At 37.8% G+C, this 532,297-nt stretch overlaps 2 protein-coding genes and 1 non-coding gene across 3 annotated transcripts; 1 reads left to right on the forward strand and 2 right to left on the reverse strand.

The window, feature by feature from the left end:
• The first annotated feature begins 4,381 nt into the window (after positions 1–4,381).
• LOC134370060 (GMP synthase [glutamine-hydrolyzing]-like) lies at positions 4,382–6,526 on the forward strand. The gene is given in 2 exon segments (XM_063087009.1): positions 4,382–4,965; positions 4,967–6,526. Coding segments are annotated over 2 exon segments (2,088 nt in total). The 5' UTR covers positions 4,382–4,437.
• A 7,129-nt stretch (positions 6,527–13,655) lies between these two features.
• On the reverse strand, positions 13,656–13,762 carry LOC134371342 (U6 spliceosomal RNA). Its single transcript, XR_010022776.1, has one exon. It is a non-coding gene; the product is annotated as a U6 spliceosomal RNA (small nuclear RNA).
• Positions 13,763–93,362: 79,600 nt separating this feature from the next.
• On the reverse strand, positions 93,363–487,313 carry ARL15 (ADP ribosylation factor like GTPase 15). The gene is made up of 5 exons (XM_063087339.1): positions 487,243–487,313; positions 351,612–351,756; positions 338,870–338,929; positions 297,359–297,567; positions 93,363–94,378 (listed from the first exon to the last, which is right to left on the reverse strand). The coding sequence occupies exons 1-5, from the start codon at positions 487,288–487,290 to the stop codon at positions 94,226–94,228; spliced, it is 615 nt and encodes a 204-aa protein (XP_062943409.1). The 5' UTR covers positions 487,291–487,313; the 3' UTR covers positions 93,363–94,225.
• Between the last annotated feature and the right edge of the window lie 44,984 nt (positions 487,314–532,297).

Genomic DNA, 532,297 nt, shown 5'->3' on the forward strand with positions numbered 1-532,297 from the left:
AACAATAATTATTTTAATGTCGGCAAATGTTGAAATGCGTTCAAATTCCTAGTTCTCATCCTTTCAGAATACTTGCTTTGTGAAGAAGGCCTTCCATGTAACTTTAAAAATAGAGAAATAACTCAGGTACTTTTGAATGTATCTGGCTACAGTATTGATATGTTCTATGTCACATTAAAGTAAATTTCCTCACAATATGTATAGTTCAGGCTGATTGATGTATAGGCTTGTTTTCAGTCTTTACTTGGTTTAATTGTATTTTGCTTATTTAGATAAAATATTATATATTAATTGATCAAATACTTTGCAATAGAAAGGAAAGGAGCTTGTATTAGTCAGCTAGGGCTGCTATAACAAGGATTTTCTCACAGTTTTGGGTGCTTGAAATCCAAGATCAAGGTGCCAGCAGGGTTGGTTTCTGGTGAGGCCTCTCTCCTTGGCTTGTGGACTCTCTCTCTGTGTCTTCACATGGCCTTTTCTCTGCACATGTATTCTTGGTGTCTCTTTCTCTTCTTGTAAGGATACCAGTCCTGTTGGATTAGAACACAACCCTTGTGACCTCATTTAAGCTTAATTGCCTCCTTAAAGGCCAATTCTCCAAATACAGTCACATTGGAAGTTAGGACTTCAATGATACAAATTTTGGTGGGGGACACAATTCAGTCCATAACAGAGTTATAATAACCACAGAATATTTGGGTCTTAGAACATACACAGAATACAGTCTAAATGCGTAACACTCTGCCTGCTATGTTCTGTAAAATTAAATCTTGACATTAATTATAATGTCTTCAAAACAAGCTAAAGCAAAGAAGAAGGAAGTATGTCCACTGTGCAGGGAAAAGAAAAGAAAAAGATCCTCAGTAGTGAAAGAGGACAATACCCACGGTGTTGAAGACAATGAGGTATGTTTATTCTCTCAGTAATATTTTTTTAGTATTTAATTTGCTACATGTTCTCATCAGTACAGGCTGATATACACAGAAAGTTTTCTTGTTTTCTATTGACTATGCACACTGCTGATTTTAGACTGGATCTCACAAAGTATATAGTCATACATGTTTCATTTATTTCCCAAAAACATCCTATATGAATAGCCAAAATTAGAACTTAATTGAATAAAAAACAGTGTTTAAGTGTCCTGTTGATGGATGACATGATTATTAATACATAAAAAATAATTCCTGAATTATTTTTCCCATAAATCTATTGGATCCTGAAACTTTCTAAGCTGCCTTCTCTGTTGTGCTTAAATACTTACTAGTAATAAGTGCTTAGAAAACAGCATAAGCCCCCTTGAGGTTTCTACTGTCACCTTCAACACCACCCATAAAGAGTACCTGACCTTGCTTAGAACTTTATTTTATTAATATTCGTTTTTTACATTCTATGATGTTGTTGTGGAGTAGTTGGGAGGGTGGGGGAGAGGGGAAAGGGGAAGGAAATGGGATGGAAGGAGGAAGGAGGAGGGGTGGGATTGAAGCCTGTGGCACCCCCCACATTCCCACAGTGGAGACTGGGGGGCTTCTAGTGGTGGCTTGGTCATTGCCAGGCTGGGTGCAGATGTCAGCGGTGTGTGGCAAAAGCCCTCACCTCTCGCCACCCCAGCTCGGGAACTTGGGGCTCTTCTTGCCACAGCTTGGTGGTCATCGGTGGGCTGGTTGCTCATGTCGGAGGGGGGACATGCCTGAGGTCCGAGGCCCCCCACTGCCCCAGCTTGGGAGAGCCTGGGGTGCTTCCTGCAGCAGCTCAGTGGTCGCCGCTGGGGTGGTTGTGCTTGTCGGGGGGTGTGTGGCTGAGGCCCTCGGCCCCCACCCTCAGGAGTGGTTGTGGGTGTTGAGGGCCATGGCTGAAGCCCCCAGCCATCCCCCCTTTCTGGCTCGGTAGCCCAGGGGACTTCCAGTCCTTCTAGGTGTTATAGGTGTTCTTTGGTGAAATGAGACCTTTACTAGTTAATATCAAACTTTGTCTCTGGTCTGTGGGTACTTTGTTTTTTCTTTCAGTCCTGTGTTGGATTATTTGCTGTTCCCCCCACTCAAACTCTGGGCTGGAACTAATTTGTTGTCTTTTGCTCACTTCTAAAATGGGGGAACTTCCTGTGTGGACCAGTACTTGAGCTCTGTGGTTGAGCTAAATTTCTGCTTTGCTGCTGATTCCCTGGGAAGGCTTTTTGTGCAGCTCTGGTTTTAATGGTTGCCTTTATGGGTACTTCCAGTTCTAGTGAAATCTGGTGCACCTGGGTAGTGTAGAAACATGGGTCTGGGCCTGAGTCTATTCATCGAACTGTACCTCATGCAATTCTGTATTCCTGAACAGTCTCCTCCAAGTGGTCCTACACAATTGGGGTGCAGATCAGCTGTCCTTGCTGTGCCCCAGTGTTCTCTCAGTGAGCCTGTCTCCCCTACTGCCCATGTCCCAAACACTTCCCATGGGATGAGCCCTGTGCCAATCCCTTGCAATGACTCACCAGCCTCTGAGTGGCTCCTTTTTCTTCAGTAGTTGTGGCTCCTTGCTCCTATGTGGGTCCACGAGAACTCTTCTCCAAGGCACTCTTCTCCTCTGCTGCCTCCAAGCAATTCCATCCGAAGGTTGCAGCTGCAGCTTTTGCCAGCTCCTGCTCCATGAACTCAGCAGCTCCAGCCTGGAAGCAGCTGGGGCTCAAAATGGTCCACACGATTTTTTCTTTCTCTCATTGTGGCTTCTCCCGCCTTCATACACTCCATAGGTCTCTCCTCCTCTTCCCCTGAGCCTTAGCAGCGCCAGCTTGGCTGTTGTTGCTTTTTTACAGTTGTAAATTTGTTGATTTGTGGGAGAGAGTGACACTGGGGACTGTCTATTCTGCCATCTTGACTGGAAGTCTTGCTTAGAACTTTAGAAGCTGATGTGGATTAAATGAACTAGGACTGAAGCCAAAGTCCGTATTCACCTCACCAATGGGCTTGCAGTGTTGCTCAGTCCCAGATACTCTGTTCTCATGAGTGTGAAATTCTTCCAGTGGCTTTTCCCTGTCATTATCCCAGCACTTTAGAAGTTTACAATCCAAGAAGCAAAAAAGAGTAATCACAGTAAGGACACAGTGGGTAATTTTTTTAAGTGAGTGCAACCAGGTGGACAATAAACTACAATACAGAGTGTCAGAATTAGAAGAAAAAAAAACCTTAAAAATAATCTCCGGGCCGACCCTGTTGCGCACTTGGGAGAGTGCGGTACTGGGAGTGCAGCAGCGCTCCCGCCACGGGTTCGGATCCTATGTAGGGATGGCCAGTGCGCTCACTGGCTGAGCGCGGTGCGGACGACACCAAGCCAAGGGATGCGATCCCCTTACCGGTCACAAAAAAAAAATAAAAAACCTCCAAGTTTTTAGTTTTATCAATGTGGAAAAAAATCAAAAAACAAAAACAAAAGCACAAAAGCAGTGATCCCAAACTCGGTATCTCTCTCCAGCACTCTATGGAATCATGAAGTCAGTCTTAGTGTGGAGCAAGGATGAGATGGCAAAGAGAGAGAAGAGAAAAAATTATGGCCAATCTAACAAGGCATAGACAGGGCACAAGGCAATATAGCCCCATGGTTAAGATCACAGACTCTGGCATCAGACAGACCTGGATTTCAATCCCAGCACCCATCCCTCAATAGTGGTGAAATCCTGGAAAAGATTATCCTCTCAGTCCCTCATTGTCTTCATCTGAAAAATAGGATAATAATAATATTAATTACAGCCTGAGTTGTCAGCAGTGGCTGACATGCTCTCACACAGTGTCCTACAAGAGAGAGAGATTAATGCCCATGTGGGAATAAATGGGGTCATGGGCCTGTAGACGATGGATATCTAGAACTGAAACCTTGTTACCTGGGAAAACTGTCTCCTCCACAAAAAATGACCAGGAGGGCTCCACCCATTAACCAAAAGAAATAGTGAAAAAACTTGCCTAAGGTTCTAGGGGAGAGCTTCCATGAGAAATTATTGTTCAAAGGAATCTTGAGCAACTGGTACTCCTGTTGTAGCAATATTTCTACATTCCAGGCATGTTGAATTTCTACACACGCACAGACACACACACATCCCATAAATCACTGATAAACATGTACTGATAATGAAAAGAAATTAAACTATATGAGGATCCAGTTCACTGTGAGGCACACAGCATAAGCAGACACAAACACAAGGACTGGCATTAAAATTTCTGGAGATAATAGAAGATTCTGAAAGAAAATATTTAAAAATTGTTTTAATGGCTGGTCTCTTCTGCCAAGGCGCTGGGGCCCGCGCTCTGTGGCTGCAGCTCGGTTCGGCGCTTCGTAGGCGGTCGGCTTCTCTCTGCACCGTGTGCTCCGTGATCAGGCCTCCCTCTCAGCCTCCGCCCACGGCGCCGACCCTTCCGGCACCCTCCCGCCCCGTCTCGTACTCTCGCCACCACTGCCGTGGCCCCGGTCCCGATGGCTCTGTGCAATGGAGACTCCAAGCTAGAGAGTGCTGGAGGAGACCTTAAGGATGGCTGCCACCATGAAGGAGCCGTTGTCATTCTGGATGCTGGTGCTCAGTATGGGAAAGTCATAGACCGAAGAGTGAGGGAACTATTCGTGCAGTCTGAAATCTTCCCCTTGGAAACACCAGCATTTGCCATAAAAGAACAAGGATTCCGTGCTATTATCATCTCTGGAGGGCCCAATTCTGTGTATGCAGAAGATGCTCCCTGGTTTGATCCAGCAATATTCACTATTGGCAAGCCTGTTCTTGGAATTTGCTATGGCATGCAGATGATGAATAAGGTATTTGGAGGTACTGTACACAAAAAAAGTGTTAGAGAAGATGGAGTCTTCAACATTAGTGTGGATAATACATGCTCTTTATTCAGGGGCCTTCAGAAGGAAGAAATTGTTTTGCTTACACATGGAGATACTGTAGACAAAGTAGCTGATGGATTCAAGGTTGTGGCGCGTTCTGGGAACATTGTAGCAGGTATCGAATGAATCTAAAAATGAATCTAAAAAATTATATGGAGTACAATTCCACCCTGAAGTTGGCCTTACAGAAAATGGGAAAATAATACTGAAGAATTTCCTTTATGATATAGCTGGGTGCAGTGGGAACTTTACTGTGCAGAACAGAGAACTTGAGTGCATTAGAGAGATCAAAGAGAGAGTAGGCACGTCAAAAGTTTTGGTTTTACTCAGTGGTGGAGTGGACTCAACAGTTTGTACAGCTTTGCTAAATCGTGCTTTGAACCAAGATCAGGTCATTGCTGTGCACATTGATAATGGCTTTATGAGAAAACGAGAAAGCCAGTCTGTTGAAGAGGCCCTCAAAAAGCTTGGAATTCAGGTCAAAGTGATAAATGCTGCTCATTCTTTCTACAATGGAACAACAACTCTACCAATATCAGATGAAGACAGGACCCCACGAAAAAGAATTAGCAAGACATTAAATATGACTACAAGTCCTGAGGAGAAAAGAAAAATCATTGGGGATACTTTTGTTAAGATTGCTAATGAAGTAATTGGAGAAATGAACCTGAAACCAGAGGAGGTTTTCCTTGCCCAAGGTACTTTACGGCCTGATCTAATTGAAAGTGCATCTCTTGTTGCAAGTGGCAAAGCTGAACTCATCAAAACCCATCACAATGACACAGAACTTATCAGAAAGTTGAGAGAAGAGGGAAAAGTAATAGAACCTCTGAAAGATTTTCATAAAGATGAAGTGAGAATTTTAGGCAGAGAACTTGGACTTCCAGAAGAGTTAGTTTCCAGGCATCCATTTCCAGGTCCTGGCCTGGCAATCAGAGTAATATGTGCTGAAGAACCTTATATTTGTAAGGACTTCCCTGAAACCAACAATATTTTGAAAATAGTAGCTGATTTTTCTGCAAGTGTTAAAAAGCCACATACACTATTACAAAGAGTCAAAGCCTGCACGACGGAAGAGGATCAGGAGAAGTTGATGCACATTACAAGTCTGCATTCACTGAATGCCTTCTTGCTGCCAATTAAAACCGTAGGTGTGCAGGGTGACTGTCGTTCCTACAGTTATGTTTGTGGAATCTCCAGTAAAGATGAGCCTGACTGGGAATCTCTTATTTTCCTGGCTAGGCTTATACCTCGTATGTGTCACAACATTAACAGAGTTGTCTATATATTTGGTCCAACAGTAAAAGAACCTCCTACAGACGTTACTCCCACTTTCCTGACAACAGGCGTGCTCAGTACTTTACGCCAAGCTGATTTTGAGGCCCATAACATTCTCAGGGAGTCTGGATATGCTGGGAAAATCAGGCAGATGCCAGTGATTTTGACACCATTACATTTTGATCGGGACCCACTTCAGAAGCAGCCTTCATGCCAGAGATCTGTGGTTATTCGAACCTTTATTACTAGTGATTTCATGACAGGTATACCTGCAACACCTGGCAATGAGGTCCCAGTAGAGGTGGTGTTAAAGATGGTCACTGAGATTAAGAAGATTCCTGGCATTTCTCGAATTATGTATGATTTAACATCAAAGCCCCCAGGAACTACTGAGTGGGAGTAATAAACTTCTTATTCTATTAAAAAAAAAAAAATTGTTTTAAATTACTAAGGTGATTAAGAAAAAAAAAAAAAAGGAAGAGAAACTCCAAGAAGAGTACTATATAAAAGAATAGGAAGATGTAAAAAATAAGCAAATATAACTCCTGTGATTGAAAAAATAAAGCCTTTGAAACAAACCAAAAAATATTATAGAAAGATTAAACAGTGGATTACACAAACTGAAGAGAGAATTGGTGAGCTGGCTGACAGATCTGAGGAAATTACCCAAAATGAAGCATAGAAATAAAGAGATTGAAAACATAAAAAGACATTAAAAGAAATGGAAGATAGTCTTAAACCACCCAGCATACATAAGAGTTGGAGAAAGAGTGAATAGAATATTTAAAAAGAACATGTTTGGAAAACTTTTTAGAATTAAAGAGATACTTCCTCAGTTTGAAGAACAATAGGTCTTGAGTGGGAAAAATAGAAATAAATTCATATTTAAACATGTGAAACAGCATGGAATATCTTTTTTAAAAAACAGAGTGAAAAGATGGATCTCCTACCTAAAAACAATCATTAAAATAAAAGCAGATTTCCTATTAGAAACATCAAAGGTGAGGAGATAATGTAATAATATCTTCAAAATGCTGATGAAATATAACTATGTAAAATTCTATACATCATTCAAAACTGAAAAGAAATAAATACATTTTCAAGAACAGTTTGAGAACCATTTTCTGAAAAAACCACTAATGATGCCCTTTCTAAGAAGGAAACTGAGCCTAGAAGGAAGGAGCAGGTAGCAATGATGAACTAATAAATTTATAAGTGTAAGTACATATAAATAAGCATTGACTGTTAAACACAAACAGTAGTAATAAGGACTAATTTGAGAGGGTTGAAAACAAGGTACAAGTACCATATTAGATGACAGTAACATTGAAGATAGGAATTGGTGAAGAGAGATTAACTCTCAGAAGGAGGGTAGCAATACTGATTAACTTTGGATTTTGTTAAGAAAAGCATGCATTTTAAAAACTGAACAACATTGTAAGACTGGAAAGAGATACAGAACTGCTAAACCAGCAAAAAAAGAAAGGCAGAATAAGAAAAACTTAATGAATCCATTTAATAGCAAGAAAGGAGAAAAAAGAAGTATGTATGTTTTGTGTCTGTAATCCACATAAAAGATTTTATGTAAATAAAATCTCACAAATTAAAAATTAAAAATACATCAAACTACATCAGTAATTTCAATAAATATACAGGAGTCCAAACGTCAGCAAGATGGCAAAATAGGACTTTCTAGTACTCGCTTCCCCACAGAAACATTAATTTGAATAACTATCCATCCACAAGAGCTAAGGAAACCAGATGAGAGATTACAGCACCTGGAGCACAGAAATTTAAAAAAAAAAAAGACTCACTGAAGAAGGCAAGAGAAACAGTTACTCATGAATTATCCATGTGATCCGTCCTCTAACCCTAGGCAGCATGTGGAGAGATACCCTCTGAGAGAGATACTAGACTTCACCTCAGACTCCAACACTGGGCCTGCCCCAGTAAAACCCAGTGTTGGGCCCCCATGACCCCAGACTCCAGGCCAGTACCCATGGACTGAGGTTCTAGGCTTGCCCCACTACCAGGCCCATCCCAGAGGCCCAGGATCTGGACTGGCCCTACCAATAGACCAGAGCCCAGTGCCAAGCCACCACCCACAGTCTCAAGCTCCAGACCACTCCAGAGCCAAACCATCCCTGGTGGTTCCAGGCTCTGGACCACCCCCAGCACCAGGAAGACTCCTATGGCCCAGGCTTCAGGACCACACCAGCATCAAGCCAGCCCCTTCAGTCCTAGTCATCAGGCTGGTATCTATGGATACAGAGTCCAGGCCGAACCCCATGGATATGGGCTCTAGGCTTGCCCAATGCCTGGCTAGCCCCTGTGGCCCCAAGCTCCAGGCCTGCCCCAGCACCAGGTTGGCACCCCTGGCCTCAGGCACTAGGTTAACACCTGCAGACACTGGCTCCATGCCTTCCCAGTGCTAGGCCATTCCCTGATACCCCACTCCCAAGTCTGGCCCCTGCAGCCCCATGCTCTAGCAGACCCAGGGTCAAGGTTCAACCCAATAGACCCCAGCACTGGGCCAGTCCCTATGGACCCAAGCTCCCAGTACCACCCCCATGGAGCTAGGTTCCAGGAAGGACCCCAAGGCCTTTGGCTAACAGTGTGAGATAATGTATTTGAAGTGCTGAAGAAAAAAAAACTCCCAACCAAGAATACTTTACCCAGCAAAGCTTTCCTTCAAAAAAGAAGGAGAGATAAAGACTTTCCAAGACAAACAAAGCTAAGGGAGTTCATCATAACCCGACCTCTCACATGAAATGCCAAAGAGAGTTCTTCAAGGATAAAGAAAAGAATGCTAATTAGTAACCCAAAGACTTATAAAAGTATAAAACTCACTGGTAAAAGTAAAAACTCATCAAATTCAGAATACACTAATAATGTAATGGTAGTTTGTAACTCATTTACATCTGTGATATGAAGATTAAAAGACAAAAGTATTTAAAAATAACTATAGGTACAATAATTTCTTAAGGGATACAATATAAAAATTTGTAAATTGTGACATCTAAAACAAAATGTGGGGGGTGGGGTGGAATAAAATTATAGTTTTTTTATGCAAAGTGAAGTTGTTATTATCTTTTAAAATCCTGTTATAAGATGTTTTATGCAAACCTCAGGATAACTAGAAAGCAAAAACCTTTAGTAGATACACAAAACATAAAAAGTAAAGAATCAAAGCATACCATTAAAAAAATCATCTAATCACCATGGAAGACAGCAAGAGGGGAAGAAAGGAATGAAGAATCTACAAAACAACCAGAAAACAATTAACAAAATGGCAGTAGTACACCCTTACATATCAATAATTACCTTACATGTAAATGGATTAAATTCTTCAATTGAAAAACATAGAGTGTCTGGATGGATTTAAAAACAAAACAAAACAGAAAACAAGACCCAATTATATGCTGCCTACAAAAGATACTTCACCTTCATGGACACACATAGACTGAAAGAAATGAAAAAAAGATATTTCATGCACATGGAAACCAAAAGAGACTGGCTTAGCTATACTTACATCAGGTAAAATAGACTTTGAGTAAAAAATTTCTAAACACATACAACCTGCCATGAAGAAATAGAAAATCTGAAAAAAAATAAGAACTGCTGAGTTCCAACAAACATTTAAAGAATATCAATCTTTCTCGAAGTCTTTCAAAAATTTGAAGAGAAGAGATACTTAAAAACATATTTTTTAAGGTCAGAATTACCCTGATACCGAAGCCAGACAAAGACACTACAAGAAAAGAAAAGAAAAGTACAGGCCAATATCCCTGGTAAACACAGATGCAAAAATCCTCAACGAAACACTAGCAAACCAAGTTCAACAGGACATTAAAAGAACCATATACCATGATCAAGTGGGATTTATTCCTGTAATACAAGGATGATTTAACATATGCAAATCTATAAATGTGACAGACCACATGGATAGAAGGAAGGACAAAAGACATATGATTATCTCATTAGATGCAGAAAAAGCATTTGATAAAATGCAACATCCTTTCATGATTAAAAAAAAAAACCTCAACAAATTAGGTATAGAAGGAATGTACCTCAACACAATAAACACCATATACAACAAACCCACAGCTAACATCTTACTCAACAGTGAGAAGTTGAAAGCATTTCCTCTAAGATCATGTACAAGACAAGGATGCCCACTTTTGCCACTTCTATTCAGCATAACTGGAAGTCTTATCTAGAGCAACCTGGTAAGAGAAAGAGATAAAAAGCATCCTCAGAAAGGAAGATGTTAAATTGTCTTTGTTTGCAGATCACATAATTTTATACATAGAAGACCCTAAATACTCCACCAAAAAACTGTTAAAAGTATTAAACAAATTCAGTAAAGTTGCAGGATCAACAAAATCAACACACAAAAATCAGTAGTTTCTATATGCTAACAACAAACAATCAAAAACAAAATCAAGAAAACAATCCTATTTACAATACCTACAAAAAATATAAAATACCTAGGAATAAATTTAACCAAGGAGGTAAAAAACCTATACACTGAAAACTATAAAACATTAGAAATTAGATCCCCATCTCACAGTATATAGTATTTTTAGTTTAAAAATAAATTTAAAGTGGATGAAACATTTAAACATAAGACCTGAAACTATAAAATTATTAGAAGAAAAAATAGGGGAAATGATCCGTGACTTTGGTCTGGGCAATGATTTTTCGGATATGACACCAAAAGCACAGGCAACAAAAACAAAAATAGACAAATGGTATTACATCAAACTAAAAAGCTTCTGAACAGCCAAGGAAAAAATCAATAGAGTGAAGAGACAACCTACAGAATGGAAGAAAATATTTGCAAGTCATATATCTGATAAGGGGTTAATATTCAAAATACATAAGGAACTCAACTCAATAGCATGAAAACAATTTGATTAAAAAATTGGCAAAGAACCTGAACAGACATTTCTCAAAAGAAGATGTAACAAATGGTCAACACATATATGGAAAGATGCTCCACATCACTAATTATCAAGAAAATGCAAATCAAAACCACAATGAGATCTCACCTCATACCAGTTAGAATGGCTATTATCAAAAAGACAAAAGATAATGAGTGTTGGCACACTGTTGGTAGGAGTGTAAATTAGTACAACCATTATAGAACACAGTATAAAAATTCCTCAAATTTGTTTTTAAAATTAAAAAGAGAACTACCATATGATCCAGCAATCCTACTACTGGGTATATATCCAAAGGAAATAAAATTAGTATGTCAAAGAGATATATGCACTCTCAAAATCATTACAGTATTATTCACAATAGCAAAAATATGGGATCAACCTAAGTTTTCATCAACAGGTAAATGGATAAAGAAAATGTGGTATATATATACATATATATACAATTAAATAATATTTAGCCTAAAGATGGAATCCTGCCATTTGCAGCAACATAGATAAACTGGGGGGACACTAAGTGAAATAAGCCAGGCACAGAAAAACAAATAATGTATGATCTCACTTATACATGAAATATAAAAATATTGAACTCATAGAAGTGGTAGAATGGTGGTTACCAGGGGTTGGGCATGGGGTGGAGTGGGGTTGAGGAGATGTTGGTCAAAGAATACAAAATTTAACTTATTTAGGAGAAATAAGTTCGAGAGATCTACTGTACAACATTGTGACTATAGTTAATAGCAATGTATTATATTCTTGAAAATCCCCTAAGGGAGTAGATCTTATGTATTCTCACCACAAAAATTGATATGTATGTGAGATAATATTTATAAATAGTTTTATTTAGCCATTTCACAATGTATACATATTTCAAAATATTATGAAGTACACCATAAAAATATACAATCTTTATTTGTCAATTATTTTAAAAATAAGTACATAGAATAGATTTTTCATCTTAAAGTCAAAGAGTATCACATTGAATAAGAGAAAAAAAGTCCATCTGTATGCTGTACCCATGAGGTATATCTCGAACTTAGTAATACTAACAGATTGAAAGTAAACGGATGGAAAAAGATGTGCTAATCAAACATACATTATGGGAAGAAAGTTGGAGTAGCAATATTAATATCAAAAGAAACATATTTAAGGAAAAATGCTTATTAATAGTGTTAATAGCTAGTACTTACTATATGACAGACATTGTTCTAAGTACTTTACTTATTAAATACATGCAACAACTTAGGTATATTATTATCCTAACTTGTCAGGTGAGAAAACTGAGTTGCAGAGAGCTATGAAGTGGTGAAACTGGAATTTGAACTCAGGAAATCTGGCTCAAGCATCTTTTTACTTAACCACTACATGATGAAGAGAGCCATTGTATAATGTAAAAGAAAATTCACCAGAAATTGAACTCATAGACCCCTAATAACATAGCCTTAAAATATATAAAGCAAAATAAACAAAATTTAAGGAACATCTAACAAATATGTAATCATAGTTGAAAATTTAGCATATCTTTCTCAGAAACTGATAAATCAAATGGTCAAAAATTAATACAGCTCAGAAATAATAGAATAACACAATAAGAAGTTTAATCTTATGTGTGTATATAAAGAGTACCTGAACCAAACCCAAATGGACATAGAACCAGGCAATATAGGAACTCTTATAAAACCTGAGTACCCACTAGATTACAAAGTAAGACACACACATGTATACTTAATATTTTCTGACTACAGTGCAATACATTTAGGAATTATTTGCAAAAAATAAAAGACAGCTTCTCCAAAACAATATTTGAAAAATTTTAAGTATACTTTTAAGTAACTGAGGAAACAAAGAAGTAATCATGATGGAAATATCAAACATGAATAACAATAAAAACTCTATCAAAACTTGTGACATGCAGCCAAAGCAGTACTTAAGAGAAAAATTTATAGCCTTAAATATATCTTCTTTTAAAAAAAGTAAAACTTGGTAAGCCAAGTGTTCAACTCAAGAAAATACAGAAAGAATCTTAAAGTAAATTCCAAGATAGCAGAAGGAATGAAATAATAAAAAGATATGTTAATGAAATGAAAAGCAAAAGCAATAGAAATCAACAAAATCAGAAGTTCTTTCTTAAGACTAATGAAATAGGCAAACCTCTGACAATGTTGATCAAAAAAAGAAGTATAAATACACATTTTCAGAAATGAAAAAGGGCACAGGCAGATAAAAATGGATTTTAAAAACATTTGAGCTAAATGCAATGTGGTAACCTGACCGGATTCTAGAAAAATGAACATTAATGGAAAAACTGTTAAAATCTGAATAAAATTTTTAGTTTAGTTAATAGCAATATACCAATGTCAATTTCTCAGTTTTGAAAAATGTACTATGATTATGTAAGATACTAATATTAGGAGAAACTGGGTGAAGGGCATAGAGAAACTCTGTACCACGTTTGCAACTTTTATATAAATCTAAAATTATTCCATAACTAAAAATTAATTTGAAAACTCATCAAATTTTTATATACAGTTAGTGGTGCTAGTTTTATCTGTGACATAAAAAAATTCATGATCCTTTTTTTTATATATATATATAGAAGGATTAGTGAATTTGCATGTCATCCTTGTGCAGGGGGCCATGATAGGTTTTTTCTATCATTCCAATTTTAGTATAAGTGCTGCTGAAGTGAGCACCATTATACATTTTGAATGTGTGCTTCTTTTATGAGCTACAAGAACTCAATCAACCAAGTTCACTTTGAAGGACTGACCAGGATATTACATTTACAAGGAGGAAAATTGCGGGAAACATCAGATAAACCTTATGCTCTTATTAAAAGAAAACCTGAGTTTTATAGAAGAAATGTACTTCTAGTCCCAAATCCACTGATTGGCATTGCTAAATGGCAAAAAAATCACAGAGGAAGGAAAATAAAATGAGCTAAAGTGCTTAGTTGCTGGTGTTACTTCTCCTTTTCCAAAGAAATCCCAGTATCCCCAAGGCTATGAACACCATGTGGATTCCCACTCCCTTCTGTCCTATAGGGAGAAATGTGTGGAAAAAAGCAGGAGTGGATTTTGCTGGTTCTAGGGCTGTAATTTATATTTGTCCCAGTAAGAACACCACTCCTATCACTGGACAAGCAATGCAGCTAAACCATAATAAAAGCTACTGCAAGAGCAAAATTTCAGGTGAGCATAAGAGCCAAAATAATCCAGAGGTCAACATTTTCCAGGAGCAAGGAAATCGGAGATGGACAACTAAAATCCTTCAGGGTATTTCGTTTTGAAAAATATTCCACCAGCACATATTTATATAACTGCTTTAAGTGAAGGCATAATATTTCTGAAGCTCTTCACTGGATAAGAAAGTGCTTATATTTATCTGCTGTTCCATATTATTTATTTCACTTAAGAACATTAAAAGAGTTCTACTTGTAAGGAGGGGGGGAAAGTGTTAAGAGAGACTTGAAGCTATATGGACAAATCTTTATGATCTGGTATGTTCACCTTGTCTGGAAAAGAGTACTCAAACAATAGAATATACACAGTACCACATCTACTCTTACTTGCTAGACTGCCCATTTGGAAGTGCCTATAAACTTTATCTGACATTTCAGGAACACAAAAACCAACCCTGACCCTCACTGACTGCCAAGGAAGTTATGTAGGAGAGCCTTATATTCATATTGGTCATACTACCCAGTGTGAGGCTGAGATTTCCCACCAAGATGTTCTTACAGCACCAGCAACACCTGTGCCTCTTGATATTCTTTATTTGGATAACTTGCTTCAATTCCTCATTGGTAAAATGGGGATAGCAAATAGAGTACTCTCAGTGCTATTGTGTGGACTAAATAAGAGAATTATCTCAATTATGATGGTGAGAAAGTCCCTGTCAATAGTGCCTGGCATGTAAAGTGCTTAATAAATATTTGTTGAATGAGTACAATAAACAGATGAATGAATGAATGAATTCTTCCACCTACTTCTAGAAAAGCCACATGTCCCTGCCATGCTTTCTGTAATGCCTGGGCCACTCTTCTCAATACTGGAGGGCTGAATAAGTAGCTGGAGTACTGATTCCAGCTATTGGGAACCCAAGCATCTACTCTTCGCCTAAAACCAAACTCAAGAATATTGCTTGGCCTGCAGGTTGTGCCATAATTTTAGATGGTTTGTAATTCAAACAAAAACTTGCCTTCTTTCCCCCCCACTACCATAAAGCACTTTTCTGACTTTTAACCCCAATATAATCCCTTTGAAGAAATGTCTGATTAATTTGCCTCCTGGGGAGCCATCTGGCACTGTAAGATTGTTTAAGTCCCAATATGTGTGTGTGCACAGGCTGCTCTGGGTTGAAAGGGAGTTGGGTGGGTTCTGCAGATGGAAGGTTGCATGACTACTGCTTTAATGTGCTGGACTCTAGTTATCAACCTTAGCCTCTCAAGTGTGGGGAAGAAGAGAACATGGTCTTTCATAGTTTTGCTTTTCTCTGCTGGGATGGCCAATGTGAGTGATTTCAACACACTGCTTTTCACATCTAGAAAAGTTGCATGCTTTTTTCTATTAACCCCAGGCTTAGCCTGCTCAGCCAGACTGAGCCTCCTAAGCAAAGATAACTGAGGGTAAGTCCCTCGCTTCCAACCTCCTGAGTCTGACAGATAGTCACACACTGGCCAACCTCGCTGCCCACTCCTCCAGTCTTCTCAAGCCCTCCTTGGGTCAAACTCTGACAGGTGCTGCCACTTGCTTGCACTCGTTCCCTGCCCAGATCACGTCCTTGTCACCCTCTCCTCTCCTCACCCCTCTCTTCTTTGCATTTTACTTGGTCCCTCTTCTATAAGCACGCCTGGCTGTATCCTCTGGTCTGTAGAACTGAGGACTGGGCATCAAGAGCCTGCTGTTTTAAGGGATCTGAATTTAATTCAAATTGTTGAATATATGGGGTAAGGAGTGAGGGGGGCTCTGGTGTCATGTCACTTGAAGTCTCACTTTGTAAATATCAGAAACTATGGCTGACTTGAACAGAAAAGGAATTGTTTTCAAAGAATATGAGGTAGCTCAGAAACTCAAGAACACTGGGCTCAGAGAGCAGGCAGATCCAGTCCAGTGAGTGTCTCCAGTCCCCACAGAGCATGGGAGGTGCATGTTGGTGCTACTGCCACCACCGTCACAGAAGGGTTTCTCTCCTGTTACTGCTTCTTTTTGCCACTGACTCCCTGTACAAAGGGTGGGATCTGAGGTATCCACCCTAGGTCACATGCCCAAGCTTTAGCTGCAAGTGGGGCTAGAAAATGAGGTTTTCTGGCCTTTAGGAAGGTTATTTCTTAAACACAGAAAGATAGCTCATATACTAGATAGCCAAAAATGACAAATTTCAACTGCATTTGTTTTACCATTTTCCATTCTGTTCCTTATTCCCATATCCTGAAAAGAAACACTACCACATTGTCCTCTCCACCTTCCATTATAGAATGTCCTGGGAATCCCCAGCACATGGAACAGTGACATGGCTTCCAGTTTCTTTTCCAAAATTTTCCTTGTACCAGTCTTAAAAAGAAAGAAATGCCATCGTTCTCAGTTCATGCTGATGCTCTAGAAAGGTATAAGCTGTCATCGTTCTTCTCCACTTTCCACTTTCCTTACTCTGAAGTTTAACACATGAGTACAACTGTACTCAGATCAGGTTCTTTTCTTACCTAGTTCTACGATCACTGCTTTTGGAATATACAGGGGCTGGGTCCAGGTTACTGGGAGTCAAAGGCTTAGTAGGGCTACAAAAAAACATTTCGGAGTTGTAAACAATAGGCATGTGCCTTTAGAAGATACTGTCACACAAAAATTCCCTGGATGTCAAAGCACTTACAGAGACAGAATTAAAAGGCCATCAACTGAGGGAGAAGACGTTCTTATTGCCCCTCCTTGATGATAACTAATGACAGGCTTTGTGCTCATGCCATCCCCCTGCCAACATTTGGTTCCCAAGCTTGTTCTCTTGTCTCTGTCTACCATGTCCTGGAATGCAGCCAGCCTACAACACTGAAAGGATGTATGCTAGCTGCAGAGAGACTGCTTGTCTGCTGTGTATAGAGAGGATGACAGCAGGACACCAGGACAACTGTTGGAGGGGAGAGGAAGTGGGCAGCTACAAGCAGGGTGGTCAGAAGAAATGCCTCCAATATGCTCTGAGATGTAACAAATCACAAAGCGCCACGTCCTTACAAAGCCAAGCAGCCAGAGCAGCCTGTTGAGAAGCAACCAGGAATATGTGATTTCTTTCTCATCAGAAGTCTGGGTTAGGAAGTGAGTCAAAGAAGCAGAGCGATCAAAGGAGGTGAGGGCTGTTGTATGTGGACAACAGTTCTGGTGACCAAATCAAAGGCCCTCCCCTGTGTGGGCCGTGTGGAATGTTCTCCAGATACTTTTGCAGACCAAGGAGAGAGTCACATGGTTTTAGATGCTTTTTAGTTTAAAGCAAAATAAGTGATTTCAAAATATTTCTGATTTCATCCAAGTGCTTCCTAGCACATTTACTCTATGTACACCACAGACAGCATGCAAAGTCTTGATGGTAAGGTCACTACAAGCACTGGAACACATATAACAGTACCTTGGCATGACTTTGGAGTCCAAGACCAAACTGATGTCAGGCTATTTCATGTAACTTTTTACTTCCCCTACTTTCCAAAAGGACTTGAGACTGCTTACAATAAAACTTAGCTGTAATAAAACCAAGAACTATAAAAACAGGAAAAAGAGAATAAGTTCAAAGGTGGTAAAATCATACTGAGAAGCTCTGGCAAAAGAAAAATAGCAGCAATGAAGCCCAGACCCTGGATTTGCTCAAATCAAGCTCAAATCTAAGGAAAACTCAGTGCGTTATATAATTCTTGCTGTCTTCTAAGAGGAGACTGGGCAAACTTTTTTTTTTTTGCCCCTAAACTGTACCTGTATAGGAGGCAGTAAGCAACATCATTAAAACACTTCTGGGCTTCTGGTCAAGATGGCGGAGTAGACAGTTCCTAGCATCACTCTATCCCACAAATCAACCAATTTGCAACTATTAAAAAGCAACAACAGGAAGCCCAAGACCTGTGCCAGAACAGTCAGGAGCCACGTGCTACAGAACCCCCAGCCCAGGCCAGTGCCTGCTGCCCAGAGAGGGCTGATAGCTGCCGGGCCCACAAGCCCCAAGTCAGCTGCACAGGAAAAGGCAGACACCATGGGACCCCCAGATCAGGCCAGTCCCCACTGCCAGGAGAGGCCCGAGAGCCACCGGACCCACATGCCCTGAGCCAGCTGTGCCAGAACAGGCAAGCACTGTGGGACCCCCCAGCCCAGGCTAGTTCCTGCTGCCCAGAATTGGCAATCCCTTCAGGATCCAGGCCAGACATCAGGGTGGAATGAGTGGACTTTGATATCCCCTGCCACAATGACTAAACACCAAAGGAAAGATACCAGAAATAGGAAAAATCAAGAAAGTACATCACCACCAAAGAAAAATAATAATCTCAAGCTCTAGGTCCTATAGAACAGGAAGTCCTTGAAATGGGGGACAAGGAATTTAGAGCAACAATTCTAAGGAAACTAAATGAAATACAAGAAAACTCAGTTAGACAACACAATGAAATGAGAAAAAATATACCAGATCTGAGAGAAGAAATGTACAAAGAAATCAATGCCCTCAAAAAGAATGTAGCAGAGCTTGTGGAGCTGAAGGATTCATTCAATGAAATAAAAAACACAACAGAAAGTCTAACCAGCAGGCTAGAACAAGCAGAAGAGAGAATTTCTGACCTTGAAGACAGGATGTTTGAATTAACATAGGCAGACCAGAAAAAAGAAAAAAAGAATTTTAAAAATTGAAGAAAATCTAAGAGAGATAACAGACAACATTAAGCACTTGAATATCAAAATCATGGGTATTCCAGAAGGGGAGGAAAAAGGAAATGGCATTGAAAACATATTCAACGAAATAACAGCAGAAAACTTTCCAGGTATAGGGAAAGTCACAGCTCTTCAGATTCAGGAGGCCCAGAGATCCCCAAACATATTCAACCCAAAAAGGTCCTCTCCAAGACATGTTATAGTCAAACTGGCAAAACTCAAAAACAAAGAAAGAACCGTAAAAGCTGCAAGAGAGAAATGGCAAGTCACCTATAAGGGAGCCCCAATCAGACTAACATCAGACTTTTCATCAGAAACCCTAAAAGCAAGAAAAGAATGGGATGATATATTCAAAATATTAAAGGATAAAAATTGCCAGCCAAGAATACTTTACCCAGCAAGGCTATCCTTCTGAAAGAAGGACAAATGGTATATTTCTCAGACAAACAAAAACTGTGGGAGTTTACTACCACACAGCTAGCCTTATAAGAAATTCTCAAGGAATTACTGGGTTTGATACCTGAAAAACAGCCATCACTGCCATGAATACGCAAGAAAGAACAAAACCTACCAGTAAAAGAAAAATGCTAACAATAAAGAAAAATAGTTTATCTAACACCCCAAGAAACCAACAAATACAGAAGACAAACAGAAAATCAGAAAGTTAACAAAAGATACTTAAGACATCTAGACAAAAACCAATAAAACGCTAGTAGTAAATCAACACCTTTCAATAATAACTCTAAATGTAAAGGGATTAAATACCCCACTCAAAAGACACAGACTGACTGACTGGATTAAAAAGATGGACCCAACAATAAGCTGCCTTGAAGAGACTCACCTCACCTGTAAAGACACACATAGACTAAGAGTGAAAAGATGGAAAAAGATACACCATGCAAATAGAAATGAAAAATGAGCTGGAGTAGCTATTCTTTTATCAGATAAAGTAGACTTTAAAGCAAAAACCATAAAAAGAAATAAAGGCCATTATATAATGATAAAAGGATCTATCCATCAAGAAGACATAACAATCATAAATACATATGAACCCAATGTTGGAGCAGCCAGATTTATAAAGCAAACACTATTAGATCTAAAGAATGAGATAGACACTAACACCATAATAGCGGGGGACCTAAACACCCCACTCAACATTGGACAGATCATCTAGGCAAAAAATCAGTGGAGAAACATAAGATCTAAACAACACTTCAGATCAATTGGACTTGGCAGATATCTACAAAACATTCCATCCAACAACCTCAGAATATTCATTCTTCTCATCAGCTCATGGAACATTCTCCAGGATAGACCACATGTCAGGTCACAAAGCAAGTCTCAACAAACTCAAAAAAATTGGAACTATTCCATGTATTTTTTCTGATCACAATGGACTAAACTTAGAAATCACTAACAAACAAAACTCTGGAAACTATACAAACACATGGAAATTAAACAACATTCTACTTAATGGCATATGGGTCCAAGAAGAAATTAAACAGGGAATCAAAAAATTTCTTGAAACTAATGAAAATAATGACACATCATACCAAAACCTGTGGGATACTGCCAAAGCAGTACTAAGGGGGAAATTTATTGCATTAAATGCTTACTTCAGAAGAATGGAAAGATGGCAAATAAACAACCTAACACTTCACCACACAGAACTAGAAAAACAAGAACAATCCAAACCCAAAGTTAGTTGATGGAAAGAAATAATTAAGATCAGAGCAGAATGAAATGAAATAGAAAACTGAGAAATGATACAAAAGATCAATGAAACAAAAAATTGGTTTTTTGAAAAGATAAATAAAATCGATAAACCTTTTTAGCAAGGCTAAGAAGAGAGAAGACCCAAATAACAAAAATTAGAGATAAAAAAGGTGATATTACAACTGATACCTCAGAAATACAAGGAATCATTAGTGACTACTATAAACAACTATATGCTAACAAATTTGAAAATCTGGAGAAAATGGATAAATTTCTGGACACATACAAACTACCAAAACTGAGCCAAGAAGATACAGAAAATCAAAACAGACCAATAACAATAAAAGAGATTGAAGCTGTTATCAGAAGGCTCCCAACAAAGAAAAGCCCAGGATTGAATGAGTTCACTGCAGAGTTCTACCAAACCTTCAAAGAGGAACTGATACCAATTCTCCACAAACTATTCCAAAAGATTTAAACAGAGCCCATTCTCCCAAACTCATTCTATGAGGCAAACATGACCATGATACCAAAACCAGACAAAGATACAGCAAAAATAGAAAACTATAGGCCAATATCCTTGATGAATATAGATGCAAAAATCCTCAATAAAATACTAGCTAACAGAATACAGCAACACATACACGAAATTATACACCATGTTCAAGTGGGATTCATACCAGGGATGAAAGGTTGGTTCAACATATGCAAATCAACAAATGTGATACACCACATCAATAAAAGCAAAGACAAAAACCATATGATCATCTCTATAGATGCTGAAAAAGCATTTGACAAAATTCAACATTCGTTCATGATAAAAACTCTCTACAAGTTAGGTATAGATGGAAAGTATCTCAACACAATTAAAGCTATATATGATTAGCCCACTACCAATATCTTCCTGAATGGAGAAAAGCTAAAAGCTTTTCCCTTAAGAACAGGAACTAGACAAGGATGCCCACTCTCACCACTACTATTCAACATATTGTTGGAAGTACTAGCCAGAGCAATCAGAGAAGAGAAGGAAATAAAGAGCATTCAAACTGGAAAAGAGGAAGTCAAACTGTCCCGGTTTGCAGATGACATGATCTTATATATTGAACAGCCTAAAGCCTCTACAATAAAACTCTTAGAGTCAATAAATGATTTTAGCAGAGTTGCAGGATACAAATCAACACAAAAAATCAGTAGCATTTCTATACTCCAACAGTGAACATGCAGAAAAAGAAATCAAGAAAGCTAGCCCATTTACAATAGCCACCAAAAAAATAAAATACTTAGGAATAAAGTTAACCAATGATGTGAAAAATCTCTATGAAGAGAACTACCAACCTCTGTTGAGAAAAATTAAAGAGGACACAAGAAGATGGAAAGATATCTCATGCTCTTGGATCGGAAGAATTAACATTGTGAAAATGTCCATATTACCCAAAGTGATCTACAGATTCAATGCAATCCTCATTAAAATTCCAATGACATTTTTCTCAGAAATGGAAAAAACTATCCAGACATTTATATGTAATAACAAAATACCATGCATAGCCAAAGCAATCCTGAGCAAAAAAAATAAAGCTGGAGGCATAAAACTACCTGACTTTAAACTATATTACAATGCTATAATAACCAAAACAGCATGGTTCTGGCATAAAAACAGACACACAGATCAAAAGAATAGAATAGAGAACCTAGAAATCAACCCATACACCTACACCCATCTGACCTTTGACAAAGGCAGCAAGTCTACACACTGGGAAAGAGATGCCTTTTCAGCAAATGGTGCTGGGAAAACTGGATATTCATATGTAGGAGAATGAAACTAGACCTGTACCTCTCACCATATACCAAAATCAACTCAAAATGGGTCAAAGAATTAAATATACATCCTGAAACAATAAAACTCCTTAAAGAAAACATAGGGGAAACATTCCAGGAAGAAGAGTGGGTACAGAGTTCATGAATATTACCCCAAAAGCACTGGCAACCAAAGGAAAAATAAACAAATGGGATTATATCAAACTAAAAAGCTTCTGTACAGCAAAAGAAACAATCAGCAGAGTGAAAAGACAACCAACAGAATCAGAGAAAATATTTGCAAAATATACATCTGACAAAGGATTAATATCCAGAATATACAAGGAACTCAAACAACTTTACAGCAAAAAAACAAATAACCCAATTAAAAAATGGGCAAAGGAGCTGAATAGGCATTTCTCATAGGAAGATATACGAATGGCCAAGAGTCACATTAAAAAATGCTCAACATCACTCAGCAACTCAGAAATGCAAATCAAAACCACTCAGAGATACCATCTCACTCCAGTCAGGACGGCTAATATCCAAAAGACTGAGAAAAATAAGTGCTGGAGAGGTTGCAAAGAAAAATGAATTCTCATACACTGTTGGTGGGACTGAAAAATGGTGCAGCCTTTATGGAAAATGGTATGGAGGATCCTCAAATGATTACAGATAGATCTACCATATGGCCCAGCTATTCCACTGCTGGTAATATACTTAGAGGAATGGAAATCATCATGCTGAAGGGATACCTGTACTCCCATGTTTATTGCAGCACTATTTACAATAGCCAAGAGTTGGAATCAGTCCAAATGTCCATCATCAGATGAGTGGATAAGGAAACTGTGGTACATCGACACAATAGAATGCTACTCTGCTATAAAAAAGAATAAAATACTACCATTCACAACAACATGGATGGACTTAGAGAAAATTATATTAAGTGAAACAAGACAGGCACAGAAAGCGAAATACCACATGTTCTCACTTATTTGTGGAAGCTAAAATAAATAAACACAAACAAATAAAGGGTGGGAGGGAAAGAAGGTATAACAATCAAAACAATTCCTTGAACTTGTTAAGACAAGTGAACAGATATGATTTGGGAGGGGGGAGGAAAACAGGGGGGGTAAAGAGGAACAGTTAAAGGGTCATGAAAAGCAACTACAATGTATATTGAGAAGTTAAAAAAAAACACTTCTGAATACACACACACACACACACACACACACGTATAAAGAGAGTGAGTGATGGCTTTCTTGTGTTACCTCCTTTACTACTACAGCTTATCTGAAAGGGTTTTTAAGGCCTGATTCTGTAAAGGTGATTCTCTGGGGGCCCAGAGAAACATAATCCAAAAAAGGAAGTTTTCTGGTGACCTGGGTGCTTCATTTGTGGGCTCATAAAGTCACCCTGTGTTTCAGACTGGACCTCCTGACCTTTTCACCACCCAAAATCATTTTTATGAACTTCTCCAAATCCAAATGACTCAACTATTTTGAAAGATTTTCTGCCAACTAAACAAATGTACATTTAAATGTTTTTAAGCGTTCATGCCTTATCATGAACAAATGTTTCGTTTCCAACACACTTTTTGAAATGTTGAAGATAGCCTCCATTGTATTAAACTATCCCTCAAGAATATCCCTTGCCTCATCCTGACTTTTGGCAGAAGGCAACTGGCCAGACAATGTAAATTTGAGGCACCTAACAAATACCTGAACACACTTGAGTTGTTGATTGAAAACCCATTGCTGCAAATGCCAGGAGTGTGGACAACAAAAACCATGTTTCATGTGAGCAGTAAAGAATCTAAACTGTATTAGCACTCTCACAGAGGACCCAGACCCCAACTTCCAGGCTGGTCAATGCCTTTTTTTCTGGAAGGCCTGCCCCAGTAAGTCACCAGTTCAAACTCGTGACTTGTATATGATAAATCATGGAAGTCAAGATCTGGCCTGGGAGATGCTAAGGGCAGGGATGGTTTCCAAATACCCCCAGCACATTTTATTTTAAATGAACCTGCTTATCTGATGAGCTGCCAGGAAAGCTGAGTGCAGAATAAGTCAACTCATAGTGGAGATTTATTATTATCCAACTGCATGTTGTTGAATATTTCAATGTTATTAAAATGTAGATGTTCTTCCTGACAATTACCATGTGACTATGGTTTAGGAAAAGATGGAAAGGGCAGCTGGGTAGTGACACACTAGGAATAACATGTAAAGTAAAGAGCCAGTAAAGAAAAGGAATGAGGTGATTCTGGATCTGGCCAAAATGGATCTCTGCTCACACAGAGTATAAAGAGGGTGGAAGGTGTGATCAAGAAAGGAAGAAAATAAAACAAGGTGGGATGGAGGGAAAGGAGCTAGGTTCTGGAAAATCCTGGGTTCTTCCCAATCATAGGAAGAATTTTAAATAAATGATGCTGAGCTGCTGAATTTCCCCCCATCACTTTATTTCTAGACCCAAATTGCTTACAACTTTTTCCTCTTTTATAATACAAATAAAATTGAATTAAAATTTTATTTGGGATTCACTGAGAAAGTTATAATACTGATTTACTGATTTTGAATTCAAATATATCCATACAATGTAAAAATCCTATATTGGGTGATCAAGGAACAGTAATACATATTATCTTTTGTGAAGTATTTGTTTTCTCATCTTGACCATGCTTTTTATGTTCGGTTGATTTTGCTTCAGAAGACTCTATGCAAAAGGAAGGAAGGAGGCGCTGGAGTCCAGCACTGAGAATTGCTTCCATCTGTTAGTAGCAGAAGAAACTCTGTCTTTGATGAAATGAAGACTTGGTATATTTTTACCTAGATCTAGTTAGTCCTAGTAGGAGATGGGAGGAGATGGGGGGGAGGTGTGTGAAGCTATTTAGTTCATGACAGTAAAATTCCAGAGCAATGTATCTTGTTCTTCCAGTTTCCATCCATAGGGCCTGATAATGTCCCAGAGCCAGTGGTAGGTAGAGGGTAATCAGTCCTACCTCAGAGGCCCACACACCAGCGACTATTTAAGGGGCTGCTGTACCTCGCTAACCAACCTCTCCAGGTGGGTCTGTGATGAGGACAGACTGTAGAAGAAAGTCACCTGGTTTTTCCCCTCTTTCTCTACAGTTAGGAGGCAATTCTCCCAATAGCATGCTGTGTGAAGGTCTGTGCCGGGAGGTCCACACATGAAGAATTTCAGACTCTTCCTCTTCCCCAGATACCAGCAACCAAGGAGTGATTGCTCTCTTCTTCTACCAAGAAGTGGTACTGTCTTAATTCTTAATTTCTGTGAGAGTGCAAAGATGTGCCAACACTTTTAAAGGAAGTAAAAAGCAGTAGAGGCTGCTCCAACAGACCTATTCTGTGAGCCAGCTACCAGCTTGGACTCTCGATCGATCCCTTCACCAGTTACCTATCCAGCTTGCCTGTGTCCTCAGAGTTTGGCAGATGCTAAAAGGTGGTTGTCAAGCAGCATAATCTGCTGGTCCAGCCACCCAGGCTGGATCCCAGTCATATGGGGTGATCACAATCGTTAGTGCTGGCCCTTCCTAGAGACTCTGATCACACAAAGCCTCTGTTTGTTACATTCCTAGACAAAACACCTGCCCTCAGGGGCTTAAGTTCCCTTTGTGGGAGTCCTTATCTTTTTCTTAACTGTAATATTAGAGGTTGGATCATGCTGATGCTAGAAATTTGCATTCCATCCAAATACCTAAATGCTTTGTATACGGAATGCATTAGTCAGAACATGCACATAATAAATTTTAAAATTACCGAGCATCAACTCTGTGCATAGTCCTGTGCTGGGAACCCTTTTACTAGCAGATGTTTCTTTATCAGAGTATTCAATAATGCAGTTAAGATCAATGTATTTGCATGATACTGACAAAGGTAGTGTTCAATAGATATGTTATTATGGCTAAGTATAATTATGCCTATGATTTTTTCCTTGGGGGTTAATATTCCCTTCAGAAGAGATGTTAATATACACAATAATGGCACATCTGTTCCCTACAGGTTAGGTGAGACTAATAAAAACACAAGGCTACCTTTGCATAGTTTTATGCTCATTAACACTTTTATCTAATTAAATGATGCTGTTAACTCTGGGTGATGGCATGGTTCACTAAGACTGATGCAAAGGGTGACTCCTTTAATATAACAAAAGTTATTTCAATGAGTCCAGGGACTGTGCAGGAAGTCGACCTAAAGCCAGTCATCCAGAGGTCTATTTTATAATCCCTGCACATGGGAAAAAGGCTGAGCCCTTGCTGCCAGCAGTCATCTGGGGTGGGGTGGGAGCTGTGGGAAGCACACACCTACTAATGGGAACAAGATAACCCATCCAGAGAGTGATCTATGCTGCTCAAGAATGGGTTTTTTGTGACTAAGACTGTGTGTGTGTTAAAACTATATGAGCTGTGAAAGATTTTAGTGGAGGCCAGAGTTTCGGTTTTGAGCAAGATCAGTCTATACCTGCTGGCATAAATCACCCCCAGCTGAAGGAACTGGGCCCACAGCTTTCTCAGACACCTACTGTTGGGGGCAGACTCAGGCTGACAGCGAGATAAACACCACAAAAAAGGCTCTCAGGATAATTAGAAAGGAGGAAAAGACCCCAGCTGCCTCCAGTCAGCGGTTCTCTGAGTTCTATCTTTAGAGGCACAGCCAGGTCTCTGGAAGCCTGAGGCACCTCCCACCCCTGACTGCACCCAGAAATCTCTGCCTGTGTCCTCAGTCTTGTCGCCCTGTGGCCTCTGCACAGGCACCCCCAGCCAGGCCATCAACAGGGAACTCCTGGAAATCTTGGTTCAGCAGGTGCTTCTGCTTAGGTGTGGCAGACAGGTGCCTATGCTCCTTACTGGTGACCCAGGTTGTCACCTGCCTCCAAAGGATTTAAAGTGAGGTGCGGGGGAAAATAGCTTAGAAATGCAGACTTTATTTCCCTTTGTTTGCACCTTCTTTCTTCTTCCTCTCCCTCATCTGGCTTCTTCACTCCGCCTTCCATGCGCTCTGTGTCAGGTGGGCAAAGCTTCCAGTCCACCAAGGGAACAACCGTTCCCTCAGTCCTCCCACAGTTATCCCCTAAAGCCACCTCCTCTCGACAGCAGCTGGCCTCTGACGTCTGTGTGGCCCAGCCTCCAAGGAGTGGACCAGCCATGAACTTGTGAGGAAGAAGGACCCTGCCGTCTGCCTCCAGCTTACCCCGGGGTGGTAAGGCCATGGGGCCGGTGAGGATCTGTCTCTGGCCCTGAAAAGAAACCCCTAAATCCTAAGAGCTCAGCTCAGCAAGGAAGGAGTTACGCTGCTGGGTGTGGGGGCTGGGGTGTAGAAAGTTGCTGGCCACTCCTCAGCTTGTCTGATGGAGATGCGACCTGGCACCACTGAAAAGCTTTAAGATTAATGGAGAAAAGGCAAAATCTGACAGCTTTTCCGCTGGTTTCAGTCCTCCTGGGTGGGCCGATTGGTCTTGAATGTCACTAGCTACTTAATCTTGTGTATCTGAAACAGACTGGCGTATTCGGGAAGCCCTGCTTGCTCTGTACAGACATCAACTAGAGAGGCAGATAAAAGGAAACTGCATTGAATTTCTCCTTTAAGCCTTTCACCAGGCACTTTCTGACTGCAAAATAATCAGTGACCCCAGCAGACAACTATCCTGTGGTGGATGCTCCTGCCACACCCATGGTGTAGCTGCATCTTCCCTGTCCAAGCTGTTCCTGTTCTGCTCTGTGCAGGCTCGTGCCACCTATATTTGTACGTTCTTCTTGCTTGGCAACTTTTTTTCTTTTTAAACTACATAGCCTTGCTTACTATTCATAAACCATAGGTGCCTACTTGATCTGATGGCTGAGCAAATAGATCACCCAGAGACAGATCTATAAGCACAGACGCAAACAGGAAAAAGGAAGGGGGAAAAAATTCCCCAAATGCACCAATTTACCTGCACACACGTCCCAAACAAATAGCGTTGAACTACTGTTTTATATCCAAAATGTCTACCCAGGAAAAGATATTTAAAATCAAATGATGTTTTCTACATCCTGTTTTGTCAAACTGAACACATAAAAGAAGCTATTCAGGTTAAGTGCCAAGCATCAAAGGAGAATGAATAAATAAAACGACAGTGTTTGCAGAGGAGGTTACAATAGGTTGGCTTCTTATATTTAAAAGATAGGAATGTTTTTGTGGTTACTGTGTGAAATAACTGTGTCTGGTCTGGTTTGGTCTGGTGCAAGAAACCTCTGATGCGTTTTGCACACATTAAACTCTAAACATAATGGTTTATGAGGAACCTGTCATAAATTTAAACAATAGCTCCAATCAGAACTGAGCTTCCATTGGTGTATTTCAGATCCCTTGCCCTCACCCTTTCATCGCTTTGTGATTCTTCAAACCCATGAGCATGGTTGAGCGTATCATCAGGTGATGAATAGCAAGGGTTGACTGAAGCCAACAGACTATATATTAATCGTCCTTAGTCTGCCATCTGGGAACAAATGAAACTCTCTGTACTTTCAAACATGGGAGAAAGCCACATTTCTTTCTCCCATGTTTGAAATTTGCCACATTACAAGCACACACAGGTCTATACAGAGCCTCTTCCTTGCAATGTGCTTTTGACTAGGGTGAAAGGTCTCTTTACAGCAGAACATTTTCCAGTAAACATACACAAAACTCATCATAAACCAGACTAATTCTTCTGTCTGCCTGAGGAAGATGGAAGACATAAACTGAGCCCAACATCATGGCAATGTATCACAGGTCTCTATTATGCCTTTGAAATATCACCAGATATCTGGCTATTTTTAAATTACTAGCTTCTCTTCTCTGGCCAAGGATGTCTGCTTAAAAGAAGATACAGGAAGTTACTGATGGGCCCTAAAAAGGAAAATGAAGTGGAAAATGAGTCTTCAGTATACCAAAGCAACCTCATTTCAACAGTCATCTCAAATATGAGGTTAGACTTTATTTTGTGAGTCTTTTAAAGACACAGCCTCCCATAGTGTCAAAGCATTAAGACTAGAGCTGGCTGGAATGATGTCGAGGACAATGAAGCCAGACTGCATGGCAGGGGAGAAGACAGAAGACCAGTGCTTCTCTATTCTTCCCAAGTGTGGCTGTGCTCTCAGGGGACCGGGAAGAAACTGGCCAGATTACACAGAAGGGTATTGGGTGCAGGTTTCATGAATATCAAGAAGTAAAAGGAAAGGAGGGAAATTCATATACCAATTCAAGGAAGTGAAATGGAAGAGACTACTAGACAGAAAGGGTCATTTCTCTTGGGGACTGGCTATGGACATTTTTCAACCTTGTTCGAGATATCTGAAATAATGTCTCCCTCTTCCAGGTACAGAAAAAGAAAGAAAGAAAAAGAAAAAGGTGTGGAGCTACAGCCGAGAAACAGGTGAGCCCACAGAACAGGAAACCCAAGTTGCTGGAGTCTCTGAAACCCAGGTTCTCTCTAAGGCACCTTTTGAATGAAAAGTGGAGGTCGCCACACTCATGAAGAGCCAAGCGATCCCAATTAAAAATCGCTGAAGTCCCTCTGTGGCTGTAGTCTCTGGAAGACTTCAAGAGTTTTCTCCACAGCTGTGTTTCTGCCACTGTCATTTTATCTTTAACAGTCTCAAAAGATGGCAAATACAAATGTAAATTAAATTATGGGGTCTCCCAAAAGAGAATAAATTCAACATCTTTAGACAGGTTGATGAGACACAAATATGATTAACTGGGAAGAGATGAATTAAAAGTGTGTTCTTGGTGGCCTGCAAGGCTCTTAGTTTCCCAATGTGATGTAATGTAGTAGGCACATGAAAAGGCTCCCCTGCCCACAAATACCTTACCAACCAGCTGGCCTACCTTGGTGCTTTGGGGTTAGGGTTCTGTGTTACCCAGAGTCCCCATTCAAAGAGAGATAACTCTGAGAGGGGGGCTATATACATTTATTGAGCCAAAAGATAATTTTTAGCATCTACTGAGTGCCAGGTAATGTATTGGGGATACAGCAATGATCATAATAAACATGGTTCTTTCCCTCACAGATCTTAAAGTCTATTGGGGGACTCAGCTGTCTGACGAGGAACTATATGTCTAAAGAACATTCAAAAAGGGGTGGTATGGGATGCTGTGAGAGTTTAGGCTAGGAGGTAAGAAAAGAGCTCCCTTGGGGACAGCTGAGTGACAATGCTGATGATGTTCCAGAAAGAACAGAAGACCTGGAGGCAGAGAAGAGCATAACATACACAAGGAACTAAAAAGAAGGCAAAACAACTAGAATGTAAAGAATGAGGGAAGAGTGGTGTGGCACAAGGGAGGCCAGAAGGGTAGTCAAGGCCATGTCATAAAGGAACTTGAGGATACAAAGTTTGGTCTCTATTCTAACAGAATGGGAAGGCACTGAAGGATCCACTTTAAAAGGAGAGTGACATGATCAGATTTGTACCCACAGTGACTGTTAAAGGAAGAATATGTTGGATTGAGTCAGAGAGGATTCAAGGAAACAGGTAGGAAGCTGTTGCAGAAGTCTGAGTGGGAGACAATGGTGGATTGGATCAAGGTGGTGGCAGCAAGATTGGAAAGAGGCAGGCATATTTTAACACCTGTACATTTACAGTAAAGATACCTCAGGACCCAGAAACAGCAGAGACAAGCAAGAGAGCCATGTAAAGATCACATTCTATCCATAAGTGGGTCTTGGCACATCCATCCCTAACAGGTCTGAGCACAGGGGGCACTGGGAGGTGAGGGTAGTTAGGAAGAAATGCACTGAAAATAACTGACCGTCTTCGTGATTTCTAACAGTTATGCTAGGAAGTATTTAGATATAGTAGAAAAGGATTCTGAGAGTCTTCCTTTAGAAGGGGAGCTCGTATATATTTCAAATATGAAATGACTTGTGAATTTGAATTTATATGCACCCATCCAGAAACCTACCTGTTATATAGCTCAATACAGCAGCTGTACATACGTATAAAAGTCAAAGCCCAGTATGTGACTAAATTATATATATTATACAAATTCCATTCCTTCTCTTAACACCAGCAACTGGTAGGCTTCTTTCTACCATACTTCCCCACTTCTGGGTCTACCAATTGGCCTGTAGACTTACTAAGAGCACATTTTTTAGACTAAGTCTGTGTCTTGGCCTTGTTACTGTAATAATGTAATTTATTTGAATATTATACAAGTGAAATACTAGAGCAAAATGAGACTTACCTCTATGAAAGTCACGTTGGAAGACTGGAAGGATTTAACAAAGGCAAATCTCTAAAGAAAAAGTTGCTGTCAAATTAGGTATGGGCAAGACAACTATAAACGATTGGGAAAAAACAAGAAATACATTCTGTACTTAGATTCTAGAGCAAATGCCTTTAAGTTTTCATTCACTTTAATGAAATGAAATAAAAAATTGTAAGTGATACATTATGGGTGTAGCTGATGCAGAAGAAAAATGGTTTGGAACGCTGATTAGAAGACCTGTATGAAATGAATACTTGTTTTAGGTTGTACCCCATGAAAGTAGTATTTTGAATGTCAGAAATAGCTGAATATTAGTAATTTGCATGTTTATATTAACTTATGTTTTAGATAAAAATAAAACATTAAAGGTACATATATATTTTTTCCTCATATAACTCCCCTTTTACACCAATTTTTAACATTATCTTATTAGCCTACATCCTAACTATTGGATAAGAATGCTTCTAGCATGGTACCAAGGGCCCTGATATGAGGACACTCTCCAAATGCAGAATGCTGGGTTACAAGGACAGTGTGAGAAACCAAAGATCATCAGAACCCCAACATCTTCAGAAAAGAGACTATTTTCTCAGCCACACCTGATAAGGTTTCACCAGTAACTAGTGAGGAGGAATTGGAAACTGTTACCAGAAACCTCTGTATATCATTTATAGCCTATTATATAAACATACTGTACATGTTTAAGTTTACTCTATAGGAAACTGCACACAGTTCTTATTTCATAGTGTTTAGTTATTCTCATTTAATCCTTTTGTATCTTTATGAAGTCTTGAAAGAAAGAATCCCTGCAGCTGTTGTTAGTGATGGTGGTGTGTATCCAGTGGTCCTGCTTAAAGTAGGTTCCCAAGCAAGCTGTCTCCTCACAGATACTGCTTTAGTGGGGCCTATTTGGTCAGAGTTGCACATACATAGGGAGGACAGCCCACTGAAAAGTACCATTTAAAGTCATATTTGACTTTCAGTGATAATTATTTACAATTACATATACATTTATACTAAGTTCTATGGGTGGGATTCAAGGGATCTATCTAGGAACCCTTGGAAACTTACATAATATGTTTTCAGAGGGGAGGGATGTTTAGCTTTCAGCAGGTTCTTAAAGGACCCCTTAATCCCAAAAGAGGTCAAGAATCATTGGTACAATAAAAAGGGTTGAAGTCCTGATACATGCTACAATATGGATGAACCTTGAAAACACGTTAAGTGAAAGAACCCAGTCACAAAAGACCACATACTATATGTTTTCATGCCTATGCAACTCCAGAATAGGGAAATCTATACAAACAGAAAGTAGATTAGTGGTTGCTTAGGGCTAGGTTGGGGGTGGGAATATCAGGACACAGGAGGGTGATAGCTAAAGAGTATAGGTTTCTTTTAGAGATGACAAACATGTCCTAAAAACTAACTGTGATGATAACTGTATATACCTATGAATATGCTAAAAAACATGGAATTATACACTCTAACTAGATGGATTGTATGGCATGTGAATTGTATCTCCAAAAACTGTCTAGAAAATAAGAATCATTGGTAGACTTACAGTTAGGCAATCTCAATTATATTCTTTATTTCACGAGCTATTAATCCCCATTCACAAATAAGTAAATGAATATCCACGAGTCACTAACTCTCAGAGTCTTCTGATGCCAAGTCCATTTCCCATCGTGCTACAGCTGGCACCTAGTGACAAGATAGAGTGGGAAGAGCATAGACTTCTCTGCCTAGACCACTTACTAACCATATGACCTTGTACAGGCTAATCTTACTGTCCTATTTTTATTTTCCTGCTCTGAAATAGAACGTTATCCATCTGAGATCACTATTGTGAGGAGTTAATGAGACACTATGTAAAGTACTTAGCACCATACCTGGCACATGGTGATGTTCAACAAATGATAGCATATTTTTGTGATACATGTGTATTAGCACTGATTTGATTTCAAATGAAGAAACTCAATTTAACCTAGCTGAAGCAAAGAAGGAAACATTAATTTGTATCACAGGGAAGTCCATCTAGCTTCAGGAACAGCTAATAGCTAGGGATTCAAGTGACCTCTCAGGACACTATGACCCTCTTCTTTTCCTGGCTTCATCCTCAGGCTGACTTTCCACATATGAAAGCAAAGTTGTCTATTGTAACTTTACAATTAAGTTCTGCATTTACTGATCACCTACTCTGTGGGAGGCTCTTGTCTATTTATCTCTTCCCATGGTGGGTGGGTGGGTGGGTGTGTGTGTGTGTGATTTATCTCTTCCCATGGTGTGTGTGTGTGTGTGTGTGTGTGTGTGTGATTTATCTCTTCCCATGGTGTGTGTGTGTGTGTGTGATTTATCTCTTCCCATGGTGTGTGTGTGTGTGTGTGCGCGCGCGCGTGCACATGAACCCCCAGACACATGAGGAGCCTGCCAGATGCCAAGGCTAATGGGAATCTGGTATAATCAATTGTTTACACATTTCACATGTGGCTTCCCGATGACTTCAACTAGTTGTTGAAGTCCGGAGGAGACAAATTTTACAAGAAATGTTGGTAAAATTATATACCATGGGTCATTTTACTTATTGAATATTTTCTTGGTTGTGAGTTTAGAAAAGAGAACAAGAAAACACAAAGAATATTTTGAGAAGCCCCTGCAGTGTCAGGTAGGGACTTGTGGGACGAGGCCAGCAGAGTATTTGCACTTGCAAATGGCCAGTCCTTTGGAGTGAAGCTCTGGTCTAGCTGAGGGTCAGCCCCTCTGAGGAGCCAACATGGGTATAAATCAGATGTATGCCATTGCTTATTCTTCTTTAATTTGTGGGTGTCTTTTCCTTTTCCCAAAGCAGAGTTTAGAACATAGAGAAAATTAAAAGATGCACTGATGAGTTGTGGCCTCCCCTGGGGCCTGTTTCCCAGCTTTTAAGTATTTTCATGGGTGACTGTCATTATGTTCAAGACATGTTACGTATGTGTGTTTTCCTTGTCTCAGGAAGGGCCCGGACCCCAGTTGCTTATTATCACTAATAAAAACTGTTTCTGTATAGATTTCCCAAGGTCAAAAACTATAATAGAAAACTCTAGTGTAGTGGTTAAGAATGCAAGTTTTGAATTCCAATCTGACTTTGGATCCTTACCTTCCTCTATCTTTTATCACCAGATCATACTAAATAACTTATTTATTATGTTTATTGATTATGTCTGTCTTCCCCAGTGAAAATATAAGCTTCAGGAGGGCAGACATCTTTGTTTTGTTCACTAAAATATCTCATACACCTAGAACAATGCCACACACTTTGAAAGCATTCAATAAATATTTGCTGAATGTGTAAATACAGAATTTACCATTTAACTTGGTTTTTATTTCCACCCTTAGGGTTTCATCCTAGGTATGCAGAATTATGGAGTTGATAGGGAACAGGGCTTAACACCAGCATCTAAATGTTCTCTCTTCTTTCCATTCTCTCCCCACTCCTTCATCTGCCCAGAGAAGCGTTTTATCTTTCTGTATAAACCGGAAACCTGTACTTAGGTCAGCATGCATTCTTCCCTACTCTAAGTTTAATGCATAAACTCTATTTGATAAGTTTTTTACCTTTGCTCTTGATATAAAAAGCTAGATTTTGGAATGCCAGCAGAAATTCTCTCCCAACAAAGCCTGCCTCTTGAAAATAAAAAGTCAAAAGCACTTTGACTTTTAGACTATAATCTCTTCTGAGGACTTAAAAATTCTTCTTTGAAACTCAGAGCTGAGCAAGGACCTTTTTGTCTTGAACTATATCTGCTCTCCCCCTGAAATAGGACAGATAACAAGCTATCAGTGCCGCCCAGCAAATGGTGACTTCTCAGTATCTCAGCATAGTTCCCTACTACGTCCACTTCCATTACTGACCAACATCCCCTGTATGACCCTTCTTTGCCCTGTAACAGCTATATGTGATTACTGAACTGGAGATTCTTTTTTCCTCTTTAATATGCCTTTGCATATCTTTGCTTGATTCATGATATGCTGATTCCATTCTCCAGCTCTCAGAGGGCAGTCTCCAGCTGGAAGCTTATTAACTGACCCCCACCACAGGAAGTACTGCTGTCCTCATGTTCAGATCCTGCTATCTATAGCCGGTTTCCTACCTGGTCTTACCTTTGTGAATATTCACCAACAAAGGTGTGGGAAGGACAGTGTGCTCTCATCCCATTTGCAGCTAATGAATTACCCTGAAAAGAGTTTATAAAGAGGAGGCATATAAAGTGAGTTAGAAGTACAAATAGAGTGTCTGAAACTATTAGCTTCCTTTCCAGGTATGATAAAAATTAAAAACACAGTGAGACCAATTTAAAAGAAATTTGTCAGATAGCAAGGGAGAGAAAAATATTTCTTCCCGAGAAAGCCTCTGGTGCAAGTAAAGCCACCAGCTGACAATCCAGGGCTGAGGGCACCTTAATGGCCCCAGGATGGGGGGAATTGGCGACTTCTCCCTCAGCCCTCCGTGTGCCTACCTATCCTACAGTCAGAAAGCTGAGAGGACAGGTCTGTCAATCCCAGGCCATGGAAGCCACTAGACAGATGAAGGAGTCTCTAACATATTGTGACTTCAGAGGCTTTGGAGAAATCCCTTGGTTCTCAGGGCTTAAATACACCACAAAAGATTCCTAAATTTCCAAAACTGGAGTTCAAATTTGGCAGTGTTCACCTCACAGAGTTCAGGGAAAGGAACAGCTCACTGGAAGACTTGATTGGTCCCCAAGGGAAAATGGATGCATCAGGCATCCATGGACTATTCACCATTTAGAGTATTCAACTGACTCCCCTCACTTTGAGTCTTTGCACACTTGGCAATCTTCTGACCAGAGCTGGCTTTCTCGTGTTTATTTTTTTGGCTGTAAGTAACAAAAGACTAACTGAAACTGGCTTAAACAATAAAGGGTATTATTTCTCAAAGGAGGCGTAGTCTGAGGTACGGCAAGTCTGGGGTTGGCTAATTTAGAGGCTCAAAAACATCATCAAGGAGCCGATTCTTTTCATAATTCTGCTCTGCTATCCTCAGGGTGTTGCCTTTGGTCCTCTAACTTGTCTCCTTATGGTCAAAAGATGGTGGCAACAGCCCAAACCATAACATCCTCATAGGACAAAATGTAAAGGCCACAGCGAAACTGACATTTCTTTGTAAACAATAAAACTTCCCCAGGCCTCTTCCCACTCTCTCAAAAACCTTTCCTTCATATTTTATTGGTCATAATTGTTCCCATACATACCCTTTTCTAAGCCAATTTCCAGCAAGAGGAATATAATTACCATGATCAACTTGGACTAATCAAGACTAATCACTTTTTGGTCCTGAGGGTGGGCCCAGCTTTCCTAAAGCACAGGGTCACATATCAATGCATTAGAAATCTATTAACAAGCAAAACCAGGGAAATGGCTGTTGTGTATCCAATGCAACCAAAAGTATCTGCCACACCATGAACATTTCCTGCAAGGAAAGATGCATCAATAGAGAATTCAATTATCTGCTCCCTGTTGCAATTATTTGTCTCATTATTTAAAAAATGACATTCTTGTTTACTTAAAATGTTTTATTCCTCTTCAGAAGCAAAGAGAGCTCCAAGAAGGAAGAAGTAACCCATTAAACTTCAAACTGTTGGTGTCTTATCAGATCTGCTTTCTTATGGCATGGATGGACAGATGCCTGGCAATCCCAAGGGCTGTGTGGATGAACTAGAGAAATGAGAAAAACTTGACTTAGTAAAAGGTTCAGCAAATGCCCATTGAAGGTTCTCAATGTGCAAGGCACTGTGTCAAGTAGAATACCAAGAAGACCAGACAGTCTCTGCCCATAGGAGTCCAGTCAGCCTCATGACTTTGCCTGGGAATACTTTGTTGTGAGAACTAGACCCAGCCAATCCAGGAGTCCAAGACTGTCCAGATGGTTTGGGCTCTGGTTGCCCAATCACTGAGCACGACTAGTCTGCCACCAGCAAAGAGACGGAGACAGCAGGTAGTCTCTTAGCTGTCCCCCTTAGCTAACTAAGGTCCGGACAGTCCATGCATCTTGTTTCAATCCCTGGGTCTGTAGTTCTTCTTGCCAGAAGACAGGCCAGCAGTGTCTGCCCCGTTCAACTCTCCCATTCATGAGTTGGGTCCAAATCTCTGCTGTCCAGCAAAGCACTGGTAGCATTTCTTTGGAATAATATCTATATAAGAAAGTCTTAAAGGAAGGAAAGAAACAAGCCAGGTAAAGGGATGAAGGGGAGTGGGCAGAGTTCCAGGAGGGAATGAGCAATGCTGTATATGAGAAAGCACAGGATCATGAGTGGGGCCTGCAGCGAAAGGGCTTGCACTGATTTCCCTTGTAAGGCAATGGTAACACATAAAGAATGAATTCCAAACAACCTCAAGACCTCAAACCCTATAAGAAGCACTGTGCCAACACCATGAGCCCTTATTTAGTAGACACTTTTGGCCTTGTGGGTATATTAAATTAAGCAGATAGGGTAGAATCATGTTATTGTCACTATGGTTAAAAGTAATTTGAACAAACTAGAAATACTAAAGGGAAAAATAAAGTGAATTCCCAGAAAAAATAACCACATCTATAATGCCCAGTGGGCAAATTATTTAAGTAATTTACTGCTGCCCATATGGATGCAAATATTTATCCATGCAATGATAATTAATAGCATTGTCCAGAGCAATTTACCTCTACAGATGTAAACAATAGAAATTTACCAAGGCTCCCTGTCAGTCACAAACATCATTTCTCTTCATATTCCTTCTTGATACAAAATGAACTGAACAAAGATTCTATCACACAAACAATAATTATACTCATCCTTGAGGGAACTGCTATTGTCCTTTCTGACAGGCTAAAGCGCTTATGCAATTAGGATGAAGTTACTACCTACCACATGAAAGTGTCTTAACTGAGATATTATGAAATGAGACCTCCAACCAAGAGAAAGTTTTAAAGACTAAAGATGCCCAATTCTACTTCAAGGAAATTTTGTAGTTAAATTTAGAAATCAGGGTGAAAATTTGAAATGAACCACCAGACAACAATTCCACTTAATGTAAAGGAGACAAGACAAATAAATTCCGTGATATATTCCAACTTTCCTGGGTACAGAACCTGAAACAAACACCAATTGTAACAGAGTATACTACACTCTCCACCATACAGGACATGTGAAGCTTAGTGATGACCATGACGGTACTAGGGCCTCTGAATTTCCCAAGCTTTTAAAAAGATCAAAGTCTGTCAAGATCCCCTAGGTCCAGAATGGTTAATGTGAAAATGATACAAGATGTGAATATGTTGCAGCAATATGGTATAAAATTTGGATGTTGGTTGTGATGTGCAGATGGAAAACAATGATATTAAGATGCAGGGATGTAGGATGTGTGATGTGAAAAATGGTGTGAGCTCCATGAGGGTGGGAACTTGGTCAGTCTAGTTTACTGTTGTATTCTTAGTATCTACAGCTGTGCCTGGCACATAGTAGGTGCTTAATAAATATCTGTTGACAAACAAATGAATGCTGCATGTTGACTGACTGACCCAACCATCCCTGTATTTTGTCTCTCTGCTGTCTCTTTTGCAGTGTGCTTCCCTGCAACTGTCTTTTCTCCCAGGGCTATGTGGTCACTTTACTTTTCCCATGTTTCTCCTTTCTATTTACTTTTGTCTAGCCAATTTATGGGTTTACTCAGCAAATGTTTTTACTCCAGTTGAAAAAACAAGTTCTTGGTGCCATCATTGTCACCTGGCTCAGACTTCCAAAACAAGACTGGTTGTTGAAGGAAATGTCAACTGAAAGAGTTTGGTCTGTCCCTCTGGCAGACTACACAAGGCTTACAAAAAAACACTTACATGCAGATATTGAACCCGAGCTTCTTCATTGCCTTTCCAGAGAAACCCTCCTGAGCCTCCCTCAGAGCCATTTCTACCTGCAGTGACTCCAGAACTCTGTAAGAGAGCACATCCCCATTACCTAAAATAAAAGTGGGAAATTAAAATGACACTTAAAATGGAATCACTCTGTCCTGAAACTTGGAGATGGGAAAACTGGATTCAACTTCTTTATCTGTAATGTGAAAGGGTTGGCTCAGATTAGTGGTGTTCCATGGGTCTAATTTATCCTATAATGTGTTATGCTTTGCCTATTGTATTAGTCAGAACGCTCAAGAGAAACAGAACCAACAGGGTAGATGGATGAATAGAAAGATAGAAAAGAGGGGATTTTTTCATGGGAATGGGCTCATGTGGTTCTGGATGCTGACACATGCAAGCTGGAGGACCAGGGAAGCTGATGGTATAAGTCAGTCTGAATCCTTGGGATCCATCTCATAGTATGGAAGTCATTCATAAGGATATTTTGCAGAAAATATGGTGAAAACCATTCCACACCTAACACCACTTATACCTATTCACCTCATTTCCTCCAGGATATGGGGCTTTGTCTTCCAGACACTGCCAAGCCTTGAGCCTTTCGATAGATAGTTGAGGAATGGAATCTTGGATTCAGCCCACTTCCTGGGCTACCCTGAGCTCAGAACCCACCCCGAGCTCAGAATCCACCCCCCTATACTTCCCCTATCCCCCAAGGCCCTTCAGAGCTCAGAAGCAGCCAGAGGGTTGCTACTTGTCCTGTTCTGATACAGGTTGCCCTATTCCCACCCCCACCCTCACAGGAATGGAACTGGAACTTACTACTTCTTGGTGCCTGTGAAAAACAGACACATGGCCTTCCAGGTCTTTCTTAGAACTGCTGCTTCTTTCTTGGATGGGAAAAAGAGAGACTTGGCTCTGTTGGGGAGTATGCTCCACTAAGTTTTATATTTCTCTTCCTTTGTTTTGTGGTCCAAAATCTTCCATCTCCCAGCCAGAATGTTAGAATTCATAAGCCTATATGCTGAGAAAATTGTAAATGAATGAATGAATGAATGAACACATGTGGTAAAGGATGACCACAATTTAAACACTCCTGTACTCCTGCAGAAAGTCCAATAAATGTTTATTAAGCATCACCACAAGCTAGGACTGGACACTGGACATAAAGTGGTGAATAAGATGGCATGGCCCTTGGTCTCTCCCTGCTTACAGTTCAGGGAGAACTAATTTTCATTCTTTAGTATACCAGAGCCTATGCACTCAAAGGCAGCATTGTGTGGAATGGAGCTGACCAACAGGCTTCAACTCACAGGTCAGTGTCAATCAAAAAGGAGTACTGGGCTCACAATTCCATATCTACAGCTGGGTTCCCTGATCTAGAGTGATGCCTGTATGGGTAGGTGGTGGAGGCATCACCACGGATTTAAATTCTACCTTGTCAGTTCTGCTGTTTATGCCTCTGATGCAGATTTTAATTGTGCCATTGCAAGTATCGTTTCTTTGCAGTTCTATTTTACCATTCCCATCTATCTTTTCCCAACATTTTCATTTTATCATGTGGTAAATGTTGTATTTGTATGTATTGTATCATGTGATATGTTTGTTGTGTTGTTAGCCCCTCACTTCAGAATGTTCCCATCTATGGCTTTTTGTTCCTGTTTCATTAAGGTCATATATATATGACCATAAGGTTAAAATGTATTCTTACAGTAGGTCATTTCTATTATTACATACTCCCTCTAAGTCATTAGTTCTAAAGGTATCAACATTATCTGGGGAAACTGTGGGGTTGATTTTTGGCCCCAACCCGAGAGATTCAGCAGGCTGTGCTGGTACAGTTGGTGTCCAGAACTCAAGTATGTCCATGTTCCACTGGAGTGCAGGTTCTATCACCTTAGTTCTATGCCAAGAATGAGACAGATATGCACAGCAAACAGCACAATTCCTGGTCACTCACAGGCATGCATTACATTGGTTCTGCTGGAAAGAGGTGTACATTTTTCCCCCTACTTCCAAGGCCTTGATCTCTGATGTGCTAACCTAATTAAATACAGTAAAAACTCTGATCCCCTACAAGTATGCTAACCAGAGCTGTTTGTTCTTTGTGTGAGGGATCTAAATCAGCAATGCTCTACCACTGTCAGTCCCCAGTGGGGCCCTACCTGAATAAATATATGTTGAGGTGAAGAAGGGAGCCCATATCAATTAAAATAACAGGAGTTCCATACTCAGCAGCGTACACACACTTTGCATCTCTGAACAAACAGGAAAAGGCCAGAAGAAGATAGGGCGTGAGATCTCCTCCCCTCTCTTGGGTGAATGAGTGAGTGGAGCTGCCTTATGTTACAAGGGGAAATATGGCTAGTTTGTGGATACTAGGTAGATTGTATCTGGATTATTTCCCCTTTCAATTGGGATCCATCAGCTATATTAAAAATTCCTCTCAGCTTCCACTAGTAGGGTTTCGTTTACTGAATAAGAAGAATATTATTCTGTGCATTTTCATCTTTATTTGAGACTTCACCAATATTTTTGTCAAGTTAGAGGCTGAGAGGCAGCATCAGTTGCTACTAGCTAGAGAGCACATTCAATAGGAATCGAAAATTTTATCGGGAACAATCTGAAATGGAACATAGAATGCTTTGGAAAGGGGAGAAAAGTGAAAGTAAAGAAATGAACTCTTTTTATCCAGTTGTTCTCACAAGTGTGCTCCAATATACATATGATTTCCCAGACCATGCCATTTTTTGGTCTTTCTTTTCCTTTCTTTTTGTATATTACAATGGACTTTTCCCTTATTTCTCCTCTTCTCTTTCCAATCAGACTGTGCCTGGGAGGAAATTTCACGCTCTACTTTCTCTAGTCCTAGAACCTCGGAGCCCTTTGGGGGGCTCTGTCTTGGCCCCAGGGAGCTCACTTAGACCTGTCTCATCAGTGAGTGTCTTCTCAGGTAGATGCAAATACTGCTGCTTTCTATTAATTTCCTTTCTACCCACACACTTTTCCAATTACCTCCCCAGGCCATCTTCTCTTCTCCATGCCTCTGGCTCCTCATACAGCTGTCATCACTTAGGTATACATTTTGTGCTTATGTTACTTATGTTATTGTGTGTATCCATTTTATTTGTCCTATTTCCACAGTTATACTGCACACTCCTTTGGCCAGAGACCCAATCTTTCCTTTCCTTCTCACAGTCTGTTGTGTGTGCCCACAGATAAAGGCCTCTTGAATTGAGATTACACATTTGTTTTGCACACACACCCCCAACTATAATGACAGCTTCTTTTCCTCTGTAGTTTCTCTCTGTTTCTTAATCACTTCTTATTTCCCTCCCCATTAACTTCAGTTCTACAAGGCTTTGGATAGAGTTTTGGTACTCAAAGTCAGAAAACCTCTGTTCTTCTCTACTGATGTCTACTACCCTGTAACTTTATACAAGTCATTTAAAATCAGTGAGCTGTGGACTCTAATGTATCTTTGCAAGGGGGGAAATTATTATGGCTTTCCCATAGGGTTCCTGATTGCTACTGCTAATGATGAGCTCATATTGTACTCCTAGCTCTGCTGAGGTTTCGGAGCTCCTCATTAGGGATTTTTTTTGTGTGACATTCCCTTGACCCTGAGCCATTAGAGTACTTATTGACTGAGATGTCTTCCTGCCCTGACAACAGATAAGCACAGCTCTCCCAGTAGGAAGCCCCTGGCCTGACACAAGTCACAAGAAACATTGTTTACAGGGTGTTTGAGAGCTCTTGAGGCCAGCGATACCTCTTCTGAGAATACAGGTTCAAAGGATGGGACTGGAAAGGATCTCCCAAACGACACTGGCAAAGGCTTTCTGTATGGAGAGGAGGGCTGCAGCCTAGGGTTCAAGTATCCACTTACATTCCCTGCCCAGAACCAAACCCTTCCTAAACTCTCAAATTGGTTATACTACTGCAGCCCAGCACAGTTATACAATATCTTCTATGGCTGCCATTTCATTCCAAAATATTGTGTACTCACCCTTTATCCTAGAGCAGCTCAATGGTGTCAGATTGTTTCCAGTAATAGCATTAGCTTTTCCAGTGCCTGAGTCCAAATGAATCATATATGGTCTTATTTCTGAAAATGACACAAATTGATGTTAGGTCTGGGATTTATATAATAGCTATACTTATTAGCACCATCCCAGTATAACCTTCTTCTCTCAAGCTACAGTGTTCTTTCCAGTGAGGGCTGGGTTGCAATTCTAGGTCTCAACTGCTTGCTGGCTGGAGCCCCACTCAGTTTGTAGACATTCAAATTTAAGCACAGTTCTTGGTACAAAGTAGATGCTCAGTAAACATCTGTGGAGTAAAGAAATGCATAAGCCCCATGAGGGATCTTGAAGGGAAATTATTTTCTAATTTCACTGTGTAGTATATGGAAAGAATGGTTCTCTCCTCCAGACAGCAGGTGATAAAAATGGCCAATTCCCTCATTCTCAGGTGTGACTTGGGCTGGGATGCAAAGAGGGTTCCAGCTTGCTAAGCAGTCTTGTTAACTTGATTCTCCCCTTGTAGTTTTCTTGGATGCCAGCTCCAATCGACAGTTCCTGGAAGTTCCCAGCAATAGCCTCTCCTGATGGTGGTAATTACTATTGGCTGCCCTGGAAATGGCAGCCACTCCTGTAAAATCTTCAGTGTCTTTTATGTCCCTGAAGACGTCCCATGCAACTTTTTCAGCACTGTTCCTATAGAGCAGTCCAAATCTGGAGCACTGCACTTTGAGCAACTTCCATTTGTTGCTGTCCAAGTCCTCTGCTTCCTTGCTGCTCAAAGTGTGGTCTATGGATTGGCAACATTGGAATCATTTGGGAGCTTGTTAGAAATTCAGGATCTTGGACTGCACCTCAGACCTACTGAAACAGAATCTGCATTTATAACACGATCCCAGGTGTTTCCTCCACACATTGAAGTTTAAGAAACATTTCCACACTACAATTCTGATTCAATAGGTCTAGGTCTAGGGTGAGGCCCCAAATTCTGCATTTTTGAATAACGTCCCAGGTGATGTTGATGCAGCTGGTCCAGGGACCACCCTTTAAGTAGCACTGCTTTAGTTTCATTAGGGAAGAAAGAGCATGTAAACCCTCACTCACCACCACCACCACCACCTGTGGCTGCTCCCAGAGGCAAGGCACAGATGACTGATGCTCTCCCTCAGCCTATGACACTGTTTCTCAGTCCCAGCTGCACACCAGAATCACTGGGGAAGTTTTTGACAGTACTGACACCCTGGCACATCTCCAGAGTGTCTAATTTGAATGATCCAGGAAGGGATCCAAACACTAGAATTGTCTGGCAATTCCTTAGGTGATTCTAGTGGATGGAGAACTACTGTCCTAGGATGAGCTCTTAAAATTTGTAAGAGTGTTACTTGCTCCCTCCCCCCCACCCAAACTCTCTTACCTCTCCTGCAGGTCTAATGTCTCGTATCTGGAAGACTTTAGTTGAATTCTTAATTCCCCCTCAAGTCCCTACCATCCTCCTAATGAACACAAGAACACTTGTGTGAATCCTCACTCTCGTTACCAATTTCCCACGTCACTTTATCTTTCATGTCCTGAGGTCTTCTCAGGGAATTCCCGCAGGAGTTCCCTGGCTCCTCTCTTCATTCCTGAGGGCAGAGCTGGAGTTTGAGGGTTACAATTAATCATTTCCCTTCTTTTCTTCTCCAAGCCCTAAAGCAGTTGAGATGCGGACAAAGGAGGCCCAGAATGGAGAGCTAGAGACAAGACTGCCCATTCCATCACGGCCACAGCGACACCGCAGAGCACGGCCAACCGGAGGACCCAGTCTGCTCCTAAGGCTTCTCACACAGACCTACGTGTCATTTCCCGCCCAAACGGCAGGTTTCGCCTCCGTGAAGGCAAAGTCCAGTTCCGCGAAGCTTCTGGAGCGTAGAGGAGGTCGTCTTGAGGAGACTTCTCAGAAGGTGGGAGTGGAAATTGTTGAACAGCGTGTGTTCTCCCTCCCGCACTCACCAAGCAGAGAAGCGGGAGAAGAGAGGAAGTCATCTTCCCAACAGGCAAAAGCAGTGGTGGCAAACGTCCTGCCGTAGGGCCAAGATGGGAACTCCGGGAGCCAAGCTCCCTGGCGGCGGCCATCTTGCTCAGAGTTCCCCAGAAGGCGGGCAGCGGGGCTGTAAATCCTGATTGGTCCTTGGAGATCTCGTCATGAAATAAGTGGCCAATCAGATTCTGCCCGCCAGAGCCCCCTCAGTCCACCCGAAGTGAGGGGTTGGGCTCTGCTGGTTCCCTTTTGCTGTAGATGTGTGGGTGGAGCGTTCTACGGAAGTGTATGTTGCTCGCACTCACGCTTGGCCAGTGGCCTTATGTGTGGGCCAATGAGAACTTGAAGCTGCTACAACTGAAAGAGATGCTAGGTGCCAGGCAATTTTTCCAGTAAAATGGTTTTTAAAAGAGGAGAGGGGGAGAAAAAAATATAATGATGATCAGAAAAATGGACAGATTTTTAAGTCACTGGTAAAGGCTGCCGAGCCTAATTCCAGAGAAACAATGTGAGTCAGAGGCCCTCTGCTTTACTGACTGGAAATGTGGCTGCGGGGAGAAAGGGGTAGGAGACTGGTGCCCACAGAGCGGGAGAGCTTGAGGTTCACAGCGGATACATTGCTGACATGTAGCCAAGACCCAGCTAACTGCTCGTGATTGTCTTCTCTTTTCACATTTACTCATCCAGGCTGGGATGTCTCCCAGGCACCACATATGTAATTAGAGTTGAGTTTCTGTCTCTCTCAGACTTGGGCTCCTCTTTGGAAAATTAGCAAAAGTATAGAGATATTTGGTTTTTAAAATATTCAAATGATTTTCTAGAAGCATCCTCAATGCCAATAGGTGTAAGTTTCACAAGAATTCACTTTTTAAAAATGAAAACTGAAAGATAGTGGGAAGTCAGAACCGTGAATGGTGCAGAAAAATGGAGGCCGGGTAAATAGTCTATAATTACTTACAGAAGGTATTGCTGTTTTCATTACCAAGTAGACCTGGAGCCCCTTTAAGCTAATTAATGCAGTTACAAGCAGATCTGCCTGATTCATTGCCAAAAACAGGCCCTGTGTTAGGTCTTATGTGTTTGTTTGTTTGTTTGTTTTTCTTTTATCCCTCTAAACAAAAAATACTTAAATTGCAAGTGGGGACTTTACACAGCACCAAACTTGCATCATATGTTTAAAGCAGTGGCAAAATCATCTTTTGGCAGAAGTTGTGTAGCCTTAGACAAGTCATGGCCTGGTGTGCACCTTTCAGTAGAGGGATAGTTCTTAGAGTTTACCAGATGGAGCATCCAGTCAGTCCACTGATGCATTTTGTATTTGGCACTGGAAACTGTGACCAGAGTTCAAAAAGGTACAGAGTGTGCACACAGCCTCAAGGGTGGGTGCTCACCACTCCCCAGTGAGGGGATGCCTCACCTGCCCACAAACATAGTCCAGACCACTGTTTTTCAAACATAATGGACCTACAATGCTGTCTCCTCTAAAAACTTCTAGACACTCAGCAGTTCACCTCACAATTTAGCCGTCCAACACTCAATCTTTTTTTCCTTAAAGTACATCTTCCAAGCTTTACATTAGTCTCTTAATTTGCAATGATTTTTTTCAAATGTGTTTAAGAGAAGATGAAAGTAATTTTAAACTAGGTGGATTTTGAATGCAGACTGAATTGGCTTCATCTGTGGACTCAAGAAACTTAGAACTAGAAGGCTGAAAGGATCCTAGAGGTTAACCAATACAACACCCTGGTTGCAGATCCACTGCAGATACAGGAATCCACAAGGGCATACAACCCATTCTTGAACAGGTCTGAAACTGCCCAGCTTCAAGGAGAATCATTCAAAGCACTGCTGCAAATTAACAATGAAAAAGTCTCTTGGTTCATTAGTAATACTTAAGAAAAGTGGAATCTTCCATGAACAGAGAAAATAATGTTCAAGTTTATATCACAGCAGAAATTAGCTTTTCTCTTCTGTGAATAACATTTGAGCCTAAAGCCAGCAAAAGTACCATTCAAGACCTGGTTTACAAACACCTTGAAATATCTGAAAATATCTGAAACACAAATACATGAAAGAGAGAGTGAGAGGGAAAAAGAGAGAGGCTTCTTTCCCATGAATCCCACTGAGTTGACTTCAGAATGAATGCTGTAGGTCTATGAAGTCATATGGTTTAATTTCAAGAACTTACTCAGGGTTGGGCTGGTATGCAATGTACATGTTTCCCTAATCCTGTTTGATTTTGCTAATGTATGTAATGATACCCTTAGGCTTGTGCCTAAACTATGTCCACTGCTGGGGTTCTAATGAACAGCTAGGGCAGCCTAACCAAACCCATGTGCATAAGGACTGTGGACCCTCCTGGATGAGTGAAGGGAACAAGGATCAGGAGGAGTTTCTGCCTCAGTCAGAAAATCTGAACTGAAGAAAGGGAGGGGTGTTGGGCCACCTACATTCATTTAATGGCCTGTTCCTGCTGGACTCAGGTCTCAGTTCTAGGGAAAATGAGTTGATAGTAAACACTGGAAGAGATCTATGTGATGAGCACTTATCTGCCCAGAACAGCACTCCTCTCCTTTTAGTAGGATTTTGGTGGGCCTGCCAACTACAGTTCCTCATCCCCTGGCCACAGTGATTGTTCCAGTGATGGGCCTATGACCCAACTATAGTCAATAGGCTCTTTTCTGGGATCTTCCCCAAAAGATCTCTCTAAGTTCTGAGACTGTGAAGCACTGAGGACAGAGGCTCAGGGCTGGTGATTGAGTCCAGGTTTCCAGACTCATGGGAACAAGTCTAAGGGAATAAAGTTAACACACAGAAAGAAGCAGACACAAAAAAAATGGAGAAAGTGAGTTCTTTAATGTTTGAGATTCTGAATCTAGTGGCTGCTTAGGCAAGCTCTACCTCTTACCCTTTCCCTAGTTTGGTTATGTCAATCAATAAACATCCCATTTAAGTTTCTAAATTAAAAATTGGGTTTCTCTGCCACTCTATGAAATGCTGGGGACACAAACTGCGCTATTTGGGAGCTTCTCTAACAGAGGATTCATAAAAACCTTTTTGCCTTGGACCATTATAAAATCTGTGCATGAGGAACAGGTAGAACATATAATTTATCATAGAAACCAGAACACTTCTGTATTAACAATTACATCAGGACAACAGGCATAAGCTAGAAATTTATGGCCACCCTAGTGAAGGGTCTAGTCTGCTATGCATATGTTGTGATCATGTTCAACAAAACAGTGGCAGAGACTTAATGCCTGGTGGGGAACTGGAGTACCCGCTAAGCAGTGGTGGACCATTCATGAGCTCAGATGAACACTCTAGAAAACGCTTCATGGCACTTGTACGAAGTGTGAGGTCCTGCACTATTCTGACGCTATGAGCATGACTTCATTTGTGCCCCTAGCTGATGAGACGTAGGGACATTTAGTTTACAAACAGTGAAAACAGAAAACTCTGGATAGCTTCTTCTGGAACAGAGACTGACCGCTCAGGATGTGAACCATGCTCTTTTCTCTTAGAAAGTATCTCTGATGCCCAGGGTGAGCCCTCAGAAACCACAATCATAGCATTTGGCTTGGCCCCTTGTCTAGTTCATTAGGCTGTTGTAGAGACCCTGATTTAAATTAGTCCAATCAGTTTCTCTCTCCCAAGAATTGGAACCAATTAATAGCTAGTTAATCTTCATGTGGCTGGGAAGATAATATATTGATCCAGCAGCCTTGGGGCAGCCACGTTCTGCAATGTGACCAAAGAATCAGAGAAAATTTGTCTGTAGTGAGAGAAGAAAGGAGAAGCAGAAGTTCTGAGAGTAGCAGGAAGGAGAGGCAGAGTTTGTTCCTGAGTTGCTTCCCAGGCCTCAGTTCCTCGGATTGGGCAATATTCCTGCTCTTGGGCTCCATGAGACACCCCTTATCCTTATGCCATCCCCCAACATTTTGCTTAAACTAGCTCAGATTGATTTCTCTTTCTTTAATCCAAAAGTGTCTGAACTAATACCAGGAAATAACTTTTTAATAGGCCAAACAATTCCCTCCCTGTACCTTATCTTCAAATCCAAATATTGGTTTGTTTCTTCTCTAATTGAAGAAGCACATTAAAGAAAAATACAGAAAATAATAATAATAATAAATAAAACTAAAGAAGAAAAAAGAAAAGAAAACACATGGGATCCACATGGACTGAATTAGGTCAAGAGAGAAGCAGATAAACATTTGGGGGCACTTCCTTCCCATACAATATTTCATAACATGGTACCAGCATGTAAAATTTGTGTGTCAAGAATGATTTGGCTAACTCGCTTTCTCAATGTTTCCTAAAGTAGACAAGTGTTGAAACACAAAGATTCATGAAATTCTAGCTGAAACATATACAGAGCCGAACCTAGGAAAAATTGGGAATTAAATGGAATTTGTTCATGTTTCTCCAACTCCACTTTCTATGTTTTTCTCCTATTCGAGCCTCTATGTTTCCTTACCCAATTCCCCCAAAGGAAAGCCATCTGACAAACTAAATTACAGTAAAGTGTTAGTGACAATTTGTTACTTTTAGTAGGTGTAGTTGCATATTTAAAAAGTCTAGAGAGGGCAATACAAAACCAAAGAAATGATTCTCTAATTTTTTTGGTGGTTGTTGTTCCAATGCAAATTGGTAGAGGAGCTATTTTGGGGGATGTCTACTTTTTTGGAAAGCTTCTCTATGTACATATTGCTATAGGTTTAATATGTTCCCCAAAAGTTCATGTGTTGGAAATGTAATCTCCATTGTAACAGTGTTAAGAGGATGGGAAATTCTACTATGGTAATTGAAAGGTGGAGTCTTTAAGAGGTGATTAGATTATGAGGACTATGCCCTAGTAAATGGATTGATCCATTCATGGAGTAGTAGGTTGATGGTTTAATGGGTTGTTGTGGGTGTGAGTCTGGTGGCTTTAAAAGGAGAGTAAATGAGGTTAGCTTCCTCTTGCTTAGCCCATTCTTGCAATGTGATACCCTATGTCTCCATGGGACCCTGTAGAGAGTTCCCACTAAGAAGGCGGCCCTCACCAGATGTGCTCCCTGGACTGTGGACTTCTCAGCCTCTGAAACTGTAAGAAATAAATTTTATTTCCTTATAAATCACCCAGTTTCAGGTATTCTGTTATAAGCAACAGAAATGTATGAATACATATAAAAAACCAGCAGTAACCTTGATAAATAAGGTGAATATGAAATAGTAACAAAATTCAAATACTTTTTTAGTAATCAGTCTTCAGGAATTTTACCTTTTACTTCCTTTTTGGAGGCCCAAACTCCGTGTCAGAAGCCTGAAATGGAAAGACAGACCATAGGCTGGAGTGGACAAGAATGCTTGGTGTCTGTGTGTGTGTGTGGGGGGGGGGGGGTTGGTTAAAAGAGTGTCTGAGTTGGGGTGGGAGGAGCAGAGGAGATACACACCTCAGCAAAGGTATAAACTTGTAGACTAGAAAACAGTGTCACCCAGAGCCAGTCAGGGAAAAGGAATCAATCCTACAATTGCCCTGCAAGTCTCAACTCCCTCTTCCACAGCATAAAAGAGATGGGCCCATCTTTCAGAAGATCAGAGTTCTTCAGCCTGGGTGGGCAGCCAGCAAACCACTGTCCCTCCTTCAATGCCAGGCTGTTTAGCAGGAGTGACCAAGCTGCACTTTACTAGCCATGGCCTCTGTGCGGAAGAGAGCTAGAGATGCCTGTCTGCCTGCCTTTAACATAAGCACAAGGATGGGGACCCGTGGAAAGGACCATTAGAGTGTGGAAATGAAAAGTCCATGTTTTACTTCCACTTAGGTCTGGGGCAAGTCCTGCTATTTGTTCCTTGCTCAGTGGGATTGACCTCGGAGGAAGGTTGCATTCTACCACTTATGGCTACAGGGGGATGGTGAAGAAAGGGTGTAGGAACATTACAAGTGAATCCAAGGGTGCGAGCCTAATTCCTGAAGTCTGTGCCCATGGCCAGCCCAGACAATGCAAAATGGTGCAGCTGCTATGGAAAATAGTATGAAGGTTCCTCAAAAATTAAAAATAGAATTACCATGTGACTCAGAAATCCTACTTCTGGGTATATATCCAAAACAACTGAAATCAGGATCTCAAAGAGATGTTTGCATATCCATGTTCATTGAGGCATTCTTTACAATAGCTAAGAGGTGGAAATAACCCAAACCTCTATCTACAGATGAACAAAATGTGGTAAACACACATAATGGAATATTATTCAGTCTTTAAAAAAAAGGAGATCCTGTCACACATCACAACATGAATGAACCACGAGGACATATACTAAGTGAAATAAACCAGTCACAAAAAGACAAATATTGTGTGAGTCCATTTATATGACATTTCTAAAGTAGTTAAACTCATAGAAACAGAAAGGAGAACAGTGTTTTCCAGGGGCTTGGGGAGGAGGAAATTGGCAGTTGTTTAATGAGTATCGAATTTCAGTTTTGCAAGATGAAAAAGTTCTAGAGATTCATTGTGCAGCAATGTGAATATACTTAACACTACTGAATTCTACCCTTAAAAACAATAAAGATGGTAAGTGTTACATTATGCATTTTTTTTTAACTACAATTATAGACAGGTGATCTTTAAGAAGCAAGGAGAGTTTTCTTCTTCAGCGGGGAGACCTGGAATGGGACCACCCGAAGTGGTTCTCCCCAGGAGTAGAAAGGGTGGAAAGAGTCAGCAGGTGTCTACCTGATGTGGGAAAATTGACACATTTAGCCAAACCAGAGCTGACCCTGGGGCAGTTTCTGTTTCAGGAGCAGCCCCACAAGGCGCCCCATTCTTAGGCGTCCTCCTTCACTCACTGGGAAGTAAACAGAGCTGGGAGGCTCCCTGTTCTGGGAAAAAGCTAATCAAATGATCCAACTGCTCTTCGTTTGCAACCCCGAGAGAGGTACCAGGAAATACAGTTTTGGCTGAGACAAGGATGGCCGTGAATAAGGGCGGCTGTCACGGAAACCGCTCCCCCATCCCCAGCTCGATCCAGACCATAGCCTTCCCATGCTGACCCAGGGTAGGTATCAGCCAGGGGCTGGATAGACCCGGGCTCAGGGAACACAGTCCTTCAGCCTTCTGCCTCTGTGCTTTGGAGAAGAAACTGTCTTCCAACCCTGTCCTATTATTTAGTGTTTGGGAAAGGACCCAAAATTAGCTAAGAGGCGGAGAATCACTGCGAAGGTGGGTTGTGGCATTAAGAGAACAGTTATGAAGTCTGTAGATCCAAACCCCACGAAGAGTTTCCTGACATATTCCCAAGTGACATTGTTGGCTGAGACAGGAGGGAGGGGCAGTGGCTGCAGAGAGACACGCTTCTCCCTCGCTGGGAAGCTGTGTTCCTGTGACCCTGTTTCAATCTTCGGTAATGAACCATTTCAGAACAACTGAAGTCACTGGAGTCACTGATAATTACATAAATTTTCTTTTCTTTTTTCACTTAAAACTCTTAAGTCTCCACCCACAAAGGCCCATTTTTAGTAACATACTGAATCCTGCCAACATCCTGGGGCTGATTTTGTCTTTACACTTCTAGGAATTTTCAAGGACATGGGGTTTCAGGCAGCCAGGATGGATGTGAATGTGTGTGACCAGCAAGGAGCTTCTACAGGCTGAAGATTGGGAAGGTCAAGGGTCACCCCTCCTAAGCTCCAAAGAGCGAGTGGCCCCCTCTCAGGGCCTTTCCCCTGAGTTCTCCTCCTCCAACCTCTTGAAAACAAGATCCCGATTTCACCTCGGCCACAAGGTGATCCAGTGCCAGGATTGATTTTAGTCACTCTAACCAGTCTCCAGGGCCACATTAAAGCAACGTCCAAAAAGGCAAGTATTTGGAACTCCAAAAACCCCTGGAGACAGCAATAGGACTCTGTGATGATGTGGTTTATGGAGTCTCAATTTTAAAAATCCAACATACTTACAATGAAAGATGCTGTGGAAAAATAATTGGATTTACCCCAACTTCTTTGCTATTTATTGCCTTGGATGGCACTAAGGTTATATTGGAACCCAGCTACAAGAGGAAGAGGCTTTGGGACAACTAAAGCACATTTCCCCCTCAAAGTGAATCTGTAGTTAACCCTTTGTGCAATGGTAAGTGATGTGACTCTTGCATTGAGTTTTCAAAATACTGAGACAAAATGAACAAAAAAAAAAAGCAATTTTATGACCTCAATTGAGGCTACACTCACTTTTGTAGCCCCTGCCATTTTTACAACAGGGTCTCTGATAAACCAAGCCCTACTTTTTGTTGTACCCCAGGTCTTAAGACTTAGACCCTTTTTTTCCTTCCATGGCTAAGGGCCCACCACGCAGAGGTGTGGACAGTTTTCCTTTGGCCTCTGTTTTTGCAGGAACCCAGCCCAGGAAGGCATGTTGCACTAAGCCTTGTTTTACTGTGGCTGACTTTGCTATGTGCATGCACTCCAGGACCTCAATATTTGCTGCTCTTAAACTGCCATCTCAAGTCCATTATAGCTTGTGGGTGAAGCTAATAAAACTACTCGAGGATCAAGACAGTTGACTGTAGCAGGACAAAATCTGGCACCCATTCAACAGGCAAGATTCTGCAGTTAGAACTTTTATTCCTGCTGACTACAGGTCAACACCTGACCTGCCTCTTCTAAGACTTTCCTGAGAGATGTGAAGAGTTCCCATGGCCAGTGGATCATGGCTCAGTCAATGATAGATGTGAGGTTGCTCTTCCTGCCGTGAATCCATCTGTAGTTAAACAGGATGGGCTAAACTGGGCCAATTATTTGCTCAATCTTGCACAGCCATGTTTAAGGATGCAACAAGAAATGTGCTCTCAGATCTCTGGGGAACATTCAAATCAAAGACTGCAGAGATCAAAAGTCTTTGAAAAAGCCATCTGGGAACTTTTGTGTGCTGACAAGCTTGCTCTTCAAGCTCACACACACACTTGCAAGATGACAAGCAAATACCACAGACTTCTGGAAAAATTCAGAACCACACTATGGCCTGACAAAAAGTCACAAGCCCTTTAAGGTCATATATCACCTACCAAAGTAATACCTGCACTCATCCTCCAGCCACACAGTCAATGGCTTTCATGGGAATAGAGCTGACACCTCTCTGATGATGGTCTAATGACATGTTGGTTAAAAAAGATGTAAAATAAACAACAATTACAAAAATAGCCACCATTTGTTAAGTACTTGGCGTATTTGATTTTGCTGAGCTTTTAAAGTATACTACGCAATTGATCTTCATCATAACTTTAAAAGGCAGGTATTAATATCTCCATCTTGCAGAAAAGAAAATTGATGTGAGAGAAGTAGCTTGTCTCAAGACAAAAATTTTAAAGGCATGGCCCAGATTCAAAAGTAGGTAGGTATGATTTATCCACAATACTGTCTCAAGAAAATCCACTGACACTAAAGGAATGTCATTCCTTGTCTTTGAAAGCTTGGTCCATTAGATATTTTTCATATTGTTTTCAGTAGCAGTGACAAACTCACTCATTATATCTCTGCTATAGCTGCCTCTTCTTCATGAAGACCACCCTGACTTCTTTAGGCTGATATGCATGTCCTTTTCCCAATATCCCAGGACAATTTACACAGAACTTCAGGGTTGCATTAATCTTACTTTAATTGGAATTATTTGTGTACTTGTTTGTCTCCCGTTGAAGACTGAGAATTTCTTGAGGGCAAGATCCCTGTCTCTGTGGCTTGTGACCCTAGGACTCACATAGCATTTGGCACAGTTAACCCTCAATAAATATTGCTGGATGAATGGACAAACAAATTTCCCTAAGAAGTGTCATCTTTTCTATAGTGGCAAAAGCAGTAGATTGAACCATATGAAACTGCAATTTTTGCAAGTCAGAAGGAGTCGACTGTGGCACTTTTATATATTTCAGCCTAATAAATTTATTATAGTGGGTGTGACTATTCAAAAATGTGGTTGGTTTTCAAACAGATGTATTAAAATTCACACATCTAAATGAATGCTTTAAAAATGTGTTGTCACACTTTACTGAGAATCTCACTTATTTTTATAGTTCTAAAATATTTAGCCCTTTATATTCACTCAAAATCAGCCAACCTTTTGAAGTCCTTTTATTACACAAGGCATTTGTCACAAGATCTTTGGCATGTTTGGAAAGGCAGTATCATATAATGGTGAAGAACAACGTTCTAGGTATTTACCTTGGGTAAGTTACATAATTTCTCTATTCCTTCCTCATCTGCAAGAGTAGGATCATAATAGTATTGGGCTAATAGGATTCTCAAAGGGATTAAATGAAATAATATATAGTGCTTAGAACAATGTTCAGGACATTCTAAGAGTTCAGTGAATGTTAGCTGTTATTATTCCTACTGTAGGATTTGGTCTATATAAAGTGCACATTTGGGGGAATAGCAATAGAGCACATGCGGAGCCAGTAATAGAAACTGAATATTTGAGTAAAATGAACAAAGATTTTATTTCTACCTTGATAGCTCCCTGATAGAGTATGTAAATCAGAAAATTTTCTTATAGAAAATAAAGTACATTAAGAGTGAATGAATCTCACAGTTTTCTGGGTTTCTGAAGCCTTATCACTTATTCGCTGTGTGGTATTCTAGCACGTAGATTTCCGCTGGTGTCCTTTGCAACTCAATGCACCCTTATTGTACAACTCTAGGTGCAGCTGTGGTATTTGAAAATAATCAAATGGGCGTCACCAATCCTTTTCTTTCTTTCTCCCCAAAGTTCCTTTCTTTCAAACAGTTCTAAAATTCCATTACTAAATTTCCTCTTGCCTTTTCAATATATTACACATTGTGTTACGTATTTGTGGTTGAGATAATCACATGGATTCATTTGTTTTAAATTAAATCAGTTTTAGCTACAAACTCTCCAAGTAAAAGGCTGTTCTGCATGCAATATGGGCAGAGCCTAGAGCCAAATAATTAGGAAATAATTTGTCAGAATCATAACCTGCTCACAACTTTTGAACACTATCTGCCTAAATTCCTAGGTAGAGATAAAGCTCAGATTCTTGGAAGTTCAACGCAACCCAGTAGCAAGAGGTACAGTAAAGTTATGGGACCACTTTTAAATTGTAACCAGACACTGGACCCTTTCTTTGTTCTGTGTTGGGTACTGTCCGACATTGTTCCTAAACAAACTGCATGTTTGGGGACAATTAAATAAAGAAATCAGATCCAATGTATCTTCTCTTGCAAACCAGGAAATGAAGAAAAATGAACAAGCTTTTTTTTTTTTTTTTCTGCAGAGATGCAGAACAGGAACTAATTATCACAAGCCAAGTAGCAACACAGACTAAAGCACTCTACTTCAACTTTATTCAAGAAAAAAAAGTGTATATTTACATATATGTATAGATACATTTTATATAAATTTACATAACTTACCATAATGCAAAGAGTTATTCAAAGCCAGTATTTGAAGTTTAGTTTTAAAACATATGCCTTATGTAGGAATTTAGGATAAAGAATAGGTGGTAGGTATACGGTTACTGTTATGGTACTTTCTGAGATTTTAAAAAAATTATGTTTTAAATACTCCATAATTAATTTTTTTAAAAATATAAAAAGTAAATATATTGACCAAAAGGTGTGAAATGAGTGCTGTTCATTTGGCTGAACTCAAGGAAACAAGACACGTGAAGGCAGGGAAATGTGGACTACTATGCTGTTACATTTACACAATGAATAGTTAGCATGCCTACTGCCTTTAAGTCTATAAAAATAAAAGAAATGCAGCATTATTCACGACATTGTGAAATTCTCTCCCAGACACTTTCAAGACCTGGAGTGTTTGTTTTATCCTGCAAAAGAAGTCCTGATGAAAGCCACAAGTAGTTTCTAAGAAGAGGGATATGAGTTTAAAAAACATCTCTGTTCTCATAGCAGTGGCTTTAGAGGGAAACACATTTGTCAGACACACATTTCGCACTGTTTGGGGCCCCTCCGCTTTATCCAAAGCTTTTCCCCTCTCAGGATCCTCCTCCCTGTTCATACTCCCACATTATCACTTGAATCCACCCAAGTCAACAAAAGCTCTCTGCAGAAAATAGATTCTAAGTTACAGGAAAGGGTGTTACTTAGAAATCTATGGTTTATCTGGCAATGATTACATTAGTAATGGTGAGGAAGAAAGGTGGGTGTCAGTGGCTCTGTGGGGAATCATTGGTTTGAGGTCTCAGGGCATTCATCTGGTGATTTCCTTGAACTTGGGCTTTCCTTCCTTAGAAAGAAGGAATCAGAGTTCCTTCTTTCTAAATAATTCTTATGCCTGTGCTTGGTTCAGAAATAGGGAATAGATTACAAAAATTAAAAATAAAAACTTTTGCATAGTAAAAGAATATACTATAAGCATAGTAAAAAGACAAATGTTAAACTCAGAAAAAAAGTTTGTGACTTAAACCAGACAAAGATTTTTAATATCCTTAAAATACAAAAGTTTCTAAAAACAGAAAAAGAATTTCAACTGCTTTATAGATAAATAGGCTAGAGATATGAACAGATATTTCATAAAGAAGGATATGGCCCTTAACCATATAAAAATGTGCTTAAACTCACTCATAATAAAATAAATGCAAATTAAAACTTTATGGAGTTACTATTTATCAATAAATATGGCTACTAGAATAGCAAAAAAAAAAAGTCGAAATGTTTTGTGTAGTGTCTCTTTTTTACAAAATGCAAAATGATTCAACCTCTACAGAAAGAAAATTTGGCAATGTCTAGCAAAGTTCTACATGTGTTTACCCCTTGACTCATCAAGCTTACTTCTGGGAATCTACACCACAGATACATAGGCAAAAATATGAAAAGACCTATTATTGGGTCTATTATTGGGGTAATTAATTGCAATCTAAGTTTTCATAGCAAAAGACTGGAAAGAACTCAAATAAGGGACTGGTTGAATAAACGTTGGTACATCCACTCAGTGGGTGGAGTACTATAAAGCTATAACAAAGAAGGAGAACACAAAAATATATACACATATTTTTGTATAGTATAAAATGGAATGGCTCTTCCAAAAAATTAAAGAGGAGGGACTACTTCCCTACTTACTCTGTAAGACTGGTAATGCTTTGATACTAAAACCAGACAAGACATCACAAGAAAAGAAAGAGATATTGATTACAAAAGATCAATATCTCTTGTGAATATAAACCCCCAAATCCTCAACAAATACTAGCAAACCAAACCAAAAACATATAAAAATAATTTTACACCACAGCCAAGTGGGATTTATCCCAGTCATGCAAGGTTAGTTTAACATCTGAAAATCAATTAATGTAAAACAACATATCAATAGAATAAAAAGCAAAAAACGTATTACCATCTCATTAGACACAGGAAAGCATTTGACAAAATCCAAAACCCTTTTGAGATAAAAACACTCAAGAAACCAGAAATAGAAGGGAATTTTCTCAACCTGGTAAAGAGCATCCATGAAAACCCTACAGATAGCATCATACTTCACAGTGACAGAGTGAAAGATTTCTTCTAAGATTAGCAACGAGACAAGGATGTCTACTCTCACCACTTTTACTCAAGAATGTACTGGAGATTCTAGCCAGAGTAATTGGGCAAGTAAAAGAAATAAAAGGAGTCCAGGTTGAAAAGGAAGTAAAACTGATGCTATTCACAGATGACATGATCTTGTACATAGAAAAAACTAAGGAATACAGTAAACGCTGTATGATTAAAACTAATAAATAAGTTTAACAAGGTTGTAGAATACTAAACCAGTATTTGAAAATGAAAGTATAAAACATTTTAATGATTACCTCTAAGGGAGAAAGGGTGAAGAAAGGTGAGGAGGACAGGCACAGAAGCTGGATTTCTATGATTACAACTTGCATTATAGATTAGAGTTTGCAACTCTGAACTCTAAAAATATTTTGCATATTTTTAAGGACAACACAACTTAAAAACACAATCCCTGGATACACATCATTATTCCTTTGTCCAAACCCATAAAATGTGTAACACCAAGAGGGAACTCTGAACTTTGGCCCAGTGATAATGAAGTGTCAATGTAGGTGCATCAGTTGTAAAACATATACCACTCTGGTGAGGAATATTAATAATGGAAGAGGTTATGCATGTGTAGGAACAGGGGCTATATGGGAAATCTCTGTACCTTCCTACCAATTTTGCTGTGAACTTAAAAGTGTTCTAAAAAATAAAGTCTATAAAAAAAACTATAATTGAAAATAAATTAAAACAAATAATCCTAATTGTGCACCAAATCGATGGCATAGCTACACACAGAAAAACTACTTTAACAACATTAATACACAATAATTTCAGTGTACATCCTGAGTGGCATGTACCCTGTGGAAAAAAGGAATTGCAAAAATAATTTTTTTTTTTTTTTTAAATTTTTTTTTTTTTTAGCAAAAATAATTTTTTGAGTCTTAAACTGTTTTCAGTAATCATATTGTTGGTGGTAGTGTTAGTTTTGTTAGAAATAGTTGTGTGTGTGTTACTGAATAAAATAAAAGAGTAATTGTATTGTGTCATTGAGAACCAGAACTTTCCAATGGGAGAAAGGAAAAATAGGTGATGGGTTGATGACGTTAATTGGAGTCTTGAATTCAAATTTGACATGTGAGTTATAAATTTACAATGTATTTTATTTGTAAGAAATAAAATTATTTCCAATTTCTGTCCTTTGAAAAGGCCTAGAAGTAATGACTAACCCAGTAACAACTTCTAGTGCTCAGACTGTGGTCCCTAAATATCATTTCCAACTTAAAAGGGCTGATTCTGGGTCTGCAACAGGAAATGCAAAAGGTGAGTCTGCAGCATTTTGTCTTATCAGAAACCAATAAAGTTATCAAAGACTACTGGGGTTGTTGTGGGTTGAATTTTATTCCCCCAAATTATAAGTTCAATGCCTAACCTCTGGTACCCATGAATGTGACCTTATTTGGCAATAGGGTCTTTACAGATGTAATTAAGTTAAAATGAGGTGATACTGGTTAGGGTGGACCCTAATTCAATGACTGCGTCTGTATAAGAAGAGGGAAATTTGGACACAGACCCAGAGGGAGAGAAAACCATGTGATGACAGAGGCAGAGACTGGAGTGATGCATCTACAAGCCAAGAACACCAAGTATTGACAGCAATGGCCAGAAGCCAGGGGAGAGGCACGGAACAGACTCTCTCTCAGAGCCTCCAGAAGAAACTCGTTCTATCAACATCTTGATTTCAGACTTCTAGCCTTCAGAACTGGAGGGCTGAAACAGTACATTTCTGTTGTTTTAAGCCATCCAGTTTGTGGTAATTTGTTACAGCAGCCCTAGAAAATTAATACTGGAATTATGTCAAAAAAGACACAGAAGCCAACTTGAAGGGGTTGTTACTGGACAAATATGGGACAATTTGAGCATCAACAACAATAATAATTCCAACAGGTAAAACAAACAAATGTGTTTGAGTCCATAAAATCATATCATAATTTGAAAAACAAAAAAACTAGTTGAATAACTTTGGAGGATAATGGAGAACTCGATATTTTGATAACACATGAGAGAAAGAATCAAGCATTTATTCTACCTTTCCTATTTAAACTATATCACTGGGTAACCAAAAAGTAGGTGAGGGGGAACTTTCTTTTTATAGAAGTATTCCAGCTAATGTGTGATAGAATATATTGCCATTTTGCAACCCCTAATGAATTAATGGATACAGGCAACAAGGATCAATGGCTGCTCATGAAAAGAGAGAAACACGTGCCTTCTGACGGAAGTGTACAACACTATGATGTGCTCTTGGGGGAAAAAAATCAAACCCGCTCTGGTCAAGTCTCTAGGTCCAACCACCAATTTGCAGAAAATATAAGTGACAAATGAGGTTACTAAAAAACACTATGAGGATGCAATCAGCAAAATGTGAGACAAAAATCCTAGAAGAAAAATGGTTTGGTTTCTTAAACAAATAAATTGAGAGGAAAAACAAAAGCAAGATAGTCAGGGAACCCCTAGATAAAGACACTTGAGAGACAGCAACAAATAGTAACGTGTGGAACTTAACTTAAATCTGGATTCTAATAAAGAAACTGAAGAAAAAATACTTATGAGGCATTTTGGAAAATCGACTGAATATAAAGGAATAACTGATCATTTTTCTAGATGTGATAATTTATGTTTTAAAAGAAAATCTTTATCTTTTAGAAATAGACATCAAACTATTTATGGATCAAAAGATATGAGGTCTGGGATTTGCTCTAAAATAATTCATCAGGGTAGGGGAATGCAGGTGGGGTACAGATAAAATTAGATTGGTCATGTCTTTATAATTGTTGAAGATGAGTACATGGGAATTTATTATACTTTTCTTTCTTCTTTTGAATATTTTAAGTATTTTTCATACTTAAATGTTAAGGGGGAGAAACCATAACTGAAAGAGCTAGGGCCTCTGACCACCATAAATACACAATTCAAAACATTAACAGAGATCAGCTGAAAAGTCCCAGCAGAGAGCCAAGCCCTGATGACCACCTCCCTGTGGCTGTTTTCTCCCCTTGAGCTGACAGTGAGAGTCCTGTCCTAACTCTCCGGGCTGTAGTGAAGAGAAAGTAAAGGTTGAAAGCATGTCACAAATACAAAGTGCTAAGTGTTTAACAATAGTTGTTGGAAGGCAGTTCTCTTTATCTTTTTGCTGAGTTCAGGTTCAGGGCCACATCACTCCTTTGGACTTGTGTATTTATTGCTATTGCCCTGGGCCTTTAGACACAAAGATAGATCCAGACCCCTGACTGCCAGGCCCTTAGTCTGATATCCAGACCACCCACCCACTTCCCATGGCAACTTCCATTTCAGGAAAATATTTATGGGAAGGCACCTGCTCCCAGGGTGAAAAAAATCCAGCATTGGAACTGAAATCATTATAAACCACTAGGCCATGTGTTGAGGGCGTGATATGTTGAGGTTGCCTCCCATGGGAGAGGAGTCACAAATCCCACAAAATATTGACATTTCACCACAGGAGAGCTTTGGTCTGTGACATAGACTCATCATTACCAGAATGATACTTTGAAAATAATGAATCATTAACGAAATAAACATCTATGGAGTTAGACGTTGTGGCTGCCAAAGCAATAATTACAAGTAATATGCTCATAACACAACAACACATGCAAATCAATGGACCCCTTATTACTGATGTCATCTGCAGCCTTTCTGGCAGCAGTTTTAATTGAGAATTAGTATAATTAGCAATAATCACAATTAAATTCGGGATCCCTCTGGCCCCTCTACAAGTTTTCTCAGTCTACACAAGCCCGTAAAGTAGCTTCATGTCAAGTATGATTACACCCATTTCACAGGTAATGAAACAAGTTTGTAGTTTTCTCAACATCCAGGAATTTAATAAAGAATATCCAGTGGGGAGTCCTTAACCTACCAGCCCACATGAGGATTTTACTCTCATGTAGCATTTGTGATCTAAAATTTCAAAATTTATTGAAATACAAATCTTTAAATAACAAAGCTGTGCTAATAAAAAGAATGATACAAGATATGTTCCTAATTGGGATGTCCAAGAAACAATTCCAAGCTTTCCCACAGGGCCCTGATCTTCATTCTATGAAATGAGGTTTTTTTGTTCCTAAGTTAGATGCTTGATGGATGTATTCTGGGGGATATAGCCACACATCAAATAGTAAATGTTTCCTTGATCATATGCAAAAATGAACTAGAGATAGACCAGGTTCCTAAATGTTAGAGCTAATACTGTAAACTTTCTACAAGAAAATACAGGAGAAAAATCCTTTTGACTGTGGATTAGACAAAGATTTCTTAGATAGTCACAAAATGCATGGAACAGAAAAGAAAACATTGATTAATTGGATTTTGTCAAAATTTAAAATTTCTGCTCTAACTGAGGTAGCTGGGGGTGTAAAGGGTGATAGGGAGTGGGAAAAGGGGCACAAAAGTCAATTACATTGTATAATGATAAATAAAAATAAATAAAAATAAAATAAAATAAAATAAATCTTCTGCTCTTAAAAAAATACTATTGAGAAAATGAAAAGATTTCTGCTCTTTAAAAGACACTGTTGGGCTGGCTGGCTAGCAAAGTTGGTTAGAGTGAGGTGTTGTAACACCAAGGTCAAGGGTTCAGATCCCTGTACTGGCCAGCTGCTAAAAAATAAAAATAAAAATAAAATAAAAGACACTGTTAAGAAGATAAAAAGATAAGTCACAGACTGGGAAAAAATAATTGTACAACACAGTTGACAAAGGACATATCTGGAATATGTATATTTATCTTTTGACTCAATAATAAGAAAAACCCAGTGTTCAAAAAATGGGTAAAAGATTTGAACAGACACTTCACCAAAGAGGACATACCCACAGTGAATAAGCAACTAAGGGATAATTAACATCATTTGTCAGAGAGAAATGCACATTTAAACCATAATGGGATACCACCATACACCTATAGAATAGCTAAAATTAAATTTAAAAGACTGATAATACCAAGTTCTGGTGAGGATTCAGAGCAACTAGAAATACTGTAGTTTGCTAGTAGGAACGCAAAAACAGTACAGCTGTTTTGGAAAAACAAGCCATTTCTTATAAAGTTAAACGTACCCTTACCATGTGACCCAACAATCTTACACCAAGGTATTTACCCAGGAGAAGAGAAAACATGTGTTCACCAAAAGATCTGTATGTGAATGTTTTTTTGGCCTTATTTATAACAGTCCAAAACTAGAAATACCCACCAACTGGGGAATGGATAAACAAACTATAGTATATCTACATAATGAAAACAAATTACTGATACATGCAAATATATGGGGGATTCTTACAAGCATTATGCTAAGTGACAGAAGCCAGAAACAAAGGGCTACATACTGTTTGATTTCATTTATATGACATTCTGGAAAAGGCAAAATTATACAGACAGAAATTAGACCAGTGGTTGCCAGAAGCTAAGGGAAGCGGAAGAGATTGACTATAAATAGGCACAAGAGAGACTTTTGAGGTGAAGGCAATTTCCAGATCTTGATTGTGGTGACAGTCATACAGCTGTATGCATTAGGCAAACTCATTGAGCTGAACATTTATTTATTTATTTATTTATTTATTTATTTTGTCTTTTTGTGACTGGTAAGGGGATCGCAATCCATGGCTTGGTGTCGCCTGCACCGCGCTCAGCCAGTGAGTGCACCGGCCATTCCTATATAGGATCCGAACCTGCGGCGGGAGCGCTGCTCCACTCCCAAGCGCTGCACTCTCCCGAGTGTGCCACGGGGCCGGCCCCTGAACATTTAAAAAGGGAGATTATTAATCTATTTAAGTTATACCTCAATAAACCACCCCCCACAAAGTGCTTATTGAATACAAAGTGCAGTATACGATGCAAGGTGCTGTAGAAAAGCTGATAAATTAAAGAAACAATCTTGTGCTCTGAGGGGTTTAGGGTTTAGATGGAAGGACAAAAGTAATATTTAAAAAATAATGAGTATGTCTTATTTCTGTAAAAAGCTTGAAAGTAGCTACTCCAGCTAATCAACAAGCAAAAAGATGAACAGACTGAAAAATCAACTCTTCTGGGATCCATAAAAGAGGTGAGGACACAGGGTAAACCACTGCCCCCACAACTGGAGAGACAAGAAATACAGGGAGTCATGGTTTACTGAAGCAGAGAATCATGAGCAGAAATTGCTGCAGGGAACCAGTGCCTGGGTAGGAAAACCTGAACTTCAATTGATAAATTGCTGGAGGCTCAGTGAGGACGAATCTGAGAGTTAAAAACTTCAGCAGAACCCAGTCATACGGGGAACCCCACAATACTGTGAGATTTACCTCTAGAAACTGAACCAGGTTCCCGCAGTAAATATTGGGGGAAATACCTCCTGTGATTCTAGCAGGGGGAAGGGAAATGAAACCATTTTGAAATATGTCTTAGAATTCTGTTCTTAATAAGGCCTCCCTTCAAGAAAAACTATTTAATCAGAACCTAACCTGTTAGGGTAGTATGAGAGCCTAACTGACCTGGGGGAAGGAAAATATCTAACTCTAGCCCAGTCTAGTCACTCTGTCCCAACTAACAGGAAAGGGAAAAACTGAGAAACACTTGTGAAGTTCACAGTCCAGCGGCACAGACTCAATAAAAGACAGAGACCTAATTATAGGACTATAGAACACTTCCCCTTCTCAATACCACCATATTACTCAAGGTCTATTTACAACAAGTATTTTTTTTCTTCCCAGTACATCATGTCTAGCTATCAAGAAGATATTACAAGGCATACCTAAAGCAAAAAACACAATTTGAAGAGACAGAGCAAGTACCAGAACCAGACATGGCAGACATGTTGGAATTGTCAGACAGGGAATTTAAAACAACAATAATGTGCTAAAGACTCTAATGAATAGTGTAGCTAGCATGCAAGAACAACAGATGGGCAAGTGAGCAGAGAGATGGAAATCCTAAGAAAGAACAGAAAAGAAATGCTAGAGATCAAAAACACTGTGACAGAAATAAAGAATGCCTCTGATGGGCTTTTTAGTAGACTAGACACAGCTGAGGAAAGAATCTCTGAGCTTGAGGATATTTCTATAGAACCTCTAAAACTGAAAAGCAAAGAGAATAAAGACTGAAAACAAACAAACAAAAATAACCAACCCAGAACAGAATATCCAAGGACTTTAAGATAACTATAAAAGGTATGTAAATATGTGAAATGATAAGGACTGAATATTTGTCCAAATTAATGTCAGACATCAAGCCACAGATCCAGGAAGCTCAGAGAATACCAAGCAGGATAAATTCTGGAAAAACTACACCTAGGCCTATTATTTTTTAAGTTACAGAAAATTAAAGATAAAGAAAAAATCCTGAAAAGAGCCAGAAAAAAAAAATCTATAGAAAAAACCTACAGAAAAAGATAAGAATTATATCTGACTCCTCCTCAGAACCCATGCAAGCAGGAAGAGAATGGAGTGAAATATTTAAAGTGCTGAGAGAAAAAAATCACCAACCTAGATTCTGTACTCTGTGAAATTATTTTTCAAAAATGAAGGAGAAATAAAGATTTTTTAGACAAACAAAAATTGAGAGAATTTGTTGACAGTAGACCTACTTTGCAAGAAATATTAAAAGAAGTTCTTCAGAGAGAAGGACAGTTATATAGGTCAGAAACACAGATCTACAAAAAGAAAGGGAAAATATCAGAAAAGGAATAAGTGAAGATAAAATAAAAACTTAATTAATCTAATAAAATAATAGCAATAATTTCTTTGATTACATATGCTTATATACATATCTTACATATATATGCTTATGAATACATATTTAAGAGAAATGAACGATAGCAGTAATATAAGGAACAGGAGAGGGGGATTCAGATTATTCTGTTATTCACACTACATGTGAAGTGGTATAGTGTTATTTGAAAGTAGACTTGGATTAGTTGTAAATGTTGGACTATTTTGCAAATTCTAGAACAACCATTAAAAAAAATTTACAAAAAAAGAACTGAGATGCTAAGAAAGGAAAGAAAATGGAATCATATAAAATGCTCAATTAAAACTGCAAAAGACCGAAAAAGAATGAGACAAAAATTGAAACAAAAAATAAGGGCGACAAATATAAAACAATAAAACTATGGTAGACATTAATACAACTATATCAATAATCACTTTGAATATCAATGGTCTGAATGCAACAATTAAATAAGATTGTCAGAGCAGATCAAAAACAAGACCCAACTATATAAACTCACTATAAATATAAAGACACATATAGCTTAAAAGTAAATGGGTGGAGAAAAATATACCATGCTAATACTAATCAAAAAAAAGCAGAAGTAGTTATATTAATTTCAGACAGAGCAAACTTCAAAGCAAGGAATGATATCTGGCATAAGGAAGGTCACTATATTATGATAAAGGGATCTCTGAGAAGACATAACAATTTTTAACATGTATGTGCCTAACAATATAGCATCAAACTGCATGAAGGAAAAAATAGAACTGCAAGGAGAAATAGATTAATCCACTATTACAGCTGGCAACTTCAAAACCCCTCTATCGGAAATAAACAGAACAGATCCATCAGGCAGAAAATTAGTAAGGACACACTTCAACTCAACAACACCATCAACTGGATATAATCAATATTTATAGACTACTTCATTCCATAATAGCAGAATACAAATTCTTCAGAAGCTCACATGGAAAATTCACCATGATAGACCACATTCTGGGTCATAAAATACACTTTAAATTTTTTAAAATAATAGAAATCATACAATGTCTGCACTCAGATCACAATGGAATTAAACTAGAAATCAGTAACAGAAAGATAACTGGAAAATCCCCAAATATGTGGTGATTAGACACACTTCTAAATAACACATGGGTCAAAGAAGAAATCTCAAGAGAAATTTTAAAATATTTTAAAATTAATGAAAATGAAAACATAACATCAAAACTTGTGAGCAGTGAAAACAATGCTAAGAAAGAAATTTATAGTATTGAATGCATATGTTAGAAAAGAAAAAGATGAAAAATCAATCATCTAAGTTTTCACCTTAGGAAACTAAAAAGGAAGAGCAAATTAAATCCAAAGTAAGCATCACAAAAGAAGTAAAAAGAATTAGAGCAGCAACCAATGAAATTGAAAACTGAAAACAGAGAAAATCAACAAAATCAAAGCTGTTTTTTTGAAAAGATCAGTAAAAGTGATAACCTAGAGCCAGGCTAACTAAGAAAAAAGGAGATAGAAAATAAATTACTAATATCAGAAATGAAAAAGGACATCACTACAGATCCTGTGGACATTAAAAAGGTAATAAAGAATACTCTGAACAACTATATGCCCACAGATTTGATAACCTAGATGAAATAAACCAATTCCCTGAAAGACACAATTTGCCAAAACACACAAAAAGAAATATACAATTTGAATAGGCCTGTATATATTTTAAAAATTGAATGAATAATTAATAACATTTGGAAACAGAAAGCACCAGGCCCAGATTCACTGGTGAATCTACCAAACATTTAAGGAAGAAATTATACCAATTCTCTACCATTATTTTCAGAGGGTAGAAGCAGAGGGAATAATTTCTATCTCTTAAAATTCAACAATAAGAAAACAAACAATTTGATTTAAACGATGGGCCAAAGACCTAGCAGACACCTCACCAAAGAAGATATACTCATACAGATGGTAAAGAAGCTTGTGAAAAGATGCTCCATATCACATGTCATCAGGGAAATGCAAATTAAAACAACAAGATAACACTACGCATCTATTAGAATGGCCATATGTGTAACACTGACAACATCCAACGCGGGTGAGGATGTGAAACAAAAACTCTCATTCACTGCTGCTGGGAATGCAGAATGGTACAGCCACTTTGGAAGACAGTTTGGCGTTCTTACAAAACTAAACATATTCTTACTATACGATCCAGCAATCATACTTCATGGTATTTACCTGCACATGGAAGTTTATAGCAGCTTTATTCATATTTGCCAAAGCTTGGAAGCAATCAAGATATCCTTTAATACAAGAATGGATAAATCAAACATGATAAATCCAGATAATGGCATATCATTCAGTGCTAAAAAGAAGTGAGCTTTATAGCCATGAAAAGACATGGAGAAACCTTAAATGAATATTACTAAGTGAAAGAAAGCCAATCTGAAATGAATACAAACTGTATGATTCTAACTATATGACATTCTGGAAAAGGCAAAACTATGGAGACAGTAAAAATATTAGTGGTTGCCAGGGGTTGGGGTTGGGGGGAGATAAATAGGCAGATTACACAGGATTTTTAGGGCAGTGAAAATACTCTGTATGATACTGTAATGGTGGATACATGTCATTATATGTTTGTCAAAACTCACAGAATACACAACATCAAGAGTGAACCCTAATGTAAACCACGAACTTTGGGTGACTGTGATGTATCAATGTAGGTCCATCAATTGTAATAAATGTACCACTCTGGTGGGAATGTTGATAATGGGGGAGGCTGTGCACGTGTGGAGGCAGGAAGTGTATGGGAAGCCTTGTACTTTCTTCTGAATTTTGCTGTGAACCTAAAATTTCTCTAAAAAAATTGTCATTAAAAAAAAAGTACTACCAGGCCATGCCAGATAAGTGACAAATAAGTGCTAGAGTAGTGTATTAGTTTCTTCTGGCTACCGTAACAAATTACCAAAACTTGGTGGCTTAAAATAACAGAAATTTATTGTCTCAGTTCTAGAGACCAGAAGTTCAACATCAGATTCACTGGGCCCAAATCAAGGTGTCGGCAGGGCCGTGCTCCCTCTGGAGACTCTGCGGAATATCCGTTCTTGGTCTCTTTCATGTTTTAGTGGCTCCCAGTATTCCTTTTGGTGGCCACATAGCTCCAATCTCTGCCTCTGTATTCATATCACCTTCTCTTTTGTATTTGTCATCTCTCTCTGCCTCTCTCCTATAAAGGCATTTTATGGATTTGGGGTCCACCTGGCTAATCCAGGATAGTCTCCCCATGTCAAGATTTTTAACCTACTCACATCTGTAAAGGTGCCTTTTCCTTATCAGGTAACATTTACAGGGTCTTGGGAGTGGGATTTGATATCTTTCAGTGGTATTCAGCCTACTACAAGAAGTTAAGATGAGATTACTATGGGCTGGGGTGATTAAAAAATGTTTCATGAAGAGTAAAATCTGGCTTTGAGGAATGGGCTGGATTTTAATAGAGACTAAGTTATTGGAAGAGATAGAATTGACGAAAGGTTGGTGTTAGCAATTGCAGGGGAGAAAAAGTAATACCTTTTTGTCACCCATAGCAAGGGTTATGGCTGACACTCCTACAGCAAAGAGTGATTAACAAGAGAAAAGCATAACAAATTTATTTAACGAAGCTTTACAGGACACAGGAGCCTTCAGAAATGAAGACCCAGGGAAAACTGTGTATTTTATGCTTAAGTTTGATGAAGAATGGACAGCTAGGTAAAAAATGTGATCAGACAAAAAGGGGGTATAATCTAATGGTAATAAATGGGGATGAGGGGGAGACTTAGCAAAGCACTAAGATTCTTAGCAAAGCAACAGTTCAGATTCTTCTTGGCATCTCTGTATAGCATTTCTTTCCTTTGGGTATAGGGCAGGACATCTGTCACATGAGGTCTTATAACCTACTTTCAGGAGAGGCAGGTCAGAGAATTCCTTTAAGGCCAGCTCTTACACACAAAGGCGGGAGAAGGTCAGAGAGTGACCTTTCTGATTCTGCTATTTTCTCAGTTTCCAAGGTGCCGTATTTGGGGGTAGCAGTTTCTGAGCCTCAACATGAGCAGTTCCATTAGGCAATACCTTTGTTAAGATTGATTGGATGAATCTGGATGACGTCAAAAGTGCAGGAGGAAAGAAAGATAAAAAGTTGGCTTAAGGTCAGAATGTGGAAGGCCCTGAATTTTGTGATAAGACTTTGAGCCTGATAGACAATGAGGCACCACTGAAGGACTGAAGCAGTGAAGTCACGTGTAGAAGTATTGCTTTAGGAAAATTAAACTGGCAATAATTTACAGGGTAAATTAGAAGAGAAGGAAGCAAGTGTCAGGAAACCAGTTTAGAAATCCATTGATCCTTGATCTGTCAGGTAAGGAGAGTTGGAATTCGGATGGCAGCTATGGGAATGGGAAGCAAGAGATGGCGTCAGAAACGGGGCTGACTTCACAGGCATGTGAACTCGGAAGGGCCCTGCACTTTGTTTAACTCTCTGCTATCACTGTCCTGAAATTCTCAATAATTTTATCTTTGAACTTGTGTTTCGTAAGCGAAGTCTAATGGAATAATGGACCACATGCATGAGCAGATGACATATGCACGAGCAGATGACATATGCACAATCTCTGTCCATCATTCCTTGCCTCCCCATGTGAATAGAACATTCAAGATACCCCATGAACACAGAATTCCAGTGGGAGCTCATTGCAATTCAAACCAAGTGCAAGGCAAGCATGTTATCCCTGTATCAGGTAAGCACAACTCTGACAACCTGAGAGGCCATGCTTCCTGTTCAAACTTGGTTGCAACACAGAAAGAAGGCAATGGCGTTCTAAGAAACATGAATGAACAAGGAACCCTGTCATATCCTTTCTTACTGGTGTTACTTCCCTATATTAGCCAACCATTTATGCTGAAAATGATGACATATGAGGAAAGAGAAAGGTAGGACAACCCATAGGTTTGTTTTCTTCTTTACCATCTGTGTCCTTCTATAAAAGTCTTCTAAAGTTCTTCTTTACTCGTCAGTGAGCCAAAGGTAGAACGAGTTGGTAGAATATGCACATATAAAAGCGGTGAGTTAGTTATGTGTAGTCTGTCCACGGTTCTGGTAAGAGTGAAACGTAAATTCATGTGTGAGCTACAAAATGTGAACTGTGTTATTTTGGTGATTCTGCATATGAGTTAAATGCTCTTACATTTGCATTTAAACCTAGCATTGAGTATAAAAATGATAATATTTTAAACGTAATTTTTTCTTTACTTAGAATGACAGTAAATAGCAAGTTGAGAGAGTCCACAGAAGAAAGAAAAAAGCACTGTTACAGCATTGCTTTTTGAGCAAAGGGCCCTGAGTTTTCATTTTGCACTGGATGCCATAAATTATGAAGCCAACTATGGTCGGAAGACATTTTGCTAGAAGAACCAACAGGACTTAGTGACTCAATATAAGAAGCAACTTAGTAGTCAGGTGGCGTGTCCTCTACTTCTAAGACCACAGCAATATTACACCTGACAACAGCGTAACTGAAGCCTCTGCTTGGAGTAAATAAGCTCACTTTTACTGTATAATCTTTTCTCTAAATTGTGGTAAAATACACATAACAACAAGTTTACCATCATAATTTTAAAGTGTACAGATCCATAGTGTTAAGTATATTCACACTGTTGTGCAGCCAATCTCTAACACTTCTTCATCTTGCAAAACTGGGACTGTGTCTCCATTAAACAACTGTCCTTTCCCCTGCCCCAGCCCCTGGCAACAATCATTCTATTTTCTGTTCCCACGAGTTTGACTGCTTTAGATACCTCATACAAGTAGAATCACATAGCATTTGTCTTTTTGTGACTGGCTAATTTCACTTAGCATAGTGTCATCAAGGTTCATTTATGTTGTAGCATGTGACTGGATTTCCTTCTTTTTATAGGCTGAATAATATTCTATTGTGTGTATATACAGCATTTTGTTCATCCATGCGTCCATGAACATTTGGGTTGCTTCCACCTAACTAAGCTCACTTTTAATTGCAATCAAAGCTTGCCTCAATTGCTTTTGACCTTCTTCAAGGGATTTAAGGTGATTTACAGAAACTCCAGTTAAAAAATCATAGGTGAGGGATTCAGGACAAACGGAAAATGTGGGTTACAAAATAGTAAAACCAGGGTCCATGGAAAGTTTGGCTGAAAAAGTTTTCTAAAAACTGTGCACCCATGAAGTAGCTAGATTGATCTGGAGCTACTGATTGTAACCCAGGGCTTCTCTGACTTTTTCATGACATGGCACATATAGAAACTGAGAATATTTGCATGGTATAGGGGCAAACTGAGGAGGCTGCTCGCCGCCTAGGGGGACTGGCCCCATATTGCATCCCCATACACTGTGGATTGAGTGAAACAGTATCTCAGGTCCAAGTGTGACCTATTCTTAGCATGCCGGTGACTGTCGCATACTATGTGGGAAGCTCTTCCAGTTCACCACCTCAGAGGGCTCTGCTTTGACACAAGTTGCATATTTCAATTGTCTGTAAGTGACCCAAACTGAAATTTCTATCTCCAGTGAAGTAACTGTGGAGCAGTGCAAAGCACCCAGGCTTTGGAGTTAGGAGTAAGATTGTCACTTACTAGTTATGTGACTGGGCAAGTTACTTAACCTCCTGAACCTCAGTTTGCTTGTCTATTAATACAGCTAAAAATACCTGCCTTATAGGATTGCAGAATAACTAGAGATAATGCTTCCTAAGCACCTAACACATGCCAGACCCACAGCTGGCACTCCAAAATGCTCAGCTTTAATAGTAAAAGAAGTACTGAACTAGATACTGTTTCACATATTGAAATAGCTCATCAGGAACTTTTTGTTCCTGTTTCCTTCCTTCATTCATTGATTCATTCATACAGCAAATATTAAGTGAGTACTTATTTTGTGCCAGGCACTACTAGGTTTGAGAAATATACATGGTAAGTATAGTAGAGAAGTTCTAATTAGAATATTTGTGTTCTAGCCCAGGCTGTGTAACAGTATCTATGTGACTTTGAAAAGTGGATTACTTCAACTTCCCAGGCCACTGTATCAGCTCTTGCTAGGTTAAGTTATAAAGCAAGCAACCATAATACCTCAGGCACTTAGAAAAACATTTATTTCTTGCTCACATTACATAAGGGATGTGGATTGGCTGAAGTTCTGCTTTACTCCAAAACCCAGACTCCAGGTGAGTGTGCGGGATATGCTCTTCTCCTGATTGTGGGTGAAACAAGAGAAGCCCAGCCAACCCACAGGATTGCGGGTTAAGTTTTGGCTCTGCAGCAAATGCTACATCCACCTGCATTCCATTGACTGAGCCCACAGGCAATGGGGCAGGAGCATGGGGAGTGTGGGGAGGGAACAAACCATAGTGAACAAAGAAAATCTACCACAGTCAAAAATTTCCTATTTATAAAATGGGAATGTTGGGCTAGAGTTCTCCATTCTCTTCCGATTCTATATTTGGTAATTCTATGATTTAATAGAGAGGAGAGAAGTATCATTGTTAATTACTGTTACCCAACTGGAGGAGCTGAGAGTCACACTGCCATATGATCACATCAATACAAAATACTTTGGACAGGAACCCTATATTATCTGATAAGCCCAATTACTCTTTTATAGGGAATCACTGGTATAAAAGTACTGAACGTATCTCTGAAACTGTTTATCCACTTCTATCCCTTAGGTCTTTATAAACTTCACTATACCCAGTCATAGCTTTCAAAGGCCGCAGGTATGTCCTAAAAATTGCATGGGCCCTGAATTTATCTAAATAAAGTAATATTAAGGTTGTAATGTGCTTGACAGAGGGCTGGTCTCTAAAAAAACAACTCCATAGTGAATCTTTTATTAAGGTACAACATTTTTTTTTGACAATTAATCTTCCAAAATCAATTGCTTACAAATATAGGTCTTAATTTACCGTCAATCTGAGAAGAGGAATGGGACGAGATAATCCTGCCCAGATAAGTTAGCCACTAGGCTTAAATTGTGTGTTGGGGGCCTGCATCAGTCTCCAGATGTAGTTTCTAGATATCCAAGCTCTTATATGCTCATCAATGACCAGCCTCATGTACTTTGTACTGAACCAGAGGGGAAAAAAAAATGATTTCCATTATCTTCTCACAAATGGCTATAATGTGGTGACCCTATTAAGTGGCAAGTATCGTGCTGTGGCATCACACGTGTGGCCTTTGCTCTCGCTACATCTCTGCAAGGTGAGTCTTACTCCAGTCTTCCAGATGAGAAAAACTGAAGTTCTCAGAGGTTCAATAACCTGCCGGAATACTGAGCAATGGAGCATATTTTAAACCACAATTTACTGAACCTCTTGGGGGCTGCTGGCTACATGCTCAGTGGGAAGGAATGAGGAGCTCCAGGCCTCAGTCCTGAGTGCTAGTGTGTGCTGATGATTACACGGTCTCCTTGAGGTGGAAATGAACTGAGAACTCTAGAGAAGAAAATAGCTTTTCCTTCTGGCTAATAGATGAGAAGAATCACCCCATCACATCAAAGGTGTCCATGTTCATCTGCCTACAGTCGGGCTGTGGCCATCCATCTACAATGTCACCAACTCGGTGGCCCAGCCAGCCACATCTGGAAAAGATAAGCGAGCTGCAGAGTTGACACGTGTTGGGGAATGCTTTCAGCACAGCATATTGACAACAGGCTGACACAATTTTCCTCCCCTATTTGCATCAAACCTAATACATTGTTTGAAAGTTAAAGCTTCAAAGTTTAGGTAAGTTAATGAAGAGACTCTGCATGTACTATAGCCAACAGCAATTCTTCGAAAATATGATGTGACAGGTCCAGAAAGGGGTTAATGAGATTCATAAAAAGGGTGACCAGTCCAGGGGAGACCAGGAAGGGATCCATGAAGGGCCCAGCGTGCACACCCCAGGAAGACAGAGGTTTTAGGTACCCTTTTCAGTCAGATCCAAACACGTCACACAAGGCTCCATCTATTTTACCACGGAGTCTGAGAACCTTCTGAAGGGTTGAGCATGTGCGCTCTGAATGACAGCACATATCCCTGGAGAGTTATCAGTAGCTTCTCTGACGGCCCCGGATGGTTTCAGTTTCCTATGTCTGGATTCCCAACAAGCCTTTCACATCAGGAGCCACGTCTGATGACTTTGTTTGTTTGTTTTTGTAGCTTTGACAGTCTTGAGCATGGTGCCACATGGAAGACACTTCATAGCAAACCCCTCTTGTCCTAATTTGGCATGTGATATGACAGCCTGGTACAAGGACAACAGAAAGAGAAAGATAATCCTGTGGAATTCTAATCTTTCTCTTCTACAAGCTCCTCAGCTAATGAAAAGATCCTGTTACTTTAAAGCCTTCTCAAATGCGCATCCATAGATGATTTCTGTTGGAATACCGATTTTTTTTTTTTTTGTTAACTGTGTTTTCTCCATTGAGCCCAAAACTTCGCAATGTCCCTTTCCTGACATAGCCTCAAGGGGAATTTGAGGAAAGAAGAAGAGGTGTGTGGCAGGGCAGGGGTAAGAAATTCCTTTGCCTTTCTACAAAAGCTTCTGACTGCAGGGATAGCTCCGAGGTGCATTTAGCTCTTAGGCCTTTCTTAGATCTTTGCTCAGTCTCTGACTTTTCCATTCTCTTTCCTGCGGCTCCATGTTTCCCTTCAGAAAAGAGTCATTTGGAGAGCCTTTGCATGGCCTGCCTCACTCCGCACAGGGAATTGGTAAGGCAGGGAACTTGTTAGAGGTGAAAGTTCAATTTAGGAATTGACCCTTCACTCTAATTCAAGAAAGGGAGTTGGGGTTGAAAGTCCAGGAAGGTGAGACCTTCCCTTTTTCACACACGGACTGGGAGAAGATTCTTTTTAGGAAAGCTCAGTTTGATTGACTTTCTTTTTCTAGAGAATTGCGGGTGAGCATAGCTACCTCACCGGAGGAAGGACTGGACTGAGGCTCAGGGAGGCCCACATGATTGGCAGTGGCACAACCAGAGTTCAAATCTGGATCTCCTAACCTGGTTCCCCAGAGGTTCTGCATCATTCTGTGTACCCAGTAGGCTGTGTGTGGCTCCCCAGGCCCATGGTGGGGGCAGAGATGGATGAGCTCATTGCAGTCTGAGCAGTTCCCTTTGCGATTCCTGTTTTTACATTTAACCTAAGGATATGATTTTATTTGAAGAAAGGTTTGCACAGTGAAAAAAAGGTTTTCTTGTCTATACCATGTGACCTCCAATTTTAGGAAGATTTTACTAAGGTAAAACCTGGAAGCCATGCTCAGGTAGGTCTGTGTGCACTAACATCCTTACTAGAGACCTGGTCTGGTCCTTTTTATACAAAAAGCCTTATTGTCATAGAAAGCATTTACATTTGGGTCACTGGCTCACACACATAGTCCCAGCTGCCTGAATGACTGAAGAGATTCTGATTTGTCATTTTGCTATTTCTGTTGATACTGTGGAGAATTTAATATTTATCCTTCACAAGACTAGCAGAGAGGTTCTGAGTGAGACTCTGGTCGGATGTCCTGGGTTACTATATAACCTTGGGCAGCTTAAAAAATAAAACAAAATAGAACAATCCCCCAAAACCCTTATGCCACATAAGGCTGAAGATTAACTGAGCTAATATATTTAAAGCACATAGTAAGTACTCAATAAGTAATTGCTGTTGATATTGTTGTCATCGTTTGAGGGACCCATGCATAAGGTCTGGCATCAGCTTCTGAAAAGAATGAACGGGCTCAGCCTCATAATCCAAAAGCTCTAAATTCTTGGCTTAGACGAGTAAATTGTCATTGTTTTAAATAATGGTGTTAAGGACAGAGATCTACTCATAGTGGAGTAAACCCGGTGGCCTCGGTGTATGAGCGATTCACCTCTGGACAGGAGGAAGCTGGCGAATAGCTCCCACTTCCCCAAACTGCAGTCTTGGGATCTGTTGTAGTCGACTCAGCTCACACCCACACTTCCAGTTTTCACACTGTCTGTAAACATCGCATTTGAAAGGCTTTCCTATCTAATAACAAACAAGTGAGGAAAAGCTCTCATCAGCGCATTAGTGCTGTGCCAGACTTGCATCGGGACATGGCGGCAACTGGAGCTTAGATGCACGGAGACCTCAGCAGGATTTCTCAAACAGCTGAACGGAGAGCAATACATCAGCCTCCTGAAATCTCACAGGCCATTTGGTTTAAATATTGAAGTTCCTTTGAGGTTAAGTATTAGAACCGGAAGGAAGGCAGGTTTGCAGTCTGTTAGCCCGGGCTCCACATGCTGCCATTGCCACAGATAGACCTCTTTTCAGCAAGAGGGGTCACTGCCAGCCCCAAATCTCCCGACTGCACTTACCAATCAGAACTGGACTTTCACACTCCCATCAGCTTTTGCCCGAGGCTGCTCAATGCACAGTCTAGACTGACAGACTGTCCAATAGAAATATAATGCGAGCCACAAATGGGAGGCACGTGTCATTTTAAATTTTCTAGTAGCCACATTTTAAAGAGGATAAAAAGAAACAGGTAAAATGAATTTCAATAATATATTGTATTTAACCCAATACGTCCCAAATATTATAATTTCAGTGTGGTATCAATATATATATTAGTAACAAGATATTTTACATTTTTTGTGTGTGCTAAGTCTTTGCAATCTGGTGTGTATTTTATCCTTATAGCACACCTCAACTGGGACCTTTCAAGTGTTCAACAGCTACTGTATTGGACAGGACAAGTCTAGACTCTAGATTAATCCCACACATTGCATCGCATCCTAAAGCAGCAGGCCAGTGGGGAAAACACCCAGCAGAGTCTGAGGGAGGGTCTCTGGAGGCTGAGAAGAGTTGGGAGGACCCTGTGAAACAGAATCTGTCGCCACAGTTCCTTTTGAAGTGCACTTGTTTGCAATAACTTTTATAAACATCATTGCCTCTCTCCCCTTTTGTGTCACAATTCGGGGACCCAATTTATCTCTGATGGAGGAGAGTATTATTTTCTCAGCTGCAAATCATGTTAATTGGGCAGCAGAGAGATAGGAATGTGGAGTAAACACCCTGAACACCTTTAATGCTTTTGATGACTTTTCCAGCCCCAAACTGTAGGTACTGTATTGAGGGAGAGAGCGGCCCCCTCTTCCTGCTGAGGATGACAAGCCCCAGCATCCCGAGAGAAGGTGCGGGTATGAATGCATTCTGTAGTGAATGCATTTCAAAGCCTTTGCTTTTATGTGACACTGCGATAACTTGGGTCATTTGGCCAGAGTACATACAAAATAGCAAGTTATCAGGAGTCCTCCCAGACAGGATAATGTTGGGAGGTTGTTGACAGCGCACAGTGGCATTTGGTGAAGCACAAATTTCTTTTCAGGGGACTCACTGTGCCAGATGCTTTTCCTTCTATAACACCGCCAGCCTGAAAGCTCTCAGGCCACTGGATGCCTAACCAATTCTAAGGGCTGTTGAGCAGTCTTTCTTTTCTAAAGTGGAAGAAGAGAGACTGTGGAAAGGAAGAAAATGTGAAGTAGCAAAACGTGGACCCAACCTCAGCAGACCAATTTTAGAACAAATACCTACATAAGTCAAAGAACTAGAAATTGGTTTCCGTAAAACTGTCCTGCCACTGGGACAACTTCCTAAAACCCAAGGGTAGGGGTAAGGTAGTCCGATGCCTGCTGGCTTAGAGCATACCAAAACCTTCTCACTAGAGTCTTACAGTGTTTTTCTTCAGAGTCCTTGGTATGTCCCTATTTCTCTTTCTCAGACCCAGATCCTCATTCCACTTCCAGAAGGCCCCTTTATATCTCAACAGGGGACAACACAGCAGCTAGGCACTCAGAACCCCCAGACGACAGAGGACCTGTGGACTGGACTTCCAGGGCAATGCTCAACCACACCTTCAAGCACAATGTCACCGGTGCAGGTTGACTTTATCAGCATCTGGGGAAAAACAAATTTCCTTATTCCTAATCCACCTACCCCGTTGCTCATCCTCTTCTGCCCTCTGCTGCTCACAATCACTTAACAGTAGTGATGGTCAGAATCATCTGGGGAGCCTGTTAAAATACAGATTCCTAGGCCTCCCACTCACAGACATTCTGATTCAGTAGACCTAGGAGCATGGCCAGGAATCTCATTTGCAGGAGCACTCCGGGTCCTTTTCATGCCAGTTGTCTACAGACCATACTCTCAGAAGCCCTGTTGGATGTCTGCTGGAGTAATGCCATTTCAGTGTCAGTAGTGTGATGTTAATATCAGTGTGTAATTTTTTTCTGTGCATTCAAAAGAGTATTATGATTTCAGGGTTGTGTTCTGTCTAAAGAAGTGTGCCAGTGCACCTTTCTGATCTCCAGTAGACAACAAAATTATCAAAAAGACCTACTGTTTTGATTTCCAAAAGTTTCAAAGACATCCTTAGAAGGCAGCCAGATTTTGTCCTGGATGGGCAGGGCAAGGTGCCTGCTTGTTACATTGCCCCCTGCTGGGAAGAGTTAAAGGGACTGTCCCACCCCCCTGGCCTCCTTCTAAGAGTTTCTTATGCTTTGTATCATGTGCCCTTGTTATCCTGACGACAGTTAATGGGACTAAGGATGGATGCCCTATCTGGAGTTGGCATCTATATGATGGCAGAAGTTCTCCACACTAGAGAATGAGTGGTATATCTTCCCTCTCAGAGTTTGTATGTGCCACAGAGAGAGGGAGTCAGCTGAGAGGAGGTAGGCTGGGCAAATCACCCACAGTGATGCTGCACCATGTCACCATATGGTGGGACAACAGAGTGAGCGACTGCAGTGACTTGCAATTTACCCTGTAATAGCCAAAGTTATAGCAATTGCAAGAGCTACCATTTATTAAGCATCTGCTCTGTGGCAGACAAAGAGCTAAGTTTTTTATTTACAGTATTTAATTTAATCCATATAAAGACAATATAAAGATGGCCATGTGATATGAATTGTGAAGATTCCCACATTACAGATGAGGAAACTGTGACTTGAAAAGGTTAACAACTTGCCCAAGGTCAGCAAGTGTCAATACTGGAATTCAAACCCAGAGCTCAAATATATATTGAGGGCAGGGCTGGCTACATAATTTGCAGGGCCCAGTGCAAAATGAAAATGTGGGTCCCCTTGTTCAAAAAGCAGGGAAAAAATGACATTGATGTGAAGCTTTTTCCTGTCTTCCAAGGTCTTGATCTTGCCTGGCCATGGTTATTTCTATTTGCTACTCAATGTTATTCTAAGTCAAGAAAAATTAAAAATTAAAATTATTAGCATAAATTGTACTTTTTGTCTTTATATTGTACAATGCCAGTTTTAAATGCCAGTTGTAACTCATATGCAGAATCATTGAAATTATACAATTTGTATTTTGTAGATCATAAGTGCATTTGTATTTTGTACAAAACAAACTCATCTGTATTTATTTCATTTTTTAATGCATGCACACTTCACCAACCCTCTTCACTTTTGGCTATTGATGAGTAAGAAAGAGCTGAAAAGAACCAGAACTGGTTTGCTCTGTCTTCCCCTTCCATGTTGTTATTTGCAAGAGTAAGTTGTTGGCTAATACAGGGAAGAAACATGGGTAAGACAGAGTATGATAAGCTTGCTCAGTTGCTGGTGTTTTTTAGAATGCCATTGCTTTCTTTCTGCATTTGAAGCAAATTCAGGTTTGGACGGAAAGCATAGCCTCTGGGGGATGTCAGCACCCCCTTTTGCCCAGTCATAGACTCACCATACCTACTTGGTACTTGGCTTGAGTCTTGAGGAACTCCCATGCACTGGAATTCTGTGCTAATGGGACATTGGAAATGCTGTACATGAACAGGCAGGCAAGGACATGCATATAGCGTATCTCTACTCACGTGAAAACTCCATTGTCCTATGGACTTCAGTTATAAAACACCAGTTCAATAATAAAATTATTAAGAATTCCAAGATGGTGACAGCAGAGCACTAAATCAAGCACAGGGCCCTTCTGAACATGGGACGCTGTGAGAATGCACTAGTTGCAAACCTGTGAAGCTGGACATGAATGGGGGATAGTAGAGGTTTTTGTCACCTACCTGTTGTTGGAAGGTGCAAAGTACCACTGCATCTAAAAATATGTTGTTCTAGTTATCCTAGCAGCCCAGCTATGCAGCCTCAGAAATGGATTCCTTCCCACTTTATTTGCTGGTGTGTTTATTCACTGGCCTATAATTAAACCCCATTATCTGAGGAACTTGAGTGTGTTCAGCAAAGCACTTTCTGTGTGGCCCGCTGGGCTCCTCGGACCTTTGGAACCCTTCCATGGATAGCGGGAGCAGCTCCCTGCAGAGCCTCCACTCGTTCGCCAGCATCATGGGATTCACTCAGGCACTTTGGACGCAATCCAATCCTGCCTTCAATGTTCAGGACCATGGAGCTCTCGATGACAGGCAGGGAATAAAGGCAAGGAGGCTGGTTTTCATGTTCTCTCTTCATTACCTCAGAGCCTCAGCTTGGCCTTAGTAATTTTATTGTTGCTCCTTCTGACAAACGTTTTCCTGCTCCATCGTTCATCTTAACACATTATCTTGTCTACCTGTTACCTGAGACCACCCTATAGCTTCCCCATTCCAACCCGCTCTCCTTCCAGGTTACTTTTCCTAGATAACTGTTTTGATTATGCCTCTCTTCTTTAAAACATTCAATGACTGCTCACTGCCACTGGATTTCATCCCAGTTCCTCCTCCTGGCATTCTGTACCTCCACAATCTGACTTCACCTTCCTTCCCATTTGTGTTTGCATCCTCTTCTTCTGGGCAAGAGACTAACACGTATGATCCTTGCCTCATTTGTGCCCCTACTATGTCTTTCCTTCCTCCCCCTCCTTTCACACTTACTTTCCACACAATGGACTCATAAGAACATGGCATTTATTTATAAGTCTTTCCACCCCACAAAAACATATAAAAATACATTGCATATCTACCCTGTGGTCAACATCATGTAATAGGTGGGGGAAGCATTTGAGTTAGATGACTTAGCACACAGAATTAAATACTGTTTACTTCATCCACATCCCCAGAAAATGATGGCCACCGCCATTTTGTTTAAAGTCTAGCCAAACTGCAAGGTATCACAAAAGCAAATTAAAACAAGATTTCATTTTATACCTATTAAATCAGGGTAGATTTAAATAACTGAATAGCTCAAATTCACAGGTAATAAATAGGAACCTGCATCTAGTCACTGGTAAAAGTTGTGAATTGATATAACTTAGGAGGGCAATTTGAGAATATGTTTTAAAAATCTTAAAAGTGTTTGTACCTTTTGACCCTGTAATTCCACTTGTGTTTATTTTATGGAAATTATCAAGAAAAGGGCACAAATATCCTTGTACAAAGGCATTTAAAACAGAAATTCAGATATCCAACAATGCGGAACCAGTTACATAATGGTATTTGTAAGTGCTAGGCAGCCATTAAAAATTATGCTTTTTAAAAAAATTCAACAATGTGGAAAATGTTCCTAAGCTATTAGTAAATAAAAAGCATGTTTCAAAACAATATGCATGATATGATTCCAATTTTGTAAAAGTATATAGAAAAGAAATTGAAAGAATATGCATCACAATGTTAATGTGATTCATTCTAGGACTACATTTATTTTCTATTTTCTCCTTTATAACCTTTGTATTTTCCACAATAAATGTGAATCACTGTTATAATCACTGATGATAAAGCTTAACTTTATTCAATTCCAGTCCTATAGAAAAAAAATGTATGATTTGAAACCCTTGTCATTAACTTGAATTTGTTGGCCAGTCAGCAATACTGATTAAATTTTTTTTCTGTATCTAGCGCTATAGATTTAATTTTATTTTTAAAAAATAATTTATTATACATATTTGTGAGGTACAAAGTAGGCTATCAATAGTTGTGTACAATGTGTGATGGTCAAATCGGGATAGCTGGCTTATTCATCATTACAGTATGTAATCATTCTTTGTGTCCATTAACCAATTTCTCATTAAACCCCCGCTTCACCTCCCCTTTTCCATTTCTGGTAACCACAGTTCTGTTCTCTCCTTCCTAAAGTTCAACATTTTATTGTGATTATTGTTTCTCTCTCTCTCTCTCATTATTGTTTATTTTTTATTTATGGATTCAGCTCCCACTATGAATGAGGACATGCTGTATTTCTCTTTTTGCACCTGGGTTGTTTCACTTAAAATAATTTTCTCCACACTCATCCATGTTGCTGTGAATGGCAGAATTTCATTCTTTTTTATGGCTGAGTAGTATTCCATTGTGTATATGCACCACAATTTCTTTATCCACTCATCCATCGATGGACATTTTCATTGGTTCCATAGCCTGGCTATTGTAAATAGAGCTTTGATAAACATGGGAGTGCAGGTATCCCTTTGACATGATGATTTCCATTCCTCTGGATATATACCAGGTAGTAGGATTGCTGGATTGTATGGCAGTTCTATCTGTAGTTATTTGAGGAAACTTCATACTGTTTTCCATAATGACTGTACTAATTTACAGTCCCACCAACAGTGTAGGGGTGTTCCCTTTTCTCCGTATCCTTGCCAGTATTTGTTATTTTCTGTCTTTTTGATAATAGCCAGTCTAAGTGGGGTGAGATATCTCAGAGTAGTTTTGATCTGCATTTCCCTGATGATTAGTGATGTTGAGCATTTTTTCATATGCCTGTTGGCCCTTTGTATGTCTTCCTTTGAGAAATGTCTATTCAGCTCCTTTGTCTGTTTTTTAATTGGATTATTTGTTTTCTTACTGTAAAGTTGTTTGAGCTCCTTATATATTCTGAACATTAATCCCTTGTTGGACGAGTAGTTTGCAAATATTTTCTCCCATTCTTTAGGTTGTCTTTTCACACTGGTGACTGTTTCCTTTGCTGTGCAGAAGCTTTTTAGTTTGATATAATCCCACTTGTTTATTTTTCCTTTTGTTGCCTGTGTTTTTGGAGTCCTACTCATAAAATCTTTGCCTAGTCCTACATCCTGGAGTGTATCCCCTATGTTTTCTTTTAGGAGTGTTAAATCTTCAGGTGTTACATTTAAGTCTTTAATCCATTTTGAGTTGATTTTGGTATACGGTGAGAGGTACAGATCTAGTGTCATTCTTCTACATATGGATATCCAGTTTTCCCAGAACCACTTATTGAAAAGGCTCTTCTTTCCCCATTGCATGTTCTTAGTGTCCTTGTCAAAGATCAGTTGGCTGTAAGTACATGGGTTGATTTCTGGGTTCTCTATTCTGTTCCATTGATCTCTGTGTCTGTTTTTATGCTAGTACCATGCTCTTTTGCTTACTATAGCTTTGTAATATAGTTTGAAGTCAGAAAGTATAATGCCTCCTGCTTTTTTTTTTGGCTCACGATTGCTTTGGCTATTCATGGTCTTTTGTTGTTCCACATTAATGTTAGCATTGTTTTTTCTATTTTTGTGAAGAATGTCAGTATTTTGATGGGTATTGCATTGAACCTGTAGATAGCTTTGGTTATAGATTTTAAAAGGTAACAGAAAACATAAGCATTGACTTTCTGTGACTTATAAGCTAATGATGTCACAGAAAGCACTAGAAAGAACCAGTGACCTCTGAAGAAATACACATATTTAAATAGCAAATATTTAGTCCTGACCACTATTTCAGGTGAAATTTTAATTGGTTTTACTATTCTTTAGTACATATAGCCCCATAACTTACATAATATACAATCAGTGTTTGTGGAATGAATAAATCAATGGGTGGGCAGTAAAATGATGAAAGATAGATGCTTTGGAGGTTATTAGAGGGAGCTATATCTACCTGACCTAGAAAAGCTCCATAACCAGGTAAGGTTGGGGTTCCAACATTGATGCTGTTGTAGCCATTACATAATTTCATTGGTTTTAAAACATCACCATTTGTACCTTCCAACCTACCTCGGCTCTCGCAGAGGTTTCTACCTAAGAAATGCAAAGGGAAAATTTCTTCAAACATACATTACTGGAATCATAATTGTCCCCATTTATTGACTATTTCCTGTGTACCAGGTACCATGAGAAGCACTTTATATGCACGATGTTATTTAATCCTCATGATAACCCTTGGAAGTAGGTATATGAGTATTATCTCCATCATGGACAAGAAAATGAAAACACAGACATTTAAATTTGTCCAGTGTCATGTGACTAGCCAGGAGTGGAGCCAAACTCTAAAACAGTTCATGTTGACTCCAAAAACTGTGGGATTAGTCATCATGCTACAAACTAATCAGAGCACACATTTTCAGCAGTTATTAACATGCCAGGCTGACACTCATTTTTTTTCTTTCATTTTCTTTTTCTTTGTATTGTCTTTAATTTTAGCTCTTCTGGTGAGTGTGTCCTGCTATCTGTTAGTAGTTTTTATTTGCACCTCTCTGTTATGTTAATAAGGTTACTGGCCATTTGAATATCTTCTTCTTCTGTGAGTCACCTGTTTAAGTCCTTTGCTAAACTTTCCATTAAGTTGATTTTTGATTTTTTTTTTCCTTACTGATTTTCTGGAGTTTGGAATATATTCTGGCAACAGGCTTGGTTTTGCATTGCAAATATCTTCAATTCTGTGGCTTGTCTTTTCACTGCCTTTGCTGTCTCTTTTCCTTCTTTCTCTCTTTCAGAGACTACTTCTTAGGGAAAATGTCAATTATACATTCAGAGGCAGAAAACAGGCATCATGAAGCCCTGTCACTATCATTTGACTTCCACAGTTATCACCTAAGGCCAGTCCTATTTCATCCATGTTCCCCTCTACTTCTGTTCCTCTCTCCACCTAATAGATTATTTTGAGGTAAATCTTGAGCATAATAATATTTCATCCATAAATAGCATGTACCACTAATTCCATTATCACACCTAAAAGATCCTAGTAATCAATGATTCTTTAATTCATAAAATATTCAATAAGTGTTTAAATTTCTCCAATTGTCTCAAATTTTATTCTTCTACATTTGAGTGGTTTGAAATAGAATCCAAATAAGGCCCACATTCTGCAATTACTTGTTAGAGCTCTTAGGACTCTTTTAATCTACAGGTTTCCTCTATTTCTTTTTTTCTTCTTTCCATTTAAGAAACCAACTCATTTGTCAGTCAAATTTCCAATAGTCCGGATTTTGATTATTGCATCGCCATGTGGCATTTAACATTCTCCTCTGTTTCTGTATTTTCTTTGAATTATTAGTTAGATCAAGAGGATTGATCAGACTCAGGTTCAACTTTTATGGCAAGAATACTTCCTAAGTGGTATTGTACACACCTATCTGGAAGCCCACTGTGCCTGGTGGATTCCCTCTTTGTGATGTTAACAGACACTGATGATCATTAGGGGCAAACATCCACTTATAGAACACTCATTTTCATTAATCTTTGGTATTATGTGACTTCACTAGATTCTTCGTCTTAAAAATTTGGGTGATTTGAAATTAACAAACGACATGGAAATAGATTTCTGTTTCAGTTAACTTTTGTGATTCTACCTGGACTTCCAGGCCAGTAAACTGTCAGGGGAGATGTCATAGTTCTTTAAGGGGCACACATCTATCTTGGGGCTTCCCTTGATGAGGGAAGAATAGTATAAACTTTGGGTGTTCAAGGAAATGACAATGGTTTTGGTATAGATTTTACAAAAGTTTTCTAAACCCAAAATGCATTAACTCCTGCTAAAGGAACAACTTTGCCCAAGTGCCATCTTGGAATAAATAGTGGGCTTAAAGGAGTTTCTCCAAGTTCCCAATCTTCAATGAGAGGAAAACAAAGCAGCCTCTTTAAATCTAGTTGAAAGTCACTGCTACCTGACTAAGTTAAAAAATAAAATAAAATCCAGGGGGTTATATAGCTTACCGGTTACTGCTTCTGTCTGGGCATGTGAATCACGGTGTTCTTTTACACAGCAGTCTTTACTGATATGTGGAATAAAACACAAGGGATTGCTACTGAATACAAATTTTCCTCTTGGAGATTCAATATTCAACATTTCAAATATAGATTGTTTGTCCAATCAACAGACAGAAGTATGACACAAAGATGTTCTAGAGAAAGAGATAAAGACTTTTGAATGCAGGGAAGATGAAAGAATAGTAGGTAATTGGTTTTGAGCCTTGGAAGCACTTTTGTGTGCTAGACACGTGCTTCATTGTTGTAGCAGTAAAATAGAATAAAAGGTGCTAGGTTTACAGAGCTCTACTTAGAAAGATACTAAAAAAGATGCAAAGCTTTTTCTATATATGTTTAGATTTCCACTTTTATTAGTGGTCTCAAAAGAAACTAAACAGCATTCAAAAACAATTCTAAATTAGGAGAGCTAAAAACCAGGAGTTAGGACTGAGAACAAATATTAAAAAATTTAGACACTAAAGTTGCAATTTCAATATGACAAAACGCCCCAAAATAAAAAAAATAAATTCTCTAGGGTCATAGAAACAATCTTAACCAGTGTTACAGGAATTAAAGTGCTACAAAGGTAAGGCTTAAGTATGTCATGTTTACTGCTATATTTCTAGCATCTAACACAATCCCTGGTATATAGTAGGTGTTCAACAAAAATGTGTTAAATCATTAAAAGCAAAAGTTTCAATTGTGAAATAAAACCCATAAAAAGGACAATGTTGAGTCTCGACAAGCTGTCATTTTAAAAAATCCTGTCCAAGTTGCTTAATAAAAGTGTTGGGTTGATACACCCCATGTCTAGAAAGTTGTAAAACAACTGGAGAAGGTCCAGAGCCAAACCTGACTTGCTCCAGATTATAGAGAATGACAGCCAGACTTACTGTTTGCATTCCTGTCTCTGCCTTTTGGTGAGCAGTTTCCGTTCCAACAAAATCTTCTCATTTTTAATTTACTCTGATATTTATATGTCTAATGATTTAATATCACACCACACCAGTCTGGCTTTGTTGGTGCGTTTGACATGCATTTTTCTGATCGACCTTTACGTATATTATACACAAACCAGCCAGAAATCATTCATCTCAACAGGAGCCTCTCAGGTAAGAATCGAGGTTTCACTTCTCTCTCCCAAAACAGCCTTCTACAGACTGTTTAAAACCAGCTTCCCCAACCCCCATGTCTTCCGTAAGCTTGTCCAGACATGGGGTACATCATTAGGCCAGGTCTCCCAGTCATTCCATTGCCTGCAGAGTAATCATTTATAGGCGTTTGGTGTTTTGTCTGACATCTGTTTGATGCTGGCGCTCCAGCCTTTGTCTCAATGAATCACTTGTCAGTGAAAGTTGTGGCATTCTAGGCTAGATTTCACACCTTCAGGAAGGGCTTGTCTGTGATGTACGTGATCTTAGGCTTTTTGAAACAACCAGCTACCTCCACTTCTCCATATCCCATGAAGAAAGAGTGAAATGAGGGACACTGAGCAACCTGATGCTAATTCAAGGTTTATTTTGATTTGTCCCCATGGGCTTGAGCCATGCTTTCCTCTTCTGGGGATCACACTGCTGGCTCACCTCCACAGTTGAAATTTTGCTTCTAGAAAAAAATGAATTAAAATATTTGTGTAGAATACTTTGAGAGCATTGGAACAAGAAGAATTTTTTGAGAAAGAAAGGAAAGAAAGGAAAGAAAGAAAGAAAGGAAGGAAGGAAGGAAGGAAAGAAAGAAAGGAAGGAAAGAAAGAAAGAAAGAAAAAAGAAAGAAAAAGAAAGAGGAAGAAAACAGAAAAAAAGAGAGGGAGAAAGAAAAAGGGAATTCACCATTATTTGGTAATTGACAGAAGATTATTTTTTTAAAATGCAATTTGATGGCTGTACCCATGATGGCCCACATCTAGCTAGAGTAGCGGGGCTCAGGAGTGGGATAGCGGGGCTCAGGAGTGGGATAGGGTTATAAACCCAGCTGGGCCTAGCAAGGCATTAAATCTAGGAGTCCCTTTCCTTATTCTCCAAACAGGGTACCTCACACGGTATATACGGTAAGTGAAGTTGCTTTGAAAACCACAAGGTAAAAAGTGACTATTCGGAGTGCCCTATGGAAACTCTCATGTGCAATCAGAGGACGAGGACGTGAGGAGCAGAGCATGAAGGGGAGGGGGCAGGCTAAGCCAGAGAACAATGTATGTGGCCTTTATAAACCAGGACCCAGTGAGTAGCACATGTTTCCTGGTGCAGAGATGAAATGCAAGATGAGATTATAGAGAAAATCACATAGAAAACTCATGAACTTTTTACTTCACTCTATTTTATAAGGAAAGGAGGACACAAGAGACGGCATATATTGGAGAGACTCTGCTTTGTGATTTTTAAACTCTCTGCCTTAGTTTCACAGAAAGTCACATTACGAAGAATTTGTCATGAACAGATGACTGACCCCCAGGAAGAGAAGTCAGAATTTCCAGATCCAATGAAACAGGCGCTGGAAGGAAAATTTTCATTTAAGGTGTTAATTCAAAGAGAATAGGAAAGGGGAGGGGAAATTGATATCCCATCTGAGGCTTCTGAGTCCTATGAGGGATCCTTTTCATGTTCCTAAATTAGTACCAAGGGGGAGGGGCAGGGTGCCAAAACTTGGGCTCATCAGTCACTTCATGCATCTGAGTTGAAAAACACTTAACCCTGAGATGCAAATCATTTAATCATGCTGACCCAGTGGTGACCAAAAGCTGTGAACCCTTGGGAGCCAGGAATTCCCAACATGATGTGGTAATGCATTTCACAGCATGAACTTCAGATCTCCAGGACCCAGGCTGGGGAACAAGGGAAGGCAGGGAATGCATACTGTAAAGTTTCTGCATAACAAAGACAGACCCTCCCTTCCAAACACATTGAAAATGAGGGATCCCAGAGGGCAGCTCCCACTTCCAGCCCCATCACCCCACACAACCTCTTCATTTCTGTTTGCGCCATTAGGTCAGGAGGTTAATGAAAATGCACTGTAAAATTATAGAGGATGAAGCCAGGCACGAATATTCGATTTCCATTCAAGTCTGAATACTAAATTTGGACATGAAGAAAACCCCACTTGCTTTAAAATTTTACAGTTCTGTGTCCACATATGCTGGGAGAGGTTTGAGATGCTTAGGAAGCTGATAATTACTAATTGCCTACCTTGGAAACAAGACTAGGAATGCAGTTTGGATTCCAGCTTAGACGTGAAGTGTTGCAAGCTCTCTGTGTAGTCAAAAAGTGAGTGTCAGGATAATGTTGCATTTGGGACCAAGCAAGAGCTGAGATTTGAATTTTGAAATTTTCTACTATGGGGTTTTTTCTTTTCTTTCCTTTTTCTTTCTTTCTTCTATCCATCTATCATTTGATATTTCTTTCTCACTCTCTTCTTTTTAGAGCACTCTCATCCTTAAGGATGGACCTGTAAATGCACAGTATTTCCTCCTGATTCACTTATTTCCTAAGAGCATCAACCAGTATTGAAGGAAGTCGTTCACTGCACCAAACCATGCCACTCTTAGCTGCTTTTATGGCAAATATTATAAAATGATCCTTTTATTGAAGGACAACACTTTACATTAACATCCTGAATCCGTGCACTCTGAAGGAATACCTCCCATGAAAGAAAACTGCTGCTGAAGACAAACCAACTGGAAAAGACACTTGCCTTTTTTTTTTTCCTTTCTTTTAAAGTTTTCACAATGGCTTCAAAGGAAATGTGAATTAATCATTTGTTTTGACCCAAGAGCAACAGAACTTATTTTGGAGACTTAAACAGGCAACACAAAGGTAAACAGAAATCTGGGACTCCCAAATGCTGAAGCTGAAAGGAGTCAGTCTGAAAACATCAGTTCTACTCAGTGTTTATTTTCATTTGAAGATAGTGGAAATCATATATAAATCATGGACAATACGAGTTCTTCTTGCCTGGCAAATGTCCACATGAATCTGTTAACCTCTAAGTATAGATAACAGTATTTTTTAATAGAAAGACAGGGCAATATGGCAGTTAATTAGCAACCAATACTGTAAACTATGGTGGATACAAAGTTTTATCATATAAATTAATTGCCATTACAAAAAGGCAACTGCTTTAGCTAAGAAGGTACAAAAACTGGTAACTTCCATAAATATAACAAGAAGCTAAGTGAAGAAATTACATAACAGACTGTTTTTCCTAAATAATATTTGAATATGCAAACTAAGACACCTGTGGCACTTTTCACGAAAGTAGGAATATGACATACACCCCCATCCCACCCACCAACCCACCCCCCTTACCGGCCCAGGCCCCACCCCTCCCCCCAAACGGATTTCCAAACCAGCAAATTCTAGGGTTACAAGGACAGGATGCAGCACGGAAGCAGCAAGACGGCTAGCTCCGACCTGCTAGACAAAGACGGAGCCTTATTGACAGTTGTAAAGCATTAGGCGTCAGACAGAAACTTGTCAAAAACAGCTGTTGTTGGGTACTGATTGATAATGTTTTCATTCTGACGGCTGAGACGCTGCAGACAGTCGTGGGCCTGAGGAGAAGCCCATCACTGGCGCACACACGAACACACACACACAGACAACGGGAAGTCATTTAACAGATGGCTTAGGAGCACTCAGCCACAGTATCTTAAAAAGACAACATTCTACACTTAATGAACTTGCGGGGAAAGGAAGGCCTAATCATCATTTATTTTTCACAGAAGATGAGCACAACAGGGCAAAATAAAAACAGGAATTGTGTAACTGGTCATCAGAATAAAACTTTTGTGCTGCTCATGGATTATACAGTATTAAAAATATTCAAGAGTGCTGTAGACAAAATTGTATATGAATCACTATGGATCTTTCCTGATCCATGCCATTAAAAAAAAAGCTGAAAGAAGGGTTCCATGTTTCAAAGATAATGATTTCATTAAAATCCACTTGCAAGATTAAACCACAAAAACTGTTTGAATGACATTAAGGGTCTGAATTGTATTTTCGGGAGAATTACAAGGTATTTATTACATCACCCTGTAATACAGTGTGAGTCTATGGTATTTAGGTATCAGTCTATGCTACCTAAAAATTATAAACATGTTTTTATTACCCAGATGTAGGGAGCAGTTTTCTATCATTTGGCCACTTAGTATCTTAAGCGGTCAAAAGTTTATAAAATGTGCCAAAGAATATTTTGTCTATGAACTTCAATATCCATAGATGATTCCTGATTTAGAAAAGGTCAAGCGTGCTAAACCTTAGTAAAACTATACATTTATCTCTAAGCAATTTTATCAATTAAATTAAATGAAAAAAATTAGTTCCAAAGACTGAATCTGGCCCTAAAATTATTTGCTGCAGTCCCAGCACACTTTTAAGGGAAATATTGAAACTCCTGAAAATAGAGGTTTATAATAGAAATACTGACAGACCTTCACTGCTAGATGGAGGCATTAACAGGCTCCATTAAACTACATTAGCACTTGACAAATGAATATACAGATGATATCTTTGTAAAATTCATGCTAGCTTAAACCTTAACCAGTATAAATTACACTTCGTTCAGCTGTTTTTAAAATTTTTACCTATTATTTTAAAAATTATTTTCTCTATTTCAAACACTTGATTTTTAGAAAAAGATACCTGTATTACATTGCAGCTTGACTTTATGCAGCCTAATCTTTCCATTAAAAAAATATTTGAGGACTTGATCAAATGTAATCAATGATGCATGCATTGTGACAAAATTTCTTCTAACTCCTCTCAAAAACTAAAACAATGTTTTTGCTCTTAAAAGACAGAAGAGAGTGAGACTTCAGATGTAATCAAGGAAACACTACGCATCTTGTCTTTTTCTTCAAAGCTAATTTTACATGGCAGGATATTCCTTTCTGATAAGGTGATCAAAGTTTTTGGTGCTCATTTTCTCTCATAGTATAAGGTCAGAATATAAAAAACTAAAAAAACAAAAATAAGATAAAATAAAATAAAACCCCCAAAAGGTCTTGAAAACAATATACATATTATGTGGAGTCCTGATAACACAATACTTTACTCCTAAACCCAGGGAAAATTAGTCAAGGTACTGTGAGTCTTTTTGAGTCCTTCGTAAGAGATTTGATTTCCATGAGCCATGAATTCCATCCATTTTAGCACAGAGTATAGAAGAGATGTTCAGAACAACAGAAGGAAGAGACATGCGGTGACGATAATTAGTGGTAAACAGAGAATAAATTCTCTCTCAGTAGTGTGTACTCGACGTTAATGCTGATGATAATTCACCTGATTTACAGAATTTTCACTTTAACAGAGATGAGAGCCTGAAATAACTAGAGAAATATAGATACTGAAGCCTTTAGAGTCTTGATGCCAAAGTAAAAATAAAACGAGAAACTAACATCATAGGTTCAAGGCCTTTTGGGAACCCGTTTTCTTTGCCAGATTTCACATTCTTACAGCTTCATGGTCTTTTTCTTCTAACAAATTTATCAGCTGAGAGAAGCTGTCTTTCAGTGCGTCCAGGTCATCCAGTGAGCAGGGCTGCAGAATCCAGCGTTTTCCACGGGCAAGTGGTTCAAGTTCAAAATATTTTTTGATCTTAAGGGAAAAAAATAAAGATAATAAAGATAAACATGTTATTAATTACAGCAGAATCTTTCTCATACCCAAATTCTGAGTGATGAAGTGGGGGGATTTCAAGGAAAATTTATATGAATTGTGATGCCTAGGACTTTCTAGAATCCTACACACAGCTGCTGTTTCAACGTGGATTATATGTTGTGACCTGGGAGTGTTTACTTTAGGGAAGAATGACCTACAAGCTACCATTCTTCCCATACATTTAATGGCATGGGAGGTCTGACAAAGTCTGAGAAAGAATTATGTGCACTACACAGGGCAACATATACTGCAGACACCAAAAAGATTCAATTTGATCAAAATAACACTAGCAAGGTCAGCTTTCACTATTGCACTCTGCTGACTTATTAAATTGGTGACAACCTATAGTAGGTACTATATCAATTACTCAAGATTCAATTATTTTGACCATAAAGCACATAAACAAAAAATCTAATTTAAGTAATCTTTTTCTCTCTTAAATTGCTAGTATCTGAGACCTGGGAAGCCGTTTTCTAGGAAAGAGAATAGAAACTGAGCGTGTATGTACATGTACAAATTGACATGAATTTACACACATAAAGTCTCCCAACTTTTTTTCCTCCCAGTCCTTGATGCTCTGGGAGGGAAAAGTCAATCTCATAACAGGTATTTGGGGTGACACATTTGCTATCTTAAAAACCTGCTCAATTAATAACCAGTCACAAGTCACTCTTACTGTACGGGCTAGGATTCTGACTAATTAGCTAGCATATTTACAGCTATTGAAAACAATGTTAAATTCAAGTAATCACAAAACACCTATTATTTCCAACTCCTGACTGTGAATAAATATCAAATTGTTATGACTTCCTGAAGTATTGATGATCTTATCTCAAAGGGTTTGATAAAATACAAAGTTCACGAAGCTTCTCACACACACTACATCACACAAAAACAGAACATCATGTTTATTGCTCAGCAAGGTTTTACATAACATAAAATATAGTCAGTAGCAACATCAGGAGAGGCTTTATTCAAAGAAATTCTTGGTCAACAAATATAAAAGTACTCCTACAGATGTCTGCAAATTCACAATAAATACTAATTAAAAAAAAAAATAAAGAAGCCAGTGAGAATTCATTATTTTCGATTCTGAAAGAGTAACGAAAATCTCATTTACGGATCAGAAAATGGGTCGACAACTTCAGAAAAATTTTTTCTCAAAGTATTTTATAAATCATGATGTTAAGAGAATTCTCCCTTATTGAAAACACAAACTTCATTTGTTTTAGTTTCTTTTCTTTAAGGCACTGAAAACAATTTCCACCCAAGAGAATCTGAAATTGCTGGTGCAACGATCAGTACCAGGGACCATCCTGCTCCACAAAGGGAGGATGCCAGTTGCTGAACAAGGAGCCATCTGCTGTCAGGTAGACAGAGGAGTTGGCAGGAGAGACAGGTATGAAACAATGGTTAAGTCAACTGCTAGAAGAAGTCAGATGCTCCAAAGTGTTTACAATCCATGATGTTAGTCTCCTGATTTCTTCCACAAAGTGAGACTTCAGATTGCACCACTGAGCCGCAGAAATTGAGACCACAGTGTTTACAATGCAATCTGGTATTTGACTAATAATGTTTCCCATCAAATGAAGACCAGCATGTAATATCCAAAATCTGTACATAAAGGAAGTTGTATGCTTGCCACATTTTATAATCCCAGAGAACAGCTTCTTAAGTATTGCTAATAACTGGTGAGAGGGCTGGTCATAAGAAATTCAATAATATTAAAATAAACACAAAATATGTGTACTAACAGTACATCCTCTAAATAGTTCATTTAGAAGTTACACAGAATTGATCCTGGCAGCATATTTACAGCTAATTTGAAAACAATGTTAAGTTTAAATAATCACAAAACATATTAGTAATATGTGATATTTTGTAGTACTGACCAGACACAAAAAAAGTGAGGCTTTGCTACCCATTAGGTTGGTTTCTAGGCAACCGGAAATACAGTTTATCATGTAGGCACATTTGGAAGATAATAAAGATGTCTGAAGGTAGATACATTTCAGAAGTTGTTCTTGCCGAATATTAAACACGAGAAGGAAATAGGAGCCCCAATTCTAGGGTGGTCACCAGATAAAGGAGCCCCGTGGTGTTAAGCTGACAAATATGGCTGGGTAACTTGAGATTTTCAGATCTGTAACCTAAGTGGGTATCTAGCCCTGCCATATTCACCCCACTGGTATCCAAAGGTGTCCACACAACTCTACATTTATAATACAATTTTAAAACAAGTTTTGGCATTGCACTGGTATTCAAGTGCAGGAGTGACTGCTAGCTGCTGCAACGTAGCTTTTCATTACCCAGAGTTTCATGTTTCTAAACTCAGGGACTATAGTTCAAGAGAGGGGAAGATAAAGACTGAATGCTCTAATTCTGACTTTTTAAAAAGATAATATTTTTGTTTTGTTTTCTTATATTAACCCGAACTTCAAATTTTATTTCCCTTGTATTATTATAATAAAAAGTATAGTCACATTTGACTTGTCCACCATTGCTTTTCTGTCCTTGTATATGTGGCTATGTAATTTTAAAAAACGGTGTTTAAGCTCGACCAATATAAATCACATGCTTATCTGATATTGTTTTAAAAGTTTTTTTTTTTTTTTAAACTGCTTGTGATGCAAGTATCTATTTTTTATGATGGATACAAATTTTTTAAAGGTTATTTTCTTTTCAAGATAAAAATTTTTTAAAAGACTTAAGAGAAAATAAACCTAAGTCTTTTGAATACTTTATCAGCTGCTTAAATATCATGGTTAACTGGAAACTTTTGGAATAAGGAGACGATGATTGTTTCAAATTGGCTTTTGGAGACAGCACTTGGGGGAATGACATCAGAATACAGCTGCCTGGCAACCTGTGGTCATTTAGCTATTTTCGGGATAGCCACAGAGAGTGGGCATTTGTTAGTAGCCATGTGTCCACCCTAGAGATAGGAAAACAAAGCCATCGTAAGTAGCCAGCCTATTTTAGCTATGTCATCAGAACCCTTCTTCACTCAGGCCACTGTGGGGTGATTTGCATTACTGCATTCCATTACTCACACATTGCATTTACTATAAAATGCTAATATAACAGAGACAAATTGACCCCATCTCTTTGCTGCTAATTTCTGTAGCAGCTGTTAAAACTGTGAGACATTACATAGCACAGGAGACCGACACATTGCATAGATGTCCTTTATGTTCCCTTGAGTAGCAAAATCATAAAATTCTTCCTAGTCATAACGATGCTGACTGATTTCCCTGACTTGCCTTCACTTCAGATTAAAAAGTTTTACTTTCAGTTCTTGCCCACAACCTGGTATGACTAAATTTCTACAAGTCACATAAATAGTTTCTGAACTTCAATAGGTTTCTCCTTTTTAAAAATCCTGTAAATCTCATTTTATTTATAATGATAAGGTGCTTGTTTTTCCTATTTTTGTTATTAAACTATGTAAGTAGTGTGTGCCTGGAGTTGACCTAGTTTTCCTTTAAGCACTCTGGGAATCAGGGGAAAGAACAGTCTAGGAAGGTTTTACTTAGTGTTTTTATGTGAAATCAAGTTAGGTTCTAAGCACGGATATTTATAAACAGAGCTTTGATCAACATGAATGTGTGTCAAGACATTAAAAACGTTAGGGTGTGTGACAGCTCTTTATTATGTGGGGGGACTGTGCTGTGCATCATAGTATATGTCATCTCTAGTTCTAGTGAACTAAATGCCATTGGCACTAACCAGTCTTTGCTAAAACTAAAAATGCCCCAACACTACCTCTCTTATCCAAAATATCACCTGGGGTGGTCCTGTCCCTGCTGGGCATTGCTGCTCTAGCCCATGCAAAATGAAGGTACCTCTCACCCCTTTCTGGGGCTGTTCCTTATTTTTTTTTTACACATTCACCACTGGAGATAGAAGTTGGATATTTGCTTCTCCCATACTTCCCCAGATTTGCATCTACACACAACACATCAGTTACCCCTGTGAGAAACTAGTAGGTTATAATCGACCCTTCTTTAGCTTGTGGAGTGGTTGTGGTAGGTTCAAGATCAGTCTAAGGAGCTTTGAGAGTTTCCATCCTGAAAGTTGGTGACTAATGAGTCATCTGTGTCAGAGCTCCACCTGCCAATGTGTGGGGTTCCACTGATTAGAGCAGAGCACTGTAAAACAAAAACAAAACAGAAACTACAGCCTGATGAGAACACTGGCCTCATCATTTGTATGATAAGATTATACGTTTTTTCTCCTCTCTGGGCTGTTTAGTGACCATAAAAGATGGTTTAATAACGTACAGTTTACTAAAGGCTTTTTCATTCATTCATAGCACACTGACTATACTTCAACTGGAAGTGAGAAAAGCAATTGATTTAAATAAAAAGGGACATGATTATTTAGAATAGTTTTTAAATCACGGAACTCAATTTGGATGAGAAGTATCTTGAAAGAGTGCTGTTAAAAGGAACTATACAAATAAAGGCACATTCTTTCTTCATCTCTGGAAAAGGAATCAAGTCTCATGAAGGAGTCTAGGCTGATAGTGATAGGACAGCAACTAAAAGAGACAGATGACCAGGTAAGGATCTCAAACACGGTACAGAAAGCCAGGAAAAAGAACTGCAATTGTGGGATTTGACAGGTCAAAGAGCAGGCAAAGAGGATGTACAAGAGAAAAACAATCCAGTTAATTCTTGTGAACCCAGTGGGGTTGTTATTGCTTTCTTGTAATTTTAAATAAACAAGTACCCACTGCATAGCTTGGGTTTTTTAAAGAACTATGCAAACAATGGTTTTTGAGACAGGTTCATATCAGTTTTAAACTCTTTGGTAAAAGTGTGGTCTAGGCTCCCCAATTAATAGGATGCCACGAGAGCCTGAATGGACTGTGAAATTTTACGGAATCTTTTCTATGACTTAACAAAGGAGGACTTTCCTCATCTACATCCTAGAGCTAGAGCAAATACACTTATCATATTAACATCTCCCACTGAGGGAAAACATTTGTATTGAAATGCTTCTTGGTGGTATGCAGGGGCATGCTGACGTGGAACTAGCAATAGCTGATTGTGTGCATTCTCTCTCCGACTCCAGGTACAACGTGTCCAATTACACATCATGAAATCAGCTGTGGTTTGCAGTGTTTATACCACAGAAATCTAGAAGTGCAACAAACTGGGATTTTTTTCTTTCCAGAGAGTCAATTGTTAAACATTCACCAGCATATCACTGAGCATATACATCTTAGATGTGTGTTTGCAAAGGGGCCCTCCAGTTTTGCTGCCTTCTTACAGAAGCTCATGGAGCAGGCTTAACTAGGTAAACTTCACCAAAGTCAGAGAGAACTTTGCCCAGTCCATGGCTCCAGGACAGGGTCTGGAAATAAAGTGGCAGGACATCATTAAGATTCTTCGAAGTGCATTCTTAGCAGCTTGTTCAAAGAAAGGTTAGTCTAGAGAGCAGTACCAGCTGTTCTCCCTTTCCTTGTACTGCCTACAGAATTCTGAAATCCCTAGAAAGGTACTAAATATGTCATTAAAGGCAGAAATAAATAATACAAATAAAACCAATATGCCACAGTCCCAAAGATATTACAACATAGAATAGATTATTATTTACTTTCTACTGAGTACTAATAAGGACCAGAAAATGACAACTTGTTGTTAACCAATATCACAATATTACTTTGGGAGTGCATATTTATAATGGATGATTGATATCAAGAAGGCTGTGTATAATATAAAAGTATAGTTCTTATAAGACACCTCTTTCTTAAGGAAACTAAATTTCAGTACAGCCCACCTGAACTTGGAATGATTAAAAACCAGACAAATAACTGCAAGTTATTATCTGTGACTGAGCCTTGCCTTTATCATAAGTCTTCTTCCCCAGTAAGTAGCCTCTGATGTGTGCAGAAAGCTATATTTTGTGATGATAATTATATAGAAACTCAGCCTTCCATTGCACTGAAGATCTTAATCTTAGCATGTCCCATAACAACTAAACAAAGTGATCCCATTTGCTTTGGTGGTTGGACCTATGATCTGAAAAGCATTCCTATGTTTGCTCAATCTGTTAACCTAGAAGTATAGAGCAAATTATATCTATTTTCTCTTTTTGGTATGCCTACGGGGCTTAGCTTTATCTTCCTATCCAAAAAACTTACCAGACAACCACTGTGAGAGGTGTAGTTAAGCATGGATGCTTCCTGTCTTCAGGGACTAAGGACAGATTCCCAGTATTCCTGTATCTGCATACTCCTCTGCTCCAGTTATTCTAGTCCGTCCTCTACAGCTTGGAGTGATTCCTGCATGTAGGCCCTTGCTTTGACTCCTGCTTCCAACCCAAGGTGCCTCCATCCACAGGTGGAAAGGATCAGCCTATATACTCTCTTATCTTTCAAGACCCAGCCAAAGTCCTTCTGTCACTTCAAGGGGAAATCTTAATGGTAAGGGTGAAACTTTTAAAATCAGAAGGGACCTTAGCCACAGTGGCCACTGTTGATTGCCTTTCCAACACCCAGGCACCATAAATTCCCTATAAATGAAGTTTTATTGGAACACAACACGCTCATTCACTTAAGTATTATCAGGCTGCTTTTTCACAGCTACAACGGCAAAGTTGAGTAACTGCCACAAAGATGGTATGTCCCACAAAGCTCAGAATAATTACTACCCAAACCTTTATAGGAAAAAAAATGGCTAACCCCTGGCCTGAAGCATTCTGTGGCATCCTGCTTTGTCCAGCAGGGAGGCAGAAGGAGTGCTTGAGACAGGCCTGGAACATCAGGTTTTCTGGGCCTCAGTTTGAGTTCGGCTTGTTAGACCTCCTCTTCCCTGCTTTAGCTCACATTTTAGTGGGATAGAGAATTTGGCATTTCCAACCTGGCCAGGCTCCAGTTACAATTTCAGATGATTTGAATTGTAGCCTAGCAGGCAGAAAGGTCATCTCTCAGCAAAGCCATATTTTATTTCCTCTTTGTGTTCAGCCTAGGTTTTTTTCATGTGGAAACTTCCTAAAGGCCACAAGAACTAGCCAGAGCATGGGAAGTTTTCTTACCAAGTATTCTAATGCCACACCCCACAAGGCACATAGTCTGTGACCTGTCAATTTGAGGTTTTTGGTGTCCTTGAGGATGCCTTTTAGTGCATAGCAATACTAGTTATTGTTACTTTGCAGTTTTAAAAAGAAATATATAATTTATTAAATTTACACTGTCTAATGCCTAGTTTTCCCTGAAACTTTTATATTCAACTTAAACTTTTTAATTTCTATTTATACATCTTTTAAATTTTAACAGTCATGTTCAAGGTACTTCTGAATACTCTTCAGGTCCAACTAAGTTTATTTAACCAGTCTTAAACATTTTATAACTCCATATATAAACTTAATACATTCAATTTTCTTTTTAAGCATTTATAATTTCTAACAATGAAAACATCCTCTAGTAGTTAAGAATTCTTAAAATTTTCTTCCATTAAATTTAAAAATTCAAAGACTCTTGAGTTTTGGTATATTTTAAATACTAAATTCTCATACCTTTCCACATAAGAGGCCAATAATGAAATCACTTACACATTTTAAATTCGAATCAAAGTGAATCAACCCGGTTGACCTATATAATACAACATATACTTTAAATGTGGGTTTGATTATCTTATCATTTTTATACTCTTAATATTAAGCATTTCAGGGTTAAAAAGACTTTTCTTTAAGGAAACAATTTTCCATCCCAAATGAAATGGGTTATCATTCCATACAACTTGAAGTTCTCATCTCATTGAATGTGGGTTGGTTTTTAATCAAAATTTTTGGATTTTCATTGACAAATTAAACCCTTAAAAAAATGGATGCTATAACAAGGACTTCATGATCTTCAAAGGGGGTTGTTTGCCCCTGGGTACAAGTTATCATTGCCTACTTCACTGTCTACTCACAGAAGTGAACACCCCCCTCCTAAGATTCTAGATAATTTCCTGCACTATTTGGTTGCACTTTATAATTCTTTAATATATTTTAATATCTTTCTATCTGGTTCTACAGACATTTCATTTTCTTTTATAAAAATACATCATTGCATAGTACAAAATTCACCCTTTTAAAGTGTACAATTCAGTCGTTTTTAGTGTATTCACAATGTATACAAACATCACTATCTAACTCCAGAACATTTTCACCATCCAAAAAGAAACTCCTTAAGCATTAGGCATCACTCTCCAATTCCTCTTTCCTACAGTCCTTGGCAACCACTAATCTACTTTCTTTCTCTATGGATTTGATTATTCTGGACGTTTCATATAGAAGGAGTCACACAACATGTCTGACTTCTTTCACTTAGCATCATGTTCTCAAGGTTCATCCATACGTAGTACGTATCAATACTTTGTTCCTTTTTATGGCTGAATAATATTCCATTGCATGGATATATCTCATTTTGTTTATCCATTCATTGGTTGATAGATATTTGGGCTGGTTCTACTTTTTGGCTATTAATGATTAATGCTGCTATGAACATCCACATACACGTTTTTGTGTAAATATATGTTTTTATTTCTCCTGGGTATATATCTAGGGGTGGAATTTCTGGCTCATATGTTTTCAAATGGTTTATCTGCATTTATTGAGATGATCATTTTTTTGTGTGCTATATTCTATTAATATGGCATATTACACTGATTTTTGTATGTTAAAACAACTTTGTATTCCTGGGATAAATCCCACTTGGTCATCATATGTATAATTCTTTTTTATATGTTACTGAATTCATTTGCTAGTATTTGTTCAGGATTTTTGCATCTATATTCACAAGGGATATTGGTCTGTAGTTTTCTCTTAAATGTCTTCAACTTTGGGTATCATAGTCATCCTGGCCTCATGGAATGTAAAGTGTTCCCTCCTCTTCTATTTTTTGGAATAGTTTGAGAAGGATTGGTGTTAATTCTTCAAATGTTCGGTATAATTCAGCAGTAAGGTGATCTGATCCTGGGCTTTTCTTGTGGAAAGTGATTTGATTACAAATTCAGGGTCTTTACTTGTTACAAGTCTATTCAGATTGTCTTTTTCTTCTTGAGTCAATTTCAGTAGTTTCACCAAGGTCAGGGTTTGAATCTCTGTAACAACCAGCCACCAAAAAAAAAAAAAAAAAAAATTCACTGGTTGTGGCCTTCTAGGAATTTGTACATTTAATCTCGTGTATTAGTCTATTTCTGTTGCTTATAACATAAATACCTGAAACTGGGCACTTCGTAAGAAAACAAAATTTATTGCTTACAGTTTCAGAGGCTGGGAAGTCCAAAGTGCAGGGAATGCATCTGGTGAGGGTTTTCTTTGGTGGTGGCTTTATGGCAATGCAGGGGTCTTGCATGGCAGAAAATGGCAGAGCAGAGAGAGAGAGACTCTTGCGTGCTCTCCTTTTAAAGCCTTCAGAACCACATTCATGACCACCATTATTAATCCATTGATTATGGCATGGTCATCAGAATCTAATCACCTCTTCAAGGCCTCACCTTTCAATTACCATAATCGGATTTCTCACCCTCTTAACACTGTCTCAGTGGGGATCAAGTTTTGGGGGAACACTCAATCCAAGATATCTAGGTTATCTAATTAGTTGGTATAGAATTTTTCAGAGTATTCCCTTATAATTCTTTTTATTTCTATAAGGTTGGTAGTAATGTCTCCTCTTTCATTTCTCATTTTATTGAGTCTTTCCTCTTTTTTACTTTGTTAGTTGAATAAAGATTTGTCAATTTTGTTGATCCTTTCAAAGAATTAACTTTTGGTTTTATTGATTTTCTCTATTGTTTTTCTAATCTCTTTTTTATTTCCAGTCAAATCTTTATTCTGTCCTTCCTTTTGCTTGCTTTGGGTTTAATTTGCTCTTCTTTTCTCTAGTTTCCTAAAGTTGAACTAATATTTAAATTTCATGGCATTCTATTGTCTTCACCCCCATATATATATACACACAGGTGACCTTTGAGCAGCATGGGGGTTGCTGTGCTGACCCCCCATGCAGCTGAAAATTTGAGTATAGTTTTTGACCTCCCCCCAAAAACTTAACTACATAGGTATATCATGTGCTTTCCCACAGGTCACAGCTGTGCCACACTACTTACCTAATAAGAGCCTACTATTAGACAGACTACCTAACATGATATACCTAACCAAAAAATTTTCAATATATTTATTGACAAAAATCCATGTATAAATGGACATGTGCAGTTCAAACCTGTGTTATTCAAGGGTTAACTGTAATTCTGTTTCAATATCTTGATTGATTCAAGTAGATAGAGTTCTATATTCTTTTCATGGTTTTTTATTAACAGGGCCACAGTTCTTATAAATGTAAAAATAAAATCTAAATGGATTATGTATACTTCACATTTTCATCATGTCTATATTCACAAGAGCTAATGATATATGGCAAGTTACAACAAGCAAAACTTCAAACAATCTGTTTTTCAGTCAGAGAACAGGAGTCATAACCTTACAAATCAGGGACTCCTTACTTCTTTTTTCCCTGCATCTATTTCACCACATTTTAGAGTTAATAATTGCAGAACCAACTTGTACTACCAAATTATGAATACCTGAAGAGGACTGTGATTGAAAGAAATAGTATGCCCAACTCACACTGACCTAGAAAGATGAAGAGGATTTATTGGTTCACATAACTAAAATATCCCCTGATAATGTCAACCAATTAGATTCAGGGGTTCATAAGGTCATCAGAGCTGAGGTTCAGTTTCCAGGTAATTTCTGCAGGATATGAATAATTAAGGAGATAGCTCTGGGAGCTGCTGGCAGCCATCTAACTACCATAATGGAACAAGAATAAGAAATGAAGTCTGAGGGAAAAGCTGATACATGAAGGAAGAGAGAGCCAAGAAAACTGCAGAAAAATTGGTGTGATCAAATCATAGAGCTCTGGATCAAACTGTGCCAAAGGCCCACAACCTATGGGCTTTTTAGTTATATAAGCCACTATGTTCTTCTTAAAACAGACATTACAAATAATTTTTGTATAAATTAATGGGTTAGAATATCAAGACTTGGGATGAAGCACCGCTACAAGTCTATGGTGAACTCCATTTTCAATTATAGGATAACCCAAATTTGGATAATTATTTTCTAATTTGTTCATGGGTATGAGTGTTCAGTTCCTGAGGGCAAAGAGAATGAAAAAAAATTATTCTGTATTCTGTAACGTACCCAGTATAATGCTGGACACAGAGAGGATACTCATTTATTTTTAAGAAAGTATACTTAAAGAGCTGAACCATAATGAAAAAAGCAACAAAAAAATACTATTATTTCATTCCATATTAAAATGTTAGTAAAAGAGAAAGTTGAATATTGGAGAGAAGTTACTACTCTTTCCAATTAATCAGGTCAATGTTTCAGGCAGGAGGTGGAATTTCATGAACAGTTTCAAAGCTGTAGGTCTAATTGGTTTAAACTCTATTACACATATGCCTACAGGCAGCTGCAATGAATTGTTTTGCAAACAGAAAAGTAAACAACCTATCATGAAAAACAGAACCACTTTAGAAATCTCAAGACCCATAGGACACTTATGTTTTGAGCTATTCCTTTAATCTGTGTCCAAACAAAGCATCTAATTCTTATCTCAGAGAATGGAAAGCACTGACATATGCAAAAAGAGAAGCATCAGTACACTTGTCTTTGCATGCAGGTGCAGGCATCAGACTTTTCAATAACATCTATAACACAGTCATTAATTACAGAGGCAGCCAGGGTATAACAGCACATCATTTTCCTCTCCTCTTCTCCTTGTCTCTTCTTTTTTTTTTGTCGTGACCGGCACTCAGCCAGTGAGTGCACCGGTCATTCCTATATAGGATCCGAACCCACGGCGGGAGCGTCGCCGCACTCCCAGCGCAGCACTCTACCAAGTGCGCCACCGGCTCGGCCCTCCTTGTCTCTTCTTTTCTTCCTTTCTGTAGTCATTCCCATTCCACTCTTTCCAAAGATCATTTACTTTTGGTACCAAACACTTTTAGGGTATTATACTTGATTCTGTGTCTTCCATGTTTTGGATAATACTCAGTTATGATTTACCTTTATTTCAGGAAAGCAAATATTGTAAGTAGGAAGAAACCTATCTATAAAAAACTTTTTCCTGACAATAGAATGCGGTTGTTTAAAGAGTCCTACCTATATGTACAAGAGCTAGTCAAGTATGTACTAGACAGGAAAGGGAGTTAATGAGTGAAAGCCCCAAACACATATCAGAGACAACTAATTAGCTTGTCTGAAACACAGGCTTGTAAAGCTATCAGTAACTTATAAAATGGTCTGCTACACACGAGTAAAATGTTGTTTAAATGGCTTGCTTAACTAGATGCATTCACCATGAAATTGATTCTTCTAGGTTTTTTTTTTTTTAAACTTAATACCTATTAACTGTGTATATTGAAATGGCTGGGTGGATGGGAAGGTGGGTGGATATCCTGGTATTATAAAGCGCAGGTTGAAAATATGAGTCCCATATTTTATGAGGTTAAGGGGTACTGGAAAAAGAAAACAACTCATCAATTACCAACAATTGTGTCTGACTGAGTAATTGAAATGGATCAACACAACAAGATTATTCCTCCTGTGCCTTGCTAAAAGCTTAGATTGGGATCGGTAGATGTGCTCCAAGGACATTCCAATGCTGAGAATTTATGATATTGTACTACCGAAAGCACTGTTTTCTCACTGCAGCCTTTGATTCCACGAAATGGCATGAAAGGAAGACCCTGAGCCTGGTATTTTTCAAATCCAACATTTGCCTCAGAGTGAATATTAAATTTCATCCCCCAAAGACTTACTTTACAAAACATCTGAGGTAACTTGATGTTAGCTGACACATGACCAACAATTCCTGACCCTATTTCATCTCTTAGATTTTCTTAAAAAAATATCGTATATTTTAAAATGCGTTTTTGGCCATGCCTCATATTCAGCTTTTGTTATACAAGGCTCTGTGCCACCAATAAACTTCAACCAAGTGCTACCTGACCAGACAACTAGGAGAGCATATTTTGATTTTATCTGGTCTAACTATTCTTCCTGCTTATTCATTATTGGTACCCCTAATATACTTTGCTAAACCACTAACAGTTGGCCAACTCAAAGGATTCTCTGACTCAACAAAATATCAGGGAGAAAATATATTTAGTCAATGGTTAAAGGTTGTAAAAGGCACAAAAATCTTTTAAAGACAGTTTATCTATTCAAGCTTATTTGGCTTTTGTAGTGGACTACATGCCCCCTATCTCAATCTTGCAGCTGTTGGCTATGAGAAAGCAATAGCAGTGGTAACAAGTCAAAATATTGATATATGGAACCCAAATAAACATGTTTAATATTGGCCTTGTGGTACTATGGCAGCACTCTGTCCTAACAACGACAACATTTAGATGTTGGAACAGATTCAAATTCTTGGGCCTTAAACAGGAGACAGACTAATACGGCAAGCCACACACTGCGCTGCGCCAGTCGAGGGTGCCAATGGCCCTGTCCAGATGCAGAGATATTCAAGGGATGTTGCTGTCAGCAGTTTGTCCTCTGGCTACAGCAAGGGGCCACCATGGAAACACTGGGAGGAAAAGGAAAAACAGGAAGGCCTGAAGAGTTGGGGTGGGGGTGGGGGCAGAAAAAGCTGACAGCCGCCTCAACAACACATCTGAGCAAGGGGAGCAGGTAACAAATGGCCTTGAAACAAAGTGCCATGTTGTTAGTCATGGGGAGGGAATTTCTTTCCCTGCTGGCAATACAGCCAGGAGCCTAATATCCTGGCAACTAAGAAATATGAGCTTGGAAAGAGGCTTGCCGGCAGTCTGAGGAAAGAAAGCTAATGGTAATCTGTCCTGAGGAATTTTAGCCAGAAAAACCGACATAAGACTAGCTGAACTCGGTATAAAGCCTGTGACAGACAAGTCTGGAGATTGCAATCAGACATAAAGAGAACACTAGAAATGAAGTTTCAGAAAGCTATTGATTGGATTTACCACAGCATTGCTAGTGTAGCCTTGGGTCCTAACTGTCATCACACCTCTAGTCAAAACCACTAGTTCTCAACCAGGGCAGGGGAGAGGCAACTGTACCCACTAGGGGACATCTGACAATGTTTGCAGATATTTTGGTTGTCACGATTCGGGTGTAGGAGGAGGCAGAGGAGGTGGGCGCTACTAGCATCTAGTGGGTACAGAGCAGGGATGCTGCTAAACATCTTACAATGCATAGGGCAGCTTCCCCTATGTCCCCAACAAAGATCTAGCCCAAAATATCAATAATGCCAAGGCTGGGAAACCTTGCTCTGCGTTGATCTTTTAAGGCAAAAATTAAAGAGCTTGTTAACAATGCAATCCATGGTTTAGAAGCACGAACCATCAGTCTCCCTCCCTGGAATCAGGAGGAACTTTAGGAACTGGACTGGAAAAGTAGACCAGGCGCTACATCAGAGAGCACCACAGGCTGAGGGTTCATACTCTATTCTTCTTTCTTATTCAAAGTGAATAATTAACAGATCTTGGTGGGGCCAAGCCAGTATATCAGACTGCACTGAAACAAGTGTGCTAATGAGGAAAATAGCCATTTTTCCTCATTCTACTCAGCCACTGCTTCAGGCTCTAGGGATACAAAGGTGAACATAATAAGTCCCAACCCTTACGGAGCTTACATGGTGATGGAGGAGACTGACAGATATCAAGTAATTAAGTCAAGTCAGGTAGAAATAAGTGGCACGAAGGAAAAGATAACATTTGTCACACAGCTGATTCAAAGGAGGGTCTGATGGTATAAAATGGGTTAAATATAAAGCAGTCACAAATAAGGACAAATCTTTAGTTCATTTCAAAACAATTCTGCATAAAGTTACAATAACAGCTTTCTTGATTAACCTCCACCTAATCATCTAGGAATAACTGATTCCTCATTATCTTGGTATAAAATAATGATTGATGCTGTCTACACAATGAATATTCACAACCGCTGGATACAACACACTGAATGGTGGTATCTATGCTGCAGCTGTCTACCATCGGTGGATACGGCACCCAGAACGGTGGCATCTATGCTGCAGCTGTTTACCATCGGTGGATATGGCACCCAGAACGGTGGTATCGATGCTGCAGCTGTCTACCATCGGTGGATATGGCACCCAGAATGGTGGTATCGATGCTGCAGCTGTTTACCATCGGTGGATATGGCACCCAGAACGGTGGTATCGATGCTGCAGCTGTTTACCATCGGTGGATATGGCACCCAGAATGGTGGTATCGATGCTGCAGCTGTCTACCATCGGTGGATACGGCACCCAGAATGGTGGCCTCTATGCTGCAGCTGTCTACCATCGGTGGATATGGCACCCAGAATGGTGGTATCGATGCTGCAGCTGTTTACCATCGGTGGATATGGCACCCAGAACGGTGGTATCGATGCTACAGCTGTTTACCATCGGTGGATATGGCACCCAGAATGGTGGTATCGATGCTGCAGCTGTCTACCATCGGTGGATACGGCACCCAGAATGGTGGCCTCTATGCTGCAGCTGTCTACCATCGGTGGATATGGCACCCAGAATGGTGGTATCGATGCTGCAGCTGTTTACCATCGGTGGATATGGCACCCAGAACGGTGGTATCGATGCTGCAGCTGTTTACCATCGGTGGATATGGCACCCAGAACGGTGGTATCGATGCTGCAGCTGTTTACCATCGGTGGATACGGTACCCAGAATGGTGGTATCGATGCTGCAGCTGTCTACCATCGGTGGATACGGCACCCAGAATGGTGGCCTCTATGCTGCAGCTGTCTACCATCGGTGGATACGGTACCCAGAATGGTGGCCTCTATGCTGCAGCTGTTTACCATCGGTGGATACGGTACCCAGAATGGTGGTATCTATGCAGTGGATGTTTACCACCGGTGGCTACAACACACGGAATGGCGGTGTCTACTCAGTGGATGTTCACAACTGGTAGACTGTTGTCTAAAATGTCTGCTCATTTCTGCTCCTAAGTTGCTTCCCAATTCTCATTATGGCAATCATATTTGTTATTATCATTAAGTAATTTAATTAACTGTGACATCAACAGATGAAATATAAACTTGAAAAAATAACTTCTATTTCTATGAAAAACTAAAAGGAGTGTGTTCAAAGAATTCAATAAAGATAAGTCACTAAAAACAAACTGCTGTTGAATTGGATTTAGATAAGACAACTATAAAGGACTGAGAGGAAGAGATACAGGTCACTTCCCAAATGTCTTTAACTTACGGTTCTATTTTAAAGAAACAGAAGCTGAATATCATAGGTAATAGCTGTAGGAAAGAAATTCTTTCTTAGGAAAGAAATATAACGCAAAACTCTGATTAGTGGCCCCACACTCGGAGACAAGGCCTTGGCCCAGTGTCAAAAGATTAGTTCCATTTGTATGTATTAAGTTAAAATAAATTACTTAGGGTATACATGAATATATATATTTTTAAACGACTTCCCACTTTTAGCCAATTTTTTTTTCACTTTAACCAATTCTTGATTAACTCTTCAACTACCAGGTCAGATAAGCGGGCTTCTAACTGTACATCCACTGTTCTAAATTTCCAGTCACACTTTTCATCATGTTTGAATCTAAAGTCTTCTGAGAGAGGAAGTCATTAACACCCTCTTCAGTCTGAAGTTTAGAGTGTTATATAAAAACATGTCCACTGTCAGAATCAATACTAGTGTCTATCACCTTAAATCCTTTTATGAAGGAGAGTGGAGTATAAATAAATAAAATTAAAATACTCAAACCCATGCTTACATACACCCACCCACACCCCTGCAGTTTCCTGTAGAAATATTCACATCTATGAAAGCATATCATGGTTACAACTGGATACCTCGTCATTAAATATAACGTCCTTTAAAATATTAAATATTACATTATCCTGAATGCATTTGTGAAATATTTCCAAATAGAATTTATTCCCATTTTCTAGACTCAGAAACAGAAACAGAATTATAAAATATACCCCAGGAAAATTTCCCTGAGATTTTCTTAACCAATGCCCTGGATTACCATCTTCCACAATTCAGTTCTCTAGGGAACGGGTAATCTTAATGCTTTGCAGAATAGTCCTATACTACCTTGAAATTATTATCTGTTTCTTTCCACCCTTATCACAGTGATTTTTCCATTGATAAAATGACAATTCTATAATAGCACTTGAAAGTAAAAATCATATAATGCCAATTCCTGACAAATGATAGCTTGTGCCAACTATGTATTTTTAACTGGAAGGTAAATGTCAATAATAGAATAATATAAAATGATGCACATAAACGGCATTTACCTCTATGTGTCCACAAATTTATTTTTAGTAAATAAATTACCTGATACCTTGTCTTCATTACATTTAGCATAAGGGGACCTGGACTTCAGAGTCCTAGAAATAGGGATTCATAACATCTAATCTTTTACACAAAAAGAAGGACAGATATGGCTCTGGGTAAATTGGGATTTGAGAAAAAAATTGTTGCCTATTTGACTCCAGCTTCTCATCCAGACATACAATGTGTATAACCTGCACACCTCATGCAGCACACAGTTTCCATAAAACATATGGGAAAGTTGAAATCTCTTGCAGCTGCTGAAATGCTTGAATTCTGACTTCTTGTATGAAGTCATGGACACAAGTATGTAGTAACCTGGTAACAGGCTGACCTGCTTTTTGGCGCTGTTAGGTGGGGCAACCTGGTTTAATAAACTTGTAGAGGTGTTTGCTAGGACCCAAGGGTTGCAAGGTTTGGATCAGTAACAAAGCGCATTGTACTCTGGAGTGGGGTTTTCCTGGTTCTGAAATGACCACTGACTCCATAAATCACCAAGACATGAGATACTTCCTACACAACCTGGGGAAGGAGAAGGAAACAGAAGAGATAAAGATATACAGCATAACTGGTGGAAGTCCTACACATTAGCTGGAGACAGAAGTAAACTGAACTAGCTGCTCCCTTTCTCTCTTGCTCTTCTTACTCTCTCACAAATTAGCTTATTAAGTCAAGGACTTGTTTAAAGCACTGAAAGGCATATTTATGAACTAGCACTCATGGAAGAATTGAAAACAGTTCCCTAAGTGAGCAAATCACTCTATTCTTACAGGCAAGGCTCAATTTGGAATGGCTTATATAACTATATTAATGATTTTTACAAAATATTAGAAATTACTCTTACAGTTCGGGTTTAAGAAATTCACTTGTGGTACATCAGAGATGTTTAAATATATTCTACCTACACAAAGCTTAAGCTCTCTGGAAAATCATGAACCCCTTGCACACCCAATATTCCTCCTCCCCTCCCATCCTTCCCATCTGCCAGCCGGGTTTCATTTTAAGAATTTCACACTGAATATAAAGTGCTATTTTGGCCATGTGGCTCCAGAAATGTGAATTTATAGTCTAATCAGCTCACACACAAATGATTGACAGAGAGGGATTAACCAACTGGATGCGATGAAGCCGCTGCCTCTTCCTTCAGATTACTTTAAGTTACCAGGCAAGAATGGCTGTCCTTACACTGTTTCCTTTAAGCTAGCAAGAAGTCCAGTCTCTTAGCAGGGCACTGACTTCTCACTTAATTACTGAATGGCTACTACCCCTTGGAACTCTCTTCCCCGTGTTCCTGTACCTCCCACGATCCATCTATTTTCTGACCTGTAAAGTGGGAATACTAAAGTTGGCTTTCTTAGATATTCCTTGCAATGATGTCCATTTACTGACACATAACACATGTCTACAATCACTGGTCTTCAGGCTTAAGAGCAAAAATTTTGTGTGCATGTATGTGCACACATGTATGTGGTTTTCTTGGGTGGAAGCAGATCAGAGGGAATGGGCATGGAGAAGAAGGTTGAAAGGTTGGCTTAGAGTTCCTTTATTCTTTGTACTAGCAATGCCTAACGACTTGAACATGTAAAAGTCTCTCTACACATGGTATTTCGGTGATTGTTCGAAAGTTTTGGGCATCATTGAGATGTTTCAAATACCACTGTTACTTAAGCTTTTCCACATAGAGGAATCCTATTTTTTTTTTGATAGTTATCCATCTTGTTTCAGACTTCTCATCCTCAAGTATTATCATAGGCATGAAAATGATTATATGCAGATTTCCTAAATCTTTCTTTTTGCAACTGTAGCGTCATGCTCTTCCTGGGATTCTGTACACTCGCTAAATGCACAGTGAGTAATACTGCAAACCAAATTACTTTCCTGTTTAACAAAAGTTCAGTGAAAGGATGTTCAAGCATTGACTTTTAAGAAGGGTGCGTAGGATGTACTTAGATCTAATACTGTGATAATGGAGCCAGTCTCAAAATTAATGAGCATATCTAAACTTGTATTATACACATAAAAGTTGACATCAGAGGAAAGGTGACATCATCAGAAAAATACACGCTTATCACATCCTGTCAAGTTTGGTCGTGTTCAGAACAGGAAAGGTTCTGTTCGCAGGTGGCGTCTTCAGCTTCTAAGTTATTCTGGAGAATGATAACAATGTTTCCTCTCCCTTCCCTCAAGACAAAACAAATAAACAAACAAGCACACTACAGAAAATCAATTATAATTAGGGAAAAATTTCCTACTTGCCAGCAAAAATAAATATGGCTCCACTAAAAATCACCAATACTATACATTTAAGTTTTATTTATTTATTTATTTTTTTGACAGCTGGCTGGCATGGGGATCTGAACCCCTGACCTTGGTGTTATAATACTGTGCTCTAGCCAGCTGAGCTAACCAGGTACCATACATTTAAGTTTTAGACACATTATATAAACAGTTAAGAAAGTTATTTGAACATAGTGAAAGATGTGGAAGAAGCCCTATCAAACTGGTAACACTGATGGTAACACTGGAGAGTAAATGGGGGTGATGATTATTAACTTGTTCTTTATCTATCTCTGAATTATTGAACTTGAAAACTAATAAAGTAAAATTTTCTGAATTAAAAACTAATAAAGTAAAAACATATATGAACAAATCAAAGAGCAGAAAGAGAATTCATGAAAATAGAAATACACACTGTATGCAGAGACACACCCAGGAAGGTAACTTGGCTCACAGCAGAAACTCAATAAATATTTGTTTTATGAATGTGAGGAAGACAATAGCTGACAATATAAAAATTCTCCTCATGATAGTATCTACTCATGTGACACGAAGAAATACAGTTGCTTTTTAACTATCACAGTTAAGAAACATGTATTTTTATCTTACCTGAGCATTTCGGGGATTTAGATTTTAAAATTTTAAATTTTAAGTCAATAATAATTTACTTATAAGAGTTGGTCCACTGCTGGAAGGTGTGTGACCTTCCAGGCAGGGAAGAAGATCTTTAGGATTCTTAACTTCCACAAATGAAAATCAGACACATGCTCACCAGGCTGCAAAGTTCATATGTGGATTTTCCATAATCAGTTGTACCAGCACTACAAGCACTGGACAGGAAATAAAACCTCCTATTCTCTGCTCTTTATCAGACCCTCTTCTGGGAGGAGTAATATTTAGGGAAGATCATTTAAAGGGCCAGACCATACATCTTGGTCTATGGGATGTCTAAGTCTATCTTGAATGAAGTTCAAGTATACTCTGCTGAAGGCTATAAAATCACCTCACCCCATGGTATTTTAATACCAGGGTCTCAACTTTATTTAATGCCACCACAAGAAAAAGCCGCAAAATATTCAGAAATACATTCACTATAAAAATGTTTTCATGAATTACTTATTAGATCACTCTGTATCTCCTGTAGAAAAAGTCTTTTTAGAATTGTGCTAAAACAGCTTTTATTTTTCCTGTGGAAGACTTATCCTCCCTCTTTTTCCAATAATAAGAAATGTGTCAGAGATCACAATTACCCTGCCCTTTTTTCTCTCAAAAACTGAGAGCACTAAACATAAAACCCAGTTGGAGTAGTGATTTCACCCATAAGGTTATTACGGTCACCTTTTCTCTGTCCCTATCTTCTTCTGGTTCAGTTTTTTATTGTTGCTGTTTTCATATGAGTCACTTTAAGTTCTTTGCAGACAGAAGCAGTGGACTATATGGACAAATAGTAATAAAATAATATCTCTGGAGTTGGACAATAACATTCAATCAACTACCTCTTTGCTTGGTATTATTACTTACTAGAACACACCAAGTTTAGTTGAAAGTCACGGGTTTTGAGTCATTCTTACTATTTTGGGGGCTTCTTAAAACAGTGCTACACTATTACCAAGGAGTGTGGACTCCAATTTTATCAGAATTGTCTTGGTATAAGATACCTCAACTGAAGTTAATTCATTTTAAGAATGAATTCTATATACTACAGTAAAAAGAAAGTCTTCAGTAGATCAAATCCCTTATAGCAAAATTTAAGGCATTGTTCAATTGTTTTACTATATAAAATAAATGATGCTTATAATATCATTTCTCAAATTTATTTCCTTCCTTCCTCCCTCTTTCCCTCCCTTCCTCTTTTTTTTTCCTGTGGTTGTAGTGCTTTCATAGAGTTTTTCCTCCTGTGGTGTTTTGAGTGAAGGGACTTTAATTGTCCTGTCCAGTTCTTATCTTCTAGATCAGATATCAGATGTCATATGGCATTTTTAAAGCCACGTGATCAAACCCAACAACATTCAAAAATAATTTTTCAGGGTGTGTGTATGGGGGGTGGGAATCTAAAAACAGCAAAGTTAAGGTATCTTTAGCCAAAGGACTTTGGCCAAACTCTGTGAGATAAATAAAATCTGCCTTTATTACTTTTCCACCTTCCTTTCCAAGAATTCCTCCCAGCAATCCCCAGTCTCTATATACCTTACTATGTGTTAGGCACTATTTTAAGATTTTTAAAAAAGAAATTTACTTGTTAATCCTCACATTAACCCATTGAGGAAGGTACTATTATTATTACTTTTTTCAAAGTGAGGACACTGAGGCTTAAAAAAGTTACAGGGATCCAAATCCTTGACCTTAATGTTATAAAACTGTGTTCTAAGCACCTGAGCTAATTGGCAAGACCAGAGAAGTTAAATATGTCTGAGCTATGGCAGGAGAACACTACGCTGGTGGTCTGTCCCCAGCCTGTGCACAGTAGAATTATGCTGCCTATCAGCATGGTGAATGCTACGATACTACTAACAACAAAGAGGTGGGTATCAATGAAAGACCAGTGATTAGTAACATAAAATGAAATCCAACAGTTTGAAACTTTAGATATCCATAATAAGGCTTGGATGAGACCTGGCTGAAATGCTTCCTGAAGTCCCTTAAAAAATCAGTCCACCTAAGCAGTCACTCCTCAAGAGCACTCTAAGAACAGAGCACTTCAGACCATAGAACCCTTTTTAATGCCTTTACATTTCTTCACTACTATCTTGCAGTGTTCCCCCCTCCAAAGGGCAGCACTGAATGTACTGATACATAAACATGTTGATATGATCAAGGTGTATCGGTGGCCTCCAATATGTGACATAGGGTCAACAAGAGGTCAAAGATTGGTAGAGTGATATGGAACCATCAGTGATCTGGATTCAACCTACCCATTCATTCATTCATTCAACAGATATTCATTAGAGATCTCCCATCTGCCAGATGCTTTTCCAGAAACTGAAGATACAGCAGTGAATAAAGTAGAATAATCCCAAACTTCTGCTTACATGCTAGTGGGGAGAGACTTGATAGTGATACCTCAGTCAATTACTATTGTAGTACGTTAGACAATGGTGTAAAGTACCAGGAAGATAAAGCAGGAAGGAGTGTGGAGGTCTATAACTCAAAATAGGGTGGTCATATCTCTCATAGTCACAGATTCCTATGTCCCTAACTTTCTAGCCAAACTGGGTTTAGTCACTCCTTAAACCCACGTGTGAGCTCTTTGGTCCAGACACCTCTTTCTCCTAGAAGGCCATCTGCCTTGTTTCTGTGTGGGTGGTGGTTTAGTATAATAGTTACTGGACTGGAGTCAAAACTACCTATGTTCAAATCCCCATGTTACTATTTACTAGCTATTTGACTTCGGGCAAGTCCCATAGCTGCTCTAGGCCTTAGTTTCCTAATTTGGGAATTGGGTATAATAATGATTATAATAAGAATAATACCTACCTCACAGGGTTCATTGTAAGGTTCAAAGGAATTAGAATATGTCAAGTGCTCAAAATAGTGCCTGGCACTTGGTTCCACCACTACTATCACCACTGCTAAAATTGTGTCTGTGCTAAAGACCCGACTCAACTGCCGTTTCTCAGTCTCTAATCACTATGGCTGAAGGAGAGATTTTCCTTCTCTGAGATCTTGTGGTCCTTCAGTTTTGTTACTCCAGTGGTATTAACTATGTATCGCTGTGAGTATTCACACTACCTTGAAATGCAATTATTTGTGTGTGTGTGTGTATATATTTATAAACAGCTGCTCTCCCCACGATGTCAGCCCTTGAGAATTTAGACTGAACATAAATTGTCCTTTTTCCTCCTATCTCCTTCTCTTTCCTTCTGTTGAGTGTTTTAACCAGTTCATTAATCATATACACCAAAGACTGGCTAGAACAAAAAAATGGGAGAGAAATTAGAACACACAATTTATAGTTCTATCTTAGTTCATTACATTTAAATCTACCAACATTCTGATCTCTTTTGAGGAAAACTTGTATAGGATACAAGCGGGGCAGAAATAGTCCCTGCCATCCAAGGGTTTATGATCTAAATTAGGTAGAAGCCTTAAGAAAAAAATATCTTTAGCTAAACAACTGGAGCCCCAAACCTACTTGGATCTATATCTCAAAGTTCTTGCTGTCTCCCTAAAAGTAGCATGGATTAATTTTCATACCTCTGGACTGCTACTTATTTATCCAATTGATCCATTCTGGAACTTCCATCCTCCCCGTTTTCCTCTCTTCTTTGTTTTCCTTGATCTTCCTTCCCCCAAGAATTGATTGCTCTCTCAGCCCAAGTTGTACATAAATATTCATTCATTCATTCTTTCATTCATTTTCCAACTCCCCTGCTAGCATGATCTAGAGGCTCAGATATCCTTGCCCAAATCAGGCCCACTCACTCATCTTGGAGAATACTACATCTGGAGCAGGGACTGATGTGGGCAGATGCTCAGAGTGTCACTGAATGGAAATGCATGAGCTGCCACAGGGATTTCAGTCCCTTCTTCCCTCCCTTGTCCTTGCCTTCAGAGCAAAGATGCTGAAGCACAGAGCTGACCAATCAAGCCACTGGACGGAGGAGATCCACGAATACTTCTTAAAACAGGGTGGGCAGTATTATCACTAGTTTTTATTTATTCAGTTTGTTGTTATTATGGGCCAGGCACTGTGCTGTAGGAAAAAGACAACACCTGGAGATGGCCCTCAAAGAACCTGTAGGCTACTGGGTGAAAAAGACAGTAATGACAATGAGGTGGGAGCACAGAGGAGGCTGTGAGGCTTACCTGTCTTCATAGTCACTAACACATTCAAGACTTCATAATATTTATAAATGTTGAGAAAATAATGTCAAAAGGACCTTTAAAACTATAATTCTCATGTCTAGCATTAAACAGTATAAACAATGTCTACATTATTTTAATTTGCTGAGACAATGTTGGTTTCTAAAAGCTCCTACTTTTTTGACCCTATTAATAAGAGATTCCTATTCCAGCTGCCACATTATTCACATATTTTAGCTGTAAAAAAGTTAAAAAGTGAAAAAAAATTTTAAAAATCCATCCCTGTCACATTTACTTCTTTTCTTTAGAGTGATGTTGATCCAAGAAGAATAGTCAACCTGGGCAACATATACTTTGAACTGCATTGCACTAAATAAGGAAGATAAACTACTTTATTCTCAAGTTGGCTTTTGTTTTGACTTACAGGTGACGTTAAAGTGCTTCCCAATTTGGCTTCTATTCTACAGAGGAAATTCTAAAACTTGCTCATAAAACACTCAGAACAGATTTAATTAAGAGAATACCTTAAACTCAACTGGACTGTATCCAGGTGAAGAGTCAAAATGTAATGCAGAAAAAGAAATGAAAAAGTGGGTTCCAGAACACAAAGTACTATTATAATTATTTAGAAAGTTTTTACTATGATAGAGGCAGGTGATACACCTGCCCAGAAAATACATGGCTATCCTAGAATATTCTGGGAGAAAAATAAAGGTACAGGGAATCTCATATGAAAGGAGAAAAAGACTAGATAACTGATAAAGACCCATCAAAATTTCCCCCACAGGCTGTTAACATCATAAGGAGGTACAAGGCATTACACGAAGCAAATTAAGACCTGACAGGTCCTTAGGAAACTCTTTCAAACATCCCAACATTTGATGTGTTACCATTTCATTTTGCTCTGTATATCAGAGAGATAGCTCAACTCTAACCCAAACCTCTGATACTCAATAATCACCTTATTCATATTTATATGAAGGAAACTACTACAAAAGAAATGCACAAAGCTTCAGTTTGCTCTGGATTCAATATCCTCGAGAGGACAACAGTTTTCATTTTCTTTTCTTTCTGGGGAACAAAAGCATCAGATAGGAAAATCTGTCCCTTTGGAAAAAGACCAGCCATTTGTTCTTGAGAAGGCCCCTGAAAGTAAGCAGATAAGGGAAAGTGGATATCTGTACTCGCCTGAGAAAAGCTTTTTAGGTCCAATTGTAGCAACTTATTTGAGAGCTGCAACTCATTAAGTGTGTCTCTGATATCACTTCAGATATGAAGGTTAGTGGAACATACCAATAGATTGAATCATCAAAAAATTCTCTTAGGAATTTGAACAGAGAAGATTTGATGGAGAATTACTCCATCGGCTCAATCCTGTATGGGATCCTGGTAGAGATAAGATACAGACACCTTTTAGACAAGGGTTTTATTCTTCAGAAATGGAAGCTCAAACTGAGAGTGTTCTGTCAACATTATCCTCAGTGTTTATTAGGAGTCTACATATATACTTTGTGGGCACTAACCAAACACATAAAATCTAAAGTCCCTGTCTTCATAGAACATAGAAATTAAGGACAACCACACCCCTGACTCCCATTCCAGGGACTACACATTAGGGAAGATATCTCTTTCTAAAAATGCTACCAGTTGATTTCCTTAAATTCTTATTGATCCAGAAAATAGTGCTCTTCAAATCTCTGGCTTGAGAAGACCAGCTATGATTAACCTTTTCTGATACTCAAGAGAAGCTACTGGATATCTTCTTTGCATGGCCACCAGAAAGATTTAACATTGCTCTAATCCCTCACTTATCAGACTCCTTCACCAGAGGCGTGAGGGAGCCCTTTTGCTCCTATTTTATGAGTCTGCCAGGAGTAAATTGGCAATCAAAACTGAAGCTAAATTCCTCAAAACGCTTTTGGTAAACAGACATAAGACAGCACTGTGCTTACACATATTGCATATTCTGAGCTATCAATCTTAAACTCAGACTCAAAAGAGGCTCTGAATTTCCCATTCTTAGAAATCACATAGCATATGCAATAAGAACATATGGCCACGAGATAGCTGAGGCTTCAGTTTGTATCACAGCCAAGAAAACTAGACACCCAAGTGTATAACTACTAATGAATTAAGGAATAATGCAGAGAAGTTGCTGAGAGAAGGAAAGTATAGAAAACAAAGTTAGAAAAATCAGACATTTTAAAGCTATCCGGTAATTGGGTAATATCTAAAAATATTTACATAAATGTGATAAGGAGAGTGATTTAGATTTGGGGAGGCATGGACAGAGGAAGCTTCTCAAACTCAGCAGAATTTCAACAGTTATCAAAGATAATCATAATTTAAAAACACAAATGGGAGTGTATACTAATAAACATGATGCTCATAAAATCTGGTTCTAAAGTAACAGAAACACAGGACATTTAGATTTAGCAAATGAAATCAAAGAGTGAATAACTGGAAGAACTGCTTTGTTCAATACACAAAGCAGATGAAATTTTGAAATATATTTTTTATTTGAGAAACTGATTGGAACTCATACATTGAAAGTGGGAGATGTAATTTGGTAAAGTAGACAGTAAAAAAAAAATTGCATTCCTTTTGAATGTCCATTAAACTAAAAGTACCAACACAAATCTATGACCCAATTAAACAGTTAAATTAGTACGAGCAGACATACAACTGATTTTATAACATCTAGATTTCTATTGGGCTTTTTATTTCCTCTGCTGGTTTTGTCCTCAACTGGGAAGGAAAACTTCAGTGGTTTATCTTATAAACATCAGGTGTGAGTGAACATTCACTGGGCAACTGTACAGGACATAATATACCCCATATAACACCTCCTATCAAGGCTTTTGTTATAGATCACTGCCAATCTCTGTGAAAACAGGAACCATATTGTAAAGATCAGCAGTCATACAGTTTTCTTTAACAACTTCAAGTACTACATAATAAGTCTAGGAGGTGTGTGCCAAAGGTGTTACCCAATATACTGAGCAGTAAACAGCAAAAGCCCTCCCCAGTAGATTCTCTCAACTTGGAAGGAATTAGAGAAGCCACTGAAATGGAAGTGGAATGGTTTGTAGAACCTTAGTTATTCACAGTAGAATCTGCAAATGTAAGAAAAGCTACCCCCTGTAGAAATATTTGCACTCCTGCCAAGGGAACTCACACTCCAGCATGGTGCAGAGCAACACAAACACCTTTACCTTTCTTATAAAAATAAGAAAAAAGATAAACCTAGTTCTTACTACAAAAGTAATATGAGGGGGAAGAAAGAAGTGTTTGAGGGGAAAAAACAATGGGAAAGCAAAAGAAGGAAAGGTTTGAGCAGCATGCCTGTGTGTGCCCTTTGAATAAAAGCTGAGATTTTGAGATGAAAGACCTGTGGCAGCCACTGGCTTGGTATATTCCTATCGAATGGCATCAGGAAGAGAAGTGGAGGCTAAGGGAGGTAACGCTTATTGAGCTCTATGTTTTTTCAGTGCCCACTCCATGTCGAGCCCTAGAATACCATGTGTTTGGATCATCCCACTGTTTTCTCAGAGCAACTGGTGAACTTGATGTTTGAGTTCCCGCCTTTGTTCCTCATATGACCCCGGGGCTGCTTGAACTAGAAAGATCACTGTGCTGCCATTTCCTAACCATGTGATTTTGAACGAGTCAGTTAATGCCTTTGGTTTCCTAATTCTTTAACTAGGGAAAGAACAGTTATCCTTGAAAGGTTTCGGTATAGACTGAGGATAAATACAGTCTTTAGCATACTGATTGCCCACAGTAGGTGCTCAAATATTGGCACTTTTATAAATGAAATTTATAATTACTTAATAGAAAGCTGGCATTTGAATCAAGATCTTCTAACTCCAAAGATCGTTTTGTTTTTTTTTTCTTACTTGGGAGTTTCTCAACTTGTTTTTTCTTCAAGAAGAACCATTTTTTTTTGTTTTTTTTTTTTTAAAGATAAAAGCTCATGCTGAAGTCCTAAACAATCTTTCCTTCCTGTAAGTACTTTCATGACTTATGGGGCTATTTTACTCAAATTATTCTTTTTGATAAAATAGCTGAACTTGCGAAACATCCCCCCCCCCCATGTACTAAGGTTGGAGGGTGCCTGTAGACATGATAAAAGGGTCTCACGTCATGTTTTTTGTTCTTGGCTTCAACTGATGTATATCTCTGCTTGGATGGCTTTCATAATTTGTGATCTTGTCATTTTGCACAAAATTGGCTCTTCAACACAAAGTGAGTGTTTCTATAGGTTCAGGCTAATTTGCACAGTCTCTGAGCAACTGCCAAAATAGTGAGCATCATTATAGTTGCTCCCTGGGTGCTTCTGGAATTTAAAAAAAATAATACCTGCCTACTTACTATGTGCCAGGCACTGTGATAAGTGCCTTAGATAACTGTGGCAGAAACTGCCAGTGCACATCAATATTCAAGTCCTTCTCTCCTTCCAGGGCAAAAGATTACTCTTTACAGTCTCCACAATGGTTGGGTGTGGCCAGGTGACTGAGTCCTGGGAATGTGGGCACAAGTGACACTTACCATTTCCAGGACTGGCCTAAACAAAACCTTTGTGATGCCCCCTTTTTGTGTTCACAGTTTTTGCTTTTTTGTTTTTTTTCATGACTGGTTGAATAAAATGGGCCCCACGAACCTAGAGGAAAGCAGAACAACATGGAAGGTGTCAGGTCAGGATCCTTGAATAACTACAAGGAGCAGAATGCCCTCACTGATCCACACTGGACTGCGAAGTGACTTATAGTGGCAAGCCACCGAGATATTAGGCTTTACAGCAGCGCATGTTACTTACCTTACCTAATACAGAAACATTACTTCATTTAATTCTCATTATGACTCTGTCAGGTAATGTATTATCACCTACATTTAACTCATATGGGAATGGAGGCTCAGAGAGGTAAGTCACTGTCCAAGAGCAAACAGCTAACAGGTAATGAAACTGATGTTCACCTCTAGGTTGGTCTAACTCCAGAACCCATGCTCTTGCCCATGATAGTCTATTGCCTCCCTAGTGGCTATTATAAATGTGTAAGTGAACATGTCCAGTTTTAACCTTGAGTTTATGTTCCAGTAATAGAAACATTTTATTTCCCTATTAATTATAATGAAGAATAGTAAAAATTAACATGGACAAATTTCTGCATATGATGTCACTCAGGGAGTGACAGATTAATGCATATAAAACATTAAAAGCAGGACTGTGCTCTGCTTGAAGCAAGGGTGGAATGAGCAGTTTGAAAACCACTATGTGGCATTATATTGCTTCTCAGCACTGTGCTGCTCAGTTTTCTTCTTCTTTAAAAATGTCTAATTCCATTCTAGAATTCAGATTTAGTCATACCAGAGCTATGGACTCAAAGTTAATGTACACCTTTAAAGCCAGGTATACCTGAGTGATGAGGTAAATCAATCAGTGTTTGCTCATCAAACCACTCCTGTTTTACTAAACCTGTAGAGGAGCACCACTTGTTTTGTTAAGTTTAATTATTGATCCTCACTAGCCAGCCGCTCTGTACTGAAGACGACTAAGTCTTCTGACATGCCATCAGTTTGAGTTTCTGCCATGGCCTTTTCCAAATTTCAATTCTTTACTTCTTTGAGTCTTAAGTCTATCTTTGGTTCTGTTTAGTCCAATTAACATTTACTGTCCCCTTGCCTGTGTTTAGTAATGAGGATTTAAACATGGTTCACTCCTGGTCCCCACCCTAGGACCGGGAGAGGAATTCCATATTTCACTACAAAAGGATCACTGTTCTATACTAGCTCATTTAGTCCTTGAATGTCTTTTTTTTTTTTTTAATGATGATGACTATAACAACTTTGGGAAATCATTTTTTGAGGTCCCCTAACTTCCTGAGTAGATAGTGCCTAGTGCAAGGGAAATATTTAAGGTACACAGGAAGACGTTAGTGTCTGAACACTAATCAATTAGAATGAACACCAGTGGTAGTGCTAAAGAATAGTTCTAGAGGCTCTCTACTAATTACTCCTTAGGTGCGGGATTGTGGGGTAGCCCAGGAGATCCCAGGAGAAGGGCCAGTGCTGTTAGAAAACAGGAGGCACTCAAAGGGATGGGACAGTACTTGAATATTTTAATGACAGGTCCATATGTACTGAGGCATGCTGACAGCATATCTCCTTGACCTAGAGCAGGTGATGGAAAGTCAGACTTAAGAACACTGACTCCACAGGATAAGGACAGCCACTTTCCCATCGCTGCTGACAACTGAGCTGTGTCCATCCTGAACCAGGAGCACAAGAGAAAAACAGCCTGAAAACTGTCTATTCACTTCTCTCCATGAGCATTTCAAGTAGAGCAGCACTCCATAAATGTTGCTGGCTGACTGACTGGCTGACATTAACTGAATGCCCAGTGTATACAGAGCATGTTCTTAAAAACTTATAAAGAAAATACAAGCGACCTAATTTAACCTTGCAGTTTTTTTGATGACTGATGAAAAAGGCAACCTTTTGGACAGGAGTATATAATCATAACTACACTTTAATGAAGTCTTGTGGAGAGATAGGTAACTTCAAACTCATGCTTTGGAGAGTGAGTCCCCTCCATCATTCAAGTTCTGGTCTTCATCAGCTGCCACTGGTAAGGGTCAGACAGAATGAAACTTAGGTAATTCAAAACAAACAAACAACCTCCTCCCACACCTGAAAAAAAAAAAAAAATCCTTACATCTCCCCAACTTGAAATACAAGTTTGTATTTGTGATCTGATTTTGAAGACCAGAAAACTTTACATCTGCATAAAATATGATGCAGCTGTTTCTGAGGGGCAGGCTCTTCCCTTGCTCCAACCTTGGTGAAAGGCTACTTGGTAAAATAATCTTTGAGTTCTAAAGATGAATTACATATCTTGAAAGCTGTCAAATGCACAAAGCTTTCTCAAGTAAGGATGATTGACTTAAAGGCAACTCATTTAATACTAAACTAGATGGAGATATTTTTTTATTTCTGGTATATCTTGGGCATGTCAAAATAAAAATCTTGTAATATCCAAAAAACTCATCAAGTTTTATCTTTTATATATATAAAAAAAATCGGATTATTTTTCAGACCAGGTAAACACTGTAAAATTAAAAGACATGAAAACTTGCAACTAAAGCTTAAGATCTTATTCGAAAATCACTGAATGAAAATTTTCAATTAGAAAGCAGAGCATTGGAGATAAATGAGACATGACTACGAGTTCTCTTCCTGGTGTTAGATTATGACTTTCAGGAAAAGGAAGTAATAAAAGTGTCGGGAGAAAGGTATTTGTCTGACATTGTGTCAGATTTCTTAAGGCCCATGAGCACCTTGAGAAGTAACAGCTGGGAGGAGCAGACTGAGAGCTTTAGCAGCATTTGGAAAATTGCCAATATGTCTCCTTAGCTTTCTTAAAAAGGATTCATTTGGTATTTATCTTTTACTTTTATTAGCTTAAAAAATTTTAGCAGATTGTCACACAAACGACATTATGGGAGATATTCACAATTTCGTTGATTACTTTTCAAGCCTTTCTTAGTGTTACTTTAATTATTCTAAACAGCATTTTAAAACTGTTTAGATGAATTGAAAATAAGATTCATTCCAAAGAACTGAGATGGAAAAGATATTCTTAGAGTCAGAATTTTAGAGCCAGAAGGGGGTTACAAATCATCTATTTCAACCCTCTTATTTTATAGCTAAGGTGAAAGACCTAGACAGGTAAAATGACTAAAGCCAAGGTCAGCCAAGAAGGTTTAGGACATGAACCCAGACTCCTAACATTTGGTCCAATTTTCTTCCTACTAATGGGCAACTCCACACTGCTTGTCTTCTTTCATCTCCACACAGAGGCTGCTCACCATGACCTCCCCGCCAACTCCCCTGCTCTGGATGGCACACAAACTGTCTTTGGCCCATGGCATCACCTGGCAGGTAGCACAAGAACTTGCAGTTCTCTCCCAACAAGGATACAGATGCATTCACTTGGTTCTCTTTCTCCTTTGTATAGCTCCCTCTTTTTCTTTTGATTCTTATCAAATTCAGTGTAATTTGTGAGCCCTAAATACCTAAAGCAGTGTTTGAGAAGGTAAGCAATTATATTCAAGTCAGGAAACTAAGTTAGACACATTAGACATAATAAACAACATGAATCCTTAAAAAAGTGCTTATAAGTGTCTTTTGGCATTTTCACAGAAGTCTCCTTGTCCTGACTTTATTAAAATGTTTCCTCTAAAGCATTAGTTGTCAAGATTTCTTTAAAAATATTCTTAATTTTTAAGTTATTTGCCCTAAATTGCAGACTCTTCAACTTTTCTCTTGAAACTTTTCTTATTTCTTGTGCTGCTTACTAACTAGGGACATTATGCAAGTCTCTTAACCTGTTCCTTTGGTGGAAAAATAATGGTGTTGAATTTTATAAACTTCGTCTTCCTAATCTAAAAGCCTACTTTTATAATACATTAAGTGAGATTTTGTAGCTAAGCCTAACCATTATTTATAACATCTGTTTTAAAAACTTTATTTTTTAAGCAGTGAAACCTTTTTTTCAAATATCTTACACAGAACTTAGATTTATATATATATTAAATATAGAAGGGATTCCCTGATTAAAGCAAGGGCTGGGGTTCACCAATTATATATTGTTATTAACCTCTATGTCCTTAAGGCTTTTTTGGTGCTAATTACAGACTGAAATTAGGAAGACATTTAAAAGACACCTGAAGAAGAGATCATAATAATCCAAATATCTTTTTGTATCAGGAAAACAAAAACCACGCTAGTTGTTCCAAGCAAAGAAATTTAACACAGAAAACTAGTTACCTAGGTGCTAGAAGTACTAAGAATCCCAACCAAGATAGTGAAGCAACCTAAGATTGCCAACAGCAGAAAGCCACTAACAACCATAGAAGCCAAGGCCACACAGTGGGAACTGGGACCAGGGACCATGGCAGAGGCTACCCAGTGGGATCTGGGACCATGAAGGAGATGCAGCCACTTCAGGAAAAAGTCCCTCCACACCCAACCACTCCACCCAAAGCACAAAAAGGTAAGACTATCTGTCACTTTTCCAGTACTAGTCCTCTGTACCCTCTAACATCCTGTCTGTCCCTCCCTGGCCAGGCCAAATCAGAAGCATATTGGTAAGGGAGCCTGGGCAGTGCAGTTTGTAGAAGAAGGGAAAGGAATAGACATGAGAGCATATAGACAATAACTAGTTCCCTCTTCTTCCTTAAATTGTTCTATACTTAGCAGATTAACAACCCAACTGAAACCAACCAAATCTTATGGAGTCACAATGGAGCACATCTAGCTTCATGAGAATTATTCTCTCTTTCTTACTAATGCTCTTCTTTTCCTCTGCTTCAGTTCACTAGAAGATACTATTATGTATGGACCTATGTAATAGGTTTCCAAAGGAAGTTGTTCCACTGGCCAGGAACACCTGCCCCACTCATACACTCCCCCCTTGAGATTCCATAGAAACAGACACGGCATGCCTGCAGGTAATGACCTCATGTGATGAAATATTTGGTCACACCTTCGGTCAGCCAAGATTAAAAAAAAAAAAAAAAGTCTAACTGCCTTTCTCGCCCTAATATCTCTTTCTCTATTTAATTTTATTTTTATTGTGGTAAAATATACACAACATAAAATTTACTACTTAAACTATTTTTAGTGGCATTAAGTACATTCACATTGTTGTGCAACCATCACTGCCTTCCATTTCACCTTTAAGCTCCTAATTTGCAGTGAGTACACTAACAGGAACTCAACACAACAAAGAATCAATTTCTCAAGACTCTTTAAATCCTTCTCTCTTGATAACTTCTTTAGCTCCGAGTTTCTCAAGAATAAAGCCTTGACATTACCTACAGTGACATTACCTACTCATCCCACTCCTGCGCAGCTCCATCTAACCCATACTTAGCCTTGCCAAGTCACAAATGCAGACAGACAGACAGACAGACAGACAGACACACACACACACACACACATACGCTGCCCCTCCTGTTTTTTCCTTCCTTCAGCGAAAAACTCTTTTTCTTAGTGGTTATTCATTTGGCTTTACTACTTCCTGCTTAAATACTTGCCCTTGGCCCCAATTAGCCTTCTCTGCAATTATATCTTTAAGCCTTTGGCATTTGGTTTCTCTAGCTCCGCATGAAACTTATTTGTCTGATCTTTGGCACTTTCTATCTCAGTGCAGTGCAGCCCTGCAACCACTGATCATGCATGTACTGTCTGTCTAACACCATGTTCTGCTCCCTGAAAAATGGCATAAATCAGGAATGTAGGGTCTTAATAGTCACGTTTGGGATCTAAAAATTAAAAGTATGCAACAAATAGAGAACCTAAGACTAAGGAGAGTGTGGTGAAAACTGAACATCATCAAAAGTCAAAAATCTATGATTTAAACAAGGGCTGTGGCAACTCTAGGCAGTGTATAGGGTAGTGGTCTCTGGACTCTGACAGCCTGGGTTCAAATTCTGGCTTTGCCCTTTACTAACGATGTGACCTTTAGTGTTTCTCTTAACCACTCTGAACTTCAGTTTCCTCATCTGCAAGATGGTGATAATAACAATAGTCTTTGAGGCCACTGTGCGGACTAGGTGAGAGGCTACATGTAAAGATTTATCTAGCTCAGCGCCGGGCACGTAGGAAGCACTGCATAAATATCAGCTAATATTACTGACCTTCACTCTCATTCTCAGCACAAAGACAGACTGGTGGTAGCTAATGTATTGGAGTCTTCATGTAAGAGGCAGGATTTGAGAAGGGCCTTTGATTATAGTAAGATTTAGAGAACTCTGAATGCCAGAAAAGGTCCAGGAGATGGAGAGTCATTTATGGTTTATTAAGTAGTTTAGATAGCAAATGAGGGCAGTATTTTAGGATCAGCACTTTGATTGATATTTTTTAATTACAAAGTAAATGTAAGCATTTTGATGGAAAATCGATGTCATCGTTCTGGCCATGATCTTCCTTTGAAGATCCCTCGGCTCCTCAGATTTTTCTTTTCACTTCCTATCCTTCAATCTCACTCTACAGTGTGGATAAGTAAAGGATTAAAACCCAGCAGCTCGCTTCAGGCTAAAGAGAGGAAAAGGCTTTGCCCAATACCCTTTAAAAGTGTGAAGTATAAATTGAGACTCAACTTTGAGCACTTGTACAAATAGAGCCAGTTACTCAAATTCTACAAATTATCACTGACATCCATTCATATTCTCTCTGTAACTGTACAGACATATTTATGGGCTAAACTTAAGAAAATATCACAAAATCTTCTTATCCCAGGAAGTGGCTTCGTGATTGGCTCAAGAAGAGTATCATCTAATGCTCAACAGAGTATGCACAAAGCTTCTGCATTGTGTCTTCTCTCACCTCCAGGTGTTTATACCACATAAAACTCACTGCTTTAACCTATGCCCACTCCACGTTAAAAAATGGTGTCATCCTAACATTCACGATAGCTTGGATGTCTCCTTTGAGGCTAATGAATTTGCCAGTCTGAATAGAGCCCACATGTTTATACTTTAGCACAAGCACTGTAATTCTGTTTCTGAAATTTTGTTCACTTCTTCTGTAAACAGAAATACAGAAAATCCAAGAAAGATAATCTTTAAAGTTTTTATGAAGTTAAAGGGGAACAATTCTCTTAGTCCCACTCATCAGGGCCATCTATCTTTTGTTTAGATAAGCATTCCAGATGGGGAATAAGTTCAAAATAATGAAACATAAAAGCATGCAGATTGGTTAGATAGAAGGGAAGAGGGGTAAAGGGAGGAAGCAAAGGTAAATATTATTTTTCCTTCAGTGGGAGTATTTTAAAGCTAAATACCTTGCACTGAAAAGTCAAGAGTTATGTAAAGTATTGGTCGTCGCAGTCATTTGAGAAAAGCACAGTCTGAATGTGCATATCTTTTGTGGGTCAAACAGAAGTCAGGATACCTGAGTGCCCTTTACACTCTGCCAAAATTGGTATTAAAAAATAAGGATGCTGGGCTGGCCCTGTGGCTCACTCGGAAGAGTGTGGTGCTAGTAGCACTGAGGCCGCGGGTTTGGATCCTATATAGGGATGGCCGGTGTGCTCACTGGCTGAGCGTGGTGCGGACGACCCTGAGCCAAGGGTTGTGATCCCCTTACCGGTAAAATAAATAAATAAAATAAAATAAAAGGATGCTGAAAACTAGAATACTATTGTTTGTCTATTATCCTGTATGCTAGCAAATAATAACTGTGAATATTTTTACCAATCCACTCAAATCAGAAATAGGTAACAATTTAAAAAATAGTTTTTCTACCATTTTGTAAGATTAATTACCCTTTATTAAATTTAGTTCTTAAAAGATAATTCTCTTAACTGACAGCATATAAAAATGAAACTTTTCATGTATGGCAGTGTAGAGGCACTTGGCCATGGGAGATTGCGTGGAAGGTCTAGTAGACTACCATAAATGGGTGGTTCACACCATCAGGAGTTGATCTGATTTGCATTTCCCGGATGCTGAGTGATGTTGAGCATTTTTTCATATGTCTGCTGGCCATTTGTATATCTTCCTTAGAGAAATACCTACTTAGCTCTTTTGCCCATTTTTTAATTGGGTTGCTTTTTTTTTCTTGTAAAGTTGCAAATCAAAACCACACTGAGATACCATCTAACCCCAGTTAGGATGGCTAAAATCCAAAAGACTCTGAACGATAAATGCTGGCGAGGTTGCGGAGAAAAAGGAACTCTCATACATTGTTGGTGGGACTGCAAAATGGTGCAGCCTCTATGGAAAATGGTATGGAGGTTCCTCAAACAATTGCAGATAGATCTACCATACGACCCAGCTATCCCACTGCTGGGAATATACCCAGAGGAATGGAAATCATCAAGTCGAAGGTATACCTGTTCCCCAATGTTCATCGCAGCACTCTTTACAATAGCCAAGAGTTGGAACCAGCCCAAATGTCCATCATCGGATGAGTGGATACGGAAAATGTGGTACATCTACACAATGGAATACTACTCAGCTATAAAAACGAATGAAATACTGCCATTTGCAACAACATGGATGGACCTTGAGAGAATTATATTAAGTGAAACGAGTCAGGCACAGAAAGAGAAATACCACATGTTCTCACTTACTGGTGGGAGCTAAAAATTAATATATAAATTCACACACACACACACACACAAAAACCGGGGGCGGGGGGAAGAAGATATAACAACCACAATTACTTGAAGTTGATACGACAAGCAAACAGAGGGGACATTGGTGGGGGGGAGGGGGGGAGGGAGGAGGGAGGGAGGTTTTGGTGATGGGCAACAATAATCAGCCACAATGTATATCGACAAAATAAAATTAAAACAAACAAACAAAAACATAAAAACAAAAAAAACCTTGGATTTAAGCAGAGTTTCAGACAGAAGCTATAATATAAACATACCATGAATGAGATTGTTATACACAGTAAATGCTTAGATTAGATGGCTGTAAATCTATTTCAATTTTAAGATCTAATAAAAATAATAATAGTCAAAAAAAAAAAAAAAGGAGTTGATCTGGCTTCTCAGCAAAGTACCTGCTGCAAGGGAAAAGTATGGCAGAATGCAAGTGGGAAATGATGGTTCAGAAGAGCTTACACTCTTCCATTGCAGGAAAAAAAAAAAGCACAGGATGAGAGATTAGTATGGGCACACTTGCTGCTAGCCTGAAGTGTTCTCTTTCTTTACTCCCTGTTCTTAGGATGGGCTGATACATTTATTACAGGTTCTGTTCATATTAAACACGAATGGAGAGCCAAATAATTTATGGGGAGTTTTTAGATTAAGGCCCAATGATATTAAATACCTGGAGAACATGGCATAAACAAAAATGGATTACTAGCATTTTTCAAATTAAAAATTTAATAATGTAATATAAAATAGAATATTTTTATACTACATCTAAAAATTACATACCCACACATGTTATGGGTATGTAACACTCTTCCCACCCAACTATACTATGATGGCTACTAAAGAGGGGAGGCAGGGAGACAAACAGACACATCTTTTATTGTTTTGTCTCTTAAAACCTGAATGTTACCTAGAGACCTCCATCTTAAAACACTCTATGGCTTCTCCTCCTGTTACTTAAAACCTGCCAACATGTCTTGGTCAGTTCACAGGGTATCATCAGGGCTGCTTGGATTTGGTATCACCAAAGAGCCTGAGGAAGAAAATGTGGCTTGAAAGAGATAAAATTTACAATCTGTTGGCAAACCTTTTCGCACATCACGTAAGTTTCAATGAGCCTGATAAATATTCTATAAAAATAGATATCACTTCTCCTAAGTGCAAGAGATACATTTATTAGAAAGGAGGTAGAAGGTATTGCTTTTGGAATTAGGGATCATTTCAAAGCTCGGTCAGTAAGAACACACTCTAGGTTGCTCAACACTCCAGGGGAACCTTTTTTGGAAGTCAACTAATGCACGTGCTTACTACAGAAAACATTTTATAAGGAACTAAGGAAGAAACCACTGTTTCCTCTCTATTGTGCAGTACCATACCTCTGAAAACATTTCACATTCAAATGGTTTCCTTACAGAAAAGACATAAATTGGTGTAGAAAATTAAGCCATATATATCAGGTTAATTCAATGAAATCTGTTTGAAATAGAATCAATTTAAATGGAAAGACTGTGTCACAGGAATTCTGGGCACCAGATTCACCTTCCATGTTTTTATTTATTTCCACCCAAAAAAGATTCCTGAAAATAAATGATGTTCCTAACAACTGAGTAAAAGCAAAGGTGTAAACATAGAATGCTTTACACTTTTCATAAATTCATGCTTTCATAAATCATAAATTATAAGTATAAATAAGCTCAAATCTGTATGAACATAAATGTACAATCTGATTTATCTGGCTTACAAAGAGGAAGAAAAATTAATAATAGTGAAATGCTATTAACAAACAGGCACATACAAGGAGTCTTCAAAAAGTTCAGGGAAGGATTTATATTATCTTTTAATTCCATTTTTACATGAACTTTTTGAAATACTTTTATATTATGATTAAAAAAATTTAGGAGGCAAAAATTCCCAAATTTAATCTTTTCTCCACCTAGGGCTGATGCTTCTGTCCAACAGGATGGGCACTGTAGGACACAGAGGCACCATTCACACAAATTATCACATTAAAGATGCTCCAACCACTTAAACAAAGGTGCATGCAGCATACAATTTGTCACTGTTTGAAGCAAACCTATTATGGTTTTATTCTGCTGAAACAAACAGTTTAAGATTTAAGGAAGGGTTAAATAATTTAATTCTGTCAAGTAGATAGTGAGCTTGATATAGTCCCTTATAAATCCTCAGGAAGTTTGCTTAGTTTTTACATTACATTTTGAGAATAGTTTTGGCATTAGGCAGGCATGCCCAAATTGGATCTTCCTCCTAAAGTAAACCACAAAAATAGACACCTTAACAGTGCCAATTGTATCTCCCTCATCTCTGGCACTTTTACATTCTTCCACCATTTACCATAGGAATAATGTAGAAGCTACATACATTTTCCTACATAGTACATTGCTATGTAGGCATAAAAACTCAATGAAAACCAAACAAAATGAGAACGACTAGGGCTCAGACATTTTACTTCTTACTTTAGCTTCTTTCTTATGCCTCAACTTTAGTAGGTAGATTTTGTTTGTGTTCGTTTGCTTTTGTCAGTAACTGTCTTCCAAGCAAGCTTACAGGCCAGAGAATTGGACTTGGGTCCTACACATCATTCGTATTACCTGCACATCTGGCACAGTAGCAATTTAATTTTAAAAATACTTTTTGAGGGGTCAGATCTATCCTAAATCACTTAATGGTCTTAGGCTGCCACTCAAATTTGTGATTATTTTAGATAATTCATGATTTCTGGAAATTAGTGCACACTTTGCTGGATGTCAGAATTTAGTTTTGTAAACTGGCATTTGTACTCACTTGACAAACTAAGAGATGGCCTGGATGCCTGCACATTGCTACATTACAAAAGAACATAGCCATGAGCATTTTCAAACAAAATTTAAACCTTATAAGGAAGAGACTTCCCGCTTATTAAGAGAGAAGCAGGATAAAGAATGCAGAAAACATATGCTTATGGGAAGGATGAAAGGAGGCAGTAGAAAACTTAACTTAAAATGCTTTGGGTACAAATTTCCCCAAGGGAAAATAAACCAAACGGAACTGAGCAACGCCCACCAGCCCCTGCCCTGCCAACAGCTCTCCCTTCTTAGAAGAGCTCTGCCAATGGCTTTTACCTCTGGCACAAAGACTCGTTACAAAATGGACCTAGTAATCCCAATCCCAGGCTTTCTAAATGACAAATAAGCAAGGAAGAAAAAAACCTTCATAAGCAAATCACCATCTGGGTTGAAGAAAGAATTCATGCCAATGAAGTGGTGCTACAAAATTATAAACATTCTGGAAGACTCTGTGCCTTGATCAAAAGTACTGGGTGAAAGCCAAATTTGGAAACAGATAGCAGGATAACACCAGTGTTTGTGGTCTTTATCATTCACTTCTATATTGGTTATAGGTAATGCTGGACATAGTGTCAACGTGCAGTTAATAAAGACTTTGAGATCTGAGCAAGTGGCTGGCAATGACAAAGCAGGCCACAGGGAACCAAGATTTACAAATAGAGGTTAAATGTGAGTTCTTCAAAGATGAAGGAGCTCAAGAAATTGCACAGAAAAATGTAGAAGAGCTGGGGCAGGGGACAATTAAATCCCCAATAGAGCTTTTTCTCATAATCCTCTCATCTCCCAAATATCTCCAAATTTACTAGATGCAATAGGGCTTATTTGAAAGAATTTATACAAGCATAAAGCCATAATTATCACAGAGTCAATGCTGTAGTATATAACAAAAAATAAAAAAGGAAGAAAAACTTTGACTTAGAATAAGACCAAGTGTCTCTGCTGTACTCTTTTGACATTACCTCTTGGGACAAATCTTAAAGCATTTCCTGAAAACAATAACCCTACCATCTTTTCTCAACAAGAATCTTCCAAAGTCTAAGCATGGGTAGAATTACCCATGGGTAGAAGTATGGGTAGAATTACCCCTGGAGAAAGGGATTCATCAGATCTAGAAGGAAAAAAGACACAGGCCATAGAACATAGGGAAGGTATAGTTTGAATAGCATTCCTTCACAGGTCTTGACCATCAGGAGAAAGCTTTTATTAGTAAAGATTAAGAAAAATCACTCAAACATGTTAGAATGAACACTTAGAAAGCTTATCTCAATATCCATCAAGTTTCAGAATCTCTCCTAATGAGAATCTATGCTTTATTCTAGGTTGCTAAATTCAGTTTTAGAAGATGATAGCTGATATGACATATTTTCACAATAACATCAGCAGTTTATTTCCAAAATCTGGCTTAAATAGCAATGACCAAAAACTCAACCTAGATTTTGAAGATTCCTAAGGTTATATAGATAACTGCTGTGTGGGCAGAATCCCTTAAGTTCTAACTCAAAATCAGTCAGGATTGGTAAAATACTTTTTTTCTTTTACTCTGACAATTTTCATAAAAGATTTCACCCGGGGTGCTAAATAAGTATTGAAATTATTATAGCTATTTTAATTAAAGACTTTTTGACAGACGTTCTTAGAAATGTTTCTTATAATCAGTACCTGCATTTAGTTGATCTATGAAAATATTCCCTCTGGGGTGTGTTTAATCCTTCCTAAAATCCTTCATTATTTGTTATAACAGAATACACCAAGATGTGCTGCTTTTATATTCCCACTGTACTTGGAGGTGGACACCTCTGCAGACTGTAAAGACAAATGCAGAATTCCTGGATGCTGGGGAAGCTGCCATTTAGCTCAAGGCTTCCTTTTACTATCATTTCATGAGAAATCTTAAGCATATAACTGCACATGAACTTAAAAGTGTAATTTTTTATTGTTTAACTGAAATTCCAGGGAGAACAGCATATAAATAGAGAAAAAAATAGAAACCTGGCCACACAGAGCTCTTAAATAAACTTAACAGCTGCCCAAAGACAGGAGATTTAAATAAGTGTACATTAAACTCCAACCACTAGACACATACATCTTTTCCTTATAGTTTATAGGAAGACCATGCCAATAGAAGGTCTGGAAGGATGTTATTACCCACTCTCCATCTATTAATAGAATAATACAGTAGTCAAAAGACTTTCAAGAGATAAAAGCATCATTCTCTCTAAAGTTTCTGGACTCCTGCCCAAATCACAGTCATATTTTCATATTTGTCAGCTCAAAGAGACTCTTTTATAATAGCAAATAAAAATTAAGTGTTCACACTGGGCTTCAAAGCAAAATTCTTTCAGTGATGATGCATAAAGCACAGTATACATCTTTCTTTAGGAAGGTTTACTGCCTCAAATTCAATATTCAAACTGGTAACATCACAGAGTTACAACATACTGAGACAATGACTGCTATGATCTGATTTTTAAAAATTAGGCTAATTATGTAGAAAAGAATTCTCACATGGGTGAAATCCAGAGCCCTTTCCCAGAGGTGGCATTTTTTTCAGAAATGTCCTTAATAAAGACATGGAGCTGAAGAGTAAAGAGAGATAAAAAAAGGAGAATGGATCACAATTAAGACTCCTTTACCACTTGTTGGGTGCAGAGCAGTCTCAGAGTAAAAAATTAAACCACTTAATAAATGAATGTAAAAAACCTATTAAATAATACCAGTTCTTTGAGTTATTCGTTTCTTGGCAAACATATTCACATCTTAAAACTTTTTCTTGGATTACCTTCCCACTTACTGTAGGAGCTGTGTTTTTTATATCCACCCTCATTCAGGAGCAGTGTCCGCTAATAGATGATAAGTTGCTGACTTACATACTTTTAAATGATTGACAAAAAAGAAAATAAATATTAGCAGAATCTTATTCAGCTGCTACTGACTAATGAGTACAAAAGCAAGCCTGTCCTCTTTAGAGGTGTCTAGCACACATCACTCTTCTGTCTTAGCACAGTTGGTGGACTTCTACATTTCTCCACAAAAACGCAACTGGAAATATCCAAGACCTCTGTGCCAGGGACGGTGCCCAGCAGAGAATAGGAGTTGTTGAGAGAAATCCTTTGTAATGTGTTTGAATGTTTTCTGAATTTCTGGGTAAATTTGGGGTGTGGAGGGCCAACTGACAGTGGGGAGGAATTTATTCATGTATTATTTGCACATTAATAGCCATATTTCCCCAAAGCAAACAGCAACAACAACCACAAATCCTAGATGATCTTAGAGATTTATTGGTAATCTCAGAGAAGAGAAAAGAAAAACAAAATGGAAAAAGTAAGAAATCATTTAAGAAAGAATTAGTTTTCAGAGGGAGGTACATTATAGACCCCATAGAACAATATTTCTTTATATAAATACCTTCGTGTTATGTATATAATATAAATTTCTTTTCTTAAAAATAATCAGTATAAATAAGCAGCAGAGGAAAAAGCTACTATTTGCTTCACACTTGCACATTTTTAGTGCTTTGCATTTTTTGTGCATTTGTCCTCAATAACTTTATGACATAGATGTGATTTTGCCCATATCACATTTAACAATGCTCAGAGAGAGGTTAAATAATTTGTGCAAGGTCATGTGGCTAGAAAGTGGTAAAGCTGAACTTTGTTTTTTTTAAGCTTAGTTTTAAACCTAAATCTGTCTGATTCTAAAATTTGTATGCATGGTTACTACACTAGCGCCTAGCTTGGAAAATAAGAGTATTGGGGCAATTGCAAGCAGTTGGACCAACCTGAGTTTCAATTCTGGCTTTGCCATTTGCTACTTGCATGATATTGAGCAAACAGTGGTATCACTCTCTGAAAAATAATACCTATCTTTCAGGGTTGTTGTGAGAATTAGAAACAATATTTTTAAAGTATCTGATAGCTGCTATTGCTGCTGTTACTATCATTATTATTACAAGGAATACAGAATTCTGATATTCATTTGAGGTTGACTACTCAATTGTCTCCATTTATTGATGCATTTTATCTGCATATAACGTGAGGACAAGAGCCAGTTAAGCAGTGAGAGTTGCTCTGCTAGTGCTGGCAAGAGGAAAAGCTGAGACTGGAACTCTGGTCTCCTGCTTCCTTGCCCAGTGCTATTTTCACTACCCTCTACCATCTCTCATTTGTCTTACTTTAAAAAGACTAAACTAATCCCTAACATTGCTAATCAAATCCAAACCATATAAGGAAAGAAACTGTTCCTCCTTTGCAGGGAACCATAAAATAGGAATGCAGAAAACACATGCTTTTGGAAAAAAAATCAACAGAAAAAACTCAATATTCTTTGGGTACAAATTCCCCCAAGGGAACACAGACCTGACAGAACTGAAAAAAACACCCACTCGTAGTGAAACCTGCCAAGAGTTCTCCCCTGGAGGCTCAATGTCAATGGCTTTCACCTCTGGCATGGTGACCAATTACAAAATGGACCTTCCACTCCTAACCACAGATGTCCTAAATGACAAATTAAGTGTCTGAGAGATAAAAGGTTATCGGGTAATAAGTAAAACACACACACACACACACACACACACAGCCTGATGTGGGGTTTTAAAAAGTCTCATTTGGTTTTCAGCACACTTACACTGGTTTTTATTTTCTAGGAAAACTCGTAGATCAGTAGTTTAAACAACATTTAATACTTGAGAGAAAAGTCCCCTATTGAAGTACAGAATAAATATCAAAATAACAATAACATGATGTGCCAAGTCTATGCAATCAGCAATCAGGGGTAGGCTATGGAAAAAGAGGGGGGCATGTAGGTGGGCGTGGGCCACTTTATGGGACTTCCCAGCCCAAACAGTGCACGCATGGTACAATCATAATATCATCACCACTCTGAGGTGAACAGTTCCCATGACCTTCATAGCAAGATCAGATCAGTGTTCATATTCATTCTCATGAGAGTAGCAATAACAGTATTCATTATCAGAGACACATAATACTACTGAAATGCTGAAATAATTTTCTCTTGATCGAGAGGCTTGTTAAAATAAACACCTGCAAATAATATGGTATTCAGAATTTAGGAGAACATACAAACATGTTTTAATTTGCTTTTATTTGTATGTCTCTTCCAATCTTTTGAGGGGTTTTGTTGTTGTTGCTGCTGCTGTGTGTTTAGTTACAAAAGGTGATTTATCCATATTTCCCCTTGGATAGCATTTTGCTAAAAAAAAAATAAAAAATTTAAACTGGCTTATAATGCCTGTGACACTAAGAATACTTGGTGAGCAACTGAACTACAGCCCTACATGTTTACCTTAGGGGACCTCCCTACATCATGTGTGAGTAAATATTCTTAGTTTTTGTACAAATAGTTAAGAAATATAATCATATTTCCAAAATAGCCTGCACAATTTGCCATCAATAACCTTTTCATTATTTTGCATACATCAATCTTCTGTCCAAGATGCTCCAGCCATTCTCTTTGCGAGGTTAACATTTAAGAAAAAGTTCTTCTTACTGGTGTTTGTAGTCCTCCTCACTTTGTTGTCTGACCATATCAGTCTCAGTTTATCACTGAGAAATGATTAAATTACACTAAAATTATTTTCTGGTGTAAAAGATTTCCTCTAAGGCAGTTACTGTGATGATAACAAACACTCCATTGCTTCCTCTTAGACTCACACCCAATTGATATCTTCATTGCATTTCTCCTAGAATATACTTAACCCAATTACAGAAATGGAGCATAGTTCAAGCATCATTAACTGGTTAGGTTTGGGAAGAGCTCCAAATGCATTCATCGTCGTAATGGATAAAAAGGAAATTGTTATTGTCCTTCAAGTACCTTCACCTTTTCTTTCACTCAGGAAACCCTTGTTTTCTAATAATTTTTCTTTTCTTTTCTTTTTTTTTTTTGTCTTTTTCGTGACCGGTACACAGCCAGTGAGTGCACCAGCCATTCCTATATAGGATCCGAACCCGCGGCGGGAGCGTCACTGTGCTCCCAGCGCAGCACTCTCCCGAGTGCACCACGGGCTCTGCCCCCTAATAATTTTTCTTATGAACCTTCTGTATCTTCCCGTAGTCTTATATTTCATGCTAATGCATGCATTTCAGTGTTCATCTTACATGCATTATGGTTTGTTACTAATGCTATTAAAGTTCTTCTCCTCACAAATATTTGGACTGAGGAAAATATTCAGTCATAATATTTCAGTTTTGCAAATGGAAAGTTACATACTATATCACTCACTATTCCATATATTCCTTATATTTGAAGTCTGTGGGTTAATAATCATAAAAGACTCAAATTAAGCACCATATGATTCTAACAAATATGAATAGAAATTTGTAATTTAGATGTTACCCGAAAAAAGAACATTTTGATTTTTACTTGAAAATAAGACAAAGTCTTTAATTTTTAAAACTAGATCAACCAGTACTACAGTGCTGCTTAATTCCCACAGAAATGTAGCAGAAGTGCATTTTCTTAATTTGTTAGGGAAAAAAATACACATAACCTTTTCTCCTTACCTTTGAAAAATTTAATAAAATCAAACTTTGAAAGAGTAGGAACCAAAGCTCCAAAGACAGTTAGGCAATAGCCAACTACTCTGGTGGGACTTACTTACACATACTTGTATTTGAAGCATTTTTCCTCAATATGACATGAAGTCAACAGGAATTCACTCATTATGCACGTTCTAGTATAACATTAAATGCCCATAGGTTATTTCTGACTTTTTATAGACGTAGGAGTTACATGTCAGGCTTCTCTGTTTAACAGAGAACAATTATGGATTTTAAATAAAAAGGAGAGAAAGAAACATGCACATTTCACTTATGCCAATGATTTCTGGAACTTTTATGGTTAACATGAAAAATAGAAAAGCATTTCTAATGTGATGTCAATTCTTTTGAACTTCTAATAATTTGAATGTACATTTAAGAGCAAATAGTTTAACGATCACATCATGCAGTTGACTTAATTCTCAAAATGTCTTTGTAGTTTTATTGTTCTGTAAAAGCAAACTGTTTCATCGAAAATTGCACTAGGTCAAGCTTTTACAAGAAAAAAGTTTATTATATTGCTCGTTAAAGCTTACCAATTAATTACCAAGTTTAGTCAATGGGGTTCCTTTGAACAGCCCGTGAGATGAATATTTTACTACTTATTTTCATAATAGTGAGTAGATTTGAGAGATTTTTACCTTACAAAATGTCAAAGGTTTATTTCACAATGTTATTTATTATTAAATCAAAGCATTAGTCATTCTTTTTTTCTTTTCTCCTTCTTTGCCTTTCCCTTTACCTCTATACAAGTTTTTTAAAAAAATATTTAAAATATGAAGAAATCCAGCATAGCACATCATTAAGCAACACCAACTTCACGATAAAATGTGCCCGCAATCCTTAAAAAATATTATGTGTACAGAAATACATGGAAAACTTGCTCTTTTTAGAAAAAAATGGAATGGAACAGATAATAAATAAATTTTCACATCCAAGGTAGATTTTTCTTTTTGCAGGAGATTGGGAAAGTTCACACAGAAAAATCATACAAAATGGGCCTGCCATTACAACTAAATGAATCAAGAATTATTGGGTTTAAGTTGTTTTCTTAGGAGTAAAAAGGTTTTTATTGGGCTTTATCCAAGTACATAAAGATACGTGATGCCCACTTCTGGTTTTGCCAAAGAACACAATTCTTTTCAGAAACTACGAATGCCAGTGGCTCTGGCAGAATAAATACCAACCTGGGTCAATTCTCCATGACAGAAACCCATGGAATATTTATTTGCCTGTCCACTTCACCTCTGAACTACTAGATAATAGCAGGCAAGGTGCATGTTCCTGATGGGGAAGGTTATCTAGTTGTTGGTTCCTCTTTGAGTTGTCACTGGTTTCTCCCTTTCCTTATCACCTCTCCACCTGATGCAGGGCACACTTTTTCACAGATGCTCACCTCTGAGCATCTCCAGCATTAGAAAAGGAAGTAGGAAAGCTAGGCAAGGGCTGGAACACAGGCCTAGATCAAGGGAGCTATTTATTCTAAGTGTGATGAGAAACCACTGGAGGGTTCTGAGAAAAGGAGTGACATAATCTGATTTACACATTTAAAAGATCGATGTAAAGAATGTAGGAGGACATAAGTGGAAGTAGAGAGACCAGCTAGGAAGCAGGTACAAGAATCCAGGTAGAAATAGCCATTCAGACTAGGCTGGTAATACTGTAGAAGGGTTCAGGATATATATTGAAGATAAAGCCAACTGGTCTCGCTCATGTGGGCAATGAGAGAAACTGGTGCCAGGTAATTAGGTAAATGGGGCAGGGTGAGGGGAGAAAAGGATGATACAACTTTTCCTGAAATGGAAAACGCTGGAAGAGGAGTTGAGTTTGAGTGGAGGTGGGTCAGGGGAAGTCTAAAAATCTTTTGGCCTTAAATGTAAGATGCCATCAGCCCAAATAGTGGAGAAACTGCAGACGCACAGGAACAGTCTGGAGCTCAGCAGAGAGCTCTAGCTAGAGATGTAAACGTAGGGGTCATCAGTGCACAAGAGTCATCAGTGTATTTAAAACCACAGGATAGGAGAGATCACCTAGGATATGGGTGTAGACAGAGAAGATGTCCAAGTGAGGCCTGCATCCCTGTGTTTAGAAGTCAGTACCTCTATGTCTGAGAAGCAGCAGCCCAATAAAGAAAGTGCTTCAGTTAAGAGGGGTAGATCTGTGGACTGCTCCATGGTAGAGTCACAAGAGAAGTGATTGGTGTGGCTTCAAGACGGAAAATGGGAGGTGAGGAAAAGGAGGCAATGAAGAGAAAATAAATATTCTCTCCAGGAGTTTTAATATAAAGATGTGCTTACAGAGCCAAGAAAGGAGCTAGCTGGAATAGGGCTGAAGGGGTTAATAAGAAAGGATCATTAAACATTTTAATGACCTGTATAATGTCATGTTTTATCTTGACTGGAATGATCCAGTAGAGAGGAGAAAAAATTGACAATGCCAGAAAGAAAATGTAACTTCTGTAGGTAAAAGGAAAAAAGATACAGTAAGACAGTGGTGCAGAAGGCTAGTAGATTTGGTCAAGGGAAGATGAGGGTTCTTTTCTAATGGTTTCCATTTTCTCAGTGATATAGAGAGTAAGGTCATCCACCGAGAAGGGGGAAGGGATGTTGAAGATTTGAGACAGGAAGAGAAACTATGAACTAGCCCTCCCCAGAGAACAGACCAGGAAAATGTAAGATTGCCAGGAAATCTGGGGTTACTTGCACCTAACAGTTATCAATTTAATAGCCAGTCAAGAGTGTTGTAGAAGCTTCCGGTCAATATGGTGAAATACACGGTCCCCAGCATCACTCTCTCTCATAAATCAACCAATTTACAACTATTAGAAAGCAATGACAGCCAAGCTGGGGCTGCTAGAGCTCAGGGGAAGAGGAGGAAAGACATATAGAGTGCATGAAGGTGGGAGAAACCATGATGAGAGAAAGAAAAAATGGCTCTGACTATTTTGTGCTGTGGCTGCTTTAAGGCTGGAGCTGCTGAGCTCACAGAGCAGGAACTGGCAGAAGCCACAGCTGTGCCCTTTGGATAAAGTTGCTTGGAGGTGGCAGGGTGGCCCCCAGGCCAGCAGTACCCGTGGACCCACACAGGACCGAGGAGCCACAGCAAATGAAAAAAAGGAGCCACTCAGAGGCCAGTGAGGCATCGCAAAGTACCAGAACATGGCCTGTCCCATGGGAAGTGTTTGTAGTGTGGGTGGTGGGGGAAAGGGGCCCACTAGGGAAATGCTGGGGACACAGCAAGGATAGCTGATCTGCCCCCCAATCAGTGCAGCACCACTCAGAGGAGACTGGTCAGGAATACAGAATTGCAAGGGGTGCAGTTTGATAAAAGGATTCAGGGCCAGATCATTGTTTCTACATAACCCAGGTGCACCAGATTTCACCAGATCTGGAAGTATCTATAAAGTCAACCTTAAAACCTGAGTTGCACAAAAAGCCTTCCCTAGGGAATCAGCAGCAAAGCAGCAATTTAGCTCAAGCACAGAGCTCAAGTACTGGTCCCCACAGGAAATTCCCCTGTTTTAGAAGTAAGCAAAGGACAACAAATTAGTTCCACTGAAGAGTTTAAGTGGTGGGAACAGCAAATAATCCACCACAGAACTGAAATAAAAAACAAAATACCCACAACTAGAGACAAAGCTTGATAACTAATAAAGGTCTCATTTCACCAAAGAACACCTGTAACACCTAGAAGGACTGGAAGTTCCCTGGGCTACCAAGCCAGAAAGGGGGGAGTGCAGGGGGTCTCAGCCATGCCCCTGACACCCACAACCAGTCCTGAGGATGGGGGCCTCAGGCCTCAGCCACACCCCCGAACAAGTGCAAACACCCCAGCAACAACCACCAAGCCACTGCAGGAGATGCCCTTGGCTCTCCCAAGCCTGGCCAGTGGGGGGGCCAAGGGCCTTGTTCATGCCCCCTGCCCTCAACACATGTGCAACCAGCCCAGCATTGACCACTGACCACCGAGCTGCTGCAGGAGATGCCCTGGGCTCTACTGAGCCGGGGCAGTGGGATGCTGAGGGTCTCAGCCACCCACCACCACACTCAATCAGTCCAGTGATGACCAACAAGCCTCAGCAAGAAGGGCCCTGGGTTCCCGAGCTGGGGTGGTGGTGGGGGAGGGTTATTGCCACACCCCCTTGACATGTGCACCCAGCCCCGCAATAACTAAGCTACTGCTGGAAGCCCATGTGTCCCCTGTGATAATGTGGGGGGAGCCACAGGCCTCAATCCCACCCCTCCTCCTCCCTCCTTCTTCCATCCCATTTCCTTCCCCTTTCCACTCCCTGTCTCCCTCCCAACTGCTCCACAACAACATTGCAGAATTTTAAAAAATAATATTAATAAAATTTAATAAAATAAATAAATAAGGCCCCCCCAAAATTGTTGTAGATTTTTTCCTCCTGTCATGTTTAGTTATTCAGATGCAGGTATGGAGTGAGCTGAAAACACAGGAAGTGATCATCAAAGTTATGGTGCTTGAAAATGAGGTTTTCCAGGTGGTGCAGCTTCATGTAATGATAAGGTCTAGTACAGAATGGCTGTGGTAGAGTGGAAGAAAGATGGATGAAAGGAAGGAGTTCAAGGAAGTGAGAGTCCAGGGAGCTGGATAAATTCTCTACCTGGGGGCTGGAGTTTCCAAGAATGATAGACTGAGCCATGGGAAGAGGAAGAGTGAAACCAGGTATTCAAAACCTTCAAAAAATGATGGGCAAAATCAACAAAAGTCTGTAGAAAATGCATCCAGAAGGGTGGAGGGTAGAGGGAGAACAGTATGATGGCTTATGTTAAATTAAGTTTGGCCTAAAGTTTTCTACTGGCATAGAGAACTGTAACCTGGCTTGATGTGTAAACAGACTCAGCTAATTATGGGCAGCCAACTGTTCAAACAGTGTTCAATAAGGTAAATGCTCAGCTGTAACCAATCCAGCTGTTTTTGTACTTCACTTCCATTTTCTGTACCTCACTTCCATTTTCTGTACATCACTTTCCTTTCTCTGTTTATAAATGTTAACTGACCTCCTAGTGGCAGCCCCAGAATCGCTCTGAAACTGTTCTGGTTTTGGAGGCTGCCAACTGAAAATCATTCTTTGCTCAATTAAACTGTTAAATTTAATTTGTCTGAAGTTTTTCTTTTAACGCTTATAACTCAAAGGAACTGGAATCTTTAATTAAGAGAAATGGTCTGGAAATGGCAGTAAGGAACAAAAAAGACAGCTACCTTGACTCCAGGTCCTGTGGTATATGGGTATGGGAGATAAAATCATGAAGAAGGGAGTAACATAGCAAGTGAAGGATTGAAAATAAACTAAGATCCTTACAGGGATCTTACAGGACCTTAGACCTGTAAACACCACTATGCCTGGCAAAGAGCTAAACACATAACAGGGTTAAAACAAATACTTGGGTTTAACTAAATGGGGTTTAAAGTATTATCAATTCCACAGACAAACAGACTAGATATGAGCCTTTAAGAAAAGCCCAGAAGGGAGTGGTTAAATAGCTTCAGCAAGAAACTTGGAACAGGTAAGGAAAGAGATGAAATACAGAAATGACCTAATCAGCGAGACAGTGGTTCCCCACTACACTCTCAGCTATTTTCTATCTTAGTATGTTATCCTTTCCCTTGATTTCTTTGCCTATTATTTGTCTTGCCTTCTAAAATTGCTAACTTTCTAATTCACTAGAAATTTATCAACTTAGGTACTATTTCTTTTGTCATCACTATATACCTAAGGCCTAGAAAAGTGTCTGGCAAATATAAGGTGATCAAAGAATATCGAATGAACAAAGAGGAGGTGAGAAAGACATGGTCTGAAGTAGCCAAACTCAGTTATGTTATCTAAAGGAAGGCTGATATGAGTTTAATACTTCTGTGGATCCCTTCTTTGTGATGGAATTAACACTTAGAAAAAAAGGGGTAAAAAATGAATGCTGAATGTTGATTCCTGGGCAACAGATCAGGGTAGGTGCAGCCTTGTGGGGCACAGGACTAAACAGCACTTGACTGTGGAATATGCCTGGAGTGGCCAAGAGAGAAGTAGGTAAGTTTTCTCTTCTCCACTCATCCAGCTTCAAAGTCTTGCTTCATGCAACCTTATTTATCCCTAAGAAAACTACATTCTGTGCACAGTTGTCTCCCATGTTTTCCACTTCCTGTCCTAACAGACTACTACTATTTCCGCTATACTCCTAGCTTCTGCACCTTTATTATTTTGCAGCTGTGAACATGAGCATATTTGCTGTTTATTAAATATGCACGTGTGTTAAGACGTACATTGACATCAGACAGTTTATCTTTTAAATTTTAAACTCTTAGAAGCAGGGATTTGTAGCCTCCTTAATGCAGTCTCCAAATGTAATCTTTGGTTAGTTAACTGTTTAGGTCAGGGGTGAGGTTTAATTCCAAATGGATTATTTTATTTTGCTTTGCTTCACTGCCTCAAACTACCTCCACCTCAGGCATTCTCAGCACACTGAGAAGTGTTAAACAGCGGCAGAATAATACAGGAAAAAAAAATTCACATTAGAATAAAAATTTCCAACTTTACTATTGCAAACACCATATGTTAAAAAAGAACAGCAGTGACATTCCAAAGCACCTGAAAAATGAGTTGAGAAAACAAAAAGGTTTATATAATCTAAAATTCCCAACTGCAGAAATATGTAAATATATATTTAAACTTGAAATATATGGCCATTCCTATTAAATGTAAAGTCAAATAAATTTATGTTAAAGTAAAATGTAGTCTTCTCATTCCACTAACCATAAACACAGAAGTTTAGAGCTGGGAAGGACCCTGCAGGCCGGCCCCTTCATTTTGTAGATGCAGTAACTAAATCGTAGAGAAGGGTTATTGAGGTACCCAGCATCAAACAACGTAAGCAGGCAGTGTGGAAGTGGGAAGGCCACAGGCTTTGGAGACAGACCAGTCTGCACTTGACCTGATCTTCTACCGCTTATCTGTGTGGCACTGGGAAGTTTCACTATTTTAATCCTGTTTCCTCACGTGTGAATGAGAGATAGTGTCACTATGGTTTACTGAAGAGGCATTGTGAAGACTGAAAGTGGTAATAGCTGTAAAGTGACTAGCATGAACTTCTGGGCTAAGATGTCAGAATAAAGCCAGATTATAGAATCTTTCCTCTCTCCTCTAATGAAATAAACTTAAAATCATTATTTTAAAAAAGTCAAAAATGTTAACAGAAACTAACCAAGTTAAGGAGAACATCATATCATAACCTTTAAAAGTGGTGCCCAGGAGTAGAAGATTCTAAGAAGAAAAAGGATTGTGCTGGAGATGGGAAAGTTAGGTGAACAAAATCCTAAAAACTCTCATTAACAGCTCCCAATTTGGGGAAAATCGTTCTTAGGTGTCATTTTGGCAACCTGTGGAAAAGAGGGAAAAATCCATCCAGAGTAAAAACCCTTCCTTGCCATCACAGTATTTCCTCAGACAGAGAAAAGAAAATCAGGGCTCACCGTTCTGGTCTTTTGTGCTTGGGAGGAAAGGAGGAAAAGAAAAAGGAGATGAGTCATAATCAAATAAAGCTAATTAATTACAGCCAAACTCCATTATACCACTATATGTAGGAGTCTAACGAATTCAATCATGCATGTGGGATCTCATTATTGTGAAGCTAATAAAATAAGGACAAGGGCTGGGATGAAGGGAAGGGGACAGCCAATTGCCAGTTGTGTTAAATCTTCATTTGTGTTAACATGAGGTACACTATGTTATATGCGCTATGTCTATATGTACTGTATCTTATGTAGTAAACAAGGCTTTAGCCAAAGAGAAGAATAAATAAGATCTGAATACATGTGTGTATGTGTGTGTGTATTCATGTTTTGAGGGCAGGAAGAGAATGAGGATAAGGAGCAGAAGCAGCCCAGGTGAAGTTCCCTTCCCTCTCTATGGAAGGGAACTCTTCCCATTAGCTGGGAAAGAATAGAAACACCCACTTGGGGTAAGGTAGGGTGTGGCAAGGGAAAGAAACACCTAGGGCTGACCTTCTTGGTCAAAACCAAAAAACCAAAAAGCTTGCTATCACCTCCTTGAATTGGAGAAATAATCCAAAGCCAGAGAGGACAAACCCCTATATCCTTACTCCTCCAAAGAGATGCATCTGTGAATATGTAGAGCAAACCTTGATGCAGAGTATTTAACACATTACTGAGGAACAGAAAAGCCCAGATCCTACAACCCCAACCCCAGCTCAATTGACTCTACCTCTTCCCAGCATGTGGGTCCTCAGGTCAACTTCCCAAACTGAATGAAGCTCTAGGACAAGGCACTAGGATCTAATCAGAGAAGGCAAGAAAGAAGACAAGAGCAATTCACTATACAGTGGAGAAGATCTTAATTAAATTGTTCATATTAAACTTAAGTCTAACAAAGAAAGACTACAACAACAAAGCAGGCCTACTGGAACAAAGAAAAATGAAAGAAAGGGGGCAGGGTAGGAAGGAAGCAAAAATCTGCTTTAGAAGAAAACAGCCCTTTACACCTCCCCCTAAAAGCTCAACGAATACATTACACCACAGTATTAAAGAAAATGTAAATTAAATGAGACATCAATAATGAGATGAGTTAAGATAACGAGCTAAAAAGGGAGACTGCGGAGATAAGGAAACAACTACTCAACAAAACAATACTATCATAGAACTAATAAACAAATTAGGAAGAAAAGAAACAGAATAAGCACAGGTAAAGGAATTAGTGACATACCGAAAAATCCTGGAAATTTGAGATAATGACACTGAGTGGAAAAGATAATGATATAGAGATTAAGGCAATTAGGGAATGAAGGACAGATAATGACAAATGAATATAAGTCTCTAACACAGACCTGAAACTTAACAGTAGGTTCCTTAACAAGTATTAGTAAACTTTCCCCCACCTAACTCTAATCATCATTTATGTGAAAGCAATGTTTTATGGTTCTTTTGGCCTTATGTAAGACTCCTTCCAGAAACAAACAATAAAAATAAACTGATAGGTCTTGTAAAATTTGCCCTGATGTCTATTTTGAAGCTTTATAGATCTGGTATTTGTCTAACAGTGGCTCTCCTGAAGAGAAACATTAGAAATTCTGTCCTATACCCTATTCTTACTCAGTGAGTATAAAAGACAAATCTGGAAGCAATCTGGTAATAATAAAGCTATTCATTTATGTTTTCAGAGCTTTATCTAATAGATTTTCAAAGCAACTTTAGTTATTAAAATAGTTATTACTTTCAAGTACATATATTTTTATTAAGAGAATAATTAAGATAGTTCATTTGTTTTTATATATTTTAACTTTGTTCATTAACCAAGGGTTGCACACTTACTAAACTACTTTTCTAGAACCACAGAATAGGTAATATTTAGGTCAAGCTAGGTAAAATTATGACCATTCATTATTCTCTCACATTGGCCAGAACTCACTTCAATGAGAAGTACTGGGCTACAGGCTTTAATGAGACGTGCTACTTGGAACAGAGAGGTACATCACCTGGAGCTCAAGGACTTTTATAACCACACACACACACACACACACACACACACACACACACACACACACCACAGCTCAAGGACTTTTATAACAGCACACACACACACACACACACACACACACACACACACACACACACACACACACCACAGCTCAAGGACTTTTATAACAGCACACACACACACACACACACACACACACACACACCACAGCTCAAGGACTTTTATAACAGCACACACACACACACACACACACACACACACACACACACACACACACACACCACAAATCATTATTTTTTATTGCCATTCTGAAGAGAAGTGCCTCTCTAGTTTTAAAAAATTTCTATAAATTTAGAAGTGTCCCTGACTGCAAATAACACTCGACTAAAAACATTTTATAATCTTAAAAAATCCTGCTAAATAAAACAAGAGCTATATAATGCCTACCACGTGGAAGATTCTTGATAAACATTATTTGGATGAGTAGCCCATAATACCTGCAAGGCAACAATTTAATAATTTAATCCCCAATGGATATAGCATTGTAGAGGACTATAAATTTCCAACTGAAATCAGTGCTCTCCAATTCTTGTTGTTTACAAACTAGCTGTACAACCAGCGCTCTGCTCAGTATCCAGAGTTCTACAGGATAGGGCATTTTTTTTTTACGAATACGCTAAAATGAAAAAGAATAAACCATTAAGTAATTAAATATGAATAATGAAGAAAGCACTTATAACAGTTTGACTTCTATTTTCAAGTGAAAAAAATAGGAAGTTGCCTGTTTAAAAAGTTGCTGTGTTTGAAAATGGTTCTTTCTATGGATTTATAACACAATAAAAGGACGAACTTTTTCAGTTCATTCTCAAATACTAGGTGTAGTGTCTTTGTCATTTAAAATACTGACATGGAAGGCAGCATGCACAAGATCAAACACACTTTACTCAAAATACAGCATTAATGGGCTTGCTCATATTCCAAGGATATGTCTCTTTGAACGCTGGTTTGTTTCATAGTTCTTATTTTTTTGGAGGGCTTGTCTTAGTCCAAAAATGCCATGGCATGCATACAAAAGTTTACCTCTTGTATTCTGAAATCGAACAAAAAGGGAACATACATTCTGACAGGAGATTGTATCATATTAGCTCAAAACACTGAACTTTATCAACTTGACGAAAGGTTTCCCCAAGTTTGAAATACTACAAGTAACTCTCCTTCCAAAAGACTGCTACATATATGAAGAGTGGAAAGAAAATCCCCCCAAAAACCTAAGTTAGGACTAAAGACTAACAAATGATTGGTAAAGAAGGTAAGTGTCTTTACTCAACGTCAACAGGCTAATAGAGCAGCTTGCATAGTTCACGAGCAGATATTTGTTGGCAAATGTTAAGTGAGGCAGAGGAAAAGATGCTGCATTTGTGGGAAAAATAAATGATAAGTAAAACCATAAACATAAATGTTATAATTTGATGATTATGTGAAAGATCAACAAAGTACTAAAAGTATGCAGACTCAAGTGTTTAAAAGGACATAGTGCTCACGATAGTGGGGAACCAGTCCTGCTAAGCCGAATGCAGATTTCGAAGAACAGAAACATGATGGCCTCATGATGGTTGGTCTGCTGGGGGAACAGCTGGGATCTCAGTTTTTGTTAACAGTATGAGAGAAGAAGAGCCTGAGGCAGTGGGGGAGTCTGAGCAATTTTCTATTTTGGTGGCTAAGCTCACACAATCTATTCACAGCTTTTTGTCATTTGATTACCATCAAAACAGATCACTTCTCCATTTGGGGGTAAGCATGGAGCAGGATTTCAATTCATGTTCTATCATTACCCATTCCAGGCCACCAATTAAAGTATTCCACTATGTTTATGCACCTGATAAAGAGATCTTCTATCTCAGTCTTCTTCAATACTTTTGTTTTGTTTTGTTTTGTTTTTCAGCAAAGTCCACGTAAGCCGGTAGGTCACAGTGAATCTTAAAATGTATTCCCACAGTGATCTTTGAACATTTCCCTTCTGGACTTTATTAAACATAATGTTCTAAGCATTAGGAGTGCTCTAAGGTATTCTTAAATAATAAACTGAACTCCAGAGTGAAAGTAAGTGGCAATTAAAACCCCTGAGAAAGAGAGAACTCTGAGACTAGGAAATAACAGTGTCTGTTCCTGACGATTGCTGGACTGCTGATTTAGCTTGGGGTCAGCAGACCCAGGCTGAGAGCCAAATTGGGCCCACTGCCTGTTTCTATCTGGTCTGCAGGAGCTAAGAATGTTGTTTATATTTTTCAATGGTTGGGGGAAAAAATAAAAACAATAGTATTTTGTGACATGTGAAAATTAGATGAATTCAAATTTCAATATCCATAAAGTAAGTTTCACTGGAATACAGCCACATTCATTTACATATTGTTATGACACTTTGGTGCAGCAGAATTGAGTAGTTGGGACTTTTGAGTATGGCCCACAAAGGCTGACATATTTACAATCTGACCCTTTACAGGAAAAGTTTGGAGAGCCTGAGCTAGAGCAGAGCTTCTCCAACTACTTTTGGTGAAGGATCTGGTTTGTTTTGTATTTGTTTTCTAATCTATCATAGATCTGAGCTATGTTTTTGTAGAATACAAAATCACGCACTTGGATGTTGCAGTGATGTCAAGTTGCTGTAAGTTTCTTAAATGCTTACTTTTAATTTCTGTATTTATCTACTTGCATACTGGTACAAACATTTTGTGGACTGGCACCAGTCCACAGACCATATTTTCAAAAGTACTGATCTAGATAACACAAGAATACCTTCACACAACTCTTTGGAAAACCTCACTCCTTCCCTACATAGTTTCAGTATGATGACCACTAGAAATATCAGTAAGTACATACGCACCTGGATAAAATTAGTTTTTCCGTGGATTTTCTTCCTTTGAGTTTTATGCTTTAAAATTGTAACCATTGTTTATCCCTTACCAACTGTCACATAATATAATATTTTACTATTCTCTTAGGCTTTGGATAAAAGAAAAAGTATTTCTTTTACATTTCATGCTTTGGGGAATGATAACTCAAATTTCATAAACAAAATAATTAGGATAAATGTTTTTTGGACAATCTGTGCTGTGATTTTGGAAACTGTGTGTGAAAGAAGAGAGTGAAAGAATCTGAGCCCTCGCACAGACAAAAACAGGTTCTTATGTTTAAATTTTTAAAAGACTGAAAAGATTTCTTCTTATGCTTGCTTTATAATAGCAAAGTCCCTTGATATGTCAAAGGCCAGAAAAGTAATTTTTAGCTTAGGTACAAAACGTGCTTTGGGCCTGTTTTATATGACAATCCCTGGTTTTAGTGCTGCATTTAAAAAAACGAATGTGAAAAAAATCATCTCCATGAAACTTTATTTTGTTGGCTCAAAGTTAGTAGTGATTTACTTTCAAATTTCAATCTTTATGTCTCCAGGGAAATGCTTATTTAATTCTACTGCAATTTTTGTTTAAGAAATGAAATAATTTCTAAACATTGTTAAACATTAAGAAAGATGAAACTCCATTATGGTGCCAATGACTTTTTTATTATTAGGTGTCAGATGATAAAGCATTCAAATAAGAAACAGCACTGGGGATTCATAGTGTCAGTGGAAAGGAAGTCTATAAAAAGGAACTCAAGGTGTGGTACATGAAAAGAGCAACAAATAATCCCTAAAACTGTTTTATTAGATAACAAATAGGAAAATGTTTTCCTTATTTGTTGTTATATAAGAATAGTATTGCTAGCAAAGGTTAAAAAATTCAGAGCAGAGGGAATATAAAACTGCTACATATTGAGCTTCTGCAAAGATTCACTTTAATACGCAGCATCACTGTCATAAAAGTCAAAATAGTATGATGTACTAGTTCAGAACAATTACCTAATGTTTATAAATATTTATATGTATGCTGAACTAGACCATTATTTAAAGCTTCAGCTGTGGTATAGAAGGAAAACTAGGACTTGATTGGAGCCCTCATTTTGTCAATTATTGGCTCCATAATCCTGTGGAAGTGACTTAACCTCTCTGAGCCTCAGTTTCTTATCTGTACAATAAACAAGATTCTGCCTACCTCAGAGGAATTAAAAAAGATAATAAAAGTCCCTTGGAAACTATAAAGCACTATACAAATGTAAGGGGTTATTATTATTGAGTAGGGTCCTCAGAGAATCTTACTATGTAAGTATTTATAAATTTTCTATAAGTAAAATGAACTTTTAATATAGCAAAATAGATTCTGAGTGGTTTATATACTTTAACACCCTTTTCTAATATTACTACTTCTTGAAGCAGACAATATACTGAGATAAACCCTCACTAGACAATCTATTACACAAAATTTTAACTAATTGTAGTTGTGATCAGGATTGATAATGAAAGTGCTATGGGTGTAAAACAGGAGGACCTTTTTAGTACGGAGAGGGTAGGGGGTAAGAGAGGTAGGGATGGGCAAGGGCAGAGGAGATTACTATTTTTCATGTTGATACCTGAAGGAAGAAGAGGCATTAGCCAAGGGAGTGTGAGAGCAAAGCTATCATCCCACATATTATTACATTTTCTTCATTTAATGAGATAATCAGTTTGTATCATCACAATTAATATGGACATATAAAAAATTCTCTAATCTGGGCTGGCTGCTTAGCTCAGCTGGGTAGAGCACAGCATTATAACCCCAAGGTCATGGGTTCAGCTCCCTACATTGGCCAGTCACCAAAAAAAAAAAAATTTTTTTTCTGATCTATCATAGTATGCGTACTTCTGGATTCAAAAGCCAGAAGGAACAATTATTATGTAGGAGTCTTATGCTTTAATGCATTATCTATGATCCCTTGAAAACAGCAGGTTTTCTGTTTCAGAGTTAAGATTAAGTTGTATTATTAATACAAATATTAATATTGGTATTGGATTTTTGTTAACCTTATGTTCATGCACATTAAACATATGTATAAGAATAGCATTCCACTTTCAAAATCTAAGATTATTTGTTTTCAGATCTTCAGTTGAATATATACTGGTTCAAGGACTTCTCTGCTCTATACAAGATATTCCTTATCCTCCACTTTTTTTTTTTTTTAAATCCCAAAGGCGGGGTGGGGCTTTCTTACATTTTTTCAAGTGGTAGAATTATCTTGTTGTTTGGAAAACCAGTGCTGGGGTTCTTTAATCTGGATAACACATTTAAAGGATGATTGTATGAAATATAGGCAAGGAAGGCCAGTTACTTCAGGAAGGTTGCTATATACTCATACATCCTTTTTATCCATCATCTAGAAACACGTTCCTCTCTCTCAGGATCCCAGCCCTATGCCAAGGTTTAGAACTTGTACACAGATTTCTCATCATTTGGAAGTTAAATAAGCTAATTAATTAATACAACAAAAGGACAAGAATAAGGTAATTATTTCCTAATAATACTTCTATGCTCCATAGCCTAGTTCCTTCCACTCTTTACACATCATGTACCTGCCTTCACCCTCTTCCCAAGTATTCCATGTGTGCCTCAGAACAGCTTTCCTATCACACCAAATGCCTGATAGTCTAGAAGGCGAGTAGAAACTCATATTCCATTTTAAGGACACATTTAAAGAGGTTACATTATTGAGAATCTACATTGTGCTAGGATTCCAGGTCAAGTGTTTTACACATATGGCCTCATTTAATACTCAAAACAGGAAAATTAGGCATTGTTATCCAAAGTTTGTTTCTAACATACTGCTTACTAGGATCACACTGCCTCCTTGCATAAAAGATCATATTTCCTTTTAAAAATGTTGTTTATAAAGTAGGAACTATTTTACAGAAAGAGCATCAATCTAATTTTTGACCTCCACATAAGTGTTTCCAGATTACACCTGCTCTTGGGTAGCATAGGTGCCATACTCCAACACTATCTTCCGGAATCAGCCTAAGAAATAGTTCTTTGGGTGAAGAGTCTCTATACTGCCCCCAGCAAAGACATGCACATTTGCTGCCTTTGTTTAACAGAATAGCAATGTCCCAGTTAACTTGAAGTTCATCTAACAAATATTTATTAAGCACATCTCATGCTACATTGGGCCAGGCCCCACAGATTATCCTGAATAGAGACCTTAAAGAACCTGCCTTCAGCTAATAATTAAAAGACAAAGGGAGATAGTGGCAAAGCTGGAGAAGAGTCAACATTCCTCTATTCAATCCTGATATCCCTATAATTTATGTCATTCAACAATTAGGTTACTTTTGAAAAGGATAAATTTTCTATCTAATCATTGTTCTGCCAAGCTAATATAGTGAGATTTCTCATTTACTCTTTACAGAGCTTTAAAAATATGTAAACACTTTGCAAAGCATCCCTAGTGAGCTTACAGCAACATTATATTTGAATTACAACTGCTATTAAAAATTCTAAAACTGAGAAAGACTTCACAGTTTCAGAAAGAATGTTTTGATAAATAAAACACACTTCTAAAACTTACATTTTCAAGTAGGGTAGGAAAGTGACATCAGCAAGAATGGCAGAGTAGGCACCTCCAAGGGTCCCAACCCCCAAAGAAACATTAAAAATTTAAGCAAAAACTGTCAGAATCAACTTTATCAGAACTGTAGAAAAACAGACAAAGGTTTACAGCAACGATGTGAACACTGAATGAAGAGAAAGGTAATTTTAAAATGGTAAGAAAGCATTATAGCACGTTTATATGTTCTCGCCTAAGTCCCCTTCCGGGCTCAGCAGCAATCTTGAGATGACACTCTGCATTCTCAGTGTGGGACTCTGCTCCTTGGTCCTGGAGGGAGCAGAGCAGATTTTATTAGCAAAGAATTGAGATTTTCTAACCTCTTTGGGGGATACCTGAAGGACTCAGGCAAGATGCTTGTCTTTGTTTCACCTAACTCAGAACTTATTCAGAGTGAAACTCCTTGTGAGGCAGACAAACAATCTATAGCTGCCTAAGACAAAAGACTAAGGTTGAGACATATAATAGAGTGCCAAAATCCTGGGAGGAAAGCTGCAGAAAAGTTTCTTTGAGAAATTAGGACATTCAAAAATGTCTGTATATATAGGGAAACTTGGGAAGTCATGTACATGCCCAGAGCAGGATGTACGTACAGGAAAAAAAAAACTCTCTTTTTTTCCCTCCAACCCCCTTCCTCTCTCTTGCTTTTGGCTCCTAGCATTCAAGGACATCTCTTTCAGAATACTAGCTGAATACTAGCTGAATACATGCTAAAGGAATGAAGACTTCAGAGACCACACATGACAAAGAATACAGACCTTACAATAATAATTTAGAAAAGTCACTAAATAAACAGCTATAGCCTATAGTGAACAACAAAAATAAACCCTGAGGAGGAGGAAGACTGATTCCCAGAGTTACCATATTATAATATTCAAAAAAGAATTATAAAGCATGCAAAGAAAGAGGAAATATGGCCCATTCACAGAAGAAAATAACAGAAACTTTCCCTGAGGACCACAGACATTGGACTAACTAGAAAAAGTTAAATCAGCTGCCTTAAATATTCTAACAGAACTAAAGTAAACCATGGACAAAGCTCTAAAAAACACCAGGAGAGTGATATATGAACAAATAGAGAATATCAGTAAAAAGATAGAAATTAAAAAAGAAACCAAACAGAAATTCTGGAGCTGAAAAGTACAATAACTGAAATGAAAAACTCACTAGAGGATTTCAATAGCAAATTTGAGCAAGCAGAAAAAGGATCCAGTGAACATGAAGACAGGGCAACTGAAATTACCCAGTCTGAGGCAGGAAAAAAAAACATGAAGAAAAGCCTAAGAGACCTTTGGGACACCATACTAGTGCATCAATATATACATAATGGAAAACCCAGAAGAGAAGAGAGAGGAAGAAACAGAAAGAATATTTGAAGAAATAAGGGCTGCAAACTCCCCAAATGTGATAAAAGACATGAATCTATACAGTCAAGAAGCTCAATGAACTCTAAGAAGGGTCACTGCGAAAAGAGAGGTACAATACATATAATAATCAAATTATTAGAAGCAAAGGAATTTTGAAATAGAGAATTTTGAAAGCAGCAAGAGAAAAGCAACTCATCACATACAAGAGGTCCTCAAAATGATTAACAAAAATTTCTCAACAGAAACCATGGATTAACTCCGTACCCCATAAATATGTACAATCAACTACATTACAATTTTAAAAAAAAGAAAAAGAAACCATGGAGACCAAAGAGGAGTGAGATGACATTTTTTTTTTCCTTTCAGAACTTTAAAAGTCAACTAAACTTTTTATATCTTGCAAAACTATCCATGAAAATTGCAGGAGAAATTCCCTGATAAACAAATGCCAAGGAGGTTTGTTGCTAGTAGATCTGCCCAAGCAGAAAGCTAAAGAAAATATGCTGAAATGAAAGAACATTAGATAGTAACTAAATGCTATAACAAAGAAATAATAAACTCCATTAAAACTAACCACATAGGTAAAAATAATACTCATAGTCAGTAACATTGTATTTTATGGTTGTAACTCATCTTTTTATTTCCTATGTGTTTTAAAAGACAAATGCATAAAACAATAATTTTAAACCTATACTAATGGGCACACAATGTATAAATATATTTGTGAGAACAGCAACATAAAGTGGAGGGAGAACAGAGTTGCATAGGAGTGGAGTTTTTTATACGCTATTAAGTTGGTATCAAGTCAAAGTAGACTGCTGTAAGTTTAGGATGTTAATTATATTCCTCATACTAACCACTAAGAAAATATCTGGTAAATATATACAAAAGGAAATGGGATGAATCAAAACAGTATACTACGAAAAAATCATCTAAACACAAAAGAAGGCAGTACTGGAAAAAATGAGGAAGTAAAGAGGTATAACACACATAGAAAACAAATAGCAAAAAAAAAGCTAAAGTTCTTGTTAGTAATTATTTTATTTTAAATTTTAAAAAAAATTTAATTTAATTTAATTTAATTTTTTTTTACATTCTATGTTGTTGCAGAGCAGTTGGGAGGAAGGGGGAGAGGGGAAAGGGGAAAGGAGGAGGAAACGTGATGGAAGGAGGAGGAAGGAGGAGGGGTGGGATTGAGGCCTGTGGCACCCCCCACATTCCCACAGGGAAGACCGGGGGGCTTCCAGTGGTGGCTTGGTCTTTGCCAGGCTGGGTGCAGATAGCAGGGGGGTGTGGAAAAAGCCCTCACCTCCCACCTCCCCAGATCAGGAACCTGAGGCCCTTCTTGCTATGGCTTGGTGGTCATCGCTGGGCTGGTTGCTTGTGTTGGGGGGGGTGTGACTGATGCCCAAGGTCCCCCAACACCCTGGCTCAGGAGAGCCTGGGAGCTTTCTGCAGCAGCTCAGTGGTCATTGCTGGGGTGATTGTGCTTGTTGGGGGAGTTGTGCTTGTTGGTGGCCAAGGTCCTCAGCCACCACTCTCAGGACTGGTTGCAGGTGTCAGGGGGCATGGCTGAGGCCCCCGGCCCTCCCCTCATTTCTGATTTGATAGCCCAGGAGACTTCCAGTCCTTCTAGTTGTTATAGGAGTTATTTGGTGAAATGAGACCTTTACTAGTTAAACTTTGTCTCTGGTTGTGGGTACTTTGTTTTTTCTTTCAGTTCTGTGTTAGATTCTTTGCTGTTCCCACCATTCAAACTCTGCACTGGAACTAAGTTGCTGCCCTTTGCTTACTTCTAAAATGGGGGAACTTCCGTGAGGACCAGTACTTGAGCTCTGTGGTTGAGCTAAATTGCTGCTTTGCTGCTGATTCCCTAGGGAAGGCTTTTTGTGCAGCTCAGGTTTTAATGGTTGACGTTATAGGTACTTCTGGTTCTAGTGAAATCTGCTGCACCTCATCTTTGCCTGAGTCTTTTCATCAAACTGCACCCCATGCAATTCTATATTCCTGACCAGTCTCCTTTGGTCCTACACTGATTGCGGGGCAGATCAGCTGTCCTTGCTGTGCCCCAGTGTTCCCCTGATGGGCCGTCTCCCCTACCACCCATGCTCCAAACACTTCCCATGGGATGGGCCATGCTCCAATCCCTTGTGATGCCTCACTGGCCTCTGAGCGGTTCCTTTTTTTCAGTTACTGTGGCTCCTCAGTACTATGTGAGTCCACAGGAACCCTATTAGTGGTCTTGATGGCTTGGGGGCCACCAAGGCCCTCTTCTCCCCTGCTGCCTCCAAGCAACTTCATACAAAGGGCACAGCAGCAGTTTTGCCAGCTTCTGCTCCATGTGCTCAGCAGCTCCAGCCTGGAAATGGCTAGGATTCTAAATGATCAGAGGGGCTTTTTCTTCCTCTCATTGTGGCTTCTCCCCACTTCATGCACTCCATAGGTCTCTGCTCCTCTTCCCCAGAGCTCTCGCAACCCCAACTTGGCTTTTGTTGCTTTTTTACAGTTGGAAATTGGTTGATTTGTGGGAGAGAGTGATGCTGGGTACCATCTATTCCACCATCTTGACCCTGTTAATAATTACTTTAAATGTAAACGGATCAAACTCTCCAATATAAAGGCAGAGATTGGCAGAAAGTATAAAAAACAGGATCCAATTATATTCTATTTATCAGAAACTCATTTTAAATCCAAAGACACATTGGTTGAAGTGAAAGAAAAGAAACAGATATGTATGCAAATAGTAACCAAAAGACAGTTGGTGTGGATATACTAATATCAGTCAAAACACACATTAAGTCAAAAACTTTCACAAGAGACAAAGAAGGACACTATATATTGATAAAAGATCAATACATCAAGAAGATATAACAATTATTAACATATACATACCAAATGTCAGAGCTCCAAAATATGTGAAACACAAATTGACAAAACTGAAGGGAGAAAGAGAAAATTCTACAATAACAGTTGAAGACTTCAATACCCTACTTTCAATAATGGAAAGAACATCTACACAGAAAATCAGTAAGAAAGTAGAGGACTTAAATTACATTATAAACCAATTCAACCTCACAGACAAATAAAGAACACTCCAGCCAATAGCAGATACACCTTCTTCTTGAGTGCACATTGCACATTCTCTAGGAAAGATCATATGATGGGCCATAAAACAAGTTTCAATAAATTTCTCTAAATTCATCCACGCTGCTGCAAATGGCGGAATTTCATTCTTTTTTATGACAGAGTAGTATTCCATTGTGTATATATACCACATTTTCCTCATCTGGTCATCTGTCAACGGACATTTTGGTTGGCCCCAACTCTTGGCTATTATAAACAGAGTTGCAATAAATGTGGGGGTGCAGGTATCTCTCTGACATGATGACTTAAAGTATGCTAAAAATCACTAAATTCTAATTTCAATTTTTTTAAAAATAATTTTTATTTATTTTAAAATAAATGCAGTGGTTAGTAAATTTATAGTATTAGTAACACAAGATGCATAGTTAGGCCAAATGACCACCAAGATAGTACCTACACAATTTTATTGGGGGAGAGTGGGACACTTCTTATGTATGTGCCAGGCAGTGGGGACACAATAGCAAAAAAAACCAAACAGGGAATCCTTTTCCTAAGAGACATCTCATTTTGGTGGGGGAGATAATCAATACATATATTAAGAAATGAAGAGCCTAGTTTCAGATTCTAATACATTTTATGTAGAAGATAAGATAAAGTAACTGTGGGAGAGAGAGTAATTTGGAGGTCTGCTTTTGCTTGGGTAAAAGAGGCAATGATCTGCTTCTCTTCCTCTGGCACTAACTATGGAAGTATGGTCCTGACTTGGGGCCTTTGTACTTGTTATTCCTACCAGCAAGAACATTCTGCATTGGCTTGCACTATCCTGTCTTTGCTCATTTGTCACCTCAGTGAGGCATTCTGTGCTGATCATCATCTAAAATTGCATTCTTCCTCCTCCCCACCCTCCACCCCACTAGCAATTCCCTTTCCCTTCTCCTTGCATCATTCCTCATCCCCCTAGGCCACATATTTTACCTTGCTATCTTGTTTACTGTCTTTTTCCTCTACTGCACTGAAAGTTCCAAGAGGACAGGGACTTGTGCCTGGTAAATATTTGCTGAAAGAATGAATCAATGGTAATGTCAAGTAGACAAATGGATATATGAGTCTAGAGTTCAATCAAAAGGGCTTGAAGTGCAGATAAAAATTTGAAAGTCAAAGGAGATTAAAATGGATATTATTTTCTCCAACTTAAAGATGTGGAAGTTGTTTCAGACGGAGCAAATGAGTATGTTCAATATATACGCTATCTTCTCTTTATCTCACAAGCAAAGCAAACCTAGCTGATAGGAGATAAACATTTTCCTGGTGCTAATTCTAAAGGGAATTTAATATGTGGATGTTTAAAAAGAAGAACACTGAAAAACATAATGAAATAAGTATCCTTAACTATGATTTTCTTATTGTGGCCCTTGATGACAGCTAAGGACAATACAAAACTAAATATATTTCAGTGAAAGAATTTTACAGTCAAAACAAATGAGGCTGAGGCACAAATCTTTCTTGAGCTCTAACTTAATTTAAGGGTAGAATTTAACATACCTAATGAAGTAGAGATAGCTTGTCCTCACTTCTATTCTGTTTTTATTTATCATTTATTTTAATATTTACTTGTACATCTTTGTGGGTGCATATACTGCACAATGATTCGTTTAGGGTAGATAGCATAGTTTTGTACTCACTAATCCACCCCCTCCCCTCCCCCCTCCCTCCCCCTCCTAGCCACTGGTAACCATTATTCTACTCTTCTATCAGAACCACTTTTTTTTTTTTGACGATTCCACATATGAGTGAGATCACACAGTATTTGTCTCTCTGTGCCTGACCTACTTCACTTAACATTTTGATTTCCAGTTCCATCCATGTTGCTGCAAATGATAGGGTACATTTTTTTTTCTTATAGCTGAGAAGTTTTCCATTGTATATATATACCACAGTTTTTTGACAGGCGCATTCAGCACAAGGTTAACTTCTCTTGTGGCTATTTTGTATTGCTAAGTGAAGAGAGCAAGATACTTTGTACACTAGGTGCCTAAATTACAAGGCTGAACTTTTATTATAAATATTAATATGTCTGACTTGTTTCCTTACCAAGATGGTGGTCATTCCACCTCTTTGTGGAGGTGAAGGTTAAGTGACTTGCCCAAGGTCACAAGGCTAGTGTCCGAGATGGGGCTTGACCCCAGGTCCCCAAACTCCAATCTCAGAGAGTATTCCACTACTTTCAATCCCCTATGCCTTTTATACTCATGTAAAAGATCTTATAACCCTTTTCTGGAACACTGTGGGTGGGATCCTTGAACAATCTTTTTAACCTTCCCCCAAGCACCTATCAGTACAAGAAGAAGGGGCTAGTTCTTTTACTGTTAGGGGTCCCTTGTAACTTGTCCTTACATGGTCCAAATGTTAGGGCTCTAGGCATCTGCCCTTTGCTCTTTCTCTATCTACATCTAGCCGAGAACTGGGGAATACCAAGGACAAACAGGAAATAGGACACTTGTTTCCCTATAAAACAATGTTATGGGCAGGCTTAATTTTTTTCAATTGCTAGGAAAAACAGTATTTGAGTAGAGCCATGGACTTTAGAAATCATTATATCCACAATGATCAAGAGTGTGATCTTAAAAAGAACAAAAAATCCTTTTCATTGGTTTTATTATATTTTAAAGTAACATTTATTAGTTGTTTGTAATGCAGAAAAACAAAAAAGAAAATAACTGTGCCTAATCCCATCATCCAAATGACTGAAATGAAAATTAAATTTTAAAAATGGTGCGGGGGGAGAATACATGTACAGGTTTAAGGTGTGAGACAGAAGGTAAATGCTAATGATCATCTACCATCCCAGTCTCACTTTGCAAATTAATTATTCTTAATTGTATGCACAAGGATTATACTTCTGTACTTCCTTCCATAAAAAAAATCTTTTATGTTTTAGGAATCTCTGTGTGTGTTAAATTAATGTGTGTATATTTTCAGAAAAACTTACGCAAAACAACCCATACTGTTCAGATTTCCACAACTTGATTTTTCAGTTATTTTTTCCTGACGGTCTTTCAATAGCAGCAGATAGGAATTGACCACATTTTTTTCAGGGATCATATGGTGTTCTATTTTATAGAAGTAATGTAATTAATTTAACCAGTTCTCTACTAATGAACATTTATGTTGTTTCCAGTTTGTTACTATTATCAGCAATACTTCAATGAACATCTTTGTACATACAGCTTGGTGTACTTTTACAAATATATCTTTAGGGAAAACTACTGGTAGTAAGAGTATAAGGTCAAAGGAAATATGCATTTATAATTTTGACAAGTATTACACCAAATTGCCCCCCAAAATGCTTATATAATTTGTACTCCAGCAAACAGTTAGAGACCATAATATCTATAATGCTTTTAATCAAAAGGTACATAAAATTAAAAGCTATGATGTAAACATAAACTATACCTATGTATTTTATTCCATATTCTCTATTTTGGGGGCTACGATGTTTACATGAATACTTGCCATTAACTACAACACTATATGTCTAGAACTCCATGTTACCAAACATTAATTCACTGAGAAAACAATTCATACTCATTGCTATAGAATCTTCCATAAGAATGATCCTGGGAGTTGGAAGCCAGCCCAGTATCTATAATTGGAACCATACAAGAGTGTGTTATGTGTGTCAGTTTTTGAACAATAAGTTTCATTTTGAAATCTCTTGGAATCAGCTTGTAATAATCTCAAAACCAAAACATTTGTTCATGGTCTTCATGCAAGGGTTGATCAGAAATACATTAAATGTATATTCTATTTTCCTCAAAAGTAATGAGAAATAATTCACAGAAGTGTTCAAGTTAAGTGATGTGAAAAGATTTCATCATTTAACTTTGGCTCATTTAAATTTGGCTCATTTAAATTGGATCAAAGCCCTAAAGGATATATGAAAGTTTTAGGATGAATTTTAAATTATGAAGATAATTGTCCTGTGGTTATCAAAAGAGAGCAGAAAGTAGAAGGTAGTGGTTAAAATAGGGAGTTATCAAAATAAGCTATTTAAAAAAAAAGAAAGTGAGGCCTGTAAAGCTACATCTCAGCTCCTCTCTTTACAAGTTGTGTGATTTCAGACAAATAACTTAACTCTCTGGGCTTTAAATGAGGTAATGAAAATAAAACATTTAGCCCAGTGCCTGGTACCTAGAAAGTACTACACGTATGTAAACTGCTATTAATCTGTAGCTACTATTACCCCAGCATTAAGAGTAGGTCTGAAAAAATAGAAATGTTTCCCAGGATATAGAGAAAAAAGGTAATAAAGGATGGGAAGAATTTGACAGTAGAAATTTACCGCCTAATTAGCACATTTATCCCTTTCTTCAAATGAACAATGAACCTGTTATCTCCAGAGAAGCAGATCACAGTGTAAGCTTGTCAGACTTCCACATTATGGTTTTAGTTTTCCAAGACCTTTGCAGACTTTGGCATAGTAAAAATACATCTTGAAACCCTTATTCTAGAACTGAAGAGTTGAAGTTAGTCTGCTTTGGGTGAAAAATAGTGTTTCCCATAAGATCCAGCATGGAAACTCATAAGGTCTTTTGACATGAGAGACAAAGTTTAGCTTTGTTTCTTCATCCAATTTTATGAATTTCATGAAAAAGAAATTCATAAAAAATGAAAATTCAAGAATATAAAATTGACTCTAAAATGTAACTTGAATATTTCACATCCTTGATAATTGATTGCCATGAGAATTCTGAAAATAGATGGTTAGTTCTTCACGGCAATATATTTGTCTTATTTTTCAATGCCCTAATAACTGCTAAGATTCCCTAGGTTTTACTTTGTAAATTCTCTTATTTGAAGATTGCAGATGAGAGATGGTCACAACATGGGCCACTCACTAACACAGTCGAGGCAAACTCTGCAGAAGACTGAGACCTTCTTTCCCAGTGAGCCTGGTTGTGGCCACAGAGGGCTTCTCAGCACGTGTTACCTGCTCCTTCCTCCTCTTGGAGAGGAGTTGAAACTCACTTGTTATCCCTTTTGTACAATAGTTACTTTACAGGAAAGTCTCCACTAAATCCAGATAATGTAATATTCCACTAAAAAGTCATTTTACTTTTCTGTTTTCCTATTTTTAAAAATTTAGTATTTTCCCCCTTGAGAAAGATGCATACAGGTATTTCTATACTGGTTTTGAATACTTAGCTAACTTAAACCAAAACTGGTAGGATCTTTGAGCTAGCAGGAATTTTCATAGTCCTCTAATCTTACTTCTTAATGCAGAAGCCCTTTCTGCAACATCCTTGACAATTAGACACTAAATACTGACCTAACACTCTAGCAATGTAGAACTTGCTATGTGGGGTACCTTGTTATAGTAAAAAAGCACTGGTAAAAGTTGAGATAGCTGGAGTTATATTCCCACCTCACTCTTTGAGGTCAGCCACTTATCCCATTCTGGACTTTGGTTTTCTTATCTATAAAACATGGGAGTTATTATTTATTCATCACTAAGATTCCTTTGAGGCCTGACGGTTTACAAAACATTTTATAAGAAAATCCTTGCCAGAATGAGAAAGACCTAGTTATTAGAAATCTGTCTTCCTTTAACTTCTAACCATGCAACCTATTCTCTGCACTGGAGGCATACAAATAAGTGTATTTTCACATAGTAGTTCCTTAAAATTGAAAGGTAGGTATCATATCTGCTGGAAGCACTCTTTTCTCCAGACCTAGAAGATTTCTTAAAATATATTTCTTTTTCGTATATTATTAGCATAACCTTTAGTGTTTTAGCAAATGGTATAAAGGCTAAAAAGGAGAAAACTTATTGATGGTATTTTGGTGGAAGAAGGTAAGTGAAAATTTGGAGTTTTGCATCTTACAGTATAAGTGTTTTAAAGGCTTTATTTTTGCAAGAGGTTCAATAAAGTTTATTTTAGCAATTTGCAACTGATTGACAACAGTTGACATTCAATTAATTACTGTTTCTAGGAGCCAAGGTTTTGCTGTCTTTGTAGAATTTCAAAATGCTGAGATGGAAGACATCGTGTTGAAACGTAGTGAAAGCCTTAGAGATCACACAAGAGAGTTGAGCTGCTGGGCCTTGAATTAAATGGGCCATGCACTGTGCATTTTGGGATTCTATTTCTGTTTCTTTGGTTTTCTTGTATCCTTCCTCACTGTTAGTCTGTCTGCTATGACTTCACACTGCTGCCAATGTGCCTGACTATAGCAACTCATCTTTCTTCTTCTAGTATCCTGCTTCTACTGATCTGCTATGCATTTGGCAACCAGATAACCAAATGTTTTAGAAACTTGTCTAAAATTAAATGAACTAAGATACCATTTGTCATCTATCCAATTGGTTAAATAACATAAAAGAATTATTATCAAAGGTGTAGGGAACATAGACAAACTCATATTTGGTAAAGGACAGTATATTAAACTGGTATTAAACATCTGAATAGTTATTTAGTGACATATTTTAAAAGCCCTAAAACAATGCATCTCCTCAAACTGACAAATATCACTTATAGAAATTTGTCCTCAGAAAATAAACAAGTACAGAAAGATATACAAATAAGGCTTTGTTTATAATAATGAAAAATTTGAAAGATCATATACATCCCCCAGTAGGGCACTAGTTCAATAAGCTTTGCTGCAGCTGTATAATAATGTCAAGAGAAATGATATTGCAAATTTATAATTACCAACAAAGACGTATGTACATGCTATATTGGAAGAATACTCATATAAATCAGTTTGTATATTATGATCCCATTTTTAAAAATTATCATAAATATTTGAATAGAAAAGTCTGCAGTATTATAGACAAGTATTAGTTAACAGCCTGTAGTATATCATAATTTCAAGTTGCTTAGTTTAAAATTTTTTATTTGTATTTTCTAACTTTTCCAAAAATATTAATACTTTCATTTAAAACTGGCTTAAATTTATGCTTACATGCAATGAATTCATCACACAAGTTACCTCTTCTCTCTCTGAATATTCCACTAAAATGACAATAAAGACACATAAAAGTATTAAATGAAAAGGTCAAATTAAATGGGAGGAGCCAAAAGCAGAAGAGAAATTTCAGCAATGAAGATGGAGAGAAAAGTGGCTGGTTTGAGGAGATTAAGTCTACAGTGAACTTGATAAAATTTAGTAACTGGATATGGAGAAAGACAAAGGGATCAGGAATCAGACACAGAATCTGGGTAGATGGGATGGTGGTATTATTCACTGAATCTAGGAAAATAAGAGGAGTAGGTAGAACAACAGGTAAAGATGGATTCAGTTGTGTATATCTAACTTTGAGAGACCTGTGGGACATCCAGTAGGGCACTAGATATACAGATCTACAGTTCAGTAGACAGATGTGGGAACCATCTGCATGTGAGTGGCAGCTGAAGCCAGGGGAGGACATGCGCTCACGTTGGGAGACTTGTCCAATGGTAAGAAACCAGGGGGTGGAATCCTAAAGAATATCAACACATAAGAGGTAGTGGTGGAAGAGCAACCAACGGAGGAGGCCTGCAGCAAGTAATCAGGCAGTAGAGTATGGTGTCAAAGAAGGTATGAAGCGGGGAGAAATAGACAAGTAAGGACTGAGCAGTGACAAAAAAAGGTAGAAAAGGTTTAAAAAAAAAAAAAAAGTGAAGACTGGCAAGTGTTCATCAAATTTGGTACCAAAGAAGAGATCCTGTAAAAAGCAGTTATTGTGCAGTGGCTGGGATGGGGTGGGATGAGAATCCAGATTCCAGGGACAGGAGAGAAAAAGCAAGAGATTAGAGTCAGCCAATGTAGACACGGTTTTCAAGAAGCTTGGCTGTGACTAGAGAAATGAGAGATGTGAGTGGCTGCTTGGGGACACTAAGCTGAGGTTAGGGTTTTGGCTTTAATACAGGAGTTAAGCATGCAGAAGTAAAATTATATGTAGTGTGATTAAATTGATATCCTAAAAAACTAGTTGTCTGAATAAATTAATAGAAGTAATTCAAGTAATCATATAATGTCTTATTCAGAAAAATAGCAGCAAAATCTTGCACATCTGATCTTTTGCTCTTAATTTTTCTTCTATTTTGTAATTATCTAAGACCTGACATATGAAAACACACGAATTTAAAACATCAAGCTAGTTTGGAACATTTGGGGGAGGATGAAGGAAAAAATCCAAACGAACCCTAAAATACAAAAACTTCTTCACTGAGACTGGTTTCATTAAGACCCCTTAAAACAGAACAGTATAATATCATAGCCAAATCAAATACACACTTATTATCTTGATAAATTAGATGTAATTTCAACTTTAGGAATAAAGTAGATATTTAACATATTTAACCAATATTTAACATATCCTGCTGTGTACTACTCAACTAACAGCATCCTAGCGACCTATAGGGAGTATGCAGCTTTCAGAAGAAATTACCTCTTGACACAGAGTATTTAAACATGCTTCATTTTTTGTTACCCGAGCACATTTTATCTTTTAAAATACTCGCATATGTGCTAGCATCTTTAGTAACTATATGTTTATATAACAGGCATGTTCTGTCCACCACAGCATATTTTTTAAAAACTGAAAGACTTGCAAAAGCACTATTAGGTATTCAACAATTTGAATTCCCCAGTTAGGGAGATGGGGCCAAATAGTATCATACTTTTTTTTTTTTTTTTGGTAACTATTCATGGCAGAACTTCAACTACTTTTCTTCTCTCAACGTGGTGTTCTGTGCAGTTAGTTTTTCTTTCCGTGTCTATCTTAGAAAGATGGATTTTCAAAAATTAAAAACATGTGACAACAGTAATTTCAGAACATTTTGCCAGGAGCAAACTGCAGCGTGAACAGATAGATTAATTAATTTAGGTACATGCTCTGGTGAATCAGATAGAACTATCAAACAGATAAGAACAGGTATGCTTCTATTTTTAGTGGTCTCTTCTGTACTTAATATATGTAGCTTTAAATTTATTTCTGCTTTAAATGAAATGATCTTAACAAAGCCCACTATGAAACACGCAATGAGATAGTGACCTCTGAATTTTGCGAACTGACAATTTTCTTAAGTGCCCAGAATATTCTGGAATAAGAAAATTACAAGAAGTTTTCTTTGTTTCAATAATAAAAATGTGAACGGTTAAAACTCTTTGTTGATAAAAATGATTCATGTTTATTCAAGTTGTGATAATACCATGCACTAGGACATTTAAAATATCATAAATTAAGAAGAATTTTGCATTTATTACATGAGTGAAACTAGATAAAAAATGTGGTTTAATGTCCCAAAACGTAGTATGTCCCTTGGCTTACTATAAGGGTGGTCGCATATTGTAAAGAAGGGAGAATCTTAGAAGCAGTAAGTCCAAAGTGTGGTTCATATCCAAGTATGCGTCTAGTTTAATATCTCAAATGCCAGTAGATGAAACTTGAGAGGAAACTGCCCCCCAATTATATCAGATGTGGCTGTAAAAAAATTGGAAATAAATTTCCAATTTTTACTAAAAAAGAAAAACGGCAGCCAATGAAAATAGAAAATAAAAGAACTGTAAAACATAATTTGATGAGTTTTGATTATAACAACTATTGGGTTGTTTTAATAATTATTTTTTGGATGGTATAATGGTCTTGTGGTTATTGTGCCAAGTTCAGGTGGGTACAGAAAAATCCACATAATACAACTCAGCTCCTAGCATACATTAGAAACTGAAATCACTTGCGCTTTGAATAATAGCTTCAACAAAATTTCAGGTTTTCAATAGCTTACTTCTCTTCCATTCCCCTACCCCAAAATTTATGTTAGTGTGTGAGTGTGAGTGTGAGTGTGTGTGTGTGTGTGTGTGTGTGTGTGTGTGTGTGCGCGCGCGCGTGCGCGCCCGTGCACTCCACATTTATTTGCTGACATTTGGTCTTCATCTCTGGAACACATTCTTAATGACACGGTTACTCTGTTTTACCTTCTTGCCCTGAACTACTCATCAAATGTTATTAACGGTTATAGAGACAACTTGAAGCAACAGATGATTTGGTGTAGATAGGCAGGAGGACAAGTTGACTTTTGTTAATTGGGCACTGAAAGTTTTCCATCCCACCTTGGGCAGTTTACTGTACAGCATGCCAAACTTTAAAGGTATTATAACTAGTTTCACGCAGATGCCAGACAAAACAGACAAGGGATTAATTGGAATGATCACAAATACATTCCTTCTGAATAAATTAAAACACACTCGCCAGTGCCAAAGACATTTAAAATAGAAAACCTGAAACTAATCAATCAAAACAAGTTTAGTTCTTTTTGATGTTATATTTGGGAGACATTTCACTTTATAATAATAAAAAGTTACCTAGGGAGATAAGAAAAAAGAGAGAGAGGAAAAAATTTCATAGAATTAAGAAGGAATTTTTATGTTCTCAATGAGACAGTATCTTCTGTGGCTGGTGTGTATGTGTTTTTAAAAATTATTGTTGTTACAAGAGATAAGCAATAAAAGTTAAAAGTCTTTAAAAAAAAGAAGTGAAGACTCAAACTATTGGCTCAGTTTTTAAATTATAACATTGAACAAATCAAAGTCAAAGTGTAAAAGCCCAAAACAATACTGGGAGATGAGGGCTTTGGTCAGATGTTAGACAGACTATCCAAACAGCTGGAAAAGATGTTGATTCTCCTTGGGAAATTTGTAATGTATTTGACTCATGTTTTCATGGAGCTGTGGACTGTCCTAGGGGATTTGAAAGAGAGAAAACTTGCCAAGAACTTTATCTGGAAAATGATAGTATTTTACCAGTTTTCCAATTAGACAACAAAAGAATTTAAAGAGTAATAACAAAAATACTCAGAATCAATGAATGCTATCTCTGCAGCAGTAACCTTCAGGTTATATGTCCAGAATTACGGAGTAAACTATCCTAATTTATTTATACACAACTATTTGTTAAAAATGCACCCACATACAAACACAACATGAAGTGATAAAAAAAGAGGAGGGCCTTTCATTACTTGAGTTGGATGATATGTTGGGTTTCACATTCGGTATACACACACTTTCTAAACAACGTGTTCAATAACAAGTCTCCTTATGCACGCCTTGGCACACCTACAGCTCGTATCTGATACTAAGAGGCCAGAAAGGGAAGATTTGGTAAGTGAATTCTTGTTGATGTGATGCAATTTTTAGTTCTAAACAACCCTTGCATAGGCTTTGTTCAAAATCTTAAAGGTTTTTAATTGTTGCTTACCAACAATTGCAATATCCATTTCCCCAAATCAGCCTCAAAGATGAATTGGAAATCGTCTGTTATATATACTGAAATATTTATGGATAAAATGGCATGATGTTTGGGACTGGCTTCAAAGTTATCCAGTGTGGGACAGAGAATTATGTAGCAGGAAAGATTAAACAAGACTATTTGTGAGTTATTGACTGCTGAACAGGGTGATGGATATATGGAGTTCATGATACTATTCTCTCAACTTTTGTAAATGCTTGAAATGTTCTATAATACATTTTTTTAAGTTAAAAGGAAAAAAAGTGGAAATACAGAGGAAATGACTGATTGACTTATAAATGTAAATATTTAGACAAAGCAAACTTTCCTCATTCTTTTTAATCACTGACCAACATTGACAGTCATCTTTTTCCCCTAAAAAAAAATAGTTCCCTTATTTTGAATCATATTTGCAATACTACAATTAATGTGATTAATTTGTTCCCCAGAAGCACAGTAGTACAGCAGAAAGTACACCAAACTTGGAGTCAGGAAACTCCAGTTCTAAAGTCCCAGTTGTCTATTTGTCAACCACATTACCTTGAACAAGTCAATCTTTTTGACTTGGGGCTTTTTGACTTGGGGCTTACTATAGATATCTCCGATGCTGGCTTCACAAAGCATTAGACAAATATTAGGTTGAGCCAGGTGACATTTCTGGGGTTTTTTTTTTCTTTGCACGTCAGAAACAATTGAATTGTGTCAATTTCATATAGGTTCAACCTAATCTGAGACATTATAATTATGATTTCTTTCTTTTAGAGACCTCAAAGCCAAAGATCATCGTCATGTAACTTATTATTATATAGGTTTAACGATATCATGGGTCAAGGCATTTTCTGGGGAACACAAAATAGGAACCTATTTCAATAGGTAAAATTATAAATGTGAATTGGTTCCACCCTCAAGTATCAATATTGCACTGGAATTTCAATTTCGAAGGAGTATATAGGAACAAACGCTATGTGAAGGTATAGGCTTTTTTCTTCTGAGCTGTTATCTACCGGAGCTAATTTCAATGACTGTTCCATGCTACTAGTTTTTTCTTGTTATTTCATGTTTGTAACGGACAGCCTGAAATAATACTTTCTAAAAATATTAATTGCTTTTTACTCTATCACATCCAACTTGTTTATGCAACTTGAAGAAACAGCTGTAGGAAAAGCATGAGTGAATAAATAAATATTATTTACTAGTGATGAAAATGATAGTGATGGCTAAGGGACTGCAATTTACAGGCACAGCTGAGTGCAAGAAATATAAGTATAAAGTCTGAGACAAAAACAGAACATAAAAATTTATAGTGGATACAAACTTCCTTAAAAAATTTTTAATATATAAAAAATACATATATACTTAAGTTAACTGATGTTAAAGTGTTCTAGTTTCTATAAAGGGGGGACTTTCTTTCTTTCTTTCTTTCTTTTTTTTTGGTGGCTGGCTGTTACGGGGATTGAACCTGGACCTCAGTGTTGTAAGCACCATGTTCTAACTAGCTGAGCTAACAGGCCAGCCCAGAGGGCATTTTTAAAAGGTATTATAAGCTGAAATGATACAGTCATTTACAATACACATAAATAATGCTATTTCCACTGATTTCTCCCTTTTGTATTTGTGGGGAAATGATAAAGTCTTAACATTTTTATGTTGAATTTGAAATTTTATTAAGTTGAGCTTCAAATTTTGTCCGTAAGTCATGGTTACTTTCCCAGTGTTACAATGGGATCACTTTGAAACCAGCTATACAATTCTGTGGTTAAGCAGTAAACACTTCCATTCCTCCAAAAAGCATCCCTTTAGGGGATTATTAATGGAAAAGAAGCAAGGTTTTAAAGATATGGCTGGCAATAAAAGTTCAAAATGCAATTCACTGTCCAAATCTTAACAGCAAACACATATTCTGATAATTCCAAAGCTACTGAGACAAAACATACAGTTCTTAAAAACAGTTAGAGCCTTGATACTCATAAAGCTATGCAAAAGATCTGATTTTTAAGTATAAATCTTCTTTTTGTTAAAATCCTACAATCTTCAATTTTTAAACTAAAATCATGCATTCCTCTTTTATGTTACGAGCTGGGGCTGAACTCTAGAGACCCATTTTTTTTAATATGGGGAAAAAAATACCTGTATGTAAAGAATGAATTACATATATCTTCACTTCTTAAAAAGTCCATTACTTTTCAAAATTAATAAAATAAGTTTGGATACCAGATTCATCACGTGATTGTATAACTATTTTGGTTTAGATATTTAAGTTAACTCACAACCCACTATAACAAGTTATTTTGGCCATTTTCCCAATGTACATAATACTAACAGAAAGAATAGTTTAAGCTCTAAATTAGCTGGTCACTTATCCCATTAATTATGATAAGATTGTTATAAGGCATTCTTTCAGATCAGTTGGCAAAGTCTTTCAATATCTTGATTTAAGACTGAGTTAAAAGTATTTATATATTGTAACTCGGCTTTGTCCAAACATACAACATATACATCCAAATATAAAATGTATTTGGAATAATACAGCATGTGAGTCATTTTGCTTTTTGTATTTCCTCCCTCCCTCCTTCTCACTGCATCAAGGCCACATTCACAGCAGTCTTGGGAGTACCATCAGTAGCCTTTAATTCACTTGATCACTCCTCCTCCAGGTGACCTCCAGCTTCCACACTCGCCTGGTTTTCCTTTTGCCACACTGGCTGCTCCTCAGTCTTCTTTGCCAGTTCCTCCTTTTCTCTCTCACCTCTTATGTGTGGTGCCCCAGGGCTCATTCCTGAGGCCTCTCCTCTCCATCTTTACTTTCTCCCTTGGCTCCAACTGTCTACCTAGCATCTCCACTTTGACGTCTAACATGTACAGCCGATTAAACATAGCCTTACATTTAACATTCCTAAAGCCCCATGCTTGCATTTCCTAAAGTTCCTAGCAACTTCATTTTCTAGTTACTTAGGGCCTCCAAAATCCCAAAGGCATCTTGATTCTTCTTTCTCTTAAACTGTACAACTAATCCATGAGGAAATTCTGTTGCCTCTTCTAACTTCTATCTTGATTCCTACCACTCTGGTCTATACCACCATGACTATCTCCAGTCTGGATTACTGTCATGGCCTCCTGACTGGTTTTCCAGCTTCTAGCCTTGTTCCCCTATGGTATGCAGCAGCCACAGAGAGCCAGATATCCTTTGGTACCTGTATCAGGTCATGTCACTCCTCTACTCACAATCCCCAAAAGGCACCCCATGTCAATCAGAGTAAAAGCTAAAGCCCTTACATATCCTGTATTTTACTTCCCAGACTTGATCTACTCTTACCCTCCCCCGTCCACTCTTTCCAGACACAGTGGCTTTCTTGTTCTTTAAACACTCCAGGCATGCTTGCACCTCACAGTTTGGAAATTGTTCCCCTGTCTTCCTTAAGGCTTTGCACAAATGTTCCCTTCTGAGTGAGGTCTGCCCTGATGATCACCCTACTTCAAATTGTATTCCCCCCAACCACAGTGACCCTGCCCTCCCTATCACCCTTCCTTGCTTTAACCTTCTCCATCTGACTTATCTCATTAATATATAGCCACCTGATGTGCTATATGTGTTGTTCATTTGCTTATGAACTCTCTCCCCCAACTAGAAAGCATGATGGCAGGTAGTTGTGTGCACTGTTCACACAAGTGCTTGTTACATAGTGGCCACTCAATCAATATTTGCTGAATACATGAATGAATGAACAAATGACACTATTTTTGGTAGCAAAGAAAATGGTACAAGGAGTCAGGATGGTGTGTACAAATAACACTGAATCGTTACTATTCCCTTGACTCTCCTTAATTGCCCCCAGTGTGTGGAACATGCCTCTATCCCACCAGAAACCTCCCCAGATAACAGAACACCAGAGCTCGAAGGTCTTGGGGGAACCCAGAAATCAGGAGTACAATTAATATGCCTTTAGCACCATTGTCAGTGGAACCTGGCTTGTGGTTTGTCTGGGAAACTGATTCAACATAAATAACTTTGTCTACAAGCTAGACGCTACTTTCTCATAAATACAAATCACACCAACTTTTCAACTGATTTGTAAGCTGGATACAGTTTACCCTTTAGCAAGGTGCTGTTAAGTACCCACCTCTTGGCAAGTTGCCTTACTGTCCAAGTTGGTCTAGCCAAGAGAAAAATGAGCAAAGTCAGTGGCTTGGCAGCTAAATAGTTGTAAGTGCCTGGGAGTGTCAATTAAGTCTCCTGTCCTCTTGACTTAATCTGAGAGGAGTGAAATGACATATTACAAAGTTACTAGGTGATTTTTTCCCCTCAACAATCTGCCCTAAGGTATAATATATAAAACACGCCCTGCCCCTTTGAAGAATTTCTCCCATATATTAGTAGACATTAATTACTCTTAAAGCAAACAAAAGTTCCTCTGTGCTCAATGTTTTCTGCTTGGAAATAATATATTTGTGAGCAGAGATGAAAAGCATCGATATTGGAGATAACAGAATTCTTAAGGTCACTACATTAGGTACTTTTAGCCTATCCTCTTGTCTAGACTTGACTTGCAGAATAAATTAATGATGTAACATCATTTGTATATTTGTTTACTCATTTATAAATTCAATCACTCTACAAATATTTAAGTGAATAAACATGACAGGCATTGTTCTAGTAGTTAACAAAATAATGAACAAAAAGTTATGTTCTTATAGAACTTAAATGTCCAACTTATTCATGAATTTAATGACTTTGCATCTGCTTACTGTACATAGCATTTGAGGCAACTATAATTCTAGAATTAAAGTCTGTTTAAATCCTGAAAGAGTTCTTGATGATCATGCACCCAAGATCTAGGAGAAAAAAAGTTCTGGCTTCTTTACTGAAGCAAAGCCTACGTCCATTTTACTTCTGTCTGAAACGGTAGGGGGCCATCTGAAGGCGAGTGGCAACAGTGAGGAAAGGCATCTGGTTATGTGCACCTCAGAGAGGTCAGAAACACAGGAGCTGGGCAGGAGGCATGAGGGCAGCCCTAGCGTGCTGGCTGGATTGAGAGTGGTGGTTGTGTGGAAGTGATTATCAGGGAACCAACAGCCTCTACTCCAGCCTGAAAATGCCATCTCTTTTTTTTCTTACTCCTACAGTCTCAGTCTTTCCTTCTTCCCATTCTAACATTTCCTTCTTCTCTAACCTTTTTCCTCTATCAATTCATATGAGGACAAGAAAAGAGGTAGGCAAAAAATGTTGCCTAAAGAGATCCACCAGGGGCCGAGCCCGTGGCGCACTCGGTAGGGTGCTGCGCTGGGAGCGCGGCGACGCTCCCCCCGCGGGTTCGGATCCTATATAGGAATGACCAGTGCACTCCCTGGCTGAGTGCCGGTCACGAATAAGACAAAAAAAAAAAAAAAAAAAAGAGATCCACCAGTAGTTTCCAATTAGCACAGTCACTCAGAACACCTCCAGCCTCAGCCAGCTGGGACTTGATTTGATGACTCCATTGCTGGCAGAAAGGACCACAGCTTCACTAATCTCACACTGCATTCAAAGAGAACTTGCCTACAAAGCGCTGACAAAGGGTTCCCCCCTCACTACCCTACACTGCTAAGAAGTACATAAGGATCTGGGCCTTAAGGGGCACCCTAAATCTTTGTAGTATTTGACACAGACATGATGCCATAAGAACCATGAAATGCTCAGTATCTAATTCTGTTCTCTCTCATAGCAATATTTAGTGACTTCACTTAGCATCAGAAAGACGCTAGGAACATCCAGGCCGTTAGGATGTGGCAATGCTAAGGGTCCTATTAAGAAAGAGTCTGAAAACTGAAGGAATTAAAGAAAAAGTGTCTATATGACTCCTTTGGGGAAGAACCAAACAGTTGACACACAACCATCCACAGGTTTGCAGGTGGGTGGGTGAGTAGAACATTTTGACATGACCTGTCTATGGCTGCTGATAGGTCTAGGAACATCAGTACAGCTGTCGAACCAGAGTCCCTGGCTCTGCATAGGTCATCTGGCTGTGTAGCTATAACAATAAAAATGGCAAAAAGGAAATTAAGAGGCCATACCCTTCTATCAAGGAAAGCCACCCACATCACTGACTCATGATTCTCTTTAATACTGAAGATTCAATTGTCCTGGATTTAACCTGTGTGCTGTCAATGTTCTGATTATCAGAAGGAAAGTAACTGATTTCCTGATTCCTTAATTCATTCTTCTATTAATAAACATGATTTGCACATCTTCCATGTCCCAGGTACCAGGCTATATACAGGCAGCACAAACACAAATAAGACATAATCCCTGCACTGAGGGTCTAGTGGGAATGGCAGGGGAGATAGACAAGCAAAATAGGTAATTAGCATGTCAAAGACATACCTTGGCTGAGTCTAGAGTATAAAAGAAGGGCGTGCAGGTAGAGGGAATAACATTTGTAAATGCTTCAAGAGCAGAGTAATGACATAACCTGTTTTGGAAACTATAGCATTTCACTGGGCTGTCACACCTTGTGAGTGGCTGGAAGTAAGTGAGGAGGGAGCTAGGTCAAGGAGGCCGTTCTATGCTGTGCCAAAGAATTTGGACTTTTATACTGAAAGATATGGGAAGCCACTTAATGTATAGCACGGGGCTGATATAAGCAGGTTTCCAGTATAGAGAAAAATGACTTGGGCACATGTGGAGGGGGCAGAGATGGCAAGCAGCCCTAAATACCAGACTAGATGACCGTCCCAAGCAACTACTTGATAGACGGAAGTATCATTCATTGCAATTGGACAAGTAGAAAGAGAAATGCATTCAAGCGCAGATGAGCTCAATTTGGGGCATGATGAGCTTGAGGTGGTGGTGGTTCAGAAAGGTCAGTATCTAGGAAGAAAGTTGTAAATGTAGGTGAAGGGAGGCAGATGTGGGAGTCAGAAGCATGTGGGAATTGCTTAGCTTGAAAGAAGACAGAGCGTTGGCTGCTAAGGATGACAGATCTGAATAGTGACTAACTTTATGGATTTTTTTTCTGTGAGAGTATTTACACCCAGGGGTGATTTGATTTGTCTCTGGACTATGGTGAATATTTCGTTTGTTCTTATTTTTATAACAAATACAAATTAATTTCTAAGAGATTAACAAAAAGAGTTTGGTATATTTTTGTTTCCAAATTATAATGTGAATACTGGGAAATTTGAGACATAGGCAAGAAAAATATCCCACTAATAGTGTTTTGTTTTGTTTCTAATTTAGCATAGTAGTCTGTTGCATAGTAATTTTTCCCATTTGGGGAACTGCAAGGTTGTCAGTAACCTCTTCACAGTTAATTCCTATTTAACCTGAAAATTTCCCCCTCAAATCTGTCATGAATACCTGGTGTGAGTTTTTATGGAATATAGATCAAAATAACTGCAGAACTTAAGTCTACAGAATTTTGCCAAAATAAACTAACCGAAATGATTGACCCCATGATAGAAGATATCATATTTTGAATGATACCAGCACAAAATATAAGTATTTCAAACCCAAGCTCTTTGATGACGAAATTAGAGCAGAAAAGTCTTATCAAGTCTCTGGAAACAAGGTCTGAGAACAATGAATCCAAGTCAGGAGAATCGGGTTCTGTCTATGCAACGCTTCCACTGGTGCCCTGCATGACCTTGGGCAAATACTATCCCACCCCCCAGTTACTCATTTTCTTCCTATCACCATGTAGAGTTTTATAAAGTATTTTATGTTCTTCAGATGAAAGATACAAAGAGCACCACTTAAGTGGAAAGTCTGAGGCTTTTCAGTCAGACTCAGTAGCACACAATCACCCCAGAGACAAAAAACTTTATCTAGTGGTTTCAGTCCCCAGCTAACTCTTAAGTCAACAAAGGCCTAGGTCACTTCAATGTAAAAAAGGAAAAGAAAAGTGTGTGTGGGGGGGACCTAAGAGACAATCAAATCCTACAAATGATATGTTGCTTAGTATCTGTAGCCTGAGAAAATACGTAGTGCACAAAAGTTACTGCAAATTCAGGAGCTTGCAAGTAAATATGTATTTTTAATAATCACATAGTATTCATGTATGTATATTTTCACATATATTTGAAATAGTGGAATCCGTACAAATGAGACAACTCCTCAGTCACAGGCAACCACTTGGTTTGCAATAAGAATAAAAGACTCCTGACTTTAAATTTTTATGCCCACCCTGACATTACAAAGACTGAACGGTGGACACCTCTCCTTAGCTGAAGCTCTGGTTTACCACCTACTCCCTGATTCATCCACTTGTCATAGCAATTGAAAGAAAAATCACAGGCAAGAGGAATGTTAAAGTCCAGTATTCTGAGAAATTGTCGTGCAAGAAAGTATTTTCTACAGAGAGAAAGGAACCAAGTATGTCAAGACGCAACTCATGTAGAAAGCCAAATAAAATAGTGGAAGGAGGCAGAAGCACAACCAGTTGAGGTTAAGTTTCTATATTTTTCACAAAGGAAATAAGAAAAGTGTGTTTATAAACTATATCTAAAATCTCCTTTGTATGTACCAACCAGCCACCAAAAGTGGGAAAAAAACAACAACAACACCTCCCTTGCAGCTAGTGTTTTATACAATATGAAGCGCTATACAAATAGTTCAGATTTGTAGGGGTAGAACGTTAATTTCCAGAACCACGTTGGCATGGCTGTCTCTCTAACATGGGAGTCAGTAATCTCACTCAACTGTGGGGGTCGCGTCACTTCTGGAGCACAACTTACTGTTCTGAGTCCATGCTTTCAAAATAGCACTTCTAGAGGTGGGTGAAATTGCTGTCAAGAGGGGAAGAAAACATGGCTTATTATAAGTTACAATGTCTACCACCTATTGATCACTTCCTAGGTACCGGGCCTTTAAATTATATATATATTATCATTAGGCCTCACAATGCAGCTCCTCTTTTAATCACTATTTTTAGCAGAAGTGCTGAGACCACAATAACAGAGCTGGAGAGAATTCTGGCTGGCTGGATTACAAAGTCCCTCTCCTTCACTATACCAACATGGCTTTCTATTGAGTGACAGTCACACAAAACTGGGGGAATTTTCTCCAGTAAGAGATGCTAAAATAATTTGTTCAGTATCTACCTGGCAGCTCTGCCTCAGCATCACAATGTAAAGTCTTGATTCTAGTTTCTTTCTTCAACTACTGTCTCAAACCCACCACGTAGCCCTTTAGGTGCTATTGGTTTCACTGGCTAATAAACACACGATTCCTAAATTATCCCATTTATTGCATTTCCTCATTTATATTCTCCGACCCTTGTTTTGTAAAAATACCAAAGCAACTTCAACACATGCTATGTTATCTCTTCTATTTCCCTGTTTCCTAGACATTTGAAAAGCAATCTGCAGTCACTCTTGCAGTGCCAGCAAGGTGCCAAGTACCTAATTTGTGCTACCTTTTTTATTTCTTATTACAAAGTTATTAAAGTTGGTATTGGGTTGCCATTTCATAGAAGAGGAAGGAGCTCACACAGCTAATAAGTGGCTAAGATAGGATTCAAACAGAGGTCTGTTGGGCACTGAAGCCCTAATTTTAAAACCCCAATTTTAAGCACTATACTATGCCTACCCAGATCACAAACACAGCAGAGATTAATGGTTAAATTCAAGGAGGTGGATGGAGGAAATAATTTGCCAGAATTTACTACTCTATACCTGCTCAACTCCAGTTGTCCTTACCTCACTTTAATTCATTTTTAATCCGACAGAACTAAGAATTTAGGATTGTGAGTTACTCAAAAAGCCTTCAGACTTAAGAAGGAAGCAGTAACAATGGCCTAAGATTACAGCATTGAATTTCTTTTCCTAAAACAAAGATATAGTCATCTCAAATGTTTAAGGAAAAGAAAACCCCAAATCAAAGCACCCCCCTAACAGACCGAAAGGCGTCTCTAAAACTGCCCTACACCCTTGGCCAGGGGGAATTATTGGAGGAACCAGATCGCTTAGGGGACTGGTCTAGATTCAAATGGACGTCAGTTCATTTACAGTCACAGTGGTAGAAGAGAATCTCATAGGTGAAGAAACTGGAGATGCAACAGCTGAATCCAGCAAAAAAACAAAAGAAATCACAGAACTTCCTACTCCTTATGGTTTTATTTTTTAAAATACTAGTGAAAAATGAGAGAATAAATATTGGTAACATCAAGAATTACAGAGTATCTGAGAACGGTATTATTATTGCCCTTAAGACAATCACTCTTAGGTTTTACTAAATTTGTTTTTAACTTAGAGCAACACTGGATACAGAGTAAGCCAGAAGGCATTACTGAAGGTCAGTCATTGAATGAGAGTGTGAAGGAGTGGGCATTCCAGTGCCCGAGTCTTTCTGGGGCACATATCAGGACTCTGATAACACAGTCTGAAAGCAACTGATACTCTGTGAGCAGTGACGTATTTTTCAGGACAATCCTGATGAAAATAATCACTCTTTACTCAGGACTCCTAGTTTGAAAACGTGAAAAACATTAACTTGCAGTATCTATAAAAACTCTTGGAAGAAATCATAGATCATTTTCAAAGATAAGCAAAGAACTCGGACTTTTCTTATAGGAAAGAAGAAACTACTTGAGATTTATGAATAGGATGGGGTTTTGAATGGAGAATCTTGGAACCAGGGGAGCAGTGAGGAGGAGGTAGGGAGAACCTGGATTACTCTGGAGGCAGCAGAAAAGGAATGAAAGTTGGCTCTAGACTGGACACTCCTTGGTTTTTTCCCACTGCTTGTCCCCAGATTTTTAATTGCCCATTTTTAATTTTCGTGGGACCAAATGGTTATTGAGAAAGTGTTTTAATGAGCTGGGGCAACTCATTTTATACATTGAGAATATATGGGGTATGTCTGAGGGACATCTCAGGGTATAAGAGGGGAGGCTGAAGAACAGGATCCTCTGAAAAGATGACCTCATTTTTTAGTATTGCTGGGACATATAGCTAACCTTTTACAAATGAAGGACTTAATTAAATAACTTGTAATCAGTTTCTCCAGATATAAAATGCAACTGTCTGATTTTGGTTTCTTATATAACTAACAGCTATGGAATCAGTAGGCCCTTATTCTTTTCAGGATGGTTAATAATATCATATGGATTAAAAATAGTGAGCAATGTAATATTTCTTAAGATAGAGACTTTTATACCATTTAGTAATTCAGTGTTGTTTTTGCAACTTCTAGTTTCTTATAGAGGAAACTTATAAACCTGTATTTTGAGTTATCAGGATGCCTTGCTGTACGTAGTATAGCATTAAAATAATTTTTCTCTTAAAAAGATTATTAATTGACTCAATCCTTTTGCATCTTAAGGGAACCCAGAGAACTCAATGTTAGACCCACACTCCAAATTTATGTCACAGATTTATAAAAAACTTCTGAAATTTTAAGTATGGGGACTCTGGTCTCCACAGCAGATGAGGGAAGGCTGATCAATCTCACCGTTTCAGCAATTTCACTTTCAGCCTTCCTTTCTCTTAAAAGAATGCCAGAAGAGGTATGCTCCGGTTCACTCCTATTTCCCTACAACTGCTCCATTTTGACAATTTGCATTTTATTTTGGATCAGGGCAACAGGAATCGTAAATTGGTCTGCTTTCTTTAATCTGGGTCTACCAGCAAATCATTTTTAATAGCCTTTAATTCCCCTTTTTAATGAAATATCTGCATTGGGCAGTGACTCAACCATGTACTGCTGCAGGCTAGGGTGGATGAATCACTGAAAATAGACGGAAGAAACCCATTAGGTAATCTCATGCAGCTCTCTGCCAGACTCAGGATGATTCCCAACAATAAAACTTCTAGGACCAGTTAAACATACTTGTTATTTGCCTCCAAGGGTGGAATTGCTAACGCTTCCACCATAGGCTGTCCTGCAGTTTGGAGAGCCCACACTCCCACATTGTCTCCCTGCTGTTTCATTTGCACTCCCCTTATCCTTGCTGCACCTCATCTCACTGTAAAGCTCAGGCTCCATCCAGACTATGTACACAAACCTTTCTTCCTGTTTATTGCAAGCACTCACATATTTAGAGAATGACTGCCTTGGATATCAAGGGAAAATTGAACTATATATAAAAGAACTTATACTTCTTAACCCTTGCCATAAAAAGTAGAAAAGGACTCATATCATGGACTTCATTCTCAAAGTCTGCTGTCTTTTATATGCTTTCCAGTCCTTTGTTCGGTCTAATTCTCTTCTTGCTTCTTTCCTCTGAACTCTCTCCAGCTGTTCCACATCTGGAGCTGAGCTGCTCATAACTGAACAAACTATTCTTGGTATGGTCTTACTCGATGCAAATAAACTCTGGGTCTTATTTTCCCTTCATCTCTCTTATCCTGCTTGCTTTTTCCTTTTTCTCTTTCCTAGTCAATTCAGTGGGCTCCAAAATACTGGTAATGACAAAAGTCTCTTTTGAAGCCCCAAAGCCTATTTAGTTGATATAGTGATGACTTTTAGGATATTCATTTCCCACTTTTCTAAAATTATCACCATCATCATCAACAACCACATCCATCTTTTTAAAAGGTAACTGTAGTGCCTTCTTTGTAATTATTATACATAGCTACCATTGGCTAATTAATTAGCCTTTTCCTATTTCCGTTTCACTTCCAACCAAATACACTACTCTACCTACCTTTTGGCTACGATTATTTTCCTCTGTGTTAATGTATAATGTTTTTTTCTTTGTTAAGGTTGGATTATTCTGCCTTCAGTTTATTGACAAAGCTTTTATTTGTACTTTCAGACTTACCTCCCAAACACATTTCTTCATTGTCAAAATGATTCTTGCAATCTTTGTAAGACTCAAGCTTGAAAAGGACTAAACCTGTAGCTAGGCTACTTCCTTTGACTTTTAATTATGACCACTTGTTCTTTTATAAGCAACAGAAAATGGACTAAGACAGTCTCCTTTTAAATATAGAACTTTAACTTACCTATGTAAAAAGCTTCATATCTAAGTTATTGTCTAGAATGAAACAACGGTGTAGCCAGATTTTAGCCCATCTGTTGACACAGAGAGTTGGTGATGTGGAAATATCACCCTCACAACACCAAGAATGCTCCCAACACTTCATAAATCGACCCTCTCCACCACTACCCTCCTCTGAAAATAGCAGGTCTTCCCCACATTCTTACTCCTCTACATCCACTGCACCTCCACCTCCAGCTCCCGTTAGGCTGACCTCAGATCATTCTTTTCCAAAATTTTTTTTTGTGGTAAAATACACATAAAATTTGCCATCTTAGCCATTTTTAAGTGTACAGTTCAGTGATATTAAATATATTCATAACGTCGTGTAACTATAACCACCATCCCTCTCCATAACTTTCTTCATCTTGTAAAACTGAAACTCTTCCCCATTAAAAATAACTCCTCTTCTCCCTTTTTCTCCAGTCTTTGGCAACCACCATTCTACTTTCGGTATCTATGATTTTTGAATACTCACAGTACCTCATATAAGTGGAATCATACAGTATTTGTCTTTTTCTGATTAGTTTATTTCACTTAGCATAATATCCTAAGTTTCATCCATGTTGTAGCATATGTCAGAATTTCCTTTCTTTTTATTAAGTCTTAATAATATTTCATTATATGTATATATCACATTTTGCTTACCTGTTCATCTGTTGATGGACACTTGGGTTGTTTCTACATTTTAGCTATTATGAAAAATGCTGCTATGAACATGGGTGTAAAACAGATCATTCTTTTTTAGGTATTTTCAAACATACATTAAAGTACAGTGACTGATAAAGTTGACCCCCATATAGTCAACAAGATCAATCTTTAACATCCCCAAATCCAAAGGTCCCCAGATTTCAATTTCTCTTCTTCAGAGATTCAAAGACAGTCTTCAATCCCCTGATGTTTGTTCGTAGGAATTTTCCAGTGTGCCTTAGGGATGACTCCCCTTCCTCCCCCCGTGTGACTAGTCTTTGGATCCTATCACCACTAATCCCCTGTAACCACAGAACTAAGAGAACACATGTCCTCATCCAATTTGCCAGTGTTTTCTTTTTCCTCTCCCCTCATTTACAATTCTGCTAGAAGTTCTAAATAGAAGAATAGGGTACCTCTACCTTCTTTCAACCCAGCTCTAAAATATGTAGGTTACCTTGAATATTTTTGCCTGTATTCTTTAATTCTTACAAGTGGTCATGACTTCAACTTTTAAATGGTTTGAGGTAAGATTTATGGAATAAACAAAAAGATACTGCTAGGGAAAGAATGAAAGTTAGCAAATATAAACCAAAACGGTAATTGATAATTATTTTGAAAGAGATCATTTATTTTTCTATTTCGACAATCTTTATTTTGCTTTTCATCAGCACTTCTAACAGAGCTAAGCACTCAGATCAGAGGTCCTCAAATTAACACTACAATCAGTGTTTTAAAATGTAGATTGCCAGGACCCACTCTAGAGATTTGATTCTACAGGTCTGGAGTAAATCTTAGGAATCTGCATTTTATCAAGCACTCCAGAGGGTTCTGATGCAGGTGATGTCTGACTATGCTTTGAGAAACACTGAAGGATTAGATGAGGTACACAGAGTCCTTATAAGAATTCTGAAGAGGAAGCAGTTGTTTTTACTTGGGGTAAAGAGGGGACAGCTTCACAGAGACTGAATTTGAATTCTGTGATTTTCATTCAATCACTTGGTCACTGAAAAAACAAAATTATTAGGCTTCTACTACGTACAAAGTTCTGTTTAAGGTACTGGAGCTACAGTAGTGAACAAGCCTGACAGAGCCCTACCTTAATGAAGCTGAGAGTCAGCATAGGTAGGGTTTGGGGAGCAAACAGAGGTGCCATCATAAGCAAAGAGGGATGGTATTAAGAAATATCCAGTTCAATGTCAGGCACTGTGGAGAACACAAAAGAAAGAAATAAACAGTGCCTTATCCAAAGAACTACTTCAATAATCATATGCTGATTTGCTTTGGATAGACTTGTGCCAGTGCCTAAACTGACACATGAATAGGGAGACAAGACTGAAACATGAGAACCAATAATGAATAATAAGGTATATAATTTTAATCTTAATTGTGGGCTATAGACTAAAAAGCAAATATACATAAATTTAGTGTTTGGGTTAGTACAATTTAGAAGGGTTTCATGGAAAAAGCAGACCTTGGAGTACTGAGATGCTAATAGAGAAGTTAAGAGGGGAACCAGTCCTGTGGTCATTTTCAGATGTATAAGTGCTATCTTGCCGCTCAAAGTGTGGTCCTTGGATGAACAGCATTGGCATCACCTGGCAATACCACTGTGTCAGAAATGCTGAATCTCAGGCCCTATCCAGATCTCCTGCATCAGAATGTATTTTAACGAGATCACCAGATGATTCATGTAAACATTCAAGCGTGACAAGCACTGTGCTGTAAGAGGTCCGAAGAGAGATGTGACACACAGTAAAGATGTCTAAATCTTTTCTTTCTTTCTTTTTTTTTTTGGTGGGTGGTTGGTATGGAGATCCGAACCCATAATCTTGGTGTTATAAGGCTGTGCTCTAACCAACTGAACTAACGGCCAACACCCCATACAGTAAAAACAGGGTTTGAGGGTACAGTTGAGAGGCCAGTTGGCAATACTGATGTGAGTTAAGAATATAGAGACAATAACCTCTACTCATAAAAGTGGAAGAACTTTCTGAGTACGAAGGAAAAAAACCCCAAAAAACTAGGAAAACTTTGGCCTATAGCTTGGGCATCTCTCACAGTGAAGGGAATAAGCACAGTAAGAGAAAGAAAGTAGAAAAAAGAACCAGATTAGACAAAGAAGACATTAGAAGGCGTATGGAATGGATAGAATGGTACAATAGAAATTAGTGAAAGAGTTGGAATGGCCGAGGCTTCAATAACAGAGAGAATAAGATTAGGAACTAAGACTGGGCATCGCAGACAGTTTAAAAGAAAGTCAGCAGTTATCCCCAGGGCAGTGGGAAGCCCTCCATGGCATTTAGGCAGGAATATGATATGATTTCAAGACACGGTCCAAGATATGAATTAAAAAAGTCATAATTTTCCTAGAAGGCAGGTTAACAATGAAGTATACTAGAGAATATATGTAAATTTGTAAATGAAGAAATGTACATTGAACTGTTACCACAACTATTTAATTAAGCCCATCTGGTGTGAGTTCCTTGAATCCCCGTCTTCCCTTCATCTAGATCTAGCATCTTCCTTCCATCCGATCTGAGGAAAAGATATACACACACACGCTCGCACACATCATCTTCCTTCCAGAGGCAATGCTTCTCAGCTTTTAATTGGGCTCCCATCCCCAGACTTCTTCAACTTGTCTTTTGAGAACCCACTTATACTTTCTGGATCCTTTTGAGCATCTTATCATCTTTAAAGGGAGTGAGAAGGAGAGATTATATATTTTGTGGCTAATGAATCTTTAAAGAAGAAGGGAGGCTCATGGAAGGCAAAAGTCAAGTTTCCTTCTATTTAGAAGAGAGCTTTGGGTCCTTTCAGAAATTAGTTAACTTCTCTGAGCCTAAGCTTTTTCCAATTATAAAACTGGAGACATAATAGCCACCACTTAAGATTCATAGAAAAATTAAATGAACTGAGTTATAATTGCTTTATAATAATGCCTGATGCATAATATTTACTCAATAAATGTTAGTTTCTAAAGGATTAGAAATATACATCATCATGGATAGGGAAAAAAAGAATGAGATGACCATTTAATACTTATTTGGCAGTAACTTACACTTAGCATTGAACCAAGATCTTTAATTTATTAATAGGCACAGTTTGTGTGTTTAAAATGAGCAGGATACTCTCCAAAAGACAGTTTTACAGCATAATGTCTGACTGTTTATCTGGATTTTTACGGTAGACTGTAGCAGGAACATGAAGTACAAGTCAGTTGAAAAAGGCTGGAAAGTAGAAAAGTCAGTTGAAGCTTCTAAGGATAAGGAGGATGAGAGAGAAACCTCAATGTCAGTCCACAGGGGCTGCTTGACAGTTAAGTTCTCTAGAATTCCAGAAATACTACCAAGCATAATGGTAGACATCTCAACCTTTGGGAGGAGTGACATATTTTTGAAAGGCTCCAATCAGCTGAGATAAATATGGAACATTAATAAAGCATGTTTCAAGGTTATTCAGAGGCATCAAGAACTGAAAATAAGGTGACCTTGCACAAGTTGCTTGTCTCTGAGTTTTAGTTTGCCTGTCTGCAAGGCTGATGGACTAGATAACCTTTAAATGGCCCTTGCGGCTCTAGCAGGATTTGGGGAGGGGAATGGATAATTGAAAAAGAGCCCAGACTATGCAATCAGTTGGACCAGGGCTGGAATTCTGGTTCTACCACCCACCAGGCAAAGTACTTAACATCCCTGGATCTCATTTTTCTCCCCTGGAAAAATGGAGAAAATAAAATGTACACTGTACAGCTATTAAAGGATAAAAGATAATGTTTCCAAATTATCTGGCACATAATAGAAAATCCAATTAATGGAAATTCTCATGTGATTCTATGATTGTATGTTAAATGTACCTATTGCCAAATTTAAACTATAGTTATCCTATAACTGACTAAAAGGCAATTTTTCAGATTTCAAAAACATTCTTCACTTTACAGAAAAGATTCATCCCAGGCTCCTCTTATAATGTGAATCAAAATTCACCCTGAGCATTAGATAGATTTCTAGGATATTTAGATAAATCTACCCACTGTTGAAAATGAAGTGTGATATCCCAATCCTCAACAAACCCTTACTGACGAGGCGCGCGTGTGTGTGTGTGTATCCCTTTCTATCTGTAAAGCTAGCTAGATGGTAAGTAACATGAGGTTTGATTCTCTGCTCTTGAGAAACCGACAATCACTTGTTTCTGTAAGAAGATAGGTACACGATGCCAAAGGATCAAAAGCATTATTTTGAGAAGGAAAAATGGGAGCAATTCCTTCTACAGAACAGAGTGAACTAATTAATGTTTATAAAGAACTTTAATATGCTTGTGCAAAAGGCACTTTGAATGTAAACATTTTTAAGGGCGCTTCATTTTGGAAGACTAGATTAAGAACAGGGCAGTAATTAGCATGTCGGGAGGCAAGAAAATGTTTTAAAGAAAGCATAGATACAGAATTACCCTGCGAAAAAGATAATATGTAAAACCCATTTCAACTGTTATGTAAAAGGATGCTCATAGGGTAGGTTTTCTGTGCAGATGATAAACCAAGTGAAATCTGGAAATACAAATTCTTTTAGCTCAGGGAAAGACAAGTTTCTCAGCATAAATAAGTTAAAATTTTAAAAAGTTTTTAAAAATACCAAATCAATTTAAAGTGCTAACAGCCTTACCAGAACGTAAATTCTTAAACAATCAGCCTCATTCCCAACAGGATCAAACACAAGCATGCAGCCAAGACAGTTTAGCTCCTAAGCTTGGTGTGTTCAAAGAGAATCTTGATTTGAGCTGAGTGTGATCTCCAGATGCAATACAACCTTTCTACACACAGCTCCATGGGAAAGCATTTTCTGGAAACAGATGCACCTTGTTTAAAACCAAAGTTTTGTTTCTGAAAAAACTGGGTACAAATAGAATTTTTAAAAATTGAGTCATATTTCAAATGCCTCAGGGAGGCTCATATCACAGGGAACCCTATCAGGAATGTTTCTGCAAGTGAACAATTATTTTATGAATTGAAAAAGCACCTTTAATTTATTTTCTACATCAATCTTTTGGTTTTATTTTATAATTATGTGCTGCTTTTTGTGGTTTATTGTGAATAACTTTTTTAAAAACCAAACCAATTTTTTCTCTTTGAGTATTTAATTTTGCAATATTTCCTTTTTTTTTCTAAGTGTAACTTTTAATATGTTTTGAGACTAATTTCCCCTACTCCCTACCCTCACCCCATGGGTATAGCTCCATTTTTGAAATAGAGGTCAATGGGATAACTGAACTGAATTTACCGGAATTTATTTTGCAGTCAAATTTTAGGCACTCATCTGTTCTACTTGGTAAAATATGGATCCTATTAGATGGAAGCAGATGGAAAGGGATCTGAAGCATGGTGTCCCTATGTGTTGTTGGACAGCCGATTTTAAAGAAATTGAAGTGATGGGTGTAAACACCTTGGCTTTGTAGCTCACCCAGATCAGGCAGGGATGGATAAGGAAGGATCAGGAACTTATACTTCTGTGCAGAAAATCTGCTACAGACATATTGGCTTCCACTCCAAGAGACTGAGTAATGTTTCACAGTTGAGAAGAGGTTCCCAAACTTTCTTGATTCATGAATCTTTTAGTCTCCCAGTACATCGTGCCTCTAGGCCAAAAGAAATACCTAACAGTTCACTTATTAAGTAGTTTGATTCAAACAACTACTAAGTAGCTGTTCTAACAACTTAGAAGCAGTTTGAAAAAATAATACTCATAAATTGAAAGAAAAAAGTATATTTTTATTTTTTATTCTTAACCACACTTACTTACTAAAGTATGTATACACCTATAAGGCACTGCACAACTTCTCAAACCTTGAAATTAGATTGGACACTACCACCTTCATGTCTTGTTCCACATTAATTGCCATGCAGTACTTGCTTTTTTTTTTTTATCACGTTAACCTTCCAAACCCAACTTTAGAAAGATATGACATCATCAAAAGGAATGTAGCGCCATCTAATGTTGATACTGTGAACTACCTCTACCTGCTAGTAGTTCATTGGGTGTCTGACAGATATTAAATATTGCTGTTTTCCTCTAAAATTTAAATATATACCTTATGAGTTGACTGTGGTACCCTGGGGTGCCTTGGCACACAATATGGGAACTTCAAGTTTAGAGATAAGAAGGATAATCATTTATTTTCCTGAATGATTGAACCACATTATAAGATTTCAATACCTTTTAGAGCTGAAAACTATTCCTGCTTCTATGTACATCTTACCTCCCCAGTTAAATCACTGCCATACCAGGTAGGCCACAATTTTAAAGATAATACTTTTATGGCAATACCTACCCAAATGCATTTAAAAACAATATGCCATTAAATTTCAGTTTTACTTCTATGAATTTATATGTGGTATGTGATATAATTTAGTTTATACTAGGAAAAAATGTTATTTCTCAAGTAACTAAAGCTTTGTTTGCAATATAAGCTAACATTTAGTGCTAGCAATGTCACTGAAACTACCATTATGGGTGCCCATCCATCTGTAACATGTAAGATATTACATATTCGGAAATAATGGCTGAAAGACATTGGTACACTGCATGAAAAGGTTACAAAACATGGAAATTGCCTTGCGGAAAAAAAAGATTAAAAGCACTAATTCAGGGTGATGTTAAGTAGGAGACCTTCCATTTCAGCTGATAGGCATTTTTCTCCAGTAAGCACAAGTGTAGGTTGTTGATGATAGAATGATCCCATCCCTAGTCTTTACCCCTGGAACCAAAATGTTCACCTTCTTCCTACCTTTGCACACAACCTATTTATTTCCATTTGCTGATGAGGATAAACCACTGACTGAGCCATTTAATGCTAGTTTTGTTATCATCCGACAATTTCCTTTTCTACTTTTGAAATCTGACTCTGGCCTTACATTAAACTATCGCCTGCCGATTCAACTTTCTGCGCGTTCACTTCACATTGCTTTTGCCCTGGGGTTCTCTTCCCTCCTCAGAGTTTTATCTGTCTGTGCCCTTCCTTTTCCTCTCTTTCCTACTTTGCAAAAGCCTCCCACACAATCTAGGTAATAGCAATTTAACAGAATGCCCTCGGGTGGAATAATCAGCCGTCATGATTAGTTAGAGTCAGGTCCTGGCTGAATCTGGGATTAGTGATGGGTGTCTCCTCAGAAACAGGGCAGTCTGCAGTCCTAGAAGAGCAGAATTAGTGGGAAAAAAACCTCCATTCAGTTTTGTTAAGTGTGGCATTTTTTAATCAGCAAGGTACAGAACCTTATTACCCAAATGAATTAAAATGAACTCAATTCTAAAGGCAATGTGTCCATTGTCAAGATATTTGTGGTTCACTGTACCAGGGGAGTTCATAGGTCCTAACCCAATCCAGTGGAGGTAAATGAAATGAGCTGAAAGAGGCTGAAATAACCACATTGATAAGAATATCATGGTGTAATCACTGAAAAGATGGCAGCTTTGGGGGCCTTTACTCTTTCCTTCCACAGATTTGTATTTTGTTACTTTTTAACATTCTGTCATATAGTATTCTATCTCAGGAATATTTTAGCTCATATAATGACATTCAAGAAAAAAATAGCAAAAAACCTAGAAGCCTTTTCCAATGCCAAACTCGTTTAGAAAGTTTAGCTTCTGACTAATGCAATGATGCAATGTAACAATACCAAATTCTTTCATAATATTTAGGAGTAAGTGATTACTTGTGGAAACTGTAATGCTTCCTAACAAACCAAGTGTTTCAGGGACAGACCACCCAAATGTATTATTATATAAAGATGTCAGTTATATAATTACATGAGAAAACAACACATTTTACTTTTTGTTTTTTAACAACAATTATCCTCTCTGGGGAAGATAGGCTGAATTAGCTTCGTAGCAAAGTGCTTCCTAGGGGCTCCAATTATCCGAGACACATTTAAACTGGAACCTTGATAATGTACATTTAACATGAAGAAAATGAAAATGTCTTTTCCACAATCCCCCACTCTTGCCATGTCTGAAGTGACTTTGCTGAGACCACCAACAGTGAGGATGCATTTAAAAATTCCAACTCAAATTTAAACGTAGACCATATTCCAGTTGCCTTGCTGTAAATGTTTTTAGAATTATTTATTTAAAAGGTGTTATTTTGATAGTATCAAACAATATTAGAGTCATTTAAATGAACTCACTCTCTCTCTCTCACACACACACACACACACACACACACACACAATCAAACATCTTGTTTTTTTAATAGGTGCTGGGCCATTCTTTAAAAGTAACTGGGAAAATTCAAAAAATGTGAGTGTTCAGTAGCTTTTAATTCAAATGGTATTTATAAATCTGTGTACATTAGGGGCGTACAAGAAATGGTTTTAAAAATGATTATGCTGCTTATCTATAAAGCATAGAAATATTTGCTTTAAACATTTGATACCTCACTACCCATATTTTTCAGTATTTTGGCAGACACACTTACTGAGTCTCCAAGGTTAGAGAGAAGAGTTATGCTAGCAATGTCCAAATTAGCAAAATTGCTACAGATTTCCCATCTTAGAGAGAAGCTTATCATAGTTTATCAGGAAAGTACAGGGCCGACCCCGTGGCTCACTCGGGAGAGTGCGGCGTTGGGGAGCGCAGCAGTGCTCCTGCCACGGGTTCGGATCCTATATAGGGATGGCCGGTGTGCTCACTGGCTGAGCGTGGTGTGGGCGACACCAAGCCAAGGGTTACGATCCCCTTACCGGTCACGGAAAGTACGGATGGCAAAGGAGGGCTGGCCAGTTAGCTCAGTTGGTTAGAGCGTGGTACTGATAATAACCAAGATCAAGGGTTTGGATCCTCATATTAGTCAGCCACAAATAACAATAATGATGATAATAATAATAAAATAAGTAAATAAAAGATGGCAAAGAAATAGGACGGTTCCATCAAAATGCTCAGTGTTTCTCAATGGGATGCTCTTGGCATTTGAGATATGATAATTATTCCTTTTGCAGGTCTGGCCTTTTCCTGGCATCCGTGGCCCCTGCCCACAAAATGCTAGATGTGGTCCCAAAGTCACAGTGATAATCAAAACATTCCCTTACATATCCAAAAGTCCCCTAGGCAGGAACAGTACTTTCTCCAGTTGGAAACCACTTACCCAAAGACTCTAGCTAAAAACAAAAACAAAAACGGAATAGTGAAGTCTGCTAAAGCTTCATTATGTGATTTAAAAAGAGTGGGGTGGAGTGGTATTTAATAATTGTATATAACTTTACTTCCTCATCTTTCAGTTTATTTGTAAAAGGTTTGTCCCCTGGGGGCTCACACATTATCGATGATTTTCACAGGCTTCTTCAGAGGAGGATCTTCAGACAGACCTGTCATTCCGAGAGCCTGAGAGAATCTCTAGAGGGGAGGCAAAGAATCCAGTTCCCTTAGACTCTGGTTGACCTCGGCCCTGCCTCCTAGCTGGTGACCATGGCATGGGAAAAGGGATTGGAGAATATTATCTCCGGGGATTGATCTGACATCTATGAGATGATGTATGCGTGATTATGCACAACATTTTAACACCCCCTCAGCTTGTGACAGACAGCTAAGACCTAGGTCTATCTTGGCAAATGTTTTTCTTTTGTCACCTAAAAATAGGTTTTTCTGAGGTTGGTTAGGTGAAAGTCCCCTAGGCAGGAACAGTACTATTGCTAGTTGAAAACTACTTGACCCAAATAATTCCTAGCTAAAAACAGAATAATGGTAGGCTAACACCTAACACCAAAGGAACAGGGGGAAGAAAGGACACTGAGACCTGCCAAGATTTTAAATGACACCTTCGCTTGGCCTTACGGGAAAGAGTGGGGTGGGCACAGGCCCGAATTATCTAAAATACAATCTTCCCATTTTTGTAAATGGGAAGAAAGAGAAGTTCAGAGATGTTGAGTGACTTGCACATATTCTGTGCAGGTCAACATTTACTCTCCTACAATGTGCAGCAAGATCTCTTTCCAACATTACTACCTCAATATGGTGAACAACAAAAATTTCTCATCTACCGTTTTACCAATGTATGCTGAAATGTAATTATTTTGCTGAACCTACAAACTTCTTCAAATAATCTCAGTCTTCTTCCTTTATGTTCTGAGCTCAGAAGAGTTCCCTAATCTGAGATCCCCAACTCTGGCCTCCTCATTCTTCCGTTTTTTGATAGGTATCCATTGCCAACAGTTGTCTTTGTTTGTGCCCACAGCATTCAAAATCTCCAAGCAGTGCAAGTCTCTGTTGCTCTCTCAAAAGTCCTGTTTTCTATTTCTTCAAAACAAAATGGAAGGCTCCATTTACTTCTTGATGACTAGCATGACTTCCCACACCTTTTCTCTTTCCAAATGACAACAGCTTATATGAGGGTACTTCAGAAAGTTCACGGAGAAATGGAATTAAAAGAGAATACGAATCTTTCCATGAACTTTTTGAAGACCCCTTGTATAATCATAGTATTGTAGCATGTGAGAAACAGGAGGGATCTTAGAGACCATCTAATCAATAGGATAAAAAGTGTGCTCTGAGTAGCTCTTCAGATTTTTCAGTAGTCATCTAGAGATAGGAGGAAGGAGGTTGATGGGGAAGAGAGCAGCAGGCAGGACTTACAGTCCTCACCTCCAATTTAACCATAACAATTCCACTTTAATCTGTTTTTCTAATTATGTTAAGTAAAATTTTATTTTAAAAAGAAAATAAAAGGAGGGCTGGTGGTATGGAAATCCCTGCTTAAGAAAAGAAATGGAAACTGCTAATCTATTTTCAACCATGCTGAGTCCTTCAAAGAAAGCCTGATGTGAACCTTGCTAAAATTTGTGATTAGCAAAGGGTCTTTAAAATGCTCAGTCTCTTAGTAATTCTAATCCTCCACCCTAAATACTGGCCTGGACCACCTGGAAAAGAGAAAATGTGATTTATTGATGTATGTACTGGAAGAGGAATAAAGAGACTCACGTTTTACTGCTGGTTTTCCCATTAGCTAGCTGCTAAGCCACTTAACCTCCCTGTGCCTCAGTTTCCTTGTCTGTAGAATGAAAACTGGTCTCCACAAAGGCATTTTTCTGGCTCCAAAATTCTGTGTTCTATGAACAACACCTCATAAGATATTTGTGAGGGGGGAATGAACCCACTTTCTCCCTGCTTTCCTTATTTCTCGAATAACGTTTCTTTTCCAAAGGAGGAAAAGTGTCCAGGGACATCAGCAAAAAAACACAAGCTTTCATTCAATCTAACACCAGGACTAATGGAATGTTTACAGACAGACTGGCTGGCCTCAGCTCTTCAGTTTCTCCCCTTTTATCTTTCAAATCCTACTTTCAATCTGTCACCCCTCACATCTCTTTCCTTCCTTCTTAGCTCTGCTCCAGTTAAGTTTAACATACCTTTAAGTGGCTACTGTATACAAGACACTGCAGTTGAGCACTTGGGTTATATAAAGATGACACAGCCCTGTACGGAAAGGACCTTTTGTGTTATAGGAGGACAACTCTGGCAGAAAAGTAAAGGACAGGTTAGAGACGTATGTGAAGGGGCCGGCCCGTGGCTCACTCGGGAGAGTGCGGTGCTGATAACACCAAGGCCCCGGGTTCGGATCCCATATACGGATGGCCGGTTCGCTCACTGGCTGAGCGTGGTGCTCACAACACCAAGTCAAGGGTTAAGATCCCCTTACCGGTCATCTTTTAAAAAAAAAAAAAAAAAAAAAAGAGACGTATGTGAAAATTGTGAACAGAAGTCAAATATTTACATAAGAGATGAGGGTATGAAAAGTCTTTGACTTAAAATCAACTAAACTTGAGAACTAACTTGAAGATGAGAGAGAAGCTTCTGAATATTACTTCATTGAGTCAATTAGCTGGTCATTATTGAGTAGCCTGTGTTCCGGGCAAAGTGCTAGATGCGGCAGTTGCGAAATGAAAAGGCCTGGTCCCTGCTTGTGCTCTGAAAGGAGAAAGAGACATGGAGAATGGGTCCAGTGCCAAGGAGAACCAGGACAACACCATCCAGGAGAGGGATCATGTCAGAAACAGCAGACATGGGTGGGAGGGTAAAGAATACTTAACTACAACTGGAATAGTGAATTTATTTAACATGAAGATATTAAAGAGATGTTGGGGCTAATGAGGCATTGGCACGTTCAGAGAAAGCGCAGTTAGAAGAGCATTTGGATCTGGAGTCAGGAGACAGACAGTCAATGACATCAACACCGAGAAATCATCAAGAGGGGAGCCATGAAGTGGAAGACATCTTGCAGGGAGAAAGAAAAGGGAATGAAGAAAGGATATAGGAGCAAAACTTGGCAAGGGTCCACACTCAAGGAGTAGAGAGGAAAAGAAAACTGAGTGAAGAAGATAGTGAAAAGAAATGTAGGAATAAAAGCAGGAGAATGCAATACCAAAATAAGCTACGGAAGGTAAGAACTTCAAAAGAAGAGAAGTGTTCAAAAATGAACAGTAGTACAGAAGGGGCAGGTAGAGTAGGGAGAGAAAAGCTGTTGTAAGATTTGGAAGTTGGTTAATAAAGATCATTGAGAGAACAGTTCCACTCATATCTATCTATATTGAGTCCATGAGGATCTTTCTTAGAGAAAATTGGCAATAAAGAGGAGCTACACAGTAGATGAAGGTGTTACAGATTGAAGAAACACTCTTTCCTTCTTTTCTTTTTCTATCTTTGTATTTTTTTTAAGTTTGGAGAAGGGTTGAGCAAACCTTTAGGCCAAGGAAAAGAAATGAACCAGCTACAAAATCTCTCCACTGTCTATTCCCCAACAAAAAACAAAGACACCAACTCTAAGTTAGGGGTTTCCAATCTTTTGAAGTTTTGTTCTGTTCGTTAGCTGCATGTGGTGGTGATAATCTATACAAATAAAACAAACATTGAGCCTGCCCTACAACAATGCCTGGATGGATTCTCACAAACTGGGAAACATTTGTGAGGTTGTGACAGAAAGAGGCAAACAGTAGTCAGCCTCCAGAAGAGTTGAAAGTGAGGAAAAAGGAGAGGCCAATGTGACTACCAGTGTAGAAAGATGCGCCATAAATATTAAGACACCTTGGGTAGAAAAAACAAGCAGATGGGTTTCAAACGTGTGCCTAAAATCCAAGTCTCAAGTACAGATGACAGGTGATAGGTGATTGAGCTGCCTCTCATATGACCAACTTAAGGCAGTGGGCTTACAAGCTGCACAGATGCGGTAGTTCATTTATTTCAAGATGAATATCATTTGTCCTAAGTAATGCTGGGAGGGCCAGCTAGAAGTGGCAATAGCAGTAAGCAGAACAGAACTGAATCTGTAATATATATATATATATATATATATATTTATGAATATGAATATATATATATTTATGAATATGTACATATAAATATACACAGAAACAGAACAGAACCAGAATCTGCAATATATGTTAAGACACACATATGAATATGTACCAATATACATATAAACTGGATATACTAATTCATTTTAAGTGCATTGATTCTTTTTACATATATATTGATTCATTTACTCCTCCTACCTCTATGAGGTAAGTCCAATGATCATTCTTATTTTACACAGAAAGTAAAGGAGTCTAGAGAGGTTAAATAATACTCACAAGGTCGTCCAGCTGAAAAATGGGAGAGCAGGGACTTAAAACCAGTTCTGTCAACTCCTTAGCCCATGCTGCACTTCAGGTGAGATGCCGTGCCAGTACTATGGCACGATACCACCATAGCCAAACTCAAGAGAGACCAAGTTGGGGTCTGATTAATAATTTTTCCCCTCTCCTTAGTGCTCCTCTAAAGCAAAAACAAAGATAACACATTTTTCATTTAAAAAACATACCAATCCATTAGAAAAAAACCTCCTAAGAATGGCTACCCATGCCAAAATCCTGGATGACAGTCCTGCTGCTAAAGTCTAACAAATGATCCAGGTCTGTCTCTGGGGTACATACTATAATCACTATATTTCTCCAAGTCTGCTACATCCTCTAAGTCCTTTATACCCTATTTTCTCTCCTCCCATATAGGAAACAATTCTCCCAACCCCAAATTCCTAACCAAAAACATAAAGCATATACTTATCAAAACATGTCTGCCTTGATTTGTACAAACTTATTTAAATTTCTCTTTATAATCCCTCCCTTGGAAAAGGGTTTTGTGCTGCCACACTAGATTTCATAGTAATCCCACCTATCCCTAGGGTTGGCTTCCTAAGGGTGTAACCCATTGTGCAGTCACCAGGACCACACTTTCAAAAGGGGCCCAGGCTCAGAAAGGAGTAGAGCCCTTACTGTTAATACTCTGCTGTCACAATTTTTAAATTGTTAATAATTTTATCTTTGAACTTGTGTTTTGTAAGTGAAGTCTGATGGAATAATGGAGCATGTGCACAAGCAGAAGAGATATATGGAAGAAAAAAGCTTTGAATTTTAGTACCATTAAAGGCAATTTTTGCTTGCTTTCTGAACAGTGGAACTTTTATTTTGCACTAGAACATGCAAATTAGGTAAACAGCCCTGCCTGTAACCCCTCTCCCCACCAGTGGGTTTTGTGTGTTTGAGTACTCGACCCACTACACCCTACCTTCATACATTTCCTTGTATTATGTATCTTAATACATTATACACACCTTCAAGGGGACAGCCACAATTTCGTTCATCTCTGCCAAGACCCCCATACCCAAGTGCCTAATACAGTACTAAGGACACAGAAAGTACTTGATAAATATTTGTGAAACCAATACACCACTCCAGTTAGATAATTCTTAACTATTCCATGAGGACCACAACTGTATCTTTTCTAAATGACCAAATCTATCTGGTTCCCAGAACACTATAAAGTACCAACCCCCTCGTTCTATGGAAGACTACAAAAATAACGGCCTCTTTCTATTTGCTTGTAAGAAAAAAATGCTTCATATTAATAAAACAATGGTAAGTGGTAGGGTATTAAGTTTGTTTTTAAGGGCTTTATTTCCTTTTAACTTTTTGTTAAATCTGAGCATCAAAGCATTTTTGGAAAGTTTACTGTTCCAGCATCTTAGATTCCAAAACATGGCAACTGACTTTTCCTAAGGGTTTAATGCTGCTTCATGCAATGCTTAATTTGAGTCAACAAATGGTTGAGGAAACAGCCCCAAATGCTTATCTCTCAGAAGGAGCAAATGTAACTACCAGCCTCTGGCAGTCCAGAGGTAAATAACGGAGGTCAAGTTTCCATCTCAGATTCTCAGCACCATTATACCTTGTACTATTGCTAGATTCTCAACTGGCCCATTTAGGGCTCTTTATAAGGATATGATTTATATCCTGTGCTTCAAGTTGATTACAGATGACTTTGTGCAAAATAAATGCCACCAGAAGCAAACAACTCTTCATATACTCCAAGGTTTCTGTGGTAGGAGTCACTGGATGCTAAAAAGTCACTTATATGAAAAATATAGATTAAATTGGTTAAGTATCTCACAAGACTCCGGGTTCAACAGTGTTCTTTTTCCCTTTTTGGCAAGTATATAGATAAGGAACTCAGAAATGTGTCCTTGGCTCCTAAGAGGGTAGGGAGATCCAGGACACACATGGAATAAAGCAAAAGCCAATTTAATAATTATGTCCTTTATCCAAAGATGAAGAGGAGACATCAGTTGTCCTCTAAATATTTATGGAGAAACATAAAACTGAAAGGCAATTGTTGAGGGGCAAAGGAAGTGAGCTAGGAAGAGAAACATCATAGGTATTCAGTATTCAGAACAACGGAGAACTGACGACGAATTTGAGTTTGGGGAAGTGTCATAAGGGTAATAAGAATCTCACTTGCAACTTTTTCATTAGCTTAAAAGAAGTTGTTGATGTTTAACATTAGTTATAATAATCTAAGAAGGACCAAATGTACACTGTGTTGAGATATTTTAGGCAGAGTAATCAAGACACAGAGAGCATACTTTATTCACACTGTGACTAAACCTAGCACACTGCCAAAAAATAGGATTTGGAACAAATTTTGGAATAAAAACTACTCATCTGTTTTGCAAAAAGAAATCAGAAGCACATCAGCATAATCAGTAATTTTAAACTTGCCTATTAAGTCAGGACACTGATCGCTAACAGATGCATATATTTGCAAATTTCTTCAACAAAGTTGACAAGCTCTGCATCACAGGTCTCTTTTTGCTGCCCTGGAATATACATTTCTGAATTTCTAACTATGCTCATTGCTAATGATTCTGGGTATCTTTGTCTGTTTCTATTGACAAGTCAGACAGTGCTTTGTAAGCCCCCAAATAGGCCTTAAACCAGGCCTCAATAGTCAATAATTTTCTGGGCTCAATGTAAACTGAGCAAAAAGGATTGGCACCAAGTTGTCGATGGAAAATGCCCTGCTTTCAGAATGGTAGTCTGGAGACTAAATGTGTAAACACTCTGAGTTTGCACCTGAAGTATTCTGGCAGAAGGTGTGGATTTTAAAACACATTCTGAGTAAGCAAATGAGTTCCCAGGGTAACTCCAAATGCAGTTCAAGAACTAGCTCACTTCGGAAATTACAAATACAATGTGCCACAGAGGGAAATGTGGTATTCACAACTGAAGAGTTACGTAAAGGTGATGGTGACAAAAGAATAATGGAATAACTACACATAACTATGAATGAAGCTCTACCTCTTTGTTTCCAATTCTAGCAAGAACCACACAAGAGCTGGGGACACCATAGCTACATACTACAACACCCCCACATCCTCAAACTACTTAATTAGCCAGACATTTCTCACAAATGTGGATTTTTCTATATGAGAGTTAAGAAAAGAACACGCATGTTGAAGATCCATGATTGTGCTGAAGGTCTTTCAGGAAAATTTTGAGAATTCTCTTCAAAATCAAACTGTTTTTCCCCAAACAATGCCTGAGCTATGGAAACAGGTTTAAGCTGCCAAAGAATTCACCTGTGATGTTTGTATTCTAGTCTAAAGAGACTGGGATGTTAGAGTATATATATTGCTTTTGGCCTGGAGCTAAACTTTAGAAATTCAGAAACATCTTTATGGTGCCCCCTCCCTTCAAAAAACAAAAACACAAAGAACCTCCCCCCCCCCCAAATACAGCTACTGAGAGTATTTCATTAAAAGCAAGAACAAAAAACAAATACAAAAAACTGTTAGAAACAAAAGCAAGTGTGTCAGTCAATAACTTTAAATACAAAAAGTATACAGACTTCCCAACCTAAAAATGAAAAGAGGAATATTAAAATGAATCTACAAACAATACGACACAAGTGCAGATAAAACTCTCTCCATCCTTTTCGTAGTCTCTCTCTAGCTACACCTCAAAATCTTACTAAAGCCTCACTTTTGCACTTTCAAAGAAAACCCTCCTTCAATAAGGAACTTCCTTGCCATCTCTGACAGTTAATATGAAGAACTGACTTTGTCTCTTATTGGGCAACATTCTCAGCACTTTACATATATTAATTCATTTCAAACTCACACATATAAAAACCAATAAAGTAGTTCTATTATTATCACCATGTTAAAGATGAGGAAACTGAGGAACAGTGAGGGTGAATAATTTGCCTAGTGGCTTGGGTGACAAATCTCCAGAGTTCACACTCTTAACCACTTATGTGTCACTGCCTCTGTCACAGAGTCATCTGCACTTATTGGTAAATTAGTTTGAAGAGTTTAGTAGTACTTTATTTAGAAGACATTCAATAAATGTTGCTGGACGGTTAAAATTTTGTATGCAGGGGTGTGTGTGCATCTGTGTGATTGTGTGTGGGGGGTGTATGTACATGTGTGGGTGTACACATGTAGAATGGGCTATACCTGAAGTTTGTTTCAATGAGTTCAAATACAGGAAAAAAGAAATTCACATTTTATTGAGGACCTCCAATGTGCTGATCAGTGTATGATGTTTTTTGTGAACTTAATCCTTAAAACAACCCTGTGAAACAACTGTGCTCTTTCTAGTTTTTAATTCAATGTGTGTTTGTTTTTTAAACAGATGATGGAAACTGAGACTCAGTAAAGATAAGCAAACTATTAAATTAATGTCCCACAGGTAGTGGATGGCAGAAGAGACCCCCACCCCAATCATGCTTTCTGGTATCCAATACTATTTGACCTTTTGTTCTCTTTTTCAGTTCCCAACACCCAAAGAGCTAAATTGTTCACAGGTCCAGGACGCCCCAGTTTGCTTTCTGCCCAGTACTTCTCATGATAGAGCATAACGGATTTTCCTCATATTTTGTCTTACCTCTTTCAAGAATACTTCATTGACTGTTTCAGATTACATCTCCCAAGTACCAACAAAACCTCTGAAGTGGGAGGCTACTAAATGCAGAAGCCTGCTGCCACCAGTGAGTGGTCTCACTGCATTTGCTCTCTTCCATATTATGGCCACAGTTGTTTCTGGGCTGATAACTGAGATGACATTTTATAGATATACCCCCGGATATGAGTCTTTATATAGTTTTAAAACCAAAAGTGCCTAAACAGCCACTCCAGAAATATTGAAATAAAAGTAAAACCAAGGATTTCAAACTTTTTGACCATAAGTCATGGTAAGAAATACGTTTGATATTGAAACCCAGTACAAATGGATATATGTGTACAAATACATGTGTATAACCAGGAAAAAATTTTCTATGAAACACTGTGTTCTCTTCCTACAACACATTTTGATATTTTCTATTCAGTTTCTCTTTTTTTTCAAATATGAAAACCACAAAAGTCTTTACATGACTCTCTAATCACATTGCAACCAACAGCTTGAAAAACAGGGATCAAGAACATACTGTTCCAATTTTAATTAATATTTTGTGCAGAATTGAATCAAAAAGGCTTGTTCAGGCAAAATGAATAATATTTATAGTTTTCCTTTCATTAACTTGGTCTAAACGTACTTTAAGTGAGACTGTCATTATTGTTTGTGAGGTGGGGAGTGAATAGGTTCCCCTTTCTGTACCAGATTGAGTGCATCACCCATTTGAAAGTTAAATACAATGAAATTTTTACCCTCTCTGAAAATCGGATTTCTAATTGGGGCAGTTTTTGCTTTGCTTGATTTCATTTTGTTCTGAGTGTTTTAAGACTGATTTCTTAAAAACAAATTTTTCAGGAAGAGAAGATAAATTTCAGGTCTGTGGTTTCCAAGGCACACTTCTCCCTTTTAAAAATATTGATCCACCTTGGGCTCTTTTCCAATCTTTTGCACTTCTGTAATCTGTTTGGTGTTTTCAAAACAGATGATCAATTGTGTTTTGATAAACTTGGCCAATTTCCTTACTGCCCTGGAATGCAAGTAACTGGCCTTCTAGATTTTGAATAGATTCACCTTATTCAAATAGTCCTTCAATAGATTTTCTCCATATTGCATCTCAGATTTTTTTTGTCCTCTCTAAAATGACATTTGATCCTGGCCTCAGAGGAAATATTTTTATCTTTAAATTTTAAAAGACAAAAAAAGTAAAGTTAATTTTTCTGTATGTTATTATCAGTTTTTAAAATTTTTTTAATACAGGGATAAAACTTAATGATTTCTCATTTTACATGCTTTATACTGGTAAGCTACTTAAAAAAAAAAAAAAATACATGTTTAGTCTTTCGAGCAATGGAAAGGGAAACCAGAACATTGTACTAGCATAGCAGCGAAATACTGCCCTGTTAGTAGACTGATCATTGCTGCCATTTTCCTGATGGACCTTCCTTCTGAGAAGCACACACATATGCCAAAAGAAGGTACAAAAGCTGGAGTCCTCTATTACTTAAGAATTCCTTTCAAAGCAAAAGCAGGTCACAGTGTTGGTGGTCTAGCCTGCTTTCACCATTTGGGAGAGGAAAATCAGTGGCTCCCCTGAGAGAGAGGGTTAAATACTGCAGAAGACTTAGACCTTTAGCACACCAGTGAGTTGAGGAGAAATGTGGAGACTGGCCCCTGCTTCATTCTGCTGTCTCCAGAAGCAGCTCTAGTTGACTGTCCTGCAGCTGATGGAACACTACGTGTCAGAGGAGCTAAATGACTTCTAGATCTCAGAAACAGATTTTTTTTTTTTTAATGTCAAGAAACTTGTTTAAATGCTAAAAGACCTTTGGGTACGTATAAAACATCTTAAAACACTTCATGTAAGGAAACTTGTTTAAATATTAAAAGACCTTTGGGTACGTATACAACATTTTAAAACACTTCATGTAAGAGTGACAAGAGTTGAGTAATCCCCTCAAACAAGAAAAGTAAGAAAAAGGTATCTAAGGAAAAGAAATTGTGTCCTAATAAGCATCGGGAGGACAGCAAAATGTGCATACGGGCTGCATTTGAAACTCCATCCTATTAGGTGCTCATGCAGTGCTACTATTAAATGGATTATTAAAATTGTGCTGATGTTCAAACTTTGTACCCAAAACACTGGGCTATGTCATCCAAAATTTTACAAATACAAAACAAACACTCTTCATAACAAAAGTTCCCTCAGACTTTTGACCTCTCTATTTCTGGCATCACACAAAGCTAAAACTTGTAGGGGTTGGGGAATGTGGCCTCTGCTCACTAACCAGACTTTTCTCTTTACACTGTCTTGTTTACTCATTTCTTCACCAAAGCCAGAGGCAGTCCCTTTAGCTACTGCAGCATTTCTACCAGATGCGACAAATCACAGGGGTGTATTTTGACCGCTACTCTGTCATGTGAACAAGAGAAACACTGAAACCTTTTACCAGTCCCTGTGCTTCATCTTTGTTTTCCACATTTCCCCCAAATGTTTGTAAACTGCTCCAGAAAATTCTTCTAATATTTTAGTCTTCTTTCCTCCCTTAGAGTAAAATGTTAAAACTTACGTCAATAAAAGAAAATGTCGTTATTAATTAGAAATAATTTTATGCCTCCACTATGTATTTTGGCATTATCATTTCAGTATCGTGGCTGATTGGAGGGCCAAGAATCAATTTATTTTAATGTAAGAGAACCAAGCACTAGAAATTATTTCTATGTAAGTTATTTCAAGGTTCTGAAAAAGGTCTGATCATTTTATTAGCATATCCTGGCAATAGCATTCATCATTCATTATAAATAAAACTTCTCTCAGAATTTGTGAAATATAAAACAAAAGGTGCTTCCTATTATATATATACACATACAAACATATCTTAATTCCCACTAACTTTTGACAGCCTAAATGAAAGTTCTCTTTGCCTTTCTCTGTATTCACCATGACTGTTAAATTGCCTGATCACAAAATTGCTTTCAGCTTTTTAATTACTTAGAAGACAGCAGTAGTAGCATGAACTTCAGATCAAGTAACTTGCAAAAGTTTGTTGCCCTCATTTTCCTCCACTAATCAATCTAAGATTACCCATCATCAGATTTCCATAAAAACTCTAAATTTTCAAACATTCACTTTATTCACTTAAATATAGATTTGCAGGCTTTTTTTTTTTAAAAAAACAAACTATTATTCCACCATTACTAATTTGTTTAGTTATGAACTGCCCCACATTCTAATACTTAAGGCTCTGTATTACATTTGCTGGATAACTGTTTCAGGTTAAAAAAGATAGCCTTGAGCTCTCTGGTTGCTTCCAGACTCACTGCTTACAATCCAAAGGGCTATGGATCTTGTAAACAAATTGGTTAGTCTTCAGCCCAAGAGACAAAACTCAGCAAGCATGAAGCTGATATTTGCTATAAGGACAATAATCGCTGTACTACTAAATCTTGCAACTTCTATACTAGGACAAACTCAATGAAGAATGGGTCAAAATTTAAGGCTCAATATCAGCCTTGTTTGGCAACAGAGCCAATCCTCAGTAATCCATGGAAATGGCAGGCAGAGAGAATAGGGAATGTCTCCAAAACTTATTTTAGCAATATTCCAACAGTTTTAGTCATCAGAATGCCTAACAAAGGGCAGAATGTAAGGTTCTTCCTCAATTCTCAGCCCACCCTGGAGGTGGAGTGAGAGAAAGGGAGGGGAGGGCAGGCTGGAGATTCTCTCTACTCTCCCTCTACAGAGGAAAAACAAAAAAAGACAGGGAGGGGGAGATTAAGACAAAAACACAAGGCTACAGAGAGAGAGAAGGATGACTGTTTTGAAGTGATTTGCATCTTTTCAGAAGACCTGAAGTAAAAGGAAAGCTCTCCTGAAAAGGACAAAAACACTGTCCTACCTCATTTCTTCCTGAAGGACAGATTCACCAGGCCTAAAAATTAGCCTGAAGAAGAAACTTGTTGCTAAACAATCCACACGTAGTAAGAATAATCACCTCACACTTAACAGTTGCTTTATGAGAGTCAAAGCAATGAGAAGTTCTAAAGTAAAGCAACAAAGATGATTTTTCAACAAATGAGCTACGAATTTAAGACTAAAAACATTGTTCAAAAACAAATTGTCAAGGTAGGCAACATTCCAATTGATACTGTCACTGTTAAACATCTTTATTTTCCATTAAAAAAAATATTCTTCCTTTGTAATTTTCTACAGAGTTAGTTGATGAGACATATCAGAAAACCAGCCTCAATACCTGATAGATATTGCCTCATCTCTGACCCAGTCTGGAAGGGATCCAACAACCACAGGCTAAATAAAAAATAATAATAACCTGCTGTGCAAAGCACTGTCCAACACTAAGAACATCACAAGAATACATTGGCCTCTGAAGGAACTATCTCATATATTATTTTATTCATCCCAACAATGACTCCACAGAATCAGTAAAATAGTAAAAAATAAAAAATCAGCTCTAACAATGTCAGTGGTTATTATTAAGAAGTGATAAAAGAACAAATTACAAGGCAAATGTCTAGCCTATGCCGAAGGCTGAAAAAGCCTTCGGTGAGCACAGTTAACCACATGTGGCTGTGTAACCAAATATAATGTGTACATTTTTAAAATATTAGCACATTTCTGTTTTTGTCAAAAAGGTTTTTTTTTTTTTTTTTTTAAATAAAGAACAGAAAAAAGGTGCAAGTATTTGGAAATATTATTCTTCATGGGTGAAAGAAACTTGATTTAGTGATGACAAAGGTGGCTGGAGTGAGAAATTCCATGAGCTCCATTTTCAACCACTTTTCTAAGAAATCATTTAACCTAAGACAGTCTAAGATACAGAAGTTAAAAGACTCACCTAGTTAGAAAATTAGGGAAAGAAAGCTTGAATGTAGTCCCTCTACAAAAGCCATAGAGGGAATGTTGGTAGACTGCTTTTGTTGTGGTCTTTAAAAGAGCTTAAAATGTCTAATATCTTAATACACAAACAAGGCATTTTAAATTTAAAGTAGCATTTCTAGAGAGTTATTAACAAAATATCATCGTTTTGTATAAAAATAATGATAGATTTTAAATACACTGTTTATATGTGTTCTTAAAATGGCATGTATACATTATAAAATCCTTTTATATCCTTGTAATACTTCAGTTCAAATAATAGCTCTGGAAGGTATTATGAGAGAAGATATTGTCCACCTCCTTAGAGAAGCAAATACTGCATTCTTCTAGAAATGAAGATTCTATAACTTGCTAATACCCCTCAGCATGGTATTTTATCGTTTTGTGGGTTCCACACTTCTAAGCATTGCTGGGGCTCAGAAAACAATACCTCAATCGGTGGTGCTTTGACATGCTGAGTACTTTGAACAGAAGAAGCAGCCCCCAGAACCAAGATCTCTCAGACATTCTCCTGCCCTCTCAATTCTCCTAAAGTACAGAGAGGGGCTTTCTCTGAAGTTTCCCTTATCTGACTAAGAGAAGTTCCTACAAAAAAAGTGTGATTGTCCTGACTCCTCTCCCTGGAATCTTCCCTAACCAGAGAAGATTAACTTGTTTCACAGGAGAGAAGGCTGAACATCTCCAAGCCCAGGACACCACGACCAGACAGATTTTTCTCCTCTCCTCCTGATGCCTGCTACCTGAGAATCTTTACCTGCACAATAAGACAACATTTGATCCCAGTGCAGTTCCTCCCCTCACCCTCCCATACCTCTTCTCCACCACCCTCCAGAAGCCTTTAAGCCTATATTTTTTTCTGTAGTTCAAAATGCTATTTAAACTTCAACCATAGCCCTTCTTTTTGTCTCATATCTTATGAGATTCCTGTGTGCATGTGCATGCCATTTCTCTTGTTAATCTGTCTACTGCCAAGTTTATTTCCCAGACATAAATACTGAATCTCCAGAGGGGAGAGAGAAAGTTCCCTCATCTCTACAAAGGACCAATGCCTAAATGACTGTAGGCCAAGGAAAAGCAAAGATAACTGCAAAGAAAGTAACTTGCCAGCACTTCCATCCTGGTGAGTCCTCTACTTTTGCTCCAAGTTCTGGCATTTGATTTGATCTGTCTTTGCCTCTGTCCTCTGACCTGTGTTACATCTAGCCCTCTGTTGGAACTGAAATATCATAACAACAATTAGGATAGTAATGTGTATGGCATTTTCATCAATACATTTGATCTTGGAATCACACCCTTGAGCATAAGAGAGAGCTTAAGCTCGACATATTCTTCCAAAATGGTGTGTGTATGTTCACAAATGTGTAAACATGTGAACCCTGACCAGCCTTTTTTATTAGCTTCAAATGAACTGAAATGAAATGGAATAAGATCTGAGTTTGCTTCAGTATTTTCAGCCTGGTACATGTCTGCCAGGCTCTCATGGCGATGGGGCACTGGCACAGAGCTGTCTCATCTCCAGAAACAAAAACAGCTCCTCGGAATTATCAGGGACTGTGCAGCCTGGATTCTCTTGGGTATTATGATTATTACTTCACTACCACCTGCACTGTCACTAGCCCAGGTTGACATTCCCACATCACCCAGAAGGAGCATGTTCTGTCAGTTTGAGAAAATCAGTGCCTTTGTGAAAGAAACCCTCCTAAAGGAAAGGCTGGAAAAATGAGCCAGTAGCAGTAACTGGAGTCTTTTGAAAACTAGTTTTTAAAAGGCCTCCTTTTCCTTCCCATTCCATCTGTTCTCTAACCCTTCCATTAACCCCCAGAGCCTCTTGTTCTTGCTCCCTTCCCCAGAACTTAAGCAATAGACAAAAGGCACTCTTACTTTCTTACAAGTCAAGAAAATTGCAATGGACTTCTCAGGCAAACCTGAGAAGGAAAATGAATAAACCCCCAAATTGCCTAGACAGGCAGATAACATAAATGATCATGTTTCACAGAATAATTCTAAAATGAAAAAAAGAGGCAAATATTTTTAAATAGGCAGAATTTAGGAGTGCTGAAATATCCACATAATCAATCACTAGGCATGTTGCCTGCTGAAGAACAGTTCTGATGTCATCATTGTTTTTATTTATTTTTTTTAAACTTTGGATACAAAGCCAACTGTACCACTAAGTTTACCTGTTGCATGAGCACCAGAATACTAAGGCATTTAAAAAAAAAAAAAAAATAGCTCAAATGCTTGTATCTTTTTCTGTGAATTTCACTTTAGAGGTTTAGTGGACTGATTTATAATTTGTCACCTTTTGTCTTTTTCAGTAGTATGTCATTAAGTCTTTAATTTGGTGTTTCCTGTAGTTTGCAGTAGGATATATGCTACTTTAAATGCAAGGATTGCAGACATAGATGGTGGGTAAAGATCTGTGAACCATAAGTAAATTCTTATAAGGAACATACAAAAAAGATTGTTCTTCAGTCAGACTTAAGCCATTACTTTTTTTCTAAAGAAGAAAAGGCACAAGTTAAGAAAAAGGCACCGTCAAAGACCTTCTGCCCAAATGTGCATCTCCATGAAGTTTCCTGCTGAGTGCATATGAATGCACCGTGATCTGGGAAAAGGATCCAAATAGGATTTCAAACATCCAAAAATTTTAACTCAAACATTTAGGTATTTCACCATGCTGCTATTCATTCATTCACTGATTTTTTTTGTCTTAGTTTAAAGAGATGCTAAACAAAAGGAGGCAAGCTCTACATGTATTTACATTCCAAAACTAAGCTCCCCTCACCATCCCCCAAGTCTGTCATCCCTTCACAGCTAAACAAACCATAAAGTCTAGCCCTAAGTTGGGGAAGAGAAGCAACAAACATGGTAAGAAAGTTTCTCCCTTTTCTTTAACAAAACAAAACTAAACACTTACAGTGTTTAATCTATTTTAGCTCCCAATGTCTTTTCCTATGATTTACACACTTGAAGATAATATATGTAGGCTAAATTAAGGAAAAGCATTAGATTCTTTACTAACGTGGTACTATTATAGTCTTTATTCTTAAACAGTTTTTGACCAATAAAATGCTTCTGGAATCTTTATTACTAAATTTAAAGAAAAATATGTACATCAACTTAGTTTACAAAATCAATAAATTTATCAGCTGGTTGTTAGCTCAGTTGGCTAGAGCATGGTGCTGATAACATGAAGATCTAGGGTTCCTTCCCTGTACCAGCCAGCCGCCAAAAAACAACAAAAAAGTTATGATTATAAAGTGCAAAACACTTTTTGAAACTCCTTGAACAAGATAAATATGTTTATATTTTAAGTTATATCCTTAACCCAGTTGAGAAGCACATTAGTTTGTCATCTAACAGTGAAGATTTTTCCAAGAGATTTTATTTATCTTACCCATATATGTCAAAAGTAAGTAAACTAAATATTCTCTAAGCAGTTTCACATTTGCTTGGAGATAAGGCTAAAGTAACTAATTCCCTGGTATTCCTTGTTTTTAAGAGGCTCGGCATTATTATTTTTGGAAGATTTAGCTTATTAAATGTCCTGAGAATATTTACAACAACTTAAAGTAGGGCTTGGTAAATTTGCAGAGGGCTTTATCTATAAATCTATCATTTGATGAAAGAATTTCTTAAAAGCCTTCAATTAATATCATGTTGAACAACAATTGAGTACACTGGGGCCATAAAGTCACTGAATTACCTAAATTTCTGGATGAGTTAACAAATTCCCAAATTTCAAATTTAGATCTCTATATAAATAATTTCAGAAATAAAATAAACTTTATCCTAAATTTGAAAAAGAGATCGGAATATTACAATATGACATTCTATTGTTCATGCCAACATAGCCTTACACAAACATATACACTTGAGTCTGTCAAAAGTTTAGAACAAAGGGTAATATTTCTAATTGGGTTGTTACAAACCAAAGAATCAAGTACGAATTTAAGCACCGTCTACCCCTGTTTAAAAAAAAAAAAAAAAAAGCAGACATAATTTCACTGTTTTTCACAAAATACCTACAAAAGCATTAAACTCTTTCATCTTCAACACACTTTGCAATTATTCTCTTCTTCTCACATCTGAAAAGCAAATTAGCAGTTCTCAAATGTGATGATGCAACACTAGTCAAAAAAGTAAGCTTTGAGCTTTGTTAAAACTAGTCTGACAAAAACTAAATATATCTGTAGATCTAAAAGAAATATAACTTTAAGAAATATAAAGTAAACATAGGAAATATTGAAGTTACTTATAAATGGAAAAATCATCCATCTACAATACTAAAACAAGACTTTAAAAATCAATGGTGACCCTGCGTGGGGAACCTGGAGTTACACAGGGTAATGAGGCGCCCCTCCTCCTCCTATAGGAGCAGTGTCAAAGGAACTCACTGGATTCAGGACTTTCACCACCACCCAGCAGTAATAAGGCCAATCCCTGAAGAGTCAGTAGAGACTATATGAAGGGCAGTAAGGTGGAATCCCTACCTGTCCTAGCCAGGGTGGTATCAGAGGAGTTCTAGTGGGGAGCCTGAAATCCCACCCGTGCCAAGCAATAATGAGGTATTCCTACCTCCAGGTGTTAACAAAGACCTAATGGGGAAGCTGGACTTCTGAACCCACCCAGTGGTAAAGAGGCAGAGCAGTATCAGAGGATAACTACTAAACAGAAGAATTAAGAAAGTTCTATTCAGAGTTTCATAAAATAATAGCCAAAATGTCTAAGACTCAATGGAAAATCACTTGTCATACCAAGAAACAGGAATATCTCAACTTACAGGAGAAAAGGCAACCAAGAGACACCAACACCAAGATGACACAGACATCAGAATTATCTGACAGGACTTTAAATCAGCCATAATAAAAATGCTTTAATGAGCAATTATAAAGATGTGAGAAACAAAAGAAAAAAATTGTATTAGCAAATATATAAAGAAGAACCAAACATACATGTTAGAACTGAATAACTCAATAACTGAACAATACAAAAACTCAGTGAGTGGACCCAACAGCACAAATAGAGAGAACAGAGGAAAAATCAGTCCACTTGAATTTCTTCAATAGAAGAACAGAAATTACCCAATCTGAACAACAAAGAGAAAATAGGCTGAAAACAATGAACAGAGTCTCAGGAACATGTGGGATAATAACAGAAGATCTCATTTGTGTCACTGGAGTTTCAGAGGAGAAAAAAGAAAGAAGGTGTGTCTGAAAAATTTTTCTAAAAGATAATGCAGGAAATTTCCCAATTTTGGCAAAAGATATAAACCTACAGATTCAAGAAGCTGAGAAAAGGGCCGACCCTGTGGCTCACTCGGGTGAGTGCGGCGCTGGGAGCGCAGTGGCACTGGGAGCGCTGAGGCCGCGGGTTCCGATCCCATATAGGGATGGCTGGTGTGCTCACTGGCTGAGCGTGGTGTGGGCGACACCAAACCAAGGGTTGTGATCTCCTTACCGGTCACAAAAAAAAAAAAAAAAAAGAAGAAGAAGAAGAAGCGGAGAAAACACCAAACAAGAATTCCACGCCAAGACACATCATGATCGAGCTTCTGAAAAATAAAGAAAAAGAAAAAGTTTAAAAGCAACAAGAAATGACATCTTACCTAAAGAAGAAGACTTATTCAAATGACAGCAGATCTCACATCAGAAACCACAGAGGCCAGAGGGAATGGATGCAACATTTTCAAGTGCTGAAAGAAAAGATCTGTCAACCCAGAATCCCATCCTCAGTGAATATATCCTTCAGAAATGAAGGGGAAATCAAGACATTCCAGATAAGGGAAAGCTGAGAAAATTTGTCGCTAGCAGACCTACCCTAAAATAATGGCTAAAGAAAGTTCTTAAAACAAAACAAATGATAAAACAAGGAATACTGGAACATTAGGAAGAAAGAAAAATAAAGAGGAAAAATAGGGGAAAATACAATAGACTATCCTTTTCCTCTTGAGATAAAATACATTTGATGGTTGAAGCAAAAATTCTAACACTGTCTGATGTGATTCTCAATGTTCTCCAATAGGAGATGTAAAGAACAACAAGCAGAAATCTTTAGAACTGAAAAATACAGTAATGAAGTTAAAAACTCAATGGGTGGGCTCAATAGCAGAATGAGCAGTCAGAGGTCAGTGAACTGGAAGATTAAACAATAGGAATTACCCAATCAGATAACAGAAAAAAACTAGACTAAAAAATAGATGATTTATTTAAGACAAAAACATAATAAATGAGGAGGATAAAGGGATGTATAAGGAGATAGAAATCTTTACATTTCACTCAAATTAGTAAAACCTAGACACCAATAGACTCCAATAGATTAGGGATATGTAGTGTTATATACAGAACAACACTAAAAAACTAAAGAGATAGATATATTTAAAAACATTACAGATAAATCAAAATGGAACTGTAAACAATTTCCAGAAATCTGCAAGAAGGCAGAAAAAACAACAACAGTGAAATATAAAGAGAGGGTTAAAACAAACAAACAAAATAAACTATTGATGATGTGAAATACAGGGTGACTCTAAAGAAGTAGCACTATATCTTGACTGTGGTGGTGATTACACAACTATACACTTGTAAAAAAAAAAAATGACAGAAAACTATATACACACATCATACCAATGTCAATTTCCTGGTTGTGATATCATACTATATACTTTTATAAATAACTGTTGGGGCTTGAAAAATGATACCCTAAAGTATGGCACTTAGCATGCTGAGTATTTTGAACTGAAGTACATTGGAAGGGCCTCAGAAGCAAAGTCTCTCTGTCCTTCTCCTGCCCTCCTTTCTCCTATTCCTCTTGTCCCCCAAGACAAGCCATAGAAACTAGAATTCTTATTCCCCAAGGCAGGACATGGAAACTAGACCCCCTCTCCCACAAAGCCAGACATAAAACCTAGAAAAAGTACTCTAATCTTCCCCCACCTTTCTGTGTAAGAGCTGGCCATAAAGAAATTCTCTGACCTACCTTGTCTGAAAGTAGATTATAAGACCCTCATTCTAGAAGGGGATCTGCCCCATGCCTGGGAGGAAAAAATGTCACACAGAGAGTTCAAGAATAATCTGAACAAGCCTTGCTGGGTTTCTCTCCTCTATTACCATTAGGTCATAACCTTTTTGTCCAATCACATTTCTACACAGCTGTCCATTCTGCATTGAACCTAAGCATAAAAATAGGCAGTTTTCTCTGAGTCTTTGGGTCTTCATTTCTGAAGGCTCCAATATCATGTAAAACTTTGAGTAAATAAATCTTTCATGCTTTTCTCTTGTTAACCTGTTTTTTGGTACAGGAGTGTCAGCCTTGACCATTATGATGGGTGAGGAAAGAGATCACATCTTTCCACCCTACATAACCATAGGGGGAAACCACGTGTAGGGTACACAGAACCTCTCTAAACTATCTTTGTAACTTCCTGAGACTCTATAATTATCTCAAAATAGAAATCAATGGCAAACATGTAATAAATCAATGGCAAATATGCAATATCAAGCTCTTTAAAGGTCACGGTACTTTCCTAGATTTATGAAAAGAAACTAATCCTGTATTAACATGTATTGTAAAGTTGAATTTACCCAGAATTTTTAACACTTTTTTTTTTGAATTATATGAGACACAATAAAATGACATTTAAAAAATTAACATCTGAAATAATTTTACTTGTCATTTTAGGATTAGTGTGGCATTAACTCAATTCATATAAAATTATTATATCTCCAGGAATAAAATAATGTATATAATGGGGATTCCTAAACAAATCTATGAGTTACTTTGCAAATATTCAAGAAGAATGTATTTATGCTTATCAAAAACATGTAACCTTATTTTCCCATATCTAAACAACATATGGTTACTCATATTTAACTACCACAGCTAACAATAACACTCCATTACTCCATAATCTGGATAAAGAATTTGCAGTGTCAAGAAAAAATACATATACAAGCCCATACCTATGTACATCTATAGTTAATATAAACAGTCAGAGAGTAAAGTATAACATATTAAATCCAGAGCCTTTTAAAAAAGGCCACTCAAAGGGGAAAAACTATTTTTAAACGCACTTACTAAATAAGTTAACAAATATTTCATGAAGGGTTCAAGACAAAGTGACACAAAAAATGATAAAGGTAGGTTATATGTTTGTAGTATGTGTGTGTTTATGTTATATACTAGGGTACTTCAAAAAGTTGGTGGAAAAATAGAATTAAAAAATAATACAAATCTTTCCATGAACTTTTTGAAGTACCCTCATACAAATTTTAAAAAATAACCAATTTTCTATTTTTTTTTTTTTTTCACTTAAAACCAATACAGATAAAGGGAAAGAAGGGCTAATCCCATGCTGATTTGATATCTACAGAAATATAAGAGCACACTTTCCTGCCACTAAATGGAATGATCTTTGGATAAAACAATCCTTTTTTTGTGAAGCAAATGGAAAGTGAGGATAGCAACCGAAAACTTAAGTTTACTCTCATCTGAGTTTTCTTATATCTGAGAGCTGAATACACACATGTGATATGATTATAGAGAGACAAAGAAAAAAAAAAAAAGCAAACAACAGTCGTGTACTGAAAGCATTCTTCATGCCAAGAAAAGCAAACCTAATATCATGGCTTATGAAGGAGATTCTGTAAGGAAACAGAGAATTTAATTCAATTTCTTAAAATTAATTGAAACCTTGAGCATAAGATGTTAAGCTGATATAGAACCTGAGGCAAATTTCTAAAATATCATGATCACATTTTCATGAACAAGGATTTAAAACTCAGAAAGTGCCAGAACCAAAGACATACAGTTCTTTCTGAATAAAAACAACGTATAGTGATAATCACTCTTTTTCTTTCCTCATTTTAGTGGGAAAGATCCTACACTCCCAGTATTTTGTTTGTTAGTTTGTTTTGGTAATTACAAAATCTGATCACATCAGTGAGAAAGGTATTTCCCAAGGATAAATTAACAAGGAAGGGATTTTGAATATTTTAAGCTATTAGGCTATCATTTTATAACAGTAATTAATTCCTGGGAATATTTTACTTGCCATAAAGTAAATACTAATAAAGTAAATACTTTATTCTAGCATGTGAAAGCACCATATTCCTGGGGTAACAGCCTCTGAACCCTAATACCATCACGCCCTCTGCTTCTTAGTAGAGGCCGAGATATCATAGGAAGGTGGTATTTTTATTCCTGCCACAGAGGAGTGTTAAGAAATAATAAGATGAACAATACGAACAATATCTTGCCTCAAAAATACCAGCGATAAAGCTGTGGTTCTAGAAAGTTTTTGAAAAAAAAATTGTATCACATCTTTGTCTTAACCAGTTGGAAGGCAATTGTGAATGGTGAGATTTCTTCCTATATTAATTACTTAAACTTACTTAAAGAAATTAGGTGTAATCCCTGAGGCTCTGCAGCCCAGAAGAGTTAAATAAACTCCAGAATATGTCTTTGCCAAAGGAGAATTAATTAAGAGAAGTCTACTATGAATATCAACAAATTTAAATTTGCTATTTACTGAACAGTAGAAAAGTTAAGTGATAAACTAAAATTTTAAATTATAAAATTGTGGAATACAGTCAACCTCAAAAGCATGGCCCACTGTTTGGTTGAGTATTTTTGGTTTTGTTTCATGTTTAGTTTTACCATTTTGATCTATGCTTCTATCAACTGCCACATCCAACTTGGCCATCTGTAGCAGATTGGGACACTTTTCTTATACCCTTCCCTCCTCAATATCCCACATGACCTATTTCTTAATGAAAGCATAAAATACTAGCCCCTTAGGTTAAACAACGAGAACAAACTCATCTCCTTTTTGGCCTGAACATCATGAGAAAAGAGGTAGTCATTATTAATATGTATATTAAAGTACACTTAGTCCAACATCAACCAGTAAGTAATAACCAGTATTTCTGTTTTTCAGGGAGGCAATAATAATTTACATAAACAATGATGAATCATCCCAAATTCCATGACTGCCTTCAGTACAAAATTAGATTATTTGCAATCTACCGAACAGACACATGTATTATACTTTCACAGTGCTTTACTAATACAAAGTCCCGTGACAACCCCAGTGCCTCAATATCTCTTTCACTAATTTGAATAAGTTTTCTCTCTTCCCATTTGAAATTCACCTCTTCAATTTACCATCAGGAGAGTAGACCAGGTTGAGGGCCCTCTTCTTTTTAGTAGATTAAAAACAAAACAAAACAAAATTAAATGTATCAATGTTTTCTAGGTTCTTAAAAAAGTATTAGTTAATAAAGTGTTGTTTCTTTAGATTTTCACCAATATGTCAAGTTGGTTTTTAATATTCTGTACTACCTAACACTTAACTGGCACTCATCCATTGAAGGCAAAGAGCTGGATTGGATATCTCTCTCTGGATACGCCAAGTGTAGTCAGCCAAACTGACTAGGAATTTATGGGGCATGAGTAGGCTGCATCAAAATAATTATTTCAGATCATAGGCTCAGACTGCCCAGGTTCATATCTCAGCTCTCTTACGTCCTGTATAAACTTGGGCAACTTCTTCAGAAATTTTTGCAGATGCAAAATGGGGATAATAATAGTAACTACTTCACTGAGTTGTCAGGATTAAATGAGACACTGTTTGTTAAGAGCGTGGCACAACACCTGGAAAATAGTTACTTAATAAAAATAGTCACCACCACCACCACCACATTTATACCTAGGTTAACACACTAAAGAGAAGTCACAATCTAGTTCTCAAGGAGATTACAGTCTCAGTTTGGAACTACTGAAGACCTCCACCTTCCAGAAATATAGTAGACATACAAAGCATATGTAACATACATAATAAACACACATTCAGTGAAATGATATAAGTAACGGAGTACTCATATTCAAAAGACTTCTGAAAGTGAATTAGGACATAAGTGGAAAAGTACTCCTACGCAGCAAGAAAAGACACAGAAGCAGGTATGTTTAAGATACATAAGGGTTTCAATGCAAGGTTCCTGGTCAGGGAAATAACATTTTAAAAAATAAATAAAAGATTATGGACTGATCCAGAGATGCAACATATTACTACGTATTATAACTATCATTTCTTAAGAGAAAGTACATTAACAAAAATGCTGGAAGGACATAAACTCAGAATAAAGAATAGTCTTTTCAATTGTATGTCACTGACCTTTTACATTTTGAAATCATTAAAACAGAGTGATGTGATAGGGAGTGACTGAGGCATGTGGGAAAGCTACCTGAGCTGAGAGCTGAGGTCAGACATACAAAGGTCTGAAGAAAGATAAGCCCAGGAAGAATCATTAGCAGGTTTAAAGGTCCTGAGGCAGCAATAAGTTTAGTTTGTGCAAAGAACAGTGTGATAGGAAAAAGAGGTAAGCAAATGGGAACAATGTTATATAAGACGTTAAGTTTGGATTTGACTCCAGGGATGACATGAAGTCTTGACATAGGTTTAAGCAGGGATGTGACATGATATCAAAACAAGAATTAGGGGCCGAGCCCGTGGCACACTCGGGAGAGTACAGCGCTGGGAGCGCAGCGACGCTCCCGCCGCAGGTTCGGATCCTATGTGGGAATGGCCAGTGCACTCACTGGCTGAGTGCCGGTCACGAAAAAGACAAAACAAACAAACAAACAAACAAAAAAAAAAACCCAAGAATTAGAAGGATAATCTACCTGGTTAAAGGGTAAAGAACATTAAAATGGAAATAAGATGAGTTCTAATATTTGAACAACATTAAGTGGTTTTAAAGTGCCTTTCAAGGTAACGGGAAGACTAGGAACTAATGATGTGTAAAAAAGATGAGGATGATTCAGGTCAACCTGTTAAATTTGAGAGGGTGTGACACAAAGGGGGAGCCACCTGGAAACCACTCGGAATGCAAAATGGTGCATACATAGAGTCAGCTTAAATCTACAGATGTGGAAGTGGCCATGTATAGGTGGTACATGAGCACAGCATATGGCAAGATGAACTTCCCAAAACAGAAAGTACAGCATCAGTCCTGAGAGCCTAAGATAGTGGTGCGACGACATGACCAATCTTATACAAAGGTTTCAACTTTATTGTAGAGGTACTCATAACGAGAAAAAGGTTTAGTGTCACACAAAGAATTTTCCAATAATTATGAGTCACTTACTAAGACAGACATTTAAGACTATCTAGACAAAAATTAATGTCTGTGAGCCACTCTTATACACCACTTGGGAAAGATAACCCAACACTCAGACCATTAAAGTAATGCCATCTAGTTTCTGGAACCACCAGGTCAAATGTCATCTTGGCCACTCATTCAAAGTAGATGAATAGACGACATTCTATTTCATGATGGGAAGATTTTGGAAGAGATCTTAAAGAAAACATTCAAGTTTTATCTTGTGTATGAACACTGTAGATAGAACATATGACACTTGTGACAAAAAAGGATTGTCCTTCTATGCTAGATAACAATTGCCAAGCACTAGCGGCAAGATCCTGGGGAACACCCCTTGTGACTTGTTGCCTTGGTGATATTATTCACCTGAGAGAAAAAGTTATTTTACAGACAGTTTGTTCAGACCTGCCTCATTTAAAAGCCCATCTGAATGCACCCCGTTCCTCCATAAAAAGAATTCCAAAATATACTACCATTCATGGAAGGAGTGACTGAAATGCTGTCATTGTCTCTGTCATCTAAGAAATAATTGTCGTTCCCTCCAGACTTTCCAAAATACAAGAACTAAATGCATTGTCCTCATTACACATAACATCCATACTCCTCCCCCCACCCCCACCCCAACACATACACTATATTTGTGATACCAATGACAAACTTTTCTTGGGCTAGTTATATTGGAAGTGAAAAAGAAGATGTCTGAAAATTTCATAAGATATCTAATTCCTAAGGAAAATATATGTATCAAAATTCCAAGCATTGGTCATGTATGATTATATATGATTGGCATTACTGAGGTAGAGCAGTCTTTCTATTCATTAATAAAAAAGACATTTTCCACATCATATTGACTATATGAATAAACAATCGAACTCTAGAATCTCCCACTATTTCCCTCTCAAGGGTGCGGATGGAGCATGTGAGGGTTTTATCTTCAGAATGAAGGAAATTTAAAAGATGCTTTTCTAGTTTTGAAAATTTTTTAGGTCTATGAAATGTTTATTCATTATTGTCTATTCATTATTTCTTTTGGTATAACTATATGGAGGGCATACTAAATGCTACGTAGAGTGACAATAAAAAAGAAAATAGATGCACAACAACAAAAAAAATTGCTCACAATGCAAATAAGCACAAAGGATGAGAAAAGAAACTGCTTATGTTTGGAAATTATTGCCTCACAAAAATAAAACTTAAGGGATAAGAATGTTTGATATTATTATTTCAATTATATGTAACAAGCTACTCAAATTCCTAAAGTAAATTAGAATTAAACACAAAATTGTGGTTCCTGACATTTTCTGGTGGTCCAAATTTCCAATTCTTCTTTTTCTTTTTTTTAAAATTGCACTTTATTTCAGACTGAATTGAAAATTTTGGTGAATTTTTTTTTTTTTTTTTTTTTTTGGCAGCTGGCCCATACAGAAATTGAACTCTGGACCTTGGCGTTATTGGCATCAGGCTGCAATCAACTGGGCTAACTGTCCAGCCTGGTTAACATTTTATTTGATAGCCTTATCTGGATTCAGGTACGTATGTCTGTATATATGTACATACGCATGTGGCTTTTATGCATGTGGAAGTTAGAATCTACAACTGAATCAAGTAAAAGATTGTACCAAATAATGCTTAGAAAATGTTTGCTTAAACAATTGAAAATAATTACCTTAAAATCTTTGAGTTGTTGAAAATTTTGTAAATACCACAGAAATAATAGTTTAGAATAGCATCTTAAGATATTATTCAAATTTTACTGAGAAATGTTTTTAAGGTCTGTCTTAGGTTGTCTTGCCATTATTACCCCAGAGTATTTTCAAAAAGGGAGGAAAGTGTGATACGTGTTTTGCTAATAATAAAGATGTGCCGATTGTTTTCACTAAAACTGGATGATTAATCCATTTTGTTGTGCATTAATTTGACTCCCAGGATGAGTGTGACAAAGCATAAGTCAGGGTTATAGGATCTGCCTACATAGCTCTTGCTAAAATAAATTAATGGGTTACAAAAAAATACCCCCAAATAATACCCAAACTAAGAACCCTAATGTTCTTAATTTCTACATGAATCTTAAAACTGACACTAGAACAAGAGAGAACAAATATTAAACCGTTTAAAATCACTCCATTTTACCACTAAGAATAAAATATATAAAAAACAAAGCTATTTGTTAAAGTAAAAGGTGGTTAGCCTACTGCTGTGGATTGATTGAATTGTGTTCTCCTAAGTTCATATATTAGAAGCTGAACTCCCACTGTAACTGCTGAGAGTAGGAAGTCCTACTATGGAATTTGAAAGGTGAGGCTTTGAAGAGGTGATAAGATTGCAGGACCATGACACAGTGAATGGATTAATAATGGTGGTCAGGGGTGTGCTTCTGAAGGCTTCAAAAAGAGAGCATGTGAGAGTCTCTCTCACTCTGCTCCACCATCTTCCGCCATGTGAGACCCCTGCATTGCTGTAAAGCCACACCAAGAAGACCTTCACCGGATATGTTCCCTGGACTTTGGACTTCCCAGCCCCTGAAACTGTAAGCAATAAATTTTATTTTCTTATAAATCACCCAGTTTCAGGTATTTTGTTGTAAGCAACAGAAATGGACTAATACAGAAAACTGGTACCAGAGAACTGGGGTGTTGCTTATAACAATACTTGAAAATGTAGAAGTGGCTTTGGAAATGGGTGTTAAGGAGATGCTGGAGGAATTTGGAGGAACAGGCTAAAAAAAAGCCTAGATGCTGGTGGGAGTTTAGAGGACAAGAAAACCAGGGAAAGTTTCGAACTTCTTAAAGACTGGTTAAATGGTGGTGAGCAGAATGCTGTGCTGATAGAAATATGGACAGTAGAGGCCATACTGATGTGGTCTTAGATAGAAATAAGGAGTTTATCAGAAACTGGGGCTATGAACCAGGCAGGAACTTGGCTGCATTCTGTTCATGCCTAAAAGCTTTATGGAATGTGGAACTTCAAGGTGCTGACCCAGGATATTTGGCAAAAGAAATTTCTAAGCAGCAAAGCATTAAAAAAAACTGCATGGCTACATGCAACAGCCTACACTGAATTATGGCAGTAAAGGCATGACGTAAAGCCAGAATTTAAAAGGGAAGATGAGTGTAAAGATTTGGAAAATTTGCAGCCTGGCCATGCGGTAGAGAAGCAGACAGCATTTTCAGGAGAAAAATGCAACGGTGCTAAGATTAGTACAAAAGAAAGGGATTATCAAGAGAAGGGGGAAAAGGCCCTGATGGCATTGCAGAAGCCTCTGGGGACAACCCTTCCATTATAGGCTGAAAGGCCTATGGAGACAGAATGGTCTCCAGGAACAGGCTTGAGGTGCCTTCTATGGGCTCGCTGTCCAGGTCCACCTCCGGAAGCTGCTTCTAGCACCAGCACCCCAGCTGCTTTGGCTGCTCCAGCTGTGACTAAATTGGTCACAGGTGTGGCTGGACCCACAGCTTTGGAAGATACAAGCCAAAAGCCTTGGCAGCATTCACATGATGTTAAGTTTGCAGCCTCACAAGATGCAGGAGCTGTGAAAACTTGGGAGACTCCACCCAAATCTCAAAGGATGTACAGAAAAGCCTGGGGGCCCAGGAAGAGATAGCAATGCCAAGAGGAAACGTAGGGTTGGAGCTACAGCAGAAAAACTCCACGAAGGCCATGTCTAGTGGAGCCACGGGAGTAGGATCACCATAGAGACCCCAGAATTGTGGAGCTACCAGCATGCACCACCATCCTGTGAGAGCTGAAGCACCTGCACCAGTGTGTAGAGAATGCCAAACATAGAGTCAAGGTACATGATGCACCAGCTTGAGATCCAATGTCTGCCCTGCCAGGTTTTGGACTTGTTAGGAACTGTTCCCCCATTCTTCTGGCCTATTTTTTCCCTTTTTGAATGGGAATACATACCCTATGTTTGTCCCACCATTGTATCTTGGAAGCAGACAACATGTTTTGATTTCATAGATGGGACTTTGGACCTTGGATTTTTTGAGTTAAAACAAGTTAAGACTTTGGGAATGGAATGAATGTATTTACCTGTGAGAAGGACATAAACCTTGGGGGCCAGAGACAGAATGCTGTGGATTGATTGAACTGTGTCCTCCAAAGTTCCTATATTAGAAGCTTAATTTGCACTGTAACTGCTGAGAGTGGGAAATCCTATTATGGTATTTGAAAGTACCATGCCATAGTGAATGGATTAATAACGGTGGTCAGGGGCATGATTCTGAAGGCTTTATAAGGAGAACATTTGAGAGTCTTTCTCACTCTGCTCCACCATTTTCTGCCACATGAAACCCCTGCCTTGTAAAGCCACTCCAAGAAGACCCTCACCAGATGTATTCGCTGGACTTTGGAACTCCCAGACTCTGAAACTGTGAGTAATAAATTTTATTTTTTTATAAATCACCCAGTTCCAGGTAGTCTGTTGTAAGCAACAGAAACAAACTAATATACCAACCAAACTGCTGCATAAATATTTCTTGAAATATTTCTACTGAGTAGGCAGGCATAACAAATTTCTGAAGTAAAACATAACTTGGTGGGTCTGAAAAGATACAACTTTATAAAAATCAGTTTATAAATAAATACTCTTCTGAATGATTTAATCTATGATATTAAAATCTAACAAGTCAAAATATATACACGCTTTAAAAGAAAATGACTTCTAGCTGAGAACATAAGTGAGACAAGTACACCAAATGAAATAGGATAAGTTAAAAAAAAACTATTGGTTAATTAATTTTTAAACATATATTTTTAAGTTTCGAGACTTATTGAATCATATGCTCTTCAGTTATAAGGAAATGCTTTTGATAGCTTTACAAAATCAGCCCACAGTTTTGTTAAACTCAAAATGATAAAACATTAAGAATTCAGTCCCAGATAAATAGTTATAACATCAAATAAAGGAACTGTCTCGAGCAAAAAGTGTACAGACAGAGTAATCAAATTCCCATACAGGATTAATGATGACATGTAAGCCAAAAGATGATTCATTTTATTTTAAAATTAATTACAAAAATCCTTGATTATTTTAGAATGAAATACATATCGTCATAGTAGGTTTCCTTAGGCAATGGCAAAATTAATTGAATATAACTATGATGTACTTTGTTATCAAATGTAACAGAAAGGGAAAACATAATTCTTTTGAAGAGTGTACCTGATTTTCTCAAAATCAAGATGAGTCAAATAAAATTGCACTCATTTTCTAAACAAAAGAATATCCCAGAACTAGCATAGCATTACTAAATTAGCAGATCTTTAAGAAATATCCTAAGACAATGTAATGATGAAGCCCACTTTTAAATACTCAGGAGATGAGTGTTTGTTCCCAATAAATTTTTTGTTTTAGTAAAGTCATATTTGAAATATTCTTTCTGTCAATATAACTTGAATATTTAAGAAAGGAAAAGTAAATCCATTAAATGTTGAGTTAAGAAAAAAGTACTTGAAAAAAATGAACTTAAGTCTTTCCCACTTACCTATAAAGAAAGAAAAATAAATATAATACTGATCAGGCATAACAAACATTCCGAGAGTCAAAGACAAACATCAAATTATTCAAAATGAAATATACCCCAAGCAAATTGCATGTTTAAAAGTGATTACACATTATTTGCAACATTTTCAAAATTTCAAATAAAATGTAGCCAATAAGTTACTTTATAGTCTTACTTCTGGCATTAGTAATAATGTCAGAACACTTTATTATTAAAAAAAAATTAGCAGACATATTCAGTCTAATTTTTGCTGCCACATTTCCACATATGCCAATACTGACTGAAGGCAAAAACCTCATTCTCTTTGCTGTTTACCCCAAAATGATAAGAACTCTGAGGGTGCACCCAAGAGTAGGATTCTGTTTTTCTTCAAATCTATACTTTGTATAAGTTGAATGAGAAGCACCTGTTAAGGTTGTCAGATGATTAATCCGGCAGATGGGTAAAGGGCTGGGATGAGATCTATTTTCATGCTAATAAAAACCTAATTATTTTAGAATCAATTATATTACTAATTTAAAACAGTCCAAAATTTTTGAGTTCTGAAATTAAATGAACTCAGTGTTTCATTTCATGTACCACATTATTTATCAAAAATAATTTTGGGTGGAATTTTAAACATAAGTAATTTTAGCACACCCCAATAAATTCAAAGACACAAAGTTCAAAGGGATAATTTTATTTTTAAATGGTAATTTACATAAAGGATTTGAAGGAAGTGCTTTTTACAAGGGTATAGGGAAAATACAGCCAAAAAGTCAAGTTAAGAAACAAGGGGAACAGAGTCAAACAGGATATCTGTGGTTATGCACCTGGGCCCCGGCCCGAGGCAAAGGGCGGATAGTTCCCAGAAATAGACAAGTCAGTTAAAGTTTCAAGAGTGCCCCTCAGCTGTTTCAAGGACTCCCACTTGACCGAAGTTCACCCCTGGCTTGATTTAAACTAACCAATTTCCTTGCTTCTCGCTTCTGTACCCGCGCTTTTTGCTATAAAAAGGACCCAGGAGCTCTACTCGGCGCGCCAGTCTTTCGAAAGACTGAGTCGCCCGGGTACCTGTGTGTTCAATAAACCTCTTGTTTTTGCATCCGAAGCCGTGGTCTCGCTGTTCCTTGGGAGGGTCTCCCTGAACTGACTGACTACCCACTGCGGGAGTCTTTCATTTGGGGGCTCGTCCGGGATCGGAGACCCCCACCCAGGGACCACCGACCCACCAACGGGAGGTAAGCTGGCCAGCAGTCGTTCTGTGTCTCGTTTCTGTGTCTCGTCTCTGTGTCTGACTCAGTGATTTCGACTGTCTTTTCTGAGCGCGCGCATTTTGGTTTCAGTTTGTTCCGGGTTAGTCGCTCTGGGAGCGAAGTGCGGGTAGCGAACAGACGTGTTCGGGGGCTCGCCACCCGGCAATCCTGGGAGACGTCCCAGGATCAGGGGAGGACCAGGGACGCCTGGTGGACCCCTTGGCAGAGGATTATTGTGTTTTGGTCTCACCGCGTCTCGGGAGGCGCGCTCTGCCATCGGACTCTTTCTTCTATTTCTACGGCACTCGGTCTCGTCGCCGTTTCTGGTTTCTTTTTGTCTTAGTTGTGATAGGTCTTTGCGTCGTCGTTCCCCTATTGGAAATTTTCGAGATGGGGCAAGGTGCCCTTACGCCTCTCTCCCTTACTCTAGATCATTGGAAAGATGTCAAAACCAGGGCTCACAATCTGTCCGTGGAGATCAAAAAAGGAAAATGGCGGACTTTCTGTTCGTCTGAGTGGCCCACATTCGGCGTAGGTTGGCCGCCAGAGGGAACCTTTGATCTTACTGTCATTTTTGCAGTTAAAAAGATTGTTTTTCAGGAGACCGGAGGACACCCGGACCAGGTTGCCTGTGTCGTGGTATGGCAAGACCTCGCCCAGAATCCCCCTCCCTGGGTGCCACCCTCCAGCAAAGTCGCTGTTGTTTCGGGATCAGAAAATACTCAAAGGCCACCTACAAGGAAGCCTTCCGCCCCTCCCCAACCCCCCGTCCTCCCGACACCAGATGACCTATTTTCTCTCTCTGAAACCCCACCTTACCCGGCGGCTCCGCTGCCCCCTCTGGCCCCTCAGGGAAACAGATCGGCACCAGGCCGAGCGCCCGGTGATCCTAGCCCTGAGGGACCGGCTGCGGGGACTAGGAGCCGCCAACCTCGCAGTCCGAGAGACGGCTCCGGTCCTGACTCCACCGTAGCTTTGCCCCTCCGAGCCATAGGGCCCCCAGCCGAGCCAAGTGGCTTGGTCCCTTTGCAGTATTGGCCTTTTTTCCTCAGCAGATCTTTATAATTGGAAATCTAACCATCCTTCTTTTTCTGAAAATCCAGCAGGACTCACGGGACTCCTTGAGTCTCTTATGTTTTCTCATCAGCCCACTTGGGACGATTGCCAACAGCTCCTACAGATTCTTTTCACCACTGAGGAGCGAGAAAGGATTCTCCTAGAGGCCCGCAAAAATGTCCTTGGGGACAACGGGGCCCCCACTCAACTCGAGAACCTCATTAATGACGCCTTTCCCCTCAACCGACCTCAGTGGGATTACAACACAGCTGCAGGTAGGGAGCGTCTCCTGGTCTACCGCCGGACTCTAGTGGCAGGTCTCAAAGGGGCAGCCCGGCGCCCCACCAATTTGGCTAAGGTAAGAGAGGTCTTGCAGGGACCGGTAGAACCCCCCTCGGTTTTCTTGGAACGCCTGATGGAGGCATATAGGAGATACACTCCGTTTGACCCCTCTTCTGAGGGACAGCAGGCGGCAGTTGCCATGGCTTTTATCGGCCAGTCAGCCCCAGATATCAAGAAAAAGTTACAAAGACTAGAGGGGCTCCAAGACTTTTCCTTACAAGATTTAGTGAGAGAGGCAGAAAAGGTGTACCACAAGAGAGAGACAGAAGAGGAAAAACAAGAAAGAGAAAAAAGAGAGACAGAAGAGAGAGAGAGACGGCGCGATAGGCGCCAAGAAAAAAACTTGACTAGGATTTTGGCCGCAGTGGTAGGTGAAAGAGGGTCTAGAGATAGGCAGACAGGGAACCTGAGCAACCGGGCAAAGAAAACACCTAGGGATGGAAGACCCCCTCTAGACAAAGACCAATGCGCGTACTGTAAAGAGAAGGGTCACTGGGCAAGAGAATGTCCCCGGAAAAAGAATATCAGAGAAGCCAAGGTTCTATCCCTAGATGACTAGGGGAGTCGGGGTTCGGACCCCCTCCCCGAACCTAGGGTAACACTGACTGTGGAGGGGACCCCCATCGAGTTTCTGGTCGATACCGGGGCTGAACATTCGGTGTTGACCCAACCCATGGGGAAGGTAGGGTCCAGGCGGACAGTCGTAGTAGGAGCAACCGGCAGCAAAGTCTACCCCTGGACCACACAAAGACTTTTAAAGGTTGGACATAAACAAGTGACCCATTCCTTTTTGGTCATACCTGAGTGCCCTGCTCCTCTGTTGGGCCGGGACATTCTGACCAAACTAAAGGCCCAAATCCAGTTTTCTACAGAGGGCCCACAAGTAACATGGGGAGATCACTCTACCATGTGCTTGGTCCTAAACCTAGAAGAAGAATACCGGCTGTATGAAAAGCCGGCCTCTCCCTCCATCGACCCATCCTGGCTCCAACTTTTTCCCACCGTATGGGCAGAAAAGACAGGTATGGGACTGGCCAATAACGTCCCACCAGTAGTAGTAGAGCTGAAATCGGGTGCCTCACCGGTGGCCGTCCGACAGTATCCAATGACTAAAGAAGCCCGGGAAGGCATCAGACCCCACATCCAAAGGTTCTTAGACCTAGGGGTCTTAGTGCCCTGCCAGTCGCCCTGGAACACCCCTCTGCTACCAGTAAAAAAGCCAGGGACCAATGACTATCGGCCAGTCCAAGACTTGAGAGAAATTAACAAAAGGGTGCAAGACATTCATCCCTCAGTCCCAAACCCATACAGCCTCCTGAGTTCCCTTCCGCCTAGTCACACTTGGTACTCAGTCTTGGATCTCAAGGATGCCTTTTTTTGCCTCAAACTACACCCCAACAGCCAGCCACTGTTCGCGTTCGAGTGGAGAGACCCAGAAAAAGGTAACGCTGGTCAGCTGACCTGGACACGGCTGCCACAGGGGTTCAAGAACTCACCCACTCTCTTCGACGAGGCCCTCCACCGGGATTTAACTCCTTTTAGGGCTCTCAACCCCCAGGTCATATTACTCCAATATGTGGACGACCTCCTAGTGGCAGCTCCCACATATGAAGGCTGCAAAAGAGGGACACAAAAGCTCTTGCAGGAACTGAGTAAGTTGGGGTACCGGGTATCAGCTAAAAAGGCCCAGTTATGCCAGAAAGAGGTCACCTATTTGGGGTACCTGCTCAAGGAGGGAAAAAGATGGCTGACCCCGGCCCGGAAAGCTACAGTTATGAAGATCCCTACTCCCACAACCCCCAGGCAGGTCCGCGAATTTCTGGGTACTGCCGGATTCTGCAGGCTCTGGATTCCTGGGTTTGCTTCCCTGGCTGCACCCTTGTACCCCCTGACAAGGGAAAACATTCCTTTTACCTGGACTGAGGAGCATCAAAAGGCTTTTGACCACATAAAAAAAGCCTTGCTGTCTGCCCCCGCCTTGGCTCTCCCAGACCTCACCAAACCATTTACTCTATACGTAGATGAAAGAGCCGGTGTAGCCCGAGGAGTGCTTACTCAGACCCTAGGACCATGGCGACGGCCAGTAGCTTATCTATCAAAAAAACTGGATCCAGTGGCCAGTGGGTGGCCAACCTGCCTAAAAGCGGTTGCTGCAGTGGCACTCCTCCTCAAAGACGCTGATAAGTTAACCTTGGGGCAAAATGTGACTGTGATTGCTTCCCACAGCCTCGAAAGTATTGTGCGGCAGCCCCCCAATCGGTGGATGACCAATGCCAGAATGACTCATTACCAGAGTTTGCTGCTAAACGAAAGGATATCTTTCGCGCCCCCTGCTGTCCTGAACCCAGCTACCCTACTACCAGTCGAGTCAGAATCCACCCCAGTACACCAATGCTCAGAAATCCTTGCTGAAGAAGCTGGGACTCGACGGGACCTGAAGGACCAGCCATTGCCCGGAGTGCCTGCCTGGTATACAGACGGTAGCAGCTTCATTGTGGAAGGTAAGCGGAGAGCAGGGGCCGCCATCGTAGATGGCAAACGGACGGTATGGGCAAGCAGCCTGCCAGAAGGGACATCAGCCCAGAAGGCCGAGCTAATCGCCTTGACGCAGGCATTACGCCTAGCCGAAGGAAAAAACATCAACATCTACACGGACAGCAGGTCGCCATTATCCACTGCCCGGGCCACCAGAGAGGAAATAACCCTGTGGCGGCCGGGAACCGGAGGGCCGACGAGGCTGCAAAACAAGCCGCCCTGTCGGTCAGGGTGCTAGCAGAAACTATAAAGCTTCAAGAGCCAATCGAGCCTGCTCAAGCTAGGACCAAGCCAAGAGAGCTCACTCCTGACCAGGGAAAAGAATTCATTTAGCGGTTACATCAGCTAACACACTTAGGACCAGAAAAGCTCCTTCAACTAACGAGCCGCACCAGCCTCTCCATCCCGAATCTCCGGTCCACCGTTCAAGAAGTCGCCAATCGGTGTCCGGCTTGTGCCATGACTAATGCGACTACCACCTACCGAGAGACCGGAAAAAGACAACGGGGAGATCGACCCGGCGTATACTGGGAAGTAGACTTTACAGAGGTAAAGCCTGGCCGGTATGGGAACAGGTATCTGCTAGTATTTGTAGATACTTTCTCTGGATGGGTAGAAGCTTTCCCTACCAAAACTGAAACGGCCCTGACTGTATGTAAAAAGATACTAGAAGAAATCCTGCCCCGTTTCGGGATCCCTAAGGTGATCGGGTCAGATAATGGCCCAGCCTTTGTTGCTCAGGTAAGCCAGGGACTGGCCACACAACTGGGAATAAATTGGAAATTACATTGTGCGTATAGGCCCCAGAGCTCAGGTCAAGTAGAGAGAATGAATAAAACCATCAAAGAGACCTTAACTAAATTGGCCTTAGAGACCGGTGGAAAAGACTGGGTGGCCCTCCTTCCCTTAGCGCTGTTCAGAGCCAGGAATACCCCTGGCCAGCTTGGTCTGACCCCTTATGAAATCCTCCACGGGGGACCCCCCCCCCCATACTTGAGTTGGGAGGAACACTGGGTCCCGATGATAACTTTCTTCCTGTCTTATTTACTCACTTAAAGGCTTTAGAAGTTGTAAAAACCCAGATCTGGGACCAGATCAAGGAGGTATACGAGCCAGGTGCCGTGGCCATCCCTCATCCGTTCCAGGTCGGAGACCAAGTGCTGGTCAGACGCCATCGACCCAGCAACCTTGAGCCTCGGTGGAAAGGCCCGTATCTGGTATTGCTGACCACCCCGACCGCAGTAAAAGTTGATGGCATTGCAGCCTGGGTACATGCTTCTCACCTCAAGCCTGCGCCACCCTCCGTACCAGATGAATCCTGGGAGCTGGAGAGGACTGATAATCCTCTTAAGTTGCGCATTCGGCGGCGGCGGAGCAAGCCTACCAAGTAATAACCCTAACCAGCCCAACACCCTCACCTGGCAGGTACTGTCCCAAACTGGAAAGGTTGTCTGGTTCAAGACAGAAGTCCACCCCCTTTGGACTTGGTGGCCCTCCCTTACCCCTGATATATGTGCCCTGGCGGCGGGTCTCGAGGCTTGGGATATTCCAGAAATTGATGCACCGGCCTCTAAAAGAGTCAGGCCTCCTGACTCAAACTATGAAAATGCTTATAACCAGATCAAATAACTCCCCTTGGTTGACCACCCTACTGTCAACCATCGCCGGGCCCCTATTACTCCTCCTTCTGTTGTTCACCCTTGGGCCCTACGTCATCAATAGACTAGTCCAATTCATCAATGATAGGGTAAGTGCAGTTAAGATTCTGGTCCTTAGGCAAAAATACCAAACCTTAAATGGCGAAGATAACTTTTAATTCCGCTCTAAGATTAGAGCGATCCACAAGAGAAATGGGGGAATGAAGGAAGTGCTTTTTACAAGGGTATAGGGAAAATACAGCCAAAAAGTCAAGTTAAGAAACAAGGGGAACAGAGTCAAACAGGATATCTGTGGTTATGCACCTGGGCCCCGGCCCGAGGCAAAGGGCGGATAGTTCCCAGAAATAGACAAGTCAGTTAAAGTTTCAAGAGTGCCCCTCAGCTGTTTCAAGGACTCCCACTTGACCGAAGTTCACCCCTGGCTTGATTTAAACTAACCAATTACCTTGCTTCTCGCTTCTGTACCCGCGCTTTTTGCTATAAAAAGGACCCAGGAGCTCTACTCGGCGCGCCAGTCTTTCGAAAGACTGAGTCGCCCGGGTACCTGTGTGTTCAATAAACCTCTTGTTTTTGCATCCGAAGCCGTGGTCTCGCTGTTCCTTGGGAGGGTCTCCCTGAACTGACTGACTACCCACTGCGGGAGTCTTTCAGATTCATCATATATAAGAAAGAATTTATTTCCTTGTTTTGCATCTATTATAATTAAAACAGAGAAATAAAGTTGTGGGGAATATAAATGTCATAGAAACAACTGTTTTTATTTGCCAGAAATTGGTCTATTTTTAGGTCATTGAAATTCTAATGTCTTAAATGACATTGAGCCTATTAAGCCATTTTTAAAAAAATGAACACAACATTTAGAATTTTTATGCTTGAAATCAAACACACTGCTTTTTCAAATATATATAAGTACTGAATGTGTATCTCTCAAACACTTTAAAGATTAATAAAATTTTTAAAGGACATAATTATTAAAGTCTCAGAAATATTTTGTTCTTATACTTTCTACCTTATTTTTCTATTTAAAACATACTGAACTTAGAAGTATGCCTTCAAATAAATAAAAAGTTTACAAAGTTTCCCATGAAAAATGATGATCAATAAGGGAAATTTAGTAAATACAAAAATGAAATGTAAGAAAGTAATAATTCATTTTTATTTGCATGAATGAAGTTAATCTCTCTGGACACCAAAAACTAACCACTGAATTAAAAAAGCAATAGCTAGAAATAGTCTACATGATGACTAATGCCTCCACCCTAAATATATTTGGTTTTACCTGTCAAATAAAAATAACATACATTCTAGAAGATATTTCAAAGATTTTAATATACATGAACAGGACTCTTAGCAAACACTGTGAACTTCAGGACAATTATGGTGTTTAATAATTACATGCTGAATTACATTTTAAAATGGATGACGGCCACTTAAAAATCTTTATCTGTATTTACCTCCATTTTATTAGAGTTTGTTATAGTCTTAAAAATATTATTTGCAACTCAAGGGGACATCATAGTATGTTAACAAGCTAAAATAAACCTATAATTTATTCCCACTGCTTCTTGGCAGCAATACAAACATTTTAATTTGAGGCTTTCCAAATTTTGCAAACATTACAGGCCTTTCATCAACAGATTGAATTATCTACCCATATCCTCAAACTATTACATATCTTTGAAATAATTCTTTATTTAATAATCCATTTTGTTTAATCAATACCTAGAACTGCAAATCAATCATATTTTAATAGCCAAATGAATTTATATTATCTATGTAATTAATTTGTTTTCACTTTTAAATTTTTTTGGTCGCTGGCTGGTACAGAGATCCAAACCCTTGACCTTGGTGTTATAATACCATTCATGCTCTCACTAACAGAGCTAACTAGCCAGCCCTATGTAATTAATTTAATATCCAGTAGTTTATGACTGATGATAGCAATGGACAGTCTAATGATAGCATGTATGAGGCTCTCATGTGGATACAATGAAACTGCTATAATTCCAAAAAGTTTTTGCTTATTTATATCTTGCTTAGAGATATCAGAAAAATTATATTTTATCCAAACACTGTACACTGCAATAATGACATAATGAAGACATAAGACTCTCCTGGTCTAATGTGATTCTCTGCAGAGCAGATGTACTTAGTACTTAGCAGTCTAGACAAAATATAAGGAGATTTATTTTATAGTGTATCCTTACCAATACTCTCATGATGGCTTGGCAAAGGATTTCCAAATCGAAAAATCAAAACTCCCAAGATGAACTTAAGTTTACTTGATTATAATTATAAACTGTTGAAACAAAGTAAAATCCCTAACAGAAGTACTCCAAAAATAAAACTATGTTTCACCAAGAGTCCATCAAAACTGAAGTATAAACCTTCACATAAGTCATTGAAAAAAAATAAAATACATTATAGGCAACTGAATTATTAAATAGTGGAGTAAACCAAAATTGAAATTATATAAATAAGACTCCCTTTTTTTCATCTCACTTCATGAATTTACATATGAGATTAAGGGATAAACCAATAGTTATAAACCTCACTTTTGGGTGAACAAAATAAACTTGGTCTTATCTGCTTAAAAAAAAAAAAAAAAGTGTGTGTGTGTGTGTGTGTGTAAATCACATTCACATATGTACAATGAGAGACAATCAGATACTAAGACATTTGCTGTCTTTGAGGAAATCATCATCAGTGCCATAAAGTTGTACCCCATTTCTGAATTACAAATTCATTTGGGAAAATCAAAGACTTTCACTATTTGGATGCAAATTAATGGTGCTGATCTACCCCTTTTACAATTTCTTTTAAGGTGTAGGATACTCTAAACTCTTCCTACATGCCTTGAACTTTTGAAACATACTCTAATTTGCAATAACCTTATTTGTGACTACTGGGATTGACAGAGATTGCAGGAGACCAACTACTAGGTCTCTGGGATTCCAGCAATTATGGTGGCTGGGAAGAAGTACTACTTGTCCACACTTCCATCCATACATCTATCTACTTACCTACTTATCCACCAGTTCTACCCACTCACCCAAGGAATCCACCTACCCAACGAAACACACCCAACATTTATTGTATCCTGTGATCTGTGGTGGGGATAGTAAGGAAGTCACAGTCTTCAGGACTTCATACGTTTTAGCAGGGAGGAAAGACCTGAAAGATTAGTAGATGAAAATGAAGACTAAGAGAAAAGGAAAAAAATTGAAACCATAGTAGAGAAGAACAAAAAGTATAAGTATAAAAGAGACTACATACATCTTATAACACAAGATATTCATCCTTATGCATGTTATATTCCCATTTCTCACTTAACTCTTTGCTATGAGGTTTCTATTGAACATAATATAAAATGATGTGTAAAAAAAAAAAAAGAATATGATCACTTCAGGAGAACTGTAAAATTCTTTAAAAGACAAATAAATTACTAAATGCACTTAGGAATGTATAAAAATTTATTTTGAAAAATATATTTACTTTCTTTACCTCAAAGTTCACAAGGTTACTACTGTCCACCGGAGAAGAAACCATAAAAAAGCATAAACTACATGCATACAAAATTATAAGATTATATGATTGAAATTACAACTCATTTATTCCAATTTCAAACAAGAAATGTAGATTAATTAAAGAAGACATTTTACTCGTTTGACAGACATCAGCTTTAGACCTCTTTGTGCTCATTCTCCTGTGATTCACAGAAGAGCTCTGGCAAAATTCTAATATTTGTTTTTCGATATTTTTTATCTTTAAATTTGTCATGCATTGAAATCCTACTTGGATTCATCTGGCACAAATGGTACATTCTTCCTAGCTAATGGTATTATGTAGATATTAATCATGTTTTTAAAGTGGCCAAGGGTATAGCAACAATACACTTTGTTCCTATTTTAACGAAAGAAAGTTCATACTTAAAAAGATGAATTATAACACATCTAAAGTTCCAGTTGGATGGGAAAATCAAACACCAGATCTAACAATGTAGGAGCAACAACAGGATCTTGAAAATGCAAATATAACTTTCAGAGAGTGCCTATAATTTTTGTCAGAAAATCTCTTAGTTTTGTCATAAAATAATTGCAGCTAAAAGCTTGGATTCTATATCCCTTGTTCCCACAAAGTATGAAGAAGACATGAGAAACAGATCATTTAATAAGACTGGTCACAGCAGAGCTGGTAACTACGTCTGCAATGTTTTTTAAATCCTCAGAGCCAAACACAGTTTACCACCAGCTCAGTGTTACACTGAAGTTCAGCAGTTGCTCTGGACCACCTGTGAAGGGTGTGAAGTATCTTCTAAAAACTTTTGGGTGCCATTGACATACTAAAAAGGATCTTATCAAAACCACGCCGAGAAATTATAACAATTTTATAAAATGCACTGGAATGTGACTATCAAGTAGTGTTCAGCTCCCAGTAAGTAGAGGGCTAACAGTAAGGATGTGTGTTTGTTTTTACTTTGTAACTCCTATTGTCCAAGCCAGATTCTACTCAGGACCTTATTTTATTCTGATTACTAACAACATCACTGCCAGCAAGTATACAGCAGACTTGATCACTCCTTGCTGAAGTCAGCCAAGAGAATATTCTGTTGGAGAAAGCAACAAATGCCTCAAAGGTTTGGAAGCCAAAGGAAAAACTGAGACACATACAGGACAACAGTATATAAACCAATTAACTTAGCCTCTCAGGAAAACCATTTTCATTCTCATCAAATTGTAAATTATATGGCAATATAAATTGAAAATCTATTTATAGAGTAGTTAGGCTAAATCTTTCATTGCAAAAATAGAAGTACTAAGGGTCAAAAATGCAAAATTGTAGAAGACTTTTTTTTCCCAAAGGCTGTTTAATATGCTTGTGATATAGATTACTTTCTTGTCAATGATTCTTTTGTCTTTTTTCAAACTACATCTGTACAACAGTAGGTCACCTTGGAAGTCAAGTATAACATTGCCTATAAATTTAATTTAACATCATATTATCCATAATTACCATAAACAGGAGGCAGGTGTGACCCTTATTGTCAAGCTAGAGGGACTGAGGACAGGATGGGTTAATTAATTTGCTCAAGGCTACAGGGTCTGAGTTGACTACAAGCTCCATATGAGCCACAAGTATGACCTGGCTCTAAAAATATTATTGCAATAATATGCTTCTTTAAGAAGTAGTACTTCCAAATCAAGAGAGGTACCAGCCCCATTTATTGGACAGAGCATTTTTCAACCCATCTCTGAAGAAATTTTTTAGCTCTGGATGGAATATTTTAACACTTTACAGTTGGAATGGTGAGCATCCATAGAGCGCAACCAGAAAAGCAAAAAATCTGAAATTCATGTCCCATGAACTCTGAATCAGGGAACTCTGAATGACTTGCTGAGAGAAGAAAAGGTACAGTAAGGACTTGCGAGCTGTGTGTAAGGACTTGAGAGCTGTGTATACACATCCAATGGGTTGTCTGGTAATGATGATTTGTTCTAGTTGGAGATTAAAGGGAAAAGGTTTTTTGCTTTCTTGTTTCCAAATGTAATTAGGGCCACCATGAAAACATAAGATTCTTCCTAATGTAGGACAGCTCATATCATGACAATGTTCTTGGTCATGTAATGGCCTAACTGTCAGTTTCATTGTTAAAGGGACACCTAAATTGACAAGGGAATTGAATGACTACACATAGAAGGTCCTTTTAACATACATGATTCTGTAATTAAAGTTCATGGAACTTGGCAGAATGAACGAAAATCAGAACTCACATCTATGTAGATTTTCCCTGTTCTTGCTTTAACATCTGGATTCTTTGAATACCCAATTTACAGGTCTCTATTCCAATTTCTCTATTCTGACCCACCTTACATAGTGCCTAGGGCTCTCTTTCTCACAGAGTTGATGATATTAACTTGCTAAAAAATGTTTGATAATGCCTAATTCATCAAAGGATATGCCTAATCTGTCTACAGTGAAATATTCTGGTCCCCACCCCTGAATTTACATGGTCTTGTAGCACTCTTTTCTAATTTCCCTGAGAGCGCCTTGGATGCTACTATGGATGGGTACTAGAGCTAGCAGCTGTAACTTCAGGCCCTCCTCTCTACTTCAAAAAGTATGCTTATTTCTTTTCCATGTGGAATTCTACAAGGGTTTGTTTTGTTTTTTAAATAAAGGTTTAGCTTTAGAAAACCACTGGTCCAGATACACAAGAGCATCATGGTACATCTCACAGCACTGCTTACAGTGGTATACATACATGCTTTCCTGCCTTTAGATACTATCCTCCTCACCTCCTGACAAATGCCTGTTCATCTTTTGGGGCTCAAAAACAAATACAACCTTCTCTGTGAAAGGTGTATTCAATTCCCAAGGCTGAATTACTTGCTATTTCTCTGCTCCCATTCTATGCCTCTCTTCTAGCACTTTACACCTTCTAAAATAGATAAAATTGGACAAGCCTATCTTTCCCACATGCAATTAGCTCCCCAGCACTAGGGGTATGCCTTGTTTGTCTTTTTACCTCCCACACTTAGCACAACTTATTGGACATAGTAGACCCTCTATAAAGGTTTGACTGAATGGTAGCCATTGATTTTCAACCTGTAATCTCTGACATTCTAGAATTCTGCTCAGAACTGAAGAGAATTCTGTAATAGTAACCATGGCAATATTATCCCTAAATTTTGAGCAACATTTTTCACAACCTTGAATTGGAAATATGAGTTTGTGATTAAGGAGAGAGGTAAAGAATGGAAATTTCCTTTAGGAAGTCATCCCCATAAGCATTATGATAGAAATAAAGAGCTTCTATCTCTTGAAAACTCACGCAAATAAAGAGTTTGCCAATTAGACTGGCTCCTCAAAAAATGTCATTTTCTGGCAAATAGATTTCTATTTCTCTTTTAATACTGTATTTCCACCATAGGAAAAGGGAACATTTACTACCATGGGCTGGGCACTGTTTAGCATATTGCACACATTATTTCATTTAATACAACACTGCAAATAAAGTTGGCCTATTATTTCCTCTTTATAAACAATGGCTATGAAACACGGAAATATTAAAATAATTCAGTCTCTTAATACCAGTAAACTCTATATTGTCACTCCTGTTGCATATGAACTACTGGTTCATTTACTCATTTATTTATTCATTCATTCAATTTATTGATTTGTTCATGAAATTTATTAAGCACATAAGATGTACCTTTAACATACAAAAGTCTCCTGCAAGTACATGTCTTGGATAGATTGCAAATGTGCAATTTCTAGTTCCAGGTTGCTTTGATTTTGAATTTGGAAACAGATCATCATTTAAATCAAGGGAATTTTGAATTCAAAGGAAGGTAAAGATGCAATTCTTAGAGAAAAAAAAATTGTATCCCTATTTTGTAAATTATATTTATAAGTTATAATGTGTCTAAAACAGGTTTTCAACTCGGATTTTTTTAAGGCTATTTTAAATAACAGTATTGTTATGTTTTTAAATAATGGTCTAAGGTGAGAAGTGAACCTGCTTTTGCTCTACTCTCACTCTGGCTCCAGCTTGCTTGGTGGAGACAGCAGGAAATGAGGAGCATGGAGACCTCAGGAGCTGAGGGCAGCCCCTGTCAACAGACGACAAGAGTGTGGGGCACTGTCACGCGGGTGACCCACCGCTGCCACAGACATTGCCGCCACATGGGTGGTCCGTCACAGCCAACACCACAGCCACCAATGCCACAAGGCAGCTTGCCACCACTGATGCTGGCTGCAAGGGCAGCACGCCACTGCAGGGCAGCTCATCACAAAGCAGCAGCCATCGCCATGGTGCATGTAGCCCACCAACCACTCAACTCCACTGACACAAGGAGGGTCACCAGTGCAGCCCAGGGAAAGAGGTGAACAAGTACAGAAACTGTGACCAAGTGGCCCAACACACAGAGAGAATTATGCTGCCCCTAATGGTAGCACATCTGGGGGTGGGATGTATGTGCACATCCCATGTGACTGGCTGGGTCTGGAGAAAGACACATATGAAACCCCGGTGAGTGCCAAAACCCAGGATAGTAAAATAGAGTAAGGAAGAAAATTCCCAACCACCACCAACCCATTCCTCACCAGTGGAAGCAAGGATGCAGGAGGAGCCTCTGCCTGTAGTAAAGAGGAAAGAAAAAACCCCACCCAAGGTCATCCATTCAAACTAAGGAGCTGCAGTATATCCAAGTAAACATGTAAGGGTTACTGGATGTTAGCCAGGATGCCAACAATCCTGCCCAGGGAAACCTACCCCAGCCAAAGAGCGTCAGAGAACCCAGGTGCTTCTCCCAAGAACTTGAGAGCTCACCTACATCCTTGACTACCCAACTCAGTGTCACTAACTTCAGCAAGGAATCATGAAATGACCCAGTTCCCAGGCCACGGAGGCACTAATATGCAACTCCAACACTGAATACAGCTAGTACCCACAATGAGACTATATTACTGCATCTACCCAGAACCAATACTAAAACACCCTACTCAATGGTCACTATAAAACACATCTACAGGAGAAAGTCTCTCTCCTAAAAGCCCACTCCAGAGTAAAAGAAGCAACTGTTCTACCAGCTGGCCAGACAGCAACATAGATATACTAGAAATATGAAAAAACAAGAAAATACGACATCAGCAAAGGAATATAATAATTCTCAAGTACCAGACCGCATAGAGCAGGAAACCCTTGAAATGTCTAAAAAGGAATTCTGAACAATAATCTTAAGGAAATTCAGTGAGATACAAGATGACTCAGACAACACAATGAAATGAGAAAAACTATCCAGGATATGAAGGAGGAAATTCACAAGGAGATTAATACCTTAAAAAAGAATGTAGCAGAAGTCCTAGAACTGAAGGATTCACTCAACAAAATAAAATACACAACTTAGAGCTAAAGCAGCAGGGTAGAGCAAGCAGAAAAAAGTATTTCTGATTTTGAAGACAGTCTTGTTGAAACAACCCAGGTAGACAAAAAAAAGGGGCGGGGGACTGAATCAAAAAAATTAAGAAAATATAAGAGAGCTAGCAGACAACCTTAAGTGTACAAACACCCAAATCATGGGTCTTTGAGAAGGGCAGGAGAAAGGAAAAGGCATTGAAAACATATTTAATAAAATAACAGCAGAAAACTTCTCAGGTATAGGGAGAAACATGGACCTTCAGATCTAGGAGGCTCAAAGATCCCCAAACAGATTCAATCCAAAAAGGTCCTCCCTGAGACACATTATAGTTAAACTGGTAAAACTCAAAGACAAAGAGAGAATTCTAAAAAGAATAACAACAACAAAAAAGTGTCAAGTCACCTATAAGCCCATCCCCATCAGACTAACAGACTCCTCGACAGAAATGTCACAGACCAGAAGAGATTGGGATGATATATACTCACAATATAAAAGAAAAAAACCTACCAGCCAAGAAAATTGAACCCAGTAAGGCCATCCATTAGAAATGAAAGAGAAATAGTGTATTTCCCAAACAAACAAAAACTACAGAAGTTCACAACCACATGACCATCCCTACGAAAAAATCCTCAAGGGAGGATTTAAAATCCAAAAAATGATAATCACTACCAGGAATACACAAGAAAGAACAAAACGCACTGGTAGAAAAAAAAAATGAAAATGAGAAAGAGAAACAAATTATATTTTACCACCCCCCAAAACCAACAAATACTGAAGACAAACAATAAAAGGGGAAGAAAGGAACAAAAGACAGTTAAAACATCCAAACAAAAATCAATAAAATGCCAGGAATAAGACAATACCCTTCAAAAACTATCCTAAATGTAAATGCATTAAATTATGCACTCAAATGACACAGACTCACTGATTAGATTAAAAAGTTAGACCCAACTAAATGCTGTCTATAAGAGACTCACTTCATCTGTAAAGACACACATAAACTAATAGTGAAGGGATGGGGAAAAGATATACCACACAAATGGAAACCCAAAACAAACAGAAGTAGCTGTTCTTACATCAGATAAAATAGACTTAAACCAAAAACCACAAAAAGAGACAAGGACATTATATAATGATAAAGTAATATATAAAGCAAGAAGACTTAACAATCATAAATACATATGCACCCACACCGGAGTACCCAGATATATAAAGCAAACACTACTAGATCTAAACAGAGAGATAGATCCCAATACGATAATAGTTAGGGACCTGAACACCCCTCTCTCAGCACTGGACACATCATTGTGGCAACTAATCAATAGAGAAAGACAGGATTTAAACTACACTTTAGATCAACTGGACCTGAGAGCTATCTACAGAATATTTCATCCAACAACTACAGAATATACATTCTTCTCATCAGCACATGGAACATTCTCCAGGACAGATAACACGTTAGGTCACAAATCAAGTCTCAACAAATTTTAAAAAACTAAAGTCATTTCGAGTATATTTTCAGATCACAATGGAATAAAACTAGAAATCAATAACAAGTTAAATGCTGGAAACTATCCAAACACATGGAAATTAGACAACATGCTCTGAACAACCTATGGGTCTAAGAAGAAATTAAACGGGAAATAAAAAAATTTCTTGAAACTAATGAAAATAAAGACACATTATACCCAAACCTGGGGGATACTGCAAAAGTACTACTAGAAGGAAGTCTATTGCAATAAACACTTACATCAGAATAAAAAGATTTCAAATAAACAACGTAATGCTACCCCTCAAAGAACTAGAAAAACAAGAAGATGGAAAGAAATACTTAAGATCAGAGCAGAAATAAATGAATTAGAACCCCACCAAAATAATATGAAAGAGCAACAAAGCAAAAAGTTGTTTTTTTGAGAAGATAAACAAAATAGACCAACCATTAGCTAGGCTAACTAAAAAAAGAAGAGAGAAGATACAGATAACAAAAATCAGAAATGAAAAAGGAGACGTTACAACTGATACCACAGAAATACAAAGGATCTTTAGAGAGCATTATAAACAACTATATGCCAAGAAATTTGAAAACCAGATGGAAATGAACACATGCAAACACATAAACACTGAAGGCAAACAAAATCACCAAGACAGAATAAATTCTTCCATGATTGAAGACCATAGAAATGGCATGGATCATGCATTTAATTATGTTATCCTGAGTTAATTCATCATCACATGATGATATTTGCGTTTTTATTTGCAGATATGTTAAAGTTATATAAGCATTGCTTATCATTCTAATGCTAAAATAATTTCCAAATTTATCCTACATCTTTTTCTACTGGTTTGCATGTCTTATATTTAGCAATTACTTTGGAGAAAATGAATCCATTTTTTTCTTCCATATGTTTTATAGTATACTACTTTCATACTCAATTACCTTTCATTAAAATTCTCTCATTATATTTATATTCTTCTTTCTCCCACCCTTTCCCTAAACGACCATCAGCCTACTACTAGGGTTACTGTGCAATAGGAAAAAGGAAATAGAACATTTAGGGATTATTGGGTACTGGCCCTGAATTGACATTAATTCCAAGAGACCCACAACATCACTGTGGCCCACCAGTCAGAGTAGGGGCTTATGGTGGGTAGGTGACCAATTGAGTTTTAGCTCAGGTCAGTCCTACAGTGGGCCAGTGGGTCCCTGAACCCATCCCATGGTTATTTCCCCAGTTCCAAAATGCATAATTAGAATAGAGATACTTGGCAACCAGCAGAATCCCTACACTGATGGGGATACAGAATCTTGTATTCTTCTAATCACCTCTATTTTCCATTTTGGATGGTAAAATTTATATATCTAGTTTGCTCAGAATTAGTACTTTGTTTTTAAAAGTAACTGCCCATAATGGCTACATGTATATCTAAAGACACAGACATACAGAAGCAAACATTATAATACTTCTTAAATTGTTTCTTTTACATAGAATCATATATATATGTATATATATCTTAAATAATATCCTCATGGTATGAGAAATATCAAAACAATGGTTGTTCCATTTTTTACATTTATAAGCAACTGGAAGCTAATTCAATTAATCAATGGCAGATAAACTGTTTGATGAAATACAGATTTTAAGCTTTATCCTGCATTTTGTTCTTCTGAACAACTTGTTTCCAGTAAGAATGAGTAGATAAGTAAAAGCCACCGTTTACTGGAACAGACCCCAACTGGTGTGTCCAGATGGTACCGTACCATCTTTCTTCTTCCCCTACATCCCCCTAGCCATGTGCAGGGAATTTTCTCCTTTTGTTGGTTAATGCTCTTCCTCATCTGGATTGCCTTCAAATATGTGACAACAAAGAACTCAAGCACCAAAATAGCAGCAGCTACATATCCTCTGCATGACAGTGTAATTTCTTCTGCCTTAAGGCTGTGTCTAGCACTGAAATCATAGTCTGTTTACTTCGATCTGGTGCTATATTACACTGGGAGGGATTTAACTCTTACTTATAAATACACAGGGGAATTATCTCTTAGCTCTGTTTAGCCTGGAGATGAAATTGTGCAGTTCTTTTTGCTGCTGAGCAAATCATGCCATTGAGCAAAAACCTAACTTCCAGCTTTACTAGACAAGCAAGAATACTGGGCTGTTTCTTAAAATGCTCAGATACGCAATTATTAGAACCAACACAGAATTTCTGGTGGCTAACAAGTATAGAAAATTAATCTTGAGGAATTCTCGTTTGAATTAAATGGTTGGTTTTCTCTTTGGATGCTTCTGCTGAGGAATCAGCACTTCTGAGTTAAAAGAGTTTTGCAAAAGAAAACTTGGCTAGGGATATTATATGTGAATGCTTAAAACTATGTTGATTATAAAAACATTCTAATTGATTATGATCCTTTATATATCAGCATTCTATTAGCTCTTAGTCAGATAAAGTCAGTCATCTTTAAAGACACTCTATCTTACCCATAAAAACTGAGTAATCTCCATGTCTATTAGGTTCTGCCTCTGAAGTATCTCTTTAGCTGTTCCCTCCTCTCTATTCCCAATTCTATCATTTGGGTTTTTGTCCTCTCTTGCCTGAACTTTCAGAAGAGTCTACTAATCTAATCCTCTGCTTCCGGTCTCTTTCCCCATGTTAACTTTCTAAATTATGAATACAATCTCACAGTTCAGTTTAAATGACTTCTATAAATTCCACTACACAGAGAGTCATGGATGTATGCTGGTGCCTACCATAGAATAAGCACTAAATAAATATTTGTTTAATGATGAGTAAACTCTCCATTGTTGGGGGTATAGGAAACCAACATTTATTGAGCATCTGCTATGTGGTATATGTGTAAAGTTTCTAGCACTTGCTTGATTTCTAATTAAACCTATTGTTTTCACTAAATTCTCACATAAAAACAAGTGAGGTAGGTATTATTCTCATTTCAAGTGTGATGAAACCGAGGCCCTATGCGATTACAAAACTTCCTCAAAGTTTCATAAATAGCAAGATTCATAAATAGCAAGGTAGAGTTTGAAGTTAAATCTGAATTCTGAATCAACCTTCGCACATACACCAGGAAGCTCAATGTTTTTTCCTGCTCCCTCGCTTTGTTTTAATGTTTTAACATATTATTTGATATACACAAAAGAATACATGTAACATATATATGAATTACAGAGCCTAAAAATAAATAATAAAAAACTCAATTTAAAAAAAATGGACACAAGATTTGAACACGCACCTTACCAAACAGACAAATAAACATATTAATGATGATCAACATCATCTGACATTAGGGAATTGTAAATTGAAACAACAAGGAACACTACTACACACATATTAAAATGGCTAAAATCAGAAGCCCTAACAATACCAACTTCTGGCAACGATGCAAAGCAACAGGAATTCTCATTCATTGATGGTGGGAATGCAAAATGGTACAACTACTTTGCAAGATAGTTTGGCAGTTTCTTACAAATCTAAATAAAGTCTTAACGCATGACCCAACAATGGTGCTACTAGGTATTTGCTCCATTGATTTGAAAATTTATGTTCATACAAGTCTACATGCAAATGTTTACAGCAACTTTATGCATAAATACAAAAAAGCTAGAAGCAACTATGATGTCCTTCAACAGGAGAACTGATTAAACAAACTGTTGTAGAGCCACACAACAGTATATTATTCAGTGATAAACAGAAATGAGCTATCAAAACATGAAAAGGCATGGATGAATCTTAAATGCATATTGCCAAGTAAAAGAAGGCAGCCTGAAAAAGCTATATACTGTATGATTCCATTTATATAACATTCTGGAAAAGACAAAAACAGAGGCAATAAAAATCAGTGGCTGCCAGGGCTTCAGGGTGGGAGAGTTGAGTAACTGTATGATATTGTAAAGGTAGATATAACACATTAAGCATTTGTCAAAACCCATAGAACTTTACAACACAAAGAGTAAATCTTAATGTATGTAAAATTTTAAAAAGCAACTAAAAGGTTTGGGGATCCCAGGATGGAATGGAGAAAGTGACAAAAGAATCTAAATGTATTACGAATATATGAAACAACCTCACTGAAGGGTATTGGGGTATGAGGTGCTGACCTAAGTGACTCTGGAAGTAGCTGGAGTCTGTAAGACTCAAGGCAAAAGGAACTGCTACATAAAAATTGTTTCCCACAGGAGTATAGATTAACAATTTGAAGCCACTACACATGTACATTAAAATTGAACAATTAAGTAAATGGATGGTGGAGAGAGGGAGCCAGACTTCTCACTGTTGAAGTGAGAGGTTAAAAGTCTAGAATGATCCACATGGGAATGAATTAGAACTCAAGACACCAGTATGAACTCATACTTAGCTTAAATACAGAGAATTACATATAAAAGTATTTGTAGGTACATGTATATACACGGGTTAGTATACATACATATTTCCTTGCTCTGTCAGCTGAGAAGGCCTAGTAGCAAAAAGACCCCAGTAACAACGAGCACTCTGAGCACCCAGATCTTGGTTTCTAATCCCATTCTCCAAAGAAAGGAGTCACGGCTTCTTCAAGAAACGGCTGATTCTAGGGCTGAGGCAGGAAATACACAAGATGAGTGTGGAGAATCTCATAGTGCCAGAGAGTCAGGAAGTGCCAAATAAACAAAACAAACCAAAAAACCAAAAAACTATAAACCCCACAATGATGAGGATATGTTTATGGGACACAGGAGCCAACTACAAGAGCTCACCATGGCCAAAACTGGAACAATCTGAGCAAAAAAATGAAACAACATTGAATTTTAATTCAAAGTATAAAATAAATGTCCATGAGTCTCTATTGGCATAAGTAAATAATTGAATAAATAAATAAATGGGCGGGGGGAGGGAGACAAATCTGCTATGCAGAAGAATTCCAAATAATTCCAAAGTAGATGCTTTGCCTTTAAGGAGGTAGAGCATAGCTCCTTAAGTATGGCTATGCATATTGACTTCCTTCCCAAGAGCACAGCATGAAAAGAGAGGAAAGAGTAGCTTTGGAGTGAAGAAAGCTGACTAACACTACCTCAGCCAGGTGATCAAAATTAACATCACCAGTGATAAGTCATGCTGACAGAATATACACTTGACATAATGTGACATGGCACCACTCTGGCGTCTTCCTTCTGTGTCTAATCATGAGAAAAACATCAGACAAATTCCTACTGAGGGGCAGTCTATAAAATACTGACCAGTACTCCTCAAAACCGTTAAGGCCATCATAAACAAGGAAAGTCTAAGAAACTGTCACAGCTCAGAGGAGCCTAATGAGACATGAAAATAGATATCGTGGTATCCTGGATGGGATCCTGGAAGAGAAAAAGGCATTAGATGAAAACTAAGGAAATCTGAATACAGTATGGACTTTATTTAATAACAATGCATCAATATTGGTTCATTAATTATAACAAATGCACCTCTATTAATAATAGGTGAAAGTGGGTATGGAATATATAGAACACTCTGTACTATGTTCACAATAATTCTGTATATCTAAAATCATTCTAAAGTAAAAAGCTTAAGTCATAAGAAACAAATACCTATGAACGTAGCACCCAGTTAAGAACTAGAACATCATCTGTAACTCACACCCATCCTCTGTGCTCCTTTCATCTCCCTTCTCCCTACCTATCTACTTCTCCCTCCAACTATCCTGAATTTTGAGTTTATTATCTTTCCTTGTCCGGGCATAGTCTTATTGTAAATGTATACACATATACCTTAAAAGATTTTGCTTATTTTTGAGCTTTATAAAAATGACACTGTACCATATGCTGTCTTCTGAGACTTGCACCAATAGATAATTTATAAGAAAGTTTATTGCAGTACTGTTTGTAAGAGCAAAATCTGGAACCAAATGTCCCAGAACAGATAAATGAATAATTAAATTGTGGTTTATTTACATAATGAAATATTACACAAAAGTGAGAAATATGAACTATATTCAAAACAATGTGGATGAACTTTAGAAATAGGATACTGGATGAAAAAAGGTAGAGGTTTCAATCTGATGCAGATGGCCTTTGGACAAATGGCCACAACCTACCTCAGTGATCTCACTTCTTCTTAATCTATATTCTAGTCACACCAAATTTCTCACTGTCACGTAAACATTCCACACTCTTGGACACTCACTTGCCTTTTTACAAAAAATAAAAGCTGTTTTGACATATAATTCACATAACACACAATTTACTCATTTAAAATATACAGTTTAATTGCTTTTAGTACATTCACAGAGCTGTGCACCCATCACCATAATCAATTTTAGAAAATTTTTATCACACCACAAAGACACCCCATACTCATTAGCAGTCAAACTCCATTTCCTGCCAACCCTGCTACCCTCCCTCACCCTAGGCAACCACCAATTTACTTTCTGTCTCTATGGATTTTCCTCTTCAGGACATTTCATATAAATGGTAGCATATAATATGTGGCCTTTTATAAATGGCTTCCTTCACTTAACATAATGTTTCCAAGGTTCATTGACGTTGTAGCATGTCTCACTACTTCATTCCTTTTTATGACTGAATAATATTCCACTGTATGAATATACTTACTTGCCTCCATACACAGTTTCTTCTGTCATTAGTGGCTTTTCCTGCTCTCTGCCTGTCAAATTCCTATTGATACCTCAATGCCCAGAACAGAGATTACTTCCCTAATTTCCGTGGCCCTCTGTTTAAGCACTATTATACTTTTCATATTGTATTATAATTATCCATGTGTACTTCCCCTTCTCTATCTACTAGTGATCTGTGGGCTCCTTAGAAGCAGGAACAAAATGTTGCTCATCTTTGGGTTCATGGCAGCTAGCAGAACCTGACCAACAATATTTACTCAACAAATGTTTGTTAAATTAATGAATGACTAGGTTCTCACATTTGTCAAGTTTACACTTATTACACAAAAGGAGTAAGTGATAGTATGAAAACAGTATACAACATGCAGTGTTATTATGGTCCCAAATCTGGGTTCACATACGAGCTCTGCTTTCAATAAATGGGTGATCCTAGACAAGTTGCTTTACCACTATAAGTCCCATCTGAAACATGGGGACAATAGTATCACATCCGTATGGTTAATGAATTTAATAAGTTATGTTTGTGAAGAGTTTAGCCTAATGGTGAGAGCCATTATTATTACCAATAATAAAAGCCATAAACAGAAGGGAGGAAAGGCAGGGGCCTTAAAGAATATTTTATTTAAGTCCCTTATTCTACAAATGAAGAAATTGATACCTGCAAGATTAGGAGAGATGACAGAGGACACTTGGCCTCTTAAGGAGGAGACATGGCATAATGGAAAGATTACATACTATGTAGTACAACATACCTGATTTTGAATCTGAGCTCTGCCTCTTACTAGTTGAATATCCTTGGGCAAATTACTAAATTTTCTACACATCAAATTCCTCCTGAGTATATGGGGAACTATAAATCCCTAGCTCACAGAAGAGTTTCGAGAAATAATTGAGAAACTGTGCTTATGTAGTAGACTTTCAATGATGATGATAATGGTAATGAACACACACACACACACACACGCACAAACACACATACATCAACACACACAGAGAACAATGAAATGACAAATTAATGAATTGACAGAAAGAAAAGTTTCAGAAAGAAGAAATGTATAGTTTGACCAAAAAAGAGGATAGAAATCTTCTTAAAAGGAGATTACATTTTAGGAAAAGTGATTTATAGTCACCCTGAAGTAGGAAGAGCATCTTATAAATATCAATGGGTTAAATAATGTGGGATCTTTAAGAACAAAAGATGTTTATAAATTTAAAATTATTGTTGATCTTGCCCTCCTTCTAATGTAGCTTGTCTTTAAACTTTCCAGTACTTTCTGTCTGATATTACTGGAGCAGATCGTAAGAAAACAAACATTCTCTCTGAAACCTCTAAAATACCATCAACACAGTTTTCCTTCAAAAATAAAAACCGTAAGACTGGCAATATATTTAAAAGTGATAAAGCAGGTGTTAACACGGAACTACGCTACTGTTTAAAAAGAATATTCTACTGCCATCATGTTCTTTTCCTTAGAATATGTTTGATTATCTACTAAACAGGGGCTCAGCTCTCATTATTAATGAAATAGTAGCATACTCAAATTGTAATGACCCCCCACAGACAGAAGTTGTATGTCACTATTTAAAGCACAGGATGGTCTCCAAATCCCTATAATGATAATATATGAAGATGTCAGGAAACTGTGAGGAATACATAATGGTGTTTTACCTCTGTTTTACTAATTTACTGGTTCCCTTTTTTCTATTTAAGACTGATATTTTTAAAAAGTCCCTCACACTTCATTTTTTTCCTTAGAGTTTTTAGGTTGGCTGTTTTACACGAATGATTTGTTTATTAAACAAAATTTACTGAACCCTTCTTTACACCAGGGATTGTTTTAGTGAGTAGGGACCGAAATAAATGAAGATCCTTTTCTCCAGGAGCTAATGTTCTCATGGGGCTAGATAAGTAATAAAGAAACAAATGAATGTGTAACATTTGAGAAGGAAATAAGTGCTATGAAGGAAAAAAAATAGCAAAGGAGCTAGAGAATGATGGGGGGCAAGGGTATCCGGAAAGGCATCTTCGATAAGGTGACAACTGAGAAAATTCCTGAAGGAAGTAAGGAAGTGAGCCATGAGGATATCTGGGCAGAGGGAACAGCAGGTGCAAAGGCTCTGAGCTGAGATTCCTCAGGTTCAAGGAGCAGAAGGAGGATGGAGTGGCTGGAGCTGAGGGAGCACTAGTGAGAGGGCTAGAAGATGAAGTCAGGGAAATGGTGAAATCTAGATCACACAGAGCTTTTGCTTTAACCATGAGGAGCCAGAGAAGAGTTCTGAACAGAGGTTGGTACCATCTGTCTTATATTTTAAAAAGCTGCCTGTGGTTACTTAGAGATTACAGCCAAGAGGAGCAAGGGGGAATCGGGGAGCACATTAGAGACCATTGCTGCTGAACATGAGAAATGGTGGCAGAGTGGAGCTGGTGAGACATGACTGGCTTCTGAACACATTTTGAAGGAATGATTTTAACAACACATTCTTCTTACATTTCTCACAAATGTATCCCTTTCTTAAAACCCAGTCCAAAACCTACCTCCTCAAAAAAAGACTTTATATAACCCTGTGGTCTCTAAGCCACTCACAGAATCCCTCCTATTTTTCCTTAATCTGTACTTGCAGTTGCTTTTTTGCTTGCACAGACAAAAGGTCATTGTCTCAGCCTAATAGAAACTCAGGGATTATTGTCAGCCAAGTGACATAGCATGGCTCCTTCCTAAGAAATGACAGTGGAACAGACTTAAAAGGTTCATAGACCTAGAAAACTTAGAGCAACTAACTTGTCTGATCAGGGGCTACTTTCCGACACCATCTTCACTGTCAAATGAACACCTTGAGAATGCTATGAGATCAGCCAAAACTGATCTTGTGGGTCTTCAGGTGTTTTCCAAATTTTGCGTTCAACCTAAGTGCATGAACTTTAATTTTCAAGTGACAGCTTAACGAGGTGTGTTTAAATAATGGCAAAAACCTGCTAATTTAATCACTTTGTTAGAAGGCCATGATACACTGGTATTAGAGCACCTATGCAAAACACAATTTTCCAATATGTAACAAGTGAGAAGGAATACAAAAAGGTCTGGAAAGATATACACTAAAGTTTCAATAATGGTTACCTCTATGGAGTGATGGCTGGAACCAGGATGGGAAAGCAGGATGACTAAAGGAGACTAGTACTGTACCACCTACTCTTGAGAATAAGTTATCATCTCATTGTGTAGCTAAGGTTTTAAAGGGTCCATGTTAATTATTTGGCTCCTCAGCACTATTGAATTAGACAGCAGTCCATAACATGTGAAAAAAGGTTTGTGGAGAATTAACGCTTGTATTTTATATTCTATTTCCAACCAAATATTGAAAGTAGTTTAAAAGTTCCTTTCCAAGCTGTGACTTCAATTCATGAAAGGAACACTGGCTATGCTCACCAATTTTCTTAACAACTGAAACCCTCTATCAGATTCTATACCATAAGAATATCTGGCAAGAGGACTAAGGGTTAACAGTAGAGATGAACAGAGAACAGTAACTGGGCCCAGAAATGAAACATAGGGATGGTAAATAGTAAAACCAGTTTCCTTACCAGGAAGCCCATGAAAAGAAACAGCAAGAAGAAAATAAAATGGCTTTTGGAGAATACAAATTTAGGAGAGGCTAAAGGTAGAGAAATCCAGGACTTGTATAATCATAGTTTCAAGAAGTAGTTCTTCTGAAGTTGCTTGTTTTCTTCTTTTATGTTTAAATTCCCAGTTGTGCAATCTAATTTCCTTAGCTCTCATAATAATCCTTTCACAGAAGAATCATTTTACATAACTTCAAAAAGAAATTCTTCATACATGAGGCATAGGATGTTAGGAAGAGGGGAAAAAAAAAAAAAAAAAACAACCCACAAAACTAAACAACCAGCAGTAGCTGATAATCAATCCCTTCCTAGGCAGGGCACCACAAGGATGTAGTGTGTCTTATGAGTAACAACTGGCTTCTGCCTTGAAGAACTATGGGTCGGTGACAAGTGAAGGGGTCTGTGGCTTGACAGACATTCCCTAGGAAATATGAGGATTCTGCAGTTGGTTTTCACTGTGCTGCCAAAACTGTTCTGGGGAAGACATAACATATTTGGAGAAGCAAGTGAACTTCCTTGTCCCTATGCTTCCGTGTGTTCACCAGTCCTACACTCACCCTGCCATCCTGGCTGTCCAGCTTACAGACAGACATAAAGCAGCACACTTCACACAGTGCAGGGGACAGCTAAGAGGACACAGAACCTGAATTTAATTGCTTTTACTACTTTGTGCTGTTGAGGAGCACTGATACGTATGACAAACTCCTAATTCAATAATGTGAACTCATTTCTTGTTATAATGTTTCACTTGAAACTGTCTAAATGAGTTAGAACAACTCATTATTTTTTCACCCAAAGGGTTTGACGGCTGCTGCTTGTTTTTATCTCAATTAATTTTGTGTCTGCCGGACTAACACAAATTACCACTTCCATGTCTTGCACTTTTGATTTAAAAATAGAGCTAATTTGAAAGGTGTTTAAACCTTTATTAATATTTATACAGCCGTTAGTGGTGGCTATGATGTTAGTACACTTTTTTTAAAATTAGAAATTCTCCTTCCGATACTGTCTCTGGGCTGTAAGCATTCCCATTCTGACCACATCATTTTTAACATTTTTCTTAGGGTACAAAGTGGAATTTCACATAGAGTCATAGAAAAGTTGGTTTTCGTTTTCCCACCATTTATCTTGCCCATTCTTCTCAATGAGTCAGACTTACATAATACATTTCTTTCTCTGATTTTCTACAGAAATTCAGACGCAGCTCTTCCTTCTGCAGAAGTACAAGGGTGCTGTGTAACAACCAAGCACTATTCTTCACTATGTTTCCCCTGTTCCAGCCTGAACTTGGACTGGCAAGAAAAAAAAAGTGCCATGAGTATTATAATATGATACTGAAATACAGGTGAAGGGATTATCTCTCAAAAGAAAGGGTCCAAAGGGCATGATTTATACTAAATAATGTAGCCTATGGACCCCTACCCACTCTCCTGTTACCTCCAAAAAAAAAAAGTACAGTGTTTGTAGCTGGTAGATCAACTAAGGAAAACCCAAAAGGAGACGTGACCATCCACTGGGAATAAAACTTCCTGAGGTTGACCACATATAACAATGGGACAAAAAGAAGTAACTGGGTTGCGCTCAGAGAAACGAGGACTGAGAAAGAGGCAACATGGAAGTAGTTTTGGGAAGCATGAAGTTATACAGCCAGTTTTCCTAAATTGTTATCTGAAATCTTCTACTTCCTGGATGTGTGACCTCAGGCATGTGACTTGACCACTCTGTGCCTTAATTTCATCATTTGGAAAATGGGGATAATATCTGTACTACTCTCATTAAGGTTTTGAGGGTACTAAAAAGTCAATGGAAGAAAACATTTAGAATGGTGTCCGACACATATTAAGTGCTAAATAAATACTTGCTGAACAGAAGAGTTTGGACAAAGTCAAACACTGAACTGAAGAGCAAATAAGGTATAACGAATGTTAAATGCATTAGTAACTGTAAGATGTTTCTACTGACAACCATGGAATTAAACAAATTTGAGACATTAAATGCAAAACATAGGAGTTTTAATTGTTTTCTTTTCTGCTATAATAAAAGGGAAAGTCAAGGATAACTAGAACTATTTAATTGATAAGGGAGACATTTCTATCATGTTTAGTTAAAATTGATTTGCCATTAATGTACATGTGTTAACCTGGCACCTTTCATGTACTGCTTAGAGACAGAGTTGTGCTAGCCAATATGGCAGCCCCATCTGGCTCTTGAGCACTTAAGATGTGGTTAGTTCAAATTGAGATGTGCCATAAACGTAAAATGCACATCATATTTCAAAGACTTAGTATGCAATAAAGAATGCAAAACATCTCATTAATAATTTTTAATATTCATTATGTGTAAAAATGATATTTGGAAATACTGAGTTAAATAAAGAGCAATATTAAAATTAATTTCATTTTTTAAATTTAAATGTGGCTATTAGAAAATTTAAATTACATATGTGACTCACATTTGTGGCCTACATCATATATAAGGAATATAAGCCACACTATTACTACTACTATACTACTACTAACCATCAGTTACTGAGTACTTACTCTGCTTGATGTTTGAAATACATTATTTCTAGCATTACAATAGCCCTAACAGGCTATATTTTTCTCTCTTTTTATAGATGAAGACATGGTTTCAGAGTGTCAACTGCCTCAAACCACAAAGCTAGTAGTGTTCAGAGCAGGAATAAATCCATGTCTGCCTGATTCCAAAGCCTGAGTCCTTTCTCCTTTACTAAGGGCTATAGGGAGCTAGGGGCACATAAGAGGAAAGGAGCCCACATGAGCAAGGGGACCCAGCACTTACCAGCAGGGCACCTTGCAGTATGTGTAAACACTCTAGTCTTACAAGGGTACGACTTCCTTAGAATTTATAGACAACTCAAGTAATGCTTTATCACTCATGAACAGAACCATTCTGGTTCCATCTTACCTGAGCCTAAGCCCCCATCTGCCAACAGAAAAAGTAGGAAGAGAATACACAGGCAACATAGTGCACATATTAAAAGGAAAAATCTAAATTAGAAAAAGTATATGCACAAAGATGTTATTTGCCATGTTAATTCATAAAAAAAATTCAATAGGGAACTAATTTAAAAGTGCTAATTTTGATACCTGGTTAATAGCAGAAAATGCTTAGATGTTGGATGACACAAAAATCAGAATACAGCATTATGCATACACCTATTCCATCTCTGTAAAAGGACCTATATGTCATGAAAGAAGACAGATGGAGAACACTCAAAATTGATAACAGCTTTGTATTAGGGTCATTTTCAAATGGGTGTGGTGAGGCAGTTTTGACCCCCAGGAGACATTTGGTAACATTGGGAGATATTTTTGATTGTCACAACTCAGGGGATGTTACTGGCATCCTATCTAAACATCCTACAATATACAAGACAACCCCCCAAACAAAAAAACAATCCTGCTCCAAATGTCAGTAGTACTGAGACTGAGAAATTTATTAGAGTAATGGTATTATAAATTTCCTTCTTCTCTACTTTCCACATTTTTATAATGTTATATTATCTTACAATATGAAAAGAAAAGAAAAATATTACTAAAAAAGAGTAACAGAAACTAAGCATAATCACCAACAGAGAAGGTTATTTTATGTGGGAGAGTGGGTGCTAGGTGATGAAGGAGCATCTATTAATATAACAAATTCCTTCTAAATATTTCTTAGATTCACTAAAAACTACACCAAAGGATATATGTAAAAAGGATATATGTAAATAACATATAGATTAAAATTTGGCCATGTTTGCTCAATCACTACTTGCCATTAGAGTGACTGATTTAACATCTAACGGGAAATTGGCACTCTGTTTACTGTTGGGACAGCATTTGCTAAACATCAAAATATTTTTCTCACTCCTCTGAGCTAGTAGGGCTTTATGGTGTTATTATTACTGAGATTGACAATATATGCTGCTATTTACACTGCATTTTAGGAAGAGATATTTTTTTCTAACAATTTTCTTCAGTATCTGCATCACTGTGATGAAAAACAGTAGCATAAAACTTACATTTGTATAAATTGTTTCAAAACTACTCATTTTGTGAACTAACCTACTTGTACTAACAGATTATCTGATTAAAGATTTCACAAAAGTAGGTAAATATGTCACGTTTGCAGACATAAAAGATAGTGTATCTGCAAGCTGTTTATATACTTGTCTTTTTCTTACTTCATTCAGTTACATCAAAAAGGAGATTTTAGAATAAAAATATCTATAGAAACTACCAATTTAAGTAGATTTATTGGTGCTATAAAGAAAGTCTAATCATAGTATATCAAACACTTGTACTATATCATTTGACAAGAGAAAACTCAAGGACTGTTAGTAATATTCAGGGCATTGAACAATTCAGTTTTTTCTTTTGAGCACTAACCATGATCTTTTTAGTCTTCAGTAAATAGCACACTGCCTGGCATATAGTAGGTACTCAGTAAATGTTAGGTGAATGAATGAACATTTATAAAATCATACTTTAGGTTATTCGGGATTGGGCCAAACCTCCCAACAAGAAGACATATATTTCAGTTCCCTTTCTTAAGTTTCACTCATACATTCATTCACTCAGCAAAATTTATTACCCACATCTACACTCTTATAGCATGTAACAATATAACCTCTATAATACTTAACACTTGTTGTTACAATTATTTGTACATCTCTTCTACTTAAGTGTAAGTACTTCAAATGCAGTGACCATGTCTTGACACTTTACACAATGATTTTATATTCAATACAGAACTGAAAGATAAAGAAACAATTGTTCAGAGAACTTGCCTATGGTTACATAGTTAAAAAGTGGTATAGCCAGGATCTGAATTGAGGATGTGTCACTCCAAACTATCTTCTGCAGAGAAAAAGGAAGTGGATGTAGAGTGTGGGAAGAGAAGAGTATGAATTTAAAAAAACAAAAGTTTTAGATGCTAAGCAAGGTAAGACACAATCAGTGCATTCTTTTGTATTGACACTGAGAAACAGAAAGCACATTTCAAGAAACTGATATGGACAATTGGCATGTACCTCAGAAACAGTCTCTAGAAAGTCAATTAATTCAACATTTATGAAAAATCAACCACGACCACTTGCACCATTCTAGATGAACTTTTTGAGGGAAGAGACTATATCTTCTGCCTTTTCTATATCTCTAATTTATAAGTTGTTAGAAGAATAAATGACTATATAATATGGTCCTAGTGGAAGGGATCCCAGTCCTTTAGAGTGACTTCAACAGGTAAGCCAGGTAAGATAAATACTGTAATAGGCAGAAAATTGTCAGACTGGGGTTTTAATCAAAACAAAGCAGACAAGATATTCTGCAGTAAATTTATTCCAGTTGCAATTTCACCAGCACAAAAAATTGAAATGTTTATCAGGATCATGCCATCTCATAATAATGATACCTTAAACAGACTAAGTGCAATATGTTAATATCAGTATTATTAGGAGACCAAATGGGCAGAGTAATTAGGAAAACAGATTCTGGAGCTCACGGCCTGGGTTGTTAGCTCAGCTTTGCCATTTCCTAGCTATGTTACTTTAGACTACTTACTATCTTCACCTGCCATGTAAGGCCAGTAATGGTACTCACATCACTGGGCTGTTAGCATATTAAAAGAGAGCCATGCAAAGCTGTTAGAACAATATCTAGCACAATATACATACTCAATAAATGTTTTTTTATTATTATTGTCATTATTTTCAAAATGCTATATTAACATATACATTTTTGAAAAATCATGGGGTCTCTTTAAAATAACATGACATTCTAAAATTATTAAAAGTAAAATAATATTAAAGTTTTCTGTATTTGGATGAAATGTGGGACATTTTCATTAATTCAAAATTAATGAGTTAGAGCCAAACAGACAGTGCTGATGATAATGATGATGATAGCAGTAATAACAATAATTCTCCGCCTAAAAATATAATTGTGTGATTATATGTGTGTGTGTCTGTTAAAACTATATCTTTCAATACACCAATAAATGAATGTTTTTAACCAGAAAAAAATGATGACCAGTTTGTAGAAGATATAACTTGAACATATCAAATTTGCAAAGAACTGTAAATCATTCACAAAAGATTTCAAACTGACAAGTAATCACAGGCAAGATAAATACCAGTTGCAGTTCAGTCTAAATCAAGGTTGATTTTTTTCAAATGCAGACTTTTTTTTTTCTTTCAAAACCAGACCCAAGCGGCAGCATTCAAATGGGAAACCCAGAATTCCTAAAGGCCTCTTTGCTTTTTTGGTGCACTAGTGTTCAGAACCTCCTACTGAACTGTGTCGGGAAAAGTGACAGCTGATGAAAAGATAAGAGCTACACATTAGCTACAATAATAATAAAGAATAGACACCCCCCCACACACACACACCCCCAAAATCTGCCACCCCATCATTCTTATTGTTGTCAGGACATTTGCACTGACACTGAGCCAGTTTTTGTCTTACCATAATAGGTTTCAGGATATGTCTTTTTAAATCATACTTTGGACAGGATAGGTTGGTTATTATCAGTCACAATCACTAACAAAACAGTTCCCCATCATCAGTCCTACCATCTGTCCTCCCAGTTCTTGCCACACACGGGCTTGGTTGAGCAGATTTTGAACTGGCCAAGGTCACTGCACAGCTAGCCTCCACAGATGGGGACAGTGTGAAAAACCTAATTGTAGCTGTGGATAAACACAAACAAGGACACACATGGTTGACAACACCCCTGTCTAGACTTGGTTGTGGCTCAGTGTCATCAACTACAAAAAACAAGGACATGGTTTCAAGGTAACTCTCAGGGATAGTACAATCATTAAGGAAATGCTATCATCATGTAGTCTAAATTTCTCCAAGATATTATAATATCAATTTACAAAATGGCAATACAGAAGTAATATTTCCTGTCATACACATGTTCTCTAAAATTTCTCTAGAAAAAAACACTTTACCTCAACAAAGAGATACAGCTTGGCAATCAGCATAGCACCATAACCCACATGAAAGTCACAAATATGGCCCACACATTCCACAGAAGATACCAAATTAGTGAAAGAAATGAAATACCCTTTTTCCACATACTTATTTCATCTGTATCAAGATTTCCTTTTCTCACTTCATTTCCAAAACAAATTACTTGGTTAGAAATTTTACTTTGTTGTTGTTTCAACAATATTTAATTGAGTACATATACCTTCCATTCTATACTCCCAAGAAACTCATCGAAATGGAATCACATTGAAGTTGGTATCCTAGATTTTCCCCTTGAAATACATATGGCCCCAGGGAACTCGGACTGTGAGTGTCTTTTTTAGACACTCAACATGTCTGGTCACCCAGTTTAAAGCCAAACTGGATGTGCATTACTTTTTGAGAAGGTGTTAAATTTAAAATAAGTTATCAAGTCAGTGCTATTTGAAAAGATTGTTGATAAAAAGAACAACTTAACTGTAACCATACTGAACAGACAGTTGATTATAGAAAGACATGTCAGTGCACATATGGCAGCCGGATAAATTATGCACATCTGGATTACTTTTGGCAAGAAACATAGCTATGTGTCTAAAGCCAAGTTTAGCAATCTGTCACTAACAATATGTACATTTATTTTAAAATGTCAAGGGCTCAAAGTCATATTTTCTATTTCTTTATAAACTTTCCAGCTCTTCATAAGACAGCAAACAGGTGACAAAACACATTGCCCAAACTGCCAAAGGCTGTATAAATAAGGGGTAATTTTGAACTTCTCACCACATATACAAGAGGACTCAAACTGAAACAAACTCATGTGTTGTGGGATGTACTGAAATACAGATCTCAAGTAAGAGTGCTAAAATTTTACTTTAGAAATTAATTGAAAATGCTCCCATTTAAAAATATGGCTGGCCCCTACATGGAGTAGTAAATAATATAACACTCTGGGTATAGCAAATGGAAATAGTCTGATGGTGCCTACTTACAAAAGGAAAAGACCAGTGTCTCTGTGATCTTCCCAGATTGTTTCCTTTTTCCTATTGCCAATTACTGACATCATTTAAACCCCAAAGAAATGTTTTCCTACTTCTAGTCCTCTTGATTAAAAGAAGAGCCAAGAGACATGAAAGTGGCTCAAACTAGCAGTAACAAGAAACTTTAAAATTGGGTGTATGAGTATCAGCCAGGTGGGAATGCAGCAGTACCTGTAAGCACAAAGCTCATCTTGACTGTTATGCTGCTCGCTAGCTGTTCTAACATTCCAGGCTTAACAACTTCAGCAGGAATGCCAAGATATATCATGGAGACTGGGTGGGGCGCCATCATTCCAGGTGTTGTCTTCCAATCTCTTTTGCACTGGCAGCAGGGAAAAACCAGAGTGCAACTATTGTATTCATATGGTAGTAACTTGAATATACACACTGTGACAGCCTCTCTTCTAGCTCACTAATTTGGCAATTTTACTGTTGATTAGCATCTTTACTATATACCAGACCTAGATTATAACATTTTCAAAAATCCAGCGTCTCTAAATCATACAGACTGGTATTCAAACACCAGGTCCACTGCTTACAACCTGAGCCTCAACTATAGAATGAGGGTGATGATGATACTACTTCCCAGTGTGGTTGTGAGAACACTTAGGAAATAGCCAAAATGTTGGTTATGATCATTATTATTCCTTTTCTCCTCCTAAAAGTGACAGACTGGGACTAATACAGTTAACACGTAAACCACAGATTGCCAATTAAATGTTGTAAATCCAAAGAAAGCTTATAAATGACCGAGAAGAGGGAAGAAGAGTAAAGATAATGATGCACGTAGGAAAAGATATTGTTAACTTTTTATTTGTATCTGCTTTTCTTTTATAAAGCTTGATACATAAGGGTATTGAAATCTATGTGAGCTTAAATGTCTTTTCCTGACTGAATGGATAAAAGACAATTTGCTATGTTGTTAAGAAAAGGCACAAGTTTTCCAATATGTCAGTTTCTACCGTTCATCAATCCAAAGAGATTTTAATTTAATAGTATTAGAGATAGAGAGTAAAATAAATATATTTCCTTCTTAATTTTGATCTTCTCTATTTGATTATATAGCTTAATTTTAAAATTATACCTCATACAAAAATGCTCAAATAAAAGGTATGTATCAGAAGATAAAAGAGTAAAAAGAATTTTAAATTAAATAAGTCCATATGCCCCTATTTCACTTTCCAATGCCTCAATGGTAGCAATCTTCACATATCATATGTGTTCTTCAGTCTTTTATTCCTTACAGATATAAATTAAGTGGATCTACTATTATGGAACTGCTAAGCACTGGAAGATTCCAAGATAGCAAGCTGAAGAGAAACACCTGCAGAAAAACCCAAATCAGGTCTGACAGAATGATTTTTAGCACTGAGCACGGAAAGAAGAGAAGAAAAAAAAGTCATGGGCTATCATACTACTGTATTAGTTTAAATGAGTTAAAGTCTCTCAGCCCAAAGAAGCTATTAAGAGAATTTACAACTTAGATGGTTAAATAAATGTTCATGATCCTTGCCAAGTTAGGAGAATAAATATCAGTGATTCTTCCACCCTAGGATTCTGTTAATGTCACTAGATAAACAGGTAGACTTGAGAAAACTGATGTGCTCTCCCCCAGGTAGATATGAAGTTTCTTCACATTGAATTATACGAAGTTTTAGCTAATACTATTTTTCTTAATTCTTCTATAATGGTCATTTAAGGTTTTATTCACAAGATGGCCAAAATTACAAAATAAGCAGAAGTTAGAACAAAATAGTCTTTGGGTTAATACCATATATCCATTTAAAAAAAAAAATTTTTTTTGGCAGCTGGCCTGTGCAGGGATCCGAACCCTTGACCTTGGTGTTATCAGCACCATGCTTTCCCAAGTCAACTAACCAGCCAGCCCATATCCACTTTGAAATCAACTACGATACTGTTCATGTGGGGCTTTAAATTATAATTATTTAATCTCATATTTAAATTATAAGCTTGGGGTTGGCTGGTTAGCTCACTCAGTAAGATGGTGCTGATAACACCAGCATCAAAGGTTCAGATCCTGGTACCAGCCAGTCCCCCCAAAAACCCCCCAAACAAATAAATAAATTATGTGCTTAGTAAGTACCATATAAAATGTGGTAAAATGAAAAGTATGAACTAGGTAAGAGGATGAGATCTGGAATCAGACAGACCTGGATTTGTACACTGACTCTGCAGTTTGTCGTTGAACACATTATACAAACTACCTACCCATAATAAATTATGCATCCCAATAAATGTGCATGCGTGCATGTGTGTAAATAATATATACATACACACACATCACAGGGTTGCTATGAGGACTAAATTAGTACTAAGAAATCAGGGTGGTACAGAAAGTAATGTGATCAAAAAGTGTTGATGCATATTGTAAGGTATGTTAAAATTAAATCCTTTGTTAGAAACTCTGGAACAGTGACAAAAAACACATATAAACTATCTTTGAGATGATCCTCAACGTGGAATTAAGCCACAATAAAAATAAGAACCTTATAAAAAATGAAAACAGACAAAAATAAGAATCATAAAAATCACCTTCCTGAAATCAAAATTTACATTTTTATCTGATATCTTTGTTACAAAAGGAGTAAGTTCTAAAGGTTCCTGGAGGTGTATATATAATTGTAAGACTTAAAAGTTGAAACTAAATGAACTAATAAAATTCATAGTATTAATGAGGTTCAATGCAGGACTGGTCTTTTTTTAAATCTCTCAGACTATGTACAAAACATCCATGGAAGCAGACATCACCGTAATTCCTAAAAAGATTCCTGTGCTCATCAAAGGCCAACCATTGGGACAATTCAGGTGCCATATATGTCTTAACCAGATCCTTCCTCGCAGCAGCTGCTGAGTGATGAATCCTTATCAGCTTCCCTTATGATAACATATTTTATGCTACTGAGGATGTTTCAAGTAACCCCACAAATATTTAGTTATGCTTCATTAGCATAAAAAAAGGAGAAATTAAGAGTATGGAAAAACTTTTCTTATGACTGTTAATATACTGTCAGTCATTTGTCTGAGTTCTTTAAACCTCAACCTTCTTTTGGATGGAATGTAAAAGGATGAAGTGTATTTCCTCAAACTGTGATGGTTAAGGATATCTGCTACTCTGAAGAGGAATGCAGTAGTAATATCATGAAAATAACACAAAAAAAACATGGCTCCAGAGAAGCAACTTAGTGTCTTAACGACACCCAAGGAGAAAATCACCCTCTTAGTTTATTAGCCTTTTCAGAGATCAACCCCTGAAGAGAGACTGGAGCAGTGGCTGCCGATTCGGCGGAAGCATCCCCCAGAAAAATAAAGTCAGACACTGAGCCACAAGTATAGAGATCTCAAACGAAAGCAACCTATCTTCCAAACAACAAGGCATCAAACACTGAAAATGTCTGAAGGAATTAAGTGTCCTATATCAGACATTATGTGGAGAAAACCAATGCTCACTGTTTCAAGGGAAATAACGTGAAGCATTTATGCTAAATGTTCCTGTGGGGTTCTCATTACTTAATTAACATGCATAAATAAAGTCTGGAGTCTAAAAAACCAACTGATAAAACAGCTACCTTTGATAATGGGTAAGGCACTTCAGACACTTCTTCAACATTCTACTTTAAATTGTAAATCTTAATCCAGGTGAGCCGTCTCTGTTACTTGTCAAAAATGTGAGGTTTTTACCTCAGGGCAAAGGTAGGTAGGTAGAAGAGCTCTATAATAACCTCAGATTTTTAACCAGGTCTCAAAGGATATTTTACAATGTATTTGTGAACATTTTGGAGGATCTTGGAATCTGAGAAATCATTCCTTTCAAAATATGTAATTAATAAAACACTATGGGGAAAATATGTGACGACAATGTCTTTCTTGAGTGATGCTAATTTGCTCACAATACATCTAAGTAAACTCTAAGCTAATTATTTCTTTCAAACAATAGCATTTCCAGGATTTAAAGGGACTGACCTCACAAGAGTGTTTTAAATTTAATTTATTTGTCCATTATTTATAATACCCTGTTAAGGTTAATATAAACAAAGCAAGCACAATAAGTTATTCCTAATGCCCACATTGCTGGGGTTTTCTCATTTTTGAACCCAGTTTGTTCCCAGGCATCAGTGTGTCACAAACAGCTCAAAATCCTCAGAACAGTTCTTCCTTAGGATATATGTTGTGCTTACTCCCCAGGCTGGTTTGAGTACCAGCAAAATTTAGAACGCACGACAAGTCAGGTAGCAAAAGTGACTGCCCTCACCACAGTAATTCACTGTCCAGTGCCATATGGGTAAAGAAACAACAGCAACATCCACACACAAAAGCTTCAACTAACTAAACGATACACAGATGAAGCTCAATAACTCTCCCTCGGGAATGAGTTTTATGTTAAACTTCTATTTAAATGTATAAAGAAGATATACCAGTATTCCACAAACTAGTTTTCAAAGCATCTGGCGCATCGTAAATATTCAACCCTTGCCCCATCCCTGCCTCGAAAGATGACCTAGGACATAGATTCCTCCAAAATTACTGACCTCCCTTACACTAATAGCTAAAATGACTATTCTCACTAAAGTAAGATTGACTGTACATTTCCTAAACAAAACAATTAGAATGAGCATCACTTCCAACTATCAAAAATGCCTGAAAGTACAATATGAAATCATAAATAAAAATGATCACATATAAGTAAATCTTGACAGCATGAAAATCTGCTTAGCATAATTTTTAAATTGTATTATGATTAAGTGCTACTTAAATACCACGCTTTTTTAGGAATAAAGTATCTATTAACTAAAGTGACTAAGGAGAAAAATGATTCTTAAATGAATTCCTATCAATACCTTATTTAATTAAAAATCACTTAGTAGTCTATGTACTTAATTAAAATACCATATTTATTGTTTTTTTTTAAAAGGTAAATGACGTTCTAGTGGGTTAGCTCAGTAGGTTAGAGTGCGGTGTTGCAACACCAAGATCATGGGTTTGGATCCCGGTACCGCCAAAAACACAATAAAGACACATGGAATTGTCACTATATTTAAAAAAAAAAAAAAAGTAAATAACACAGATGAATAGCAAGTGGTATTTTTAAAAACTGTAATTTTAAATTCTAATTTATATAAACATAAAGTGATCAGAATAAAGTCAGACACTGAAATGTTCATGTATGCCAATATTATAGCATTATGTTTAGATCCTGAAAATAAGTTGGCTTTTTGTCATCTCATCACTTTGCTATGATTTCACTGGATAATTATGCACTGAAGTTCATTACTGAAAGCATCCATTGTTGAACAGAACCAAAACCACCCAACCCAGTAACCACAGAGCAATGAATTGAAAGAAAATTGGTTATAGCCACAGATCTTAAAAGAGAACCAAGCAACAAGCAAATAGGTCTCAATATTAAGTGCTAATACAAACTTCCATTGCCTGAAAATTAGTCTTTTCACTTGCAAACCTACAAAAACTCATTTTGAATAACCTCTCCCTTTATTTTTAAATGTAGGAAAATTAAGAAATGCTGACGAGGAAAGAAATTTTTTTTAAAGTCTCCATTTCTAGCTGTTCTTTTTGAATGAATAAAATAGATACCTGTAAGAAACTGGAAAATGGGTATAGGCAGTGATGTAAACTGTGTTAGAACACCAACAATTCAAAACAAAAATGAATTTAAAGATATTTATTAATTTAATCCTTTAGGAAACAACCTTCTATAAGCACTTTCTATGAACAAGGCCCTTTATTAGGTACAACTAAAAAACAAAGTACTTCCAGGAATGTGTCACCAATTTTAAATAAAATGTGAGACATAGGAATTCAACAGTTGAGACAGGTTTGGGTACTTTATTAGACAGAAACATTCCTGAAGACTAACGAGTTTTAAATATTTCACAAAAGACAGGTGGAGAGTAGAAGAGAGTAGAGAAGGAAACCAAGGCGATCAGTGCTAAGCACATAATTTACTCAGTGCTGCTAGTTACAAATGGCACAGAATTCAAGTTACTTAGCCAAGATTTCCATTCATATGCATAATTCTTCAAAGATGCCTCTGGGGTTGGACAATTTCAGTTTATAAATTATTTTTTAAGTAGGCAATTAGGTAGGTATGTCTATAAAATCATTTTTGTTTGAATCATGTCTTCATCATCCTCAAAAAAAAAATAGAGGCCTAAAGTTTTGTATTTTGATTTTCTTAACTTCACTTGAAATAATCATGGAAACATGATAAAACCAGGTATTTGAATATTAATTTCAAATAAATGTTCATATTCAGAATAGTTAAAAATTCATAAAATATAAAAATCAGAGAGTAAAAAAATCCTGAGAATGGAACAACTCTCTTTTTATTTATCAGAACAAGAGGGGTACAGGAAAGCTTTTAAAATTTCAAGTTTGTAAATCATCTTAGTTTTCTCAGGAAGTCTGAGATCAGGGTGCCAGAATGGTTGGTTTCTGGTGGGGTCTCTGTTCCTGGCACCTTCCTGCTGGGTCCTCACATGGAGGAAAGAGAGAGATCTCTATCTCTTCCTCTTCTTATAAGGTCACCAATCCTATTGGATTAGGATCTCACACTAATAACCTCATTTAACCTCAATTACCCCCTAAAAGCCCTATCACCAAAAATAGTCATGCTGGGTGGATTAGGGCTTCAACATATGAATTGGAGGGTGGAGGGAGACACACACACCTCAGTCTATAGCATAAGTCAACAATATATATCCCATGTCATTCATGAAAGTGTATGTGTTACATAGTTTTCTTGTGTCTAATTATTGGTTCTTGTGTGATTTCCACTTTGCCTTAGTTTGAAATTGTTAAACTAAAAAAGCAGTTTCAAGAGTTGTCTAATTTGTTTTGAAAATTTGTTTGAAATGACTCCTTCTATGGGTATTCCACTAATGAGCCAGGAAGCAATTAGTAGGATGGAATTGTACCATAAGCATATTAAACTGAGAAAGAAAGAACTAGAACAGTCTCTGACAACCATTCCATTTGAAGAGCTTATGTTCTGGGCATGAATCCCCTCAATGGATCTCAATTCTCCATGGCTTCTCATGGTGTGAACACCTCCACTACAGTGTGCGATTCAAATATTTTAAAATGAGTATTTCTTATTCAACCCGACCTTTGAGTGGAAATAAACTACTTCACCTTGTGCATAACAGAAGAAAAAGGGAAATGCTCCAGTGTTGGATAGAAAACAATAGTATGAAAATCCTAAAAGATTTTTGAAAGGATTTGTTTCTTCATGGATTTTCTCCTCATGAGATGACTAGAATTTAATCATCATAATACTCACTGTATTGCTAGGTCTTATTCCCTTGAAAAATCACATATACATACACCTCTGTATAGACAGACACTCATTTTGGAAGAAAAAACCCCTCATAACATTTTTAAATTATCATTATAAAAAAGTATCTGACTGCAATTGCTGTCCCAAGTTGAACATATTCTATCTTCCACATATACACTAAGGAAACACCATCTACTCAACTACCAGCGAAGATAGAAAGAAGGAAGCTCTCACACCAACCCAATAGCCCTGCTCTCCTGCGTTTTTCTGCTTTTTGTCTCAATATATATGGCTCTTGTACCTTTAATACTGAGAAGAAAGCTGAGGCTTCAGCTACTGCTTAGTTCTTCCTTCTCAAGCCTAATATTGGAGTGGGGGGGAAGAGAAAACTATCTGCAAATGTCATCTTTTTATTATATGCAAATCATTCAAACCTTTTCATTAAATAGTACCTTAAGGAAATAGGGTTTGCGGAAGAACAGGGGTTGGACATATTAAAAGGCCTAGATTTGAATTAATTTTTCCATTTTATTTCTGACTGGATGAGTGGCTATGTTGGGAAAACAGAATAATTTAATCAGGCCCCCTCGCCTTAGGGATGGTTGGGGGTGGTGCTGTGCATTCTTGGTAAGCAAATTGTGTCTGTGTGAGTGGAGTTAGTACACCTGCGTGGTGTGACTTGGCTGGCATCTGCCTCGGGCTTCTGCCCGTGCAGCCATGCTCTCGAACCTAAGGTTCCAAGGACCTTTTTGACAGTTACCTAGCTCATAGACCTGCGTGTGAGGGGCCTGGGGACCCAGCCTGGTGTGTGAAGGGTTTGTGACCCAGTCTGGACAACAGGCTTGAGGGGTCTGTGAGCTCCAGACCCAGACCTAGCTTGACAATTGGCCCAGTCGGCAGGATTATGGGCAGGTAAAAGAGCTCAATAGGGTACCTTTGTTGAAAACATGGGAAAAGTTAAAAGACTGAGGGAGGGCTACATACCCCATATTTTAGAGTAAAAAAACTAAGGGAAACATAAAGGAGATTATGTAAGCAAATGTGGTATGTCTAAGAGTTAGTACTTCACACAATGCATTTCTTTTTCTCAGTAGGTTTCTTTGACAATGAAGTTTAATTTATCAAGGAAGAAATAACCATGCTTTCTTTCTACTGTCAAGAAAGCAAATCAAAGAATTATATTCCATGAGCAATGCCTTCCAATTACAAAGGACGAAGAAAGGAAAGAGAAAAACTCATGTATTCTGTTGAGTGTGTAGCAAATACATAGTGCCACCATGGGTATTTAAACAATTGAGGCTAATGGAACTAGGGAGAACTCCTAATGCAACTGGAATCCACTCAATGGCACACTTTAATTTTCAATGCATTTCTTGAATATTCTATGCTATGCGGATTGAGTGCTCATTTGGCTAACTTATTGCAGGGGTAGTTGTGCAAGAAATAAATGCACTTTGGCTAGACACTGACAATGAAATGAATGTGAATATATTTAAATGTGATACATATTCTTGCTTCAGGTCAAAAGTTTTTCCATGAGAAAGTATCTTCAATTATAGCTAAAATTATAGGGAAAATGTCATATTCTCCTTGTTTAGATTCTTCTAGAGATGCATTTATTATATTATCAGTATTGTACCTGTCTTTATTAATAATAGGTATACAGTAAACATTGGTTCTGAGTTGTCAAACTTTGGGCTCAAAAACTTCCTAACATAAATCATTGACTATAACACGAGACTATAATCATGTAGAACTGAGTTCTGCACAATATCTAATGATTTTTGAGTACTATTTAATAGGAAAGTTTTCTGTTTCAAAGGGCTACTTCAGAAAAGGTTTATCACTCTGGTCAGTTGCTCATTATTCAACAAGGATTTATTATATATGTGCTACAGTTTAATGGAGTAATGAGGGGGTTGTGGGATTAAGTATACAGACAACAAGATGACTGAGTGATCTATTTGGGGGTGGTTATCCACACATTGCCAGTGTTTATCCCATAGCCCAGGCGCTATGGGAACCAAGAATCTGAGTTGCCCAGTCTTTGGGAGGAGTCTCGTTTCAGAGGAAATCAGAAAGTCTTCCAGGAGGACCACTGGAAATCAGCCAGGCTAAGGGTAAAGGACAGGAGGCAGGGACACTGTAGGCCCTCGGAATGCACTTGTACCATTAGCCTTAGTAAGTGGATCTGGCACTCTCAGCCTGTGTGACCAAACCCACAAGGGGTCTATAAGGCCTTTCAGGACATTGTATGCTTCAGAATGGGAGCAGATTCTTAATCCACAGATGGCTGCTGATAGAGTGGCTGGGTGGGGTAAGACTACTCTTGGGCTCATCTAATCTTAGAGATCTGGAGACTCCCAGAGGGGTGGAGGAGTAGGATAATTTGGGGGCCACCGCAGCGGTGATTTTTTTTTTCCAAAAAAAGATCCAGAGGCTGTAACTTAAAGTGGTCTATCTAAATTTATTTTATTATTTTTCAGAGAAAAAGTGCAACAGAAATAACAATCACTGCATCCACCCTTCTGCCCCAACACTGCCCCTCCACCTTTCCCCAGGAGAGACTGTTAGACTGCCACTGTTTTTGTACAGCCCCTGCATGCATAAAGTTGTGGGGAGCCCTCACATTGCCATTTCCCCTCTAGAGCTAGATCTGTCTGTGGCATTAGTGCACTGTAAGCTGAGGGGGTAGGGCTGGGTACTCTCTGGAGGACAAAGTGCTAATGCTCAGTAATCTTGCAAACATATGAAGACAACATTGCCTACCTGCCAAGGGTGTAGCACCATGTCCTGGCAAAGAGGACTGCAACTGATTTCACTCATCCAAGCAAATTCTTAGGGTGTAATGGGAGTTGAAAAACATCATCTTGGAAGCTGCTTAAGGGATAAACATGATATGAAAATGATTGGGTGGGAGAGGTCATATTTATGAATCCTTAGTGAGGCTGTTTTATGGTTCAGATATTATTGCTTTGTCTAATGTCTGAGTGTATGTATACACAGATTTTAATAAAAACAACCATGAAATTTGAGAAACCACTTATTTAAATTACAGAACAAATATATCTTGGATACTACACTTTGGGCAAGGCTGAATTCATTCACATTGTGGGAACTGAAATGACACCACTACCATGTCTCTTCATTAAAGAATAGGAAAACAACAACAACAAAGGATGTTGTTTTAACCCTGTGATCTTCAGAGTGCTTAGCAAACTACTGGGGACCAAAACACGTTGCAGAAAAGTCTTTGGTTTTACTTGATGATATTTAACTGGTCTGATAATTCTATTTATCTTGTCTATTATTCCTTTATTTCACTCCCATTGACCTCATTTCCTTATCCTTTGCTATAGTTTAGAGCAACACTATTCAAAGTTTTCATAAATTTTTGTAGCAATTTAACACAGCTGTGACTCCCAAGTATGTGATCAGTAGTCCCATCTCACTGAATACATAGAGTACACCAAAAATATTAGTTGGCAATGGATTGGGAGAGAAGGGGTGGGTCCTTCACCACAAATAGTTTGATTAGCATTGATTTAAAATATCTGGCAATCGTATGTAAAATATTTTAAAATTACCTTCAACTATGCATATGTAAATTGCTGCAGAATTTATTAAGGCAACACTTTCTAACTCATATCCTTAGATACAGAATAAAAATGTTCTTGGGGTTTGGAACATTCCAGTTGCTTCTATTTTCTCTGGAAGGTTTTCACTAGAAGAATGGTCAGTGACAGTGGTGGTAACCATGGCTTTCAACTAAAGAGAAGAGGCTGAGGAATCACGGGACAGGCAGACCACAAATAACTGTGTTCACCCTTGGGTATATTAAAGCTCAGGGCCCCATCTGGACACTCCAGGTAATCTGGGTCAGGTCTAACGAATACCTGGACAGATCATCACTTTGGAAGTTATAGGCTTTTTTCAAAATCCCCTCCAATTTCTCATTAATTCTAAAATTCTATGTTATAAGGCTGTGCTCTAACCAACTGAGCTAACCGGCCAGCTCCATTATTCTAAAATTCTATAAATGCAAATAGCCTCACACTACCCATAGCTTTCGGGAGGTGTTTTATAACCTGAAAGAAGCCTTTAAGAATACAGGCAATGAAAGGGCTGTTAAACAAAAATAATATATGTGTATATTACAGCAGCTTAAATGGACATTTATCACCTGTGAATTTCATCAGGCTTTCAGTTGAAGAGATTTCTTGAAGTGTTGATTGCTGATTGTAGTGTATTTTATGGCTCTCCAGACAGGATGGGGGAAAAATAATATTAAACCTCTCTCTACTTACCATTAGTTAGCAAATACTCTATGAAGTATACATGCTAATAAGCCATAAAAATACATGCTGGTCCACTAATAAGTTAGGAACAAAAGAAACAAGAAAGGTTAAATAAAAAGGCAAGTAACCTAATGGAAAGTACAATGAATTTAGCCTTCATTTTTCTGGGCTTTGGGTTTACTTTTCACAAAAACTGAAATCAAGTTCCTACAGGCAACTGACTTAATGATTTGAAAACAGTAGGACAAAGCATAAAGCCATAAAGAAAGGAGAAGGAATTTACATATGCAAAGTCAACACATATTTTATAGCCAAATAATTTTCATGGATTTGATGATTTTTTAAAAAAATTTTAAGGCTGGATTGATAAATTATTTTCCTTTAAAAATGAAATTGGGTAGGAAGAAGTAAGATGTTTAAAAACTCAGAGTCAAGTAACATATTCATAGATGGTACTACTGAGAACTGGGGCTACATCTCCTAGTTTCTAAACTAAGTCATGACATTATGCTACTTTAGCAATTTATAGTCCCAGATCTCCTTAATAGCAAAACCCAAAAGCATGCTATGGTTGGATTCTCTGAATTCCCCACTTTCAGGAAGTAGCACCTCTGGTTTGGACAGCTACAAGAAATGGCAGAGGCACTAGGCCACAACTGTATTTACCACAGGTATTTCAGTCTGCTAAAATCTAAGCATGTGACTTACTTCTGCGGGCATTTACCACTCTCACAAAGGCAACAACGGAAAAAGCCAGAAACACTGCTATCACATCTATAGTCAACAGAAATGAAACTAAATATATTAATAAGCATAATCATGATACTAGTTGATGGACTGTACAGAAATCACAGAAATATGAGGCGCCCTAGTCATCATCCATTAAAATTTTCATGTTAAGATGGCAAGATACACTGCCAACTAACATGGATGTTTCCAGAAAGCATATGGGAATGTGATAAAGGAGTATAAATAATATAGCAAAACTTAAAAGACAAAAAGAAAACAACTAATTCTATAATTGGGGAACTGTCAGAACAAAGACATGAATAAATTAAGGTAAAAAGAATGTGAAGGAAGCAGCACTGACTGAAGAAGTCATATGGGATTTTCAAAATGGGTAGACGTATGTGACTAAAATGGCAAAAAATATGGAGTAAAGGATTCCTGCAGGACTACATCAAACAAAACAGAACAAAGACATGTGTGTACATAGTACTTAAAAACAAACTTACAAAAAATAATCTACTGAAAATAAGACTCTTCCAGTCCTTGCCCCATTGCCTAGCAAAAAAATAATTTTGTTAGCTTGTTCAGAGGTAGAGTAACCTTGCTGAAACCACCAAGGCAAAAACCATTCTCAATGAGAAAAGGAATGAGGAATTTAATGAGGTCACGTCCAAGGACAACAAATGTGCAGCACAGTCCTACTGAAACATTAACTCCCTAGAAGGCAGGAAGCTTCCTGAGGGCAGGTATGATTAGTTATTTACATGGAGCCTAGCAGAGTCCTTTTTATACTGTAGGTGCCCTCTGAATTTTTGTTGAAATTTAATTTTTCTTAAATTGCCCTCTTTCCCAATCAGCCCTGAGGATCAACTAGTTTAGTAAGGGGAAAAATCCAAACATTTTAGAAACTAATTTATGGCAACAAATTCAGGATGGGACTAATGACCTACAAATTGAGCAGCAGCAAAATATTTGCTGGGAACAGAGCAGATCCTAAAGGTGATTTTATGAGACAAAACACAATAAATCTCACTGAAGAGCAACATTCATTTGGAGTGTAACTGCATATGAATGATTACTTGAAATCAGGGTTAGAATCTCAAAAAGCACGTAATTTGGTAAAGCAAAGTAATGCTATTCAAAGTGCTATAAAAAATAAACAGCCATTCTTCTAGTTTCTCCTCCAGCACCCCCTCCAGGAAGATAGATCAGCCCGTTGTAGCCCATAATGGTTTTTGTCAACTGAACTCAAAGCCCCATTAATGTAGAAAATAATTACAACTATCCTTGAGGCATCTATTAATTTTTCTTTAATCATGTTTTGTCTCTCCAATTAGACTATAGATTAATTAATGGTAGAGAATTTCTGCCATTTCTTCTGTAGCCATCACATCTAATACTACACTAGGGTGATTAAATATTAGATAATAAATTTACATAATTTACCACATTAATAGGTTATCAATAATGGGAAAAAAATCACATAATACTTCCAATCATATGGAAAAAGCATTTGATAAATTCTCTCATGCATTCACAATAAAATCTACTTCACAGTAGAAAAAAACATCTTTTACAAAAATGCCCTTCATCCATACCAGACTAAAGGCATTGATTCAAATAAATAAATAAGTAAATATCCTTCAGCAAACTTTATATTTAAAGGAAAAATGTTCAAAACACTCCTTTTACAAGCCAGAAGAAGACAGGAACACTTGCTGTCATCAACCCTACTCAAAACTGTCCTGGACATATTAGTCGATGTAGGAAGACAAGAAAAAGTAATAAAAGTAAGACATGAAAAGGAAGAAGCAAATTTTCATTTGCTGACAAAATAAATAAATGCAGAAAAACCATGAATACATATATTAAATTAAAAGGATAGTCTAGCAAATTTGCTGGCTATAAAGATTAATATACAAATGTAAATTTCTTATATTTAGCAGCAACAATCAGAAAATGTCACATTGTGCACAAATATCGGCAAAATTTAAAAAGCCAGGTAATACCATATACTGACAAAGATGTGGACAAATGGGGATTCTTATTTATTCTAGAAAACTTGTTGGCAGTACCAAATAAGGTTGAACATGCATGTACCCTATAGCTCTTTCCATTCTTGGGCATATACTATTGAGAAACGGCTGTGTGTATACATAAGATACATTCAGAAATGTTCATAGCAGCAGTGTTTGTAATATCCAAAAAATGGAAATAATCCAAATGTCCATCAACAGTAGAACAGATAGACAAATTGTGATATATTCATATGATGAAATATTACACAGCAATGAAGATGAATGAACCAGAGCTTCAGAGATGAACATGGATGAATCTCAAAAAGAATCATGAAAATAGAAAATCACAGAATACATTTGTCATGATTCCTAATTTATATGAAGTTCAAAACATAGGACACTATTACAATTTATCATTTGAAGACATATACATAGGTGGCAGAAGTGTAAAAAACAAGGAAATATGCTACACAAAATTCAAGACAGTAGTTAATTCTAGATGGAGAAGTAGAAAGACACATGTAAATGAGGACACAGGGAAGATTAATAAGGCACTGGTGGTGTTTTATTTGTTAATGTGGGTAGTGGAGACAATGGCATTTGTTTTAATACTACTCTTTAAACTACATATATATGTTCCATACGTTTTATATTTTTCATATATTTCACAGTAAGAAAGGAAGGAAGGAAGGGAGAGAAGGGGGACGAAAAGGGGAAGGGAAAGGAAAGGAAAGAAAAGGAGGATAATTATAAAATCCTTGAAATGCTGAGAAAAAAAGTAAGTCTGCCATGGTAATCTCCTTTGAATGAAAATATACTGCTGAGAACATCACTATAGCAAGACAGATGTGCAACACAAATGCAAGAGGCTATATAACAAGATAGCCCACATAGGGCTGAGCTTAGCCTTTTACTAAAATTGATGAGTTATTTGCCATAATGCGGAAGTTTTATAGCAGAAAAGCATGACTGAAAACACTGGTATTTTCTTACTTGAAAAACGAGTTTCATTAGATTAAATTTTCCCTAAAATTTTTAAGTACTGGGTTGGAAATCAGAGAAATCTACTTTTGCATTTCTTTAATTATTTGCAGTAAAACAAGGACCATGGGGGAAATTTTTCTCTTCCACACTTTGGAAATATGAAAGGTACTCTTTTATGTATGACCACCTACCATGAATAGATTTGAAACCAAATTGTGCTATTGAGAAGCAAGAAAAGGCAATTCAAGCGTCAACACTCCCAAGACCATACAAACCGCCTTTTGGCAAATGCTAATATAAATGTTTTCATAACCTATGCTTTTAAAGTCAATATTCAAACTCCATAGTTATACATACCTCTGTTTTTAGAGACTTTACTTCTTAGTTTTTGAAGGGCTGGAGACCATTATTCAGACATGAGGTCAGGAGAGACATTTTAAGCTTGGAAATCTCCTAAAATGCTATAGAACTCTACTCATATCTGCATATGTGGTGGAGAAGGCAGCACAAGGAGAAGAGGAAAACCAATCCAGAGACTGTCTGCAGAGCATCTGTTCCAGCAACCCAGTTGTGGGCCTTCTCTTGGACAAGTAAAACTCCATTTGGTATGGGACGCTAACTGTTCCCCAGGTGCTATGTCCACCTGTCAACTGACAGCTGGGCTCGTGCCACTGAGAATAAGGGCAGACACATTTTGGCATGGCCTTTGGAGCATTTCTTTAACTTAATAACTGAGCAAAACAACACAAAGAGATGAGGAAACACAGAAAAGAGAAAAAAAATTCAGTGGGCCCTGCTGGTCCCAAGCATCAGTTAGGGAATCTAGGTCACGCCTAGAACAGGCGTCTGATGGTGTATGCCACAGAGGGTGGAGAGTGGGAGGGAATTGTGCCAGTCTCTGCCTTTCTAGGCTTGCCAGCCCTTGGAAGGGATTCTGGAAAACGAGACATCCCAAGTCAGAAACATTTCCGCACATTCCTCTCCCTCCTCTGCCTCTAGCTACTTACATGTGGCTAATGGACAGACTGGTGAAACTTAAAAAAAAAAAAATAATAATAATAATAACAACACTAGGATACGGAATCTATACATGTTTATCCCAGAACAATTAGGTCTAAAATACATGTATACAAAGTAGTCTCCTTGTGGTGCTCTATGCTATATACTTATTCCAAGTGATGTCCAAAAACTTCTTTGGATTTGTTTGACACTTGGCTTTAGAATCCTTGGCATATTCTTGTCAATACCTTCAGTGACTAAGATGTATCGTTCTAAAGAGTAAATTTTATTTGCTACAACTATGTAAGTAGGCGCTCAATGAATACATGTTGAATAAAAGAATGAATGGATGGATGAAACACACACACATAGTTCTTAGACAAATTCATAATTAAATGGGTAATATACAATTTTTTAATTTTAAAAAAGCAAAAAACATAGAAATGGTTCTTGAATGGCTTATATGCCAGAACCCAGAAGACCATTCCAATGGAGGAAAGAAGACATTACTGAAATAACCAGACAGCCTCTCAAGGTAATCTTGGATATAGAGAATATCAACATTTTTACCATCTGCATTATTTTTTAAAGGGTTTATATCCATGTGCTCCATGTCTTCTCCTGTCCTCTAGTCCTAAAATCTCTAGGCACCAGGCCTCAGCAGGCTTTCCTCTCCCTTACTGGGCTGGGTTCAGAGAGATCTCTGACCGGCCTTAGACATAACCTCAATCCAGAGGATCTTCAGGCCAATCTTTATTCTGTAAAACCCTTTAATGTTGTGAATTTTTAAACCTAGATATATTTTAAATAGGAAAAAGGATCGAAATTATACCATTTGAACTTATATTACTTTTTCCTATGACACAATATATCACAAAATTTTAAAGTCCTTGTGTTTAGAAGAAGACAGCATTCATACACTTTTGGGGTATCTTTTTAAAAAGTCTTATTGCTTCACAGTTGCATCCCATACGCATACATATATATATCATAGGCACATTTATATGCAGACATATAAAGGAAGTATTCATAAAGGAGGAGTGATGAACAAACACAAAGCCATGCTTTGATGTAAAGGTGCAGCCCTCTACTGTTGAAAAGGATGCGTAACTGAATTCTTGGTCATCACTGAGAATAGTGTCTATTGTTAGATGTAGAGTGCTCACAGAAGTCTTGTCTAAAGAGTCAGTCATGTTTTAAGGTTCATTCGCCAGAGCTCAACTCAGTCATGAAAGACATCCTGGCATTGAGCCATATGCTTGGGCCAAGGTGTTCTCTGGATCTTGATGGGGTCACTCGGAGACCAAACCAGGCACCCAAACCTGGCCTCGCATGAACTGAGAAAACTTGGGCAGCATTTGGCCCCAGGGTAAGGATGTGACAGAGCCTACTCACTCTCCCTGCATACGCTTTGGCACACATTCAGCACCTCTCTATTTGATTGCTAGGATTGTAGTGGATGTTCTGATTCTTATACGCATAGGCACAAGGTACGTGTGAAGGTCTCCAGCACAAATATGCTTTCTACACATATTTGAGCCATTAAAAGACTGATTTGGGTTATTAAACTTCCAGTGATCTATGAGAAATTTGAAAAAATGACTTCAGCTTACTCTTCTCCCTTAAGTATCAACATTACACAATATGTAAGTGACTTCACTATTGGTGGGAAGTTCAGAATGTATCCTGGTGAATATCAAGGGTCTGCAATAAAAACAGATTATTCTAAATATCAATTTATACAGATGCACACATACAAACACAGTTTTTAAAATCCACATCCTTAAGTACAGATGTGTTTTCCGTGTGGTCTCAGAGTGAAGGTTTCTATGCAGGGATTATTATGTGAAACAGGGAAACAGATGAAAGGCATTTCAGATGATTACCCCAGAGACACAATGGTGTTCAAGACTCAATGCATATATGCCATACTGGGCTAGTAGATACATTTTTGACAATTACCACCTGCTTAGCAAATGTCATACCAGTTAATCTTGATATTCACCAAATACCTGACTTCCTAGACCAAACCATGTCTAGTTTTATGAGGTTTTATTTAGATTGCCTTAAAAATTGCCACATTTTCCCAAACATTAAATGTACTTCCATTTTTTAAAGTGTAGAAAAAAAAACCCATTCTACTAATCAAATTAAGTCTTGCCAGAAATACGTGGATTATGTTTTAATACAATATCAAAGATTTTTAAATTCAGAAGACAGACATGGAAATTTCCAACTAGGATCCAATATAGCAGAAAAATAAAGAATAATGTAGAGTCTACACAAAGGGAAAATAAGAGTAACAAAAAAAAGCACTGAGGTATATAACTCAGATAGGTAATTTAAATAGCTGTTACCATTTTTCTTAAATGTAATAAAATATTTAAAACATTGCTGGAAATGCTGCATCAAGAATAATTGTTTACCATCATCTTAAATGGTTCATTTTATCCATCTCTAAAAATGAATTACTGTCACCTCACTATGAAGCACGTAGTTTTGAAAACTACCCACTTGGAACACTGCACAATGACAGGAACTTGATCTGTATTGCTCACTCTTCTACATCTAGGACACAGTACACTGCCTTGCCCATCACAGGCACCAAATAAATTTGTTTATCTGACAAATATTTACTGAGCATCTATCATGTTTAAGGAGCTGTTCTAGGCACCTAGGAATGCTTCAATAATCAAAACAAAGACCCCTGCCCAGTGAATATTTGCTGACTTGATAAAAGGCAGATCAGCAGCCTTCTTAACAAGAATATCAACTATTTCTGGAATAGAGATGAGGTGCACCTCTGTGATTGAAAGAAGACAACAGTGGTATGAAATCAAGACTCAAATTTCTTTAGAGAGCAAAGAAACATTTTCTAATGCCTCTATCCTTCAATGGGTCTGCATCATTTTATAGAACAAGGAGAAGAATTTGCAAATCCATTGCCACTTTGAGGTCAGATGAGTTGATCTAAAATCCCACTCTGTCTTTCCTTCATCATATGTCACCAGGGTAGTAGAGGGTATGTATTTAATAAGAGGTACCAAAAAAAAGGAACTAGCACATAATGCAAAGTCTGCCCTTTTAACTCTGCGATGGTTATGTCTTCCATTTAAGCATAGGAAAGTGTACATTTAAAGCATTTATAGTTCTCTTTAGAATGACTAACAATTACCAGAATATGACATGTTGTTCTATACCTCCATGCCTTTTCTTTAATTGTTCCCTCTGCCCCCAAAGATGCTTTTCTACTTTCTCTTTCCCTTCTCATTTGTTAAATTGATGAATGAATAAACACGTGAATGAATGGAGTCTGAGAGCTGCTAGAGGGGGGTTACAGCCAGGAAAGCTTAGAGAGGAAGCTGGGTGTTTATAGAAATGGCTTAAGGTGTCATTAGTTCTCTAATACAGTCTTGTGTTATTGCTAAAAACAAAGACAGACAGAACAGTAAGTTGAGCCCAAATCAGACGGCTTTTGCCCCCCAATAGTAAACACAATAGCCACTCTGTTTCACAAATATATAAAAACACACTTGGCTTAGTTTCTTCAATATATTACTCTCATTTCAATTGAGCTCATTTGTAAAAAGGGCCCATCTGCAAACTGGCAGCTGGGGCTTGTCCAAGTAGCAAGAAACATTCAAAGGGAAAAAGACTTGATTCAAGACTTCAAAGTAAAAAAAAGAAAATTAAATTATATTTTTCAAGTCAAATTAGTAAAATGTTTGTTATTCAGTGACAGGAGATTGTTATGGTGGAATGAAAAAAGCATGTGATGTTTAGTCCAAAGACTTGGATTTAGGTCACTAGTTGGATCTTGCCTAATTTATTACTTCATTTCTGTGGACCTTAGGTCCTTCATTTATAACATGGATAAGGAGATAATCATAAAGGATAAGTCCAGACAATTACCTGACATAACGTAAGTGAAACATACTTTCCACTATCCACGTTAGTTCATGTTAATTTCAGTCCTTCCTCTGCGTTTCCTTAGTACTCTTTACATATTTCCAATGGCTCTTATCATAATATAGGAAAGTACACGGAAAAATAGAATTAAAAGAAAATACGACTCTTCCGATGAGCTTTTTGAAGGTATTTTGTATTGTATTATCTATTATATACAGATGCCTTGAGGGAAGGCACATCTTACCCATCTTTGTACCTCCCAGCACAGTGCTTGGCACACAGTCAGCGTGCAAAAAATATTGATTGAGAGAATGAACACAAGTTGTTTTATTAAATAAATAATGTAATTTTTAAAACTTTAAAGTATGCTTAAAATTTTGACCAAAGGTTTTTTTCATCTTTGGAAAAGTCCCTCTGGCCAATTTGTAGACAGGCAGGCATATCTACAAATAGCGCAGTTCCTACAGATAAGTCTTCATATACTGGTCTCTACATAGTCTTAAATTTGATCTATTTATCCTTATCCTATTGAACAAAATTCTCCTTAACACGGCCAAAACACCTGAATGAGAACTGTAAGAGTAGGCCAGTCCATTTTCTGGGTACCCTTATGGTACAAAGAAAATATTGAAGCTTACATATATTTTATAATCCTTAGGTAAGAACTACCCATGGAGTTTGAGATAACATCTGCCACAACCAGCCAATAACATTGCTGTTTGTTTTGGGTTCCATTTTTATCCCAAACATAAGGTTTTAGATTTTACATACATACATACATACAGATACACGTACGTATTTGAGGATACTTCAAAAAAGTTCATGGTAAGATTCATACTATCGTTCAATTCTACTTTTCCACAAACTTTCTGAAGTACCCTTGTATAAATGTCAAAGTTCTTTTGAAGGAGAAGAAAAAATTTTTTTTAGTTCGAGTTCACTGTTTAGGTTCCTACAACACTGAAGCTGGGCAACATGCTACAGGAACTTGGTTATTTTTTGGTAAGTCATCTATTTTCTTTCACCTAAAAGAAGTAAACAACAAAAAGATGTTTACTAGTTTAAGCTTGAGGTGGAGGAAAGGACTTTAAAACTTAATTTGGTTTTATCAATTAACATTCTGATTGCAATCTATAGCGAGGACGCACAAGCATGTATGCACACACACACATATCAGTGTAGATGTGCAGGGACAAATTTCAGAGCTACCTCCAGTTATGAGAATTTGAATTTACAAACACACTCCCACAGCATTTACAAATGGGAAGTATGGGCACCTCATTAAGGGTCGAACATAGGACACAAAAAAGTGCAACGACCTTGCTGGGGTTGGCTTCTTTCACATTCAAGCTCCTTGTAAAATAGGCCAACCATGACAGGATGTTAAAAACTCACAGCATTAAAAAAGAATCTAGGGTCACATAATGATTTCATAAATATATGTAAGACTGGGGAAAGTTTGATACTACCCTGTTGCTGCAGTTCAGAAGTGAGTTAAAACCAACTTTGGAATTAGTAGCTTTCAGAGATCTGAAAGCTTTCTAATACCAGGATTTTCAACTTTGCAATTTAACGACAACCCTGCTGTTGGCCTTTCCTGACCTGTTGTGAAGTAAATCAGGCAAACTAATGTGGGCTAACAAGTCTTTTTCACACTGTTCGATCACCCTGCCTCTCTTTTCTCCGCAGACATCGCCTTTCTCCCACTCTGTCTAGCCATCCTCCGTCAAAGCGCACAAAATGGCCACTGTAACCCTGCATTACTGCTCATTAGATCACAGGTTAGTCAAGTGGAACTGCCTGGGGTTCCCAAAGGAGAGCTATACTTCAAAAATCTGTCCATGTCAAATGAAGAAAAAAACCCCTGAGCATGGGGTCACCCAGATCAATGATCAAAAGAAACTGAGAATGAAGGGGGAAAAAAGCACACCCTCGTTTTTTGTTAAAAACACATACAGGTCTGATTTATTATAAGAAATACAGAGATACAATGGGTTTTCCTCTTCTTAGCCCTGTTTTCATTTTTTAACTAAGTAATTTGTTTTAATCATGTCCCGTTGGTTGTTAAACTCTAGACTTTTGGAAGGTTTACAACCAATCCTTAAAATTTCCCCTCCCCCCAAAAAAACCACACTTCAGGAAATCCAGTTTTTAGGAGGACTCTCAAATGTTTCCAAAATCAGTTGAAAAGCAATAAAAGTAATACAAAATAATCTACCTTTAATGCTTGAGAAGATTCTATTTAAATCTGCAAGTAAGAATTGGTGCAACACATACTCTAAATAATCCGAGTAACCACTTGGGCCTTCAAAGAGAGGAAACAAGAAGCCTGTCAATCACATCATGAGAACACACAAGTGATCAAATCATGAGAACACACAAGTGACGGGCTATAAAAAGCAGATTTCTGGGTTTCTGTGAGGCCACAGAAATCTGCAGGTATGCCCCTGCCTTGTTCAATCAGCTCCCTCATTCTTGTGCTATTCAAACTATAACATTCTATGCTTGCTTTTGTACTTTTTTAAAAAAAAGATAATGCTACTAATTTAACAATACTGCCAACTTGACATACCAAAAATTAAGGCAGAATGAGATATCTGGAACATCTTAAAGAACAAGATTTAGTACCAAATTTCACAAGTGAAAAACACCAAAAGATTTTATTTTTCTGGTTTCCTCATAACTAAAGAGGAAAGTACATTTTATTAACTAATTAAAAAAAAAGTTTCTGACAAAAATACTGAATACAAGGATGAAAGTAAAATAAACTCATTGCTTATAATTTAATCTAACAAAAGTTGTAAGAGTTGTGTAAGGTCTTCAATTCTTTTTTGCTTTTCTTTAAATATTTTCTTATTTGTATTTGGCATTTATTCTTTAAGCACCCTCAAAAGTATATAAACATATTGTGCCTTAACTGGATTTTTTTGTGCGTTTCACTTTTGTGTTTTTAAGAAGCACTCACGTGGCATTTACTCTATTCCAGGCACCACTGTAAGTGTTTTATGAAATAACCCATTTAATCCTCATAACAACCCTGTCAGGAAGAGGAGGAGGAAAGTCAATACCAACTGAATACTCTCTATTTAATCCTTACCATTTGCCATGAGGTAGGTTCTAGAATTATCCCCATTTTACAGATGAGGAAACAGATTTACATTTTTGCCCAATATTAACTCAGCTGGTCAACAGTAAGAGATTTAAATTCAGAAGGTCCGACCTCAGAGTCTTGTTGTTTGTCAACTCCAAACCTAAACTGCCAAGTAAAATATTCATCAAGTTAAACATGTATATCCTATGACTCAGTAACTCTAGTTCTACTGTGTATACTTGAGAAATGCTTGCATGTATACACAAGAAAACATGTACATAAATATTCATCAACAGCTTTATTTATAATCAAAAAAATCCAGAAACAACCTTTATCAATCAATAAGTTTATCAATAAGAGAGTGAATGAATAAAATTATGTCAAAGTCATGTCCTGAAACACAATACATCAGTGAATATGAACGAGCTAGATTTACATGTATCATACAGCTAATCTCAAAAATGTAAAAAAAAAGTACAAAATAAAAAAACACAAGTCATTGCTCAAGAAACCTGGTGACCTCATGCTTCACCTTAAAGTCTGTTTTCTTCTTTTCACTTAAAAAAATAAGCTTAATTTGCTTATTAGTATATATCATTGAAAAGCCAATGTTAAGAAAAAAACAGAAAGATGTCCAAACTTAAGCTTTAATTAAAGAAAAACAAAAAAGTTTTTAACAACAACAAAAAAAGTTAATATAAAAATGTGGGGAATTGGTATTCTTTTTTTACTGCCCCAACATGCACAAACACACATTTTTACATATATGAATCTCTATCCACACATTTAAATAATTCAAACTTTTAGATTTAACTTTCCAATAAGTTTGACACATACTACTTTAAATAAAAATACTCTAGAACTGAATAAAATATAAATATATATATAACAAGAAAGAAAGGGGTTCTATCTTAAAAATTTGTGTTTTTATATTTTGAAAAATCGGGGCATTTGTTTGGGCACAATAATATGTTTTTGCTTAATAACAACAATAACAGTAGTAACAATACTACTAAGTGCATATAAATTATACTTCTATCTTAATATCTTTTTTGGCCTATTTTTCAGGATCTCTCTAATGATTATTCAGTCTTCTCTTCAATGCAATATGCAAAAGCATGATGATAGGATATCTTTCTTTTATAGCAAAGTTAACAACTGTAATTCTTCAACCAGCTGTTCTCTAAGGATTCCCCTGCCAAGCTATTATTTTCATTTCATTATTTCTTTGTTCTCCTTGTCTAAACTGTACACAAGTTACCCAGATTTTCCATTCTGGCCCCTTTCAATAAAGACTTGCTCTGGCTTGACAAATTAGTCATAACCATAGTCTAAAAATAAATAATATATTCCAAATTCTACATGTTAAAATTATGTTGTTCTATGTAACTTTCAAATTATTTCACAGCTCATACATAGAACCTTCTTCCCACGAGGCGAAATTGGTTTAACTTCTGATTTATGAAAACAATTCCAGTTATTTTATGGAGCTATTTATCATCTAAACATTCTTTATAGAGCATTCTTTTCAAGCCCTATAACCTTATTTCAGGTGAGACATGAACTAAACTCAATCTGTGTAATACTTAGCACAACTGAACCCAGACACTTGAATATGTTAAATTATAAACCTAAATAAAACGAAACGCTACTTGACTTTTCTACATCACAACCAAGTAGTAGAAAACTTGTGATTTTTTTTTTTTTTTGGCCAAAGATTTATATGTATGCAAATTCAGATTTTAGAATTTCTAGTAAGGAAGGTAATTCCTACTTCGCTATTAGATACCATGATATGAAACACAGCAAACACCATAGCGGGCCCAGTCAGGCGAAAACTATGTGGCACCCTCAAAACAAGATGCTGCTTGTCATTAGACTCTTGTAGAACACCTTCTTGTTGGTACTGAAAGTCTTCATCACACCTTCATTTGAAACCACTAGATAACCTTTTTCTCAAGATACAAATACTCAAGTGGTTATGTGAATATTTAAATAATAGAGTCATGCCTGAATATCAGATTCTACATAGAGATATTACCAAAGAGAGAGAAACAATGAGAGATTGTAGATACCAGTAAACAAAGGGGAGTGGAGGTTCTGTAGGCCAGTTACTCAGGTCTGGATTAGTTCATTTCTACCAGAGCATATGTACACTGAAGAGTGGCCACGTCTAAACTGCATTCAGTGTATTCTACGTACCCTTGCACCCATCGAGTTCATTGTTCTCATCAAAGTCACATGCAATTCACAGGTAAAGAAAAAAAAAGTGGTGAGGAGAAAATGCCTGTTTCTAAGTAGTGGAGTATTCTATTCATCTCAGAAAGATGAAAGCAGGTATCTTTCATTACATGTTTTTGTTCTTAGAGGATGAAAGCCAAAAATATGTGATTTTCATATTTGTGTTAACAAAGCGGAGCTTTTCAAAGTCACTGCCAGAAATGAACTGGTTCTCTTACCTTCTTTTTCCATGCTTTAAGTTAAGGATGTCTGCCTCATTATAAACCTTGCTAGTTCCCCAGACTTTCTGTAGTCTGTCTTTGCTGTGATTACTGGTCAAAACCTTTAATTACAGTATATAGTTTGTGCAGCTGCCTGGAAATTGGTCTCAGGGTCAGTGGCTCTTCCCGTTCCCCTCTTTCCATTCTTTTGAAGCAATATTGCTGAACTGAAGGCATTGTTCCAGCTTTCTGGTGTGCTCTGTCTGCTGCACATTATGAATAGCTTTGCAATCACTCCAGCAATTGGTTCTTCAACTGCCTTTAGTTGTCAATTGTAATTCATTGGCTCCAGGCACCTTTCCTCTTCATTCTCTTGAGGTCTTTTATTACTTAATTTGCAATAATATTAGGGAATGTCTTCTTCAGACAAGTCACTAATGCCTTACTGATTGTGCGGCTGGGGATACATATGACATTCATACATTTGTCTATTAAAATGTTTTAATATTTCCTTCATCTCTGTGATTTGCGATAACAATTTTTGCAGTATCTTGTAAAGAATTTTCCTTAATCCTTGTCTTCTCTCTAAAGAATCCTCCTTAAGATGTTCTTACTGGGGTTAATTTATGTAATTGGTTATAGTTATTTCCGTAACTTCCCAAAAGTATAATTTCTCATTTTTGTGTTAGGAATTAAGCTTTTATTTTCTTCCCATAATAATGCTCTATTCTCTTTTTTAATACAATAGAAAGTATAATTTTGAGCTTTATACATCTCAGAAATAGTAACTAAAAGATAAAGGTTTCTTAGTAGAAATCAATGCCTACATTTCAGAATCTTTTAAGATCTTCTTTTACTCCCAGAACATCTTAGAGATTAAAAACATTCATCAAAATGAGTTCCAATGCTTCTGCATTACAGAATCAACAGAAAGTTTCTTTTATTTATTTATTTACTTTTTAGGGGAAAGAATAAACAAGCATGTCTATTAAGAAAAAACCTCTTTAGTGTATTGTCTCAAATCCTTAGTTCTGAATAAAATCCAGCAGATTAACCCCTCTCATTAGTCTTAGCTATACCAGAGCAATGAAGGGTATTTTTAAGCAGACACTGTGTAATAATAATAATGATAATAATTACCATAATGATAATAACTAACACTTATTGTGTTTTTTATCTTCAAAGCACCTTACTGACATTAACTATGTGTCTATTTTCAAATTAATTTAACTTAACAAATGTTTTATTAACTTTGTAAGCTGTAGAATGTGCAGTGACTGAGTTTTCTTTTGCAAATGAAAAAATAAAGGAACTAAGAGCCAAGGAAATGGTACTGTACAATTTTACCTCAAAATTAGTGTCTTTGTTGAATAAGGGTTAATGAAATACTAATTTTTATAAAAACACAAAATTGAAATAAAGGGTGAAATTCACCATTACAACCACTCAAATACATATCACTTCAAAAAGGCCAGAAAGAAGCCAAATAATATTGTTTGGATGAAATCAGTCTCCAACTTTATTATTTCTGTTTCATTTTTGTAAAATATTTAAATATGTATGGGGAAAAAAAAGTATTAAATATAAGAATTCTTAAGAATCCTAATTTTCCCTAACGTAATAAATGTTTTTATTACGTAAAAGGCTAAATTTGTTTTTATTAAACTGAATTCATTTCTTTAAAACCATCACAATTATGTTCCCACAGAACTTCATTGTGTACCAGTCTCTGCATGGGAAACATGAACAGTACAAGGAAGTTTGCAATACTAGCAAATGAAATAAACTCCATACACTTAAAATACAGGCAATTATTAGAAAATGTATTAAAAGAATATTATTCAGTCAAGATGTCCTGCCACTTTCCACGAGGGATTTTAGGAAGAAAATAGTAACCAGGTATGCTGTTAGATGAGGTCCTCAAGTGAACAACACATAAAAGTACATAAAAATATATAAAATCAAACATTTATAACTATGGTAATTAACATGTTAAAACTTTTTAAAACTATTAACATTAATTTGGTGAGGATTACTGGCACATGTGGTTTGTGAGCAATATTCAAAGGTCAGGTTTAGTGTAGAAGAAAAGAAAAATTTTTATATTCAAAGATAGAAATACAGGAGTTGGGTTGAGTAAAGAGAGAGTAATGAAATCTGGATATAGCTGATAGCATGAATCCACTAGGAAAGCATGTGTGGTAAGACTCAGGGGTAGCCATTCTTTCAAACAACATACGTGGGTACTTCAAAAAGTTTGTGGAAAAACAGAATTAAAAGGTAACACGAATCTTTCTGTAAACTTTTTGAAGACCCCTCATGTACTGAGCACAGAGACATAAATAAACCATAATTCCTGTCCTTCAAGGAGCTTACAATCTTAAGGGGTAGATAGAAAAGTTAATGGGCAATTAATTCTGACATTATGATTTGGATTAAGCCCAGGGTGCCACGGGAAATCAGAAGGGGGCACCTAATTCAGTCATGTGCATTCAGGAAGATTTCCTGACATGACACATAATCTTGATGTGTTTTTCCTGGGGAAATAGGAATAATGAGTGAGAAAGAAAAAGGAATCTAATTGTGGAACATATAAGATCTGTAAAGTTTCATTTGATTCCGGAAGGAATTAGAATATGGTTTTTAATATGGTAATCATGAAAAATAGATAAGAAGTTTGTTCTTTTTTGGTCTGTGTTAAGAAATAGGGAGAAAGGGGGAGATCTGGATATGAAAACTATAGGAAGCTCTGAGAAGCACAGCAGAGGCAGAAGTGGGAGAATAGGATAATGAAACATCTGGATGTGGAAAATAAATAAGAGTAAGAATTTAAAGAGGTTTCAAATTTTTTCAAGTTTACATAAAATGAAGATATGCATGTGACTAAATAAAAAGAACACATAATATATTCTTTTTTGGACACACATTATCATAGTTTGCAATGTATTACTTTGCAACTCCTCCTAAATTATTTTCTTGATAAAATGGACCTTTCTTATGTAACATATTTTATTAGTTTTCAGTGGACATGTCACATTCTTATCATATTGCCTGGTGGATGCAAGAAACACAGGCATAACAAAGGAAGAATGGTGAATCAAGGTGACTAGATATGGAATCAAGGAAATAAAATATCCCAATTAATCTCCTAAAGAAATGCATGTAAAAAAAAGTGAGTAACATACAATAAATAAAATATTCTGGTTGTTTTAGTACTCTCAGCCTAAAAGTTGCTCTTTAAAATACAGTTATAACAACATTTTTGTAACTAATGGGATGATTGCTAATTCAGCTTTTCTTACAGGTTAGTAAACTTTTTCAAGAGATAACTGAGTCATTCAGTGGAAAATTGACTTCCAAACCCTGGCATTGTTTCTCCAAGATTTAATTGTATCAGTGTGGAGTACATCTGTAAAGAATGGAAAAAAAATAATTTGTATCTCTTATATCATTTTAGAATAAGTATATGTCCCATAAGGGAGTTTTCAAACTGCTCACATCATAGGTATGTACACTGCTCTATGTGAAATCAAATCAGTATTCTAAAATGCTTGCCAAGAGGCAGGTCAAGATACTTGGAAAACTCTTAAGATTTAAAGTATATAAATAACACTTTCCAATGATAATTTTACAAACACACACATTTCTTTCTGTCCATATACAGAAAGCAATATTAAATTAGCTTAAGTACTTTACATGATTTAAACACTGCTTTGCATTTTCTAATAAATGATTTGTCATGTAAAATCAGAGAAGATGTTAACTACTTCACAGAGCTACCAAAAAAGAACTGATCTATTTTCAAGTAATATTAATATAAACTAAAAATTTTAAACTAGAGGTTTATTATTTAGAAACACACATGGTTCAAAAATTTAATGTTTCAAAACACTGTCTGATCCTTTGTAGAAAGGAAAAAAAGTACACAATGTAGAAATAATCATCTATAAGCAAGAAGTAATAATAATTAAATGTGATAGCTGCATATCATAAAAACATACTAGTACCCTCTTCCAGAAGATGTCTATAGACTAAAATGTGAGAACTAAGAAACTATGCATGATGCGCTGAGTGTTAAATGTATTGTTTTTAAAAAAATCTGAATATTTATAACCACAAGTCTAAAAAAGCCAATAATGGTTATATCATTACAAAAATACTTGCAAATATTCTTCTTACATTTACATTCCATTCTTTTCAAATATAACACCAAGTTCGATGCACATCACAATAACAAATTGAATAACAATTGCATGAAACTGAGAAATAGCCTGATCACAAATTTCAACTTTTATATTGATGCCCTAAATTTAGAAGCTGGATTTTTCTGTGCCATGATTAACAAACCACGGAACCAATACATCATCTGACCTTATAAATCTGCTTCAAAAACCTGTTTCATTGTCTTCACATTTCTCAATCAATATTTGCTTTAATAGAAAATATCCAAAAAATATGAGAGTACTTCAAGAAGTTCATGGAGAGATTCATATTATCTTTTAATTCTACTTTCCACAAACTTTTTGAAGTACCCTTGTAGTTAACAGAGTACTTTTGATGTACTATTTCTGAAAAAGTTCAATACTTTTGGATTAAAGATATGAACAAACATCAAATCAGATGATATTGCTGAACATATGAGCTATTTCTCTCATGTTAACAAAATGTGTTATTTCATAAGACACAGCAATGCCCCATAAAACGAAAATAAGATTTTAAAAAGCTAGGAGGTAAAGGAATCACAATTAGTAACTGTATACAGGTAAAATAGGATTACATTTATTGGCTACTATATCAACTTAACTTCTCATAAAATCCTCCCGATCTATTAAATAACTTCAGAACTAAAGTATGCTCTCCTATGGGAGTTATAAAACAAATTAGATACAATTACAATTCAGTACAAATAGAAAACCAACCTATTTACTCTTAAGATTTCTCACTTTATAGCTTTATCATTTAAATTGGACCAGAACTCTCCCTAATGTGTCAAGTGGGCCACTTGACATAATTATAGACTTTTCTAGTATGTTTTCTATAGAGAAAAATAGTTGATATGAGTAAATTCTGGAAAACTGTGGTAACTACACCTCCCTAAAGTGAATACAACAAACATCTGTTGCAAGAATTGCTTGGCCTTCAGACAGTATGTAAAGGGTGTTCTTTTTCCCAGTGTTCCGCTTTTATTTTTTTTAAGCTTATTTGTTTAAAAATGCATGTTTCCACTATCAATTCTCAAAACATAAAATCTTAAAATTCTGGTAAGTGAAACACAGGTCCTTACTAGGTATATTACAGAAAGAGAAAATATGTGATGTGCAAGACTACACTTGCTTCTGAAAGGGCAACAAAATAATTGGGCATGTTGCCCTGACTGTGGGTTACATAGTAATTTTATCCATTGTCTCTTTGTTTCTTCACTCAGAGCTCCACACAAACATAGCCACACTCATAGTAGGGGAAAGGACTAAATATATAACTTCCTAATGATTTTTATGTTCTGTTGGAATCCCACTGACAATTCAGCTTTCTCTTTTGGATTTTACTGGCTTCTACCCACACCTAAAGTCAACAATATCCCCATTTCCTCATTAAATAACAAGCAAATTCTTAAAGTTGACAGGATATCCAGTGACAGGATAAATAACTGCATATTTTTTGCATAATGCATTAAGCATAGAATGTAATAATTTCAATGGAGGAGGGGAAGAATCAATAAGCCTTTATGACTCATTGTCTTTTCTTAACTGAATCAAAGATTTGTTCTGCGCTTTCTGGTATGCTAAATGCATCTTCCTTGACCCTGAAAGAACAGAATTTTGCCTAAAATTCACAGGTGTTTTGCAGCCGCCTTTTTAACATTTGCAAATTCCACAAAGTGTACACAAATTAGCACGTGCAAATGAATAAAAGGTTTATAAGATGTAGGGCACAGGGTATTCTATACCTTTATGAAAGAAAGAAAAATTTTTTTAAATGACGACTTCTAAGTGTATTTCAAGTGACATGTGACTCTGCATACTTTTCAATCTTCTGCTCATGCCTGCTTCCAAACATTTTGAGGTTATTGTTAGTAAAACATTTAAGAGTCCATTTCACAACTCCATTTTTATTCTAACAATAAGGTATTGATTTTGCTTTTAAAACATTCCTGAGAGTATTTCAACAAGGCATTGTAACACACCATACAGAGAAACCTCTTTGTTATCAAGAAAGGGGAAAATAGGAAGCTTCTCTTTTCATTTTGGGCCAAACCCAAAGTAACTGTGAACATTTCACTATGCTTCCACAAACTTCAAGACCTATAATGAAATTTGCCCATGTATTTCATTAAAGCAGTCTCAAATGTTAACATGCATCTTGTATGGTATGTGTTCATATAATCAAAGAGAAAATGTTTTACTTAAAGCAGTCCTCAAAATGGAATTATGCAAATTCCATTACAAGCAAAAATTTTGAGGAAAATTAATTTAAAGTTGATACAAATATATAGGAAAGTCAAAGTCACAAATAAGCCAGTATATGCATGTTTAGAATCATTTTTAAACCATATCTATGACTACTCTTCACTCACAGCTGTATATGTCTTACTAAAAGATTAATCACAAAAAGGGGAAAAATGATATTTGCCCTTTTCCTAAGAGAGACTGCCAGCTAACACACACAAAGAATATTCAGAAGCAATTGCTTGCTAAAAACTTCCTTTATTCAATGTGACAGTCTTTAAATTCTATGGATGGTTAACATGAGTCATATACTAGGTTTAAAAAACACATTTGTTTCAATTATATGATGTCTAAGGAAAAGAGATAAACAGTTTCTTAAATTTAAAAGTAAAAGAAAATCTCTTTTCAGATATTACATATACTTAAAGTGATCTGAAGTTATTATATGTTGTATTAATATGTATTATATATCACACATACACATATTATATTGTGTAGGTGTATTCTGTAATAAACACATATATATTATATTTTCCATAATGAATATCAGAATAACAATGCATTTTCAGCAAAGCACCTTGTAATAGTAAACTAATTTAACACTCATAACTACCCATCATTGCATAATACTATATCCATTCTACAGGCAGAAGAACTGATGTTGAGGAGTTAAAAACTTTACCTAAGCTCTTAAGAATAGATCGGGAAGGCACCATAAGTACAATGCTGAAGATCTATACATTAATGACTTTCTGAATAGATTTTTATTTTTATTTTTTACTTTAATTAGTTAATATTATCTATAAGGTGTTTTCCAAAATCTGTAAAGAAAAAAGGTACTTAAGTACTTAATGCTGAATGAAGTAACTAAAGATAAACATGAGTTCTGTCTGCTTAATGACAAATCCTTACCTTATTTACTATTTTTCTAAAATTTAAAGAAAACTTGCTATATATGACTCCTCTTCCACTTAGTACTTGAAAGTAAATGATCCAAATTAATCCCACTCACAATAAACTGAATTATTCCCATTTACAGGTGAGAATCCAGGTATAGGAACAAAGCTATTTGCCATGGGTCACACACTAAATGTGAAGAAGGTTTGGCGTTAGAACATGTTATACCCTTGGCTCCTCATCTATTTGTCAGTCTAAAGAGTAATATTGTTTCTATATGATGATTATCTTATTCAAAAGTCACTTGAGGAAGCACATAATTTTCTGAAGGACAGGGGAAAACATATTCTGAAAGTTACAGGTGTAAAGAAACACATGAAAAGTTTTGATTTCACTGTACTTAGGTTATAATTCACTACAATTTAAGTTTTAAAAACTATTCACATCTCATTACTTTAGTACCATGAATCAGAAGCTTTGCAGGGTGGGACACTAATTATTTGCCCAGAATTAGTCTCATGCTTTTACAGGAGAGATACAAGCTAAAAAATGAAATCAAATGAGAAAAACGAAGAGTGTGTCCACATTAAAATGTATTTGGTGGCACGGAACTTACAAGATAAGACATCACTTTTCAGCCTGGTTGATTACAGAATAGGAGCCATTGCTCCTAGACAACAGTGAGCATTTCAGAGGGACAAGAACATGGCATTTGAGGGCAAGCAACACATGGTGATATGCATGATGCATTCCTTGAAAAGCTGGAAAAGAGAATGAACTAAATTGGGGGCTTAAAAAATTTTTAAATAACCAGGCCTGTAGCTCTTCAAAACAGATGAGAAAAATACCTGGATCTATTCTCTAATTTTTGCTAAGCAGTTAAAATATAATCGTCAAGTAGGGTTAGGTATGTAAACAAGAACTATCAGATTGATAGACTTTCTGCTTAAGAAAGTAAGGTTTCTTTTGAAAACAGCATATCTCTAATTATATGTACCTTTCCAGATTCCAGTGACGTAGCAAAAGCCCAAAAGACAAAGTAGACAAAGAGTTATCAAGTTAATGAGACATACCTCTTGTACTGAGCGAGCTGCTGGCTTGTCTTGATGGTTGGCCAATATTAAAAAGGGTAAAGTGCATAATTGTGGGTGCTGAAGAGCTGAGTGCAGTTCATTTCTAGCAGTTTCTAAATCATCCTCTGAAGATGCACTGTCTAATACAAATATTACCCCTTGAGATCCTTGGTAGTAGCGGCTCCAGTATTTCCGGATACTATCAGCCCCTGTCAAAAACAAAACAAATTTCCTTTTTAAAAATAGCTTTCAGCAACTGAAAAATGTTCCCAACAGTAATTCCTATTGGAAACCAATGTATCTTTTAAAAGTTAAGTGCTAAACTCTGTGGTATGGAATAGAATAGGAATTTAGAGAAGGCAGAGATCTTGGTAAGGGGCAACAATAATCAACCACAATGTATATCGACAAAATAAAAGTTAAAAAAAAAAAAATAGAGAAGGCAGAGATCACTGTGGATGAGAACAAAAAAGGCTTTCCAATAGGTGAATATGACCCTGAAGGAGAAAACAAAAGCTTAAGCACCATTCTTTCTGACTTTCATATTAAAATATGTAAGAAACAGGATATATGCCTCTTAGACTTAAAAGAATGCTTTCAGACTTTGCTTGATACTCCTGAATGAACTACACTCTCTATAAATTGACTATGAACCTAAATCAGAGAGTAACATGACTCGAATGTTTACCAAGGCTTCTTTCCATATCGTTAACATTAGTCTGTTGATATTTTCTAATTCCCTCTAGAGAGTCATTAGGACAATCACTGTATGTGTCAAAGTGCTGAAATTTGTGAACGACAAAATCTTGGCCTTTTGTACATTTGTATAAATCCATTTGGGTTTTACTACGTGTTCATGTGTTGGAAATTTGACCCCACTGGAACAGTGTTAAGAGGTTGGGAAATCTGATTATGATATTTGAAAGGTGGGGCTGTTAAGAGGTGATTGGATCATAAAGACTATGCCCTTGTGAATAGATTAATCCATTCATGGAGTGATGAGTTTAATGGTTTAACGGATTATCGTGGGCACAGACTGGTGGCTTTATAAAAAGAGCTCTTCACATTCTCTTCATGTGATTTCCTTCATCATTATAGGACTCTGTAGACAGTTCCCACCAAAAAGAAGGCCCTCACCAGATGCACCCCCTGGACTTCAGACTTCCCAGCCTCCCAATCTATAAGAAATAAATTTTACTTCTTTATATACTACCCAGTTTCAGACATTCCATTATAAGCAACAGAAAACTGACTAATATAGGTTTCTAATCCAGGGAGGAGAATAAAAGGCAATGAGCACACTCATAATCTTGATGAGACTAGATGTTGATAAAAAGCACATCAAGATTCTCATTGGCCAGGAGATGTCTTATTCATCTTTGCATTTCCAACACCTAACACAATATAGAACTCAAAGTTCAATATAGAAATGCGGAAAATGAGGGAATGAGGAAATGGAATTATATACTAATTAAGCTTTATAAATTTTGAGACTAGAAGAAACTTTGGAGACTATCCAGTCCAACTCTCTGAGGAAACTGAGGCCAAGAGGTAAAGTGAGTGATTTCCAATTGTGTCTAGCACCTCATAAAACTGGGGCTTGTATCTAAGTTAGTAGACAACCTGCCCATGGAGGGGACGGGCATTTCCCATTACATCATGATAACCGCATTTATTACTTTGATTCATGAACAGAATGGGCAATTTGTATGTGTATGTGTGTGTGTGTGTGTGTGTGTGTGTGTATAGGGGAGGGATGTTATCGTTTGTATAATAAAAATTAGATATCAAGGAATTTTGCCAATTTACTACATATGATCAAGTCCTAACAAGTTAATAACAATGTTTTAGTCATATTAAACATCTAGCTCCTACATTCAACATACTGTGCGCTAAGGTTAGGGATACACAAACATTGGGGACTGAAGTTGGTGTGCACTGGCTAGTAAGAGTCACTTGTGTGCATCTCTTCCCAATTCTGTCTTCAGTGACATTACAATGGTATCTTGAAATCAACCAGAGTGGGAGTAATTCCACCATGGAAACCATCAGATGCTACATATCAAGCCTTTTCCTCTCCCGGAGAGCCACCACACCACTGGAAGACACAGAGAAGCTCATATTTTCTGGGAGAAATAAAAAAGAAAAAGAAAACTCAGAGATTATAATACAGTGTAATAAAGCACTGTCTCTGGGAACAAGACATGAGGCATCTCACCCAAAGTGGGGCAAATCTCTTAAATAACAGCAGTAACCAAATAGCTACCATTTATTAAGCACTTCCTATATTTCAGGCACAGTGCTAAGTGTTTTATTTTTATTTTTTTATTTATTTTATTTTTTTTATTTTTATTTTTTTTGTGTCGTTTTTTTTTTTTTTCGAGACCGGCACTCAGCCAGTGAGTCCGGTCATTCCTATATGGGATCCGAACCCGCGGCGGGAGCGTCGCCGCGCTCCCAGCGCAGCACTCTACCGAGTGTGCCACGGGGTCGGCCCCTAAGTGTTTTAAAAAGAACAGCTCATATGAGTCTTACAACAACCTGAGGAGGGAGGTGTAACTGAAATAACTAGGCATGTAAGAGGATCAAGGGCATTTAATGTTGAGTAACATTAAATATGCAAAGACATGGGAGATGAGCAGGGTTGATGCATATAAGGCTGGGTCCAACCAAGAAAACAAACAAACAAACAAAAAAATCAAGAAAGGAAATTGAAGCCAGAGATAATTATTTAATACAGGGAATTAGTTGCATAAGTGATGGTGGAACTAAGAAAACAACAGGGTTACTAAGATTAGCAACATTTTAGGCCAGGTTCCCTAGAAGCAGAGAGTGAGATGGCATTTCTTGTACACCTGATTATATAGACAGAGTACTGTCAGGAGAAGCCAGTAGTGAAAGAAGTAAGCTAGAATGGGGGAAGAAGCTAGGCAAAGATATGGTTTCAGAAATCTAGCCTTGGCTTGATCCCACAGGAACTGTAGAGCATGGATTGAACCACAGAAGTTGTCTAGTCCAGAGGCAAGGGAGCTGGACTGCTACACCCCTGTATAGTCATTGGCTCTGAGCCATCCCTGAGGAACAGGAGGGGATTGGGGCCTGATTTCATAATCTGCCAAACATATTTGGTTGAGGCAAGTACTGTCAGCCAAGGGCCGTCCTTTAGAGAAGGGTACAGGTGTGAGTCATTAGCAGCCAATACCCACAGCAGCTGGGAGATGGATGCAGTGGTCCAGTAAAGGAGATCTGGGTAGGATACCAACAGCATCTGCTACAAGCTAAGTCCAGACACTATCCATATGCTAGAGAACCACCCATAAGCTTGAGGGACAAAAGTGGAGGCAGTGTTATACAGTGGTAAATCTTTAAAACAACAAAAATATTGTGTGCATATATATACACACATATGTTTGTTACAAATTTTACTTAACATAAATATGTAGCATACAATTTCCATATAATATGAATATATGCAACATGCTTTATTGTAAATCCCATAAAGCCAATTAATGCTCATAGAATGCTTTCATTGATGCTCACAGAATGCTTTCGTTGATTTTTTATTTTTAGTAAACCAACAGTTGCAATTTACCAACTAGTGTAGCTGACATGAATGGCAGTTGCTCTAAGTATTTTACATGCATTGATTCATTTACCCATGACAGTTTGATGAGGTAAGTACTGTTATCATTCTCATTTTATCAATAAGAAAACCAAGACCCCAAAAGATTATATAATTTGTCCAAGGTTATAGACTTAAAAATACATTTAGGTCTACTAGGATTGGAATGAATCACTGACCAGAGACATGATTAAGCTAAATAAAGAACTCTACTACCACATAAGCTACGAGGAAAAAAAGATGGAACCTGTTCAAACAAAAGGTACTCAAGTGCCTATATATATTAATGCCCAGAGTGGGAATGTGTCCAAGAATATTTCCCAACGAATTAATTCAATGAATAGTTATTAAGTACCTATTCCATACAAGTCACTGAGTTAGGATCTAAAGAAATATTTAGAAAGCCATTATTCCTTTTAGCTGAAATCCTCAAATCCTGTAAAGTAATACCAATTAAAATGAGGTCTGCAAATATATCAGAAGGAACAGATATGGTCACACATAGGATGGTGTCTAGGGAGTCATATATAAAGAGAAGAATATTGGTTGTGTTTTTAAACGGAACTTGTCCTTTGGAAACATATGGGACACATTGGAAATCCACTCATGTGGACATCTCTTTCAATGAGAAACTATAGTTTCATTTGCCACATTAGGAGTACATATGAAAATAGTGAGACAAAATGACAATAAGTCCTATCACAGTACTGATGGGTGAAACAAACCCAAAGACAAATACCATAACTTTTGAAAATGTCCCTCATATGAGAATATATCTAAATAATATATTATTATTAATAGTGAAGAGACCCTTCCCTTGTCTTACTATATAGTCATCTGCCCAATCTTAATATTTCTAGCTTTTGTCACCAACACTGAGCTTGGAATTCTAAATTCCACTCCAGCCGCAAGCTGACAATGGCTTTAGTCAGCAGCAGCCTAACCCTGATTGGGGCCACAGAAACCAGCAATGAAGTGGAGGGTGGAACTATAGTTGTGTAGTCTGGCTTAAGGGACCATAGTTTAGTCACCAGATTAAAATGAGAAATGGCTGTGTCATCAACCCAGCTGCTGGATGCCTTGAGGAGTGAGCCTAATTGGGAAGGTTAGGGACACCTGTTTGATGCCCACATCCCAATATTCCTGACCCACAAAACAAATTCAAAAGGAGTAACAAACACAGGATGTGACATCTAACAGCAGTCTGAGGCCACTCTTATTCTAATGACTGGAAAGTGAGTGCTCTGTGTCACTTAGATTACAATTGTTATGTAATATGGTTAAACACCTAACTCAGACCTAGTCTATAATTTGTACATCTAGATTAAAAAACAAACGAGTAGTCTTAACAATAGTGGGGTTGGGTGGAGGGTGTTGCCAAATGTTCTAATTACCCAAGGTCTGATACTGCCTTATTAAAAGATGTAAGGAACCCTTGGAAATCTAAGAGCTCATTCTGAGAGTCCCAACCAGGAGGTGCTGGTTCAAGGTACGACAAGAGAAAAGGGATAAGACAGGAGCATAATATGCCCTCAGTGTGTAAGTTCATTTCTGTGGCACTTTATGGATATTAAATTCTCTCATTATTCATTAACTGACTCATCTAACAGATATTTACTGAGTGCCTGGAGCCATCCTAGGTACTGGGGATACAGCAGTAAATAAAATAGACCAAAATTTCAGTCTTTGCTTACAGCAGAGCCAGTCTTCCATTACAAAGGTTAAAAATGCCAGGTACCTGTTTTCTCAGCCTCTCCCTTGCAGCAGCATGGACATGTTACTCAGTTCTGGCCAAGAGGGACATAACAAAAGTCTTTGGGGGGAGCTTCTTCTTCTTTTTTTTAAAAGATGACCGGTAAGGGGATCTTAACCCTTGGCTTGGTGTTGTCAGCACCATGCTCACCCGAGTGAGCCACGGGCCGGCCCCTTTGGGGAGCTTCTGAAAAAGATTTTGCCCCACAATAAAAAGACAGATGCCCAAAGAGAGCCACCTCTCTCTTACAGCTGTTAGATTTCATTGGCTGATAAGGTGATAGGCATGAGCCTTCTAGCAATCTTGTAGGAGACACACCTACACACTGAGGATGTCAGAATAGGAAGAGAGAAGAGCCTGGATCCTTGAGAACACTGCTGAGCAGCAGCACCAACCACCTACACTGTAAGAACTCCTTCTTATGTGAGCACAGTGAATGCCTATTATTCAAGCCAATTTTAGAAGATTATTTTGTTATTTGCAACCAAAAAGATGCTAAGTTCCCTGAGGTTAAATTAAAAGGCTATGAATAAGTTCCTTAAGGGTTGTTCTTTGAAAGATAAACCCAATGAGTTTAGAAATAGGGATATTCAGGAGTCACCAATAAGAACAGTTACTCAAAGTTATCCCCATGGAAAATCTGATCTCTAGACAGTGCTGTCCAAATAAAATTTCTGCGATAATGAAAATATTCTTCATCTGTACTTTCTGATATGGGAGTCACTAGCCACATGTAGCTATTATGTATTTGATGTGGCTAGTGCAAATGAGAAACTGAATTGTTTATTTAATTTAAATGTATTTAAAGTTAAAACAACACATCTGGCTAGTGGCTACTGTATTGAACTAGTGCTGCTCCAGATATTTCCCTGTCTGCTGACAGGAGTGACTGCTAGAAACCACGAAGACAAAAGCAATTACAGAGATCTGATCCTGTCTCTGCAAGGAGGAGCTCAGATCCTTGCTGGTATAGGAGGGACTGCAGTCACCCTTAACCAAAGATGGTTTCCCAGAGGGCAATTGCCAAAGGACTGTGCAACAGGCTAACCAGGGCTACTGTCAGCCACCCAGTGGTGGCAGAAAGAGTCAGGATGAGAAGTTCAGATTGTCTCCTCTTTCTATCTTCTAACCACAGTCTTAAGAAATTAGAAGGGAGTGAGAATAATTTCCCTCTGGAAAACTTGATGGAATTGGAGACCCATAAAAGGAGCCTATTCTAGAGAACGTGAATTATAAATATGTCTTCAAATCTTAGTGAAGTGCACAGCCTTAGAACACAGATGACCTCAGGAGTATTACTTTAAGAGGAATGGTTTCTAGCATGGGGAGAAAATGTTCAAAGAGCAGGAGAAAGGAGAGAAAAGTAATAATTTTAAACCCTTTTTTCTCCTCCCATATAGAAATTTCAGTTGTTTTGACTGGTGGTTCTTTTGATTCTTTTCATCTTCTATAAAACACTTAATCTGTTTTAAAAAACTGAAATACTAAGAATTCAGGAAGGACTAAGATATCCATATTTAAACTTAAACTTTTATTATGGACTTCCCTACCCACACACACAAAGTCAAAATATAGGAAAGTAAATTAAGCACTCCCTAAATGGTAGATACAAAGTATAAAAACGTAAAGATGTAAAGTCAAGTTCTCTAAGCAGAGGTGCATTGCCTTATTTTGCTTTTCAAAGAGTCCAAAAAACACTTTATTCTAGAAAATAAAACAACTGTTAGAAAAGTAGAAACTGGTGAGTTCTTCACAAAAAAATAGAAGTTTAGTCTGCATGGCTGAAGGAGAACCAGCACTAACCTGGATAACCATTAAGCTGAAGAAGAACAGAGGCCCCAGATTCACAGTGAAATCTGCTATGAACATCTCACATTATACCTAACCTTACAAAGTGTTTATATATATCATTTCATATAACTCTTTAGGCTTTAGTATCCTCATTTAATGGATGAAGAAATTGGGACAGAAAGGACAAGCATTTTGCTCCGAGTTTAGTTAATAAATGGAAGATCTAGGATTCAGACTTTGGACTGATTCTAAAGACCATGTATTCTTTTTCACTACATGGTGCTACTTCTCAGAGAATGTGAGAGGCTCCAGTAAAATACAAATGGATGGAATGTTCTAAGAGAATGAGTGTGCGTGTTTAAAAGATGTGCCCACATCTTTTTAGGCTTTAAAGAAAGGTTAAGATTGATATTGGGGAAAAGGGGAGAAAAGGCATTCCAATGGGGGGAGGGGACAACAGAGCATAAGCTAGGAGGAAATTAGGAATGGGTGGGTGTGGTGAGCACAGGGAAGAGAATAAGCATGAAATATGAAATCTGAGTTAGTGACAAGTAAATGGCTAGTGTGAAGACAGACTATGGATGGCTTTATAAGCCAGGCAGAGAGTATCTGGGCTTGATTAAGCAGTTAGTGGAGAACTCTTACAGAGCCCTGAGGAACACTACCTGGGGTGGTCTTGTCTTGCTTAAGGGCTCTGTGTACTACTCATTGCCTGTTAGTACTTAAGGTGGACAGCACCACCTGCTATACCTGAGCCTCCCTCAGAGCCAAAATGCCATATCTCCAGAATTCACAAACCTTGAAAATGAATAAACACCCTACACACTCTTGGACATATGGCTAACTGCATAGCCAGAAAAAGATTAGCTTATTAAGGTATTATTATATTTATTAGAAATCTACCACGAGAAAATGTTGTAAGGAAGGAAGAAAAAGAAAGGTCTTACTTCTCCCACAGGCTGAAGACCTTTGAGGAACCATGTAAACAAATAGCTTCTGCCTTATTTTAGTTTCCCCCAGTACAGTTTAATTTGGAGATGAGTACAGGAAACACTAGTGGTACAGTAGGGAAGTGAGACAGGGAAAGAGATAACACACAAAAAGAAGGTTACTAAGGGCCAAGCCCGTGGCGCACTTGGGAGAGTGCAGCGCTGGGAGCGCAGCGATGCTCCCACCGCGGGTTCGGATCCTATATAGGAATGGCCGGTGCACTCACTGGCTGAGTGCCAGTCACGAAAAAGACAAAAAAAAAAAAAAAAAGGTTACTAAGCCAGAGACCACTGTTGGTAACCAGAGTTTAATCCTGCTTGAACTCTATGAGCCAGAGTAGAACAGATACTAGGGGTGAAGGAATTGGATCTTGTCTACATATCCCCCCTCTATCTCCCATCGGTGGTTTGTTGAGGGCTGCTGAGGAGCGCAGGCATTAATTTTCTAGGACTTTCAGCTTGCCCAAGTCACCCAGGCAAAGCTGGCTCCAGCAGCAAGAAAAAGCCACCAGGCAAAGAATGCGAAGTACAGGCTGTGGGAAGGCAATTTGATATCCATGGAAATGGTGTTCCAGGCAGACACCAACAGGGCCTCCTTCATCTACACAAAGACTGGCATATAAATGTCAATTTAGCCCATTTGACCAGCACTTGGCTCAGTAGCAGAGAGCATGAAAAATACAATAAATATTACGTGGAAGTAAAAACCAAAACTTGGTTTATGTAACATCCATATACTTTAGGGCAGAAGACAGCCATTAGTTTGCTAACAGTAAGTAGCAAGAGACTCTTACAGGAGGCCCAGGAGATCAAAACTATGTTCATAATTATACTAAGACATTATTTGCTATTTTCACTGTGTTGACATCTTTGTACATCGTGCAAAAGCAATGGTGAGTAAAACTGCTGATGAGTTAGCATGAGCAGAAGTACTAGCATCAAACTAGCAGTCACTATATGAGTATTCTTGACTACTGCATACTTGCAAGGGGGAATAAAAGCCAATTCACCTAAGAATGCCCTTAATAAAACTGTAAAAATTATTGGTTTTATTAAATTAGCTCTTAAACCATCTTTTTAATGTTCTATGTGACTAAATGGGAAGTAAGCAAAAAAGCATGTTTGCTACATACCAAAGCAGAAAGTTGTTTTGCAGATAAGCACTTGTACAATTGTTTGAGTTGTAAGCTAAATTAGTTGTTTTTTTTTTCTTTTCATGGAACTCCATTTTTACTTGAAATTTCAACTGACAAACTATCATTATTCAGATTTGAGAATTTGATAGACATTTTCCTGAAAATGGATGTGGAGACCTGTCACTTCAAGGGAAACAACTGACAGTATTTGCTGTCAATGGTAAAATTTGTTTTCAAGCAAAAACTAGAACTTCTGAAAACTCGTTTCTACAACTGTGAGCTTACTAGCTTCTCAATGGTGAGATTATGGTGATATTAACAGATATTTATAATGCAATGTGTCAACATTTGGAAGATGAGACTGACATAACTTGATGAACCAATATTTTCCAAATGACCACTGCATGATGTTACGAAACCATGTATAGATAAAAAAATATATTCAAATTACAAGAAAGACTAACAGATTTTAATTAACTGAGTACAAAAAGTTCATTGATATGATTTTCAGATTCTGCATTGCAACTAATATTTTAAAAAGAACCACTTGTTGAAGAATTTCAGGACAGTATCAAAGAAGAAAATCAACAGTTAACTAAAGAGACTATTAAAAATAAACCTCCTATTTGAACTTCATGTCTATGTGAAACTGTTTTCTTCATACACTTCAATCAAAACAACATATAGCAACAGACTTATTATAGAAGCAGATATAAAAATCCAGCCCTCTCCTGTTAAGCCAAATTACAGATTTGCCAATGTTTTCACTATTTGCTGTTTTTAAAATTGTTAATTTTCATAAAAACGTTATTTACATTAACATGCAGTAGGTTTATTAATGTCATTTTAAAAGAAATTTTAAAATATGTTTTAAATTTATCCACTTCAATTTCTAAGATGGCAAATTTGGATACATATAAACCACAGAAAGCCCTTCGGGGCTTCAATAATTTTTAAAAGAGTGAAGGATCTTGAGACCCCAGAGAGATTTTAGAACTGTAGATACTCATTGTCTTTAATATGCAAAAGAGACACTTAAGATCTACTAAAATACAGGCATAAATTTGGAGTTTTTTCCATCAGAAACGAGAGTCTTATTTTGAACTATCTTTACTCTCACCTTGACTGCCTCATGTCCAAAGATAGAAGAGCTGGAGTTGGGAGTGAGATCTCAAAATTAAGAGGTCCATACAAGAATCATACTAATCCCCTTGGTTTATTATGTTGGAATTTAACCCAGTGGTCACACACTTTAATACCTAGAAAGATTATTATAATGTGTGCAGGCCAGGAACCTGAACTTAAACAGCACATCCCCAGGAGATTCCATGGTCCTTGGTCCTCAACCTACCTTTTATAAAACAAAGTTCTAAACACCACACAAGCTGATACACCAATTACCCTCTTCTCACCTTATCCTCCCTCCACACATACTCTGTAATGTCTGTGTTACTCAGAACACAATTTTATATCATTACCTTTAATGTCAAGTCCTAAAAATCATACTTGAGGACTATGCCCATATTCTGACATCTGCTTATCCTCTACCTTCTCACTCTGGTTCACATCCTTGCCACCTTCCACCTGGATCACCAGAATGGCCTTCTAACTGGTCTTTGCACAGATCTGATTACATTAATATTTGACCAGAAAACAAGTGCAAGTCATATCACCACTCTGCTCAAAAATATTAAATGCCTTAAACTTGAAGTTCCCAAACTACTTGATGTAGCATTTACAGTTCTCCGTAATCTGACTCCAGTTTGCCATTCCTACTGCATTTCTCTATAGCTGTTCCTTATACACTCCAAAAATGCAACTTCTTGCTCTGCTAGACTGGACCCAAGTTTTTCGCCCTCATGTGTTGGGTTTTGTTATCTCCTCTGCCTGGAGTTCCTACCATGTCAGTTCTCCCCTCAGCTCTCACATTCAAACCACTACATACTCTTCAAGGGCCAGATCAAGTGTCACCTTCCCTACCAAGCCTTCCCTGATTTTCTGGAGATAACTTCTCAGACACTTTTAGTCTATTTCTCTTGGTTCTTCTCGTAACACTTTTTATCTTATAGCACAGTCATGTAAATGCATAGTTCATCTTCCTGATTAGACTGAAAGAGCCATAAGGGAGTTTTGTGTCTGGTTCATCTCCATACTCTGAACAGAAAGTTTTACACAAAATGGGAACTCAATGAATATTTTTCAATGAATTAACTAATCTTTTATAAATATTTATTCAGACTTCTCAAATGCAGAATGTACAATTTACCCAACAAATAATTCCATGATACACCAATAACCTATCTTTTTTGGTTGATGGTGGTGGTTTGTTGCTGCACAGTTATTAATATGGAATTTTTGTCTCTGGCACATACCCATTTCTGCAAGGAATCTCTCACTCAACATCTAATGTTAAGAATTTCTTAAACACATCTACAATAAAACTTCACTCTACTCATGACTTGGCCTTTCTCAGAGTCCTATTTTAGTATTTGGAAATGTGCAGCCACAAAACAGCATGTGCTAAGCACTGTACCAAAAACACAAACAAGAGCATCATCCTATGTTCTTTGGGATCCTTTCAAATTCTGTTCATGTGATTCTTTTCACTGTCCTGATGCCCAATAGAATCAGGAGCCATGAGATAATGAAAGCATAGAAAGAAAAAGCTGTGGGAATATTTCTGGGGAAATATTCCCCTCTGTACTCCCGCAAAAGCAACGGGGCTGACTCCCTAGAAGACTCACAAACCCCAAAGTGATCACAACGTACATAGTTCCAAACGTTTACTAAGCAGCAAATTCCTGAGCTACTGCCATGACACAAAAAGCAGAGCACTTTTGTGGTATTCTAGAAAATCTGGTGGCCAGACTAGAAAAACTAGTATGGAAACAATTTTGTTGAAATTGCCATTGACCAAAGCAACAAACTGGGAACAGCCAAAATGGGATTTTCCAGCTGGAGTGGAAGATATTTGTTACATACTCTGAGTGAGATAAGATCTTTCAATGCTGTGGAAATGCTATCACATTCTAGCATGGCTTGCCATTTCTCCCCCATCAGTATTTTTTTCATCACGAACTTTAATCAACCCTGTGACAAAATTGATGGAGATGCATGAGGTTCTAGATTAAGAAAATTCACAGCCCATAGAAAAACTTTAACCATCTAATGTCTCATCCTATACAGAATAAAGTATAATTGGAATCACAGATTGTAAGACTTGATGCTCAAAAGTAGAATATTAAATTTGTCTCTCACTTTAACTACAACTTTCCTTCTATGATTAATCTGACCTTAAAACAAGTTATTACCATATAACCTACTCATCTAACAAAACTTTAAGAGAATTCAGCTTGCTCTACAATATATGATTCCACCCATACGAGTATTTACACTTTCATCGTTTTACACTTTCTATGACTATGCTTATCACAACTCTTAAAGGAAGAGTTCAGTTTTCCCATCTGAACCATTCCCTTTGTTCTATTTGTTACTGAAGTACAGCCAGGATCATGTTCAGGCTTAAGTATAAAATAGTGAATACCAAAGGAACAGTCTAGACTTAGGGAGGTGACACCAGTGTTTAATGTAGTAATGCACATAAACTAATACACATTATAATTTGAATTATATAATTAGACAAGTCAATGTGCCTTGCAAATCATAAATAAATATGGGCAGGTCTCAGTTTAGGGATCAGGTATGTTCCAAAAGTTTCAAAAATTCCCATTTTGTCAGAATTCGGTACACAATTTTCCTTGAAAGCCCTGATGGACAGCATGCTGGTAGAGTGATTAACCCATGGGCTCTGAACTCACATTCACTGGGTTCAAAGCCTAGTTCTGCAACATTTCATCTGCGTGACCTTGGATAATCAGCCTAATTGTTCTAAGCCTCAGTTTCTCTTTTGATAAAAGGGAGAAAATAATAATAGGTAAACACCTCATAGGATCTGAGATCCTCGTTTGTCCTGTTCACCACTGTGTCTCCACGTGTCTGTACAGAATCTGGCACAGATCAGGCACTCAATATTTGTTGATTAAGTGAATTAATAACTCAATGAAAAAAATGAATATGTGGACTATTTGCCCATGAATTTGAGTATAAGCAGTCTCATTTTTATATAGTTTAAACTGACTCTTCCTCTCTCCCTTTCTTCCTTCCATATTTCTTGTTCAAAATACTGGTATTTCTCTCTGAGCTTCTTTCTAAATCAGGCAGTTCCTTTCTGTCTATTTTCCTTTGCGCTTCAGAACTGCCACTACAGAGGATGCTACTGATATGATCACTCCATTTCAGACAATTCCAAAGAAACTGTTTCTATAACTGAGGCTGGATGAATAAATCATTAATATCTTCAAGTGATCAGACTTCCTTTTTACACAATTACTATATATTAAAACAAGATTTGCCCATTACATCACATATATCTTTAAACAGATTTCTTCACACTTAATTATACCACTAAATCAGTAATTGCCAACCCTTCATCTTTGATGCTATGGGATGTATCCTATTATCTCAAGAGGCAAGTGGAACTCTCAAAATAAAATTAATTTTAATTAACTTTAAAATACAAGTATGTATGTGTCATATAGCACTTGGTAACAGAGGGTTACACAAAATCGAGTCACAGCATAAAAAAGATTAGGAATCCGGTCACTAGCCAAAGAGAAGACAAATGAGTTTGAAACATTGCCTGAGGTCAAGCATTTCACTTTCAAATACAGTTTCCCATGAAGAATATGCTCAGAAGAAAAGAGAGTGCAATTTAAATGATGCTATGCCTACTGTCTAACTTTTATTTAGAGTCGGATAGATAAAGAAAATACATGCCTGAGGACAGAAAAGACTGCATAAGAAGAAATATGAGAAGAGTTCAGTAGGGTTCCACAATGCTGAATTTTCTTAAATCTCTTATATTAGGTTAGGACTTATTTTTATAGCTGACTAATAAGGAGATGTTACTCCTTTCATGCCCTAAAGTAAAAACAATTACAGGGTAGACATGCATAAAAGTATGCTAATCTGCTTAAGTTTGCCATTCTGACATAGAATCAATGTCCATCTTTTAAAAATGTATCACACTTAGCACATTTATCATAAACTTGCTATTTTGAATAGTTTCTCTTATATACAAATGGCCACACACACACAAAATTAGCAGAAGAAAAACACATTGTCCACCCCTCCCCATTCTTTAGTTTGTATCCTTCAAGATTTTATTTCTTCCTTAATTAGAAAAAGGATGGTCTTACTATAAACCTTAAGAATCAGATCATTTCATTCAATACACACACACACAGGAACAGTCTTAGCACAAACCACACTGAGGTCATGGATCCTTACTGATAATCAATGCACAAGAAAACTTTCTATAAGAAAGTAAGCAGCATCAAGATAATGACCCACATTTTATATTTTCATAAAACCAGGGTACATATCTTCTCTTTCTTTATTACTGTCATAATAGAGTCACAGGTGCTCAATAAATAATTTGGAGGCTTACAAGAAGAACATAAGATCATACCAACATAAATTACCAAAGTTCTACAGATACCCCTTACTGTCTGTGATAGGCAGACTCTAAGATGACCACCGATGATCCCCACCATAAAGGTACCAACACCTTTATGTAATCTCCTCCCCTTGAGTGTAGGCTGGCCACTGCCTTGCTTCCAACCAGCAGAATGTGGCAAAGTGATGGGATATCACACCCATGATTAGGTTATGAAAGACTGTAACTTCCGTCTTGCTACCAGATTCTCTCTATTGCCTTCTCTGTTTGCAAGCTTTTATGAAGCAAACTGCCATGTTGGAGAAGCACATATGGAAAGAAACTGAGGGCATTCTCTGGCCAACAACTGCCTAGGAACTGAGACCCTCAGTCTAACAACCCTGAGATACTAAAATCTGCCAACAAAAATGAGAATTTAGAAGATCTTTTCATGAATGAATAATATTCCATCATATGGATGTACCACATTCTGTTTATACATTCATCTGCTGATGGACATGTGGGTTGTTTCATCCTTTGGTTAGGTGAATAGAGTTGCTATGAAATTGGTGTATAAATTTTTATTCGAACATCTGTTTTCATTCTTTTGGGTATATGCCTAGGAGTGGAATTGCTGGGTCATATGGTAATTCTATGTTTAACTTACTGAGGAAATGTGTGTTGTTTTATGCCACTAAGTATGTGGTAAATTGTTACACAGCAATAGATAATTAACATAAAGTCTAAAATGAAGTTGCAGCAAGGTAGAAACTTCCAAATGTGGATTAATAAACTAAAGGAAGAAAAAACTTAATCATTTATCATTGGTCTAACTGGCAACCCACTACTGCTCTAGTCAACAGTATTCACTGCATTCTCAAAATGCTTCCTTCGAAGGCAATATTAAAAAAAAAAAATTGCTGCAAGGGTTTACTGGGTGGCATGCATTATGCTGTGCTGTACTCCAGAGATAAGAAAATGAAAACATGGTCTGTGCCCTCAGAGTGCACAGACCTCCAACTAAGAATTACCTCTGTTGATATTCCCCAGAATTCTGTTCACCAGCTTCTTTCCTCTCTCTTTATGTAAACTTCTTGGGAAAGTCTTCATTCACATTGTTTCAGCTACTTCTAGTATCCTTAAAACACTCAGTTCAAATGCACTCATCTAATATTCTCCTGAGCACCAATACGTCTTACTGTCTATCATATATTCCCTTCTAGATATTCCTCAGGTTATTTTAAACTCAACTTGTTCTCAAATGAAACCCTTCTTACTATGCACTGTTTCCTAACCCAGCCTCCTGAATTCCCTGTTTGAGGATTGACAGCCAAGATTCAAAAAGTGAGTCTAAAGAGTCATTCTCAAATCCTCATCCCTTATTCTTAATGGTCAATCATCAATCACCAAACTTACCACTTCCTCTCTAGCCCTTGTAACTGCCAAGCTCTTGGATACTTTGAAACTCCATTGCTATGGTCTAAAAGTACCCCCCCCCCCCCAGTGCAACAGTGTTGGGACGTGGGGCCTAATGGGTTTAGGTCATGAAGGCTCCATTCTCATGAATGAATTAGTGCTGATTACAAAAAGGTTTGAGGCTGTGCATTCAAATCTCTTTCTGCCTTGCTCTCACTCTCTCTTGCCCCTCTGCCTTCTGCCATGGGATGAGGCAACAGAACGCCCCTGCCATATGTGAGCACCATGCTTGTAGACTTCTCAGTCTCCTGAACCCTGAGCCAGTATTTTTCTGTTCTTTATAAATTATAAATACCAACTCAGGTATTTTGTTATAGCAGCACAAATGGACTACAACATCTACCATGCATTTTCCTCTGCTTCACGCATGGCTTACTTAGATAATTCCTATCACATTTCAAGTCTGAATCCAAACATCATCTCCCTGTGAAGCCTTCCTTAACTTTATTCTTATAAAATTGCTTTCCCTATCCATTGTGATCCTAGAGAACATTGTACATCTCTTTCATTTAAAGAAGTTGACTTATAACAATGCATGTGTTTTTACCTGCCCAGTTCCTTATGACTACAAAGGGCTGACAGCTTCCTGCACTTATGTTTTGAGACCAATTCTTCTGGATATTTTAGGTAGCTACTATAGGAGCCAAAATATAATCTTCACTCAATTCATGTGTGCAGAATCAAAAATACCCATCTGACTTATATTATTATTTATGTAATCAACTAACAAATATTTAGTGGGTGGCTTCTATGTTTCTGACATAAAACTGGACATCAGGAATACAGTGGCAAACCAATTAGACATGACCCCTGCCTGACTCATGAGCTCACAGTCTAGCAGCTCACTGAGTTGATAATATCTTTCTAACACCATGTCATTTAGGCTTCAACCTACTTCTGAGCAACACAAGTATTTCCCACACAAGCATACTTACTCTTCTGATTCTTAAAGTAATAATAAAAACTGGAAAGTTAAATTCCTTTTCAATGAGTTATAAATAAGGTAAATTTCATTACCATCATTATCACTTCATTAAAAACAAACAAAAATCCCTTCCTTGCACTTCTTAACATATATAGCTGATTGTACAATATATCTAAACATTTATAAGAAACCTCAATTATCTAGAACACAGCTGAAAACTAGGAGCCATGGGGCAGTCAACAGAAATGTCCCCAAATTAACATCCTAAAGCTCAAATGCTTAAGACTCAAACAAGTCCCTCAGGGTCACAGAGAAATCTTGCCTAGAGGAAAATGTGCTAACACTCAGTTTCTTTGCTCCCTACTCAGAGCATATCAGAAGTAGTACATCACTATGTGGGAGACCGAGGAGAGAATCTACCAGAGACAGGCACCTAGACACTAGCAAGAAGAGAAAGCTAGAAACTAAATCAAGAAATTAAGAAATTAAAAAAGAAAGAGAAAGAAGAGACCAAGAACTATGAAAAAAACAAGGCAAAGAACAGAAATGAAAAACACAGCAGTTCAGATTTAATGCAGCATGGAATAGTCACCCTCACCCTTTGATGGTACTACACAGTTTTTAATGTTCACCAAATAAATGATGCATTATACTTTTGATATTTTCCTATATTATTATGAATAATTTTGAATATATAAATGTAATCAGAAGGGATGGCTGGTTAGCTCAGCTGTTTAGAACATGGTGTTGATAACACCAGGGTCAAGGCTCAAATCCTCCTATCAGCCAACTGCCAAAAAATAAAATAAATGTAATCAGAAAAATTTGAGGAATGCTATCACCCAGCCTTGACAACCATCTATCCTGGCGAATCCAGCCTCATCCCACTTCCTCCTTCACATTATTTTGAAGCAAATATCAGACATATAATCTCATCTCTAAATATTTTGGTATCTATCTCTAAAAGGTAAAAATTCTTTTTAAAAACATAACCAAAGTATCATTACATCTAAAAGAAATTATAATCAAATAATAACGTTTTTGACCCATTCTAAGCATTAAAATTTCTTAAAATATTCAATCAAAATCTATTTTTATACTCTTAATTTAATTGGCAAATGTCAAGAGAGAGAAAGTGCTCCAAGAAGCACCCTCTTTGCTAATGCAACAGCCAATGAAGTTATAAGTAACACCACCAAATTATGATATTTTGGTATTTAAAATCAATTCTTTAATCAAGGGAAATCCTATAATAGAAAATTATTTGTTAAGGTAATTTTGCTTAGTCTACAATAGTTTCTTTCAGATTTGAACTGTAACAATTTGATTAATTATTATTTCAGAGCCATATATTTATTCCTTGAAAGAATTATCAGAAATGGCATATTCACTTTTTGGGTGACCAAAAAAGGTAGGTAATCTTGAGAAAATTTCAGGGTAAAATTCAAATGCATTAGTACTGAGATATAATTATTCTTCAAAAGGATCATAAAGTCAAAAGCTAGGGGGGCAAAACAAGTGCAAGGATACACTCCTGAGAAATCTAGAATTTGTCTTTGGTGACTACAACTTGGGTAGGAAATTTAAAAACTTGGGACATGGGTAGATTGTCATCTCTTCTTTCAATTAAAAGCCACAATTTTGAAGGAAAAGTAAATGAATGGGACTCTTAGTACTTGAACTGAGAACTAGATACACATGTGGTACATTTAAGGAAGAGTCTGTATGTATCTGTGGAGGGGAGAAGGTGATTTGCTGGGCAGAAAGCTCAAAAAAGCTTTAAATTGAATTTGAGAGGGAAATATGTGTAGATAAAATCTAAAACTACAAATCTTATCTTCTTCTTAACATGGATGTGCCTTGGAAGGATTACAGATGTGCTGAGATCCTTACAACCCTTGGGGTGTCTAGTGGTGCCTGGGGCATGTTCCCTCTATCTCTTGTCATCACTTCTAGCAGTAAGCAGTTTCTGTTTATCCTAATATACTATTAAAATATTATCGTTTTCAATGTGTCTGATAATATGAAAAACCTTGGAAAGCACTGGTGCAAAGAATTTAACCTGCCATTCAAGGCTCTTGATGATTTGACCCAACTGACTTTTCTAACCTGGAATCCTTCCACACCATTTATGGAACCTTTACACCAGCCAAAATGAATTGCTCACATTTTTGCCTTACACCGATCATGCTTCCCAACTGCTGCTGCATCTGCTTATGATTTTTCCTTCTGCTAGGAATCCACTTTTCCTTATCTCTATGTTTTCAAGCATAATCTATTCTCAAGTTCTGCATTAAATGCCATCTGTGCCACAAAACCATTCCTGTCATTGGATTTGTATATACTTTTTTTCCCACCATTAAAGAACCAGAGTAGTTTATTATCTACTGTTTTCAATGTCATGTATAACTTTCTGTTAGGTACTATTGTTACTTACACATAATATTTTTAGTTTACTAGAGTCAATGCTCTTTGACAGGAAAATTTACTCAAGCAAACATTTTCCAAGCACATTTTATGTGCCTGCTACTATACAAGGTACAGACGATATAAAAATTAATGTGGCTACACTACAACCAGAATTATTCAGCACTTTTCTTAAAGTTCTAACCAATACAATAAGGCAGGAAACTGATGTAATAGTATTCTACTAGAAGGAGACAAAATGATCATTATTTGCAGATGACTGTACACCTACAAACCCAAGAAAATTAACTGGAAAACTAATTAACTAATAATATGTTTCCATTAGATAATTAGAAACAAAATTAAAATGTTTTCAAATATCTTTATGATACTACATTTAAAAACTTTTTTTTTTTTACAAAATCCATGTAATTACAAAATATGCTAATACAGAAAAAAATCCCAAAATTTATATGAGGGACACATAAACACAAATGTGCACATAAACACACATACAAAATTTTTGCATAAATGAAAATCATACCATATAATAAATATAATATTTCAATTCTTTCCTAATAATAAACACATTTATTAAATATATTTCTAAATTTAACATAATAAATATCTCAATTCATTCCAAATTTACTAATGACTTTAATGAATTACCAACCGAAATCTCAAAGGAATCTTTAACCTGAAATTTCATCTGGGATAACTAGTTTATAAAATGGCCATATTTTTAAGAGCAAAATGATCAATAGACACAAACAACTACAAAGGAAATACAAACATAAAAAAATTTAGTTTCAGTTATAAAAAAAAAAATACCAATTAAAATTATATGGTACCATTCTTCACTTTATCCAACTGCCTAAAAAAAATCTAAATGATGATCTGCAACAATAAGAAAGATGCAATAATAAAGATAATAGAAAGTATTCTTAATAGAAATGTAAATCTAAGTAAATTTTCTATAAAGTGGTTTTGTACTATGTATAAAGAGCCTTAAAATGTTATGATCCTGACTTTTGTTTTTAATATCTAATCTAAGGAAATAAAGCTCAATAAAAATACATGCTTTTAGAAGAAAATCAGATAAATACATAAGTGTCAGACTTATATCAAAGTATGTAGAACAACATAGATATATAGGGGACCTGGGAAGTGCCTACTAAGGTCATAGAAAAACTGAGAGTTAAATTATTTTATCATTAATCATTAGAAAATTTCAAGCCATATTAAAGTGTCAAAATTCCCCATAAGTCAGACTGAATTAGCAATATTGACAGATATACTAAGAAAAACGAGTTGATAAGGAGAGTAGGTCAGCAATAGAACCCCAAGAATGAGAGACAAAGTGGTAAATGTTGGCAGTACCGATACAAGTACTGCTCATGGCCAAATACATAACTTGTCCAGTCTTGGTAACAGACATACTGCAACTAACAGTCACAATAACAGAGGCAGCTGCCTTTAGACACATGGCTGCTATAACATACTCAGTTCTGATAAATTTATACCTATTCAGTTGACAATTTCACAGCAATGGAGTCTCAGAAAACAATGACAAGTATAACTCTCTGAATTTAATTGTAACCATCAAGGAAGAAATAGTTGATGTGTTATCCTAGAGACCATAATAAATGGTCTCTTACCATTTATTCATAATAAATGGTCTCTTACCATTTATTCATAATAAATGGTCTCTTACCATTTATTCATAATAAATGGTCTCTTACCATTTATTTTTTTAAAATGGTCATTTACCCTAGACTTTAAATGGGAGTTCAGGGCCGAGCCCGTGGCGCACTTGGGAGAGTGCGGCGCTGGGAGCACGGCAACGCTCCTGCCGCGGGTTCAGATCCTATATAGCAATGGCCGGTGCACTCACTGGCTGAGTGCCGGTCACGAAAAAGACAAAAATAAATAAATAAATGGGAGTTCAACCTAATAATAAGAGGAAGAGAAGGAGGAAAAAAACAGCCCATGACCCATGACTGGTCATCCTAAAGAGAAAGATAGTTAAAGGAGGATGAAATTATAAGAAAGGAAAGGCTAAAGGCTAAAATGAATTTACACTTGCAAAAACATTAAGAACAGATAAGCACAAAAAAACAAACAAACAAAAAAAAAAAACAAAAGCCAGACAGGGCATAAGAAGAATGATTTTTAATCTGGAAAGAGTTAAGAGGGAGGTAAATTTGAAGATAGGAGGGAGAGCATCAAGCTTCTGTAAGTTAATCCAAGTCTCCAGGTACAGACAATTTACGTACCAAGATAGCAGAAAACTCAAAGATCATCACAAAACCACTCTAAGCAATGTTATGTAATCATGGAGAATGGGAAGGTTACCAGAAGATTGGCGACAGGCAAATATTGCCTCAGATTTAAAAACTGGGATCATCATGAACCACCATTGGTTCACTGAGAATAATTCTTTCTAAATTATTCTCTGTTCCTTTTGGACTTGCAGGTTGGTACATTTTGGGAACACCACAGTACAGGTTAGGAGATCATTTCAGGAAAATATTTGACAAGTCTCTTGTATTCTTGGGAAAGAAACAAAAAAAGAAAGCAAAGTAAATTAGGTGGCAGTAGTTAGGTAGCATTATAGCTGATTTAACTGCCATACCCCAAAATTCACGGATCTGTGCCAGCATAGAAGGGATGGGTCTTCTATGATTTCCAACCAACACTGTCTCTCACAGCACTTTGCACATACTCTATTACAGTAATTATCACACCATATTACAGTTATATAGATACATATCTATTATTCACTATTGCTTGTGAACTCCCTGAAGGAATGACTACATTCTACTCATCTAGCAGGTAGAATGAGACTAGCGCAGAGTAGACCATTTAATGTTTACAAATTTTAATTGAATAAAAATTTTGAATGTATCGTTTTAATATATATAGATAGCCCAAAGCTGAAAGAAACTGCTAATACGTTGAATAACAAAATTTTTAAAAAATCAGAAAGTCCTGACAAGCTGGAACAATGAGCCAGTGTTTACACAATGAAATTTAATAGAGATATAAGTAATGTCTGGTAGTTGGAATTAAAAAAAAAAAAAAATCAGTTGAAGAAGAGAGTGGGAAAGACCTTACTAAGAACAGCTGGGTGTTTTGACAGCATAGCCAATATAAGCCAGTAGTGTGCTGTGACTTGTATTGTTGGTATTAAAAGAAATATTGTGCCTGAAAGGACAGAGATGAGTGTCATTGGTCAGACCACATCTGGAGCATCACAATGCTGGACACACATTTTACAAGGGACCACCATGATTTAAAACTTGAGGAAGGCAACCAGGATGGTGACAGACCTGGAGACACATCATATGAACAACAGACTGAAGAAATGAAAGATATTTAGATTGGAAAACAATCTTTCAGGGTCTATGATAGCAAGACTCATGTTTCTGAATTCTATCTAGGGAAAATATATTTGCTAGTGTAGCTCTACAAAGCAGAACGGGGTCCATTTAAGCAAAAAAGCATAACGTTGGATTTTGGTAAATTAAAACAAGTTGTAATAATTAAAACTCCTCAAATCTGGCATATATACATGGTCTCTGAGACACTGACTTCCTCACCACGCAGGTACTCAACTTGAGACTGTTCAGTCACACACCAGGGATGTGAAAACAGCAAATTCCTGTTTGTTGTAACAAGTTTTAATAAGAAACCCCTGATTTAATACATATGGCTTCATATATTTTACGACATGGAGGATACAATGCCATAATAGGCCTCAAATAACTTGTAAGACTCATTTCTTTTTTATTTTTTTTTTGTCTTTTTGTGACCGGCCGCACCGTGCTCAGCCAGTGAGCGCACCGGCCAGAGCCATGGGGTCAGCCCTGTAAGACTCATTTCTAAAGAAGACTGCATATCTGAGGCTGCTTCTGAGAAGGATGGCTCGTACCACTGCAGCAAATGCACCCATAACCCACTCAGGATTCCAGAGTGATGGCAGAGGATCTGTAAGTCACTGCCATGTTTCATGTGGGTCAGAACTCTCCAAGATGGCAGGAGGCAAGAGTGACCCAGAGCATCACCCTATTGTGCAGGTAAACTGCAAACGTATATAAAAATATGTAAGCAATCAAGAAGAATAAACTTCTAAACTCTATAACCATTCCCTCCATCTTTAGCACACTGACTCCCAGACTCACTGACTCATTTAACACAGTGTTTCAGCAAAAAAAACTAGCTACCCAATGGACAATGTATATTAATATGTAATTTTTCTAACCATCCTTCAAATTCCTTCAATAGCCAGTTATACCACAAGAGAGAGATATCTGCATGCTTAAGATTAATTCAAATTATAAGCAGAATTCAAAAGTAAATTAAAATGTGACCTATGTCCACTGAAATATAAGCAAGTCACTTTTTCAATGCATCTTGACTAAATGTAAAACATCATGTGTTTTTGTGACAAACAAGTCTGTGCCATTAATCATATGCTTCCAGCTGCAACAACTCACATTCAAATTAAAACCATGAAACAGCATCACAGTGTCAAGATTCACACACACTGATTGTGAGAAAAAAAAAAAACCATACATTAAAAAACAAATCTGGAGAAAATGTTACACAATAAAAATATCTGAAAGAGCTTAAGCACACAGAAGATAAAATTCTGGTTTTTGAACTGCATAGGAATTAAATGTTAAACAAAACTCACAGCCTGCTCTTAAACTACGAACATATCACAAAAAATATTTCTTTTTATAGCCACAGGGCTGAGAGTTTTGCTGTTTATATCTGTCCCAGCATACAAATCCATAGTACTGCCAGAACTGTCCCCTCTGACTTTACTGGGAAGTTAGACAGGAGAGTCTGCTTATAGTTCAGTTTACGTCCAAAACTGGCCCAACAATCATCTTTTCTTCAGTCACTACACTCCTGCCTGACAGTTGTATAGTTCCAAACATTTCCCTTCCAGCTACAGATATTAAAATGTTTTGTTATTTTAAAATTTGATTCAAAACTGCAGTAGATAACTTTTTTCTTCAGGCTGCCCCAGGTCAGTAATCTGCAGCAATGTTCAAACAGTGCAACACCAGCCACTGCACATTAAAAACAAGGATGGTGCCAGCAACCAGCAGTCATATATTCTAGTTAGCCATGTCAGGCATTTTCCAGTCCCAAAGAAGGTTTCATATGGTTAGCACATGGGCCAAATGATGCACATGGCTGTCCTTGCCCCCTTGTGTCCTCCTCTTGTGACCTGCCCCATTGAACTCCCTAGACAAGATTCCCAGGGATGCTATGTGAGGAGGACTTGTTCCTCTGAGAGTCTCTCCTCTCTGCCACAGGGCTCACACTGTATTGCCCTGGGGCTTTCCACTGCCGGGGTATAATCTGGCAAGCCACAAATTTTTTTCAGTCCTCGGTTGATAACTCTTTAAAATGGTAGCCCAGCCCTAGCCTACCTAGGGAAAAAAACCATAAGAAAAATAGAAGAAAGAACACTGAAAATCTATAGTACACATAAAAACATTAACAGCTATACTACCAAACAAGGTTAACATTTCAGCTTCTCTAATTAATAAACCAAGATGGAACTGGGGTGGTAATTATGATACAAGATACAAAGATACAAGAAGAGAAAAGACTAAGAGCTTCATCTCAAAATCTTCTATGCTGTTACGTACTAGATTTTATTATCTTGTACCCATTATTTCTTTGCTCTTTTGTTCATTCTCAGAGGCATTTTGTCGCAGATGACAAATGAAGGAGTATGTAAGATTTTAGTTTCACAGCCTATAGAGAATCTTCCCAAAGAAATTTAAAGTAAAATTAAAATTGTATATGATAGTTGTACATGGTGGGTTTCAGGGATTTTTGAAACCCAATTAAACGGACTAGCATTCTTTCAAGAGAGGAAATTTTTTAAAGGAATGTGGAATGAGGAGATACTACAAGAAGAAAATTACAGTGACTAATACTTACAAAAGAGAATCTTAGAATCAATTTATGCCTTAGAAATGGACAGAAAAATACGTAGCTACATCAAATAACTTAAAAGTTACTGGGACTTCAATATTTAAAGAAAATTTGGAGTGAAACCTTTTACAAAACCAATAATTCTTTTATAATACTTCAAATTACTTAATAAAACCTACTACTGTATAAATCTGTATTATTGCATATAGGGTTTTCTTAGAGCAGAGTACAATATGCATCTTAAAACAGGAGGATCTCAGTAATATTTTAAATGACAGATAACTAGACACTAGTGATTCTTCCAAAAGCACAGTGTCCATGGATAATAATGATAGTGAGGTATCATGGTGGTGTCAAAATCACATTCACCGAAACTCCAGAACCACATCAGCAGAGAATTCTTTCTAACAGTATATTACATACAAATAATCAAATTGAAATAAACTATTTAGGCTGTTTAAATCTGGGTACTGTACTCAGTGCTTCCTGCATAAGACAGTACAAATAGGATTTCCTTTTATCCAATAAAAGGAAAACCATAATATAACTTTGTTTTCAAACGCCTCCATTTTATTAAATCATGTCTTAAAGTATTGGAAGAAGAGTGACCATTGGTCTCTGACAAAAGCTTTGGTAGATAAAACTCCTCATTCCCTCATGCAAATGTTTTTTTTAAATACCTTTAGACTCAAATTGAGCAGATCAGTTTAGAGAAGAGCAGAAATTAACTGAAACAAAGAATCCCAAAACAATTATATTATAATCTCTTTCAGATTAGAATGAAAGAATCGAGGTAAAGTGGTATAGTTCTTTGATGTTATTTTTTCCTTTTTTCTCCACTGACAAGAGAGAAATAAAATTCAGAAACATGAAGGACAAAGAAGGCATGGGTGGGAAGCTTCATCCAAGAGGAAAGCTGTAATTTGTTTCAGTTCCTGGAAGTAAAAGGACAAAGAACACTCCTCCGACTCCTATCAGGAGAGGTCGAGAAGATGATTAATATATGAACTAAAAGGACTAACATGAAGGAGAAATCCCAAGGTTTAAAGCATCAAAACACCACACCTGCCTAGAACAGGACTAGAAGATGGCATTTAGCCCTAAAATGGGAAGGGAGAAAAAGTTGCCTTATTTTGTTTCGTTTTGATTTGATTTTAAATATGAGCCATGGCAAAGGCTGATAATAGTTAAATATGTGGAAAAAAGGGTCTTTGAGCTAGGTATCAGGCCCTCAGTCAGAGGAATTTGTTGTTCCCATTCATTTGCCCTGAATTGTATCCCGTTGTGTTAAGTAGAAACATGGCAGTGGGTTTGGGGTTTTTCCTCTCAGTTCCCTTTTCTACATGCATTCCTGGGTCCTTTCAAGGATTTGAAGAAATAAGGAACTTCACATAATAGAAGGTTCTTGTGTTCAGTTGTTGCCCTGTCCTTTATTCACAATATTATTCCTGTTACACCTGTGTCAAAAATCCCCTAGTGTAATTAATTTTTTTTGTGTGTTGTCTTAAAAATCTGTAGCAAGAGTTAAACTAAACTCCATAATACTTACACACACAACCAACTCAGAAAGAGAAAACAAGCCTTTGATAGAATCATAAGAAAACAGAGGAGTATTTACCAATTTGGGGTAGGGTGAGTAATCTACGTTTCATCTTTGAAATTTTAGATGCTGCTGCTGGTCATCATTCTCATTCCAATTAAGACGACTATATAGTCAAACGTTTTCAAGGTTTCACAGCCTGAGTGTCTTAATTTTCATGGATCCACGCAGAATAAAAAATGACTAAGGAAATTTTGTTTTAAGTCTGTTCAGATATACACCTAAAGACTTTAGGTATCTTTTCTACATTTCTAAATTTAAAGCATAATCATTTTGGATCTTAACACATCACCATGTAAGCAGATTTTCATCTGTTCAAGTAGAGATAACTTAGCCCTACAGTTTGAAAAATGTTTGCAAAATAGACAACTATATATAAAAGAGTAACAGCGTCAAAGAAAGCCACATTTAAAAAATTTCATGTATCTGCCTATTATCTTATAGGCCCATGCTAGTCTGACAACGAAGCCCCCAAGAAGTGTGGCTCTCCATTTTTAACTTCCTGTATTGTACTAGTCCATCCTAATTTACTGAGATTCAATCTAATTGGTAAGAGGTAACTTAATTGCTGTCTAAATGTATTTAGAGGACTGGAAGAAAAAGGAAGAAAACTGGAACAAGGAAAGGCCTGTCTCTGGTCCCTAAAGTATGAACTGTTAAATAATATGGTAATCTCATCACTAGCTCTGGTTGTGCCACCAACTATGATTTTGAGATAAGGTATACATATATACACACACCAAATTTAAAATCTACCCCCACCTTAAGGAGAAAGAATATGGTAGCAGTGGCCACCATTCTATGGAGATCATGGATGGCCAAGTACAGAGAGAGATAACAAATTTACATTCTGTCCTCTTAGAATATTGTGAACAGAGTATTATTACAGAAAAAATATGACAATAACAATCTCAACCAGGCAATTTGCAGAGACTTCGAAAATGGACACAAGGAAAAATATGAATGAAAAATACACTATGTTTTATGCCAAAATAAGATCTGGTTGGAAAACTTTAACCAGAGTAGAAGTACAGTCTAGATAGCATCAGACTTGTAGAACATCAGCCTAAGAAGATGATTTGAAGCTGCAAAGATTCCTGAACAACAAAAAAAGGTATTTCTCACACACACGCACACACAAATAGACTTTTAAAATACTAATCATTCTACTGTGTTTTGGAAGCAGATGGCTTCTAATATATTTTCACCTTAGTGTCATTATTGTTTTTTCCCCCAACCTCCTACTTTTTCTTTTTCTTTTCTTTTTTTTTTTTTTTTGGTGACTGGCCAGTATGGGGGGATTGAACCCTGGACCTTGGTGTTATCAGCACCATGCTCTAACCAATTGAGTTAACTGGCCATGCTCTAACCAACTGAGTTAACCGGCCAGCCCCCAACCTGCTCCTTTCTATATGACCTGCATTTTGCCAATTGCAGAGTCACCAACACAAATAGTTATAAATATAACTGCTAAGGTTGGGGAGAGAAAATTCTATCACTATGGTTTGGAGTATCCTATGGAATGAACCACAACTGGATTAGTGAGAAATCTCTCAATCTTTGTAAAATGAATTGTCTTACACGTTTCTTTGTTGAGCACCATGGTACACAGACTGATCCATCCTTTTTAATTAGTGTTGAGATTTTAAAAATCTACATATTAAACTGATGGATTTGATAACATCTTAATCTTTGAGTTTTAAGTGCTTACATACTTGTATTTAACCTTAATAATTCAGTTACATACTCATATGATTATCCAGAAATTGATATTTTTCTTTCTGAGTTTTTTCCTAGTCAGGCAGTTATCAAGCTTAATAGTTATCCCAAGCTATGGATTTTACCTTAGTCTATCTAAAATAAACTTTTCACTTGAAAGCTGTCCAAGAAAAGGGCCAAAAGTCCCCCACAAAACATACTTTCAGTGCTGTTTAACCTGACATGATTAGAAGTTTATCTTTTCAAAGAACATAGAACATTCTTACTAGTTTTACTGTGGTAAAATGGACATATAATAAACTGTACATATTTAATGTGTACAAGTTGACAGGTTTTGACCTTTGTACGCATTGTGAAAAATACCGCAATCAGGATAATATGTGTATCCATCACCTCAAAAGTTTTCTCATGACCTTTTTAATCCTTCTCTTTCACCCCTACCCTTGTCTCCTTTCCCCCATCCCTAGATAATCACTGACCTTACTGTCACTAAGTATTAGTCTGTATTTTCTAGAACTTTATATAAATAAGAAACAGATTTATCCCAGTATGAGAACACTATTTTATCTAGCTTCTTTCACTCTGCTTCAGTGTTTTGAGATCCATCCACGTTGTTGCATGTATCAACAGCTCATCTGTTTTTGCTGCTTAATAGTACTCCACTAAATGGATGTACCACAATTTGTTTAGCTATCGACCAATTGATAACATTTGGGTTGCTTCCAGTTTTGTAGTATTACAAATAAAGTTGCTACAAACACTTGTGTACAGGATTTTGTATGAACTTAAGTTTTTGTTTCTCCTAAGAGTGAAATGGCTTGATTATAAGACTGGTGTGCATTTTCTTTTTTCAGAGACTGCCCATCTAATTTGCAAGGTGGTGCTACCACTTTACACTTCTACTGGCAGTGTATGAGAGTTCCAGTTCTACGTCCTTGCCAATGCTTGATATGGTCAGGCTTTTTAATTTTAGACATTCTAATAGATGTGTAGTGGTTTTGATTTTTATTTCCCTAATCACTAATGATGCTGAGCATCTTCGCATGTGCTTATTTACCATCTCTTTTTTTTATATATATAAAATATGTGTTCAAATCTTTTGCTCCTTTTTAATTGCATTGTTTATTTTCTCAATGTTGAATTCTGAGTGTTCTCTACATATTCTGGATATAAGTCCTTTATCATGATTTGCAAATAATGTTTTCTTAGTTTATAGCTTGTCTTTCAAAAAGCAAAAATCCAGTATTATATAGTATTATATATATTATATACTATATGACATATATTATAAAGTATTATAAAATCCAATTTACTAATTTTTCTTTTTGGATCATGTTTTAATGTCTAAGAAATCTTTGCTTAACCCAAGGTCACAAAGATTTTCTTGTATGTTTTCTGCTAGAAGGTGTATAGTTTTAGGTTTTAAATTTAGATATAGGATCCATTTTGATTTAATTTTTGTATGTGGTACAAGGTTAGAGTACTTTTAAATCTTGTTTGATGTGTCATTATTTTTGTCTATTTGTTATTAATTTCTAATTTTACTAGATTTTAATCAGAAAACACATATACACATATACATGTGTAAAAATTATGTGTATTTCAAAAGAACATATTTTCTATTTGAGTACAAAAATATATTATCAATTAGCTTAAGTTTGTTAATTGGCTGGTTAAATCCTTTACATGTTTTTATTTATTTGATCTGCTGTCTTCTTCGGGAAGTAGGACTAAGTTCCTCTGATTATGGATCTGTTGGCCTTTTCTTACATTTCTTAGGTTTAGCTTTATACAGTTTGGAATTATGTAAATATTTAAAGATTAATGATTACTTAGTTATCTTAGTATATCAACAAGAATCTTTTTTTTTTCTACTTAATGATCTTTGCTTTGAATATCATTTCATCTGATATTACTATTAAGCTAAGTACTTTCTTCCCAATGGCCTTTTTAACGGTATCTTTTCTATTCCATTATTTTTACCTTCCTACAGTTTTCATTATAGAAGTATCTCTTGTCATCAAATATAGAATATAAGTGTTATATTTATGCCACCCAAATTATCAAAGTGGAATTAAAGCTATATACATTCATTATGATTATTGACATATGTATAGATATTTTCTATGTTGTAACTTTTTATTAGTTGTTTTGTTTTCTTTCTTTCTTTTTTGAGTTTTAATGGTTTATCAAACATCCTTTGCTTTCTTTCCTTATAGTGTATTTCCTTTCCTAAAAAATTTCATTCTTTAAAAGAAAAAAGTTCTCATGGAAAAAAGTTCATGCAATACAGATAAATAAAAAATTGTATTTAATCCTAGGAAATTCTCACTCCATTCCCTAAAATAATTTATTACATAAGCTTAATATGTAACCTTTCAGAACTTTCTTAAAAATGCACTTATGAATATATCCTACTTTTATTGTCATATTTACCCTTAATTACCTTTAAAACATATTTAAACTTCAATTTTTCTTTTGTTATTTACGATTTATACCCTAAGAAAGAAAAGAATATAATATACTTCTATGCTTCTCTCTCTTTACTTGAACCTGTCATCTCCCCATGTTGAAACTAGAAATGTTAGTGTGTGTGTGTGATTATAATTAATGGCTTCTTTTTCTTCACAATACATCTAGATATGGGTCTTTTCCTATTAATTATACTTGGCACTCAGAGGGCTCATTCAATCTGAATACTTTTTTTTTTTTTCCATTTTTGAGGCTTTTTTCCTATTATTTCTTTGATAATTTTATCCTTTCCAGTTCCTGTTTTCTCTTTTTATATCTCTTGTTAGAGAAATGCTGTAACTTTTGTAACTATTCCCTATATCTCCAATTCTCTCTCATACTTCCAATGTATTCCTTTCACATGGCATTCTGAGGAAATTCCCCAGCTCAATCTTTAGTTTCACTAATTCACATCTGAGTTGTGTCAGCAGACATTTTCCTTTTAAACTTTAAAGTCAAATTTTAAATTCCTAAATTGTGCATTTGATTCTTTTTCATGAATACAAAATCTTTCTACATCTCTGAGTGTCTTCTTCTGATCATTCTATTACTTCTAGATCCTTGAATATTTTTTCTTCCAAGTTTTGATTGGGTATCTTTCTTTCATGCCATTGATTTTCTTCATATTGTGTTGTGTCATAATTATATGCTCACCTTTTGTTTGAGAATCTCTCTTTGCCAGTTCTTTTGTTTACCATTGCCTGTTTTCAGTGATTAATGGGGACAGACAAGCGGCTTGTCTCCTGTGTGTGTGGGCTTCCTAACCCACCTGGCAGTCAGTACATTACTGAGGCACTGCCCTACCTCTTTGGGTCTAGCACCCACACTCAAGGATTTAGTTCGTGGGTAAACACAGCTGCTACCCACTATTTAACACAGGAGAAAAGAAAAATAAAGGCACAGCTCCAAATGTAGAGCTCCAATTAATAACTCTGATGAGCTCTTTGATTAATAATCCTGATGAATTCCCCTTCTATTTCATGTTTCCATTGCCTGAATCTCAAGCTTTGCCTTGCTTTTCCTTTCTTTGCTGTAGATTTAAATCTACCTTTGTTATCGATTTAATTTGTTGTTTGTTAGTTTGTTTTCTGATAATTTTTTGTCATATCATGGGATTTTGGCCAGGGAAGGAGAATAGACACATATAAAAAAATCAACTTTCAACAGTCAATCGTGTAAGTGTATGAAAGTTCACGTAAGATTAAGTTTAAGAGCTTCACACATACGTATTAAAAAATGATAATAAACTTTACACAATAAATTCTTCACATTACTACCTCTCACAATGATGCTGTAAATATCACTGAATTTCAAAATTATAATTATTGAGCATCTTCAATAGAGTCTTTTGACAATGCTTTGGACCTCAAGAAATTAAAAGTGATATATTTGTGATCCCTCAAAAAAACACTACCCAGATCTATTTTATTCCACTTTGGGTGAATCAACCTACTCTGGTAAGTGCTGAATGGCTACAAACATATTACCTTTTCAACAGTTGTCAAAATGCCATTCCAATTATAGGAATTTGATAAAGTTCAATTTTTTCTGAGAATTCCCATAATCATTGTGGCCAACATAACTCTCCCACCAAAATATCGAAAGAAATGGGCTCAAAGCATCTCAAGTCTGTACGTGTGTGTGGGGGGGGGGGGGACAGGGCTGGAAATATATCCTCAGTCCAGACATATATAGTTGCTATTCATTAAATATTCACTGAAATGAATTAAACAATAATAAAACATGTTTTGTTTCTGAAGGGTCCAGCATTACTCTAGCATCTTGGGGCATCATCTAGCAAATTTCCCTCCAACCTGAAAGTGCTGATACATGTTATACTACATTACAGTGAACGCTTAAGATTATGGTATGTTTTTCAATGCTTCATAACTCTCCAATCTTGTCCCATCTATAAACCAAATCTGCTGTCACCACCATGACTTTAGTCCCATCTATTCCTTTTCCTAGATTCCCCCTTTGTCTTTCTATGTGATCTCAGTTGCATCTTGTACTCAATCCTGTTTTCATACTTATCATACCAGACTATAACGCTTCTCAAAATAAACTGCACAGCGATAGGAACATTAAGGTAGTATTTAGTTACATGTTATTTTATGTATTTGTATCCTGCTTCACACTACACAAAAAAAGCTTTGAGACATACAAATGTCTACTGTATAAAAAAATAATAATTGAGGAAGTCAGGATGAAAGGAAAATAGAGCAAACAATGCTATATAATCCTGTACAGTGGTTAGAGGCAGGCGCTTTGATTCGCAGGGGACAAAGTGAAGTTGATATTATAAGTTTATAGATAAAAACACTCTAGTGATGTTATATTCAAACAGGAAACCAGTTATCAGCATCCTCCACTGCTAAAAAGAATGGAGACTTGGAAAAATTAAGTGCCTTGCTCAGTGTCCCATGGCTTGTTTTGTTAGAGGAAAACACAGATCTCGTGACTTCCAGGGCTGTTGCTGCAATACCACACTGAAACCAAATACACAATGAAAATTAGTTGCTATTATGGCAACCCTTGGGAGAAACAGAAATACTTATTCTCTTGTGAGGGATAGAAAGTTAAGCTAAAAACTTAACACAAATGTTCTGTGAGTAAGTTTGGTAGAGCTGGAAGATATGAAATGACCTGACTGCCCCCAAAGACGAAAACAGTGTTTGTAGCAGCAGCCTTCAGAGGCACATGAAATCTCTATTGCCAGGGTTGTCAAAAGGCCAGGAAACTAGTTTCTGTATGTACAGTCTTAGAAGATGCAGACTGTTAATTGCTATACTAGACGACGACTGGGAAGACAGATTTTTAAAAATTTCTTAGGGTACTTCTCTAGAAGAAAACAAAAATTAAATTCAGGTCTACATCAGCCAGAACAGACTTCTGGGCCCCTAGATTCATTTATTTGGCTCTGCTGACTGTTTGGCTCAATTTTCCCTTAGCAAGTGTAAAAAACGCTTGAACACCACCACCCTGGGATCCTGTTCAACCAATTCAGATAGCTGTGGCCTTTTAACTCACATCCAAGTGACTTGGCTTTATACCAATATCATTTCCCCTAGTATAGCCTAAGCTTAAATGAGAAAGTACGCAGCTCAGGGAGGCAGGAGTTAACAGCTCTTCCCACTCCAGAGAGGTCTAGTTCTTTTCCTAGATAAGGAAACAATACTATATCAAGAAGTTTCAATCATTCATTATTACATATCACACTACATCCACTATAAAAAGAGAATTAATAGAAATACCACTGTCTATTCTTAAAGCATCTCTCTTGAGGAGCTTTAGGCATTTAACTTTTCTCTTCCAGCCCAATCCCTTGGGAAATAAATAGAGGTGATTTATTAAAACTTATATTTTACAAATAAGAAAACAAGAAGAAGTTCAAATGCAAAGAGTGGCTGAATGTCTTGAGGCTACACTCTACTTGCTGAACCACATTTCTTCCTTATAATTATACAACCAATACAGAATATGCACATTTACTTGTGTGTAGCTGCCTGTAATTTACTCATAGTATGGTCATAAGGTATTCTGAGGAGATGGTCTTACTTGAGCCCTCCTGTGCTATCATTTTCCTTGGCCTGGGACATGGTTTCTTGCCACCTCTCCCATAGTTGCCATGTCTAGATAAGTCTAAAACAGTTTTCGAATGGCAAGCTGCCCTCTCATACACCAGCAAGAAATATCTACAACTCCACCTGTCCTTCAAAGCAATGTGCTAACAATAATCTCTGCAACTCTGTCTGCCTATACTGTTTCTAACACACAACCAAAGTATTGGTTTATAATGTCTTTACTCCTCCTCTGTCTTTGTAGTATAGCATGACTCTCAGAGCCAGTGCTTACAATAAATTCATAAGTATTTAGCTTGATTTTTTTCTACTGAGAGGTGGTATTGGGGATATGGAGGGGATAATACGTAACATACATAGGATTATGAGAATGCATCAGAAAAAAATTAGAGCTACCATTCCTTCCAAAGTTAAGTTTTACTAAAAGGAGACTCTAAAGGAAGAAAGCTTTATTTTGATGAAAGACATCAAATGATACAAAAGGCAGAAATTAAAAGAAACAGGCAGTAGTGCTCCCCGGGTTGCCTGACAAGAAGTTTGCCCTGTATAGTTTCTGGAGAAATTAAGAAATGCAAATAACCTGGACAGATTAACGGCACCCAAAGATAACTAGCAGGATACAAACAAACAGCACCTTTCACTATGAGGAGGCGTATTCCTCCAGGCAAACAAAGAAACAGGACAGAGTCAACATCTGTTTCATATAACAGCTTGGCTGCTGAAAGAAGCAACCTTTTAAAAAATGGCTTAGCTGACAATCCTCAAAAATCATTCAATCACTATTGCAAGGGCTGAAGTAAAAGAGTAAATGAACACAACTTGCACTTTCCACACTACCCTCATGCCTTCTAAAAAAGTTCTTTGTAGAGGAAAAAAAAAAATTAAAATTATGTACAAAAAATCTTTATGAATTTTTTCCTTTTGATTGACAACTAGCAGCAGTGAATACTGAAGCATAAAAGATAGCTAACTGCTTTTCGGCTTTTCCATGCCTTTCCCAGTGTCAACTCTAAAGACAAGACTACCAGAGGGTATTGGGTAGGGATAGTGACCAGGAATGGGGATGGGGGACATAACTCATTAGAATATTAGAGGGAAAAAAACAGTCATTTAACAAAACCAATCATGGTTCCAGAATTCAGTTAGGTACTATTATGAAGTCTGGATCTTTATCAATAAGTGATAACAAACCAAACATGTTAAAAAATGAAATTGTTATCTCTGGATCCTTTCAATTCACATATAAAATTTCAAAATCAAGAGAAAAACATCCAACAATGCACAAAATTCTGTTTGTGGATTTAAGAACTGAAAATTTCTAAAATGAAAAATTATCAGAGCTGTGATGTTACTGCAGTGTGGATGACTGCTTTCAACTCAGCTAGATGCAAGATGCTTCACTCACCTTAGTAATGTGGATAAAGTACATAAGCCAAATAGAAAAAGAAAGCAATTAAGAGGCAATGATAGAAGAGATTTTTCACGTGAAATCTGAAAACAGAAGGAAAGGTTGTAAAGTGGAGAAACACAAAAACATTTAGTATTAACTTATATGGAGTGCCAAAACTATGCTAGCTATATAAACAAAAAACTCTGATGAAGTCCCTTTCCAGTGGCTTTTTGGATTAAACAGGTATAACACAATGAAGGAAAAGATAATCTTGTTTAAAAGGGAGAGAGGCATGATCACAAAGAGAGAAAACAATATGTGATTTGTGTTATTTATAGAGACACTGGGAAAAAAGCTTTATTGAAAGAGGTCTTGTGAGGGAGGGTGTTGAGTGTAATTACATTACAAATAATACAAGTAAATCTTCCATAATGTTAGCTAAGGGACAGGAAAATGCTAAATACATGACCTGCATTAACCAATTTAGTCGTCACAAGGATTATATGGCATAGGAACTACTATCACTACATTTTAGAGATAAGGGAATGGAGATACAGGAAGGTGGACTTGCCTAGAATCATACAGAATGACTGGGCTTTAAAACAAGTTACTAGGAGACAGGAAAAGTCTTTGAAAGATTATTCCATCTGTCCATCTAGGATCTCTGCTAGGTGTCTTTTGCACATCCAGAAAAATAAAAATAAAATAGAGCAAGACAGTGATTAATTAAAATTACAAGAGAAGGGATTCAATTAGCTTCCACAAAAATCTCCTGAATGAAAAAATATGAAAGTATTTCAATCTTTTAATTCTATTTTTCTGTGAACTTTTTGAAGTGCTCTCATATGTAGGAAAAAAATATTCACTGAGCAATACTATGGAATGTACTTTACAGGGATCAAAACTAACACTCAGTCTTATGAACAGTGTTAGGAAATACCTTCCTAGGCCTATAGGAAGTACTATTTGGCTTAAATCAAGGAGAGAGAAGTTAAGTACATAAGAGATTTCCTTAGCATCTATTACCTGGTCTATGCATAGACAGTGTCTGTCTTGACACTATAATCACCACAACTTCCTAGGACTGAGCCTAGCGTATAATATGTACTCAGTAAATATTTGTTGAATGAGTGAATAAGAAAGAATAAAAGAATATGAAAATGGAATGCTTGTGGAAGTTTCTAGATAGTCTGGAAGGAAGAGGTAAGACTTTGAGAAGGCAGTCTTGAAGAAATCAAAGAAGAAAAGCATGACTACAGGGCTAGTAGTCAGAACCATAACTCAATAAGAGTTTGATCTGGAAGACCTCTAAAAAGGAGAGAAAATAAATGAAAAAAACAGCTGCAATCAGAGATTAAGTCCTATAAAAGTTTTTGAACAAAGAGTAAGGTGTTCATGTTTTATCAATATGGTGTTTTTATCAATACAGTGTTAATGAAAAAAATAGCAACAAGTGAAGACTTTAAATTATGCAGATAGTAATGACAAAAGCAGCATCTGATACCATGTGGGAGTACTTCCCTCGTGCCAGGCACTCGGTAAAATGTTTTATGCCCAGAGGACACTGGTTAAGCACAAGTGCTCAGATCGATTCCCACCTCTTTCTCTGAAGAACCTTGGTCATGTCACTCAGTCTCTCTGTGTCGTGGTTTCCGGTGTCTCATTATCTGTGAAATAATAATAGCTTCTATTCTTTAGGCATGAAGTTGAAAAGATGGGGGTTGAGAAAAGGGAACAGAGGAAAAATAGAAGAAAATTTAGAGTTCCAATTTCACATAAAGATAAGCATAATCAGTCTGGTGAGTGTTAAGAGGTAAGTTGAGGAGCACAAGCCATTCTTAAAATAGCAAAAACAGAACTGGTCCACCATACCACTAGGCTGGACTACCTTGTACTTTTATACTTACATTTTTCTCCCTTAATTTCATTACTTTCAAAAATTTCACTAATTTTCTGTATTCTTTTTCATGGATGTCTCCATCACTGAACCATGAATTTCTTGAAGAAAGGGGCTGTGTCTTAAATCTCTGATTCCAGTCCCTAGGATCATGCCATACACACAATTAATTGTGGTAGAATACTGAGTAAATGGGAGGAGAATACTACATGAAAAGGAATGGATGTGAATGAGAATTACAAGAATTTTTAGGTAAAAGAGATGGAAACATCTTCATAAAATAGAAAATTGATAAGAGCATAGAATTATCTACTTATATACAATATATTATATACTTAACACATATATATACACACACAAACATATATCAAGTATGTATGCAAAAGCAGTTTATTAAGATCCTCCCAAAGTGACTTCCATTAAATTCAACTCCACTGCTCATTGTTATTTCATCCCATACCATTTCTTCTTACTAGGTAATGAACACACACACGTTCATGCCTTCTTCTATTTTGAAGAAGTGAGAAATGTAGTAAGAGGTTGGGAAGGGGAATGATGGAGAGCCCTGGAACTGAAAGGGGTAGAGAGGAAGGACATTAACAGGGAGGAACAGAGGCCATGCCATTCTCCTGAATTAACCCCAGGATAAGTATAACTATCTGGGCATTCCTCAGTTAGCCCTCCTCATTATCCTGACTATCTATCATTACTACCTACCTTCTTGACTTTCTCCCTTGAATTCAGAATTTTTCCTTGGATTGACAATCTTTTTTTTTTTTTTTTTTTCGTGACCAGCGCTCAGCCAGGGAGTGCACCGCTCATCCTTATATAGGATCTGAACCCGCGGCGGCGGAAGCGTCGCCGCGCTGCTAGCGCAGCACGCTACCGAGTGCGCCACGGGCTCAGCCCCGGATTGACAATCTGATTGAACTCTGACTAACCTGTCTTCTGAGTAACACGCCACTGGTGAATAAAGATTTCATATTGTCATACATTGATCTTGAAACACTCAACTCTTTCCTCCTGAACTTAGAAATTCTCAGTCAAGCAACTCCTTCTCAGACAACTTGATTTCAGTAGGTCATAATTCTCCCCAAATACTACACATTTTATATTGGGATGATCCTCTTGGTACCTAGGATATACTTAAAATATTAGGAAAGCTACACTTTCTTTATATGTGTTAGCCTAGCTTTTTATACATTCTTGGATGAGACATAACCTAGTACCCTGTCTCAAAAAATTTTTGAATAAACAAACTTTCACTAAAATGAAATTTTAATTCACTAAAATGAATTAGTGAATGAACAATCAAAGAATTAATTCCCTCCATTGCTTGCCTCTGAGCATGAGATACAGGATACACAATTAGATTCTACTCAGAAAGTCATTTTTTCTTTGAGACAGTCTCTCAACTAAAACAGAGCTATTAATGTTGAGGGGGTAAAGAAATCTGTGTTTTGGATGGAAATCTGCTCTTCAACCTAATGTATGCCAAAAACCCACATATCATTAACCTAGAACTAATGTTTCTGCTCCAATCCCTGAGGCTCTGTCTTTTACCTACATCTCTCAGCCTCATCATAGAATAGGTACAATCTAAAAAAATTACCACCAAACTCTATGAGATCCTCTCCATTGTAATTTCCATTTCAGCAATTGTCAGCACAGTTCTTTCAGCAAAATTAAACCTTGCTTGGGAACAGATCTATTCCCACCTTATATACCCCTAATCCTCTAACTTGATCTTTTATTGTACTTAATTTTGGCAGCAAAGCTCTAAGGTGACAATAAATTCCTTGAAGTGTTCACTTTTTAATTGTCCAGATACATTCACTATTTATTTCACCCAATTAAACAGCATATGTAATAAATGCCCTATTAATTAATCAACAGTATCTTACACCTGGAGAACGTTCAATGAAAGTTTCTTGTCCAGCCTAATAATAAAATACTAAGTACCAACCATATTAAAACCAATAGAATTCTCAAACCATACATTTTGATTCCATGGATTTTTATAATATGTTCTCTGGCTTGAAAATATCTCTGATTTTAAAATAATAAGTAATATTATTGTTGGTGAGGAGCAAACAGTGACCAGAAGCCACAAAGTAATGTTAAAGGATTCAGCCTAACAGAACACAGTTTTAAAAACTTTGCATAGACAAATTATTGTATTAAAAGAACATTGATGTTTCATGCTTTTTGGACTCAAAATGAGAAAACTAACTGTCTTAAAGAAAAATCAGAATTTATCAATTATGGTTGTTTTAAATATTAAAGCTATAAAATCCAAAGGTACCTATAAAACAGACTGACAGAAGCAAACCTGTCCTAGACATAGTGCTCTAAAAACAGACACCTGAAAAGATCAGTCAATACTTTATTAAAAACAAGACAGTACCAAATACCATAAAAACGGATGAAGTTGGTACTTCATCTTTTATCAAACTGAAAAACAGGTCTCAATTAGAATGACCTTAAAGAAGAAGAAAAAAAGAAAAAGTAGGGTAAGGTTAGTATCAGAACGTAATTATAGAGATTGAAGAGAACTTCTTTCTAAGTCATTAAATTCACCAATATTATACTGAACTCCAGTGCACTTTCAATTTTCCTGTGCCATTAGAGAATTTAGTAGGTTCACTGAAATGACTGATTTCTTTGTTAATCTATTTACATGGGTTAAGACCCTGACTGACATAAAACACAACCAAAAAATGCCAGACAGAGACTGTAATGAAAGACTGAGTGATATATGGATTAGGGTACAGCCTATCCAATAAATGTGCTTGGCCAGCAAAGAAACTATTGGAAAAGATTTATTAACAAAACAAATACATTCTAAGAAGATCTAATACAATAAAACCTGCAGCATAAATACACACTACTCTAAAATACAGTTCTTTGCTCTGTGTAGTTTATCTTTCAATCATTATATTAAAATTCTCTTCATATGTTTCATTCAAGAATAAATTTTCTGAATAAGTAACACCAATGAGTATAGGATATGATTGCCAATAGCAGTGCAGTTCTTTGATTCATAGAAAAGAAAACTAAGTTTACATTACTTAGAACTCTTAAAACATATATAAAGAGAAGAAAATATTTCTAGAAAATATATTATCAGGAGAAAAGGTAAAAATAAATCACCTGCTAGAATTCATTATCATTACATTTTAATTATATGTAACACATTAGTACCAAATAAGTGAAGTTAAGGCCAGACATAGAAATGATTTTAAATGTTATACCTCCGAGTTCTTTTACATTCAAGATGGCATTCTGGAATGGCACTGCTTTTATACTAAAACCTAAAATTAGAAAACAAAAACATAAAGAAAGAATTAGCAACTTAACTTTTAAATTAAAATACTTAATCTGCCTAGAAAAAAGGATTTGAGCATCTTAAGACTTATTTTTTCATAGCTCATATTAATACTAGAAACACATACATAACAAAATAAACTGACAACCCAATATTTCCTTCTACCATTTTTCACAACAGTTGTGTATTACACCATAATATAACGCTGTCCCCTTTTCTTCAAATATTGTCTTTTTTTCAATATGTAATGTCACTATGCAAATTTTACCTACTGTAAGAAAGACCTGTAGGAGTACAGAGAAATTTCAAATAAAATATTAAATCTACAGGGATATTTGCATCTAATTCCTAAAGTTAAGGTCTTATGATTTTTCTCATATATAAGTCAGCAACCCTAGAAAGTAAGGTATTTAAATTAAAACCATCTTACATTAGAATTACATAATATTTATGTTAGTTTTTTTTCTTTTAAGGACATGGTTAATATGCCATAAATACATATTTCTTAAAAATACAATCACAATTATCCATTCATGCACAATCATTATAAAATACATGTAATAAAATATTTGTATTAGAAAAAATACATAAAGTATATAGCTCTATGATTAATGATGTATTTAGGAATTAACTTTTACCACTCAAGGCAAACAATTCAGTTGCAACATATGTGAGTGTGCATATACCCATACACATACACACATGTGCAAATATCTACACTCAATATTTTTTAAAGGATCCACAAGGAACTAGAACTAGTAAGGACTCTCAGGAGAACTTAGGATCTGGAAGTCTTAAACAGGAGGGAGATTCTTTTATTTCATTTGACTGTTCAGCCATGTACTTGTATTTCTTTTTCAATTAAAAGTCCCTCATTTTTAAAAGTTAATTTATCAGTAGTTTCTGAGCATCTATTCCATTTAAAGTTTTAAGCATTATTTACTATGTAGAATTACAAGATGAATCAAACACAGTTTCCTTTTCAAGAGATTATCAATAGAGTAAAGAACACAACACACAAATACTTTTTACTTGAAGCAAGTTATGACAGGTGTCTGGAAACGTGAAAAGGTACATAAAGATACATAAAGTATGCTGTGGATAACAATTCTTTTACATAATTTTGCTTTGCTTTATAAGAAAAGGAAATCAATATGAACCTTCTTTAGTCTGGCCTATATTTTGCACTCCTTCGCTGCATGCTGTCCCAGTACACTAGTAATATATACATTACCTTCCTTCCATGTAAGGCAATATCGTATAATAGTTGAAGAATTGACTTTGAAGTCAGACAGAACTAGGTTTAAATTCTAGCTCGGTCATGTATAAGGTCTGTGACTGTGGGCAACCTACTAGCGTTGGCATCCTCATCTGTAAAACAGGATTAATAACATCTACCTCAAGGATGAAGTATTATGTGTATTGTGTTTATCACAGTGCCTGGTATACAATAAACATACAGTATATGATTGTTGGCATTATATTTCAATCGATGTTTTTTTGTTGATAATTTAATCATTAGGTAGACATATTTTCTGTCTGCTTAAATATATTAAAAACTTGTAAGACAGAAATTCTGGGTGCTTATTTATTAATCTAATTACCCACTCGGAACTGTAAAAGTTACCTCTGAATGAAAAGTACCTTTGTTGGAGTGATGGATTTGTCAACAGCTGAAATTTGCTGCACAGAAAGTAAATGCTCATTGGGCCCCCTAAGAATCTTCTAAAACATACCCTTCCTCTGTGGGTTTAATGCAGATTGACATAGTCAGCACAGCATTATGGTTAATGGTGCATGAAGTCACTGAATCTTAGTAAAGTAACAGGAGGAAAAAGGCAGTCCCATGTGGCTGAAATGCTGGCGTGTACCTGGACCTGAAGGAAAGCCTCTCCAGGTGTCTGGCCTCTGGGAAAATGAGGAGTCAGTGCCAATCACAATACTCCTGCTGGCAAGGAAATTCGCCTGCAGGACACTTGGATGCTTGAATGTGATCTACCTACCTCACACGGGTGTTATATGGATTAAAAGGCAATGATTGTGAAATCCTGAAAACGAAAAGCCCTCTGCAAATGCTAAACAATCTACTAGTGGTTATGTTAAGGAAAACTCAAGTATGGATTTTCCAGAGAAGTAGGACAAGCCCCATGTTTGAGAAAGAAATAGTTATGAAGCACATCAGCAATGTATAATCTGCTTTGATTCTTAAAAGCTGACAATATGCAGGCACTCAAAGGGAAGTAATATCTTTGCAGAAATTGCCGCACCCATATACAAAATACAACTTTAGAAATTTATTAATCCAACAGGCAGATTATATCACCATTACTGACTTTAAATCCTTGCAGAGTCTTCATAATAAATTGACTACAAAAATGTCCTCCAATGTTCATGCTAAGCAAAGTAACCTAGCAATGTTATTTATAGGCATATAAATGTTTCTGCAGAATACTCATAAATATTTTCTCACTAAATACAACACGTGTGGCTAGATTTATACTGCAAAAGTATACACAGTCTTTCACATTGCTGTCTTGGTATTATTTTTACAGTATAGTTGTAGAAATTAATATTCAGAGGACAAAAGTCCAGATAATCAATCTAGAAAATAAGAAAATGTACTGATCGTGGAAGAGAAACAATGTTTCTGCATTTTAGTTTTCTAAATATTTGCAAAGATTAAACAGTACTAAACATTTAAAGCCACACTTTCATTCAGTTCACCAGAAAGGCAACCAAGAAGGGCAACTATCACACTATACTTTATTCCTTTACATTGGGTTGGACAAGGTCAGGGGTGGGGGTATTAATATAACATTAAGTAGCGATATGAAGATCAAACCATCAAAATACCATTCTCAAAGGATTGCTTTATGGAATAAAAGCTGGCATATAGCATGAGTTCTATATTAAGAATGTCTGGGTTCAAATTCTGGCTCTACCATTTATTAACTGTTTGACTTTGAGCAGGTTATTTTGTCAGGGAAGCCTTCTCTGGTGTCCTTGAACTAATATGATTTTTCTGGACCCATGTTCTTCTAGTGCTCAGTACTTCTGCATGATTTTCAGTTTTAACTACATACTGGTTTATTTATTTGTTTTATGTCTGTCCCTGGCTAGACTGCAAGGATCCATAATGCAGAAAGTGTACATACAGTGTACCTTAAATGCCAGTGCTTGGTACATAATAGGATCTCAATATTGTCTAAAGGTCCGTGATAAGGATTTGTAGCTATTTCCTAATTTAGCTATTACAACGATCCTAAAGTTAATATTTGTATTATTGTTCCAAGAAGAAAGTGAAGCTTAGAGGGGTTAAATACCTTGGCAAAAGTACTAAGTGGTACAACCAAAACTGGAAGCCAGGTCTCGTCACCATGGCCCTATACTACAGCTCCTCTTCCATACACCAACAAGCTGACGGTTCATACTAGGTTGTCCAGTTGTGAGCCTAAATATTAGTGAAGCTGACTAGGCATATACAAGGGGTCTTTAAAAAGTTCATGGAAAGATTTGCATTATCTTTCAATTCCATTTTTCAACAAACTTTTTGAAGTGCCCTCATACACATATGCCTACTAAACTCACTAATTTACTTTCCTTCCTGTGTATGAATAACCCAACACAAGGAACCCAAATAAGTGTTCTGAGGTCTATATGACATTGCTTTCTTACTAATGGAATAAAAATAATAGCATGAATTTAGAAAGTACTTTTTTATAGACATTATTAATAAAATAGGAACTTAGAGAGGGATGGAAAATGTCCATGACAGTATGATCACTCTCTTGCTTCTTCAAACATAAGTGTCCTCTGATGCTCTCCACAAGGAGTCAGAGTACTGATGTGACAAGGCACTGGTCGCAGGAGTCCTAGCCTCAGCTCACAGACTCACCAGCCACATTTTTTTCTTGCCTTGGCCTTGAATTCCTTATCTGTAAAAATGAATGGACTAGATTAGCTTTTTAAATTTTCCTCTAAAGTTAGGATTCCATTATTTATTAAACGAGATGGAGAAAATAACAGTAATTGCTGAGTTGATCATCAATGGCCTCCAGTATTTGGCTGAAGGCCTCATGGGTAGGTCTCCCCGGGCTCCATTCAAACAATTTGATGGCTAAAGCCTAAGTTACACAGTCATTTTTTCCTGGCCTATCTAAGCTACATTAGTAAGACTGAAACCTCCCCTAAGATTTAACCGCACAAATTTTAATAAATATATGACTTAGTAATTCTTTGGGGAAATAATTGTTTGCATAGCCTTTCAGTCTTTCTTTTGCAATCCTTAAATCCAACAAAACCTGTTATATAGGGGAGATGGATTTGAAATTTTTCATGCAGGGAAAGCATTCTTGGAATTGTAACAAAATTAGTTTTGGGAAAAAGGTTAGTCTATTTTTATTCATTGTGTGGAACACATAAGTATTTTACTTGGACCTACAGAGTGAACACTCCTCCCCCAGTCCCCCAAGACTGCGCACATGCACACAGATACTTGATTTGTGCTTCTGAAATTCCTGGGTCACCCTAAGAATTGCTGAAGGTAAAGACATTCCACAGATCTGGTGGCCTTGACCTGGACAAAGGGCATGATTTATGCCACGGCAGTTTTGTGATGTTTGGACAACAGTCTAGTGAAATTCTTCTAAATATGATTTCAACACCATAAAAGGAAATTTAATCTACTGGCATTTATAAAACACAATCCTTTAGCAGATACCAATATTTGACTTTCTAACTTGTTTCTCTTGTTGACTTATCAAATATGCTGCTAAAACTAAATTAAATGTTCCATTCAAATTTTTATAAATATTTTCTATATTTCTTTCAAATTGTCATTATCTTTTTCTATTTTAACTGAATGACATACTACTTGACGATTTTTCAAGCACAGTAATATATATCCCTAGAAGATATTTTCAACCTTTTTCAATTCAAAATGTTCAGTTTTCTCTAGGTTGTTCTCCATGTGGCATCAATACATTATCCTAAGCCTTTAGATTCCATTCCTCTGGTTTAAAAAGAAAAAAAAAAAAATTTGTATAATCTACAGTTTAACTACCCCTCTTATCAACAAATTCCTCAGGCATATACAGTCAAGGAGTTCACTCTGGGCAGAGTTCACTTTTGTTTCTAGACCAAGGTGCAAGCTACCCAATTTTTCTCTCTCCACCAACAGGTCCTGCTCTCTGGAGGATTTCTTGGCTCTTTGAGTTTTGACAATTTAAGTATCTTTTTAAAATTATGTCAAAGGTGAAAGACTGCTGAAGTTAACAGTCCAATAAAGTTTGGATTCCCTTTCTGAAAAAAAGGCAGAATTTTTGCCTTGTGAAAATTGGACAGACATACCCATTTTATGCTAGTTTTCATTATAAGAAATCAACTCTCAAGGCAGATTCTCTCCTAATTTCTCAAAACTTTTCCAACAAATATTTCATTTATAATTGGCTTTATATTGTCAAAACATTGTAAAATAGAGAAATAATTTAAATGAATAAAATTTCACCCATAATTCAGCCACATCAAAAAAGTACATTGTTATTTTTACATGTTCTTTTCTAGTTTTGTTCAAGTGCATAGTTTTCCATGGTTTAATTTCAAAAATAAATGTAAATTTAATTATTTAATTTTCTTCAATAGAAGATTATATACATTTTCCAACCTATAATCATTTCAATTGAGGTACCATAACTTAATTAACAAACTCCTTTGCTGTAGGACATTTAAATTGCTTTAAAGTTTTAGTTACTATACAAAATACTACAAAGAATCACTTTGTGCATATAGTTTCTTTTAAATTACTTGCTTAAAATAAATTGTCAGTGGCATGACTACAAGATCTATAAATATTTTGGTAACTTTTGATTTATATAAATAATTGCTTTCCAAGAAAAGGGACAGTAACAATCACAATGTCAGCAGTAATAAACAAGCATACCCATGCTACCACAATCTTGCCAGCATTAGGCCTTACAAAGAAACAAATAAAATAAGTGTACAATTAATATTTTCTTGTTTATTCTCTAATAAAATTGAACTTCTGGAAAGTTGACCCATTTCCATTTATTTGTTTGCCACTTATTCTTTTTTATGAATTACTTCTTTGTGGACTCAGCATAACTTCTATTACATTCTGGATGTTATCTGTAAATGTGATTGAATTCTCTGAGACAGTCATAAACTAAGTGAGACAGTCATAAATTCTCATCTATAATATCTGATGCAAATATTTCAACATTATTGTTTTCTTTTTATATTTATCCTGTCAATTTTATCTTTCTAATGATTTTAAATTTTTACATACTTAAGTTCCTTGATCTTTTCCTTTGTGAATCATTCTCCACTGGCCTCGCACCATCTTCCCCACTGAATGCCTGCATGCACGTGTGGCTTTCGGACTTCCTCATTTCTTATCCTAGTTACCTTTCCTTACTATTGGGCTGTGTTGTTTATTTCAGTACATTCTTTCCACCTTCTTTGTTCTTCTTCAATTACACACACACACACATACACATACACACTCTCTCTCTTTCTCTCTTTCATATACACCTGCTACGAACTACAAAAAGAACTGTGAACTTGGGTAGTAAGTCTGAAGATGCCAGCAATGCCTATCTCAAACTGTAGCACTGAATGGCAGTGTGGTTTTTGTGGGTCCACGAACAACAAAGTTAACCTGCTTGGCCCTCCTCTGCTGCCCACCTTCCATTCCTCCTCTGCCATCACTAACTTGTTTCTCCAACATCTGGCCCTTCTTCTTTCACTACAGTAAACACAAAGACTCAGCCAACAAGCATCTACACCTTCTCTTCTACATCTTTACACAACGACTTGCATGCCCAATTCAGCCCTACCACTATCATTACAGAGTCCTTTTATAATGAATCATATGGAACCTCATCCTTGTTAAGAAAAGTCTTCCCCATGCTCCCATAGATGCTTGTATACTTTTTCTTCCTCCTTACACTAGTAAACAGAGTTCTTCCTTCTCTTATCAGTGTTTCCTAGCACAAGCTTTGCTTCATTCTAATGCTTTCAGAAAAGTTCACCACAGGCATCTCTCAACTTCCCACTTGAAGTTATGACATCTGCTTATATACAAACCTCCATATTTCCATCTATTAATTTTGGGGGAGTTTGTTCTTCTGTCTGAATGAATTTATGCTTGGCAAACAGTTGTCCAACACACCTATTTGCTTCTATTCTTATGGACAACAGTCTTCAAACTAATGGCCAGTGCTATTCTCTAAGTTCTTCAGTTCTCAGGTCTTTATAACCATCAGCTTAGAGCTGATTCACATCAACCATCTCCAATTATTTAAGATAAAGTTGTAGATTCCATTCAAACTTAGTGGTTACTCTAGGGCTAACAGCATGTCTTTAATCAGTCCACCTTCAAGTGTCACTATACCACTTCATGTACAGAACCTTATAATAGTGTTCTTCCCGTTTGCCCCTGTGACTTTTATGCTATTGTTCTCATGCATTTTACTTTTACATATGTTATAAAGCCCATGATATATGGTTCTTATTTTTGTCTAAACAGTTACCTTTTAAGGATATTTAAATAACAAAGACTCAATCTTATTACCCAGGTAGCATCCACTTCTGGCATTCTTCATTCTATTATATAGATCTAGATTTCCATCTGGTATCATTTTTCCTCTGCCTTAAGGACTTCCTTTAACATTTCTTATAATGCAGGTCTGCTAGAAATAAATCCTTTCAGCTTTTGCATATCTGAAAAAGTCTTTATTTTTACTTCCTCTTTTGAAGTTATTTTTTGCTGGATACAGGTTAATACTTTTTTTTTTCAGTACTTTAAAGACGCTGCTCCACTGTCTTCTCACTTGCTTTGTTTCCAGTGAGAAATCTGATGTCATCCTTATCTTTATTCTCATGTATGTAACATCTTTTATCTGCTTTTAAGATTTTCTCTTTGTATACTCAGGGTTCTCAAAAAAAAAAAGAAAGAAAGAAAGAAAAGGATGTGCATGTGTATATACAGCAGTGTATGTGTGTTTATATATATATGTATATGTATATAGAGATATGTATTTTAAGGAATTGGCTCACACAATTACAGAGGCTGGCAAGTCCAAAATCTGCAACACTGCCTGGCAGGCTGGAGACCCTAGAAAAAGCTGATGTGCAGTTCAAATTCGAAGGCCATCTGCTGCAGAATTCCCTCTTGCTCTGGTGAGGTCAGTCTTTTGTTCTATTCAGGCTTTCAACTCTCTGGATAAGGCCCAATCACAGTATGGAGGGCAATCTGCTTTATTCAAAGTCCACAGTTTTAAGTTTTAGTTCCATCCAAAAACCCTCAAAGAAATATCCAGAATAACGCTTGGCCACATATTTGGGCACTTGGCCAGCCAAGTTACACATAAAATTAAGCATCATATTCTTTACCACTGGTTTCAAGCAATTTTATTATGATATGCCTTGGTATAGTTTTGTTCATGTTTCTTGTGGTTGAGGCTACTAACATACTCTCATGAAACTTTCTCTTATAAAAACAAATTCCCACAGCACTGTTTTCTCTTTTCCTGTCTATCTTCTTGAAAGAATAGTCTATATGCAATCTTAGCCAAAGGGCCAATGAGTGAAAAAGATAGCCTATACCTCATTCTCTTTGTTTGCCTCAATTCTCAGTTTGGTTTCTATCCCACATTGTCACCACATCCAACAGCCCTTTCCCAGATGTTAGTCTTATGTTTATATTATTTGATTCTGGTTCTTTTGATCTCTTGCCCATATTTGAATTAGATAATATTGTATAGAACTGCCTGACCTAGATTCCTTGTCAAATGCAAATGCTAAAATGTAAGCTCCAAAGGATAGGAATGTTGATTTTATTAATGGATGTATCCTCAGTGCCTAAATTAGTGGAAGTCATATAACAGACATTCAGCAAATGTGGAATGAACAAATGAAATGTAATTGGTGCTTAGCACCTTTCTTCCCTTTCTCTACCCATTATCTCATGACAATCTCATCCAAATCCACAATTTAGTTGTCTCTCAGATCTAAACCTCCACCTCCAAAATTTCTCTAGTCTGCTTGTCTTTTAGCATTTGTATTATTGTTGAACATCTTGCCAACACCTCAAAATTAGAATGTCCAAACTAAACTCTTTATCTATTATCTTAAAATTGCCTGTCATATTTTCCCTACTTCTTTGTACAATCCACCCAAACACCAAGCTAGAAACTTGACTCATATTTGATTCTTATCTCTTCCCTTCCTTTCTATTCCCTTCTATTACCCTTTCTATTTTGCTGTCACTTTCACAGCATGAATCACATGTGCCTGTAACTCTCCATCCCCATAATTATTGTCCTGGCTAGACCACCTCTCCATATTACAAGTCTTTCCCAACAGCTTCTCCAGTCCCTAGCCTCAGATCCCAACACATCCTACGTCTATGAATCCTGTGCCTTGACTACTAACTTTTCTCTGAATATATCTGTAGTTTCTATTCTTATCCTCCTTACCCCGTTCCTCTCTGCTTAGATCCTACCCATCACATGAGGCCAAACTCAAACATAACCTTCACTATGAAGCCTTCTTTGATCCCCCATTAGAAACGACAAACGGCCATTCCTTTTTTTTTTTTTTTTTTTGATCACTCCCTCCTTTAACTTTCATGTTTATACCATCAAGTATAGTACATTTCACATTGTGTCTTAGCACAGGGCCTGACATATATTAAACATTCAATAAATGTGAACTGTTTCATCATCAGAGAACTTATCTTCCTAACCCAGGAGTAAACTTCTTAATGGCAGTGACCTCCAAAGAGGCCTCCAAAAGGGCACTGTGGTGGATTCAGTATAATGACAACTCACAGAAGCTTGATACCCAAAATGTTAGCCAACTTAATATATAATGCATCAGCAAGTCAACTAGCACACAATGTTACAACTGGTTCCAGTAAAATGAATACATTATTTTAAAAGTTTAACAAAAACAAACATAAAATATTTTAAAATTTACAAATAATAAATTATAAAAAATATTTACAGATAATTTTTACATTATGACTCAAAACTGCTCTTTTAGCAATAGCACTAGAACATAACTCTGATAAGTGAAAAAAAGTATATGATGTATTACTCTTACTAATAACTTGGGAAGTTATTTTGCCTGAAAAGAATTAGTAAGCTAATAAAGTTTGTATAACTTCATAGCACTTTACTCAAAAGTTATCCACAATTATACAGCCAGTAAATACATATTCTCATCAAAAACCCTAAGCCTTGGATACCACTAAACTGCATTTAAGACCTGAACTGATATCCTACCTCTGTCACTAACTGTGTAACCATAGCCATGTCACTGGACCTTTGATCCTCGTATGATTTAAAAACAGAATATGGAAAAAGATTCCTACCTGTCATATAAGGCTGTTATGAGGCTCACAGAGAAATGTGAATGACATATGCACAGCCATGATGATATAAAAACTGCATACAGATTTTAAGCAAAAAGTGTGATAACTATTAGGAGAGTGGGAAGGGAAGAAGTATGAGTAGGGTGTGTGGCGGAAGGAGAGCAGCTAAATATTCATCTCCCATACATGGAATCAAAAATGAGTTAGAAAGGGAACCAAATGTTTTTCCTTATAAACTATGAAGTTACCTATTTGACATTTTAAAGCCAGGTAATGTAAATTTTTTTCACTTAATTTTGGGGAGAATTAGATTATCTTGGAAAGGTTTCCATGACCATTATTAAGTAAAAACAAGATACAGAATAACAGGATTCCATTTCTGTGAAATAGACAATGAAAAGAAACATGTCTAAATACAATTTTAGGAGCATAAAAAGGGCAAGGAAGGTAAGGGCAGGTAAGCAAAGGAAAAGCAAGACAGGTATTTACAATAAAAGGAATACATATAATATGCCAGTGGAATACAACTAAGTATATGGGAATATACGCAGAGATCTAAAAAAATCAGAGTCAACAAACTGTCAAGGGTGGCTAAATGTGATGCCAAGATTTCGGATCATTTCATTTCTTCCTTTTCCCCCTTATTTAATTTCTTCTTTTTTCAATAAGCATATTCAGGTATCATATTCAGGCTCATATACATTCATTGGCCTGGTATTTACAAGGGGACTTCAAAAAGTTTGTGGAAAAATGGAATTAAAAGATAAAGACAAAAAATACATATAAATTTTATTTCTCAACATAAGCTCCATCAAGTTCAAGACAATTTTGTAAGCAATGATATCAGTCATTTAATCTATCTCTAAAAAACTGAGGGTCCTGGGAATTTAACCATGTCAACGCAGTCTTTCTTACATTAATTGAAGAAAAATGGGTGCTCTTTAAAGACTTTTTAAGATTAAGAAACAAAAAGAACTCATAAATAGCCAAATCAGGACCGTAAAGTGAAAGCCTAATGATTTTCCATCAAAACTCTTGTAAAATTACCTTTGTTTGATGAGAGGAATGAGCAGGGCCATTGTAGTGGTGGAGAAGGACTCTCTAGTGAAGCTTTCCCAGGAGTTTTTCCACTAAAACTTTGGCTAATTATCTCAATACACTCTCTTACTAAACAGATGTTATTATTCTTTGGCCCTCCAGAAAGTCAACAAACAAAATGCCATAAGCATTCCAAAAAACTGTTGGCATAACCTTTGCTCTTCACTGATCTACTCTTGCTTTGACTGGACCACTTTTACCTTTTGGTAGCCATTAATAGTGCTTTCTCTTCAGGATCATACTGGTAAAACAACATTTCACCTATTATTACAATTCTTTGAAGAAATGCTTTGAGATCTTGATCCCACTTGTTTAAGATTTCCATTGAAAGCTCTGCTCTTGTCTGCAGCTGATCTGGGCACAGTTATGGCACCCATCAAGCAGAAAGTTTGCTCAACTAATTTTTCAGTCAGAATTGTGTAAGATGAACCAATTGAGATGTCTGTGGTGTTGGCTATTGCTTCTGCTGTTAATTGTTGGTCCTCTTCAGTTAGGGCATGAACAAGATTAACTTTTTTCCTTGCAAATTGATGTGGATGGTCTGCTGCTGTGGGCTTTATCTTCAATATTGTGTCATTCCTTCTTAAAATGAGTTATCCATTAGTAAACTGCTGATTTCTTTGGGGCATTGTCCCCATAAACTTTTTGCAAAGCATCAATGATTTCACCATTCTTCCACCCAAGCTTCACCATAAATTTGAAGTTTATTCTTGCTTCAGTTTTAGCAGAATTCATGTTGCTCTGATAGAAACTCTTTTCAAAGTGATACCTTATCCTTCTTAGTACCTCAAACTAGATCCTCTTTAGACAGGTTATAACAACTGAGTATAAATTTATTTTGGTGCAAAAAAATTTTGAAATTCATGCAGTTTTTTTCATAATACTCACTTTCCATGAACTTTTTGAAGACCCCTGTATTTTCCTGAGCTTGATTTATTCATTGCCATTGAAATGAAGGGCTGGAGAGATATGGAATGCACCAATTTAATGCTATTAAAACCTCCTCAAATCTTTTTTGAAAAAGAGAGTATTTAAAGTTCGAATAAATAAACTGACAAGCACTAAATTACAAGTAGCAGGGAGGGGAGGGGAGGGATCACACAAATAGGACAGAAAAATAGAACATCTTGGGGATGAGAAAGAGAAAGGCATAGAACCTTGGTACAGTACTCACCTGTGGTCGACACAACGTTCTCAGGGTTTTCACTGCAGAGTTTTGACAATAGACTGGTCTTGCCAGAACCGGTGAGGCCTATGCAAACCAGGTCATATTCTGGTCGCGCAGGTGGTGGTCCCTTGCAGCAAAGTGCTCTAAAACACTGCCAAAAGAGGGGGAAAGTGTAAAATAAGATTGTGAAAACAAACCTTAGTAACACTTAAAATGACTAAATAGTATTAAAAAATAAATAATCTATTAATTATAAGGAGGAAAATGGTAACTTAATAGTGGAGAAACCTGGAGGACACTTCCTTAACCAAGTGATCAAAGTTAACCTCTCCAGTCATGAGACATAAGTCTACTTCATGGCCCCCCTTCCTGCTGTGGCAGATGCACTGCAAGGGCCATGACATCATCATGCAGCATTCCTGCCAAGAATGCCCAACTGGAGTCTAAGCATGAGGAAACCAGATAAAGCCAATCTGAGGAGCATTCTACCAGTCGACCGACCCGTTCTCTAAAACACCACTGTCTTAAAAGTCAAAGAAAGATTGAGGAACCATTCCTGGTTAAAGAAGACTAAAAAGATATAATAAATAAAATGCAGTGTATCTTGGATTGGATCCTGGATCAGGAGGGGAAAAAATGCCATAAATGACATTATTGGGACAATAGGTGAGAACTGAATACAGATTGCATGTCAGATAACAGTGTTGCATAAGGCTAAACTTCCCAAATTTAATAACTGTACTGTGGTTACATAAGGAAAATCATTTTTCTGAGAAAACACACCCATGAGTATTCAGAGGTGAAGAGTCTTTATGTCTACAATTAACTGGCTCAGAAAAATTCTAAACCTCCATCTCCATCACCATATGGTGAAGGGTGTGATAAAGCAAACATGGTAAAATGTTAATGACTAGTGAGGATGAGTGAAGAGTCCACGGGAATACTTGTTGTTCTAGTCTTACAACCCTTCGACATCATTTCAAAATAAAAAGATTTTTAAAACCATTAAATGGAGTCCCTGTATATATTGCTACCTTCTAGTCCTTTGTTAAATTCTGTTTCAGGTCACCTGACCTCAGGTACTATGAACTGTAGTATAGTTTGTGCACTGCATAAACATGTTTGCTCTGCAAGAGTTAAAAACAAGGGGATCTGGAATATCATTCATGCAGTTTTTGATCTTTCTACTTATCCCACCTCCATTTATTAGGGGCCAACTATGCTCCAGATTACAGAGCCTGAAATATTTAGGCCCTGAATGATTCATGAGAGAAGGAAAGGGGGGGAGTCAGGGAGGGAGAGAGGCAGACCTACTCACTTCTGGGTCATCTGGAGATTATGAGAGAGGAGACCCATAAATAGCCTGTGTTGATTCTTCTCACTCAGATAAAAATCTGAGCCCTAATTGGCTGTCATGCTCTCATAAATCAAGCATGATTATTTCTCTTCCTCATTGCTCACATTTATTCAACAAGTCTGGTCCATACGACCTCTGAAATAGCTCTAGAATCTGTCCACTTCTCTCCAGCCCAGGCCATCATCACCTGGATAACATCAACATTCTCCCACCGGTTCCAGCAGATTCACTCTTGTTCTCCTCACAGCAGCCACTGCCATTGCTGATAAAATGAAAATCTGATCACATCTGCTTACCCTGCTTCAGTGACTTCCCCCTGCTCTAATCCTTATCATGGTCCACATGGCCCTGCCCGATCTGCTCCAGCCAACCCCACCAACCTCACTCCTATCACTCTCACCCCCCTCCACTCCAGCAGGGCTGCCCCCTCTATCACCTTGAGGCACTTACATATGCTGCTCCCTCTTCCCCCAGCTCTTGGCTTAGCCAACTCCTTATCAGTTTTTAGAGTAACCACCCCCTCCTCAGGGCAGTCTTCTCTGATCCTAAGACCATGTCAGCAACTCATGTCAAGCTCTCGCAGTACTTTTGTGAATTAATCACACAGACAATGAAAGTTACTTTTTCCAACAGCCTGTGAACCATGTCTGTCCATCTTTATCCCAGTATCACCAGTGCCTAGCAGAGAACAAGGCACAGAATCTACCTTCAATAAATAATTGTTGAATGAAACACGAACAACATTTAAATTTCACACAAGAAAAGAAAACATGAAAGCTAATATAGAATACTTGATCCATGTTCTCTCTGACCGACCCCCACCCGCAGCAAGCTTCAAGAAAATAGTGTCAAAGCCTTAATTCTTTTATTTCAATGCCAGAAGTTAGCCTCATTCCCAAAAGAGCAGTTTTGATGCACAGGATCTACCTTCCCTGTAGATTAGAGCTTATTTTCGTGCTCAATTTTCTTTCCCCAGTTTTTAAGAGATCCTGCCTACTTCTGGTAAACAATTCTATGATTCATATTCTTCATGGATTTATTAAATTCTAATCATATTTCCTCTCAGTCTTTTCAAGCCTGAGGAGTCCTAATTATTTCAGTCTGTCTTCATATAGCAACTCCTCCTACTCTTTCATCATGTTAGTCACTCTTCTTTGGCCTTACTTTAATTCCATTCGCCTTTAACTACTAGATTAATGACCACAACTATAAACAGCATTCTAGATGCCAACACATCACATCCTGGATTTGTATGGAGGCTGGGTGATACTGTCTTTTTGCAAACTTTTTCTTATACATGAAAAAACAAGACTCCCAGACTCTTGAGAGTGTTTCTCAGAGATAGGTTTATGTTTGTATGTATATATGTATTCCCTCAAAGAAGGCCACTAACTAGTAGCTGTTCACACTTAGGAGAGGTCTTCCATGCTCAGCTATGATGGGCAACAACACTATGTAGTCACCTGGTTTTTCTTACTGGGCTGCTTTGGTCTTTGCTGGGAGAAGGGGAGTGACCTTATTCCAGCTCTGAGACCCCCACTCTGCTCAGCTTCACTGCCAGAACTCTCTGGACTATCTATCTCCTAGAGGGGAGATAACCCCTCAAACTAACCCGGCCCAAACTATCATAAATCTTAAATACAAAATAAAATTGCATGTGACTGACCGCTGTAACACCCTGTTTAAATTACTCATACACCAATATCACTCCACATATTTCAGCCAAAAGTTCCACAATTTTATCTTCATGTTCATGTTCTTTTTAAAATCAAAGGACAAAAACTTTGTAGTCAAATCCATTAATATCTACATCACCTGTTAATTTATTCTAGGCTAACTAAGACATTTCTGACATAAAAGACAATTTAGCAGTGACATTCTATTCCACTCTCTTCTCTGTTTTCTCCCCAGTGACGTCATCTCCACTCCCATAATTCCAATCATACAGAATGTAACACCCAACCTGATATTTCCACCCACACCTTCCCCCCCAGTCTTTTCTGAATTCCAGGCTCTGTAGTTCCAACTGTTCTGTAAGACCCAAACTAAGTCTGAATAAAACAAAAACCTCCCCTGAAACTACAGGCTACGGAAATAAAGTTTTTCGGAAGGTAAAGACTAGACTGACAGTTCTTATAAGGCAGAATCTTTTAAATAAATCACAGAATCTTAGAAATAAATATGCTACCTGAGATAAATAAACCCTATGGTTAATAGGAATAGTGTCAGACTTTAAGCCAACTTTTAAAAAATTTTTAAGAGTATCCTACTGCAATTGGGGGAGGAATGTTCATGTTTTTTGAGTCAGTACCTAAAATCTATATAGAGTTTTCATTTGTTTTAAACTTAATGAAGCTTTGGATCTTCTAGTCAATTTACTTAAAATTACTCATTTTGGCCTCTAGACTATACTGTACCAAAGTTCATTGTGTTTGTCTCCTACAGCAGCTCTTGCATTGTTAAGAGTAAGCCCTTTTCAGTGTTGTACAATGCAAAAGACAATGCTGTCGGCAGTCCTGACAGCAAGCGGCAAACTCGGGCTTCATTCCCAGGCCAGACACTAAGGCATTGTGTAACTCTGCTCAAGCCCCATAAACCTATCCATGCTTCAGTTTCCCCATGATTAACCAGTAACATTTTAACACTATCTGCCACTTCCTTTCTTTAAGAGGATGTTATGAGACATGGGTTCAACACATTATGCTATTAAGAAAGGCACCATATGGGGAAATAACTGTTCATCATGATGCTCATTCTCCCGAGGAATCTTGGGTGATAGTGACATTCCTTGAGCAAGGGCCTGGCAGCCCAACAGACAGCCCAGAATGTAGTACTTCCCCTTTCATCCACCCACAGCTGCCTCCACATGCTCCATCCCTTCTCAGTTCAATCCAACACACTGAAGACACACAACCCTGGAACCTCACTTGCAGCAGGTAACAGAGAACAGAGCCAGTCTGAATGACAACTACACCCTCTGGGGGGGGGGGGGGGCCAAGCAAGGTCATGGTCTCTGTTGCCTAGACTACTTCAGTTCACAGGTCTTTTCAGGCAGGATCACTGGTAACTTGCTCTTTTTTGAAAGAACCCAGTATATCTACCATATTATGTAAGGACACAGGATGTTTCCCCCTAGTGTGCACCCACAAGCTTCTACCAACATTGTCTGTGACTCTGTGTCGCAGATACTAGAAAAATCATGTAATCAGATAATCTTTAGCTGAAATATGGATTAGGTAAAACCCAGAAGCAAGAATCCTATGAATATTTGCTTGAAGAAGGAATATTTGTTTGAGCATGTATTAGAAATAAAAAAAAAAAGCAAACCATAAAATTGCAAGGGTGAATTGAGGACTTGCATTTTAGTCTGGTGGTCTAGCACCAAGACAACAAGATCATCTTAAAATGTCCTCATTTCTGTTGGAGACAATGCCAAATGTTTGGCAGGCCTAGCAGAGCACTGTACACAGTAGGTACTTGGTGAATAACTGCTCAACAAGTCAACACTGTAAAGCATTAATTAAGCATTTAACTGTATATCTCATTTCCCTCTATATTTGTACCTTAATGACTCCAGATATCCTCCAAATCACTCACTAGTCCCTCAAACAGTCTGAGTACTTAATGTTTCTGTGCCACTCTGGTCCTGTGCATACAAAAGGGAAGGCCTTCCCCTCTCTTTTCTACTTGGTGAATTCCTATTCAAAGTTCTGCTTAGACGGCACCTCCTCTAGGAAGTCTTCCTCAATTGTCTTAGAGAAAACTAATCCTTTCTTCCACTCCATTGTCCTGTACACACACTTCAAGCCCTGCAATTAATATGATGCCACATGGATATTTTTCTAAATGTAAGATTTATTAACTGACAGAAATATACACAAAGATCCAAAGAAATATCCATTCTTGGACATATTATTGGTTCAAAAATAGGATCTTAAAAACTTAATTTTACAGCTACCAGGCCAGGCACCCAAACAGAGCAGCATGGTTGTCCTATATATAACTACATATTTCTAGATGAGAGCCTTGTTAAAAATCCTCCCACTCTGGCACTGGCCCTTGCATTACCAGTATTTCCTACCATCCTGTGTCACTAAATTCCCAGCCTTTGGGGACATGGCATTTGTTTCAATTGAAGCTCTGTTTTTCATCATGAATACATGATTTTATTCTAAGCATAAGTGCAATTTGATTGAAGCTCCGTACAGATGCTGGAAAATTTTCTTCAGTCAGTTACAGGACTTCCCCACAGCTACACAGTTACTGCGCAAGCCCCATACTGTTTCCTCCTTATTTAAATACGGACCTTGCCAAGCAAAAATGCAAGGTCTCCTATGGAAGATAACCAGGTTTTTTTCTATGTAGCCCAAGGGTGAGGTCTAGCACAGAGATCAATAACTATTTCTTAGATTAACAAGACATCTATGAGTTGGCACCTAAAAGCACGAGAAAACTCACTCATACTTTTAAGTGGATATATTTCTTAGGTACTTTGGTTGTAAAAGTACAGGCACCTGTACATTCTGACCCTCACCAACTCTCACAATGAAAAAAAAGTTTTTAAAAGGAAGTCAATTTCTAGAAGTGTTTTCTAACACAAAACATGTTCAATAAATAAAACAGTAAGAAGTGCTTAAATAGCTAAAATGACCTGATTTAAAATATTTTTAAAGTCTATAATAGTCAAATACAGGTCTGTCCTTTGAAAATGCAACCCAGTACAAAATGTAAGCCAACACAAAATGTATTACAGGATTTGTCAGAAATGCTTGAGCTCTGCAGGAGACGTGGGGGTTGGGGGAGGGTGGAGGGAAGGGGCTCCGAATAACTTAAAAACAAAACTAAAGGCAGCAAATGCTACTGAGTACCAGATATAAGTGATTTATGTGTACTAATTCATTTATTCCCTAGATAACCCAACAGGGAAAATACTGTATGATTCCCATTTTAAGATGAGCAAACTGAGGATCAAGTAAGTTAAGTGATTTGCCTACATGTAGCAGGATTCAAATCCTAGCAGTCTGGCTCCAGAGCCATTTTCTGAGCCACTGGAACGATAAGCCTCTGACATGAGAGGGTGTGTCATGTATTAGAGACTTTAGATCCATTCTGTCTAGAGGACAATACAGAGATAAGAAAATTCACCTGAGAGCTATTAAATGGCAGAGCTGGGGTTCCAGCCAGGGTTGATCAGCTCGAGAGCCCTGGCTTAAGTGCTCTGAGCTCAGCACTGTCATGCCTGGATCCAGGGATCATAGCGTCAGAAGTGGGTATTTCTGTTGTCTAGAAGGGGTAAGAGTGCTTTAATAAGTTTGCCTGAGTAACTGAAGAGAAAGACACCTGGCAAAGGAAGAGGATGCAAGTCTCTGTACTGCTTTTTTTACTTGCACTGTCATCAGGTTTATGGCTGAAGTACTTTTCATTCCAAGCAAAGGAGACCTGCAGCTTTCTCTCCAAGTTAGAGGACTTGGGTGAAGAACAGTATCCTTAGGGTTCCCGCCTGGCTGAGTTAGGGAGTAAAGAAGGAGAAAGAGGATTGGTTGACATGTAAGACGAGGGGACACTGACATGCTGCTGGCTTCTCTTTCCCACTGCTTGCTTCTTTCATTTAACCATTTTTTTGTCCTCTGGAAAAGACAAAATCTGTCTATTAAGAGAAGCTCATGCTGGCTGGAGAGATTTCTGGTTTTAAGGATGGCCCTAAGGAAAAACAAAATCTTTGTTGAAACGTTCCTCAAATTTTCCCCCTTAAAATGTATGTGTGTGAAAATTATTCCTCAATAAAGTAAATAAATAAATAAGGGAATACTAAATAAAATAAAATGTGTTGGAGAAGAGTATGAGAGAAAATACATGAATAAACAGTGTTGTGTGGAAATGCACACAAAAGAGATGATCTATAAATGTCGAATATGCCCCAATGTCTTGGAATAACTAGTGGTTCTTGCAAACGAGTAAAAAGAATGCAATTTCAAAATGGCACCTAATGTTTCCAGCAGAAATAAATGATAAATGTTTGAGGTGATGGATATGCTAATTACCTGATTTGATCATTACACACTATGGACAGGTATTAAAATATCATGCTGTATCCCATAAATATGTACAATTATTATGTGTCCATTAAAAATAATTTTTAAAAAAATAGCAACAGAAATAATAAGCAGGCTGGTGGAGTACTGCTGTGAAGAGGCCCTTGTCCGCCAGACACATCCCAGCAGAAGACCCTTCCCCACACTGCAAGAACAGTCCACCTTCTGAGGTGAAGAATCCTGTTTCCCTGTAAGACCCTTGTGGGAAAAACAATAAATTGTTTTTTTACAGAAGATGGGTCAAAGCTTTGGTCATGTGGGCTGCTCAGAGCTCAAAGATGAAGGCTTTGGCCCGGAATTGTCCCAAGACTGAGGCTTCTGGCCAATACATCACACTGCCTCAGGACAGTATGTCTGTCTTTGCCTTAGCCTTTGTATTTCTCAATCCACATTCCTTTTTGGGGTGAAATACTCCATTATTTCTGCTTTGTTCTGGGCTGTCTCCTGTCTCTGTCCCTATTAACTCGTGGCAACAAAAGAAACAAACAGAAGCAGGGGATTTCATGCTTAGCAGCTATAGACATTGGCCTTGCGGCTTTGCAGAGGGGCAGACATCTGAGACTTTGAATGGAAGAAAGTGCTGCTGCACTGAACCAGGCCAGGGGCCCACGTGGCTCCCAGTCTGTGCATCAGTCATCCTTGATCAGTTGCATTCATGAGGCCTGGTACGTGTATTCCAAGATGACCAGAAGTTAGGGCATGTATCTGATCACTAGATTTAAAGAGATGAGTTCAAGATTTTCACATATTCCTAGCTTTCCAAAATTTCAGGTCTTCTCACGGTGGAAATAGATCAGAAAAATAGGATTTTTTTTTTTTTTTTAACTAAGAAACTAGAAAGGGAAGCTAAGTATTTATGTGTCTTTCTTATTTTTAAGCTGTAATTCTTACCTTTTAATAGCTAGATGGGATATCTAATTTTTAAACATTAATTTGTATAATGAATTACCCAATAAAACCAGCAATAAAATCCCCACCCATGACTATCTATGATAAGACCCAAGCTTCAATGCCATATCCATAAACTTCTCCAAATCAGGGATTCACATAGGTCAGTTTCAGACCATGTAATATTTTTTTTTCCTGAAAAGCAAAGAAATACAAATTTAGCTGACAGTGAAAGAGAAACTAAGACATTTTGAATCAAACCTCTTTTTTGGTGATTATCTGATCAGAACATTTTTAAACAAAAAGTAGGGCATAAAAATATGCAGATACTTTAACATTCCTTACTGAGGGCATTTTTTCTATATTTTAAATACTTGGGAAGAGTCAGGACATGAAAACATTTAAAGAGAGCTAGGCTCCCTAGATAGACCTTCAAATGGATTTAAGTATCACCTAAAAATCTCCAGGAAAGATCTAACAAAGTGAATTCTTTTTGCTCTTGGTGCTTTTGGAACTGAAAAAGCGGAAAACAAAACTAAAATTGTTTTTCTTGTAATTCCTACCAGTAGAAATCCAAGATTACAGCTAGACAGGAAAAATAAGTTCTAGTGGTGTATAGTAGTGCTAGGCATCTATAATTAACAATGATTAACTGTATGTTCTCAAATGACAAGAGAGGAGAGCTCCAATGTTCTCATCACAAAGAAACAATAAATTTTTGTGATGATAAATTTGCTCACACACTTATTTGATCACTTTGCATTTTATACATGTATTGAAATATAACTCTGTACCCCATAGAAACGTACAATAAATATGTTTCAATTAAAAAATAAACAAACTTCCTTAAATTAAAAAAAAAAAAAATCACTTAATCTTTAAGCTCCATAAAGATGGAACTCAGTCCCACGTATTCTACTGGTCACCAATTCCTGTAAATCTGTCCTAACTCTGCTACTAGTATCTCCTTCTTCCTCCTCAACCCTAAATTCTTTGTTCAGGATATCACCACAGTACCCTGGATAACTATGCCATCTATTCCTCTAACTGGTGTCATTAGTTCAGTTCTTTCCCAACTTCAATTCAGTCTCTAAAAGGCTAACAATAATCTTCCAAAAGCACATCAAGTTGTTCCCATGATTTAAACTCTTTCCATGGCCCCACTGGCTATCAGAATAAAGTCTGAACTCCTTATCTAAGCAGACAAGGTTCTTTACGATCTGGCATTTGCCTTCATTTCTGACTTCCAATGGTTGTTATGGAGATTACGTAAAATAATGTATGTCAAGTATCTAAAACAGTGTTTAACATATAACTGATAATAATAATAATACTATTATTGTTATTATTTTCCTGCCATATACATGACCCTCATGCAAATCAAATGGACCTCTGTGCAGTTCCTCACCCATTGTCTTTCCTGAAATTTCTGATGAAATTTCATTTTATCAAAGGGGCTGACCTTCCGCATATACATCATTCCCCACTATTTTCCTCTCGTTGGTTCCTTCAAAATTCAGCTCAATGATTATTTCTTCCAGGAAGACTTCTGTGACCCCCAGTCCGATTTAGATGACCTTTTTAAAACTCTTTTATATTCCAAAGTCATAACACTCATCATTCTGTCAAGTAAAGTTGATTTACTGTCCATCTTCCCCCAATGAACTTGGAGCACTAGAACGCAGGCACTACTTCTAATTCAACTTTGGAACCTGAGTGTCTGACACAGCATCCACCATGTAGTAGGATGTGCTCCCCAGTAATTAAGTGTATGGTTTTGATTAAAGATATGGTCAGATTAAGCCTGAAATCAAGCCCTTCCCTCAGCAATCAAGACAAGTTACTTCACCAATAGCCGTTACCTAATCTAGAAAATAAGGATCATTCTCACGGAATTGTTGGGAGTCATAAACGAGGTACTGTATACCAAATGCTCAGCATAGTGCTCAATAACCAGTAGGTACTATTATTATCATGAGGACTTCATTGGATTTTCCCCTTAGAATAGTGTTTTCCTTAAAAAAAAAAAACCTGATTTTTATGACTACCAATTTAGGATTTTTCTCAGAGTGAATAATTAAAGATAATTTAGGTTTTGGGTTTGTTTTGTCATCCATTTTGGTCAAAGAGCTGATATAATACACCAAACATCAATGGTAGGTAGCTAATGACTTCAATCCTTTTAGTTTGCAATAAAAAGAACAATTAAAAGGGGTCATAATATGATATATTATGGGACCATCACTGGATTTTTTTTTCTTTCTGTCAGAGGGGAAACCCCTAAAAAACAGCTTTTAAACATTACTAGTCTAACAGTGAAATCAATTCTCTTTTAATATGAATCTCTATGCAGACCTAGACAAAAGCATAACAGAGCGGAAGCGTCTGTAATCCCTGTGCATCCTCAAATCACATTGCTTTAACTGCTGACAAAGACAAATGTTTACTATGGTCTAGCACAGAGGAGCCAATACAGTGAGCTAGATGATATCTTGCCTCACACATCAACACACGTGCCAGACAGATTCTGACTGCAAAGTCTGTTATTGGTGCTGAGAGAGGCAGAGAGGGCACAGCTGGATATTTCAGATCCACAGCTGAGCTGGCAGCAGTGAGAGTTCAAGCCATCTTCTCACTTTAAAAGTTGGAATTAATCTGAGAGAGTTATTTAAAGGTGTGTTTCATTAAAGAGGCACTTTCTGACTACTGTCAAACTTCACAAGCAAAAGCTAAACACACAGATTAAGGCAGATCTACCTGAGGTCATCTAAGAGATATCAACTGATTTCTTTCAGCGTCCACAAACCATTTTTCAAAAATGAAACACCAACAAATATAATCTTCTGTTCTCTCCAACAACTAAAAGTAGCATATAGACTTGATTTATATCACAAATGTTTTCAGTATTTTCTCTATTTTATTCCCTGAAATTAATACAGGTATGAATGCCTTAAATTATTTCCCTTGAGCTTATAGACCAAATTAAATAGACGGTACAAGTACCATATGACAGATTGATGAAGATATCAGAGGGACCCCAAGTGCCTGACATATTTAACTAAGCAGGGTCTTACTACAATGAAGTCTGAATACAATCCACTCTTTTTTTGGTCAAATAAAGTACCCACTCTATCAAAGGTGTTCTCACAACTATCAGGAAAATATGATGCTTGAAAACCTCAAATGTTCTTTTTTAAAAAAGTATCCTTTTTATTTTGTACCAGATGGAGTTTTGATCACAAATAACAAAAAAGTGATTCACTGGAAGAATACCGATAATTCACAGAATTGATGAGAAGGCTAAAGAATTGAAAGAACCATGGCTGCCCAAGGTAACACCTCAGCAACCATTATTAGTTTAGAAATTGCCACTTATACTAACTGCGACCCTGCAACAAACTCCACTGAAGCCACAAGAATGACCTCTGGTCGCTCCAGACCAGTCCACTGACTGGACCATGAAGCTGGAGAACCTAATGGCGAAGGTTTGGTTGGTCTCATGCTAGGGCCCTGGCTGCCAGGGAGTTGAGGAAAAATAGCTGCCCTCTCCCTTCAGCAATGGAAGGGAGCCTTGATTCCAAGTTCTTATGGGATTCTCCCCAAAGTAGAGTATTTATTTGCAGGGCAGCCAAAAACAGTATCAGCTGTACATTTTGTCTTCTAGCCCAACACACAGCAGGCCTTATCTAGTACTATAATTTAAAGACATAAAGTAGTCAGGACAATATATGTTCATCTTCCAGTTCCATACTTCTTTTTTTAAAAAAAATTTATCCCCCCTCCATCATCATATTTGTTCATTTGTCTTAACAAGTTCAAGGAATTGTTGTCATTATTGTGTCTTCTTCCTCCCCGCTCCGCCCCATTTGTTTGTGTGTATATTTATTTTTTTATTTATTTTGAAAGAACAGGCCAGAGTCTTGGGAATGGCCAACAAGAGTCAGGCTGAATCAAGGCAGAGGACAGGAGGAGAACTAGTAGACAATCTGGCCTGGATTTTCCTGAGCAAACATGTTTTAGCCTCTCAGTGTCCCACCCGGGCACTGTTGTTTCAGACTCAGCTCTTTTATTCTACATGCATTCCACCCTGCCTTGCCATAATTCCACTAACAAATGATTACATGTAAAAAGATGGGGCTGGCTGCATATGTGAAGGAGGCAAATGCCTGACAGCTCTTATATTCTTACTTGCATATTTTCGCTTTCCTTTCAACCTTTGTATCTTGTAGGGGAAAATGGAACACCACATACTTGGAGCCATGTGTAGCACCTAACCTTTATTAACTAAAAACAAAAACTCAGTGGTAGTTTGGGCTATTGTCTGTCACTAGAAACACAGATATAAACTCCTTTAAAAAGTCTGACTGGGGCCGGCCCTGGGGCTCACTTGGGAGAGTGTGGCGCTGGTAGCGCCGAGGCCATGGGTTCAATCCTATATAGGATAGGGATGGTCGGTGCGCTCACTGGCTGAGCATGGTGCGGACCACACTGTTCTGGAGGTTGCAATCCCCTTACCAGTCAAAAAAAAAAAAAAAAAAAGTCTGACTGGGCATTCCTTTTTTTTTTTTTTTTTTTTTTAAATAAAATCACTCTGGTTTTCAACATGTTTGGCTAAGTAATATATAATCCTTCAAGTCTCCCTTTTCCAATTTGCAAATCACACCATAATTGTGAAGCAACTGTTACAACTAAAAAAACTACTCATCTGGAACATGCCAAAAAAAAAAAAAATAGAGCAGTCATATTTATGGTTAGCAAAAAGAAATAAAAATAAAAAATGGTCCTTGGCTAACAAATTCAGCTTTCCCAAAAGAATAAAATCTGAAGGCTTGCAGTAAACTATCATGTTAAAGAAAAAACAGTGGGGGAATGGGAAAGGAAGGGAAACAATTAGAAAAAGGCATGTGTTTAAAAAAAAAAAAAGAACATTATGGTCTCGTTTGTTTGGTGAATCTGTGGAAATAATTTATGGCATTCTGTACAAGGAATTATGACTCCATCCTGAACAGACTCAGTAGTTCCCCAATGGTTCTCCATAAGCAAGAAAGAGCATACTCATGACTCTTTGACTTTAGTGTTAAAATTGATTTTATAATTACAATAATATTGAATACAAAGGTCCTCAAGGGAATTGTTCAAGGACAAATTAGAGAAAGTCTTTGCCAGAGATAAAATATTCATCACCAAAAGAGTACATAAAATGTATTTGAGAGGATCATGTTGGAGTCCACTCTAGGGGTATAAAACATCACCAGAAAAATCCAAGAATTCTCTGCTAAATAAAAATCTAAAACAAAGAATTTCAGTCTTAACAAATTCTGTATACATTAAAATGAGGCTTCATTGTCACATAATCTGGGGACAGAGGTATGGTAGAGAATAAAAAGTTGCCCTGAGATTTTCTTAACCAACAGGCCCGCCAGAGCAAATATACAATAAAGACCAAAGCTCTCTCTTAATTCTATTAATTTTAAATTTCTTACAAATTGCAAATTTCTCTCTGCCCACAGAAGTATGAAAGATATGGAAAACATGAGATTTTTGAAATGATACATTACACAATGTTAAATCATATTATTACTTCTTACATGTGTTTTGTAAGCCACATACACTCCTTCATAGAAAAAGTGAGAAGTGAATGAATGAGACAATAAAAGGATACCTAGCAAATACAGTTTGATCAAATAAGGGCAAAAAATATACTCTAAATCACATTCGACTCAAGTTACAGCAGGGATTTCAAACATTCCAAGGCTGAGGATGGGAAGGAAGGGAGAGTTAAAAGGGAAAATCACAAAGATAGCACTAAATGATCTGTTAATCTTTGACCCAACAGATGACATGGCCTGAGCAGCAGTTTGAACTGCAATTCAAATGTTCTACTAAATCTCAGCTTGAGAACTCTTAACAACACTTACATTGAAAGCCCCTGATATTTACTTTGTTTACATGGACAACTAATTACATTTCCAGATGAACAACTGAAGATTTAGAGAACAAAGCACATGATATTAAAATATCAACTACTACTACCAATTAATATGTACACTCCTCAATTTTAACACAATACCTAGCAATTTAATACTTGTAAACTGCCTGGCTATAAAAAAACATATCAATTAACAGGCCTGACTAACCTAAGACTTCTGCCTAACCTAGGAGAATATTTCAGGAGGCAGTGGTATTCTCATGTGTGGTTGGGGGCATCATTCCTAAGTAAAAACAGAAACAGAAAGAGAAACATAAACAATGAAGAAAAATAGAATTCAAAGACAATTTTTCATAGGAAAAGGACCAAAAAACACAAAAATGCACAAAATACAAGGACAAAAAAAAAAAAAAAAAAAAAAAAAACTATTTAGGGCATGTGCTAGAAATAATCTGCTGTGTGCTTCACTAGCCTTTGTGCTGGGTATGTTGATTTGTATGTCTCCAGCCTGTCTCCACTCTTCTCCAGCCTGTACATGTGCTGGGAGCTCTGGCTTCTAGTCAGATTCAGCAAAATAGAGGCACCAGCAAGAGATGAGAGGAAGAGAATGAAATCGGGTTATTCCCCCAGCTTCCTACTTGCAAGGCCAATGAAGGCAGGCTGCGTCTGTAGAGCCAGATTCACAGCTGTCATCAGGCCAGTGCTTCACCCAGCCTTCTGTCTCTGGGTTCCAATAAAAGGTCCCCCTCTTTGCTGCTTTGGGACAAGGAGTGGTTTCTCATACCCCATCCCCACCTTTGTAAACAGTCCCATTAGTTAACTCTCCTCAAATTTTCAATTTGAATATGCCATCTGTTTCCTGACAGAACCCTAACTGATAGAGTCTCCTTAGTGACTGAAATGAAATGAAGAGAAATCAAGGATGACATCTAAATCTCTGGCTTTAACCATTAAGAAATTAAGGGTTGGGGGTATTAGGATGGGAAAGAAATTAAGAGTTTGGTTTAAGTTACATTTGAAATGCCTATTATTAGACATCCACATGAAAATGTCAAATATTCAGATGAATAACTGAGTCTGGGATTCTAAAATTAGGTCAGATTTGAAGATACAAATATGAAAATCAAAGGATGGTTTTTAAAGCCATGTGTGAGGTAATCTAGGGAGTTTATATACATAGTGTGAATCTTTCAGTAACCTTGCACAGAAATGACAGTATTTATTTTGTTCTGAAAACTAATGTTCAAACTATTAAAGCTAGAAATGTAAAAACTGTTATTCCTTACGCTTTTATCTTACAAATCCTATTACTCTAGTTATAAACTTATTAAATTATAGCAGTCACTTTTAATAGGAACTTTGATTAACATTTAGTTCCATTAATAAATTTAGCTAAACTCCCTTTAAAATTTTAACTTATATTCATAAATATAATAGATTCAATTTTCTTTTTAAAGCACTTCAATCATTTGGCACACAAAATGTGTCCAAGTACTAAATTCTTATAACCCCAATAAGTTAAACACAAAGCTTAGGGAATCTTAAATTCTCAAACCTTCCACTTCTGATTACAAAAACATTCATACTTATGATCATGGGTCTAAATGAATTATTCAATTTGATATTTTTAATTGGAATCACAAATAGTGATTGTACATACAAATATCTTAATTGTAAAAGTAAAAATGTTATTTTAAACCTACCAAATTATCAATAATGTGAGTTTCATTTACTTCATCATTTCTGTACAAAACTCTAAGTTTCAACTAAAGACTTTTGACAGCAAGTCATGATTTGGGTTCTTCTCTGCCATACTGATTGGTCATATGGAGAATTCTTTTACAAATCACTAAAACAGAAATATCATGCCTTAAAAATGGTTTGCTCTTGTGGCATGTACCCTAGATTCAAGTAACATATTACCTCTTTCCTGAAATTTGGATCAGCAACATCCTTCCTAGGTTGCACCTAAATTATTTCACTAAAAATTCATTAGATTTTGCATTTCTTTGGCATTTTAATGTCTGCTTATCTAGCTCTAAGGACACATTAAGGTCAATATCATGGATGAACTGTCTTGCTCTGCTCACATACCTATTCCTCCACTAGATTCTATTCCCTTCAGCCTATTCAACAAAATTATTCAAGCATTCCTACTCTCTCTTTCCTGTACCAAATTTTCCTTACTGCTAGGTGATTCCCATAAGCATATATCATGCTTCTGCTATTCCTCCCAACCTGGAGAAAGAGGGAAAAAGGAGAAAAGAGAAGGGAAAAAAGTAAGGAAGAGAGGGAGGAAGAGAGAATGGAAGGGAAAGAGACAAAAGGAGAGAGAAGGAAAGAGAGAGGAAGGAAGAAAGGAAGGCACGCAGTCAGAAAGACAAAGAGGGACGGACCGATGGACTGAAGGAAGGAAAGAGGGAAAACCTTCCACTATCCCCACTTCTTCTTCCGTTTCTGTTTCTTTAAGAATGAAACTCCTTGAAAGCATCCCCTCCATTTCCTCTCCTTCTTTTCTCCCTGAACACACTCCATCCAGGCTTTTACCCCACTCTCTTCTTGCCAAGCTCATCAATGACTTCCACATTACTAAATCCAATGATCAAATCTCACCCCTTGTCTTATAAGTTCTTTCAGTTGACACAATTATCACTGCCTCCTCCTTAAAAGACTTTCACACTTAAATTCTAAACACCACCCACTTTTGGATTTTTTCTTCTGTTACTATAAATACAAGAGAAGGGGGCTCCTTTTCAGCTTCTTAATTTCGCCTGCCTCTTACCATTGGAGTATCTAGGGCTGACCTTAAACCTCTTCATCTAAGCTCACTTCCTTAGTGATCTCATCTAGTTGCATGCTTTCAAATTTCTCTACATGCTTCTGACTCCCAAATTTACATCTGTAGCATGGAGCTCTGGTCTTATTTATATAAGTAAAAGTCTACCCCACATATCTCCATCTGTATATCTAATTGGCATCTCAAACTTAACATATCAAAATTAAAACTCAGAATCTTCTCTGAAGACCGCAGAGTAGGAAGCACCAGGAATCTGTCTCCTCATATAGACAACAACTGCAATGGCACAATCTGTCTGAATTAACTTTTTTGTAACTCTGGAGTCTACTGAAGGCTTGCAACTTCCAGTGAAAGACTTGGGGTGTAAATTGCAGTTAATTTCAGTCAATTTCAGCTCATAGTACAGTACCAGCTACCCATCTCCCATACTAGCCCTGAGGTAGACAGCTGTGCATTTATTCCTGGAGCGGCTTGAACACAGCATCTGGGAGCCAGTGTCGGCAAAAAGGACTCAGGACTCCCCAAATATCAAGTATTTTGATTGCTGGTTGTTGTCTCTAATAGCAGAGACACAGACAAACAGGCAGTCAGACATTGTTGTTTACCTCCCCCGACTGTTGCAAGCCCCTTCTACTCTGGTTGAAGTGACTTACAGGGGATTTAAAAGACCAACATCCTTTCCCCTTCATTTTTCTCTTTTTACCCTTTTAGGAGCCAGACATTATGAACTAGAACATTCAAAAATAACTGCATATACAGGGAAAATCAGAAAATGACCTTGCATACCTAGGGAAAGGCTCAGAAAAAAACTGAGAAGATGACCTTAATTTTACATCTGAGGCTAATCTTTAGCACAGACAGGGATAAAATAAATAAAATACAAAAACAATGACAAAAACAAAAAACAAACAAACAAAAAAACCCTAGGAGAAAGAGAGACTGATTTCCAGAGCTACAAAATTATTAAATTCAAATGTCTTTTCAAAAAAAGAATCACAAAGCATACAAAGACACGGGAAAGCATAGCCCAGTCAAAGGGAAAAAATAAAACAACAGAAACTTTCCCTGAAAAGACCCAGTGTTAAATCTACTAGACAAACACTTTAAAACAACTGTCTTAACATGCTCAAAGAACTAAAGGAGGATACAGAGAAAGTCAAGAAAAAAGATGTATGAACAAAATGGAAATATCAATAAAAAGATAAAAAACCTAATAAGAAACCAAAAAAGAAATGCCAAAGCTTTTACATGCTGTTATAAATGAAATTGTTTTTATAATTTCCTTTCCAGATTGTTCGTTTTTAGTGTTTAAACATGCAACTAATTTTTGTTTGTTGACTTTATATCCTGCTACTTCGAAGAATTCTTTTATTAGCTCTAACAGTTGTCTGTGTGTGTGTGGGCGTGGAATCTTTAGGGTTTTCTACATATAAAATCATTATCATCTGTAAGCATTTTCCATTCCCTCTGCTTGGAAATCTCTTGCCCTAGAATACACATGACTCAGAGTCACTCCTCTCTCTTGTTTAGCTTTTTACTCACACATTATCTTTTCAGTGAGACCTGCCCTGGTTACTCTATTAAAAATTGAAACCTCCCCTCCTTATAACATTCCCTTTACCCCTTACATGCTTTATGTTTTTCCATAACATTTACTGTCTTCTTACCCATTCGGTAATTTACTTATTCATTTGTTATTGTCTGTCTTCCATCACACGTCCCACAAGAGCAGGAATTTTTGCAGTTGTTTTCCTGATGCATCTTTAGCCATTAGAACACGACTTGGCACGAAGTACACATTTAATAAATAATTTATTAAATAGTTTCCGTAGATCCTTTGCAACCATATTAAATTATTTTCTAACCTCTTATTCATCAGGTGGAAGTTGATGAAATTCTATATTCTAGCCATATTTTTCCTGAATAGAAGGAAAACATTTCCTTTTAAATCACATCCTATTGGATTTGGCAAATCTTACACTTTTATCTGACTCCTACCAAGTTTTATCTTCTTCTGGAATTACAACGCTAAGTTCATGCTGATGACAAAAAGGGGGAGGCCTAAGCAGAGTCCTAAAGTTTTCAAACTTTACAAGTCAGGCACAAGAGGAGAAATCAGCTAGTCTGGTGGGAAAAAAGCCAGAAAACGTGGTGTCATGGAAGAGAAGAAAAGTGTTTCAAGGGGAAAGAGGTATCCAACTCAAATAAATGCTTCTGAGTAGTTAGATAAGATCAGAATGCACATATAACCACCATGTCCGAGAATATGGAGAACGTTGGTGATCTTGACAAGCACAAACTTAATGGAGTAGTAGAGACAGAAATCCAGGGTATGTATTTAGGCTCAATGATACTCTTCATCTGATGTGTTTCACATGGGCCATTCCTTCCATTCCAATGGCTTTGACTATAGCAATGATGGTCAAATCCCATGTCCAGCTTCAACCTCTCTCTGGAGAACCAAACTAGTGTTTTAAAACTTCTTATTAAATGTTTGTCTATAGATATCCCTTAGGTACTCAAACTAACAAAAACTCAAATTCACAATCAATTCTATCAACCACAATAAACACTTCTTCTTCCTTGCTATATTTCCTATTTTAGTAAATGGCATCATCATACAACCCATCATCCAAAGCTAGAAACCTAAACATCCTCAATCCTCTCTCTCTCACACTGTCCATAATTCATACATCTTCTATTCATATTGATTCTACCTCTTAAATATTTCTTCAATACATATACTCTAATCTTACTGTTTTGCAATAAAGTCTTCATTTTTTTTTTTTGCCAAATTGTAACTACTTCAACTACTTCAACATAAGTGCTGTACTTAGCACATCACAGGTAATCAATAAATATATGAAGTATATGGGTCTATTATAGGTTGCTCAGATTTATGTTTATAAAACTTTTTTTTTTAACCTTAGTAATCATGGATGAATTAAAAAAGAAAAATGAATAATTTGGGGCTGGGATACTACAAATGATTATAACCATAAATGAAAGATCCCAAAATAGAAAGTTTCATTGGATTTGAGTGTCCTCTGGGAGTTCATGGTAGTTAAACACTGTAGAATCCTGATTTCCACACAATGGAATCATTCCAACTGACTATTACTTTCTATAGTCCCTTCTTGTCCACCCAACCTTCTTTGATGACATTTCCCCTTCATAACTTAACACTACATTGTGTAAAAACTATAACTCCAATAAAAGAACCCGAAAATTTCTAAGGCAAACAAAATACACAACATAAATTATTAGTTTCTCCTTGTCAGAGCCACGGACCCAGTGAGATGATCACCTTTAATAAGAAGAGATAAGTCAGCACTGGGAGAACACAGGCAAGAATAAGAGATGATGCAAGCCTAAGACTCCTGCCCCCCATCTCTCCTTCATTTTTATGAGACTCAACAACATAGTCTTGACCTTGATAACCTCCACAGGGCCTTGCTAGGAGAGGACAAAAAAGACCTCAGAAGTATTTTGGCCCCAAAACATTTTTGAATCAAGTTAGAGAAAGTTGTGAAACTCACAGTTGTCATACTTGACTTGTGTCCAGAAACACAATTCAAATGAAGCATGTAGTCTAAATGGTTGATAGTTTTCAGCTGCATGTACTTTCCAGCCACCTAAAATGAAAAATCTTTCTAATCTCACCCTAATAAAAATCTTTGACCCAGCAAGAAAAGAAATATATAATTTTGTGGCAAAGTGAGAAAGAGGGAGAGGATAATAGAAATGGTAGAATAACTTTACATAGTTTTGTACTTTAAAACACTGATATTTATAGGTTAAAAACTGTCTGGAAAGCCAAAACTTGGAAAGAATCTACTTCAGCATACCTGATATATCATACACACAAAATGAATCATCTTTGATCTAACTCATACCACAGGAGAGTTTTACTTTTAGTTTTACATATTTCCCAGAGGATTTCCAGTCATACTACTTGGAATCCCAGAGGGCTGGCCTGCATAGTGAGGTGTCCCACAAAGAGTAGGGTATCCTACTCTTTCTCTACTAGTAGATGGGAATGACATGGAGACATCTCTTGAGACACTCTGGATGTTTATTTACTCAGAAAGTAAACCCATATTCCTATTGTCCAAGAGGCAATACCATTCTCATTTCTCAAGGCCAGGGTCCCTAACTACTCCTCCCCACGTAGGCTTACACCACACTCTGTAATCTCACAGTATTTAGTTCATGTTGCTAATGTACAACTTACTACATTACATTAGAGCCAAAACATGTACTGAATGTCTCTCTCCCCCATTTCCATTCTTTATTCAACTTTGTGTCATCGTGCCTAGCATGCATGTTTGTGAAATGTGTAAACCAATGGATAAAATTAATCATGACTGGTCTCAAGCAAACTGTATAGATCAGTTAAAAATAGCCCAGAATCAAGATTAGATTAGATTAATAGAAAAAAAATTAAGGTTTTAGCCTCATTTTTCGAGGTAAATTCTCTATTCAACTATCAGTAATTAACTTGAGTGTTTCAGAAAGATCTGAAAAAGATATTCTTGTCTTGGACTTTGAAAAACATCTTGTAAGAATAACAGAGATGCAGAAGAGTTCATTTTAAAATATATTTTAAAAAGAAATAAAAATTTAAATGAGAAACATACACTTATATACTAACTGCTCTTTGGGAATAAAAATAAAAACCATTAATTGTCTGAATCTGTTGCCCACTGTATTTGATTCATATAAGGAAAAAAAAAAAAAAAAAAAGATAAAGCTGTTTGAATCCTAAAGGCAAATTCTTTTGAAATCATGAGAAAATTCCACTTTGAATATAGCTCAACAGCATAAAGAAAAATAAAGTAGTTGATTATCACAGTACTGTCCCAGACCTTAGCAATAAGTGAGTTCTCTACAAGATTTTTAAAATTTATTTTGAGTAATATTTTTTTGTTTTTGTTTTTAATTACAGAAAAGGTAAAGAAAACAAGCACAAAATTGAAAAAGATCAAGTATGGGTCTCACTCTACCCACTCCACAATAACTGAACTTGGGCTGTGCCCCTTACAGGAGTAAACAGAAAAAATAACTAGGGCAGGTCATTCAAGGCCCTCAGCATCCCAGACTAATTCCTCCTTATTTCTCTATATGTTAAAGTATGCGGAGCAGTTCAACTGGACCCCACCTTTGTAAAACCACTGTGAAAATTTGCTGACAGAAGTATCAGGAATTGGAAGTGTAAGACAGAAAGGAAAGGAGAGGAGAGAAAATACTAATCAGGCAATTCATTGTAAAAAAACAGAATGAACTTGCCTTGGTGCTCTCCAGTTAATGAGAAACATCTCATGAATGCCAAGGAAAGCACTTTGAATGATTGCTCTTTTAACACACCTTTCAGGTAAATGTCTTAAGGCTGGTGTCACAGAAAAACCTGAGTGGGAGGGGTTGCCCCTACTTCATGATCACACTAGCTCTGAACATAATTAAAACTAATCCTTTTACCTGCCTACATTTCTTACAAGCAATCTGTCTAGTACAGTACACAAAAAAGGTCTGGATGTTTGCACCAACAAGATTCAATGAGTACTTCAACATTTGGGGGGGGGGGGATGCAAGTCCAAACAACAGCAGCTCATTCACTTATTTAAAACATTCAGCTATTTTAAAAGGCTTAGAAAACAGAGGGTGATGGTGTATCAAAACGACAAACTCTCATCAGAGGCACTGCATCCAATTTGCTTACCTCCACCTTTGAGAGGCAGCCAAGATATAAAAACTCTAGAGGAGGAAAAACTTATGCCATGACTTGCATTAAAAAACAGGCTGTACAAACAACAAGTGTTTACACACCTATTGAGGGTGCTTGAAATTACGCAAGGAAGGCTAGAGAAAACGCTCTCTTAAAAATTAGTCGAAACAATTGTAAACCAACTCCCTAAAAGGATTACCTGTACTAGGGTTAGGCAGAGGTCGGTAATGCTCTGTCCTCACATTCATGGTACTAACTGAGAGAAAATAGAGGGAATACCTTGACTTAGGTGCCACAGAAAACACATTTTACTGTGGCAATAAGCACTTCAACTGTTGATGACAAAATTTTTGTAGAGATTTTATTACTCTCTCTATACGATCACAGATAAGTCAAAATTACTCAATAAATTGAACCATAAATATACTTCTTCTACAATGACTCTTCTCATAGGGTTATTTTATTTAAACATTACTTATTATGACAAAAATCCTACCTTCCCAACTACTTGGATTTACTTTCACCTCTTTTTTGAAGCTTAGTTGGATGATCAGGGTATATACCACACCTACACCCTTTGTCTCCACTTAAATGTCTCATATTCAGTGTGTTAGGCAAAAACTGTTGAGTGATTTTCATTATCTCAACAGCTTTCCTTGGTTTCACCCTCAGTTCGCATGTACAGTTTGCCAGAGAGAAGATCAGAGCACTGTATTCTCCGTGGCCTTAGTCTTGACTCTATAATGAATCACTTTGAGCTTCTTTTCACAGGTATACCTCTTTCCATCCTTCCCAGTTCATTTGACCTACACCTCACCATCTCCCCACTCACCACAACACCGTGGAATGAGCAAGCTTTTGTGCTTTCAGAGTCTGAGGTATGACAAAGATTCTTTATGTGACCAAACTTTAGTTGGGCTTCTGAACCTTCTAGGCCCGTCTTTGCACTTCCTTATAAAATTCATTCTTAGCAAAGAACCCTGCTATGTCAGTTTTGCAAGAACCACCCACAACCCCAACCTCGATATCTGATGGGCTTCATGCTCCACCCTCCCCCAGGTGATGTCTGATCACCCTGGCCTGTCTTCAACAAGAATTCTATTAGGTTGGTTTAGCCAGAATTCCCCTTACCTGTAAGTTTCTTCATAGTAGTTTTCTATCCATTGACCCCACCCTATAAATTCACATTTGTCCAGTCTGTGTTCAGAATTGAGCCCAATCTTTCTCCCCCCATACAAGACCCCATTGTAGTGGTCTCTATACCTATTGCAATGGTTCTGAATAGTCTTCCTTAGTGAATTTTACCAAATATCACTGAATAATTTTGCTTTAACAGGTAACCCAAAGTCCACAATAGAGCCTGATCTCCTAACTTTAATTACTAGTACTCCTTAGAAAACTTAAAGTCAGAAATATAAAATCACATATGAATAAAAAAATCAGGTGATCAAGCTTTGTAACTGGCAAGAAATTCAAATCAAGAAGGAATTCCCTCATAGCCCGAAACACGGGTACCAGCTATGGTACAAATGAATTAGAATTCTGATATTTTAAAAGTCATATGAATGAGCTCAGTCTTTAGCCTGATTTTAATGACTCCCAACCCCTTAAAGAGTTTTAATATTTAACTTATTTCTCAGGCAGGTACAACAAAGGAGCATCCTCCCCATACTGTAGAAGAATCAAGGTAGAAAAACCATATAAATTTGTTTAATACAGTGGTATGGTAGGCAGACCAATAGTTCCCCCCAAAGATATCCATGTCCTAAACCCTAGAACCTGCGACTATGTTATGTTACATGGCATGGGGAGAATTACGGTTGCTAATTAAAAAAAAAATTTTTTTAAAGATTATTTTAGATTAATCCAGGTGGGTCCAATGTACTCACAGTGGTCCTTGAGCAGGGAAGTATGAGGAAGAAGAGTCAGAATCAGAGAGACGGTATCGTGAGAAAGACTGACTAGTCATTGATGGCTTTAAGATGAAAAGGAGCCAACAGCTAAAGAATTCAGGCAGCTTCTAGAAGCTGGAAAAGGCAAGAAAACAGATTATCTCCTAGAGTCCCCAGAAAGGAATGTGGCCTGCTAACACCTTAATTTTATCCTGGTGAGACCCATTTCAGACTTCTGACCTCCAAAACTGTAAAGTAATAAATTTACGTTGTTTTAAGCCACTAAGTGTGTGGCAATGTTATAGCCACAAAAGAAAACTAAGACAAGTGGGATGCAGAAAAATGAATACTAATGACCTAGCTCCTTTAAATTATATAAAAGGCCATTTTATATGTAATTACCTTAAAGAATTTGGAAGGAAAGGTGTTGCATTTTTTTCTTTTTTCCTATTTTTAAGGTTTTCTACGGTCAATTAATATCTGAAATATCTCCTTTCATGAATGAAATCAACAGAAAAAAAAGTCAACATATTTCAGATTTTAAAAGCAATATACCAGAAGTCCTAGAGAAGCAGTAGTGTTCCATTACAAGGATAGGAAAAGTTAATGTGATAATTCTTCATTCTCTGCCACGGTTTCAAGAGGTTCCCTAATCTTCCATGGACATGCAGCTCCTCTGGGGACACTTTGCCCAAACACCTTTAAAATAATCCTAGGTTGTTGTCTCCTCTCCACCTGACTTTATCTTACTGAATCCACAGCAAATCCCATCCCTCCCCACTCCCACCTTGGTCATTCTCATATTCACTCTCACCGTGACATACACACACCCACACACATGTGCGCGTGCGTTGCTATACACCTCAGAGGATACAAACCACCTTTGATACAAACCAACAGGAAATATAATGTATCACTAATCAACTGGATACAAAAAGTTTTAATATATCTCAAAACCAAATAGAGTAACATTTAACATCTGGTCACTCTACCATTAACCTCAACTATATAGCACATAGCCAAGAACACAGATTTAAAAAATATATATATATATATTTCCGAGCATCACAACTCCCCCTTCTTATCCATTAGAATAGGTTCTGGACAACTGACTCTTTATTTGATTTCTCATCCTAAAGGACAAGTTAGACAAAATAATATCTTATTTCCTTATATAAGACGACTATGGAAGTATGAGTAAATATTGGATGATTAACATATAGTCAATTCTATGAAGTTACATCTTTTGGTGATCTCTATGTCATACACATAAGTATGACACTGTAACACTGATTTTTAGACTTGAAGGTAATTTTAATCATGACAATGTATATGTATGTACAGAACCATTACCTTACCAGCATTCAAAACACAAAAGAATGTTCCCCAGAACTGGTTTGTGGACTGCTGTTGGTCAATAAAGTTTTCCATAATCCATAGTGAAAGGAGGAAAAGCAAGAACAACGTAGGCCTTATTTGTTTTTTATTATGCTACCTTTATTCAATTTAAAAAGACTTACTTATTCAAAGGTTATAATCTTCCGGGGCGGGTTAAAGTTAAGAAGTGAAATGAAATCAGTGATAGTCCGTAAGTGTTGTTTTTCTAATGCTCTTATTGGCAAAATTAAGTTCCATATTTGCGCTCCCTCCCCAAGGTTTTCTGTTTGTTTTTACTATCATGGTTCCTTGGAAATCCAAAACTCTGGAAGATACTACCTAAAGTTGAGTAGTAAAGGATATATTGTTAAGTTGTATACATTTTCACTGTGAGAGAGAAATCAACGTCTGTGTTTGTAAAATGTTAACCAAACCACAAAACATCATATTATGAAAATTATATTGGTCACAGTGAGAGTGAAAATAAAACTAAAGACTGAACTCTTCCATTCACAGCCATGAACACTTTACGATGAAAAACAAATCACATATGACTATTATCTACTCCAGACTCCATTCTATTCGCTGTAATTCCCACAGGAGACTTGCAGGAATTCTGCACTGCCCATGTTTTCAGAAATTAAGCCTTTCACTTTTCTTTCTCCCTCAAAACCTCCTGAGAATCGAGTCTAAATTGTCATTAATGAGCTAAGACTTTTGGCAGATGTACACTGCTTTGAATTGCTCATCAGTACCTATATCACCTAAACAGGAATTTGCATTATCCTTTTGGTAATTAAACCAACTCCAGACTGTGGCCTTCTTAAAATCCTGACAAATTACCCAATGCCCAGTCTTCTTTCTAGAAACTTAAGATAGTGCACATGCTCTGAATCGTTGATAATGATGATAAAGTTTCAAGTCAAGTTTTGTACTTTTTTCTATAACTCTACGTTTCAGTGAAGTAACGGATAAGATTTTAAAAACTTAAAAGGTTTAAAACTTAAAAGTTCCCCATTGTATTGTGGATCAAAGGCCATAATTAAAGCACTGATTCTCAACATTTTATCTACCTGACAGCAAACAAAATTTGTATTATTTAGTAGTTAATACTCAGAATCCATGTGTCCATGTAGCTTGTGTACTGTTTTTCACGGAAGTACGTGGAGAAATATAGAGTTGTTTACTAATAATAATCTTGCTATCAATTCCCTTTTCTAACTCCCTTGACTGCACACTCCTCAAACTCATAACTGCTACGGTGTGGAGAGCCCTCACTCTGGGTGAAGTACTTTCCAAGCACTTTAGAAGGATTATTACATTTAATCCTCACAACTTCCCCAGGAAGTATACACTTTAAATCAGGCCCCTGTGACTGTGAAAGAAACTGCAGCTCAGAGAAGTCACTTGCACAGGACTACACAGCTAAGAAGATCTGGGATTTGAACACAGGTCTAATTTGCTTTCCAAAAAAAAATTAACTACTGCACTGTGCTGCCTTTGAGGGAAAACCCAGAGGGGATAAGAGGGTATTCTACCTAGTTTCTTCCAAACAGAAGTTTAGGAATTGCAAAATACCAATGTCCCCGAACTGTTGCCCCTCCTCACTGGCTGGTCCATCTGAGAGATATTGAAGAGCAGCTCTTTGACTATTAGGGTGTAATCTTCCAGGAGCTGAGGACTATGTTACTTAAACTATAATGCCCAGTTCCCAACCAGAAACCTGTTATCTTGTGTATAATTAATCATTCAACAAATCATATTTGAGTATTATCATATTTAAGTAACTGTTAAGTGACTGAGATTTTGCTATGGAGAACTAAATATGTGAAAGCCATGTTCCTGTCCTCTGGGAACTTCTGGTCAAGGCATAAATAAGAACAAAGACTGCCTCAAGAAATAGTTACTAGGGTTATCTGATGATCACTACTAACTGCCTTGTCATTTTCCTCAAATGCATAACTTTCTGGGGGAATGGAAGACACTGTTGAATACTTTAAAAATATCTACTAGAACAGACTAAATTGTTCCCATTCCCCCTTATATTTCCTCTAGTTTGGTCCTTTCTCCTCCACCCCCACCATTTGTACTTCTTCTTTGGTGAATCTAGATTACTGACATGATATCAAATTAAGAGATCTGGAGAGGCAGAAAAAAAAAAAGAAGGAAAGAAACCAAACAATGGGAGTAATAAACATTGAATTTTTACTTACAATGATCAGGCCCAAAGTCTGCATCAGTTTAATCTAGTGCTTATAGAATTTTTGTACAGTTCCAAGACATACAGGAGTAAATGACTAATTCAAGCATCTCAAATACAATAATTAGGACTTCCTGAAGTATGCAACTTATCAAGGGTACCAGTAGGATCAACTTTCTGAGCTGGTACTATACATTTATTCAACCAATATTGACTGATTGCTCACCAGTGTCAAATGGTGGATATTAAGAATGAACAATGGAAGATATGCTCTCTGCCCTCATGGAAGTCACAGTCTAGAGGGGAAGCCAAGTATTAAACTAAACAGAGACACAAATACCGACAGTGAGAAGTGCTATGAAGGGAAAGTTTAACAGACTGCACATCAATTATACTTCCAAAAGCTGGGGGGAAAAAAAAAGTTTCACAGAGTAACCCAATTTAGATAGACAGTTGAAAAAAGCCTCCCTGAAGGAAAGAAAGAAAAGAAATCTTAGCTGAAAGATGAATAGAAGTTTGCCAGACAGAGAATGATGAGAACAATGTTCCAGGAAGAAGGAACTGTAGTTGTATAACCCTGAGGAGGAAAACAAGTTCATTTGTTATCAAAAGGAAAAAGCCAGTGTGGCTGAGAAATAGCCATCAGGGAAGGAGGAGAATGGAAATGTAAGAAAAGGTGAGGGCAGCCAAACATACAAACCCACCTAAACCAAGTCTTCTAATGACCCACGAAAATAATCTAGAAGGGCCTGCATTTTACATCTCAGACTCAAAATAATAATAATAATAATAAATATCCAAACCTGTATCTGAAATAATAAGGAATTAAAAAATATGATAAATTTTCAAAATTCTCGAGTGATAGACATTTGGAATTGAAAAGGTTTATCTTGTCCAACCAGCCCCAAACCTGTGAAATAAAGAAGGAGATCTATACATGAGATGCTATTATCCTCTCTCAACCTCCTTCTTCGGAGAACCTTTTAGGGGCAGCAGCGGGTGCCTTGTACCACATGATAAGTATATACAGTACAAAAGGAAAGCAAAGCCACTGGACAAGTGCACAGGATCTGGTACACTCCTAACTTCATGGTTCCTGTCAAATGCAAATATGCGGGTAGCTGTATGCACAGGGAGAGGAACAGAATAAAGAGTCTGGCTTCACTTAAAACTCTTCTAAAAGAGTTGCTTTACTTCCCCCTGCCATGTTACCTCTTCTTGAAAACGTGAATGACACAAGCATCTGAACACAGACAGAGCATGCCGCTACTCAGTCTTATTCCTGTTCTACAGAATTGCTCACACCGCACATGTACTTGCTGTTCAAATGACCTATTGAGAAGACAATCTATAATTAGAACGAGAAAAGACCTCTGATTAAAGTGGCAGGCCAACCACAATCATTTTTTTCCACCTTCTCCTGAAACTGCACTAAAATGATTAAAAAAGAGGTTTTTAAAAAAAGACATAAACACACATGGACACAGAAAATAACTACAATATTTTGGAAACTTGAAGGCACAAGAATGAGTGGTAAATGTGTTCCAGCAGACCAGAAGAAGCTAAATCTAAACAAGCACTGTGGAAAGGTGAGTTACAACACAGTTTACCCCACAGAACTCCCAAGAAGTTCAGAAGTGGGTGGAATCCAAGATCTCTTTCTTATAAACGGGGTGAAGGTAAGGCTAAAAACAGGAAGACTGGTTCAAAGCCCTTTGAAAGAAAGAGTTCTAGATCCTTTCCCCCATTTCATGTAGCTGAGCAACTGATCCTGCCCATCCTGATAGAAAACTATCCATTCATTCACTGGAAAGGATAAAACACAGGTCTGTGAACTGAGGATTCACCAGGCATAGATGATAGGAAGGGTATGTACAGAAAATGAGAATTAAAGTGAAACTTTAGCACAGTAAAATGGAGATCCTCAGGCTCTTTTCCTTGCTTCCCAGAGCACTGAGGGCTAGGCTTATACTCTCCAGATGGAAACATGAAAGATTCTTCTTTGGAGTATCTGACCAGCTCAAGAGAGGAAACCTAAAGGTGCGATTATTACCGCCTTCCCAATAAAACAGCCACAGTAGACCAATTTCACCCGTGCACACAGAACTCTGAATTAGCTCTATATGCCCCACTTAAAAGTAGATAGACAAGAATTGCCAGGCTTCTAAGGAAAGCCATTAATATGAAAGACAGAAAACGAATGCATAGGGGGTAAAAAAAGCCACTTGGGGTAAGTAGAGTTATACAACTAGATTAAAACTTAAACACACACACACACACACACATACACACACAATATATACTATTAACATCAATAAAAAGCCTACTAAAGTTAGAAGATACTGTATCCGTAAAATTATAGCAGCAATAGGAAAACAAAGAGCTCATGAAATTAGAAAATAAATGGATGAGCAGAAATTTAAAACTCGACAAAAGACTTAGAAGATAAATTTGAGAAATATCTCCCAGAAAATAGGGCAAAAGTAAAAAGATATGAAAAATACAAGATAAAGGTTACAAAAATTAAAGGATCACTCTAGGAAAGCCAACAGGGGAAAAAAAAAATCAAGAAAATTTCACAGAACTTAAGGATTTAAGTTTTCAAATTGAAAGGGTCTAGCACAACAGCTACAAAAATAGTCACACACCAAAGCACACCATGGTATTTCAGAAGACTGGAGTTACCAAACAGGGTTAAAGATGAACAAATAAACAAAACAAACAAAAAGTACATCAGATATAAAGGGTTCAGGATTAAAATAACATCTTCCTGTGGACAGCAACACTGGAAGCTTAGAACTAAATGGCGCAATGCCTTCAAAATCGTGAGGGAAAATCAATCATGTCCAACCCAGATAAGCAAGGTCTCAAAAAATTGACCTCCAGGAGTTGGCCAGTTAGCTCAGTTGGTTACAGCATGGTCCTGATAACACCAAGGTCCAGGGCTTGATCACTGTACCACCCAGTTGGAAAAAAAAAAACTTACCTCCAATGTACCTGGAGTAAACTAAGAAAGACCAGAGGGGATCTTACAGGAGAAAGGACTCCCCAGAATGAAAATTCAGGAGCCCCCAGGGACAACAGCCATGCAATGGGCCTGGACAACAACCAATCCAGATTGAAACAGATCAGAAGCTCTGGAAGAAATTCCACCGAGAAGATGAATTTGATAGAATTTAATAGCATACCTATTTAAAATTATTAAGAGGAAGTTTACACAACTCAGGGGACAGACTGGGGAATGAATTAATGATAAGAACACAGCAAACTAAGTAAATGACAAAACATGACAGTAACTATAGGGAAAATAGAGTTGAATAAGAAGGAGAAGTAATCACAATATACTAATGACTATAATATATGAAAGCTATGAATAGCATTTATAAAGGCATAATAATATAAACACATGGATCTACTGAAAATTATAACATTAAACATACTGGATGGTGGGTGGGGGTAGAGAGAGATACAGATGTGTGTTGGGAGTAAATGGGGGAGGGAAAAGAGCTAAATCCTCATCTTCCAAAGTGAGAAGCCAACAAATTATGCCTAAAACTGAAAAATCAAGAAGTAGCCACATAAGCTCATTAATCAGAATTATGGAGGTAAGTACTAAAAAAAAAAAAAAAGCTAAATAATTGAATGGGAGAGAGAGAAGTTAGAGAGAGGGAATTGGAAGGGAAGGAAGTCACTGCTGGTTTTCATAAAATTATTTGACCTTTTAAAAATATATTCATATATAACTGATAGAAATAAAAACTAAATAAAAGGTAGTCAAGAGATATGGAATAGAATTCAATACTCACTCTATATCCCTTACAATATTATTTTATAATATATTTTATCCCTTGTAATGTATTTCATAGCATAAGTAGTGTCAGTCCTTTTAAATGACTATTTTGAGATCTTCTTTAGTTGAAAGCCCATTTAATAAAAAAAACCATTCACTTCAGATCATTTTTAGTACCTACACACTGGTAAGACATGCTGTGTAAAAAGGCTAATTCGTGAACAGTTATTTGCAAAGTCAGCACTCTTCCAGAGTCTTTGAAACTGGCAGCCCTGATTATTTTTTATCTTCTACTTGTTCATAACCCACCTTATCCCTCAAAGAAGTAAGACAGCTATCTTTTCTTATATCACAATTTTCTCTTCAAAATATAAAGATACACAGTGAGTTAGAGGATTATAGAGTGTTAATTAGAACATACTTTCAGAATAGCTAAAGAGAGAAATCTTTGAAAAGGAAAAAGGGGAACAAGTGTTAGAAACGAGATGATTTGTGTCTTAATATATGGCTTGAATACAATACCAAATTTTTTATTCCTTTATGTTTTCTATGAAAGCTGAAAAGGCATAATAAGCACAATTCACACACACACAAAAATGCTTTTTCTTTGTTATTAAATAGTTCTTGCTAAAAAGCAAGAAATGGTTGAATGTATTCACCTCAAAATATGTAGTAAGATTCTGTGACTCAGGCATTGTTACCATAAAATTCCTTAATCAAATTAAAATTCTCTTTTTCATGAACTACAATTTCTTAAGCAAGGATAGAGAATTTGGATAAAAATAATATTGGTATTATCCATTTTTACTAGAGTCCACTCTCACTTTTCAACTAATTAACTTCTAATATTTCCTTGGAAATCTATACTTCAATACAGTGGTTGGAAGGAACTCTTTGTTATTTCACAAAATGGTAAATGTATTGTGAAATATATTGTACTTGATTATCAAGCTATAGCACTGCAAACTGCCATCACAGAACCCAAATTTACCCCCAAGATTCTATCCCTAGAAAATTCTTCCAACTCTGAAGGATACCTGTGCATGGCAAACCCTCTGAGGCATTTGGACCTTATTAATTAAGTCAGCCACTCTGACTGAAATACCTTGATTTTCCAAAGGAAATTTTGTTGTCATTGCTGTTATTTGAATCAATTAATCTTCAAGTGAGTTCCAGCACCCTGTAGAATTTTTACAAGTATAAACATCTTAGAATTGAAAGAGACTTCGAATACCATAAAATCCAATATCTTTTATTTGTAGATACAAAATTGTGGCACAAGAATTTAGTTCAGCTGACAAACAATTCATGGTTAGTTCAGAGTCTCCTACAACCCAATTTAGTGTTCTTTCTGTAATAATACATTATACAATCTGTATAACCAGTATAATTATTATCTGATACTTTTAGCAACCAAAATGAAAATATACGTATTTTTAATAGATAGTTTTTTTTTATCTTTGTAGTCACAGATAAGGGGATATTCTATCTCCATACAAAATCAAACTAGGATTCTCCTTTTTGAACAAAAGACTGAGTGTCTAATTATAGCTGTTACTGAACGGGAAATATATTTCCAGTTTATCTTCCCATATCAGGTTAGTGGTTTGTTTTCTCCTGGTCCTACCAGATCACAAAGGGCAACAAGTTTTGGGGCATGAGGAGGGGTGGTGGGTACAATGCAAGGAGTTGGAAAGCTGTTGTATCAGGTAAGGCTTTAAGTTCCATCAATAGACCCTACTCACTGATTGAAAGCCTGGCAATACTCCTTACCTATGTTCCAGAAAGCAATTCCTTGGACAATTATAAGACTGGAATATCAAAGAGCTGACTTTAGTTCTAGGTAGCACTTAAATAACTTTTGCATTCTTGTCTTAACTTTTAAAAAGAAAAGGGTAAAGATAATCAGAAAGTTCAGGAAGGAAATAAAGAGAAGTAGACAAAGCCCAAAATGAGGGATATGCTCATCTGGAATAGACCTACTTAACCAGACAAAAATAATTTAAGTAGGTAGAAATGCCAAGTCACATGTTTATTTAGGGATCTAGGTTATTGGCTGATTACATTAGGAATGTGTACTTGGCTGCAAGTAACAGAAAATTCACTTTGTGGTGCTTTAAACCAGGCATCACCAAACTTAAAGGGCCAGGGAGTAAATATTTTAGGCTTGTGGGCCATATAGTTGCTGTTGCAATTATTCAACTCTGTTGTAGCACAAAGGCAGTCACAGCCAATACATAACAAATAGGCATGGCTGTGTTCCAATGACACTTTATTTACAAAAATAGGCAGCCAGCCCATGGGTCATAATTTGCCAGCCACTGGTTTTATCAAAATGTCAATTCTTGGTTTAAACAAATAAGAACTATTTAAAAAGAAGCTGGCCTTTTCCCCAAGGTGGTAAGAAGGTTACAGCAGCTCCAGATGTCACATCTGTGTTCTAGGAGGGAAAAAGGCAAAGGGGATGTGGGGGGAAGAAGACTGAGTCAGCCACATCTGTCCCTTTTCACAAGAATGCAAAAGCTTTCCCCAAAGCCCCTCAAGCAGACTCCCTCCCCCCATAAGATCACTGGGCAGAACCAAGAAACACAGCCACACCTAGCAGAAAATGGGGAACACAACAAAAGAGTATAAGTGGCTTAGACAAATCATGATTCACTGTCTGGGGCCAGACACATTGCTGCCTCAAAACTAGGGTTGTTTTAGCAAGAAGGGGTAATAGCAATTGGGTGTATAATTAACGGTGTTTGTCTCATTGGACTTTTTTATATTTTCTCTGTTGGTATAATCTGATCAATGAAAATAAAATGTACTTTCTTAGCTTTGAGCTAATTAGTCAAATGGGGATTGAGAGGGATTAAGAATATTTGATGGGGGGAAAAATAACCAAATAGGAGTGAATCTACCTCTAGCTTCCTAAAAGTAGTGATGTTGTGAGTGGAAGAGAGTAGTGAGAAACCTGAATGGCAGTCCCGGCAGCCCAGCTTTGTGACCTTAGCCAAAACACTTAACCTATCCATGCCTGTGTTTCTCCAGCTGGAAAAATGATGTTGTTAAATTAGATGCTCTCTAAGGTGCCTTGAAGCTCAAACATTCTATGATTCCTTTAACTGTGTTGTCTGATTCAGCAAACATAGCATAAAGTATACAGTGAAAATTTCATTTTAAAAATAGTAAAGCTAAAATCACAAACATAGAGGACTCCCAGAGAAAGTAAAGTCCTAAACTAAAGAAGAAAAAGGATTTTACTCGAATATCTTTTCACATATTCCTAAAAGACTCGCATTCCATTCAACCCTTTCAATTTCCAAGAAAACACACGTGTAAGAAGGGTAGTTAACTTTTTTAAAACACTATAAATGTGTCTTGTAAAAATTATACTGTTTCTTACAACAAACTTAAAATAGTTCCCCAAGTCCAAAATGGCAACTGTTCTAGCTAGACAACTAACTTAGGACACTTCACAGTAATACCATCCATTGCCACAACCCCTAATAAAGATTAGAAAAGATAAGGCAATAGTAATTAGATTTACTTTTAAGATGCTCCTTCAAATGATCACCCTTTTAACAATGCACTGGAAATGATCAAAACACAATAAAAATCATTGAGGTTCCTTAAGAAATATGTTTTTCAAAAGGAATCCAAATAAATAACTTTTTTTAGCAGCTTGAGAACAACAGAAAGAAAGGAGGAGAGAGGCAGAAAGGGAAACGGAGAGGAATTTTGGGAGGAAAATTCTGTTTAGCAAAAATGTTCCCATATTTTTCTGGGAAATCTTCTAGTTTTATATCCACATAATAGAAATAATCAAATTCTTTTCAATAAATTGGTCATAATTCATTTCAAAAACCACCCCAAACTAAGCAAAAGCTCTAACATTCAGAGAAATTAATGCAGAAAATTATTTTAATTTAGTGCATTTAACTCAATATTTAAAGACTTGAAAACAGGCAAAACTGAAAATCCACTACTTTATTATTTTGGAGAGAATGTAGTCTGTTGAGATTTAATTTATTTGAGCACCAGTTACATTATTTCTTGTTACAACTAATAAATTACACATCAGTAAATTTGAACACACATATGACAGAGAAGTGTTCAAAAAGGCCAAAGTAATAGTCTAACAAATGATCACTTTATGGCAAGAGCAAAAATGGTCAGAGGGAGGGAGGGAAGGAGGGAAGGGAAGGAAAAAAACCACCACACAGAGATGTAGGGGCCACTGCAATTTAGCAGGAAGGCTTCAGTCCCTCCACATTTAATAGAGAATGCTTTATTCAATAACTGGTACCACTTAGCTACTACCACCAGTGCAGATAAGAGATACCCTTTGAGTAAAAATCCTACAAGGATTCTGCCCTGTAATAGAACAAGCAGCAGTTCTCAATCCTGACATACCAAAGGGGTTAGCAGGGGTTTCCCCAAATGCCAATTCTCAGGCAAATAAAAGAAGCTTCTTTGAAAAATGCTAGAGCTTTTCACTTCTGCAACGCCTGTTTCCCTATGTATCACCTGCCGTGGCCATCTCGGTGTTTTAATAAACACCCACCCAGCCTCTTCACCATTTGGCATTTATACCAACATACAATAGGAAAACACATTTTCAGACATGCCTCAACATGTGTACAATGGGATCGACCCTCACCACTCAAACCACCTTAGAGGAAAATGTGCAAAATACTTCGCTTGACCCACTTATGCAAAATGACACACATCGAGTTTAACCTGAAATGTCCTGAACAGTTCATATATGCATTTCTATCATTCCAGGTTCACAACATCAATGATTAAGAACTTAAGAGGGTTTGGGTCATATTTATTTATTTATTTTAAACCCTCATGTCTCTCACTTTCCTTGCAGGAACCTGTGACTCTGGCATAGCATAGTAGCTGTGACCCCACATGGGAAGGAGGTATGATCAAAGGCAGGCTGGCCAGACTTGGGAAAACATTTCCACTGAGAATGGACATACTGCCTGTCAAAAGGTTATTCCCACCGCGTTGGGGCAGCAGATCACATTACTCCAGAGTAACAACATGAAAGGGCAAAATCTGGCCATAGTCCCCCACATACATGTTTTTCTTTCCAACAAGGGCAAATGGGAGACACTGGCTTGAACAGAACATCCTTCTTATCACTTGAGGGGGCTGGGAGTGGAAAGGGAGCCTTTCCCTGATCAATACAGCTCCTAAGCTGCAGCCACTGTTTAATTCCTTTTATATTTTTCTTTTCATTCAGAAACAGTTCACATTCAGCAAGACTTTTCTGTCTTAAACTTTTTTTTTTTTTTAAATCAGAGCAATCAGAAGCTATATTCTGTGGAAGACAAAATAACTTTGGAGGCGTAAATCTTAATGTCAATGACAGGAAGGCTTTGGTGAACCATTACCATAAATCTGACAAACGCTAATTTGATGGGTGGCTGTATCTGTCTGCTGCACGGCCAGTCTAGACAGTCTATTGAGAAATCCTAAAACACAACTGTTTGTTCCCTGTAACACCATCTGGATATGGCAATAAGCGCCGACCCAGCGCCATTCACACATGGATCAAAGCACATGCTAATGCTATCATGAAGTCATACACATAAAAAATTCAATCTGAGAACTCGAAGCAATTTTCCTAAGTCTTCAGTGAAGAAACCCCAGACTTAGTGCGACTCAAGCTAAGTGCACGAAGGGGGGAGAGGGGGGAAAAAAGGAACCGAATATTTAATGAGCTTGGGCTTCCAGAGGAATGTTAGGCCACCCATTGTATTGGAAAAGGCTCATGTCACACTTCAGTCATGGTACCCGTCAGGGTGCCCCTTTACAAAAATTGATCTGAGGACCTTTGTAATTACCTGTTTCAGCCGGGTGTGGGGAGGTGGATTCATGACAAGAAATAAAAGAACGGATCCAAGGTGTAAATCTAACATTATATTATATTGGTCTGAGCTGGCAGAAATTTTTAATATTGCACACAATATTAAAAACCTTTCTCATTAAACTGCACTGTGGCATTAGATCAAAGAATCAAGGGCCTCCTATTGAACTCCTTTAAATATTACAAACGTAAGAGCAAGTCTGGCTGTGCATAAAATAGAAACAAAGCCAATTTTTTTTGTTCACTCTTGTCCTATAGCTGGCTGAAGAGAAACAGTGCTTGGGAAATCTCTATTGCAAGTCAAATAGGAAGAATTTTGACTCCTAAATATTTAACAAGGCATAAATGAATACTAGTCTCTACCAATCAACTTGGACAGAAATTTTCCTGTAAAAATGTTACTCCTTCAAAACTTTCAGCTACTCTTTCAAAATGTATCACTCAACAGCACCACTTTGATTGCAAACCATAGAGCCACTGTTTTATCCTGACACCCTGTGATCCAAACTTCTCACGGTTCTTCCTACACCGGATGTTTCACTCTACTATGTACTACTATAAGTCACTTTGATTCAAGTGCTTCTTGGCTGGCTTATATTGTCTCCTACCAGTAACTGAAAGAAGAACATAACTAAAAATATCTTATGAATTTGATATTACTATACTCTGCTTTCTGAGAGACACTATGTTGTGTCCAAAATTTTCACATACTCAGCATAAGCTACACACAAATTCTTATCAGCATATTTTATTTTACAACAGTTATTATAGTTGTCTCTACACTGTGTGTATATTTTTGTGTGTGTACAACACATACAACTAAATGAATTTCTTTTAAATGTATTAATCATGACATGGGGAAGAGTTTAAAAAGATAACAGCAAAACCTGTCAGGAATTACATGCTATAACTAGGTGCTTCAACTATCACAGATGATGGCTTACGTTACAAATTTCAAGTTTATACAGTAGCGAAAACTACTATAGCTTCTATCTATACAAAGTAAGCATAAAATGATAACTGAAACAGAACCCTGCTCCTCAGCAGTACCCAGATGTTTCTCTTCTTTCCACTCTACCTGCTAAATCTTTTAAAGGTAACAAAGAAAAAAAAAATCAACATTACATTCCAGTTTTTAAAGTGTGTTGATGTTAAAAAAAAAAAAAAAGCCAGATAAAGTCTATAATCAGTCATTATACAATTCTAGATGTAAATTCAATAAACAAATGGGAAAATGTAAAATAAACAGTTAAGCCATATCTTCTTAAAACTCAGTTCAATTTGAAATGAGACTTCTCCTGAAGTATTTTATAAAACAAAATATATTTAACTTTTTCTCAAATCAGATATTAGTAACACAATGCTTTTGTTTCTTTAAGAAAAGGGGGGGAAAACCCCTACCAATTTCATTTTCCTGTCCTACATGAAATCTTCCCTTAAAATGTCTTAAAATAAGAAAAGTTCAGGAAATGAACCAACTGCCAATTGACTGTGCAAGTTTCCATTTTAAATGATGATCATAGACTGTTAGTTATCTTATATTCAACCTAATGTAGAGGGTTAATTATTACAACATAATCTGGATCACAAAGAAGAACAGAAGACCAGCCTATTTTTCTGTACTGCATATTTCTTAACAGATCCACAAAAAAACCTCACGTAGAAAGTAACCCACCCTTCCCCAAGTATAGCTTTATTTCCTAAACCTCCAAGTAAATACCTCTGTCCACTAGTTAGTATACATCAAGATATCTTAGCAGAATTAAAAAGTATTCCATTTGCACAACATAAGTGTAGTAGACCTGTAGGAATAAAAGGAAAGAAACATGTTCACACAAATGTACATCTCAGTTGATCAACCATAACCATCAGATGTTACCCTAGGTAGAATTAAGGGGAAAAAATACCAATACAAAATAAGTGAGAAATTACCATTTTTATTAATCATTTTACATATCTATAGACTGTTTTTACAAATATAATTAAAACTCTATATGCCATTCCACATGTTGTACTAACTAAATTACAACTGATAATAATCATGTTGTCTACCAGTAATGGCTCTTTCAGGCTGTGGCTATAATTCTGTAAGTTTAAAAGAAAAAAAAAAAAAATCACCCAAACATTGCTTAATGTAGCTAATCAAGCATTTTCAAAATAAGACTGGGAATAAAACGTTAGGCAGTATTTGCAGTGATTAAAAAATACTGTAGTGGAACAGTACTGCCATCTACCGACAACTGTTTAACAATGCCCAAGGAGTGTTTCCATGAGCAGCCTCCCTTTTTTTTGTATCTGACCAAAGAAAGGAAAGCCTTCAGAGAGACACTGCACAAGGAACCAGAAAGAAATCAGAAAATTCAGATTGCCCACCTATGGTTTTACCTCTGACTTTTAAAGAGATAATATCTTATCTTTTTTCATTCAATGCTTAAAGAGCATGATTTTTTTTTTTAATTAAAATATAGTGATCCACAGACTGGATGTTTTATAGTAATTAATATCCAGCCAAGAAGATGGCTTCACCTATATCTATGCTCATACTCCTACAGACTACTCTCCAATGCCACAAAATACCATATTCTTTTTCTCTTAGGCAGAATTAGAATATATCTTCTAACGAAAGGATTTATCTCCTTAAAAAACCTGCATAAGCAAGCCTGGATATATTCATTTACATGTCAATCATAAAAGCATCTATATTACCACCCAGGAATCACTTTGAGGATCGCTATGGGTCCAAGTCTGGCTGTGGATTCCTGTTACACCCTAAACCCCCCTCAAGGAGGAAGCATGGTGGGGAAGTCATGGTACACACTGACATCCTAGATTTCACTCTACTAAATCAGAACCCATGCATATCAGAAAGACCATAAGGGCATCATCAGTAGGAAGAGCCTTTGCACACCTTTTTTAAGGTTCAAGAAGATACCTAGCAGATGCTTTATGCAAGTTCTACCAATTTTTTAGTAGTCTGAAAATAGACGTCAAGTGGGGAAATACACAACATTAAGCTTCTTTAAAGCAACTTGGAACCATATAATGGAGCAATTGAAGAGGATGGCTAGTCTTCTGTCAGTGTATATATGTATGCTGTATTCCATTAATGACTTAAAAATATATATATAGTTATAGGCAATTTTAACATTTTAGAGGAAAAACTGCTACTGCCTTTTTTTTTTTAAGACAGTAATCTGAAAACAGAGATTACAGACAGAAAACATGTAAATGACAGATTTTTAAAAGGATTTAGTCTCCACTAACATAGCCCTTTTAGGCCGCATAATTGAAGAACTCCAAAGAACTACAAAATAAACTGAAAACCCCAGACATAAAGAGATCCACTTATTAATTAAAAGGAGCTCTCTTTCGCTATTAAAATAAGGTTGGCCATGCATACTTTATTGCTGTCACAGTCTCACATGAGGCAGTATTCAAAACACATAAAAGTAAAGTTGAATAGTTCTCTATGTAGGGAATGGAGTTAAGTCATGTCTGCTTGCACAAAACTGTTTTGCAAAGCAGCCATATACAGAGGATCAGAGTGGGGGGAAAAAAGACTAAAATGCATCAAATCTCAAATTCAATGCTCCTTTTTGGTAGGGACAGTGAGGTGTGCTGTAGACAACATAAATTGAACCAGAAAAGGCCTAAAACTTTCCCTAAGGGACCTAACATAAGAAGGTAACAAGTTTTAAAAACTGGAACCAGAAATCAAAACAATCACCACAATAGAGACAGGGAACTAATTAAATAAATTACATATTAATTAAATACAAGTTATTTGGGGACTTCTTATAAGTCTGAGTTTTATTTTTAAACCCATAAAGTCTGCATCATACCGGTTATCTGTGAGAAAAGGCAATGGTCACAAAAAAGAAGAGAGAGAGGGAGAAAAAAAAGAAATAGACTAATAGTACCAACTAATATTTCATATTGTGGTTTTTAAGAATTTCCAGAAATCACATTAGAAATATTGCGGACAGAAAGTTCATTTCTCATATAGACTGTCCTTCAAAACGTATGGGTGGCCAGATAGCAAAATCAAGAAATAACCGAAAAGGACAAAATGTGTCCTACCATACTTAATCTTCATTTCTTCATGAAGTGAATAATATATCAGTATCTTGCAGGAACAAGCTCCTTTCCTTGCAGGGACTCACTGAATGTCAGAGAATACCGAAATTATTTGTGGTCTTTAAAATTATAGAAAGAAGAAATTTATGTAAATACATTATAAAAACAAAACCCACTATCACCTTATTTTATGGGGTACTAATAACCATGTAACTATTTCAACTATATGGTAACTATGATATAATCACAATGGCTAGTAATTTAAGTCTCATGTATTACACAGTACTTAAGAAAGTTACCTGTTACCATATGTAAATATTTGTGGTTGGCAGATGTAGAAACTGTTCACCATGGAGGTCTAAATCAGCTTAGAAACTGACCCAACATACAAACATGATTTCTTTATCTCTGACCCTCTCTCCCCCCTACCTCCATTTTGTTGCTTTTTCTGTGTATGAAAGAAGGAAAAGTAGAGAGAAGCTTCTAAAGGAGATATATAGCTTTTCTGAGTCAATGGTTTATCTAAGTGGAATCAGCTACTGAACTTTTTCAGCTGGGTTTCTCCCCAGAGCACATCCTCACTGAAGTTTCTGTTTGACATGTTTCATTACCTTGAAAAATTCTAGCATGGAATTCAGATACTATTGGTCTTAAGTTAGGAACATTCTTCTTGCTGGATTTTTAAATATAATAATCAGCACCTCTGCACTCATCCCACAGTTCATGGTACTCTAGGTACTAAGAGACCTTAAAGAACAGAAGTTCAGATACTGTGTGTTAGTTCCACTTTCCTACAAGTCTGTTTACTAGTAAAATTAAAGAGCAAATCCCATTTAATTTCTCTCTAATATTAGCAATGGCTCCCAGCAAGAGATGAGAAACAATGCACATTATAATGTACTACTCTTTGTTTAGTTTTGGGAACTAACTAATGGTGACTTATAAACTGCAGTTTGCCCTTTAGCCTTGGTGAGACCCGCAGTGCAGACTCTAGTGTACTGGCACTAAGATTGGTAAATCCTAAGAGTGAAATCAGTAGACTTGTGGGGATTTTTTTCCCCCTTTTAATTCTGAATAAAATTCCAGAATTGAGGGCAGTGAAAATCACCCCTCTACACACCCCCTGAAAAAAATTTGACACTTTCTTCCTGCAGAAAGTCTAATTTCTTTCCCCACATTGCTTCACCATATGGAAAAAAAGAATCTTTACTTTTTATCTTCAATCTGTATCACAGTTTAGGCATATACGAGAATTTTGTGTTCACTTTTAATTTTCTTGTTTAGTAACATTAAGACCCAAAATATGTACGTCAAGAGTTGTGGTACATTTCACATAGGTCAGAAGACAAGCATTATGTAAATGAAATGATTTTATGATGACTTTGCTGTAGTGGGGGTTTTACACAGGGGCTTTCCTGGGAATATGTCCAGGCAAAGTGTGTCCAAAGTCCAGAATGAAGGGAAAATTCACCTTGATGCAACATAGTTGAAGAGGGATTTGCTGATTTGTCATTTAAAATGAAACACAAACTTCAATTCCAGTCCAGTTAAGAGAGCATTCCTTTGTCTGCTCACTTAAGGGATTTTTCTTTTCCTTCCTTTCCTCTCTTTCTTTCTTTCAAACCTTACAATTGAGAAACCACTCAAAAACCTGGTATAAGTATACACACACACACATATTTACACATACACACACACCCATCTTCAAACAAGGTTTAATAAAAGCCAAGTTGGTTCAAGAGAAAATATATCCAAAACAAACCCACTCTTTTAAAGCATGAATTTCACACAAAGTACTGGATATAAACAAACCACATTAAATAAGAATAAAATTTCTGTCAAGCTTACAACAGGACCAAAAAAAGAAGTCATGAAAGAAGTGATTTTTAGGTGCCCAAAGAAGTAATTTTTAGGTTATTTGGCCAGAAACATACACACACACAGTTTTTCGTTTGGAAGTTTGGAACAATTCCGAACAATGAAAAGGCAAGAGAAATTCAAGCAACTTGGGAAATAATAACTCCTGTGCCAAATAAGCATAAACAAAATAAATTCTGAAAGCAAATTTTAAATACTAGAAATGGGAAGTAAAAATGAGCCAAGCTGAAGTGAAAGATCAATCCTGAAAGAACAAGAAAGCAAACTTCTCTTGAACCCCAATGGATCTCACATTTCTAAGAAGCATAATTCAGTTTCTTGAGCTATTCTTTGAACAAAAATTTAAACCTAAAGAGACAGAATAATTACATTAGCCCTTGGGATTTTATTCAAAAAATGATTCTGAGTATTTTTAACTAAAAGATTTAGAAATAGAGTATGGCAACAAAGCGGCACCACACTTCAAATAGAGCCCCCCAAACCCTCCAAGCCGATGTTTAGTAAATGATTTGGCTAGAGCTCACCACATAAAAAACAAAACACAACCCAAAACACAAAAAATACTTGAGCCGCCTATTTGGACACTATGGTGCTTGTTCCACAAAAGTCATCACAGTGTTCTAGGAGCTTCTCATCTAAGTTAACACTGACAGTGCTGCTCAGCAATAACTCAAAACTGTGCATGTCACACAAGCACGTAAAATCATCACCTTAAATGGTATTAAAGTATTTGTACTGTTGGAAGGTAGGGAATGGAGTGAGGGAAGAAGCAGGGAAATGTATTCCTTCTTTCCCATTCCACCCACTGCTTTTCTTGCTTATCTTCCCAAAAGAGCAGGAGCATTTAGCAAACTTTTCACCCATCCAGTCATAGTGGGATAAAACTGGAGGGCAGTAGTGAAAAATGGGAAAACCCTTCTGCATGCCTTTATCTCAAGCCTTGGCCTAGGTATCAGAGGAGACTTAGGAATCAAGCTGAGCCTCAAAATTATCATGCACCATCAAAAGACAGTGACTGCCTGTGGTAAGATGAAACGTCCTCCACCCTCTTTTCGTGAGAGCAGCAAACCATCCTCTCACCAATAAAAAAGCTACCTATTTTTTTAATTAAAATTTAAATCATTTAAAAAGTTTGTATTCAAAATGGCTTGGTTTTAAAAAACCACTTAGGAGATGTCTATGTTAAGATTTATTAAAATATACAGATTAAAGAATTAAAATTCTTAATTAAAAAATACTCACAATATTTCAATGGTAACTTTATTGTGGTGATTTTGAGTTCACGTGCAGCAGGCCATGGTTTAGGAGCTAAATTTTAATGCAATCCCAGAGTCTCTTAAATAGCTTACTTTAGAGATGTAAGAAGGTCTACAGGTTGATTGATAATTGATCTACAACTATTTACAGCACTAAGCAAAGACTTCCTTTGGACAGATTATTGGGGCTTAGAGATAGGTTTGCTAAAGGCATTATCAAAATATGAAAATAATAGGCTCAATCAGTTTTAAGGTTCTCAAATCAAAGCTTCGAAAAAACAAATCCAAATAGCATTTATCTGAGAGCTTACTACATACCAATTAAATGGCATAAAAATACTTTCAGCACAGTCTTTTCAAAAAATGTACAATCTAATGAGGCAGAAGATCTCAACTACAAACTTAGCACAAGGCAAAATGGGCTACGTGTTAATACTGAGAACAAACAGCAACTATGAGAGCATAGGGGTTGTGAAGAGCTTCTTTGCCATGAGAATTGGAAGCATTTCAGGAGGAGGTTACAAAAATGCTGTAATATTTGAGCAGTGCCTTGAATGTTGGGTGTATTCTGAGCAAAGAGTACAGCTTAAATATATAAGTAGAAGAAAAAAATTCAGAGCAGGGTCCAGAAACAGATGTGGCCAAAGCTTAAACTACTTTAGGATAAAGTATGCTTGTGGCCATGCAATGAAGAGACACAATGACATTTAGGTTTCAGGAAGTTAAGTCTCAGCAGAGTGGAGTTAGGAGGAACATAAGGCGATCATGAGGTCAGGATAACTGTCCAAGCCAGGAGAAGTATGGGCTGAACTCTACAGTGGCAGTGGGAATGCACTGTGGTGACCCACCACTGATGAAAGGACTTGCCATCTGATTGGATGGCGATGTTAAGAAGGTGAGACAAGGATGACAGGAAAGATGGTATCACAACTGAGATAAGGCACAGGAAATGGAGTTGAAGGAAGAAAGAACGAAAAGGAGTCTAATTTTGAAGAATGGGAGCTTAAGGGGCCAGCAGGACAGACATGTAAATACAGCCAATGGGTATGAGATTAATTAGTTGACTGACTCATTTCACATCTGCCACTACCCAGTAGAATTTCAAATGTCTCAAATATATGAATAGAGACAATTATATGGAAAAATATAAATAGCTATAAATCAGCATCTGGTCTCAACAGTTAGAGATTGGACTGTGAAACTCAAGAGGGATCTAGGGAATGAAATTGAAAACTTGGACATCATCAGTGTAAAAATGATAGTTGTCACCAACCCTTGAGAGTGGGAGTGGTGGAAAGAGGAGGGAGAGAATTTTCACTTCTTTACTATATAACAAGCTTTTATTGTTTGAATTTTTATTAACAAGCATATACTACTTTTTATAATCTTTTAAAACCAACTTTTTAAAGAAAAACATGAAGCAAAAGAATGAAGCCATAGGAACACAACATCACAGATTTACTCTTCAAGTATGTACACAATATATACAAGCAGTAGGTTAGACACCACAGAAAACACAAAGGTGATTCCAAACTGGGTCATGTGTGAATCTAGTGGGAAAAGCACAGGCACTGGAATCAAACAGATTTCAGACTCTTCCTCTTCCACTAATAGTTATGTGGATGAGTTCTTAAATTCTCTCCAGTTTAACCTTTATCCTCTAAAACAAGGGATTTAGAAAAATATCTCATATAGTTGTTGTAAAGATTAGAAAAGTTAACATAGCTAAAGTGCCTAGAGGACATTTGGCAGAAATTAACATAAGGCATTAAGATTTCCTTATTTTTCATCATTCTGCCAAGTGGGAAAAAGGCTAAACTTAAGAGTCAGACAGCAAGAGACTTTTGAAAAGGAGTGGTCATGGAGACTGCAAGTAAAAAAAGATAGTACCATGTCATGGAGACCAAGGGAGAAAAGCAAAGTTCCTTTATTCACCCATTCCACATAAATTTATTAACATATAGGATATGCTAGAGTGGATAACTATGCCAAAGGTGGTGGAGATTGTGTGAAGTAGATTCTTTGGCGACTAGGAAAGAGGTCCTTGCTGACTTGAGTTCAAGTAGAACAGCAGGAGAAGATGCCACTTGGCCAGAGGGCTAAGGAATGGCTAGGTGGTGAAGAATGGAAGTAAGAAGAAGAGATGGGTTGCCTAGAAATTTGTAACTAAGGGGATGAGAGGGTCTTGTGAAGATAAGCCTTCAGAAAAGTTAAGTGGCTCATAAGATGAAGGGAGAAAAGTCTATAGAAAGAGAGAGAGTAAAGACAGGGAGGAAGGAGCAGAGTTCACTGATGAGATCCTGAAGCAAATAAATGGTTGTCCCAGTACAGAGGCTAACACTGGAAAGGAGTAAAGACATACCACTGAACTAGGAAAAAACTGTGGAATATGTTTTTAAAATATGGATAAAGGTTGAGGTATTTAAAAAATATGGTAAAGGAGAGCCAAAGAAATTAAATTTGGTCAACATTACCTTGTCATTAGAAAAAGAATGAAAAATTACTACCAACATAAGGAAAGCTGATGGGAATGAGATCCCAGAGTGAAAAGGATCTAAAACTAAACGGCTTTCTCAGGAACACTGAGAATCCATCAGAGGCAGGTGGTATACATCAATATTCAGCATTCAGCCCAGAAACATAATTTCCTCCAGCAATTTTCAGTGGCCTGGTAGGTAGAAATGGGGGCAGGGGTGGAGTAGGGAGAGACAGAATAGTGGGTAAAGCACTAGAACAACTGAGTCTACCAAGAACCAAAACTAAAACACCTCACCCAATGGGCAATATATAACAAATCTGCAGGAGGGACTCTCTCTCCTCAAAAGCCACTCCAGTGTAATAGAAGAAGTAACTGCTCCACCAGATGACCTGAAGTCAACATAGAAATACTACAAATACAAGAAAATATGACACCACCAAAGGAATGCTATAATTCTCAAATACCAGACCCCAAATAACAAGAACCTTTGATATACCTGAAAAGGACTTCTGAGTAACAATCTTAAAGAAACTCAGTGAGATGCAAGAAGGCTCAGTTAGACCACACAATGAAATGAGAAAAACAATCCAGGACATGATGGAGGAAATTTACAGAGAGATAAAAACCATAAAAAAGAATGAGGCAGAACTCCTAGAACCAAAAGACTCATTCAACAAAATAAAAACTCCAACTGAAAACAAAAGACAGAGAGAAAATACAAAAATAAAACAATAAAAAACATAAAATGAGTGAAAGACAAAAATAAATAAATAAATACATACATACATACATATATATAATTGAAAGCATAAGCCGCAGGCTAGAGCAAGCAGAAGAAAATTCTGATCTTGAAGACAGTTTTTTCAAAATAACCTAAGTGGACAAAATAAAGAGAAAAGAATAGAAAAAAAATCTAAAGAGAGCTAGTAAACAACCTTAAGCATATAGACATCCAGAACATGGGTATTCCAGAGGAGGAGGAGAAAATAAAAGGCAATGAAAACATATTCAATAAATTAATAGCAAAAAACTCCCCAGGTATTGGTAGAGATATGGATTTCCAGATCCAAGAGGCTCAAGGATCCCCAGACAGATTTAATCCAAAATGTCTCTCTAATACACATTGTAGTCAAACTGTCAAAAAGCAAAGACAAAGAGAGAATCCTAAAAACACAAAGAGAAAAGTGTCAAGTCACCTATGAGGGAATCTCCAACAGACTAACAGTAGACTTCTCAGCAGAAACCCTACAGACAAGAAGAGAATGGGACAATATATTCAAAGCACTAGAAGAAAAAAAATGGCCAGCCAAGAATACTATACCCAACAAGGCTATCTTTCAAAAATGAAGGGGAAACAGTATATTTCCCAGACAAAAGAGAGTTGTGGGAGTTCACCATCACATGCCAAGCTCTACAAGAAATCCTTAAGAGAGTCTTGCACTTGGAATCCAAAGAACAATAATCACCATCATGAATACATGAGAAAAAAAACTACTGGTAGAGCAGATATGCAAATGAGAAAGAGAAAGAAACTCTACCATACCACCTCAAAAATCCAATGAACATTGAAGACAAACAATAAAAGGGAAAGAAAGAGACAAAAGATATTTAAATCAACCACATGAAAAGCAATTAAATGTCCGGAGTAAGACAATACCTTTCAATAATCACCCTAAATATAAATGGATTAAAGTCCCCACTCAAAAGACACAGACTGACTGATTAGATTAAAAAGCTAGTTCCAACTATATTCTGCCTTCAAGAGATTCACCTCACCTGTAAAGACACATACAGACTAATAGTGAACAGACAGAAAAAGATATACCACACAAATGGAAACTAAAAATGAGCAGGAGTAGCTACTCTTATGTCAGATAAAACAGACTTTAAACCAAAAACCATAAAAAAGAGACAAAGAAAGACATATAATAAATGGATCTATCCAGTAAGAACACATAACAGTGATAAATATATATGCAGCCAACACCAGAGCACCCAGATGTATAAAGCAAACACTATCAGACCTACAGAAAGAGATAAACCCCAACACAATAATAGCTGGGGACTGAAAACCCCTCTCTCAGCATTGGACAGTTCATCTAGGCAACAAACGAACAGAGAAACACAGGATTTAAACTACACTTTAAACCAATTGGACTTGGCAGCTATCTACAGAACATTCTATCAAACATCTATGAAATATACATTCTACTCATCAGAACATGGAACATTTTCCAGGATAGACCACGTGTTGGGTCACAAATCAAGTATCAACAAATTTTTAAAAGTTGAACTCATTTCAAGTGTCTTTTCAGACCACAACAGATTTTAACTAGAAATCAAAAAACAAGCAAAGCTCTGGAAACTATCCAAACACATGGAAATTAAACAACATGCTCCTGAGTGACCTATGTGTCCAAGAAGAAATTAAACAAGAAATCAAAAATTTCTTAAAACTAATGAAAATAAAGACACATAATACCAAAACCTGTGGGATACAGCGAAAGCAGTACTAAGGGGGAACTTTATAGCAATGAATGCTTACACTAAAAGAATACAAAGACTTCAAGCAAACAATCTAATGCAACACCTCAAAGAACTAGAAAAACAGGAACAATCAAATCCCAAAATTAGTACATGGAAAGGAGTAATTAAGAACAAAGCAGAACTAAATGAAATAGAGACCTAAAAAACAATACAAAAGATCAACAAATCAAAAAGTTGTTTGTTTGCAAAGATAACCATAATGGATAAATCATTAGCTAGACTACCTATAAAAAGAAGAGAAAAGACCCAAATAACAAAAATCAAAAATGAAAGTGGAGACTTTACAACTAATACTACACAAATAGAAAGAATCATTAGAGAGTATTATAAGCAACTATCCACCAACAAATTTGAAAACCTGGAAGAAATGGATAAATTTCTGGGCACATACAAACTAACAAGACCAAATCAAGAAGATATAGAAAACCTGAACAGACTGATAACAAGCAATGAGACTGAAGCAGTAATTAGCAGTCTCCCAACAAAGAAAAACCCAGGACTGGATGGGTTTACTGCTGAATTCTAACAAAACTTTAAAGAGGAATTAATATCAATTCTTTCAGACTATTCCAAAAAATTGAAACAGAAGGCATTCTCCCAAAGTCACTCATACTATGAAGCCAGCATCACCCTGATACCAAAACCAGACAAAGATACAACAACAATAAAAAATTACAGGCCAATATCTCTGATGAACATAGACACAAAAATCCTCAACATTAGCAAACAAAACATAGCAACACAGCAACACAACAAAAAAATTATACACTACGATCAAGTGGGATTCATCCCAGGGATGCAAGGATAGCTCAATACACAAGTCCATAAATATGATACACTACATCAACAAAATCAAGGACAAAAACTATATGAATATCTCAATAGACAGAAAAAGCATTTTGCAAAATTCAATATCCTTTCTTAATAAAGACTCTCAGCAAATTAGGTATAGAAGGAAAGTATCTCAACATAATAAAAGCCATATACGACAAACCCACTGCCAATATCATCCTGAATTATATAAAGCTTTTCCTTTAAGAACAGGAACAAGACAAGGATGCTCACTCTCACCACTCCTATTTAACATAGGATTGGAAGAACTAGCCAGAGGAATCAGGCAAAAGAACGATATAAAGGCCATCCAAATTGGAAAAGATGAAGTCAAACTGTCCCTGTTTGCAGATGACATGGTTATATATACAGAAAAGGCTAAAGACTCTACCAAAAAACTCTTATGGCTGATAAATGATTTCAGTACAGGACACAAAATCAACACACAAAAGTCGAGAGCATTTTTATACTCCAATAACAAACTAGCAGAAAAAGAAAGCAAGCTAATTTAAAATAGTCACTAAAAAATAAAATACCTAGGAATCAATTTAACCAAGGTGGTGAAAGATCTCTCTGACAAGAACTACAAATCACTGCTGAAGTAAATTAAAGAGGAATCAAAAAGACAGAAAGACATTCCATGCTCTCAGACTGGAAGAATTAACTTCGTGAAAATGTCCACACTATCCAAAGTGATCTACAGATTTAATGCAATCCCCATCAAAATACCAATGACATTCTTCACAGAAATAGAAAAAAGCAATCCTAATATTCATAAAGAACAATAAAAGACCGCAAACAGTCAAAGCAATACTGAGCAAAAAAAGACAGCCAGAGACATTATACTACCTGACTTCAAATTACATTACAAAGCTATAGTAACCAAAACAGCATGGTACTGGCATAAAAACAGACCCTCAGACCAATGGAACAGAACAGAGAACCCGGAAATCAACCCATATACTTACAGCCAACTGAGCTTTGACAAGGGCACCAAGAACATACATTAGGGAAAAGACCACCTCTTTAATAAATGTTGCTGGGAAAACTGGACATCAGATGTAGAAGAATGAAATTAGATACATACCTGTCACCATATACCACAATCAAATCAAAATGGATTAAAGACGTAAATATAAGACCTGAAACTATGAAACTCCTAAAGGAAAACACAGGGGAAACACTTCAGGAAGTAGGACCGGCAAAGACTTTATGAATAAGACCCCAAAAGTACAGGCAACAAAAGAAGAAATAAATAAATGGGATTATATCAAACTGTAAAGCTTCTGCAAAGCCAGAGAAACAATTAACAGAGCAAAAAGACTACCTACAAAGCAGGAGAATATATCTGCAAACTATGCATCCGACAAGAGATTAGTATCCAGAATATACAAGGAACTCAAACAACTTAACAGTAAAAAAACAAGTAACTCAATTAAAAAATGGGCAAAGCAGCTGAATAGGCATTTCTCAACAGAAGAATTACAAATGGCCAACAGACACAGGAAAAAATGCACAACATCACTAAGTATCAGAGAAATGCAAATCAAAACCACATTGACGTATCATCTAACCCCAGTTAGACTGGCTGTTATCAAAAAGACAGAGAATAACAAAAGGTGATGAGGATGTGGAAAAAGGGGAACCCTCTTTCACTACTGGTGGGACTACAAATTAGTGCAGCCATTATGGAAAATAGTATGGAGGTTCTTCAAACAACTACAGATTGAACTACTCTATGATCCAGCAATCTCACTGCTGGGTATATACCCAAAGGAATGGAAATCATCACGTGGAAGGGATACCTGCACTCCCATATTTATTGAAGCTCTATTTACAACAGCCAAGACATGGAACCAACCAAATAAGGCAAGCATATAGAGAGAGATACCACATGTCCTCACTCATAAGTGGGATATAAAAAATAAACAAATTAAAAAAAAAAGATAAAACAATCAAAATAATACATTGAATTTTCAAAAGGAGAGGACGGAACTGAGGTTACCAGAGGCGGGTGGGCGGGGGGAGGAGGGGTAAGGGAGAAATTGGTAAGGATTACATTATATAATGTTGAATATACTAATTATCCTGATTTGAGCTTGACATACTGCATACATATTCAACCCTGTACCCCACAGATATGTACAATCAACTATTTTACAATAAAAAATAAATTTAAAGAAAACTAAAAAGAAAGAAACTGCAATACCTCTTTAAAAAGAATGTCTTGCTTTTTGTCTTTTTAGAAGGACTTATGCTTAAAAAAAGAATTAATGTTGAAAAAAACTTTCTGATTTAAATAAAATCCACACAGGAAAAGCCATTCCACCATTCGTATGCCTTCAACTGAAGCAAAACATCAAGTAGCTGAACTTTTTCTCCTTCTCCTCAACCTGTCTCAAATAATGTGACAAAATTACAACACTGAAGGGAAAGAACACTCATTCTGCCAGCACTGAGGCCAGTTGTCTAAGCGAAGCCCTGCCTTCACCTGCAAGGACTGATGACATCAGGACCTCCCGTAGCTGGCTGAAGCAAAGGTGTGCTGCAGCACGTCCTCCCACGTCAAGCAAGGGAGTCTGACTAACGCAGACCTAATCCTGTCGGCGTTTACACAGCTCCTTCATGTCTACTGCCTTTCTTAACCTCACAGGCACTCTGGGAGGCTGGTATTACGATGAGTATCTTTTTATAAATGAAAAAATAGAGGCTTCTGGGACTACAAGACTTGCTCAAAGTCACTGAATCTGTCAGCAGCCAAAGTCTTCCCACTCCAGAACTCAGCTCTTTCCACTACATCACACCACCTGAAATCACGGAAAGGGCCCAGATGGACAGGGGAGAGCTCAATGGGACAAAAAGAAGAGCAGACCCCTCCAAACGGATGGCCTTCACCTTTCATGCCACTTAAATAGGGGCTTGACAGAGGTCTGCTTGACCTGTAAATCTTGGGTACTAGATGTTCTCTCCTCAGGAAGCAAGGACCAAGAGAGACACAACGGCTCTAGAGTCATTCTCAAGGTCACGCAGGGCAGCTAAAATACCAGGCAACGTAAGCATCAACAGGTATTCCTCAGGAATATGTCACTTCACACATTTATACATTAGGGTTTAGTGAGAAGACAAGAAAACCCAGGGGCGACATAAAAACCTAGAATGATAAAACCACCGTTTCAGAGCAATACATAAAAAAAAATAGTAAGTGGTCTCTGGGTGTGTAGAAAGAGGTACATTTTCTGCAGAATAACACCTTTTCTGAGAAGGGACCTGGACTAGCAGAAGCAGGAGATAAGAGGATGGGTGGGGAAAAGCAAACCACAACATCTTCTGAAACCAAGACAGAGACACAATAGAGGCAAAGAGAGAAACTTTGGACTCATGTGTCTGCACAGCCAGAGGACCCTAGGTACCATACACAGAAATTCCCAGAAAGGGAAAATTATCTGAAAGCTAGTATCTAAGGGCATCTGGTTCCAAACACATTCCACTTCCAGTCTCTGCCTCGTAAAATCTTTGATCCCTATAAAAGAGGGAAAGGGGAAAAAAGTATCTATAGAAAGCCTGCCCAATGCTGGCTAACTCTGGCAAACCATTCTGTGACAGGCCACATTTTATCACATAACACAATGATCTGAAAAGCTTCCCTGAGACACATACTGCTAATCTACATAAGTGTTGAGCCTAAATTATAACTAAATCACTAAAACACAGAGTAGAATAGGTTCAATATTCAAGGTTAGCTCAAATGGGTTAATTTACTCAGATAACTGGGCAAATCTCACCTTTTGTTAATAGTAAAAAAAAAAAGAAAGAAAGAAAAAATATGGTGGGCAGCTAGAGTAAGGCACTGTACATACAAAAGTATACCACCAGATGATGGGTGCACAGCTCTGCGAGTATACTAAAAAACAGTATATTGTACACTCTATATGAGTGAAATGTATGGTATATGAAAAAAAAGTGTATCACCAGAGACTGGAGTTATTTTCTAGAAAATAAATGCTAATTTCCTGTCCCTTCCTCTATCTGCCTTCAGAATTCATCCTTCCATTTCGGACATTTGAATTTCTTCTGCTTGCTAGCATCCTGTTGCTTCAACTCTGCATGCTCGCACACACAGTATATCTGGAGAATCTCTTTCCCTTGCACCCACTGTTATGAGTATTACTTTACACATTTAAAAACACATAGTTTGAGAAAAGTATTCCATTTAAATTCCTTTTCAAATTCAGACTGGGAATTATTATTAGAAATTAATCAGACATCCTAGCTCAAGCCAGTAAACTCTTCTTAGATTAGTTTTAACAAGACAATACTTTCTGCTCTCTGATGATAATTCCAACCATAATTCAATCAACAAAAGGGACTGGAGAGGGAAAATATCTAGTTAGAAAGTTATTACATACAGAGATATTTTGAGAAGAGTTTGAAATAGAAATAAATATTATTAAATATTTAATAATATTCTATTATTATAATAGAATTAAGACCAGTTAAAACTTTAATCCACTGAAAAAGTTCTGTCAGAAAAACTGAAACCACATTTATTTTAGCAGACAAATTTTAATATAAAGAATGAGTTAAACCAGGGTTGGAGAAGTGAAAAAGTCAAAAGGGGGGCCATTCGGGCAACAGATGATATAGCTGCAGGAAGCTGCGGAGCCTAGGCAAGAGGGGGGTCCAGACCCATGAGGAGGGGGCACTGCTCAGCTGCTGCTGATGCCTCAGAACCTGGGAGAGGAACCCGGGAGCTAGGGTACAGACCTCTGAGAAGGGACCTTGCCCTGCCAGTGGGTGCTGACATCTCTGAGGGGGCATAAGAAAGCTAGTCCTGGGAGTGTGTGAAAGAGCTGGACTAAACCAATTTCTACTGCCAGGGAGAAGAGCCATTGCTGAGGTGACTCTACCTCCAACAGCAAGAAAACAGGAAGGAGGAGCAAGTCTCTTTCTCCCTCCTCCAGCCTTGCAGTTTCCCTCTAGTGAGCTGCACTGGCAGAACTTAACAGGCAAGGGAGAACTGCATAAAGTTCTCCCTTTAGAAGCATAGAGCTGGAGCTGAGAGAGAAGAGCTTAATCACTCTCTAGCTCAATCACTGACATAACAGCAGGAAACACATTACTGCCACCTGGGCAAGCTCCTCACTTTCAATGTCCCTAACACCACAGGGACTGAACCTTAAAACAAGAACATCGGTCAATGAATAAAACATATAAAGGTCATTCCCGCCTCTCCCATTACCATCACTTGAGGTTTTTTTTTTTATCAGGTTTTAAAATACAAATGTATAGCTATTTAAAATAGTTCTAACCTCTTCCACAAATAAGTTGCTTATTTGTCCATCCTTTTCCTCCAGCCCATCTACATACCAATGGCAAATCTTCACCTTCATGATAAGGAAAACATTCCCTTTAAGGAATTTCTGGAATCAGGTAGAAAACTTCAATAGTGTCACTGATCCTGTTTTAAGGATTCTAAGAACTCTTCAGTTAAAAGGTCTGTTTTTCCTAGTCCCCAATCACCTTTAAGCAAGCTATGCACTTTAGAAAGGAGAGGTGGTGGTATTACTTTAAAAGCACTAAACTTACAATCCCTGAAAATAACTTGTTTCCTATTGAGAGAAGTGTGCCAGGGTGTTTGTGAGGGGCTTATTCCCACCCATGTTCTGTGGGCGGCATCTGTAGACACTCTTGGAAAACAAGGGCCCCTCTTGCCACGTTGGTTGTCAGTGGCCACATAGAAATTTTCTTACCCCTCCTTGCTCTGTTGAGCCACCTCAATTCATTAAACATTCTCTGAGCTATGGGCAAGATTTCAACCATGGTGACACATCCTTTAGATTAGACCACCCAACTACGGCCTTCCTAGGAAACAATCCATGGGCAGCAGCAAAAGCCTGTCATGTCAGCTAAGGACCACAAATCATAATTGAATCTCAAGGTCTGTCTTTCCTTTCTTTTTAAATTTTTTTTCCTTCTCTACCAGCTACAACATGCACTACGACACAATAATATTCAAAGTAATTGACTGAATGTGCCTGCCCCCTGGTGGGTGGTGGGGTGAAGGGCACACTATAGGAAATCCTTTGGGTATGTACATCAGAATATGACACTTAATATGGAGAGATGGAAGACAGCTCACAAATCAGAATTCGCTCTATTGGAGAATTATGAAGATCTGGTAAAAAATAAAATACAATATAATTTTTAAAAAGAAAAAGAAAAGCATTACTAAGAGACAGTTTTAAAGACAAGGCACCAAGATCTTATGTTGAGATATTCTGACCTGGGCCCCTTCTGCTGAATTATGACCAACTTTTGTGACTAGGTATCAATGTGCCTGTTGATGGTCTAGTTTCTTCCAGTTAAATTACAATATTAAGGGTCGGGCCCAGGCATTGGTATTTTTTTAAAAAGTCCCCAGGTGATTCCTATGTGCAGCCAGGGTGGAGAACCACCGTTTTAGGACATTGTTTCTAAGGATGTGTCCAGGGACTAGCTGGATCAGAATCAAACCCCATCCTAGACCTACAGAACCCAATTCTCTGGAGGTGGGTCCTATATCCTACATTTTCCAACACTTTCTGTATAATTCTTAAACATACAATACTGCAGAAACTACTGTTATACAGAAAAGGTTAGGGTTTGGTAACTCCTGGCAGTGGAGGTGAAAGTTGCCAGAAGACAAGGGAACCTGGAAACTGGGAGACTAGCTTCTCCTGAGTGGGGTCCAAGGCCACATCAACAAAGTTCTAAATGAAAGGAGTAGACTTTAGGACAGGCCAGATAGACTCAAGTTACAAGGGAACTGGCAGATAAGGCCCCACCAAGCCTGCATGGCTGTTTGAAAGGGATTTCTTTTTTTCTTAATGGGAAGCCTTCTCTTATCCAACCGCCTTTCACTTCCCATACCTTATACCTCTACCTTTCTCCCTCCCCCTCCTTCCCACCCCACACACAACAGGCAGCTGGAAAGTACTTGTGGGGAAAGAGGCAACTAGCAGTCTCTTTTAAATTGCCTTCTCCCTGGAAAGTAATTATTTAGAAAATAGATACTCCTTGGGGGCATCTTGGGTTAACCAAAGGCAGTATGTTTTAATCACATGATTCTGCACCCCGCCCCCCAACACACACACACACATACACACACACTACACACACACAAACCAAAATAGGCATCCAAGCACCTCTCCTCCGTAGAAGAGCCTTGGAAAAGAACTTCTTGGGGGTAGAGTGGGGGTTGGGCTAGAAGTACACAACTTCTGAGCCCAGAAGCAAGGGGGCTGGATGGTTGGTGCTCATAAATCATTTACACTAACAAGAGTTCTAGGATGTTGTCCTAGATTTGCCCCTTTGAAATAGCCTAATGATATTTGGTCAAGATTTAGAAAAGCTAAGACTTATGTAAGTACTGTATAATAAATATGTGCTACATATTTTCTTCGGAGAGCTGAATAAATAGAAACAATTTGCATCAAAAATAAAAAGCAAAAACAAAAGAAGAACCTTCCTAACTCCCGACAATCCTGCATGAATTATTGGATTAACTTAAAATCTCAACCTCACATTCTCATCAAAATTGACTGAAGAAATGTGTCAATATTTGCTAAGAGCATATCTACCATGTACTACACTACAAATTCTCAAATGTTGTTTTGCTCCCACAGAAACAATGAAGGAGGTACATTTTACTGGTAAAGAACTGAGTTTCAGATAGATTAGGCAACTTGCTCCAAGTCATGCAGCTATCAGTAGTACAGAGAGAAAACTTCAATCCACTTTCATGTAATCCCAGTGATCACAACTCCATACCACAGGAGCTCCCTCTGTGACATGGTCTACACCGGCTCTGGCCGGTTCTGGCCATCCTCAATCTTACCTCACTCTCCCTTTTGTGGGCCAAGTTATCCAGCTCACCTTTATACCTGGGTTCATACACTCAAAATACCTTCAGGGAAGGCAAACCCTAAGCCTGCAAAGCAGCAATAATAGGGAATAAAGGGAAACAGAGAACAGCGAGGCCTCTGAATAGGAACATGTTCTGACCCTCCTGTAGGCATTCAAACTCCATTTTTAAAATTAACTCTATGCTGGCCAATAAACATTTCTAAGGCAGTGCTGCGTTTAAGCCTTACAGAAAATTAGAGGAAAGGTGAACAAAAAGGTATAAAGAAGTGAAGATGGGAGGCCCTGAATGTCATTTCCCAACCACCAAATGGACATGCACCCAGATGTCTTGATATGGTCTCCTCAAATGCAATGTGACTAAATGAAAAAAAATTTTTTTTTTTACCTTTCCAACCAACCAGCTCCCTCTCTTGATTTTCCTGTTTCTCTCAAAGAAATGATTGCTTCTCCAGCCAGCTGAACTTGGAAAAAGTGTCATCTGGACCCTTCCCTCTCACCATGTGGCATTGCCACATCCTCCCTGTAACCCTGTCCCCTCCCTCTCTCCACCCTAGTCCAGGCCCTCACTCCCTAGGGCCTCTTACTTGTTCTTATGCCTCCAGCATTTTTCCTCGGATGCATTTCCCTTAGAACCTGTTCAGAGGACTGAAGTGATTTGGCTATTACCTCTAGAGAATCTTGCTAACAGCACTTTTATCTAGCTCAGCAACCCATTTCCCTCTCTCTCTTTCTCTTTCCCCCTCTTTTCCTCTCCTTCTCCCTCCCACCCTTTCTGATCTCCAGAACTCGATTAGCCAACTGCTTGGAGAACATTTCCACATTTAACTCAACATGTCCCAAACCAAACGGATCCTTTTCTCTTCTCAATTTGTGGTCCTTTCCTGGGTTTTTCAGTTGAGTGAACAAAGATCACCCACCAATCACCTGCTGCCCCTGCTAGAAACCTGAAAGTCCTGACTCCTCATCCTCCTTCACCTACTCAGCCAGTCACCAATATCTGTCAAAAGACTATTAAACTATTTCTTGAAACCAACAGTTTCTCTCAGTCCCCACTGCCAATCTCTGTACCCTTGTCCAGCCCACTAATGTGCTTCTCTGCCTCTAACACAACACTCTTATCTGTACAACTCATTCCCCTTACTACACCCTGAATGAGCTTTCATTCTGCTTTCTACAACATTTCGATGTCTCCCCAAAACCCTCACAATAAAAGCCGAGTCCCTTAACCAGGCTGACAGAGTTCATCAAGTTCTCTGGCTAGTGCCTCCCTGTCTTAGTGTAGGCTGCCATAACAAAATACTAAAGCCTGGTGGCTTAAACAGCAGAAATTTATATTCTCACAGTTCTGGAAGCTGGAAAGTCCCCAGTTTGTCCTTGCATGACCTTTCCTGGGTGCACTCCTGTGGAGAGAGCAAGCAAGCTCTCTCATTTCTCTTCCATAAGGACACTAATCTTATCAGATCAGGGCCCCACTCTTTGACTTCATTTAACCGTAAGAACTTCTGTATAGGTCCTATCTCCAAATATAGTCACACTGGGGGTCAGGGCCTTGATATATGGATGTGGGAGGGGCACAGTTCAATCCACAGTCCCTCACCAATCTCAAGTGAAGACGCGGCCCCCTGGCAAGAATCATGGCAGTGGCTCCAAACTCTACTGTAGCCATTGTATTTTGCACTCACTGCTATGCACTGGTAAAAATAATGTCAGTTCCACTTAAGAATGGCCTTGATAAAGCAGTAAACTATTGATTTTATTAAATCTTGACATTTTATTATTCTGTGTGATAAAATGGGAAACACACATAAAGCATTTCTGCTGTATATGAAGTATGAGGGTTGTATTAAGGAAAAGTACCTGGGAGCCGAACTAACATCTTTAGCATGGAGCACAATTTTTACTTGAAAAATATGACTGATTAACTACAATTATTCAAACTTGAGTATTTCACAGATATTTTCCCAAAAATAAATGAAGTGAGCTTGTAAATTCAAGAAAAACTGTCATTATTTGTTGCCAGTGATAAAATTCCAACTTTCAAATAAAAATTAAATTTTTAAAAAACTTGTATTTGCCATCCTGAACTTGATAAATTCCCAATAATGATATTGTATCAACATTCGGAAGATTTACATAACTTGGTGAACCAATATCTTCTAAGACCAATGCATGATATTACAAAATGACGCATGTGTAAAGGATTCTTTCAATGTCCAAGACAGACCCATGGATTTTAACACAAGAATAGAATAAGTTCACTGATATGGTTTTAAGTTCCACATGGCAACTAATCTTTAAGAAACTACCACTTGACTGGGTGTAGAATCACAGAAAAACACAGAACTCACAATTATCAGAAAAGGCTATTAAAACATGCCTCCCTTTTCCAACTTGTTCGTTGTATGAGGCTGGATTTTCATCACATACTACAACCAAAACAGTACATTGCAACAGACTGAATGAAGAAGCAGATATGAGACTCTAGCTGTCCTCTATCAGGCCAGACATTAAAGAGATCTGCAAAAATCTAAAACAATGCCACTCTTCTCAATATTTTTTTGGTTTTGGAAAAGTTATTTTTTATTTTAAAAATGTTATTCCTATTAACATGTAATGAGTTTATTGTTATTTTAAATGAATTAGTAAATAAATATTTTCAAAGTGTCTCTATTTTAAATGCTAATACATTAAATTTCTATAGCTGTAACCCACATAAACAAAAGCTGTTTGGAAGCTTTAATAATTTTTAGCAGTATAAGCGGGTCCTGAGACCAAAAAATTTGACTTTGGCTGGTCTTTTAATGTCACATCAGATCTTGCTTTGTCCATGAGGCTTCCCTAACCATCCCACCCCACAGTGCTCCGTTTTGTGGCATTCACTGCCAAGGCCACTATTTTAATAGTCATATGGTTGTTTATATTTTGAGTTATGTTTTTATATAATAGTCTCCTGGGGTCCACATGAAACTGAAAAGTCAACACACATGAAACTGAAAAGAAAATTACAGACAAACTGGTCTCTTGTCCAAAATAAGAGTAAAACGCGCCCTCTAGTGGACTTGTAAGATCATAGAACACAAAAGAAACGGATTGTCAGAAGAATTATGGCATTGTCCCAGAAAATTCAGACAATACATGAGCATTAAAAAATTATTAACTTTAACTTTTTGATGGCATGTTTTAAAAAGAACTAAGAAAATGAGAAACCCAAACTGTCTCGGATTCAGTCAATAACCAAATAACCAAATACAAAAGTGAACCTGAAATCACATACACAAAAAATCCTTCCTTCTTAAATTCTTATAAGTGATTATACAACAACAATCCAAAATAATCTGTTTAAATTGTCTTATCTATTAAGTAATTATAACTTTAAATATTTAGAAACATTAATACTGATGGATAAAGTTGGAATTATTGTTAATTCGATCCCTAGATATTTAAATTACTCTCAACTGACAACCTGGGCATTCCAATGACCTTCACGAGTCGTGAAAAGGGACCTTTGAAGGATGAGAATCAATACTTGGGGTATACCTTTCTTTAACTTTGTAAGTTAGTGTTAAAAAAATTGTATACATTTTTCTTTAGGATGACATGAGAAAAAAGACGTAAAAAATACTCTACCTATATGAGCTTATCAGGTAAAATGTATAAAAACATTTAGACATTAGACATGGAAAAATGTCTAAAATATATGGTTAAGTTAAAAAAATGAAGTTACAAAACAATGGGTGGTAGGATCTAATTCAGGTTTTTAAAAATGTACATATGTCAACCCATGTTTATGAGCACATATACATATTCTTAGTAAACTATTAACATTTATTATTTTTCTGGGTAGGAAAATAATGCATTAATGGAAAAAGTAATGGGAGAGTTTCACTATACTTCTACACTGTTTAAATGTTATGAGGATTTTTGATTCAAAATAATCAAATAGAAAAAATTTTAGTAGGTTACAGGGATAATTAATTCAAAGCATCTCATAAAATGGAAATAGTTATGTTATCAACTAGGGTATTAGAAGGTTTGAGTAACAATAAGAAACTTGATCTAGCTTTTTGGTTTTTAAATCATGAGACTGGTATTTGGAAAAAGAAGTTTTTAAATACCTTTATCAACAGAACCCAATACCTGATTCCTTTGATGATAACACAACGCTGTGGTGGTATATTAAATCCTCTCTGCCACTTTAAAAAACTCAGACAGAGACAGTCACTCCTTTCCAATTGATATTTTCTGACCAAATGATCATTATGTTCCTTTTTTTAACTCTTGAATTCTTTGATCCATGAATTACCGTCATGGTCATGGCAGCACTTTCTAGCTTTGAGTTTTTATAGTGCTGGCCTAGACTCAGCAGCCTGGTGCATACAGTACAATAAAGGCTTCTTTAATCTCAACTGGAAGTGGCAGTGTTGAACTAAAACTAAAAAAAATCAGTTCAGTAATACTGAACTACAACCACTAAGAAGCGTACTTTTCCAATTATAACTTGAGGATCGGGTGCAAAAAAACAGAAATGATATACTTGCTTTGGCTGTCATTCTTATCTGAACACGTAATATCGCCCAGTCAACAACTTATGCAGATGGTGCAGACTGGCCAAGAGTAAATTTCTACTGTCAACATTTCTGTGAAATTCCACTGGTCCTTTAAAATGTGCCAGTGTTTTGCTCTCTAATCGTATATTTATTGCCATTGGATATATCCATTTAAACAAACCCCTTCTTTTCTTCAAGTAATTAAAACTCTTTAATCTCTTATCCTGTTTCTAAGACCCACTCCAATTATTTTTTCATGTTTAGACAGTTGTTTCATTTTACTAAAATCTTCTGCTCAAAGAAATTCAGCTTTCTATTAGTCAACTAAATTACCTCAAACACATTTAAATGTTGTATTTCTTTGAGCACAGGCAGAGCAAGTTTAAAAACCAGTGATAAGAATGGGCAATACATGAACTATGATTCAGTTTCCAATGCTGCCCAAATTGTATGTTCAAGTCATATGTGAAACTGCTCATTTATAAGCTTTCCCTAACTGCTGACATAGTTCACTATGATACAACACTCGGTGCCATGTATCATGCACTATGATAAAGGAAAGCAACCTTTTGGTTACATTTTTAAATTGTTAACATGAGACACATTCTTATTACTTTTGCTATTACCTCTTAATCTGGGATGAAAGAATGTTTATCTAGGAATTTTACAATGCTGGCATGCCTTTTTAAAAACATGGAAACAAATCATATGAAATCATCTTAAAATAAGAATTAAGCCCTATAAGAAAGATGGCAAAATAAGAATAGGTTTACAAATGTGCTCTACAAGAAAAATGACCAAAAGAACCAAGAAAGTAGCAACAAAGGCAAGGGATTGGGGATATTTGTAAGGGAATACATAATTCATTACAACTAAAATTATGGGTGGGGGATCAATATAAAGACCCTGAAAGTTGACACAAAGTACCTTTCCCAAGAGTGAAATTTGTAAGAAATAAATAGAAATTTTGGCATTCCTCCCAATCCCCTATACAAAAGGAGCAAAATTGTAGAATGTCTCCACTTAGAGCCCTTTCCTAACCACAGATCAATAGCATTCAGGGGTCTCATTATTAGGACTGGAATCAAAAAGCTGGGCCATTGTAAACCAGTTTTCTCTGAAGGCTTAAGATAGACCACTCTAATATGCACAGAGAAGTGACATTCAATATTATTACAAGTAGTTAGCATTTTTTGACAGCAGCAGAAGGCATGCTACATTTGACTTCACCATACAGAAAGCTTTCAGGAATTTCTTGACCTAAAAGATGCTCCACCGAGCACGTTGAACCCTGGTATCTTCCTTACTAATAGAATTTATCTGGACACATGGCCACTCAACTACAGAATGCAGTTTCCAGCCTCCCTTGCAGCCAAGTGTGGCCATCTTACACCAGTGAAATGAGAGTTGAAGTGATGTGTACAACTTCTGTGTCACTTGCTTATAAGGGAATTCATTGTTTGTCCTCCTTTTCTACTCTTTTTACTTCTCTATTGGTAGAGAAGTGCCTGAAAATTAGAACATTATACAACTATCATAACTAAAACAATGTGGCTGGCCAGTTGCTCGGTTGGTTAGAGCCCAGCCCTGTAACATCAAGATCAAGAGTTCGGTTCCCTATAGCAGCCAGCTGCCAAAAAAATTAATTAATTAAAAATAAACAAAACAATATACTGACAGTGCATGATTAGAAAGGTAGATCTATATATACACAGAAAAAAGGGAGGAGGGACACATCTAAGTATAGAGGGGAACTGAACATGAAGCAGAAGCATTTTATGTAAATTAGTATTGTATTAATTTGAAACAGCAGGAGAAAGGATTATTAATAAATTCTCTCTGTTCACAAAAATAATACCAATGTTAAAAATAAAACTCATCAAGACTACGAATTTGAAACCTAGCACATCAAATGTAAACTGTGTTGCCAGCTAAGGGTACGATTTAGCTGATTAGGAGAAATGGGGGTGATCCTTTGCAGAATTTGTCTTGAATTTTCCAAGTCTTCAAAAATAATTTTTAACCAAAGACTGCCACTGTTTCATCTATGGTTAATGTAGCATCTCAAACAGTGGTAAACGTGGACTATTCAGCAAATGGGACTGGGCAACTGACTAACATATGGGGGGAAAAGCAAAGCTGCACCCCTGCTTCACGGCTTACTCTAAAATAAATTCCTATTGGATTCAAACTATAAACGTAAAAAAGAAAACCACAAGAGTACCACAGGACATTTATAATAACAATTTTTAATTCTTTATACTCTTAGGCATGGGGAAGAGTGTTCAAGGATCAAAGGAAAGCATCTGACCATTCTTTCCACAACACTAACTCCCCAACATCCTTCCTGTCATTACAGTCACCCCACCCCTGAGTTTAATAAAACTGAAAAACAAAATGAAAATGGAAGAAGAGGGAACAACCTGATCATTCAATTTTTCATGGCCATGGGTAACCCAAATTCAGGGGTGTCTGACACTTCTTTTACCTGGAAGCATGGCATGTGACCCCAGCATTGCCATCTCCAAATTCCAAGCCTGAAATACTCTTTACCCCAAACCTGGCTCTAAAACACAAAACAACAACAAAAAACAATAACAAGAACAAGAACACAGGAACTGTTAGAACCCTGGGGAAGCTGACAGTGAGTATCCCTTTCCAGCCTTCTAAAGCCAGTCTCCTTTGAGACTCAAGTTCACAGCCAGTACAAGACCTAAGGCTGTGAACTTGAGTCTCAAAGGATGTCCCATTCTTCCCATATTAACCCAAAGAATATTTTTAGGAACATGGGACACTAGAATAAGTGGTTATCTCTGAAGCCATCTTAAGTTCATATTCCTTAACAGTTCATTCTCAAGAATTTGACCTTGACATTAAGCCAACTTCACAGACCAAAGAGCAAGAAAAACCTTAAGTAAAGGTTAAATGAAAAGTGTTTTCCAAATCACCCTCAAAGGAAACAGAGCAGGTTGCTCTAATAAAGAGGAATGCAATCAACACATTTCATGATCTAAAAAAGTATTCTACAGATACGAATGCTTGATCCAGGATAGATTGACTATCGCTGCCAAAGGTTTAGGGCCAGATATTTACAACTGGCAAATGAAACAGATAAAATTAACTAATTTTAAAATTCAAGTGTTATGTTATCATATCTAATCCATAGCAATAATGCTGAAGGAAAACACTACGGTGCCATTTCTATAGATGGGGAACTAAGCCATCAATAATTCTTCTAAGATGATGCAGTTAGTGGGTGGCAGAATCAGGATTCAAATCAAGTCTTCTGACTCCAAGTTAAGGGATGGTTTGCTCCATTCTATAGTACCCTCTACGGTGGAAATGATGTTTAGGTCAATTTGTAACACCTGAAAAAGGCACTAAGACTAGCTATACAACTGTTACTAGGTAAGAAACTGAATTATCTTGGGGCAGTGGCAAGGGAAAAGTCTTTTACTAATGCCATTTTTTTCTGAGAATTTCTTTCACAGACTATAATCTAGAAAGAAGTAATCCTATTATCCAAGACACTGGATTTTTAAAAGATGGCATATGAAGTATACTTCAAATATCCCTTCTGCAGTAAAATATTGGTATGCGTCATTTAAAAAAACAAAAAACAAAAAAACACTCTTTTCTACCCCAAATGTTAGTATAGCTAAGGTGACATACTTAAGACTTACGTGAGTGAAGAATCACATGAAAAAAATGCTCACTAAGTCCTTGGTGTCCTTGGGTTAGCATAATGGAGTCTGTGTCCCTGTGGAAGAAACTGCCAGGGATTCCCCAATATTTATTTTCCTTTCCTTCCTAGTAAGAGAGCTGTGTACATAGCCCTATGGGGAAAATGCTGTAATTACAAGCCTCACTTGTAGTTAAGTGTGACCATTTGTCTATGTTATGAACTATAAGAAGTCAGCAAAAAATGGGGTGAAATTTTAGAATGTTTTCTTAACAGAAAGGGGCATATAATTCTTTGTCCTTCTTCCTTCCTGCTGCCTGAATTATGGATGTGATGGCTTGAGCTCAAGCAGCCATTTTGGACAATGAGGTTTAAGCCACACATTGCAGATGGTGAAGCAACAAGATAGGAGGCTGGGTCCTGGAAGATCAGGACCCAGCTCACCAGCCCTAGACCACTTACCTCCACATTTGTTTCCCTGAGACAGAAATAATTTCTAACTTTTTAAAGCTGCTATTCACTGGAGAGTAGAACCTAATCCTCACTGCTATAGCACCCATGATTTTTACTACTTTTTAACATTCAAGCATCTTCATTATCTCCAAATTAAATCCTCATATTTTTAATTTACCTTAAATTTAAAAACAAATATTTTGCACAAGCACATGTCTGAGCATACATGTACATACAGTGGTGACACTTGCAAAAATTAGAAAGCATCAAAAAATCCCCCTTTGGGGTACAGCAGGTATCCCTCATCCATGCTCATGCAATAACACACTAATGTCCATTCTACACCTAACACGTTGTATTGCAAGTGTTCATTTATTTTGCCAATACCATCCCCCTCTTCCTGCCAACTATTCTAGGAAATTTCTAGTTCACCATCAAATCCTTAATTCCTAGCATAGTGCTAGGCACAAAGCAGGTACTCAGAGAACGTAAGTGAACTGACTGAACGACTGAAAGACTGACCTTAAAAATGAGGGCCCATCTCACTATTTAAGAACCTCCCAAAGTACTAGTTTGACATGGTACTAAGTGAGTCGTGAATTTACTTCAGTCTCATCAGTAATCTGATAACAAATATACAGCCATATTAACAATGTCTCCAAACTTATACAGTACTAAACATTAAGTCATATTTAATGCTATATAATGATGTTTAATCAAAGTCCCAATTCTTTATTATTCTATTAAAAATAAGCCTACTGAACAACCAGGACCAGATTATACCAGCAATCTAAATATAATTCATCCAATGGTGTGTTAGTAAAAATATCATCCTACATATTATTATTCAGAATCATAAGGAAATAAGCCACTCTACATAAGAATATTCTTTCTAAAATGTACTATACTTAGCTTTTTTGTCTTCTGTTTCCTCATTTATAGAATGGAGATAATTATACTTACCTCACAGGTTGGGATTTTTTGTTTTCCAAGTTCACATGATTTTTAATGTGCTTCTCAAATAATAATCTCTCCATAAATGGCGAGATAATAGTATTATTATACAATTTCCTGTCTTCTTAAGTAGGGTACTAGACATAATTCAACATTTTGTTATGACTCGGATTCATTAGTATAGGTCATCTTAAAATAATTATATAATTTTGAGTTAAATCAGATTCCTTATATAATAGAGGCATGTATAGACAAGCTATATAGCAAGCAACTAAGGGTAAAAAAAGTGAGCATGTCTTGAAATTGAGAAATATCATATTAAATTTTCACCTCTTTCAAGATTTCAGCATGTCCCAGAAAGAATGTCATAACTTCTGGGGACTCTGTCATCACTAAATGAGTTTGAGGACCAACTAGAGCAATAATTTTGAGTCTGTATTTCTCTTATGACTAATCTTAGTACCTAAGTCATAAAAGACTTGATAGAGCAAAGAAATAGTCGTAGGTATAGCTGCCCAAATGTATAAAGACAGAAATGGGGCTGAATGACCCAGCCAAATACTACACGCAGATGGGTAAATACCCCAACCCGAGTCTCCTCATCAGGAGGCCAGATCATCAAGATGGCCTTGCAATGCCTCCTGTGTGCCCCTTCTCTTCTCCTGCCTCACTTTCACCCTGCCCCACTACACTTGAACTTAACACAAGCCTGAGATGGGTCCTAGTACCTCGAGGCTTCCTTCAGAACTAATCTCTGAGTTCTGATCTTGTAAGACTGCCTGGAGCTTGTTAATGTCCAGGCATGATGCCTGAGTCTAGCCCAGGTCTCAGTCCCTTGGACACTGTTTCTGTGTGTCCTAGCATGTACCAGGCCCTAAGCAAGATGGGCCTGCATGATATCTGTGGCATGGTGCTTGAAAACCTTAGCCAGGTTGCAGTTCCACAAGGCTGGTGGGAATATCAGTCAGATCCAGTCCCAGTCATTGGTCCAATCTGGTGAGAGCAATGAAATTACTGCCAATAAATTCTATTTCCCAACCTCTTTGCTTAGGGATGGTGCAGGGTAAATGCTAGAGAGGCCCAACTGTAGCCACCCAGTCCCCTGCCATGTACTGAGGAACCCTGTGTGGTCTCACCAGGGCTGATTGCTCTTTGCTCTGTCCTGTTCCCCTCAGATGTAGAAACCTGAGCACTCTGGCCCAAGGGCAGTGCCCATTCAGGCTCAGGGCCCATGTTAGGAGGAATTTTCATGACGGCTGAGCCACCTTCCCTACACCTGTTCTGCCAACTGTGCCATATGATCCTTTCTCTGTGTGGTATGTGGAGCTCACCAAAGGGCCTGCAGTGGCTGCAGATGTGTGCAGGGGGGTGCCATGCCAATGTGCTCCCACTTCACACTCCTCGAGGTCTTCCGGAACAAGGATAGGGCTGTCATGGCTGGAAGAAGGGGCCCACCTTTCTCCTCAGTGATCTGCTACCTTGTCAGGACAGAGTCACAAACAATCAGCCATGCAGAGAACAAAGAAAACAGCCTCTTAACCCTTGTTATAACACAGACAGCCACAAATTCCCACAACCATCTCCCTCTGAGGGTTTCTCAGGTTCTCCCTTTCTTCTCTATTTGCATGGATCCTTCTCAGGCCACACTCGGACAAGTGCAGTGAACTCATCTCTTGTCACTTACGTTTTATCCTTTCTCCACATACTTTTGACCAACTGATAGGCTGAGTTTCATTCCATAATAAAGTATCTTGCCTCTATGAAGGAAGGCCCTGCCTGAAGACGGAGCCAACACAGAATAACACAAAGCTGAAAAAGCAGTTAAGTAAGGAAGCACTACTGATATCGCTGTGCCTCTGAATACAGAGCTGCCTGAAGCTACACTTACGCCTCTTTTCTTAGGCCAGTTTGTAGTTTTTGACAGCAAATGAGAGTTCTAACTAATACAATCCTTCACAGCATTCCAAATGAAAGTAAGATTGCAACACTCATAAAGGAAAAAAAAAAACAAAACCTCTTTCCTCATACCTTTTCAATATATTCATTATATAAATCTTGTTCTGGATGCAAATCTTTAGATATATACAACTTTACCAACTTAGAAATGTGATTGTCCCTCACGTTATGATAAACTTCCTCCTATAAACATGGCAGCAAAGACAATTTTTAATCATTTAATTATTTGAAAATTACATATCCAACTATTTACAATAATAGAATATCATTACCTGCTCAAGGACAGATAGATTCAGAAAAATTAAAAGACAGGTAACAGGCCATTAGAGACAATATGACAAATCATTTCTGTAAAACTATTATTAATGTCATGAAACTGTCCTGGAAGTATCTTTTTAGAAAATATGCACCAAAGAATTCCTGAAAACATGCTGCTAAACCTAGATTATAGCCTATGGTAAAGATATGTAATCTAGGAAAACTCAAAAGCCTGTTATTTGCATAAATATAACATATTCAAGCTGACAAGATGAAATTGCCAACCTTTTTATTTTCATAAACAGAAATTGTTGTAAATAAATCCTTGCTAGTCTACGTATCAATTAAATTCCATAAAAATGGGCGATACTGAAAAGGCTTTTAGTAAGTTGTAGTACAAATAGAAAAACACGTATGTGGTGACTGATAGCAAAGTGTTAAGTTTTCTTATAATACTAGAAGTTCAGATGCTTACAGAAACCAGACAGGACAATGCAGGGACAAGGAAGGGGTGATTGGTGACCATGTGATGAACCTGAAGGCATGAGTCCCATCCTAAGGGGGCAGCAATCACTCATGAATGGGTCCTCTCAATTCTCCAACATTTCAAAAGAAGCCAGAAAGCTGAAATTTTGTAAAAAATCTCTTGACATCTAAAACATGGGGCTTGCTGGCCTCTAATATATTTTGCTTGATCTACAATTTCTCCAAATTTGTTGTCAATATTGAAGATCAAGAGTTTCACACAAAATTTCCTGAGTGACTGCTGCCTCTTTGTCCAAGTTCTACGAGTAAGAGATTTGAGCCTAATCTCTAAAGGGGCCCAAAGCAAGCACTGACTACTATGGACTAGAATTTCAGCAAAGATCAAAGAGCAGATATTTCAGCAGTTAGGCTCAACTCTCACACTCTTAGATGCTGGACAAAGTCATCTTCCCTCTCTGGGCTTCAGTTTCCATGAAATGACAGAACTAAATTGATTAAATGATATAAAAGTTCCCTTTAGCGATTCAATTTTACCATTCTATAAAAATTCCCTAATATTATCCATATAAGGGAAAACTCTAGATTTCACCCATATATAATAATGCACAAAAGAGTTTACAAAAGAGAAACACCCACCTACATGTACTATTCATTTTGGGAAATAACACGAGTGTGCATAAAATTAACGACAAACTAACATAGTTCATGGACCTGTGTCATGAGTAGTTTTATGAATGTTTATGAAGTTTTTCATGTCAAATATCATTAAAGAAAGGCACACCCGAACTCAACAGCCTCACAAAGAAAGAAAGGGTCTTTATCTGTAAGGAACTATGAGACAGAAATACTGAACAAAATAAATGCGTTTTAATACCACTCCCTAAAATATGGGAAGGAATTCTCTCCTGTCTACACCCAAAAGTTTAAAAAGAAAAAAAAGTTGGGATCACAAAATCAAACACAATAAAGGTCAAGCTAAAAAATAATCTAGACTAGCAGCAATACCATAACTTCCTGATATAAATATAGAGTAACAGGCTTTTAAATCAGAAATGCTATTTGATGGAAAGGCTGTCCCTACCAGGCTCTGGAAACTGAGTTCAGGGTGGATACTATCTGCCTCCGTCCAGCACTGTCCCTCCCAATCATTTCCCCCATTAATGATTTCCCTAAGTCCACATATCATTTAAACAAAGAAAAAAGCTATAAAAAATATCATCAGAAGGTTAAGCATCAGGGGTAATTAAAAATTACAGCACTGCTGGTATTTTCAATATTTTTAAATTTTATAATTTTGAAATTAAAAATATAATTTTAATAAATGTTACTAATCTCAATATTAATTTTCAAAGTACTCCATTTCCAAAATGAATAAAGAAAATACACTAATAATGATCCTAAGTAAATTTTCTTTGTGGAACCAGATTCAATTTAGGACTAGAGGAATATGCTTCTGTTTATGTATAATTACAGCTGGAGCTGCATTTCATTAACTTTAATATTCCCTCCTGCTGTCTTTCTATAAATTTAAGACAGTGTCCCATCCCTTTAATCAGTCTCTCTCAAATAAAATCTAAAATAAATCTTTAAGAATGCGTATGATACTCAAAAGAAATTAGTAAATCAGGATGCATAACTAGCAGCCACTGAATCTTAGCAGGAATTATGAAGTCTCTGGAATAGGATGTGTCAAAGAAATAGTCACATCTCGCTTGCCTTACTGAATTGGGCAGAAATCAATCTAAAAGAAAAAATTTTAAAAACTTCTTCCTTCTGATTAAATGAGCAAAAAGACTCTTTGAATTAACAAAATTCTAAATTTTAAAATATTTCCAAAGAGGCAATTTGATTTGTTAACAAAAAAACAGAACAGAAGCTTGGTGATCTGGACTCAGGTACTGATGCGGCTGCTAACTAGTTAGCTATGCTGTAACCTCACGCAAGATCCAAAAAGCCTGTCTGCGTCCTGAGCACTCCTGCTCTGTGAAATGAGGGTCTGATTTCTAAAGTCCATCAAAATCTAAAGTTCATCATAATCCTATGATGAGGCCCTTTCTGACAACATTGCATCCAATTCACATGGTATTTAAAATAAGTCAAACAGACTTATCAACACAGCACCCCTTTGTCAGTTCTTCAATTTTATATCTGCCCAAGGGAAGTGTAATTGATAAATTTCTCAGCCTTAATTCCTTAGGTCATAACAATGTCCCAGAAACATTAGGTGTGTCCTAGAAAGCTTAGGGATTCTTTGATGGACCATTTCCTGAGTCAAGTCTTTTTAATTTTACACTCAAATTTAACAAGTTTAAAAAAATTTATAAAAAATCTTCACTCAGTTTTGAAACTAACAAAACTGCCTTCCCTTAATCCTCCTGTTCTTTTTCTCTGTCAAATTAAAATATTTCCCTAAAGATAAACTTCACAAATAAGGACTACAAACCCCCTCTTCTTCCCCTTACTCTGGTTCTTTCCACTAACCTTGAAGCAGTTCTTCTCATCTACACACCCCTCTAGTGAGTTCCTCCAACTTCCCACCTTTAACCAGAGCGATTAACAGGACACTCCCAAATCTCCTGCTCTATAGCCTCGACCACTCCCTCAAATTTCAGATTCTCATAGTAAACTACCTGCTGCACAAATCCACATGGACATCCCATGGATGCCTCAAACTCAATATGTCTCAAAACCAACCTCCCCCAAGCATGTTCCTCCTCCCAAATTCTACGTCTCAATTCCCAGCACCACAACACCACCACCTTTCTAGGATAGTCACCAAGCCAGGATCAGAAATCCACCTCACCACTCCATCTCCTTGACTCACCGCACATCGTAAACAAACAGGCTGATCACTCTTACCTCTTAAATATGTTTTGAATCTGCCTCTTCTCTCTCTCTCTATCCCTATTACCACTGCCAAGTTCGGGTAACTTTTATTTACAAGTTATCATCAAGCTTAGGCACCGATCACCTCCTACTTGGGTGGCAAAACAAATCTTACTCCTTTTATAATTCAGATATATATAATATATACATACATATATATATTACATAAACACATATACAGAATCTCTGTGATATTAAAATGTCACGGAGAGGGTGATTAAGAAAAAAAAAGTCTAAAAAGGGTCAGGGGGTAAGGGGCATAATGATGAAAAGACTGAGAAATGCTAAATTTGTTAGCTATAGCTCCTTATCAGCAAAAACCACATAAATGCACATGGGAAAAAAGTGAAAAGATAAATAATTTAGGTGAAAATACTTTCTGTGTTTTAGTTTTTTCAAAAATTTCTTTTGTAGGGCCAGCCCGTGGCTCACTCGGGAGAGTGTGGTGCTGATAACACCAAGGCCACGGGTTCGCATCTCTATATAGGGATGGCCGGTTAGCTCACTGGGTGAGTGTGGTGCTGACAACACCAAGTCAAGGGTTAAAATCCCCTTAGCGGTCATCTTTAAAATAAATAAATAAATTTCTTTTGTATGCTGAATATTAAATGTATGTTATGACGTTAAATGTAATTTTTTCCCCTGCTAAAGGGAAGGTGCCACTGGACAGACATTAAGGTGAAAAGAGTTTCCTATTAAAAGTCACCCGGTAAGGAATTAAAGTTTTGTTTTTTTTTTTCTTAAGGAAATTTCTTTTTAAAATACACTATAAAATATGTGTGAGAAAGTAGCTAGGACAGAATTAAGATTGAATAGTTATTTATATCTGTTTCCTGTTTAGCCTTTTGACAAAGTTCAGCCTTGTATTTTATAGTCAGTTTTGGATAAGACTTCCCAGAATAACCTTGATGTGGGGTCTGCTGGTAGGGAGGACCCCAGAACTACATCCTGCAATTCACACCCTATGAACGCATAGCCTGCTAAACTCAACAACTTCAAAACAAAAAACAAAACGTCACCTCTGTCCCATTTCCTCTGCAGAGCCCTGTTTTGAAACTCCAAAAGACAAAGAAGGGGAGGAAAAAAAGGAAAAAAAAAAAAACAACAAACCCTGAACATGTTTAGAAACAAATGCATGTTATGAGATAACATTAAATTAAAAGTTCTTTCTCTCTTTTATTTTAATTAAGCCATAAGTTTCTCTTCACAATCTGGAAAATGAACTATGTGAGACTATGAAAGAAACAAACATCATATTAGTAACTTATTTTTCATATGTATATCACATCTTTACCCAATATCAACATATTAATCCATGGACTAATGTGTGTCAGGTTGGGCAATCATGAAAATGAAAACCTCAAATCATAGACAAAACATAAATAAATAACACTAAAGTAAAATGAAATAATATAAAAACCTAACAATAGCAGAACTTCCATGAATGGGGAATGAGAGTTGGTGAAAGTCAAATAGAAAAGATAAAGATGATGGGATTTTACAGGATGGAAGGCAAAATTCCTGGCTTTGGAAGTGAGGCCCTGAAACACTAGAGCACGTTTGGTAAAAAGGATAAGAACAACAAAGGGAAAAGAAAGCTAATAGTGAAGGACAGAATTGTACCTCCATGGATACACCATCAGAAATGGCTGGTCTCTAGTAACCTGCTATGTACTAAATTGTGTCCCCCCAAAACTCACATATTGAAGCCCTAACCCACTCCCCCTCCCCCACCCCCCATGTGACAGTATTTGGAGATGGACATTTTGGGAGATGATTAGTTGTGCAGAAGTCATGAGGGTGGAGCCCTCATGAAAGGACTGGTGCCCTTATAAGATGAAAGGAGGAAGCTTGCTTACTCTCTTCTCTTCCCCATATGAGAATGCAGCAAGAACGCAGTCTACAACCCAGAAGAAGACCCTCACCTGACCCCAGCCATGCTGGCACCCTGATTTCGAACTTCTGGCCTCCAGAACTATGAGAAATCAATTCTTGTGTTTTTAAGCCACCCAGTCTATACTATTTTATTATGGCAGTCTGAGCAGACTCATACATAACACTATAGGAAAAGATCATTCACAATTTCTCTACATATTGCCAATGGCCTGAAAATTTTTACCCTTATTTTACTGAATGGTTCTTCTGCATTTCCACTCTAAAGACTACTCACTGTTTCTTAAAAGCATCTCCATTTCTTCCAAGCCATTACCCTCTTCAATCTCTTATTTCACTGGCCAGTCCTTCCTGATCTCCTTCATGGTCTCTTCTTTCACAGCCTCCTCCTCAATCATTACTGGTCCCAGGGCCTCCTCTTAGACTCTTCTCATCTACACACTCCCTCCAGTGAGCTTGTCCACTCACTACATTTAACCATGTCCTTTAGCTGATACTCCCAAATCTCTAGCTCTAGTCGTGACTCCTCCCCAAGCTTCAGACTCTCATAACAAACTATCCATCTAGACGTGTACAGTGGATATCTCATAGACATCTCAAATTCAACACGCCTGTATTAGTCCATTTTTGTTGCTTATAACAAAAGACATGAAACTGGGTATTTTATAAAGAAAAATGGTAGAAATGAAATCTAAATGGCAACTGCAGTAGAATGAAACTAGATTCTTACAGGATGAAGAACTGTCTTGAAGAAAGTCCTTGCTGCTTCTCCTTTTCAGCATTTCCCATTCTGCCAGTCTCCTCATTCAGCATTTCCTAATAAACATGCATACTTTGATTCTCAGTTTTACTTGCTCACTTGAAAATCCTACAGATGACACCCTACCTTGTAATCAGCAGTTCCCCATTATCAATGTTCAAGCAATGTCAACAAATTAATAAATAAATAGAAGAAGACATGCCCAGCTGCTTTGGGACAATCAGCCTCACTCACTGACACGCCTGCCAAGAATGCATCAAGTCATGAAAACTTAAACATGTCCTAGTTATAAACTTTCCGGACTCTTAGCATTTGAAAAGCCTGGGGAGACCATCCAGATCAGCCAGCCCTTCATTGCACAGATAAGAAACTGCAGCCCCAAGAAGGGATCCTGAGTCCATAAAACTCAATGTCCACAAAGTTCAGTCGAAAATCTTCCCTCCTTGACTCCTCGTCCAGATTCTAGTTATATGGTTATTTCTCAGGGCATTGTGAATTGCTAAAAATGAAATGTTCTGTAGGGCTCTCCCATATCAAGAAAAACCAGCCAAGCTAGAACCAGTTTTTTGGTTTTTTTTTTTATTTAGATCTGGCAGGGAATGTGAAAGACAATGCACAATTTTTAAAAAAGGGAAAAAAAGGTACTGTTATTTTGAAATGTTTCCACCCTAAGAGAAATAAAATATAAGACTTAATCCCACGAGAGATGATGAAAACCTCAAGTAGGAATAAATGGAAGCTAATCAAGAAAGTTTAAGAAGTGGGACTCATTGCCAGTTTAAATCCCCCATTTAAGAAGAAAAATAAACATATCACTTATATCTTAAATATTAATCTCATACCCATTTTTTGGATGTATAAGACAAGATTAATGACTCTGCATCAAGAAAGATACTTAAATGTTTCATTTCAAAAATGTTCAATTTCTTTAGAAAACATTTTTTTAAAAGCTAACAATTTTTCCTTTAAATCAACTCCTAAAATTATTCTAATTTCTTAAAGTCAAAGTCTTAGTCCATCTTCTCTTAATTGTTACCAAACTCCCAATGGCCCTATTGAGTTACTCTATGGAGACACTGTATGAAATACTTTACATGTATAGTACATCTCTTCTAATCCTCAAAACACCCCTATGGAGGTAGATGTGTTATTTTCTTCATTTAATAGATGAAGAAACGGAGACTTAGACTAATTTATCCCAGTTACAGAACTAGTAAATGGCTGAGATGAGGAAATCTTGTATTCTTGTGCTGGAAAATGACTTCTCCTTAAACTATTTTGCTGACCCATATCTATCACATTATATGATAGATGTTGGTTTGGTTATTTTAACAGACTGGCATTATATATAATAACAGGAAGAAAATGCAATAATTACAGTAGAAAAATGCAATTGAAACATAATAAAAGTGACTTATTTCCCTTCAACTTATAAACATTTAAAAACTAAATTGCCAATGTCTAAAAACTCTCCCTAGAAAAAAATTTCAAACAAATAAGCATACAACTTTTTATTGACTAGATGAATGACTGCTCAGCCTCTTCCCTAGTCTGCAACACTACTTGGATAATCTTTCAAATACTTAATATCACTTTCTGCCTAAAAATTTTCAATAGTTCTTAATTCTCCAGAGAACAAAGTCTAATTTCTGTAGATTGCATACAAGGCCCTTGCTGTGATATATGGTGCCTATCCTCCATTTCACCCCCTCCTTGATGCCTTCTCTGACATCTCCCAACTCCCTCACCTCCAGCTGTTACACTCTTGGGAAAAACCAGACCTGCTTCCCTCACTACTCCTCCTAAACCCAGTACAAACCTTGGCCATGGCCATTAGTACCTTTGTTTCTAGCTTTATCGGTTGCCTCCCTCCTCTGACCATGACTTGCCTCCTAACTACAGTTCCCAGCACATATTGGAAATTCTTCCAATACCAAACTAGGGTCAGATATTCTGGAAGCAACCTCCTGTGTTAATAGAAAAAGGTAATGATGTTATCACAAGAAGGTTCAAGAAAAAGTGGGGAAAGTGTAACATGATTGCTTCCCATCTCACTCAAAATCAAAGCTAAAATCCTTACAGTGACCAACAAGATTAACTGTCCTCACTACCCTTACCCACCCCACCCCTACCCACTCTCTGACTTCTCTTTCTCTGGCTCATTCTCCTCCAGCCATACTTGGCTTCCTGGCTGTTCCCTGACTAACCAAGCTTGCTCTGCCTCAGGACCTCTGTAATGGTGTTTCTTCTGAAAGAAAACCCTTCCTTTATTGTCTGCATGGCTTACTACTATATCTTCTTCAGGTTTCTTATTAGTATAATGAATTTCTCTGACTCCCAACCCATGCACTTCTTTTCTCACTGCCTTATTAACCACCATAGCTCTTATCATCATCTGATATTCTTGCATTTACTTGTCTATTTGCTAATTGTGGGTCTTCCCTACTAGAATGTAAGCTCCATGAAGGCAGGGATTTTGTCTGACTCATTAGAACAATGTCTCGCACATGCTAGGTGCTCTATAAATATTTGATGAATTCCTCAAAGACAATGAATTTGCCTTGCTCATCTCTGAATCCTCAGTGCCTGGACTGGTTGGATATACATTGAACTAATGACTATTCAAAGGAAGAAAGTCATGGGGAGAGAAGAATTTACACCTCAAGCCAGAATAAGATGAGAAAAGGCCAAGCATGAAATATTGGGAGACTGGTAATACTTAAAGAATAAGTTATGGAAAAGAAGCCAATAGAAGAGGCAGAGAAAGAGCAATCCAAGAAATTAGAAGGAAAATTAGGACAGTTGTATTTTTGCAGCCAAAGGAGAAGTGATTAACAGTGTCAAAAGTTGGCAAATAGAACAGGGACTGAAAAAACTGGATACATATAAAATTAGTTGAACTGGGGTGGAAGAACCATGGTCCAGCTGCAGTTGGGTGAATGGAGAATTGGAAGTAGAACTGGCAATGGACGTCTCTCTTAGAAAGACTGTCACTAAAAAGGAAGGGACAGTCAGATAGGCAATTGGCAGGGAAACAGTAAGGAAAGTATTTTTTTGAATAGAAGAGAATGGAGTCAATGGAGAAGAAAAGACTCAGGAAGATATGAAGAAGGGAAGATAAGACAGTAAAAAGTTCAAGAGGGAATGGAAAGAGCACAGCTGACCAATCGGCCTTGGATGGGAATAGAAAAGGGGGACAGACAGGCAACAATATGTAGAAACATCTGGAGGAGGGGAAAAGTGGAAGGATTCCTATCTCTAGCTTCTCAGTGAAGTTCATGATGTCATTTCTGAGCATAAGGGAAGAGGAGTGTGGTTATGGTTGAAATAATAAAAACAAGATGTGTAACAGCTGTAGGGGGAAAAAACGAAGTCCCCATTTGTCTAAGGGGAACACAGAATCCTAAGGTGCAACAGAGGAGCCAGGAGAGCTTGTAAATCAACAATCTGTATTTAAGCCAGTCAACAGGGCTGTAGTGGTTTCTGTCAAGCTGCACTTGGCAATCTGCCAGAAGAAAAACAGAGTGGCTGGGATTGGAATTGGATCTCAAAGGTCCTGTGGAGAATATATTCAATGATTGGTCACAGGGGTTCAAGCTGACTAGGGAAATAAAAACAGCAGGGTTGGGTGGGGCTGATAGAACTGGACAACAGTTCTATCTGAGACCACATTTCAAAAATCAGCATGAGGATGAGAAGCAAGTTCAGTTAAAGTGAGAGCAGTAGATGCCTGATTTTGCAGTCCTGAAGTGGGAAGAACAAGGTCCAATAAGTCCTGAGGAGGAGACACAAAAGTCACTGAGAAAAGAGCCTGCAATCCTACAGCTCCTGAAGAGAGAGATGGCAGCAAGAAGAGGAATAAACGCAGGAACACGAGTAGTAGAAAAGGGGCCACAAAGATCACAGATAAAGAGCTGGTTAGGACAGAGAGACCACCGAAGATGGAGTCGAGTCCAGAGGTCTGGGGGCAGACTGGAGGGAGAATCACGCTGTCTGTGGAATGAACTGGAAATCCCTCTCTACTAGGCATCTGCTCCCAAGACAAACCAGCTCTGGAGAGATCTAGAATTACAAATGAGCACAGAAAGGTCATTGGGGCCACTATTTTAGTCTAATTGAAACACAATTTACTCTCTGAAACAAAACAAATTATAAAAAACAAGGTCCACCTCCTAACAACGACAAAGTGAATTTAGTTTTACATACATACATACACACTTTTATTAATTAATTAATTAAGTAAGTAAGTAAAAGATGACCGGTAAGGGGATCTTAACCCTTGACTTGGTGTTGTCAGCACCTCTCCCAAGTGAGCTAACTGACCATCCCTGTATAGGGGATCCGAACCCGTAGCCTTGGTGTTAGCACCACACTCTCCCAAGTGAGCCACGGGCCAGCCCTAGTTTTACCATATTTAGTAATGTAACTTCAAGTATCCTTTCGGTCAAATGCTACATTAAATTAAATCACTCTTTTTTCCTTTTTTTTTTTTTTTGGTCGTTTTCGTGACCGGCACTCAGCCAGTGAGTGCACCGGCCATTCCTATATAGGATCCGAACCCGCGACGGGAGCGTCGCCGTGCTCCCAGCGCCGCACTCTCCCGAGTGCGCCACGGGCTCAGCCCTTTTTTCCTAATTATTAAACATGACTTGAAAAAGCTAAAGAAAAACACAACACTGCCAATTTGCATAGAAGCTTAGAAGCAATTCACTTAAAGCCCCCTCTCCCAACTTAGGCAAGAAAAAGAGGAGACACAAAAGATGATAAAAGGTTTTGATTACTTCTTCGCACTTTTTAGGATAAAACACACACTCCATAAGTTCTAAGGTGGCCAAAAAAAAAAATCTTAAGCACACTCTGAACTGAAACAAAAAAAAGACAAACATCTGTAGGCTTCTGACAGATATCTACATTAATTATCCCATTCTTGTTTGTTGAGGATGCTTTTCCACATGCTGAATCAAATTAAGGAAAGCCAGACTTTGTTTTTTTTCTAATTGAACATTAACCCTGGTCAATATTTAAAGTTTGTAATGTAGTATTTTTCACTGCAGCACCTGGAAGTGGCAGAACAAAACTGAGACCTCTAGTAAATTTTAATGTTAGAACTCCTATGGTGGCCAGGAGCCCCCTGGGGTCCTGAGACTGGCCCTGAAGGCCTCAGACCCCCCCACCCCCCACCCCCACAACCAGACCAGCAAAGGAGCCAGCCCCATCCCCTCTTCCCCTCTCCCACAACATCTTAGAATGTACTTATTTAAAAAAAAAAAAAAAAAAAGAATTCCAATGGCATCTTTTCTGCACTCTTACTAGGTTTCTAAAGTTGTTGCTGTTGTTTTTTCTAATTTATACTATACCTGTGGTTCTTAAACAGATGTTATCAGAACCTCTTAAGGAGCTATTTTTAAACACCTCAGACTTCCTGATTCAGAATCTGAAGGGATAAGACTCCAAACAGGTTTAAGTTCCTCAGTATCTACCATGCTTTCCTGTTTAAGTATACCTGCAGCATAATAGGGTAAGTGTGGAGTGTCCCCAGTTAAGAATACAATCAACTTTAGAGCAGTCATTGTCAACCCTGTCCCTGTCTGCACATTAGAATCACCTGGGGGACATTAAAAAATAAAAACCCAGGGCTAGGCCACACCACAGACCAATTATATCAAACTCTCTGGTATATCAGGTCTCTGGTGAGACCTAGCCATCAGACTTCTGCTATCCATATGATCCCAATGCCCGTCAAGTCTGAGAACCTCTGAAACACACAGGACAACTTCTACATACGCTTTATTTAAGCATACAGTAATAACTTGTAATTTTATGTATGCAAAGAGCTGGCCCACCCAACTATTTGATGAATAAGCAAAACATGGTAATTTATAATTCTCTGAATTTCTTCCTATTAGAAGAAAAATAATATTCCACACTAACAGCAAAATGAAGGTTAGTGCTGAGAGGCTACAGATCTTGGGGTAACTACTGCAACTTTCTATGAGTCATCAGGAAGATATCAGAAACCAAACTAAGCAGGTTACAATGCATAAAGAAACTCTTGAATGCACTTAACTTCATAAAAAGGTTTCCACATCCTCCAGGAGAAAGGTGTGCTAATCTAGTGGTTAAAGAAATCTCTACAGAATAGACTGCCTCATCACCTCACTTTGTGCAACCCAAACAGTTTATTCCTTCAACACTTTTAGTTGCAAAAGAGCATCAAGAAAGCTCTGAAGTCGAGGTTTTTAGATGCTTATTTTGCTCTTTTTAGAAGGAATACATTTGCTGCTTAGAAGTTCACCTATGCTTTCACTCTCTGAACTTCCTGAGAGTTCTGCAAACAAGTCTTCAATAACAACACCATCCATTTAATAAAGGGCAAGTCTTCTCCCACCAGTTTAACTGCTGGCAGGCTTTGTGTCACAGGATGAGGGTCCATCAGGATTGGTCCAAATGGCATGATGAATCATGAAGCTGGGTCACACCACTTCTAAAGGGTACCAAGAGGAATGCCCCAGTCATCAACATATAATCAACAGCCCGGGAAGTGAGGAGTAGAGGAGGTTAGGAAGGTTGAAGAACTGGATGTGAGGGCAACCTGGCTGCAACACCTGTCAACCCATTGATCGCCAGGGTTGATTCAGCTGATATGGCTGACTAGGCACATGTCCCCTTCCTCAGTCACTGCTCCACGTGCGTCCCTCCCGGAGCTGCGTGCTTGGTCGAAGAGGACAACCTTCCCCAATAGAAGAGCGGACCGTTCTTCGGTCAAGGGTACAAAAGTAGCTGCGCTCCCCCGCTAGAACCTCCAAACAAGCTCTCAAGGAAGGTTGAAGAACTGATAAAAACAAAGTATCACCAAAAGAAAGTCTGTACTCATTGAATTTAAACACAAACAGGTTCTTTGCCAAGCCACAAGAGAAAACTGGAAACAGGTTGATTTTGAAGTTACAGTTAGTTATATGATTGAAGGATGGGATCGGTTGTTTAAAAGTAGGACACATTGTAAGTACCTGCATAAGGTTAAGAAACTAATATTATTATTACTATTATTATTATTATAAGCTAAAAGAACTTCCCCAAACTTTGGCAATCTTTTAAGTCCACTACAAGTTTTTTATGAAATGGGAGCATTGCGAAATGGGGGCCAGGAGGTGCTAGAATACAGCCAGAAAAACTGGACTATCATTTACAAATTTTCTTTCAAAAATAAAAAATGTCTCCTACAGATTAAAATAGGGATTGTCAAACTCTGTTTCCACGGAACTCGATGTTCTGTGTTTGAACAGAAGTGTTCCACTACCCAAAATCAGATAATAAAGATCCTTTGCCAACTAACATAGAGAATAGTTAACAATTGTTCTCAACTTCATGATGTGCTCACATTTTTTAACCTTGGGTACTTGCTATATAGCTCGTCTACACAAGCTTCTATTATATAAGGAATCTGATTTATTTTAAGATTATATAATTAGTTACTAGAAGCTTATTTTTTCAACATTTTGGGGTGCCACAGGAAAAATGCTATAATTTTAGGGGCTCTGTAACCACTTAATGAATTTGAGGACCGACTTAGAGCAATAGTTTGGGGTCTGTATTCTCTTTTATGACTAATCTTAATACATAAGTCATAAAGAAATTGACAGGAGTAAAGGAATAGCTTCTTTTAGTACAATAATTCTAAATCACAAAGACCCTTATGATGGTTTTATGAAAAGGGTCCTTGCAAAATACTTCTGATCCCCAGCACCTAGCCTGGTGTCTGGCATGTAGAAGGCACTTAGTAAAGTGGTTTGACTTGAAAATGAAGATATGAGCATTGCTGTTTGTGTCCATAATAAATTAGTTACTTGGCTGGCCTGACCTCACTTTCCTCATCTACAAATAATCAACATGGTGATGGAAGGGGGGTAAGTGTTATCACAAAATTGCTTGTACAAAGTTTAATGGGAACTTGTTTGCAAATCATATTAGTACAGGTTGCTTTTTGCATTACAGCATGTTGCATTCTTCTTTCCATTTTGGACACTAGCAACCCTAAATTGCTTTCCAGTCTTCCACAGCTTTTTGCTGGTCTTTCAAAATCCTCACTCTAGCCCTGTTGTAATCTGCATATTTTTCTGTCATGGCTGTTTAGAAACAAGGTCTAGAAACATGTGGCAGAGCAAAGCTAACCATGGGACAGAGTGAAGCTAACCACGGTACAGAGTAAAAGCTAACCATCTTGGGCCAATTATGGTCATAACCTGTTTTCATTACTCCAATCCTTCGATTCTGGGAATTTATGCTCTCAAGACAGGACAGACTAGTTATTGAAATGGACACATACATAATAACCTTAGGTTATTTTCCAAATTCTTCTCCACATTGTTTTTTCTTATTCTTGCATTTACTCTGCTTTAATGGCTGGCAAGGGAAGTTAAAAAGGAATGTGCCAGAAGCATAGGGGAATGTAAAGAGTTTAAAACATACAAATCACCCTATAAACATACAAAAAATTTCAATTCGCTAGTAGTAAAAAATACAAGTTAAAAGTTGCTTACTATTAACTCAATAAAAGATATATAAAATCAACAAGATACTATTCTATCTCAGGTAGTAAGGATGTCATTTCATCTGGCTTTAAATTATAACATCTAGAGTTGAGATAAGAAGACCTAAAGCTGGGCAGATTATCTCACTTGGTTAGGCGCTGATAACACCAAGGTCAAGGGTTCGGATATCTGTTCCCGCCAACCGCCAAAATTTTTTTTAAAAAAGGTCTAGACAAAGGTAGTCACTGTCATCCTTAGCTGGAAGTGAAACTAGTATATTTCTAGAAGGATCCTGGTAATATATATTGGATAGCAAAAAACTTAAAATGGTCAATACCTTCGCACCCACAATGTCTTATCAAGAAATATATTAATCATAGATGTTTATATTAGAGATGAATTATTGCCTATCCTGCCCACACCCTCCTCTAGGGCAATCCCAACTGAAACCCCTCATAAACAGACACATAACCCAAAGCCCAGGTTCAGCAGACAGATCCAGAGGCAACACTTCACCCAAGAGGAATTCAGTCAGGACAACACCTGACTTCTCACCTGAGCTGCAAAGATAAACTGGGCAAAATTTCTATTAGGAATTCCTACCTGGAAACTAAATTAGGAGTATAGGCCCTTGATTTAAAGGGCTATGGGTCAGAGCCAGTGACCATGTGAATGTGGAGCCAAGTTCAATATAAATAAGCAAATCAGTTGTTTCATTTATTTTTTATTATAGTCATATATTACTTTTAAAATGAAAAACTAACACAAAAAATTTTGGTAAGAAATAACCCATGTTTCTGGTTGCTTGTCAGAGAAGAGGATACTGGGTTTCCTGTTGATAAAAACCACCTGCATCTTTTCTAAGCCCACACAAAGAAAGTGCCTCTAGCAAAACAGGGATAGGTACTTGTTTTCAGACCACAATTGCTAGTTTCTTCTCTCCTGTTGGTTTCTTTTCAGAACTGTATATAAACACAGAAGTATTGACTTACATTATTTGCTGCCATAATAATAACACCTTGTATTTGCAAGACATACTTAAGTAGAGGTATGGAACTGTTTTGTAGATACCAGCTAAGTCAACTATACTATCATAGAACCACAGGCTGCTGGTGCTTAAAACACTTTAGAAATCAGTCCATCCTCACATTACAGACAGATACTCACTGAGGGACCTCAAGTTTTTATTTTAGTCATGTGTTATTTCTATCTAGCCCCATTTTTTTTTTTTAAAGGATCTGAAGCAGCTTAAAATTAAAGAAAATATTGAGGTGCTGGGAAAACAGCAGTTACTAATCCTTAAAGAGCTATGCTCTGAGAGATCACCTTCTCTTGGAAGAAGTCCTGGATCACAAGCTGATCCCGAAATCACACACTGTCCCTAGAATAGCTCCAGAATATACAAACTCACCAGGGCACTTAATTCTGTCTAGAACCAAAATTCCCAAGGCAGCTCAAGGTCATCTGGAACAATGGATATCCACCCAGATCTGAAAGTGGAGTGGAAGAAGAAAAACGTGGAGTGGTAAGCTAAGATTCAGTGATCAAGTCAAAGGTGTGGAAAAACCACAGACCCAAAGACCACCCAGAGCCCTTTCAGGCCAAGGTGAGGTGGGGATAGGGGGGCAGTGAATTAGAATGGGAAGAACATGAATCCGGAGGTGATTGTCTCAGGCTCTGTAGGGCAAACGTGTTTTAAAACATGAATAATCCTATAGACCAGTCCAAACGAGGGCACAAAACTGTATTACTTCAACCCTCATTTTCCAGTGAAAACACTCTCAATCCTGTAAACTATACTCTTGGATGTCAGTTCAGGGCAGAGCAGTCTACAAGTGTGCACCTGGGATTGTTCAAGAGTGAACTCAACATTCATCAGGTATGTAAACAGGGAACAGAACAGCCTGGTGTGACCCAAGGGCACTAACCCATCTAAATAGGCAGGACCCACTCACCCCACATATACATGCATACAGGCACATGAAGACACACATAATTAACCTTGGGGTTGGTTGCTGTCAAACAGTTCTATTATCCATTCCTGATTACTCATGCCAGAAGCAAGATTACTCATGCCAGATACAAGAAAACTGAAAAACTATAAATTTTGCAGCAATTCAATATTTCTGTTAACTTATTTATCCCACACAATTTTTCTCATACTGAAATTAGTTAAAATTCCCTGACATGATTGCAAGTGAGAGAAACATACGTTAGAGGGGAGTGGGAAAAAGAAAACAGTCCAGGATCTTAACAGGCTTTCATGGTTAAGAGGTCATCCATATTCAGATATTCAAAAGTCAACTGTATCTTATAGATTTTTATACTGCAGGAGAGGTAAATCACTACAATAAACCTTCAGTATCTCAAAGAAAATATAAACATAATAGAATGACCAAGTAATCTGCTCTCTGAAAAGCAAGACAATCAGTGTATATAACAATATAACACGCTCTTATAATATCATAACGTAATTACATTGCTTTATAGTTTGTCCGGGGCCAAAGAGCCCGGTCATAGCCTGCCCAGGGTCATGAAGCCCTGCCAATAGCCCTCTGACACTAAAGATATAAATGCTGCGACCTTTCCGCCCTTTTCTCCTTCTTAATGCTTGCACAGCCCTAGGCGTAGATCACCGCTGCTTTGCTTTAGATAGCTGAGAAATGTTCCATTTCCTGGAATGATTTGCCCTGTGATTTTTCCCAGAAAACATCTGCATACTTCCTTATCTGCTGATTCCCTCCTGCTGTCTATATAAGCTGTAACCTTCTGGCTAATAAACGAGACTTGATCAGAATACTGTCTTGTCTCCATTTCTTGCGTCTCTTGTCCCATCCAATTCCCACTCCCCCCTCCAGGGTCTGCGTTGAATATCCCGCGGGTCGGGACAATAGTTAGCAAAACACTTTCTCATTCCCAGCCAGCAATTTGATGTAATGCAGATACCCAACATTAATCAAAAATCACAGAAAAGGCTGGCCGGTTAGCTCAGTTGGTTAGAGCAGTGTTCTTACCTCTAACACCAATGTCAAGGGTTTAGATCCCGTACCAGCCAGCCACAAAAAAGAAAAAAAAAAAAGAAAAGAGAAATCACAGAAAAAAATGTCTACCCAGAACACCCTTAGAATTTCCACCCCCTTTACTGGTACAACTGGCTCAGTTAATACAGACACACAAGAATGTAGGAAGTACTAGAATTCACTCAGCAAACTGAAATCATTTCCCCAAATGAACCTAAATTTGTTAGCTTTTGAGAATGAGACAAACCTTTGTTCAGGGCCTAGAGTCTCGGAGGAAAGCATTAACATGTTCCCTCAGCCATTCTACCGTGGGACATGCAGTGCGGGCATCCGTAGTGGTGCCACTTTGGAATGTGCAGCCTGTGCTCTGCACTCTTTTGTCCTCTTCCTTTTCCTACCCAGAGACGACCTTAGTTTGAATACAAACCATGATCTCTACACAAGCGGAAAGGGAAGAAGGACCATGGTAGGTGAGATGAAAGCATGATTTCTTCAGTCCCAATTCCCACAATATCATCCTTATCTGAGGATTTCATTATCATAACTACATAGATACTAAGCCACCACTCTATTTCTTTGACATTACAGATTCATTATAGTAAATTCCAGAACTCCAAATTGTTTTCCTTAGATATGTCTGTGCTGTTCAGAGTCTCCTCTCACTTTTGGCACCCCAGGAACTCATTAAGGAGTTGAAGGAATTTCTAGAAGTCCCGCTCATACTAACCCAATTCAAAGACCATAATGCTCAAAGCAGACACAAATGCCAAGAGAACACAGGGCTCTGGTTCAGCTGATTTACTAAACAAAGAAATAAAAATCCTACTGATTTCAACCCTTATTTGAAAAAACTCTTTATAAAATGCACAGCATATTTACAGGATGAAACTCAGGTTGTTCTCAAAATTGGGCTCAGTGACTCAAGGGTCGTCTTTATGAAGACAGAATCACAGAGCTAGAAGAATTGTTTGATGCCACAGTCCAAACCCCTTGTTCTACAGATGAAGATCAGGACAGGTGAAAAAATGTGCCCAAAGTCATACAATCATCACTTTGCACTATATTCCCACATTCAGTCATCAGCTAATGCCACCACCAATCTCCAAACTTGGAATAGAGCCTAAATATAAAGGGTAAAACTCCATGCTTCTCTGGATAGGCCTAAACAGAATGAGCCAAAGAAAAAAATACGTTGCCCCTGCTTCTGATCTAACCTCCTAAAAGAAGACAGATCCCTTTCTCAACTGTGAGGAGCTGCAAGTGGGCATTAGTGTTTTTAAGTCAGAAGGTAACTCCAACATGACTTTCCTTATGGACCCAGCAGGAGAGAGTCACGGACCAAACTGGTCATTGCCAGCCACATCCAGCCTGTGGGAGGATGCCTGGACTGTTCTATCCTATATCCACACCCATTTACAGATCACGTCTTGTTTTTAAGTGTCTGGTGTTTACAGCTCACAATCCAGTCAAACCATGAGAATTAACTAGGTAGGATTTTTCATAAGGTATCTCACCATGCTCAAATCTATCAAACTAACTCAAAATGGTCTTCTAAAATAACCAGTAGATTCTTCAAGGGTCAGGATGCTTCTTACCTCTAGAGCCTACCACTTTACTTAATATACAATACATATTCAATATCAATTTGTCAAACTGAACTAGATATACGTTGTGTAGTGGACTGAATGTCCCCCGAACTCATTAAAGCTTGAATTGTGTTCCCCAAGCTTTATGTATTAGAAACTTGGCCCCTACTGTGGCTGGTGGGAAGGTGGGAAATCCTATTATGGAAATTGAAAGGTAGGGCCTTGGGGAGATAATTAGACTGTAGGACCATGCCACAGTAAACGGATTAATAGTGGTGTTCAGAGGCGTGGTTCTTAGGGCCTTAAAAGAAGAGCACATGAAAAGTTAGTTTCTCTCTCTGCTCCACCATTTTCTGCAATGGGAGACCAGTGGGTCACTGTTGCTATCACCAAGACCCTCACTAAATGTGTTCCTAGCACTGTGGACTTCCCAGCCTCTGAAACTGTAAGCAAAAAATTTTGTTTTCTTTACTTTATAAATTACCCAGTTTCATGTATTTTGTTACAAGCAACTGAAACGGAGTAGCGCATGTTGAGTATGGAAATATTGGGAGTAAATATGCAATAAAGCCAGGGAACTTCAGAAATTTGGGTTTTATATTATTACAATTGTAATCATATAGCATATGCACTGAAAATATCTTCAGAGAATATCTAGTCTAGTCCTCTCCTTTTATATATAGCAGAAAACTCAGGCTCAGCACAGGTAAGTGAATTATTCTGTAATTATTACATGAGTTACAGAGCCAGATCTCTCTCTCTCTCTCTCTCTCTCTCTCTCTCTCTCTCTCTCTCTCTCTCTCTCTCTCTCACACACACACACACACACACACACAGCCCATGACCACCACCTTTGTGTGTTGGGGGGGCAATCATCTGCTCATAAGACAAGCAAAAATTCCAATAAAACTCTAGTAAATTGGGTTCTCATCAAATTGAGGTTTCATGTTAATGTGTTCCATATGCTAAATTTATCCGGAATAATGCATGTTTTCAACACAAGGCCTTTTGTGAAAATCATTAAACCAATGGAAAAATATAGACTTGAAATGAATACACATGTGCAAGTTAAGGTCCATTTCTCTTCAGATCTGCTACCTCAACCTCTCTCATTTGAGAAATCTATTTTCCCAACAAACCTTTCTGTATACAAAACATCCATCTCCCACCCATCATCCTAAATTCAAGTGGATATTCCTGCCTCTCTTCAACACCCTCTTCCCCCCGAGATACAAGCTACTATCTAAGTTACTGGTTTGAATGCTTCTTTACAGCTGAGGTTAGACTCACAATAAGCAGAATTTAAAGAGAATTCATTCAATCTCAACATTTTTCAGAACAGAAGACCTAGATTATAAGATATTTTACCCAAGGTCATTCAATTAAACAGGAGGGCCTGAATCAGAACCTGCCTTTGTGATCCACAAATCTGTCTGCCTTTATGGAAATGATTTTGAGATTCTTTTCAAAGACCTATTACTGAAAACTGTCTTTTCCCTAAAAAGTGATCAAACTCCATTTACCTATTTTTATTCTTTTGTTAATAACTATATTCCTATTTCACATCCTATGTCTAGAGGTCACTAGTTTTGTTCTTTCTTCTCATTATACCCAACTATTTTCTCCTATCTCTAATAAATAAAATAATGTCAAAGGATACTGATCTTTCCTTTTTGTCAAGCAGAGTTGAGATCACCTTCTTGTATTTTTCATGGCATCTCATTAAAATGAACATTTTTTATGTTCCAAAGGACCTTTAAAAGTTTTATCTAATTCCTAAATTAGCTTATTTCCCCCCCCCACACACACAAAAATCAGTTTGTGTTCCTTTCATAATAAAAGTTAGACAGGAAATTAGATGACGAAATTCAGTGAAATGAACAAGCACTTTAATTCCTTTTGCCAGGCACTGGCAACAAAAAGTAGCATTTGGGAACATAATAGGCACAAAGAGAGTCATTGGGCAGTAAAACTTCTGGCTTATCTTCTCATCCAGGTTGAATTCATTTGGTTGGGGTGGGAAAGCAGAGTAACAATATAGAAAATTTTCCACTTAGCTGCCTACAATTGGTGGGAAAATACTAAGGCAGAGATTACAGGGCCAGTAGCACAGCCCTATATGTTTTGTTTTTTTCAAAACATTAATCATAGGCTGAAGCCAATTATGCATTTATAAAAACTAGAAATGCAAAAAAAAAAAAAAAAGGAATTCTAAAATCATTAGTGGCCTTGTGATAATCCAACCACAGTTAGTAATTTGCATTTGAACCCATATCAGATAAAGTTGAAGTAGAATGGCAGTTCAAATACCCCAGTTAAACCATTACTGTCACTGTTAACAAACAGAAAAAGATTAGAAAGAACTATAAGGCACAATGAAGCAAATTTTGTTTAAAGGTTTTTCTATCCCAACAGGGTGGACAGAAAAAAGGAATCACATAATCTGAAAAGATAAGGACAGAAAGGAAAAGGTAGTATTTTAATCACGGAGCATAAAATAATAAGGGAGATGCATATATGTATGCTTCCTAGCCCATTGTCTACAACCCTATGGCCCCATGGAGAAAGGAAACGGGAAACTGGAGCAACCCCATCTAATGAACCAATGGGGCCAAAAGGGTAAAACAGCAGCCCTCTCTATTTGAATGACTTCCAAAATTGCATCCATCCATCCATCCAACAAATAATCACTGAATGCTTACTTTGGGTCAGGCAATGTTCTGAGTAACAGTGAACCAAGCAGAGAGAGACCCTACCCATACAAACTTCCACTTCTAACATTGCTGTTAGGCTGCAAGAATGTATTTCCAACACAGCACCTCCAATTCTCACATCTAAAGCCAACATCATCATCTTTGCTCCCCAAACTATTTGTTCTATGTGTTCCCTATCTCAAGGGCATCACTATCCACTAATTTCCCCTGACCACTAACTTTCAAGTCATGTTAAACTCCAACACCTCTCCTCCATTTCCATCTCTACCAACTCGTTCAATATTTCACCACCGACCTCATCACTGAACTTCCATGAAGTTTCTTTTATCTATCTCCACCTTTTCATTCCCTTTATCATTTGGTTAAAGACCTCATCATCTTTTGCCTAGATTATTGCAAGAGCCTCCTATCTGGGGGTTTTGGGTATTCCCTCAGAAAGCTGCTCAGCACATCCTTCTCCATTTCAGTTGATAGAAACCACATTCTTCCCCCCAAATAACTTCACATTAATTCTTCACTTCTCTCTTCATTTTTCTCCACATCCAATCCATCAGGAAATTCTATTGACTCAGGCTCCAAAATATGTCCATACTCGGACCATTTGTCACCACCTCCACTCCAACCACTCTGGTGTGAACCAGATTCATCTCTACAAAAGCAACAGCTTTCTTACTGGCCTCCAAGCTTTACTCTTGCCCTAGGATAGGTTATTCACAAAATATCAGCAAGAGTAATCATTTAAAAATGCAAGTTAGTCAATATCATAAACCTTGTGAGGTACCTCCTGTCATTCAAAGCAAAAGTCAGTCCTTAAAAAGGCCTCAAAGCCCTAGATGATCTGGCCTCTCTTTTTCTTTATAATCTCTTCTCTACTCTCTCATTCACTCATCCCACTCTTTCAAACTCTAGCCATTAGCCTCTTACAAGTTCCTCAAATACAGAAATGCTCCTGGCTTAGGACCTTTGCATAGGCTGTTCCTTCTGCCAGGTACACTCTTCCCTACATATCCACATGGCTAACTCCTTCACTCTTTATATGACGTTTCCCAAATCTCACCTCCTCCATGCAGTCTACCTTGACCACCTATTTCATAATACAACTTTCTCTTATACACTCACAATTCCTTTTACTGTGTGCTATTTTTCCCTAAAGCAATTATCATCTAACTTATAATATATAATTTACTTATTATATTTAATTTTGACTGTGTTTCTCCCCATTAGAATATAAACTCTACAAGGGAGGGATTTTGTCTGTTTTGTTCATGGTTTTATGACAAGTGCCTAAAACAGCACTTTGCACATAGTTAAGTGTTTGATAGTGACTGAATAAATGGACTGACTGCCCTGCTCTCAGGATCTCTGCCAAGGTCATCTTTCTCAAGCACAACTGATAGTCTCACTTCCCTCCTGTAATTATTTTAATAATAATATAAATTAGGCTTACCCTAAAAAAAAAAAAATCCCACTGTCTTTGCTGTTTCCTTTTTCAGCATTTTGCTTTAAAACCACTGTCAATGTTTTTAATACAATTATCAGTATTTTACAAAACACTCTTTCCTAAATTAACAGCAGAATTTAGTGGTTGTTTGGCCTTCTTTATGGCATTTTAACATACCTAATTTCCTTTAGAAAGTAACTGATTTAAAAAAAATTCACCACAAGCATGGCCACTTTAAAGACTGCTTAGAGGACATTGTAGGGATATAAAAACAACTTTAAATAAACATGAATGTTAAAGTAACAGTGTGATACAGCATGCCAAAGTTCTCACAGAGGTAAACAACGAGAAGGGTCAGCTGCCACTAACATCAAGCTATACTCAGGGAGCTTTGAGATTGGATAAATCATGATTCTTTTTAAATTGGAGAGAGACTCCAAATTATTTCAAATTTTGCACATAAAATAATACTTTAGATCACACTCTCAAATTTCTATAAAAATGTAATTATACTGTAGCTAAGTTTGACAAGAAAATGACAATAAAACAAAAGGTTTTTATAGTCAGAATTTCTATCTACAAATGTTTGCAAGCATTCTCTTCCATATATTTAGAAATAACTGCATTTAAGGGACAAACTTAAAGAAAGCCCCTTAACACATTTTACAAAATACTACAGACTGATTTTATGTACGGGTTAAAAGCTGACACTTATTAAGCAATTACTATGTGTCAGGTTCCATAGTAAGCATTTTACATGTATTAACTCATTTAACTTCCACCATGACCCTATGAGCTTGGTACTATTGTGATCCCCATTTACAGATGAGAAGGCAGAGGTTCAGAGATGTTAAGTAACTTGGCCAAAGTCACAGAACTACTAAATAAATCCAGTTTTTATTTCAGAGCCCTTGTTCTAATCCATTTTGTGTCAGGCTTCTTGCTTTGAGTCATGTACTTCAAATGTATGAAAGAGAAACAGACTTAATTAATCTCCAGTTGCAGTAACACCTTTTAAACCTAAGCACCTTAACTAGTCCCAGATCACAGCAGCCATGTTTGAACAATGGAATCCCACCTCAGCTGGTCAGAATAGAGTTAGGAAAATCCGTCTCATCGGGAATCTGGAGTTAGAAATGAGATAGTTGATCTCTCACCATGGCTGTACATAATGATGACCTTGGGACCAGCTTCTACCTGTATTGTAGACAGAGTAGCAGAAAAAGTCAGTCTGTTGAGAGAGAAGATGGAAGCAGTTGTGGAGAGAAAATCAGAAATGAGAGATAAAGACCCTGGAGTATGTCCCTAACACCTCCCAGTTTGAGGTCCAAGTCTTCCCGGGTATGGGCATGTCCTTGCCCTTAGATTTTGGAGAGAAATCCCAGAATCTGGAAAATCAATTCCTCGTCTGTATTTACTGGCTTAAGTGGATTTCTGTTATTCCAACTGAAAGTTTAATTATTCAGTATTTAAATTTGGATTCACATATGGGTTGAAAACCACATAACCTTCACTGACCATAAAGGAAACAAGAGAAATGAGAATTTGAACTGCCAACATTTAGAAATACAATCAATCAACTTAAAGAATGAAATGCCCCTAGAATAACAAAACTGTGATATCCTCAAGGCATCATGAAAATCTTGGAAAGTCACAATACGGAATGAACTTAGAAGAAAATCATGTGAGATCCTAAAAAACAATAAGCAGCAGCAGCAGCAAAGCAGCAATAGAAGACAACCCAAAAAAAGCAAGCTTCTTGCCATCACATTACTAACGATGAAAACACAAACACACACACACACATACACGGATGAGAAACAGGAAGGAGTTGGCCCCATTTTCTGGTAGACAAAAAAGTAGTTCTTTTATGGTCACAAGGTCAAGTTTCCAAAGAAAAACTAGACAATCATATCCTGTCATTTACAAAATTTCAATTAGAATAAATATTTGAAAGCAATATAAGGCAATCACCTTATATCTTGCTCTATAATACTGAAATTAACCTGGAGTATTTTGATTCTAGTCACCATAAGAGCAAAACAGATTATGCAGCATCTCAAATGATCCATTCAAAACTATGCTTCTAATGATATCAAGTGATTTTTACATGCTAATAGTGACCTCCACAATATAATGCTCATTCATTCATTCCTCATGTTGAATACTGGGAATACATAGGTGTCTCCATAAACACTCTGAGGCCATCTGCTCCCATCCTATAAGGTGACAGATCTATTCAGAGCCATAGCAAGTGCTACATAATGAATACATGGGCAAAGTGCACCAGGAAAAAAAAAAAAAAAAAGAGGAGAGAAACTGCTTTCTGGAGTTTAGTGTGAATACTGTGGTTGATATATATTGAGGCTGACCAAGAGTTTCACAAAGATTGGGGATATACCAAGGATTTACTAAGTTGCATTGTTTATTACTGTAAAGCTTTCTTGACCTTTTTTTGTATTCTTATTATTATGTTTATATTTATACTTTGTAAGAAAATAAACTGAGTGATAATTTCCCATGTGTCCTATAGCAAAAAGAATATTTCTGTGCATCTGTACTTACTTTGATTTATGTTCCTTAACTTGTTGACTGGGATATACCATATTATGCTTTTAAATCTCATCAGTTTCTCACTTTTCCTCTCCTTGGACTATAGGGACCTAATGTTTCCAGCTACTCTTTAATTAGCAAACCATGCATTCCCTGTATCAATGTTTCTCAAAGATTATTAGGCAGCAGAATCATCTGGATATTTATTAAATGGTAGATTCCTGAGCTCCAACACAGACCTACAGAATCACACCACTGGGAATGGAGCTACAAGAACTGTGTTTTAAAGCAGTGATCAAACTTTTTTGTTCCAGCACCCTCTGAATTATTTCTCAAAGCTATATACTCCCTTATAAAGTTTTAAGTTGACACCTAGTTTGACAAGTGGCAAAGGACATAATTTCCAACTTGTAAATATCTACATTTATAAATAAAGCTGACAATCACACTCTTACATGGATGAAAAGCTCCCGAAATATCACAAAGAAGCTCTTCAGTCTTACATCTTTTTGTCTTTATTTTTTTCTTCTTGAATTCATATATTTTTTCCATATCCCTGAGAGAATTTTAATATTAATATATATTTATGCTTGTAAATCTTTTACTAGTCACTATCATGCTTTCCTGCAAAGGAACTGTGTATATAATTAACATCTCTGATTTTAAATTTCTTGTGACCATAAGTTCTAAATTTTAAAAAAATTTTTCTTACATATTGTGTTTCTAAAATTATTATTGGTCCACAGTTGATCAAAACAAATATGTAATAATAGAGGATTATTACTTAGCACTAGAATGACATGGTTCAGCATCAACTCTATTCCTGTTTTTCATATTTTTATATGTAGATATGAACCCTGAGAAACTTGCTCTCATAAATAAGTAGATGGAAATAGAAGTTTTGACTTCAAAACTTCAATTCTTTTGACTTCTTTTGACTTCTTCCTAGTTACAGGACAAAAGTCACATCATGACATCAAAATTTTTTAAGATTTAAGTATATTTGCTTCTACTTTAGTGAAAGCAAACATCTGAAAATGGTTTGTTATCTGGTCATATTAGAGTCATTCACGTTCTCAACACCAACACCATATTTTGAATTTTTCCTTTGTTTTGTGCCCTGGCGGTTTTTATATCTGAGGGTAATGCACTAAGATTGAGGATGAGAGAGAGTAGTGTCTTTCCTAACTGGAAGTAAAGTAGTCATGAAAGGGGAGATAGTAAAAGAGAATCCACACAAACGAACACTATTTCCTTACAATCCTGTAAATGCCCATCTATCTTGTGTATCTCCAGGGGCACGTATTCCAGTTTTGACACACTGATTGGAAGTCTGTTCATTCATTCATTCCACAAATATTTGCTGACCACCTGCAACATGCCAGACACTCACATAAGCCCTGGAGATACAGCAGAGAACAAAACAAGCAACTCCTGCCCTCAGGGTCCTTCCAAGCAGAAACACACAATCTGTTAATGTGTGCTTAGTGCTAGAGCCAGAGATACCAAAGCCTCCTGTAGCCTGGGCAAGGCACTCTGTTCTCCCCACCCCAAAGAACTGTATACCCACTTAGTCAACATAGTTATTAAGCACCTACTGCATGCCAGAGCCTTAGCTAAACCCAAAGGAATGCAGAGGATGCAGACTGATTCTCTACAGTATGAAATAAGCATAAAGCCTCTCATTCAGATTCACTTGGTGTAACATATTAAGTCACTGTTTAAATTAATTTGAGTTCTACAAAGTGAAGACTAAATCATTACCAGGGTCAATTAAATCCTCCATAATATTAATCTATTGGCTGTTCCGGTAATTTTGTTCCCAGGCTATGGATGTGAGTAAACCACATCCTGGCTAGTGACTGCATTCTTGAATAATTTTTATTTTAATCACTGACGAAAACAAATCACTCTTCCTATCAAGAGAAAAGTACTAATCCTGAGGACCAAACACAAAACATTTGTCAAGGAAACAAAACCAAACAACCATGAAAAGAAATAACATAAAAATGCGCATTTCTTAGGGTGGAAATCTACATCAGTTAAATATACTCTTGGCAAAAAGTAAGGGCCACCATGTCATTTAAGTTGGAAAATTAAAAGAATTTTAAATTCCTAAATCGAATAACTCTAAATGTTTCTTATCAAGAAAAGAGCCTCTCCCTCCAACCGCACAGCTACAATTTATAATTACCAAGAGAAACTTCACAAAGGTCCTTTGTAAAGAATGATCCTCAAGTAACCAGTCGATTTCCCACTCCCTCTCTCTTTTGTCTTTTTTTTTTTTTTTTAATTAGGATATCTGCAATCAGGAGATGAGAAGTTTTGCATTTCATCTATAAATTTTAGTTATGATAGAACATATAATTAGAATTTCTTCTCCACTACTAGTAATATAGTCATAGCCATTATTTCACACCATTCACCCTTGAAAGTGAAGGCAGCAGGCAGAGTGAGGATGGCCATCTGACAGTGAAACAGAACGAAGCTGGCTGGACCACACAAAAGCTGAATTCTTCACTTGGCCTTCAAAGGCAACAGCCTGACCAAAAGAACTACCCAGGATAGAATTAACGCTGTAATCCATATAAAGGAAAAAATACCCTCTATGTTTCCATCTAGAAGAAAATATTATGATTCTAAAATCATTCTGAAGTTCTGCAAGCCATACTAAACTTAATTTTTATCTGACCTCTAAATATGCTACCAGGATATAAGGAAAAAATAGCACACATAGGGGATATTACAGGCTCTAAATAGAGAATAGTCCATGAATTTTGGGTAAGGCCAAAAAATACCAGCCTCTGAAATTTAGAAATTATGAACTTGAAATAAATCACCAGTGATGGGATAAACTGGCATCATGTGCCCCAATGAGATGCACTGAAATGCGCTGAAAAGGATACAATGTCAAAAATGTTTACCCTGAATTTAACCACGAAGAAACAAATTACACAAATCTAAACTGAGAGACATTCTGCAAATAATTGGCCTGGCCTCCTAAAAAAGGCAAGGAATAAAAGACTAAAAATATATTTAGAAACTATTCTAGATTAAATTCAACAAATTCATATTCAACTTCTACCCTATGGAGGTAGTACAGTGTGGTGGCTGAAGGCTCAGAACTCAGAATATATTGAATCAAATTCTGGCTCTAAATCATATCTCCACCATGTGGAAAAGGTATTTAACCATGTTAGACCCCAGTTTTCTCTCTGTAAACTGAGGATAATAACAGTATCTTCTTCATAAGATTGTAGAGAGTTCAATGACTTTGTCTAGAAAGGCCTTAGCACCGTGCTTGCCACTTAATGAGTGCTCTCTAAATGTCAGTGGTAATGATGATGATGATGGTGGTGAAGAACCACCAGATGCTGGGGGCAGGGGATCAGAGAAATGGACTAACATGGTCACTACTGCCCTCGCTGAGCTTACAGTGAGGCATGAGTTAGGAAAAAGTTACCAGGCTATTCTAGGACAGTGTGACATAAGCACTCTGGTTGGTGATAGTCTCCAGAGTGCAAAGGAAGCTGTTAGGTCTTCCTAGGCAGGGAATGGGGGTGGCAGAGCCTGGGTAATGGTGGAGAAGAGAGGTGACTAGGATGGGAGAGGTTGAACTTGGGGGCTGATAAGATGAAGAGGAAGAGGAGAGTTGAGGACTGAGTCCAGTTCCTGGCTTGGCATCTGGATGGGTTGTGGTGGCAGTCCCTGAGAAAGGGAGCACATGCATGCACAGATTTGGGGGTAGAAAGAGAGCAGGTTCTGTCTAGGTCAGACTCAACAGGAAAGGCCGGCTAACGGAGTTGTGCTGCAGTCACAAAGGTCTGCAAGCAGAGGAGTCTTGATCTTGAGAGAAAAGGATACATTCTGCATTCCTGAGAATAAAACACCTAAGCCAAACAGATATTATCTTGGTCTTGCCTGGGCTCCAGTTTCAAAACATGATTGAATAAAAAAAAAAAAAGAAAGAAAGAAACATGTATTTCACAATGTAACTATTTCACTGTATAAATAGACATTAGGATGGACATTTGTGGCTCTCAAAAGATTCATTAATCCTAAAACTTTAAATTCCCCTACCAGGAAAGTTAGCAACCTTAGCCAGATAGTCTACTCTACTTTAGAACATAATTTTGTTTATTAAAGGTAAGAAAGAAAGCAATCATAAACTCTCATTTCCTAGGTTATAATGCATATAAGTCCTCATTTATACCACCCAAAATAAAATTGTCAGGAACAATGCTAATCACATATGTGCGTGTGTCTGTGAGCAAAAATGCATACATGATATTGCTATTCATAAATAGAACACTAGATTATATCTTGGCCCATAGTCTCAGAAGCTGGATTTGTTACACAAAACTGCTCTTGCTGCCACACTGTGTGCTCGCTCAATGTGTACCTGACAATGGCTGCACACAACACTGACAACTGTTTTACACACTGTATAGTATGCTGCACTGTCTGATGGTTGAACCTCAGATCAACCTGCCTTAGCTCATTTCCTTAAGAACAGCTAATTGTCCCCAGTGGTCATTCCTTTCTCCCCTTTACGAACAGAACCCTCAGAGTCTTGGGTCCCTAGCAGAGTCTACATTCCCCAGCCTCTTTCATAGCTCTGGCTTAAGTCACATTGGGATGTGAGGGGAAATGATGTCTGCAACTTCCAGTTTATTGGTGAGCCACCTGCAGCCTGCACATGAGCAGAATAACCTAAGCAATGGAAGAACAAGCTAAAAGAAACCTGATTTCCTAATGGACTCGTGAAGCAAAGGGCTAGACTCCAAACTGAATACCAGCTTGGATTTTTATATGAGACAGAAACTTATTCTGTTTAAAGACCAAAATAAAGTGGCTTATTAAAAAAGCCAAACCAATGTCTTAATTCATTTCTGCTCCATTAAAGTCTACAATTATGCTGAATTTTTTAAATTAAGGTGTGCCTCACTTTGTCTTGGAGCTTTTCATTTCTTTATCATGACTGTAGACATCTCAACATTCCACAGTTTATAATAAATGTTCATGCTGGAGTCTTCAAGGAGCACAGTAATAAACAGGTAAAGTCAACACTACTCCTCTCCACAATGGTCATATGTTAAACCTGCTCTTTAATTTGCTGCTAGAGCCAGTATTTGCAGAGCTCATGTGGAGGACTTCCAGTCTATCTGACAAACTTTTAACTTTGGTGCTATACATGAAGATGACATTCTAAATCCACCATCAGGACTTGCCTACATTGATTTTTTTCCCTCCAGGACAGATTTTACTGAGTCCTCTACACTTTCCTGTTTGGTGTTTGTGGTAGGCAGAATGCTCCCCGCACCACAACCCTCAATATGTCCACATCCTAATCCCTAGAACCTGTGAATACATTACCTTACAGGGCAAAAGGGACTTTGCAGATGTGACTAAGGATCTTGAGATAGGAATATCCTGGAATATCCAGGTAGACCAAATTTAATCACAAGTGTCCTTAATAAAGACAGAGACCGGAGTATCAGAGTCATAGAGAAGGAGATGTGACAACAGAAGCAAAAGTTGGAGTCATGCCATTGCTGGAAGGCACCATGAGCCAAGGAACATAGACAGCCTCTAGAATCTCTAAAAGGCAAGGAATGGATTCTCCCCTAGAACCTCCAGAAAGAACACAGCTCTGCCAACACCTGATCTTAGCCCAATGAAACCCTCTTCACTCTTCTGACCTCCAGAGCTATAAGAGAATTTTTGTTGTTTTAAGCCACAAAGTTTGTGGTAATTTATTATAGAAGGCATAGTAAACTAATAGGGTCTTTACATGTAGCACTATATATTGTAATAACTCAACTGAAGTTTAGGGTAAGATTTGCCCAGACCTAAAGAGCTAGACTCAAATAAGCAGTTTTAATAATATACAATGTTCTTAATAGTATTACTATTAAACAGCTTTATTAATAACAATATTACTAATCATAAACAATTGTTTTGCCATGTTATTATAACCACAAAAGTAGCTCTCCCTATCCCCCTCCCCTGAAAAAAAGAAGCCACGGGAGTTGAATATGAGAAGTGTGGTAGGTATAAGCAAATCTTATACCTAGATCAAAGAATGATCTCTACCCATTACTGAGTGAATCTTCATCTCAAGATGAAATTGGATGCCATTTTTACTAACTCTGTTATTGTTTTGAAGGATGAATGCTTTCTCTGCTAGTAAAATAGCAGTCAATAATTTCTGTAAAGGCAAAAGAAGAATTTAAGAGTTTTTAAAGCTCTTGTTACTAACCAAAATCTGTAACCATGTATGGTATTTTCCTGGGATTATTTGGTTCAAATCTCATTCAGTTAATTGAATTTTAGTTCATGCAACTGTTGAGTATAAAAAGCAATCAATCAGTCCTGTGGCTTGCATGTGCTTGAAACAGTAACATTCCTGGAGAAGTATAAGATTAACTGACCCTGGCTTCACTCATTTGGGCCTCCCCACTTTGAATGTTGTTCAAAGGAATTCACAATCTGATGAGGTCACTAGGAGCTCAAATTATCATCCCACCTCATCCTGCTTCTAGCTGGCACCAGCTAGTTGCCCACCATTTTCTTCTAGCTCTATCATGGTTGCAGTTCCCAACTCAGAGAAATCTGGGGGCAAATGCAGGTCCCTTTGAGAGCACTTACCCTGATGTTCCAAAGGGAAGTCCTAAGCAGTGCTCTTGTGCACCTCTCTGGCCCAGAGTTCATCCATACCTGACCAACTGACCACAGAAGGTTCATTTCAAAATCACATTCTTAATCATGGCCAGTTTTCATTGTCAGAATTTCATAAAATCATAGAAATACAATTGTAGTAATAAACTCTTGGCCTAAATTTATTTCCCTTCCTTTCTCCTGACCAGAACTAAATGAATGTTGTTTAATACCCAAAATAGTCTAGATCCATGTAACAGGACTCCTTCTGTTTCAAAAACTAAATCACTTGTTTGGAATATATCCCTGTATTACATTTAAGAGAATGCACACTATCACAGGAAGTAGAACAGCTATCTCTTTGGAGCATATATGCTTGTTCTAAATACTGTTTTGTTTTGTTTTTTCTGCTTCATTGTTTCAATTTGTTCTAGGTTTTAGTAGCCATTATGACTTCATTACTGACAATGTGTAAGTTGTTCTACCTGTACCTAAAGTTTCCTGCCTGAAAAATAGAGGTAGGACTTATTATCTTCATCTTCATCTTTCTGAGTTAAGGCCCTCTATATAAGCATCATTGCTTTTCAGTGTCTGGAGAAAGGTTTGTCCACTCCAAACCTTGGAGGCAAGACTGGACAGCATGCATAGGATATTCTTTGTTGTCTCTGAATAATAATATTTATTAAGCTTTTTAATGCTTAAAGTTCAGTATGTATTCACTTGTATACAGCACATTTACTTTTATACCTTGAAGTTTTCAGTGTGTCTGTCCCATATATGTTCCATTTTGGTCTTGTTTATTTCAGATTGTGAATTCCTAATATGTAAAATATATGGCTTTTTGCTCCTAGAGTTTTAAGTACTTAATCAGCAGCTATTTATCAATAGTACTAAAAGCACCTAGGGAGAAAAACAAAACAGGTCAATCATCTAATACCATTCATCCCATAAACTAACCTATAATCTTTTAAAATTTCCTCTTCTATTTTCTATTTTACTTAGAACTTAGCATTTATTTTTAACAGGAGCTAACAAGAGTTTTTCTGGTTTATAGCTTTCTTTTCCCTCCCTGTCTTCAGTCTGCCACAACAAAATACAATAGATTGCGCAGCTTAAACAACAGAAATTTATCTTCAGACAGTTCTGGAAGCTAAAAGTCCAAGATCAGGGTGCCAGCATGGTCAGGTTCTAATGAGGGTCCCCTTCCTGGCTTACAGTGGCCACCTTCGCACTGGGTCCTCACATGACAGAAAGGAAGCAAGCCCTCTGGTATCTCTTCCTATAAGGGCACTAATCCCATCATGACGGCTCCACCCTCGTGACCCCATCTGAACCTAATTATCTCCCAAAGGTCCCATCTCCAAATGCCATCACATTAATGGTAAGGGCTTCAATGTATGAATTTTGTGAGAGGCACAATTCATACCATCACCCTCCCCTTTTAGGGACAATTTTTATCTGCCTTAGAATAAGTCTGCAGCCTGACCTTCTTCATTAAATAAGCAGAGACTGAACACCTGCAGCATCAGGCTTAGGCAAAGTGATAGGTACTCGTGGATGAACACATACAATTCCTGATATCAACACTCTCAATATCCTTAGGTTCTAGATGTAAATACCCTACTGGATTGGCTCACTGTGACAGCCATGGAGATGTGCCACTCAAATCTCCCTTTTACAGAAGCACAGCTGACAGCTGATGGACAGCCTCCAGCTGCGACAGCTTTGGATCCACCATCGCATTCATGCTGACGCTGTGTTTCTGCTGGGCTGCTGCCAGCCACTGAATGAGCATGCAGAACTATGGGACTCAGGGCTTTGCCTGCCCAACATAGAACTCCTGTAATAGGCAACTTTGCTCAGGGAAGCCCAATTCACCCAGCCAGACTTTCTAAGAACTGCACTAAAGTTCTTCCTCCCCAGTGCTCCTTCCTTCCTGCTCTCCACTTCACAGACGTCAGACCCACGGCACAGTCTGGAAGCTCTCTCCACCTTCTGTTGTTCCCTTCCCCGTTACTCCTCACAAACATTCCTCAATCCATCTCTTGCATGCCAAATCATACCCACAAAGTAACTTCACATAAAATAACAAAAATCATGTTTAGCTTCCATGTAACCTATTTATCTAACTGGAGACAAATACTTAAACTGATATAAGCAGCTAAAACATAAAGGGATAGAAAAAGAAAAGCTGTTTTTTCTTAAATTCAAACTAAGGCAAAACAGAAAACTCTGCTCACTTTAGTTTAATAGAATTGAACATACAGCTATTGAGCATCTGCCATGTGTCAGATGCTGTGCAAGGTACAGTGAAGGATACAAAGACAAACGTAAGACAGGGTCCTGCCTTCAAGAAATTTACAATCTGTGCTCATATCTTTTACTCAGAATTCTTGCATCATTCATTTTAAACAATTTCCTTAAGTGTTTTATACACACGTATACATGTTCTTCTGTGAAAGGCAGACAAGAAATAAAATTACTTCATGTAAACCTTTTTAAGTTCTTACTTAGAAAATAATTTGGTCTTCGAAAGTAAACATCACCATATCTCCTCTCCACAGCCTCAGAATCCCCTCCCTAGGCCTTCAAAAGGAAAATGTCAAGATATTTTGGCACTGAATCTTAAGATTAGAAAAGTCCTTTAAGGGTCAGGTCAGCCACATACATACAATCCCATATTCCTGAATTAAGAAATGGTCTCAAGGCATTTCAGTAAACTGACACAGACTCATGAAAAAAATCCCCTAACACCTTAATATATTTATTTTTTGTTGTGATATGAAATATATTATACAATGTATAAAGCAAATATGCTGTTTAAAGAATAACAAAGTAAACACTGTATGTCCACCATTCAAGTTAACTGGGATATTACTATAACTTTCAAAGTCCTTTTCCTTCTCTCCACTCCTTTAGAATAGTTTCTCAACCTCACACTATTGACATTTTGGGCCAGATAATTCTTAAGTGCTTAACCAGTGCATTGTTGGATGTTTAGCAACACCCCTGGTCTCAACCCACTAGATGCCAGTAGAGTACCACTACTACCCCCAGTTGTGACAACCAAAAATGTCTCTAGACTTTGCCATATATCCCCAGAGAGCAGAGTCACACCCTTTTGAGAACTGCTGTCCTAGAGGAAACCACAATCTAAATTTTTATCTACCAATATGTGTAAATTTAAAACAATATATTGCTTAGTTCTGCTGTGTTTGAACTTTGTAGAAGTGAAGTCATACTCTATGTATTTCCCTGTGACTTGTTTCTTTCATTGAATATTATGTTTGTGAGATACATCTTTGGAATGCTGTTATAATCTATAGCTCACACAATTTTTTTAGTTCATATATTTGTGCTGCTATATGGAAATCCATTTAATTGAAATCCCACAATTTATTTAATCCAGTCTATTACTGATGGACATTCATATTTTCTAATATTTTGTTCATATAACTCCTTCTGCTAGGAGTATTTCCTACATAGATCTTCTTGTAATTACACAACAATTTCTCTAAGGCATATACCTAGGAGTGGAATTGCTCAGTCACAGAATATGTTCACATCCACCTTTATTACTTTCCACAGTGGTTGTATAAATCCATACTATCACCAGCAGTGAAAAACAATTTCCATCGTTCCACATACTTTCCAACACTTGGTTCTCTCCACTTATTTTTTCATGAGATTTGGTACCACAAAAATATACATTGCTTACCGTGTAAATGCCAATTCTACAAACAGCAAATGAGATCTGGATACATTCAGACATTCTCTATAAGATTAAAATAAGAATAAGAGATTACAACTAAATGTTTGTACGAAAGAACTGACTTCATTCCCCCTCGTTCCTATTTCCCTCTTTAAAGAAAATCTGCTATATTCTGACATCTGCAAGTGGTTGAATTTTTTCTTCTATCTGTTTTTTTTTTCTAGGCTAGCTCAAATGTCTAAGAAGGATAATAAAGTATGGGGTATACCACTTTATCATGGGACTATAAAGCAGATACTTCATCTTCTAATACAATAGCGGCATTTAAGGAATGTGACTTTTAATAATGGTTTAATTTCATTTCTTTTAAATCTTGCGCTAATATCCAATTTTTATGATAAATTCTTTGACTGCTATAAGTAGTTTTATAAGCACTTATTTTTTTTCAGGTTCAATTCTCATTAGATCATAAACGTCTATCATCCTTATAATGGATAGAAAAAAAAAAACCTTTGTAAAAGGGAAATGCTTGTAGTTATATGCTGAGTTTTAAATGGGCTGAATTTAAAGACTAAGGGGTCCTTGATCTCAGAATATCAACGGTACTACTCAGTTTAGAATTCACAATTTCTCACTCCCAAGTCAAGTTCAGATCCCTAAATCACATGCCCAGTCACAAAACCATGCATACCAAACATGAGTATTGGTTTCTTTTCCTTTCTTTAACTGGAGGAATATTTTTAGCACATTAAAAATATGTAGTCAAAATAACCCTAACTTTATACAGTCTAACATTATTATTATGATTTATTGCTGTCAAGTAAAAGCTTCTCCATAAAGTTTATAATGCCACAAATCTCAGCAATCATGGTTTTTATCCATTGTGCCAAGGAAGCAGATATATAGGATCCCCAGATTCTTGTGGTAGCCAAAAGGCTTCCAAAGTTGCATTCCTTTTGAAGGCCAACAATTCCTATCAGATTGATTCTGCAAAAGAATCCCGCCTTGTTAGACAATATCCATAGGAAAGTGAATTCCATATGATTAAAGGAAATTGGTAAGGAAAAGATTGGAAAGCCAAAGGCTATATGCATGGACATTCAAAATAAAAATTACAGCAAGGGAAAATCAAACTCAAAGATAATTTGCTGGGTGTAGTTCTTAATCTCAATCTAAACTTTCAAAAAATTCCAAACATTCACTGGTTCAAAACAAATAATTGGTGATTGAATACTGGGGAAAATGTCTATTATTAGCATATCACTGTTACTATATTGTAACACTATTGGTTTCTTTATTTCAGATGAAATACACTACTGAAAACACCCCACTGGCTCCCGCAGAGCTGAAGACTGAGAATGCTCATTACCTCACCCAAAGTTGTTCTTCCCATCGACCTTTGGAAATGACCCCAAGTTGAACCACTCTAACAGCGAATTATTTAACAATTCTTTAAGTAAACTTGAGAAGTTATTTTCCCCAAATGAAAAATATCTTATTTTATGCCACCTGAGATTAAACACTCTATTTCCCAGCCTTCCTTGGAGCTGGTGTTGTCATATGCCTAAGTTCTCCACAATGAGATATAAGTGAAAGCTGCTTAAAGGGAACTGACTCTAGGAAGGGCCCCTTTTTTGATCTTCTGCCTTTTCTACTTCTTTTCCAGCCTGTAACTGAGACTTGGATTGTGAGGTCACACAGAACAGCAGGCACATGAAGCTGAGCGAGCCTGAGTTGGAATGACAATGGCACTGCCATTCCCTCCTCTTCCAGACTTGGCACGTGAAATAGAAATAAACCTCTACCATGTTTAAGACTGTGTGCATCTCTCTCAGCCTAACCTCATCCTGACTGGTACAGAGCAACATTTATTTTTAAAAGTAGGTGTCCCCAGTGCCATAAGAAAGAGCTCTAGCATTTGGGAGCTCCAGTGGCGCAATCGGTTAGCGCGCGGTACTCATACAGAAAGAGCTCTAGCATTTGTCATTAGAGAGTAACTATCTTTTAAAGGAGAAACATGTATTCTTCAGTTACTAAAAACCTAAATTATTACCTAAAACCTTAACTTATTTGCGTAACTTTTTTTTGTGACTAGCCTTATTACCTCTCATTCTCTCTCCCTAAGCTCTAATCCTTACAAATATTTCCTTATCCTTGAATCATCTTTCAGACGAAATAGCATGTCTATCACCCAAACTCCAAATTCATTTTAACAATAATATTCTCAAGGATGGCCTCTTCCCTCTAATTAGTGGGAATCAAATATAAAGACATATTTAAAAGCATAACCAAGCTTCCTTTGATCACAGTATAGTAACTGGTAATAAATTTTAAGTGGTTACTTCATATTCTTTCCAAGTATATTTTAACTGTAAACTCATGGGTCATAAGGCATAGTTTGGAATGAGGGATAAGAAGTTCATTGTTGCCAATTAAAGAATGAATCTGTATCCCACATAAGCTCTGACCCAGTAGCCTCTAAATCAGCATTCACAAACCGACATCTAGACTTGCCTGAGGAAGTACTAAAGAACATTATTTCAAAATCAATCTCATCCTCTTTGCTACTTCATCTGATAAAAGCACAAAAAAGACATGTTATAAAAAGCAAGTCACAGATTGGTTAAAATCTGTTAAGACAAGTCTATAGAAAAAAATATGTAAGACAGAAAAAAAGAAAAAAAAAACACTCAATTTGAAAATTAATGTGATTACTTACAGTTTACTGTGGTTTTCCCTAAGAAATTTCAAAGGTAAGCATGAAAATAAAGGAGAAAAAAAAATCTTCAACAAGATGGCAAAAAATAAATGTTATTTACTATACAGCCCAAAAAGAAAATTGATTTCAAGTTATAATTTCAATTCTACCAGAGGGTGAAAAGACACAATAATTTCCTTTTTTTAAGAGGACTATTTTTTTCAATATGTAATATAACTGACAGTTCCAATTTTGCTGCACAACACAATCCCTCATCCTGATACAAAGCAATATAACAGTCATATTTCTTTATTTTCTCCTCTATACTTTTGCTTGTGATAAAAATAAAAATATAGCCAAGCCAACTCTTCAGAGTCCTGGGAGTAATATGTTCAATCTGGTGAAACAAGAAAGGAGGTGGGGGGGCATTAAAAAGCCTTTCTGATGAGGCCCTAGCCTGGATCATCTATTGTCAAAGGAAGTTAATTAAGACCCAGCATTTTCTCTCAACAGCATCCCTGAATAAATGAGTTGGAGGCAAAGATGCAGGATTTGGGGGAGCACCATTCCAAGGTACACTGGAATGCCAAAGAGCTGCATGGGTGGGATTCTCTCTGAGCAAAGGTCTGTCTGCCATTATGCTTCAGTCACTCCTCTAGAATAGAAATAAACATTTGGGAATGCCAACTACTTCAGAACTGGTATCTCCTTCTGTTAGTGCTGTCACTGAAAACGTTAACACTGAATTATTTAACAACTTCTTTAGTATGCTCAAAAGTTATTTTCTCCAAATGGGAAACAAGTAACTTTTTAAAAATACTCATTACAAAATAAAATGAAGTTTTATTTACAAAACGTGGAGGATTTTGCTCCTCAACATCTATTTTATAGCTTCTTCAGACTAGGAAAAAGGACGGTGATAATCAACCTGAAAAGATACATTTGCATCTACGCAAAGGTAACAAAATTGGCCTCTCAACATTTTCTAAAATGTTTTTAGCTTTAACAGTGCCACCATCACCCTGAGAGCATCTGTACTTCCCAAACAATCTGTTAACTGTCCACGGATGGAATATGTGAGAGTTCAATCAGTAATTCAAAAAGAAATCACTGCCCTCACCTGTTAGAAAAAAAAATAATCTTCAGCACATGTTCTTTTCATGAAATTCAATTACAAAGATGTGAAAAACCATCTAGCAGAAATAACCTCAGGGACTGAACAGTCATCCAGCAAAACTAACCAAAGGAAACCATAAATCATCATATCAGAACTTTAGATTTCATCCCAGTAAAATTTTAGCCAATCTTCTGCAAAACATCATGAAAAATCATGTGTAATATCCAAACAAAAGCAGACTTTGGCTCAAATACTGAAAGAACAGTTCTCTTTCTGAAAATTCTAATTAAAAAATATGGAGAGAGAGGAAAAAATCCCCTTCTACTTTACCAGAGTAAAATACTGAGTACCACTTACCTTAGAGGATTTATTCCACCACCTTTTAACAGGCACTAGGGATTTAAAAATTCCATCCAAAAAAACAGAAAGAAAAAAAAATTGTGGAATATCTTTAAAGTGGCAGTCACTTCCGGGCAGATACTACAAACACAAAGATAAGTAAGACGAAACCCTGGCATCAACAATCTTCTAGCTCAGAACACACCTGTGACAGACAAATGCACTAAATGTATTCAACACAATAAGAGGCATGCACAAAGGGTTTTAGGGAAATAGAGCAGGAGCACTGAACCCATAATTATAGGGGTGTCTGGAAAGACTCTCTAGAGAGGCACCTCCTGAACTGAATTTTAAAAGATCAGAAGTTAGGTGAAAGGGGGTATAGAAGAGAAGAGCATTCTAGAAGAAAGTGACAGCATGAGTTAAAGCAAGAAACATTACAGGACACCAAGCAGCTGCAGGAAGTGGCCCAGGCTCTGCAGAGCAGGGCCAGTGCAGGGCTGAGGGTCTCGGCCATGCCCCCCTGACACTGGCAACCAGCCCAGCGATGACCACTGAGCCACTGCAAGAAGCACCTTGGGCTCCCAAGCTGGGGCAGTTGGGGGTGAGGGCTTCAGCCATATCCCCTGACATCTCCACCCAGCCCAGCAATGAACAAGCCACTGCTGAAAGCCCCCTGGTCTGCCCTGCAGAAATGAAGGGGGAGCCATAGGCCTCAACACTGTTCCTCCTACTTCCTCCTCCTTCCACCCTATTTCCTTCTCCCATCCCCCTCCCCCTCCCCACCAACTGCTTCATAACAACATCATAGAATGTAAAAAAGTAATAATAAATAAACTTAAAAATTAAAAAAAAAAAATTACAGGATATGTGAGTACTTGAGGGCTGCTTGTATCAGCCTGTGGGGCTACTGCTAATGTCTGGAATCCTGCCAACTGGGCCAATTGTTGAACTAGAGTTGGGTCTGGAGCTCCCAGACCCCTCAAGCCCATTCACAAACTGAGTCACAAACCCTTCATACGCCAAGCTGGGTCACCAGACCCCACACATACCAGGCTGGGTCACCAGACCCCTTCATGTAGGTCTATGAGCTAGGTAACTGGCCAAAAGGTCCTTGGAAGCCGTAGGTTGGAAAGAATGGCTGCACGGGGCAGACGCCCGAGGCAGACACCCGCCTGCTTCACCAAAACTCCTCTCTCTACTCTCCCCTTTTTTTTCTCTCTCTTTCTCTCTCTCTCTCTCTCTCTCAAGAACACACAAATAGCAACAAAACTAAAAAGATACATTGGCGCACATGTGCACTAACTCCACACACACACACACACACACACACACACACACACACACACACACACACACACAGCACGATTTGCTTACAAAGCATGATGCTGAACCACACCCAACTGGACCCAAGGCGAGGGCTCTGACGAAACTATTCTATTTTTCCAACAATGCCTAAAACACCCTCCCATTCTTTTCAAATAAACACTTCTTAATCTATCAGTTATTGATAACTACCACCTATATATTACCTAAAATTTATTCATATTAATATACAAAGCAACCTCATTTTAAGACTTATCTCTAACTCCCTGTAAAAGAATTTTCATTTGTCAAAGACTAAGCATGTTAGCCACATAATAGAGTTCATTTTGCCTCTACATCTTTTCAGATAAAAAGGCCCACAAGCAAGATGCCACACTTGATTAAACTAGCAGGCATCTATCCTAAGCTGGCCAACACCCACTGTCCAGCCTAGCAGAAAGAACCAGGCTAGACTAATCATATTTTTTCTTTCCAAAATTTCATTTGACAAATACTGAGACGATGAAGCAGTTAGCAGTACAAAGAGAAGCTGACAGAATACAAAAAGCAAAGCTATTAAGTAACTTCATAACCATGAATAATGACAGCAACATAAATTTATGAGTAAGCCAAAAGTATGAATATAAAGAAACTATATGGAAAAAAAAAAATAGACAAAGCAGAGGAGAAGTACAAAAGAAGTAGACCCAGAGAGATACAGGTATGTGAAGAACAACTGAGTGTAGTTGCAGAGAAGTCTATTTCTGAATGAAAAAAATTATATTCTTCAGTTTCCTTTAAAGCTAGGTATGGCAATGTGACCAAGTTCTGGTCAATAAGATATAATCAGAAAATCATAAAAGTCTTGCAGGAAAGAAGCACACTCTTTTTCCACCCCTTCTCCATCCTACTGTGTGGAATGAAGAAGTGATGGCAGGAGCTCTGGCACCAATTTGTAGACCACGAATTTAAAGTCTACACACACCAATGGAAGCACACTTATTTGCCAGAGAAAAAAATAAAACTACCAAAGCCCCTATTTTCCAACCAATTCCAGCCCTAACTGATACAGTAGTTAAGAGAGTTAAACAAGATAACAGCATCAACAAAAGGCAAAGCCCCGTAAGCCAGTGAAATGAAAGTGTTATATGTTCCCACTTTACAGTAGTATCATGATCCCCAATTTAGAGATGAGGATACAGATACCAGCCAGTATGTGGCAATCATGATTTGAACCCAAGTCCTTTGTACTTGAGAGTTTGTACTTTTAATCATTAAGAGTAAGTGAATGCAAATGTTTACTCAAGCAAACTGAGTAAAGCTGGTTTATATGTATTTTATGATTCAACAAATATTCTGAATACCAACGGCCAATAAAAAAATCCATGCTGGTGTAGTATTACTTACCTACCACAGGTAACAATTTTGACAAGTCTCTATGACCCTCTAGCCTATCTAGACATAAAATGCTTTTCCCCCAATACAAGTACCTAGGACAGGGTATATGGGCAATAAAACAGAGAACATAGGCACCAGCTCCTCATACATTGCAGAAACCTGCCAAATTCTCATTTGTAAGGAGTAGAACACATTTTTAAGAGCACACAGGATTCTGGAAGGCCTGCAGTATATATTTTTAAGGTGTTAAGAAACTCATTCACTTTAAGCAAAAGAATTTTCCATACACCATGACAACTAGAAGAGCTCAGCCTTAGTACTGTAACTCCCCTGACCACTGGTGTGCTGTGGTGACCACAGCCTCAGTGGTAAGTGAAGGATGGAATAGCGATCTTTACAAAAGGCTCAAGGATTACAGATGACTGAGTTGAAGGCACGGAATTACTTGGCATTAATTCTCTTCATTAATAAAACAAATACATATTTTTATTGAGCACCTATTTCGGGCCAGGTGCTAAACAGTGCTGGGGACTAAACAGTGAACAAAGTCCTTGTTCTCATGGAGCCTGCACTCCAGTGGGGGTTGCACACAAAAACAACAAATGAATCAAGTTAGATGGTGACAAGTCCTATGAAGAAAAAATATTGGAATATGCAGGGTAGGGTGGATTTGGGGTATCCCTGTTTTGAGAGCAGATGTGGCCATTCTAACAATATTACAGACAATAAAAAAGGGATTTTGCTTCCAAAATCCCTGGTATAGACAAACAGTATTCTACCATGAAAAGTCACAGCATTGGACACTCAATTCAATAGTCCACAAATATTTATTGAGAAGCAATTCAGGGAGGCATTACGAGCACAGATTTGGGTGTCAGACTTCCTGGAATCAAGTCCCAGTCATACAACTCACTGTTTGTGGGGCCTTGGACGAATTACTTAACCTCTTTACATTTCATAGGGTACTATGAGGATTCAATAAGTTATAAAAGGAAACACAGTAAGCTCCATATCTGTGTTTATTTTTTAAATGGGTGTCTACTATGTTCCAGGCAAACAAGTTCCTCTAAGAATCTGCACAAAGGGACCTGAGGCACTGGGAAGTCTCAGGGGATACACTCTGCCATCAGCTTCTAAGGGACACCCTGGATTCAGGCCTTGTTTCATACTCCTGGTGCCTCCTCCTGCTGTCATCTACATTATCACGAGTAACACCTGTGACTTCTCACTACTAATATTGTAAATCAGGATGGTAACTCTGAGATTCCCCAGAGGAGGAAACATTCCCAAAGCCAGAAGCTTAGCGCTCCCAGCACTCTGCCTCAACAGATCCAGCACCTGAGGCAAAAAAAAAAAATCATTTTTAGCCGGACTCATAGCATTGTCCAGACGGGCAATGTACTATGTTTAAACTGAAGGTTTTATATTATTCAATTATATCATTCAATATAATAATAGTTAATATTATTTAATATTTTATAATGTTATTTTATAATGATAGGCATCAGTTTGCCCATGCATTTCCCACTAGACACTTAGGAGCAATATTATTTAGAATCATAAGGAAAATTATATTTAATTCTCCAAAAGACAGATTCATCCTCCATTCCCTCCCTCTCATTCCCTTTTCATATAATTAAATTAACAAGTTTTCAGCACCGTCCTCTTGCTAAAACCTTAGAAAGTGTCATTTAGGGATTCTTTCCTTTAACTTATTATGTTAAGCCTCTTTCTTGAGCATGACACCTATACTGTCAAATCTATATTTAAAGTCCTCCAAATATTCAAATGGCCAAGCCCTTTTACTAAATCAGTACTTCTACATTAACTTAGAAAAATTATTGCACAGCCAGAAAGAAGCATTGATTACAGGAGAACGTGGTCCAACAATCACACTCAAAAAAGGTCAAAAAACTTCCTATTTGCTTATGAATTAAACAATCTGGACTTTTCCTCTTTTTCTGATGGTGGAGAGGGAAGAAAGGTGAGCTTTGAGATTAGACAGACCTAGATTTGAACAATTCAGGAAGTGACCTTAGAAAACTTACCTGCCCCGAACTTCAGTAACTGGTCCTCTGATGTGAAAAGAGAGTAATAATACAAAACTACAAACCTTATTGGAGCAAACAAGCAAGTATCTCGTGCTTATTAGCAAAGAGAAGACATCCTCTCAAACTTACTGAATTCTAAGCCAAGCCACCCACATCTACTGCTAGAACATGGACTAGTCCCCCCAACAGACACTAGTTCCCCTCTTGTCCCTACATAATCCATTCTCCATTCGGCAGCCAGAGCAAGTTTTCAACACACAAATCAGGTCCTATCGTCTCCTGCTTAAAACTATTTAATAGTTTAAGAACAATCTTAACTAAAACCAAACTCCCTACCATAACCACCAGGCCCTGCAGGATCTTTCTGGACTCCCCTCTGAGGCCTGGCTTCAGGACAAACTTCTTTGGGCCATTCTTCAGCATTTGATACTTCCAAACTCCGAGATTCATATGAACAGCCATACCACTGTTTTTACACTTGCTGTTTTAAATAACCGCAATCGATACGGTTGGGGAAATGCTTGGGGTTTTCTTTTAAGTCCTAGGGCTCCCTCCATCCAACTCAGGTTGTGGGATCCACCTACTTTTGTCCCCAGGTACTCAGCCTATTTCCTTCTTCTTTTTCAAGGGAAACCACTTTTTCCAAAGTCTTATAGATTTTCTCCTTATCTCTTGCCCTAAAGCCTGGATGTCAATTGGCACAAGCCCTCCCTCCCTTCCTTGCTGTTCATATCCTTGCTTCTCCCAAAGGCTTGCACGCTGACCCTTCTTATTACATGGGCTTTACTGCTAAGTACTAAAGGAAACAAGACAGATAGGGGAGGTTGATATAAAAACCTAATAAGTAAAGGCTGTGTACTCACCATGTTTCTGACTATGCAGATGAGCAAGCCTCTTAAACTTCTGCCCTCCACCTATTACCAGGAGGGTGGATCTCTCCAAACTCCTCTCTGCACTCTCAGGCCAGAAGATGGAATCACAAACCACAAATAATGTGAGCTATAGCTCCTCATAAGCCTGATCCTCACAGATGAGTAATTTGCATTACTAGTCCAGTGGTTGGAAAATTACAATATGTCAATCAAATCTGGTCCACTGACTGTTTTCGCCAATAAAGTTTTATTGGAGCACAGCCACATCCATCTGTTTACCTATTGTCTATGGCTGCTTTTGAACTAGAATGGCAGAGTTGAGTAGTTTAGACAGAGACTATATGACCCTCAAGGCCTAAAAAATTTACTAGCTGAACCTTTTCAGAAAAAGTTTGTCCATCTTGCTGTAGCCGATGATCTGGGGTTTTCACACAAGCAAAGAAGTATATTACACTTAATGCTATAGGCTACCATCTTGGTAGCTAAAACAGTCATCCCTGTATTAACCAGGATGCCCAAATGCCTGCCAAACATTAAGCTCTGAATAAGTATTTGTTGAGTAGGAAAGTCAGACAGAAAGGAAGAGAGAAAAGTTGGGAGGAAGGAAGTGTAGGGCATTTTGTCTCCCAAAACTCATCTGACATCCATCCTTCATAGAATATCTCAAAACCTAGGCAATTCTATAGCAAAGTATTTTAACACAGGGCTGTAAACCGGAATTAAAATCAAGGAACTAAAGTTACTGTGTTTCATTTAGGGCAAATATGCACTGATTAAAATGTCATTTAGTAAAAACAAAAGTCCTTGTTAATTTTTAACACCTAGGAAAATGTTACCCACACCCACTCTTAGAAGCATATTCAATGGTTATTGCTGCTGCTGTTGTTTTAATAACAGCCCCTGCAATAATATAAAGCAGTTGCGATAAATAATCTTGTTCTCAAAGATGAACTCTTAAGCACTCTGGATTTGGGAAAATGGAAAAGAATTGCTATTAAGATGGATGAGGGAAGAATCACATAAATGAGCTTGTTATAAATCTTAATTCTTCATGTCCATCATTTCTTCCTGATTACCCACCTTTATACTGGTTTATTCAAGGCAACCTTTGTATAAAGAATTAAAATATGCGTCACACCTTGCACACTCTTTATAATTTCAACTTTTTTAGCAACTTGTTTTATTATACAGTATTTGTATTCTCTTAAGTTACAAAGAATCTGATGTGAAGAGTTTTAGAATCTCCAACTGAAGATCTATTCTTGACATGCAATCAAAAGAAAGTTTTTACTAAGTATATTTTATGAAACTATTCAAAGTGAATATTAAGGGCCGAGCCCGTGGCGCACTCGGGAGAGTGCGGCGCTGGGAGCGCGGCGACGCTCCCGCGGCGGGTTCAGATCCTGTACAGGAATGGCCGGTGCACTCACTGGCTGAGTGCCGGTCACGAAAAAGACAAAAAAAAAAAAAAAAAAGTGAATATTAAGGTCACATGATTAATTATTTATGATAAACAGTAAGCACTCAGAAGACAAGAAAATATTCACCTATGGGTAATTCCAAAGATAACCAGTACAATTAGGTATTCTCCCCCAAATAAAGACATATTTGGGAGAAAACTAAAATATCACTAGCACAGAAATCTATTTCCTACACACTCAGGCTGCAGAAAAACTGCAACCTTCATCCATAGAAATGATAAAGAGGGGCTGCACCTCAGGCTCAAAAAGTAATCCTACCCCCAGCCCAAGGACAGGTCAGTCAGGGCCTAAAAAAGTCAGCAACTGCAAAGGAAACTCAGGAGCAATCAAATGATCCTGTCTAAATGATCCAGTCTCTAAAATATGCATCTTGAAAACTCAACAAATCATGAGAAAAATTATGTTACACTAAGAGAAATATTGCTGATAAACATTACAGAAGTACAATATTTCCATGTAAAATGAAGCAAAGAGAAAAGAGAACTCCAATAATCCCAAGAGGTTTTCTACATCTAGCACAATGACTTAAAAAAAGAGCCAGCCACATTCAGGAAACATTCAAAATGACAAAGAACAGCACCATTATACAATAAATCAGCCCAGTGCTCTTTCCTCTGCAACACGCTGCGTCTCAGGAAACATTCATAAAGGAAGAAGGGATAAAACAGCTGGCCAATAAATCACAGGCTAGTGGGAAAAGTTCTCAAAAGGAGAAACTTGACTTAGAAACTGTTTGTTTCAACTAAAGAAGGGTTGCAAGTTCCAAACAATAATACAATTCTAGAGTAGGACCTAAGAACACTTGCCTACTCAGTTTAAAGTGAGTTGTCTCACTTGGCCAAACTTAAGAAACAGCTGTAGGCAGAACTAGCCTGAAGGGAGATGTGGGCCACCATGTGCCATGCCAGGACCTTTCACCCTTGTAAATCAGAAATAGCTATCTCTTAAAACACCAACAAGCAGCTGCAATATCCTTCACCCAGTTACTCTGTACTATGTTTATTAACTGGAAGCAGTATTTTTAAAAGGCTGGTATTGGAAAAATGAATAGAATTGCGGTGGAATCTTTTTGGTGACAATAGTACCATAAGTCCTTGTTTTATTATACAAAGTCTCAACTCATAATAGCAAATACTTTTATAGTACTTGTACTAGGCTCTCTTTTAAATACTGTATCTATCCATCTATCTATATATATCTATATATAAAAACTCAACTCTTGTGAGATAGGCACCATTATTATGCCCATTTTGTATATGAGGAAACTGAGGCACAGAGGCTGCACAGCAGGTAAGCAACAGAGCTAGAATGCAAATTCAGACAGTCTGGCTCCAAAGTCAGTGCCCTTAATCATTACTGTGTGCAGCCTCTCCATCCAACCATTTATTCAGCACCTATCATGTATACCTTGCCAAGCTCTGGGGATACTAAGAGGCCTGCTACCCAGCCCTGCACTGACATAATATGCTTTGTCCTGTAACAGAGACAAGGACAAAAGCCTGAGGGCCATAGCTAGCCCATTAGGCTCCTCTGTGCCAATTCACAATGGGGATCTTGGCAAGCTGAGCAGGGTGGATCTCAGCCCCACCATCCCCCTCGGTGGAGGCACCTCTGGAGCAGTGTCTTACAGGCATAACTATCTAAGGCAGACACAAGAGCAGACCTGGAAGGAGCCTTAATTCAAGACTGCAAGAGAAGGTTTAAACAAGAATTGGAGCGAAAAGGTAAACTTTCCAACGAAAAATTATTTCTGCAATATTATGCTCCCTGAATTTTTTCTACAATACTATGCTCCCTGATCATTTAAATTAGATAGAAGTCAGGATCACACAGGCCATTTCAACCTTATTAACAATGTATCCATGTTACTATACAATTGTTCCAAACATAACATATGAATGCTACCTTCACAGGCTACCCTAACAAAACAGCCCTAAGCAGACTGCCCACAACAGAACGAACTCTTGGGTCCAACATACCACCTGTACCACTTTCAGTCCAGTTGAAAGCCCTCGGCCTGCGCCATCTTCATTTGCTTCTAGACTCAGCACTTCAAACCACCAGTTCTCTGTCCTGGCAGCCTGATGCCAACAGGGACTCAAACTCAGGAAACCCTCTAAAGAGATCCAGCCATCTGACAGATCCAGGCAGAACCCAAGTCCCTTGGGAGAGACCAGTCTGCCCACTCACCAGGGACCAGAACTCCCCTGGAAGTATAACCCTTATAAGAGCAAACCTGAGAGTCTTAAGAATCAAGTAATTGAGATGTGAGTTTATTTATCTGAACTAGGACTCCATCGAAATCTCAGGCCTAACCTTCTCCCAACCGCCTATCAAGGGAAGTGCTAGATGAAATTCTTTGGGGAATACATCTTTCATATTAAAGTTATCCTTCCCCTACAATGCTCTGTGCCTCCTCTCCAATAAGCTGATCACACACTATTCCCCACCCTTCCTAGCCTTTCCACAGAACCCTCTGCTACAGTGGTAGCGGTGCATTAATTATGCAGTACTGGTTAAGAAGGAGAGCTCTGGAGTCAGATTTCTTGGGTTCAAATCCCAGCTCTGCCACTTACTAATATATTTCCTTACACAAGTTTCTTAACCTTTCTAAGTCTGTTGTGACATCAGAAAAATAGAGATACTAGTACCTACCTCATAGGATTGTTGTGAAGATTAAATAAGTAAAGCCTTTAGAAAGTACCTGCCAACATAAACACTTAAGTTTACCTGCTATTATGAAAAGCAAGAAGACGCGGCAGTGAAAGAGGTATCAGGCACTATTCTAAAAGCACATGTATTGTTTCTGTTAATCCTCACAATAAATTCAAGAGGTAGTTCCTCTTACTGTCCACACTCTGCAGATGAGAAAAGTGAGAAACTGAGCAGTTAAGTAACTTGTCACAGTTACACAGAGTGGTGGAGCCAGGCAGTTCAACCCGAAGCCTGCAGAACTCAACCTTGAAACAAACTGCTCCACATCCACAAAAGCTTTGTTAAATGGACCCTTTACCTTGCGGCCTAACTCAGTCCTTCAACATCACCATCAACCATTTCTCCTCCACTCTCGGGTTGAGCTCCCTACTCCTTTCAAGACTTAGGACAACACACTCTATCCTCTATTATTCCTTGTTAATGACATTGGCCAATCTTGTCTCATTCTCTAAGGATTTCTGATATTTGGCTCAGTCTTTCCAACACAAGCCTTGCCATGGTGTTAGTGACTTCACCATCCATGAGGATGATCCATCCAACACCTTAGCTGTACTTCATCTTCCACCTCCTGACTTCCCCATCTTTTACTCGCTACCAGCCATAGCCACGCACTGGACCCTCTCATAGGAGAACTAGTCTACCTCTGCAGTATCAAATTCATACACCCTATTGTCTGACCACATTGAACTTTATCTCCCTCCAGTTTTCTGAGCAGTTACTCCAAACAACACCTACTGTTCAGCCTTGTCAAGACCCCAGTCCCTTGTATCTTCTCTTTTCTATCTGCCCTTCTTTCCTTTCCATTAACTCAGATCTCACAGTCTATCACTTCAACCATTTTCTTGCTGGTGTTCTAAATTTCTTTACCCCATCGTCTACCCATTGATTCACCCTGGAAAAACTCTAACCCCTATCAATCTAACTGCCCACTTTCTTGAAACTACACCTAGACAACTACATAGGCTGAAAGGAAAAAAAAAAAAAATCATACAACCACCTAAATTTGTGTCATTGTTAAGTCACGGTCTGCAATTTCAACACTGCATAGCAACCAACCCTTCTGTTTCCCTGATCACTCCTCACCCTTGGTCTTCACCACAGCTTCTTCAATCCTACTCAGCTCAAATCACTACCCCACCACAATTCAGTCACACACAACAAAATGACCTCACATTCAATTTCATCAGCATTTAACCACCTCTAGTCCCTTTTAAAAAGGAAAGTCACCCCCAATCTTCCTGCCCCTCCACTTCCAGCCCTCTTTCTTCTCTTTCATGGTGAGATGTCTGGCAAGGCTTAACTGCAGCAGCACTGGCTCATCTCCCACTCCTGCAGTAACCTGCACCCCACACTTGGCCTCTGATAGCCCTTTGGCCAAGGTCACCACTTATGTGACTCCTGTGGTAACTTTTCAGTCATTATCTTCCATATCTGGGCAACATTTAACAAAACCAGCCACTTCCTCCTTCTGGAAACAGTCTCTATCCTCAGCCTGCTTGACACCATACTCTGCAGGTTTTCTTACAACCTCTTGGTGCTCTTTCTCCCAGGCTCCTTTTTAGGTTCCTTTTCTTTTGGTGACTCCATAAGAACTGTGTGCCTACTATGTGCCAGCAGTGACTGAGGAACTGGGCTTCCTCAGGGTTCCTCCCTTCCCACCCTGCACCACCCAACCCTCGTGCATGGCCATGGCTTCAGCTCTCATCTAAGCTGATGTAAAAGGCATATAGACAAGTAAGAGTGGCTGAGTGAATAAATGATAAATAAATTACATAAAGGCAGCTTTATAATCCTTTAAATCACAGCCTTAGAGAGAGAGAATGAAAAGAAAGATAGCTATTCCAGGAAGGATATAAGATGATTAAAAACTTTTTGAAATAAAAGAGATATTTGGTTAAGAATGTGAGCTCCCATATTAGCCAGACAGAGGTTCAAATTCTGTCTCCATCATGTATTGAGCATGAATTTCTCTAAGCCTCAGTCTTCTAATCTCTAAAAGGATAATACTAAATGAATAATGAAAAATACTTAGCACTATGCCTCCTAAATAATGATATTAACAATATAATATAGTATAGTAGGTAGCAAGTAACAATAAGTGTCAAGAATTACTTTTAACCACATCTCCAAACCTCATCTCTGAGTTTCCATCTATCTACTTGAAATCTCAACTTGTATTTTGTACAAGCAGCTCAACCTCAGTCACTCTGAAACCAAATTCCTCACTTACACTCCCAACTTAGTATTCCTTCAAGTGTTACCTATCACAGTGCATGACTCCACAAGCCACCTCAGTGCCTGTGGTGGTTTTAAAACATGCCAATAAATTCTACAACCTTGCTCCCAAGAGATGTCTATCTCCTGTCCTTGAACCTTTGTAACTGTCTTGATGAGCAGAACACAGTGGACATGATGCCGCATTGCATCACTGCTGAGGATAGATAGGTTAGAAAATACCAGGCAACTTCTGCCAGTTTCTCTTAGTACGTTTGCTCTGCGAGCCTTCAGCCTCAATATAATAAGTCCAGCTATCCTGAGGCCATCACTCATAGAAAGGGCACATGAAGAGAGACGCCCCAGTTGTCTGCACTTGTCCAGCACCCAAATGCAATGCTCCCAGGTTAGACACCAGACATGTGTATGAAAAAGGCTGAGACAACCCCAGACACCATCTGATTATAACTTCATGAGGAATCCTGAGCAAGAACTGCCTAGTAGAACCCAGTCAACCCCCAGATTCATGAGTAAAATAAATTGCTACTATCTTGAGGCAGTTTCTTACTCAGTAATAGATAACCAAAACAGTGCTGAAACCAAAACCTGAGAATTAGCCCTGAGATCTCTTCTGTTCTCATCTTCCATATCCGATTACAAAATTCTAGCAATTCTTAAAAGTTGCTCAAATCCATCTACTTTTTTGTATCCCTCCTGCCCCTACCTGGTTGTGAACATCATCATCTCATTCCTGCATCAGGACATCTTCCTAACTAGTTTTGCTCCAAGCTTCCCTTCTTTTGCTGTCCTTCTCTATGCTGCTGCCAGATCTGACCCTGTCACTGCAGGCACTCTTTTTAGGTTTCCATGATGTGACCCTAGGAGGGTTCTGCAGCTTCATGTCTCCAAACCCTAACACATGGAGCCTTTGAAATTTTCTGAAGTCATGGGTTTACTCAGCTCCAAGTCTCTGCACAGCTGTTCCCTCTGCCTGGCCCTTGCCTTGCCTTTCACTGGGCCAACTCTACTCAACTTCAATGCTGCAGATTAAAAATAACTCCTCTAGGAAGTGCTCCTTGGCCCTGACGTCTAGGTCAAGTTCCTATTTCATGTGCTCCCTTAGTAACCTTTATTTCCCTCTAAATAGACTACACTACTCCAAAACATAATTGCTTAATTTTCATCATACAGGAGTGTAAGTACCTGAAAGCTGGCCAATGTCTTATTCACTTGTATATCACTAGGGCTCAGAACAGCACCAGAATGTAAAAGAATAATAAAAAAAAAGTAAAGTGGCTGAGTGAATGAATGACATATAAGTTATGTAAAGGCAACTTTACAATCACTTAAATCATACAATTGGAAAGAAAGAATGGAAAAAAGATAACTAAAATGAGAAGGAAATAAGATGACAAAAATTTTGAAATAAAAGAGACATTTGAGATTATCTAACTAATACCATCTTTTTGTAGGTGAAAAAACTTCTGTCAATGACTGACTGGTTTGCCTAAGCCACCACATTTAGTTAGCAGCAAAACCACGAGCAAAATTGGGTCAGCTGTCTCCCATGGTACCTCTTCAGATGTCAGAATTTTCAAATGAATCATACAACTGAATTATATAATACAGGAATTTCAAACAAACAAGTTTCTCCAGATTTGGAGGAAAAAAATAAAGGCTGCCTTATAATCCTCTTGTATTATATTGTACTCATGCCTGGACATCTGGAAGTAGGTCTGGGCAACCTCAAATTTCTTTGGAGTCAATACCCATCAGAATGGCTAAATAAATGACTAATAATACAAAGTGTTGATGAAGATATGGAATGACTGAAAGTCTCTTACACTAGTAGTGGGAGTCTAATTGGTACAACCACTTTGGAAAAATGTTTGGTAGTCTTTAGTAAAACTAAATTTACTATATAGTCTCTCACTCTCAAACTCCATTCCTGGTACACACCCAACAAAAATGAGTGCTTATTTCCACTAAAACACATACAATAATAATGGTTGTAGCAGCTTTATTCCAAATATCCAAAATCTGGATATTTAAATGCCCATCAACGAAAATCTAATGCCCATCAAAAGAATGAGTAAATTAGTAATAGTATAGTCATACAATAGATGATTAAATTGCAATGAAAAAGAACAAACTACTGATTCATGCAACAAAATGGATAAATCTCACAGGCAGTTTGAGTGAAAACAAATCACACACGAAAGAGTACATATCTGTGATTCCATTTATGTGAAGTTCAAAATCAGGCAAAACTAATGTATGGCACTATTACCTGGGAAGAGACACAAGGGAAACATAAATGTTTTACATCTCCATCTGGGGATGATTACGGGTACTGGTACATACAAATTTATCTAGCTGTACTTTTAACACTTATGCAGTTTACTGTATGTATCTAACTTATACCTCAATTTTTCAAAAAAGACAACTTCTTTAGATGAATAAAAATTTCAGTTAAAAAATGATAGGTAACTTTATAAAACCTTATATTCATAGAGTACAGAACAGACATTATCTCATTCCACTCTCAAAAAACCCTATGTTAAAGTTTCTTTGTAAATAATAAGTCTCAGATCATTTAATAGTCATAATTGGCACCTTAAAAAAAAATCTCTGAATAAGAATAGGAAGAGAATAGGTAACAAATATTAGATTGACAGTAAAAATTAACATTTCTTAGAACTAGGAGAAAGCATATTATTTTTAAATATGGATAAACTACATAACAGACCAAAAGAACATATCTTGTCCTAGGTCAAGGACAACTTTTTGATGCCCAGCTCTTAAAAAGTACAAGAAAAAATGTGTTCCTACATAATGTTTAGTTAAATTATTTCACAAAAATTATATACTGCCAGTTTTGGAGGGGGGAAAAATCCCCATGGTGTCACTAGTAGGGAAAAAATTTAAAACATCAAGGACATACACAGAGACAGAGAGGTGGGGACAGGGGAGCAGGGAGAGGGGATCACATCATCTACAATTGCCCCTCTTCTGTTGATGCCTTTATATTATATTGAATCATATGGCCTCTCATACCAATCAGTATAGAAATTTTAATACAATTTTTTTTTTAAAAAAGCACTTCATAGTTTATTGATTATTTATATTTTTATTAGTGTTAGTAATCACAGAAGCTCTGATGCTATCTGAACTTTGCAAATGAGGAAACTGAGGTTGAGGGTGATTTGTCTTAGACCAAGTTTCCAGTATTTGGAGTTTGTCTTTTTTTTTTGGCAGCTGGCTGGTATGGGAATCCAAACCCTTGACCTTGGTATTATATAGAGTTTTAGAAATAAGTACATCCTAAATACAAACATACAAACTTGAGAACTGATAAAGGATTGTCATCTTTTTATTCTGCCAGGTGATGAAATTTTAAGAATGAGAGAGGAAAGAGAGAGATATTACCATTCATTACCCTTTCAAAATAGAGAGGATATTCTAATAGCCACAAAAAATTGAGAAAATATAATCTCAATTTTATTTAAATCTGTAAATGAAATGTATGACTTTGTAACACTCTCCTGATTTTTCCATTTTGCCACAGGCTGAGATTTGAGAAGCACTTTATATGACACAGATAACAGGTGGAATACCTGAGACAGGATTCACACTCAGTTCTTTTTCTTTATCACAATAATAAAAATAGGTACAGATCAAGGTTACAGACGTGTCACCAATCCTTCTAACAAGAGAGGCAGCTGTGATTACTCAATTCTTCCTGACCCTAGGGTTCCTCAACCATAAAACAGGAATAATACCTCCTACACCTCGCAGAGGGCTGTTGAAAAGACTAATCAAAAGGTGAATGCCAATTAAGCTTAAGTACTTCCCACAGAATCCAGCACAGAGTAAATTCTCAGTAAGTATTAATTAGCATCACCATCACCAACTTTATTACTAAATTTTGACTTAACGAATAGTGAGTGATTATATCCAGGCAATATTCTGAGTGCATTACAAACATTATTTATTTAATCAATATCAAAAGCTTGAAAATGCAGGTACCTTTTTACCCAACAAATCTATTTCTAGAACTTGATCATAAAGCAAAAATAACCAAAAGCATCAGAAATATTGCATATAATAATCTACCTTTTAGAGATTCACTGCGTAAATTAGCATGTTAAATGCTGTACAATAAAAAAATCTTGTTAGACTTTGTTTAACCCAGTTTTCCAAACTTACTTGGCATTGGAACCCCTTCTCGTAGAAAGACCCACTAAAGTACCATAGAACTACTGTGCTACAATATACTGTTATAAAAACCCAGAAGTATTTACATGGATTGTTCATTACAGCATTATGTATAACAGCCAAAACTGGAACAAACATAAAATATCAAGGAAAAGGTGGTATAATGCAAGAAATTCATGTTACAGAAGAGAAATTATTAAAATGTAAACATTCATACATATAAAAAGCAGGTTATAAAACAATATCTTCATTATGATACCAGGTTGATTTCCTATATGAATGAGTGAGCCCACAGAACAACATACTAAAATGTTAACTGGTTTTCTGTGGGTTGCCAGATTATAAATATATATTTTTTCCATTGTGCTTTGCTGCACTTTCCAAACTTCCTTCAGTAAGTCTTTACTTTAATAATAAACACATTACCAAAATAACATGTTCTTACACAAGCACAAATATATATGTATTCAGTACATATGTTAATATGATTAAAAAATGACGAATGTAAAGTGTAGAACATAAACTGATGATTCATAATAAAGGCTGAAATGCACATCATAAAATTCTATTAAACAGCTTATATGATTCATGTATAATACTAAAGACAAGTAAACACATACATAATCCCATGTCTCAAAACCAATACTTACTCTCTTCTGTGAGCTTCTTACAAAATCCAAATAAGACCTCTACATATAGCCAGAAATCGTAACATCCAAACCAAAATATAAAACAAATATCTACTGATCTGCACACAGCAACATTTGTTAATCTTAAAATCATTATTAGGGAAGGAAAAAAGCAAGTTTCAAAAAGATAAGGGTGGTTATGTTACAATCTCTGTAAAATTTTTAACACACATAAAAAATACCATATATGTGTGTATACATGCATATGAGGGTACTACAAAAAGTTCATGGAAAAAAAGAATTAAAATACAATATTAATCTTTCCACAAACTTTCTGAAGAACCCTCATATATAATAAAAATGCAAAAGGTACATGAGAACATGGATAGTTGTCACCACTGAGAAGGGTGGAGAAGAAAGCATGGGGGGTGGGGACTCCGGGAGGGAGGCCTCAGCTGGGGCCATAAAACTTTCATTGTTTTTAAAATAAGAGCATGAAAGTTTTTAAGTTAAAAATGGCAAAATATTTACACCTGTCCAATCAGGGAGGCAGGTACATAGAAGTCTGTTATATTATTTTTTGTAACTTTTCTGAATGCTTGTAAATAATTCATAATTAAAAATTAAACTTTGAAAGAATTGTATTTTATTTTAGCTCCTGACTCCATGTCTAAATTGATTAGGAACAGGTACAGTTCTGTGCCTCAATCAATGGTCCTGGAATGGCTCCAGATTGTCATCACCTTCCACAAGAGCAAAAGGCCAAGGAAGCAGCTATCCTGTTGAAAAAAGAACCCGCAGGAATCCCTCTCAGGGAAACATGGACACAATTACTAGGGGATAAGTTTTCAACCCTGAGAGAGACGGTCCAGAGGTCACAACAGTTCCCAGAAAATCCAGGTACAAAGGAACCTGGTAAATGAGACTGTCCTGCAAATCCAACTTTTCAACTGGTTAGTTACTATCAAAATCATATAGGTGTCATCTTTGGCTATAAGCCACTCAGAAATGAGGGTCAACCAGAACTGAGCTTCTTAGACTCATCCAAACACCTACAGCATTTGGGGAAATGGCAGGGGAGAGCCACAGCATAATTAAAGGGGGCCGCAGGCTCCAAAGTTAAAGCCCATTGTTAACTCCATTTGTGAGAGTTATGGGGGAAATTTCCATTTCTTGTGACAATAGTCACCCCTTATCCATAGTTTTGCTTTCCACAGTTTCAGTTACCCACAGACAACTGCAGCCTGAAAATATTAATTGGAAATTTCCAGAAATCAACAGTTCATAAACTTTAAATTCCGCACCACTCTGAGTAGCATGATGAAATCACCCCTTTGTCCAGCATATCCAGGCTGTACATACTACCTGCCCATTAGCCACTTAGTAGCAGTCTTGGTTATCAGATTGAAAAAACATAATATATGAGAGGGTTCATACTATCTGAGGTTTCAGGCATCCTCTGGGAGTCTTGGAACATATCCCCCATGGGTAAAGGGGAACTACTGTGTCTACAATGCAGTTATCAGAGCTTCCCTAAAAATACTTCCTTCTCTTCATCCTATCTCAGAAATAAGTCCTTTATAGTTAATGTCATTGAGGAACTTTGCCCAACTGAAGTTCATAAGCAAAAGGCTGCTTGTGGCCTACTGTCTGGTAGGGACAGCCCCACTTTGCAGGCAGCACTGGGTAAAGGAGCATAGCAAACTTAAAACAAACAAATAGACCCTGAGTCTCAGTAACCGCTTCAACAGAAACTGGAGCTTGTGGCAGGCAGGAATGTGCCCCTAAAAGTGACACTAGGAGGCTGAGTAACAAGGTTGCCTGGAAATCCAGTTGTGGTCACTTGATGGAACATTAGATGCTTGAAGATCACCTCAGTGACTACAGTAAGGACACTGTGGGGCAAGAGGCTCAGCATATAACACAGTTCTCTTTCTAGGCACCTTCTCTGTAACAGTCAGTTGGGAGAGCCAAATCCTTAAGGACAAGGAATCATCAGCCAGCATGCTCATGGACCCTGCTTTAACCTGGCAGTGGCCAAGGAGCACTTTTCTGTACCTGTTTACCTAAGAAGCGGTATTCTTGATACTCAACTGTAAACAGAAGTAAATACTTCACTGTAAATACTTAAGTATTCACATGAAACACATTATAAACATTTCAAGTGTATTCCAACACCTTTAACACCAAGCTGCCCAGCATAAAAGAGAAGGTATTCCAGGTGGAAGGCAGTGTGTCCTAGCAGACACTAGGCCACAATCCTGTCTCAGCTATGGTCACGTGCTACATAACGACATTTCAGTCAACTATGGACCACATATATGACGGTGATCCTGTAAGATTATAATGGCTATACCATACAGCCTAGGGGTATAGTAGACTATACCATCTAGGTTTGTGTAAGTACACTCTATGATGTTCCCACAATGATGAAATCAGTTAACAACGCATTTCTTAGAATATACCCTCATCATTAAGCAATGCATGACTGTACTTGAGAGCCGCGTGAACTTGAGGAAATTACACAACCTTTCTGAGTCTCAGTTTAATACCATTACATGTGGAAAGCACTTACAACATTGTCTGGCACACAGTCAGTGCTCAATAAATGTCAATTGATTCTACGCTGTAGATTATAACTCACAGAGTTGACTACTCCCAGCCTACACACTGCCCACATACCAACAAGCACGTGGCTGAAACATCCTTCAGAATTCAAGCTGCTAGAGGCACGAATCAAGGCCCCTGAGTGTCCTCTCCCAGGACTCACACTGTAAGCTGCAAAAACAGAAGACTGGGAACCAGACCTAACACCTCTGTAGAAAAGTTCCTACCTAATGGTATGGATTTTCTTAAAACATTTTTGCTATATGAACTCCATAGACAATAGATCTGTTTATTGTGCTCACATTATTTTTATCTAATGAATTACTAATGAAGGAACATTTAATGCCTAATCCAGTTGGCATTAAGACTAAAAAGTGTTCGACCTATATTATTACTTTATAGTCAGTCATAACAAATACAACTTTTGTTCATAGTCATTCAGGGTTAAAAGCAGCATACTTTTTTATCAATAAAAAAGTTCAGTTCACAGATAACTGAACATCATATAAAATCACAAATGTGCCTTCACTTCTCTTTTCAAATGGGCTCCTTTACAACTCGCTAGTATCTATGGGCTCTGCTCCTTGTAGCACATCATGAGTTTCTGTTCTTGGTTGATTGGTCAGTTAGTTTTTATCCTGAGAATGGTGATGGATTTGTGATAATCCATCCACTTCTCTCACTAGATCTTCCCCACTGACACACAAATTTTTATCATGGCAAATAAGGCCTGTGATCAAGAAACTAGGCCCAGTTCACAGTCTATTCAAAGTAGAAATCTTATTAAATTAACCTTATTAAATTTAACCTGATAAAATCCCAAACATAATATACAAATGCAGTGAACATTAATTGACAATTACCGTCCAAGGCCAACAAAACATTTTTACTTATCATATTTTCATGTCTAAGTTTACATTTTAGTTCACAATAAAATAAAGAAATACATATAAAATTAGAGAGAAAAACACTACAAAGCAAAGGAGCACATCAGAAGCTACCTCCTCCCCTAGGTGCCTTATTCAACCTGTCCTGCCACAGGCTCCCCTAGAGTCAAACACCTGCCAGTCCTGCAGCCAAGGGGGACATCACAGCTGAGGGCTCATCCCCGATGATTTTCAGGGCCATGCACAAAGTAGGGGTTCCATAATTATTTGTTGAATGGGTTAATGAAAACATCAGCATGTGGTTTTATTTTTAAAGGTATTAAAATGCTCAAGAGAGTCCTATGACTTCTTGCTTGCTGAGTACCACTCCTAATCTTTTCATATATTGAAACTACTTTAAAAGGAAACCCAGTACTTAACACTAAGTAGTAATAGTCATTCCACGGGAGGTATAATAATATCAGCAACATAATCACAGTACATTAATATTTTATATTTGAAAAGCAATGTGCTGTTTATAAGTCACTTTCCCTCTACTATATCATTTAATCATTATAAGCATTATACAGAGTATAACCAATTTTACTGCTATTGTTTTGATGGCACCAGGGGAAAAAAGATGAAATCCAGACCAATCAACATATGACTCAAGACAAAGAGAAAATTTTGAACTGAAAGGAATCTAGAAGTTGATCTTGCCCAACCTCCCAGGAAAACCTGGTAGATGTGCTTTTTTCTTTCTTTATAACTTGACTATTTTCTCCTGTCTTACTCAAAAAGCTCTGCACATTGTCATACTAGTTCTACCTGTCAGGGGAGAGAAAGAGTTAAGATGATGGTACTGCTTGTTGAGGCAGCAGCTAAACTTTGTGAATGGAACTGGCAGGTGTGAATATGACCTTTAAACCCCATCGTGAAAAGGTGGGGTTTGGGGGGAGGTGTGTAGCCTCCTAGGAAGATTCACTTATCAACTGGAAAACAGATTTTTATGTTTAAACAGCCAGCCCAGCTAAACAAAATTATATCCTGATAATCTTAAAGAGTAAAGGATACATTCTGCATTCTGCAGAACAAAACACCTAATCCAAACAGATTTTATCTTGTCTCAGTTTAGAAGCTGGTGAGAAAAGTAGAAATGTCCCTTCCATTCATATTCATTACATTCAACAAGTAAATACTGGGCCCTAACTATGTGTCAGGAACAAAGTCAAGCACTACACCAGGTGATACATTTAATTATTTAGGATAGCAAGTTACCACTATTTCCCTGAACTGAAATCAATAAAAACCTTGCTCCCTCACCTTGGCTGTTTCCTCTAATTGAGAACATTTCTTTTAAGTGAAGAAGTCAACAGCAACCTCTAAGATCACACAGCTTCATCTGTTTTACTATCTCAATCCTATTTAAAAGCTGTTAAAAATAGCACCTTTACCTTTCTTTTCTTTCTCTTTCCACTATCCTCCAAATAATAAAGGTTAAGTGATGACATCTAGCACAAAGAACAATGGACAATACATACACACATAGCTCTCTCTTCCAGCTTCCAATAGCGACAAAAACAAGAAAGTCAAATATAGATTAAAAGGAAAAAAAAGATGACATACAGCATTATTCCTGTCAAGTGCACTTACTCTGGCCCACTCAGCAAAATCTGGAGTCAAATTTGGCATGAAAGGAGCATTTTTTTTTTCCTGGAAGGTAAGCAAAAGAACTTCGAAATTTACTTATTTTGAAAATAACATCCCAGACACAGTCAAAGAAATTGATTTTTATTTTTCAGAAATAGGGTTTTTAATAAGGACCATCCAAAGATTATGCATAAACAAACAAGTCAATCTGAAAGGCAGGAAGAAAGGAATGACATGTGGTACATCATTTTCTCTGAAAGTTGATAAGCAAAAAGTAAACACAAAAAGATCACCTCAGGAGGGCTGGTTTTTTGTTTGGGGTTGTTTTGTTTTTCGATTTTTTTCCAGTTCGATTTAATGCTTAAGGATTTTCTTAAATCTTTTCACAGGGGTAACTTAGCACACTCATAAACTTAATATTTTTTGTCACCTTCAAGGAGTAGCCAATGATATTTATGACACTGTTTCACTGCACTTGTGAATTTTCAAAAGCATAGTCAAAGCTTTGGATCCCCATACTGGCCAGGCACCCAAAAAATAAAATAAAATACAATAAAGATAAAAGAATAGTTAAGGTAACAAAATAATGTTGTTTTTTTTTTATAGGAAAACAAAACTAGGGCATGTGGGGGCATGGCAGGTAAAACATAAAGGCCAAGTCAAATTTGGGGCCCACTGATTTTTACAGAAAGCTGTTAGTAAATTGGCAAAGAAATTAATCTGCTTTTAGGGTAACCTTGAGCCCACAAACATTCATCCACCCACCCTTAGACTATGTGTATGTAGAGGTTAACCTGAGTAACCAGTTTTCAATATTGTTTTCACTAAATGCTTTGGCAGTTTTGACACCTCAAAGACAGCTTTGTGATGCAATTTGCAAATTTAAAACACACCCAGTAAATAAAGAAAATAATAAAATGATCAGAACCACCTGAATTTTTTTTTTGCGGGGGGGAACTACTTGGTATTATAGTATTGTCACCCTTGGTATTTAATATTCTCAACGAACTTTGGCTTTAATTTGGGCAGACTGCAAGACAGAACCATAGTAATGTATTTTATAAGATTAGCCACAAAATAATCAGTTATTTAACTTAGAAAATAATCTTTCCAACACTTTTGGGAACTCTCATATTACAGGGCACCTTGCATTTTAAAGAATGCTCACAATCAGAGCAGTAGTGGGTGAATAACATCCCTCTATCACAAGACAGGAAGTTTACTGCCATCAACAAATGAACAATAAAACAGCATTTGAACTCAGAATTTTTGACTCAGCTCCACTCACAAGGTCGTGCATTAACTGTAATCACCACTCTTCCCAACAAGATCATGAAGCTATAAAGCTTTATAAAGCTGTATTTTATTTTATTTTCTTCATGTAAACTAAAATAAGCCTAAATAAACAGCGTAACAAAACCAATCCTTGCCCAGCGTTTCTTTATCATAAAAGCATTCAGTCTTTTTTAGTACAGCCTTCCGTGTAATTCCTAGAAGGCACTGACAAATCGCCAGGCCAATCTGCAGCGGAAAACCGAGTGCATGTGTCCAACGTAATGACAGGAGGGTCAATGTTTCTAACCGTCTGCTTCAACTCTGCATGGCAATAGCGGTTCTGCCTAACACGGTAAACATAGTAATTGTATAGGATCGAACACAGCCCACGTAAATGAGGATCCCTTTGACCACAAAACTCTGGGGAGCTCTGGGGAAAGACAATTTCTGTAACAAAACATGGTGCCTGCATAATTCCACAAACAGACACACACAAGTTCATTTTTTGAATAATGTTCAGTCTCAGCACTGAGTTGACACTTTTCCCACCTAAAGTTCTCAGCACAAGCCTGGCCTAAAAGCACAGCTGGGACCCCATCTGTGCACAGGGTAAGACTTCGGCATGCACCCACAACCAGAACAGTGGGGCAGTGCCCGCCCCTACCCAGTCCGGTTCTGGCCAGGTTGCGATGTAGTTTAGTCCAGTCTACTTTATGGTAATGCGCTTTTAAAGCCCCGCCGCGACCGAGGTCATAGCTTTAGAGATGTAATAACAACCAAATGACTGGGGCTGCCGGGCACTTAGTGAGCCATTCTGGTTATGGCTCTTTAATAACACCTGGAGTTCTGCTAAAGGGAGAACGGAAAACTCTTGCTTCCCCGGAAAGAAAGTCCTCTGCGGGGAGCGCAAAGGGAAGCAAGGACACCGGTCGCGGACAGGGACGCCCCGCGGCGCAGCCCCTTCCCTCAGGCAGCCCCAGCGCGACCTCGCCCCGCAGCCCTGCTGGACCGGGCCGCACCTTTACCTGTCAGCTCCACAGCCGGGCCGCCGCGGCTGCTGCCCCTCGGAGTTCCGGGGACAGCTTCAGAGCCGGCTGCAGGAGAAAGAAGCCCCGAGGCATCCCATCCCAAAGAAAGAAAGCAAAAAGGCTGTTCCTCAAGGCACGGGGCCACCGGGCATGCCGAGACCCGACAAGCGACACGCCACCCCTTCCCCGCACCTACCAGATAATCCATGTACAGAAACGCCTCAGTTATCCGGAGATCAGACATCCGGCAGCCTAAAGCATCAGGAACGGCTCCGAACCCGGAAAAAAAGCAGCGTCTCTGGCTGCGAGCGAGCAGCCCCTGAAAAAAGCCAGCAACAGCGAAAACAGCCGAGGGCGGCCGAGGAGCCGAAGATTACACAAGGGGCGCGGCGATTGGCCGGGAGGGAGGGCTGAAGGAAGGGAGAGCGCTCATTGGCTGCGGCGCCTATAAAAGGCAGGCGCCTGCGGGCGGCAGGAGAGAAGCGCGGGAGAGGAAAGGGTTCCTGTGTGCTGGGCGCAGGGGCGGGAGCGAGGGCGTCGCAGGCGGAAGAGCAAACCGGCAGAGCGGCAAATCGACTGGTGCTGCCGCTGCCGGATTCTGTGTGTTTCCACAGCCTCCCAGTTGCTTAAAGTGCATCCGAGCTCCGTGCGCCAGTGCCAGAAAGCGTTGGTGTCCCCGCCTACCTGCCAGTAGGAAGCCGGCGCTGTAACGGAGGAGGTGTACTATCCTACGATACTTTTCTCCCCTAGCGCTTTCCTAAAGGCTCTGCGGCCTGGAGTCGGTACCATCCGGACGAAAAGTGTGTGGAAGGGTACTCAGTGAACAGACAAGCCTGTACACGATCTGGGGGCGGAGAGGCCCTCCGCACCTTCATCGTGAAACTCCTAAGTCGTACAATTCCAGCCTGATGTCCCTAAAGGTACGCGCAAGCTCCCCGCGCAACCAGAGATAATTCAGAAGGCCCCACCCGTAGAACGCCAGCACCCCTCTGAGAGTTTGCTCTCCTGCACGTGAAGGGAAAGTCTGAGGACTCACTGTACTCTTGAACTCCTCAAACATTCGGGAAGGAGAAGCTGATCAATTTTGAGTCTAGTTACACAACACAAATCAAATGCCGCTGAATAAAGTGAGCAGTAGACTAAGAAGCTCTACGAAAAGACCCGATGTCTTTTTTTTTTTTTTTTGCATGGCAAAGAGTCTTTACTTTTAAATGGTTATCAGTACATCAAGTAATAATATTTACCCAATGTCATTTTACGAGGTAAAAATGTCTAAGCAGATGCACTGAGAAACGTGTGCGTTTCCTGGCAAATAACTTTGAAATTGGCATTGGTGTTTCAATATTGCGTTGGGGGGAGAGGGGGTGGGGCGGGGGATGTAGGATCCCGAATCGGATAAAAAGCTGGATAAGATTACTCAGGGCTCTTTTTTACTTTTTTAAAGATCCAGGCTATGAACAACCAGATGATGATAGATACAGATCTTATTAGGCTCAGGTGATTGAAGTGCCCCCCAGGGCTTAGGATGGAGGATGAAGGCATTGTTCTCACTTGTATTAGTAATTAGGCCTTTCACATAATAACGTTTCAAGAGTGAAACTTCATCAACTTAAATCTTTCTGTAGTGACTGCCTGACTGTACAAATGTTGTTTTAGGAGATGGATTTTTATCTTCCCCCTAACTTGACACCTTTTTTGTATCCTTAAGTAACACATTTTTTGTACAGTAAGTTTACATGGGGCTGCCAAAACGGCTATTAGATAACCTTGAAATTCACCTTAAATATGCACATAACCAGGAAGGGCATGAAGTCCCTTAGGGGGAGCTCCAGGCTGAAGAGGCACGTGATTGGGGTGTGCTATCTAATCTCAATGAACCTACTTCCTCAGCTGCAAAATGAGAATTCCTACCTCCAGAGGGTTTTTGAAGTGACTAAAGGACTGTGAATATACCTTTCAGGAAGGCAGCAGGGGTTTTTGTTTTGTTTTCCTTTCCTTCTGTCCGTGAATAAGCATATTGCAAATAAGATAAAAGGGCTTGAGTTATTAGAGACACCTTTTGGTTCACTGCTTTACTGATAAATGATGTCTTGACTACTGCCAAGCGGAGTCTTGAAAGGCCTGCCAGTTTCCATGTAGGGGAAGTTGGCTCTCCTCTCACTCACAAGCAGTTGGCTTCTGCCTTTCCTTTAAAAGTGACGCTTAGGGAAAGAGAGTGAACAGAAATATGGTTCATGCTGCCTCTAGGAATTAGTAAATGGGCCTAAAGCAGGGAGACGAAAGAATTTGTTCAAAGAAAAGTTCCAAAGGCTGCAAGCACCATAGTACACCCCTCATTCCACACTGTTTGCTTATTCATTATGACTGGCATCAAGGAAAACCTGATATTCAGTGTAATGTATTTTAAAAATTACATATTGCATTTTGGAAAAGAGTCCTTGTGAAAAACCTGCAACTTCAGAACTCCATATGGAACACATTTTTCCAATTAGGTGTTCATCTACTGAGATATTAATGTGTCCACACTTGTGCAGAGGAAAGAAGCTAACTTGGTACTGTTGATAGGAACAGATAATACACTACCCACTACGTGAAGCTGCAGTCAAAGCTTACTAGGGTTAGTAGCAAGAGTAGTAATCACCTCAACATGTGCTTTAAAAAAGAGCATAGAGGGGTTAGAATGCATTTATTCAACCTACCCTACTATACAACAGGTGACAGGTAGCAGTCTTGAATAAGACATGATCTCTTTAATATAGTCCTGCCCTTGCTGTCCAGTCATCTACTGATGGACATTTAGGTTGGTTCCATAACTTGGGTAGTGTAAATAGAGCTGTGATGAACATGGGAGTGTAGGTATCCCTTCCACGTGTAATTTCCATTCCTTTGGGTATATACCCAGTAGTGAGATCACCAGATTGTATGACAGTTCTATCTGTAGTTGTTTGAGGAAACTCCCTACTGTTTTCCATAATAGCCGCACTAATTTACAGTCCCACCCACAGTGTAAGAGGATTCTCCTTTCTCCATATCCTCGCCAGCATTTGTTATTTTCTATCTTTTTGATAATAGCCAGTCTAACTGGGATGAGATATCTCAATGTGGTTTTGATTTGCATTTCCCTAATGCTGAGTGATGTTGAACATTTCTTCATGTGTCTTGGCCATTTGTACAACTTCCTTTGAGAAATACCTATTCAGCTCCTTTGCCCAGTTTTTAATCAAGTTACTTGTTTTTTCACTGTTAACTTGTTTGAGTTCCTTGTATATTCTATATATCCCTTCTCAAATGCATAGTTTGCAAATATTTTCTCCCATTCAGATTGTCTTTTCTCTCTGTTAATTGTTTCTTTTGCTGTAAGGAAGATCTTTAATTTGATATAATCCCATTTGTTTATTCCTTTGTTGCCTTTGCTTTTGGGGTCATATTCATAAAGTCTTTGCCCCGTCCTACTTCCTGAAGTGTTTCCCCTATGTTTTCGTTTAGGAGTTTCATAGTTTCAGGTTTATATTTAAGTTTTTAATCCATTTTGAGTTGATTTAGGTATGTGGTGACAGGTATGTGTCTAGTTTCATTCTTGTACATATGGATGTCCAGTTTTCCCAGCACCATGTATTGATGAGGCAGTCTTTTCCCCAATGTATGTTCTTGATGCCTTTGTCAAAGTTCAGTTGGATGTAAGTATGTGGGTTGATTTCTGGATTCTCTTCTGTTCCATTGGTCCAAGTGTCTTTATGCCAGTTCCATGCTGTTTTGGTTACTATAACTTTGTAGTATAATTTGAAGTCAGGTAGTGTTGTGCCTCTGGCTTTTTTGTTGTTTTTGTTCAGGATTGGTTTGGCTGTTTGGGTCTTTTGTTGTTCCCTATGAATGTTAGGATTGTTTTTTCTATTCTGTCAAGAATGTCATTGGTATTTTGATGGGTATTGCATTGAATCTGTACATCACTTTGGGTAGCATGGACATTTTCACAAAGTTAATTCTTCCAACCCAAGAGAATGGAATGTTTTTCCATCTTTTTGTGTCCACTTTAATTTCTTTCAAGAGTGACTTGTTCATATTGTAGAGAACTTTCACCTCCTTGGTAAAATTTATTCCTAGGTTTTGTGTGTGTGTGTGTGTGTGTGTGTGTGTGTGTGTTTGTGTGTGTGTGTGTGTGACTACTGTAAATGGACTTACTTTCTTGATTTCTTCTTCTGCGAGTTCATTGTTGGGGTCTAAAAATGCTACTGATTTTTGCATGTTTATGTTGTATCCTGCAACTTTATTGAAATCATTTATCAGCTGTAAGAGGTTTTGGTTGAGTCTTAGAGTTTTTCTATATGTAGGATCATGTCCTCTGCAAACAGAAACAGTTTGGCTTTCTCTTTTCCAATCTGGATGCCTTTTACTTCTTTCTCTCAACTGATAGCTCTGGCTAATACTTCCAATACTGTGTTAAACAGGAGTGGTAAGAGTGGATATCCTTGTGTTGTTCGTATTCTTAAGGGAAAGTCTTTTAACTTTTCTCCATTCAGGATGATATGGAGGTGGGTTTGTCATATATGGCTTTTCTTGTGTTGAGATATTTTCCTTCTATACCTAATATGCTGAGAGTTTTATCATGAAGAGATGATGAATTTTTTCAAATACTTTTTCTGCATCTATTGAGATAATCATATGGTTTTGGTCTTTGATTTTCTTAATGTGGTGTATCACATTTATTGACTTTCATATGTTGAACCATGCCTGGGATGAATCTCACTTGATTATGGTGTATAATTTTTTTTATGTGTTGCTGTATTCTGTTTGCTAATATTTTGTTGAGGATTTTTGTTCATCAGAAATAGTGGCCTGTAGTTTTCTTCCTCTGTTGTATCTTTGTCTGGTTTGGGTATCAGGGTGATACTGACCTCATAGAATGAGTTTGGGAGAATGGCCTCTTTCAATATTTTAGAATAGTTTGAAGAGAATTGTTATTAATTCCTCTTTAAAGGTTTGGTAGAATTCAGCAGTAAAACCATTGGGTCCTGGGTTTTCTTTGTTGGGAGACTGCTGATTACTGCTTCAATCTTGTTGCTTGTTATTGGTTTGTTCAGGTTTTCTATTTCTTCTTGGTTCAGTCTTGGTAGTTTGTATGTGTCCAAAAACTTACCCATTTCCTCCAGGTTTTCAAGTTCATTGGTGTATAGTTGTTTGTAATAGTCTGTAATGATTCTTTGTATTTCTTTGGTATTGATTGTAATGTCTTGTTTTTCATTTCTGATCTTCAATATTTGGGTCCTCTCTTCTTTTTCTAGTTAGCCTAGCTAATGGTTTGCCTATTTCACTTATCTTCTCAAAAAATTAACTTTTTGTTTCATTGTTCTTTTGTATCATTTTTTGAGTGTCTGTTTCATTTAGTTCTTCTCTGATCTTAATTATTTCTTTCCATCTAATTTTGGAATTTGATTGTTCATGTTTTTCTAGTTTTATGAGGTGTTGCATTAGGATGTTTATTTGAAATCTTTCTATTCTTTTGATATAAGCATTTATTTCAATCAATTTCCCTGTTAGTACTGCTTTTGCTGTATCTCACAGGTTTTGCTATGATGTGTCTTTATTTTCATTAGTTTTAAGAAATTTTTTGATTTCCAGTTTAATTCCATCTTGGGCCCATAGGTCGTTCAGGAGCATATTGTTAAATTTCCATGTATTTGTATAGTTTCCAGAGTTTCACTTGTTATTGATTTCTAGTTTTAATCTGATGTGGTCTGAGAAGATACTTGAAGTGATTTCAGTTTTTTGAAATTTGTTGAGACTTGATTTGTGACCTAACATGTGGTCTGTCCTGGAGAATGTTCCATCTCCTAATGAAAAGAATGTACATTCTATAGTTTTGGGATGAAATGTTCCGTAGATATCTGCCAGGTCTGGTTGGTCTAAGGCATAGTTTAAATCCTGTGTTTCGCTGTTGATTTGCTGCCTGGATGATCCGTCCAATGCTGAGAGAGAGGTATTCAGGTCTCCAACTATTATTGTATTAGGATCTATCTCTTTGTTTAGTTCTAATAGTATTTGCTTTAAATATCTTGGTGCTCCCATGTTGGGTGTTTATATATTTATGATTGTTATGTGTTCTTGCTGGATAGACCCCTTTATCACTATATAATGTCCTTGTCTCTTTTATGGCTTTTGGTTTAAAGTTTATTTTATCAATATTAGAAAACTACTCCTGCTTATTTTTAGTTTCCACTTGTGTGATATATCTTTTTCCATCCCTTCACAAGTCTCTTGAAGACAGCATATAGTTGGGTCTAGTCTTTTAGTCCTATCAGTGAGTCTTTGTCCTTTGAATGGGAAATTTAATGCATTTACATTTAGAGATGTTATTGAAAGGTATTGTCTTACTCCTGGCATTTTTATCAATTTTTGTTTGGATGTTTTAAATATCTTTTGTTCCTTTCTTCCTCTTTTATTGTTTGTCTTTGGGTTTGTTGTTTTTTTGAGGTGGTAAGATATAGTTTCTTTCTCTTTCTCATTTGCATTTTTGTTCTACCAGTGGGTTTTGTTTCTTCTTGTGTATTTGTGGTAGTGATTATCATTTTTCAGATTCCAACAGTACTGCCTTGAAGATTTCTTGTAGAACTGGTCTTGTGGTGGTGAATTCCTACAGGTTTTGTTTGTCTGAGAAATAAACTATTTCACTCTCATTTCTGAAGGATAGCCTTTATTGATACAGTATTCTTGGCTGGAAGTTTTTTTCTTTTAGTATTTTGAATGTATCATCTCATTCTCTTCTGCCCTGTAGAGTTTCTGTTGAATAGTCTGCTGTTAGTCTAAAGGGGACTGCCTTATAGGTGATGTGACACTTTTCTCTTGCCATTTTTAAGATTCCCTCTTTGTCTTTGAGTTTTGCCAGTTGACTATAATGTGTCTTGTAGAGAACCTTTTAGGATTGAATATGTTTTGGGAACTTTGAGCCTGCTGGATCTGCAGGCTCCTGTCTCTCCTATACCTGGGAGGATTTCTGCTTTTGTTTCATTGATATGTTCCCAACACATTTTCCTTTCTCCTCCCCTTCAGATACTCCCATGATTTGGATGTTGGTGCACTTAAGGTTGTCTGCTAGCTCTCTTAGATTTTCTTTGGTTGTTGTTGTTGTTGTTGTTGTTTGTCTGACTGGGTTATTTCAAAAAGATCTTCAAGATTAGAAATTCTTTCTTCTGCTTACTCTGACCTGCTGCTTAAGCTCTCAGTTGTGTTTTCTGTTTCATTGAATGAATACTTCAATTCCAGGAGTCCTGCTACATTCTTTTGTAAGTTATTAATCTCTTGGTAAATTTCCTCCTTATATCCTTTATAGTTTTTCTAATTTTGTTGTGTTGTCTGATTCTTCTTGTATCTCATTGAGTTCCCTTAAGATTCTGCTCAGATTTCCTCAAGGGTTTCCTACTCTACAGGGTCTGGTGCTTGAGAATTATTTTGTTCTTTTGCCAGTATCTTTTTTTTTGGGGGGGGGGGTTGTATGTCTAGTATCTGTACATGGATGTCTAGTCATCTGGTGGAGCAGTTGCTTCTGTTGTTACTCTGGAGTGGTCTTTGAGGAGAGAGACTTCCTCCTGTAGATGTGTTTTATATTGACTATTCAGTAGGGTGTTTTAGTATTGGTCCCAGGTAGACACAGTAGTGTAGTCTCTGTCTGGGTACTTTGGCCATATTCAGTGTTAGAGTTGTATGTGTGTTCCTCCATGACCTAGGCACCTGTGCACTTAGAGATTCCTTGCTGAGGTTAGTGACCCTGTGTTGGGTCATTGAGAATGTGAACAAGCTCTTGAGTTCTTGGGAGAAGCACCTGGATGCTCTGTCACTCTTTGTTTGGGGTGAGTGACCCTGTGTGGGCTTGTTGGCATCCCAGCTAGCATCTCGTGACCATGATGGATGCACTGGGGTATACTGGAACTCTCAGTTTAAATGGGTGATCCTGGGTGGGGTTCTCTTTTCTCTTTTCTACAGGTAGAGGCTTCTCCTGGGTCCTTGCTTTCCTTGTTTGTGGGATGGTTTGCTGATGATTGGGAATTTTCTTCCTTCCTCTATTGGGTATTGTAGCAGATTGAATTGTGTTCCCACAAAACTACCTGAAGCTTGAATTGTGTCCCCCAAGTATTATGTATTAGAAACTTAGCCCCCACTGTGACTGTTAAGAGGGTGGGAGATCCTATTATGGTAATTGAAAGGTGGAACCTTGAAGAGGTGATTGGGTTGTAGGACCCTGCAGTAGTGAATGGATTAAAAATAGTGATCAGGGGCATGGTTCTGAGGGCTTTAAAAGAAGAGAGTATGTCTCTCTTGCTCTCTCTCTGCTTCCACAGTCTTGCATTGTGAGACCCCTGGGTCACTGTTGCCACCACCAGATGGACTTTGGAGTTCTTGGCCTCAGAAACTGTAAGCAATAAATTTCATTTTCTTTATAAATTACCCAGTCTCAGGTATTTTGTTATAAGCAACACAAAATGGACTAATACGTGTATCCTGGGTTTCCACACTCTCCAGTGATTCCATGTGTGTCTCTCACTGAATCAAGTCAGTGACATGGGCTGTACAAGTACCTCCCAACCCCAGGTGTGCTACCATGTGGAGCAGTGTAAATTCCCCCTGTGAGTTGGGCCACTGGTTTGCAGATCTGCACTTACTCACCTCTTTCCCTGGAGTCCACTGTTGACTCTCCTTGTGTCAGTGTAACTGAGTGTTTGGTTGGCCAGCTGCATGGTGGTGGTAGCTGCTGCAGTGGTGGTGGCTACTGCTATGGCTGGGAGCCACACTTGCAGTGGCAGTGGCTGTGGTGGACCACCCATATGGTGGTGGTGTCTGTGGCAGCAGTGGGGACTGCCTTCAGCTCCTGAGGGCCTGAGGGCCTGCATGCTCCTGACATCTGTGGGCAGAGGCTGCCTGTGGGTGCTGGGTTCTCTATGCACTCCTGCCATCTGTCCCATAAAAACTTCTGGCTAACCAGATACAAAGAAAAAAAAATTTGTTAAAGTACCATTTGTAGAAAACAAACACAGAAATGCATTTTTGCAACTTGGCCTCCCAAATTCTACCTTGTAAGTGAAAGGACGAGTCGACACCAGTGACGATCCACCGGAGAGAGCTCGTTTATTAGGCAGCACACACACATATATATAGGGCTTTAAGGGAAAGCTGATTGGTTTAAAATACAATCCCTATTTAGCATACCGCATGGGGCTTGGGGGGGAGCTGATTGGTGTGCGATTCGCGCCGGTGGGAAGGAGAATGCAGAAGAGAAGGGCAACCAGCACCATGATGGGGTGCGGCCGAGAAGGGCTTATGTGATCAGGGTGTGATCCCTTGGGGCATTTGGGTTCTTACAGTAAGAAAAACCAACTTATTAGTGGCTATTTCCATGTACTCTTTTGTTATTGTTGTTGATTTGTTTGATATATAATAACTTAGGAAAGAATACTGTCTTTACTAGTTTTGTATCATATCCACTCACTTAATATATAAACTTCACTATAACATGAAACTCTTCATAAATGTTTAATGGCTGTATAAATCACTATTGTATAAATCTACTATGTTAACAAATCTTCTGTTAGATACTTCTTGCTATGGGTTAAATGTGTCTCCCAAAAGTCCATGTATTGGAAACTTGACCCCCAATGTAACAGTGTTAAGAGGGTGGGAAATCCAATTATGATATTTGAAAGGTGGGGCCTTTAAGAGGTGATTAGATTGTGAGGCCTGTGCCCTCATGAGTGGATTGATCCATTCATAGAGTAATGGGTATGACTCTTACAGTCTTAAAAGTAGAATAAGTGAGAAGGCTAGCTCTCATGCTGAGACCATTCTTGTCATGTGACACACACTGAGACACCGTAGAGAGTTCCTACCCAGAAGGCCCTCACCAGATGTGTTCCCTGGACCTTGGACTTCCCAGCCTCCAAACTGTAAGAAATAAATTTCGTTTCTTTATAAAGTACTCAGTATCAGGTATTCTGTTAGAAGCAACAGATACTGATACACTAGTATTATAAATATTGCAGTGAATGTTTGCTATAAAACTGTCCATTACCCTAGGAATAATTTCTAGAAATGAAATTATTGGTACAAGGGTATGAGCAATTTAATACTCCTTATTGTATTAGCTTGTAGTCTTATTCTCTCTACCTCCAGCTCCAAAGTAGGGAGAGCTTATCTTACCTCACATCCTTGCCTTGATTGTTATTCCTTAATAGCTGAGAGATGGTATTTAAGAATAACTCTTAAATCATGGACACTCCTTTTTCAAAAGAAGTGGAGATGTTCGAGCAATGAATTCTGCCAGAGATCATCAGGCACTTTGTTCACTTACCACCTCCAATAACTCTTGTGACTTAAAAATTCTCTTCTGAGCCCTGTCCTCTTTTCCATGTGGTTCTCTTGACCCCATCTCTGATTTACCCAGTTCTTTTCTCTGCTTCCTAAACCCAAGCAAAGTACCACTGTGTCCCAGAAGATAAGCCTCACCAGAGTAAAGTGCTCCCACATGAAGCTGCTAATAGAACTTGATTCATAAACGGCAGAGGTTTGAGGTTAGAATTAAGTGTAGAATTTTCTGCTCTTAGCGTGATGGCCTACTTGCTGTCAAACTAGAAGGAACTCTGGCTGTAATGGCTGACTCAAGTTTTAAATCTAAAACATCTCCATGTCGATTTCAACATGTCTTCTCTCCTGCAAGTAGATGTGAAGGTCTCAAATGTCTGTTTTTGAAGATCAGTGGCCTGGCAGTCATGATGAATATTTGCCAATACTTAACTAAATGAGCTTGGGGAGGTCACCTTCCAGGTTTCTGTTTACTTGGCTATGGAGTAGAGCTGAACTCACTAGATGATTAAGGATCACTTTTGGGTCTAGAAATCTATGCTTCTGGTTGGGTGAGCAAAGAATTGTCCTAAAAAGATAACTCACCTTTTCCAAAAAGGATTTGCTGGTTCTTGGAGGATTAAGGCAAGATAAGATATTTAAAATGAAGAATCACCACATGAAGTGATAAATAATTATACCAGGAAAAGGTGACTAGATCTCATGAGCAACCACTATTCAAGAACCAAATATGAAGAAGCTATGTAAATCCCTCTCAATAACTCTCCAGGATCATTTAATCTTTTAAATAGAGTACTGCATTGCTGATTGTATTAGTTTCCCATTTCCACTGTAAAATATTACCACAAACTTAATGACTTAAAACAACAAATTTATCCTCTTACGATTCTGCAAGCCAGCAATTCTAATTGAGACTTATGGTGCTAAAATCAAGGAGTTGGAAGGGCTGGTTTCTTCTGGAGGCCCCAGGAGAGAATCTCTTTGTATTAGTCCATTTTTGTTGTTTATAACAAAACACATGGAATTGGGTGATTTATAAAGATAACAAAATTTATTTGCTTACAGTTTCTGAGGCAGGGAGTCCAAAGTCCAAGGAACACATCTGGTGAGGGTCTTGGTGGTGGCAACAGTGACACAGGGTATCACACTGTGAAATGGCAGAGCAGAGAGAGACAGACTATTCATGCTTCCCTTTTAAAGCCCTCCAAACCATGTCCATAACCACCATTTTTAATCCATTCACTACAGCATGGTCCTATAATCTAAACACCTTTTCAAGACCCCACCTTTCAGTTACCGTAATTGGATTTCACATCCTCTTAGCAGTCACAGTGGGGGCTAAATTTCTAATGCATAAAACTTGGGGGAAACAATTCTAGCTTCAGGAAATTTGGGGGGGTGGTGGTACATAATTCAGTCTACTATACTCTTTCTGGTCTTTTCCAGCTTCTGATGGCTGCCAGCATCCCTTTGCCTCTGCAGCCACATTTCCTTCCCTTCTTCTGAGGTCTAATCTCCCTTTGTCTCACTTTTATATGAACACTGTGATTGCATTTAGGGCCAAAGCAGATAATTCAGGATAATCTCTCCCTGTCAAAATCTTTAACTTAATCACATCTGCAAATTGCTTTTGCCAAAAAGTAACATTCATAGGTTCCAAGGATTAGGACCTGAGTATATTTGGGTGCCATTATTTGGCCAACCAAACTGACCTTGTTATAATATACAGAAAAAGCAAGTATTTCCATGGAAACCCAAAGTGACAAGCACAATTTATTCATGCCTGAGGAATCAGAAGATTAGGGATAAAGCCTTCAAAAAGGATTTGATTACTTGAACATTTTTGATGCAGCCGCAGGGTCCTTTCCAACTCTATACAGTTCAGTTACTTGTCATCTCATATTTAAACATGTTTTACTTCCCTAAGTGTGTCATCCTCCTCTACTATACTTTTTTTCATAGTTTTATTGAGATATAATCCATGTACCACACAATTCACCCATTTAGAGTATATAATTAAGTGATTTGGGGTATATTTATAGATTTGTGCAACCATCAACACAATGAATTTTAGAACATTTTCATAACCTCAAAGAAATTCTGAACCTTTTAGCTATCATCCTCCTGTCCCCCATCTCCACTCCCTGCCCTAGGCAACCACTAATCTACTATCTGTCTCTGTAGATTTCCCTATTTTGCACTTTCATATGAATGGAATCATATAGTATGTGGTCTTCTGTGACTGGCTTCTCACTTACCATAATGTTTTTAAGGCTCATCCATATTGTAGCATATATCAGCTCTGCATTTTTTTATGGCCAAATAATATTCCTTTGTATGGTTAAACCACATTTTCTTCATTCATTCATTCATTCATTGATGAATATTTGGGTTGCTTCACCTTTTAGCTTTTATGAATAATTCTACTCTTCTATTATACTTTTGTCTCCATTTCTTTCCATCATGTAAATATTAACTTTTTCCTCAGACCCTATTCCTCTCATTTCTTTTTCTTCCTGACCCATGGATAAACTTTCGACTTCATAGTAGTATTTTCTAGACCAACTGGTCTAAACATAAATGTTATTTCTTTCAATATTTAACTATGAGTTGTCTTATAATTTTACATGTCTTCCTCTCCTGGTCTATTTCACTCTCCATCCTCTTTAACTCCATTAGTCACCTTTTTTTCTATTCTAGTTAGAATATAGAAGGATAACATCTCTGAACATATTTTAACTGTGAAATGCTTATGGTGTTTTGAGCCTTCTGTGAAACATCTGAATTGCTTTATCCTGGATAATGGATAATAGTATGCCAAGTTTCTTGAAAGTTTTTGATTAACTGAGAAAACCATACTTAACAACCAGACTATAAAAAAAATGAGGAAAGTAAACCAGAAGAACCAGCTATATATCTTCAACTGTAAAACACTTGTTTTTCCTCGATTGTGGCTTATTTTAAAAAGTGAAAGAATGCTCCTTGGAAAATAAAGGTGCTTTAGAGACTAAGATGAACCATATATATATGGTCATTTGCTTACTTATATTGGAAGGTCAGTTTTTATTGCAATAACCAAATCTTAAAAACCAATTCACATTGTGTTAGAAATCTGTTTTAACAAAACATCTCATAACATGTCCTCAGTGTACCTAAACCAGCAAAGAACACATTAGGAAATGGAATCCAAGGCAATGAAATTCAAGATACCACTTTCCCAAGGGCTCTAATAACAAAGATCTACCGATTTCTTTTGTTTAAAAGATAAATAAAACTTATTTTACAAAATTGCTGTAAAACAAACTGACATGCCTTTCCTACTGTCTGTGACCTGAAGAGCTCAGTCATAGCTTTCACAGTTTTACAGTTGACAATCCAAAACATTCTTTTTATATGATATACACTGCTTTCTTGACTTTGTAGGAACTATATGTTTCATGTTGTTGCAGTTTAGATTCTCCAGGAAACAGATACTGAGACTGAGTTGGGAGTGCAAAACATTTATTAAGAAGTAACATCTGTGAAAGAAAAGAACCACAGGATTGGATAGGGGGACACAGCAGAACATTATACACAACTAGCAAAGTCTCTGCCAGCCTTACAGGGAACTCCAGAGCATAAACTGCCTACTAGAGGAGTCCATATTGGGCAAAAATGGGTAGGTCCTTGGGCTATCGTCTTGCAGAGTCATTGGCGGGGGCCACTTCAAAAAAGAAAAGGGTGACCTGGGCTGAAAGGCAATGTAGACCTGAAAGAGTTAAGAGATGGAGACCATCAGCTAAACCCACTCATTGCAACTGGGCAGCAAGTCCTTTCTTCAATGGAAAGTCTCCCTTTCTGTCACACGTTTGTGTCTGAATCTGCCTCAACAGCCTGGCTTGGTGCCTTGTTTGCTAAGAGTACAAGTGTACTTCAAAAAATTCATAGAAAGATTTGTATTATCTTTTAATTCTATTTTTCCACTAAATTTTTGAGGTACTCTTGCATAGAACTCACTATTTACTACCAACCTGTTGTGTCAACATGTCACTGCCTAAACATACCTGTTAATATCTCCTGATGTGGTCAGCTCCGAGTGTAGGAAGAAAAGTCAACAAATCCATTAGGCCCATTATCAACATAGTGAAATCTCACAGCAATATCACAAATGAAATAACTTTCCCAAGATCACACATCACCTAGTAGAGCTAAGGATTTTCCTTCCCTAACCCTGTGATATCTATTTTCCCCCATTACTGCTGTGGAAGTGACAAGATCCTGAGATCTATGGAGAAAGAAGAAAAAGCAGGCCTAGAACCAACCATGCAAGAATTTCTAATAATTAGAAATAACAGGACAAAAAACGTAGGACAGAGCTCTTTACAACAATACAAATGTGCACAGAGTCAATGTCTTGCAGGAGGAGTTGCTAATGTGTTTAAATGCTGGGAACTCAGCAAAGTTTTGTAAAATTCCCTGGAGTTTTGAGTCAAACTCTCAAAGAAAGGAAAACTGTGTCTTGGAGGATTTGTGAGGGGGAACTTTCCAGGTAGGAAAACAGCCTGTGAAGGATCAATGAGATTAAGTTGGGGATGAGATATTTGATCCCAAGATGCAGGAAGTGAGCAAGATGGTTAAATGAGGGGATGAATAAATGGTGTGTCAGGATTCACCCAGGAGCTTTTCTGCAGGTTATTCCCTCTCAGAACCCCACGTGGTGTTGGCCACAAGTTGATTTGCAGCTCCTTTCTGTGTAGTCACTTTTTCTGGTACCTGACTAGCATAAAGATGTGGGAACAGAATAGGGGTGCAAAGTCCCCAAAAATGTTTAGACACTTGCCTGCTTCTTATGAAATCATCACCTGTTGGGGTAATAGAAGCTTCATCCAAACTGCTTTCTTGTATGTATTCCATGAAAGTTGGAAACACCTTGAGTGTTTCAGCTTTATGATTTTGGTCTTTTCACTCAAGGCTTACACAAAAGTAAGCCTTAATCCAAGGTAGAAATTGATTCAAAGCAGTGTGCAAGGAGATGAGAAATTTAGAAACAAGGAATTATGATATAAGGCTAATGAAAAAAGTGGCTATCATGTGCCATCTAGATAATGCCTTCTGTCTTATCCAGGCTTGAGAGTCTAAATCTACGTAGTTTAAACTGAGCAGTACAGGCATCCAGGTACTCAGGGCAGGCTTATGTGTTCATTCATTACATAAACCTATTTAGTACGTACTATATATTAGGGATGCTAGGGGAATAGGATTCCTGCTCACATAAAGCTTAGTCTGTAGTAGATGGAGACAGGAAAAATATCAACCACTGATAAGTGCTATACAGAACTAAAGAGATGTACTAGCAGGTAACAGGGAAGCATACTCTAGACTAGGTAGTCATAGATGGCATGTCTGGATTGTGCCTAGGAGTACTGTTCAATAGGTCTTCCTGAGGTGATAGAAATGTTCTATATCTGCACTGCTGCCCAGTATAGTAGCCAATATGTACATGTAGTTATTGAGCACTTAAAACATAACTAGTGGCTACCATTTTGGACAATGAAGGTGTGAAGTTCATATATGAATGGAGGTCTTCCATTTAAAACATAACATATTGAATATACTTAACTCCCCCACCCCACCCCCACAGGTAGTAAAGGAATAAAAAGAGATAAGATAGAGAATTAAAGAGACATCAGCATATGAAAGGGCAACCATTTTGGAAAATAGAAAGTAGACAGAGAAGTGGCAACTGACATAGAAGAAGAGAGAAATCATAGGCCTAAGTTCTGGAGAGGAGAAAGCCAGCAAGGGGCAAGCTGATTCCGGCTGCAGAACCCTTCCTTGCCAGCTCAGGAGTAAGAGGCACCTGGTTCTCTAAGGCTAGAGATATTGAAGATACGAAACAGCTTGTGAATTTTTACAAGGAGTCATCAAGCCCAGTGATCTGCCTTGCTCAATGAAGCCAGGTCACCACCCCAATGGAGACCAGACAGGAAGTTTACCCCTGAGGTTAAACTGGAGAGGGGTTGAACTCAGGGATACCAGGCAAAACTAAAAGGCAAAGAGTAAATTTGTAGAGCTGGATGAAAACTGAGGAAATCACCCAAAAAGATAAAGGCACCACCGTCAAACAAAGAAAATTAAAATATCAATCTGGAGGTCTGACATCCAAATAAATGTTTCAAGAAAAAGAGAAACAAAGGCAATTATGGGAAGAAACTATCAAAAATTCTAGCAAACATTCCAGCACTAAAGACCATGTATTTCTAGACTTAAAAGACCCATAAGTGCCCAGAATAATGAATGGAAAAAAGATTCCTTACCATTAAAGAAACAACTATTTAAAAACCTTCACATGAAAACGCCATGCCAGATAGGTGTACCATCAGGTTCTACCAAACATTCCAGGAACAAAAAATTCCAACCTGAAACTATTCCAGAGTAAAGGAGAGAGCACTTGCCAGGTTATCTCAAGTGACTGTAATAACCTTGATACCTGTATTAGAGTTCTCTAGAGAGACGGAGCCATTAGGATATGTTTATGAGAAGGGACTCATTAAGGGAATTAGTTCATGCAATTTTGAAGGCTGAGGAGTCCCACAATAGGCTGTCTGCAAACTGGATGCCAGTAGTGTGGCTCAGTCCAAGTTTGGAAGCTTCAGAACCAGAGAAGCTGAGGGTGTGATTCTCAGTTTGAGGCCAAAGTCCTGAGAGTTGGAGGTGCTACTGGTGTAAGTCCTGGAACCCAAAGGCTGAAGAATCTTGAGTTCTGATGCCCACGGACAGGAAAGAAGAGTGTATCCCAGCTCCAGCAGATAGAGAGAGGTTCTCCTTTTCCTCTGTTTTTGTTCTCTATTGGCCCTCGGAGGATTGGATGGTGCCCACCTATACTGAGGGCAGATTTTTTTCACCTAGTCCACTCAGGCTTACATGCTAATCTCTTCTGGAAACACCCAAAATTAATGCTTTACCAGGTTTCTAGGTATATTAATCCAGTCAAATTGACAACTAAAATTAACTATCACACACCTAAACCTGATAAAGCACATTGAGAAATTATATCTCAGTCCCACTCATGAATACAGATGAAAAAACATTGCAAAACAACTCAGAAAAGTGGAAAGAAAAAAATACATTGTGACTATAGTGGAATGAATTATGTCCCCCAAAATTCAAAGAAGATTGAATTGTATCCCCCAAATTTTATGTATTAGAAACTTAGCCCCCACTGTGACTTTTAACAGACTGGGAACTCCTATTATGGTAATTGTAAGGTGGGACCTTGAAGAGGTGATTGGGTTGTAGGACCATGCAGTAGTGACTGGATCAAAAATGGTGGTCAGGGGTGTGGTTCTGAAGGCTTTAAAAGAAAAAGGAGGCTGTCTTTCTCTATCTCTGCTCTGCTTCCACCATCTTGCAATGTGAGACTCCTGGGTCACTGTCACCACCACCAGATGGACTTTGGACTTCCTAGCCTCAGAAACTGTAAGCAATAAGTGTTGCTTTTCTTTATAAATCACCCAGTTCCAGGTATTCTGTTATAGCAAGAAAAATAGACTAATACAGTGACTAAGCTGGACTTAGCCCAGGAATGCCAGCTGTTCTTGACATTAGAAGTCAGGTTAAGGAAGAAAAATCAGAATCGTCTCAATATATAAAAACAAAAAAGCATTAAAAATTTTAATAGCCATTGGTATTAGTTGTCTGGGGCTACCATTACAAAACACCACAGACTGTGTGGCTTAAACAACAGAAATTTATTTTTCCATAGTTCTGGAGGCTAGAAGTTCAAGATTAAGGTTTCAGCAGATTTGGTTTCTCCTGAAGCCTCTCCTCTTGGCTTCTTGAGGGCTGCCTTCTCTTGTGTCCTCACATCATCTTTTCTCTGTGCTCGTGCACTCCAGCTGTGTCTCTCTTTATGTCCAAATTTCCTATTCTTAAAAGGGCACTAGTCATGTTGGACTAGGATCCTCCCTAATGGCCTCATTTTAACTCGGTTACTTCTTTAAGGGCCTGTCTCTGCATATGGTCACATTCTAAGATACTGGGGGTTAGGGCTTCAACATGTGAATGGTGGTAGGGTGTAATTCAGTCCATAATACCTTTCATGGTTGGCAGTCTAAGAATAAAAGGTAATTTATTCAGGTTGAAGGAATAAGACCTAGGTGCCAGCAATCACGGCTTCTCTACTGCATTGGACTGGAGGTCCCAGACAGACAAAAGATATAAACAATAAAGAATGGAAAGGAAAATGCAACTCATCTGCTGATTGGGGTTGTAAATGTAAAACACAAATCTGCCTATCAATTATTAAAATGAAAAAAATCTTGTAACTCCTTAAAAATCAATGTAAAATTGTTTCTAGTTACTTAGAAACGAAGTTAGGAAACATGCCTTAAAATGTGTGTGTTTTTAAAAGACCTTTAAAGTAGAACCTTTACAAGCACCTGAGAATAATTCTTACAACTATAAGATTTTGAGAGAAATTAAAAACCTAAATATAGAGATACGGTGTTCATGGATGGAAAGACTGTTGCAGAGAAGTGAATTCTTCCCAAATTCACTTATTGATTCAAAACAATGACATTCAAAATCACAGAGCACACTGTCTAGAAATAGTTCCCTCCTTTTTGTGAGTGAACCACCTATCTTCTGCATTTTTCTGTTGGCATTTATCATACAGTTTTGTGTACAGTGGTTAAGAGTATAGATGCTATCACCAGGCTAGGTTTGAATCTTGGCTTTACCTCTTTCTACTTCTGTGACCTCAGGCATGTTATTTAACTACTCTGTAACTTAATTACCCCATTTTATAGGGAAGGAAACAGATACCTATATCACTGGGTTGTTAAGATTAATAGTTAATGTTATACACTTAGAAGAGTGCCTGGCACATAGTAAGCATTATGTAAGTGTGGATAATGCTGCTGTTTTTGTTCTCTCTCCCCCTAGTCTAAGTTCCTTGAAGTAAGGAAACAGTTTCTCATTGGATCATGCAGCTTCAGAGCCTGCTTCAGTACCTAGCACATACTCAGATACTGGCTGTACAGTTACATAACACAGAATAAATTGGTAGTGGGGGCTGGGGATGATCCATGTGTTCTAAAGAGTGTCATGTTTAAAGAAGCGTGATTCTGTAGCCTAAAGTATTTGAAAAGGGAGTTCATTCTCCACTTGTGTCTTGAACATTAAATGCCCAAAGCACGATTGTAGGGAAAATATAGGAAAACGGTCAGGGCTCCCTCAGTTTGAAGGGTCTCTGAGCCAAAGCTTTAGCCCTAGCCCCAGCTCTAGCCCGACAATTAGCTGTAGCAAAACAATGATCTGTACTAACACTTGTGAAAATACTCTTCTAATGATCTATCCCTCATCTCTTAGCTGTTTAAAAGCTTTTGTTCACCAAATGGCTGAAATTCTCCCAACACACCATTTTCATGGTACTCCAGGTGCAGAGGTTGAATTGATCAGACTCCTCAGCTCATGGCACCCTGTACTGTCATCACTGGTCTACACAGGGTCCCTCTCTTGATTTATTTCTTTTATCCCTCTACTTCCATTCCCTTCCTCCAAAAGGAAATCATTCCAATGTGCCTGTATTAGTCCGTTTCTGTTGCTTATACAGAAATACCTGAAACTGGGTAATTTGTAAAGAAACAGTATTTTTTATTTACAGTTTTGGAGGCTGGAAAGTCCAAAGCCAGGGTCCTGGTGAGGGCCTTGTTGGTGACGACTCTGTATAGTGACACAGGGTATCACATGGTAAATGGCTTGCGTGAGATAGCTACCTCCTTGCTTGCTCTTCTTATTAAAGCCATCAGAATCATGCCCATTACTGCATGAATGGATGGATACATTCACCAGGGCACAGTCCTCACAATCTAGTCACCTCCCAAAGGCCCCACCTTTCAATTACCATAATACAATTTCCTACCCTCTTAACACTGTCACAGTGGGGATTCAGTTTCTGTGAGTTTGGGGGAACTTTCAATCCACAGCAGTGCCTAACGTATCTCCTACTTCATCACCTGCCAACATTGCCCATGATGTCCCCGGTTGAACAAAAATCCTTCAATCTGATATAATCAGATCCACCAACTTTGGGTCTTATGGCTGGTGCTTCTGAAATTAATGAATTTTTTTCCTGACAAAATCAAGCATCTACATCTTTAATAAACTTCACTTCAAGACCTTTTCACTTTGGGGTCTTTTATTTGTTTGTAATTTATCTTTTGTATGTGGTGGTAAGTTGAGATCTATGTTCATCTAGTTAGCCAGGTTTCCAACACCATCTGATAAACAATTCATTCTTTTCCCCCCTGACAGATGGTGCCACCCTTAACCTACATAAAATGTCTTGCATACATGGTTCTGCCTCTGAGTTCACCTCTGTTTCATTGATCTCTTTATTTTGTGCCAATTCAGAATGTATCTCTCTAGCTTCTTTCTTCCCTCTTTCACCTTACCACAATTCCCATTATGTATGTTGGCTTTATCCCCAATGCTACAAGAAAGAATGTCTGTAAGTGAGGGGCAGTGTATTGGGCTTGTAAGTTCAGGTTTCTCTTTGGCAGGCTGCGGGAGACTGTGAGCACCCACATTAATAAGTATGCTTCTTCCTAAATGCACTTATAGTGGCACAATACTGTCTCCTTTTCTGCTTTTTCTCTCCAATGTGCCTTTTCACTAAGTAATAGTATGCATGGTCTATAATGAAATAAAGAGAAGGAGAAAATCCTTGTGACTTAATTTTTCTTTCAAAACAACTTATTTATTTATTTATTTTTGACCGGTAAAGGGATCTCGACCCTCGGCACAGTGTCATCTGCACCACGCTCAGCCAGTGAGGGCACTGGCCGTCCCTATATAGGGTCCGAACCCACGGCCTCGGTGCTACCAGGGCCACACTTTCCCGAGTGAGCCACGGGGCTGGCCCCAAAACAAGTTATTTTAAAGTTATATACCCCAGAAGGAGTTTACTTTTAAATCAATTACTTAAGTGTAAGATCATCTCTTCTTAGAAGGAAAAGAAGGCATTAAGAAGAAAACTTGCATAAAAACTAATTATTAACTACTTAGCTAATAATTAATGCATATCTTAGGGCTAAGGGATTCATGAGAGCCAACCTTTTCCAGTGCCTTCCCTACCTCCTTGCCATAACCCTGAGGTCTGTGCCTGCACACAGTGTTTAATGCCACACCATGCAGACTGATTCATTATAATGCTTTGTCTTTGAGAGGCTTTCCTCCAAGTAGGAATCTATAATGTGATCATACACTGTGACATTTCCATGCACTTGGGTGGTGTCAAATACTGTGAGCGAATGAGAGCTGGAGGAGGAAACAATACTGTACACTCTCTGCCAAAGTCTATCAGTGAATCACTCTTTATAAACAGTCAGTGGACACCCTGCAGTGCCATCCTAAGCTGAGTGTGTTCTAAAACATGCTTATCCCATTATGGCCTCTTTATATTCCCTTTGTGCATGTGTATTTTCCGGCACACATCATGGCAGACGGATGATGTGCACATAGTAGTACTAGACCTGCTGGAAAAAACAAAGGAAGAACATCATGCTAGATGTCATATTGTGTCTTTCTACTGCTCAAGCCACCTCCAAGGAAATAGTTCAGAGAACAGAAGGCAATTTGAAATCGGTAGAAGTCATTTTGGGACTATGCAAAGCATCATAACTTTGCGGCATAAGATGTTCTGCCGGTTTTAGTAGCTGAAAGAAACTTTGGACCAAGGCATGTGACTCCATGGGATTTCAAGGAGTAATGACTATGCAAAGCATCATAACTTTGCGGCATAAGATGTTCTGCCGGTTTTAGTAGCTGAAAGAAACTTTGGACCAAGGCATGTGACTCCATGGGATTTCAAGGAGTAATGACTAACTTACACCATGACCACATGCTGTGGTTCAGCTATTTCATGTAATTCTGATTCAGTTTGCTTGATGGTTAAGATCAAACTTTTGCAGAAGACAGATCTAAGTTTCAATCCCAGGTGGTTTAGTTAGCTGTGTGACCTTCTGACTCAGTTTCCTCATCTTTAAAATGCAGATAAAATAGAGGTAACTTCCTCATGGGTGTGAGGATTAAATAAAAATACACTGAACACTCAAGTGTTGGCTGTCCTCTTCTGTGCTGGAAGCTTTGCCAAAGGCATTGTGTTTTCACGGACAGTGCCTTTGACTTAGTATGGAGAAGGGGAATAATCTTTCTTCCACCACTGACTACTTAGGATCTCAAAAAAGTTACTCAATTTTGGAGTTACAATATTTAAAATATTGATGAAATAAACTAAGCAAAAGGGTAAAACGAAGAGCAATAAAATAAGATTTTTTTGTTAATTCTTCTTTGGCCTTCACCAATGTGACCCAAAATAGAATCAAAAGAAATTATATGCTGGGCAATTCAGTAATAGTAAGCTGGCTTTGTGTGCAACTAAGCTTTATATTTTATGCCTTCTATATGGATGCAGTTAAGTGCATCAGTAGTAGACCTTCTGCTACAACTAAAATGAGTGATTAACCATTAAATTTCTCAAGCATTTCATTTTGCTGCTTGGCCAATTTGTCCACTTCCATTGGTGAAAGCCACATCTGCCCTCCAGCAGGTGAACAAAAGCTTGTATGTTCCATGATGGATACAAGACTGTGTTTCTATATGACAGATGCCCATGCACAGAAGTGCAGAACGACTGCACTTCTCTTTAGTAGCAGAAATATCTATTGAGATCATACAATTAGGTAGAGCTCTCATTATGCAGAAGTAAAATAATGAATAAAGTATTTAGGAAATATCTGTGTTGGAAGAACTACTTTGAATCTCATTTATAAATGCTCTCCATACAACACATTACTTTCATAACGTCTAGACTGCTAGATTAAATGTTCCAGACTACATACAAAGTGTCAAGATGTAAGCAATGCTTTAACTGAATTTACCAAGGAAAAATATCTGCTTTTGTCTTATGCCAGTAATCCTGACCAGTCCCCAACTTTTAGGATACATTTAGAAGGAAAAGAAGAAAAAGAACAAATGTTGCATGGTCCATAACAATACAGAATCTTATTCACCAATATTAAGTGAGAATTCAGTTTACACCCTTTAAAAAGTATTACGTCTCAGGTGAGATACTTTTCAATAAGAAGGCTGAAGGCTAACAACTGTCATGGCATAGCAGGATTAAAAATTTTATTTTACCACAAAGGATCACTTCACTAAGTTAACCATTTATTTGTAGTAAGAGACGGAAATTATAGTAATATTGGGACCCTGTGCAACTCTTATTCAAAATTAATAAATTCGGTCTGGCTGGTTAGTTCAGTTGGTTAGAGCACAGTGTTACTACACCAAGGTCAAGGGTTCAGATGCCCCATACCAGCCAGCTGCCAAAAAACAAAAAAAAAAAGAATTAAATTCAGCATTGCATTGTGTCTCTCAGCCTCAACATTTTTATGAGAAGTAATTAACAGTCATTAGATGCTTGGTAATTGTGACTGGTGAGGGAAGCAGTGGGGCTCTATTTCTTTGCTACAATTACTGAAGATATAGAGGAATATCCGTCAGTTATGAATGCTATTGTTCATAAGGCATTTCACAGCACAGAGCAATAAGAAAATATTCAAGTCACAGGATATCAAAGGTCATTTTACGAAAATGATTTCACACCCCACAATCCTAAAACTTTATAATTTACTTTCAAAGTGTTTTAAGAATCCAAGAAACACATGTGAAAAAACAAGCCTATTTTCATCCAGGAAAGCCTGAAGATTATTAATCTTATTAAAGACAAAGCCCCTTGTTTTGAATCCACAGTGGTATAGCTGGTGACTTTCAGGGATGTTTATTTATATTTTGCAGCATTGGGGTCGTAGTTTGTAAAGCTACACGACTATGCTAGCTGTTGGGTTGAGGCAATAGCTACGCTATTGTATGACTAGGCATTTCATAACTAAAGGCAAAACGTTTCAAGGCTAGGATTCCAACCCTTCAAACCCATTATACTGACTGGGTCACCAGACCTCTCACACACAGGTCCATGCTAAGTAATTGGGAAAGGTCCTGGGAGGTGTTGGCAGACGACACGAGCTCAGTCAGCAGCAGCAGCAGCAGCACGAGCAGCAGCAGCGGCGGCCTCTCGAGCCTCCAGCAGCAGTAGTGGCCTCCCCATGGCCCCCCGGGGGTATCCCAGGGATGGGTGGGGGAGCTAAGGACCAGAGCCACTCATCCTTTATACTTAAGTCCATAACTGAGGACACCTGGGTGCACATGCGCAATTACATTAGACAATAACCAAGGAATACCTGGGTGCACTTGCATAGCTACATCAAATGCTGGGCAAGATTCTGAACACCTGAGGGGCCCTGACCATTTTCCTATATTTTCCCAACATGGTTAAATAGTAGGCCAAATTAGAACGTTTGAGTCTCCTCAAGTCTTACTTTTCCTTTAGTAGTCCTATCTGAGTTACTAAAATTTTCAGTTGTTTTGTGTACAATGCAGCATCGATTGACAAACACCATTTTGCATCATTGTCTGAAATACTAAAACAGAGATTGACACTGCTGCATCATGGAACAGAAATGGAGGAAATGCTATTTTGTATCATATCAAAAGTGATAAACTAAATTTTTCAAAATACTAAAATATCCCTTTTAATGAGAAAAGAAAGAAGGGCAAGAATGACTTGTTTATACGTGCAAACTGATACTGAATAATGTTTCGGCCTTCACAACATCACAGATGTAACCCTTAAGAAAGGAACAGAAGTCTGTTCACAGATGAACAAGAGCCTGATTTTGTAAGGAACAATCCAGGCTGTGAAGCATTTTTAGTAAATTAACAGATGTTTTTGATAAATCTGTAACTCAGAAGGATTCATCATGTTCATTGTGTTTGACAAGTACAAAATTAAGCAAGTTAAATCAGTCCCAAGAAAAAAAGGCTGAATAGGCAATCAATCAAATGACCTAAAGCTGGGGTAGTACCTTCAGGGGGGAAACTGCTTACACTACCTAAATGAACTTCTCAGAAAAGGTTTCTAGTAAAAGACCCACAGGCGCAAAGCTATATATGAGTTTGTAACAATTTTCAATCCCATGCCTTAGGGTGGTTTAATACTTGATGCATAATTTTGCCTTAGATCATAGCATCAACTAATTGAGAGAAAACAATAATTAATATGCAGATGTCCTGTGTAATAGGCACTCTGGCGTGCTGTGGGCTCACAAAAAACCAGTCCCCTGTTCCTAAGGAGATGCAGATATTGGCCATTAACAACATGATTCTGGAGACAAATTCCATATAAGTTCAAACTCACATTCCACCTTATATTTGGGGTAAGTTATTTAACTTTTCTATGCCTCCATTTCTGCATCTGTGATATGCTGATAATAGAACCTACCTCCATAGAACTGTATGGATTAATGTATGTAAAGCTGTAAAGCACTTAGATGGTACCTAGCACATACTAACCAATCAAAATAATTTTTTTCACCCATATTTTTTAAGGATTACTTGGATCCTAGCACAAAGGCAATTAAGTGCTAGATTGCGCAATGAAAATTTTAACGATGAAGGCCTTAAGTCCCAACCCTGGTGTAGAGAAAGTGAAAGTAAATGGTCAGAGTCCCTCAGATGTTCAGAATTTTGCCCAGCATTTGATGTAAACATAAATGTGCACATGTGCCCAGGTGTTATTGGACTTAAGTACAAAGGGCAAGCAGCTGGGATCCACAGTGCCCCTGCCCCCTACCTCATGATGCCCATGGGGGAGTGGGATTGGAGGGTACAGGGAGGCCACAGCTGCTACTGGAGGTTGCTGCAAACTATTGCTGGCACAACCCCCAGGATGCACAATCACTACTACTGCTGCTGAGGAAGCTGAGGACTGAGCTCATGTTGGAATGAACCTGTCAAGTCTGTCAACAGCTCCTAGGATCCTTACCAATTACCTGGCTTGCAACCTCTATGTGAGGGCTCTGATGACCCAGCTGGCATGTGAGGGGTCTGTGACCCAGTCTGTACAATGGGTTTGAAGGGTCTGAGCCCTAGTCTGACACCTGAGAAACTGGGTGGGGTATAGAAAGCCTTAAGATGAAGGACTTGGTCTAGAGGAGAAATGAGACATTCTAAGTGACTGGAAAAGGCAGAATTGAGCATGGCCTTTAAGGAAAACAGCCTAACCGAAGTGGCAAATAAGGTTCTAAGAGAACCCTGTTCAGATAAAATGTGGCTGGTTGATCAGGGGCTTGAATTCCATGGTTGAGGAAATCAGGCTCTGATAGGAACCTATAATTGTTTCGTCAGAGGATCTTCTAGAAATAGAATTAATTCCTAGAAAACAGGGTAGAATGTAGAAGACGAGTCTAGAAGCAGATAGCTCAGTTAAAAGGTATTGAGGTCCATCCAGGAACGAGTAGGTGAAGTTCTGGACCAGGGTGATAAGCATGAGTATAGGAGGAAAGCAACTGCTAAGGAAAAAACAAGAGGTCTTTAAGTGATTAGATTTGAGGGATAAAGGAGAGGGAGGGCAAAAATGTCTCCAGAATCTTGAGGATGCCTCTCCTGGCTAATATTTCATTGAGACAAGGCAGTACTTGGTAGATGGTAGAACACACTTTTGCAGATGCAGTGTGAGTTTAGGAGCTGGCCTTGCGCTTTGTATCTGAAGGTTTATAAATCATTTATGAAACTCAGAGAGAAAAACGGGTCAAGACTTCTGAATATTACAAGGGAATTTTCTGGGCTTTGGAGCTCTATTTAGTACAGCTGTTTGTAATTGGAACTACCTGAAGGATTAACAGTTCCTAAGGGCTGATACTGAGGCAGAACAAGAGCTACAAATGGGCCTGGGGCAGGGTCAGGATAAAAAGCTTTGCAGCTATTCAATATCATCTCTTTCCTTGGTGTGAACTTTGCTGCCTATTTTACCTTAATTATTGGATCAAGTATCATGTTATACCATGTATAGAATTGAAACTGCATAACTAGTTTCAGCCAGTCTCACTTCTTTGTATGAGCATGTTGTTTTGCCAGAAACCCACTGCCCATACGCAGAGGAGGAAGATCATGACCTTGAGCCATAAGGAAATAAATTTCCCTTCCCGAAAGGCTGGAAACTTAACTGCTGGAGCCAATCCCAAAGTGACAGGTCCTACAGTAAGGAAGATCTGGTGCACTGACCAATCAAAACTCTGCCAACTTGAAACTTCCTTGCTTCCTGACCTCTTGAACCATGCCCAGACCTAGGTTGGAGAGACAGATTTGAGCCTGCCTCCCATCTCCTTGCCCACTGACCTCGCAATAAAGCCTTTTCCTTTCTCAAAAACCAGTGCCATAGTATTGGCTTCTATGTATGTTGGGCAGCAAGCCCTTGTTCAGTAACAATATTCCACAGGAGTTAATTCAATTTTTAAGTACTTAGAAAATATTTAGAAGTAGAGCCTGTTGGGAAAATAGAATAGTTTAATCGGGCCCCCTCGTCTCAGGCTCGGTTGGGTGTGGTGCAGTACATTCTTTGTAAACAAATTGTGTGTGTGTGTGTGTGTGTGTGTGTGTGTGGAATTAGTGCGCATGCACGCCAATGTATCTTTTTATTTTTGTTGCTATTCTGGTGTGTTCTTTAGTTGTGTGGAGCAGCGGCCCTGAACTGCTGGACGGCAAAGAGCTCACCTAAGAATAGAGTATGTTTACTTTGCTGGCTGCTGCTCAGTTTTTCTTTGGACTTTGCCGGTAGCAGTTGAGTTTTGAGTTTCTCTTTGGACTTCCTAGCTTCTAGATGTGTGTGTGCAGAACTAAGGACTACTCTTTCTTCAACCAAGGCTCTAAGGACCTTTTTTCCAGTTACCTAGCTCATAGACCTGCGTGTGAAGGGTTTGTGACCCAATTTGGACAACGGGCTTGAGGGGTCTGCTAGCTCCAGACCCAGCCCTAGCTCTGCAGAACTGATTCTCCTAAAATCTGGAAAGATCATAGCAGAATAGGAAGAGCCTGAACTAAGCAACTTAGATTCTCTTTCTACTAACCACCTTAACTGTTCTGGATTCCAGTTTGCTTAATGAAATGAGGGTTGGACTATTTTATCAACATAGTGCTTTCAGTAACTGATACTCCTTGGCTGGGGGATACTTGCTGTTGATCCTGCAGACGAACTGCTCCAGCTAGATGCTGGCTAAAAAATAATTTACCCTTCTATGTTCTGATTTGCATAGTGCAATAGGAATTGCTATAGGTCACTTGTTCATGATGAGCCTTGAATGCCTTTTTTTCTGAATGTAGCTGTTAGTCTCAGTTTGGCCCCCACCTCCCACCCCATTCCCATTCTCTGACCCACCCTACTAACTGCATCACACAAGCTTTCTTGCCAACGGGAAGCATCAGCTGGAGACAAGGAAGTGGGAGTTGAAGAGAGGTTGGGGTATTCGTTCCTGGTACTCTTATCCTGCTGTGGCATGGTGTGGCAAGGTCTGCATCCCTTCATATCCACAGCTCTTGTTGGTGGCCCTCTTCTATGGCTCTAGCTCTCAGTGGACTATGGTAACATTGGTTCTGTCCTTTGTTCCTTCACACATGGTGGCAATAGCTTCCTCTGTCGCTAGTTCTTGGTGCTTCCTTGTCTCTTTTTGATTCCCCATCCCTGCCCACACCAATGTAAATAGTCCCTTCATTAAACTCTCTTCCAAATCCCAGCTAAATTGCCTTTTATTTCCTACTAAAACCCATTCTTTGAGGAGTACACAGTGATGAAACCAAGCTGATACAATCAGACACTCCAAATGAACATGTAACTTCATGAAGCTTTATTTTATAGGGATATATTTTCTTCTTAAGGATTTGGTATGTAACTTTATGGCTAAACCTTCTGCTTAGAAGGAAGATTTCTAAATGGTGTGAGCTATCACAACATAGTTTTTGTAGTGAAATCATGAAGTCAAATTCATTTTGATTTTAAGGATATGCAAATTATGGACTTGAATAAGTATCAAATATTACTAAACAGGCTAAGCACTGGCACAAGTATATAGAATAAGGGATTTATTATGGAGCTAAGACCACACAATTGTGGGACTGGTGGAGGGGTCTCTGTATCCGGTGTTGAGCCTGAAGTTGCTATTAGTCAGCCAAACCAGCAGGTGGGAAGAAAAGCAAAAGTGAGCTTGAACTCCTGAAAACAAGCTGGAACCTGTGAGAATAAATTGGAATCCACATCTGTCTCATACCATCTCCACCTTCAGTGCTGTGGGTGACTTGCATAAAAACTTGGCGCATTTCACCATAGAATTACACATGTGTTTGGCCCAGGATTTGGAGAAGCTGAAGGAAATATGATAGTAGTGGAAGAATTGTGAGTCCAAGTGCTGCTTTATGTAAACAAGGTAGACACCTTGTTGACACAGTGCATACAAGCTGCCTGGCACTGTACGCTGACTTTCATAGTGCTAACTCAGAAGCATAGAGGGGTGAAACTCTGAAATGGTTATGGCATAGCAAATTTGACAGAGTACAAAGCCACCATGGTCCATCTTTGTCTACTTGTCATTCATACATACCTCTTTATCCAGACTTATCTTCTGAATAAAGACATAAAACTCATGCTTCCACCTAACATGCCACAACTATGTCTTTCCAGAACACTGTGCAAAAATGCCCTAACACTTTCCCCAAAAGAAGACAAAATTCCTTTATCCATCTTTGGGTGATGTTCATTCCTCTTTTAGCTGAGTCATACTCTCCATTGATATCCTATTATGCTGAGATATAAAATTAATTACTATTGTGTTAGAGAGTAATGGGAGATAGGAAGAAAAAATTCCTATAACACATTCATATATAAATAACGTAGAAATATTCATAAATATTATAGTGCTGATTAGGAGGTCTTTGTTCTACTATCTATTCCATATTCTGTTTGCCCTTAACAAGCATTTAATCTTGTCATGGATCCTTGCCTAGTGGGGTGAAGAATCTGTTCCATGCCCTCTCTCTTAGCTTCTGGTGGTGCTGGAAATCCTGGGTGCTCTTTGGCTTGTGGCTACAAAACTCCAGTCTGCCTCTGTCATCACATGGCCATCTTTGCTCTATGCCTCTCTGTCTCTTCTCTTCTCATAGTAACACCAGTCACACTGGATTATTAGCCCAACCTGATGAGTAAGACCTCATCTTAACTTGATTACATCAGCAAAGACTCTATTTCCATATAAGGTAACATTCACAGGTACCAGGAGTTAGGACTTCACACTCTATGTGAATGCCATCTAGACACATACACTTTTGTCTTTTCTCAGACCTCTTTGTCAGCAATTTTCCAATTATGCTCCTTTTCAGTTCCTGACTATCCACCTAAACCATGAGCTACTGCCCATAATCAGCATAGACCTCTAGCCATCTCTCCTTCTAGACTAAATGAAGAGCCAGATGCACTGCTCAACATTCTGCCCATTATGAGGAAGATTTTCTTTAAATACTGTCCTTCAGAGCCATCCTGGGATAGAGCTGTGGTGTGGTAGTCACCCACTTTTGAGTATTATTTCCAAATCATGCAGAATTATCTAATTTTTTTTCTTCTTTGGTCAACTAGCCATAGAGAATCCCCATCAGGCTTTAGGTCCAGGTTAAGAGGAAGGAGGCTGTATAGCAGCCATGGACATTTGGGCCACTTATTACCAAGTTGCTTATGCAACTTACTTGTGCCTTCAGCTGATGACTGAGAATTCCTATCCTGAGCTAGGAGATGTGCTGGTTGAACGTACAGTAAATGTCCACTGAATGGAAAGTAGGTGCTGTTTACCTTTGTGTCTTACAAGGTCATACTGAATTTGGTAATGCTCACTTCTCTCTGGTCAGGACAAGGTGAAGACAAGGGAGAGCTGGGATTTCTACTATTTTTCTAGTAGAATCATCTGTCTGCCTTAAGATGCCAAAATACAGTGTCCTGGTTTTGCAAGGTGTGGAATTGGAGAATGAGTCCAGTCTATTAGCCTTTTTCTGTTGCTTATAAAAGAATACTTGAAACTAGATTATTTATAAAGAAATAAAATGTATTTCTTATGTTTTCAGAGGCTGGGAAGTCCAAAGTCTGGGGAATACATCTATTAAGGGCCTTGTTCTTGGTAGGGACTCTCCATAGCAACACCCAGTATCACCTGGAGAGAATGGGCTGAGCGAGAGAGCTAACCTGCTCATTTGCTCTCCTTATAAAGCCATCAGAACCACATCCATGACCACCCATTAAACCATCAACCCATTACTTCATGAATGGATCAAACTATTCACTAGAGCAGTCTTCACAATGTAATCACCTCTTAAAGGCCCAACATTTCAAATTCCATAATAAGATTTCCCATCGTCTTAATACTACTATTACAATGGAGATTAAGTTTCCAACACATGAACTTTTGAGGGACACATTTGACCCATAGCAGCAAGTGAGGCAGGTCTGCATGTGAAATGGTTCCACTCTTGGGTCAGTATCAGTGCCTGCTCCAAAGAGTCTGGGGACTGTAGGAGAATCACTGTCACACACTTCCTGGACCCTGAAGTGTTCCCATCCAATTTCCATTCTCCTTAAATCTGTTAATTTAGTCTCTGTTTGCATTGCACACTTTTCTGTGAAAAACCCTTAAAAGGGACCCCTAAAAAGAACATAGACATGATGGCTGTCACTGGGTGTGATTTTTAATTAAAAAAATTTTTTGAGCATTTTGTATCTTCCAATTTGTCTGTAACAAACATATTATTTTTGTAACTTCTCCAGGAAGATCTAATTTCAGCCAGGGATAGGGTTTAAGTCACAATCAGCTTCTTGGTATCAATTTCTGGTGGCCTGTTCATTTTGGGGAAGAATAGCAAGAGATATTCATTACTCCCACCCCTTCTAAGTTCTGATTTCTCCCCAGCACCCTTGACTGGTGTATGGCAAACCTAGTTTACTCTGCCATAGCATACTAAATTCTAGTTCTTGTCATCTTGTATGTCTTAGAGCCAAGGCAACTTTAAAAGCAGACCGAGCTAAGCCTAAATAATACAATACTAGGAGAAACAGAGATGGCTCACTTCCTAATTCCTTCATTTTGATTAAACATCTTGACTACTATCTCCACCCCCAGAATTTTTAGCAAAAAGAACAAAAATACATGAGGCCTAATGAGAGGAGCTAGAGAAAAATCCCATAGATTGAAGTCGTCGCTACAACAATTTTAAAGGGAGAACTAGCTTCAGGGTTTATTACTTCTAATTTGAAAACTTATGGAAAAATTCTTGTCGCGTATGTGTTAGGGCAAAACAAAATGCAGGCATGGTAAAATGACTGACTTTAAAAATAGCAAAATACTTGAGAGCCCAGCTTGGACTCATTAGATGTAGCACAGCTGGGGTCAGGTTGTAGACTTCTGTTTTTAATTTGCAAAAATAGTCCAGTGCTTTGGTGGAGCAGGCATCCAGCTGCTTTATCAGACTGATTAACTTTTCAGTCACTCCCCCCACAGATGCCCAAACAGTGCTGGGACTTTGGGTCAGTGGAGTGCTAGGAGTCACGATAAGCCTGAAAAGTGAGAGGATTTCTACCTTCCTACACCAAGGAAAACCCAGAACTTCTGGCAACATTTTGTCATCTTGGAGTTGAAAGTCTCTTGAGTTCTGCTGATGAAAAAGAAACTCCCACCTCCCCCTCAAGAACATTGTTAGTGTAATGATATTTCCGCTTCCCAGGCTGACACGGGGCTGGAGGACCACACCGCTAAGCTCTGAAATGGAAAAACCGAAGTAGGCCCCCCTATCTTAAATCACATAGAATGGTACTGTTGCAGTATTCAATGTCCTTTCTAGGCAATGGAGTCACAGTTCTGTGGTAGAGTGCCGACCATTTATTGCATAAACATAGGATACCTCCTGAAGTCCAGGTTCTGATATTGTTGTAGATGGAGTGCAGGCTTGCTGCAGAATATATTATCTTGCTTATGGAAATAAGATTATGAATCTCAAAGAATGAAAAAATTAAAAGAAAGCCTAAGATTAAAAGCCAGATGACTGATAGAAAATTTCAGGGGGAAAAAAAAAAAAAACAGATTAGAGTAGTCAGACATAGCGTTGTAGAACTGGGATTTATTCATCAAACATTTATTCAACAGTTTCTGTGAAATATGCCCTCTGAGGACTTAAAGGTGAATAAAATCCAGAACCTGGCCTCTTGATGCTTAGTGTTATCGGGTGTCCAGTTGAACACAACTGAAATTCAAAGTACAAAGTGATGAGTGTCATTATAATAGATACACATATAAAAAAAAATAGACACACATAAGACTCATCCAATCACAGAACTTCAGATCTGGAAGAACCTTCAGAAATATCTTAATCCAATCTCCTCATTTTACAGATAAGAAAACTAAGAGTTTGTCCCATGCCAACTTATGCTATTAAATTTGGGACTGAGCTGGGATTTGGACCCTGGCCTAGACTTTGAAGTATAGGTGAATCCAGGCAGAGTGAACAGTAAGGACCAAAGGCAGGGCTGACATTCAGTCAGTAGGCACTGAGTCAGTCATACTAATGCCTTACCCTTGTCTACTCTGATTGATGGATGCCCCTTCTAGCTGCTTAAATATTCTGAATGTCACCCTTGGTTAAGGCACATCTCGCTTCCTGCTCAGCTAAATCAATGTAACAAAAGGAGAGAGAGTTTTTAATAATGAAGTACTAGGAGGCTGTCAATCTATTAGCATTGAGACAATATTTAATATAGCACAGCTCTCTCTTAAGAAATCATACATGGAGAATGAATGTGCAAGAAAGAACTGTTTGGTATAAGCAGAGAAAATGAAAATGGGTAAAGAATCAGCTGAATCCGACACTATGATTTCATTTATAAAGTTTAAGAATTAAGTCAGGTGAATTATTCATTGGTGGTAAAATTAAAAAGAAGGACAATTTTTTACTTTTATGGTAATCAAGTCTTTACTCCTGGAAGAGAAGGAAGTTGGGAAGGGTAAGGGGCATACAGGGGACTTCTAGGTGTGGTGATGATCTATTTCTTAAACACTGGCAACTTCACAAGTGTTCATTTTATAACTACTCATTATGCTATACATCCATGTTATGCACTTTTTCATATATTAACAATAAGAATTAAAGCTGAAGCAGACTGAATCTTCATTTCTATTTTGAAGGCTGAGAAAGTAATGTTGACAGACCATCAGGCTCAGTGAGCAGTTACATTTATATAGAAAAAAGGAACCTGGGAACAAAGGTACTAAAATGGTTTCAAAATTAGAACTTGGAGATTAGCTATAAAAATCACTGTCGTAAGAGCAGTCTTTGCCAGCCTCTTTCTCCCACACAGAGTGATCATTGTCAAGAGCATTATTGCCTAACATGAGGGAAAAGGAGATACCCAGCAATGCATTTTTAGCACTCCTGGGAGATACAGCCAACCCAACTTCTTAGAAAAACACACGATAAAGATTTTAATAGTAAATGGTCTGAGAGAGTTATAAAAACAAGAATGAATCATTGACTTTTGAATCATTGATTTTGTTTTTGCCATTGTAATCATTTTTAAGTGTACAATTCAGTGGCATTAAGTACATCCACAATGTTGGGCAACCATCACCATTATCCATTTCCGGAAGAATCATCGATTTTTAAAGAGTAAAGTTAGGACACAGGATCTCAAGCCTGATATCCTTTTTTGAATGGATCAAGGCAGCAGGGAAGTTTTGGCAGACTGTGTGCATGGAGACTAGAGCTGGGGGTTGTTTTTCCTAAGATTCGACTGCTCCGTCTGGGGCAGTCAGACTCCTCCCCTGCTGCACACAATGCTTTTCGTATTAAATGGCAAGGGCACAGATACTCACCACATCCAGCCTTTCTCCAGTGCTGCTGGTGGGCACAGTTCAACTTGCCTTTGTAGGCTGGTCGTACTGGAGGTCAGCCCGAAGCAGGACTATGCCAGAGGAGCTCCTGTGCATCACAGCGGTTTGAGCAACCCCAGAGCTGCAACTGTCTTGGTTTGTGTTTGATTGTACAAAACTACCCTGTTGTTGCATGACTCCCAACATTAGCATAATCTTGGAGTTAGAAGGGACCCTAGAGATTACCTCTTCAAACTCTCAAGAAGCCTGTCCACAGTGACGCAGCAGAGGGAGCCGGGCCCACCACAAGCCAGCTATTCCACTCAAGTCCTGTGCTTCCCGCAGGCTGCTGCACACATCTTAAAATTAAAGTGAATAAAGTCTGAAAACATTTTTCTTCTGCTTTATTTTGAATAACTAGACACTCCTGGGAGAAAGAGGACAAAATAATTTACATTGTAAAACAATCTACTCCAGATGTTGATGGAAACTGATTTCTGAAAGTACAAGTCTGAGAGCTTGTTTCAAAAGTGGGAAGAATGTTGGGATCCTAGAATAGCAGTCAGAGCCCCCAGCTAAAGTGTCCCTGTAGAAATTACAACTGAAGCCATTGCTGATAACACAAAAAATTACTTATATTTAACTCCTTTTGTCCATTCTCGTCTTCTCTTCTTTTCCTTTCCTTCCATGACCCATCTTCCCATACTCCTATAATTTCCCACTTTCTAGTTTCCTACGATCATCTTGCTCGCCCTGGGGTTTTCACAGCTCCTCGTTAGAATATCCTGGCTAGGATATTTCTGAATATGGCTGTTTTCCTGAATTTCTCTCCACTATCAAAATCCCTTGATATCTTCCTCACTTCCAAAGGACTCTATATTGACTTCCTAAGGTAACAATTTTATGATCTAATCAGGATTTGTGTAACCAGGGCTGCACGTGCACTTTACAGGTCCCTAGACATTTTTACCTTTATGGGCCCCTTCCTAAGTAAAAAATATGAAAAATCATCTTTTACAACTGTATTGGGATAAAAATAAATATGATCCCAACTGGATTTATTATTATAACTTCATTATTATTTTGTTCCTCTTATTTTAAGATAAATAAAAATTATTTGCATGGGCTCCTATGAGCATTGCAGGCCCCAGCTCTGTGCCTGCTGTGCCTCATGGATAAGCCAGTCCTGCATGTCAGTGGTACATAAGATTGGCTGGATTATCTTAGTTTATCAGATTTGTTTGGTTATCACTTAGGATGCTTTTGACTGCAAATAATAGAATAAAACTCAAACTGGATCAAACAATAAAGGGAAAGTAGAGGCTCATACAGCTGGTAAGCTCAGAGGCTGAACTGGCTTTGGGCCTTCTGGGTGTCTGCTCTTGTGAAACTTCCATTCTACAGATAAAAACATAGAGACAGACCATGTCATAGACCTTGCTTTTCACCTTCCAGTAGCTATTGCCCTCTCTGTCTCCCTTACAGAGGTCACTTCATTCACCATGACAGATACTTGCTTTCTCAGCCTCCCTGGAAGCTAAGGTTTGCATACACCATCAAATTTTTTTTTTTTTTTTGACCGCTAAGGGGATCGCAACCCTCGGTAGGGCGTCGTCCGCACCATGCTCAGCCAGTGAGCGCACCGGCCATCCCTATATAGGATCCGAACCTGCGGCCTCGGCACTACCAGCGCCGCACTCTCCCGAGTGAGCCACGGGGACGGCCCTTACACCATCAAATTCTGGCCATTGCAACTTCAAAGTATGTCAATGGCTTCTTGGAAAGTTTTTCTCCTCCTGAGACATGTAAGTTCCCACTCTTTACATCCTACTTTAGGTTCCCCTAGTCAGTCATGGGTTGTAGGCCATTCTGGCATTTGAGACAGGCTCCTTTGAGGATAATGTTCCAGAGATGGGTGCAGCTATGAGTTGTTACCTGCCAACAATCATAGCAGCTGGAGAATGGGAGCACTAGATGGACAAGGGGGTTGGGGAACAGCACTAGTAGCATCTTCTACAATAGCAAAGTCATCCCGATTAAGTGACTTAATTCTTTGAAGCTTTTGTTTCCTCATTTACAATGAGAAAAATTATATGGATGCTAGAGAGTTGTACGAGAGATCACAAAAAATAGTTTCTGTCAGGAACATAGCCTAACAAAAGCACTCAAATGTTAGCACTTTGAGTGTTTTACAAGTCTCAACACTTAGTAGTAGCAAGATGGGAAAATTACAAAGATTGGCAATACACAAGTGAAGAAATACAATTATGGAAATATTTTTTCTTTCACTGTAACTTTAGAAATGCAAACTTAAATGAGTTACCATTTACTTCCTATCAAAGAGACAAAATCGAAGATAATACTCAGTGTTGGCAAGGTGTCAACATGGGAATAGAGAGCAGTCTATGAAGAATACAAATTGATTGATTGTTTTCTGAAGGGCATATTGGAAATCTATCTGAGGCTTTTAAAACATACCTACCCTTCCAAGCTGTTCATTCTCACTTCCAAGTATTCATTTGCAGAAAATTTGACCAGACAATTAAATATATAAGAAAATGTGTAATATTATTAAAAGTATGGAAAAATTAGCATTGCCCTAAATGGCTAACAAAACAGAAGGGGATAATAATGACAAAGCAGTTACTATAAACAATAATGATATAGAAACGTACTCATTGATATGAAAATAAGTTCAAACTTTCATCAAAGAAGCAAATTAGAAGATTGTATTCAGAAAATAAGATTTGATTTTTTTAAATTTGGAATTATATACACTAATTGTGATTGTCTTCGAGTGATGAGTAATTTTTACCTTCTTTGTGCTTATTTGTATCTTTCTGATCTTTCTGCCAGTGGACAGGCAACACAACAGTACCTCTCACAAGTCTCAGGTTTCTTGGTAGGAGCTCAGTTTAATGTTTAATTCCATTAAAAGAAAGGTAGTCATTTAGCAAATGTGTTGCTTTTAAGTTTCTTCCTTTTTCATAGATATTCATCGTGTAGACTTCAACTATTTTTTTTATTTGGGGGGAGAGTGCAGAGGTCATTCACCTTGCTTTTTCCTATGTATGAAGAGCTGAAGTGGTAAGAAGTTCTCAAGTTTTCTTGGAAGTTCGACCTAACAAGGACTATTGAGTGGCCTGTGCCAGAGATGCCTCCTCCTCCCCTGCAGGCCTCCCTCATTCCCCTGCACTCAGCTCTCTGCCCTGGAGGCTGACCTGGGTGGTTTCTATCAGGAGGTCTCTTGTGTTTGGCTTTGGTCTTGTTCAGCTAATAGAGAGTTCTGGCAGAAGACTGGAAGGAGAGAAGGGAGCAGGGTCAGAGTGTCTATTCACCTGGTTCCCTCTTTGTGAGGTAGCCTAGGGCTGAACATCTAGAGACCAGTCAGGAAAAGAGCATCACTACAAAAAAGCCAGGAAGAAAGCATTTATTATAGAAATGCAAGCCTACACAAAACATGGGAGGTACTAGGATGGGAAGATCTGGAAGAGAGAGTCAGAGGGTCAGAGTCATAATCACAGTCACCTTAGCCAGTGCCCTGGCTCCAGGGCTTTCCAGCATGACAGAGCTCTCAGGAAAGTCTGAGTAGCAATGCATGTCTGATTGTTGACTGGGACCCAGAAAGGGCAGGTTGTAAAGAAGCCTGTGGAAACTCTTGCCAAGTGCCTGAAGGTGGGCTTGAGGCTGATGTGGTGAGCAGCATCCGCTCTTGGGAAAGTGAGCTGTATGTGGAGCAGGAAGAGAGAGAGGACCAGCTGGGACCTGCCATTAACATCTGCATCTGTCTGTCACTGTGTCTGACCTACAACCTTCCAAAAGTAGTGGTCTTTCCTTCACATCCACTTTCCAAATCTTGCGTGAGCTCCTCTCCTTGGCAAACTCTAACGTGGAAATATGCTGGGAAGGGGATTCTGGGAAACAGACTTCCCAGCCTTGGAAAGGAGTGGAGGAACCTAGATGACCACACTTGGCACAGGCTGGCTGTGTCCCATGACTGAGTGCACTGTTGTCTTTAAGACAGCCTCCTCTTCATGACTGCAGGTTCCAGTGCCTGCCTCCGCTCTTACTTTGGGGCCTAGGTGTGGTAACAGCTTCACTGCTCCTACTCTTGGGTGAATGCGCTATCCCTGGTGATTCCCTAACCCTCTGCCTACCCTGTTGAATGATCTTGATTTGAGTGTGGCATCTGTGCTCTATTGTGACTGGACTGGCACTTGATCCCCAGGCATCTTGTGGGAGGCTATATCAAAACAAGAGGTTGTAGTGTCTTAGCCAATAACTAAAAAACACCAAAGAGTAACATTTTGAAAAGACATTTGCTCAAGTCTGGGAAAATAAGGCAGCTTTTCATATCTTTCTGCCTGATATTTTTGAAAGGCTTTACAATATCTGGTAGGAAAAGCAAACTCATTGAAATGCGACTGAGGTGAAAGTGGAAGTTATCAGGATGCATTTTATATGTTGTAGTTTATTATTTGGCAAATATCACTACAAAGGAAATCTAATTCTCTTCTGACTCTGCAAGGGTCGAAGTCCACCGACACACTCCTGCTTCTCAGCTTCAGCTGGAATTCAACAGATAAGATTATTCAGCCCAAGCGCAGTTCTGGGGCAAGGAAAGGACTTCCTTCACTAACTCATTCAAACTTATTCACTAAAACTCGTTTATTTTATAGACAAGGAAACTGAGGCCCTGAGAGGTCAGAACCTGTTTGGGGTCATATAATTTTTGTGTGTGTGCAAAATGAGAATGAATCTTTGAGTCTCTGGTTCCTGCTCTGCTCTTCTTCTCTAAACCCAGAACTTGGCTAGACCAACTGGGCCTCTTCTGATTTATTATGTGAGCTTGGCATGTTGGGGAATTTCTCTGTGCCTTTATTTCTTCCACTATAAAATGGTCATAATTCCTGCCTATTCTTCCTCATAAGGATGTTGAAACTCAAATGTGATCACAGAGATAAAACTGTGATCAATGAATTTGGCATACACTTATTTTTATACATAAAATCCATCCCTTTCCTGATTCCTAGCAGCGATTTTTCCAGCTTCAGGGAATAAACCATGATTACACCATGACGGTCATAGTGGCCTCGTGCCTTTAGACTAGATGTGACTCCCAACTGGTCAGTAAGATCTGGAGAAAAGCCTAGCATGCTGTGCGATAAACTTTAAGGAAGTCCTGTTCTGCCTAATGCAGCAGTCTTTGTAGCTTGAGATCTCCACTGTTCTGAGGCCTTACTGATCAGGGTCCAGTGCAAACAGTTGACAAGCTGAATTCATTCTGAGTTCTGCTGCTGGGTTTCTCACTCCTATGTACAGTTCCCAATGTCACCTGCTTAAGACATTCAGATTTTTCTGTTGAAGGAGTGTCTTTATGGAGACAGTGGGGACAGCAAGGAGACTGGTTTGGCTGGAGTGGAGCGAGCAACAGGTGGAGGAGCAGAAAGTGTGGTCATTGGTATTGAGAGCCAGGTCAGTCGTGGGGATGCTTGATGCCCCTATAAGGTTTTATCTTAGTCTGAGTCACACAGGCATCTGCTGGAAGGTTTTGAGCACAGAAATGCTGTGATCAGACTTCATTTTACCAGGATCATTCTAGCAGCTTTGTCCAAGTAGGCTGAAGCGGCACAAGGACAGACAAGAACCATGTAGGAGAGTGACCAGGCACAGGTCCAGCTGCTGGCTCCCTTTCCAAAACAAACCACTCAAAAGCCAAATGTTGGTGAAAATGGAAATCAGTTTTTACTCAGGAATACTGGTGCCCTGAGGAGAGTTGTTAGGCTAAAACATCACTCTGGTAAACATGAAGGAAAACGGCCAGAGGAAAGCCATATCAAAGATTGACTGAGGGGAAGTTTACCCAGGGGATTTTAAAGAGGAAGCTGAGGGAATAGAACATGGGAAATGAAAAGCAGGAGGGACAGGGATGTGAGCCATGGGGACTCCATGCAAGGAGCCAGGTGCAAGTCCTCACCAAGGCTCTTCTGGTTTCTGCTTTCGTCCTTGCTGTTATCTCAGGATCCTGCTGGATGGGTGGAATCAGCACAGATTCATTGATGTTTTCCTTGGTTTTCCAGGGTCTGGATAGTATGTGCAAGGCTGCAAGTTTGAAGTTTCAGGTTGGCTGGAAAACAACTTCACATTTATGTAGATAATGTCATCTTGTCCCATAACCAAGGTTCAAAATATCCAGTAACCATGGGAAAAAGAGGGAACTCAGAGAAATGCATGCCAAGAAAAATACTGAAACTGTGTCTTTTAAATATTTGCCTATAGCCCATGTGGTTTTAGGTCCCAACATGGCTTTGGTACTGCTCACTCCAACAGAAGGATATTTATTAATAAATAAATGTAGGTGAGTTGTTGGTAGCTTCACCCAGAGTGGTAGCTTGGAAATGCAAGAAATTGGCCAGATTCTGGATATATTTTGAAGACAAAGTTGGCAATACATATGAAAGATAAGAGTGGGGTTTGAGAGAATTGAGGTTGACTCCAGGGTTTTTGGTCTGAGCACCTCCAATGATGGAGTTGTCCTTACTGAGTGGGGAAGATCATGAGATGAGCAGGTTTTGGAGACAATGTCAGGAACTTGCTTTTCATCTTGTTTGAGATGCCTGTTAGCCATGAAAATCTGTCAAGTAGGCAGTTGGATAACGAGACTAAGAAATTAGGCATTAATTACATGGAAGAAACACCAGAAATGAGTCACAGGAAAGGATCTAGGTCACTGAGTAAAAAACAAGACAGTTTCTTCAAGCCTCAGTTTTGTCACCATTGAAATGGGAGTAACAGCCAGGACTGCGAAGATTTAATAAGAAGGTCAAAGGATCTGGCGCAGTACTTTCTTCAAGCAACATATAGCAAGTGATATTATCAATCACTTATCAGTCATTTCTACATTTTTCTGCCTAAATGGAGTCTATACAAAATTAAGCCACTGGGCCTAGTTTTAGTATTCTTGTCCTGAGAATAAAAGAATATCTCTATTTTCAATGGGCTTGGTGACTTTACAATTTCTTATAGCTATCACATAGGCTTGGGGTAAAGATTTAATTTTTTTCTGTCTTATAGATGAGGAAACAGACTGTTGTCATTTGAATATTTCCCCAAGTTCATGTTGGAATTTAACCCCCAATATGGTAGTAGAAGGTGGGGTCTTTAAGAGGTGATTGGATTGTTAGGACTGTGCCCTTGTGACTGACTGGATCTATTCATGGAGTAATGGGTTGATGGTTTAACGGGTTGTCATGGGTGTGGGTCTGATGGCTTTATAAGGAGAACAAGTGAGAAAGTTAGCTCTTTTGTTCTTGCCATTCTCACCATGTGATACCCTGCATTGTCACAGGACTCTGTACAGAACCCCCACCCAGAAGAAGACCCTCACCAGATGCCGCCCCCACCCCCTCCCCCAGGACCACAGACTTCACAGCCTCCAAAACTGTAAGAAATAAATTTCATTTCTTTATAAATTATCCAGCTTTAGGTATTCTGTTATAAGTGACAGAAAATAGACTAATACACAGACTCAGAATTAAATTAACTTTCCCAAAGTCACACAGCTAGTGCCATCTTTGAAGATCCGTTTTTTTCATTACTTGTAATCTAACAATTGCATACTTAAGGACATTCTCAAATACATTTATTATTTACTAACACCAATTCTAAAAAATGAACACTTTCCCTGCATGTTATCAAATTATTTTTAGGAAGAGGTTCTCAAAATGCAGTTTTCAGAGAACGTAGGTCTAGAATAGAGAATTCTTACCTGCAATAGGAACCAATGCAGCAAGTATGGATGTTTCATAATGAATGATGATAACCCTCTGGGTTTATGCTTATTGAATATATCCCATTTGACAGATTGCATAGTGATGACCCAACACTTCCACTCCTAGGTTGATCCGGAGTGAGAATAATAAAGTTCCTATTAAGTTGCTGTTGATAAAGGAGATATTACCGAACTGTGGCTTGATCCTTTGGTGCTAGGAGCCTAGCCCTGAGAAAAATTTAACATAAGAACAATGTTACCATAACTCCTGGATTTCAGTTTTATCCTGAGTCAGTCCAGAGAGCTCTTGGAGGTTTTACAGTCTTCAGCTGCCATGGATTAGGAAGTGGTTGTTGAACTGTGATGACTAAATTGTGACTGTGAAGATAACAGTTGTGATAAGATCCATATACAGACATACACACTTAGGCTAAATTATAAAGCAGGTAAAGAACATGGTATTCTGTCTTTCTGTCACCTCTCTCCCCCACATCCTGTGTCCACCTCTGAATTTTTTACAAATCTGCTTTACAAAGTGACCTTAATTTTATGAAGGTATAAAACTTGTATCCATCATCAACAAAGTGAAAGAGAACATAAACAGAACACAGTCTGGAAGAAAAATACAATAAAGTTAACATCCTTACTGGATAGTTCATACAACTCCATGAGAAACAATAAAATCCCAAAAGATGAATAGGCACAGAGAACACGAGCCAGCAATTCACAGACATAGTGCATGCCTACTAAGGACACAGAAGATGTTCATGCTCACTAGTACTCACAGAGATTTCAATTCAAAGAGACAGTATCATTTGAAAAGTGATACTATCAAATTAGTCAAGGTTTAAAAAATTGATGGTGTTCTGTGCCACTGTGTGAGGAAATTGGGATTTCATATGGTGTTCGTGGCAGTATAAATGGCAAAAACTTACAGGAATACAATTTGGCAACATGCATCAGCAGCACTAACATTGTGCATATGCTCAGATGTCGTAATCCTATTTTATTTGTATTCCCGATCGTTTCTATGAATACCTTAAGACTTAAAGAAAAAGATTTTCATTCAAGTTATTATAAAGCAAAATTTAAAAAGCTAAATACCCATCAGTAAATGTTTAAATTATGTTTAGCCATGTGATGTATTCTATGTCATCATGGAGTGCTTAAGAAAAACTTATAATAATGCTGAAATTATGATAAGTGGAGTAAAGGCAAGATATAGGACTTGTGCAAGGTGATTTGACCTATATGAAATATACTGCATAGAAAAATTGTATTTCATCATATTTCCTTTTAGTGGTCACAGTGGCTGATGTTTACCTGTGGTGATAGGCAACTGCTTTTGTGTTTGCATGTGCCAGGCCCTGCACTGAGTGATTTCCAGATACCCTCATTTAAACACTAACCATAGGATGAGGTTATGTCTTTTTTTAACCCTTACCATGAAGGCTTTTATTTTTTTAGCACATGCTACTACAAGTGAGTGATTAGTTTACATCTTTTTTTTTTTATTAAACAGCTTTATTGTGGCATATTTTACATATTATATAATTCATCCATTTCAAGCATACAATTCAGTGATTTCTAGTAACCTTACTGAGCAGTGCAATCATCACCATAATCCAGTTTTAGAACATTTTTATTCCCCTGCAAAGATCCCTCATGCCCATTTACAGTTAATCCCTTCTACTCCCAGCCCTAGGAAACCACTAATTTAATTTCTGTCTCTATAAATTTGCCTTTTATGGACACATCATATAAATGGAATCATATATTACATGGTCTCTCGGTCTTTTGTATCTGGATTCTTTCACTTAGTGTAATGTTTTTGAGTTTTGTCCATTTCATAACTCATCGGCAGTTCATTCCTTTTTATTGCTGAATAAATCTTCCAGAGTATGGATATACCAGCTTTTGCCTATCCATTCACCAGGTGCTGATGTACATTTTTTTTCAGTTTGGGATAGTATGAATATGTACCCATTTTTCAGATAAAGAAATTGTGACTCCAAGAGGCTCAGTAACTCCCCCAGACTGTGCAGCTACTCAATGTCAGTGCCAAGGTTTGGATCCAAACTTACCTGACTCCAAAGCCCAACCACTGTTTATTGCTAGAATAGGTAATGAAGTTTTCCCCTTATACTTTTGTTTCTATGCATTCTACAATATATATTTTGTAATTTACAACTTTGTAAAAAATCATTAAATATCTTTAAATTGTGACCAATAAAGCTGTGATGTGTTGCCTCTTCTAGGGGAAGTTACATGTTGTAGACGAAGTGTTAGCTTTATCACTTCACTAAAAC

Source organism: Cynocephalus volans, chromosome 2, assembly GCF_027409185.1.
Source record: "Cynocephalus volans isolate mCynVol1 chromosome 2, mCynVol1.pri, whole genome shotgun sequence".
NCBI lineage: Eukaryota > Metazoa > Chordata > Mammalia > Dermoptera > Cynocephalidae > Cynocephalus > Cynocephalus volans.

What these genes read in the sequence shown, in the direction of transcription:
- ARL15 (XM_063087339.1), bottom strand. Translation starts at nt 487,290, where the DNA reads ATGTCTGATCTCCGGATAACTGAGGCGTTTCTGTACATGGATTATCTG. An exon ending in GAACGTTGTGTCGACCACAG is followed by an intron (nt 338,930 to 351,611) that starts GTGAGTACTGTA and finishes TTCTAATTTTAG; the next exon opens with GTTTTAGTATAAAAGCAGTG. An exon ending in CAGCTCGCTCAGTACAAGAG is followed by an intron (nt 94,379 to 297,358) that starts GTATGTCTCATT and finishes TTTTCCCTTAAG; the next exon opens with ATCAAAAAATATTTTGAACT.